Here is a 576,716-nt window from a genome sequence, read left to right on the forward strand (position 1 = left end):
CCCAATGCCACTGAAACCAGTCTATGGGCCGTACCTCCCCGCAGACACGGCAGCAACGGACGCCGCACAGCACCACACCAGTGTGAACAAGGTGTAATAGCTCACTTACCATGCTCTCCCAGTCAAACTGGGAGGCTGCTAGGAAAGAAATGGCCCTTGTGTAGCTAACTACTACTTATATAGGGTTAGGCTGAGGGGTGGGGAAGAGTGCAGCACATGTTCAAACAAAAAAAAGGAGGGGATAGAAAACAGTGTGAATTCAGGTAGAAAACCGACATGGTGCACATCTACAATCTTGTATAATGATCTGATTGCTTCTCAGCACAATATCAAAAACTAACAGGTTGTTAGTATACATTTTTGATCAAAAAGTACAAGCCCACTCGCCACGTCAAGGCCACCTATTTAGAGTGGGTCCCTAACGTCCCTAGCATAAAATGGCGTAGCACTGGGCGCGACCACCACCGCCGCGACACCAGTGCCCACGGGGGGGAAAAATTAGTCTCCCCAAGCTGTCTAGACATATAACTTTAAGTACCAATTTTACCAGATTTGTATTTTGTTTTTTTTGTTTGCAACACTGGTTGTTAGATTTGTCATTTTCACAGCAAAAACTAAGTGAATCGCTGCCTAAATGTACTGTAACAAAGAAATTTTACTGAAATCTGCTAACAGGTCCAACTCTGTTCTCAGGTTACTTGTCGTTGATTTATTTTAAGCAGTGTTTGTCAGATTGTGACTTATGGACTTGTAATGCTTTTTATTTTTCTGAATAACAAAATATTTTTTCATTAACTTTATCTTTTGTGAAAAAAATTCTACAAAGCTCCTTACAGCAGACAATAGAAGAGCATCCCATTTACTTATTATGGATACTGTGTGGGGGTGGGGGCATACTGGTTGACATTCTTTGTAGAAGGACTTTAACTGGTATTGTTATTACAATTCTGAATTCTGCAAAGAAATAACATACAGAATTTATTGTGCATTACAATTCAATTGTGACATCATCATGATTATTTATTTTTATTATTTAGTCCGATCATCCCAATATAAGTAAGGATAGCAATTAACAAACAATATGGTGACATCATCACCATGGTATTCTTTCGGGGAAAAAAGACAGAAAGAACTGTCTTGATAAGATGTAATTGAACAAAAAATATTGTGACACCACAATGTAATTCTCTCTAAGAAAAAAAAGAGCTATTGTGACACCACTATGGATTTTTGGGGGAGATTTATGAAAAAGTGTCTAACTAAAAAAATAAACAAAAAACTTGTTGCTGATAGCAACCAAGGCAGTTTGTCTTTGACACATTTGATAAATGAGACCCCTTAAAAGTCTATAAAGATAAAGACAAATACAATGGACATGTGCAGAGCGCTACTAATCGCCAGGCGTTCCCACAGTTCATCACCGATGCGCGCACTTATAGTGATCACCATGGCATAATGAAGGGACATAACTTACAGGTATCATTGTGATAGCCTGGGGGAGTAGGGTATATGGGGTGTAGCTGTGCGGTGACTAAAGGGTGTCTGGTTAACCCTTTCTATTTGTGATGCCAGGGTAAGGGCTCCTCTGTAATGCTTGTCCTACTGCCACCCTTCCCAAGAGCGATAGGGAAGTATAGAATAATTGAATGTCCACAACCGGAGAGTTTGCTGAAAACAGTTGGAACTTTACTGAAGATTTTATGCAAGCTTCATAACCGGAACAGTCTTTATACATGCAAAGTCTCTTAAGGATTGACAGTGGTTGGGACCTTAAGCAATTTAGAGTCCTTAGACTGATTTGCGCTGTTCCACTGGATTTAGGGGATATAGTTGCGGTCCAGTAGTCACGCTAGCTTTAGCGGGGATTCCTTTAGTTCACGGTTTAATTTAGGCTGAGGCTGGTAGGTTTTCTGGCCTAGCGTGTCTTTGAAAGTTACGCAGATCGGTCCTGCTAGTCCGGCATCCACGAAAACAGCAACCCAAGAGAGCAATCATTGGCTACTGCTCCCTTATATGGGCAGGGGCTGGACTAAAGCTGATTGGTCCAATACTTCTGTCAATCATCTTTACAAATGGTTATGTGTAAACATGTGACCCTTAATTAAACTGCACTGTCAATGGCGTACACGTGAAAAAATTCCAAAGTCCAAAATAGCGTATTTTTGCTCACTTTTTATACCATATAAAAAGTGATCAGAAAGTCCGATCAAAACAAAAATGGTACCAATAAAAACTTCAGAAAATGAGTCCTCATATTACCCCTTATACAGAAAAATTTTAAAGTTATAGGGGTTAGAAGAGGACATTTTTCAATGTATTCATTTTGGTGCATGTAGTTATAATTGTTTTTTTTTAGTAGTAAAATAAAATCAAACCTACATAAATTGGGTACAGACCTACAGAATAAATATCAGGTGCAATTGTTACTGAAAACTGCACTGTGTAGAAACGGAAGCTGCCAAAAGTTACAAAATGTTTTTTTTTTTCTTTCTAATTTTGCCCCACATTTTTTCCTGGTTTCGCCATATATTTTGTAGTGAAATTATTAATGGTATTACAAAGTAAAATTGTTGGCACAAAGAACAAGCCCTCATATGGATTTTTAGGTGGAAAATTGAAAGTGTTATGATTTTTAGAAGATAAGGAGGAAAAAACTAAAGTGCAAATATGAAAAATTGCCAAAGAGGGAAGGGGTTAAATTGTCTGTTGTGCAGACATCAGTTTATAAAATATAGCTTCATTGTACAACAAAGCAATTGAAACAAAATGAACTATTTAATTTCCATCACACCATATTCTCCACCTAGAAGATGCCCATGCACTTGGCTTCTGCGATCTTGGCATTAATCTGAAAAGATGCCCTTACATAGGCAATCTGATGAAAAACACTTTGAAATTTCCCTACCCTACTATGGGAAAAATAATGATAACCACTTCCCTACCAGTAAAAAAAAAAGGTGTATTTAACCCCTTAAGGACTGAACATTTTTCTGTTGTTGTACTTTTGTTTTTTCCTCCTTACCTTTTAAAAATCATAACCCTTTAAATTTTGTACCTAAAAATCCATATAATGGCTTCTTTTTTGCGCCACCAATTCTACTTTGTAATGAGATCAGTCATTTTTCCCAAAAATCTATGGCCAAACAGAAAAAAATCAATGTGCAACAAAATGGAAGAAAAAACGCCATTTTGTAAATTTTGGGGGATTCTGTTTCTACACAGTACACTTTTAATAAAAAATGACACCTTATCTTTATCCTGTAGGTCCATATGATTAAAATGATACCCTACTGATTTTTTACTACTTTGGATAAAAATCATATCTACATGCAGGAAAATGTATACGTTTAAAATTGTCATCTTCTGACCCCTATAACTTTATTGTTCCACATACGGAGCGGTATGAGGGCAAATTTTTTGCGCTGTGATGTGGTTTTTATCAGTACCATTTTTGTTTTGATCTGACTTTTTGATCACTTTTTATAAAATTTTTTATGTTATAAAAAGTGACCAAAAATACGCTATTTTGGACTTTGGAATTTCTTTGTGCGTACGCCATTGACCGTGCGGTTTAGTTAACATTATATTTTTATAGTTCGGACATTTACGCACGCAGCGATACCACATTTTTATTTACAGTTTTTTTTATGGGAAAAGGGGGGTGAATAAAACTTTTATTAGGGAAGGGGTTAAATGATCTTTATTAACTTTTTTTTGCAGTGTTATAGCTCCCATAGGAGGCTATAAAAATGCACACACTGATCTTTTACACAGTTCACTGCAAAGCCATAGCTTTGATCAGTGTTATCGGCAGTTGATTGCTCAAGCCTGGATTTCAGGCTTGCAGCAATCAATCGCCGTTCGGACGCTCAGGAGGCAGGTAAGCCACCCTCCTGCTGCGTTATAGCTGATCCGGACATCGCAATTTTATTGCGATGTCCCGATCAGCCCGACAGAGCTGCTGGGATGCTTTTACTTTCACTTTTAGACGCGGTGATCAATTTTGATCACCGCGTCTAAAGAGTTAATGCCGGACATCTGCCGGAACGGCGATGTTCGGCATTAGCCATGGGTCCTGGCTGCTGATAGCAGCCGGGACCGTGCGGGTATGATGCGAGCTCAGCTCCTGAGCTCACTTCATAACCCTCCCGTGCCGCAGCGTCGGGTATACCTGTCGTTCTGCGGCAAGGGGTTAAATAGAGATGAGTGAAGTTACAGTACTACGATTCTGCACGAACTTCTCAGCTCGGTGTTTGCTGACTTTAGCCTGCATAAATTAGTTCAGCTTTCAGGCGCTCCGGTGGGCTGGAAAAGGTGGATACAATCTTAGGAGAGAGGACTGTAAACTGTATCCACCTTTTCCAGCCCACCGGAGCGCCTGAAAGCTGAACTAATTTATGCAGGCTAAAGTCATCAACAGCCGAGCCGCGAGGTTCGTGCAGAATCGAATTACTGTAACTTCGCTCATCTCTAGGGTTAAACATGCCAGTTGTGTTCCATCTGATCAGCTATTTTTTTTTTTATGGGGTTTTCAACCATTTACATTACAATGGGAATGCCTTAACACACCAGCAACACAGAAGATCGATGCAAAAAAGTAGCACAACTGTCTTAAAAACACAATGTGTTAATACAGCCTAACTGCATTCTTCAATTTTATTTAATAGGACACATGCACAATACTTGGTGGGAATCAGATGGTTTCCTCAGCAGAGTCCTGTGCATGGAGCCTCGGTACACTTCATATGAAGGAAGAGTAAAGGTGCAGCCATACTGTGGCTTAGTACAAATCGGAGCCCATAATACAGCAAAGTGTTTGATGCCTAATTTTGTTAGACATTCTGTATAAGCAAACTCCATAATGTTGGGGACAACAAGCATAAATGCATTTCCATAAATATTTTCTAAGATTCTGATTTCTCTTCAGCCCCATATGGAGGATGTAATGAATGGCGGTGCTCCATCCTTGTAGAATGTTGCACAACCATGACACTGGAGCAGAACTTCAGTCTCTTTAATTAAAGTAATCAATGCCTCATCAAGCACAATTACTCCTAATCATTTGTCATTTCAGAAATAGCTGGAAATTTTGATGGGTTTTCCCTGAAATCTGAAAAGAAATGTGCCGAGCTAATCAGACTCAATTCACAGTGTGATCCCTGAATAATTACATTAAAGGCAAATTACAGCTAAATACATGGTGTCGCTAAATGGAGGAATATTTTGTAGAATTCGTGTATTTTGAATGAACTCCATATATCCAGAACTAAATGTTCTCTGTGTAGTCTGTGGAGGGGGGTTACTACATTGACCCACACCCTCACCTATTCAAAGAGTACCTGTCATCAAATCATATTTTTTAAACTAACTCAGATTATATTCCCTAACTACTCCTAACACCCCTTCTGCCCTTAATTCTTTTACAAGCTTTAAAAAGCTCTGTATCATACCTTTCCCCTTGCTCACATTGTGTGAGCTCCAGGCAGGAGAAAGTGGGCGTTCCCCAGCAGGCGCGATGTCACTGAAGCCTGTGAGAGCAAAATGGAGAGTTAGGCAGGGTTTTTTCAATTCTGGCGCAAAATTTGGCGCAGACAGAATTTCTGGCGCAATGCGACAGAATCTGGCTCACAACCCGACAAAACATGTCTGGTTTGCAATAGTAAATGAGGGCCATTCTTTTTTAGCCAAACTTGTGCAACATTTTGTTGTTACAGAATAGTAAGAGATGTAATAGGCATACATTACAAATAATGTACTCAAACTACATGAAACTTCTCAGTACTTAAATAGGTACTGTCAAATGCAAAACTTACATGTTGTACATCTTGGCAAAATATTAACCTTTCTAATATACTTCATAAGAAAATTTTATTTCCTTTTTTATAAAAATCATGACTTATAAAATCATGACTTTGTCCAAGCTGAAGCACAGGCATGGACAGAGTCCAGTAAGTGAGGGTGGGCTAGCACTCCTCTGTGCTCTCTCCTGTCTGATAGGACTCCTCTGTGCTCTCTTCTGTCTGAGGGCACTCCTCTGTGCTCTCTCCTGTCTGATAGTACTCCTCTGTGCTCTCTCCTGTCTGATAGCACTCCTCTGTGCTCTCTCCTGTCTGATAGCACTCCTCTGTGCTCTCTCCTGTCTGATAGCGCTCCTCTGTGCTCTCCCCTGTCTGATAGGACTCCTCTGTGCTCTCTCCTGTCTGATAGTACTCCTCTGTGCTCCCTCCTGTCTGATAGGACTCCTTTGTGCTCTCCCCTGTCTGATAGTACTCCTCTGTGCTCTCTCCTGTCTGATAGGACTCCTCTGTGCTCTCTCCTGTCTGATAGTACTCCTCTGTGCTCTCTCCTGTCTGATAGCACTCCTTTGTGCTCTCCCCTGTCTGATAGCACTCCTCTGTGCTCTCTGCTGTCTGATAGTAATCCTCTGTGCTCTCTCCTGTCTGATAGCACTCCTTTGTGCTCTCTCCTGTCTGATAGTAATCCTCTGTGCTCTCTCCTGTCTGATAGCACTCCTCTGTGCTCTCTCCTGTCTGATAGGACTCCTCTGTGCTCTCTGCTGTCTGATAGTAATCCTCTGTGCTCTCTCCTGTCTGATAGCACTCCTTTGTGCTCTCTCCTGTCTGATAGTAATCCTCTGTGCTCTCTCCTGTCTGATAGCACTCCTCTGTGCTCTCTCCTGTCTGATAGGACTCCTCTGTGCTCTCTTCTGTCTGAGAGCACTCCTCTGTGCTCTCTCCTGTCTGATAGTACTCCTCTGTGCTCTCTCCTGTCTGATAGCACTCCTCTGTGCTCTCTCCTGTCTGATAGTAATCCTCTGTGCTCTCTCCTGTCTGATAGTAATCCTCTGTGCTCTCTCCTGTCTGATAGCACTCCTCTGTGAGCTCTCCTGTCTGATAGTACTCCTCTGTGAGCTCTCCTGTCTGATAGCACTCCTCTGTGATCTCTCCTGTCTGATAGGACTTCTCTGTGCCCTCTCCTGTCTGATAGGACTCCTCTGTGCTCTCTCCTGTCTGATAGTACTCCTCTGTGCTCTCTCCTGTCCTATTAGTGCTAGTCCAACCTCAGTTACTGCACTTTGTCCAAGCTGAAGCACAGGCATGGACAAAGCCATGATTTTATTACCCGTGGTTTCTATAAAAAGGAAATAAAACGTTCTTATGAGTATATTAGAAAGGTTAATATTTTGACAAGATGTACAACATATAAAACATTTTTGAATCTGACAGTGCTAATTTAAAAAGTCAAACTACTGTACGTAAATGAGCAGCCATCACTGTGTCCTAACATTATATGGTGCACACACATGGAGTGATCTGATCTGTTCAGTTTGTTGAGCCTGACCAAATCTAGTAGTAAGCAGCTGTACAATTAAATTTTAGTGACACTGCCTATTATATCTGTGCAGAATTTCTAGGAACAAAGCAGTCAAACAACTAATGTCACTATAGAATGTGATGCTGTACAGGAAATGAGGCATGCTGGTATTGGAAGGTATTATTTATATTGGACACAAATATATTTGGCCTGACAAATAAGCATGAAGAAATGAATCTCTACCTTGTGGCAGGAAGACCATGCATATACTATTGTATACGTATCTGTATTACAGCTGTGTGAACGCAGCCTTATGGGGAGTAGAGCAGAAGAATCAGCCTATGATCTCATTAGGAATCTCTCCATTTTAGGAGCACTGTTTTTCTTTACCTTTAATCATAGAAAATATTTCACAAGTTCACGCAGATTATAATATGGTTATCTGCTGAGTTTGTATTTCATCCATAGGTATCTGTGTATAGAACAATCCTGAGATTAATCATTACACAAAAATATATCTGAAACAGGGGCCATCTAGTGGACAAAGTTTAGGTTACACCTCCATCAATTGCAAGCAAAAAAAAAAAAAAAAGAAGATAAATAACAAAAACATTAATGCCACACACAGTCATGACAAATAAAGCTAGGGTCAAACACTGCGTCAGTTTGGGATCTATTCCCAAAACTGTTTTCCTCTTCCCTATCTGGGCTATGTTCCTCTATGAGGAAAAATAAGAAAGAGAAAACAACTGCTGAAATGTGAATGCAGCTGAAAGTAGGATTTACACAATATTTTGGTCAGTAGTTTTACCAAAGCCAAGAGTGGAAGCAACACGAAAAAAAAAACTATGATAGAAAGATTTGCAAATGGTTCTGTATTTTGGACTAATTCTCGGTTTTGGTCAAAATACTGGCCCTGATTTACTAAGAGTGCAGTGTAGGTTTCTTTGTGGGTTTTAATTCCCTGCAATTTATTTTCCAACGTATTTACTAAGGTTTCCCTACATTTTCACTTTCCCTACATTTTGCTTTTTTTTTACACATGCTCTGATCGGTCGGGTTTTCCTTCAAATCCATGACATTTTATGTGGAAACCTTAGTAAATATGTTGGATTGGGTAAAAATGTCGGGAACACGCCCCTTTTCGGAGACCACGCTCCCTTTTCCCCGGCAACCACGCCCCTTTTTTCGGGTTTTCTTAGCAAAATGGAGAGTTAGTCGGGGTTTCTTCAATTCTGGCGCAAATTCTGGCGCAGACAGAATTTCTGGCGCAGATTCTGGCGCAGACAGAATTTCTGGCGCAATGCGACAGAATCTGGCGCACAACCCGACAAAAGATGTTGGGTTTGTAATAGTAAATGAGGGCCACTGTGTATGAATCCATCCTGTATTTGGACAGTATAAGAACAGAATTGGATGGGGACAGGGCAAAGAAGGGAAATTTACTTTTGAGACGATTCTCGGGTATATGGATCCCCGTACATTGCTTTTTAACAGAGCTTCCAAAGTAGATATGCCTTCGAACACGTATACACAGACAAACCAAATACACAGAAGTGACTGTAAACATATTGTCATTTATAACAACAATGCTTGTATAATAACATGATCTGTACAAATCTAAATTTACAGCAGAAAAAACATACATTCATATAACATTAGTGTGTCAGCATTTTATAGGAACAAATAGACAGATATTTCAGTAATAAAAGTGGCCAAAAACTAGATGGGTCACTATCTATCTACCTACCTGTGTGTGTGTATGAATATATGTGTATATTTATTTGTTTAGCAGAGACATCTCATACCAAGGGCAGAGCTGGGGTCTACTATTTAACAGTCTGGTTCATCATTATATGTGTGTGTTTATGTATATATGTGTGTATGTATATATTCATTTAGCAGTACCAACCTATTTTTTATGCTGTCTGACAATTTCAAAAAGGAACATGATAGAAACATGTCATACCAAGGGCAGAGCAGGGGTCTGCTATATAACAGTCTGGTTTAACCATTATCTGTGCAAAACTTTAAAGACTACAACGCTTAAGTTAATGTCGGTAATAACGGGCACCAAAACCTATCATACCTCTAAACCTGCCCTGTGCCATTCATAGTCTACACTGCCAATTACAAGAAAGTTGTCCATCAAGTACATGTAGGATATCGCAGCAAAACTTGCTGGTATACCATAGCTTAGAGCAGTGTTTTTCAACCAATGTGCCTTCAGCTGTTGCAAAACTACAACTCCCAGCATGCCCGGACAGCCAACGGCTGTCCGGGAATGCTGGGAGTTGTAGTTTTGAAACAGCATGAGCCACACTGGTTGGGAAACACTGTGCTAGAGACTCCTAACATAGACCTGTGTCCGGGAATCCAATGCTTCTTACCATTGCTGTACCATCCGACATAAAATTAATTCACAAAAAAATGTACCAAAAAATGTATGTTTAATTCATAAAAAAAAAATAATATATATATCTTTAGAAACACGTCTCTTAGTGATCAAAGAAGAACTGTCCATATGAATCCTAGTTTCCTGCAGATACAAGTCCTGCAATGTTAAGAGTCTATTGCAGAATGATGAGTCCGTTGTGGGGTCTTTACTTTCTGTGGACCTGAAACGTGCTAAAGTTCATCATGATTCAAGTCTGCAGAAAACAAGAGAAAAGGAGACATTGTGAAGCCTTTAGATTGGATGTGAGTCTTCACTGTACATATATCGTGTTGCACATACATGTGACCAATAGTAAAAACTATTTATTTCCATCATTTCTGATAATGCTATACATGATGGGGGTTAATAGTTTTGGAACAGGGCTAAATTAGAGCACTTCTTATAGGGAAACATTCTGTCAATTCGTTTTTGCCCTTAAAGGGGTTATCCAGGATTAGAAAAACAGAACTGATTTCTTCCAAAAACACCATCTCTGTCCTCAGGTTGTGTGGGGTATTGTAGCTTAGTTTCATTAAAGTGAATTGAGCCATGTTGTTATACCACACACAAACTGAGGGCAGATGTGGTGCTGTTTTTGGAAGAAAAAAAAAAAGCACTCTTTTCTGGGTACACAACATTTTTACATATGGCTGGTGGCAACAATAAATAAATAAATCTACTAACCTACCCCAATCCCCTGAGGCTGCAATTCCAAGGTCTCCCAGTCCCCATGCTTTATGGTTCCTGTGATTTGTTGTCTCGGTCACAAGCCAGGGAAGCACACTGCTTATTTTTTTTAAACGCACCCCAGGCCATATGAATGCATGTTTATGTCCCCTGGCAACCTCTATAAAAGGGCTAATTTCTTCCAAAACAGGCACCACATCTGCAATCAGGTTGTGTGTGGTATTACAACTTGGCTCCATTCACTTCAATAGAACTGACCTGCAGTACCACACACAAACTGAGGACATGAGTGGCGCTGTTTTTGCATGAAATCAGCTCTGTATTTTAATCCTGGATAACCTTTTAAGTGAGCTGCATCAACACCACCATCACACCCTCCCAGCGTCCCCCAGTGACCCAGGAGCTTTCTGGGTTCAAGTAAAGATACATCAGACCTGGAATATTTTAAACCATTTGGAAAACATTTTATTGTTGAAAACAAAATGATATAGCAAGTCTATCCGGAACCAAGACAAAATGTACTCTAATGTACAATAAAGAGGCAGTGACCCCTGATAAATCCAAAATCACTGACCCAGAAGGCAGAAGACAAGAAACACAAATCACTTAGAACTCTGGTGCTTCCGTAAACCTGGTACATCTCATGACAGATAACTGCTACTATACACTAAAAGGAGTGCGTATATAGAGGAATAAATGTGAAAGGAAAACTGCTGATGTGTTATAAAACAGCCACAGGCCTATAATGAAACACACAACATGTGACAGGAACCATGCTATTTACCATTATGAAAGCCTCACTTATGACAGCTGTCACCCTAGACACTGCGGTATAAAGAGTTAAAGGCTTGGGTATAGTACATGCCTCTGGCTATGAGACTGGCATCAAGTGATTCTCCTGCACATTGCCTTACCTTTAGGGGGTGCTTGTGTTCCATTCCTTTTCTGCTCTTCTATCCTTTTCAAAAACTGACGGATCTCATTGTCATAGTCGGTCCATTCAGGGACTATGCGTGCTGCAGCCTTTAATTTGGGTTCCTTAGTTTTGGGATTGTTGCACTGTGATTGAAAATATAGCAAGTAAGACAAGAAGCGCTATAGAGAATGGTTCAGATCCCCATTCATGCCAGTGAGCCAATAGGGCTTCCCCGCTTTGCACAATCCCTACTTATTAAAAGGTGCCCTAACAATAAGCTGATCACAAAGTGTCCAGCTAAGGGGACCACAAGGGTCCATCTGTAGGGAACCTGGCAGTGAGAGTGAAATATGAAATCATTTTGGCTGGAAATCTTTCAGCAATTTTGGACACAAACTATCCTTTCAATTGAGCTAATCTGTGCCTTAGCTTCTCAGAGAAGTTTACACTCAATATATGTGCGAATAAGTGACATGTGACTTAATCCATGTGTATCTCAAATCTGTACTCCGGACTGAAAAAATGTGTTCTGCAGTGCACAGTGGTATCAAGGGGCGCATTTTGAGGGTGTCTTAGATGCAATACACGTTATTTGGAACTGATGTTCAAATTCTTTGCAGCACCCCCAAAAGGAGAAATGAAGCATTACATAATGCTGATCCAAAAAAGTAGATTGTCTGTGTAATGCAGGAGAGTAGGGTCCTCCAGAGGTAAAGACACTCTTTGTAGCCACTCACCATTCTGAGCAAAAGTTTAAGATTGTGAATAGAGGATTCCCTCAATGAACTCTAATGGAGTATATAAAAAAGGTGATAAACTGGGCAATCCCCTTATAATCACACTGCCCTTACTTTTAATGTATTGGGTGCTGCTGTAATATATTAGGGTTTGGTATCCAGATGTGGCCACTGGATACTAGTTATCTATGATGGGATACTATTCATGTGGAACACATTCCTGGAGCTTCCTCTCACACAATGTTCTAACACACTACATAACATATACAGTTGGTGTATTCTTTTTTCACTTTTTTTTTTATAAATCATGCTGTAAATTCCCTAAGGACATCAAATTGCTATGTGAATATCAGGATATGCTAGACCTGAAAACCAATAAGATGACAAAATATTATAAAAGAAGATGTAAACTGCACCGGCTATAAAATTCCACTTTGAAATGATATTTCTCTTCGAAGTACAAAGAAACACAATAACTGCAAATGTATCCTGAACACTCCTATTATTGCAGATATCTCTTTAAATCAATATATTACACCACAGGCTGTCAAGATCTTTAAGTTGCTGTTTGAATAGCTGTCATTTTTTGGGTCTGACCACCCCAGGCAATAATGCAATTCTACTTTCTAGGCCTTGACAGATTACAGAATAGTTTATTGACTTCCACAAATTGAGCATTTACAGAAAAAGACATGCTCCCAGGCGGGGTGCTGTACATTTTCTCTTTTTTTTCCCTCAACACATTTGCTATAGAATGGAAATTCCAAGCCTACTGAATAGATCTTTCCTATGGCTTATTAGACTTGATCCCTTTAGGCACAGGTGGAACAAGAGGCTGCCACATTCGATTAAGAATAGAAAACAAAGAGGAACCAATTTTCTAACACTGTAAAGAAAACAAAATGTCAGAAAGATATATGGGAGCTGGGATATATCTAAGTAGTTGGAACAAGAAGCTTACAGTACAAAACAAATATCCCCAAAAACTGTACAGAACCGAGACTGATCAGTGATCTAATATAGGATTCACTATCCGACTGCAAAGAGGGACGTCACTAATCCAAAATCACTGACCCAATACACGCTGGTCATGTACAAATGCTGCGCATTTACTTGTGACAAATGTGAGAAACGACGCCTGCAAGATAATGTACAAGGTTCTGAGACAGACTACAGGGGTACACACTATGCGGAGTAGGTAGAACTAATGTGTGTCAGTTGTAGCATCAGTGGAGACAGTTCCTTAACTTGTACATATCACAGAAAAATAATGCTTATATATGTACATGCTTTACATCTCTTATTTGTCTAGCTATTGTATTTGGCTCACAAATCCCTCTTCTTCTGCTCACTCATTCCAACATAAACTGCGCAGGAAGGGCGTACCCGAGGCAAGCACTGAGCCCTTACTCACCATGCACTCACTTCCTCCCTGAGTCTGCTGCGCTGTGTTAGGCCTCTTTATTCAATCACCACAGGATGCTCCCTCTTTGTTTTCAGACAGGAGTCTGCTTTAACTGGAGCCTAGTGGTCTCTTTTATAAGTCATCATTTCTAAAAACGTATAATTTTTTATGAAGTATATTTAAAAAGGTTAATGTTTTGCCAAGATGTACAACATATAAAGTTTTTGATTCAGACAGTGCCCATTTAAGGAGCACAAAAAACAACTTGTTTAGAGCTTTATTGGATTGACCCTCAGCTCTACTATCAGTGTGATTAGGAACCACAACAGACTAGTAAACTCAAGTTACTGTCCGGTAGTAATGGAGTAATATTTGTTGCCATATTTTTTGTAAGGGCTTGTTCACACTAAGGATTCTCAATGGATTTTCACCACTCAAAATAATCTGGAATTGGTGCCAATGTTAATGTTCAATCTTCTGCCAGAATTCAACTCCTCATCAAAAGTTCTGCTACAGAACGTCTGATGTGTGAACTAAATAGCGGAATTCCCATAAAAATCAATGGGAGGCTGCTATAAGGTCCACACAGAATTTCTTGTAGGTATTCTGCACCGATTTTCCATAGTGTGAAAGGGGACAAACTGTCCTATACATCTGAATAGGTATTGTAAAAGTAAAACACAATGAATTAAGAATCTGGGGTTTGACCAAAAGCTTTCCTGGTTCAGTCACCAGAGGTTGTTGATTGAGTAATTGTAGCATAATAGAAGAAATCTTTCCTCTCTCATAAATATGTAGGTATGCCTTTTAGAGAATAAACCTGTCTTTGTGAAAATGTAAGGCCTACCAATTGTTACCAGTTGATATGTTGATGGCAGTCTTTCTAAATGCAATTTCTAAAAAAATGCATTTTCTGTGCTGATCCTTAATTGCATTTTTTTTATAACAAAAGAGCCATTTTAATATTATATTGTGATTCATATTGTACTTCTAAAATTGAATAAGGCTCAAAAGGTGTAAGTCAAATATGTTAATATATTTAACACAGAGAAACACAAAATCCTGACATTTTAATGTTTAGCTACATATTTCAGATTAGTTGGATACACTGCTATTATACCAAAAGTGGCACTGCTCTAGACATAGGATACATCTACTCAAGGTTGATATGACAAGCCACACAGCAGACAAAGCTGTCAAACCACATGCTAAGGGCCAGCCAATTAGAAAATGGCTATTATACCCCAAAAACAATGTACATTTAATACATCTGTGCCAATATGTGCAAAGTATTATGACAGCAGTGAAAACATGTTTTGCAAAACACATAATAAAATACAAATATTACTGCAACAGACAAATTAAGGGAACAAAATATTTTGGACATTTTCAAATGAAAGGCAAGTTTTGGTGGATGGGGAGCAAGAAAACCCAGCAAGCAATGTACGATTTGATCAGACTTTTTAAAATCATTGTCAAAGTTTGGCTTTTGCCGTCTTGTGGGACATACTGTTATTTTTCCCATACAGCTACTCACCAGATCTATAGTTTTGGCTTTTCCCTTGGACTTGTCATCACACCAGGTCTCACACCACAGCCACTCTTGAGGTAGGGATTTAATGGACACTTGGTGAATCATATTATTGGGAAGGTCCTGTATAAGGGATTTTAAATAGAACATACATTGATAGTTAAATGACAAGGTAGGATGAAAGCTCTTGTATTTCATTTCTAGAATCCCGACTTACACACAGTCATTGTTGATAATGACTCATGGCTTGAATCATCCAGGGGTAATTTTACTGTATTTACACTCAATGACCATTAGAAAATACAGTTGAATTAGCATCACTATTCTATACACCGACATACGTCCCTTACAGCATGCATTATGGATATCCATTACCTTCTTCCCATAATGCATGCTGGCATTATTTATTAACCAGGTAAGGGATGCACCCATACCTTGCCTTTCTCATGATGTAAAACTCAATGTGATTCATTAGACTTGTCCTCCTGTCACTCCACAGTTAAGTTCTAATGTCCATATGCCCATTGTAGTTACTTCTGGTAGTGGACAGGGTCACCACTTTGACTGCTATACATCTAAACAGCTTCAAAGCCAGTAAGATGCATTAACTATGTCAGCAGCTTGTGTTACAGTAGAACTTCTAGACCTAGTCATTTAGAAATCACAACCAGGTCCTTGTCACTCTATGCTGATTTCAGCATCTAAATCCACATGGAAATCCATCCCAAACAGACAAACGTTTTTCATTGTTCACACAGCTCTGAAAAATGTATGCCCTTTTTATAAACCGTATTTCAAATTTTTTGATGCTGAAACAAAAAGAAGTACCGTGTCACTTATCCGTGCAATATCAGAATTCAAATGTGGATTCTGAGGCGGCATTTTCCATCTCAAATTTTCAGAATGAAAAAGCCCTTATGCTTTCCCTAAGCTCTTAAACTGGTTTCTCCTCTCCTTTTATAATCAATGTCCTTCACTTAGTCTGACAATCTAATAAATTTCAATAAAAGAGCATTAATAGACAATAATAACTAAAAAAGTAAAATATGCAAAAACTGATATTGTGAAGATGCATTTTTTTGGGTAAGGTGTGGGAGTTCAGGCTTTAGACCTGAATATATGAATTTTGGAATCTGTATACTGTGATACACCTTTAAGTAAAGGAAACAGTTGATCCAGCTCACCCTGCAAAGTAGATCACTGATCAATGCACAGATCCTGTATCCTTGATCCCACGAAATGGAGAAACCATCAAAGAAAATATGCAAACCATCCAGCAAATGCAGTTAAAACTTTTTCTCCTTTACTATAAAAGTCCATGCAATACAGACGAACGCTCAGCTGCCGGAACAGACACACTTCTGGCCCCATGATTAAAAGTGCTTAGGTGGCAGAAATGCATCAGTATGCCGGCAGCTAAGAGTTTGTCTGTATTGCATGAACTTATTATAGAGAAGAAAAAGCTTTAACTGCATCTGCTGGATCCGCAGCATATTTTCTTTAATGCTGCTGTAAACATCCCTCCAATTGACAATTACAGAAATCACCAACACAACTAACCATAATAATTTGTCTGACAATTCAGAGAATCAGTCAGATGGACCTGAACATTGTTTTATTAATGGAATATGGGGTGATGGGTGGGATTGTACAGTCAGGGGGTGTGAATGTTGTACATTCAGGGACAAACATACCTAATACAAACCCCCTGACTGTATAATCCTGCCCATCATGATATTCCCTCCCGTTATTTAAATTAAGTTTACATCCATTTAATTGCCTGAATTGTCAGACAAACTATAAAACCACATATCATACTAATGGAAGGGCATATGAAGAAACTGTAAAAAGGTGAGTGATCAGGGTACGCAAAGCTATGATGAAGCCATCTCATTTTTTTGGAAGCTGGTCACATGTCCTCGTTAACAAATACTTATTTTTTTTTAATTATCAGGAAGTGTTCCATGTCAATTCAGCCTTTCCCTTTAAATAGCAGCAGGTTGCAGTTAAGTATTTGGGGATCCACATGACAGCCGACCTGCAGCATGGGTTTGTTCCCTTTGAACTACAAACCAATATTAAATACCTGAAAACTTCAATTCTAATGAGAACAAAGCTGATGGGAGGGGTGAGCTTCCTGGTTTTGTTCTTCTATCCCAAGTACAGTGTCTACATTAGGATGTAGAATTCATACACAATTGTGATACAATTTTGAATCTGGGCAAAAAAACGTACTAAACAACGATTTTCCACCCTTTTTAAAATTGGACAAAATCGAATGCGGATCAAAACTGATGCATGTGTTGGATACGATTATTCAATGTTAATCAATGTATACGACTTGATATACAGTTTTATACGATTTGCAGGTGAAAAATTTTGAGCTGAATTAGGATGGTAAAATGGGGATGTGAACCTAAGTTTAATTTCTGATTTTTTTTTTTACTGCTCAGTGTTAGCAGGTGTACTAGATACACTGTAGGTATCTGTGAAAGACAGCTAGCAGTTACAGTGGGGCATATACACTACACCTGCAATCCCATGTGTCCCCACAGGACCCTGAGAGTATCTAATACCCCTGATGACACTGACTCAGAAATACACATATCTACTGAGCTTGTAATGTTAAAGCTAGCTATCACATTCAGTGTACCTAACACTGCTGCTGCTACTGAGCAATATACACAGTCTGAAATGAAAGTCAGACATCACCTGAGCTTGTAATGTAAAGGCTAGCTAGCACATGCACTATATCTAATTCTCCTGCTGAAAAGGAGCAATAAATACAGTCAAAAATGAAGGGCCGACATCAACTGAATTTGCAATGTACATGCTAGCTAGCACATACATTATTTATACTAATGGTAATTCTGGCCTATGAAAAAGAAAGATGTGAGAGGCAGACATTAAATGTAAATAGAATTTGGACATTAATATGCATCTTTGCTGGAGTGAAATTGGCCTTCTCTCCCTACTGTATTAAGAGTCTGCACTTACGAAGAGATCTAAAGGGGGCTTTTTGCATTGTGAGACTTTTTGCATTTCTCAGCTGCACTCACTGTGTAAACGGGCTTGTGGTGGAGGGGGCACCTGCTCTAAGCTTGTGCAGGGCATGTACCTAGATTTATCAAGAGGTTTGCACCTCTGTACTTGCAGAAGTTTGCTTTGGATAGGTGTATGAAATGTTAGTCAATTAAAACTCTACATGCAGAGTCAGATGTCAAAGATCAGACTCAGGGGTCAGGTTTTACATTTTCAAAATCAGGCATCAGATATAAGATTCAGGTTGTCACGTATCAAATTAAGGTGTTTGGGTGAGTAACGAGTTTTAAACTGGCATTGACAATAGAAATATGTCCTAATATGGACACCATACACATACAAGATATTTTCCATAATATGTCCATAAAACTACATGTTAGCCATGAGTCCACTTTGGCACCTCACCAGATCACAGGGCATCTTCTGGCTTATTTTGGTCCTATCTGTTCTTATGACAAACCTAGGAACTTAGGATAAAGAGGCTGTTAGATTGAAACTAGCTTCAATACAGGCCCTCTTACCCACCTTGTAGGTAATCCATATTTTTCCTCCTTTGCACACAAGTCTTCTCTACTATCCCTACCACTTGATCCAACACCTAGATTAAAAAACACAGGTTTAAAGACCCCCTGAATAACTGGCAAGGGATGTGCGTGGGGGTACATATCTGGAATATGGCTTTCATACATACAACTTCTTAATTACAAAACTACCCTGGCTCCCTTAAAGGGGTTTCTGCATCTTATTAAGTTATAACTAGCAAAGCAGTGGTCCGACTGCTGGGCAAACCCTCCATTCATTCTCTATGGGGCTGAGTTCAGAGCTTGGAAATGTTTGGTGTCCCCATAGACAATGAATAGAGCGGTACATATACAGTGGTACTAATAATACCAAGGGCAAATAATATTGCCACATTATGACCTTATAGCAACATAGTGTCTGAATATTAAAAGGAAACGGATAGGATGTTCACCTCCACTAAACCAAATAAGATAGGTAATAGTGTGGGTGAACAGGAGTAGGATGAGGTATAACTTACAGAAATGGGTCTTGGAGTTTTGAAGATATAGTCCTGTTGCTGGAATGCAGATTAGGTTTGCTGCACAATGGAGGCGGAAGTTGGCTTGCACAACTTCCCTGGCAGCAACAGAGCTTGGAACCAGCAGTTTTTTTTTGTTCCGTCAGCTTTTATCTGCAAGCACGACCTAAAGATACGCTTGGAGATAAAAGTTCCCAGGATTCCCTGTGCTAGTGATCATCAACAACTGATCATCAACAACCCCCTGGACTGACTAGGCTGAGGCGACCTAGACTGGTGCCTACATTGCCTAAGGTCAGTTTGCATCTGGATGAGTCTAAAGGTTAGACTGCAGTGACAACTCTGACCAATCAGTAGGGTATGAGAGGCTTGACAAGCTGCTTAATCCTGAATGTTAAAAAAGCTGATTGAGGGAATATTTATGTTGAGATAAAGTAATAAAATTTAGCAGCAATGTAAGTCACTGATAGAAAATCACAATCACAGAACAAGATAAAGTTATCCTGTGATTAGCCTATGAAAGACCAGGAATTTGACAGGTATGGACACCTCTTGACATAAAACAAATATTTTTATACATTAAGTATTGCATTAAGTTAAAAAATACACTAGTTTATAGGCTGTACAATCCTTCAGTCAGAGAGAGAGAGAGAGAGAGAGAGAAAGAGAGAGAGAGAGAGAGAGAGAAAGAGAGAGAAGGTGACATTAGTCCTCTACTAGCAGCAGCCAGAAGCATTGTGGTCTTGCATGTATGTGAGAAGCTGCAGGAAAATCATCTATGTTAAGGAGCTGCGCAGACTCTACAGGTACAGGAAAATTATGGGAAATGTTTTAATGTAGTGTATTTAAAGTTGCATAATTTTGCACATATGGAGCAAACTGAATATTACAAAAAAAAAGAGGTTCTTAAAAGCTCATATAACTAGTTAATCAGTGCTTAGAAGGATGGTATTTTGAACACAGTAAAATGCTTTGTTAGAAGAATATGATACTTATTAAAGCTAAAGTCATGTTATTGTGGAATATCAAATATATTTACCTGATCCAAGTTAGATAAACTGTTTGGGTCCTGACTTAAAGCCTGGTATTGTCCACGAAGCCTGTCGCCTGCAGCAATTTTCCTGAACTTTTTAAGGTCCACTACATATAAAGCACTGCAAAATTGAAAATTACAGGTTTTCATGGAAGTTCGCAATGTACAAAGTTCAGCAGCGGAAAACAGAGCAAGCCAGTCTGCTGCACACCAAACACTAAATGAGCCTAACAGATCCCTCTGATATTAAGGTGGTATTCCAGGAATTTGTTTTTGACTATGCTACAGGGGCTGTAAAGTTAGTTTAGTTCATAATATAGTGTCTGTACCTGTATGTGACGGTTTTCTCAATACAATTCTTCTGTGAATTTCCCCCCAATATTTATTTTTACCAGCATACAAAATTTATTTTGTCTCAGATTTTTCCCAGCTTGCAATGCGGCCGAGACCTGACTCACTAGTCAGCTGATGACAGGGAGCCTGTCTGCTTCAATGGGTGGAGGGATCAATCTGCAACTAATGCAACAGCTGTAGGCACCCTGATTGAAAACCACAGGTCTGCAGCTCATTTATGTTTCAATGGGTGGGGTGGCTGATGTTTGGGAAGGAGGAAGATGGAATTGTGGGATTTTTAGTCAAAAAAAGAAAAGTCAAACAGAAAATACTAGTTCACAAATAGCTAGCCAGTGTTATGGTGATCACACAACATACCCATTTAGCCCCAAGACAAGCACAGATCCTTCCTAAGCATGTCCATTACTGTCTGCCAGGTACGTACTAAAATCACCTAATGGTGGATAACCCTTTTAATAGGGTCTTTCAATTTTCTATAATAGTGTACGTTCATTTGACAGGACTCAACTGGATAAAAATAATTTACTGCAAGCTGTTGTTTGGACAGATTCTGCAACAAAGGCCATATATGAGCCTCTGATGCAAACATGATCCTAGCCTTAAATATGCATAATATTGAATTGCTTTTGCCAACCTGATATGGTACTTCCTGTGTCCAAGATGAGATGCCCAATATCCAGACTTCCAAAAGCGATACCCATCCATCTCTTTGCGACTGTCACAAAATGGGGTATAACCATAGGGTGCACCGCCAAGGTCAAAGTCTCTTAATTGTTTTAAATCTGTCCTAACAATCTAGGTACAAAAACATAAAGTCCAATATAGTGATATAAATAGATATTCTTTTTACTAAGTAGGTGGGCAGAATCTTATCACTTATATCTGTATAAAACTCTACAAAAATGTTATCATTTAAAATAACAATGCAATATTTATTCCAATACATTCCAGACAGTAATCCTCCTTCAAGAGGGAAGCAACCTCAATAGACAAACTTTTGACAATGTGGCCATGTGGCATGTAGCTTCAACTGGCTTAATGATGTACTAATGCGCAGACTTGCAACAGTAATATGGGGCAAGTCTCAGAAAACCCTATTATATGAAAAAATTGTTAAACTAATAGAAATGCATTTTGGTAACAAAAAGGGGAGATTGCCCATAGCGTCCATTCAGATCGCTTCTTTCATTTTTGAAAAGGCCTCTAAAAAAGAAATGAAGAGATCTGATTGGTTGCTAGGGGCAAGATGTCACCACAGATCTTGATGAATCTCCCCCAAAATCCCTATCTTAACCAATCTTTAGCCTACTTCTGGTCTTTAGTTAGATTTAGCATACCTTTTAAGTACATTAGATTTTTGGAATATATATATATATATATATATATATATATATACATACACACACACACACATACAGTATCTGTGGTCTGCTTATTTTCTCTATTTGTCTTATATGTACTTCAAGCGAAATGGGTGGAAATTAAAAGAAAAATATGATATAATCATTGATCCACATAGATGGAAAAATCCAGGCAAAAAGTGGTTAAAGTAACATTTTCCAAATAAACTATTTAAGGATGTACTTGGATTGAAACTGTCAATATTCGGATTAAATATGTCTCAACTTCAGGGCCTAGCTTGGATTTGTAAGGATCTATGAAGCATTGGTTCTTCCGATTTTCTCATTAAACGCAAGATCAAATTCCTTTCCTTGGGAGCTACAGGCAAGACACAGATCATTTAAACACTGAACATCCTGAACTTATAAGAACAAAGGAGGAGGAATGGAAAATGCAGCAACGAAAGCCTTCTGCAAGGATATTCTGCAAAGACTGGAGAGAGAAGGTAATGAGCTTGTAAAATCCCTCTGGGATTAAAAGAATGTTCACATAATTACCTGAGATGGATTTACAATCTCACTCTGTTTGCCACTAAGCTTGATATTTGGGTTAAGAATAAAATCGGTTTTCACACTAACGTCTGGGCAAAGCCTGCAAGTTGGCACCTGATTCTGTTAGAAAGACATGCTTAATTTGACACACAGAACTGTACCTGGTCAGCATCAACAAAGATTATTTTGTCTACCGCGAGTGGGAATAAAACATCGAGGAAGAGGATTTTGTAACCCCATATAATCCGCTGCTTCTCAGTCTGTTGGTGTAGCCATCGAGGCCACTTGTATTGGACTAACTCATACTGGAATCCATATTCCTGGGCCATGTGCGGTATGATTTCCTGCAGTCAGAGATCAAGAGTAATATTCAGGTATCTAACAGGTTATGTCACACTTCTAAAAGGCTATGCAAATTTCTGTATCACTTCATTGTACTTCAAATGATGTAAAAACATTTTTTCCTTTAGTTTTCCTGAAAATAAAACTTTTGTTTAATTTCTTTTCTTTAAAGGGGAACTCCAGTAAAAAAAACATAATACATTAAAAAAAAGAATAACTTTAACTTACCTTCCACCATTCCCTCAATGCCACTGATATTGCTGCCCCATCCTCCGGCCCAGTCATCTTCTGGCTTTGGGTGCCAGACACATCACACTGCGGCTCAGCTAGCAATATTCCACCTTGGCCAGCGATATGCTAAGCGGCAGTGTGATATAACAGGCCCGGGCCTAGGCCTTCTCCCTGTTGTCTAGGCCCATTACATGACACTGCCAATGAGCCTATTACCGGCCGAGGTGGAACATCTGACGGAACATATGACGGATGGCAATACTGGTGGAAATTAAGTTAAAGTTTATTATGTTTTTTCTGGCAGCCTGGGCATAATGGATACATTTTTTTTTACCGGAGTTCTCCTTTAACATACATGTTTTCACATATAGTACAGGCTTCACAAAGAAATCAGTCAACAGTATAGCTCAGATTTATGATAACTGAGTGCCAGTTAAATAAATTATACAGCAAATAGTCCATTTAAGAACTCCTTAAATCGCACAGTGACCCAAACTGTAAGACAATATATTAAAACAAACACATAACACACATATAAATGAAAAAGTGGCTAATTGGCCTAATTCAAAAATAAATGGTAGGTAATTCCTGCTCCTGACTAGGTTTGCAGATGCTGGCAAAACATATATAGTTGTGACCTCTACCCTCTGTATAATTATCACATCGAACATTCCTGGTAAGCACTTTGATTTCTCAGCACAAAAATGCAGCACCACGTTGATCAGAGAAACAACCTGTAGAAACCTCTTAAATAGCTAAAACAACAATAGATAGTATATTATGTATACACTAAATTATCACTTATATTTACCGTAAACCGTGGAGAAAGGTAGTTCTTTATAAACCAGAACTTCACTGGTGTTTTTGTATATCGAAGAACAGAAAGCATCATGATTCTGTTAAAAGTAAATTAAAGGTTACATTATCTGCTAAAGATTAGAATATAAGAATATTGCAGCATGCATTTGTAAAAGGAACCAGAACAGATTGCTGTCAGCTTTAAAATTCAGGTATTACATGTACATAAATACATACTACACATATTTTGTGCTCAAAGAGGTTTTCCAGTTTCACTGGAGCAAATGTACCAGATAAACTGCACAAGAAACGTTGCATCATGGGCTTTAGAGAAGTGATGCACACCAGATTTGTGAACGTTTTACTCCTGTTTTTAGCAGGATAAGGATATGCTTTGGGACAGGGTGGCAAGTGTAGTTTATTATACAGGCACAATTACTGTAAGAAATGGAAAAGACTGCACACTGCATACCTCAACTATTGGTTTACTGGGCAAATATAAGAGCCAAAGAAGAGCAAAGAACACAACCATACAAGGAACACAGAAAAAACACATACAGAGTTATATACAAAGCACCAGATGCAATGTGTGTATTTCATTGAATTGCTTGATGGTATGGTTGGTGTATTCTCTCTCACTACCTCTTTCTTCTTTCCATTTCTCTCTTTTTTCCATCTTTCTATTTCTTTTTCTCTGCTTTCTACTCTCCTTTAGTATATGTTTATATATCCTATCGAGAGGTTGTTCCTCTCTGTACCTGTCAGAGTACATACAGAACCCCCCCCCCCCCCCCAAAAAAAAAGTATATGTTTAAATTGTATGCAAGTGTATATGAACATATACAAATGTATACCACATAATTAAAAAGGTATACAATTGTACATCATATTTGTAAATGTTTTAAAAAGAATGTTTACACATACTATGTGTGTGGCACTGATGTGAGCCGACTCCAACCACTCCATCAGACTATTTCAAAGAGTTTTTACACTAAGACAACCCCTTCATAAATTTTATCCACTTATGATAAAATGTTATTGCCTCTGCAACTTTTTATTAGTATGCATTTGACAACTGCATATCCACTTTTGTGTATATGTTAATACATATAGAGAGGATAATCCACAAACACTTGGCCATAGCATACAAATCCCGGAAGATGCAATTTGGAGGAGCAGCAGCAGGCCACTCTATTTCATAGTGAAGATATTTCTCCCTCTTCACTTGAAAATATGGAGCACGTGAGAAGGTAAAATTTAACTACAAATATCTGAAGGAGAAAAGATTGAAATATAACTTAATCATCTTTTGATTAAATGTCTGTATGATGTATTCTGGCATACCCAATAATATTGTCATTTTACAACACAAGCTCAGCTTATGAATTCATCTTTTTAAGCCACAAAAGAATGGGTGACCTTGAAATGCAAGCCATTCAAGCATATATGCTCATTTCACTTCCTTAACATGGTAGATAATAAATAAATTTTATAACTCAAAGCAACAGCAAGAAGTGCTTTTCATTGCAAAGACAGGGTAGAGCACTGCCTGACAATTTTTTCCTTGCTCTCATGAAATTATTTTTTCGGATCGAGGACAGAAGCAGCCAGGTCATTGTCCAGACAGAATTGAAACAGTATAGGCCAAATACTTTTAATACAAAGATGACACCATTTATATTTGAAGTACTTACTTACTGTATATTTATTTTTTCGTTATACATAAATAATAACTTTTTTTTTTCCTAATTAGAGCCCTACGTAGCTAATATTTAGATGTAATTAGGTTCATATGTTTGGTAGGTATTAACTTAAGTTCTGCTAACAAAATTGTACTAGAAAATTAAAGGGGTACTGCAGCCAGAATTAACTTATCCCTCATCCACTTTTAGGATGTGGTTAAACAGAAGATTTCCATCATAGGCAGATGACAAATCTACAGTAACTGTGTAATGCTATCATGTCCATATGGACCAAAATCTCGGAGGTACGTTTCCAGCACCTTGTAGAAAGTATGCTATGAAGAATGAAGGCAAAAGGGGGTCCAACCCGATATTAGGTGTAATCTCCAGATATCAGATAGATCAACCAAAGCCATTAGGGATTGACATTTCTGTAGAGCTGTGTGGGAGAGAGAGTTTTTTGAGGAGTCTGGAGATTTATCAAAACCTGTGCAAAGGAAAAGTGTTGCAGTTGCCCATAGCATCCAGATTGCGTCTTTTATCATTTAAAAAAAATAATAAAAAGGAACACTTTTGGGGCACAAAGGCTCAATCTACATGTTTGCTATGTGCAACTGTAGCCATTTTCCTCTGTATAGGTTTTGATAAATCTCTCCCTTTATGCCACAGTTTGAGGTGATCCTAAAGTCCTCTACGAAGTCAGGAACTTTAGGGACGATGTTGCGAAGCCGATGAACTTGACCAGCATTATGCACATGCACAACAGAGAAGCAATCTAGTACATGCGCTGAACAGACACATATTTAAGATGTGAGGGTTTTCTTTTTTTTTCTTTTTTATTTAACAATATCTATAGCAGTTAATTTTTTATTAAAACTATTGAAGTTTTTAGGTCAATTCCACATTTCATCTATTGTGAGGTTTTTAGAATACATGTTCTCTTATTTTCTTCCATTATCATGCATTTTAGCACATCTTTTAGTGTCTGGTGGAAACTGCAAACTGCATAGCTGAGGTGTCAAAATATTCATTTCAGTTGGTTATCATTAGATATTAACACTCCATTTGTTAATTTTGTGCTATGATTAGGGATCAGCATGAGGAAACGTTTGGAAAATAAATTCGTTCATATGCTGAATATATTGACTTTCCTTTACAAATAGGTTCATTTGCCAGGTAACTATAGCATGTCCAGACTATCCTTTATTGGCAGATATCAGGGAATACTCAATTATGCATGCTAGATTTCAATATGGTTATTTATTCACACAGATGATGAGCTGCCATGAGTGTGCACTGCATAGAAAATCATGAGTGTGCACTGCATAGAAAAGCATGAGTGTGCACTGCATAGAAAAGCATGAGTGTGCACTGCATAGAAAAGCATGAGTGTGCAGTGCATAGAAAAGCATGAGTGTGCACTGCATAGAAAAGCATGAGTGTGCAGTGCATAGAAAAGCATGAGTGTGCAGTGCATAGAAAAGCATGAGTGTGCAGTGCATAGAAAAGCATGAGTGTGCACTGCATAGAAAAGCATGAGTGTGCACTGCATAGAAAAGCATGAGTGTGCAGTGCATAGAAAAGCATGAGTGTGCAGTGCATAGAAAAGCATGAGTGTGCAGTGCATAGAAAAGCATGAGTGTGCACTGCATAGAAAAGCATGAGTGTGCACTGCATAGAAAAGCATGAGTGTGCACTGCATAGAAAAGCATTAGTGTGCAGTGCATAGAAAAGCATGAGTGTGCAGTGCATAGAAAAGCATGAGTGTGCAGTGCATAGAAAAGCATGAGTGTGCACTGCATAGAAAAGCATGAGTGTGCAGTGCATAGAAAAGCATGAGTGTGCAGTGCATAGAAAAGCATGAGTGTGCACTGCATAGAAAAGCATGAGTGTGCACTGCATAGAAAAGCATGAGTGTGCATTGCATAGAAAAGCATGAGTGTGCACTGCATAGAAAAGCATTAGTGTGCAGTGCATAGAAAAGCATTAGTGTGCAGTGCATAGAAAAGCATGAGTGTGCAGTGCATAGAAAAGCATGAGTGTGCAGTGCATAGAAAAGCATGAGTGTGCACTGCATAGAAAAGCATGAGTGTGCACTGCATAGAGGAGCTGGGAAGAATAGCTGTGGACTAATCAAGTGCTTCGCTGACTCCTACGGTAAATGTTTTTATGTCCAGGTTGCAGCTGCCTATAATCCGAGAGGCACGCTCTTCTCCCAGGCTCCCTGAAGATTAACAGCTCAAGTAGTTTTCTGGATGCTTTAGCTGTCAATCATTGGTGATAGGCAGAGCCAAGGTCCCTTTGGTTACAGAGTTCCCGGAGAGGAGCCTGCCTCTTGGACCTATCAGCAGCAACAGCAGAGACATTAAAACGCCTATTTCTCAGTCATGCAAAATGCATGACCGAGAAAGATATGTTCTGCTAAACTGATCACAGATTTGTTTTAAGTCTCATGCTTTTTAACAGATAGTCTTTCTAAGTACTGTATAATGCTATTATTTCCAGACAGGGTCAGTGAAAGCATACATAGACAGAAAGGGATGTATAGAAATAATTTTCTTAAATCAAATTCCATGCAACATTTTGGCCTATTACACAGTTTTCAAGCATTCTTTCTTGTGTGCTGTTGCCTACCCTTTCTGAAAATGTGTATGGTAGAGTGGGTCAGGCCATTAAATTCTGCCCCCAGCACCAAGAAGACACTTGACTCCGCCCCCTGCACCAGAGAGACATTGGATTCTGCCCCATGCACCAGAGAAACACCGGACACTGCCCACTGCATCAGAGAGACAATGGACTCTGCCCCTTGCACCAGAGACACACTGGACTCTGCCCCTTGCACCAGAGACACACTGGACTCTGCCCCCAGCACCAGAGAAACACTGGACTCTGCCCCCAGCACCAGAGAAACACTGGACTCTGCCCCCAGCACCAGAGAAACACTGGACTCTGCCCCCAGCACCAGAGAAACACTGGACTCTGCCCCCAGCACCAGAGAAACACTGGACTCTGCCCCCAGCACCAGAGAAACACTGGACTCTGCCCCCAGCACCAGAGAAACACTGGACTCTGCCCCCAGCACCAGAGAAACACTGGACTCTGCCCCCAGCACCAGAGAAACACTGGACTCTGCCCCCAGCACCAGAGAAACACTGGACTCTGCCCCCAGCACCAGAGACACACTGGACTCTGCCCCCAGCACCAGAGACACACTGGACTCTGCCCCCAGCACCAGAGACACACTGGACTCTGCCCCCAGCACCAGAGAAACACTGGACTCTGCCCCCAGCACCAGAGAAACACTGGATTCTGCCCCCTGCACCAGAGAAACACTGGACTCTGCCCCCTGCACCAGAGAAACACTGGACTCTGCCCCCAGCACCAGAGAAACACTGGACTCTGCCCCCAGCACCAGAGAAACACTGGATTCTACCTCCTACACCAGAGAAACACTGGATTCTACCTCCTGCACCAGAGAAACACTGGATTCTACCTCCTACACCAGAGAAGCACTGGATTCTACCTCCTACACCAGAGAAACACTGGACTCTGCCCCCTGCACCAGAGAAACACTGGACTCTGCCCCTTGCACCAGAGAAACACTGGACTCTGCCCCTTGTACCAGAGAAACACTGGACTCTGCCCCCCTGCACCAGAGAAACACTGGACTCTGCCCCCCTGCACCAGAGAAACACTGGACTCTGCCCCCCTGCACCAGAGAAACACTGGACTCTGCCCCTTGCACCAGAGAAACACTGGACTCTGCCCCCTGCACCAGAGAAACACTGGATTCTACCTCCTGCACCAGAGAAACACTGGACTCTGCCCCCTGCACCAGAGAAACACTGGATTCTACCTCCTGCACCAGAGAAACACTGGACTCTGCCTTTTGCACCAAAGAAACACTGGACTCTGCCCCCTGCACCAGAGAGATACTGGATTCTGCCCCCTGCACCAGAGAGACACTGGACTCTGCCCCCTGCACCAGAGAGACACTGGACTCTGCCCCATGCACCAGAGAGACACTGGATTCTGCCCCCTGCACCAGAGAAACACTGGATTCTACCTCCTGCACCAGAAAAAAACTGGACTCTGCCCCCTGCACCAGAGAGACACTGGATTCTGCCTCCTGCACCAGAGAAACACTGGACTCTGCCCCCTGGACCAGACACACACTGGATTCTGCCCCATGCACCTGAGAGACACTGGATTCTTCCTCCTGCATCAGAAAGACAATGGACTCTGTCTCCTGCACCAGAGAAACACTGGACTCTGCCCCCAGCACCAGAGAAACACTGGACTCTGCCCCCAGCACCAGAGAAACACTGGACTCTGCCCCCAGCACCAGAGAAACACTGGACTCTGCCCCCAGCACCAGAGAAACACTGGACTCTGCCCCCAGCACCATAGAAACACTGGACTCTGCCCCCAGCACCATAGAAACACTGAACTCTACCCCCAGCACCACAGAAACACTGGACTCTTCCTCCTGCACCAGAGAAACACTGGACTCTTCCTCCTGCACCAGAGAAACACTGGACTCTTCCTCTTGCACCAGAGAAACACTGGACTCTTCCTCATGCACCAGAGAAACACTGGACTCTACCCCCTGCACCAGAGAAACACTGGACTCTGCCCCCTGCACCAGAGAAACACTGGACTCTTCCTCCTGCACCAGAGAAACACTGGACTCTACCCCCTGCACCAGAGAAACACTGGACTCTACCCCCTGCACCAGAGAAACACTGGATTCTACCTCCTGCACCAGAGAAACACTGGACTCTGCCCCCTGCATCAGAGAGACACTGGATTCTGCCTCCTGCACCAGAGAAACACTGGACTCTGCCCCCTGCATCAGAGAGACACTGGATTCTGCCTCCTGCACCAGAGAAACACTGGACTCTGCCCCCTGCACCAGAGAAACACTGGACTCTGCCCCCTGCACCAGAGAAACACTGGACTCTACTCCCTGCACCAGAGAAACACTGGATTCTACCTCCTGCACTAGAGAAACACTGGACTCTGCCCCCTGGACCAGAGACACACTGGATTCTGCCCCTTGCACCTGAGAGACACTGGATTCTTCCTCCTGCATCAGAAAGACAATGGACTTTGTCTCCTGCACCAGAGAAACTCTGGTCTCTGCCCCCAGCACCAGAGAGATACTGGATTCTGCCCCTGCACCAGAGAAACACTGGATTCTGCCCCCTGCACCAGAGAAACACTGGATTCTACCCCCTGCACCAGACACTGCTTCTACTGAGTATTTTTGTATCCAAGTTTAATGCTGAAATCAGACATAATTTTAAATGTATGTCCAGTTTCTTTTATGTAGGTCCTTATACTTTGACAGTCTTCTTGTTGTCAAGTTTTGTAGATATTTTAAATTCAGTCAAAGTGAGCACTACATTTTTTTCCCATTTCTTTCTTGAATTTTGGATTTTAGACTTATTTGTGAATTTCATGTATTGTTAACTTGTGCAGGGGGAAAATTCAAGAAATTTTGGAATTGATATCAGATTCTCTACACAAACATGCTGATTTGAAGAGACATAGTGTACAGAAGGTGTAAAAAGTTGTGCGACAATGTTTTCTCTGCAAAAAAAAGTCCCCAACAAATATTCCCTAGAGTATATGAAACAAAATGTTCACTGTAAAATAAGATCAGTGCACTCCTACTGCAAGTTATACAGGGTGGGCCATTTATATGGATACACCTTAATAAAATGTGAATGGTTGGTGATATTAAAGGGTACCTCTCATCAAAAAAACTTTTGATATATTATAGATTAATGTATGAAGAATAACTTTACAATTGCATGCTATTAAAAAATATGCTTCTTTCTATTTAATTTTCCACTTTGAAGAAATGACCACTAGGGGTCTCCCTACCAGTCCTGGCAGCAAGCATTTCAGACTCATGCTGGAGTCCTAAACACTACGAGATGCCAGTCTGCTTTGTTCACAAAGGAGAACACTCAGAGCTGCCAGCCTGCTTTGTTCACAGCCTGTTTGGCTGTGAACAAAGCAGGCTGGCAGCTCTGAGTGTTTAGGACTCCAGCATGAGTCAGAAATGCTTGCTGACAGGACTGATCGGGAAAAATACAATAGAAAGAAGCATATTTTTCATTAACATGCTATTGGAAAGTTATTCAACATTCATTAATCTAAAATATATCAAAAGTTTATTTGATGAGAGGTACCCTTTAACTTCCTGTTTGTGGCACATTAGTATATGTGAGGGGTGAAACTTTTCAAGATGGGTGGTGACTAGAGATGAGCGAACTTACAGTAAATTTGATTCGTCACGAACTTCTCGGCTCGGCAGTTGATGACTTATCCTGTGTAAATTAGTTCAGCCTTCAGGTGCTCCGGTGGGCTGGAAAAGGTTGATACATTCCTAGGAAAGAGTCTCCTAGGACTGTATCCACCTTTTCCAGCCCACCAGAGCACCTAAAGGTGAACTAATTTATGCAGGAAAAGTCATCAACTGCCGAGCCCAGAAGTTCGTGACAAATCGAATTTACTGTAAGTTCGCTCATCTCTAGTGGTGACCATGGCGGTCATTTTGAAGTTGGCCATTTTGAATCCAACTTTTGTTTTTTCAATAGGAAGAGGGTCATGTGACACATCAAACTTATTGGGAATTTCACAAGAAAAACTATGATGTGCTTGGTTTTAACGTAACTTTATTCTTTCATGAGTTATTTACACGTTTCTGACCACTTATAAAATGTGTTCAATGTGCTGCCCATTGTGTTGGATTGTCAATGCAACTCTCTTCTCCCACTCTTCACACACTGATAGCAACACCGCAGGAGAAATGCTAGCACAGGCTTCAAGTATCCGTAGTTTCAGGTGCTGCACATCTCGTATCTTCACAGCATAGACAATTGCCTTCAGATAACACCCAAAGATAAAAGTCTAAGGGGGTCAGATTGGGAGATCTTGGGGGCCATTCAACTGGCCCACGATGACCAATCCACTTTCCAGGAAACTGTTCATCTAGGAATGCTCGGACCTGACACCCATAATGTGGTGATGCACCATCTTGCTGGAAAAACTCAGGGAACATGCCAGCTTCAGTGCATAAAGAGGGAAACACATCATCATGTAGCAATTTCACATATCCAGTGGCCTTGAGGTTTCCATTGATGAAGAATGGCCCCACTATCTTTGTACCCCATATACCACACCATACCATCAATTTTTGTGTTCCAACAGTCTTGGAGGGATCTATCCAGTGTGGGTTAGTGTCAGACCAATAGTGGTGGTTTTGTTTGTTAACTTCACCATTCACATAAAAGTTTGCCTCATCACTGCACAAAATCTTCTACGTAAACTGAGGGTCCTGTTCCAATTTTTGTTTTGCCCATTCTGCAGCACCTGAATCTACGGATACTGAAAGCCTGTCCTAGCATTTCTCCTGCGGTGTTGCTATCAGTGTGTGAAGAGTGGGAGAAGAGAGTTGCATTGACAATCCAACACAATGGGCAGCACATTGAACACATTTTATAAGTGGTCAGAAACTTGTAAATAACTCATGAAAGAATAAAGTTACATTAAAACCAAGCACATCATTGTTTTTCTTGTGAAATTCCCAATAAGATTGATGAGTCACATGACCCTCTTTCTATTAAAAAAACAAAAGTTGGATTCAAAATGGCCGACTTCAAAATGGCCGCCATGGTCACCACCCATCTTGAAAAGTTTCCCCCCTCACATATACTAATTTGCCACAAACAGGAAGTTAATATCACCAACCATTCCCATTTTATTAAGGTGTATCCATATAAATGGCCCACCCTGTAGTTTAAAATACAAGGAGACTAAGTATATCTAAAACAACATTGTTAAGATGTCTGTGTCACTAAAATAAGATGATGGCTTTGTGTTTACAAGTACTGTTCAATTTGAAACCAATCTACACTGGTTTTACTGGTCTTTTCCCCATGTTTTTGAATAATCATTTTATTATTTGGCAGATGTATGAGTATATCTCAGCTGCAATACTGGAATATACAGAACAATATGGGGGTGGGATTGTATCATTAGCATATATTTTTGTTCAATGGGAAACCTGCCCAAATGTGTGGTTTCCCCAGTTGCTGTGCAAAATGTATTTTGTTGTGCACATCACTTTATACATTTCGCAAATCATAGCCCCTGGATAGTGCAAAAAAGGCTAAAAGCTCACACACATCCCTATGTCAGCTGGCCACTGGAGTACATTTGCCCAAAAGTTTGTGCAAAATAATTTTTTGCACAATTGATAAATTCAGAGCATGTGCATGCCAATGAATAACTCCACCCCATGTCTCCATAAAATGGTCTCATGAAATTTGCTTGTATATGGGCTATTCCAATGAATAACATTAGATTTATGTACTAAGGTCTACAACAGGGGTGTCAAACACACGGCCCGAATCCCAGCCCGCCAGACCTCGTCATGTGGCCCGCCGCCGGCCGCCAGCCTTCACCTTTAATCTCGCTTTAAAAAAAAAAAAAAGAAAGAAAGCCGCCTCTTTAGCACATGCGCGGCGATCCTCCTTTGGTCCTCCGCCTCTATGGTTGTACGTCAGTGACGTCCCGTGCGTACAACCACAGAGACGCAGGAGGAACAGGATGACGGCAGGAACATCGCAGGAGGACGCGCCCAGGCCCTGGTAAGTGACCAGCGGTGCGTTATCTTCTTTAGCGTTCTGGTCACCGCTCGACCGGTCCTGGCACCTACTGCTATGGTCCATAGCAGTAGATGTGACCCCGGGCCGGAGGAGCGGTGACCGGATCACAGTGGGGGCAGCACACAGACATACAGCCTCCAGCCATACACTGTATATGGCTGGAAGCTGTATGTCTGTGGGGAGGGAGGGGGGGTGCTGCCAACCTAATGTGGGGGGAACTATACTGCCAACTAATGTGGGGGAACATGCTGGCAACTAATGTGGGGGAACATGCTGCCTACCTAATGTGGGGGGAACTATACTGCCAACCTAATGTGGGGGGAACTATACTGCCAACCTAATGTGGGGGGAACATGCTGCCAACTAATGTGAGGGAACATGCTGCCTACCTAATGTGGGGGGAACTATACTGCCTAGCTAATGCAGGGGTAACTATACTGCCTAGCTAATGCAGGGGTAACTATACTGCCTAGCTAATGCAGGGGTAACTATACTGCCTACCTAATGTGGGGGGGAACTATACTGCCAACTAATGTGGGGGAACATGCTGCCAACTAATGTGGGGGAAACATGCTGCAACTAATGTGAGGGAATATGCTGCCTACCTAATGTGGGGGAAACTATACTGCCAACTAATGTGGGGGAACATGCTGCCAACTAATTTGGTTGAACATGCTGCCAACTAATGTGGGGGGAATATGCTGCCTACCTAATGTAAGGGGGAACTATACTGCCTACCTAATGTGGGGGGAACATGCTGCCTACTAATGTGGGGGAACATGCTGCCTACCTAATGTGGGGGGAACATGCTGCCTACCTAATGTGGGGGGAACATGCTGCCTACCTAATGTGGGGGGAACATGCTGCCTACCTAATGTGGGGGGAACATGCTGCCTACTTAATGTGGGGGGAACTATACTGCCTACCTAATGTGGGGGGAACTATACTGCCTACCTAATGTGTTGGGAACTATACTGCCAACCTAATGTGGGGGAACATGCTGCCTACTAATGTGGGGGAACATGCTGCCTACCTAATGTGGGGGGAACTATACTGCCTACCTAATGTGGGGGGAACTATACTGCCTACCTAATGTGGGGGGAACTATACTGCCTACCTAATGTGGGGGGAACTATACTGCCCACCTAATGTGGGGGGAACTATACTGCCTACCTAATGTGGGGGGAACTATACTGCCAACCTAATGTGGGGGGAACTATACTGCCAACCTAATGTGGGGGGAACTATACTGCCAACCTAATGTGGGGGGAACTATACTGCCAACCTAATGTGGGGGGAACTATACTGCCAACCTAATGTGGGGGGAACTATACTGCCAACCTAATGTGGGGGGAACTATACTGCCAACCTAATGTGGGGGGAACTATACTGCCAACCTAATGTGGGGGGAACTATACTGCCAACCTAATGTGGGGGGAACTATACTGCCAACCTAATGTGGGGGAACTATACTGCCAACCTAATGTGGGGGAACATGCTGCCTACCTAATGTGGGGGGAACTACAAGGTACTGTACATTGCAGTAGGAGGGGTAGTCTTATATGGCGAGTATATCCCAAACTCTACATTTTAACTGTAAAAGTTGGGGGCCGTCTTATACACCCAGTCGTCTTATACGCCGGCATATACAGTATGTGGGGGGGGGGGGGGGGGGAGGGGTCCTACAGATACAAACAGCCCTTTGAGGGTGATCAAACTGCTGATGCGGCCCCCAATGAATTTGAGTTTGACACCCCTGGTCTACAACATTAATACATCTGCCCCAACATATGATTTTCTTTAGTGCTATAAATATCCAATATATTTATACATTTTTTTAATTTATAAATAAACAAATATACAGTAGGTCTGTGCTTGAATTAAAGAAGCTACATTGAAGAAAATATAAAAAGACTGCTAATGATAAATGTAAACCAATCGGACAATGTAAAAGCTTTTTATGCTGATAACATAAATAAACAAGAGTTTCTTTTTTATGGAATTGCATCCTTACCTAAGAAAACGTTCATACAGATGTCCTGATGCAACAGAGAAGATATTTAGAACGTCTGATTTTTTTCCTTTTGATTCCGTATTTGTCGCACCTGTAAAGCTGAACCAAAACCAGTTAGGTAGTTGACTTTGCAAATGTTTTGCTGTGTCTCAAATTTTGACCATTTGCTTTTATCAACCTATAAGGAATTGTAACAAAAACCGAAATCGATGAGTAACAATGGAGGGAGATTTATTAAGATAGTAAGATTCTCTTCACCGATCAAAGCAGCAACCAATCACAACTCACCTTTCATGTCTCATATTGCTCTGGTAAAATAAAACCTGAGCTCTGATTGGTTGCTATTTTACAAATGCAATATGCAACATAAAATCTGAGCTGTGATTGGTAGCCATGACCAACAAAGAGAATCTTACAATAAGACACTTGGTAAATCTCCCCCGATGTCCTCCAAGCTACACAAGGTTTGTTACTGCACACACAAGTTACACAAGGTTTGTTACTGCACACACAAGTTACACAAGGTTTGTTACTGCACACACAAGTTACACAAGGTTTGTTACTGCACACACACAAGTTACACAAGGTTTGTTACTGCACACACAAGCTACACAAGGTTTGTTACTGCACACACAAGCTACACAAGGTTTGTTACTGCACACAAAGCTACACAAGGTTTGTTACTGCACACACAAGCTACACAAAGTTTGATACTGCACACACAAGCTACACAAGGTTTATTACTGCACACACAAGTTACACAAGGTTTGTTACTGCACACACAAGTTACACAAGGTTTGTTACTGCACACACAAGCTACACAAGGTTTGTTACTGCACACACAAGTTACACAAGGTTTGTTACTGCACACACAAGCTACACAAGGTTTGTTACTGCACACACAAGCTACACAAGGTTTGTTACTGCACACACAAGCTACACAAGTTTTGTTACTGCACACACAAGCTACACAAGGTTTGTTACTGCACACACTAGCTACACAAGGTTTGTTACTGCACATACAAGCTACACAAGGTTTGTTACTGCACACACTAGCTACACAAGGTTTGTTACTGCACACACAAGCTACACAAGGTTTTTTACTGCACACACAAGCTACACAAGGTTTGTTACTGCACACACAAGCTACACAAAGTTTGATACTGCACACACAAGCTACACAAAGTTTGATACTGCACACAAAAGTAAACCCCAAATGTGAAAAACAATTCATTTAAAAGCAGATAAACACTGGATGATAAAGGCAAAAGCTAATGCAGAGTACCAAACACAGTAGCACGTGTTGTGCTATAGAATAAGCATTGCTAAAAATAAAAGTCAAAAACATAACATTTATAGTGCTCTTAGATCCCTTAAATACAGAGCACCTTTGTGAAGTGTTTCTCCCCAAAGCACACCTTTCCATCTCTCTAATTCACAAACAGGAACTTATCATCCCCTGCCATGTTAATAATAAAGGGAGCTGCACCCCGTTCCGTCACTGTTTCTAGCAGCCTGCTGGCTCACTTTATACTTCTTGTTTTTCCTCTCTTTTCAGTATGCTCATACACACTGCTGATCTGAGTATGGAGGCAGATATAATCACTAGACGTTACTAGCTCCACAGACAGACAAGTAGTTTGTAGTGTTATGTTTAGGTGAGATATTCAGGTTATTTTAGCTCTTTTTATCTGTCCCTGCTGCTAAAATTATCAGACAGGAATTATAGGGCTGCAGTAATTCAAGATTTTGCCTGAAATACTAAAGAATGCATTCTAAAAGTAAGTATGTTAGGAAACAACATAAAGAAGAGCTAATTGTTAACCCCAAAGTGACTACTCATGTTTTTTTTATGGTGGTCACTAAGGAGCCTTGGGCTAGTTCAGTACAGAGAAAACCCTCCTTGACTTCCTATTAATTTAAATGATAAAAGTAGGATTTTTTGTATTTATTTGACTATGCTACAGGGGTTGTAAAATTTGTATAGCTCATAATATAGTATTTGTACCTGTGTTTCATGGTGGTCTCGCAATTCTTCTGTGATTTTTGCACATACAGCATACAAAATTAGGGTCATCTCAGGTTTTCCCAGGTTGGGAGTCTTTGCTTCAATGGGTAGAGCAACCACTAGGTGGGAGGGAGATCATTCTGCAAGGAATTGTAGTTTTGCAACAGCTGGAGGCACCCTGGTCTATTGCATGGAAGGGAGCTCCACAGGTGTGTTTCAATGGGTGGGCCGGCTGATGTGTGGGAGGGAGAAAAGGGACCTCACACTTACAAACAAGGAATCATTGGACTTGTAGTTGAAGGGAGGAAACTCCAACAGGAAAAGCCATTTTACAAAAAGATAGCCACAGTGCTATGGCTTACTTAGAACATAGTCATTTAGCTACAAGACAAGAATGTCCATTACTGTCTGGCAGGTAAGGACTAAAATCACCTTATGGTGTATACCATATTATAATGTGTTGCCCTTTTTGAAACACTTCAGGATTAAACAGACCAATATGCACTGGACTAGAACCTCAACTTTACTATTCTATACTATTATTTAACTTACTGGTATTTTTTTAATAAATACATTTTATATGTTGTGTTGATTATTTTTATTATACATCCTAATAGAGACCGTGGCAACATTTTATGATTACAGAGTCTGTTACAAATTCCTTGCTTACCCTCACACAGCCATAGAGGAAATATTTGCACTATTTATAACACTATGTGAAGGCTAACAATGTACAGAAGGTCTATATTAAAAGATTATCTTTTTCTGTATAACTTCTATGGTAAATCTTTTTTTTTCTTTTAATTACATGTCGCTCCAATCCTACAGGATTTTTTTTAGCAAACATTCATCTATAAAGCGATTGCTAGATTTCAATTAAATGAAATATATATATATATATATATATATATATATATATATATATATATATATATATAGATTTTTACCATTCACATATATAGACCCCTTAAACCTATTCACAGACAGCACTGGAATTCATAGGCCCCTGGTTAAGAATCCATGATCTAAACAATGGGACATGGAGGAATATAAAATCATATGCCAGTTTACAACTACAATGCATTCAGAAAGGCCTCAGACCCTTTACATTTTATTAAGCTGAGGCCTTGTGCGAATCTAAAAAAATAAAAGTAAAGTTTTCAGCATCAATCTGCACTCAACACCCTATAACGAGAATATAAAAATAGAATTTTAGACATTTTTGCAAATTTATCTTAAAAAAAAAATATATATATATTATTTTATGTTACGACACTTAAAGGGGTACTCCGCAAATAGACATCTTACCCCCTATCCAAAGGATAGGGGATAAGATGGCTGATTGTAGGGGTCTGCCGCTGGGACCCGCGATGATCACAGTTCATGCACCCGGCGTTCTAAACAATATGTTCAGAACGCTGGGTTTGGGCGGCTGTGGTCATGATGTCACGCCACGCCTCCTCCATGCATGTCTATGGGAGGGGTGTGACGGCTGCCACGCCTGCTCCCATAGACATGAATGGAAGGGGCGTGGTATGATGTAACCAGGGGGCGTGGCATGACATCATGCCCACAGCCGCCCGAACCCTGGGTTCTGAACGTAATGTTAAAGGGGTTCTCCGGTGCTTATACATCTTATCCCCTATCCAAAGGATAGGGGATAAGATGCCTGATTGCGGGAGTCCCCCGTGATCTTGCACGCGGCACCCCGTTTGTAATCAGTCTCCGGAGCGTGTTCGCTCCGGGTCCGATTAGCGGCGACCACAGGGCCGACGGCGTGTGACGTCACATCTCCCCCCTCGTCATGTCATGCTCCGCCCCTCAATGCAAGCCTAGGGGAGGGGGCGTGATAGCTGTCATGCCCCCTGCCATAGACTTGCATTGAGGGGCGGAGCATGAGGTCACACGGGGCGGAGGCGTGACGGCACTCGCCGCCGGCCCCGTGATCGACAGTAATCGGACCCGGAGCGAACATGCTCCGGGGACTGATTACAAACGGGGTGCCGCGTGCAAGATCACGGGGATCCCCAGCAGCGGGACTCCTGCGATCAGGCATCTTATCCCCTATCCTTTGGACCGGACTGGGATCCCGTGGCAATGCCCCCATGTCGGCGATCGCTGCAAATCGCGGCCGGAAAGTGTGTCAGAGGAGGCAGCAGCGAAGCTCGCTGGTAAGTGATCTTCACTGTGGCCTTCTAAAAGTTTCAAAACTACATCTCCCAGCATGCCCAGACAGCCAAAGGCTGTCTGGGCATGCTGGGAGTTTTAGTTTTGCAACATCTGGAGGGCCACAGTTTGGATAGCACAGATGTTGCAAAACTACAACTTTCAGCATGCACTGACAGTCTGGGTATGCTGGGAGTTCTAGTTTTGCAACATATGAAGTGGCACAGTTTGGAGACCACTATACAGTGGTCTCTAAATTGTAGCCCCCCAGATGTTGCAAAACTACGATTCCCAGCATGCCTAGACAGTCAGGGATGCTGGGCATGTAGTTCTGCAATATCTGGCCCTTCATATGTTGCAGAACTACAACTCCCAGCATGCCTGGACAGTCTGGGCATGCATGGAGTTGTAGTTTTGCAACATCTAGAGGGCTACAGTTTGGAGACCACTACTTAGCGGTCTCCAAACTGTTCTTCCCCAGCTGTTGCATAACTACAACTTCTAGCATGCCCAAACTGTCGAAGCATGCTGGGAGTTGTAGTTCTGCAACATCTGAAGGGCCAGATATTGCAGAACTACACCGCCCAGCATCCCTGACTGTCTGGGAATGCTGGGAATTGTAGTTTTGCAACAGCTGTAGGCACACTGGTTGGGAAACACTGAGCTAGAGTCTGTTTCCTAACTCAGTGATTCCAACCCGTGTGCCTCCAGCTGTTGCAAAACTACAACTCTCAGAATGCACTGACAGACCGTGCATGCTGGAAGTTGAAGTTTTGCAACAGCTGGAGGCACACAGGTTGGAATCACTGAGCTAGAGTCTGTTTCCTAACTCCCCACCAGTGTGCCCACATCTGTTGCAAAACTACAACTCCCAGCATGTACGGTCTTGTCAGTGCATTCGGGGAGTTGTAGTTTTGCAACAGCTGAAGGTTTGGGGTGCCCCCCCCCATGTCAATGTACAGTCACATGGGCGGGTTTACAGTGGGTTTCCTTCTACAAGTTTGAGCTGCGGCAAATTTTCCACCGCAGCTCAAACTCCCAGCAGAAAACTCACTGTGAACCCCCGCCCTTGTGAATGTACCCAAAAAACACTACACTACACTAACACAAAATAAAAAGTAAAATACTACGTATACATACACCCCTACACAGTTACCCCCCCCAATAAAAATGAAAAAGTCTCATCATACGGCAGTGTTTCTAAAATGGAGCCTCCAGCTGTTGCAAAACAACAACTCCCAGTATTGCCGGACAGCCATTGACTGTCCTAGCAGGGTGGGAGTTTTGCAACAGCTGGAGGCACCCTGTTTGGGAAACACTGCCGTAGGGTTTTGGTGGAGATAAGCCCAATCCTTCTATCCGGGTTCGTCCCTATTGCAAAGTCCTAATGTAGGCCCCAAATGCGCATGGCGCTTTCTCACTTCGGAGCCCTGTTGTATTTCAAGGCAACAGTTTAGGGCCACATATGGGGTATTTCAGTAGTCAAGAGAAATTGCGTTACAAATTTTAGGGGGGATTTTCTCCTTTTACCTCTTATGAAAAAGAAACGTTAGGGGCTACACCAGCATGTTAATTTAAAAAATACAAAAATTTACCCTAACATCCTGGTGTTGCCCCATACTTTACATTTTCCCAAGAGGTAAAAGGAGAAAAAGACCCCCACAATTTGTAATGCAATTTCTCCTGAGTACGGAAATACCCCATGTGTGGATGCAAAGTGCTCTGCAGACGCACAACAAGGCTCAGGAGTGAGAGAGCGCCATGTACATTTGAGGCCTAAATTGGTGATTTGCACAGGGGTAGCTGATAGTTACAGCAGTTCTGACATAAATGCAAAAAAAAGAAAAAAACATGGGTGACCCCATTTTGGAAACTACACCCCTCATGGAACGTAACAAGGTTTACAGTGAGCATTTACACCCCACAGGTCTTTAACAAATTTTCAGTTGGACGTGAAAATTAAAAGTTAGTTTTTTTCCCCCTGAAATGCTGGTGTTACCCCAAATTTTTCATTTTCACAAGGGAAATAGGAAAAAAGACTCCCACAATTTGTAACCCCATTTCTTCTGAGTATGGAAATACCCCATATGTGGATGTAAAGTGCTCTGCTGGCAAACTACAAGGCTCAGAAGAGAAGGAGCACCATCTCCTTTTTGAGAGAGAATTAGGCTGGAATTGAAGCCCTTGTGCATTTACAAAGCCACCAAGCTGCCAGAACAGTGGACCCCCCACATGTGACCCCATTTTGGAAACTACACCCCTCATGGATTGTAACAAGGGGTACAGTGAGCATTTACACCCCCCAGGTGTCTGACAGATTTTTGGAACAATGGTCCGTGAAAATGAAAAATGTAATTTTCCATTTGCATAACCCACTGTTCTAAAGATCTGTCAAACGCCAGTTGGGTGTAAATGCTCACTGCAATCCTTATTACATTCCGTGAGGGGTGTAGATTCCAAAATGGGGTCACGTGTGTGTGTGTCCATTGTTCTGGCACCATGGGGGGCTTTGGAAACGCACATGGCCCCCGACTTCTATTCCAACCAAATTCTCTCTTAAAAAGCCCAATGGCACTCCTTCTCTTCTTAGCATTATAGTGTGCACATAGAGCACTTTACATCCACATATGGGGTATTTTCATACTCAGAAGAAATGGGGCTACAAATTTTTGGGGGCTTTCTCTCCTAATACCCCTTGTGAAAGAGAAAAATTTGGGGTAACAACAGCATTTTATTGAATATTTTTTTTCATTATTATTTTTACGTCCCATTTTAACGAAAGTTCGTCAATCACCTGTGGGGTTTTAAGGCTCACTTTACCCCTTGTTACCTTCCTTGAGGGGTGTAGTTTCCAAAATAGTATGCCATGTGTTTTTTTTTTTGTTTTTTTTAACTGTTCAGGCATCATGGGGACTTCCTAAATGTGACATGCCCCCCCCAAAACCATTTCAGCAAAATTCGCTCTCCAAAAGCCAAATGTCGCTCCCTCCCTTCCCTCTCCTTCCACAGAGCAATTTACAGCCACATATGAAGTATTTCCTTACAAAATTTGGGGGGCATTTTCGCCTATTACTCCTTGTGAAAATGAAAAGTTTGGGGTAACACCAGCATTTTAGTGTTAAAAATCAAATTTTTCATTTTTACGTCCCACTTTAACCTCTTAAGGACCAAGGACGTACGCGTACGTCCTAGCTCCCTGGTACTTAAGGACCAACGACGTACGCGTACGTCATGGGGAATTTCGGTCCCCACAGCGTGCCGGGCGGGGACCGGGGTGACTGCTGATATCGATCAGCAGGCACCCCGTGCAAATGCCCAGGGGGGGGTCATCAGACCGCACCCCCCCCCCCCCCCATGTCGGCAATCGGCACAAATCGCAAGTGAATTCACATTTTCGATTTGCGCCGATTCCAGGTCATACCGGTCTATGGTGACCCCATGACCCCATGACCCAGAATATAAGGGGGATCGCGGTTGATCGCGGGGGATCGCGGATAGGTGCCACCCCTCCTATTCCTGCTATTGGTCGCCAGAAGCGACGACCAATAGCAGGGCGGGGGGATTAACTTTCAGTTTCCCCATTCTGCCCACCCACAATAGGCCGAACAGAACAGGGAAACCGAAGGGGACCGGGGACGAAGTCCATTTACCCATCGGTGGTGGCAGCGGGCAGCGATCGGTGGTGGCAGCAGGCGGCAGAAGAGGATGGCTATGCGGCTCCCTGGATCCTACGGAAGCCGGTGAGTTGCCTAGCAACATCTGGAGGGCTACAGTCTGAGACCACTATACAGTGGTCTCTAAGCTGTAGCCCTCCAGATGTTGCAAAACTACAACTCCCAGCATGCCCAGACAGCTGTTTGCTGTGTGGGCATGCTGGGATTTGTAGTTTTACAACAGCTGGAGGGCTGCAGTTTGGAGATCACTGTGCAGTGATCTCTAAACTATGGCCCTCTAGATCTTGCAAAACTACAACTCCTAGCATGCCCACACAGCTGTTTGTTGTCTGGGCATGCTGGAATTTGTAGTTTTGCAATATCTGGAGGGCCACTGTTTGGAGATCACTGTGCAGTGGTCTCTAAACTGTAGACCTCCAGATGTTGCAAAACTGCAAATCCCAGCATTCCCTTCGGCGATCAGTACATACTGGGAGTTTAAGTTTTGCAACAGCTGGAGGCACAATGGTTGGTTGGAAAACCTTCAGTTAGGTTCTGTTACCTAACTAAGTATTTTCCAGTGTGCCTCCAGCTGTTGCAAAAGTACAACTCCCAGCATGCACGGTCTGTCAGTACATGCTGGGAGTTGTAGTTTTGAAACAGCTGGAGGTTTGCCCCCCCCATGTAAATGTACAGGGTACATTCACACGGGCAGGTTTACATTAAGTTTCCTGCTTCAAGTTTGGGCTGCGGTAAATTTTTCACCGCAGCGCAAACTCCTAGCGGAATACTCACCGTAACCCGCCAGTGCGAATGTACCCTAAAAACACTACACTAACACAAAATAAAGGGTAACACACTACATATACACCACCTTACACTGTCCTCCCCAATAAAAATGAAAAACGTATTGTACGGCAGTGTTTCCAAAACGGAGCCTCCTGCTGTTGCAAAACAACAAATCACAGCATTTCCGGACAGCCACCGACTGTCCAGGCATACTGGGAGTTTAGCAACAGCTGGAGGCACCCTGTTGGGAATCACTGGCGTAGAATACCCCCTATGTCCACCCCTATGCAATCCCTAATTTAGTCCTCAAATGTGTATGGCGCTCTCTCACTTCAGAGCCAAGTCGTATTTCAAGGAAACAGTTTAGTGCCACATATGGGGTATTTCCGTACACGGGAGAAATTGCACTACAAATTTTGGGGGGCTTTTTTCCTTTTACCCCTTATGAAAACAAAAAGTTGGGGTCTACACCAGCCTGTTAGTGTAAATTTTTTTAAATTTTTTACACTAAAATGCTGGAGTTGCCCCATACTATTTATTTTCACAAACAGTAAAAGCAAAAAAAGACCCCCAAAATTTGTAACGCAATTTCTCCTGAGTACGGAAATACCTCATATGTGGGCATAAAATTCTCTGCGGATGCACAACAAGACTCAGGAGTGAGAGCGCACTATGTACATTTGAGGCCTAAATTGGTGATTTGCACAGGGGTGGCCGATTTTACAGCAGTTCTAACATAAACGCCAAAAAATAAATACCCACATGTGACCCCATTTTGGAAAATACACCCCTCACAGACTGTAACAAGGGGTATAGTGCGCCTTAACACCCCACAGGTGTTTAATGAAAATTCTTCAACATTGGATGGAAAAATGAAAAAAAAAATAATAATTTCACTAAAATGCTGGTGTTACCCTAAATTTTTCATTTTCACAAGGGAAAATAGGAAAAAAAGCCCCCCAAAATTTGTAACTCCATTTCTTCTGAGTAAGAAAATACCCCCTATGTGGATGTAAAGCTCAATGGCGCTTCTTCTCTTCTGAGCATTGTAGTGCGCCAGCAGATCACTTGATGTCAACACATGGGGTATTTTCATACTAAGAAGAAATGGGGCTACAAATATTGGGGGTCATTTTCTCCTATTACACCTTGTAAAAATGTAAAATATGGTGGAAAAGCAGCATTTTAGTGAAAACATTTATTTCATTTACACATCCAAATTTAACGAAAAGTTGTCAAACACCTGTGGGGTGTTAAGGCTCACTGTACCCCTTGTTACATTCCTTGAGGGGTCTAGTTTCCAAAATAGTATGCCATGTGAGTTTTTTTTTTTTGCTGTCCTAGCACCATAGGGGCTTCCTTAATGGGACATGCCCCCCAAAAACCATTTCAGCAAAACTCCAAAATCCCATTGTCGTTCCTTCCCTCTGAGCCCTCTACTGCGCCTGCCGAACACTTCACATACACATGAGGTATTTCCTTACTCGAGAGAAATTGGGTTACAAATTTTAGGAAGATTTTTCTCCCTTTACCCCTTGTAAAAATTCAAAAACTGGGTTTACAAGAACATGAAGATTTTGAATTTTCTCCTTCACTTTGCTGCTATTCCTGTGAAACACCTAAAGGGTTAACACACTTACAGAATGTCATTGAGGGGTGCAGTTTTTATAATGGGCTCATTTATTGGGTATTTTTAATATGAAGGGCCTTCAAATCCACTTCAAAACTGAACTGGTCCCTGAAAAATTCAGATTTTGAAAATTTTGTGAAAAATTTGAAAATTGCTGCTGTACAGTGGTCCCTCAACATACGATTGTAATCCTTTCCAAATGAACCATCATTTGTTGAAACCATTGCATGTTGAGGGATCCTTGCAATGTAAAGTATAGGACAGTGGTCTACAACCTGTGGACCTCCAGATGTTGCAAAACTACAACACCCAGCATGCCAGGAAAGCTAATGGCTGTACGAGCATTCTGGGAGATGTAGTTTCGCAACATCTGGAGGTACGCAGATTGAAGACCACTGGTATTGGAGGTTATACTCACGTGTCCCCGCCGCTCCGGACCGTCACCGCTGCCCTGGATGTCACCCTCCCTCGCTGTCGCCGCGTCCCCGGGGTGTCCCCGACGCTCCGGCAAGGCCTCTGCTTCCCCTGCATCCTCGCTCTCACGTCGCTACGCACGCCGCTCCTATTGGATGATGGAACGGCGTGCGAAGCGATGTGATGACGACGATGGAGAGAGCCGACGATGCAGGGGATCCTGAAGAGGACGCGACGGAGCCCCGAGGACAGGTAAGTGATCGTCAGCGGACCACACGGGCCCGGTAAACGGCTATCCGGTGACAGCTGAAGCAGTCTGCGCTGCCGTATAGCCATTTATGCGATGGCCCCGAGATACAAAAGCATCACATGTTGATGCTGCCTTCAACATGCGATGGCCTCTGAGAGGCCATCGTATGTTGAAATTATCTATTGTCGGGGCCATCGTAGGTCGGGGGGTCACTGTACTTTGAAGCCCTCTGATGTCTTCCAAAAGTAAAAACATGTCAACTTTATGATGCAAACATAAAGTAGACGTATTGTATATGTGAATCAATATATAATTTATTTGGAATGTCTATTTTCCTGATAAGCAGAGAGCTTCAAAGTAAAAATTTGGGAATTTTTTACCAAGAAATGATGCAAGTATCGATGAAATTTTACCACTAACAAAGTAGAATATGTCACGAAAAAACTATCTCGGAATCAGAATGAAAGGTAAAAGCATCCCAGAGTTATTAATACTTAAAGTGACAATGGTCAGATATGCAAAAAAGGCCAAAATGGGCCTGGTCCTTAAGGGGTTAACGAAAGTTCGTCAATCACCTGTGGGGTATAACGACTCAATTTACCCCTTGTTACATTCCTTGAGGGGTGAAGTTTTCAAAATAGTATGCCATGTGTTTTTTTTTTTTTTACTGCTCTGATGTCATGGGGGCTTCCTAAATGTGACATGCCCCCCAAAAATCATTTCAGCAAAATTCACTCTCCAAAATCTCATTGTCACTCCTTCCCTTCTGAGTCCTTTAGTGCACCCACAGAGCACTTTACATCCACATATGAGGTATTTCCTTACTCGAGAGAAAATAAGTTACAAGTTTTGAGAGGCCTTTTTACCTTTTACCCCTTGTATAAATGAAAATAATGGGGCTACAATAACATGTTAGTGTAAAAAATGGCGATTTTGATTTTTCTCCTCCATTTTGCTGCTATTCCTGTGAAACACCTAAAGGGTTAACAAACTTTTTGAATGTCATTTTGAATACTTTGAGGGGTGCAGTTTTCCTAAAGGGGTCCATCATAGGGGATTTCCAACATAAAGACCCTCAAATTCACTTCTAAACTTAGTGTGAATTCGGGTAGAAAACATCTACAATCTTGTATAATGATCTGATTGCTAACAGGTTGTTAGTATACATTTTTGATCAAAAAGTACAAGCCCACTCGCCACATCAAGGCCACCTATTCAGAGTGGGTCCCTAACGTCCCTAGCATAAAATGGCGTAGCACTGGGCGGCGACCACCACCGGGGGGGGAGCAACCCACTGGCAGAGCAGCCCCAATGCCACTCAAACCAGTCCATGGTCCGCACCCGCCCGCAGACACAGCGCCACGGCAGCAACGGATGCCGCCCTGCACCACACCAGTGTGAACAAGGCTTAATGGCTCACTTACCATGCTCTCCCAGTCATACTGGGAGGCTGCTAGGAATGAAATGGCCCTTGTGTGGCTAATTACCACCTATATAGGGTTGGGCTGAGGGGGTGAGGAAGAGTGCAGCACATGTTCAAAAAAAAAAAAAAAAAAGGGAAGGATAGAAATCACAGTGTGAATTCGGGTAGAAAACAGACATGGCGCACATCTACAATCTTGTATAATGATCTGATTGCTTCTCAGCATAATATCAAAAACTAACAGGTTGTTAGTATACATTTTAGATCACTGGTTCACACTGGTGTGGTGCTGGGCGGCGTCCGTTGCTGCCGTGGCGCTGTGTTTGCGGGTGGGTGCGGCCCATAGACTGGTTTGAGTGGCATTGGGGCCGCTCTGCCAGTGGGTCATTCCCCCCCCCCCCCCCGTGGACGCTGGTGTCGCGGCGGTGGTGGTCGCCGCCCAGTGCTACGCCATTTTATGCTAGGGACGTTAGGGACCCACTCTGAATAGGTGGCCTTGACGTGGCAAGTGGGCTTGTACTTTTTGATCAAAAATGTATACTAACAACCTGTTAGTTTTTGATATTATGCTGAGAAGCAATCAGATCATTATGCAAGATTGTAGATGTGCGCCATGTCTGTTTTCTACCTGAATTCACACTGTGATTTCTTTCTTCCCTTTTTTTTGTTTGAACATGTGCTGCACTCTTCCCCACCCCCTCAGCCCAACCCTATTGTAACCCCTCAGCCCAACCCTTATAGTAATTAGCTACATAAGGGCCATTCCATTCCTAGTAGCCTCCCAGTCTGACTGGGAGAGCATGGTAAGTGAGCCATTACACCTTGTTCACACTGGTGTGGTGCTGGGCGGCGTCCGTTGTTGCCGTGGCGCTGTGTCTGCGGGCGGGTGCAGCCCATAGACTGGTTTGAGTGGCATTGGGGCCGCTCTGCCAGTGGGTCGTTTCTATCCCCCTCCCCCCGTGGACGCTGGTGTTGCGGCGGTGGTCGCCGCGACAACCCCCCCCCGTGGACCCACTCTGAATAGGTGGCCTTGACGTGGCGAGTGGGCTTGTACTTTTTGATCAAAAATGTATACTAACAACCTGTTAGTTTTTGATATTATGCTGAGAAGCAATCAGATCATTATACAAGATTGTAGATGTGCGCCATGTCTGTTTTCTACCTGAATTCTCACTTCTAAACTTAACTGGTCCCTGAAAAATTTTTGGAAAGATTGGAAAATTGCTGCTATACTTTGAAGCCCTCTGATGTCTTCCAAAAAGTAAAAACATGTCAACTTTATGATCCAAACATAAAGTTTACATATTGTATATGTGAATCAATATGTAATTTATTTGACATGTCCTTTTTCCTTACAAGCAGAGAGCTTCAAAGGTAGAAAAATGCTAAATTTTCTATTTTTTCCTGACATTTTGGAATTTTTCACTAAGAAATGATTCAAGTATCGACAAATATTTACCACTAACATAAAGTAGAGTATGTCAAGAAAAAACTGTCTCGGAATAAAATTTATAATTAAAAGCCCCAGAGTTATTAACGCATATAGTGATAGAGGTCAGATTTGAAAAGAAAATGCTCCCGTCCTTAGGGTCATAATGGGCTCCGTCTCCAAGAGGTTTATAGTTCTGAATGTCATTTTTTTTTTCTTTTCAGCATTTCAGATATTGGTTGCCAACATGCATTTTTCCTACACTGAAAGATTAATTACCATGCTACAAAGTTTTAAAGTCTGAAAAAGACATCCATCCAGCTCATCTTATTACCCTATAGTGTTGACCCAGAGAGGGAAAAAAAACATTTCAGGTAGAAGGCAATATTACCTATTTCAAGAAAAAAATCCTTCCTGAATCTGGTCATTGGAATAAATCCCTGGATCAACAACTCTTGTCCAGAATCTGGTGACTATACCATGTAATGTTATTACTCTCCAGAAACATGTCCAGGCCCCTTTTAAACTCTTATGACTTCACCAGAACTCAAGTTCCATAGAGTTCCATAGTCTCGCTGCTCTTACATTAAAGGGGTATTCCAGGAATTTTTTTTTATTTGACTATGCTACAGGGGTTGTAAAGTTAGTGTAGTTCATAATATAGTGTCTGTACCTGTGTGTGACGGTTTTCTCACAATTCTTATTTGATTTTAACCCCAATATTTATTTTTACCAGCATACAAGATGACTGTTGTCACAGATTTTTCCCAGCTTGCAATATGGCCGAGACCTGACTCACTAGTCAGCTGATGGCAGGGAGCCTGTCTGCTTCAATGGGTGGAGGGTTCAATCTGCAACTAATGCAACACTGATTTGAATGGATGCAGCTCATTTATGTTTCAATGGGTGGGGTGGCTGAAGTGTGGGAGAGAGGAATTATGAGATTTGTAGGCAAAAGAAGAAAACTCAAACAGGAAATACCAGTTCACAACAAGCTAGCCACAGTATTATGGTAATCTCACAACATAGCTATTTAGCCCCAAGACAAGTGTGGATCCTTCCTAAGTATGTCCATTACTGTCTGCCAGGTATGTACTAAAATCCCCTTATGGTGGATAACTCCTTCTGTGAATGAAACCATCTTTCCTCTAGACATAGTGGATGACACATTGATATAGATACAGTCCTATATTAAATAAGACTGCAAATTTTCCTTAAAATATCTTCACCTACATTATAAAAGTAGTAAATTTACCATTTGGAACTCTGTCTGCAGAGTGCAAGGTTGGCTGGTTTCTATGTATTCTCAGTGCTTTCCATAATGCATAGTAACAACAACAAAAAACGTGGTCTCAAATGGCTGGAGGTGCTCAACCCCAAATGCAGTTGTGCATATATACTGGGGGAGCAGATCCTGCCCTTGTAGTCCGTTGCTAGGGGCGATCCCCAGCATAAAAATGCATACAATGGAGGATGCCTGCAGCGGACTACAAGTGCCACAATAGAATCCTACACCAGATAAACGGTGTGGATGTGTAACAATTAGAATAATACAATACAGAAATTTAGGTGCACTACTGTGGTAGATGTATACAGTGACATTGGCTAATCCCTCAACACTGATGTTAAAATTGAGACATTCGCCAGTGTATCCTTATATAAAGGACACACCAGAGCCCGCACACCAACGCCAAGGTTTCTCAGATGGCACGGGACCTAACGCTAACCTACCTGTGCGTAATAAGCAAAAACCAGGGGCCAATGGGCAATTACAGCAGCACTAGGTCGACATGCAGCCTGCTCCCAGTTCCCTCCAGCGTGACTAAGCACACATACAATGGAAGGGGGGAGAGAGGCTACAAGCCCCACCCAAGTTGGCTGATATAGGTGCATGGCCTCACAGGTGCATAATGCATAGTAATCATTACCTAGGAAGGATAACTAACACTATAAGAAAATACAAATCTCCCCGCCACAGACACAAATCTCGCTGTGGATTTTCATAGGCAGCAGAATGGAACAATCTTTTTAGTTAAACTAATTAATTATAGTGAAAGTAAATTCAGCCGCCTAAGAGCACGTGTACTAAAGCTTTCTTAATCCACATAACAAAGAAAAAAGCCCAAGAATAGGACCAGTACACCTAAAACACTAACAGTATGTCTCTACGAGAATGTGATGAAATGAAAGGTGGCAGTCAACTAATGAAAAAACAGGGGTGGTAAAACAACTTGCCATGAGCCTTAAAGGGGTTATCCACCATAAGGTGATTTTAGTACGTACCTGGCAGGCAGTAATGGACATGCTTAGGAAGGATCTGCGCTTGTCTTGGGGCTAAATGGCTATGTTGTGAGATTACCATTAGAGATGAGCGAACTTACAGTAAATTCGATTAGTCACAAACTTCTCGGCTCGGCAGTTGATGACTTTTCCTGCATAAATGAGTTCAGCTTTCCGGTGCTCCGGTGGGCTGGAAAAGGTGGATACAGTCCTAGGAGACTCTTTCCTAGGACTGTATCCACATTTCCCAGCCCACCGGAGCACCAGAAAGCTGAACTAATTTATGCAGGAAAAGTCAGCGACCGCCGAGCCGAGAAGTTCGTGACGAATCGAATTTACTGTAAGTTCGCTCATCTCTAATTACCATGATACTAAGGCTAGATTTTTTGTGAACTTGTATTTCCTTTTTGAGTTTTCATTTTTGCCTACAAATCCCATAATTCCATTTTCCATCCATTCAAAAGACCTGTGGTTTTCAATCAGGGTTCCTACAGCTTTTGCATTAGTTGCAGATTGATCTCTCTCTCACCAAGTGATCGCTCCACCCATTGAAGCAGACAGGCTCCCTGTCATCAGCTGACTAGTGAGTCAGGTCTTGGCCGCATTGCAACCTGGGAAAAATCTGAGACAACAGAAATTTTGTATGCTGATAAAATTAAATATTGGAGTCAAAATCACAGAAGAATAGTGAGAAAACCGTCACACACAGGTACAGACACTATACTATGAACTACATTAACTTTACAGCCCCTGTAGCATAGTCAAATAAAAAAAAATCCTGGAATACCCCTTAAGGGTCTATTCACACGTACAGTAGTCTGTGCAGATTTGATGCTCAGGATTTCAAGCTGTGTTCAGTCATTCAGTTTACATTGAGATATGCTGCAGAAAATCCTGCGCATCAAATCTGCACAGAATACTGTACGTGTGAATAGACCATAAAGCCTAGATGGGGTTATACATAGAATATATCATGAGGGCTGTTACAGAGTGAAAATATATTTTAACATATTTAAGGGGAGGGCACAATAAAATAATAAAGCAAATAACATTTTTTTTTTATAGTTTAAGCCCCATTTTTCATTTTTAGATAGTTTTTTTCACAAAACAAAATTCTTTCATTTTCCATATGACAGCCATTTACCCTTCATGTTACCATGAAATATACGGCAAAGCTGAAAATGCAATTATGCTAATTTGTGTGTAACAGGTTATCTGTATTCTTCAGGTCAGTGGGGAAGATTCAACAAGACCTGTGCTAAGGAAAAGCTGACCGTTTGTGTCAGGCCCAAGTCCTGATTGTGGAATCAAACAATATGTATTATAATTGTATTTCTGTATCATGTCCAACGCAAGACCTGAGTATTTATTTCTATGTATGTATTTGTCTTTGTTGTTTTTTTTACTCTGCAGTTGAATTGTGTGTGTGTGCCCGCTTATGAATATTCATCCCCCCTCCCTCCAGCTCTCCCTCTCTTCACCGCTCCTAACTGGACTTCACTGCCATGGTGAAGACCAGTTAGGAGCGGCGAAGAGAGGGAGAGCCAGAGGGAGGGGGGATGAATATTCATAAGCAGGCGGCGCTACGGACGGGTGGCGCTGACGTCAGTGCAAGTTAAGCTACAGAAACCCCGCCAGTGCCAGTTACAGCCATATTTCCAGATATACCGGCCAAGGTAGGGATCATAGGAATCAGCGTCTCCGGCACTATCCATCAGTACCTGTGGATAGTGCGGGAACTACACTACACAAAATAAAGGGTGAAACACTACATATACACATACCCCTACACAGTTACCCCCCCCCCCCCCCCTCCAATAAAAATGAAAAACATCTGGTACGGCACTGTTTCCAGAACGGAGCCATTGTTTCCAACACTCCCAGTATTGCCGGACTGCCATTGACTGTCCAGGCATGCTGGAAGTTTTGCAGTAGCTGTAGGCACCCTGTTTGGGAATCACTGGCATAGAATACCCCTATGTCCACCCCTATGCAAATCCCTAATCTAGGCCTCAAATGCGCATGGAGCACTCTCACTTCGGAGCCCTGTCGTATTTCAAGGCAACAGTTTAGGGCCACATATGAAGTATTTCCGTACACGGGAGAAATTGCCTAACACATTTTTGGGGCTTTTTCTCCTTTTACCCCTTATGAAAAGGTAAAGTTGGGGTCTACTCCAGCATATTAAATTTTTTACACCAACTTGCTGGTGTTGCCCCATACTTTTTATTTTCACAAGAGGTAAAAGCAAAAAAAGACCCCCAAAATTTGTAACACAATTTATCCTGAGTACGGAAATACCCCATATGTGGATGTAAACTGCTATGTGGGCGCACAGCAGGGCTTAGGAGGGAGAGCACCATTTACATTTGAGGCGATTTACACAGGGGTGGCTGATCATTACAGCAGTTCTGACAAACAAAAAAAAAACACCCACATGTGACCCCATTTTGGAAACTACACCCCTTAAGGAACGTAACAAGGGGTATAGTGAGCCTTAACTACCCACATGTGTTTGAATTTTTGTTGAAAATTTTATTTTTATTTTTTTTTCACAAAAATGGTGGTATTATCCCAAATTTTTCATTTTCACAAGGGGTAATAGGAAAAAAAGCCCCCCAAAATTTGTAACACCATTTCTTCTGAGTATATAATTATCCCATATGTGGATGTAAAGTGCTCTGCTGGTGCACTACAATCCTCAGAAGAGAAAGAGCGCCATTGGGCTTTTGGAGAGAGAATTTGGCTGGAATTGAAGGCCAAACAAATATACAAAGCCCCCATGGTGCAAGAACGGTGGAACCCCCCCCACATGTGACCCCATTTTGGAAATAAACCCCTCGCGTAATGTAATAAGGGGTGCAGTGAGCATTTACACCCCACATAGCATGGGGGCTTTGTACATGCACATGGCCCCCGATTTCCATTCCAAACAAATTCTCTCTCCAAAAGCTCCTTCTCTTCTGAGCATTGTAGTTTGCCCGCAGAGCACTTTACATCCACACATGGGGTACTTCCATACTAAGGAGAAAATGCCCCCCCCCCCCCAATTTGTAACCCCATTTCTTCTATTACCTCTTGTAAAAATGGTAAATTTGGGGAAACAAAACTGCATTAGTAAAATTTTCATTTACACATCCGAATTTAACGAAAAGTCGTCAAACACCTGTGGGGTGTTAAGGCTCACTGTACCCCATGTTACGTGCCTTGAGGGGTGTAGTTTCCAAAACAGTATGCCATGTATTTTTTCTTTTGCTGTTATGGAACCGTAGGGGCTTTCTAAATGCGACATGCCCCCTAAAAGCAAAATTTACTCTCCAAAATCCCATTGTCGCTCCTTCGACCTCTAGTGCACCCACAGAGCAATTTACGTTCACATATGAGGTATTTCCTTACTCGAGAGAAATTGGGTTACACATTTTGGGGGGCATGTTCTCCTTTTACCCTTTGTAAAAATAAAAAAAACTGGGTTTACATGAACATGTTAGTGTAAAAAATTGAAATTTTTAATTTTCTTCTTCACTTTGCTGCTATTCCTGTGAAAAACCTAAAGGGTTAACAAACATTCTGAATATCATTTTGTATACTTTGAGGGGTGCAGTTTTTATAATGGGGTTATTCATGCAGTATTTCTAATATGATGACCCCTCAAATCCACTTCAAAACGGAACTGGTTCCTGAAAAATTGAACTGGCCACTGAACTTTAAGTAAAAACATGTCAACTTTATAATGCCAACATAAAGTAGACATATTGTATATGTGAATCAATATATAATTTATTTGGTATGTCTATTTTCCTCACAAGCACAGAGCTTCAAAGTTAGAAAAATGCAAAATGTTCAAATTTTTCATGACATTTTGGAATTTTTCATTAAGAAAGAGTTATCGATGAAAATTTACCACTGTGATAAAGTAGAATATGTCACGAAAAAACAGTCTCGGAATCAAATTCATAAGTTAAAGTATCCCAGAGTAATTAATGCTTAAAGTGACAGTGGTCAAATGTGCAAAAAATGCTCTGGTCCTTAAGGGGTTAGTATTATATGTTAATTGTTTGGATTCAAAATGTTCTTATGTCAAGGGTTTAAAAGCTTTTTTTTTTAACGCTTTATTAGCCCCTAGTACTTTTACACATATTATATATAATAATGAACTGTCGGTAAGCTAAAATACTGTCTCTCGCCACCATTGTCCCGGAGCTTGTCCCATTGAACAGTGCTTGCTGTGTTTAGTATTGGTATGTGCATTAGCTGCTCCTTCAATTCACTTAATAAACAAAATGGAATAACAGGGAGGACAATGAAAACATTTCTAGTCTTAAAATAAGTAAAGCACTACATTTTTCATTGTAACTGATCTTGTTATATTTAAAATAAATGAATATTTGTTTCCCTATGGCTTGGTGGTTTGATAGTTTGCTAAATCTTTACCAAATATTTCATATATTTTTATCTTCACAGCATCCCAGGCCTCACAATATGCAATCACTGCTCTGTGTAGAACAGTGGAGCAGAATTCCTGCCAGAGAGGCCTCTACAAAGTCTTATACCCCAATAAACTGCCTAAAACATAGCATAGTTATACATGTGGCAATTACATCTTTTTTTAATGTTAATGCACTTAAAGGTTGGCACTGAAAATACAATATTAAATCTCCTTATTTTACATTTAATACTACTTTCTAATACATAAGGAACTAAAAGTATTTACAGTGATAAAACAACTTCTTTCTGTTAGGGCATCTGATGGGTTTATATCATGCTCAGAGCTGATGTTTCAAGGTGGTGCAGCAAAGAATACATTTTATAAATAAATTCCTCCCTTCAATAAATAATTGACATGCAGGGCTTGGCATCTAGCACTAAGAACTGTCAGTCAGTCAAGGCAGGAAAGGGTGGGGGAGGGAGGAGGCATGCATGCTATGGAGCTGACATGATGGAATATGTACCATTATTGCCTGCTATATCTGTAATCTTGAGAAGCACAAGCACCAGTTACATTCAATGGAACAATGGGCCATGTTGCCCCTTTGCTGCTAGTATGAGTCACTAGAGGAATACTCTAAAGCATAAAAGAAATTTAGCTTCATTCAAATGTCAAGATCATGGAAGATAAGTTTAACATTTGAGGTGTATTTAGGATACCTCAGCCAAGCCTTGTAACAATCACTATGCCTTTTGATGGATTTAAAAAACAAAACAAAAAACAAAACCTGGGGGATGGGTGACTGGGTGAGCCAGCTGAAACGTTTTTCTGTAACACTGCATTGATAACACTTTTTCCCACCTTAGAATGCTTTTGTGCTGCAATTGTTTGTCTGTACAGGGCGTGATCACCTGTAAGCACCTTTTTATACTACACCTTTTGTATTTTTCTGAAAATACTGCTCTTCCGTGCACTGTATATCTATCTCCATTAATAGTCAGCTAATATATTAAAATGTACTGTCTATTAGATTAGCCAAACTGTACTGGGAATAGAAAAATAAAAAATAAAAACACTTAAAAAAACATACCAAACCTTAGAGATGAGCGAACTTACAGTAAATTTGATTCGTCACGAACTTCTCGGCTCGGCAGTTGATGACTTTTCCTGCATAAATTAGTTCAGCTTTCAGGTGCTCCCGTGGGCTGGAAAAGGTGGATACAGTCCTAGGAGACTCTTTCCTAGGAATGTATCCACCTTTTCCAGCCCACCAGAGCACCTGAAGGCTGAACTAATTTACGCAGGATAAGTCATCAACTGTCAAGCCGAGAAGTTTGTGACGAATCGAATTTACTGTAAGTTCGCTCATCTCTACCAAACATACATAATATTTATTCCTGAGGGCACAAGCATCATATAATAACAACTCTCTTCTGCCGAGTTGATGATATTCAAGATTGAATTGCTTGAATGTAAAAATATATGGTACAACTTTCTAATAAAACCCAGTGCTATCACAACTATATGTAGCTTATGTTATCATTCGTTTGTCAAGAAAGGCAAACACAGATACCTCATAATTGAATTCCACAGGCCTGTCTTCTCTTCTGGCTCACTGCTCAGGAGATCTGCATGTGTTTGATCCGGCTTTTTCTGCACCTGGATAGCAGAGTAAGAACATCAATCTGCGCTTCCCGTATGGAAATTTAATTTGCTAAAACCCACTTTACTATTAGGATGGTGAAACTCTCACAAGGAGTTTCCTGACTCACACTGACCTTTACAAGAATGTTAAAAAAAAAAATCTTATGATTGACTGTTTTATTGCGTTTTTTTTTTTCCTTTGCATTTGGAAGGTCATTCAAATGACATTAGAACTTGCACGATGTTCCTGTATTGGCTGATGCAGTTATTCAGCTTGTGCTGAATAAAAATAAACCAGTAAAGTTGAATGTGTCTTGACAATACAGATGACTTTTTGCACATACAACTCAATTACTTGAGTTTGTCTCTATTTTTTCTTTTTAACATTATTTTTTGTTAATCGAGGAGACGTTGACAGATTGAGATTACCACAATTTTAATTAATAGCTGGGCTGCCTTATTTTTAAACATAACTTCTTAAAGCGTACCTGTCATATCACAGAAAAAATAGCTTATATAGGTCATTGGACATCGGTTATGCAGATTCTTTACATGTCTTTTTATGTGTCTAGCTTTTGTATTTAGCTCATAACCTGTTGTGCTGCTCACGCATTCTCTGGTCAGGAAGGAGCATGTCTGAGGGAAGCACTGAGCCCACCCTCACTCACCATGCATTCACTTGCTGGGTGCTGGTTGCCTTTATCAAATGCAGGATGCTCTGTAACCCCCTCTCCCTTGGTTTTCAGTCAGGTGTCTGACAGAACAGGAGTGAGCACAGAGGAGTGCTAGTCTGACCCTCACTTACTGGACTTTGCTCCATTCTGTGCTTCAGCTGGGACAAAGATGATGCTGCAGCCTGACAAGATTATGTTCTGGATGATATGGGGACCCCTAGTGGTTTTTATTTTATAAGCCATGATTTTTTATAAAACAAGAGAGGTTTTTTTTATTAGAAAGATTAATATTTTGCCAAGATATAACATATCAAGAGTTTTTTTATTCTGGCCTTTTGGACTTGCCTTCTAAGAGGCATAACTTTTTTATTTTTTCATCATTAGACCAACAGAAGGGCTTTTTTATGTGACACAATTCGTTTTACCATATAAATGTATGGAGCAACCAATAAAAAAAAAATTTTGTGTGGGGAAATTGATAAGAAAAAAATGTTTTTGTAACTTCTGGAGGGTTTCGTTTTTACCTTGTACCCTTTACAGTAATCTGACAAGTTTTCTTTTTTCTGTGGGTCAATACGGTTAAAATAATACCCATGTTTACATGCTTTACTATTATTGTACTGCTTTAAAAAAAAATACACTTTTTTTTAAACTTAAGGACGCAGGGCGTACAGGTACGCCCCCCGTTGCCGAGCCCTTAAGGTCCTAAGCCCCACTAACAGGGTTTAAACCGTTCTCACGAGTGGAGAACTGGTTAAACCCCATGGGTCCCGGTTGCTACAGGCAACCAGGACCTACGGCTAATGCCAGGCACCACCGATTGGGCCGATGCCCAGCATTAACCCTTTGACACCGCAATCAAAGTTGATTGCGGCGTCTAAAGTAAAACTATCCCAGCAGCTCAGTAGGATTGCGATGTCTTGATCAGCTTACTGGACGATGGGAGGGTCCTGACCTGCCTCCTCGTCATCCATTCAGTGATCTACTGCTCCATGCCTGCTGATAACACTGATCAATGCTATGTTATGGCACAGCATTGATCAGTGTATGCAATCAAAAGAATGCATGGTATAGCCCCCTAGGGGGCAAGAAAAAGAAAAAAGTAAAAAGTGGTAAAAAAATGAGAGAATAGATTTAAATAAGCCCCCCCAATAAAAGTTTGAATCACCACCCTTTTCCTATTTTTTTTAAAATAAAATAATGTAATAATAAAAAAAAATTATAATCATATGTCCAAATACCAAAGTCCAAAATTGTGTATTTTTGGTCACTCCATATACCATAAAAATATTAATAAAAAGCAATCAAAAAGTCCCATCAAAACACAAACGGTACCGATAGTAACTACAGACCACGGCAAAAATAATAAGCCCACATATAGCTCTGTATACGGAAAAATAAAAAAGTTATAGGGGTCAGAAGATGCCAAGTTTAAACATACTAATTTTGGTGCATGCAGTAATCATTTTAAAAATAAATAAAACCTACATAAATTGGGTATCCCTCTAACTGTATGGACCTACAGAATAAAGATAGGGTCATTTTTACTGAAAAGTGCACTGCATAGAAACGGAAGCCCTAAAAATTTGCAAAATGGCTTTTTTTTTATTTTACCCCAAAAATATATTTTTTTTGTTTCACCGCAGACTATGTTATAAAATAAGTAATGTTATTACAAAGTACAATTGGCGATGCAAAAATCAAGCCCCTAAATGCATCTGTAGATGCAAATTTGAACGTGTTATGATTTTTAGAAGATGAGGAGGAAAAAACCAAAGTGCAAAAACAAAGATTGTTTTAAGTCCTTAAGTTGAAAATGATCCTTAAAGGGTAGCTCCCACCATCATGTTTTTTTTTTTCTGTCCCTGCCTATTGCCCTTCTATCCCTAACACCCTCTCTGCCTTTATTTATTTTTTACTATTTTAAAAATGGCATTTAGTCTGCCTGGTAGTGTGCTCACTACCAGGCAGACGTCCCCAGCAGGCACCACGTCACTGATGCCTGCTGGGGGGCCAACTTCCGCCCTTAGTTCTCCTAACAGGGTGCCTCCAGCTGTTTCACCACTACAACTCCCAGCATGCCCTGACATCTATTGGCTGTCAGGGCATGCTGGGAGTTGTAGTGGTAAAACAACTGGAGGCACCCAGGACAAGAGCTTCTTGAGGGAAGGAGTGAGGCGGGAGCCGATGCGGGAAGGATGCTGCCACTCTGTGAGTAACACCCAACCCCCCCCGCCCCCCGTACCTTGCGGCAGGGCCGTCGGCGAGTGCGGGGAGCCGATGCGCAGCCCTGGATGTTCCTGCGCAAAATTTCGACTGATGCTCTGCCGGAATCAGTCGGAATTTTGCAGTGACGTCACCCCGCACTGCATTCGGCAACTAGGAGGGCGACCCCTAGTGGCCGAATTTCCAATTGCTTTTAAAATGTTTTCAAATATTTTTTTTTAATAAAAGTATATTAGATATATGTTGTAGTACTTAAGTACTACAACATATCAAAAATAATTTTTCATGACAGTGCCCATTTAAGTCATTAAGGGGTTACTATTGCCCTATTCTAACCGCTATAACTTTCTCATTTTTCCATATACAGGGCTGTATTAGGACTAATTTTTTTGCACCGTGATCTGCTGTTTTTATTGGTACCAAATTTTTTATTGGTACCTTGTAATCACTTTTTCTGGGATGTCATGTGACTAACAGAAGCAATTTTGAACCTTTTTTTTTACGTTTATGCCATTCGCTGTACAGGACCAAATGGCAAAATGTGCTAGACGGCAGACCAGAGAAAAAGAGCACAATAGCTGGCTGGAACAGGTGAGTGGCACTCTGGTGGTCATCTTAACACATCATACCTCCTGCAATTGCACTGAGTGTAGTCCAATGAGTGTCTGTACAACCCTGCAATACTTCAGATGCTGTGATCAGTGTTGATCAAAGCAAATGAAGATATAATGGCAGGCATCAGCTGGATCGTTGATGTCTGTCATTATCCATGAGGTCCGGCTGCTGTGATAAGCAGGGCGACGCGGTAATCGCTGAACCGCGTGCTGTACATATATGTTGTTTGTCCTCTAATGGTTAAAGGTTACAATGCACAAGAAACATTATAGTTCTGTACAGTTTTGATGAATAAATCCCCATGTTTTAAAACTTTATGTGAGTGGACCTTGGAGATTTATTTTATTTGTCTATTTATTTGAAAATTAGGTAGCATGTATATAGGCAAGAAAAAGGCTTGAAGTAGATGTTGCCTACTACCAGGGCTGTATTTGTCATTAGGCACCTGTGGGCCTATGCTTAGGGCAACATTATTGAGGATTGAAGCACTTCAGTGAGTAAACAAATAAATAAATACTTTTGATTCTGAGTGACCTGCAACAAAATCCTTATATACCTCATGCGGTTTTTGCTGCATATTTGTGACAAAACTGCATGAAAAAAGGGATGTATTTAGTCCAAGTGTCTAGAACAGCAAATAATTATACATGCATGCATATATATATATATATATATATATATATATATATATATATATATATTCCTCCTACTCACGTGAACTTTAATAATCTTGCTGTTGAAGTTACTGAGTACTACGATCACCTCCTCTTCATCTGGTGGAGAATCTGGTCCCATGTGCCTAGAGCATAATGAAAGTTAGGTCAAACAAGGAACAATTGCATCACATACTGTACAACATGCCTCTCATACATGGAAATACTTGACTTTCAGGACTTCTGCTGTGCAATGTTCTCAACCTAGTTGTGTGCCCTAGACACATAGGTAAAAATACCAGACAAAATAAATACATCCCCAGTTTCTTAGAGAACATAAAAGGACAGCAGTGTGCCCTCCCCTAGTAATAGGCATACATTTATATAACGGCAAATGACCATTTACTCATAGCAACATGCAGTCAATAAATAAACAGTGCTCCCAACTAGTTATCATCTGCCCATCTGAGAGCTAGCATAGAGCCATACAGTGCCAAAAACCTCTATACATTGCCTAGAGATGCAAACTTTCACCATCACTCTGGCCAGTATATTTGAAATGACAAGCTTAAAGGGGTTATCCAGTAACAGAAAAACAGAGGTAATTTCTTTCAAAAACAGTCTGTCTGTCCCCAGGTTGTGTGTGGCACTACAACTTGGCTCCATTCACTTCAATGGATCTGAGCTGCAGAACCAGACCCAACCTGGAGACAGACAGAGTGTTTTTTGAAAGATATCAGCTCTGTTATTCTATTCCTATATAACCCCTTTAATTACAGCGATGAAGGCAGAACAAAAGGGAATACTTGTCTGTCTGTTTTACAGTGTACACCTGACCATACAATTCTGCAAGAGGAGCAAAATATTAGGATGTTGCAGTATGTATTTTCTGTAGCTGGTTTCCTACTCCTGACACTTGTAGATGATATTGATTCCAGCAGCAGTTGAAATACAATTACAATGTGAAGATTACTTGTGAAAGCCATGGGAAATGGGTTCTAGGACAGACAATCTGTAGAGAAGCTTTCAGAGATAGAAGCAAAGGGCAGTCGATTACACTACAGTATATATTGCTGCTATCACTTGCCACCACAGTTGAGCCAGAAGATGCTTACTACTTAACTTAAGATAGTAGAGATAACATTTTTTTTTACCATGATAAGATCCATGGTTGTATCCTGTATATTACTGTAGAATATCATTATTCCTCAATATTGTGTGTATATATATATATACACACACTGCTCAAAAAAATAAAGGGAACACTTAAACAACACAATGTAACTCCAAGTCAATCACACTTCTGTGAAATCACACTGTCCACTCAGGAAGCAACACTGATTAACAATCAATTTCACATGCTGTTGTGCAAATGGAACAGACAACGTGTGGAAATTATAGGCAATTAGCTAGACATTATCGGGCATTATCGGATTATCGGCAAGGTAATTGCCGATACCGCCCAAAATCGTGAATATCGGCCAAACCAATAATCAGTCGATCCCTACCGCAGACTGTCCTGGAGTTGGCGTATGCTTTAGTCCAGGTCTGGGAGGACATCCCTCAGGAGACCATCCGCCACCTCATCAGGAGCATGCCCAGGCATTGTAGGGAGGTCATACGGGCACGTGGAGGCCACACACACTACTGAGCCTCATTTTGATTTGTTTTAAGGACATTACATCAAAGTTGGATCAGCCTGTAGAGTGGTTTTCCACTTAGATTTTGAGTGTGACTCCATATCCAGACCTCCATGGGTTGATAAATTTGATTTCCATTGATCATGATTTTGTTGTCAGCACATTCAACTATGTAAAGACGAAAGTATTTCATATGATTATTTCATTCATTCAGATGTAGGATGTGTTATCTTAGTGTTCCCTTAATTTTTTTGAGCAGTGTATATATATATATATATATATATATATATATATATATATATATATAAATAAATAAATATATATATCTTTATAGTCATGGCCGTAAATGTTGGCACCACTGAATTTTTTCACAGAATTTCTCACAGAAAAGGATTGCAGTAACACATGTTTTGCTATACACATGTTTATTCCCTTTGTGTGTATTGCACCGAAACCAAAAAAGGCAGGTAAAAAAGCTAATTGGACATAATGTCACACCAAACTCCAAAAATAGGTTGGACAAAATGATTGGCACCCTTAACTTAATATTTGGTTGCACACCCTTTGGAAAAAATAACTGAAATCAGTCACTTCCTCTAACCATCAATAAGCTTCTTACACCTCTCAGCCGGAATTTTGGACCACTCTTCCTTTGCAAACTGCTCCAGGTCTCTCTTATTGGAAAGGCACCTTTTCCCAGCAGCAATTTTAAGATCTCTCCACAGTTGTTTAATGGGATTTAGATCTGAACTCATTGCTGGCCACTTCAGAACTCTCCAGTGCTTTGTTGCCATCCATTTCTGGGTGCTTTTTGACATATGTTTGGGGTCATCCTCTTGCTGGAAGACCCAAGATCTCAGACGCAAAACCCAGCTTTCTGACACTGGGCTGTATAGTGCGACCCAAAATCCGTTGGTAATCATCAGATTTCATGATGCCTTGCACACATTCAATGGAACAGCAAATGACTTCAGTAGAAACCAGGAATCAACTGCGCTGTGCAGGGCTTCAATGACGGGAGATGCCAGGTAACTTGTAAAAACTTTATTGATCATTCATGCAATACGTTTCACTGCGCAAGCGTAGCTAAACACGTTGCATGATTGATCAGTAAAGTTTTTTATAAGTTACCTGGCATCTTCCGTCATTGATGCCCTGCACAGCGCCTTTGATTCCTGGTTTCTACTGAAGTCGTTTGCTGTTCCATTGTCTTGTACAGGAAGGCTGAAGTCAGGCTGGATATCTTCTTACATTTATACGCTCACCATTGTTGTGTATGTAGGTACACAACTTGCTTCGGTAAGCTGCTTGTCTCCCCTCCCCCCTGTCCACAGCTTGTGGCTGTCCTGCACTATGGAGCGCCTTTTTTTTTTTTTTTATGTTTGCACACATTTAAGGCACTTCGTGCCAGAGGCAGCAAGACGACCTCAAAACATCATTGAACCTCCACCATATTTCACTGTAGGTACTGTGTTTTTTTCTATGTAGGCCTCATTCCATTTTCGGTAGCTTTACCAAAAAGCTCTATCTTGGTCTCATCTGTTCACAAGACATTTTCCCAGAAGGATTTTGGCTTACTCAAGTTCATTTTGGCAAAATGTAGTCTTGCTTTTTTATGTCTTTGTGTCAGCAGTGGGGTCCTCCTGCCATAGTGTTTCATTTCATTTAAATGTCGACTGATCGTTTGCGACGACACCGATTCTCCCTGAGCCTGCAGGACAGCTTAAATATCTTGGAACTTGTTGGGGGCTGCTTATCCACAATCCGGACTATCCTATGTTGACACCTTTCATACATTTTTCTCTTCCATCCATGTCCAGGGAGATTAGCTACAGTGCCATGGGTTGCAAACTTTTTGATAATGTTGCGTACTGTGGACAAAGGCAAATCTAGATCTCTGGAGATGGACTTGTAAACTTGAGATTGTTAATATTTTTCCACAATTTTGGTTCTCAAATCCTCAGACAGTTCTCTTCTCCTCTTTCTGTTGTCCATGCTTAGTGTGGCACACACAGACACACAATGCAAAGATTAAGTGAACTTCTCCTTTTTATTTTTCAGGTGTTTGTGACATTATGTCCAATTTGCTTTTTTTCTTCCCTTTTTTGGTTTAGTTACAATACACACAAAGGGTATAAACATGTGTATAGAAAAACATGTGTTACTGCAATCCTTTTCTGTGAAAAATACTGTGAAATTTTTTAGGGATGCCAACATTTACTATCATAACTATATATATATATGTGTGTGTGTCTGTGTGTAAAGGATACTGAAATAAATAAGTGGTGGATAACACCAACTTGCCTGCAAAAGAATGTGGATGAAGATTTTTTTAGTGGGACAGACATATATTTGCGACAAATTACCTGTGTTGTTTCTGCATATATGCATGTGGTACAGAATGCTTTCTTTGGGTTGACAGCAGCAAACATCTTCGTATTTATTTTAGGTACATGTCTCCAATAACCAATTCCACTAGTTGTTATCAGTATATGTACTATGAGTAAAAATGCCACTGTATTCTATTAATAACTCCCCTTATTTCCGGTCAAATATGCACCAGGCAGAATGCTATCTACTTGCACCAGTCAGCCTGAAAAAGAGCTGGACTATTGCCAGAAATGTTACTTTTATTTACGTGGTGCAAATATGACTTAATAGGTGTTTTCCAGGAATAGAAAAACTGATTTTGACTAATTTATTCTAAAAACAGCAACAAACCTGTCCTCGGGATGTATGTGGTATTACAACTTGGCTCCATTCACTTTAATGGAACTGAGCTGCAATTTCGTACACAGTCTGAGGACAGGTGTGGTGCTTATTTTAGAAGAAATTAGCTCTGTTTTTTTTTTTTTTTTAATCCCGGATAACTCGTTTAAATTAAAATGAGTCATTAAGAGAACTGGCTCCTGATGAAATGAATACAGTAAAAACATGTTTAGCCTTAGTTTAAAGGGGTACTCTGGTGGTAATAAACTTTTTCCTTTTCAGGGATTTGCTTGTACTCTGGACAGTTCCTGACATGGACAGAGGTGTCAGCAGAGAGCACTGTGGTCAGACTGAAAAGAATTTCAGAAAGAAATACAACTTCCTGTGGAGCATACAGCAGCTGATAAGTACTGGAAGGATTAAGATTTTTTAACCAATTAACGACGCTGGACATAAATGTACGTCCTGGTGAGCTGGTACTTAATGCACCAGGACGTACATTTACGTCCTATGCATAACCGCGGGCATCGGAGCGATGCTCGGGTCATGCGTGGCAGGTCCCGGCTGCTGATAGCAGCCAAGGACCCACCGGTAATGGCGGACATCTGCAATTGCGTGGATGTTCGCCATTAACCCCTCAGATGTCGTGATCAATACAGATCACGGCATCTGCAGCATCGTGGTCACTAAAATGGATGATTGGATCACTCGCAGAGCTGCCGCGGCGATCCGATCATCCCGAATGGCTGATGGAGGTCCCCTCACCTGCCTCCGCTGCCTTCCACGGGTCTTCTGCTCTGGTCTGTGATCGAGCAGAACAGAGCAGAAGAGGACCGATAATAGTGATCAGTGCTATGTCCTATACATAGCACTGAACAGTGTTAGCAATCAAATGATTGCTATAAAAAGTCCCCTATGGGGATTATTGAAGTGTAAAAAAAAAAAAGGAAAAAAATAAAAAATAAAAAAGGAAAAAAATTTGAAAAACCCCCTCCCCCAATAAAAACGTAAATTGTCCCATTTTCCCTATTTCACCCCTAAAAAGTGTAAAAAAAATATTTTATATACATATTTGGTATCGCCGCGTGCGTAAATATCCAAACTATTAAAATAAAATGTTAATGATACCATACGGTGAACAGCGTGAACGTAAAAAAAAAATAACATTTATAACATTTTATTCCCCAAAAAATATAATAAAAAATGTAATAAAAGTTTTATATAAGCAAATATGGTATCAATAAAAAGTACAGATCACGGCGCAAAAAATTAGCCCTCATACTGCCGCTTATACGGAAAAATGGAAAAGTTATAGGTCTTCAAAAAAGGGGGATTTTAAACGTACTAATTTGGCTAAAAAGTTTGCTATTTTTTTTAAGCGCAACAGTAATAGAAAAGTATGTTATCATGGGTATCATTTTAATAGTATTGAACCAAAGAATAAATTTAGTTTTTTCCTCCTTACCTTTTAAAAATCATAACCCTTTCAATTTTCCACCTAAAAATCCATAGTATGGCTTATTTTTTGCACCACCAATTCTACTGAGCTGCCGGGATACTTTCAGTTTCACTACAGACGCGGCGGTCAACTTTGATCGCCGCGTCTGAAGGGTTAATACAGGGCATCACTGCGATCGTGATGTCCTGTATTAGCCGCGGGTCCCGGCCGTTGATGGCCGTCGGGACCAACCCGATATGATGTGGGGTCAACCATGTGGCCCCGCGTTATATAGCGGGAGCCGCCGCAGGACGTGAATATACGTCCTGCCTCGTTAAGGAGTAAATTATTATTATTTTTTTAACTTTTTGGGATAAAAAAATGTAAAAAGGGGAGATTTTAATTTTATTGTGGGAGGGGCTTATTTACATTTTATTTCACTATTTGTGTTACATTTTATGTCCTCATAGGGAACTATAGGCATAACAATGATCAGTATAATCTGCAATTTACTTCTCTGGTCTGCTAGAAGGCAGACCAGAGTAAAAGTTCTCTGTCTGCCATCTTGGTTGATCTGATCCCTGTGGTCGTGCTGCGGGTGGTGATGATCAGCCATCAGAATCCCTGCATTGCCGCAGATGCCGTGCTCAGTATTGATCATGGAATCTGATGGGTTAATGGTAGAAATAAGCACAATCACTGATGTCCACCATTACTGGCAGGTTTCTGGCTGCTGATGGCATGTAAGGGGCATACATGAATGTCCTGGTGCGCATCAGGATGTACATTTACGTCCAATGTTCTTAAAAACAAAGCTGGCTGTTCCTAGTTTGACATATTTTGAGAGTAAATCTAAGTCTTAGTCTATGACTAACAGCTTTACGCTCGGCCTAGGGACATTTCATTTCTAATGGGCTAAATAAAGTTTTTTTAATCTTATCTGATTTAGAACAGCAGCCACCTTTTCTGAGCTAGTCGGAACACCATATGACCCATAGAAACCTTCAGTCCAGAGTTGACTAATTGACTTTCTAGGCATGTGCAGAGATCAGACAAAGACTCAAAACTGAGATCAGGGTGTTAGTGTTAGCAGGGAGCAAACAAACGACATGGCCAAGGCTCAGAATCCCAACTAGAGAGGAAGCATAAAAAACAGCAGTGAAGCAAAGGTAAACACCAAGGAATCTCAAGATGTAGGCTAAGTTTCTACTTGTTTTTTTTGTCCTGCGTTTTATTGTGTGGAAAAAACGCCAGTGCAATTTCCTGCATCTGGCGTTTTTTCATTTGTGCGGAAATTGCACTTTTGGCTCCTTTTGTCGTTTTTTCAAAATTTATGGGTACCAAAAAAACAAAAAAAAAGTATGTAGTGGTGATGGAAATTTTTTTATTTAAAGAGGATATCCACCATAAGGTGATTTTAGTATGTACCTGGCAAGCAGTAATGGACATGCTTAGGAAGGACCTGCGCTTGTTTTGGGGCTAAATGGCTATGTTGTGAGATTACCATAACACTGTGGCTAGCTTTTTGTGAACTTGTATTTCCTGTTTGACTTTTCTTTTTTTGACTACAAATCCCACAATTCCATTTTCGTCCCTCCCACACATCAGCCACCCCACCCATTGAAACAAAAGACCTGTGGTTTTCAATCAGGGTGCCTACAGCTGTTGCATTAGTTGCAGATTGATCTCTCTCCCCCCAAATGATTGCTCCACCCATTGAAACAGACAGGCTCCCTGTCATCAGCTGACTAGCGAGTCAGGTCTCGGCCGCATTGCAAGCTGGGAAAAATCAGAGACAACAGTCATTTTTTATGCTGTTAAAAATAAATAGTGGGGTGAAAATCACAGAAGAATTGTGAAAAAAACGTCGCACACAGGTACAGACACTATATTATGAACTACACTAACTTTACAGCCCCTGTAGCATAGTCAAATAAAAAAAAATCCTGGAATACCCCTTTAACGAAATTCATATTTTTTTTTATAACAAAATTTTTATTAATTTTTAAACAGGGATTAATTTAGGTGGGCGGGCAGGGCACTAAAAATTTAGTCGACAATAATAAAAATGTATTGTGTGTGTGTGCGTTTTTCACTTTTTTTTTCTTTATTCTTTATATTTTTTAGGTAGTACCACTACTCCCAGCATGGAACACACTGTTCCATGATGGGAGTAGTAGTTTGATACGATTGACCATAATATAGCAGTGAAGCGGAGCGCCTCAATACAGCGCTCGCATCTCTGCACTATACTCCGGCCGGCCAGTGATGTGAATAGAAATTCACATCACTCATTCATATTTTCCGCCCAGAATGGGGATTGGCCGGATAGTTGCAGCCAATCCCCACTCTCAGCAGGAAATATGAATGGTGAGTGGCCGGCCGGAGTACAGAGCAGAGGTGCGAGCGCAGGAAAAAGCCGCTCCGCATCTCAGGGATGAAGAACGATCACAGCGGGTGTCAGGAGTGACACCCGCTGTGATCTGTCCTTAACTGCAGGTACTACTGCTCCCAGCATGGAGCATAGTGTGTTTCATGTTGGGAGCAGTAGTACCTGCAGTTAAGGACAGATCACAGCGGATGTCACTCCTGACACCCGTTGCAATCCTCCTGTATAATGTATAGATGCGGCGGGCCGCTCTTTTATGGTCCCCGGCTCTGCATATATATAGTCATTTATTCATATTTCCCACAGAGAGTTTTAATTGGCTGGAACCATCTGGCCAATCACAGTTCTCTGCGGGAAATATGAATAGGTGTATATATACGGCAGTGCAGGGGACCATAGAAGAGCTGGCCGGCCGCATCTATACATTATACAGGAGGATCGCAAGGGGTGTCAGAAGAACAGGTACTACTACTCCCATCAAGGAACAGTTTGTTCCATGCTGGGAGTAGTAGTACTACCTAAAAATATGTAAAAAATAAAGAAAAAAGGAAAGTGAAAAACACACACACAGTACATTTTTATTATTGTCCTGCCTGCCCACATAAATTGATCTGTTTTAAAAATTAATAACAATTTTGTTACAAAAAGATAAATTTCATTAAATACAACTTTTCCATCACTACTGTATCTTTTTTATTTTTTTAATGGTACCCTATGAGATTGTATTAAAAAAAAAGGTATCTCCATCACTTTTTTGGATCGCTAAAGTCCAAAAAAGAATTAAAGACGAGTTCAAAAACGCCAAAGTTAAAACCCACATGTCGTTTTTCTTGGCTTTTTTTTTTACTTCCATAGACTTCTATGGGAGAAAAATGCCACGATTTCAGGTAAAAAAAAATGCCATAGGCTCAACATGCTGCGACCTTGCAAAACCGCCATGCAGCTGAAAAATGCCAAAAAAGAGTGATAAAATGCCAAATTACATCTATCAACCTAAGAACATTCTTTTCAAGTGTAATCTTTCCAAGCCATACAGACTATTTTAGGGAGGGTTGAAAGTAGAAAAATGAATTACCTAATTACTGCGAGTGAATTGATAGCCCTTCCTCTAAGAAGCTTCAAAGTAGTAGCAGATCCGTTCTCTTCATTCTAACCAAGGCCCAGCTTGTTGAGGTTGACATTTGTGAAATGGATTTTCTTAGCATGATACAATGTGAATGGCAGTACCGCTAAATTTGCACACAAACTCTACAGCTGCTATGAGGATCATTATTCTGAATGTAGAGACAAGCTAAGAAAGTTTCAAAAGTTCAATATATAAGAAATATGTTCCCAAAGCTGCAAACTGTATATCTTGTTGGAAGAAAATAGTGTAAAGTTTTTTTGAACCAGTAAAATATAAATTTGAGAAAACCCATTTTTAATAATCAGGGTATCTAACATGTCTCTAACACATATTAAAGCACATAAACCAAAAAGCAATTCACTTGCTAATAAGCATGTTAGAATCTGATGCACCACCTCCATATGTACACACAAATTACAAATAATGAGAGCGAAGATTTAAAACACTATATAGCAACATTATTTGTCATTATTATGCTGTGTTTTAATTAAAATGTTTATGCTATTTTTTTTAAATGCATAACTGATTAATAAAAAAAAAATCTTTAATACAATCAATAAAAGTGTATGGCCTCACTAGCAAACACCAAAGGAGAGCACATTTGGATGTGGAGGTATAACCAATATTTAACAGTTTGTATTTAGAGATAACATTGTTGACCCTGCCAGCTATATAGACAGGGTGGGGAAGGTAAAAAATCTTGTGTAGATTTAGGGAAGTGTGTATCCAGAATAACCAGCAGGCACACCTAAGAGTGCCATACAGTGAAGAAGTCACAGTAAGAAATCCCAAAAGTTAAAATATAGTGCACTATAAGGCTAGGTTCAGACTACGGAATTTCCGCCTGCAATTTCGCTTTGAAATTGCAGGCAGAAATTCCGCTTGCTAAAATGTATAGTGCAGTGAATGGTTTTCCGTTCACAAATTCACACTTCGGAATTTGTGAAGCGGAATTTGTGAACGGAAAATCCGCTTGGAAATTTCCGCCTGAAGAAAGGCGTTGCTCTTTCTTCAGGCGGAAATCCGCACGGAACACATTGCAGTCTATTGGAGACTGCAGTGTCTGCGCGGTCCTAGCGCCGACTGATTCAGTCAGCGCTGGCCGCACTCGGAATCTCCAGGTGGAAATTTTCTGCCCGGAGATTCCGAAGTCTGAACCTAGCCTAATTGGTAATTCACAGAAGTAGATAAATAATTTTATAATGTACCAGTCAAATTTGTAAATCACAGAAAACATTAAAACTTTACTTTTAATAAATCACTCTAAAATATAGACCATCAAAAACCACATATAACAATTCTGGCCTTGTATCTGAATATCGTACATCCAACCAGAAAGGACAATTTCGGTTATACCTTGGTCATACAGACCACTTTTCGCTGCACTGCAACTATGATAAGTTGACCTATTGCAGACTTACAAACAGAAAAAGCAACAACACAGTCCCCGGGTCCGGCAGCAGTATTGAGGTAAATATAGATCATAGAATCAATGTAAACAAAGTGTCCTAAAATAAAGGATGGGTATAAGGGTGGGGTAGGTACGGGTGGGACCTGGGGGTAGCACGGGCTAGATGTGGAGTGCCCCTATGGCTATCCTGACCCTAGGTGATCACCCTGCTCTAGGCCTCAACCTAGGCGGAGTGTACGCCCTGATAAGGGCGGCCCCGCTCCGGAACCTTCCCTGATGTACCCTAGAGACCCTATTTAGGAGACAATTAGGAAAGTGGCTCACTGTCTCACTGGGGCGCCCTATCTAACTTGGTGGACAGGGAGGTTACCCTAACTTGCCTAGAGCAGGGTGATCACCTAGGGTCAGGATAGCCATAGGGGCACTCCACATCTAGCCCGTGCTACCCCCAGGTCCCACCCGTACCTACCCCACCCTTATACCCATCCTTTATTTTAGGACACTTTGTTTACATTGATTCTATGATCTATATTTACCTCAATACTGCTGCCGGACCCGGGGACTGTGTTGTTGCTTTTTCTGTTTGTAAGTATGCAATAGGTCAACTTATCATAGTTGCAGTGCAGCGAAAAGTGGTCTGTATGACCAAGGTATAGCCTAATTGGTAAACGAAACCACTACCTTACGGCCCAATGACATATATTGAGGTATCAAATTTTACAACAAATTAACCCGAGGGGGTTAAACAGTCTCTCAATTCTATGTCACACAAATATGAATGTAAAACTTAACCTTTATTAAACTAAATATCATGTGTGAGGAACAAAAGTATTTAAAAACACAACTCCACTGACATTTTGGTGTCAGCGAATGAACTAAAAGGCTAGGATGGGACAACTCAGTTATCGGATCTAGCTATAAGGCTATGTGTGCCCTAAATTCTTAGGTGGTTCTCAGTATTAAAATGGGTTATGCACTTTGGGTGTCCAAAGGGCTTGGAGGGTACAATGATCCCTTCTAACCACTTATGTATATAATGTTCATTGATCCTAAAACCCACAAGGGGTTCCTGGGGGACCCCAGCAGATAGCTACCCACTCCTTGCTGTGCACCGCAGGAGTGGGCTATTTGTCCTGGTTTTATTTGTATTTATTTCCAGCAATCGGAGTTAGACTTAAGATGTAGTGGAGTTGCAATTTAAAACACAAAAACTGTCACTCCAACATGTTTCACCACTTCTGTGACTTCATCAGGGAGACAACTGACAACTGATATCAGTGGAGTTGTGTTTTTAAATACTTTTGTTCCTCACACATGATCTTTAGTTTAATAAAGGTTAGTTTTACATTCATATTTGTGTGACATAGAATTGAGAGACTGTTTAACCTCCACGGGTTAATTTGTTGTAGCCTAAGTGATAGGCACTTAAAGTGGCACTCTGGGTGTGTTTGTTTTTTGTCCATATCACTCACACTTACTCTCACTAGTTGTACATGTTCATCAGATTTTTTCCCCAGTGCAGTTACATCATTAGGCTTTATTACTATAACTTGATCATGTGATCACAAGTCTGACCCACAAAAAATTACAGTGCTTAATGTGTCAGAACAGGATGTCAGTCCTGGGTTTTGACTTCCTGTGAACTACAGGATGACATTATTGCTTTCCAGATCCCGTCCTACCAGCTCTCAGATACCTCCCACAGCCTTTCAGGTTGCATCTGCTATCTTTAAGAGTTAGAACTTTTCTAAGGCTGTGTTCACACATTGCACTTTGAGCAGTGTTTTCGCTGTAGTTTTCCCAACATTGTGGCAAAAAGTGATACTTTACCGCAAATTGGAAAATTGCAGCAGGAACAACGAAAATGCTGCTAAGATGTGTGAAAAATGCAGGAAAATTTCAGAAAAAATGCACAAACACAGCCTAAAGCTTTTAAATCTTTTTAAAACACTTCAATTGTGATTAGAAGCCAAATCACTTTCATCTCATGGCAAGATTTCTCTAAAATTGCATAGCAGCAGTAATCAACATCATCATCAACACATTCAAAGCAAGAGGATTCATGGGAAATGTAGGCTCCATTAGAGAATTGTAAGAAAGGAAGGAAGGAATTGTAAACCAAAACTGAGCCAGTCTCATGCCTGCCACATCAGCTAAAATATGAAAACGTAAAGAAATACAGAAGAATCTACATTATTTTATAATAAAATCTCTTGCTGTACTACATAAGCAAAAAAATAAAATAATTATCAGAATACTTCTTTAATTCAATAAGGGGGAAATTTATCACTGTATGGTCAAGGTTAGACATAAAATTGTTACCAATTTATGCGCAAGTCGCTTGGTTGCTCATTTGTCAACATATATCCCACAAATGCTTTTTATAGCTAATTATATGTTAGCATTTATGTAAGATTTATGAAATTTGACACATATGCAAGCCATAAACAGCCCTTATATATTTTAAGAACAACAGAATATACGCATGGAATGATACATTTCCTCCTAGGTCTTTCTGAATAAACAATGGTACACAGGAATGGGTCCAAGACTTTCTTCCAGTCTTCATCAAAAGAGGTCGGCAGGTCAGCCAACCATTTGGCAAGGGACCTATCACAAGGCAGTTGGAAGCATGATGAAGTACAGCACAGACATTGATGAGTGACTTTGTCCCAGAAGGGGAGCAGACTTTTCATGAGAGAAGGGCTCACAAATAATTTGGAAAGAGCCAAATTGCAGTGAATGAGTGACATAGCTGGAGGAAATGAACTTGGAATCTGGATGAAAGTTATAGACCATCACACTGATGCATTATTTACATTATGAACACAATGTAAATGTAAGAATAGGTACATATTCAGTTTATTTGCATCATGCACTAGCTGTGACCTTGCTTCACTTGGTAAAAGTATACATGCAGGCTATATTGACGCTGAGACTTCCAAATACAAACTTTTACAACTGCAGTGCATTTGCAGGTGTAAATTATATTATGTAGGCTATACATAAAAACCTCTTTGGGCAAACCACAAAAAAAAGGCAAAAATTAAATTAAAATAAATAAATAAATGCTTTAAAAAAAGTTAATTACCAGTAAATGACTGGTAACAGCATTGTACAACCTCTTATTCGGGTCCTTACCCTCAGCATATCTCACCATCTCATAGTTGGTCCCCAGCATCACTCCCCATCTTATTCCTAATCCCTAGCAAGGCAACCCATCTCATTATTATCCCCAGTCTAATTATTTAGGCAAAGCATGGCTCCCTATGTCATTACTGTGTCTTCAAAATGGCTATTCATCTCATTACTAGCCTCCCAAGGTTAGCCCCACTCTCATTCCTAATCTACCAGCATTGCTTCCCTCTCATTATTAATCTTCTGCATGGCTCCCCATGTTATTCCTAGTCTCCTCATGACTACCAATCACATTCCTATACCCAGCATGGCACCACTCTTATTACTGGTCCGGAATAGTTTTCCTCCCCAGTGCAGCATGGCATTAGATGTAGTCTTCCTTTACTTCCCTCGTATGATGCTCGGTGGTACTAGAAATGCTCCTCCTTCTGCTCTTTCTGCTCCAATGATGCAGTGAGATGCTGGACGGATCCCTACACTAGTTCAAAGGATTCAGAGTGCAAGTTCAACATGTGTTTTTTTTCTTCACAGAGGTTCATATGTCCCATGCAAGTTTGTAAGTGAGGAACCATTACCAAGAAGTGTATTTCACTGTGACTGATTCAGTCTACCCATGTATTACATGGACAACAAATCATTTACATGGCTACATTTAAAACTAACTTTCACCTTACCACTCTAATGATAACCTTTCCTCACAAAACAAACTGTCTGCTGTGACACTTGTCATATTAGGGTAGGGTCACACATGCTGTATTTTGCTGCTGCATATTTTCCTACCTGTGAACGTCAAAGGGTAGCAAAATACACAGCTGATTTTGCTACCCATTGACTTCAATGGGTAGAAAAATAGGCAGCAGCAAATACAAAGCACAACACGGCATGTGTGACACTACTCTTAAAGGGAATCTGTTCGCTCTATATCACGCTTAGAGGTGCAGACATGGGCAGATAGCTATTTGGGAGATAAAACACACGATACCCATCTCCTTGTTGATGGCTGTTTATAAAGTTAGAAAGTGATATTTAAGTCCAAGAGTTGTAGAGGGCTGAGCTGTAGTATTCATGCCTCCTCTGTGTCTTACTTCTCTTTGCATGACATGATTAAGAACAAAGTTTGGCTTCTAGCACTGCACCTCAGCACAGCTCTAAGGCACTTGGTCTTGGAAGGAAAACATGATTTTAAAACTGTGCCATCAACTATGAGACCGGTATCATTTCTTTTAATTCCTTATCAGCCATCTGCCCATGTCTGCACCTCTGAGCATGATCTAGAGCTGACAGATTTCCTTATCCTCATGGATACTGTTGGAATCAAAAACTTTTTATATGTTGTACATCTTGGCAAAACATTAACCTTTATAATAAAAATGTATAATTTTTTTATAGAAATCATTGCTTATAAAAAGACCACTAAGGGTCCCTATACCATCCAGAACATGGTCCTGTCTGTCTGCAGCATAATCTTTGTCCCAGTAGAAGCAAAGTCTGAGACAAAGTCCAGTAAGTGAGGGCGGGACTAGCACTCCTATGGTTGACATTGAAAGTCTTTACACTAGTATTCCCCAGAAACGAGAAGTTGAATGCATTAGAGAATTATTAAATGCTACTAACAAGAGTGCAGGTTTTATAATTTCATTTGCGAGTCACTTTCTTTTGTTTTGAGTAATAATTTGATGAACAATGGTATATGCTGGTTGTATGCCGGTTGTATGTAGCCATTTTTGAAAAATACTTTGTTTTCTCTGACTCCAACCCCTTCTTGAAGTCTGTCCAGTGCTATCTCAGGTTTGTAGATGATATTTTCATTGCCTGGGATGGCACTCGGACAGACTTCGAGGAATTTGTTACCTTTCTGAATTCCATAAATGACATGAATCTCAGGTTTACCTATAAAATTGATAGTAGCAAACTTTAATTTCTAGATGTCCTCGTCATACAAAAAAATAGCCATGTCTCAATGTCAGGCTTCAGGAAGCCTACTGCATGTAATTCCCTTCTCTTCTTCGACAGCTATCATCCAGAGCTTGTCAAAAAGGCTATACCATATGGACAATTCTTACCCCTGCGCCTGATAAATAGCTAAGATGAAGGATTTTTAATACAAGCTGCGGAGTTGGAGAAGAGATTGCATGACAGAGGCTACCCTGAAAACATTTAAAAAAAAGACCTGGACAGAGCCTTTCGACAAGACAGGAGAAATCTCCTGTTTAAGAAAAGAAAAAAACATGTTATTACTACTAACAACCCCACTCGGTTTTCCCTTTCATTTAAATATAGTCCCGTTGCAGATGTCATAAAAACTGCTGTCAGAAAAAAATGGTCTTTAATCAAAAACGACCCCATATTAGGACATCTAGTTGATGACAATCCGCTTTTTGCTTTCAAAAGGTGCAAAAACTTAAGAGATGTTGTAACTAAGAGCTCCTTCGTGTTCAAACATAAGTCAGACTGGTTAGCTAATTACAGTCCCACCGGTAATTATAAATGTGGATCTTGCTCCTGGTGCAGCTACTTTTCACCTGGAAAATATTTTCAAATTGGGGGTGTAGATTTTTTCGTTAGAGATTTAATTACTTGCAGAACCCAATGGGTAGTCTACACTATTATTTGTACATGTGGCCACTTTTTTTATAGGTAGCACCAAAAGATGCATGAACATACGGTTTCGGGAACATCTCTATTCCATCAAGTCACAAAAGGGGTCTCCAAGATTCTTCCAACACGTTAAAGAATGCCATCATGATTCCCTATGTGATCTAGTCTTTCATGGAATCGAAAGAGTTAAAGGGGTACTCCGATGCTTACACATCTTATCCCCTATCCAAAGGATAGGGGATAAGATGCCTGATCGCGGGAGTCCCGCAGCTGGGGACGCCTGTGATCATGCACGCGGCACCCGTTTGTAATCAGCCCCCGGAGCGTGTTTGCTCCGGGTCTGATTATGGGCGACCGCAGGGCCGGCGGCATGTGACGTCACGCTCCGCCCCTCAATGCAAGCCTACGGGAGGGGGTGTGATAGCTGTCACGTCCCCTCCCGTAGGCTTGCATTGGGGGGCGGAGCGTGACGTCACACGGGGGTGGAGGCATTACGTCAAACGCCGCCGGCCCGGTGGTCGCCTGTAATCAGTCCCGGAGCAAACACGCTCCGGGGACTGTTTACAAACGGGGTGCCGCGTGCATGATCCCGGGGGTCCCCAGCGGCGGGACTCCCGCGATCAGGCATCTTATCCCCTATCCTTTGGAAAGGGGAAAAGATGTGTAAGCACCGAAGAACCCCTTTAAGGACTGAGCTCTTTTTTGCAACTCTGACCACTGTCACTTTATGCATTAATAACTCTGGGATGCTTTTACCGTTTATTCTGATTCCGAGACAGTTTTTTCGTGACATATTCTACGTTAACATAGTGGTAAATTTTCGTCATTACTTGCATCCTTTCTTGGTGAAAAATCCCAAAATTTCATGAAAAACTTTTAAACTCTATGCTTGTAAGGAAAATTAATATTCCAAATAAATTATATATCGATTAACATATACAATAGGTCTACTTTATGTTGGCATCAGAAAGTTGACATTTGTTACTTTTGGAAGACATCAGAGGGCTTCAAAGTTCAGCAGCAATTTTCCAATTTTTCACGAAAATTTCTAAATCTGAATTTTTCAGGGACCAGTTCAGTTTGAAGTGGATTTGAGGGGATTTCATGTTAGAAATACCCCATGAATTACCCCCTTATAAAAACTGCACTCTTCAAAGTATTCAAAATGACAATCAGAAAGTGGGTTAACCCTTTAGGTGTTTCACAGGAATAGCAGCAAAGTGAAGGAGAATTCAAAATCTTCATTTTTTACACTCGCATGTTATTGCAGAGCCATTTATTTTTATTTTTACAAGAGGTATAAGGAGAAAAATCGCCCAAAAATGTGTAACCCCATTTCTCTCAAATAAGGAAATATTTCATATGTGGATGTAAAGTGCTCCGTGGGTGCACTACAGGGCTCAGAAGGGAAGGAGTGAATTTTGCTGAAATGATTTTTGGGGGGCGTGTCGCATTTAGGAAGCACCTATGGTGCCAGAAGAGCAAAAAATAAATAAAAATAAAATAAAAACACATGGCATAATGTTTTGGAAACTACACCCCTCAAGGAACGTAAAAAGGGGTACAGTGAGCCTTAACACCCCACAGGTGTTTTTTCACTAAAATGCATTTTTTCCCCCCAAAATTTCACATTTTTACTAGGGGTAATAGGAGAAAAAGCCACCCAAAATTTGTAACCCCATCTCTTATGTATGGAAATACCCCATGTGTGGACGTCAAATGTTCTGCTGAAGTCACATTTGGCTTTTGGAAAGCAAATTTTGCTGAAATGGTTTTTGGGGGGCATGTCGCATTTAGGAAGCACCTATGGTGCCAGAACAGTGGACCCCCCCCCCATCATATGTGACCCCATTTTGGAAACTACGCCACTCACAGAATTTAATAAGGGGTGCAGTGAGCATTTACACCCCACTGGCGTTCGACAGATCTTTGGAACAGTGGGCTGTGCAAATGAAAAATGTAATTACATTTTTCATTTTCACGGATCACTGTTCCAAAAATCTGTCAGACACCTGTGGGGCTTAAAGGAAAACTACGGGATTGAAAAATGTATCCCCTATCCATATATAATTGGGGGGGTGGGGCAGTGTAAGGGGGTGTATATGTAGTGTTTTACCCTTTATTATGTATTAGTGTAGTATAGTGTAGAGTTTTTAAGGTACATTTGCACTTGCAGGGGTTTACGGTGAGTTTTCCACTAGGGATTCGAGCTGCGGCAGTAAATTTGCCACAGCGCAAACTTGAAGCAGGAAACTCACTGTAAACCCGCCCGTGTGAATGTACCCTGTACATTGTAAAGGGTACATGTACCCTGGCTAACCTCCAGCTGTTGCAAAACTACAACTCCCAGCATGCACTGACAGACTGTGCATGCTGGGAATTGTACTTTTGCAGCAGCTGGAGGCACACTGGTTGGAAAACCTTCAGTTAGGTTCTGTTACCTAACTCAGTATTTTCCAACCAGTGTGCCTCCAGCTGTTGCAAAACTACAACTCCCAGCATGTACTGATCGCTGAAGGGCATGCTGGGAAATGTTGTTCTACAACAGCTGGAGGTATGCAACAACAACTCCCAACATGGCGAGACCGCCGTTTGCTGTTCGTGCATGCTTGAAGTTGTAGTTTTGCAAGATTTAGAGGGCCACAGTTTAGAAACCACTGCACAGTGATCTCCAAACTGTGGCCCTCCAGATGTTGCAAAACTACAAATCCCAGCATGCCTAGACAGCAAACAGCTGTCTGGGCAGGCTGGGAGTTGTATTTTTGCAACATCTGGAGGGCTACAGTTTAGAGACCACTGTATAGTGGTCTCCAAACTTTAGACCTCCAGATGTTGCTAGGCAACTCACCGACTTCCGTAGTCTCCTGCTTCCACTGTCTCCCTATCCCCTATATTGGGTCCGATGGCTTTCTCTAAATATGTCTGGAGCTATTGTTCTGTGAAATTTAAGGTGTTCTCTCCCTCTTCCCCTCTCCGGTCTTTCCTTTACCATCCTGACTTTCCCTCTGGCCTCTCTGCCACCATGGTACGGGAATGGGGATCTAGGGGCCTTTTCTGCTGGGCTGATGTTATAGACCCTCTCTCTCGCTCCCTTCTTCCTTTTTCTCAATTGCAAACTCACTGGGATCTCCCCTCGTCTCCCCACTGGCTCCTCTGTGATTTCTGTGCCCACTGGGTTTGAGAGGTTGTGCCATGGTGGCCCTCAGACGAGGGGCCTTCTCTCCGACATCTACTCTTTACTTCTTTTACCTCCTGTGGGTATCCCGGTGTCGCATCGTTATATGGGTCGTTGGGAAGATGCTCTAAACACTACCATAACTCTCCCTCAGTGGAGGGTTATCTGGGAGAGGGCCTCTAAGGCATCTATTTGTGTGGCCTATAAGGAAACTCAATACAAACTTATTATGGGATGGTACCATTCACCTGAGCTGTTACACAGGCTGAACCCTGACATCCCTCCCCAATGCTGGCGTTGTGGGGTTGGTCGGGGTACGGTGTATTATATATTCTGGTCCTGTCCCCTGATAGTGGAATTCTGGCACAAAGTGTGGAGATTACTGTCTGATGTACTGGGAGTGTCGGTCCCTTTCGACCCTCTTGTCTATCTTCTTCAGCTTTCTCACCGCGTGATGTTTAAGAAACTATTTAAGCTCTTCATACACATAGTCTTACTAAAACACTGATTGCTAAATATTGGAAGTGGACCCTCCTCCCCTGCTGAATCCAACCTCTTATCTCGCATATGGGCGATTCGGTTTCTGGAATCTTTACCAGCTTCCCTGAATAACTCTGTCCCTCTGTTTCACTCGGTCGGGGAGCCCTGGGACTGATACTCTCTTTTCTCTTGCCCTTTCCTCTTTTTCTCCTTACAATCTTTCCTATCTACCTCCCTGTGTGTGGTACTGTCACTTTTAGTTGGTCTTGTACTCTCCCCGGTTTGTGCTCCCCTCCCCTCCCTTCCCTTGTTCGTGGCCTTGGGCCTTGTCCTATATTTGCTGCCGTTTGGATGTGCTCTCATTGGTTCTCGTTATTTTCTCCTATGGCTGCCGGTCATGTTGGTCTTGGAGGCTAGCTGTCACTGTACTGACCTGTCCGGATCTGGTCACTTGCTAATACCATTGTTTGTATAGCTCTGGCTGTTAACGGGCCCTGGCCCATGTGACATTTGCGCTATGTTTATTTTTGTTTTGATTTGTAATTATGCAAACTTTTCAATAAAAATTACAGTTAAAAAAATAAATAAAGAATTTATTTGCATATTATGATGGAAAATATGTATTTGGTCAATAACAAAAGTTCATCTCAATGCTGTTTTATATACCCTTTGTTGGCAATGACAGAGGTCAAACTTTTTCTGTAAGCCTTAACAAGGTTTTCACGCACTGTTGCTGGTATTTTGGCCGATTCCACCATGCAGATCTCCTCTAGAGCAGTGATGTTTTGGGGCTGTCGCTGTGCAACAGACTTTTAACTTCTTCCAAAGGTTTTCTATGGGGTTGAGATCTGGAGACAAGCGAGGCCACTCCAGGACCTTGAAATGCTTCTTAGGAAGCCACTCCTTCGTTGCCCGGGCAGTGTGTTTGGGATCATTGTCATGCTGAAAGACCCAGCCACAATTCATCTTCAATGCCTTTGCTGATGAAAGGAGGTTTTACTCAAAATCTCACTCTTTCCTTTACACGGATCAGTCGTCCTGGTCCTTTACCAGAAAAACAGCCCCAAAGCATGATGTTTCCACCCCCATGCTTCACAGTAGGTTTGGTGTTCTTTCAATGCAACTCAGCATTCTTTCTCCTCCAAACAAGTTGAGTTTTTACCACAAAGTTCTACTTTGGTTTCATCTGACCATATGACATTTTCCCAATCCTCTTCTGGATCATCCAAATGCTCTTTAGCAAACTTCAGATGGGCCCAGATATGTACTGGTTTAAGAAGGACACGTCTGGCACTGCATGATTTTAGTCCCTGGTGGCTTAGCGTGTAACTGATGGTAGCCTTTGTTACTTTGGTCCCAGCTCTCTGCAGGTCATTCACTAGTTCCCCCCCGTGTGGTTCTGGGATTTTTGTTCACCCTTCTTATGATCATTTTGAAACCGCGGGCTGAGATTTTGCATGGAGCCACAGATCGAGGGAGATTATCAGTTGTCTTGAATGCCTTCCATTTTCTAATAATTGCTCCCACAGTTGATTTCTTCACACCAAGCTACTTGCCTATTGCAGATTCAGTATTCCCAGCCTGGTTCAGGTCTACATTTTTGTTTCTGGTGTCCTTCGACAGCTCTTTGGTCTTGGCCATAGTGGAGTTTGGAGTGTGAATGTTTGAGGTTGTGGACAGGTGTCTTTTATACTGATAACAAGTTCAAACAGGTGCCATTAATACAGATAACGAGTGTAGGACAGAGGAGACTCTTAAAGAAGTTGTTTCAGGTCTGTGGGAGCCAGAAATCTTGCTTGTTTGTAGGTGACCAAATATTTATATTCGACCTTAATTTGCTAATAAATTCTTAAAAAATCAGACAATGTAATTTTATGGATTTTATTTTCTCATGTTGAGGTATACCTATGATGAAAATTAGGGCCGGACTGGGGCTAAAAACCAGCCATGGAAAAATTGTCATACCAGCCCCACAGCATTGTGTCATTGGGAAGCCACTGGCTTCAGGGAAGGGACAGGGAAGCCTGGCACTTGATTTGCCATGCCTCTATAAGAGAACTATGCTGTGGGTGCAGCCTCAACATACAAGACAGTAATGTGGTATTAACGCTATGTAAAATCCACTTGGGGATAACACAAAAAAATAAAAAATAAATAAAAGCAACCCTCACTTTTTTGCACTTGCGCTACCACCAGAGTCACGGAACTCAGTTCCCAGAGTCCAGCACTTCTGGGTTAGGTTACCTGATCTCACACAGCTGCTCATTCAATTATGGGCCGAACCAATGTCCAGCCTCAGGCATTGATTGGATGGCTGGACATGTGACGTCACGTCACCTAACCGAAAGTGCCAGATACCAGGAACACAATTCCGTCATTTCAGTGGCAGTGTAAAAGCGAGGAATTTTAGAGAGGTTTTTTTTTTTTTTTTTTACTGTCCTCCCTACCGTAGTAGATATTGCATAGGGTTAAAATACAGTGGGAAGCATAACACTGGTGCAGGCATTGCGACATTGAGACATAGTTTGAAAATGCTACCAGAATACAGGTAAATAGTCAAAGGGGCGGGTCCTGGGGGCAGCTTCCTGCCCAGCCAGCTTGATTGACACGTCTCTCTTGTCTCTAGCAGTGTATACGGAGACCCTGGAAGACAGTCGTCAGCACTACAAAGTCCAACACTACACCTTTTCCCGACTTTGCAGGTTCCTGCATAAAGACTGGGTGCTCAATCCCAATAGTTTATAGCAGTAAGCATAACAGTCTCACAGTAGAACATTATTGGAAGCACTCACCAATCAACTGGGCAACATTTCCTTTGCACAGGCTTTGATAAATCTCCCTTAGGTCTCGAACCTGTGGACTGTTAGCTGTTCCAACAACGGTCTGTGCATGCTGGGAGTTGTCAATCTGCTGGGAGTTTTAGTTTAGCAACAGCTGGAGATCCACAGTTTGGAGACCACTGATACAGGGAGAGATGCGTCACCTGCCCTGCTGAGACCCGCCCCGAGGACTAATCACCCGCTGTTAAGGCAACATAAAATTGATAACAGGTTCCCTTTAACTGTAGTTAAATATAAAAAAATATAGTTATTTAGAAATAATGAATAAACAACTTAAATTGCAAAAAAAAAAAAAGAGAGAACCAAAGTACCCCTCCCTTACAAAGTAGTAACAGCAGGTCTCCTCTTCCCAGAACCTACCCCCTTACCCCACATTACAGGTCCCCCCTCATCACAGGTCCCCACGTCTCCAGCCCCCCACATCACAGGTCCCCAGGTCTCCAGCTCCCTACATCAATGGCATCCCCTCTGCAGCCCCCCACATCACAGGTATCCCCTTTCCAGCCCCTCATATCAAAGGTCCCCCCCGTCTCAAGCCCCCCACATCACAGGCCCCTCTGCAGCCCCCCACATCACAGGTATCCCCTTTCCAGCCCCTCATATCACAGGTCCCCCCCCCCCGTCTCAAGCCCCCCACATCACAGGTCCACCTCTGCAGCCCCTAACATCACAGGTCTCCCCCTCTGCAGGACCTAATATCACAGGTCTCCCCCTCTGCAGACCCTAACATCACAGGTCTCCCTCTGCAGCCCCTAACATCACAGGTCTCCCCCTCTGCATCCCCTAACATCACAGGTCCCCCTCTGCAGCCCCTAACATCACAGGTCTCCCCCTCTGCAGACCCTAAAATCACAGGTCCCCCTCTGCAGCCCCTAACATCACAGGTCTCGCCCTCTGCAGCCCCTAACATCAAAGGTCCCCCTCTGCAGCCCCTAACATCACAGGTCTCCCTCTGCAGCCCCTAACATCACAGGTCCCCCTCTGCATACCCTAACATCACAGGTCCCCATCTGCAGCCCCTAACATCACAGGTCCCCCCTCTGCAGCCCCTAACATCACAGGTCTCCCTCTTACCAGACCCCCGCACACACTAAATAACAGGACTCCCCCTTTGCAGCCCCCACATAACAGGTCTCCCCCTTACCCTTACCAGACCCCCACACACCACATAACAGGACTCCCACCCTTTCCCTTCCATAGTAATAACATTAAGTTCCCTTTTTCCTCTCACCCAGTATAGTAGATCTTCCCCCGAGCAGCTGCAGTCACTGTGTGCCGACAGGAGGAGGGGCCAGGAGCAGTGAGGAGGCAGAGTAGAAGTGAGTGTACTGTCTGTACAGCTCCCAGTACAGACTCTGTACCCCAGACCTCCGCTCACTGTGTCAGCTGTCAGGAGCCTCAGACCTGTGTGTGATGCTGCAGCTGCGGTACACACAGGTCCAGACACTGCTGACAGACTGACACAGTGACTTGTCGAGTCTCATGCAGCCTGCGCTCCAGCCACTGCCGGCCCACAGCACAGCGGCCTACCGGGGATTTTCCCGGTATCCCGCTAAGCCAGTCCGGCCCTGATGAAAATTACAGGCCCCTCTCATCTTTTCAAGTGGGAGAACTTGCACAATTGGTGGCTGACTAAATACTTTTTTTGCCCCACTGTGTGTGAATATATATACATACAAGATATATATATAAATATTTAAAGTGAAAATCAATCTTGTACTGTACAAGTTAGAAGCTATGCTCTTAATGAGTTTATCTGACAGTCCCGATTGTAAAGGCCATTACTGTACAGAGACAACAACGATTAATGTATTTGATATATTAACCACTGGTGGGTAGAGGCACGGAAGACTACTTTATATTAACTCATTGTCATCTTTTTACAGCACTAGATAAAATGGATTGTGAGTCTAAATGTATCACTTTTGCAGAAATGTGTTTGGTAGCAGGTTGTAATGAATAGTAACACTTACATTGACAGGATTATCCAGGCTATTAAAATTGATATCTAAAGTATAAGCCAAATATCAGACATGTTCAGGTGGCGGTCCAGGTGGGCACTGTACTGAGAGGAGATTGGGCTTTGGCAGCACTGGACGCGGCCAAGGCCTTTGATTCGATTGAATGTGGGTATCTGCAGGAGGTATTATGTAGATTTGGCTTCGGCCCTGTGTTTCGGAAGTGGATTTCTATTTTGTATAAGTCCCCTATGGCCCAGGTTCAAGTTAATGGGGTTTGTTTACTTCCATTCTCTCTTGGGAGGGGGACGCGGCAGGGGTTCTCTCTTGTTCGCAATGGCAGTGGAGGCCCTGGCTCTCCTCATTAGACTGGATTCTACCTATGTGGGTATGAGTATTGGTGGTGAGGATGAGCGTATTGGTCTTTATGCCGATTACATGATGCTATTTCTGTCAAGTCCTAAAACTGTCTTGCCATATGTTATCCGTTTGATGGACCGGTTTGGGATATTCTCGGTCCTGTGCATTAATTGGATGAAATCTGCATTCATGCGTTTTCTGGATGGGGAGTGGCCTTCAGTAGTGTGCGGCCTGACAGTTGTACACTACTTTAAATATCTTTGTGTGCACATCAACAGGGACCCCTCCCTAGATTTACAGTCTAATATTCTTCCTATGCTCCCTTATGTACGTGCTTAATTTAAGATTTGAAGTTCTCTCTCTTTGGCTGTGGCGGGTCATATGAATTTAATTAAACTAATTATTCTTCCAAAATGTCTATATTGTCTGTAGCATTCTGCATGCCCCTCCCCAAATCCTTTTTTGATGCCTTCCAGACATCCACTTATAGGTATAGGCTATAAATATTAGATTGTTGTGGGTCCAAATCTTTGCGCCCCCAACCATCAGCAATTTAAAGTGTACCTGTCGCTAACAAAACCTTTTTATATAATGTAGATAATATCATTATATGTATATTTGTAATACACCTTGGTTAAAAAATTTGTATATTTTTGTCCCTACAGCCATTGCCCGTGTGTCTCTGTGAGGAGTCCAAATATAGGAAGTGTGGGTGGACAAGCAGGGCTCTGTGTGTACTGAAGACAAGCAGGGCTCTTTGCAGTGAGGCTCTAAGCCCTGCTTGTTCTGCCTCACTTCCTGTATTTGGTCTCCTCACAGAGACACACAGGCAATAGCAGCAGGGACAGAATTTTTTACCCAGAAATATACACATTTTTTCATCAATGTATATTACAAATATACATATAATAGTATTATCTAAATTATATCAAAAGATTTTGTTAACGACAGGAAGCCTTTAAGAGCTCGTCCAAACTGCTGAATTTTTTCACTAAATTCCCTCTGCTTATCAATGCAAGAAAATCAAGAAATATGCAGCCAATTCAAGCAGATTAAAATACATAAATTCTGTCTGGGATCCAGGCCCCATTGATGTCAATGGAAGGACGTGAGGAGAATTTTTTTTACTGCTTTAAGAATGGACTTAAAGGGGTTCTCCGGTGCTTAGACATCTTATCCCCTATCCACCGCGGCACCCCGTTTATAATCAGTCCCTGGAGCGTGTTCGTGATAGCTGTCACGCCCCCTCCCATAGGCTTGCATTGAGGGGCGGAGGCGTGACGTCACACGGGGGCGGAGGCGTGACGTCACACGCCATCGGCCTTGTGGTCGCCGGTAATCAGACCCGGAGCGAACACGCTCCGGGGACTGATTATAAACGGGGTGGCGCGTGCAAGATCATGGGGGTCCCCAGCGGCGGGACTCCCGTGATCAGGCATCTTATCCCCTATCCTTTGGATAGGGGATAAGATGTCTAAGCACCGGAGTACCCCTTTAATGCATTGAGAAATAGAGGAAATTCAGCAGTGCGGATGAGCCCTAAAGGAAATATGTCATACATAAAATTCTGTCCAAGCTGCAGGCAGAATTTTATAGAGCAGGAGAAGTAAAGCAGATGGATATAAACATCTGTGGTTCCGAGGGCGTGGCCTGGATGCCGGCGTGAGCAGTGGCACGGGTTGAGAGCTCCCGCTACCCTGCTATTTCTTACCCTGAAATTAATCCTTTTTGGCCAGTCCTCTTCTGCTTCGGTCCCAGCTGGAGTCCGGAGTCGAGGGGAGAGGCTGAGGTACCACTTTGGTGCTTCTGCGCGGAGGATTTCCGGTGGTTGCGGCTGGTGGAGCTGGGCGGCAGCGTGCGGAGGTGAACCGGGCTGCTGGCAGGGGTTCCCTGAGGCCGGGCTGCAAGGTGGTGGACTGCTGCGTGGTCTCCCTGGCTCTTCTCTGCTCCAGCTCCCCCGGGCACCCTGAAAGGACAGGCGACATCTTCTCCTTTCGTGGGCGGGGCCGGAGTGAGAGGGTGCTGACGTCACCTAGTGAAGCTGGGCCGGAGCCCTCTGCTGATTCCTGCTCCTTGCTGCTGGCTCCTGTTGTGTTACTGGGGTGCCTGAGTGAGTACCTCGGTTCCCTGGCTGTCCCTTCTGGATACTGGGGTGCTCTCCTACTGTGCCTGTCCACTAAGGGGCCATACTGCCTGCTATATCTCACCCTCCATCTGCTCTGGTGACTTTCTATCTGCTCCTTGCTGGGAGGATTGCTGGGGCTTGTGGTTCTGCCCTGGCTGCTGCTGGACTGCCTGACCTCTGAGCTGCCCCCTGGTACCTGCCATGTACATCTAGTGACTCTCTACCTGCTCCCTGTATCTCCTGGGCAGGCTGAGACTTGTGGTGCCTCTGCTGTCTTCTGTGGACTGCCTCATCTCCTGGGGTACCCCCCCCCCTCTACCTGCTTTCTGTGTTGCCCTGTGCTGCTGGGCGGGGTGGTGCCCCAGACTTGCATGGTCTACGGAGATCCCTGCACGCTCTGGACTGTGTTCTGGTGCTTTTCTACCTGCTCTTTGTGTGGCCCTGTTCAGCATGGGAGGCCCCCAAGGTAGCCAGACATAAGATGCCCAAACAATATGCTGAAGCCCGGTGGCCAGCCTCTGATGACGACGCTTCTTCGGATGAGGGGTCCTCCCGTTCCTGTGACCCCTCTCTGCGGGATCCTGGCGCTCAGACCCCTTTTGCCGCCAAAGTGTCAACGCAAGCGGCGAAGGTGCTGTGCCAGTTCTCCAGATCTCAGGACCATCACCTGGGTGATTCCCCTGATCCGCCTCTGTCACTGTTTGAATGGTCTCCGACTCCCCCGCAACACCAGTCCCCTGAACGGCCTGTCTACGATGCTACAGCTCTGGATCATCAGTTTTCGGAGCTCCTGGCTGCCTTTACCTCCTGCCAATCCATCATGGTGACCAAGGTCGATGAGCTACGGCAGGACTTTGTTATTCTGCGACATGAGACCCAACAGATCCGTGAGCCTACAGAGGAGGTGGAGTGCCGGGTCTCTACACCGGAGGATACTGTCCATCCCTTGCCGAAGCGGGTTGAATCCCTACAGCGGCAGGTAACGGGAGTTCTGAGTTGTATGGATGACATGGAGAACCGCTTGAGGCGTAATACTATTCGTCTTGTTGGCCTTACGGAGAAGGTGGAGGGAGCTGATCCAGTGTTATTTCTTGAAACATGGCTGAAGGAGATTCTTCCAGTGGACACCTTTTCTCCTTATTTCTCTGTTGAACGGGCTCCTCCCGGGGGTCCTCCTCGTCCCTTTCTGGCCAAACTTCTGCACTTCAAGGACAGGGATGCTATTCTCCGTGCAGTGCGACTCAAGGGAAAGGTCCTTTGTGGTGGGAGCAGAGTGTCTTTCTACCCTGTCTTTTCTGTGGAGCTTCGAAAGCAGCGGGTGCAGTTCACTGAAGTCCGATCCAAGCTGCGTGCAAAGGGCTACCGCTACTCGATGCTGTATCCTGCTCATCTCAGGGTGGTGGATGGGACTTCCACTAGGTTCTTCACCTCCTCGACTGAGGCCCGCCACTGGGTTGATGCAGCACCTCCTGTTGGGCCCCAGGATTGAACTGTCCTGTTCATGGTGGCTCTCCCGCATTGTCCTCTAGTTAGTTGTTAGGGAGTTAGGGTCCTTAGGGTAGCCCTAGGTTCCGGCTCCATGAGGGATTCTCTGGGTGGTATTTTCAGTTACTGGCCATCTAGAATGGGGTGGAGTGGCGGGAGCCTTGTTAATTTGCTGATTTTGGTTAACTTGGTGTCTTGTCGACACCCGCAGTAGTTGTATTCAGGGGATAGGTCAGCACTGTGTTAGAGCGTAGAGGTTTACTATGTCCCGTTTAGTGTTAGACAGGGTTTCATGGGGATTGTTATGGTTATGTTTTGTTGCATTTGTTTGGTGTAAGTGCCCTGTTTGTCTGTCTGTGGGGAGTGTGTGGTGTGTGTGGTCCTGGGTCCCGATCCTCCCTTTTTCCCTCTCGCTAGTTTATTTGGATTTCTGTTGTGATGGGGACCCTAAAGGTTGTTAGCTGGAATGTTAGGGGGCTTAACTCCAAGTTCAAGAGGGCACTCTGCCTAGACTTTGTGAAACGTCAGTCTCCTCATATTATTTGCTTACAGGAAACTCATATTACGGGCCAGAAGGTTCTTGCCCTTAAAAGAGCATGGATAGAAAGAGGCTTTCATGCCTCCTTCTCTAATTATGCTAGGGGTGTGTCTGTTTTAGTTACTAAGTCCTTGCCGTTGGTTGTTTCCCAGACTGCCTGTGATCATTTTGGAAGGTTTTTCATGTTACACTGTTCCGTGGGTTCATTTTCCTTTGTGCTGGTCTCAGTTTATGTGCCTCCTCCATTTCAGGTTTCCGTGTTGATTACTATCAAATTGTTATCTTTTCCCTCTGACCCTGTCCTCTTTGTAGGTGATTTTAATGTGGTTCCTGATCCCTGGCTCGACCGCACCACCGCTGCTGACCCTGGCTCATCTTCCTTTAACATCTGGCACCTGGGGTTGAGTCTGACTGACATCTGGAGATGGAAGTACCCGGATGCAACTTCCTTTTCCTTTTACTATTCCGTCCATCGGTCCTTCTCCCGCATTGATCTTGCCCTAGCATCTGTTGATCTGCTTCAGGCGGTAAGAGAAGTATCCTACACCACTAGTGGGATCTCAGACCACTCTGCGGTAGTAGTAGTTCTCAATCTAGGCCCTAGCCGCCCCTCCCGTATTTGGCGTATGCACCCGGGTTGGTTATAGGCTGATGCTGTAGGTGAAGCTCTGAGAGGTGCTCACACTGCTTATTGGGAGCATAATGCCTCCCATCCAGACCCTTTAGTTCAGTGGGATGCGGTAAGGGGTGCCTTTATAGGAGGGGTTTCGGGTCAACGGAAGATTAGGTAAGCTATGGAATGTAGTCTGCTGGAGGAGGTGAGCGTTTTGGAGGCAGTGTATGGTATATTAGGGATCCCTCTTCTGATAATGAACGTGCGTGGGCTAAGGCTCAGAGGTCCTTGTTGGTGGTCCAGAAGGATAGAGTCCAGCTGCGGCTGGTGGATAAGGAAGCTGCTCTTTTTGAGTTTGGGGATAAGAATGGGAAGTTGTTGGCCTATTTAGTGAGGTCTAGCTGGCCTGCGGCTTCTATTCCTTGTATAAGGAGTGGGGATGGGTCGATAGTGTCTGACCCCCAATTGATTAATGCGGTCTTTAGGGGGGGGAAATTGTGTGCTTCCAGCGGGATCTCTCTCTCCCATGGCTTAGCTGCTCTCAGGTAGAGGCGCTGGATGCCCCCTTTAGTGCTGAGGAAGTAGGACAGGCTATTCGTGATATTCCCCAAGGGAAAACCCCGGGTCTAGAAGGGATGGTTGGAGACTGGTACAAGATGAATGAGGAGTGTTTGACCCCTATACTACTTAAATTGTTCCACTCCATTGCTGTGGAGGAGTCTCTCCCAGACTCTAAGAGGGAGGCACTGATAGTTGTCCTTCCCAAGCCGGGTAAAGACCCTCTGTTGCCCGAATCTTATAGGCCATTCTCTCTTTTAAATGTGGATATAAAAATCCTGGCTCGGATATTGGCTACTCACTTAAATGGTGTAATCTCCTCCATCATTCATCCTGACCAAACGGATTTTATGCCGGGTAGGGAAACTGATGTGAACGTAAAGCGCTTTCAACTTAATACCGCGGCTGTGGGGGAGGGTTTTCCTTCAGGTGTGGTAGTTAGTTTGGATGTTTATAAGGCCTTTGATGTATATAAGGCCATCCGTAACGACCCCACTATTTGTGGCATCCCCCGGGGGTCAATTGTTCAGAAGGTTTCCCTGTATGCAGATGATACATTAGTGTATTTGGCGTATGCGGAGGGTTCTCTCCTGTCCTTAATAGACCTACTGGACCGGTTTGGGTCGATCTCGGGCTTACGGGTTAACTGGGCTAAGTCCTCATTAATGGCGCTTTCACCTACAATTTTCCTCCCTCCCTCTCTACCAGATGGGGTACAGTTGGTCTCTCGATTCAGATATTTGGGGGTGGAGGTTACTGCTTTCCTGACAAGACTATATCTCCCTGAATTTAGGTCCTCACTCCCTCTCTCCCTAGCTGGCAGGATTAATATATTAAAAATGATTTACCTCCCTAAATTCCTATACCTTTTCCATTTAGCCCCTGTTATTCCCTCTAAGAAATACTTTAATGTGCTTTGTGGTGTTCTGGGGTCCTTCTACTGGCAGGGGAAGCCTCCTAGACTCGGTTAGGCTCTTCTCCAGGCTCCGAAGAAACATGGTGGCTTAGCTGCCCCTGATGTGTATAACTATTTTCTTGCCTCCCAACTGGTCTATGCAGCGTGGTGGATCGACTTGGATCTGTCGAACTCGGCTACCGCCCTGGCTGGCGCACTTATGGGTTTGTATGAAGCTCTCACTAACTCACCATACAGGTACCACTCACGTTCTTTTTTTCTTCCCCTTCTGACTATTGCTAAAGTCTGGTCCATGGTGTTGAGTAGATTCCCGTAGCCTCTGGTCTCTCCTAGAGCACCCTTGTGGGGGAATGTACATTTACCTCACCTACATGGGTTAAAGGGGGCCGGTTTCTGGGGTTCTCATGGAGTCAAATTTGTGATCCATTTGCTTGCTGATCAAGTTTTTCTATCCTTTGCAGCCATGAAGGAACGATATGGCATGCCTGGAAGTGCCTTTTATAGGTATCTTGAGCTCCCTGGTGTTTACTCCAGCTTTTTCCGAAGTTGAGCTTCTCCTGGGCACTACAGACCTTTCTAAACCACTTATTCAGTCCTATGCTCTCCTTCAGTCACTGGGGCCTAGCCCATTTCTAAGGGCCTTTCATAAATGGGTGGAGGATATTCCAGATTTATCGGACTGCCATTGGAGGGAGGTGGAGGGCAATTATTACTCTACAGTTGTTAGTAGCAGAGACATGTTGATCCAATCTCGATACGTCTTGCGGCTATATTATACCCCTGTTAAACTGAAACGTATTGGTGTTTCTCAGTCTGATCTGTGCTTCCGATGCTCTCTGGAGGTTACACAAAGAGAGAGAGAAATTCCAGTTCGTTCTTAGATCTGATAGCCGTCTTTATTCAAGCAAAGCTACATGGATCACAGGTACAGGGCAGGATGTGACGCGTTTCGGCCTTACTCATACACTAATTACACACACTAAGAATCGCATATATGGACATGAGATGAGACCAAATTCCCGACAGGTGCATCACCTCGGCGTTTAGGTTAACTCTTTCATGTCCATTCACAAAAGATGCACGAATAAGACATGATTAACATATTCTAAAGATTCGAAAAAACAATGTTAAAAATTTGTATACCATAGAAAATGCAGCAGACAGATAATAAGAACAAATAATATATAATTTATCTTTACAAAATTTCAAAAACCTGTAATGTAAATGTGTGTGAGGATGGCAGCTATAAATTTTAAAATACCGTATACATGAATATAATAAGAATTAGCAAAGCTGTCAGACATCACCACTATTTTATCTGTATTTATGCAATAAAAAAGAAGAAAAAAACAGGGATGTTCAGATTGTAGGTTGCCAATAGCACCAATTGAATATATAGGGAAATAAACGCATATAGACACATATATTGTGAACATGGACCTATAAAAAAAAAAACATGTTAAATACTCATCATGTCTGTCATTAGCAATCTACAAAAGGAAACAAAGTATATATGAACTGCAAAATGAAATAGAAAAAAGATGGAAATGGAAAAAGAAAAAACGTAAAAAGAGAGGGAGACATCATCCGCCAATGAGAATTTTTATATATCTCCTTTATAGTATCCCATTGGTTATTCTGGCTTCCCTATTAATCACAAAAAAAGCCGGAATATAGATAAACATCTGACAGAGTTCACATAGTTATAATAGCAAGAAAAACCACACTATTCCGTCATTAGATATAATATATCATATATATATAAATATAAAAAATAAAGTAGGAATAAATCCAAAGTGTGGTTGTTTGTTTTCTACTTCAAGCGTGGACTCTATACAAAGATTATATCTATATAATAATTATATTCAAAATGAATATGAAAACTGTGTGGGAATAGTATTATAGCATATTCAATTAGTCAAATATCTAATAATGTAAGATGACATCTTGTCTCATATTGAGACCTTTGGGGGATCTAGTATCCAATTTCAGTATCAAGAAAATTTCTCGATCCATTAATTTACATCTGTGATTGCCCCCCCATATGAAGGACGTATCACCCTTTCTATACCTTGTACCCTAACAGCAGAAGTGTCTCCAGCATGGCACTCCACAATATGTTTGGATACCATAGACACACTCCTACTGTTAACATGTGGGGCATCAGACAGATGTTTTCTTACTCTGATCTTAAGAGAATTCGTAGTACATCCGACATACTGTACACGGCACGAGTCACAGGTAAACAAATATACCACATATTTTGTTTTGCAATTGATATAATGCTTTATAGGGAATGACTCGTGACTGGTACAGGACTGGAATGGACCGTACTCAGAAGAAATGGGGTTACAAATTTGGGGGGGCATTAATTCCTATTACCCCTTGTAAAAATGTAAAATTTGGGGGGAAAAATGCATTTTAGTGAATATATATATATATATATATATATATATATATATATTCATTTACACATCCAACTTTAACAAAAAGGCTGTAAGGCTCACTGTACCACTTGTAACGTTCCTTGAGGGGTGCAGTTTTCAAAATAGTATGCCATGTTTTTTTTTTTTTTTGCTGTAATGGCACCATGTGGGCTTCCTAAATGTGACCGGACCCAAAAAACCATTTCAGAAAAGCTAACTCTCCAAAATCCCATTGTCGTTCCTTCCTTTCTGAGCCCTCTAGTGCACCCACAGAAAACTTTACGTTCACATATCAGATATTTCCTTACTCAAGAGAGATATTGGGTTACACATTTTGGGGGGCTTTTTCTCCGTTTACCCCTTGTAAAAATTCAAAAACTGGGTCTACAAGAACATGTAGGTGTAAAAAATTTCGATTTTGAATTTTCTCCTTCACTTTGCTAATATTCCTGTGAAACACCTAAAGGGTTAACAAACGTTCTGAATGTCAATTTGTACACTTTGAGGTTTTTATATACTTTGTAGTTTTTATAATGGGGTCATTTATGGGGTATTTCTAATATAAAGCACCTCAAATCCACTTCAAAACTAAACTGGTCACTGAAAAATTCAGATTTAGAAAATTTTGTGAAAAATTGGAAAATTGCTGCTGAATTTTGAAGCCCTCTGATGTCATCCTAAAGTAAAAACATGTAAACTTTATGATGCACACATATAGTAGACATATTGTATATGTGAATCAATATATAAATAATTTGGTTTGTCTATTTTCCTTACAAGAGCTTCAAAGTAAAAAAAATTTTGGGCATTTTTGACCAAGAAATTATGCAAGTATCAACGAAAATTTTCCACTATGTTAAAGTAGAATATGTCACAAAAAAAACAATCTCGGAATCAAATTCATAAGTAAAATCATCCCAGAGTTATTAATGCTTAAAGTGACAGTGGTCAGATGTGCAATAAATGCTCTGGTCCTTAAGGTGATAATGGGCTTGGTCCTTAAGGGGTTAAGCTCCGTCACTATTTTATGGATAAGTGAAGGGAAATTTAAGAATAAATTGATCTAGCCTAGCGACCCACCCATATACCTAGATATTTCAATGAGGATCTAGTTAGGGAGATGGGTAAAGGTAAATCAGAGGACACCCCCCACCCCCCAGGGATAAGTCTAAGGCTAAGTTTCTACCTTTTTTTGTGTGCGTTTTTTCCCCCCAGAAAAATGCCATAACGGCCCCCATAGCCTTTTTTCATTGAAAAAACACTGCGACCAGATGTTATCTGTAAATCAATGAGAAATCTCAAAATTCTTTTTCCACTTTGCATTTTTCAGTTTGGCGTTTTTTTTTTATCCTTTTGGTGTTTTTTCACTCTTTTTTGGAGTTTATCAGCTCCTTGGCAGTTTTGCAAAGTCGCAGCATGTTAAGCCTATGGAATTTTCTCCTCAATGGGAGTAAAAAATACACCAAGAAAAACGATATATAGGTTTAACTTTGGCATTTTTGCAGGTGTTTTTTATTCTTTTTTGGACTTTAGCGATCCAAAAAAGTGATGGAGATACCTTTTTTAATAAAATTGTGTAGGGTACCATAAAAAAAAATAATAAAAAATTTAAAAGATACAGTAGTGATGGAAAAAATTGTCTAACCAAATTTATCTTTTTTATAACAATTTTTTTTTTAAACTCGTTTTATTGAAGTTTGAATAAAAGAATATACAACAGCTCCACAGAGTGGACACATGCACGACAGGAGAACAATATCGATGATACAGAAGTACAGGAGAGTAAATGTCACACAGTACCGATCATGTAGAGCATGATAAACATAACTAACCCAACCTTAAAACTGAAAACACACAGAGCACAACCCCATGCCCGCGCACTGCAGGGGCGTAGCCCCAGCCCCAAAAAAATGTAAAAAAAACTTCAACCCGGGAAAATGTAGAATGTGGAGGGGAGGCAGGCCAGCTGCTGCACCGCAATAGAGCAGAGAGAAAAGCAATGAAATGAGAAAACAAGAAAGAGAGATACAATACTAACAAAAATACAAGCAAAGAAAAGCAGGGGAGAACGATACCACAGCAAGTAGAAAGAAGTCAGCAGAATTAGAAGGGAGAGCCCAAAGTCCCCGAGGACATTAAAGAAGTAAAGGCTGAGGGAGAGTATCTGGTAAGGGGAGAGCCACACTAAGTGCCCCACACATTATGGAATTTGTCAGGGCATTTCCTATGTTTCAAAACTAGCTGTTCATAGGGAAGAATAGCATTTACTAATTTCCACCACTGCAAGAGAGAAGGTGGACGGGGGTCCATCCAGCGCAAGGCCACCGCTTTCCTAGCCAGGAATAGCGACTCACGTAAGAATATTCTCAAATGGTGTTGCCATGTCTCCTCAGAGAGCAAACCAAAGAGACAAACCAGGGGATCCAGTGGGACAGGGAGGGAAATAAGTGAGGTCAAGAAATCTACAATACTCTGCCAATATGCCTGAAGAGAGGGACACTGCCACATCATATGCCAGAAATCAGCTCTAGGAGAGTGACACCTGTGGCAGGCATCGGAAGGCATGTGCCCCATCCTAAGAAGTCGCACCGGAGTGAGATAGCAATGATGAGTAATATATAGTTGAATCAGTTTATTGTTAGCTGCCGGAGAGACCGTCAAATGAGAAGACAGCATCTCTGACCAATCCTCTGCGGTTAGCGAAGGGACGCATGCCTTCCAATAAGCCTCCGCCAGGTCAGCAGTACGGGCAATTTTAGCTCTAGTGAGGTGGGTGTACAGTAAAGAGATTAAATCCCTTGGCCCCTGGGACCCTATGAGGGGATAGGCAGAAATGGGAGACCTCGGTGAGGGGAACTGGGCAGACAGGGGGTGACAGATCTGTAAATACCGGTAAAAACCCTCCCGGGGATCCCAAAGTCAGACTGGAGCTGCACAAATGACTTCAAAACGTCCTGCTGAAACATGTCACCCAACTGAGTCACCCCGTGCGCTACCCAAAAAGGGGGGTCTAGGGAGTCCGTCAAGTGAGGAAAATGGGGATTACCCCAGAGAGGAAGGTCATCTTTGATGTCAGTAAAGGAGGTATACAACTGTGACTGATGCCACACCTTCAATGCCAATTTATGGAGAGGTAGGAGCCTCCTAGTGTGGGGGAGAGCACCTTCCAAGAAGGCACGCCGAGAGGTGAGCCCTAAAAAGGAGGCAAGGTGAAATTCCGCATGAGGTGGGAGGTCAGGGAGGACCCAGTGTCGGAGGTAACGTAACTGACTGGCTAAGTAATACCCCTTAAAGTCTGGCAGGGCAGTCCACCCCAAATCCTTAGGGTGCTGTAAAGTGGAGAGTTTCAATTTGGATCTTCCAGCTCCCCAAATAAAGGTCGGGAGGAGAGAGTCCAGGGATTTAAAAAAGCTCATAGGGACTGGGTTAGGAGAGTGTTCCAAAACATAAAGGAGTTTAGGAAGGACAATCATCTTCACTAGGTAAATCCTACCAGGGACAGCTAAGGGCAGGGCCCCCAGACACGAAACTTAGCTTTAACATAAGACAGAAGGGGTAAGACATTAACCTGAAGATCTAAAAGGGGGTCTCTATTGATGACTATACCCAAATATTTGAAGTGGGAAACCACGTCTAAGCCACAGAGAGCGGAGGGGCCAGGTCGCTGCCGGAGAGGCATATAGGCCGACTTCGCCCAATTAATACTAAGGACTGAGAAATCACCAAACCTATCAATGACAGAAAAAGCATGGGGAAGAGTCACACTAGGCCGGGACATAAACAGAACCATGTCATCGGCATATAGACCAAGACGATCCTCCCTCCCATCAATATTAATGCCAGCATACAAAGGGTCCTGACGGAGGAGAAGGGCCAGGGGCTCCCCCGCCACCACGAGAGGCCATTAACAAGCACTCGGGGCCGAGGAGATGAATATAAAATAGAAACCCATTTAATAAATCGAGGGCCAAAACCGAAATGAGCTAGGACTTTCCTAAAGTAGGCCCATTCTACAGAGTCGAAGGCCTTAGCCGCGTCGAGCGAGGCCAAGGCCCAATCCTCATCCAACGCCCCCCCAATTTGAACTGCTACCTGAAGCCAGTTTGGTCCCCATGAATAATGGATAAAATGACCTTGTTTAACCTATTAGCTAGTATTTTAGTAAGGATTTTATAGTCTACATTAACCAAAGAAATGGGCCTATAAGAGCCGCATTCCAGAGGGTCTTTATCGGGTTTTAAAAGGACAACTATATTGGCATCATAGAGGGAATCAGGGAGGCAGCCCGTCTCAAAAGCAGCATCATACATACATTTCAAAGGGGAGAGAAGCAGAGTAGAATAGCGAGGATAAACCTCCACAGGCAGGCCATCAGGGCCAGGGGCCTTCCCACACTGCATATCCCCCAAGGCATCGGATATTTCCTCCACAGTGATAGGAGAGTATAGCAGGGAGACTGAGTCAGGGGACAGCACCGGGAACTGGATAGTATCCAAATAGGCGGTTAACTCCGCAAGGGAGTACCGCACCTGGGAGGCATAAAGTGAGGAGTAAAAATGGGCAAAGCGTTGAGCAATCTGCACATTGTCCACTAGCACCTGGGCTGAGGCAGAAGCAATCCTAAGGATTGGAGGGGCAGCTTGGTTCTGTTCGACCAGGTGCGCCAATAACTGACTGGAATGCTTACCATGTTCAAAATAGAATTTTTGGAAAAAAATTATTTGTGGTTCATTTTTTCATTAAGATGAAGCATGTACTGACGACCAGTGGTGAGCCAGGCATGCTTATTGGCCTCTGTAGTGTCCGCCACATAGGCAGCCTCCAGAGCAGAACAGGTGTGGGCCAACTCCGTCTCCCTAAGCGTCGTCTCTCTTTTGATATAGGAAATGGAGGATTTGAAACAGCCCCGCAGGTAGGCCTTAAGCATCTCCCATAGCACTGCTGTAGTGCCCGTGGGTTGGTTAAGCTGTAAAAACGTCTGGAGCTGGTCCGGTATCCTATCCTGAGGGCCAATCAGTTGCAACCAGAAGGGATGCACCTTCCACCTCCGAACATAGGTCTCCTGGGACAGTGATATCTCCACCAACAAAGGAGAGTGATCGGAGATAGCACAAGTCTCAAGAGAAATATGCGTCACCAATGCATAGAAAAGAGGATTACAAGACGCTAAATCAATACGTGAAAGGGAGTTACTCCCAATGGAAAAACATGAATATTGCCTGAGACGAGGAAATTTGCATCTGAAAACATCAAGCCAACCCACCTCTGACAGGAAGGAGGTCAAAGGAGTAGAGGAGGGAGCCGGAGACAGTGGGGTGACACATGAAGGCAATCCATCGCGAGGTCGGGAGCTAGGTTATAATCACCCAGGCATACCACCCGAGCGTGAGGAAATCCCGCGGCAAAGGTGACTGCCAGATGGAGCACCTCCAATGTGGCCGGAGAGGGATTATTCCTAATAAAATTCCTAATAAAACAAAGGGAGTATTGTTAATGAAAGCATGCACAAATACATAACGACCCAAAGAATCCACCCGCAACTGATCCACCTCCCACCGTAACGATCTATGGAAGAACAGGGAGACCCCTCTAGAATAGATAGAGTGACAGGAGTGAGCAGCCCATTGAATCCACACTTTACTAAGCACCCTCAAGTTATCTGGAATCAAATGGGTCTCTTGAAGACACACTATCTGCGGGTTATGTCTACGAATGTGAGAAAAGACCAACACCCTCTTTTTAACTGAACCCATCCCCCTAATATTCCAGGACAAAAATCTAACATCAGCCATGACTAGGAAAAAACAAGGAGTACACAGGGGCATAAATACTCATCATGAATGCAGCAGAGCATAAAGTAAGCAGCAGCAAAGAGTCCCGGTCAAGTCCAGCAACATATAGAGTCCAGGGCATGAGGGTGTGCGTAACTCTGGAACAGGAAAAAAATAAACACCAACCACTAGAACAGTCAAGTTGGGAACAAAGTTATATCACGGCTCTAGGCCTTACGGGGGAGCCCGTGCATAGTCCGTAGACGTGGAACCCAATACGGTCACTCACAGGAGAACAGGCCAGGATCAGTCCGGGGGAGCCAAACATAAGGGGTACGATGAAAAGGGAGGGGGACAGGGTCGGGGGAAGGGAAGGGGTGGGGGGAGAAGAGGAGTAAGGGGAGAGGGAATCAAGGAGGAGGGAAAGTACTCATCAGATCCAGGCGATCAATCAGGAGTCTACCGCAGGCAAACGTTGCAGGCCTAGTAGGAGGCTTCAGCGGCAAGGGGAGCCATGTTGGCGGCGCACCCAGTCAGTCGCCTCCCCAGGGTCAGTGAAGAATAAAGCAGATCACCATCCACAATACGCAGCCTGGCAGGATAGGCCATAGAATAAGCAATTCCAAGATCCCGCAGTCATCTCTTCACTTCCACAAAAGTAGCTCTCCGTCGTTGCAGGTCAGCAGAGAAGTCGGGAAAGATGGATATCTTGGCGTTATCATAAGCAAGGCCAGGGGTCCTCCGCGCTAGCCGCAGAACCAAATCACAATCATTACAGTTCAGGATACGAGCTAGCAGAGGCCACGGTGGTGCCCCAGGAGGGGGCGGTTTAGCAGGAACACGGTGTGCTCTTTCAACAGTAAAGGCAATAGAGAATGATGCATCAGTGAAAGAGTCCTTCAGCCACTTCTCCTCAAACGCTTCAGGAGTGGAGCCCTCAGACCTCTCAGGCATGCCAATGATACGTATATTATTTCTGCGCAGTCTATTCTCCAAATCATCCGCTTTTTGTCTGCACAACTTCAGCTGAGAAGTCAGGTCAGTCATGGAGGCAGGGATAGGTGCCAAAGTATCCTCCACAGTAGATATTTGCCCCTCTGCATGTGTAACTCTCTCTCTCAGGGCCTGCATATCTTGCCTCAGGAGCCCCACATCAATTTTTACCTCCTCCAGCTTTCCAGTAAGGGAGGTCTGGCAAGAGGCTATGGCTGCCAGCAGCTGCGCCGAGACCTCCCGCAGTGTGAGCTCAGGGGCCGACTCTCCTACCTCTGTAGCTGCAGGACTGCGAGGGGAGGACCCTGCCTCGTGTCTGGAAGAGGAGTTCGAGGCTCGGGCGCCATCTTGAGGCCCGTCCCAGGCAAACTCCCGGAGCTTCTCAGCAGCCGCGCTGCCCTTGTTGCGGGACGGATCCAGCTTGGGAGGCATCCCTGATGCTTGAGAGCGGGTCCGGATCGTAATGTGGGCCAGGATCGGGTCAGGATTCTAAGAGGCATGGGCGCTAGAGCGGGAGCTACAGGTCGGTGCGACCGCTCATGTCCGGCGCTAAGCCCTTATAACATCATTTTTATTAATTTTTAAAACAGGGATCAATTTATGTGTGCGGGCATGGCACTAAAAAGGAGCCAACATTAAAAAAAAAAAAAGTAGTATGTGTGTTTTTCACTTTTTTCTAAATTTTCAGGTAGTACTACTACTCCCAGCATGGAACACAGTGTTATATGATGGGAGTAGTACTACCTGTACTTCTGACACCTGTTGTGATCCGCCTGTATAATGTATATTTGTGGCCGGCCGCTCTTCTATGGTCCCCTGCACTGCCGTATATATACACCTATTCATATTTCCCGCCGAGAGCTGTGATTGGCCAATAAATTTTTAAGAAACGCCAAAGGGGCCAATAATTTAGCTAGCAAATCTAGCTAGCAAACAACCTGGTTTATTTCCATGGCGAAATAATGTAGCTTTGAACTGAGACCGAGCTAGGTTGTCACGTCGCTCCACCCAGGACTCTTAGTCAGCTTTGGCAACAGACCAGGCCATTTTGGTAACGTCTGAGGGTGACAAAGTAAAAGTTGTATAGGCCTGACGCAAAGAAAGACCCAATATCTCTATTTGGTGGGAGATTTTCCGTTTCAAAGCAGTGGTATAGCCCATAATTTTACCTCTCAGCACCGACTTAGCGGCCTCCCAGAACAATTGCAGAGTGGAAGCATTTTCACAGTTAGTCCGCTCTTATTCATGCCACCACCCTTTTAAGAGCAATTGTGACCGCTGATCCCTAGCTAATCCTAAGGTGAATCTCCACACAAAATCCTACCCCCTCAGAGTTAGATCAGTAAGGTAAAGCAGAAACGGTGAATGGTCAGAAATAACTAATTCCTCCAAACTGCACCTAATGCACCTTGGGGAGCATGGCAGGATTAATGAAACCATAGTCCAACCTCGACCATGAAGCATGTGCATGGGAATAATGACTGAAGTCCCTTGCCACAGGATGCAAAACACGCCAGACATCTGAGAGACCAGTCTGAGTCGCCCACTGAACTAATCTGTCGTTCTGTTGTCTGAGTAACAAGGAGCCTCCCCCGCCCGGTCCTCATTAGTATGCATGACCGCATTGAAGTCCCCAGCCACTACTTGGTTTCACCCATGACTAGACGGAACCTCCACCGCCAAGTAAGACAGAAACAATCCATCATCTACATTTGGATCATAGATATATTAAATATCACTGTATCCTCAGAAGCCGTTTTTAGATGTATGCTACACAGCCTCCCTTCTGCGTCCCTGTGCATTGATATGATATCATAAACAAATGATTTATGAAAAAAGAATAATATCCCTGACTTCCGAGCCACGGACAGGGACCCTTCCAGTCCATCTACCCACCATTTCCTCATAAGGTGAAAATCCGCCTCCTCTAACTGTGTTTCTTGCAAGAGCGCTTAAAATGCTGTAGAACCATTCTGCGTATGTTAGAGGAATGTAGCCCCTTAATGTTCCATGAGACTAACCGCATGTTTGGGCATAAATCCCAGGTAATAAAACAGTAGATAAACAAAAAAAAAAAAAAAAAAAACACAATACTGCCCATGCTCTGCAGATGTGACATCAGTAAAATCCCCCCCTACCCTACCCCCAACTAGAAGGCCAACCAAAAACCACCCAGTAAAGACAACAGGACAGACACCGAGACCTCCCACCCTCACTCGGGTCACAATTGCCTTAGAGACCTCCAAATATCCCATGCCCATGATGTAATTCCATCAACTGAAGGCCCCCCCCCCCCGCCCTGAGATTAGACCAGAGGAAGACTGCCGTCTTTCGCCCCTACCCCCCAGAGACTGTGGAGAAAAAAACCCTGGTCAGACCTAACACCCACAAGAACTAGAGAAGTCCAAGACCATCGACCATAAGACACTTTGAGAAAGATAACCCAGGTATGTATTACGTAAGAACAAAGAACGGTATAAACTTTTTTTTTTTTACTCCAAATATGAGAAGCCAGTATCCTTCAAATAGCAAGTCCTCAAGCCTTTGGCGGAATGCCCTGAGAAGCGCTACCTTGTCGGTGAAGTCAAGGTATTTCACGATCACCTGTCTGTTGCGATGCTTCAGGCCTGGAGGAGAACTTCTGTTCCTAATGCAGCATCTCAAATAAGGGCCTAAACGATTGGCCAGTTCAACTTTGCAGGGCCTAGGTAAACCCAGCGCTCTGGGAATTAGCACTTCGCAAAAATGGGGGAGATCTCTTCTAGGTACAGACTCCGGGAGCCTCACAATGCGGAGATAACTTCGTTGGGACCTATTTTCCAAGTCCTCAACTGTGTCTCCCAAGTGACAACACTACGATTCTAGGAACACGATGCGGGAGTCAGTTTTGTCTGATGTTTCTTCCACATGGCATACCCTCTCCTCTATTTCAGTTATGCGGGCGCCATGCTGTGAGACAGTTTGCTACAAGTTCTGCCAGGTCTCCTGGATGGTGGAGACCACCGCTGCCTGCACCTTGGGAGTTATATGTTTCGCAACCTCAGCAGTGAGGTGAGAATAGTCCATGTTCTGCTGGTCTCTGCAATCGACCCCCTCTGTGGAACCGCAATCTGACATAGCTGGGGAGGCAGTGCGGATAGAGGCCGGAGACTCTTGGATCTGCTGCCTGTTCTCACCGGAGACTCTTGGATCTCCTGCATGTTCTCACTGAGCGCCGTCCTCTGTTCTTTTGACTGGTTTTCCGGCCCACACAGAGAAAGTACCAGTCCATGCAGGAACGCCCACTCCCGCTCACACTGTCAGGGGGACAGTGGACCACCGGAATGCGGGTAGAGAAGGCCGGGTATCAGGCGCGTGCAGGGAGCTCTTCACCGCATGTCCTTATCGCATGGCACCAGAACCAGAAGTCCCAATAACCCCTTCTTAATGCTTTTTTTATGTCCATATGTAAAACCAAATCAAAAATCCAGGAGAACCTAAATATTTACTACATGCTTCAATAAAATACAATATACTTCAAACCCAAGGTACAGTACATGCATACAGCATTTTAATATTAGTAGGATATTACAACTAGCAGCTTGGAAATTTTATATTTACAGCATTTAACAACATTTATTAAATCATCAATATCTTTGCGATTATGGAAGGGGCTTGGAGAATTGCATTCATCAAGAAATTATAATTAACTTCACAAAAAACTAAAGGACATTTTAATCTAAAATGCACCAGTTAATGATCAAACTATATAAAATTTTAATACAGAGTCATAAGAGGAAATTTACACTTTAAAAATATCCTTTTACTGTGAGCCATAGCAGAAATAATGTCGAGACAGTTTATGACAAAAGGACAAAGGTGATATCATTGTCAATCACCAGACCATAGATCAAAAGTGCATATTAACTGACTGCCAAACTCCCGTCTATTATCCTGGCATTAAATATTTACAATCCCTCTCCAAATCTGCTTAAACCAGAAAGGAGCATAGCTTTAATGTGCTAAAAGGGAAGCTGTGTCACACTTTATGTCTGCAGTTACCTTGTTCTGCTCTACTGGTCCATGTCAAATTATAACCAAAAATATCATTGGAATTATTGAACAGCTTAATGAGAACCAATTTTTTTTTAAATAAAAGATAATATGAACAGACACACATAATAACTTCTAATTTTACTGGAAAGCTTTCTACAAACAGAAAGGCTTTAGTGATATAAGCTTACAATTTACAATCAAGAAGTATCAATGAGAATGGCAACTAAATGGTTGGAAAAAACAAACCAGTATTTCATCACAATGGCTATACATTAATAAGCTATTAAATGACAGTAAAATCTCCCTTATTGGACACATCCTAATAGAGGACACCTCCCAATAGTGGACAGTTTTTTATTCCCCGGCAGTGTCCCATAAGATTTAATGTACTTGCACCCTCTGAATAGGGGACATTCCCAATAGCAGACGCGGGCACACCCAATAGGGGACAAAATGCTCCCATTAGGGGACAAAACACTCCCAATAGGGGACAACCAGGCTTATCTTGTACACAGGGCCGTGGTCAGGGGGTACAGTCAATACCCCAGTAAGGGGCCCAGGCCACCGCTGCACCCTCCTGCAGAAGCCCCAGCAAAGATCAAGATCAATGTTTAAACAGTGGTCTCCTGCTTCTGTACCTCAACCAGCCACATCATTCACCCTCCTCCTTCCCTGATCCCCCATTGCCACTTTACTCACCCTGTGCCAAATCATTCCCCCCCCCCTTTATTCCCCCTTTGCCACATCATTTCCCCTTGATCCCCCCCTTGTGCTATTTAATTCCCCCTTTATTTCCCTCTGTGCAAATTCATCACTCCCTCTTTATCACCCCCTGTGCCATTTCATTCCTCTTTTTTCCCACTGTGCTACTTCATAAGGAGGGGGGGTGATGAATTTATACAGAGAGAAATTAGGGGGGAATGAAATCGCATGGGGAGGGGGATCATGGGGAAATTATGTGGTACAGGGGGTACGGGGAGGATAATTTGGCACAATGCATCGGGGAATAAGATGGCACAGGGTATAAAAGGGGGGATGAAATGATACGGGGGATGATAAGGGGAGATTAAACGACACTTGGAGACTCTACTGTAATATTGCTTTTTATTATTTACAGAATTACATTCTGGAGTGAGTATAGTACAGTTTTCTGTCATGTAGGAAGAATTTTGAGCCTTTTTCCCAATAAGGGACTCTAAATAGTGGACACTTTTTTATTCCCAGTGAGTGTCCGTTATTGGGAGATTCTACTGTAATAGGAACCTATAAGAAGAACATGCATCCTTTAACCCCTTCCCGCAAAATCAGGTACATGTAAGTGGTGATTAGGGATGACTTCCTGCATAAACACGTACATGTACCTGCAGCGCTGTGACAGTTTGAGCTTGGCTGTGCTGCATAGCCAAGCCTCCCTGAAGCCGTCCAGGGACCAATCTCAGCGGTCCCCGGCTGGCGATCAAAGCTATTGGTCCCTCAGTACAGACAGACCAATAGCAGGGATCTGGTGCGGGTCTCCTCCTTCCCCGTCTCCTTCGTCACTTCACTGTGTGAATCGATCGGTGGTGAGGGGGGCCCCACCAGAGGAGGTTAACCCTGTAGAAGCTGCGGTCACTGAGACCGGAGCGTCTATTAGGGTAACAGAAGGAGGAAGCTTCCTCTTTCACTGATCAGCGCTCTGCAAAATGAAAGCAGTGCGCCGATGGTTGAGGCCTCACACTGGCCTCCGTTGTCATGGCAACATGAGCGATTAGTCCCTACCGCAGTACTCACAGACATAGGCATAATTCAATGGAGTACAGATGTCTACTTCATTGAATTATGTGTATAATAGTAAAAGAAAAAAGTGAAAAAAGTGGTAAAGAAAAAAAGTGACAAAAAAAAAAAATGAAAAAAATGTGAAAAAAATATAAGAAATAATAAAATAAATTATATATGTGTATAATACACCCCCCAAAAATGTCCCCCCCCAACCCAAATACATCAACATGTCCCAAAAAATAAATAAAAAATAAAAAAAAGAGTCCTCACACAATTGCGTCAGTGAAAAAAAAAAAAACTTACAGCTCATGGAATGCGGCTTACAAACATTATTAAAGAAAAAAATAGCTTTTATGCCATAAAATATAAAAAAATATATAAATTAGGTATTGCCGTAATCGTATCAACCTGCAGAGTAAAGTTAACATGTCCTTTATACCGCATGACAAATGACCTAGAAAATAAAAGTAAAAAACAACCGCAGAATAGATTTTTTTTTTATGTATACCACCTCATAAAAATTAAATAAATTAAAGATCAGAATGTTACATGTTCCCCAGAATGGTACCAATGAAAGCGTCAACTTGTCTCCCAAAAATATTTTTGCACCCCAACACCCCTGTAATTTTATATGATGCCAATAAAATATCCTAAACTAAAAGGATGCCCCAAAATCCACACAGCACGCCTTCATGTCTGAGGCCTGTGTGAGAGACATATAGCGCAAAAAGGCCACATATGGGATATTTCTAAGTACGTCAGAATTCGGGGAATAAATCTTGAGTTGTATTTCTTTGTCAACACCTACTGTGTTACAGAAAAAAAATTGATTAAAATGAAAAATCTACAAAAAAATGTAATTTAAAAATTCCGCCTCACCTTTGCTTTTATTTCTGTGAAACGCCTAAAGGGTTAATAAACTTCTTTAAAGGGGTAAAGTGGAAAACTTTTTTTTTATCAACTGGTGTCAGAAAGTTAAACAGATTTGTAAATTACGTCTCTTAACCCCTTCACGACGAGCAACGTACATGTATGGTGCGAGAAGTGTCACTTGGCGTGCGGCGACGTACATGTACGTCGCGGGGTTCCGGGAGCGCTTCGTCACCTGTAACGGTGATCGGGCCGGGATGACTGCTGTTATCTAAAAGCAGGCATCCCGGCACATCGCCGAGGGGGGTCTTGAGACCCCCCCATGACCGCGATGCGTGCAAATCGCAGGTCAATTAAGACCTGCGATCTGCGCGATTCCGGGTCATACGGGTCACTGGTGACCCGGAACATAAGAGGGATCGGGGGTGTCCGAGACACCCTTGATCCCCCTGAAGGGATAGGAGTTTGGTGGCAAGGGTGCCACCCCTCCTATCCCTGCTATTGGTCGGCCGAGCGACCGACCGATAGCAGACCGGGGGAGGGGGGGGTTAAAGTTCGGTTCCCCCGCTTTGCCCACCTATCGGTGTCCGGGCAAAACGGGGGAACCGTCCAGGGAAAGTCGGGGCCGAAGGTCCCTTACCTGGATCCCGGATCCCCGAGCGCGATCCTCCCCCACGTGCGGCGGCGGCGGCAGAAATACTTCCGGGTCCTGCTAGGTGAGTTGTTGCCTAGCAACATCCGGAGGGCCAGAGTTTACAGTGGTCTCTAAACCGTGGCCCTCCAGATGTTGCAAAACTACAACTCCCAGCATGCCCAGACAGCTGTTTGCTGTCTGGGCATGCTGCGAGTTGTAGTTTTGCAACATCTGGAGGGCCACAGTTTTGAGACCACTGGACAGTGATTTACAACCTGAACCCCTCTAAATCTTGCAAAACTACAACTCCCAGCATTCAGGAACAGCATAAGGCTGTCTTGGCATGCTGGGAGTTGTACTTGCGTGCCTCCAGCCATTGCATAACTACATCTCCCAGCATGCCCCTCTGCAATCAGTACATGCTGGGAGTTGTAGTCTTGCAACAGCTGGAGGGACACTGGTTGGAAAATACTGAGTTAGGTCATAGAACCTAACTCAAGGTTTTCCAGCCAGTGTGTCTCCAGCTGTTGCAAAACTACAACTCCCAGCATGCATGGTCTGTCTTGTAGTTTTGACCCCCCTCCCATGTGAATGTACAGGCTACATTCACACTGGCGGCAGATTACAGTGAGTTCCCCGTTACAAAGTTTAAGCTGCGGCGAAAAATTTGCCGCAGCTCAAACTCCTAGCGGGAGACTCAGTGTAATCCGCCGTCAGTGTGAATGTAACCTAAAAACACTACACTACACTAACATAAAATAAAGATTAAAACACTACATATACACACGTACACTGCCCCCCCCCCCCCACCACCACCACCCCCCCTCCCCAATAAAAATGAAAAATGTATTGTATGGCAGTGTTTCTAAGATGGAACCTCCAGCTGTTTCAAAACAAAAACTCCCAGCATTTCTGGACAGCAATTGACTGTCCAAGCATGCTGGGAGTTTTACAACAGCTGGAGGCAACCTGTTTGGGAATCACTGGCATAGAATACCCATATGTCCACCCCATGCAAATCCCTAATTCAGGCCTCAAATGCGCATGACGCTTTCACTTTGGAGCCCTGTCGTATTTCAAGGCAACAGAATAGGGTCACATATGGGGTATCGCCGTACTCGGGAGAAATTGCCTAACACATTTTGGGGGGCTTTTTCTCCTTTTACCCCTTATGAAAAGGAACAGTTGGGGTCTACACCAGCATGTTAGTGTAAAAAAATAAAAATTTTTACACTAACATGCTGGTGTTGCCCTATACTTTTCATTTTCACAAGATGTAAAAGGGAAAAACGCCCCCCAAAATTTGTAACGCAATTTCTCCCGAGTACGGAGATACCCCATATGTGGGCGCAAAGTGCTCTGGGGGCGCACAACAAGGCCCAGAAGGGAGAGAGCGCCATGTACATTTGAGGTGATTTGCACAGGGGTGGCTGATTGTTACAGCGGTTCTGACAAACGCACAAAAAAAACACACCCACATGTGACCCCATTTTGGAAACTACACCCCTCACGGAATGTAATAAGGGGTGCAGTGAGAATTTACACCCCACAGGTGTCTGACGGATCTTTGGAACAGTGGTCCGTGAAAATGAAAATTTTTGCACAGCCCACTGTTCCAAAGATCTGTCAGACACCAGTGGGGGGTAAATGGCACCATAGGGGCTTCCTAAATGCGACATGCCCCCCGAGCAAAAATTTGCTCTCAAAAAGCCAAATATGACTCCTTCTCTTCTGAGCATTGTAGTTCGCCCATAGTGCACTTCAGGTCCACTTATGGGGTACCTCCATACTCAGAAGAGATGGGGTTACAAATTTTGATCAGTCTTTTCTGCTATTAACCCTTGCAAAAATGGGAAATTTGGGGGGAAACACACATTTTAGTAGAAAAAAATATTTTTTTTACATATGCAAACGTCGTGAAACACCTGTGGGGTATCAAGGCTCACTTTATCCCTTGTAACGTTCCTCAAGGGGTCTAGTTTCCAAAATGATATGCCATGTGTTGTTTTTTTTTGCTGTCCTGGCACCATAGGGGCTTCCTAAATGCAACATGTCCTCTGAGCAAAATTTGCTCTCAAAAAGCCAAATATGACTCCTTCTCTTCTGAGCATTGTAGTTCGTCCACAGTGCACTTCAGGTCCACTTATGGGTTACCTCCATACTGAGAAGAGATGGGGTTACAAATTTTAGGGGGTCTTTTCTGCTATTAACCCTTTAAAAAATGTGAAATTTGGAGGAAAACCAACATTTTAGTGAAAAAAAATAATTTTTTTTTACATATGCAAAAGTCGTGAAACACCTGTGGGGTATTAAGGCTCACTTTATTCCTTGTTATGTTCCTCAAGGGGTCTAGTTTCCAAAATGGTATGCCATGTGTTTTTTTTTTTTTGCTGTTCTGGCACCATAGGGGCTTCCTAAATGCGACATGCCCCCCAAAAACCATTTCAGATAAACGTACTCTGTAAAATCCCCTTGTTGCTCTTTCGCTTCTGAGCCCTCTACTGCGCCCGCAGAACACTTTACATAGATATATGAGGTATGTGCTTACTCGAGAGAAATTGGGTTACACTTCAAGTATACATTTTCTCCTTTTACCCCTTGTAAAAATTCAAATATTGGGTCTACAAGAACATGCGAGTGTAAAAAAATGAAGATTTTGAATTTTCTCCTTCACTTTGCTGCTTTTCCTGTGAAACACCTAAAGTGTTAAAACATTTACTGAATGTCATTTTGAATACTTTGGGGGGGGGGGGGGGGGGTGCAGTTTTTATAATGGGGTCATTTATGGGGTATTTCTAATATGAAGACCCTTCAAATCCACTTCAAACCTGAACTGGTCCCTGAAAAATTGTGAGTTTGAAAATTTTGTGAAAAACTGGAAAATTGCTGCTGAACTTTGAAGCCCTCTGGTGTCTTCCAAAAGTAAAAACACGTCAATTTTATGATGCAATCATAAAGTAGACATATTGTATATGTGAATCCCCCAAAAAAAATTATTTGGAATATCCATTTTCCTTACAAGCAGAGAGCTTCAAAGTTAGAAAAATGCTAAATTTTAAATTTTTTCATCAAAATTGGGGATTTTTCACGAAGAAAGGATGCAAGTTGCCACAAAAATTTACTACTATGTTAAAGTAGAATATGTCACGAAAAAACAATCTCAGAATCAGAATGATAAGTAAAAGCATTCCAGAGTTATTAATGTTTAAAGTGACAGTGGTCAGATTTGCAAAAAAGGGCTTCGTCCTAGAGGTGAAAATGGGCTCCGTCCTTAAGGGGTTAAAAAAATCTTAATCCTTCCAGTACTTATAAGCTGCTGAATACTGCAGAGGAAATTCTTTTCTTTTTGGAACACAGTGCTCTCTGCTGATAAGTACTGGAAGGATTAAGATTTTTTAATAGAAGTAATTTAAAATCTGTTTACCGTATATACTCGAGTATAAGCCGAGTTTTTCAGCACGATTTTTCGTGCTGAAAACACCCCCCTCGGCTTATACTCGAGTGAACTCCCCCACCCGCAGTGGTCTTCAACCTGCGGACTTCCAGAGGTTTCAAAACTACATCTCCCAGCAAGCCCGGGCAGCCATCGGCTGTCCGGGCTTGCTGGAGTTGTAGTTTTGAAACCTCCGGAGGTCCGCAGGTTGAAGACCACTGCGGCCTTCAACATCATCCAGCCCCCTCTCACCCCCTTTAGTTCTGAGTACTCACCTCCGCTCGGCGCTGGTCCGGTCCTGCAGGGCTGTCCGGAGAGGAGGTGGTCCGGTGGCATAGTGGTTCCGGGCTGCTATCTTCACCGGGGAGGCCTCTTCTAAGCGCTTCGGGCCCGGCCTCAGAATAGTCACGTTGCCGTGACAACGACGCAGAGGTGCGTCATTTGCGTCATTGTCAAGGCAACGCATCTATTCCGGGCCGGAAGCGCGGAGAAGAGGCGCCCCCGGTGAAGATAGCAGCCCGGACCACCTCCTCACCGGACCACCTCCTCACCGGACAGCCCTGCAGGACCGGACCAGCGCCGAGCGGAGGTGAGTACTCAGAACTAAAGGGGGTGAGAGGGGGCTGGATGATGTTGAAGGCCGCAGTGGTCTTCAACCTGCGGACCTCCGGAGGTTTCAAAACTACAACTCCCAGCAAGCCCGGACAGCCGATGGCTGCCCGGGCTTGCTGGGAGTTGTAGTTTTGAAACCTCTGGAGGTCCGCATGTTGAAGGCCGCAGTGGTCTTCAACCTGCGGACCTCCGGAGGTTTCAAAACTACAACTCCCAGCAAGCCCGGACAGCCGATGGCTGCCCGGGCTTGCTGGGAGTTGTAGTTTTGAAACCTCTGGAGGTCCGCATGTTGAAGGCCGCAGTGGTCTTCAACCTGCGGACCTCCGGAGGTTTCAAAACTACAACTCCCAGCAAGCCCGGACAGCCGATGGCTGCCCGGGCTTGCTGGGAGTTGTAGTTTTGAAACCTCTGGAGGTCCGCAGGTTGAAGACCACTGAGGGCGAATGATGAGAAGAGGATGATGAAGGGGGGGGGGGTGTGGGGATGATGAAGGGGGGTGGGGATGATGAAGGGGGGGGGTGTGGGATGATTACAAGGGGATGATGAAGGGGGGATGTGTGGGATGATAAGGGGATGTGTGGGATGATGACAAGGGGATGATGAAGGGGGGATGTGTGGGATAAGGGGATGTGTGGGATGATGACAAGGGGATGATGAAGGGGGGATGTGTGGGATGATGACAAGGGGATGATGAAGGGGGGATGTGTGGGATGATAGGGGGATGTGTGGGATGATAAGGGGATGTGTGGGATGATGACAAGGGGATGATGAAGGGGGGATGTGTGGGATGATAAGGGGATGTGTGGGATGATGACAAGGGGATGATGAAGGGGGGATGTGTGGGATGATGACAAGGGGATGATGAGGATGTTAATGACGGGTCTGGATGATGACAGGGGGGGATGATGTATTTCCCACCCTAGGCTTATACTCGAGTCAATAACTTTTCCTGGGATTTTGGGTTGAAATTAGGGGTCTCGGCTTATACTCGGGTCGGCTTATACTCGAGTATATACGGTAACTTTCTGGCACCAGTTGATTTAAAATAAAAATAAAAAGATTTCCACGGGAGTACCCCTTTAAGTTAATGCTAAACAGGACAAAACACACAGAGAAACTACAAACATAAGTGCACCAACTCAAAATACAGGCTACACAAATAGTAAGCACCTAGGAATATTAATCTAAATCAGCAGTGGTCCTGACAGATTATGTAGCATTTTTCACTATAATAGAGTAACAGTAAACATAAAAAGAAGGAAACCATACTCAATGACTTAAGCTTTGCTTTGCAATGCCATAGAGCACTACATACTGTCCTCAGATTCACTTCCGAAACGGGAGAGATCAGAGGTTTATGTGAGCTCCAGTTTCATATGTGGTTATACTTTAGAGCCAAATGTCCCATGTGCCATGTTGAATACGTGTACTCTCATGTGTAAACAGGTTAAAATAAACACCAACTCCTCCTCATTACCATTAATGCTTACATTAGTTGTAATCGAGAGGATTTTTATTTTTTTTGTAAATGAAAGAGATACTTCACTTGTGCTTAACAAACACAGTAATGGAGTTGAATACTTACGAGACTATATGGTAAATGTCTTCAGACCTCCCTTTACGAAGACGCAACAACCATGCCCCTGGATTGGCCTTCAGTTGGAAATATCCCTATTTAGAAAAGTTAAGTCATAGTTATTATAAAAAAAAAAAAAAAAAAAAAAAGATTTTTGTTGAAAGTTTACTTTTAAATAATACCTAATAAAATATTCTTATATATGATCATACTTTAATATGAATTATAAGTGTCTGACGTGCATTGCACCTTTTTCTGTGTTATGAACCCACTGGTTTTGGATTGAAATACTTCCCGAAACACTGTGTGAACTTTTATAAAACACACACATATACTGAGATAGCATACATCAGTGGTCTCCAACCTGCGGACCTCCAGATGTTGCAAAACTACAACTCCCAGCATGCCCGGACAGCCTTTGGCTGTCCGGGCATGCTGGGAGTTGTAGTTTTGCAACATCTAGAGGTCCGCAGGTTGAAGACCACTGGTATACATCTTCAAAATGTGTAGAATAGTGGCCTCCAAAATGCGGCCCTCAATATGTAGCAAAACTACAACTCCGAGAATGCCAGTGGCTGTCTGGAAATGCAAGTAGTTGTAGTTCTGCAACATCTGGAGGTTTGCAGTTTGGAGACCACTTGTGTAGAAGATCATGTTATCTCAGATACTAACGTCATTCATTAAATGCAGTTTAAGTGAACATTCAATTTACCTCCAATGGATGCCCCCCCCCCCACTCTTGCAAGTTGGTAGCATATAGTAAACATTTAGATGAATAACCTACAATGGACATAATATTCTTCTATACAGATTAATTTCTTAATGTTCTCATACAGACAATATGAAATACTGTATGTGCTTGCTGCCACCACTAGGGGGAGCTTAAAAGTGGACATTCACTTTGATTCATTAAAAAACAAGTATACTGAGTAAGGCTAACATTAACACAGATAGCAGGATGTTGATCGGTAAATAAAAAGTTATTTCAAAGCCACCTATGGCATCAATTTGATATTTTTCTCCAAGTCACAAATTCTTGCTAAACTTTCTCCTAAGATAAAAATATTTTTACACATCTCTAGAACCTTCAATAGACTGAACAAAAGTGGGTAATTTGAACAGACCTTTAGACAGCAATTTAAACTCTGTTCTATGTTTTACTTGTAATACAGTATCAGATTATCTCCCCCTGGAATCCTAGCAGCAAATTGCTTATTGCACTTTTCTATATTATACTGCTCTGAAACACAGCAGCAAGATCATTGTAAGATTCATAATCCACCATTAGACTACTGTGATGTTTGCTCTGTATCTCTAAAGTACAATGGTTTCCTTTAATGTTTATTTTACATTTGACTAAAGTGCAGTACTGCAAACCATCTGCGCAAATAAAAACCAAGTACTTACTTATCTAATGTATAGAAAGAGATCCAAAACCATCATATCTGTGTAGCTGCTATCTATCATACACTGAAAACCAAGCAACATTATAGCTACAAGGTCAGGTTTGCCATTATTATTGCAGCTCTGCTGAGTAAGCGGTTACAAATGTGTTCTCCAGGAATATGAGAATATGGAATTTGGAGTCAAACTAGAGCAAAGTTGGAGCACCATCAGGATCAGTGTTTTCCAACCAGAGTGTAAAGCCCTGTATTGGGATTGGGATCCCGCGGGTCCCAATACAAAACTTGCGGGCGGTAATGAGGTTGTTGCGGGTGGTCACAGGCTATGTCTGCTATAAGTTATGTCCTACCCCCTCCTGTCCAGAGTTCAAGCTGGCACTGGCATCATGCTGTGTTCACTGCAAACTCGTAGTCTAGTGCTGTCTCCCCAACCCATCGTCTAGTACTGGTGTGTGGCACTGAGCAGTACTGGAGGTGGTACGTAGTACATTGCGTAAGTACTACGTATACAATGGATACTGAATGGAATTCTGTTCTGTAGCCTGCCCGGTCACCTGTCTGTCACCTCACGAGTATATATTTAGTTACACACACAGTGTCCAACTGCCCATCAACCAGACCATTGACTACTGCAGTGACATTTTTATAGTGGTGTACATTTGTAATTTCTGTCATTCAGGAACAGGAGCTGTCTCATCCAGCTTTTTCAGGCTGAATGGCAAATCTGCTTATAGCTGTGTGTGTGTGTGACAGTCAGACCCTGTAAACATTATGGATTAAAGAGTGATTAATGGGTTTGACTGTCACACAACTTTCCCAGGCTCCTGAATGGCAGGTCTGTTTGGTATAGAAATCACATGGCAGCCATTGCAGGGACTATTATATGATTTCTGAAGTTTGCCTGTGCTAAAATGATCCAGCAATAAGCAGATATGCCATTCAGGAGCATGGAAAAGCTAGGTGAGAATATCTGATCTCTCTTTTGCATGCTCCTGGATGTCATATCTGCTTATAAATGGATCACTTTATGCACAGGCACACTTCAGAAATCATATAATAATCCCTGTAATGATGGCCATATGGAGGCTGTACTAAGCAGATGTGCCATTTAGGAGACTGGCAAAGCTGTGTGTGACAGTCAGACCCTGTAATCACTCTAGACTGTGTAAACATTACAGGGCCTGACAGTCAAGGCCCTAACATTTGCATAAATGTTAGCGGTAGTGGGCATGATTGGTCACACATGTTGCAGGAACGGGTAGGATTGGCCACACATATTGCAGGAGTGGAAAATACATGTTGCAGAAATGGCGGTAAATGGTCAGGATTCATCAGGAGCCGGATAAAAGAACAGTTCTACCAGAGGGCTCTACCTGAGTGCCTCCAGCTGTTGCAAAACTAGGCTGTCCGGGCATGTTGGGAGTTGTCGTTTTGCTTGAGACACCCTGGTTGGAAAACACTGATCAAGATAGATAACTCTATGCTACATAACATTCAAGATCCAAAATTAGATATTTTTTTTTCTTATTTAGTCAAACTTTCCACACAATACATAATATATTCAAAATAATTAAAGTAAAAGAAAAACAAATATAGAAGGACAAAGCAAACTAAATCAACCTGAACATATAAACATATTACAAAATTATCTCAACTATATATGTGAGTGTACCACTATAAACTCTTTGCTCAATCTGTCTACAATGCTTAATTGTCAAGGGGTTTATATAGTAGCCATTTTGACTATAAATAAAAAAAAGCTAGAAAGGTTGCTCCAAGATGATGCTATACTATACTCCATTTGGTGTGATGCATTATGTTAATCAAACACTTAAGATTTGGGTGTTCTGATTCTTTCCATTTTGCGGCAATTTTATGTTTAGCAATAGTTACAAAATTCACCATCACTACTATATCAGGAGTGAAAAGATCCACGTAAGAGTAAAAGGGCCACCTCTGGTCCCCAAGGTATTGGGAAGCCTACTATATTGTTTACCAAAATCAGAATTTGTGACCACAGCTCCCTAATGCTTTCACACTCCCACCACATGTGCAGCAGCGTGCCCACCTGAAGTTTTCAACGCCAACATAAATTCGATTGATCTGGGAATATTTTTGATAATTTAAATGGGGGTTTGGTACCATCTATATAGTAGCTTCCTAGTTATCTCAAAAAATGTAACACACTTGGATGTTTGACAATTAATTATGAATGAGTGCTCCCATTGTGATTTAGAAAAGGACTGGCATAAATCGGATTCCCGTCTGATACACTGTGGGATTCTGCCCACCCGAGGAATCAAGGAGGGATAGATTATGGATCTTTCTTGTACTAAATGTTGTGTATGAAAAAAAGGATGGCTGGGATGTGTAATTTTCCCCTTAGTAGATAGATTAGTAGATAAAATAAAATGGTGCAGCTGCAAGAACTTAAAAGTCTACAGTGGGAAGATTATATTTCTGTTTTAATTGTTCAAAGGGGAGGATACCAACTTCTCCCAACATCCGTCCGTCTTTGGTCCTGTTCTATTTAATATATTCATTAATGACCTTGTAGAGGGGTTATATAGTAAAGTAGAAATCTTTGCAGATGATACTTTAAACTCTGTAAAGCGGTAAACACTATAGAGGACAGTGCACTGTTACAAATGGATCTAGATAGGTTGGAGGTTTGGGCTGAGAAGTGGCAGATGAGGTTCAACACTGATAAATGTAAGGTAATGTACATGAGGAAGAAAAATCTAGGCTGGGATTATGTATTAAATGGGACGTATAACTTGGGACGACTGATGTGGAAAAGGACTTAGGAGTCTTAGTTAACAGTAAATGTAGCTGTTGTGAACAGTGTCGGGCAACTGCTGCCAAGGCAAATAAAATCATGGGGTGCATCAATAGGGGCATAGATGCCCACGACAAGGAAATAATTCTACCGCTGTACAAATCACTAGTAAGATCACACATGGAATACTGTGTACAGTACTGGGCACCAGTGCACAAGAAATATATAGGGGAGCTGGAGATGGTTCAAAGACGGGCAACCAGAGTAATACGGGGAATGGGAGGACTACAGTACCCAGAAAGATTATCAGAATTAGGGTTATTTAGTTTAGAAAAAAGAAGGCTTAGGGGCGACCTAATAACTATCTATAAATATATTAGGGGACCATACAGAGATCTCTCCCATGATCTATTTATACCCAGGACTGTATCTATAACAAGGGGGCATCCTCTACGTCTTGAGGAAAGAAGGTTTCTACACCAGCACAGACGGGGGTTCTTTACTGTGAGAGCAGTGAGATTGTGGAATTCTCTGCCTGAGGAGGTGGTCATGGTGAACTCTGTAAAAGAATTCAAAAGGGGTCTGGATGCACTTTTGGAGAATAATAACATTGCTGGTTATGTATACTAGATTTATAGGGACAGAACGTTGCTCCAGGGATGTATTCTGACTGCCATATTTGGAGTCAGGAAGGAATTTTTACCTCTAGTATGAGGGTTTTTTGTCTTCCCCTGGATCAACTCTGTAGGGAATCATTAGGGATATAGGTTGCTATGCTGTGGGGCAACTATATAATGTAATTACTGCTGATCCAAATATCCCCTTTAGGCCAAATTTGTCCAACACCTGGGAGAGGTAGCCCGAGTGCACTCTATCGAACGCCTTCTCTGCATCTAATGTAAGAAGCAGAGAAGGCACTTCTTGTTTTTCCAATACTGAGATAATGTCTATGATGCGTCGGGTGAAATCATTAGTTTGACGGCCCTTTACGAACCCCACCTGATCATTTGCTATCAATAAAGGTAAGATGTGGTTCAATCTGCCTCCTAAGATAGATAAATACATTTTTAAATCAGTATTCAGCAACGCTATTGGCCTGAAGTGGCTAGGCACATAGGGAGTCTTCCCTGGCTTGGGTAGGGTTATAATTAAGGCTTTTACAGCATTTCTGGGGGAATGACCCGTGTACCTTAGCGCTATTATACATTTATGTCAAGTATGGGGCAAGAAGGGGCCCGCAAATTTTATAATATTCCTTAGAGAACCGATCTGGGCCTGGAGATTTGTGCTGTTTCAGTGTTCTGAAACTCAGTCTCTGTAATAGGTTTAGACAGGGTATGGAGCTGATCTGGTGTTACTCTTGGCAAACTCAGGCCATCTAAAAAAAAGATGTAATTTCTGATGGCCTGAGATGTTGAACAGTGCTTTCATTTATAATATGTGTCTTATAATAATCTGTCTGGGAATGGGGCTTTAAGTTATGGGGGTGGTCCGCTATCCCTGATTGACAGGTCTGTCACTATATGCAAATAGGAGAGATTTATCAAGCTGAACGGTGACCAACCCTATGACTTAGAGCCCAGTCCCTATCCAACCATGATTCTTCTGAAGCAGTACAGCTATTCATAGAGATTTATATATCATTGTGATAAGGAAGTGTGTCTGTATCTCATTCAGCGGTTTGTGGTTTGGGCAGCATAAATCTAACCACTTATATTCTGTATTTGTTATTGACGGCAGACTCCAAGTGGTTAGACAGAGGAAAGTGGCATCAGAGTGCAGGGCTGTCTTCAGATGTTTCTAGGTCCCATATAGCCAAAGAGTCTCGGTCAGCAGCAGGGGATCAATGAGAGGCAAGGAATACAGAAAGAGAGGTGTTCTGGTTGAGGAAGAAAGAACAGAAACAAAAACCGTCTGTGTGTCAAAAGGAGGGGGGATATCGGGTGCTGAAGTTTTGGATTGGGGGGTCTTTGTTTGGGTGTGGAGGGGCCAAAGGAGGTAGGTATTGTTGGAGATTTGGAAGGCAAAAAAGAAGCATGGGTGCTGTTGCCAGACAGTGTATAGAAAGTCCTAAGGGTACTGTGTGGGGTATTGTGTATGGGGATCTGTGGATGGCAGAGGTACGGAGTGCGCCAGGGAATCTTGAAGGTGAGGTAGGGCCACGGATATCACTAAGTAATGTGTAAGTGTATGTCTGCTTGGACTGCTGCATCCATGTGGGACACAGATTTTAAGGTTTTATGATGTATTCAATAAAGATATGAATTTGTTGCTACTGTATTTTATTATGTAGAATCCATGCTAAGTAGAAGTGCTAAAAAAAAAAATCAGTTATAATATTTATCACCCATGTTAGATTTATAGCAATCATAACACTTAATTTATGGGTCACAAAAGCAAAAACTTACCAGGTTAGCCATAACTATAGTGTCTACCATGACTGGATCATTCTTCATGCCTAGGGTAAACTGAAGACCTCTAGGTGGTTGTCCTGTTGTCACATCAAAACAATGACCCTCCAGTAACAAATACTCCAGTTCATAGTTTGCCGTAACAATCCCCTCAACCTGGAAAACACAAGGATTTTGTCAGATGTCCTACAAGCCAGTCACAAAAAATACATTGACATTCAGTTGTGAAAACTGATGTAAAAGGTAGTATAAGGTTCTGTACATAATAATCAGGGAACCTTTTCTCTTCTAGCCTAGGTACAAGTGTCCGAATCAGACTGGTTGCCATCAACAACTCCCCTGTTCCCTTGCACCAACTTCAATAAATATACCACTCTGTGGTACTATATTTGTATCATTATCTAGAAGATAACTACAGTATAAGAGCCTCCTGTAAGGTAGAAATGTGGAGGACACAGCAAATATGTTTTGAATGCAGATAACCTGCAGATGTCACATCTGAGATTTGTTTCAATAAGCTTTGTCAGCAGCAAACTACCGTTCATACACAGCAAATGACAGGAGGACATCTGGAAGAATAAAATGTACGCCATCCCTGCAAAAATGCATAAAGGAGGAATAAAAAACATTAGCTGTGATTACAACAAATAGGGAAGTTAATAAGCCTGGTAAAGAGGTGTACATGTCATTTCATTACTCATCTTTTTAAGATGATAAAATAATGGATGAAAATGAATACATTTGTTGGAAAAGAAAATGATCCAAAAAGTTTAATGTAAAAAAAGTATTTAAGGACAAATCAGCAACAAGCAATGAAATTCCTGCAATCATGAAAGCAGCACAGCCATTATATGTGAACTGGATATAAATGCTAAGCAAAGCCTGGAACTGTTGAATTGTGAAAGCTGCTATGAGCAAAGATGAACAAGTATGCATGAAGCTTTTTAAATCAGCCTGAAATAATCCTGAACTTCGGATTATGCTGAATCACTAACATGACACTAACACATTCTCTGCTCTTCTTTTTAGGCATAGTAAATATATTAATGAATCATTATTAGATTCTGTCATTTGCAAAGTATCAGGTGGGAAGTTTAGGGCAATGTTTATATCAGTCTGTTGTTAAAATGAAGTCCCATATTTTATTTTATGCTCGCATTTTCATCTGTAATCAGTAAAAATGTGGCATATTGCCAAAAATGTGCACATAAAATGAAAACGTGGCCAAATTTTACACTGTGTGAACATAGTCTAAGTGTTAAAATAGACCATATTTATCTGTGCTGAAAACATTTTCGCTTCAATACCAGTAAGGGTGTATTGACACGTACAGTATAATTTTGCATATATAAAGAAGTATAAGACTGTAGGACAATTTATCCCCTATCCAAAGAGGATAAGTGTCTGATTGCAGGAAGTCCCCCTGTGATGATCTTTGGATAGGGGATACGTTTATTCCCTAAATCCCCTTAAATTTATCCTTTATTCAAAGGATCATGGGAGTTCCGACTGCTGGGACCCCTGTGATCTCCTGGTATGGTGCTCAGGCTCTCCTCATGCATGGAGTCGGGGTCAGCGTGTGCCTTTCATTCATCCCTATGTGATAGCCAGAGATACCAGAGCACTGTTCTAGTGTATCTCCAGCTCTCCCATAAAAATTAACAGATGGTCGCGTGCCAACCCCTGCTCAGTGCACAGGAGATCACAGGGGTCCCAGCAGTCGGACCCCTGCGATCTTTTTGGATAAGGGATACATTTTCCTACACTAGTGCTGTAGATTTGATGCTGTGTTTAAATAATTTAGTTTACATTAAATTCTAAAGCATAAAAAGTCTGCAGCATCAAATATGCTTGTACATGTAAATACACTCTAGGGACTTGTTCACACGAGCTGATTTTTGTGATGATTTTCCGCAGCTGATCTGCTGCTTTTTATTATTGGCTGCTTATTTTCTGCTGCTTATTTTATCATTGACTTACAAGCAAAAAATAAGCAGCAGAAAAAAAGCTGTAGAAAATAAGCAGCTAAAAATCTGCAGCAAAATATGCTTGTGTAAACGAGCCCTAAGAGTACTTTCAGATGAGCAGATCCACAGCGTATTTTACCGCTTGAGGACCGTTACATGGTGCATGCGTGGTGTACTCGCACAGATCGCGGCTGCTCCCTGAGCTAGTCTGAAGGTGGTTTTAGGGCTCGTTTACACAAGCATATTTTGCTGCAGATTTTTAGCTGCTTATTTTCTACAGCTTTTTTTCTGCAGCAGAAGATAAAAAACAGATCAGCTGTGGAAAGTCTGCACAAAAATCTGTTCCTGTGAAGAAGCCCTTCGAGAGTATTTACATGTACAAGATCTGCTGCATATTTGATGCTGCAGGTTTTATGCTTTAGAATTTAATATAAACTAAATTATTAAAAACAGTATGAAATCTGCAGCATTAGTGTAGGACAATGTATCCCCTATCCAAAGGATCGCAGGGGTCCGACTGCTGGGACCCATGTGATCTCCTGTGCACGGAGCGGGGGTCGGCACGTAACCGTCTGTTCATTTTTATGGGAGAGCTGGAGATACAAGGGATGAATGAAGGGCACACGCTGACCCCCACTCCATGTGTGAGGAAAGCATGACCGCCATGCCAGGAGATCACAGGGGTCCCAGCGGTAGGAACCCCCATGATCCTTTGGATAGAGGATAAATTTAAGGGGATTTAGGGAATAAACGTATCCCCTATCCAAAGAGGATCACAGGGGGACTTCCTACAATCAGACACTTATCCTCTTTGGATAGGGGATAAATTGTCCTACAGTGTTATACTTCTTTATATATGCAAAATGATACTGTACGTGTCAATACACAATCCTTACTGGTATTGGAGAAAAAAGTTTTCAGCTCAGATAAATATGGTCTATTTTAACACTTAGACTATGTTCACGCAGTGTAAAATTTTGCTACATTTTCATTTTATGTGCACGTTTTTACTGATTACAGATGAAAATGCAAGCATAAAATAAAATATGGGGATACATTTTTCTTGCACATCACCGCACATCGCAGCAGTGTTTCTGCTTGTAGCGGCATAGTGCCGCTCCGAGTAGGTACATCTATAGGCACCCTGTAGGGGTCCTACGGCGGTGGATCCACTCAACTGAACGTACTTTAAGGGTGCGTTCACACATGCGTTATTTCTGCTGCAGATTTGCTTCAGCAGATTTTGCTGCCCATTATAGTCACACGGGCTGATTTCTTGCGGATTTCAATGGGTCCATGGAATAACAGCAAATCTGTCACTATTGTGGATTTTCTGCTAATCCATAGAATTCAATAGCAGCAAAATCTGCAGAAAAAACACTTGTGTGAATGGAGCCTCGGGGTATTCTCACATGTACAGGATCTGCTGCAGATTTGGTGATGCAGATTTGCAGATATGTTGACCAATTTATTTGTCTTTATTCAAATCTGCTAAACAGGAACTCTGCTGCAAAATAGCTGTAGCAGATCCTGTACAAGTAAACATACCCTTAGGGCTTATTCACACGAGTGGATTCTGCTGCGTACTTTAGTGCTTTTTATTTTCTGCTGCTAGTTTTCAGAAAATAAGAAGCTGAAAACAAGCAGCAGAAAATAAAAAACATCGAATCAGCTGCGGAAAATACGCACAAAAATCTGCTTGTGTGAACAAACCTTTAGGGTCAGTTCACATGGGCAAATTTTCTGCAGAATATTTGCTACAGAAAATCCTCAGTGGATTCTGCTACCATTGGCTTCAAAGGGTCAGCAGAAAATTTGCAATAGTGGCAGATATGCTGATATTCCGGGCCAACCCATTAAAGTCAGTGTTAGCAGAATATGCTGCAGATTTTTTGCATCAAGGGAATAAAATGGTTGCATATCCTCTGCAAACAAAAGACTAGCAAGAAGAGGCTCTGTTTACACTGGCATCATGAATTTCAGGATCCATGAAGGATGCGACAGATTGGTATAGATATTTTTTTTGCAGTGAATCTAACTCTTCAATAACTATATGACTAGATATTATCAGATCCATCAGTGGTTCTTTTTGGGGAAAGCAGAATAACGCATGTTAACCTGGTTTGCCAGCTAGAGACCACAAGATCATGAGATTAGTGTCAGCGTGAGGAGAGATCTAATACCTGATAAGCTCCAACAGACATTCATCTCACTATCAATATAAACCCTACTAAAGTATATAATTATATACAATATAAATCCTAGAAACTAGTGGGTTACTTGAATTAAAAAAAAAAAATTATAATAATGGTCGGAATGTCTGCCTGGCAGTAAAGTGCACTGTGGTGACTTACGTCTTGTAGATGGATGTTATCAAGATCACATGAACTGTGCACTACTTCTACAAGCCAGCTCTCTGGGGTGTTCATGTTAAGAGTTAGCAGAGGAGATTCAGGCATATCCAGGAACTTAGCCACTGGACCCGGAGAGAGACTCTTGTTACTTAAAAATATCAATTCTGGCTCAAGCACAAGACGATAGAAACTGGAAAGAAAATATCAATACAATGAGTTGATATCTTGCAATTATAAAATTCAGTCTGCTACTTTGCTAACAGCAAAAATAAATCAAACAGAATAATTATCAAGAAGCACCAACATTATTAAACATATTTGTACTGCTAGAGATATCAGGTTTTCGATATGAGTACATGAACTGTAACCTTCACTGAATAACCTCTGCTCTAGCAATTTTGTACATCAATAAGGTTCCCAAACACTGCTGTTATGTGTCTACTGCCTCTAGGATGAACTGTCTCGGTCTTACTGTTTTCTGGCTCCTTATTAGTTTCACCCATTTTATGATTTGCAAACTGCCAAAATATAGACTGACAGCTTTCACTGTAAGAAATTTCTTGTATTACGTACATATAGAGGTTATAGCTATTCCAGTCATAAGACCATATTTTATTAAATTACTAAGGACAAAGTAAACATATTTGCAACATTCTTTTAATTTACTGTTTTCTCTCTGTCCACCACCACAATGTATATGTCTTGTTACAAGGCCAAAGTCACAGCTCCTTACACTGTGCTATGCACAATACTGAAACTGGGCAGCTGCAACATAAATAAAATATTTGAATTTGGTATAATATACTGCATACCATGTAATCCAAATTTCTTTTATAGTTGTTTTACATTGTATAATACTATTAGGCTGGGTTCACACTACATTGTTGTTTCTATATAATGTATATTTTTTTACATTTCATAAAAAACGAAACATATGCTGCTGTATGCTATGTAGCACAATCAATAATTTCCCACTGACAAATATATATATATATATATATATATATACACATTTATATATGTATAAGACTATATAAAAAAAAATATATATTATATATATATATATATATATATATATACACACACACACAACAGATTGCAAAGTATTTATGTTTGTTTCTCTTTTTTTTCTTGCTGTACCTAATCGTGTACTCGAATCATTTGACTTGTCCTACAGGTATACAGAAATTACATCAGAGGTGCATCAATAACTAAGCAAGAGAGACCAAACTTGTTATTTTATATGATATATCATTTTGGCTGTAGACAATACTGTGAAACAGACATTTCATATAACATAACATATAAGTGGGAAATTTATCTTACCTGAAAATCCGTAGGCGGCACACATATGGGGATATAATTGATTATTGAGCCCAGCCCCGCCCCGCCCTCCCCCACCTGGGTGTGTACCCTATATAACCCCCTGAATAACAGGCAGCACATGTAACATAATTCAGCAATATAACATTTATTGGGAGGGACACTTGTGCCGCCTACAAACTCCAGTAAATTGACATTTCAGGTAATATAAATTCCCCACTTCCTGATCATCCTACGGCGGCACACATATGGGGACCCAAAGCAGTAAGAAAAAAACAGGGGGGGGGGGGGGGGGGGGAACTTAATGGCTTCCGGCAGCTTGAATAACGCTCAAACCTAAGACTGACTCCTCAGAGGCAAACATCCAATCTGTAGTGTTTCACAAATGTAGATGGAGACGCCCAAGTTGCCACTTTACAAATCAGGTCCATAGGTATATGGTATTACTCTGCCTAAAATGCAGCTGTAGAGCGTGTTGATGGGCCTTTAGTAGTAAAGGAGACTGTACCCCTTATGCTTCATAACAAAGTCGGATAGTATTCCTTATCCACCGAGCCAGAGAGGATTTACTCGCTTTGTTACCCTTATTTGGACCCTTGAAGGAAGAAGCTTTCTAATTTCCTAAATTCAGCAGATCTGCGGAAGATACTCCAACAACATTCTCTTGACATCTAAAAGAAGAAGCTGTGGTTCGCTGTCCTCTGGAATAGCTGGCAGAACAATCTCTGATTAATATTAGAAGATGATGAAACTTTAGGAAGGAAGCCCGGCATGGTCCTGAATACTACAGTTTCTGGCAAGATCTTCAGATATGGCTCTTTACAAATTTTGCTCACCCTTCTGCTTAATGTTATGGCAATCAAAAATACAGTTTTGAAGGAGAGAAACTTCAAGTATGCTGAAGAGACTGGTTCAAAAGGAGACTCACAAAGTCTTCGAAGCACTAACGGAAGATCCCAGGATGGTATAGAGTCATGAAAAATAAACCTCATCTTCTTAATTGCTCTGAAGAATCTGGATACTAGTACTGAACCAGAAAAAAGACCATTCAAATGAGCAGTGATTGCCGTGACCTGAACCTTTAGGGTGTTAAGCTTTAGACCCTTGTTGAATCCCTCTTGTAGAAACTGGAGTAAGGAAGCAGCTTCTTTCGGATTGTGGAAACTCTTGGTGCACCACAAGGAGTTCAGGTTCCATACTCTAGAGAAGTGAAACGGATGATCCGATCACGCAAAAAAAGGGGAACATCCGAAGGAGCGCAGACCTCTAAAGGCTGGTGATGATCCTGTGTGCAGCGGCGCTGGTGAGGTACTGACAGGTCCTGTCTGGGCGATCTGGGCATTGCAAATGGGGGCTCACCCCCCCCCCCGCTCTCCTCGGCAAAGTAAGGGTGGAAGCAGTCCCCCCAGCAGGCTTCAGTGACGTAGCGCCTGCTGGGGCACACCCACATCCTCCTGCCGGAAGCTCACACTATGTGAGCAAGAAGAAAGGTAAGATACAGAGCTTTTTAAAGCTCTTAAAAAAAATTTAAGGGCAGGGGATGTTAGGAGTAGTTAGGGAAGTAGTTTAGAAAAGTTTATTTATTGACAGGTACTCTTTAAATCTTTTAGAATGCCTAAAGCTGAGGACCAAACATAGATGATGGATCGAATGGTAATCATACGAAAAGGCTCTTTGAAAGAACGTCACCTGACCATTGTTTGATCCATAGTGCTCTTCTAGAAGAATTGGATAGACCCATGGATCTAGAAGAAAACTTAACCATATTAAGGGAGGTGTCATAAAGGAAACCCACCTCAATTTTCATTCCAGAGAGGTCACTCACTAAATCTTCTCTAAACACCACATCTTTGATGTCCTGAGCAAGATGGCTAAGCCAACAGGGACGGAAGAAGTAGCAATCTTAGCTGAGGAGGCTTCTGACAGGTAGGACTTGCACAGAGAGTTCTCTTTTCTCTCCAAGGATTCTGTCAAAAGTGAGGATTCATCAGACTGAAAGATGGATTTTCTTGCTAATATAGTAGAAGCTAGATGCAGATTAGGAGGAAAATCCCATTTAGAACAAACCGCCGGATCCAATTTATAAGTAGTTTAAAATTTTGCTCCTGGATCGTTTTTTTTTCTCTGGCTTAGACCAGTCTTTCTCCATCCAGTCCTTGACCAAAGGATGAGAGGGGTAAACACCAGGTTTTCTCTGAGGAAAATAGTATAGCCGGTATTTACAAGCCTTATGAGAAACGTCTTCTGATGTTTCCAAAACTTGCTTGACTGCAGACACCAGTTTAGGAAGTTTCTCCTTTTGGAGAAGATATACAGGGCGGGCCATTTATATGGATACACCTTAATAAAATGGGAATGGTTGGTGATATTAACTTCCTGTTTGTGGCGCATTAGTATATGTGAGGGGGGAAACTTTTCAAGATGGGTGGTGACCATGGTGGCCATTTTGAAGTCAGCCATTTTGAATCCAACATTTGTTTTTTCAATAGGAAGAGGGTCATGTGACACATCAAACTTATTGGGAATTTCACAAGAAAAACAATGATGTGCTTGGTTTTAACGTAACTTTATTCTTTCATGAGTTATTTACAAGTTTCTGACCACTTATAAAATGTGTTTAATGTGCTGCCCATTGTGTTGGATTGTCAATGCAAACCTCTTCTCCCACTCTTCACACACTGATAGCAACACCGCAGGAGAAATGCTAGCACAGGCTTCCAGTATCCGTAGTTTCAGGTGCTGCACATCTTGTATCTTCACAACATAGACAATTGCCTTCAGATGACCCCAAAGATAAAAGTCTAAGGGGGTCAGATTGGGAGACCTTGGGGGGCCATTCAACTGGCCCACGACGACCAATCCACTTTCCAGGAAACTGTTCATCTAGGAATGCTCGGACCTGACACCTATAATGTGCTGGTGCACATCTAGCTGGAAAAACTCAGGGAACGTGCCAGCTTCAGTGCATAAAGAGGGAAACACATCATCATGTAACAATTTCGCATATCAAGTGGCCTTGAGGTTTCCATTGAGGAACAATGGCCCCACTATCTTTGTACCCCATATACCACACCATACCATCAATTTTTGTGTTCCATCAGTCTTGGAGGGATCTATCCAATGTGCGTTAGTGTCAGCACCTGAAACTACGGATACTGGAAGCCTGTGCTAGCATTTCTCCTGCGGTGTTGCTATCAGTGTGTGAAGAGTGGGAGAAGAGGGTTGCATTGACAATCCAACACAATGGGCAGCACATTGAACACATTTTATAAGTGGTCAGAAACTTGTAACTAACTCATGAAAGAATAAAGTTACGTTAAAACCAAGAACATCATTGTTTTTCTTGTGAAATTCCCAATACGTTTGATGTCACATGACATATTGACTATTGAAAAAACAAAAGTTGGATTCAAAATGACTGACTTTGAAATGGCCGCCATGGTCACCACCCATCTTGAAAAGTTTCCCCCCTCACATATACTAAAGTGCCACAAACAGGAAGTTAACAATGCCAACCATTCCCATTTTATTAAGGTGTATCCATATAAATGGCCCACCCAGTACATCCTCTAAAGCTTCGGCCTCACAAACTTGCATATCTTCACTATCCAAATCATCCTGAGAGCTAGAAGAAGATGAAAGATCAGCCACATACTTAGCTTTCTTACTAGGTTTTTGCAGTGCTAGAGAAGCTTTCATATCATCAAAGATTGATGATAATTCTTTCTTAAACCATTCTAGGAAGGAATCTGGAGACATACGTCTACTTGATTTTGAAGCAAGGCATTTTTGGTATTCCCGATCCTCCTATGATTCAGGTAAGGGTGCCTGGCAATCCTAGCAAGCATTATGGCGAGATTTTCACTTCCTTTTCCCACTCATGTGCCCTTACTAGGAGAAAAAAACAAGGAGTAATGAGGTATACACAAAAAAAAAATTAGAAGACAGAGACAGGGTTTTGGTAAGGATCGCTGCCGGGACCAAAGATACCTGCCCACACTAAGGAGTCTGCGGCCTATGACTGAGCGCAGCTAGACTCCGTTGGTGGGCTAATTTTAAAGACCTCAGCAAGAAGGACACTCCCCTCCTTCTCCGATAGGCTTCTGATGCTGCCGCTACTCTGCGCCTGCACCGGGCAGAGCACCTCTGTACTAATACTTCGTAGTTGCGCGCACGCACACAGCAGACGACGGCCCGGAAGATGAGTAACGCCGCAACCAGCTTGCGCATGCGCTCTACTAGCATTTAGTAGAAACCTTGGCATGGTGTGCGGGCTCAGGTATGTCTTTCATATAAGGATATACTGGCTAATGTCTCAATTTTACATCAGTTTTGAGGGTTAGCTAATGTCATTGTTTACATTTACCACAGGAGTGAACCCATATTGTGGTCCACAAGTGCAGGTCCTCCACTCCAACGTAGGTGCACAACTGCACTTGGGGTTGAGCACCTCCTATCATTTTAGACCATGTTAATTTAATTGTTTCATGTGAATCATGCATCACGCATCCACATACACATTTATCTGGTGTCAGGATGCACTGTGGTTCTTGTGACCGTCTGCAGGCATCCTCCATTGTATGCAATTTTTGCTGGGGATCTCCCATAGCAACGGATCACAAGTGCAGGACCTCCACCCCAGCTAAGGTGCACAACTGCACTTGGAGTTGAGAGTTTCCTGCTACAACCACCTGCATGTAACTATAAGCCAGTATTCTGCTGTTTAAGGCTTATACTAATGCACCCTTTTATCTTACTGGGTAGCATTAAGGTTTCACCTGTGAGGCCGGCTATAAGTGAACCAACCAGGGTGGGGCTTGTAGCCTGTCTCTCCCCTCCCATTGTATGTGTGCTTACCCCACACTGGAGGTAACTCAGGAGCAGTCTGCAAGTCGGACCTAAGGCTGCCGTAATTTGGTCCCTGGCTTTATTTATCCGGCCAGGTAGGTTTAGTGTTAGGTCCCGTACCACTTGAGAATCCTTGGCATGGTGTGCGGGCTCAGGTATGTCTTTCATATAAGGATATACTGGCTAATGTCTCAATTTTACATCAATTTTGAGGGTTAGCTAATGTCATTGTTTACATTTACCACAGGAGTGAACCCATATTGTGGTCCACAAGTGCAGGTCCTCCACTCCAGCATAGGTGCACAACTGCACTTGGGGTTGAGCACCTCCTATCACCTTAGACCACGTTAATGTAATAGCGTTTACCTGTGCAGCTGAGTCTAACCGCTGGAAAGTACCGCCAGTACACACGTGGGACGCCAGCATGGGAATCCATCATAGGACCTTCACTAGAAGCTCCTTGACATCCAGAACACTGGATGCAGCGGAAAGCCGACTCAAGACAGAGGCTGAGGGACTAGGGCAACCACCAGTATATGGCCTGTCACACACCAAATGGACTCCAGGGACTTGATAAAACACCCAGTATGGAGGTAAATCTCTGGCTTGTCATCTTGTCTCCTACTTCAAGAAGAAATATAATTACGTGTGCTGCCTGTTATTCAGGGGGTTATACAGGGTACACCACCATGTGAAGGTGGTGGTGGGGGGCATTAATCAATCTTTGTGCTTGTTTATTGCTAGTATAATATCTTCTACCGATGGATCTACAGGAATATGTATTCCCATACGTGTGTCGCCGTAGGACGATCAGGAAATAGTAAATATGTATTTTGCACCATTGATTTGTAATACAGTACATTTGAATATTATAACTAGCACCATTGAAGAATTATGAAAGTACCTTTTCAAGGGCATTTCTGATAATTTTGCTTTGCAATTCATGAACATGGTTAATTTCATATTCATTACACGGCCAAGCACCTGAAAAAAGAATTAAACTATATTAAGATATACATGAATTGAAGGGGTACTCCAATGCCAAATTTTTTTTTTTAAATCAACTGGTACCAGAAAGTTAAACAGGTTTGTAAATTAATAAGTGGAGAGGCAAGAAAGGAGAGAGCACACAAAGAGGCTACTTCACCAGAGGTACAGATGCAGCGTGGTCTCGGCAGCCAATTGCAATATCTCCTGCGGGGTGCGAACACAAATTTATGAAGTATCAATATATGCAATAAAGAAAGCACGTACGTGCACTCACCGCTCAGTGGAGACAAGTCGGTATGGGACCCCGGTTTACGGGAAGCTGGGTCTCAGCATCGGCGCAGGCAGAAAGGTGCTCGGAGGCTACGCAGGCAGTTTCAAACGTGAATGCGTGCTTCTTGAGGCCGGAAGAAACACGCATTCACGTGTGAAACTGCCAACATAGCCTCAGAGCGCCTTTCTACCTGCGCCGTTGCTGAGACCCAGCTTCCCGTGAACCGGACTCCCATACCGACTTGTCTCCGCTGAGCGGTGAGTGCACGTACGTGCTTTCTTTATTGCAGATTTGTAAATGACTTCAATTAAAAAATTTTAATCCTTCCAGTACTTATCAGCTGCTGTATTCTCCACAGGAAGTTATTTTCTTTTTGAATTTCTGTTCTGTCTGACCACAGTTCTCTCTGCTGACACCTCTGTCCATTTTAGGAACTGTCCAGAGTGAGATAGCTTTGCTATGGGGATTTGCTTGTACTCTGTACAAGCAAATCCCCATAGCAAAGCTATCTCACTCTGGACAGTTCCTAAAATGGACAGAGGTGTCAGCAGAGAGCACTGCGGTCAGACAGAAAGGAAATTCAAAAAGAAAAGAACTTCCTGTGGAGCATATAGCAGCTGATATATACTGGAAGGAGTAAGATTTTTAACAGAAGTAATTTACAAATTTGTAACTTTCTGACACCAGTTGATAAAAAAAATAATAATAATGTTTTCCAGTGGAGTACCCCTTTAAAGATTATTCAATCTTAGAATAAATGCTTTATATCCAAGGATACATTTGCGATACAACATTATTCTCAATAATCCAAGAAAGAGCACCAACCACCAAATACAATTAGATGAAATCCTGGACTATAAGCCATTGACTACAATAACAACTTACATAAAGGGATTGTCCAGTGGAATTTAGAGTTTTAAATTATATAGGGGATTCTTTTTTTCAGGATCAATTTCTCTTGGCCATAGTGGGAAGCAGTAACTGTACATTTACATCACAGATCTTTGCATCTGAAAAAGGAAATTCTACCATTGCTTATATGTTGAAGACTCAGATAGAAGTTTCTAACAAGTACCAGGGACTTTAAAAAAAAATTGTTTATGTGCCAAAATATGTGAGCTGATTTAAGAACTACAATGCTTAAATATAAAAAATAGACAAATAAAAAAAGGGTCTGAAATTTTTATACTATTTTATTGTAAGAAAAACAGAATATTAGCTAATAAATAAGGGGCCAAAATAATCGTATGAACATAGCTGAAGTGTCATTATCATTCTTATTGACAAGAGAAATAAAAAAAAAAAAAAAACACTATCAACCATAAAATATGTTTAACATTAAAAACTTAAAAAAAGGAGAAGAATTATGAATCTATAAAAGAAGGACTGTATCTTTTCACTACAACTAATCAGAGCCCAGCTTTAATTTTTCAAGAGCAAAGTATGAACTGAAAGCTGTACTGCGATTGATTGTGATGGGCAACAGATATAGTTTTTCTATTTGACAGTTCTATAAATCTCCCCTTAAATGTAAATTGGTTATTTTCCCACTATTAATTCCCTTTAAAAGATGTTTTTACATTATACTTTATGAGGCTTCTCTACACATTCATTTACATTCACAGACTATTTTATACTGAAAAGGAATGCTACCCATTCTAAGCATGTCAAAGTGTTTTTATTTTGTTTTTTAACTTACAATTAATAAGTGTGACATCTTTTGAGCTTCTCTGGATAGAGGATCAACCACAGCAATAACATTTATAAAAGGACCATCTTCATGGGGTTCCACTTTAAGCAGGCTAGAAAAGAGGAAAAAAAATACTTTTAATTGTAGAGGTGATTGATAGAAAGAAAGAAAAAGTAAACAAAATACAGATCAACTGATCTAGCACAGCATGTTTAGCAGCACTGTCTAAATAATAAACCTATATACCGTGTATATATATATATATAGATACACATATTTTTTTTTTTCTATATCCCCAGGAGTCAAGTTCTTTCGCAAGAAATGCATGCATTTACTAATAAGCACATGTCTGGAGAGCATACAGGTCTTAATAGTTGTTTATCTTATTTACCATATATAAATACACACTAACCTTTTTTTAAATTAAGAATATTTTTCCACTACAAACAGAAAAATAATACAAGTAACAAAATGTGGCCGCGAGTTAGAACAGATGCCAAGGCTTAGAAACAAGAGAGGGCCTCTCATCATGCAATAATATCCTTCTGGCAATTACAACTGTACGCTCAAAAAATCTTGGTGTTTTCTTTCAGTTCTGGTTTCTTTTATACTATGTTCACAGATTAGGGAAGGTAAAATCAGGTACCTGTGTTTCTGTTTCACAAACTTCAGATCTTGTCTTGATTCTCCTTTGGGCATAGATGAAAGAAGCGAATCCACTTTCATAACCAAATCACTTGAAGTACTTTAAAATATAAAAATAATTTTTTATTTTATATTAGTGAACTGCGAATAAGCGTAAAGGCTGGGCAACCATAAATATTTAGAAAACACACAGAACGCTATACAATATTAAATCTGTGAAGTAAATCCTGCAATATTAATTATGTTTTAAAAATGCCGACCTTAAAGGTGTATGTATTCCGGCCAAATACATCTTATCCCCTATCCAAAGGATAGGGGATAAGATGTCTGATCGCAGGGGGCTCGCCGATGGGACCCCCTGCGATCTTCGAGCAGCACCTGCATTCTATGCGGGACTGGTTCTCCAGTCCTGGAAACCTCTGTTTCCGGGAGGGGAGACATGACGTCACGCCACGACCCCTTGTGATGTCAGGCCAGGCCCCCTTTCATTCATGTCTAAGGGAGGGGAAGTGACGTTTTGATAAGGGATAAGATGTATTAGCTGGAATACCACTTTAAGGGTAGGACCATACATGGCGTATACGTAGTACATTTCACACTGTGCGAAATCCGGGCAGTGGGAAACACGCTGAATATTATCCTATGAGCCACCGTGTAGCCCTGTGTGTGAGGTTTGGAGACGGGCATGGGCGTCACAGTAACGTGGGCTCACTGGGCCCGCCTCCAAACTGCACTGCACACACAGGGCTCCTGCGGGTAGCCCTACGCGTCTGCTTATAGGAGAATAGGCAAAGTATTTCCCACTGTGCAGCAGATTTTGCGCAGCATGAAATGAGCTGCATATATATGCTATGTGTGACCCTTCCCTTAAGGGGTATTCTTCTATAGAAATGTATTGACCTTACACTGTGCAAATTAAAAATCCTCGACATATGGTAATTAAGGCCCACATTTATCAAACTATGTGAGAGTAGAAGTGGAGTGATTTTTCCCACAGCAGCCAATCAAAGTTCAGGATTCACTTTACCAGAGCTTGTTAGCTGAGCTGTGATTGGTTGCTTGGGGAAAATCACTTCAGTTTTTTCTCTCACAGTTTGATAAATCTGGGCTTAAATCTTTTCAGTAGTTTCCAACATAATCGCTTACCACTTACTGCTTCCAAATGTGATGTTTATATTTCATTGCCTACGGTTACAAACTGTAGTTCAACTTCAATTTGCTGGTTGAGCATGCTTATTTCCAGCACTAGACATTACAGAAGAGTGAAAACAACAGAAGATAATAGACAGGAGACTAGTTTTTTTGCAGCCAATAAAATACAGGGTGACACTAGCCTAGAATAGATGTCAGCAAAGCAAGATGGGGATTTTAGTCTGCTTCCCATATCTACTGAAGCTAAGATCACTCTTAATGAGCAAAGAAGGAGCACATAGGTGCTACAATGTGAAAAGAAAAAAAAATGAAATTTTACATGTTAGGATATCGGATCAGTGATGTAGCACTGTGTGTAATGACGCTTCAACATACTTTCATGTTTCTTCCCTAACCCCTTAACGACGTAAATGTACGTCTTGGTGCGGTGGTACTTAACGCACCAGGACATACATTTACTTCCTGTACATGACCACGAGCACCGAAGTGGTGCTCGCATCATGCACGGCAGTTCCCAGCCAGGGACCCGCCGGTAATGGCGGACATGAGCATTCGCGCTGATTTCTGCCATTAACCTCTCAGTTGCCGTGATCAATACAGATGACGGCATCTGTGGCAGTGCGGTCCGATAAATCGATGATCGGATCACACGCGGCGCTGCCACGGGGATCCAATCATCCATAATGCGGACGGAGGTCCCCTCACCTGCCTCCGTCCGTCTCCAGGGGTCTTCTGCTCTAGTCTGAGATCAAGCAGACCAGAGCAGAAGATCGCCGATAATATTGATCAGTGTTATGCCCTATGCATAGCATTGAATAGTATTAGCAATCAAAGATTGCTATAAATCTTTAAAGTGTTTGTCCCTCCCCCGAAATTTTTTTTAAATTGTCCCTTTTTCCCTAAAAAGTGTAAAAAAAAAATGTATAAACATATTTGTTATGGCTGCATACGTATATGTCCAAACTATCAAAATATGTTAATGATCCACTACGGTGAACAGCGTATATATAAAAAAAAGTCAAGAATTGCTGCTTTTTTTGCCACATCGTACTCCCAAAAAAATTAATAAAAAATGTATTAAAAGTTTCATATATGCAAATGTGGTATTAATAAAGTACAGATCACAGCGCAAAAAATTTGCCCTCAAACTGCCGCTTATATGAAAAAATGAAAGTTATAGGTCAAAATAGAGGGATTTTAAACGTACTAATTTGGTTAAAAAGTTTGAGATTTTTTTTAAAGCGGCACAATAATATAAAAATATGTAATCATGGGTATCATTTTAATCATATTAACTCACAGAATAAAGAAAACATGTCATTTTTAATGTACATTGAATAGCGGGAAAACAAAATCTTCCAAAATTTTCTAAATTGCGGATTTCTTTTCAATTTTGCCACACAAAAAGTATTTTTTTGTTGCACCATACATTTTATGGTAAAATGAGTGATGCAATTACAAAGGAAAACTGGTCGCGCAAAAAACAAGCCCTCATACTCTTCTGTGGATGAAAATATAAAAGATTTATGATTTTTAGAAGGTGAGGAGGAAAAAACAAAAATGCAAATATAAAATTGGCCTTAAAGGGGTACTCCTCCCCTAGACATCTTATCCCCTATCCAAAGGATAGGGGATAAGATGTCAGATCACTGCGGTCCCACTGCTGGGGACACCCGGGAATGCCGCTGCGGCAGCCCGCTGTCATTACTGCACAGAGCGAGTTCGCTCTGCATGTAATGACGGGCAATACAGGGGCCGGAGCATCGTTATGTCATGGCTCCGCCCCTCGTGATGTCACGCCCCCTCAATAGGAGTCTATGGGAGGGGGCGTGGCGGTTGTCACGCTCCTGCCATAGACTTGTATTAAGGGGGTGGGCCGTGATGTCACGAGGGGCGGAGCCATGACATCACGCTGCTCCGTCCCCTGTATCGCCCATCATTACGCACAGAGCGAACTCGCTCTGTGCAGTAATGACAGCGGGCTGCCGCAGCGGCAATCCCGGGGGTCCCCAGCAGCGGGACTGCGGCAATCTGACATCTTATCCCCTATCCTTTGGATAGGGGATAAGATGTCTAGGGGCGGAGTACCCCTTTAACCCTTTAAGGATCGGGGGGTTTTCCGGTTTTGCATTTTCGTTTTTTGCTCCTTGCCTTTAAAAAATCATAACTCTTTCAATTTTGCACCAAAAAATCCATATTATGGCTTATTTTTTGCACCACCAATTCTACTTTGTAATGACGCCAGTCATTATGCCCAAAAATCTACGGTTAAGCGGAAAAAAAAATTATTGAGACAAAATTGAAAAAAAAACGCCATTTTGTAACTTTTGGGAGCTTCCGTTTCTACGTAGTACATTTTTCGGTAAAAATGACACCTGATTTTTATTCTGTAGGTCCATATGGTTAAAATGATACCCTACTTGTATAGGTTTTATTTTGTCGTACTTCTGGAAAAAATCATAACTTCATGCAGGAAAATTTATACGTTTAAAATTGTCATCTTCTGATCCCTTTAACTTTTTATTTTTCAGTGTATGGGGCATATGAGGGCTCATTTTTTGCGCCCTGATCTGAAGTTTTTAACGGTACGTTTTTTGCATTGATAGGACTTATTGATCATTTTTTCATGATATAAAAAGTGACCAAAAATGCACTATTTTTTTACTTTGGAATTTTTTTGCGCGCACGCCATTGACCGTGCAGTTTAATTAACAATATATTTTTATAATTCGGACATTCCTGCACGCGGCGATACCATATATGTTTATTTTTATTTACACTGTTTTTTTTTATGGAAAAAGGGGGGTGATTCAAACTTTTAATAGGGAAGGGGTTAAATGATGTTTACTCACTTTTTTTTGCAGTGTTATAGCTCCCATAGGGGCCTATAACACTGCACACACTGATCTTTATCATTGATCACTGGTTTCTCATAGGAAACCAGTGATCGATTATTCTGCCGCTTGACTGCTCATGCCTGGATCTCAGGCACTGAGCAATCATTCGGCGATCGGACAGCGAGGAGGCAGGCCGCTGTCCTGTTAGCTGTTCGGGATGCCGCGATTTCGCCGCGGCTATCCCGAACAGCCCACTGAGCTAGCCGGCATGCTTTCGGTTTCAGTTTAGACGCGGTGTTCAACTTTGAACGCCGTGTCTAAAGGGTTAATAGCGTGCGGAACAGCGATCAATGCCGCATGCTATTAGCCACGGGTCCTGGCCGTTGTTAGAGGCCGGGCCCGACCCGCTATGATGCAGGGCCACGCCGTGGCCCCGCGTTATAGATCGGGAGTGGACACATTACGTTCCAGTACGTCATGTGTCCTTAAGGAGTTAAAGGGGTACGCCGGTGAAAAACTTATTTATTTATTTTTTTTTTAAATCAACTGGTCCAGAAAGTTAAACAGATTTGTAAATTGCTTCTATTAAAAAATCTTAATCCTTCCTGTACTTATTAGTTGCTGAATACTATAGCGGAAATTCTTTTCTTTTTGAAACACAGAGCTGTCAGATGACATCGCAAGCACAGTGCTCTCTGCTGACATCTCTGTCCATTTTAGGAACTGTCCAGAACAGAATATGTTTGCTATGGGGATTTTCTTTTACTCTGGACAGTTCCTAAAATGGAAAGAGATGTCATCAGAGAGCACTGTGCTCATGATGTCAGCAGACAGCTCTTTGTTTCTCTCAAGTAAGAAAATACCTCATATGTGTATGTCAAGTGTTCGGCAGGTGCACTAGAGGGCTCCGAAGCGAAGGAGCAACAATGGGATTTAGGAGAGTGAGTTTTTATGAAATGGTTTTTGGGGGGCATGTCCCATTTAGGAAGCCCCTATGGTGCCAGGACAGCAAAAAACCCCACATTCCACACTATTATGGAAACGACACCCCTCAAGGAACGTAACAAGGGGTACAGTGAGCCTTAACACCCCACAGGTGTTTGACAACTTTTTGTTAAAGTCGGATGTGTAAATTAAAAAAAAAAATTTTCCACTAAAATGCAGTTTTTTCCCCAAATTTTACTTTTTTACAAAGGGTAATAGAAGAAAATGCCCCCCAAAATTTGTAACCCCATTTCTTCTAAGTATGGAAATACCCCATGTTTGGACGTCAAGTGCACTGCGAGCGAACTACAACGCTCAGATGAGAAGGAGCGCCATTGAGAACAGTGGACCCCCCAACATGTGACCCCATTTTGGAAACTACACCCCTCACGGAATGTAATAGGGGGTACAGTGAGCATTTACACCCCACTGGCGTTTGACAGATCTTTGGAACAGTGGGCTGTGCAAACAAAAAAATTACATTTTTCATTTTCACGTACCACTGTTCCAAAAATCTGTCAGACCCCTGTGGGGCGTAAATGCTCACTGTACCCCCTATTACATTCCGTGAGGGGTGTAGTTTCCAAAATGGGGTCACATGTGGGTATTTATTTTTTTGCATTTATGTCAGAACCGCTGTAAAATCAGCCACCGCTGTGCAAATCACCAATTTAGGCCTCAAATGTACATAGTGCGCTCTCACTCTTGAGCCTTGTTGTGCGCCCGCAGAGCATTTTACGCCCACATATGGGGTATTTCCGTACTCAGGAGAAATTGAGTTACAAATTTTGGGGTCTTTTTTTCCTTTTTCCTCTTGTGAAAATAAAAAGTAAAGGGCAACACCAGCATGTTAGTGTAAAATTTTTTTTTTTTACACTAACAGGCTGGTGTGGACCCCAACTTTTCCTTTTCATAAGGGGTAAAAGGAGAAATAGCCCCCCAAAATTTGTAGTGCAGTTTCTCCTGAGTACGGCGATACCCCATATGTGGCCGTAAACTGTTTCCTTGAAATACAACAGGGCTCCAAAGTGAGAGAGCACCATGCGCATTTGAGGACTAAATTAGGGATTGCATAGGGGTGGACATAGGGGTATTCTACGCCAGTGATTCCCAAACAGGGTGCCTCCAGCTGTTGCTAAACTCCCAGCATGCCTGGACAGTCAGTGGCTGTCCGGAAATGCTGGGAGTTGTTGTTTTGCAACAGCTTGAGGCTCTGTTTTGGAAACACTGCTGTACAATACGTTTTTCATTTTTATTGGGGGGGACAGTGTAAGGGGGTGTTTATGTAGTGTTTTACTCTTTATTAGGTGTTAGTGTAGTGTAGTGTAGTGTAGTGTTTTTAGGGTACATTCACACTGGCGGGTTACGGTGAGTTTCCCGCTAGGAATTTGCGCTGCGGCGAAAAATTTGCCGCAGCTCATACTTGAAGCGGGAAACTTGCTGTAAACCCGCCCGTGTGAATGAACCCTGTACGTTCACATGGGGGGGGGGGGGGGGGGGGCAAACCTCCAGCTGTTTCAAAACTACAACTCCCAGCATGCACGGTATGTCAGTACATGCTGGGAGTTGTAGTTTTGCAACAGCTGGAGGCACACTGGTTGGAAAACCTTCAGTTAGGTTCTGTTACCTAACTCAGTATTTTCCAACCAGTGAGCCTCCAGCTGTTGCAAAACTACAACTCCCAGCATGTACTGACATACCGTGCATGCTGGGAGTTGTAGTTTTGCAACAGCTGGAGGTACGCAACTACAACTCCCAGCATGCCGAGACAGCTGTTTTCTGTGTGGGCATGCTGGAATTCGTAGTTTTGCAACATCTGGAGTTCTACAATTTAGAGACCACTGAACAGTGATCTCCAAACTGTGGACCTCCAGATGTTGCAAAACTACAACTCCCAGCATGTCCAGACAGCAAACAGCTGTGTGGGCATGCTAGGAGTTGTAGTTTTGCAAGATCTAGAGGGCAGTATAGAGATCACTGTGCAGTGGTCTCTAAACTGCAGACCTCCAGCTGTTGCAAAACTACAAATTCCAGCATGCCCACACAGCAAACAGCTGTCTAGGCATGCTGGGAGTTGTAGTTTTGCAACATCTGGAGGGCTACAGTCTAGAGACCACTATAGTGGTCTCAGACTGTAGCCCTCTAGATGTTGCTAGGCAACTACTCACCGGCTTCCGTCGCATCCGGAAGCCGTCCTCTTCTGCCGCACGCCGCCGCAGATCTCCGTCGCCGCCCGCCGATCCTCATCGCTCCGCTGCCTCCGGAGGGGTAAGTGGATTCCGGCGCCGCTCCTCTTTGTTTTCCCCGTTCTGCCTCGCCTATTGTGGGAGGGCAGGACGGGGAAAACGAAAGTAAACCTCCCCCCCGCCCCAGATCTGCTACTGGTGGTCGCGTCTAGACCACCAATAGCAGAGATAGGAGGGGTGGCAACTCTGCCACCTCACTCCTATCGCTTTAGGGGGATCGTGGGTGTCTTAGACACCCGCGATCCCCCTTCTATTCCGGGTCACCGGGTCACCATAGACCCGTAATGACCCGGAATCGGCGCAAATCGCAAGTGTGAATTCACTTGCGATTTGCGGCGATCGCCGACATGGGGGGGGGGGGGTCTAATGACCCCCCTGGGCATTTGCACGGGGTGCCTGCTGATAGATATCAGCAGTCACCCCGGCCCGGTCCCCGCCCGGCGGGGGCCGAAATTCCCACGGGCGTATTGATACGCCCTTCATCCTTACGTACCAGGAAGCAAGGGCGTATGCATAAGCCCTTCGTCCCCAACAGGTTGAAGGGGTACTTCGGTGAAAACCTTTTTTCTTTTAAATCAACTGGTGGCAGAAAGTTAAACATATTTGTAAATTACTTCTATTAAAAAAGCTTAATCCTTCCTGTACTTATTAGCTGCTGAATACTACAGAGGAAATTCTTTTCTTTTTGGAATGCTCTCTGATTACATCACGACCAGAGTTCTCTCTGCTGACGTTATTATAATAATAATAACGCTTTATTTATTGTTGTCCTTAGTGGGATTTGAACCCAAGTCCCCAGCACTGCAAGGCAGCAGTGCTAACCACTGAGCCACCATGCTGCCCTTAGCATACATCTGCTGTGCATGGTTGCTAAAATGGACAGAGATGTCAGCAGAGAGCACTGTGTTCGTGATGTCATCAGTGTTCCAAAAAGAAAGGAATTTCCTCTGTAGCATTCAGCAGCTAATAAGTACTGGAAGGATTAAGATTTTTTAATAAAAGTAATTTACAAATAGGTTTAACTTTCTGCCACCAGTTGATTTAAAAGAAAAAAAGGTTTTCACAGGAGTACCCCAGGCTAAATGCCACAATGACATTTGACTACTTCCCTAAGGAATTGTTCACACTACAGAGAATCCATGCTAAATATCCACAAGGAATTCTGTGCAGATTCCGATTTGCACACCCATATATTAATCTGAATGGCTTTCGCAGTGCTCAGTACACAGCTGAATTTCCAAGGCTGAACTGCCAACGCGGATCTGAATTCCAGAAGAGGTGGAGGCAGGTAAGTGTAATGAAGGTGCTTTGTGTGTCTAGCTGGCAGACAAGGAAACTGTGGCCGCTACTCATATTTGTCAGCGGATCAAACAATCCTCTCTAGTTGTCGTCTGTCTGGGTCATGCAGAGCATGTTCACTGTTCATGTAACCACTGCTCCCAAATCCTCCTAGCAGCTTGGTCAAATTGGTCTACATTACGGACAATTAATTAAAACAACCATCCTGCTTCTCTCACTCCAATGATGAACCCCCATACAAAGTCTGTCGACTGCACAAAATATCTTTGAATACATCCTAGAGGTAGTCAACAATCACACAGTATGCTACCTAAAAATAGCCTTTGAGAGCCAACTTATAGGGTAGTGGGGAAGTACTTTTACGACCTCTTGTGACAAGACACAGTGGCTAATCAGAACAAATCTGTAATCATTTACATATTTGCATGAAACATAATACCTGTAATTAGTAAAACAAATTGTTATATATTAGCCTATTTGAATAACTTTTCTAATAGGGAGGAGTTTTCATCCAATTTAGTACATTCTCATTTGTCCTAGCTCTAGACTGTTCCAGTGCTTATTTATGCCCTTTATTTGCAATATCTCATTTGCTGCTTTCTAATTACCAACTCTTGACCATTTAGTTGCCATCTACCACATATAATCACTTTGCTTAAGTATACGAGCATCTTGCACGACATTGTAGCATTTTCAGTACTAACTGGTGCGGTTTGCTTTTGTTTTATAGAGGCTGTAGGAATTGTTTTCCTCTTTTTAATCAGTCTTCTACTTTCTGCCCTAATATAAAGCTGCCATTTAGAAATCACAGAAAGAACATTACTTTTTCTGTTAAGTGATTTAAAATGATACCAACAAAATTTTAAAGCAGAATTTAAAGGACAACTGTAGTGGAACACTTTTATATATGCCTGTGCCTAAAAAATAAACAAAATAAACTCATACATACCTTCCTACGAGCCCCCCGTTGGTCCGGCACAGGCCTCACGGCCCGGCAGTGCTGACGTAATTCCACTTCCTGGGGACGGGGACGCCGCAGAGCCGTCGGCGTATCACCGGCCGTAGCGATGTCCCGCCACGGTCGGTGATAGGCTGAGCCCACTGTCATGTAAGGAGCTCTGGCTGGCTTCTTACATGACAGTGGGCACAGCCTATCACAGGCCGGGGCGGGACATCACTACGGCCGGTGATACGCCGACGGCTCTGCGGCGTCCCAGTCCCCAGGAAGTGGAATGACGTCAGCACTGCCGGACCATGAGGCCTGTGCCGGACCAACGGGGGCTCGTAGGAAGGTATGTATGAGTTGACTTTGTTTATTTTTGAGGCCCGGGCACAGGCATAGATAAAAATGTTCCACTACAGTTGTCCTTTAAGTATGCTGAAAGCTATAACAAGAATGAAAAACAAAACCTCTCAATGGAATGCTCTTTTTGGGTGGGAATAGGTCTCAACAATTATTTCTAAATGTATCAGTATATGTGCCAGTGTCTTAAGACAGATGTGAATTAAAGGGGTATTCCAGGTATTTACATTCCACAGATATATACTTTCATTGCTCCTGTTTCTGTTCTCCCAGAGCCAGTCCAGTAACACGGAGCTTGCTGTGTGTATCCTACCTCAGCTGCTGATTAGCTGAGCAGGCAGTGCATGTGCCGACCCCAAATACAGCAGGTACAGTACCATGGGACCAGCTATGGGAGAATGGTGGAAGAAGAGAGGTGTTTACACTGTACAGCTCAGCTGATCAATCCACATGATACACAATAGTAGTTAATTGACAAGAAGCTGCTTCTGTCACAGATTAAAAACTCAGAAAAAAGGGACATAAATTACCAAAAAAAAAATTACAGATAAAAAGGTCACCCTTACTGGTTAAAGGTCACTGATAAAAGGGCAGGCTAGGCACCTATTCCCATTATGATGCAGGTCAGTTGCAATGCTATATAGGGGGAGGTTTGCACAGGTGCAAAATACTGATAAACAACCAATCACACGCCTCCTATTCATGAAGGCAGCAGTTGCCTAGTATTATAGTTGCACATAGAAAAGGCAGATCTATTTTTTGCGATGTGTTGTCAGTGCTTTGTGGGATGCACACAGAAGATGCTAGGCAACCCGCCTAATCGAATAGTATGGGCCTCACTAATAGGTTGTAAGCCAGTATGGTGCACTGCACATTATCATGTTACTGGCACCCTGTGTATGCCTTATCTGTGTGCAACTATAATACTAGGCAACTACCCCCCTCACGAACAGTAGGCCTGTGAGTGGTTGTTCATCAGTATTTTTCACCTGTACAAACCTCCCCTATATAACATTGTGGCTGATCTGCATCATAATGGGAATAGGTGCCTAGCCTGCCCTTTTATTAGTGACCTTTAACCAGTACCTGAACGCTAAAATAATAAAAAAAATAAACAGTCCTGGCAGCTCACTGTGGTAAAACCGCTGTGTCCAGATCAGCTTAGAGGACGGAGGGAGGGCCCTTACCTGCCTCCTTGCCGTCCGATCGTTGCTAAGATGATTTGGTTGCTAGTAGATTTGGTTTCCAGTACTATCTCTACGCTGATGATACAAAGATCTATACCTCTTCCCATAACATCACCCCGCATTCCTACAAAACATCAGCAACTGTCTCTTTGCTTTCTCTAACATCATGTCCTCCTTATTTCTGAAACTATATATTTATACGACAGAACTTCTTGTATTTCCTCCATCTAATCAACCTTAAACCGACATTTCCATCTGTGTGTGTGGTACTACCATAACTCCTGGGAAGCAAGCCCGCTGACTTGGAATTATGCTAGACTCAGATCTGTCCGTCTTTCACTCAATTTATTCAGTCCATTAGTCACGATCTTGTCACCTGCACTTCAAAAACATCTCGAGAAACTGGACTCTTCTTAGTGTTGAAACAGCCCAAACTCTTTTGGTTACTTTTATTTATTCTAGCCTGGATTACTGTAACTCTTTACTAATAGGCTTTCCCTCTTTAAACTCTCCCCTCTTCAGTCCATGCTAAATGTCGCTGCCAGACTCCTCCTCCTCTCCAGCCATTACACTAAAGCCTCTGCCCTGTGCAAGTCACTACATTGGCTACAAACACATCCCACTCATCCACAAAGCTCTCCAAAGTGCTGTACATCCCTAATCTCTGTTCACCATCCTACACATGCTCTCAGCTCTGCTAATGATTGAAAACTAACATCTTCAATATCCCGTACTCTCACTATTGCTTCCAGGACTTTTCTTGTGCTGCACCAGTTCTTTGGAATACAATTCCTCGGACTATCAGGCTTATACCCATTCTTCGATATTTAAAGCCTTTAATATTAAAAGGGTACCCCAGGGCAAAACATCTTATCCCCTATCAAAAGGATAGGGGATATGATGTTAGACCGCTGGGGACCCCCGCGATATCTGAGCACGAAAGCGTGGAGCTCCCGTGTTCGTGACCTTAAGCCACGCCCCCTCGATTCATGTCTATAGGAGGGGGAGTGACTGCTAGTACGTAGCAGTCATGCCTCCTTCCTTAGACCTGAATGGAGGGGGCGCGGCAGCTGTAGTTGCCAGTCATGCGACACGGAGCAAAGTTCGCTCTGTGCACGGATAACCGGGGTACCGCGCCGGTAAACGCGGGGGTCCCCAGCGGCAGGATGCCCGCAATCTAACATCTTACCCCTATCCTTTTGATAGGGGATAAGATGTTTTGTGCCGGAGTATCCATTTAAAGTTGTATGTTGCGAGTTAATTTTAACAATATATTATCCTACTAATGGATAATATATTGGATAAATATATTGTCGCATCACTTGTCACCTTAGCATGATTTGCTATTTCTGCAGCTGTCGCACTAATTACTAATTGCACCTATGCACTCTAGTATATACTTGTAATATTGCACTTAGATTATTATTCACTAATCTTTCTAGGTGTTCAATGATGTAGTGAAGTATCTTATTGTATTGATTGCAGGTTGGTTGGCATCCAGGGAATGTTATATACAGAGATGAGCGAATTGAAGCAGACGAACCCGAATTCAATATGAATTTCAGGATTTATTTGATTCGCAACAAATGCTAATATCGCTGCGATTCTATTGCGCAAATTTTACAGCATTCCCGACTCCAGGACACCTAAAATGGCGGATCCACATGTCAACACATGGGGCAGGGGATGATGGGAAGGCAAGGCGGGAAGGGAGGTAGGCCAGATGACCCTGAATCACATGCAGGATGCAGCCTATCAAAATTCATTGACCCCTGTGATGTCTCAGCCCTATATAATCGGCAGCATTTTGCGGCTGCTCATTTCACGCCATTCACTGCTGAGAGCACAGCTGTGTGTCTCTGTGTGTTACATAGACACGCTGAATTGATCATATCGCAGCGTTCCAATTACAACTGCTAGTCACATCAGCGTTGCGGACAGAGAGCAGTGCAGTGCTTTGCTTGTTGTCACTGAGAAGGATTTTTATGCTAGCCATAAACCTCACAGTCACTTTATTCAGCATTTTATGAAAGAGGGGCAGATAGCTTTTCGTTGCCTCATACATATCAACAAGCTGCCTTATCTTCATGAACCTTATCACAGGAGGCAGGAATGATTTTTCAGCGCAATTCTGTGTATTTCTTTCCACAAGAAATCATCTGCTGCTTATACTAGTCTGTAGACGGTATAATAACCAGCAGTTCACACCATTCTTAATACTCTGTGACAGAGTGCAAATTTTTTTTGTGGTGCTGCACTGTTGTGTCCTGCTGCTGTGCAAAAATATGTTTTTTTCAGCGGACTGTAGTGCATTTTTCTGCCCTCATACGTGCATACCACATACCTACATTAAAGCAGTCTACTATTTTGTATCTGTAAATCTGTAACAAGTCTAGATACTGAGAAAGTCCAGGCAAAAGTAATCACCAGCTGGTGTTTTACGAAAATACGTTTTCCAAGTGTACTATAGCGTACTTATCTGCCCTCATCAGTGCATACCACATACCTACATCTAAGTAGTGGTACCATATTGTACTTGTTAATCTGTCTAGGGCCTACATACTGTGAAAGTCCAAGCAATAGTACTCACCGGCTGGTGTTTTACAAAAATACCAAATTTTTTGGCGTATTGTAGCGCATTTTTTTGCCCTCATCAGTGCATACTGCATACGTATATCTAAGTAGTGTAACATTTTGTTCCTGTTAATCTGTCAAGGGCCTACATACTGTGAAAGGACAGCAAATAGTACACACCTGCTGCTGTTCAAGACAAATAAATGTAGTGATGCGTATTGTACTCCCCTCATATACGCAATAAGTATGTCAGGAAGAGTATTGCCAGGATGTGGATAGAGGAGTGGCAGAGGCCTAAATTCATCAGGCGCAGGCAGAGTTCATAGCAGAGTAGGGGTGTGTTGCAGCCAGAGTCGCAGTGAGAGGTCTGAGCTCCCGGTGTCAGATAGCAGTCGTGTCCCGACCAGCATCCCAGTAGCCGCGATTAATCGGTTCACTCGGTCATACACTTCATCTCAAGCGACATCCGACACCCCCAGTCAACAGTCGGTGGGTTCCTCACACTCAACCCTCAGTTGGCATGGCCCTCATGCTGCTGCTGCCGCCTCCAGGCTCTGTCATTGTGCCGCTCTATGGTCTCCTCATGCTATTGCTACCAACTCCAGGCTCTGTCATTGTACCACAATATGGTCTCCTCATGCTGATGCTGCCACCTTCAGGCTCTCTCATTCTGCTGCTCTATGGTCTCCTCATGCTGATGCTACCACCTCCAGGCGCGGTCATTGTGCCACCATATGGTCTCCTCATGCTGATGCTGCCACCTCTAGGCTCTCTAATTGTGCTGCTCTATGGTCTCCTCATGCTGATGCTGCCACCTCCAGGCTCAATAATTGTGCTGCTCTATGGTTTCGTCATGCTGATGCAGCCACCTCCAGGCTCTATAATTGTGCTGCTCTATGGTCTCCTCATGCTGATGCTACCACCTCCAGGCTCTCTCATTGTGCTGCCATGGATACTGCAAAATCTAATTAATGTGCTGGTCCCCAGTTTCAGAAATTCCTTTCATTGGGGTCACTTTCAGGACTCCTGATGTCACCTCCAGGCTGTGGCCATTCAGCCACTATATGGTAACCTCATGCTTTAGCCACCTTCAGGCTGCGCCAATCAGACACTATATGGGCTCCTTGTGCATTCCCCACCTCCAGGCTGTGTCATTCAGCCAATATATTGTTTTCTGATGCTGTTTTATGGTAGCACTAGCAAACATACATGCTCAATAAAGATTTCAACATTGATCTTTAATGTTAGGGGTTGTGAAGCCCTCTTATGTACATATCCTGCTGCCTGATCCAGGCTGTGTGTTTCAGGAACTACTTGGCTTACTGATGCTGCTTGGACGTTAGCACTAGCTAACATACATGTTCTATACAGATTTCAACATGAACATAATGTTAGGGGTTGTGAAGCCCTCTTGTAAACTCATGCTAATGCCTGGTCAAGGCTGTGTGTTTCAGGAACTACTTGGCTTAGTTATGCTGCTGGGCTTGGGCCTTACATTTTTGAATGTTAGCATTAGCTTACATACATGCTTAATTGAGATTTCAACATTGATCTTTCAATCTTAGGGGTTATGAAACCCTCTTGTGCACTCCTGCTGCTGACTGCTCCTGTCTGTGTCATTCAGCAACTACATGGATTAGTGATGCTGCTGGGCCTAGGACATTACCTATATATGTTTATATAGATACCATACATCTTCAATGGAAATTTCAAAATTCATCTTTTATTCTGAGATTGTGAGGCCCTATTGTCTCCTCATCTGCCGCCAACTCCAGGCTGTGCCATTCAGACACTATATGGTCTCCTCATGCTTCAGCCACCTCCAGGCTGTGTCATTCAGCAACTATATGGTTTCCATATATTGACTGTGTATTGTAGGAAACATGTGGCTATCCTTGAGTTACTCTCCCAGCATTATTGCCATGTTGATACCAGACCAGTAATAAAAGGAATATTGCCAAGGACTAGCAGAAGCAGGGAACTGTGGATACTGACCACCGGCTGTTGGAATTGACTATCCCAGGTGGTATCTTTACCATATTGAAGTTCCTCAGTTCCAGTAGGCTTCAAGTTGTTCATTCTTTGTTGTGGTTCTTCAGTTGCAGAATTAAGTTGTATCATAATTTCCTGTTCCTCCGATGAGCTAATGTCACTGGAACACACAATACTCATATTGTCATCTAATGAAGGATCCTTTTCTTCAGAGAACATATTTATCATTTTATTATTTTGAATGTCAGGTGGTATTCTGACAATTTTTGTGAAGCCCTGGGGTCTCCTCATGCTTCAGCCAACTCCAGGCTGTGCCATTCAGACACTATATGGTCTCCTCCTACTGATGCCACCTCCAGGATCTGTCATTGGGCTGACATGGGACTCCTTGTTAGATTAGGTCCTTTGTACCCACACGCCGGGGCCCGGGCCACTAAAACTTGGGAGTTGAAAGTTCCATTTCAAAATCCTCAATTTCAAAATCTTAGATTTCTATTTTAAAATTCTTGTATTTCAATGGTCTCCTCATGCTTCAGCCACCTTCAGGCTGTACAATTCAGACGCTACATGGGCTCCTTATGCTTTCCCCACCTCCAGGCTGTGTCATTCAGCCAATATAAAATTTTCTGATGCTACTGGGACTGGGATATTAACTCCAAATATGTTCTGGTAGCACTAGCTAACATAAATGCTTAAAGAAGATATCCCATGCAGCAAAGAAAAAAAAATACCTAGCCATTCCATAGTATATTCACCTACCACCTCTCTGACATGTTTGTGATTTTTTTTCCGCCCCCCATTCACCGGCTATTCAGCTCATAAATTCCAGTTACTTCCTGGTTAAGGTGGCTATGCCTGTGATCTCAAAGACTACATTTCCCTGCATGCACTGCTCACATTTCCTGCTCTTAGCTGCCTGAGCAGAGAGCTTGTTACCACCCCTAACTTATGTTAGTCACTCCCACAGCTCTGCTAGCTCACTCCCACATAACGCTGAGCTCCAATCATAGCCCTATACAGCAGGATGGCCACATAACACTGAGCTCCAATCATAGCCCTATACAGCAGGGTGATCACATAACACTGAGCTCCAATCATAGCCCTATACAGCAGGGTGGCCACGAGGAAACAAAATGTAATCTCAGTGCTCAGAGAGAGGGACCCTGGAGTTAAAGCTGCAGTTTTACACTGTAAAATCACTCCCTCCCCCTCCTGCTTTACAGTGGCACAATCACCTCCCCCCCTTCTCTGCCCTGCACTCCTCTCTCCCCAGTGCTCAGTGTGATAGGTTTACGCTGGCAGCTCCCTCCCCTCCCCCCTCTCCTCCATTCTCAGTGTAAAAACATTAGCAAGGAGAGGGGAGAGAACTATGATCTGAATCAGCCGGCATATAGGCAGTGCTGCTCAGCCAATCACTGCAGAACAGAGGGAGGACAGTGTGAATATTCATCAGATGGGAGGGGCTAAGGTCGAGCACAGGGAGCTCTCTGCAGCACAGGGGTTTTCTGGATAATTGTCACGTCACGGCCCCTGGATGCTGCTGATAACAGCCTGAATAGGGGGTCGAAAGTCATGAAAACCTGGAACAGCTCAATTTCCTGTCAGACTGTTTCTAAGCAGCATTGGTAATGGAAGTGATTTACAAACCTATATAACTTTACCTTCTGCACTAAAAGCTGAACAATTATTTACTGTGAGACTTGTCCTTTAATTGAGATTTCAAGATCTTTCAATGTAAGGGGTTATGAAACCCTCTTGGGTACTGCTGATGCCTGCTCCTGTGTCTTTCAGGAATTACTTGGCTTACTGATGCTTCTGGGCTTGGGCCTTACATTTTTGGATGTTTAGCACAAGCTAAATACATGCTTAATAGAAATTTAAACAATGATCTTTCAGTGTAAGGCTTTATGAGGCCCTCTGGTGTACTGCTGATTCCTGCTCCAGACTGTCTTTCAGGAACTACTTGGCTTACTGATGCTTCTGGGCTTGGGCCTTAAATTTTTGGTAGTTTAGCACGAGCTAAATACATGCTTAACAGAAATTTCAACATTGATCTTTCAGTGTAAGGGATTATGAAACCCTCGGGTGTACTGGTGATGCCTGCTCCTGATTGCTTCTGTGTCTCTCAGGAACTACTTGGCTTGCTGATGCTTCTGGGCTTGGGCCTTAACTTTTTGGATGTTTAGCACGAGCTAAATATATGCTTAATAGAAATTTCAACATTGATCTCTCAATGTAAGGGGTTATGAAACCCTCTGATGTACTGCTGATGCCTGCTCCTGACTGTGTGTTTAAGGAACTACTTGGCTTACTGATGCTGCTGGGCTTGGGCCTTAAATTTTTTGGATGGTAGCACTAGCTAACATGCATCTTCAATAGAGATTTTAACATTCACCTTTTAATGTTAAAGGGGTATTCTGGGATTTTTTTTTATTTGACTATGCTACAGGGGCTGTAAAGTTAGTGTAGTTCATAATATAGTGTCTGTACCTGTGTGTGACGGTTTTCTCACAATTCTTATGTGATTTTAATCCCAATATTTATTTTTACCAGCATACAATATGACTGCTGTCTCTGATTTTTCCCAGCTTGCAATGCGGTCGAGACCTGACTCACTAGTCAGCTGATGACAGGGAGGGAGGAGGGATGGGTGGAGGGATCAATCTGCAACTAATGCAACAGCTGTAGGCATCCTGATTGAAAACCACAAGTCTGCAGCTCATTTAGTTTCAATGGGTGGGGTAGCTGATGTTTGGGAAGGAGGAAAATGGAATCATGGAATTTGTAGGCAAACAAGAAAACAGAAAACAGGAAATACAAGTTCACAGAAAGCTAGCCACAGTGTTCTGGTAATCTCACAGCATAGCCATTTAGCCCAAGACAAGCGCAGATCCTTCCTAAGCATGTCCATTACTGTCTGCCAGGTATGTACTAAAATCATTTTATGTTGGATAACCCCTTTAAGGGTTGTGAATCCCTCTTGTGTACTCATGCTGCTGCCTGCTCCTGTATGCATCATATAGCAACTACATGGTTTAGTGATGCTGCTGAGCCTAGGACATTACCTATATATATTTATGGTAGCACTAGGTACCATACATCTTCAATTTAAATTTCAACATTCATCTTTTATTATTAGAGATTGTGAGGCCCTATTGTCTCCTCATCTGCCACCAACTCCAGGCTGTGCCATTCAGACACTATATGGTCTCCTCATGCTTCAGCCAACTCCAGGCTGTGCCATTTAGGCAATATATGGTTTACTGATGCTGCTGGGACTGGGAATACATTTTGTTATGGTAGTACCAGCTACCCAAAATCTTTGGTTAAAATTTCAGAATTCATCTTGTAATCTTAGGGATTGTGAAGGCCTAGTTTCTCCTCATGCTGCCAACACCACCACACTGTGTAATTTAGCCACTATATGGTCTCCTCATGCTTCAGCCTCATCCAAGCTGTGTCATCCAACCACTATATGGTCTCCTCATGCTGCCATCAACTCCACGCTGTGTCATTCAGCCACTATATGGTCTCCTCATGCTGCCAACACCTCCACACTATGTCATTCAGCCACTATATGGTCTCCTCATGCTGCCAAAATCTCCACGCTGTGTCATTCAGCCACTATATGGTCTCCTCATACTGATGCCACCTCCAGGCTCTGTCATTGTGCCGCTCTGCGGCAGTGATTCTAAAAGCGATGCCGGTAATCTGCATGTTATTCTGAATAACAGTATTATTTCACTACCCCAGCACACTCCATATGCATGTTTGAACACCACAAAGTGTTCTACACCCCTATTGTGGCTCTCTGTAGGCCAGAAATAGCTGTTTTTAATATAGATTCGCCGTGAATAAATTCAAATCGAAGCAATTTTTTTTTTTTAAATTCGCCGAATCGGCCGAATCAAATTTTTCAAAAGTTCGCTCATCTCGAATTACATACATAGGATGCATTAATACTACAACATATTTCTTCTCCTTACATATAAAGATAATAAAACTATATAATAAGACATCATTTTTTTTTCTTTCTTTCTACCTGTATGGTTATCACTAATAGGATTAGGTATGCACATTTGTTGGCTTGTATCTAGTATTTAAAATGGAAAGTGTATGCATCCAGTGGTTTTGCATACATCAAGATGTGTATTTTTATATGATAACACATCTAGGGAAAGAGTGTTATAGTGAGTTTTTTTATTTGTGATTTTTATTTGCTTGTACAAATGACCCTGTGATCATAAGTACATTTAACTGTGCACATTTGGTAGGACTCAGGGGCAGAGATTCTTTATTCATGTATGGTTGTGTGCTGAAAGTACAGGCCCACACAATTGCTCTACAAAATTGTATAGATTCTGATTGTTTCTTTAGCAGTGTTATGAGCCATCCGGGGCTCGGAACTGTCAAAGCATCACTTACTACAGGGAGAAGTTTCTAGAACAACAGTTGAGTGAGGCAAGTGTGGGGTGGGGTTGATTGCTAAGTAAGTTTTGGAAGGGTATTGGCTTTCTACACATTATGAGTATCCTGGTTGACATCCGCTGCACAAGTGGATCCACACATCTGCAAGGCTTTTGTGTTAAGACTAGTATAAAAAGACATGATGTTGTCACTACCCTACACCGCTGAGGAAGTTGCCCAACAGTGACCCAATGCATGGGGCTCTCTAAGGGAAAATGTTGTGACCATTTTCTACCCTTTTCTGTCTGATCCACTGCCTAGCATCATAGGAACTTACTCCTATTGGGACAATTTCCTATAATGCTCATGCCCTCAACACGTTTCAGTCACTCTGTCGTGAGTGACGTCATTAGGATGGCTCCCCGCCATCCTGATGAAGGCACTCACTACAGTGTGACAGAAACGCGTTGAGGGCATGAGCATTATAGGAAATTGTCCCAATATGAGTAAGTTCTTGGGTAGCAAGTGTGGTCTTTACAGGACTGTCAAATCTGGGTGATATATGGCTCAGATAGACATGTCAGTCTGTTGTTTAATAACTTTTTAAACGGTGATGAGCTCACATATATTGTTTTTTGGTGTGTTTTATTCACAAAACACTCATTAAAAGTTACGTTTTAGGCACTATCTATATATTTTCATTTTCTTTGATTATTTGCCAGATATTTACCACTAAGTGGGGTGGATGAGGCCAATACTTTACTCATCATAAATATTGACAGGTTCATGCCCTAATATAAAATAAAGTATTAGCCAGACATACCACATTTTAGTTTTTTGCTTAATTTGTCCCTGAACCTAATTTCCTGCGATAAGCAAATAATCCATTATATTAAAATCATATGCCTACTGTTCTATTACAATTTATAGCCAAGTCTTAAATGAAAACCTGCTTTTCTAATGAAGTCTAATGCCTTTCAACATTAGTTGTCTCCCAAAAAGGTTGCAGCATAGATGGCAGCTTGGCATAACAGTTATCTAATGGGCAATACTGACAGTTAAAGAGTACGTAGACCGTGAACAAAAATTGGAAAGTTGTTAAAAATAATGAATACAATATTTTAAACTAGTATGATATTATGCTAAATTGGAAGGTACTAGTTCTTGTGGAGTTCCAGCTGGTGTAGGGAGTCAGGCTAAGTTTCTACTTTTTTTTTTTTTTTAAACGCCAAGAAAAACACTAAATCTGCCGCAGGGCGTTTTTTTGGCCAAAAAAACGCTGCGGCCAGATGTTAGCTGTAAATCAATGAGAAATCGCAAAATTCTTTTTCCACGTTTTTCAGTTTGCCTTTTTTTTTATTAGGTGATCTGTCTATTAGTGTGAAGCATTGAAATGTGTATCAACACAAAAATATTAGAGGTAATCTCAAAGGAAAAACTATATATCGCACTGATAGAAATAGAGATTTAACGTTTATTAGTAAACTTCTTAAAAGGAGTTCCAGGACTTCCGGTTCCGGCGCCATGCTGTGAGGACGTGCAGGGAGCCCGCTCCTCTACCTTCTCCTACTATACCCGCAAATTTCACCTGCCTCATTCTAACGCTGAACACCAGTGTCCGCCCGGGGTATATGGACAGATACTTGATCCCGATGGGCAACCATAAAGACAAGAAACAGTCCAAAAATAAAGGTGAGCCGCGCTCGGGGAGTCGGTGCGGAAGATCAAGCATGGCCTCCTCCCCTGCATCCAGCAGAGCGCCCTCTCCCTCGCTCTCCACGTGTAGTGGGCTTAATGGGGATGATCGGGTAGAGCTTGCAGGGATCGACTATGAGACCCTGGCTGCTGCGGTGGCCGAGAAGATAGTGCCCAAGGTCAAGGAATCGATAGTGGCCGCAATACAGACTACCCTCTTAGACCTGCAAAATACTGTGTCGCAACATGGCGCACGTATGGCGGCGGTAGAAGACCGTGTGCAGGCATTCGAGACCACTGAGGCTGCCTCTCACACACGACTCTCTTCGTTGGAAGCTGAATGCAAGCGTCTGGGGGATAAGGTGGAAGACTTAGAAAACAGGTCCCGCAGAAATAACTTGCGAATAGTGGGGATACCTGAATCAGTACCGGCTGTAGATCTCATCCATGTGTGCGAATTCATGTTGCCAAAATTACTGGGCCTGCCCCGACCATGCAAGGTTGAGCGGGCGCACCGCTTGGGCCCGGATCTCAGAGAGGGCCGGGACTCTGGACGGCACCTGGGGACGCAACAGCGTATTAGACCGCGCCAGGTCATCACTAGGTATCTGGATTTCCAGGACAAGACCGCAGTTCTTCGGGCGTTTAAGAGAAGAAACACTGACTTGACCCTGGACGGAGCAAAGCTTCTAATATTTGGCGACTTCTCTGCAGAAGTTAGCCGCAAGCGGAAATTATACTCCCCTCTTTGCTCGTCCCTGCATCGGCGGGGCATCAGATTCACCCTTCAATACCCGGCTATCCTACGAGTTTTCTTTCCCGACGGCCATTCTGCGATCTACAGCTCCCCGGAGGAAGCTTCTGCGCAGTTGGAGGTTCTTCTCCGCAACGACACCGGCGGCTCTCCTTCTCATCAGCGGAGGCAGCGGGAGGGGGTTGGAGTCGCTCCCCCTCTGGATCGTCGCCCGGATCCCTCAGTGGTTTCTTCTCCCCAGCAGGGTTCACCTTCACAAGAGCGCCCCCCTCTAGACAGGAGGGACAGATGGAACTCCGGGAACCCATCGTGAACATTGTATAGACTTGAGCTGCATCCTCAGGTACCTCTTTTCCTGTCTATATGTTATCCCTGTTTACTACATGTGTCCACCTGGCAAATCGACATAATACTCGAAGGTGCCCCAGTAATCTTGGAGTCTTTCTCCTCCTGCTGAATCGGACTCTGTGGACTTGGTGCCATTCTAGGCCGTGAAACCAGAAAATCCCTATGGACTTTCTCTTATTTTGATTCCATCAGAGACTCTGTGCATCACTGACTGTGCACCAGATATATGATCTAGTCATGGCCCTAGACAGGACTTTTGTTGTTCATGTTTTATTATTATTTTTCAGTATCCACCATGTCCTGACATCATGATATGTGGGGGTTCACTTGAATATGTTGAAGGTTCTGTTTTCAGTATACGGGATAGATTAAGGAGACTACCGGCCCTACAGGGTGGGGAAGTTGGAGACTCGGGAGGGGAGGAGGGTGGGGGGCTGGGAACAGGATCTTTGTGTTGGAGGGGGGGTGGGAAAGTAGGGATCCTCTAGCACCTCTTCAAGTTCTCTTTTTCTGGGCTATGAGAGGGTGGGGGCCTGGAGAATTCCGGCAGTTAGGGAAGCAGTGGGGAAGATTGTTTTGCGGAGGGGGGGTAAAAATGGGGAGGGAACGAAGGGGGAAGGGAAAGAGTGGGGGAGGGAGGGGGGGAAATAAACAAATATGGTAGTTCAGTAATGTTGAGGTTCTTCCTTAGGTTAGAAGGGGAATACTTAGGAAGGGGGGGTGGATTGGTCATAGTATACCCATCTTTCCCAGTTACCGGGTTTTTAGCCCTCCTACTAAGTCACGGTCTCGAGTCTCCTCAGATACCTCACTCTTCGGTTAGCTGATTATTGGTTCACCTTTGGGCATTGGGATACTTGTATGACTTGTTATTTTCACTCGAGAGTCCCCGGGCTCTTTACTAAAATCTTGGCGGACATACTCACATTTCTATCTAGTCACTCAGGGGGAGGAGGGGGGGGGCTCCCTTGTTGGTTTGGCATATCCTTAGGTAGTGGTAAAGGGAAGTCCCTAGAGCAGTGGATAAGTGGTCCCCTAGGTAGGGATATCCAGCTCGGAGTGGGGGTGGGATTGTGTTTCATTCCTAAAGAGTATTTGGAAGTTCCTCTTTAGCCCCAACTAGAGGTATACACGACTCATATCCTTGGTTTATTTCTTAGTAAGTCCTTTCTATGAGGTTGGTGTCGTGGAATGTGAAAGGGTTGAGATCCCCTCGCAAGAGAAGCCTAGTTTTGAGACATCTTAAAAAACTTTCACCTGATATAGCATTACTCCAAGAAACCCACCTTGATTTAGCCGATTTCTCTCGCATGAAAAAATGGTGGGTAGGGAGGGTAGAGGGTTCGGCGGCTGTAGCGAGAAAAGCCGGAGTCTTAATACTATTTAATAGGAACTTTACCTGTGACATTCTTAATGTAGTTTCTGATGACAGAGGACGTTTTTGCGCAGTTCACGTAAAGACGGCCTCTGACGAATTCTCCTTGGTTAATATTTATGGTCCCAATGACGGACAGGACCAGTTCTTGACTGACGTAACAGGGCGACTAGCTCCTCTTTCTCCTTCTCAACGAGTGATAATGGGCGACTTCAACATGGTAATGCATGGGACGGAAGACAGACGTTCCAATAGGACCTTGGGACCGGTTCCTAGGCGAGCAGACGGCCTCCTGGGCCCGTGGACCTTGAGTTTAGGACTGACGGACATTTGGAGAGCGAGAAATCCCGATGGACGAGACTATTCCCATTACTCTCATTCTCATGACTCTTGGTCGAGAATCGATTACTGTTTCTTATCGGACTCTCTTGTACTAAAGACCGAGGACATTTCACTGACTGACATGGTGATCTCTGACCACTCTCCCTTATTATTGCAGCTACAGGACTCGGTCCCTCGTGGATCTGACTTCCTGTGGCGCTTTCCTTCCAGCTTGGCAAGAGATGAGCATTTTCATTCACTCCTGAAAAGTTGGTGGGGGGAATACGCTGCGGATAACGCGGCACATGTAACCAATCCCCAATTGTTTTGGGATGCTGCTAAGGCAGTTTTACGAGGGAGAATCCTGGCATACACGACCTCCCTAAAGCGTAAAATAGCTACACAGCTTAAATCTCTCGGCTCTGCTCTTTAGAGGGCCTATACCGACTTTGTTGCCGTGCCGACTGAGATCACGAAAAAACTCTGGATGTCAGCCAAGGCATCTTATGATGGCTGGTTAGAGCGGCGAGACGACCTCAAAAGATCCAATTTTGAAGCTTCTCTCTTTCGGTTCGGCAACAAACCGGGTCGTCTATTGGCACGCTTTGCTAAGGGTGCCCTCCCGGTGAGTAACATATCTGCCCTGAAGGATACTAGAGGTGTTACCCACAGGGATCCCAAAATAATTAATGGTATCTTAGCTAGCTATTTCGCAGACATCTACTCAGCGCCAACTGTCCCCATGGCAGACCCCACACAATGGCTCTCACACTCATCTCTTCCCTCATTGACATCGGAGGAAAGGGAAATGTTAGGGGCAGAGATCTCCTCGGAGGAGCTAGATCGGGCCCTTAAACATCTCAAACTTAATAAAGCCCCTGGTCCTGATGGCTTCTCCGGGGATTTCTTCAAAATCTTGGCAAATGAGGCACTATAATGTGGCATGTATATATAGGCATTGCATAGACTGGCTTAGGGGTGAATCGACATACTCTAACATTGCACTGGAGTCAGCCATGGTCGCACCGTGGTCCTTGGCTGGAATTCTCCACTCCAAACTCCAGAACTTGCCAACACATATAAAAAATAGCATTATTATAAGGGACACAATTGCCACGTGGAAAATAGGCAGGGACCTTATGCACCTGCCCTATTCCCTGTCTAAGTACATGCCCCTATGGTCCCACCCTGAATTCCCACAAGGTTCGGAGAACAGTTTATTTGCCCTGTGGAGATCAGCTGGCCTTCAATCTGTTGGCCAACTACTGCACCCTACCGAACGTAGATATCTCTCGTTTGCCGAAGTGAGTGCCCAATATGGTCTTGGTCCAGGTCAGCATCTGTCATACCGACAGGTTCTGTCCTTTCTAACACCAAGATTGGCTGACCTTTCTCGAATAAGCTCAACTACCTCTTTTGATAGTCTGGTGACCTCAGCCAATCCATCTCACTCTCTCTCTACACTGTACCGACATCTGACCAGAAAGGGGAGTGGGATTGCCTCTGCCTCTCTATTCAGATACTGGGAAACCACACTCGGGATCTCTGACTCCTCTGTGCCAATACTGGAGGGATGGGCTAAGGTACGCAAGGCTGTAATTAACGAAAATTGGAGGGAAACGCAATTTAAAATATTACACCACGCTACCTACGGATTCACCATACCCCGGACACCTGACAGACCTGACAGACTGACTGAATGCCCTAACTGTAATGCCCCCTTTACTGATTTATTGCACGGCTTAGTTACCTGCCCTAAGACTCAGGATTTCTGGACCGCTCTCTTCACGATGATAGATAGGAAACTAAAAGTCGCTTTACCTTTGACCCCTTTACTTATAGTCCTACACATACCGCCAGAGGATGTCTCTCTGACATTATTGCACCACACGATTCTACTGGGAGCCAAGCGGTGTCTCTTGACTCATTGGTTGTCGGCTTACATGCCCTCGCCTATGGAAGTTATAGCGCAAGTGAAAAAATATCTGATGCTAGATCGCCTTGAAATTTTAAGAACAAGAGAGAAATCGGCTAAATGGTTTTTTAAGAAATGGAAAACGTTCATGCTGGCCTTTTATTCGAATGAGGAATTGATGTCTTTGATGCAACCATTTACAGACACGACCTGGTATCTTACTAGATCCATTTCCGGCTCGTTGGGCCGGCTTCGAGTTCCTGTTTGACATTGATTCGTATTTCTTTATTGGCTTCTGGGTATCCGATGCGAGGGGATCTCACCTATAGTATCATGATACTCTCCTGAATGACTTACGCCGGTTGGCGTTCTGATTACTGATTAGGATGGGGTGGGGGAGGGGTACGGGATGCTAGATTGATTTGATAATGCTGTATCGTAATATGTCTTGTTGTTATAGTTAATATTTCTATACTACACATAATTTCACAGGAATGCCCTGTGTACAAGTTTATAAAATTTGGAAAATTTTGAATAAAAATATGTTTAAAAAAAAAAAAGGAGTTCCAAAAATTTGAAAAATATATTGTAATCTTTCAGATATATCAGATATAGGCCGCCATCTTATGTCAAAATAACAGTCTATAATTCCAGACTACAGTATATACTTGCATATATCGTAGGGCAGCCTTCAGGTGCGCAAAGTCCTATAATCTTGTATATAGGGCAGTCAATGTGGTAGCTGAAAGCTAGAAACACACTCCACACCCAGTTATAGTTTAGTGGCAGTAACAGAGGCAGATATTGTCTATAGTGGAAGGTCACTTATGCAAAGGCGCACTTTTACCACAAATCCGTATAGGGTACTCATAAAGCATGTAGATATAAATATCATAAGACACATCATCTGGAGCTTACATCATATAAGCAAGTTAGATTGGCATAGTCTGTATCTATTTTGCAATGCTCTCCAGATCATGGATGTGTGCATATCTTGAGTAGCCAAATTGCACATACATTTTTTCCTTTACACAGTTCATGTTGTCATGATGTAGTGCAGATATCATATGCAGAGCAGTCATCAACAAAGTGCAACGTGCATAAAAAATACTGCCTATAGGTGTGAATGTGCAAAAAAAAACTGTAATCCAGAACTTGCTTCACTGATAATCTGGAATGCTGTATTGGCCTTTAGAATTTCATTAGTATGTTGTTACAGGCGATTCAATGCATTTCCCTTTCATCGGTTCATCAGGAATCTTTATGCTTTACTTAGAAAAACTTAGCCGTAGAAGAGCATGTTGCTGACATGACACTGATGGCGGCCATGTGACAAAATAGATACAGACTATGCCAATCTAACTTGCTTATATGATGTTAGCTCCGGATGATGTGTCTTATGATATTTATATCTACATGCTTTATGAGTACCCTATACGGATTTGTGGTAAAAGTGCGCCTTTGCATAAGTGACCTTCCACTATAGACAATATCTGCCTCTGTTACTGCCTCTAAACTAAATATAACTGGGTGTGGAGCGTTTTTCTGGCTTTCAGCTACCATATTGACTGCCCTATATACAAGATTATAGGACTTTGAGCACCTGAAGGCAGCCCTACGATATATGCAAGTATATACTGTAGTCTGGAATTATAGACTGTTATGTTGACATAAGATCATATATCTGATATATCTGAAAGATTACAATATAATTTTTTAATTTTTGGAGCTTTTTTAAGAAGTTTACTAATAAATGTTAAGTTTTAATCTCAATATTTCTATCAGTGCGATAAATATATGTCTATTAGTACAGGTACTACTACTCCCATCATGGAACAGTCTGTTCCATGCTGGGAGTAGTAGTACTACTTAATGTCAAAAGAGAGAAAAAAATGTGAAACACACACACACTTTATTAAAAATGTATTAAAATTTCATTATAAAAAATATAAATTTCGTTAAATACATTTTTTTTTCTTCACTACTGCATCCTTTTTTTTGGGTACCCAACAAATTTTGGGTACCAAAAAAAAAAAACGCCAAAGGGGCCAAAAATGCAATTTACACACAAATTAAAAACGCCAGAAAAAATGCCAGACACAGGAAATTGCACTGGCGTTTTCTCTGCTGTTTTTTTTTCAAACCAAAAGACGCAGGACAAAAATCCAAGTAGAAATTTAGCCTTACGGCAGTGCTCCTTGCAGATATGCTCTCCTACAGAAGCAAAAAATCTTCCTCTAGTGCCACTTTTAGGTAGCTACCCATTATTTCAGTGTTTGATCTAATAACCCCATGGCACCTTCTGCAAATTATATTGGATGGTGTGATGTGTGAAGTGGTCATATGCAGCATGTGTCAACTATATATTACAGTTAACACTCTGCTAAAATGGTCAATGTCGGAACCTAAGAAAACCCCGGAAAATAAGTAGTAAGACAGAGAGTGGGTGCTGATGTGTTGTCATGGAAGCTGGAGTAGGGGGGTAATAATGGCCCCCAGGTGAAACAATTTAGAACTCCTAAGGCTGAAAGGAATAAGACACCACAATATAGAAGTATTTCTGTGTAATATGCAAACAATTGTACGGTAAATTTCACTTTTGCAGCTAAAAAAAAAAAAAAACAAGGGAATTAAAAGTCACAAGCATCACAAAAAATACAAATAAAAACTACAGCTGTTCTCGCAAGAAAAAAAACCCTTACAGATGTCACATGGATGTCACAATTTTTGGAAATAATTTTTTTGTAAAAATAGTAAAACAAATAACAAAAACAATGTAAATATAGTATTGCCATAATTTAACAACCAGTGAATTAGTAAATACTGTGAATTAATCACAATGCCAATTCAGGCAACCATTTTTATAATTTTTTTTTTGTTTCTTTCAAAAAGGTATGTGAATACTAGGTCTGTCTGGTGTGGGGGCTGAAAGGAGCTGGTTAGGTAAGGATATTTTTTTATCTCCTTTTTTTTTTACCCCAGGCCAAGCTAATTAATAAATATATATATATATATATATTATATACATATATATTACTGAAATTCCTGATTCACTGCAATTAATTATTGCAAGAACATAGCCACTCCAGCAAACAAAGGTACGGATATGAGTTTTATCATGGCATGCAGTGCACAATGTATTTTTCATGGTGGTTCTCATACTAGAAATTATAATTACCGTTTTGATGGTGCTGCTATTTTTTTCACAAGGTCTTTAATCTTTTCTGCAGAGACAGTATAGGTAATCTTTTCCAATAACTGAAAGTCTTCTTCGTGGAAGTCATCTTGATTAATATTGTTCAAGATCTAAAATCAAACAAGGAAAAAAGCCAAATAACTAGCCAAGCACCATTTATGAAACAAAATCCTTATAAAATGAGTCAACATTCTGCATCCAATGCAATTGAAAGGTGTCACAAAATGCATTGTTCTAACAAATTACCCACTGAGGCCAAGTTTCCACTTGTTTTTTTTCCTGTCAGTTTTTGGAATACTGCCACTGCAGTTTTTGAGCAAAAGTCAGAAGTGGATCCATAAGGGAGGAGAAGTGTAAGTCCTTCCTTTATATGTCCTATTCCTTTTGAATACATTTCTGGCTTTGGCTCAAAAACTACAGTGGCAGTTTCCAAAAACTGCCAGAAAAAAAACCAAGTGGAAACTTAGCCTGAAAAGGTTAAAACTTGTGTGAACCCACTGGCAATTAAGAGTGTCAGCCACAGATTTCTGCTGCATTTTAAAGGTGTATTAGTCTACCTCAAATTGTGTTTCTTTTTGCAAAATACAATGAGCTTTGTGATTACTTAAAAATGGAGCAGATATCAAGTCATCTTTTTTTATGGAAAAATTATCAGAAGTCAAAAAACAATAACATTTTTCCAGATTTTTTTCATGCTATTTTAATGCTGTTTATTCAATTATTAATAATATACTAAAAATAATATTTACCCAAAAAGGCAAGCACTAATTCTCATGTGTGTAGCAATGCCAATGTGCGTGCATTGTGAGATGTACAGTATGATGTTGCTATAGCTCCAATAACAAATACGATTTTAGCTTTATATGTATGTAACCCCTCCCTCTCAAGTACAAAACATTTTTAGTAGAAGCACAATAGTCAGATAGGGCTGGCGTACTTTGTTTGGAGGGGGAACCTTTTATTTTTTTCTCATATTTTTTGTTGCTTATTTATATTTTAATTTACTGTATGTATTTATAAATTATTTCTTTAGTATCGGGTACAGGTCAGCAGGGAGCACATATTTGCTATGTGTTTCCTCCTGTTAATACAAGTGCTATTCTGATGGGTATTTAGTGATAGGGTACGGACCGAGTCTCTTGTCATAATACAGGATTGGGCTGACAATGTTGCAGCTTGATCCGGTTGATGGCTCTGTGTGTAAGAGCATGCAGAGCCGTCACAATTCAGCAGGTAAATTAAAGGTCTGCAGGCAGAAAGACCAGCTCTGCAGCCTGTTGATTTACATGAAATGTGGCCATAAGGATTAAACATCCTGCTTTATTCATTAAATTATACAATCCTAAATTACTCACACCTAAGTTAAATCAATGTATGTGTAGGATCAGGTTGCAGATATAAAGAGAACAGATGTTCAGTATTTTCTACTAGGATATGTTGATGTACTGATAATAGAATAGATAGATGTATGCCTATGGAGCTTGATCTATGCTTAATTACCAATTAACTATAAGAATCTTACCATAAATTGCACACCAGAGAACAACCTCATCAGAAAATAGTTTTGCTGTACAAGTGTGCTATTTGCCATTTTGTCTACCCGTTGTTATGGTACTTGTTACTGAGAGGGCAGACCTGAACTCAGGACACATTAGCAGTACATGCTAATTTAAAGGTGTTGTCTGGTGAAAAAATATCTTATCCCTTATCCACAGGACCCAGAGTCGCAGAGAGATGTGCATGCTGTAGATGGCTCACACAATTTATTTGTATGGGAGCATCGAAGATGCAGTGGTCTTGCATGCACAAACTTCTGGGCTGCAGTTTTTCTCTCATTATGGGGATTGAAAGGAATCCCAGAGGTCCAAACCCATCGATCTGCAAAATATCCTCTATACACATCCATAAAGTATCATGTTTAGGACCCTTACAGGCTTTTGTCAGGGGTCCAAAATATTGCATTTTATTGGGATGCCACGTGTATATTTGAAGCAAATATTTTTCTACTTTTTTTTTTTTATGCTGTCAGTTTCTCTTTTTTTAAAAACTTTTTTTTCTCCTTAAGATAACAGTTTTTATTGTTTTGTGTCTCAGTGCAGAGACCCTCCACCAATCGATAGATAAACTGTGAGAAAAGCAGAGCTGTGCACTTCACTACCAGCTCAACACTTGATCCAACTCATTGCAGGAAACAGGCTTAACTGTAAGTCTATGGAGCCTGTTACCTGCAGTGAGTCAGATTGAACTGCGAGCTAGGGAGTTAAGTGCTCCACCAGACTATACCTATAAATCTGTTGGGGTCTTTACACTGAGCCCCTGACCAACAAAAACTTTTGACATGTCTGTGTGACAAGAAAAAAAAAATATTTTATAAATGACAGTAACACTTTAAAGGAGTACTCCAGAGCGCTGGTACTTAAAAAAAAAAAAAAAAGTTTACCTCATTTGTCAAATTTGGCCCAGCCATTCTCTTGTAATTGCCACCTGTAGCAGTAAGCAGCCATGTCATAAAGACTACATTTCCCATGACTCCCTGCGCCAGCTTCCTGTTAGCTGCTGCTCTCTCCCCCCCCAGGAGATATCGTATGCCTAACGTAGGCAGCGATAGGAGCCTAGCGTTAGCCCTACGCTATTTGTGTAGTACTGCGCATGCGCAGAATAAATTAACTTTGGGGGAGTAGCCGACTCCGAGTTGGGAGGCCGGCACTGCCCGCAGTGACTCATGGGAGCGATGAGTCATCGGGCGAAGATGGCGCCGGATCGTGAGGAAGACACGGTCGAGCGTCATCAGAGGACCCAGCTTCCGGCCAGATGGAAAAGCGAGGAGAAGTCCGGGAAGAAGCCGACATGGACAACGTGAGTACATTACAATGTTATATAACTTTGATTCATGCTTCATTTCCCCCCTAATAGGTTACCATCGGAGTACTCTAAGTTCTAGTAATGGTATTAAATGCCTGGTGCTGCAAGTGCACAATAGTATCTAGAGTTGGCAATAGATGGAGTGTCACATATACAGTGGGGCAAAAAAGTATTCAGTCAGTCAGCCACCAATTGTGCAAGTTCTTCCACTTAAAAAGATGAGAGAGGCCTGTAATTTTCATCATAGGTATACCTCAACTATGAGACATATAATGAGAAAAAAAATCCATAAAATCACAATGTCTGATTTTTAAAGAATTTATTTGCAAATTATGGTGGAAAATAAGTATTTGGTCACCTCCACTCCTTACCTGTCCTCCACTCATTATCTGTATTAATGGCACCTGTTTGAACTTTTTATCAGTATAAAAGACACCTGTCTACAACCTCAAACAATCACACACCAAACTCCACTATGGCCAAGACCAAAGAGCTGTCGAAGGACACCAGAAACACAATTGTAGACCTGCACCAGGCTGGGAAGACTGAATCTGCAATAGGCAAGCAGCTTAGTGTGAAGAAATCCACAGTGGGAGGAATTATTAGAAAATGGAAGACATGCAAGACCACTAATAATCTCCCTCAATCTGGGGTTCCACCCAAGATCTCACCCCATGCTGTCAAAACGATCACAAGAATGGTGAGCAAAAATCCCAGTACCACACAGGGGGGAACCTAGTGAATGACCTGCAGAGAGCTGGGACCAAAGTAACAAAGGCTACCATCAGTAACACACTACGCCGCCAGGGACTCAAATCATGCAGTGCCAGAGGTGCCAGAGGCATCTGAAGTTTGCTAGAGAGCATTTGGATGATCCAGAAGAGTATTGGGAGAATGTCATATGGTCAGCTGAAACCAAAGTAGAACTATTTGGTAAAAACTCAACTCGTCGTGTTTGGAGGAGAAAGAATGCAGAGTTGCATCCAAAGAACACCATACCTACTGTGAAGCATGGGGGTGGAAACATCATGCTTTGGGGCTGTTTTTCTGCAAAGGGACCAGGATGACTGATCCGTGTAAAGGAAAGAATGAAAGGGCCATATATCGTGAGATTTTGTTTGAAAACCTCCTTCCATCAGCAAGGGCATTGAAGATGAAACGTGGCTGGGTCTTTCAGTATGACAATGATCCCAAACACAAGGCCTGGGCAACGAATGAGTGGTTTCTTAAGAAGTATTTCAATGTCCTGGAGTGGCTAGCCAGTCTCCAGCTCTCAACCTCATAGAAAACCTTTGAAGGGAGTTGAAAGTCGGTGTTGCCCAGCAACAGCCCTAAAACATCACTGCTCTAGAGGAGATCTGCATGGAAGAATGGGCCAAAAATACCAGCAACAGTGTGTGAAAACCTTGTGAAGACTTACAGAAAATGTTTGACCTCTGTCATTGCCAACAATTTTTTCTCCTTATGTCTCTCATAGTTGAGGTACAGTGGTCCCTCAACATACGATGGTAATTCGTTCCATCGTTTTTCAAATCCATCATATGTTGAGGGATTCGTGCAATGTAAAGTATAGGAAGTTATACTCACCTGTCCCCGCCGCTCCGGACTGCGTGTTCTTTAAAAAATCTTAATCCTTCCAGTACTTATTAGCTGCTAAATGCTACAGAGGAAATTCCTTTCTTTTTGGAACACTGATGACATCACGAGCACAGTGCTCTCTGCTGACATCTCTGTCCATTTTAGCAACCATGCATAGCAGATGTATGCTAAGGGCAGCATGGTGGCTCAGTGGTTAGCACTACTGCCTTGCAGTGTTGGGGACTTGGGTTCAAATCCCACTAAGGACAACAATAAATAAAGTGTTATTATTATTATAATAACGTCAGCAGAGAGAACTGTGCTCGTGATGTCATCAGAGAGCATTCCAAAAAGAAAAGAATTTCCTCTGTAGTATTCAACAGCTAATAAGTACAGGAAGGATTAAGATTTTTTTAATAGAAGTAATTTACAAATATGTTTAACTTTCTGCCACCAGTTGATTTAAAAGAAAAAAGGTTTTCACCGGAGTACCCCTTTAACATCAAATGTAATTCTAGTACCATTTCACATATTCATGGGTTTTGTTTCATACCACACTCTACTGGTGCACACTGGCATAATGTCTGTACAATTGTTATGGGCAGCACAGTATTTTGCGCAACACTTTATTTTAGAATAAGGTTCTCCTAAACCCTGAAAAAATGTATGGCAGTTTAGAAGGTGTAATCTTGGATTATCCCACCTAACAATGAAAAATAATAAAAATAATTCTCCTTTCATGATTCATACATTGCGTATATGGCAAAGAATTATTTTCTCAACCATACTAATTTCATGCAGCTGCCTGGGGTTTTCTGCAGATAAAATATAAAACATTGTAATTGGTAAAGTGTGGCCCAATGCGAGTTCATTTCATGTCTGCTCCATTATAGACTGTATAACCCAGTGGCCAGAAATCATTTTCTAGCTAGCACAATAAATAAAAATAAACTGTAGGAGTGAGTGCCAAAGGAATTTAAAACAAGATAGAAAAAAAAGTAAAAAAATGCAAATTCCAATATCTCTGTGATAATGTGAAAATAAAATGCATTAAATTTACTCGAAGCGTTAAACTATCCATTAAAGACTTATATAATTATCTTCAAAGCACAGTGTAATAATTGCCTGTAAGCTTTTATTTACGGTTAAATGGCATGCACAGCAGCATAAGATAGCCCATAAACCACAGCACTTAACTCTCTTTAACTGCATATACTTATGATTAGGCCATATTTCTTTCAATATTACAAAGAATCAACACTTTCACTCTACCCAAGGATTAACTGCAGCTAGAGGAAAGCACACTACATTAAAAATATACATTTATGTTGCCATGTGCACAAACAGTAGTGCTGCATTTCCTTTGCTGCATATAGTCCTCATAACAGTAAAAGTGACAGAATCAATAGCTATTCTTGGTGCTGAATATAATGAAAGGAACAGAGCACATAAGTGAATAAGGGAGGACACACATGAGTGATAACAGTCAGGCTGCCTTTATTTTCCAAAGTAAAATTCTGGGTCAATAAACCTTTAACAATATGTCAGGTTAATATAGCTCTTGCATATGATTGGACGTGCACTCAACTACCTGTTCTATAAATAAGATGCAATATTGGCAACCATTCCTTTCTCCTACATACATTTTTGAGACAGTCTTATCCACCAAACCTTGTTTCTTTAGTCACCAAGATGATAACTAAGACTAAGATCTACAGGTAGATTCCATAAAGATGTCTAAACAAATTACATGAAAGTTGATTAAAAAGGGGATAATTTCAACCAAAAGATCGCTCTTTGGGTGGAATTTCACAACAAACAACCGTTTTAGCTGACCGATGGTAAACACTTGAAACGCAAGTTAAATTGAAGTGCAATAGTCAGACGAAAAATCAGTTACTCAAGATATCAGCCATGCACAATCTTTTGTGAAAGAACATTGTCAGAAAATTCACAGAAGGTTCATGTGCCCTTTACTTGGAGACACTCCACTGCCCCAGCATTTGAAAGGGGTACTCCGGTGAAAAATTATTTTTTCAAAATCAACTGGTACCAGAAGGTTTAACAGATTTGTTAATTACTTCTATTAAACAATCTTAATCCTTCCAGGATTTATAAGCTGCTGTATGTTCAACAGGAAGTTGTATTTCTTTCTGGAGTTCTTTCCAGTCTGACCAAAGTGCTCTCTGATGACACCGCTGTCCATGTCAGGAACTGTCCAGAGTACAAGCAAACCCCCATAGCAAACTTCTCCTACTGTGGACAGTTCCTGACATGGACAGAAGAGTCAGCAGAGAGCACTGTGGTCAGACACTTCCAGTGGAGCAAACAGCAGTTGATAAGTACTGGAAGGATTAAGATTTTTATATAGAAGCAATTTACAAATCTGTTTAACTTTCTGGCACCAGTTGATAATTTTTCCCACTAGAGTACCCCTTTAATTGTGTATGGCCAGAATGAATAACTGAAATGGTCAACAAGGACTAAAATGTGTATGGCTGTACAATTCATTGTTTGTTAGACAACCGTTAATTCAACAATAGTTCCACCATCAACCCGCTTTTTAATAATGTGTGTGGCCACCTTAACATGTGCTGAGTAGATTACTGATGCTTCAGCCAAAGTCTTGCACTACAGTAGTGGTGATTTGAATTAACATAGGGGTCTAGTAGGGGACCTCTGCTTTTCTTGTTACCACTATGATTCACATAACCATTCCTCTGACTGATTGTTCAGTAATACCGTAAGTACATATTCTCTAAATACAGTATGCTGTGCGGTTACTCCAGAGCTTTTTATTTATTTATTTATTTTTAAAGATCTTTACAGAATTACAAGGTCTGGTTTAAATTTCTATACCGAACTTACAAGAGTTCAATGGGTTTTTTCAGATCTTGGATCCAGAGATCAAGAATGGAGCGACAAGTTGTGCATGTCCAACGCTGCTCCATGATGGATTCCAACTGAATGCTGTACTTGGCTATCTCTGCCTGCTCCGATAGGCAATGGAACAGCGGTGTGCATGTGTAACCAACCCATTCATTCTAATGGGAGAATTGTTTCCTCATTCTCGAAATCGCAGCTGGCCCTGTGAATAGGGGATAATTTTCCAACATGGGAAAATCCCTTTTAATGAAAACCAGTGAAAATAATGTTTTTATAATTTCTATTTTTAATCCTCAAAAAGGGCTGTGAACTATCCTGAAGTGATGAAAACCTTATAAAAGTAGTCTGTGCCCGAAACTATTTTTTTTTATACTAATTTGCACAAAAAGTTTACATATTTAATACAAATCAAATTCTTTATAATGGTGGAAGGATAGGGACCTCAGTAGAGGTGGTAAGTGGAATCGACAAGGTGCCTGTGAGACCCGCGTAAGTATAAAGAGTTTGACCAAAGTAGACAATACCTTTTAAATGTAATAAAATAGTTAAACATTTTTATTATTTGGATAATCACTGTACCCTGATGAGAGAACCCAGAAAAAATTATAGTTTTCCATAACATTACATTTCTGAAGTTTCTATTTAAATGGTGACTGTCATTTCAAACTATTTCTGTATTTCTAAAAAAAAATGTTTAAATCCGTTCATTTACTAAAAATGCATCCCAAAAAACAGCTGTAAAGTCTTGACCACTAGGTGTCTCCATTTTCTGCAATCCACGGGCCACTGCCTGTTGTACGTCAAATCCTGTGAATAGCAACAGAGTGACCAGAACAAAACACAGGCAGTGTTATTTGGGGGCTTAGGATGTGCTGTGTGCAGGAGAGAAAAAAAAGATATGTATCTACAATCTATATCTATATCTATTTTGGAGAGAATTTGCACTGTCCCTGCAAGATAAATCAAGGTTTTCCTCTAATCTCAGCAACGGCAGTTGTTTCAGTGCTTATTGTAACCTTGGCTACATTGCTGCTGTATGTACACAGTGCTGCCTCCTGTATTTAATATCTCCCTCCCTTTAGTTTGCAGGCTTCTTTTCTGCTGCAGCCCATGTTGTAACCTATGTGGTGCTGCTGCTATTTCTTTCATACCTACCTACATAGCACATTGCAAACCCATTGCATCAGTAACCCTTTCTACCTTTACGTCATCCAGACTACTATCCCCCAACAGTGCAGTATTTTCAGTCCACCACTATGCCATGGCAAAGCAGAGTGGAGTATGTGCAGTGTAGTAATTAGACAGGAAACCTAGCGAGGGAGAAACTGTGTGTGTATGGGTGTAATACTCATAGCATGAAGGTGCACCATGGAGGGGGCCCTTAAGGGCTCAATAACAGCAGTGATAATCCCCATATCACCTTATCACCACACTGAAAGGTTAATCTAACAAAACCATGCAGGTTTTTAAAAATATGGTAATAAAACAAGTACACTTAAATTAAGCTTACCCTTCCATTACTGATCACAGCCATCTGCCCAGGCAATAGTTTGAGAACTTCCCGACAGTACAATTCCTGAGCACGAAGTATGTCTAATCCCATGGTATTATACTTCTTTTCAAACGCATCATCATCCATTTCCTAGTGAAACAAAAAAATGTATTACTTTTGACAAGTCATGAAAATATATATCTAAAGATTTGATTGGTCGGGATCTCAAACTTCACATTTATTAAAAATAATTCATATTTCTTTTGCTATCAAAAAAAATGGTAAAATTAGTAATATATAAAGGCAACATAAGGCAAAATACAACTCCAACTATTTGTTGTAAGGTATAAAAAATATATCTTTACTGGCATTACCTCAAAAGGAGACATCAGATGGATTTTACTTTATTAAAATCATTTATTTGGGTTAAGGTAGGGTCACACGGAACGGATCCACAGCGTATTTTACGCTGCGGATCCGCCAATGACCCGACCCTAAATTGTGCAGCAATGTGCCGCTACAAGCAGCCACAAGGGCCTGCGAGTCACCGAGCATACTCACAGTGTACTCACAGACATCGGTGAGCGGGCGCGATGTCTATGTACACTGCGCATGTACGCGATTACATGCATGTCCCTGTGTGGCTGCTCGGAGCGGCGCATTGCTGCTGCATGGGGGGGCGCCTTGAAAGCTGGAGGCACAATTTAGGGTCGGGTCATCGGCGGATCTGCAGTGTAAAATACACTGCGGATCCGTTATGTGTGAACCTACCCTTAATCTTACACAAATAAACATTTTGGTCTCGGACTCTGAGTCATTCTAAAGGTTACAAAGTGATTAATTCTACAGCATGCTTTGTATTATAGGTTTGAAAAATACAAGTCAGGGGATTTATCACTGGATGTACACTGGTTTTGTTGTGTGTATTGGGAGCATATTTTGAAGCAGTTAGTGGTTGTACCTTTTCAATGCACAGTTTGAAGTAGACTATATCCAAAACCCATTTAATGGTTCATTAGATGCAAATCTGACTGAAGTTTATGAAAATTAACCCTTACAGCAGCGGTCGGAAGAGTCTGTGAGCTGTAAAGAGTTTGAAAGAGGGAGGGGGTCCCTCTGTCTCTCTCCAGCAGCACCCCACAATGATTGCGGGGTGCTGCTGCTTACCCAGGCAGCCGGGAGTCTTTCATAGGCCCCCAGGTTTTCCTCAGGTAAATGCAAGCAATATGCTGTCTGCCAGTGTAAAACCAGTATTGCAAAGCATTAAAAAAAAAAAAAAGTGTAAAAAAAAAAATACAAAATAAAAAGTAAAAATACATTTAATATATAAATAAATAAATGAATAAGTAAATAAAAATAATAAAAAAATAAAATAAAAGTGCAGGGTCACACATTGTCACACAATATATTACAGGTATGCTGACAGATACCTCTAATATATTGCAGAAATGCAGTATAAACGAGGTCCTTTCTAAAAAAAAAAAAAAAATTGTCACAAGGAGTGCATGCTGCGCATGTGCCGATGGCAGTCACAAGAGTGAGCTCCCTGCTGCGGCTGGGCAGCTATGTATCTGCACATAGCAGCAGATTTCCTGCTGGCAGTTACAAGCTGACACGCTGACCTACCCAGCCTCAGCAGTGAGCTCGCTCTTGTGACTGCCATCGGGGCATCGGCAGTGCGAAATACGCTGAGGATGCACTCCGTGTGACAATTATTAATATTTTTTTAGACAAAGGTACCGCTCATACTGCCAGACGGGATACTTATCCGACAGTTTCACGTCAAAAAAGTGATGCTGACGTATACTGTAGCAGCCTCATTAATTTCAGTGTCCCGCCAACTTAGCATATACTAGTGGAAAGCAGCCCTAACAGTCACTAGGTGATTCAGTTTGGGCCACCAAAACTAATGAGACTGCTACAGTATACATTGGCATCCTCTTTTGACATGATGCCAGCGGACACCTCTAACACACACTGCAGAAGTGCAGTATAGATGGGGACTGAAACACCAAATTAAATCAGTTTTTTCATAATTATTATTATTTTTTTTTTTAAATGCGTCATGAGCGGGTGCTTATTCCCACAACATAATGGAGGATATAGCCATCAGGAACCGCAACTGTCATAGACAGCTGCAAGCCACTGCTAGCCGACCACTGCTAAGACCAATCATAGAGGTCCATTATGCAGCTAGTACGTATTTCTTTCTGAAACAAAAATATTTGAGGTCCACTTGTGGGAGTGCGGTATCGTTCTGCCAGCTCCGATCCTTTGCAGGCACGTAGTGGGGTCTATAATTCACATAATGATGTCCTGAAAGCCAACCCTACCAAGCAGTCAGGCAACCAAATATGGCCTAAGTTGGGGTACTGCTCAGCCCAGGACGAACATCGTAAAAAATATTGGGAGCATTTCCTCCATTTCAGAAACGATGTACCAAAAATATGACCCACAAATAAAGCATTTATGAAAAAAAGCAAATGTAAAATTTTTTCCACTGACTTTGAAACAATTCCAGACACACAATAAGGGCTCAACATATTCAGTACTCCCCTAGGTTAATACTTTAGAGTGCTTTGCAATCATGAAGTGTGGCCTATAATTTTTATAATGATATCCTGAAAGCCAAATGGCACTCCTCTCCTTTTGGGTCCCACCATGTGGCCAAGCAACCAAATATGGCCTAAGTTGGGGTACTTCCTAACATGGGACAAGCAGCTTAATAAAAATCGGGGTGCATTTAAAATAATTTCAGAAGCTATTTTAAAAAAATGTATTCCACAAATGATGCATATTTGAAAAAAACTAATTTAAATATTTTACACTGCCTTATGCTAATACCATCAACACAAAAAGGCCTCAAAGAACGCACTACTAACCCAAGTGAATACTTTACGGCAGGGGTTCTCAAACAGGGGTACATATACCCCTAGGGTTACGCCAAGGGTTATGCAGGGTTACGTCAATTCCCTGACAAATACCGGCCAAGCATTGGCCAGTATTTGTCAGCGCAGAGCACTATATCATACAGCTGCGGCCGCTTTAAGTGAGCTGCAGTGGCTGCCGGGTCTGACGTGTGATGTCCCGGAGATTGCGGGGAGGTGTCAGCACAGCGCAAAAGGACTTCACCCGTCACTGCTACCCTCCCGGCGGGATAGACACAGGCCTGGTAAGCATGTAAAACTAAGTGTAACACCGCAGTATGGGAGGGTGTTGTGTTATTGTATGCATCTCATATATTGGCCCAGGGGGATCGGAGGGGGGAATAATAGCACAAGGGGATTAAGATGGAGGGGGGGGGGAAGGATAATTGGAAAAGGGGACTAAGATGGAGGGGTGGGATAATGGCAAAAGGGCTCAGAGGGAGGGGGGGAATAATGGCACAAGGGGATTAATATGGAGGGGGGGGGGTAATCCTTATCCTCCCCTCCATCTTAATCCCATTGTGCCATTATTCTCCCCTCCTTCTGATCCCCTTTTGCCATTATCAGATTACGCGCGAGGGGTACCCGCGGACACTCTTTCACCATTTGGGGGTACAGTCACGAAAAAGGTTGAGAACCACTGCTTTACGGGGTGTGGTTTGTAAAAAGGGATCACTTGTGGGGGTTCAGTATAGTTCAGCCAGCTTCAATCCTTTGCAAATAGAAGAGACAGGCGCTCCATAGAGTAGTAACGTTACAATCCCGTGGTGAGATAAGAATATCAATAAAATGCTCACCCTGGGTGGTTGTGCAACTTCATACACAACAATGGTATAAGCATAGAATAATCCTAGGTCGACTGCTGCCCTCCGGTAGATATATGGCAATATCAAAGAAAGACTTCAAGGGAACCCGGCTCCATGGCGCTGAACGACCACAACAGGTGAACCATAAAAGGGAGTTTATTTGACCAGAATGCAACGCATTTCGCTGCGCATGCGCAGCTTCATCAGGCATGACAGGTGGAGAATACAACCGACTTAAATAGGTAAAGAACATTAACCCATTGATTAACAGAACATAGGAAGGTAACCACCCCCTGTATTTTTTCAACTATAGATCCATACTGCGAGTCGCCGGGGGCTGCCACGGAGGGTAAGAACCACGGCAAGTCGCAGCATGTGACCTTAGAAAAGATGCACAAAGACACATATTGCAATAGACATAAAAAAAATAGTGTTAAACTAATAATGAGCCATGCTGCGGGTTGCCGGGGGAGATGGCAATTGTAACGAAGCACCCGACACACCGCAGCACTCGGCTCACATAGAGAGTAGCATATAACTACATGTACAATGAAATGTTACATTCAATAAAAGAAAAAGAAAAAAAAAAAAAAAATATATATATATATATATATATATATATATATATATATGTTTTTCCGTAGATTTATTGATGATTTATTTTTTATTTGGACTGGGACCCATGCACAAGCATTGGAGTTTGTTGAATCTTTAAATTCCAATGTTTGGGGATTACAATTCTCACTGAATTTTGCTGAGGACGTCATTCAAAAGTGGCAGGTGGTATTTCCACCAGGACTTATTTCAAGTCTGTAGATGTGAATAGTTTTCTGCAGTATGAGAGTGCCCATTATCCCGTCTGGCTGAGGAGCGTTCCCTATGGGCAGTATTTGAGAATACGAAAAAATTGTACTTTGGACATTGATTTCTACCAGCAGTCTGCTGTCCTTAGGGACCGCTTCTCAGCCAGGGGATATCCTCAAAAACTGTTGAAGAAAGCATATCAAAAGGTAAAGGACAAGAAACAGGTAGAACTAGTTACTCCTCACACAAACACAATTACAACAATTAAACAAAACAAATTCAACTACAATTTTATTACTAATTATAACTGTCGGGCTAGTGAAATTTAAAATATTCTGCAACGTAATTGGCCTATCCTATGTGGTGACCCCATTTTAAAAAATGTTATACCTTCTAATCCAGGTGTGACATTTCGAAGGTCTAGAAATTTGCAAAGTATGATAGCTCAAATAGATTGAAAAATAATAATAGTGAAATTCCAACTTCTTTCAAAACATTATTGGGCTGCTTTCCCTGCAAGAGATCACGTTGTTTATGTTGCTCCATGATTGGTATTCCTAAATATAAATTTCAGTCTAACCAAACTAATCGAACATTTCCTATTGAATATAACGTGAGTTTTGATACACAGTATGCTATATATCTTTTGAACTGCAGTTGCCAGTTACAGTATGTCGGTCGCACAATTCAAACTGTGCGATCACGTATGTGTAAACATAGGTCCAACATAAAAAAATAATTTCTTATTACATAGTATATCTTGTAATTTTTCCACAATACATAATAATAATGTTAATGATCTACAACTTACTATCTTAGAAACCATTCCAATAACCACCCCTAACCATTATCAAAAATGTATAAACCGTGGATTTTTAAATTGGCAACTTTAATCCCTCAGGGACTTAATGAATCAATAGAAAATGTTCAATAACTAACTTTTTGTTCTCTTTAATATATAATGTATTGCTACTCTTTGCAAGAGATATACATGTTTTTTAATTGTACGTTATTAGTATCTTTTTACATGCAACATTTTTTATATATATTTTTTTCTTTTATTGAATGTAATATTTCATTGTACATATAGTTATATGCTACTCTCTATGTGAGCCGAGTGCTGCGGTGTGTCGGGTGCTTCGTTACAATTGCCATCTCCCCCGGCAACCCGCAGCACGGCTCATTATTAGCTTAACACTATTTTTTTTTTATGTCTATTGCAATATGTGTCTTTGTGCATCTTTTGTAAGGTCACATGCTGAGACTTGCCATGGTTCTTACCCTCCGTGGCGGCGCCCGGCGACTCGCAGTATGGATCTATAGTTGAAAAAATACAGGGGGTGGCTGCCTTCCTATGTTCTGTTAATCAATGGGTTAATGTTCTTTACCTATTTAAGTCGGTTGTATTCTCCACCTATCATGCCTGATGAAGCTGCGCATGCGCAGTGAAACGTGTTACATTCTGGTCAAATAAACTCCCTTTTATCGTTCACCTGTTGTGGTCGTTCAGCGCCGTGGAGCCGGGTTCCCTTGAAGTCTTTCTTTGATCAATCCTTTGCAGGCATTGAGTGGGACCTTGAATTTTTATAATAATATCGGTCCAAATAGTGTTCCTTTCCTACTGGGTCCCACCATGTTGCAAAGCAACAAAATATGGTGGTATTAGACGAACGTGGGACAAACAGCGTTATAAAATAGGGGGCGCATTTCCTCCTTTTCAGACACAATGTACAAAAAATATGTCCCACAAATGATGCATTTGTGGAAAAAAAAAAAAAAAAATTTATATTTTTTCCACAGATTTTGTAACCATTCTAGCAACACAAAAATGACTTTTGGTTTAGGTGAGTACTTTAGGGGGTGTAGTTTTCAAAATTGGGTCACTAGTGGGGGTTCTGTATAGTTCTGGCAGCTAAAACCTTTGCAGGCATGAAGTGCTTCTGGATCCCGCCACGTGGCAAAGGAACCAAATACTGCCAAAGCGTGGTATTTCCGAACACTGGAAAATAGTGGGTGCATTTCTTTCAATATAAGAAGCAATGTACAAAATAGGACTCAAATTATGTATTCGTGAAAAAAAAGCTAATTTCAATTTGTACACAGACTTTGTAATAATTCATGCTAAAAAAAATATGGTCTTAAAGGGGTACTCCGGTGAATTTTTTATTTTTTTTTATCAACTGGTGCCAGAAAGTTAAACAGATTTGTATATTACTTCTATTTAAAAATCTTAATCCTTCCAGTACTTAGCTGCTGTATGCTCCACAGGAAGTTCTTCTGTTTTTGAATTTATTTTCTATCTGATCACAGTGCTCTCTGCTGACACCTCCGTCCAAGAGAAGGATAGTTTTGCTATGGGGCTTTGCACCTGCTCTGGACAGTTCCCAAGACAGATGTACTTTTCAAATTTCCAAACTTTTCAAAATTTTAAGTAAAATTGTTAGGCTTCTAATTCATTTAAAATGTTAATTTAAGACACAAAAAACAAATGCTGTCAAAATAAAGTAGACATCTGAATGTATAAGTTTTATAAACCATTTGCTCAGTAGGTCTAAATATATGCAACCTATTAGTGTTAAAGAATTTTTTTTTTAATTCATGATTTTTTGCATTGTAAAAAACAAAAACAAAAAAACCACAAATATCGGCTTACTTTTGCTACGTACATGAAGTACAACTTGTGACAAAAAAAAAAATTTGTTGTGATTGCCAAAACATTAGCAGAGTTATTCTCTAATAAAGTCATACTGGCCCGATTTGAAAAAACAGGCTTGATCTTTAAGGGGCATACGGCTTAATTATCTAGGTCCTTAAGGGGTTAAAATTGTAATATGGAATAAGTTAATGTATGTGTGTTAAACCTTTATTACATTTTTTTTTCTTCAGACTTTATTCATCACCTTAGGGGACTTTTATGAGAATTAATTAGATTCATCATACAGATCAATGCAATTCTACAGAACTGCATTTATCTGTGTGACCTGTGCTAAATTGGAAGAGCCTTCTCCAGGCAGGCTCTATCAATTAGAGATCCTGGGCAGGAGCGGAAGGATAGGTAAGCCCTCTGTCTGATGCCCCAACTCCCCCTCGTACCCCTGAGAGGGGGATAGGAACCCTTTTAAAAGTCCCTTTAGACATCATGGTCATCTTTGACAGTGGTGATCTAAAGGGTTAACCCCTTAAGGACCAAGGACGTACCGGTACGTCCTTGGTCCTGCTCTCCTGATATAACGCATATCACGGCGGGCCCGGCATCATAGTGAAGCCGGGACCCGCCTCTAATAGCGAGCAGCGCCGCGCGCTATTAACCCTTTAGCCGCGCGCTAAAAGCGAAAGTGAAAGTTGCCGGCTAGCTCAGTCGGGCTGTTCGGGATAGCCGCGGCTAATCGCGGCATCCCGAACAGCTGACAGGACAGTGGGAGGGCCCCTACCTGCCTCCTTGCTGTCCGATCGCCGAATGACTGCTCAGTGCCTGAGATCCAGGCATGAGCAGTCATGCGGCAGAATCGTTGATCACTGGTTTCTTATGAGAAACCAGTGATCAATGATGAAGATCAGTGTGTGCAGTGTTATAGGTCCCTATGGGACCTATAACACTGCAAAAAAAAAAGTGAAAAAAAAGTGAATAAAGATCATTTAACTCCTCCCCTTTTAAAAGTTTGAATCACCCCCCTTTTCCAATAAAAAAAAACACAGTGTAAATAAAAATAAAAATAAACATATGTGGTATCACCGCGTGGGGAAATGTCCGAATTATAAAAATATATCATTAATTAAACCGCTCGGTCAATGGCGTGCGCGCAAAAAAATTCCAAAGTCCAAAATAGTGCATTTTTGGTCACTTTTTATATCATTTAAAAATGAATAAAAAGCGATCAATAAGTCCTATCAATGCAAAAATTATACTGTTAAAAACTTCAGATCACTGCGCAAAAAATGAGCCCTCATACCGCCCCATACACGGAAAAATAAAGTTATAGGGGTCAGAAGATGACAATTTTAAACGTATTAATTTTCCTGCATGTAGTTATGATTTTTTCCAGAAGTCCGATAAAATCAAACCTATATAAGTAGGGTATCATTTTAATCGTATGGACCTACAGAATAAAGATAAGGTGTCGTTTTTACCGAAAAATGTACTACGTAGAAACGGAAGCCCCCAAAAGTTACAAAACAGCGTTTTTTTTTTCAATTTTGTCGCAAAATGATTTTTTTTCCCGTTTCACCGTAGATTTTTGGGCAAAATAACTGAAGTCATTACAAAGTAGAATTGGTGGCGCAAAAAATAAGCCATCATATGGATTTTTAGGTGCAAAATTGAAAGAGTTATGATTTTTTGAAGGCAAGGAGCAAAAAACGAAAATGCAAAAACGGAAAAAACCCCGGTCCTTAACCCCTTAAGGACTCAGGGTTTTTCCGTTTTTGCACTTTCGTTTTTTCCTCCTTACCTTTTAAAAATCATAACCCTTTCAATTTTCCACCTAAAAATCCATATTATGGCTTATTTTTTTGCGTCGCCAATTCTACTTTGTAGTGACATTAGTCATTTTACCCAAAAATGCACGGCGAAACGGAAAAAAAAATCATTGTACGACAAAATCGGAAAAAAAAAACCCGCCATTTTGTAACTTTTGGGGGCTTCCGTTTCTACGCAGTGCATATTTCGGTAAAAATTACACCTTATCATTATTCTGTAGGTCCATACGGTTAAAATGATACCCTACTTATATAGGTTTGATTTTGTCGCACTTCTGGAAAAAATCATAACTACATGCAGGAAAATGTATACGTTTAAAAATGTCATCTTCTGACCCCTATAACTTTTTTATTTTTCCATCTTCAAAAAGGGCTCTAGGTCTTCCCCAGGAAACTATAGACCGGTAAGTTTAACGTGCATTGTGGGTAAATTGTTTGAAGGACTTATAAGGGATTACATACAGGAATACATAGGGGATAATTGTATTATAAGTGATAGCCAGCATGGGTTTACTAAGGATAGAAGTTGTCAAACCAATCTAATTTGCTTTTATGAAGAGGTGAGTAGAAGCCTTGACAGAGGAATGGCTGTGGATATAGTGTTTCTGGATTTTGCTAAAGCATTTGATACTGTCCCTCATAGACGTCTGACAGGTAAGTTAAGGTCTTTGGGTTTGGAAATTTTAGTTTGTAACTGGATTGAACACTGGCTCATGGATCGTACCCAGAGAGTGGTGGTCAATGATTCGTACTCTGATTGGTCCCCGGTAATTAGTGGTGTACCCCAAGGTTCAGTACTGGGCCCGCTGTTGTTTAATTTATTTATCAATGATATAGAGGATGGTATTAACAGCTCTGTTTCTATCTTTGCAGATGACACCAAGCTTTGTAGCACGGTACAGTCTATAGAGGATGTGCATAAGTTACAAGATGACTTGGATAGACTAAGTGTCTGGACATCCACTTGGCAAATGAGGTTCAAGGTGGATAAATGTAAAGTTATGCATCTGGGTACTAATAACCTGCATGCGTCATATGTCTTAGGGGGGATTAAACTGGCAGAGTCACTGGTAGAGAAGGATCTGGGTGTACTTGTAGATCACAGACTACAGAATAGCATGCGATGTCAGGCTGCTGCTTCCAAAGCCAGCAGGATATTGTCATGTATCAAAAGAGGCATGGACTCAAGGGACAGGGACATAATACTCCCCCTTTATAAAGCATTGGTACGGCCTCACCTGGAATATGCTGTTCAGTTTTGGGCACCTGTCCATAAAAGGGACACTGCAGAGCTGGAAAGGGTGCAGAGACGTGCGACTAAACTAATATGGGGCATGGAACATCTTAGCTATGAAGAGCGATTAAAGGAGTTACAATTGTTTAGTCTTGAGAAGAGACGTTTAAGGGGGGATATGATAAACGTATATAAGTATATTAATGGCCCATACAAAAAATATGGAGAAAAACTGTTCCAGGTTAACCCCCCCCCCCAAAGGACGAGGGGGCACTCCCTCCGTCTGGAGAAGAAAAAGTTTAGTCTCAAGGGGCGACACGCCTTCTTTACCGTGAGGACTGTGAATTTATGGAACGGTCTACCTCAGGAACTGGTCACAGCAGGAACAATTAACAGCTTTAAAACAGGATTAGATACATTCCTGGAACAAAATAACATTAATGCTTTTGAAGAAATATAAAATCCCATCCCTTCCCCAATATCGCGCCACACCCCTACCCCTTAATTCCCTGGTTGAACTTGATGGGCATATGTCTTTTTTCGACCGTACTAACTATGTAACTATGTAACTATGTACAGGGCGGTATGAGGACTCATTTTTTGCGCCGTGATCTGAAGTTTTTATCGGTATGATTTTAGTTTTGATCAGACTTTTTGATTACTTTTTATTCATTTTTTGTATGGTATAAAAAGTGACCAAAATACGCTTTTTTGGACTTTGGAATTTTTTTGCGCGTACGCCATTGACCGTGCGGTTTAATTAATGATATATTTTTATAGTTCGGACATTTACGCACGCGGCGATACCACATGTTTATTTATTTTATTTTTTTTTACACGGTTTTATTTTTTTTATGGGAAAAGGGGGGTGATTCAAACTTTTATTAGGGAAGGGGTTAAATGACCTTTATTAACACTTTTTTTTTACATTTTTTTTTTGCAGTGTTATAGGTCCCATAGGGACCTATAACACTGCACACACTGATCTCCTATGCTGATCACTGGCGTGTATTAACACGCCTGTGATCAGCATTATCGGCGCTTGACTGCTCCTGCCTGGATCTCAGGCACGGAGCAGTCATTCGTCGATCGGACACCAAGGAGGCAGGTAAGAGCCCTCCCGGTGTCCGGTCGGCTGTTCAGGACTCCGCAGTTTCACCGCGGCGGTCCCGAACAGCCCGACTGGGCAGCCGGGTCACTTTCAGTTTCACTTTAGAAGCGGCGGTCAGCTTTGACCGCCGCTTCTAAAGGGTTAATACCGCACATCGCCGCGATCGGCGATGTGTGGTATTAGCCGCGGGTCCCGGCCGTTGATGAGCGCCGGGACCGACGCGATATGATGCAGGATCGCGGCACGATCCCGCTTCATATCGCGGGAGCCGGCGCAGGACGTAAATATACGTCCTGCGTGGTTAAGGGGTTAAAGGGGTACTACCGTGGAAAACTTTTTTTTTAAATCAACTGGTGCCAGAAAGTTAAACAGATTTGTAAATGACTTCTATTTAAAAATCTTAATCCTTCCAGTACTTTTTAGGGGCTATATATTACAGAGGAAATGCTTATCTTTTTAGATTTCTCCGATGTCATGACTGCAGTGCTCTCTGCTGACCTCTGCTGTCTATTTTAGGTACTGTCAGGAGCAGCATATGTTTGCTATGAGGATTTTCTCCTGTTCTGGGCAGTTCTTAAAATGGACAGCAGAGGTCAGTAGAAAGCACTGTGGTCATGACATCAGAGAAATCTAAAAAGATAAGCATTTCCTCTGTAGTATATAGCCCATAAAAAGTACTGGAAGGATTAAGATTTTTAAATAGAAGTAGTTTACAAATCTGCTTAACTTTCTGGCACCAGTTGATTAAAAAAAAAAAGTTTTCCACGGTAGTACCCCTTTAACAGCTGACCTAGGCTGGGTATTAGCGGCATTCGGGGGGACTGAAATCAGCTGGCGCTGCCTGGTATCGCGCAAGCTCGAGGGAGCGCCATACCTCCCTTCGTCACCATGATGTTGGAGATTTATTTATGGCTTTGTAGGTCTCAGAAATAGCCCTGTGAATGCATCTAGGAGCTGAGCTTTCAAGTATGGTACACTCTTTCTCTAATTATTGCAGAAAATAAAATAAATGCATTTTTGTGGTTTCTCTATTCTTTAGTGAGCTTAAAATAATAAAGGACAACCCCTCTAACATCAAGGTTATTAAACTTGCACTCCTAGTACTTACTAGGGAAGGGAAAGAAGAAAAGGATGACAATATTCTAAAACTTATGAAAGGAGAACATAACTTTGGGAAGAAAATTAGGGTCTAGCTTGTAAATGAATCCTGAATCCACAAAGCCTGTAATATACCAACCATATGGGCTGATGTCCTTGCTACAGAAAACGTGGAATTATTGGTTAGCCGCTTGGTGTAATTAAAGCCTCAAAGGGTTCAAATGGGGTTAGGCATAAGCTAGAATAAATTCAGTTAAGGTTTTAATGGGGGCACAATATTTTTATATGGGATCTTTTTGAAGCTCAGATAAAACTGGAAACAAAGCCAATGTCAAACCATAATCAGGGCTACAAACTGAACCTTTAGGCCATGTTCACATACAGTAAAATAAAATTAAAAACCATCCTTAAAATAAGCGTTCTTACATTTTGTTTTTAAACAACTTGTGTACTGATGATTGGTTTTCCATAGACTTTATTATAACACATTAGACAAAAAAAAAAAAACAGCAAATTTTATAACTTTTACCACAGGTTTTTTTTGTTTTGATTTGACAGGGGCGTGACACAAATGAAATAGGAAGTAAGAGTGAAAAATATTGAATATGTATAAAATGAGTGGGCATATCGCGGCACACAGGACAGAGGCAGGGAAGCTCGGCAAGCTGACTCCCACCACCACTGCACACTGGACAAAATTGGCATTCTAGCAATAGTTTAAAAATGGAGGAACCAATGTGAGTGCAAGGGGAACAGCATGTAACCTCTCTGGTGGTCTGCCGACTGACGGAGAAAGGAAAAAAAAAATGGTTGTAGCAAGGAGAGGGTTTTTAACATCTATGCTGTTGTGGACACAAATGAATACCTGCTTCTAGCCTCTGTAAAAGTTCACTTATAAAAGCTCTATGGCTGAAGAATAGAATCTATCTTGACAAGCAGTAAAAAGTCTTTTAGTACAATCCTTACAGGTCTGTACATTAGCACTTGATTTCCACTGTTTTTCTGACATACAAATAAAGCAGCCTATGAAAAGCCCTTATCTCTTTTCTTCCCAAGGCACTGGTTATTTCCTTTGATAAATATATGGATTCTTTTTAACCCCTTTTATTACTTAGCTCTCTAGCGCTATTGGAATGGAGCTGCAGCTGTAGATGAAAGATCTTGGGGCATGACTGTTATACTGGTCAAGATGTGGCTAGTGCCTGCCACTTAAGAAGAGTTTACATGTCATATGTCCTGAGTGGATCAAATACTGTCCCCCCATAGCCTCTGATATAACTCCTCTGATGAAACATGTTAGGGGTTTTGTAATTAGTTATAAAGAGGTTATCCAGTTTAACAAAAAACTTATTCCCTATCAGCAGGAATGTCAGATAGTGGGGGATCCCCTCAAGAATGGAGGCATGTCGACCACCACACGAAGCAGTGGCCCACACTCTCCCTCCATGTATCTCTATCGGATAGCCAGAGATACAGTGTTTGAGTATCTCTGGTTGCTTGAGTATCACCAGCCATAGAGATGCATGGATGGGGCGTGTGAGCCACAGCTGTGTGACGTGGTTGACACACTCCATTCTGCGGGTAGGGGATAACATTTGTTATACTGGACAACTCATTTAGATAAAGAAAAGTTCCATGCCTGTATTTGTACATTGAAGGGGCACCCCGAATTATTTCATATATATATACATACAGTGGGGATCAAAAGTTTGGGCACCCCAGGTAAAAATTTATATTAATGTGCATAAAGAAGCCAAGGAAAGATGGAAAAATCTCCAAAAGGCATCAAATTACAGATTAGACATTCTTATAATATGTCAACAAAAGTAAAATTTTATTTCCATCATTTACACTTTCAAAATAACAGAAAACAAAAAAATGGCGTCTGCAAAAATTTGGGAACCCTGCAGAATTTATAGCATGCACTGCCCCCTTTGCAAAGCTGAGACCTGCAAGTGTCATGGATTGTTCTCAATCATCATCTGGGAAGACCAAGTGATGTCAATCTCAAAGGTTTTAAATGCCCAGACTCATCTGACCTTGCCCTAACAATCAGCACCATGGGCTCTTCTAAGCAGTTGTCTAGAAATCTGAAACTGAAAATAGTTGACGCTCACAAAGCTGGAGAAGGCTATAAGAAGATAGCAAAACGTTTTCAGATGTCAATATCCTCTGTTCGGAATGCAATTAAGAAATGGCAGTCATCAGGAACAGTGGAAGTTAAAGCAAGATCTGGAAGACCAAGAAAAGTATCAGACAGAACAGCTCGCAGGATTGTGAGAAAAACAATTCAAAACCCACGATTGACTGCACAATCCCTCCAGAAAGATCTGACAGACACTGGAGTTGTGGTACACTATTCCACTATAAAGAGATACTTGTACAAATAAGGTCTTCATGGAAGAGTCATCAGAAGAAAACCTCTTCTACGTCCTCACCACAAAAATCAGCGTTTGAAATTTGCAAATGAACATATAGACAATCATGCTTTGGGGTTGTATTGCAGCCAGTGGCACATGGAACATCTCAAGGGTAGAAGGAAAAATGGATTCAATACAATTTCAGCAAATTTTGGATGCTAACTTGATGCCATCTGTGAAAAAAGCTGAAGTTAAAGAGAGGATAGCTTCTAAAAATGGCTAATGATCCTAAACAAACCTCGAAATCCACAGGGGATTACATCAAGAGGTGTAAACTGAAGGTTTTGCCATGGCCTTCACAATCTCCTGACCTCAACATAATTGAAAATCTATGGATAGACTGTAAAAGAGCAATGCGTGACAGACAGCCCAGAAATCTCAAAGAACTGGAAGACTTTTGTAAGGAAGAATGGGCAAAGATACCTCAAAATGGGGCAGTACAAGATATTGACTCTGCAGGGTGCCCAAACTTTTGCAAACACCATTTTTTTGTTTTCTGTTATTTTGAAAGTGTAAATGATGGAAATAAAATCTAACTTTTGTTGACATATTATAAGAATGTCTAATCTGTAATTTGAAGCCTTTTGGAGATTTTTCCATCTTTCCTTGGCTTCTTCATGCACATTAATAAAACATTTTACCTGGGGTGCACAAACTTTTGATCCCCACTGTGTATAGATATGTGGTACGCTTGTGCAGTGATCATGATGTATCATATTTTTGTTAGGATGGCGGGGGCAGGGCTGCAGCGGTGCACCCGGCTTGATGGTGGAGCTGCTGTACTGTTCGTGCCCTGCATGTGATTCCAGCTTGGCAGCATCTACTGCTTGAGGCCAGTATCGCGCCGCTGCAGACACTCTATCTGGCCCCAGCTATTTCATGTTGATACCAACTTGTCAGTTATTAAAACGTTACTTTTATGCATAGGAGTAATTTATGCATAGGAATAATAATAATGAAAAAAAAAAAAGGGGGGGGGGGGGGATGGGAGTGCTGGGACTTGTAGTACCGTACTGTTATATCCACCTTTGCTGCATATGATTAGGGTATGGCACTCCCAGGCGCAGCGTTAGGCGTTCTATACAGTGTTTTTTTGTGCAGCATCATATGCTTATGTTTTCCACATGGTGTGACATGTGAACCTGTTCCATTCAGTATTACATACTTATGTTCCCTTTTACAGTATGACACACTGGTTTTCTATACAGTATGTCACGCTTATGTTTCTATTTAGCATGCCATGTTCATACTGGCTTACAGTATACCACGCTCATGCTTTCTTTACAGTATGCCACGCTCACGCTTTCTTTACAGTATGCCACACTCATGCTTTCTACAATATGTCATGCTCATGCTTTCTTTACAGTACGCCACGCTCATTCTTTCTTTACAGTACGTCATGCTCATTCTTTCTATACAGTATATCACGCTCATGCTTTCTTTACAGTATATCACGCTCATGCTTTCTTTACAGTATAGCACGCTCATGCTTTCTTTACAGTATAGCACGCTCACGCTTCTTTACAGTATGTCATGCTCATGCTTTTTTTTACAGAATATCACGCTCATGCTTTCTTTACAGTATGCCACACTCACGCTTTCTTTACAATATGTCATGCTCATGCTTTCTTTACTGTATGCCACACTCATGCTTTCTTTACAATATGTCATGCTCATGATTTCTTTACAGTACGCCATGCTCATTCTTTCTATACAGTATATCACGCTCATGCTTTCTTTACAGTACGTCATACTCATTCTTTCTATACAGTATATCACGCTCATGCTTTCTTTACAGTATATCACGCTCATGCTTTCTTTACAGTATAGCACGCTCATGCTTCTTTACAGTATGTCATGCTCATGCTTTTTTCACAGAATATCACGCCCATGCTTTCTTTACAGTATAGCACGCTCATGCTTCTTTACAGTATGTCATGCTCATGCTTTTTTCACAGAATATCACGCCTATGCTTTCTTTACAATATGTCACGCTCATGCTGTCATTATAGTATGTAACGCTCATGCTTCTTCATAATATGTCACGCTCATGCTTCTTCACAGTATGTCATGCTCATGCTTCTTCACAGTATCTCATGCTTCTTCACAGTTTGTCACACTCATGCTTCTTCACAGTATATCACGCTCATGCTTTCTTTACAGTATGTCCCACTCATACTTTATTTACAGTATGGCACGCTCATGTTTTCAATACGGTATGTCACTCTTGTCGTTGTGCGGCATGATAAACTCATGTTTCCGTACAGTATCACACGCACAGGTTTCCCTACAGTTTGACACAATCATGTTTTTCCGTACAGTGTGACACGTGCATATATTTCTATTCAGTGTAACACGCTTATCTGGTTTATGGTAGGACATATTCACGTTTCTATACGGTACGACAAGCTCGTTTTGGTTGATACGGTAGGACACGCATATGTTTTATACAGTATGATGCTTAGATTCAGTACAATTAACACTCATGGGTTTTATACGTAGTGCACATTATGTTTTCTTTATGATAACACACATGTACGGTTATACGGGTTAGCATGCTCATGTTTCTACACGTATAACATGCGCATAACAATCATTTCATGTATCTTGTCATGCATACGCTCTCCAGAGTAGTTATTTCATGTATTTGCTCTCATTGTAGTTACTTCATGTATTGCTCACATAGCAGTCATTTCAGGCTTAGGCTCTCATAGTAGCCATTCTTACGCTTTCATAGTTGTCACTTCATGTATACGCTCTCATAGCAGTCATTCATGTATACACTCTTATAGTAGGCATTATTACGCTCTTGTAGGGTCACTTTATGTACATGCTCTCATAGCAGTCAGTTTATGCACACGCGCTCATGATAGTCATTCCTATGCTCTCATAATAGTCATTTCATGCATACGCTCTCATAGTAGTCATTGTTATGCTCTCATAATAGTCATTTCATGCAAATGTTCTCATATTAGTCATTATTACGCCCATATAGTTGCCACGTCATACGCTTTCATAGCAGTCATTTCATGAATAAGCTTGCATAGTAGTAATGCATATGCTTTCAAAATAGTCATTTCATAAAAAAAATATACAAATAAAAACATGCTCTCATAATAGCAATTCATTTATACACTCTGTTAGTAGGCACGCAATGTACACGCACTCATAGCAGTATATTTCATGTTTATACTCTCATAGTAGTCTCATAGTAGTCACTTCAGGTCTAGGCTCTCATTGTAGTCTTTCTACGCTCTCATAGTGGTCACGCAATGTATACGCTCTCATTGTAGGCATTCCTACGCTCTCATAGTAGGCATTCCTACGCTCTCATAATAGTCATTTTACATATACGCTACCATAATAGTCATGTCAGGTATTTGCTCTCATAGCAGTCATTTCAGGTAGACACTCACATAGTAGTAATTTCAGGTATACACTCTCATAACAGTCACTGCATGGATAAGCTTTCATAGTAGTCATTCCATGTATACGCTCTCCTAGCAGTCGCTGCATGTACACGCTCTCAATTGTCATGCACTCATAGAAGTCTCGTCATGGATAGGCTCTCATAGCAGTCATTTCATGTATACGTGCTCATAGTAGTCATTCTTATGCTCTCATAGTTGTCACTCCATGTATATGCTCTCATAATAGACACTTCATGTATACGCTCTCATAGTAGTCAATTCATGCATACACTCGAATGGTAGTCATTCTCACATTCTCATAGTTGTCACATTAGGTATACGCTCTCATAGTAGTCACTTCATGCATATTTTCTCTTAAAAAGTCATGGTACGTATCCGCTTGCATAGTAATTAATTCATGTACATGCTATCAGAGTAATCAACTAAGGTATGTGCGCTCATAATAGTCAATCACACGCTCTTGTAATAGTCTTTTCAGTAAGTCGACACAAGGGGCATTCCTTACAGTATCTGACACGTTTTCAGGTGAAAGACGAATTTTCATAATTATTGTTACTGACACGTTTTCAGAGCAATAATACTTCAACATATAGGTGGTTATAGTCCCACAGTACATGACACATTTTCAGGTGGGATACAATTTGCTCAGTTATTGTTATTGACACATCTTCAGAGCAATAAAACCTCAACATATAAGTACTTGAATCCCCACAGTACCAGTTTTGCTTTCAGGTAGGAGTTTAACAGTAATTGTTACTGACATGTTTTCAGAGCAATAATACCTCAACTTACTGTGGGGATAAACCATCTATATGTTGACATGCCTTCAGAGCAATAACGTCTTGATACTTGGTGGCGGTAGTCTCATGGTATCTGATGTTTTAGGTTGGATGAATTTTGGTAGTCTAAGCTTTGGAGATAAGCCACAGATTGTTACTGCTGCATATATACCATGGACGCTGTTACCACAGCATCGTACATGCATCGGTTTCTAGCATGTGTTCTTTGTATGCAGCCGTGATGCAGATATGCCGGGCATGCCTGTGTTGTGGTATCTCATCTTCATCTATGGCTTATTATGGCATTGCCACTATACAGTAGATAGTACAGTGAATCAACAATGTATTCAGTCATCAACTTATTAGGCTGTTATAGCTTAGTCATGCTTCTCTCATATGTCGGGTCTATAAATTGTATTAAGCTGTCACATGGGCACTGTGTTGGTTTCTCAGGTGTTGCAGTGTCATAATAACCTTGCTCTGCTTCCCAAGTTCTCCGGTCACGGTAAGGCTTCAGGCGAGCAGCATTTGTTTCTCATGTTAATAAATTGTTGGTTAGCCTGTGGCGTTAGCAGCACTGTGCGGTTATTATGTCTGAGTGTTCAGTACATCACTTAATTTTGCTTAATTGTTGTCATAGTGTTCAATGCAATACTCTAGGTTATATGTTTTATATGGTTCAGATCAATTAGATCATATATATAGTGATAACAGTATTGGGTATACGGTTTTAGCAATTAACCCCTTAAGGACCACGGGTTTTTCCATTTTTGCACTTTCGTTTTTTCCTCCTCACCTTTTAAAATTCATAACCCTTTCAATTTTGCACCTAAAAATTCATATGGCTTATTTTTTGCGCCACCAATTCTACTTTGCAGTGACATCAGTCATTTTACCCAAAAATCTACGGCGAAAAGGAAAAAAAAATCATTGTGCGGCAAAACTGAAGAAAAAACGCCATTTTGTAATTTTTGGGGGCTTTCGTTTCTACGCAGTACATTTTTCGGTACAAATGACACCTTATCTTTATTCTGTAGGTCCATACGATTAAAATTATACCCTACTTATATAGGTTTGATTTTGTTGTACTTCTGTAAAAAATCATAACTACATGCAGAAAAATGTATACGTTTAAAATTGTCATCTTCTGACTCCTATAACTTTTTTATTTTTCCACAAATGGGGCGGTGTGAGGGCTCATTTCTTGCGCCGTGATCTGAAGTTTTTAGAGGTACCATTTTTGTATTGATCGGACTTTATCGCTTTTTATTCATTTTTTCATGATATAAAAAGCGACCAAAAATACGTTATTTTGGACTTTGGAATTTTTTTGCGCGTACGCCATTGACCGTGCGGTTAATTAATAATATATTTTTATAGTTCGAACATTTACGCACGCGGCGATACCACATATGTTTATATTTATTTTAATTTACATGGTGTTTTTTTTTATGGGAAAAGGGGTGATTTGAACTTTTATTAAGGAAAGGGTTAAATCACATTTATTAACTTTTTTTTTACACTTTTTTTTGCAGTATTATAGCTCTCATAGGGAGCTATAACACTGCACACACTGATTGCCAGCACTGTTCACTGCAAAGCCATAGCTTTGCAATGATCAGCGTTATCGGCGGTCGATTGCTCAAGCCTGAATCTCAGGCTTGGAGCAATCAATCGCCGAGGGGACACACCGGAGGCAGGTAAGAGGACCTCCGCTTGTGTCCCAGCTGATCAGGACACCGCATTTTCACTGCGGTGGTCCCAATCAGCCCCGCTGAGCAGCCGGGCAGCTTTCACTTCCAGTTTAGACGCGGCGTTCTAAAGGGTTAATAGTGCGTGGCACCGCGATCGCTGCCGCGCGCTATTAGCCCCGGGATCGACCCGATATGAAGCGGGGACACCGCGTGACCCCACGTTATATCACGGGAGCCGGCCAAGGACGTAAATATACGTCCTTGGTCGTTAAGGGGTTAAGCGGTACGCGTGTCATGACACTTTATTGTTACTGGCTCGTCTTCAGAGCAATAAGGTGACGACACCAAGGCGATCACATGCCCGTCAGGCCTGCCACCTCTGCAGGGGGTCATCTCACGTCCGTCACATTAAGCGGTTAAGGTTTTCGCGTTGGGTCGGTACATGGCTTTAACATTTAAGGCATATGGTCATGTTTTAACGTCTATTCTGTGAATATGGCTTAGTTTTTCGTTCAACGTATATGGTGTTAGGTTGTGCACGGTCTGTACGGTGTCAGAGTTCGTTTGGGGGTAGACAATTTCAGAATGTTGTGCATGGGCACAGTGGTAGCAGTTATCTTCTGGCCATGCGGTAATATAGGCTTGTGAAGGTTCTTGCAATCTTGCATCCAGGCGATGCAAGTTATTGTTACTGACACATCTTTCAGAACAATAGCACCAAGACACATAGGTGATCGTTTACCCGTTACGCCTGCCACGTCTGCAGGGGGAGGCATCACTCAGGATCTTGTTTAGTGACACTTTTTCAGAGCAAGAACATTTCAAGACATAGGTGGTTGTTTACCTGTTGCTTGCCACGACCGCAGAGGATGCTCATCGCAGATTATTGTTACTGACACGCCTTCAGAGCAATAACTTTGTTTTCCAGATTATGACAGCATGTCCGCACACATCATGAAGGTTACTGTTACTGACACATTTTGGTAAGAGTGGGTAGGTACATATGGCAACTGAGGGCATGACTATATTTATGTAGGTTATGTCTTCAGGTAACGTGCGTCACGAGGTCACCATCTGCAAAATCGGCCTGGTTGTCAGGTTATCATTTTTGCCTCTTAATGGCAGGGAATTGGGATAGCAGTATGCTTATGCCTGGCAAGCATAGAACAGTTCCCTCCTTGCCGCATTGACAAAGGTAAGTTGGCACTACCACAGTTTCTCATTACCAGGTATCAGCTCATGTGGTCACTAGTTGGCAGCTGCAATGATGTCTCGTGAAATATTGTTAAGCAGGGGATATGAGGGTTGAGGTGGTTGAGGTGGCTAGGGTGTGTGGTATAATTACGATAATTTATCATTGTTATTCTTTCTATTAGGTTGACTCTTTGCCCTCTATAGGCGTGCCCTCGAGCGTGGTTCATGTCACACTTCTGACCGCTTTATTAAAGTTATGTTATTTCATACAGATAGGAATGCAACGTTGCATCCACAAGTACGAATTTGTAGCGCTGAGTACAAGTATTAAGCCTGTAGAGTACAAGTATTAAGCCTAAGAGTTGTATTTGTGCGAGGAGCGTGAGTATCCATCACCCCCTCCACCTCTAGGCAGGGTTATAGGAGTCAGGGCAGGGAAGGATGTGTATATAACGCCCCCTTGTACCTTAGGGCAGAACACACATGACTTTTTGGAACCCGCCCATCCCTCCCTTACTTATTAATTTATTATCCACAGGGTATGCCCTCGAGTGCGGTTCATGGCACACCTCTGACCGCTTTATTAAAGTTATGCTATTTCATACAGGTAGGTATGCAACATTGCAGCCACAAGTACTAGTTTGTAGCCCTGAGTACAAATATAATTTTATGGCATTTGGGATGCTGTAGGACTCAAATATTAATTCTCAACACATCTCATGAAAACAAATAACAAAACAAATTAAAATGTAGATGCTTTAGTCCAAGAAGAATTGTCTTTGTACATTTGTAGAAAAGCCAAAATTGTGTTTTTTAGTTAATGAAATAGGTCTATTTCAGTCTACTTCAATGCTTATGCATTCTACTAAGGGGTGCTTAAATGGGCACTGTCAGATAAAAAAAACTTTTGATATGTTGTAAAGCATGCAAAGCCAATAGGTTTTTCAATTGTTTTCATTAGAAAAGTTTCAGTATTTCATACTGAAAAAGCCAGTCAAACAACTGCCCCCCTGCCTACTTGGACACATACTAGTCCTGCTGTGTCCATGCATCATCACCTATGTTATGGACACAGTTCATGATTGACAGCTGTGAGCGGAGGGCTAACAGCTGGAGGAAAAATCCTCCCACTGTCAAGCTTGTGTCCCGCTACTGTCAGTGAGGACAAGCTGGGAGTTGTAGTTTTGCTAATGCTAGGGGAGATGTGAGCAGACAGCATACTGAGGGAGGGGTCAGAGACCATCACAGTGAGGCCACACCCCTCCCTTTGAGAGGAATTTAGATTAGTGAGATACATAAAAAGTGTAATAAAAAATAAATAAAGGTGCTAGACACATAAAAATACTATATATAAATAGATGTACATGGTCAAGATTAGGCACTGAGTGATATATTTTAAAAAAATGTTGTTGGATCTGACAGGTACGCTTTAACAACACATAGCAGGTTTGCAAATAAGATGGACAAAAATGTAATAGTTTATCTATGGGGCAAACTCAGTTTAATAAGAACCTTTAAATTAATTAAATTTGATTTTTGGATTAGTGTTTCTTTTTTCTAGCCATTCCTTCTCATAAGGTCTACACATCTAGCCAACATCTAGTCTGTAAATACAATGTAAGGACAAGAACGGTTACTTAAGTGGGGCTAACTGATCATTACTTTAAGTGCACTTATGTTTATCGGCCTATAATTAATGCTGCACTATAAAAATTGTGACTTTGATACCATACACTTTTATGTAAACGATCTTTTAACATCGCTGTAACAACTAAAAAGAGATGTATCATTGAATTAAATTCCAAAATAATATGTTCCAGTTTTAATCTATATGTAAATTCTAGAAATGACTTTTTATCCAAGTTTTGATTGGCAAGAAGAAGTCCTTCAGAACCTTGATTAGCATTTGTATTGAGAAAGGGTCAGAGACCAGAAGCAATGCAGAATACACAATTTTTGTCTACTCATTCATGAAGTAATCTAGCTACTCATTTGTGAAATCAATTCCATACTTAGACTGTACTGCATGATTTTTACATATCTTAAAAGCAATAAACTTTTATTGCTGTGGGCATTTCTTAATATGTTAACATATTACATTCAACAAAAACTAATATGTGCACAAATTATAAAAGGGTAATGCATTAAAGCAGAAAACCCACTCTTTACTACTTTTTCCTTACAAGCAATTGTTGTATAGGATAGTAACATATATATTTTAAATAGCACATAGATAAATGAGTAATCTTTAGTTTGTTCTAGTTATGCATGGCAATACAGAGACAGTCTTTAATCCCATGCAGCAGCTGAATAACCTTTTGGTAGTTGAGAGACTTTCCAAACCCAATAAGATTAAAAGAAAAAGTCATAGAAACATAGAATGTGTCGGCAGATAAGAGCCATTTGGCCCATCTAGTCTGCCCAATATTCTGAATATTGATACTTATGAATAGTCCTTGTCCCTACCCTATATGAAGGTTAGCCTTATACCCATCTCTATCTTCTATGAAGGATAGCCTTTTATTATCCCATGCATGCTTAAACTCCTTCACTGTAATTGCAGCTACCACTTCTGCAGGAAGGCTATTCCCTGCATCTACTACTCTCTCAGTAAAGTAATACTTCCTCATAATAGTTTTAAATAAGAGAGCAAAGGTTTAAAACTATGTCCTCTTGTGGTAGTTTTTCTTCTTTTAAAAGGGGTTGTGCGCTGCCCTGCAGTTCGGAGCTCCGCTCACAGCGTCCGGAAGTTCATTACTCCGAACGCTGTGTGCGGGCTTCTGTGTTCGCGGCCGCCGGGCGTGACGTCACGCCCGGCCCCTTCGTGATGTCTCACCCGCCCCCTCGTGACGTCACGCCCGCCCCCTCTACCAAAGTCTATAGGAAGGGGGCGTGACAGCGGTCGCACCCCCTTCCCATAGACTTTCGTTGAGGGGGCGGGCGAGACGTCACGAGGGGGCGGGTGAGATGTCACAGGGGGCCGGGCATGACGTCACGCCCGGTGGCTGCGAACACGGAAGCCCGCACACAGCGTTTGGAGTAATGAACTTCCGGACACTGTGAGCGGAGCTCCGAACTGCAGGGCAGCGCACAACCCCTTTAAATATACTCTCTTCCTTTATCGTGTTAATTACCTTTCTGTATTTAAAAGTTTTTATCATATCCCCTCTGTCTTGTATATCTTCCAAGCTATACATGTTAAAGTCCTTTAACCTTTCCTTATAAAATGTATCCTTGGACCCATGCACTAGTTTAGTAGCGTTTCTCTGAACTCTCTCCAAAATATCTATAGCCTTCTGGAGATTCAACCTCCAGTGCTCTGTACAGCGGCATGAGCACTTCCCTCTTTCTACTGCTAATACCTCTTCCTATACACATTCATTCTGCTAGCATTTGCTGCTGCTCTATGACATTGTCTGCCTACCTTTAAAGGAGAACTGCGGGGCAAATCTTTTAACTTTTCCTGTGCCCGGGCTGCAAAAAAAAAAACTTTAACTCACCTTCCTATGTTCCCCCATTGTGCCGATATCGGCATCCCGTTCCTCCACTGCTGGTCAGCTCCCTGCTTCTTAGGCTCGGAATGTCACACTGCAGTCAGCGTATCGCCGACCGCAGTGATGTCCGGCCTCGGCCGATGATCGGCTGAGCCCACTATCATGTAAAGGAGCTCGGGCCCCGCCCTCTCCCTGCTGCCCGGGCTCCTTATCACCGGCTTAGGCGGGACATTGCTGCAGCCAGCGATACGACTGCAGTGTGACATTCCGAGACTAAGAAGCAGGGAGCCGACCAGCAGGGGAGGAAAATTATGCCGATATCGGCGCAACAAGGGAACGTAGGAAGGGAAGTTAAAGTAATATTTTTTTTTGTATTTGCAGCCCGGGCACAGGACAAGTTAAAAGATTTGCGCCACAGTTCTCCTTTAAGTCTTAAGAAATAATGACCCCCTAAATCCCTTTCCTCAGATACTGAGGTTAGGACTGTATCACCTAGTCTATACTCTGACCTTGAGTTATTACATCCCAGGTGCATTATCTTGCCCTTAAACACATTAAATTTCAGTTGACAGAGTTCTGACCATTCTTCTAGTTTACCCAAATCCTTTTCCATTTGGCGTATCCCTCCAGGAACATCAACCCTGTTACATATCTTTGTGTCATCAGAAAAAAGACATACCATACCATCGAGACCTTTTGCAATATCACTGATAAAGATATTAAACATAATTGGTCCCAGTACAGATCCCTGAGGTACCCCACTGGTAACAAGACCTTGCTCTGAATACCGTATTTATCCGGGTATAACACACACTGGGTCACATGACCCTTTTCCTATTGAAAAAACAAAAGTTGGATTCTAAATGGTCAACTTCAAAATGGTCGCCATGTTCACCACTAGAGATGAGCGAACTTACAGTAAATTCGATTCATCACGAACTTCTCAGCTCAGCGGTTGCCGACTTTTCCTGCATAAATTAGTTCAGCATTCCGGTGCTCCGGTGGGCTGGAAAAGGTGGATACAGTCCTAGGAAAGAGTCTCCTAGGACTGTATCCACCTTTTCCAGCCCACGGGAGCACCGGAAAGCTGAACTAATTTATGCAGGAAAAGTCATCAACTGCCAAGCTGAGAAGTTTGTGACGAATCAAATTTTCTGTAAGTTCGCTCATCTCTAGTCACCACCCATCTTTAAAAGTTTCCCTCCTCATATATACTAATGTGCCACAAACAGGAAGTTAAAGGGCTACTCCCTTGGAAAACTACTTTTTTTTTTTTTTTTTTTTAAATCAACTGGTGCCAGAAAGTTAAACAGATTTGTAAATCACTTCTATTAAAAAATCTTAATCCTTCCAGTACTTTTTAGGGGCTGTATACTAAAGAGAAATCCAAAAAAGAAATGCATTTCCTCTGATGTGATGACCACAGTGCTCTCTGCTGACCTCTGCTGTCCATTTTAGGAACTGTCTAGAGCAGGGTAAATCCCCATAGCAAACATATCCTGCTCTGGACAGTTCCTAAAATGGACAGCAGAGGTCAGCAGAGAGCACTGTGGTCATCACATCAGAGGAAATGCATTTCTTTTTTGGATTTCTCTTTAGTATACAGCCCCTAAAAAGTACTGGAAGGATTGAGATTTTTTAATAGAAGTGATTTCCAAATCTGTTTAACTTTCTGGCATCAGTTGATTTAAAAAAAATAAAAATAAATAAAAATAAGTTTTCCACGGAAGTACCCCTTTAACCCCTTAATGACCCAGGACGTCCGGGGACTTCCTGGCACCCTGGGCTTTAAGGACCCAGGACGTCCCCGCGCCGGGCAGAGATCGGAACGGCATGTCTGCTGATATCCTTCAGCAGGCATGCCGTGCAAATGTCGGCGATCGCCGGAGATCGCTTGCGAAATGACGCAAGCGATCTTCGGCGATTCGGGTCACTTGTGACCCGGTAATAAATGGTGATCGGCAGTGTACGATACACCGCCAATCACCTGCCGTTGCTGGGGAGCGGTGACAATACTGTCACCTCCCCAGCAACGCTGCTATTGGCTGGCGATCGTCCAGCCAATAGCAGAGCGGCAGAGGAGGGGTTAACGGTCCCTTCCCGCTGCTGTACCTGCTCTCTGCGTTCAGTCAGTGGGTGCAGCAGTGAGGAGAAGCCGTGGATCCCCCTTGAAGCTCCGGAGCCCCCTCAGGAGCCTTAGAATAGGGAAAGCAGATTGCAGGGACAGGTAGGAGTAAATAAGTTAAATAAAAGTAAAAAAAAAAAGTACCCCCCCCCCCTCCGACCCCCTAATAGGTCCTCCAGGGTCCTATTAGGGTCTGATCCCTGACCCTGGGTCCTATTAGGGGTTCAGGGAGCTGCGTTTGCTACCACTTTTTTTTTTTTGGCCACAGCTTTTTTTTTTTTTCTATTACTGTTATACACTTTTTACACCAAGCACCACACAGTACATACTTCTATCCCCCCCCCCCCCCCCCCGCCACCGTAGAAAAAAGGCGATGGCCCGCCGGGCATTTTCGGCAGCGGAGGCTTACACTTTTTTAGCCTCTGATTCCGAATCTGCCAGTGAGGACGAGGAAGATCCTACTTTTTTGTGTTCTTCCTCGCCCTCCTCATCATCTAGTAGTGATGATGAGTCCCCTGTACGGCGGCGGAGACGCCGCCAGGCGAGGCCACTCACCCCCCATGAGAGTGACCCACTGGCCGACACTAGTACGAGTGGCAATGCCGCTCGTAATAGGAGTCCGGCCCCCCAGACAAGTGCACCGGAACCCCCTTCCGGTGACCCTGTCTGGAGCCCCCCTGAGGGTTATCAGCCACGGATTCCTGATTTTGTTGGCGACTCAGGAATCTGGACTGACCATGCTGGATTCACTGATCTAGACTTGTTAAAGTTTTTTTTCAGTGACAGCCTGGTCAATTACATGGTGGAGCAAACGAACTTTTATGCCCAGCAGTTCATTGCCCATCACCCCGATTCGTTTTTGGCCAGGTCCAATGAATGGCGCGCCATTGATGCAGCGGAAATGAGGACATTTTGGGGCTTCACACTGCATATGGGCCTGGACAAAAAACCAAGTGCTCGTCATTACTGGAGCGGGGACGTCCTCTACCAGACCCCGCTTTACAGTATGGCGATGACACGAAAGCGGTTAGAGGCCATTCGGAAATGCCTGCATTATGCAGATAATGCGGCATGTCCACCCCGAGGTGATCCCACCTATGACCGGCTTTACAAAGTGAGGCCGGTCAACGATCACTTTGGGGCCAAATTTTTGGAGGCCTACGTACCGCTTAGGGACCTCTCGGTAGATGAGTCTCTCATCAGTTTTAAGGGGAGACTCATCTTCCACCAGTATATTCCCTCGAAGCGGGCATGGTATGTCGTGAAGCTCTATAAACTTTGCGAGAGTACCTCCGGGTACACTTGCAGGTTAAGAGTATATGAGGGACCAGATTCCCGTATTGAACCCCCAGAATGTCCCCCCACTCTGTGTGTTAGCGGGAAACTCGTTTGGGACCTTATGCACCCATTGCTGGATAAGGGTTTCCACGTGGAGGTGGATAACTTTTATACCAGCATCCCTCTGTTCAAATCCCTTTCCGCCAGATCCACGTCCGCTTGTGGGACCGTGCGGAAGAACCAAAGAGGCCTCGCTCTAAATTTGGTCCAGACGCCTATCCCCAAGGGTGAGTCCCGTGCCCTGACCCATGATAACCTGTTGTTGGTGAAGTATAAGGATAAGAGGGATGTCCTTATGCTGACCAATATTCATGGGAATGGCAGCACCCCTGTCCCTGTGCAAGGTACCATGGGCCCGGTCCTCAAGCCCAATTGTATTCTGGACTACAATCGGTATATGGGGGGAGTTGATCTCTCAGATCAAGTCCTCAAGCCATATAACGCCATGCGGAAAACACGGGTATGGTACAAAAAAGTTGTGGTCTACTTGGTACAGGTTGCCATGTACAACGCTTTTGTACTATCCCAGTACGCTGGCAACACTGGGACATTCCTCCAGTACCAAGAAGAAGTCCTAATGTTCCTGATCTTTGCTGAACGGGAAAGAGCAGGCCGGAGTTCCAAAGGGTCTGGAGTTATAGGCGCCAGGATCGTCCCAGGCCAACACTTTCCAGGTGAGATCCCCCCCAGTGGAAAGAAGGGACGATCCCAGAAAAAATGCAGAGTGTGTTACAGGAAGGGGATGCGGAAGGACACCAGGTATCAATGTGACACTTGCCCAGATAATCCGGGCCTCTGCATAGGCTGTTTCAGGGAGTATCACACTTCCATGGAGCACTAAATTTTCCCTTATTATTTGAATTTTCCATAATTTGACCAATGTACCAAGTCCAGAGTAAATTCCAAAATATAACCCCCATAAATCACTAAATTGCCCAAAAAAACCTGAAAAACAAAACAAAAAAAACGATAAGACCTCTGGGGGTGTTTTTTCAAAAATGGGTCACTGAGTCACTATCATCGGGGACTTTTTTATGTTCCCTCAAATGCGCAGCGCTCTCTCTCCACCTGAGCGGGGTGCACATTTGAGGCAACAGGCTAGGGACGGCCACACGTCACCCATGTCCCCAGCACTGCAAGGCAGCAGTGGTAACCACTGAGCCACCATGCTGCCCTTAGCATACATCTGCTATGCATGGTTGCTAAAATGGACAGAGATGTCAGCAGAGAGCACTGTGGTCGTAAGGTCATCAGTGTTCCAAAAAGAAAGGAATTTCCTCTGTAGCATTCAGCAGCTAATAAGTACTGGAAGGATTAAGATTTTTTAATAGAAGTAAATTACAAATATCGCAATAGAAGAAGGAAATAATGTCCGCACTCACGCGAAACGGTGCTGTTGTTCCTGACAGCCACTCCTAGTCTCCTTGCCAGGAGCAGCTCCCCCTCCCTGCACCCGGGTGTATTTTGATTTTGCTTCTTTTGGATTTCTGAAGACGCTAATAAAGCATACCCTATTTTCTACGGCATGGTGAGTGCGGACATTATTTCCTTCTTCTATTGCGATTTTATCAGGACTGCTACCTGTGTATGTCCAGCACCTTATCCAGCCACACCCAGAAACACTGATTAGATGTTTGCATAGTGGTTTTTCAGCAGTGCCCACAAACTCCTTTTTTACTACTATAAATTACAAATATGTTTAACTTTCTGCCACCAGTTGATTTAAAAGAAAAAAGGTTTTCACCGGAGTACCCCTTTAAGGGGTTCATGTCACCAACCATTCCCATTTTAAGGTGTATCCATATAAATGGCCCACCCTTTACATTCTCAGATGTCATTATTGAGCCAAGTACATTGATCTTATGCCCTAAACTGCGAGCATTAGTAGACAAGATTTGGGGCTTGTCTTTATATTCCAACTAGAGCTATCGTGAGACACAAAGCCAAATCCTTTCTTCTGAGACCATTCACCAAGCCATAAGTTGAAGTCCCTAATGCACATCTATCTATCATTCTGTAGGTTTTGCACAGGAAGAACAGCAGAGAATGAAACAGTGGATGCAATCTTCTGTATGTTATAACCAAGTATGTGAAAAGCTTCCTTCACCTGTGAAACCTCATTGCAAGCCAGATCATTTGTCCCTAGAAGGAGAAGAACATTTGCTTTCCTTTCCTGCGTTGCTTGCTCAACAATATTAAGAATACATCTCTGTTTATACATGCATATATACATAATGTCCCGTATGTTTTATACTTGTATGTACCATCTCCAGCTTCCCTGGACATAATACACATGGCAGTCATTTTTTGCAGCTGACTATCCCACTGCCAAGACCATTTTTCTCGGTGACTTTAACTTACTGATAGACCCCATCCTCAATAGACATAGTCCACGGGGAATTCCTATTACTGCAACTCTCACCACACAGACACCATTTGCCTCCTTACTGTAGGAGGTGGGCTGGATAGATGTCTTTAGGGCCCGACATCCTACACTTGGAGTTTTCTCCTGCCATTCCTCGAGATGCAATGCCCTCTCTCGTATAGACGTAGGTCTTTGTAATGCCTTGGCTACCTCGTTAGTTTCTGATGTTGTTTATGCTCCCCGTGGTGTATCTGATCACTCCCCTATACAGCTTACTCTATCTATGGGTTCGGCCTGCGGCCGTCCCCGTTGGAAGGTTCATCTGTTTTGGTTAGACTTAATTGGCTCCTCTGATCGGATCACCGATCAGTCTCAGGTGTTTTTGCAGGCGAATGTCGTTGATACCCCCTTAACATTGGTATGGGTAACCTTGAAAGCGTATTTGCAGGGTTGTCTCCGCTCCACTATTTCATACATAAAGAGGGAGAGCTCCTGTACGGAGGCTGAACAAGCGGCCAGGTGCTCTGACTTGGAAGCACTGTATGTGGGGGACCCATCGGAGGCTCGTAAAGTGGCTTGGCTCTCAGCTGGCCGCCAGTATATGCTACATGAGAAAATGAATAGAAAGTTGTTCTTCACTAAACAACACTATTTTGAGCACGTTAATCAGTCTAGTAAACTACTGGCCCATTTTTTCATCCAAAATTCTTCCTCCTCAGTTATTCTGAAACTCAGAACCTCAGATGGGTCGACCCTTATTGATAGTGAAGCTATTACTCGGCAGTTATCCTCATTCTATATGGATTTATATAGTTCTAAAGTAAATATGATTTTTTGCAGCTGCAGGCCTACTTGGATGGCATCCAGTTCCCCATCCTCTCTGACAACATCAGGAGGGTGCAGGTTGCTGTCCAGGTGGGTACTGTACTGCGGGGAGATTGGGCTTTTACGGCACTTGACGGGGCCAAGGCTTTCGACTCCATTGAATGGGTCTATTTGCAGGAGGTGCTCAGTAGATTTGGCTTTGGCCCTGTTTTTTTCCGGAAATGGATATCTATTCTGTACAAATCTCCCATGGCACAGGTCATGGTTAATGGTATTTGCTCCTTACCCTTTCCCTGGAGGCGGGAGACACGTCAGGGGTGAACACTGTCGCCGCTTCTGTTTGCGATGGTGGTGGAGCCTCTGGCGCTCCTCGTACAGCAAGATATTACATATGAGGGCATGTTTCTAGGTGGCAGGGACGACCGTATAGGTCTATATGCTGATGATATGGTTTTATTCATGTCCAGGCCCAAGATTGTTTTACCTTATGTTGCTAACTTGATGGATAGGTTCGGAGTTTTTTCAGGCCTCTGTATCAACTGGGCGAAATCTGTGTTCATGCCTTTGTTGGAGGGGATTGGCCTTTGGTGGTATGTGGCCTACCGGTCATCCACTCCTTTAAATGCTTGCATATAATTATTAACCGAGATCCTTCCCTAGATCTCCACTCCAATATTTTTTCCAAATTTAAAATATGGAGTTCTCTCCCTATGGTGGTACCGGGCTGTATACATTCTATTAACCTGTTAACGACCATGGACGTGTAAACTTGTCCAATGGCCGTTAACGGGATATGACGCGGCCCCCAGTTGATTCCTGTAGCTGGGGGCTGGCATTAATAGCCGACATGTCGGGGGGGGGGGGGGGTATGGTGATCCACTGGGGATGTAGCCTGAGGGCTTACCTCTCCTTCCACGGCGGCTCCTGCGCTCTGAATGATAAAGCGCAAAGCACACAGATCAATGTGGTTTTATGAAACCCCATTGATTTGTATGAGGAATCAAATGATTCCTCATAAAAGTCTCCTAAGGGGACTAAAAGTGTAAAAAAAAAAAAAGTTTAAAAACACACACATTAACCCCTTCCTAATTAAAAGTTAAAATCACCCCCCTTTTCCAAAATTCCATATAAAAAATATATAAACATAATAAAAATAAACATGTGGTATCGCCGCATGTGTAAATGACTATAAAAATATATCATATATTAAACTGCACAGTCAATGGTGTACACGCAAAAAAATAAAAAAATAGCGTATTTTAGGTCACTTTTTATACAATAAAAAAAGGAATAAAAAGTGATCAAAAAGTACGATCAAAACAAAAATAGTACCGATTAAAACTTCAGATCACGGTGCAAAAAATGAGCCCTCATACCACCCAGTAATAAAAAAATAAAAAAGTTATAGGGGTCAGAAGAGGACAATTTTAAATGTATTGATTTTCGTGCACGCAGTCATGATTTTTATCAAAAGTACGACAAAATCAAAACTATATAAGTAGGGTATCATTTTAATCGTATGGACCTACAAAATAAAGATAAAGTGTCATTTTAACCGAAAAATTTACTGCATAGAAACGGTAGAAACGGAAGCCCCCAACATTTACACTTTTTTTTTTCTTCAATTTTGTCGCACAATGATTTTTTTTCCCATTTCACCATAGATTTTTGGGTAAAATTACTGATGTCATTACAAAGTAGAATTGGTGGAGCAAAAAATAAGCCCTCATCTGGATTTTTAGGTGCAACATTGAAAGGGTTATGATTTTTAAAATGTAAGGCGGAAAAAACGAAAGTGCAAAAACAGAAAAATGCTTAGTGCTTAAGGGGGTTAAACTGATTATTCTCCCTAAATGTCTATATTGTCGGGAGTACTTTGCTGGCCCTGTTCTTAAATCTTTTTTCAATTTTCTTGAGTCCCTGATATCCCCATTCATATGGGGACCGAATTGATGGAAGGTAGCCTGTCGATCCTGCAACGCCCTAAACAATGGGCAGGGGCGGCGCTCCCAGATGTCTATGTGTACTACTTGCCCGACCCCTTGCCTGGACCTAAACAAATCCTAGCTAGATTTCTACATGTTGCCTCCCTACGTTCCCTCTTGGAGGGTTTGACATTGGGAGGGCTGCTCCACAAAATTGCGCTACAGGTTTGGAGGGTGGCTAAAGGGATACATGCTTTTACTGATGTGCCATCTGACCTGCCTCTGTGGCATAACCCCCACCTGCCTCAGTTGCTGGGATCACTAGATTCAGGCTTCTGGATTGGACATTGTTTCTTTGTCTAATCTCTACATTGACAGAGTATTGATGTCCTTTGCCCAGCTGCAAGATTCCAACACTGTGCATAGAAACTCTTTCTACAAATATTTGCAACTGCGTCATGCTCTAAGGGAACAGTTTCCAGCGGGAAGCCCCCCGATTTCTGATTACCCCTTGATAGGTGTCATGAAATCCCAGGGTCCCAGAGGCCTGATCTCTGTACTCTACTCTGTACACCTCATCCAGGCGAAAATTACTGCTCATCCAATCCCAGCTGTGTGGCACTGGCGAGATCATATACCTGAGATGTCTGCTGAACAGTGGGAGGATGTGCAGGCGTCTCACACCTTGGTGTCTCCAGCGGCCAATAATAAATTGATTCAATGATATATTATCCATGATAGTTATATTACCCCTGTTAGACTATTGGCTATGGGTCGTTTGGACTGAGCGGCATGTCATCGTTGTCATGCGCCCAGGGCAGATTTTTGGCATCTCATCTGGGACAGTGCCTATGTGGTGCGGTTTTGGATGGAGGTCCTTCAGCTTTTGGCTTCTTTTGTGCAACCTATGCCCCCCTCTTATTTGTCTATTCAGTGTCCTGGATGAGGAGGTGTGGCCAAATCATGGCCAAATACTCCTCCGGGAGGCTCTGATGGATCCTAGACCTGTCACGTGTTCTAAAAAATTTGTTAACGGAACTCTCCCATTTATGCATATTGTGTATATGAATAGGAAATGTCCTGATAAATTCTACAAGGTGTGGGATGATTGGTGCTCCTCCCCTCTCACACAGTGCGCACCTGCTGAGGTGTGTAAACTTACGCTCCTTGATACAATAATTGTAAGCTCATTTGTCTCTCACTAGCATTTATGTGTTCTCCCTACTGCGTGTCTTATCTCAGTGTCATTATGTCTTCCCACTTTCCCCCTACTGTACAGGCAGCCTGGCCACAGGCATCCGTTATGCTATGTAACCTGTTTTGGATGGGTTGGGCAGGACGGAGAAGTCTTACAAATGTGCAGGAATGCACTGTTATGTTTTACTTTCTGTGGTTTTATGTTGATACCGGAATCTCCTATTTATTTATTTCAGAGTCTCAACTTGGAATGCATACTTCCTATGCGTCAATGCATGAACTGTATGATGCACTGTATCTGAAGTTGATGCCTTTGTATTGATGTCATCTCTACTGTAAACTAGTGGTTTTTTACTGTTCCAATAAAACAAATAAAAAATATTATTATTATATTATTGTTAGCTGGCGTGAGTGTGATATAATGCAATATTAGATTCACAATTGCAACTTCACCAGCAAACACATAATGTAGACTAGGATAGCATTGGTAAATCAAGCCACAAAGAGGAAGATTCAAAACTCAAAAAAATCTATCTTCAAAAAAGTACAGAATATTAATAAACAAAAAAAAAAAGGGATTTTTGTCTAACCGTAAAATCTTTTTCTCAGAGGATCCATTGGGGTACACAGACCTTGGGTGTATGCTGTTGTTGCTATGAGACTTGACACTAAGGAAATCAAAAAGTCGGCTCCTCCCAGCAGGATATACCCGCCTACAGAGCCTGAGGTAATCAGTTTAGTCCCCAAGCAGTAGGAGAGAACCGAGAGGCAGAAAACCAAGACCAGTCCGAGGTAACCAGAACAAAAAATTAACTGAACACACCCTCGGACAGGTAACCAAAACCGGAACACCAAAGAAAGGGCGGGAGCTGTGTCCCTCAATGGATCCTCTGAGAAAAAGATTTTACGGTAAGACAAAAATCCCTTTTTCTCTATCGGCTCCATTGGGGGACACAGACCTTGGGACGTACCAAAGCTGTCCCTAGGGTGGGCACAGAAAACAATCAAAGGGCAGGCTGGGCCACCGCCGCCTGCAACACCTTACGGCCCAGACTAGCATCCGCGGATGCAAAGGTATTAACCTGGTAGAATTTAGTAAAAGTGTGCAAGGACGACCAGGTAGCCGCCTTACAGACTTGATAGGCTGAAGCCCTGTTATGGAGAGCCCAGGAAGCTCCGATAGAACGCGTGGAGTGAGCTGAAACTGTAAAAGGAAGAGTCTTTCCCCTGCAACGGTAAGCCTCTGAAATGGCATACTTGATCCACCGCGAAATGGTTGCCTTGGAAGCAGGTAAACCCTTACGGTGACTGTCCGTAAGAACAAAAAAGGAACCACATTGACAAAAGGGAGACATAACAGAGAGGTAGATACACACTGCCCGTACCACATCAAGTTCATGAATCAAACGCTCCCCGGAATGAGATGGAGTGGGACAAAAGGACGTGAGGACGATATCCTCATTAAGGTGGAAGCAGAAACCACCTTAGGTGGAAAAGAAGGAACCGGACAAAAAACAACTTTGTTCTGATGGACAATTAGAAAGGGAGAGTGGCAAGAAAGAGCAGCCAACTCAGAAACCCATCTGATGGAGGTAATTGCCATAAGGAACGCCACCTTCCAGGAAAGGAGACGAAGGGAAACCTCCCTGAGGGGTTCAAAGGGCGCGCCCTGCAGTGCGCCAAGGACCAAATTAAGATCCCAAGGAGGAGTAGGAGACCTGTAAGGAGGAATCGCGTGGGCCACTCCTTGAAGGAAGGTCCGAACATGAGAATCAGATGCCAGAGGACGTTGGAAAAGAATGGAAAGGGCAGACACATGACCCTTTAAAGAAGGCATGCGTGCCTTGAGCATGGTGCGAATCACCTGTGTTGAGAGGTCACGGGCCCTTAGTACCGCGGTCTCAACCGCCACTCTGTCAAATGCAGAGACGGTAATTTGGGGTGGCCCAGGGGACCCTGAGAGAGAAGGTCTGGACGAAGCGGAAGGCGCAGCAGAACATCGTCCAGGAGCCAGACGACATCGGCGTACCACGCCCTCCGAGGTCAATCTGTAGCCACAAGAATGGCGGGAATGCCCTCCGCTTTGAGCTTCCTCATGACCCTGGGAAGGCGAGGAAGAAGAGGGAACAGATAAGGTAGGGCGAACCCCGACCAAGGAATTACCAGTGCATCCACTGCCAGAGCACGGGGGTCCCGCCACTTCGACACAAAGAGGGGAACCTTCTGGTTGTGGCGGGATGCAAAGAGATCCACATCTGGAGTTCCCTAGAGGCCGCAGATCTCTGCAAATAACTCCGGATGAAGGAACGCTCACCGGCTTAGGAAGTCCGCTTCCCAATTTCTTACGCCTGAGATGGCTGGAACCCTGAGCTCCGCCCAGAGAAGGATCTTGGAAACTTCGGCCATCGCCGCCAGACTGTGGGTGCCACCCTGGCGATTGATGTATGCCACCGCAGTGGAGTTGTCCAACTGGACACGAACTGGGCGGTCCTGGAGAAGGATCTCCCAAAGTAACAGGCAAAGGTAGATTGCCCTCAGCTCTAAGATGTTGATCGGGAAGAGTGTCTCCCTGGGAGACCAAAAGCCCTGGACTGTCCGGTCTCGGAAGACACCCCTCCAACCCGAAAGGCTGGCATCCATCGTGACACCAGCCAATGTAGGGGCAGGAAGGAGCGCCCCTGAAGAAGCAGGGGGGAGCGGAGCCACCACAGAATGGAGCGACGAGATGACCGAAGAAGTATGATCTTGCGATCGAGGGACAATGGGGACCTGTCCCACCGGCATACAATTGCAAGTTGAAGGAGTCGAAAATGAAATTGAGCAAAGGGAACGGCCTCCATGGCCGCCACCATCCGACCCAGAACTTTCATGCAAAACCGAATGGATACTGGGGAGGGGTTCCTGAGTATACGAACCCCCGACAGAAGGGTCAACCGCTTGTCCGGCGGAAGGTGAACCCGGGCAGACCAGGTGTCGAATCGAAGTCCTAGAAAAACCAGGTACTGAGTGGGGGATAGGTTGGACTTGTCCCGATTGACCAACCAACCGAAGCGAGACAGGGCCTGAAGAGTGAGGGCGAGACTCTCTAGATTCTGGTCCTTGGAAGGAGCCTTGATCAGAAGGTCGTCCAAGTAAGGGATCACCGAGACCCCCCTTGTCCGTAGCAGACCGATCACCGGCGCAAGGACCTTGGTGAACACCCTCGGAGCTGTGGCTAGGCCGAAGGGGAGAGCCACAAACTGAAAATGTCCCTCCGGGACAGCAAATCGGAGGAACCGCTGATGTCCCGGAAAATTCGGAACATGGAGGTAGGCGTCCCTGATGTCCACTGAGGAAAGAAACTCCCCCTGATCCATGGTCGCCACAACCGAACGGAGAGACTCCATGCAGAAGTGGCGCAAGAGGAGATGCCATTGAGGAGCCTTAGATCCAAGATGGGGCATACTGGACCCCCTTTTCTTGGGAACTACAAAGAGGTTGGAATAAAAACCCCGAAAGCGTTCCCTGGGAGGAACCGGAACAATGACCCCCTGAATGAGGAGGGACTGAAGCGCACCCCGGAATGCCTAAGCCAGAGAGGGAGATCGCGGAGCTTGGGAAAGGAAAAAGCGATCCTTTGGAAGAGAGGCAAACTCGATCCGATAACCTTTGGATCCTCATCCCTGACCCAGGAGTCCTGCACATGCGTGGACCAGACGTCCCGGAAGAGTACCAGACGAACTCCCACTCGAGAAAAATCCGCAGGTGGGGGCGTCCCTTCAGGCGGAGGTCGGATTGCGGGTACCCGCCTTGGGCGCAAAGCGGCCCGAATGGTTATCCGAATTCCAGGATGTGCGAGTCTGGAAGAAGTCGCCTGCCTGGTCCCCTTCGTGACACCGAAGGTCCGAAAGGAACGAAAGGAGGTAGATTTACAGCGGGAGGTAGTTCTACAGGCCTTATTTTGAGGTAATAAGGAACTCTTCCCTCCCGTGGCTTCAGAGATGATCTCGTCTAGGCGCTTACTAAAAAGCCGAGAACCAGTAAAAGGAAGCTCTGTGAGGGACTTCTTAGAGGCTGTGTCCGCATCCCAGGCTTTGAGCCACGCAGATCTACAGAGAGCCACAAGGTTACCCGTGGCAAAAGCAGCACAGCGGGCCGACTGCATGGAAGCAGAACATAGAAAATCTCCCGCTTTAGAAAGCAGGAGAATTAAGTCGGCCAGTTCTTCCGAGGAATCTCCAGAAGAATTGCCCTGGCAGAGTCAGGAAACCCAGATCGTAAGGGCCCTGGAAACCCAGACAGAGGCAAAGGCAGGGAGAAGAGATGAACCCGCCGCCTCAAGGCAAATTTAGCCAAGGTCTCCCCTTTTTGTCCGCTGGATCCATAAAAGATGCAGCATCGGGCAAAGATAGGGTAGTAGTCTTAGATAGACCGGAGACTGGTGGGTCCACCGTAGGAGGCGAGGACCACCGGCAATGAGATCCTTAGCAAAGGGATAACGCACTTGAACCTTCTTTGTTTCTTGAAACCTCTTGTCAGGCTGCCTCCAGGCAGACTCTAGCAAGGCTTCAAATTCAGCATGGGAGCTGAACATCTTGTGTGCCGGATGGGCACGATGAAAGGAAACTTCTGGGACAGGGTCCGAAGTTCCTGGGTTCTCTAGGTGAAAGGTGCCTCTTATGGCCGAAACCAATGAGTCCACCGTATCGGTCATGTCTGTGTGGTCTTCTGAGTCTTGAAACAGAAGCAGCCTCATCAACTAATTCACCAGGGGAGTGGGAACGGGTGGAGGCAGCCTTAGAAGACGGAGACACTGACCTGGAGCGCCGCTCTGGAGATTCAGAACGGCGACTCGGGGAGCGTCTTCTGGAATAAAGACACTTGCTGGAAGATGTAGCAGAGGGACGATGCCCATGCCTACGTCCGTACAAAGACTCCGGAGAGGAGTCAGAGGAATGGCCCCTATTACGCTTGTGAGAGCGTTTAAAATAGGGTGAGGGAGAGCGAGGCTCTATTGGGGAACGGTGTAAGGAGGACCTCTCTAAGGCAGTCACCATGGAACGGGAGACCTGCACCAAGTCAGAAATAGACAGAGAGGGAAGACACCCACATTGGACAGCAGAGCCCACTGGGCTCCTGAATAGGAATACCAGGAGGGTAAGGGGGTTCAGTAGTGCAGGCGGAACAAGTGGGTTCAGCAGACCCAGGCATTTTGCGTTGCAGCCCTTATAAGTATAGTAGGTGACCAGGGCCCCAGGTACCTGCTTAGAGGGAGGGACAGTTCTGGTCTCGGACGTGGAAAAAATAGGGTAATCTCACCAGCATCCATGTCCCCCACCAGGCAGCTGCTGTGAGAAAAGCAGGGACAGCAGGACCAATCAGAAGAGAGGGGCCGGGTTAGACTGGAGCGCCTCTGATTGGCCTCCAGTCGCCCGTACAGCTCTGATTGGCTGAAGAGATTCGTGCTCTCCCTAGGGCGCGAATCCCGCCGGGGAAGAAAGATGCGGCTCATAATGGTGCCTGCTCCAATACCCGAAGCATATGTGAGTGCCGGGGAACAGGAGCGGGAGAAGTGCCGGCGCAGCGAGCCGCTGCAAAAACGAAAGTAAACTGCTCCCCGGCCGCGCTACGCGTTATCCCTAGGGTGCGAAATCCACCGGGGAAGAAGATGCCGGCTCATAATGGCGCCCGCTCCAATCCCCGAAGCATATGTGAGTGCTGGGGAACAGGAGCGGGTGAAGTGCCGGCGCAGCGAGCCGGTGTGAAAACGAAAGTAAACTGCGCCACAGCCGCGCTGCACACCACGCAGCCGGAGCACAGAAGAAAAAACCCCCATAGAGAACGCAGCCACGGCTGCTGAATAAAGAAAGACTGCCCAGTGAATAAAAATGAACAGTCCTACACCACTGATATTAACCCCCTGAGTTCCCCCAATAGCGTTAGGGAGCCCTTGCCCAATAAGAACCCCAACTAGAAACAATAAAAAGGAGTGGGACCAAAACAGGGGTTCTCCAGAGGTTGCAAGCCCCCGACACCTGAAAGAAAAAAAGGGAGAAGGGAAATATTCACCTCAATCTGAAGAAATTATCTAATGAAGTCTTCAGTCATGAAGTCTTTAGCCAGCTTTTTGTCACCAGCATCATGCCGGGCTTGAAAAGCGAGATGAGCAGGGAAAAGTGGGGGACCCGGACCCGTGAGGTACAACCCCAGGCGCTTGCCGTTGGCGAGAGGGGGTTGACAGTACATCCACGATGCTTGTGCCCCCTCAATCGCAAATGGGGAAACAATGACGCTATGTTCCTGAGTCCCCACCTGAAAAAAGGAAAATTAAAGGGAATAAGAAAAACTAAACGTCCCTATTCTGTAAAAATAAAAAAATGTTAGATCAAGTCTGGGGAGAACCCCAGACTAGTGTCCATCTCCTGCGACACTAAGCTTAAACTGATTACCTCAGGCTCTGTAGGCGGGTATATTCTGCTGGGAGGAGCCGACTTTTTGATTTCCTTAGTGTCAAGTCTCCTAGCAACAACAGCATACACCCAAGGTCTGTGTCCCCCAATGGAGCTGATAGAGAAAATAGATGATATATAAATGAGCAAAATAATAATCAAAAAAAGGTGGGGGATATTTAGGGTGGAAAAAATTGGATCAACTAGTATATGTACATCAGGTCATTCCAATAATTTAAACCATGGGGTGCACGGGAGTCTGGGGATAAAATCCAATATGCCTCTCTCGAGTGCACCAAACCTCCTCTGCGAGGTTGGTGTACTTTTTCTATGCCACATATAATTATGTCTGAACAGTCTCCTTCATGGACTTCCCGGATGTGTTTACTTAGTCCAGATGACGTACGGGCACTATTGAATGAGCGAATAGGTAAGCCTGCTCTCAGGTGCTCGGCTATGCGGGTTTTCAATTTTCTGATTGTACAGCCCACATATTGTAGATTACATTTTTGACAAGTAGCCAGATATATTACGTGACTGGAGTTACAGTTAATGAATGATTTTATCGGGAAAGTGGTATAACTGACAGCAGAGGTAAATGTTCGTGTATTACTGACCAGTTTACACATGGGACAACGGGACTGATTACATTTATAAAAGCCAGTAGTGGACAACCAAGTTTCTGATTTGAGTGAGTCTCTGTATTCACTGGGAGATAATTGATTTCTAAGGGACCTCGCTCTCCTGGCTACAAATCTGACTCCCGTCTGAAGGATTCCAGCCACAATCGAGTCTTGCTGTAACGCTGGTAGATGATTTTGTATAATGTTGCAAATAGCCTTAAATTGTGGAGAAAAGGGTGCAGAAAAAGTAATTTTTGTTGTGTGGAAGGTTTATTTGACTTTGTAATATTAAGAGTGGTTGACTGATATATTCCTTTACTTCTTTTGTCCACAAGGGCTTTTGCTCTAGTAAGAGCAAATGCTTTGTAGCCATGATTTTTCTGTTCTTAACTGGGGTATTGTATGTATCCAAAGAGGAAGAGGCTCTATATGCGCGAATGTATTCCCCAATAGGTAAATTTTTTTCACTGTGTGGACGATAGCTGGTGGCATGAAGAATTGTGTTACCAGAGGTGGGTTTTCGGTACATGGCTGTATGTATAGTACGAGTATGATTGTCTCCCATGAGTGTGACATCAAGAAAGTTAATATGTCGTTATGTAAACTGTAAGTACATTTTAGATTAAAGGTATTGGGATTTAAGTATTGGTGAAATAAGGCAGCTTCCATTTCAGAGCCTGTCCACACTAGGAGGAGGTCGTCTATATAGCGTCCTTATCACGCAATCATGGGACGATGGGGGTTGACTGCCAGATACAGGTGGACCTCCTCCCAGTGTGACATGAAAAGATTTGCCAGGGATGGGGAAGTCTACCAGAGCCTACAGTGATCCATCTGCCATTTCTTGGTGCCTCTGTGGCAGTGGCATTGCAATAGTACCAGCCTGAGTTTGTTTAAAAGACAATTTACAAATCTCAGATTTCAAAAATGCAATCTCCTGCTGCAGTAAGGAGAACTGTCTACAGATCAGACAGTATCCAAACCTACAAAGAGTGGAACATTAAATAAATGCACAATTCCTGCACTGAACTAAGTCTGCCATTTTAAACAGGGGAAAGTTTTAAAACAAACAAAGCTTACATTTTAAGCTTGTTTCTACCTCCAGACTACCTCCTGAGTCTCTCCTGAATATCTCTGATGCACTTAAAAGAGCTGTACTTTGAATATGCTGCAAGCTGACTGCTGCAAGTCAATAAAAAACCCTGTAAATTAAATTAAAGGGGTATTGCCATTGCCAACAAAAGGCATCTCCTATCTACATAATATGGGATAACAAGCTGATTTATTAGAGTCAGACTGCTGTGCCCTAACTCCCAACCCCACATCCTTGACTTTCTGGCTGGCCATATCAATCAATTCTTTCATCTTTGGAGGTTCAAGGAATTAAAACATTAGGAGATCTCATGAACGAAACCAATCGTAGTGGGTGTTCCATGTCTAGTATGACAATGCATACGCAGCCACTGCTCCATTCATCCTTCTATGAATAGGAGTGGAGTGGTGTCCTGCCTCGGGCAGTGTTTGGCAAGCAGCACTGTCAGGTCGCCAGGCTACAGGCACTACAATCTGCAGCTCGGGGGAAAGCAGAGTCACCAACCGCAGACAGAGTGCCCGATACCAAGGCTATGAGGGAATCGGAGGAAGGAGGAGTTAAAGTTTTTATTAATTTATTAGGCAGTAGTTAGCACAGTAGTGCAATAAAAATTTTCTATGGATAGCCACGTTAAAAATAGCACAAGGGGAAAATGGACCACATGAATGTTTCACTGGGTAAACTGTTGCTCTGAGTTAAAATCCTGAACTAAATGGGGGACTTTCAGTAGCTCAATTAAACCAAATCTTGGAGGACTATATAGTGGAAATGTCAGTGGTATTCAGCGAAAAGCTGTAGATAGTTAATAATATATTGGTTTAGAAACAGAAAGTGGTCTTATTTAAAATATGCCTTGCACAATGTTTGCTTTCTGCTTCCATGATAACTAACCGTACACAAGAATGTAAAAATCATGGTTGCTGGGGGGCGCAAGCACCTAGGGCATGTGCTTTAGGATGCACACAGTTGAAAAGTATGACTAAACAGAGAGCCATTAGCTCACAAGGGTATTAAAACCACAAGGAGGGTACCTAACTACTATGTGAAGGCACAAAAGGACCAAACTACAATGTCTGGGCACAAGGAGACCTGTTGTAATATGAGGTCACAAAGAAGTCTAACTAGGACATGGAGACTAACTCAAATGTGGGGGCACAGGGGAGGAATAAATACAGTATGGGACTTTTCGAGCAATTCCGTAGAGATGAATTGCAGCTTAAAAAAGTCATCATGGCAATTGGGGACAAGCTGAAAAGACTAAAAAAAAAGGGAAAGACTCCAATCACAGAAGATGTCACCCCGTGAGTTATTAAAATTGTAAGGTTATAGTCACACAGCATGTTATTTGTGTTTTTTTTTTAAATAAATTATACATACGCTTAAGAAACTCCTTTCTCGTTAATTTTAATGGGAGATGGTTAACTGAGCGGAAAAGTGACATATCACTTCTTTCCACATGGCCCTGCTCTGAAGCACCCATTGAAATAACGTACAGAACGCTTCAGAGAAAGTTGTAGTACAATGCTACACACAGGTCAGGTTTTTGTCGGTTTGTACAAGAACATGAGATGCAACACACCTTTTTTTTTCTTTTTGAATACAAACACCTATAAGCAAAGAAAGCATTTGGGCACATACCATAGATTTAGCAAATGTTTAAAGTACAAGACATGAAATTGAAATGCTTTACACTTGTTTCCTGAGGGAGAGAAGAATAAAACTGCTGGGTTTTATTGAATTGCAAGTCTGTCTGCAGCTAAAGTATACACACCTTGAAAGAATTCACAGAGCAATAATTGCATGCTTACCGAAACCAGGAACTCTCTGATTTTCTGCCCTTTTACAAGTGCGTCCGTGGTTTCTTCTTTTGAAAGCTTTGAAAAGAACGTCAGCATGTTATGGCTTTTCTGTGTAAGAAAAGCAGCCCAAATGGCACGGGATATCAATGTGTTTTCTTCAGTTATTTTAGAGGTTGGATTATTTATGATTCCAAGTCGAGCAATGCTGCTTTTTTTCTGATAAGTAGAGGAAATAAAATAAAAAAAATATTTAGAGTGATAAAACAAGAACATTGTTAAAATAGTGCAATGTTTTTAACATGCAAACTGATAACAACATTATTAATCTTATATTCTTAACAATCTGATGCTTCATAGCAGTCTAATCTGGGAATTTGATTAAAAATGTGCTTTTATTTATGCACTAAAATTGCTAAGCTACCCTTTACTGATGGTACTGTTGTTGCTTTTTCATATATACTATAGACACCTGTTTATGGTGACATACTATAGATCCCCATGCACTCCTGCCTTCATCTGAACAATCATCTAAATTCTGGGTTGATAAAATCAGTTAATCAGCTTTGGTTCACAGGCAAAAGAGGATGGAGATCAAGGTCTTATATGGAGTTAACTCTGAATGGGCTCTGAAAGCAGAGAATAAATGTTGGATAGGATCCTTACTTCTGTTGCTTACATTGAGAATATTTGTCTAGAATCTATTTCAGGGTCAGGGTAAGTCATTCTTTACCCTATATACTGTCTCTATAGACAAGGCACATAATAGCAAAGCGTGCAGTCTTTTTTTTATCACTATATGAGCCCGCTCTATACAACCTAAGCCAATATTTGACATAAAAAGGTTTAAAAATATGAGACAAGCTGCATAGGTTCTCACTACAGATCGTTTAAATCTGCTGCAAAAAAAAACATTACATTTAACTTTCTGCAATATTATGGATGAGGAATAATTTTTTTTAATAATACGATGGGCATTCGGTTATTTAAAATAAATATTGTTGTTTCACACCAAACAGTAATTTTAATTTTTATTTGAAGATGTCAGTGACGAATGTATACAACTGTAAAGGCACGCAACTATGTACGTCTACCACATTTAAGCATATGTGCATATATATATGCTATCTGGCAAATGTACCAGTCTTTTTTAAATAGGTCATGTTGGCTTACCATAAAAAATTTATTAATAAATAAATACATATGTACATAAATAAATACATACATACATACATAAATAAAGATATAATTTATACTCACCTGCCTGATCTCCAACAGTTGTCTTACCTAGGGTGCCTGGGTTCTTCTTGCTCAATGTTTCCCGTTCCCTGTGTCGACTCACAGTAAATGTCTGCTCAGCTAAACTGGCTGCAGAGTGGACTCATATTAGCCAGTAAGTGCCTGAGCAGGCATTTGCCTATTGAGACAGGAACAGGAAGCAGTGAGCTCCATGAGAACAGCAGTGGGGGATCAGGCAGGCGAGTCATTTTAAAATAATAAAAATTCAATCACTGGACAACCTATATAATATCAGTTTTACTTATTTGGTAGTTCAGTTACAGAATAAATATTTCAGCAATTATTCTGTCTTAATTGGTTGTATATTGTTTGTATCATTATAAATAGGAGTTTTCTTTTAGGCTGAAGTGACATGAATTACAATGTAGCAGTGTTGGTTGTGTTTGTAAAACAAGAAAGATGAACACAGTTCTCTTCAGAGCGCAAACAAATCGCCTTTAACAAGTCTTGTTCTGCTTAATATATACAGTACTAAAGGAGAAAGCTTTCCTCTGCAGTTAATCAAAGCTGACAGTGTCTAGAGCAAATAATGCCACAAAGTTAGCCCTGTGGTCAAGTCTAGATAATAACACTGAAGTTTAGAAGCACTGGTCGCCAACGCTTATAATTTAGTGTGACAGACTGTTGCTATCGGGGTCATAACAAAGAATATATGTTACAGTGAACTTAGTATATCTTACAAAATAGCTGACAAAATGGCAGAAAGGTTATGCTGCAAAGTCTCATTTTGCCTTTGTCTTCGTGAAAACCATCTTTCCGAGTTAGTTGTGATGTGCAGAAATCCTGACCTCGTACAGCTTATTTGGGACAAATTCTTGGCAGAAATCTTGCCTTTTACTTAATCTACTAGGTTATGGAGTGTGATAGCAGAAGAAAATGACAATCTATCCTGAATATATTAAGCTGCTGCTTTCCGAAAACAATTTCAGGTGCAATAAAGGAAGTGATCCATAAGCGCGTGAAGGCTTCCAAATAGAAAAACTTCCATAATACCAGGCCCACACACTATTAATGCTACCCATCTTCTTCTTAATTTAGAATCATCAAAACTGTGAATGTTAATTGTGTTTAAAAGAAAAACAAACTGTAGTCTAATAGAAAGAAAAGATTCATAAGAAGCAAGAGTTATTTTATTTTTATCCCCACAAAGATAAAAATCAGAGGTGTAGCTAGGGGGTTTAATACAGAGGGGGAAACCCCTTTGAGCCCTCAGTGTGCTTCCGACCAAGGCACTGTATGTTTACTGGAGAGGTATCTGAAGGTGCAGGAAACTCATTCTGTAGTGAAGTGTGGCAGTCACTTTATGAAGTTGAAAAATGAAAATCAATTTTATAAATCTGATTACAAAAATAAATACAATAAAAAAATGTGAGGCCCCCCTAGGGTCACACACATCATGAGACTGCCTGTAAGGTCACACACAGTGTGTTTGCTGCAGATTTCCCACAATTTCCATGCATAAGATCAGCAGCATTTAGGAAAGCAGAATTCAATGTAAATTTTGTTGGGAATGTTGCAGATTTGTTGCTGATTTTTCCTATTGACTTTATTAGTATTGTGAATTTACAGTATTTGCAGTTTTATGGTCATTAAAAAATGTGTCACTGCTTGTGATGGTACTGAAAATTTAGGAAGATCAGGCACTAGATGAAAAACTTCTACCAGAAATTTGGTAAAATTAACTTGTTGTGCAGTCCAGTTCATCAAACTGTAGTTCTATGGTGGAAAATTTTCAGTATTATAGGAAACCAGGGTAAGGAATTTCACTGTATATGTAGCTACATTAAACAAGATATTAGAGAATACAACTAATATATTCTCCTAAAATCAAAGTCCACATGCCGGGGAGCTTACTAGAAAGTTGGTGTCACCCCCACCTTCACTACCATAAACGCTGTACTGTATAACATTAAGCAATAGAAATTAGTAGCACTGTACCATGTGTTTCACAGCTTTAGCAAGCAGTTGTCTCCCAGCTGGCTTGTCAAAGTCAGCAATAATCCAGATGGTGACTGCATAAATTACATCCTCATCTGAAAATAAATTCCACAGTCTAAGCATTTCAGTACTGGCATCATTAACACTACACACTATACAAATAAGAGATTATTATTTAACATGCTGAAAATAAAAATACATTTACAAGCAAAAATAATCCACACCAATTAACTGAGAAATGTAATAGCAATAATCAAAGCAAAACATTTACACAGTTTTAAATCACCACGACTGAGAAAATACACCCCAAAGAAATATTCACATCTAGAGAAACATTACACATTATTGAAGTTTATATAGATCATTACTCAGAGCTTTCCATACATACAGCAATGAAGCTATACCTATTAAAAAAAATATTATGAAGCAATGCTTTCTTTTCTACATTTAATACAAGCATTACCTATAATGTGTATTGTCTACTTAACATCTGATGCCTGTATCAGGCATGAAGTAAGAATAGTATTATAGGCTTGTAGTGGTTACAAAACAAGTATTAGAGATGTGATAGGCATTCCACCTGCAGCTATCGGGACAGCGGAGAGTAATGGTCTTAAATGACAACTTCCGATTGGGGGGTGTCACTGCTATGTTTACCCCTGGTTAAAATTCATTTTGGAGCCTACTAAGCAAGTATAGTACATCCATTACACCAGTACATTCTTTCAGCCTATATATTTTATACTAATAATTTTTAGGCAACTACTCAAAATATGAATTACAGTAACAGATGTCAAAGCATAAAGGTAATTTGGCCATCACTGTCAGCTGACATAATTTTAAGGGGAACAAAAATAAAGCAAAAATGTACAATGTTTTATCAGAGTCTCAGAGTCACATCCAAAAGTCACCACATAGTTGTGGCCTAATTCCACATACAGTGATACTTGAAAGTTTGTGAACACTTTAAAATTTATGGTGAAATATAGAAAATTCTGTTGAAAACTACATCAGATCATTACATGTCTTAAAGTGTAAGTCTAACTTTTGTCTCTAACTCATTATCTAAAGATCAGTGCAAAGAGACACGGCTTATGTTGGGTGGTACACAGAGGCGTTGCTTGTAGCTTCCGGGCCCGATGCAATATCTGCGACAGGTCCCCATATGCCAATTAAAATACTTGTTCTCGCATGGGGAAGATGTGCTTTGGGGCCCCCTTATGCACCAGGGCCCCCGTGAAACTGCTAGCGATATAGCTATGCCCTGGCGGTACAGTAGCCAAGGCAACCGTATGAAGCCCAGCAAGTTCTGTGTACAGCTCTGTTCCTCAAAAAAAAAAGGTCTGGTTCCCATAACTCTGTGGGCGACAAGTGGTTGCCTTTGCAATGATGGCTTATGATAAGCCTTACTTTTGTCATTTTTGTCATTTACAGACAGGGCTGCCATCAGCGGGGTACAACCCATACACCTGTCTGTAAGGGGCCCGGAGCTTGAGGGAGGCCCGGCCGACCCTGTCTTTTTTTTTTCAGCTTGTCAGTGAGTGACTGGGTCTGTCACTCACTGACCACTGGGGGTCAATCCACTGTACACTGCTCGCTGACTGATTGACTGACAACATCCAGTCAGTCAATCAGTCAGAATCCATTAAAAAGGCCAGGGGCCCCTTCAAACGCTGGGCTGGCCCTGCCGGGGGACATATGATGGGGCAACCAGAATTGCCCCGTCACTAAACTGGTACTTACATCTACCTGGGGGACTTGCTGGCGGAGGTGCATGCTGTGAGTGACGTCATCGCAAGCGCTGCACCAGGACGCCGACGTCCTGCGCACCTCCGCCAGCAAGTCCCCCAGGCAGGTGTAAGTAGCGCAGGTCGTGTGAGTGTGTGTGTGTGTGTGTGTGTGTGTAGCGCAGGCCGTGTGAGTGAGTGTGTGTGTGTTTTGGGGGGGTGCTTCCTAATGTGGGGATTTTATACTACACTACCTAATGTGGGGAATTTATGCTGCGCTACACCTAATGTGGGGAATTTATATACACTACCTAATGTGGGGAATTTACGCTACGCTACACCTAATGTGGGGAATTTATATACACTACCTAATGTGGGGAATCTATGCTACTCTACACCTAATGTGGGGAATTTATATACACTACCTAATGTGGGGAATCTATGCTACTCTACACCTAATGTGGGGAATTTATGCTACTCTACACTTAATATGGGGAATTTATGCTACACTCCCTAATGTGGGGGATTTATATACACAACCTAATGTGGGGAATTTATGCTACGCTACCTAATGTGGGGAATTTATATACACTACCTAATGTGGGGAATTTATGCTACGCTTCACCTAATGTGGGGAATTTATGCTACACTACCTAATGTGGGGGATTTATATACACTACCTAATGTGGGGAATTTATGCTACGCTAAACCTAATGTGGGGAATTTATGTTACACTACCTAATGTGGGGGATTTATGCTACACTACCTAATGTGGTAAATTTATGTTACACTAAATAATGTGGGGAATTTATGTTACGCTACCTAATGTGGGGAATTTATGCTACACTACCTAATGTGGGGAATTTATGTTACGCTTCACCTAATGTAGGGAATTTATGCTACGCTACCTAATGTGGGGAATTTATGCTACGCTACCTAACGTGGGGAATTTATGCTACGCTACCTAATGTGGGGAATTTATGCTACGCTACCTAATGTGGGGAATTTATGCTACGCTACCTAATGTGGGGAATTTATGCTACGCTACCTAATGTGGGGAATTTATGCTACGCTACCTAATGTGGGGAATTTATGCTACGCTACCTAATGTGGGGAATTTATGCTACGCTACCTAATGTGGGGAATTTATGCTACGCTACCTAATGTGGGGAATTTATGCCACGCTACCTAATGTGGGGAATTTATGCCACGCTACCTAATGTGGGGAATTTATGCTACGCTACCTAATGTGGTGAATTTATGCTACGCTACCTAATGTGGGGAAACTATGCTACCTAATGTGGGGAATTTATGCTAAACTACCTAATGTGGGGAATTTATGCTACACTACCTAATGTGGGGAATTTATGCTATGCTACCTAATGTGGGGAAACTATGCTACCTAATGTGGGGGATAATATACAATGGAGGGCAATGTGAGGGGCATAATATACTATGGGGTAATGTGAGGGGCATAATATACTATGGGGTAATGTGAGGGGCATAATAACCTATTGCGGCAATGTTTGGGCCTGCTAATCTATAGGGACAATGTTGGGACCTAATACTATACAGCTGCACAGAGGGATCTAATACTATATGGGGCAGTGTAATACATATAGGGGGTTTGTATAGAGTTGAGGACTTTGCTGTAACAAGAAGCCTAAAATGTTTGTCTGGCAGATTTGGTGAAGACGAGTTGTGATCGGGAGAAATCTTCATGATGACCCAGGACAGATGGAGAAGAAAGTGAAAAGTGAATGACTCCGATCAGAGACGCCCCTGTGAGTATGTACCTGTAATGACATATGGTCTACAGCACCTGTGTACAGCTCAAATCTACCTCTATATAGGGGTTATTGATTTTTTCTATAGTGGTTTTTATTCAGGAACAATATATCAGTGTTATTCAGTGGTAATGGTAGTGGTCATGGTGTGGTGGAATTATATGTCCCTTGTTTTGTGGTGGTGTTAGTGATACTGGTCTGTGTCTAGTGGCTTTTATTTTCTTACAGTATGGTGGTATTATTTAGTCACTTTAGAACTAATATGGAGTGGTGATATTATGTTATGTTTCTAAGCCCAATACGGAGATAAAATCCAGTGTGTGCCACAGGGAGGGGAGGGGTGGCAGCCCCTGATGGCAGCCCTGTTTACAGATATGTGTGCTTGAATTTTTCTCAATGAATACATTATCAAGTTTAATATTTTTGATATATTTGTTTGATTTGGGCATCTATGGGGGAGGTGCATCAAAACTTGTGCAGAGGAAAAGTTGACCAATTGCCCATAGCAACCAATGAGATTGTTTCGTTTATTTTTCAAAGGCCTTTTCAAAACTGAAAGAAGTGATCTGACTGGTTGTTATGGGCAACTGGTTGACTTTACCTCTGCACAGATTTTGATGAATCTCCCTATATCTGATGTAGATTTAGCTAAAATGTATACAAAAATATAGGAAATTCTAAAGGGTTTACAAGCTTTCAAGCACCAATATACATTAACTGACCTCTATCGTCTAAATAACTGTTCCGTAACTAGAGTAGGGAGTTTCTGAGCATATAGTAAAAGGCTTCCTAAATGGAGGCAGTGGCAAGAAGAGCTGTGGCTTTTACAAGTAGTGATAACAAATGCAGTTTAAGCCTGCTAAAAATCCATTGTTTTGGAGGAAGGTAAAGCAGTTACCAACTCTGTTCTACAAGATAGCATTTTCTTAAAATAGAAGGGCCTTGCTCCCCCATTGTGATTATAGGCATAGAAAAAGGTGAGGCTATATAGAAAATAAAAACGTAGTGACTAGTCTACAAAATGTAAATAACAATGTTGGCACTAAACAGTTTCAGCCAAAAAGTTGACTTCCCCCAAAAAATTTTTTTTCAAGAGAGCCCTTGTTTTATCTAACAAAGGACATTTGGAGATCTAGCAGACTGATGTGATTTGCCCACAACAACCAATCACAGCTCAGCTCTGCTATCTTATAAAGCTGTGGTAAAATGAAAGATGAGCTGTGATTGGATGCTACAGGCAAATCACTCAAGTTTTTGTCTAAGGCTGGGTTCACACTATATTTTTGCCATACTGTTTTCAATCCGTTTTTCTAAAGAAAACCGTATGGCAAAAAAACGGATGGAACAGTATGGAAAAAAGTAAACCGTATGCGTTTTTAAACAGTATACTGTTTTTAAAAGTGCATACAGTTCCGTCAGTTTTTATTTTTAAAAAACCCATACGTTTTTGAAAATTTTGTCCATTTTTAATAGGAGGGGTCTTGGGTGGGGACTTTAGGATTCAAATGCGCATGTGCAAAGTAAAAAAGTTTTTCCCGTACAGAACCGTATACATGTGCGTTTCCCATTGACTTCCATGTTTTAAAAAAACGTATGCGGTTGCAGTACGGTTTTTAAACCGGAGTCAAAACCGTGGTTGACCACGATTTTGTCTCCGGTTTAAAAACCGTACTGCAACCGCATACGTTTTTTTTAACATGAACATCAATGGGAAACGCACATGTATACGGTTCCATACGGGAAAACGTATACGTTTTTACTTTGCGCATTTGAATTTTCAAAAACGTATGGGTTTTCTTTCTATAAAAACTGATGGAACTGTATGCACTTTTAAAAACTGTATACTGTTTAAAAACGCATACGGCTTACTTTTTTCCATACTGTTCCATCCGTTTTTTTTGCCATACGGTTTTCTTTAGAAAAACGGATTGAAAACAGTATGGCAAAAACGTAGTGTGAACCCAGTCTTAGAAAGACTGATGGATCTGGACCTTTTTTTTTATTCTAAAATATTACCCTTGCCCTTCCGGTCCTGTTGATTGCACATGTGACCAGCATTGTTACTGTCCAGTTACTGCCATATAATTTAGAAGTCACATTCCCTATACATAAGTATAGGATGCTTGGTGTCACGTGGTAGTGTGAACAAGCAGTGAAACTGTAACAAAATCATAGCTGGAAGTAGAGCAGCCTGATAAGAGGGGCATCCATGCAAATGTTTAATCATGATATATTACTGTCAGGCAGTAAAAAAATATTTTTTGCCTGGAGTGGTCCTTTAAACATTCTTTATAGAGATATAATTACTTGCACATTTTAAAAGTACATACCATCTTTTGTAGCATACTTCATATTTTCAGAAACAACAGAACTCTTGTCTTGAGAATCCAGATAAGAAAATGTTTCATAATCCTGCAGACTGTATGCAGCTTTAGGAAGAAACAACAAAGGAATCCAGTTACTTTTTAGTAATAAAACCATTTATCCACTTAGGCAGGGACTACATGTCCAGTCTCCACAGAGTGTTTAGAGTAAGGAAGGGACTTTTATATGTATTCAGATTTTGAGCAAAGGAAAATGTGGCTTCAGTTAGAGTTGCGATTGCTAATTTACTGTGATTCAGTATTACACATCAGTAACCATTGGTATATAGCCAGCCTTAAATTGTATGTGGAATTAATATAAAACTTTAGACCTGTCCTACAGACATATCAAAAGTTTAGATCACACAAGGTCTCAGTCATGAGACCCTTTGCGATTGTTATAGCCAACCGAAGTGCACTCCAGCACAAGCTTACTTCCCTGCTGTCAGTCAAATCTGACTCATTTGCTGTATTATTCTATGGAGTGAATGAGTCAGATTGGGCAGCTGACCAGGCAGTGATGGGCCAAACACAAGATCTGGTGCAATTTAAACTTTTTACATGTCTGGACAACATCACAAAAGTTTATATTAATGACACTAACACTTTAAGGTAAATCAGGGATGACAAACTACAAGGTATAGGCTTTGGGCAATTGTAGATGTTAGTAGATGGAGTTTGTTCTAGATATTCAGATCTACAGCAATAAATACACTCTCTGTGACCCTAGCATTGCAGTTTTGTGCCAGGAACAGGGTGAAATCCAAAAGTCACACGTGCGCATAAGCAATTTTTGTGCGACCTTTGTGGGTAATCTGCCCTACCTAAGCAATTTTCAGTTGAAGTGGTCCAGGATTTATCATTGCGAAAGTCGCACGTAAACAAATAAAAGTCGCAAACCCCCTTCAAAAAGTCGCAAGTGTAAGCAAGGTCAGACCTGGCTTACAAACTTGCCTATGACAGCATTTTCAAAAAGTCGCACGTGACACTTTTTGTGCGACTTTTTTTACTTTCATTTTCACAGGCATGGTAGGACGAGAGGGTAGGATATGAACAGGAGGGTTACAAGCTTGTCACCCTCTTGCACATCTCCCGCCCACGCAATACTACTTAAGGACACCCGCTTATTGTCACACGCTTGCACATCTCCCCCCAGCCCTGCTGCATGACTACAACTCCCATTATGTCCTTACTGTAAGGGCATGCAGGGAGTTGTAGTCATGCGGCGCAGGCGGGAAATGTGCGGGTGGGTTTCAATAAACGTACTAACCTATTTTCCTTGTTTTTTTTTCCTTCTCATTTAACCCCTTGGGGACGGAGTCCAATATGACCCTAAGGACGGGAGCATTTTTTGCAAATCTGACCACTGTCACTTTAAGCATTAATAACTCTGGAATGCTTTTACTTATAAATTTGATTCCGAGATTGTTTTTTCGTGACATATTCTACTTTATGTTAGTGGTAAATTTTCGGCGATACTTGCACCCTTTCTAGGTGAAAAATGCAAAAATTTCATGAAAAATTTGAAAATTTAGCATTTTTCTAACTTTGAAGCTCTCTGCTTATAAGGAATATGGATATTCCAAATAAATTATGTATTGATTCACATATACAATATGTCTACTTTATGTTTGCATCATAAAATTGACGAGTTTTTACTTTTGGAAGACATCAGGGGGCTTCAAAGTTCAGCAGCAATTTTCCAATTTTTCGCAAAATTTTCAAAATCGGAATTTTTCAGGGACCAGTTCAGGTTTGAAGTGGATTTGAAGGGTCTTCTGGTTAGAAATATCCGATAAATGACCCCATTATAAAAACTGCACCCCTCAAAGTATTCAAAATGACAATCAGTAAGTGTGTTAACCCTTTAGGTGTTTCACAGGAATAGCAGCAAAGTGAAGGAGAAAATTCAAAATCTTCATTTTTTACACTGGCATGTTCTTGTAGACCCAGTTTTTGAATTTTTACAAGGGGTAAAAGGAAAAAAATCCTCTCAAAATTTGTAACCCAATTTCTCTTGAGTAAGGAAATACCTCATATGTGTATGTCAAGTGTTCGGCGGGTGCACTAGAGGGCTCAGAAGCGAAGGAGCAACAATGGGATTTAGGAGAGTGAGTTTTTCTGAAATGGTTTTTGGGGGGCATGTCCCATTTAGGAAGCCCCTATGGTGCCAGGACAGCAAAAAAAAACCACATCGCACACTATTATGGAAACGACACCCCTCAAGGAACGTGACAAGGGGTACGGTGAGCCTTAACACCCCACAGGTGTTTGACAACTTTTTGTTAAAGTCGGATGTGTAAATGAAAAAAAAATATTTTTCCACTAAAATGCTGGTTTTTCCCCAAATTTTACTTTTTTACAAAGGGTAATAGGAGAAAATGCCCCCCAAAATTTGTAACCCCATTTCTTCTGAGTATGGAAATACCCCATATGTGGACGTCAAGTGCACTGCGAGCGCACTACAATGCTCAGAAGAGAAGGAGCACCATTGAGCTTTTAGAGAGATAATTTGTTTGGAATGGAAGTCGGGGGCCATGTGCATTTACAAAGCCCCCCGTGGTGCCAGAACAGTGGACCCCCCACATGTGACCCCATTTTGGAAACTACACCCCTCACAGAATGTAATAAGGTATACAGTGAGCATTTACACCCCACTGGCGTTTGACAGATCTTTGGAACAGTGGGCTGTGCAAACAAAAAAATTAAATTTTTCATTTTCACAGACCACTGTTCCAAAAATCTGTCAGACCCCTGTGGGGCGTAAATGCTCACTGTTCCCCTTATTACATTCCGTGAGGGGTGTAGTTTCCAAAATGGGGTCACATGTGGGTATTTATTATTTTGCATTTATGTCAGAACCGCTGTAAAATCAGCCACCCCTGTGCAAATCACCAATTTCGGCCTCAAATGTACATGGTGCACTCTCACTCCTGAGCCTTGTTAGTCGCCCGCAGAGCATTTTACGCCCACATCTGGGGTATTTCCGTACTCAGCAGAAATTGCGTTACAAATTTTGGGGGTCTTTTTTTCCTTTTACCTCTTGTGAAAATAAAAAGTAAAGGGCAACACCAGCATGTTAGTGTAAAAATTTTTTTTTTTTTACACTAACAGGCTGGTGTAGACCCCAACTTTCCCTTTTCATAAGGGGTAAAAGGAGAAAAAGCCCCCCAAAATTTGTAGTGCAATTTCTCCCGAGTACGGCGATACCCCATATGTGGCCCTAAACTGTTTCCTTGAAATACGACAGGGCTCCAAAGTGAGAGAGCACCATGCGCATTTGAGGACTAAATTAGGGATTGCACAGGGGTGGACATTGGGAATCACTGGCGTAGAATACCCCTAACAGGGTGCCTCCAGCTGTTGCTAAACTCCCAGCATGCCTGGACAATCAGTGGCTGTCCGGAAATGCTGGGAGTTGTTGTTTTGCAACAGCTGGAGGCTCCGTTTTGGAAACACTGCTGTACAATACGTTTTTTATTTTTATTGGGGGGGACAGTGTAAGGGGGTGTATATGTAGTGTTTTACTCTTTATTAGGTGGTAGTGTAGTGTAGTGTAGTGTTTTTAGGGTACATTCACACTGGCGGGTTACGGTGAGTTTCCCGCTAGGAATTTGCCCTGCGGCGAAAAATTTGCCGCAGCTCATACTTGAAGCGGGAAACTTGCTGTAAACCCGCCCGTGTGAATGTACCCTGTACGTTCACATGGGGGGGGCAACCTCCAGCTGTTTCAAAACTACAACTACCAGCATGCAGGGTCTGTCAGTAAATGCTGGGAGTTGTAGTTTTGCAACAGCTGGAGGCACACTGGTTGGAAAACCTTCAGTTAGGTTCTGTTACCTAACTCAGTATTTTCCAACCAGTGAGCCTCCAGCTGTTGCAAAACTACAACTCCCAGCATGCATGGTCTGTCAGTACATGCTGGGAGTTGTAGTTTTGCAACAGCTGGAGGCACACTGGTTGGAAAACCTTCAGTTAGGTTCTGTTACCTAACTCAGTATTTTCCAACCAGTGAGCCTCCAGCTGTTGCAAAACTACAACTCCCAGCATGCACGGTCTGTCAGTACATGCTGGGAGTTGTAGTTTTGAAACAGCTGGAGGCTCACTGGTTGGAAAATACTGAGTTGGGTTCTGTTACCTAACTCAGTATTTTCCAACCAGTGTGCCTCCAGCTGTTGCAAAACTACAATTCCCAGGATGTTTGTTCACAGAAGGGCATGCTGGGAGATGTAGTTATGCAACAGCTGGAGGTACGCAACTACAACTCCCAGCATGCCGAGACAGCTGTTTGCTGTGTGGGCATGCTGGAATTTGTAGTTTTGCAACATCTGGAGTGCTACAATTTAGAGACCACTGAACAGTGATCTCCAAACTGTGGACCTCCAGATGTTGCAAAACTACAACTCCCAGCATGCCCAGACAGCAAACAGCTGTGTGGGCATGCTGGGAGTTGTAGTTTTGCAAGATCTAGAGGGCAGTATAGAGATCACTGTGCAGTGGTCTCTAAACTGCAGACCTCCAGCTGTTACAAAACTACAAATTCCAGCATGCCCACACAGCAAACAGCTGTCTCGGCATGCTGGGAGTTGTAGTTTTGCAACATCTGGAGGGCTATAGTCTAGAGACCACTATAGTGGTCGCAGACTGTAGCCCTCTAGATGTTGCTATGCAACTACTCACCGGCTTCCGTCGCATCCGGGAGCCGTCCTCTTCTGCCACACGCCGCCGCAGATCTCCGTCGCCGCTGCCGATCCCCGTCGCTCCGCTGCCTCCGGAGGGGTAAGTGGACTCCGGCGCCGCTCCTCTTTGTTTTCCCCGTTCTGCCCCGCCTATTGTGGGAGGGCAGGACGGGGAAAACGAAAGTAAACCCCTCCGCCCCAGATCTGCTATTGGTGGTCGCGTCTAGACAACCAATAGCAGAGATAGGAGGGGTGGCAACTCTGCCACCTCACTCCTATCGCTTTAGGGGGATCGTGGGTGTCTTAGACACCCGCGATCCCCCTTCTATTCCGGGTCACCGGGTCACCATAGACCCGTAATGACCCAGAATCGGCGCAAATCGCAAGTGTGAATTCACTTGCGATTTGCGCCGATCGCCGACATGGGGGGGTCTAATGACCCCCCTGGGCATTTGCACGGGGTGCCTGCTGATAGATATCAGCAGTCACCCCGGCCCGGTCCCCGCCCGGCGCGCGGCGGGGGCCGAAATTCCCACGGGCGTATGGATACGCCCTTCGTCCTTAAGTACCAGGGCGCAAGGGCGTATGCATACGCCCTTCGTCCCCAACAGGTTAAGATACGTGTATCTTGTGGACTACGATAATGAACAGTGGTTTTTTTTGGTGACAAAGTTTTTTAAACATTTTTTTTTTTACTTTACAGGCTTAGTAGTGGAAGCTGTCTTATAGACAGAATTTATTACTAGGCAAGGGCTTAGCGTTAGCACCATAAAACAGCTAGCGCTGACCGGCAATTATTACCCCTACATGCCACCACAGGCTGGCATTATTTAGGCTGGGGAGGGCCAGTAACAATGGTTCTCGTCCACCCTGGTGGGCTGTTGCTGCTTTGTTGGTATTTGGCTGAGAACCAAAATATGGGGAACCCTATGCATTTATTTTTTCCAGCCATAAATAATAAAAAAATAAAAGAAAAATGCATAGTGTTCCCTCTATTTTAGTTCTCAGCTAGATACCAACCAAGCAGCAACAGCCTGACATTACTAGGGTGGGTGAGAAACCATTGTTACTGGCCCTTCCCAGACTAAATAACGTCAGTCTGTTACCGCCTAGGCCCAGAAGCGCCATATTTGATGCTGCGGGCCTGTTGGTACTGGTTCTTCCCAGAACCCCTGTGACGGTGGGTACCAGGGTAATAATCGGGGGTTAGCTCTAGCTGTTTTGGGGGCTAACACTAGGCACCGGTTAGTAATAGACTCCGCCTATTGACAGCTTCCACTACTAAGCCTGTAAAGTAAATAAAAAACACACATTTAAAAAACTTTTATTCCAAAAAACAGTTCCCCACAACCCTCGTTACAAAATGTTGTTAATATTAAACAAAAAAAATATGGTCATCGTAGTCCACCAAATCTTAAGTAACCCACATGATAGACGGATTTAAATGGAAAAAAAAAAAAAAAGGGCTAGCACATTTAGGGGAAAAAAAGTGGTAAAAAAAACTTAATAAACACACATAAATTATTTTATTCGCTTATGTGTGCTAACAAAATGGTATTTCAAAGTGATTTTATTGGTTTTTGCTTATGTGAGCCAAATTAAATTTATCAACCCCCTGTGATAGTATGATAAATATGTCACACATAAACAAGCCCAAAAGCAAAAAAAATTCCTGCAGAACTCGCTTACCAAAGCAAACAATGATAAATGTCCCCCTATGGGTTTCAGTTACCAAAAGAGCAGACATAGGCTTATGTCACTTATGTCACTACCTGTATCAAAATCTGACAATAAATGTAGTCTAAGCCTGCATATGTAGCGCTCAAATCCATTAGGGTATACCTACACTTGGCAGATTTGTTGCAAAGATTTCCGTTACTGTCCTAGTCATCTACATAAGACTGGTAGTTATCCTGGCACATGCTGGAGAAACAATCCCATGACTGTACAGAATTAATCGGAGTCGGAGAAATGTCTGCAACAAATCTTCTGCGTGTGAATTTTTCCTGGTCTCACTGGATATTCCCCATATTAACTGAACTCAGCAAATAATTTTTTGTAGCTTCCATGCTAGTAGTGTATCTTAACAAAAAATGTTGTAATTAAATACTTTACAGTTGCACGTAAAGCTTTAAAAATTTTAGTTTAGCAACTTCTTCACTGGGCCAATTTCCCCCTTCACAACCAGATACATTCTTTGTACACGTGGATTTGAAAACGATAACATTTTTTCTTGTGCAGTTATTCGACAAATTTAAAAACATTTTAGTAATTTCTATTCTGTGATACATTAGGCTTTATTTTATTATCTTTATCTTATAGCAAACATGTTTCTTATTTCTTTCTTTTTATTTTTTAATTGTGTGCCCTTTCCATTATGGATGGCTTTTTATTTATAAATTTTTACACAGGACGAATATTTGGGTGGCAACAGAAGCTGTTATAGTGAAGAGGAGTAACTGTGCTGGGTTCTAGCAGCCTTCCTCTAGGCTGCTAGAACCCAGCACAGTTAGGCCCCTTCACCTGTTAGTCACTCCCCCGTGCACTGGGCACCTCCTCTACACCCCTGATTGCCAGTTATTAGGCTACATTCAGTGGGCACCTAATTTGCTTATCTATGTAAACCTGCATTTCAGTTCTGGAGGGGTTAAGCAACTAATGAGAGTTATGTACCAATTCAAGGTCAAAATATATGGCCATGCCCTTACTTTACAAGTCGTCTTTAAGTGTGGGCTGCCCAGATGTTTAAAGTTTATGTGCAGTTTAAAAGTGGTTAAAAATAAAAAAAATGACTACAGTTATTACAGCAGCTATGGTGCTTAATTCCAAAGACACTATTTCACAGACACATAACCCCTGTTAGATCTACTGCCACCTTCTTAAAAATGCAGTGTCTTCTTTGGTTTTGGGTAAAACACTAGAAAATTTAGGTATAAAATAAAAATGCGTTTTATCCCTAAACAGTGTTCTAACACAGGATCCTTAGGAATATCATTACCCATGTTAATAAGTATTAATCCACACTCACCGATCATCATAAAGTGTATCAACAGTGTAGTACAAATCTACTGCTATATGTACATTTATTCCCTAATGCAATCACAGGTAACAGCCTTAACACATAAAACATTCAGGAGATGAAAAGCTTTGGGCCAAGGTCCAGAATTTCCATTGACAAACACATAAATGAAGCTCAGAAAAATACCTTTAATTAACTTCTGTACATTTACGATTTAAAAAGGAAATAAAGACTGCATTCTATCAGTCAACAATGATTTACAGTAGTAACACAGACATGCCTAGGTAGAATATTCCTACAATATTCCACATTTGTAACAAATTCTAATGTCATAACAAAACACAACTTAGTCATTAAAAAGTTATATACTTCAGAAAGTTAATATAGGTTCATTCAGTCAAGACTTTCTGAACTCTAAATTGTATTTTTTACCATATGCCCAACTGGTGGAGACTGCATCATTTTACATTACCTGATCTTGAAATAAAATTAATATAGGTCTTTTCGCTTGTAAGAATTGTCGGGTTAATTCTAGTCACTATGTTTGGCTGGTCCATCAAGAAATCCACAACATCCATGTGATCATTTAGTAGACCCTGTGGAAAATACAAAAAAATCAATCAAAATACAAGGCAACACGCTGTGTAAGGTTGGGTTCAGGTTGGGTGTGTAAGGTTTTGGCCATACGGGGACCGGTTCTGGCTGGGGTATGGGAAAACCGGGTGCCCCCGTATGCCAGCCGGACCCGGACCCCCATCTCATTCATTTGAATGAGCCGACCGGAGTCGGATAGTGACTCCAGTAGGCTCATTTTTGCCCCGTATTCGGTTTTGTGAGTGGACCTAAAACCGTGGTATGTTGCGGTCCCCGTATGGCCAAAACGTAATGTGAACATAGCCTTATACAGGCTTATAATTCAATACACCCCATTTTTGCTACCAAAATACACATAGCTATTAAGTTCTTACACCTGTTTTACAAACGGCATCCAGGGTACATTCTTATTTATAGAACAGCAGCTTTTTCAGCAGATACCAAACTCCCATTAGTGCTCCCTAAGTTCTACCTTTATAGAGCTATTGCACTGATGAAGGCCAATGAGCCTCTAACAGCTATATACAAGCTGTATTTATTGGTTCTGTATGTATTAGGCTGTACTTGTGGCAAACTATTCAACCAAGACTGTTGATATATAGCATAAGGGCAGGAAGAAACACTCAGCATGCCTCCGCCCACTATCCCAAGATAATGATAGTTTTTTCTTGTTGTAAGGATATGTGATCGAATAGAGCATGAAAATATTCTATTTTATAAGAATGCTTTGGTGTATGCTTCACCTCGTACGGATTCTAAAGCTGGCCATAAATGTTTACATAACTATGGGTTTAACACTTGTACTGCTGACTGCTATCTTCCTCCATCCCCACAGACATGCATGCTCAGTTCGACCAAGCATTAAGTTATTCTAAATGCAGAGACAGGAGAAATCCACTACCAGACTCCTCTGGCAGAGCCTAACGTTCCTGAGAACAAAAGGATTGGACATGTTCAAATGAAGCATGCCTGACCCTACTGTCCTCCATCTTTTGTCAGGGGCCAGTTGGGGTGCCAGCATACACATCAGATGGTCAGACAGTATGCATAGCCAGTTTAAGTTTTTTTTAAAGCACACAAAGCTGATGTCACAATTCTGCTCATTGCTTTGTCAACTCTCTGTTATCAAAGATTTATCAAAACCTGTTCAGAGGAAAAATTGCCGAGTTGCCCATAGCAACCAACAAGATCGCTTCTTTCATTTTTGAAAAATGAAAGAAGCGACCTGATTGGTTGCTATGGACAACTCAATAACTTTTCCTCTGGACAGGTTTTGATAAATATCCCCCCACAACATTCTTTGCAGATTAACTGAACTGCTCTAATGTTCTTTGTATACTGTACAATATGTATGTAGAAAGCTGTACAATGCCTAGTGTAAAAAATATATGTTATCAAATGTAGATCACCAGAGCAAGACCTGTGCAGACACTGAGACTGCTAGAAATTTGTAGAATGTGCATCCAGCTGTGCCTGTGAATGGTTAAGATGTAACACAGAACAGTGTAAGAAGTAAAGTACTTGAACAGATAAACAATTTTATGTAACTGTATCTAGATATAAACTGTACATTTACATCCAAAAGGTAAAAATAACACTTTTAAAGTTTGTTGCTGGGCAACATAAGATTAAATTATTTAGAAATCTAATCACATTTTTGTTGTTATCTCAAACTTTTTAGTTAACAAACTTGCTGTGTTTTATTTTGAACTGTACCTCCAGTGTTTTATTGACAAATAAAAAATGACTATAGTGTAGCATGACTATATGCACTGTGAACTTGTTTCCCTGCTCCTCCGCATATAAATCTGCATCAGGAGATGGAGCTACCTACACCAGTCTGCTAAATCAACAGGTGATCGGTAAAGCTATTCTTGTGCCAAATTTAAAATCAAAGTTATTTTAAAATAAATTATTTTTGTGCACAGTACTGCAGTATAGTTTTTTTTTATTTTTTTGGTCCTTTATGTCCTTAAAGTGGTATTCTGGCCTTAGACATCTTATCCTCTATCTAAAGGATAGGAGATAAGATGTCTGATTGTGGGGGTCCTGCCGCTGGGACCCACCGCTATCTCTGTGCCGCACCCGTCATTCTGTGCCGGACACTGCAGCCGAGACCAAGGCGTTACATCACGTGGGCGGGGGGGCGTGACGGCCGCAGCTGGGACCCCCCGCGATCAGACATCTTATCCCCTATCCTTTGGATAGGAGATAAGACGTCTAAGGCTGGAATACCACTTTTAATGAATTGCTTTGGTCTCTCTAAGGCAGGGGTCTCAAACTCAAATGATCTGGGGCCCACTGGAGGTAACAGCTGGGTGAGGCTGAGCCGCATGCGCCCCTCACATATAATGCCCCCATAATGCGCCCCTCACATATAATGCCCCCATAATGCGCCCCTCATCATCCACCAGCAACACCGCCCACCAGCAGTAGCCCCCCCATCATCAACCAGCAACACCCTTCACCAGCAGTAGCACACCCCCATCATCCACCAGCAATTAGGTAGGCAGCTGTTTCCCCACATTAGGTAGTTCAGCACAGTTTCCCCACATTAGGTAGCCTTAGCACAGTTTCCCCACATTAGGTAGCCTTAGCATAGTTACCCCAACATTAGGTAGCCTTAGCACAGATTCCCCACATTAGGTGGCCTTAGCACAGATTCCCCACATTAGGTAACCATAGCACAGTTTCCCCACATTAGGTAACCATAGCAGTTTCCCCACATTAGGTAACCTTAGCACAGTTTCCCCAAATTAGGTAGCCTTAGCACAGATTCCCCACATTAGGTAGCCTTAGTACAGGATTCCCCACATTAGGTAGCCTTAGTACAGGATTCCCCACATTAGGTAGCCTTAGTACAGGATTCCCCACATTAGGTAGCCGTAGCACAGATTCCCCACCTGGACTGCGCTACTAACATCTGCCTGCGGGACTTCCTGGCGGAGGTGCACGCTGTAAGTGACATAATCGCACACGCTGCGCAGGACGTCGGTGTCCCTGTGCGGTGCTTGCAATGACATCACTCACTGCGCGCACCTCTGCCAGGAAGTCCCCGCAGGCAGATGTAAGTAGCAGTTTAGTGTCGGTGCAAGCCTGGTTGCTCCGTCATATGTGCACCAGGTCCCATGTAGCAGTATTTGCAAAGTGTGTGAAGTCTTCCGGCATTTAGCCCTGCTTGCCCGAAGCAGGGCTAAATGCCAGAAGAAATCACCCGCCTGGAACTGCATGTCCCGGGCATGGGGCGATACAAATTCCAGATCCCTGGTGCAGCCCGCAAATAGCCCGTGGGCCGGGAGTTTGAGACCCCTGCTCTAAGGCATAGTTTGCAACCAACTATACTGAAGATTACCATTAGAATGTGTCATGTGCTCTTTTTTATTACTATTATCAATAATAAGCATTTTCTCCTTGACCCCAGCCTTGTACATCAGCTCACTGACACCGGCAGCACAAGGTAAATGTAATATAGAGCAATCACTTGCATGAAGGATGGCTGCATGAAGCCACAGCCTGTACATCATGTAAACACAGCTTTAACTAAATATTAGAATGATATGTCATACACTTTGTGAATGATAAGCTTACCATGAACACTGCCCTCTGGAAGTACCCTGTGGCATCCATGATCTTCTGTAGAATAACTGTCTCCATCTCTTCAACATCCATCTCCTCACTATTAAAGGGCACACCATTAAAGAGAACTTGAGGCAATGGACCCAGGCCACTCTTCTTATAAAAGGTTGCTCCTGCCTGTTTAAATCAGAAATACAGCAGTCTTACACAGAATTATTCTGACTGTAACATGGAAGATGCTAATACCATAAGACATGACCATTAGCTGCATGGGCACTTCAAGGGATGCAGCATGCATAGCTAGATTAGAAACCAAGTTATCATCTAGCCATATGAAAGATGAAGAAAACAAAAGAAAATCCAAAATTACAAAATGTATTTCTAACAATTTTTTTGTGACTAATCCAATTTTTAATGGATTAACCCCTTTCTAAACCCCTGAATTTAGATTTTTGGCTTACATTTTCTCCCTTCTCACCTTCTTAGACCCATAATGTTTTATTTTTCCCCACTTACACCGAGGCATATGAGGGCTTAATTTTTGTGGGATACGTTTTTACAGGCACTCTTGTCTTAATTCGGAAAAATGGTACCCAACCAGTAGCTCCAGAATCCTGAGTTATGATTACATGCAATGGCGAATAACATTACTGCAGACTTATTCTAAACACCAATCCAGTGCCAATATGGATGGTAGAATATTAGTGTCTATTTGCACATATTTACCACCAAATATTAGCAAGTTCGTGATTCCTTTTTTCACTACAGGTAACACTTCTCTCTCTAATCCAGTTAAATGTGGGGGGGGGGGGGGGGTCATAATTAGGGGGCACATAAGGGGGTCAAACTACAATGAGAGGGCACTGGGGGGGAGGGCTACTTACACTGTGAGGGTGCAATGGTGGGCTAACTACAAAAAGGAGTGAATTATGAAGACAACCCAAGGAAAGGCCAAGAGAGTTAAAGACCATTGGCACTGCCTCTTCACCACACCAAAGTACAACTATTCCTGATCCTTGGCAACTTCAGCCTTTAAACACTGCATGCCTCTGGAGACAAAGTGTATGATGGAGCTCGGCAATATGTCAAGCCCCAATTGAATTCAGAAGTATAAGAACGATGAATGCAGCAACTCACCAAGTTCATGCAATCACCTTTATTCATCCGTGTGTGGTACTTACAGCATGCAGGTATGCATAAACAGAGCAATGACCGCTTCACACTCAAGAGGTTCTTCTTCCAACTTCTAATGATAAGTCATAGTAGAGCTGGGTGGTATGACCACAAATGTATATCACGGAATTTAAGTTATGGCGGTTCCACAGTATTTAACGGTATTTTCCACCCCCCCAATCATGTGACCCGTGGGTGCGGATTCTCTAAGCCCCCCCGTTTAGCAGCCCAGTGCTGCGCTGTCCCCCACATCGGGTAACTAATCATATGTCACCTCATCCTCCTGTGAGTTGCGGGCCGCCGGCACTGGAAATCTGTACTGTATTACATATTCTTTGTGCCCGGGCTGCAAAATTAAACAAAATAAACTTTAACTCACCTTTCTACGTTCCCACGTTGTCGCTCCAGTAATGGCCTCACACTGGGGATGGGAATGTCACCGAGCCGTCAGCCTATCACCGGCTGCAGCGATGTCCCGCCTCGGTCAGTGATAGGCTGAGCGCACTGTCATGTAAGGAGCCAACCGGCTTCGAACATGACAGTGCGCTCAGCCCATCACCGGCCACAGCGATGTCCCGCCTCGGTTGGTGATAGGCTGAGCGCATTGTCATGTAAGGAGCCGGACGGCTCCTTACATGACAGTGCGCTCAGCCTATCACTGACTGAGGCGGGACATCGCTGCGGCCGGTGATCGGCTGACTGCTCTGTAATCTTCCCATCCCCAGCGTGAGGCCAGTATGGAAGTGATGACGGGGGAACGTAAAAAGGTGAGTTAAAGTTTATTTTGTTTATTTTTGCAGCCCGGGCACAAAAAATATGTAGTACAGTACAGATTCCCAGCCCCGGCAGCCCGCAACTCACAGGAGGACAAGGTGACATATGATTAGTTCCCCGATTTGGGGACAGCGCGCTGCGGCTGCTAATTAAGTCATTAGAGGGGGGAGGGGCCCAACTGGTATTGCGGTATGGGAAAAATAATTTGGTATTCGGTAAGAACCGCTATACCGCCCAGCACTAAGTCATAGTGTCTAGTAGTAACCATGGTTTCCTAGCCAATGAGGCATAAAGTCAGGGCCAACACCTTTGTAAAACTGGCACATGCACAGTATGGTGCATCTTCCCCCCCCCAACATATTAAAAAGTTCATACCTTATGGGCAGTTTATAAGGTTAAGGAGAATTAACAATGATGATACAATGTTCCCCCAAGCACAGGTCAAGGAACATCAAATAGAGGATATCCATCTACTCTAATAGAGAAAGGCTATGAAAAAGCCAGCAAACTAACCTAAATGTAAGTACTGAGGATACGGGAACCTGATAGATAGGGTTCCTGAGTTGAGAGAGATCACACTTAGTAAACTCTTATCTCATATAGAAAAGAAACTTCACCATAGGGGCTCAGCTAAAAACAACCAATGTAAGTATTAGGTAAGTTAGGACACACTTTACCGAAAGGTAAATACCAACGTAAACAATGCAATGCCCACATGGGTGAAGAAAACATCACAAATGGTTAATTATTCTAACATGCCAATCTTTTCATAATTTAGATTAAAATAAATAGCATCCTCTTGCACACTAAATGTTACGTACGCAAACTCTGAATAAAAGCTTAGTCCTTAGGCTACAAAAACAGACTTTTTTTTCTAACAAATCTTAACTTTGTCTGTTACTAGTTATACATAGAAAAATATGAAGCTTTTGTTATGAGTAATTTTATCCAGTAAGACAATAGCAGATAGATCATGGATAAAATACACAAAATAAGTAGAAAAAGAGTTCTAAACCGTGAAGTTATTATTAATGTGCACATTCTGTAGGCATTTCTCTGATGAACTGCCTTGCATCCTGATGAGGCAATTAACAGCTGGGAAACAATAATGAAACTTCATCAAACACATCTAAAACGTGGTTTAATATGCCTAACTAATGTTTCCCTTACCAACAGTTTGCTTGTAGTACAAAATCATAAATTAGACATCACCTCCCACTCCAGACCCCTCTCCAAATGCCAACGGCAGAGGAATGAAAGACTAATCTCTAGAATGTGCCATTTATCTTATTTATTATTAGACTTTCTTAATACTGATGTCTACAACTTCCCCAGCCATTGTCAATTTTGCTTTTAGAAAATAGGAGCAAGATGCAGCTTGCTTGGTAGGCAGAATGTTAGTGAAGGTGCACTCCACACGACACTGACGCACAGTTATACCTTTTATGGTTACAGAAACGACATGAAGGCCAATCAAGAAATAGGGCACTTGTGATAGCCTATGTTTTCATCAGCAATGTCAGGGACAGGTAGTTAAAAGAAGCTACAAAGACAAAGTAAATGGAAAAAATCCTCTCAAATGATGTCACCTCGAACAAACCAAATAAAGGAAGAATAAAAAAGGGGGGGGGGGGCGGTGAGAACATTCACTGATAGTCTTTAAAGACTGCTAGTGATCTATATATTTGACTTAGTTATCTACATGTCATTGGTTCAATAAATATTCTTTAAAAATAATAATATTTTTCAAAACAATAAATATTACAAAATGATATTAAAATATTATCCTACCTGTGACCCAATGTTGCACATATGGTTATGGGCCACACCTGAGTCCTGACACATTAGGATTTTCTCAAAAATGCCCGGACATTTCAAAGAGATCATAGTTTAAAAATTCCACCAGGACCCAAGAAATTAGACATTGGGCAAAGTCCAAGCAGCTGCTTTCTGCCCTGCCAGCCCTGAGTGACATGCCTCTAACTATTCACAGATAAGTAGAAAGGAGTCACTCAAGGCCAGATGGGTGAAGAGCAGGCGTAGCGACCACCCCCATGACTACTTACCAGTGTCTCAGCAGGATGTTTAAACTATGATTTATCTGAAATGCCTGAATGACTCAGAGTGAATCATAATGAGTTGGGACTTCACTGCTTACACCTGTTTTATGCTGTCCATGGTTTTGGCAGCAAAAAACTGGTGACAGGTTCCCTTAAAAAAAAAAAATCAGTTTTCATGGATCAAAACAATAAATCTTCATTATAAGCTGAAGTAGAGGGGCTAAATTATAGATCACGGGGGGTCCAAGAACTGGGGCCCCCCACAATTTCCTGTACGGGGCCGCGGCAGTATGCTGGAAGTGGGCGTTCTGTCCCCACATGTCATGTCAGCCAACACGCCCCCTCCATGTATCCCAGGCGCTTCTTGAAGACTGTCCCGTACAGGAGATCGCGGGGGGGGGGGGGGGGGGGCTCCAGCAGTCGGACCCAGCTCAATCTATAACTTATCCCCTAGCCAAAGGATAAGTTATATTGCACTACAGTTCTCCTTTAATCAAATAACAGGGTACAGTACAAAAAAATGTATTATAAATAAATAAAAGAGCAGCACTCAAATTAAGACACAATCTCAAGAAGCCCCAATCCATTCAGTAGAGAGACAGGATGACAAACATTTGGATAGCAGACATCCAAGGATTCCATACATACTTACATTGCTCAACAGTGCCTTCCCAAATAGCACTAAGTTTTTCATTAAACAAGACAGAGTTGATATGGTCTAGGACAGCAGAAAAAGATAGGGCAGGCTTCTTTCACTGAGAAGCAAGGTGAATTTGAGCCGCCAATGAAAAAAATGTTGAGCAAACCTAAAGGTACGGTTAGGCATTCTAGGCAGCTTCTATCCTAATAGGCATAAAGAAGGGTCAGAAGGAAATTTATATTGAGTAATCTTCTCAATAAACGAGTTAAAAAAAGATGCTGTGACTGGCAAATTCCATCATGTGTGATACATAAAAACATAACTATAAACTCACTCTGAAAACGAAAACATATAGGGGACAGTGAAGAGTATATGGCATGGAGTCGAGTTGGAACAAAGTAAATTGAGAACATTCAAAGAGGTCTCTGCTAAAGACACTTGTCAACTACCCTTGCTAATAACTGTACAACAATCCTGCCATTGGGGGTAGAGATAAAGTAAAATCAAATTCAGCTTCCTAGGCAACTATATAAGGCAGGTATATAACTATATAGTGCAGGTGACACTGCTGACAGATTTCCTTTAACAACCTGCCGAGGTTGAGTTAAGATGACCATATAGAATAGAGAGAGAACCCCTGAGCGACTAGAATGGTATTGTACCATAGCTTCAAAAGAATGTAGCAGAAATATCCCATAAAAAGGGACTACAGACTTTAGGTAAGAGACACTTGCTGAGCCTGAAAAGTTTCGGTTAAAGAAGAGTAGTAATTCAACTTGAGAAAAAACAGACATGGTTGCATATCCACAACATGCACCTTGATCTAATGCTTCTCAGCAACATTTATTAAACTAACAGGTCGTTAGCGTACTTTATGATCAGGAAGTGCAAGCCCACTAGCCACATCACGGCCACATGTAAGTAGTGGGTCCCAAGCATAAAATGGCGCACAACTGAGTGGCGACCACAACCGCCCCAACACCAGTGAACATAGGGGGAACGCCCCAATTGGCAGCCCCAATGCCATTCAAACAAGTCCCTGGGCCACATCACCCTACAGACAGCGCCGGGGCTGCAACGGATGCCAAACAGCACCGCACCAGGGGGAACAGATGTAAAAAGCTCACTCACCATGTGCTCCAAGTATGAGACTGGGAGGCTGTCATGAGGAATAGGGCCCTAAAGGCAGATTCCTGCCAATTATATAGGCCTGGGCTGAGGGGGAGGGGCAGAGTGCAGAACAAGCAAAAAAAAAAAAAAGTGATAGAAAACACAACGTGAATTCAACTTGAGAAAAAACAGACATGGTCGCACATGCACAACATGTAGCTTGATCTAATGCTTCTCAGCAACATTTATACATAAAGGAAGAGTAGCAGTAGAGTGAAAGTGCTCCATTGCAGAGAAACCATAGTGTTTACATTCACAAGTAGAGGTTTGGCAATATGTGCAGTAAAGATGAACTTAAATGGGCACTGTTCGATTCAAAAACTTTTAATATATTGTATATCTTGGCAAAACATTCATCTATCTAATATACTTCATAAGAAAATTTGATTTCCTTTTATAGAAACCATGGCTTATAAAATCATGGCTTTGTTCAAGCTAAAGCACAGGCATAGACAAAGTCCAGTAAGTGAGGGTGGGCTAGCACTTCTGTCTGATAGGACAGGAGAGAGCACAGAGGAGTACTATCAGACAGTAAAGAGCACAGTGGAGTCCTATCAGACAGGAGAAAGCACAGAGGAGTCCAATCAGACAGGAAGAGCACAGAGGAGTACTTTCAGACAGGGGAGAGCACAGACGAGTCCTATCAGACAGGAGAGAGCACAGAGGAGTGCTATCAGACAGGAGAGAGCACAGTGGAGTCCTATAAGACAGGAGAGAGCACAAAGGAGTACTTTCAGACAGGAAGAGCACAGACGAGTCCTATCAGACAGGAGAGATCACAGTGGAGTACTATCAGAAAGGAGAGAGCACAGAGGAGTCCTATCAAACAGGAGAGAGCACAGAGGAGTACTATCAGACAGGAGGGAGCACAGAGGAGTACTATCAGACAGGAGAGATCACAGTGGAGTATTATCAGAAAGGAGAGAGCACAGAGGAGTACTATCAGACAGGAGAGAGCACAGAGGAGTACTATCAGACAGGAGAGAGCACAGAGGAGTCCTATCAGACAGGAGAGATCACAGTGGAGTATTATCTGAAAGGAGAGAGCACAGAGGAGTACTATCAGACAGGAGGGAGCACAGAGGAGTACTATCAGACAGGAGATATCACAGTGGAGTATTATCTGAAAGGAGAGAGCACAGAGGAGTACTATCAGACAGAGGAGAATCAGTTTTATAGAGTAGAAGTAAAAGAAACAACTAAATAAGAAAGTTTTAAAGGGGTACTCACTTAAAAAAAAAAAAAACAGAACAGAAAAAAGGAAGAGAACTGTTTGGCTATAATTCAAAAAGGTATGTTTGGCTCAAAAACAAGAGATGCTACTATGTCAGGAAAATCCTACTAGAACTTTATTTGTGATTAGTCAGTGTTGATTTAAATGATGGCAGGTGTGTAAATAATTCTATTTAACATGAGTTTGATTTTGATTGGTTAATTCTGAACACAGCCACATCCCCTTATAAGAGGATGTGCACACTTATGCAATCAGGTTATAGTGCGTTATTTTTTTCTTTCCCCCCTCAAATATTTCAGTTTGTTTTGCAACTGATATATTCACTTTATAGCTCACATTAAGAGGTGGAAAAATGTTCTATTATGATTTATCTTTGTCTCACATTCTTTCCCATCACAAGAACCTGGCATTTTAAAGGGGTGTGCAGACTTTTTATTTCCACTGTATTACTGATCAGTACTGTCCGCACTCTTCTTGTACCCAGGCAGACTGTACAAAAAGTTAGTCTATCTTGCATCACAGAAGTGGGTAAGAGACCTCAGGCCATTTTATTAGTGATCACGCTGCAGGGGTCCACTGAATTCTCTGTACCTATCGTTAACTATCATTTTCCCTATAGATGCTGCAATCAGCATGGATGATGGCATTTAACCCCTTAAGGACCAAGCCTATTTTCACCTTAAGGACCAGGCCAATATTATTTTAGCATTTTCGTTTTTTCCTCCTCGCCTTCTAAAATCCATAACTCTTTTATATTTAATTTTATTTTGACCACCTATAACTTTTTCATTTTTCTGTATATGAGGGCTAATTTTTTGCGCCGTCATCTGAACTTTTTATCGATAGCACATTTGCATATATAAAACTTTTACTTCATTTTTTATAAAAAAAATTTGAATAAAATGTGATTAAAAAAAATCAGCATTTTTGGACTTTTTAAATTTTTTTTACGCTTACGCCATTCACCGTACGGGATCATTAACATTATATTTTGATAGTTCGGACATTTACGCACGCGGCGATACCAAATAGGTTTATAAAAAAAAAATGTTACGCTTTTTGGGGGTAAAATGGGAAAAATTGACAATTTTTTTTTTTATTGGGGGAGGGGATTTTTAACTTTTTTTACTTTTTATTTTTACATTTTAACTTTTTTTTTTTTTTTTTTTACACTTTGTATGTCCCCATAGGGGACTATCTATAGCAATTCTTTGATTGCTAATACTGTTAATTGCTATATATAGGACATACCACTGATCAGTATTATCGGCTATCCCCTGCTCTGGTCTGCTCGATCTCAGACCAGAGCAGGAGACGCCGGGAGATGGCCGCAGCCAGGTGAGGGGACCTCCACCCGCCATCACAGATGATCAGATTGCCTCGGCAGCGTTGCGGGCAATCCGATCATCTATTTTATTATGCGCATTGCCGCAGATGCTGTGATCTGTACAGATCACAGCATCTGAGGGGTTAATGGCAGACATCCACGCGATCGCGGATGTCGGCCATTACCGGCGGGTCCCCGGCTTCTGATAGCAGCCGTAACCTGCCGTGTATGTCGCGAGCACCACTCTGATGCTCGTGGTCATACACAGGACGTAAATGTACGTCCTGGTGCGGGAAGTAACGCCAAACCAGGACGTAAATTTACGTCCGTGGTCGTTAAGGGGTTAAAGAGTGCCCAGCAGGTCACAGGTCCTCTAGGGGTTAAAGCCATCATGCTACAGCTGGTGTCCAAAGCAATACATTAACATGTATGCAATCTTGTGGACTGCAGCTGTCGTCAATGTCAGAGGGAGCAGATGAGGGGGGCATGGGCCCAAAGAGAAAAGAGGGGGGGAAGGAGTGCAAGCTTCATGTGGAATACACACAGTTCTGAACTTGAAGCTTTACAAATGTCACAGACCACACAATCAATACAGATATCTGTTAATAATATTGTGCACCTTTAAACCTCTCCAGATTTGCAGACACACATATGCTTTAAAATATTGATTGTGTCTTATTTCTTTTACTATCTACTGCCATATTTATAACATATAAAATAAAGTAGCTGCATACAACAAATGGATGATTACCAGAAAGAAGTCATAAGAGTGCAAGACCTTTTGTTAGAATATTCAATAGTGAGAAATGATACAGAGCACTCACCTCTTCCAAGCTGCAGCCTGACTTGCGGGAGGACAGTCACAGTGACTGGGTCGGCTTCGGGATGGCACAGACGGGTGGTAGATGTTTCGAGGCAGGGGAGGTTAGAGGACGCCGGGCCCACAGCTTGTAAGAGGTGAATGCTCCGTTTCATTTATCACTATTGAAGGTTTTAAATAGACTGTGTCTTTAACGTGAGCACCACCTAAATAGCAATAGCCACTGCGGATGGCACAAATTGAATAGCTTCATATCACTTCGTTGGGTTTACATTGTGGCAGCAGTGCCAATGCCTCTTCTTGATGGATACTTTTTGTTAGAATACACTAGCATTATTTCAGACTTGTTATTGTTACTTTATCTTGCTGAATATCTTACCACTTTTGTCTTTTTTCAGAAATAAGGTGCATCTTTAATACCGCAAACAATGAAGCTCCTTAATAATGTAAATGCACTAACCTTTAACTTGCGATTGTATTCAGAATTGATACCAAGGACACTGTCAACATCAGCCAAAGGAAACTGGTATTTCAGAACAGACTTCACAATATCCACAGTCAACACTTCACCACTACCTATTTTATTGTACATCTATGAAAAATAAAGATTTAAAATACAGCAGTAAATAAAGGCTAATTAAAATAGGCGATACACTATTTTTGCTAGCCAGATTATTTTTAGAGGAGGAGCAAGACAAGACAGAAGCGTACTTAGTGCCCCTTGAAAACTTGGCAATGTGCTGTTTTTTTTCTTGGAAGTGACCAAAAATGCATTGTTGACCAAGCAGGATCACAGATGTGACAATATATTAGTTCTGACAATTCCACAAACATCAATACCAAATAGGTTAATTTTATATTTTTAACATTAGTAAATTGTCTACACAGATCAACGCAACATATATATTTTGTTCTATATCATCAGTGCTCTGTTGGTACAGCCTGCCATAGGCAGACTGTTTCTGCAGATCAGTCACGATAGGCAAGGATGACTAGAAGTGATGAAGAGATCCATGTCATACTCACTCACCCATAGGTTGTGAAGGGGTTAAAAGGGGCCTGTAGCCAACCAGTAAATCTGACATGCTATTTTTATTGTATGGGTCAGTACGATTCCTATGATACCAAACTTGGATAAAAATAAATGTAAAACTTGAAAGAAAAAAAGAAAAATAAAAGGTTACAATTTTGCATATGTATGACTTTTTGTATTAAGTAAAGTTTTTGGAAAAATGGGAAAAGGGGGGTGATTTGAACTTTTATTTGGAGAGGGATTTTAAAAAAATATTTTTTTAAACTTTTTTTCCCGTCATTTTTGGCTCGCCTAGGGGCCTATCATAAGCCATCATTACATGGGATTAGAATGCTGCTGCATTGATATATGTTTCCAGCGTTCGATTGCAGCCATAAGCAGTCGTCGATCCACCGAGGACCATGAAGAAAGGGTAAGTCTCTGTTCTTCCCCAGCAACCCATCTGTGTAGCCTGGGATTACATTGTGGAGCTGCAGATGGGTCCTCTAGACCCCGGGGATGATCGGCATTTAATGTTTAAATGCAATAATTGCTAATCATTTAAACGACAGACATCAGAGCCAGATATTTCATATTTACATTTTAAATACAAGTATTAGCTAAAATGGACAAGTCAGACCATACTAGAAAAAAACAAGATCAATACATACACTAATTAAGGAAGTAAAAGCATGAGAGGCATCAGATTCATCAACCATGTAATTGAAGGCACGCCACAAGGAAACTCCCGCATCTTCAATGGATTCACCATTTTCAGCAGAGCCGAACACAAACACAAAACCAATCCTGAAAGGAAAAAAAAAAGTCAAAAAAACTAAAAAAAAGTCAACGTTTTCTTAAAATGTCCCAGTCATTTCAAAAAGCTTTTGAAATGACAAGTTTTAATCAGTTGGGGTCTCAGTGCTGAGACCCCGAACTATCATAAGAACGATCGGGGGAAAAATAGGAACAGAGATCCTGGCTTATCAATACCGTTGACATGTCTCTGAGACACATCAAAAAGTTTTTGAAACTGCAGACAAAGTGATCACACACCTTTTTACAGTTTCTTGATGCTCCCTTCCAATCTTGAGATATGAAGGTTTATAGTTTCCCTGGCAATTCAGGGAATCAGCACCTAAGCATTAACTTAATATTAAAAATGGGAGCGATAGACAGGATTATACTATTAAGGGGTGTGAATGTTTTACAGTAAGGGACATGCATTCCCAATACACCCCCTGACTGTACACTCCTACCCATCACCTGACAATCACACCCATTAATAAAATTAAAGTGCATCTGCAAATAGTGCATAAAACCACATCAAACTGTTGACATAGTTTAACAGCTATCAACAGTAGAGGGATTTCCCCACAGGTCACTGCAGGCCGGTAAGCCCTGGGTGTCAGGTAAACAGATTTGTAGATTAATACTACAATGTGGGTTTGGAGAGGCTCTTGTCAATCAAATACCCATACGACCTGGGCTACCCAATTATATCACCTATACCCAAGGTGATGAAAATAGTTAAATGTAAATAGAAGGTAAATTGGGGCTCAAGGTCTTGAACAAATGGCCATAGGATATAGTTTGATATATAAACAACTATTTATTAATATATATAAAAAAAAATAATGGAGATAGGTGTACCACAGGGCCCTTGTGATGACACCACTCCAACAAGTATAACAATAAAATGATATAGCAAATAATAAAATATAAAAAAATTAAAAAATATTAAAAAATTAAAAAAAAATAAAAAATATTAAAAAATTAAATAGTATCTTCCCTCATACCAATCACTTTGGATTTTTAAGGTTTTTAATTTTTTTATATTTGTAGTTCATATTCTGATACCAATATATTCTTCACATTATTGTATTGGTTCAGGAGTACATGTGGGTCCATATATACATAGAGGGTATTCGTTATTTATACATAATCATGACCTGTATGAAAGTTCATAGACTCCTTTAATATAATTTGTATGCTCACATAAATTACCTCTTACTCTAATACGTATAAAGTTGAATTTTTAGGCTATAACATTCCCTATTAGGTAGATTTGTTTATATATTTATACAATCACAACCAGAATTTATTTATATATTAATATGCACACACTATCATAACCACAACTTAATATAGTTTATATAATTTATATAGTTTTATATTTCATTATTATCTATATTTCAAGTAAAAAACATAATCTCATCTGATATTCTTGATTTATTTATATATATATATACACACCAATTTTAATGTCTGTAACTGATGCTGTATAGTCTCTAACAATGCCATTGACAAATTCCATTGATAAATTTACTAAATACTACAATGTTTACTCTGGATCTGACGTCATAGAACGGTAGAGGAGGAGCTATAGGTATATATTCCGACACTTAGTACCTATATTTGATATACATAGCTGCTGAAGAAAGGACTGAGACAGTCCTGAAACGTGTCCAGCGTCCCCCTGTGACCACTGAGACCATTTTCATATGGAATTCATATAGTTACATTCCATTTCTAAGCAACCAGACAGTAGCGGAGATACCTGTCAATCAACCTACTATCTCTACGCGCGCCTTGCTGCCACGAGGATGCTACCAGCATTGCCACTTACCTGCTGGCGGCAGCGCTGCGGATTCACCATCTGGCGACCACCGCCACCTTCTACTATCCAGACGTAGGAGCTGCAGGACCGCTCGCTGTCTTGACACCACTTGCAGGCGCTGCAAGTCCGCGACCCGGCATCCACCGCCACTGATACATATACAACTTACTGCGAGGACTGCATCTTAGAAGGGATCGCAGAGGTGATCGCAACCGAACATACCCGGGAGTGGTGAGATACAAAATTACCTGTCATAACTGCCAGTATCTCTTGCATAGTTGACAATAATCAAAGATCTTATTTGCTGCAGCAGTATAAATCTGTTCAACTTGTTACAAATTGACTGCGCTAGAGACTTGAACTCAAAGTATGTGTTGAAACAAAATATTTATGCTGGCCAGCTTTTTCTATATCCTTTTCTATATCTATTGTTGATTAAGGACTGAATGAACCTATTAAGATTTACTACTGCCGGCTCACAGTCTCACATATGGTTGCTACTGGTTACAGCCATTGAGTTGCTATTTGTACAGTTTGCGCCAAATCGTAAAAGAAAAAAACGAGCGCATCAATTAGATGAATTCATCTACCTTCTATAGTGGTCACATTTTTTAATTTTTAATATTTTATTATTTGCTATATCATTTTAATGTTATACTTGTTGGAGTGGTGTCATCACAAGGGCCCTGTCGTACACCTATCTCCACTAGTTTTTTTTTATATATATTAATAAATAGTTGTTTCTATATCAAACTATATCCTATGGCCATTTGTTCAAGACCTTGAGCCCCAATTTACCTTCTATTTAGATTTGTAGATTACTTCTATTTAAAAATCTTAATCCTTCCAGAACTTATCAGCGGCTGTATGCTCCATAGGCAGTTATTTTCTTTTTGAATTTCTATTCAGTCAGACCACAGTGCTCTCTGCTGACAGGCAGGAGCAAAGCCCCATAGCAAACCTATCCTGCTCTGGACAGTTCCTGACATGGACAGAGGTGTCAGCAGAGAGCACTGTGGTCAGACAGAAAATAAATTAAAAAAAGCAAAGAACTTCCTCTGTTGTATACAGCAGCTCATAAGTACTGGAAGGATTATGATTTTTAAATAAAAGTAATTTACAAATCTGTTTAACTTTCTGGCACCAGTTGATTAAAAAAAAGAAAAATGTTTTCCACTGGACCACCCCTTTAAGTGACATGTCAAGAAAATTATACAACTGGGGGGCCACTCATGGGTTTACAGAATAGCACATTGCAATTTGCACAGGAAATCTGCATATTAAAATCATATATTCCCTTTGGTTTTATTTAAGTTTAAATTAGAGTTTGTTCTGCAGCTCAAAACTGCTAACTGATGGGTGTATACGGAGTTAATATCACGGGTTATAAAATAACTTAATACTCACCTGCTTCACTATTACCAAGTCCTCATTGCTGCCTCTGTTTACATCTCTGCATTATGCGCTCTCCCTGTTCTCCTAATAATGTTGTGATGGGGAATCCTGCATCAAATCACTGGCCTTGGTGGTCAATGACTCAAGACCATTGAGGCCAATGATTGGCTGCTGTGAGTTTGAAATGTCATTACTGCAGTAAACAAATGCAGTGGATGGATCAGAGTGGACTGTTCGGATTAGCAAGCATTAAACAGGCGAGTATACTGTATTTAGTAGTTTTATGGCTCTAGCAGGCTGTCAATATCCATATAGTACAAATAATCCATCTAAAAGTTCATTTTCCTCTATCGCAACCCTTAAAATTGCAGAAAGGGTCTATTTAATTTGAAAACTAGTGGAATGCCTCTTCGTATACCTTCCAATGGCTCCCATAAGTATGCACACCCAGACTTGGGAAAATATGGAACAGTTTATTTGTTATTACAGTCAGTTTTTCTCTTATGCATATTTTATGTCTAAAGCAGCAGAACTACAACATTACCATTTCATTTTTATAATGGATAGTTATTCTTTTTCCAGTTACCATACAATACCTGAGAGGCACATTGTGTTGGTAGAATAATTCAGCGAGCTTCACATAATCAGCAGCATAATCTTGAGAAGGATCGAAGAAAAGAACCTATGAAAATTGTACAAGTCACTTAATATCCTTGAACAATGATTTCCTCTCTAGACAAACAGTATAGTGATGCTTGTTTAATGATAGGCACACAATGTATTCAAGTGTCTGGAGAATAAATCCTAACATAATTTAATAATGAGAATTAATACTCTCAGATTTTCAATGTGTTCAGTGAGGGCACTTTAGTCATGTATTGGCAGCGTTTCCAGAATAAACAGTAGGAGTTCTAGATAAAAACAATGTGATGTACTATTTGTAAAAAGATCAAACAATACAAGATATTATTTATTACTACTTCCAGTGAGCAACTGTATTTCTCTACAAATATTATACAGCTATGTACTCACTAATAACATTCATGTAAAAAAAAAAAAATCACTGGAAGCAAACATTAAGGCACAAAACCTGTCAGCATTCTGTAACATTTTCATTTCTTATTTGCCATTGTAGGGCACTAACAGTTTACTGAATTTAGGTCTCATGCATTAGATTAGGTGACCTATGGTTTACAGGTAATATAAGTTTGGTTTAGTGGAATGGTGGATAGTCCTAGACGTATTACAGCCCCTTTAAACCAATCTTAAATAGATCAGGGAAAGATCTTTGACAGCAAAAACTCTTGCTCTTCATACTGATCGTGTACCTAAAATGGATGTGTACATCTAAATGTGGGAAGGCATCTGTAGGGCACTGCAGGTGTCATAGCCTAGCAGCCTTAATACGGTCAGGTCAAGTAACACAGGATGGGGAGAGAGGATTGATTTTGAGTTCATAGATATTTATATCAAGTAATGCCAGATCCTTCTGATGACCACCTCCAGAGACTGAACAAAGGGGGCTCTTTACACCTGAACTTGACAATCTGAATGGTGTAGCTGTCTTCCGTTGTGCCCGCAATTGTTGTCTACAGCCAGATCTGAGGAGCGTAAAGAAAATGTCTGAAGTGCCTCGCCACTAGAAAAATACTGGAAAAACTATAGCTCTGAGGGTCTTGCACACTAAATGGAAAGTTATTACTGAGACTAACACCTCAAGGGACACTAATCAAAGGGAGGACCTAGAGCTTTGCTGCACTCATCTGTGCACTGTGCTGTTGTTGGTAATGCTGCTATGTTGAGGTCACACTCTAGGATGAAGCTGTTATTTTTTAATAAAAACCTGTATTTTCTGGCTGCTGTATGAGGACCCCCAAATTATGCCCTATCGCAGTAGGTATATAATTTCCTAATATTTTAGTCTTTCCAGCTAAATCGTAGATACATAGAACAATCTCCAAATGCCACCTGACAGGCCAAAAAAAAATGTTTCCTACTACAATGTGATATTATAAGACCCCCTTTCCTATCACATATAGTAGTTCTAATTTCCCTTATGTCTTTAGATGACAGCCCAAGAGAGACTGGAAACTTTCCCTAAGAAAATATTAGGGAACATTTATTCTCTGTCTTGTGCTGCCATCTGATCCTCCTTTTGACATGTGAAAAGATGTACAGGATAATGAATCTCTTGTAGATGTTGTGAAAGGGTCGTTAGGTGGGCATACACCTTCAATAAGTAAAAGCCATCTCTCCCGATCACCTCATATACATGAACTCTCCAGCATGGCCAAACATTATTGTGCTCCTAATGGAAAGGAGGGGTCAGCCACTGCCAGACGACTTTGGTGGCAGGTTATTCTTCAGACAACAAAAGAATTGGGCAGCAGAAATTAAACATGCATGATCCTTCTCATTTGTAACTGAGAGTCAGAAGGCCTGCCAATAACTTTATTAAAAACCTAGCTGAACACGCTGACTGCTGGGACCAACAACTGTATAATGTGTTTGAAGACCTACATCGGTAAAAAGGCCAAATAGTGTTGCAGTGAAAATGCTAGTTAGCTTTGCATTCTATTTTTCTGCCTTTTTTTTTCAACAGATACAGTACAGGGAATTTAAACATAGCTAAAGCAATCGACTATTAATAAATCCCAAAACCCACCTAGGGATGCACACTAGACTTTACTGATTTTTATATAAATGTGCATATTTCCACAATAAATTAGTAGGCAGAAGTGATATTTTAAGTTTTGCTAATCTCAATCACCTTTCCATCTTTACGCCTCCCCTGTGCCCATGCTTCAATGAATTGCTGGATTATGTGCCACTATGGTTGAGGGATCTCCCAGCACTGAGGCATACTGTATATGCCAACCTCTCTATTTGTACAACGCATCATTTATTTCAGCTACAGCTTTTTAACTCCCATGCCAAGACGTTCTTAGGTGACTAAGCATTGTTTACTACTTCAAGCTACAGTTATTCCCTAATCCGCAGCTTTTTTTTTCTCTTATTCCCAAAAGGCTTAGTTACTTTCTCATTAGGAACATATTGGCCCTGAGGACTGCTTCAACGGTACAAGCCCCCAGCAGGATTAGAACAAACTTTTGGGATATATTTTCTTAACATTTCTGTAAACTTGGCAAACTGACTCCACTGCTATGGAAGAATCAACACGGTATTAAACTACTTTTTAAAGGAATTAAAGGATAAAACACCTAGATAAGGCACATCAATGTCTTCTATCAGAAAAAAAAATGTTTAGCATTTTAAAGAGGGATTGTTTCTATATTAAAAGATTGCTACACTTTTGTTTTTTATTCTAAGCAATAAAGATTCTTGTTAACCTCCTAGAAGGTCAGCATGACTTTCTTCTCTTCCAGTACATGTCACTCTGAAGACACCATTTTTGTGTTTGTTTCAAAACTTGTAGTATGATTAAAGCAGATGGCAGGGATTTTTTTTCCTGCCCGGCTATTGTACACCATTAATCTCTGTCATATTTTCTTCCTGACAGCAGCAACTAATAGTATTTATTTTCTGCTTATCTCATTAGCAATTCAGTGGCTTTGTTCACAACAGATGCCTCAGTTTTATATTTAAAATTTAATGTATAAAAAAAGAATAATCAACAAAAAGAGAGACGTTTAATGTGCGAGACAGAATTTGTTGCAGTACATTTGATGAGTGGTCTTATTGGGGGTTCCTCACAGAAGACAAAAATAAACATATGCTGCAGGCATACAAGTACCTGTGTGCATGAGGGATGTACAGTGGTTTCAAAAACAGGGTACCAAATGCTACAGTGCTAATATCTCCTTTTTGCTTCCAATATATGCACTTACAATTTGTATATAAAAAAAAAATATTTATTCTACAAAGTTTACGTGCAAAGTAAAATCGCAATAAGAATAAAAAAAAAAAAAAGCTAAAATAACCAAGAAGCAGAAATCTCTCTTATGGCAGGATCTTTCACCATGAGAAGGTAAATGGTAAAATTATGCAAAGATGCCAATGGTACACAGGAACTTTTTTTATTAAGAATAAAAGTAACAACTGGACAACACGTTTCGGCATGCTCTCACGCCTTCCTCAGGTCCATAAAGATAATTTCATGGTATCCTGTCTGGATTCTTCCTGTATGCTGGCCAGCATACAGGGAGAACACAGACAGGCTACACCACTTTTATATTACCATTTGAATCTTTATCTTTGGACAGAAGGTTTTGTTGAAAATTATCCTTGTCCTAAGCAGATTCTATGTGCTATCTCTTTGTGATGGTTTAACCAGTAGTTAAGAGTTCCTAATGCCAAATACAGCAACCATCAAGCCCCCCCAAGTCCTTAGGGTAAAAAACCTGTGTATACCTGATTCTACTTCAAATCACTATGAACTGCACATAAGCAGAGATATAAAATAAAAAAAATAAAAAAAAGTTAATCCTAACCTATCCAAATTAGTGAGCAGTGAAGTTGCAAGCATTATAACACAGAATCGTAACTTTATAAGCAGTTGTTGAACAAAACTGTGAAAACATAGAATACACGAGAGGGTACTACTACTACTCACCAAACTAAAAAAGTTGCGTCTGACGGGACGTATAGCTCCAGGAAACACTGGTCTTAATAGCTCTTGGAGACTTGAAGGCCACTTTGAATACTTGTGATCAGTCTCAATATCATTAACCCACTGGAAATAGACAAACATCCACAAACATTGCTGCTTTTTTCATTTCAATAAAAAAGAAAAACACAAAACGAAAAAAAAAAAAAAAAAAAACAACAACTTAATTTAGATTTGTACTTAAGAACACACAAAAAAATTATCTAACAAAGCAGATCCTTTGCAGTTTTTCTCTGAGGAGTCTAAGCATAGTACAGGGTGGGCCATTTATATGGATACACCTTAATACAATGGGAATGGTGATATTAACTTCCTGTTTGTGGCACATTAGTGAGGGGGGAAACTTTTCAAGATGGGTGGTGACCATGGCGGTCATTTGGAATCCAACTTTTGTTTTTTCAATAGGAAGAGGGTCATGTGACATCAAACTTATTGGGAATTTCACAAGAAAAACAATGATGTGCTTGGTTTTAACATAACTTTATTCTTTCATGAGTTATTTACAAGTTTCTGACCACTTATAAAATGTGTTCAATGTGCTGCCCATTGTGTAGGATTGTCAATGCAACCCTCTTCTCCCACTCTTCACACACTGATAGCAACACCGCAGGAGAAATGCTAGCACAGGCTTCCAGTATCCGTAGTTTCAGGTCCTGCAGAATGGGCAAAACAAAAATTGGAACAGGACCCTCAGTTTACGCAGAAGATTTTGTTCAGTGATGAGGCAAACTTTTATGTGAATGGTTTAGTTAACAAACAAAACCACCGCTATTGGTCTGACACTAACCGACATTGGATAGATCCCTCCACGACTGTTGGAACACAAAAATTGGTGGTATGGTGTGGTATATGGAGTACAAAGATAGTGGGGCCATTCTTCATCAATCGAAACCTCAAGGCCACTGGATATGCGAAACTGCTACATGATTATGTGTTTCCCTCTTTATGCACTGAAGCTGGCACATTCGCTGAGTTTTACCAGAAAGATGGTGCACCACCACATTATGGGTGTCAGGTCTGAGCATTCCTAGATGAACAGTTTCCTGGAAAGTGGATTGGTCGTCGTGGGCCAGTTGAATGGCCCCCAAGGTCTCCCGATCTGACCCCCTTAGACTTTTATCTTTGGGGTCATCTGAAGGCAATTGTCTATGTTGTGAAGATACGAGATGTGCAGCACCTGAAACTACGGATACTGGAAGCCTGTGCTAGCATTTCTCCTGCGGTGTTGCTATCAGTGTGTGAATAGTGGGAGAAGAGGGTTGCATTGACAATCCAACACAATGGGCAGCACATTGAACACATTTTATAAGTGGTCAGAAACTTGTAAATAATAATAAATGAAAGAATAAAGTTACGTTAAAACCAAGCACATAATTGTTTATCTTGTGAAATTCCCAATAAGTTTGATGTGTCACATGCCCCTCTTCTTATTGAAAAAACAAAAGTTGGATCCACCCATCTTGAAAAAAGTTTCTCCCCTCACATATACTCATGTGCCACAAACAGGAAGTTAATATCACCAACCATTCCCATTTTATTAAGGTGTATCCATATAAATGGCCCCCCCTGTGCAATACATGTTTAATAAAGAAAAAAATTACTAATTTTACATGAACTGCTGCTGTTCTGTTCACAGTCTCAACACAAGTGTCTGCTAGGCCAATCAGCTGAGTGGGTACTTCAGTGATAAACAAAATAAAAGAAATGTTCACCCCAAAGTCTGGGGGGAAAAAACTGGTTCTGTGGAACACAGTCAGTAGATAACAGAGAGAGACCAATTTCGGCACATCCAATAAAATGTAACATTTGTTAGAATAAGATGTCCCAATGGACCCCATTATAGTCAATGGGGTCAGTCGGGCACAGTTATTTTCGGAGAGAATAGCAGAAGAAAAAGACGATGCAAGCGCTATTTTTCTCCGGCTATTCTCAATCCTAAAATAACGGGCTTCACACTGCTGGAGACAACCGGCATTGTGAATGTAGCGTTACAAAGGAGTTACATAATAAAATACTCCAATGGGGTTAAAACAGATATTATTGATCACAGCATTTAAAATAAGTGGGTAATTCCTTGTGTTGAAAGAGAGACTATGAAGTACTGCATAGAGTGACTAGGCACAGTCAGAGTGGCTGCAGTGCAGCTGAGTACACATTTTTTGACCCTTGTTTTGGCCACATATAATGCTAAATATAATTCACGAGACAGCTACAGTAAATGAAGGGCTCTAAAAAATAATCCTGCTTTAACACATAATTGGGGAGATCATTAGGTGTATAGTGTAGTCACAGATCTACCTCTTTACAATGCTTGTCTAATTTCCACTCTTGCTCAAGATTTACAAAAGTTGTGCACTCCTTTGATAAATTTTGTGAAAATATAGAAACGCCCCCCTTGCTCTATCGTGCACTCCTTCTCTACCTCACACTTCACAGAGCTGTGGCATTTTCCCACGATACACTGCTCACATAGCTAGAAGTGCTGGAGCGGCAGTGTGTGCCGAACAAAACTATGCACAATAGTAAAATCATAAATCTTTATAAAGTACACAGAGGGGGAGGTTCACAAAGAATTTTGCGCCAAAAAAACCCAAACTATTTTGGCGAGAAAATTATTGACCACATTTTCAAAGAGCTTTGTGCCGTGGTTTACACTGTTCACGTCAGTTTTGTATAAGTGGGCGTGTCCACGTATATTGTCTGCTTAACATGCTTGTATTTTTTTCTTCTTCTCATTTTAGATACGTGAATATGAATGCGGAGGACTACGTCAAATTTGGCGGATTGCAATGATGAACAGCGTTTTTTTAAATGTCAATAAAAGGGCTGTGGGGGAGGTTTTTTTTAAATAAAAATTTTTTTCAATGTGTTGTGTTTTTTAAAATTGAATTTTAAGGCTTAGTAGTGGAAGCTGTCTTATAGACGGAATCCATTACTAAGGCTTCTTTCACACTATGAAGTTCACCCGTTATTAAACGTCTGTTTTCTGTGTAAAAAACGGACGTTTAATAACGGATGAAATAACGGGTGCTAATGGCTGAAATAAATATTCATTCGTTAAGACCCCCTTATCCCTCATGTATGGCCGAACATCTCTGCCTGCAGACTCCCACAGCCGGGACTACTACTACTACTCCCATCATGGAACAGACTTGTTTCCATGATGGGAGTTGTAATTCCCTGGCTGCGGGAGTCTGCAGACAGCTGGGGAGGCTACATTAGGGTTTGTACTACTACTCCCATCATGGAACAGAGTCCGTTTCATGATGGGGGTTGTAGTACAGGGGCTGAGGGATTGATTGCAGCGGGTTTCACTTCTGAGACCCGATGCGATCTGAAGTTATTAAGCAGGGGAGCGGGCGGCAAGCTCCGCAACCCTGCGATGTATCAGTGTGTTTTAACTTTCATTTTTGAATCCCCCGTGGGGAGCCCTGAATGGCCGTTACCGAGGAGCCAATCAGGGCTCTCAGAGGGAGATTTAAAAATTAACATTGTGACTAGAAGGGCCATATGTACATTAAAAGCGCTGTGGGGGCAAGATATATAGTGCTGCAGGGGGGGGGGGGGGGAGGCAGACATATTGCCTATATATCTAGCCCCGCAGCAGCGCATTAGATATGACCCCCGCCGGCGCATTAATAAATATATACCCCCCCGCCGGCTTATTAAATATATACCCCCGCAGCGCATGTATAATGTAGCCTCGCAGTGCTTCTATATACCTATGCAACTGCAGCGCTATATGTGAAAAACATTCTAGCAGCAGCATCGGCCGCCCGATGCTGCTGATAGAAATACTTTTCATACATAGTGCTGCAGCGGCATATGTATATAAAAGCGCTGTGGGGGGGGCAGATAACGCTATATGTCTGCACCCCAGCGCTTCTATGTACATATACCCCTGGAGGTTAGCGTTAGCTGATTTCGTGGCTAATGTTAAGCCCCGGCTTAGTAATGGATTCCGTCTATAAGATGGCTTCCACTACTAAGCCTGAAAATTCAATTATAAAAAACACAACACATTGGGAAAAAAAAAACGCTGGTCATCGTCACAGTCCACTGCATTCAGGTATATGAAATGAGAAGAGAAGAAAAACAAGAAATATGGGATAGTACATTTTTTGCCCTCTCCTCTGGAGAGAGGGCACATAATGCAGCGTGTTCATAAACAGGGAGCCTCCAATTGTTGCTAAATTATAACTCCCATCATGGGGGCTGTAGTTAAGCAACAGCTGGAGTCTCCTTGTCTGGGAACACACTGCCAGAAAGGCTCTGCTCCAATTAAGCAAAACGCATAATGAGAACAGTCAGGCCTGGACTGTGTAGCTTGATCTGTTCCTCTGCCCTTGGACTACTACTCCCATCATGGGACAGAGTCTGTTCCATGATGGGAGTAGTTGTAGTACCGCAGCGCTGAGGGATGGCACTTGCACATCCCCCGGCTGCTGGACTTTTAGGACTACTAATCCCATCATGGACAGACTCAGTCCATGATGGGAGTTATATTCCAGGGGCTGAGGTGCAGATAGCAGCAGGTCATTCTGCTGAGACCCGCTGCGATCCACATTCATTAAGTTAACAAGCAGGTGGCACATGCAGCTACACTGCACTCCCCGCCAGCTCCAGGCTCCTGTATACATCTCTCACAATTAATAATCGCCGCCGCCGTTAGACGAGAGCTCTGATTGGTGAATAGCTATTCACCAATCAGAGCTCCCGTCTCCCAGCGGTGGCGATTATGAATTATGACAGTATACAGTATTCCCCGCCTGGAGCCAGTGGGGAGCGCAGTGTTAACTTAATAAATGCGGATTGCAGCAGGTCTCTGGACTATAACTCCCAGAGTCTGTCCATGATGGGAGTAGTAGTCCTTACTGTCCCAAAATAGTTAATATATTAAGTTTCCAAAATACAAAGGGGAACACAAGTTTCACATTCTCAGATGCTTTCTGACACTTTGGTATGTGTCCTCTGAGGTGGTGTATATTTGCACAAGAAAAGTGCTTTTGCGCAGTTAATAAATTTGATTCCACAGTAGAAAGTGCTCTATGATAAACTTAACCATAGACATAGCTATGAAGAATTCTATGAGATTTTGCGGAGGAAAAAACGCAAAAAAACTCTTGCGCAAATTTTTGCATTAAATTATACACAACAAAAAGCTCTAAATACAATGATAAATTCCCCTCAATGTGGATATGATATAAGTTGAGATGTGCACTAGTAAGCAAAGGGGCATTTACATAAATGCACTATTACACTAGTAAGTAAGAGGGCAATTCACATTGTTGTATTCGGTTTTTGGCCATACCTGGCCAAATTCCGGACACGGTCGGAGAGTGACTGGAGTCACTAGCTGAGACTCCATTCGAATTAAATATGGTATGGAACGGGTCTAGCAGAGAAAGGCAACAGGCGGTTTAGAGATTCTCCTGCCGGAGGATGAGTACGTATTGAATATGCATCCTAAGTGAAATGTGCTCACTTGCCCAATCCCCTGCAATTGCCATTCTAATGATGCTTCATCCTACAGATCAGCACTTCCTGGTGACTTCTTAACACACAAGAAATACCCACTCAGCCAGAGGTACTCCACTGGCCAGCGTTCGGAACATTTAGTTCCAAACTCTATGTGCGCTGCGGGGTCGGCCATGCCCCCTCGTGACATCAGGGCACCTCCCCCTAAATGCAAGTCTATGGGAGGGGGTGTGGTGGCCGTCACGCCCCCTCCCATAGACTTGCATTGAGGGAACATGGCCCCTACGTCACGAGGGGGTGTGGACGACCTCAGCAGCGCGCGAACACAGTGTTCGAAACTAAATGTTATGAACGCTGGCCAGTGGAGTACCCCTTTAAGTATCACTTATTCCTTATTTTTAGTCCAGCTTAAAAATTTTTTACAGCAGTAATGTTCTGCTAAATATTTGTAACATAACTACATGAGCCAAGAATAATTCATGATCAAGAATGCCGACAACGGAAAATTTGGCTGGCAAACCAATTCACTTAATTGGGGAGATGTACCAAAACCTATGTAGAGGAAAAGTTGATCAGTTGTCTATAGCAACCAATCAGATCGCTTCTTTCATTTTTCAGATGGCTTTTACAAAATTTTATGAAAGCAATCTGACTTCCTCGGCACAGGTATTGATACATCTCCCCATATGTATCTATTTTAGGGTATGGTCCCACGTACCGCGTACACAGCGTATTTCAAACAGCGCAAAGTTGTCTGGAGCAGCGGGAAATTCTCAGATGATCATACAGACAGGGATAGCCGGCGGCAGCCCTGCGTTTTTAGTGATGGCTGGAGGCGGAGCGTGAAATACGCTGTGTAAGCGGTATGTGGAACAGTACTCTTACACAGTTATTTTAACACTATGAGAAAGTGATATACAAATAGTAAAAATCACATAATTACACATGAATTGCATATTAATCCTGATTTCCGATGAGTCATAACATATTGCATGGTTATTCAAATTTGCATTTATTTTTCAAGAACAACATAAACCAAAAATGTAATCAATCAACTTCCTGACATATAACCATGTTTATATACATTATCAAGACTTCATGCTTAGTGATAACATGGTAATTTGATAGCCTCGACTTTCAATTTACTCATTTCTAATATGTATTTTATTTTAATTTGTTATTCCATTAAAAGGACATGTGCCATTTATCATTGTAGACTACCAGTTAATTACATTTCAGAGAAACACGTGAGAGGGCACAGCAATGAAAACAAAGATTCCACTTCCCAGCCAAGAATAATTGGTAACTAATGTTTACTGTTTGGAGGTCAATCTATTTCCGCCAATCTTTAATAAAATAGCGTGTGGTAATCATCAAGTATACTGTAAGAAGAATATATTGCTTTTATGCAAGCATGGTAATTGCAATATATCTGTTTGAGTTACATTTGTATGCAAATTTATTCCATGTGTTTGCTTAATAGTAATAAATAAAGCCACCAATACCTGAAGCTTGTTGAGAAAAAGAATTTAAGGATTTGTCCACCTAGGCAAAGTTGCTTAATATTAGGTGTCCAATTTTCAATTGTACCTCTAGTACCACAACTGCCACAAGAACTGCTTTTGATTTAGGAGGACATATGGGCCTGCAAGAGCTTGGCAGCTTTACTTGTTGAAAGTATGTTTTTGATAGAATTAACCTCATGGTAATCAGGTGAATTTTATGCCTCTCACTGCTGTTTTTGAGACCCAGAGAGCCCTCTGTATGATGCACAACTATTTCTTCATTCCAGGGAGCAGGCTGTTTGCCAGCAGTACTCACAACTCACACAAGCAATTTATTTCCCTTATTTTGTCTGGCCAATCACAGGGTAGGAACTACTGCTGAACTGAACAGAATAGCACTGTGTTAAGGGATGATTTGCAGTATACTATTATAACTGAAATTGGTGAATAAGTAGCTTATGTATGCAGTGGTTACAATGTATTTCATTCAAGAGGCAGCACTGTGTACATACAGCAGTAGAAACAAAAGTATTTACATAAATTACAGTACGATCTGATGACATGTCACGTAGAGCCATTTTTGTTTGGTACGGAATAAAAAAATAAAATAAAAACATGCCAAGCAAATCCTCTCTGCTTCCAGGATTTCTCTAAAAGTGATATGACCATTAGGTAAAATGTTAAAGGACAGTTAGTCATATTTTCCGTTTTTAAATTAAAGGCCATCTGCGGCCGTGTTTGACGGTGGGGGGTCCGAACGGTGGGACCCCCCGCGATTTCCTTCATGGGGCCACAGCTCCGTGTGGGAGGCATGCTGGCCGCAGCATGACATCACGGCCGACACGCCTCCTTCACGTAGTTCTATGGGAGAGGCAGGGAGGCAGTGTTCGTGCCTCCCCGCCTCTCCCATAGGACTGTATGGGGAGGGGGCGCAACCGTCGACCTCTCTAGGTGGACGCTATGCACATTAGCGCTCTCACTAGCGGTTGGACACCCCCCCCCCCCCCCCCACGATCAAAAACACTTATACCATATCCTGTGGATAGGGGATAAGTTGTATAGTGCTAAAGATGTCCTTTCAGTAAACCTTTTAAAACTCTTTTGTAAAACAACATTAAACAATTGAAAACTCCTATGTACATTTACATGGGTTCAATCTACTTTGAAGGACAATTGTACATAAAACTAATGTGTAAATATAATAGAAGTAGTACATAGAGCTATAATTATTTCATACACCTTACAGGTACAATAATGTTTTATTATATTTTGACATTTTTGGCTACCTAAAATACCAGATTTTTTTTTTATAATTTAATATCTGGTACTTACTGTGATGTATTTATAGTCATTGTTATACATCTTATTATATGTAATTAATTGTATGGGATTATTGTAGTGAACTCCTGTGGTGTTAAATATCTGCCTCAAACACATACATTGCTTGGAAAAGACTCCATAGAGAAAAGCTGAAATTACAAAAATATAGGTGAATAAATGATCCACTATTTTATTGCATGAAATCTAGAGAGCCTTTTTTAGATCAATTAAATAGATTAGGATTGCTAGATAACCTACATTAATGGCAGAATTGCGGATATCTAAAGCATAATTTTCCTCCCCTGGATGGACTTGTAATTGCAAATATTTGATGATGTCTTCATTTTTAATTCCCAGAACAGCGAGCCCATGTAGTGCTTTCCCTTCATTTTTCAGAATATCCAAGATACTGTTATAAGAGATTTAAAAACGAATTACAAAACAGGATGGATACATACAAGAACATGTTGTAATGTTTTAATGGAAATTTTTATGTAATAACTTAAGTTGTTTTTTTTTTATTCCAAACTTTTTCAAAGTCAAAATGTTTTTATTAAATAAACGGTAGAAATCGGTGCAAAGAGCATTCCAAATGAGGAGAATGGCGAGAACAAAGCTAATTCCAAACTTTTATTTTATGAAATAAGAATACATCGTTACATAACACAAATAAGTATACAAATAGTCCTAAAAATCCCCTCCCCTTACCCTCCCACCCCTCCCTTCCCCCAACCCACTATCAACTAAGCTACCTCCTCCCATTTCTTCCATTCCTTTTCTATTTTCGGGCCCAGCTTTCTCCCTCTATAGTAGATATCCTTAAATCTTCTCATTTGTTCTACTTCTCTCTGCCATTCAGCACAGTTTGGACCCTCAGGTGCAAACCATCTCCTAAGAATAAATATTCTGGCTAAACCAAAGACGTTCATAATAACACTATTCTTCTCCTGCTCCCTTAGTCCCATCCCTAAAACCGCAGTTTTAATATCAAATGTTATTTTTACTCTCAATTTGGTCTCTACTGTTTTATAAACTTCTTTCCAAAAAGAATGTAATTTTGGGCATGCCCACACCATGTGGACCAACTCTGCTTCTTCCATATCGCACTTTGGACATTCCTTTTCTGTGCAGGAACCTGTATTTGGTATCCTATGTATCAATTTTATCATTGAGATTTTATGATTCATATTTAGGGACGAATGTACAATATTAGGGAACACCCCATTCTCCTCCCTCTATCTGACCTACATCTTGCATCCATTTGGCCCTGCTTTTTAAGGGGTTCCTTTCCATAGAAGATCTAACCAGGCCCTTGTATACTGTACCCAGTACTTTTGTAGAAACAGATCATAACCCAAATATGTAATCCATTAGTTCATGTCTATAAGGTTTTATATAGGGGTTCTATAAGGTATACAAAGGATAGGGGATAGATGTCAGATCGCCGCGGTCCTGCTGCTGGGGACCCCCGGGATTGCCGCTGCGGCACCCCGCTGTCATTACTGCACAGAGCGAGTTCGCTCTGCACGTAATGACGGGCAGTATAGGGGCCGGAGCATCGTTACATCACGGCTCCGCCCCTCGTGACATCACGGCCCGCCCCCCTCAATACAGGTCTACGGGAGGGGGTGTGGCGGTCGTCACGCCCCTGCCATAGACTTGTATTGAGGGGGCGGGCAGTGATGTCATGAGGGGCGAAGCCATGACGTCACGCTGCTCCGTCCCCTGTATTGCCCGTCATTACGCACAGAGCGAACTCGCTCAGTGCAGTAATGACAGCGGGGTGCTGCAGCGGCAATCCCGGGGGTCCCCAGCAGCAGGACCGCGGCGATCTGACATCTTATCCCCTATTCTTTGGATAGGGGATAAGATGTCTAGGGGCGGAGTACCCCTTTAAAGCTTCTTCAATGCCGTCCTGTTTTAGCAGTTTAATTCTGTGACATTTGGTGTTGCAAATTAAATTAGCCCTAGATATGCATGTGAGTAAAGCACATGCCCTGCACACCCCCTCCATGCAAAGCTGTGCCCCCTTTTAGCCCTCTCTTTGACTCATTCCCTCCCCCTTGGTATGTGTCATGTATATCCTCTAGAGCAGTGTCATGTATATCCTCTACAGCCAACGGCTGTCCGGGCATGCTGGGAGTTGTAATTTTGCACCATCTGGAAGTTTGTAGGTTGGAGACCACTGCTCAAGAGTTTCACATTTTTATGAAGAATCCTTGAACTTTGAGGATATATGCTGATGTGAATGTCCCCCAATCCTTGTTATACAGAAAAAACATTACACACTTTTTTCCATACATCATTGACAATAATCTGAACAATGGTAGTTAGAGGAAGTTCGAGACAAAACATTTCCACATTACAAGCCTTACGCAGATAATGCGATTTTGGAAGCACCAAGTTGCCATCCAATTCACACCATATGTCAGTGTTTTCCAAGCAGGGTGCCTCCAGCTGTTTCAAAACTCCAACTCCCAGCATGCCCGGACAGCCAAAGGCTTTCAAGGCATGCTGGGAATCTTAGTTTTGCAACAGTTGGAGGCCCCCTAGTTGGGAAACACTGCCATATGCTCTATCCCTACCCAGAAGTTTATCAAAGCTTAATGGTCTTGTACAAATGACACCATATTTAAGAAAATATAAATATAAGTTACAAAAATAGGATATAAAAAATGGATGTTTGAAAGAGTTTCCAGATATACCGATAATATGTCTCAGGAGACTATTAAGAACACTCAATATTAATTCTATCAAAATGTGTGTGTGTGTATGTTTCTTTTAGGGGCTGTACTTTGAAGAGCATCACCAATCCTCTTTTAAATAAAAATTGATTTTCCCCAATTGTAAAGGGACCAGATGCAACATGTACCAATATGCACAGAAAAGCAATATTATCAAAATAACAAAATCCTATACAATCAAATGCTTTATGAACTACAACTTGGACCATGGTGTGTATATTATTGAATGTACTTTCATTATACCAATTGCTATACGTAGAATGAACATTATGCAAATTTAAAATGCATAAAGCAGAACACTTTGCACATAGGAAAACTACTGCAAATGTTGTTTCAAAAATGTTCCAAGGAGGCACACAGGACCCCCACCAAACTTATGCTATTTACCTCTGTACTGGGATTCCCAGATCCCAACATCTGGCAGCAGTCCTTGGCAAAAAGGGTAGGCTGTGAGGGACACTGTTACGGGGAGAGCAGGTGCCACATTAATGCCCCTCGTGGGGAGACCTTGCACCACTGCTGTGCACCATGCGCAGCTTATAAGAGGTCACTGCACCAAGATGTCATCACAGAAACCAACAATAGATTATCAGCCCCTACAATAGTCATATCACTCCCACAAGAACCATACTACCAGTCTGTATGGACTAATGACCTCCAAAGTGGCTGATCATATAAACTTTGTACATGAACTTGCTCCAAAAATTGCAGCAAAATGTCAACACCCATATTTCTGTTGGAGGTATGCTTTTAACATAATGGCACCTAAATGCAAAATTTTACATCTGAAGGCTTCAAACTAAGAGTCACAGATATGTGACATTCTAAATAATAAACAACTGCATGCAAAAAAGGTCTTACCTGAATGAATTCTGAGCATCGAGATCAAACTGAAGACCATTAATATATAGGTTTGCATCGCCAGGCTGGATTCCATACGTGTCAGCTAAATGCTTTCAGTAGAAATGAGGAAAGATATGTTATGTTTCCCTTTAAGTATATAAAATGTATCTAAGGCAATGCATTTACAAAAGATCTAACAAGTTTCATCTTGGCTAACCCATGCACATCATAAATATACACTACATATACATATATATATATATATATATATATATATATATATATATATATATATATACACATACACACTGATCAACATTAAAACCACCAACACATTAAAATGCCACTTGTAGAGGGTTGGTACAGTATATATTTGTCAGCTATCCTTCCTCCAGGAATAAATCATGCAATGCTCTTAATGGCAGAAGTCAGTAATTAGATCGATACAGGAAAAGAGCAGTACAATCTTCAATAGGCTTCTCTGCCGTGTAGCGAGATCTTCACACAGGGAGGGGAGGTGTGGCTGTGAAGCCAGAGCCCTAGACCAGACAGAAATCATCACGTGGTGTTGTCCTGAAGGGTGGGGGCTAGTCTCAGTGAGGGGTTTACACCAAGACAAGGTGGATCAGACAATGATGTTTTTCTCTCACTCCCTGCATGTTAGTGATAGCTGAAAGAGGGAAACTGCTCTATATAGCTAATTAATTATATTTATACAAATACATAGGTTGGTGAGAGGGAAAGGATGGGCTATGGGTTTAGTTCCCCGAAGAAACCCTTTAAGAGTGTCTAGAAGCACACCTGTACTGGTGTCAGGGTCCCTTTAAGGAATCTGTTGCCAATGTCTTGGTTCCAGATGCTAAGATACCTTTAGATATATTTTATGGCATCCAGGTGTGTAAGAGCTGTTTTAGCAGCACAAAGGGGACCTACACAATACAATGAAGGTTGTTTTAAAGGAGTAGTCCAGTGGTGAACCCAGTGGTGAACAACTTATCCCCTATCCTAAGGATAGGGGATAAGTTTGAGATCGCGGGGGGTCTGACCGCTGGGGCCCCCTGCGATCTCCTGTATGGGGCCCCGGCAGCCCGCGGGAAGGGGGCGTGTCAACCTCCGCACGAAGCGGCGGCCGACACGCCCCCTCAATACAACTCTATGGCAGAGCCGAAGCGCTGCCTTCGGCAATCTCCGGCTTTGCCATAGAGATGTATTGAGGGGGCATGTCAGCCGCTTCGTGCGCAGGTCGACACCCGCTATCTGGCCGGAGAGCCTGGCCCCCGTACAGAGAGATCGCAGGGGGCCCCAGCGGACGGACTACCCGCGATCTCAAACTTATCCCCTATCCTTAGGATAGGGGATAAGTTTTTCATCACTGGGCTACCCCTTTAAGGTTATGGCTCATTAGTATGAATAAAAAATACCAAGAATGATGAAGATCTCAGCAACAGGTTGAAACATGTAGTATCATATGAGCTCTTGTAGTTGACTCAACAGTTCTTTGGTCCACACAAGGAAAAAAATATTCTACTGAATCTGTCATATATGAAGGCAAATCAGATCAGAGCCTGAAGACTGGATCCAAAGAAGGGGAAAGAAGCACATATTTGCTGTATTTTTCTTTTCCATATGGTTTTGGCTTAAAAACAAAAATCTTAAAAACCTGCAGCACCGCATAATAATATACTCCAACTAAGCATATGAATATGTATAGGCAAAAACATATATTCACCAAAATTTGTAACACAACTAATATCACCTAATTATCTTATAAGAGTAACTTCAGACTTACGTGATGATGGGTACACGAAAAGCACGAACATCATTTTGATAAGGGACACACAATACAGATATGAGGAACCACAGAAGGATGCAAAAGGCAACTACCTTTTCCACAATAAATATCTTTTTTTAATAATATGACAACTGATATCCCAAGAGGAAATATAGCAAGAAAAATAAGCTAATGATGTAGAACAAAGACCATTAATACATTTTCAGCATTGTAAGACACCCTTTGACTACTGTCTATTGTGAGAAAAAAGTAACGAAATTCAACAAACTATTTTTTTTTTCTAATAACCTTTTCAAAGCTAGGCCTGAATTTTTACAGGCTACCATACAGCCTGAATATTACTCTGCCTAAATCCAATCATCATCATATTTTCTACTTTTAACACCTTTATCATCCCTCTCCCTTTGTTGCATTTTGGTGCTCTGCTTTCATTATCTCAAATAGGAATGATTCCATTCCTCACAGCTGGAGCCACCATCCCCTGCTGCTAGATGGATGGACTATAGGCATTATGTCGACAATGCCAATTTAATGCCTGCACATACTAAGGTTTAGAAACTTTTAGTGCTATACACTTGAGGAAGCTCTCATTGCAGTTATTTGCACATTTCAAGGCTTCCAGCATGTTCGGGGTATGTGGCCCGGGACTACTCTACCAGGGGAAAATGTATCATACATATGTCAATTGACTTGGGTTCTAAAAATTTCAGCGTTATTACAACATATGAAAAACAGCAAAACAGATGACAGCAATTATCACGTTATCTTCACTATAATATACTTATATAGATAAGTTAATCCCTGACCATTATTTGTTCTCAGCTATATTACCATATATTTTCCATATATAAACATGTACACATTTTAAATGACTGCTTAACAGAAACAAACCTTTTGATTTTCCTCAATTTCTTTCCTCATCTCCCGGTTTAGTGCAATTCTTGTTAAAGATCTATTAATAAAAAATAAATAAAACAAAAAACATAAAAAGGTAAGTCAAATAGTCTATAGTCACTAGCCAAATATAAACAATATTTTTATTTCCAAAAGACATATTTGATTTATTAGAGGTGTTTCTAATTTCAAGGTAAAATAGGGTAATGGTAAATAAAGAATTCTAATAAAAGTAATGTGAATGTTTTCTCCTTTGGAAGGCCCTACTGTGCTGCTCCACAGCGTATCTACATCACCCAAAATGACTCCGTGGGGGAGATTTATCAAAACCTGTGCAGAGAAAAAGTTGACCACTTGCTCATAGTAACCAATCAGGTCGCTTCTTTCATTGTTCAGAGGCCTTTTCAAAAATGAAAGAAGCGATCTGATTGGTTTCTATGGGCAACTGCGCAATTTTTCCTCTGCACAGGTTTTGATAAATCTCCCCCAACTGAGTAAGTCTTATGGCTGTGAGTGTAACTGAGCCAAAGGTACAGTGCCGCTACTGTCCTGTGGGATAAGCGACAAGTAAATAAACTGTCAGACTGTCAATAACAAACCAACAAATCTCCACTCAGGTAGGACAGGATCTGCACAGGTGCACACACAGTGACGTCAATCATCATAAGCGGACATCACAGGCATGAGAGGGGAAGTACCCTTTTGATTTGATAGTGGAGCATATTAATTTTTTTTAGAAGGGAAACTTTCTACCTACTATGGAGGAGGGGGGGCACCTCTACCTACTTAGGAGCCACCCTACCTACCAGGAGGACAGCTATGCCTCCTGTGAGAACACTTAACATAATAGGAGACCCTCTATTTACAGAGGGGGCACTGCATACTGAAGGATCTGCTCTACTGGGGAAAACTATTTACATCCAGGGGGACAGCCCTATTTACTGGGAGGCAACTCTACCTACTGGAAGACAGTTCTATCTACTAAGGGACACTCTATCTACTGGGGGAAGGGGAACTTTACTTGCTAAAAGTTTACTTTTTACTTTCTGGGGGGTCAGTTCTACCTAAAGGGAGCAACTGTCTATAGCTTGTGAGGCAGCTCTACCTTCTGGGATGCACCTAATTACCGTACCTAGAGGGCATTATTGTCATTTAGGACACTTACTGGGGCAAGGGTTAGGAAGGTGTTGGAAAAGTGCACACCCTAGGATGTTTGTCTGATAGATTCTGCAGAAAGGAGTAATGGTTGTAAGATGTCTTCATGATGGTCTGGGCCAGAGGGAGTAGAAAAGGAGAGAGACTGATCATAAATGAAGATACCACCTTTGAGTCTCTAGATGTACCCTCACTATAATCACTGTATTACCATTATAAGGGGATAATGTTGGTCTGTGCAAAGTGTTTTTGTTTTATTAAGTAACAGTATGGTGGTATTATTTAGTCATAAGGCTTTGGTACTATGTGTTCATGATGTGGTGGTATTATTTGTCCCTTCTATAGTAATATGGTAATATTAGCTTTGGTATACCAGGTTTTATTCAGTAACAGAATTATGATAATATTTAGTTACTATGTGATGGTAATATGTGGCCATGGTTTATCCACATTATTTATCCTTTTTACAATGTTTTTTCAGTACAGCAGGGTTTGTTAAGTACCATGATAATTTGTATTGTGAACTTTATTCCTTGTATAGTGGTATGACTAATCTATAAGTGGTACACAGTCCACATTGCTTCTGCTGTTTTACGCTGCAGAGTTTCTGCATTTTAATTTTCACCCAATCAGCACAAAAGCTAGAACTGGCCCTCAATTACATTCACGGGAATCAAGTTTTACTGCTTCTTTAGAGTTTGAAGCAATGCTTAAATACACTTTACAAACAAGTCCATTTGTAATCCTATGTATGAACAATTTAAGTGAGCAAGCTCTTTGCTAAGCACCTGAATACACCACTTGGAGCAGAGAGATGATGCATAGACACATGAGGTGTAACATTTTGAAATAAATATATTTATGGAACACTGCATGCCTTCTACAATTAAAGGGGTGTGCCAGGGTATAGTATAGATAGAAAAAAATCTTCAAAGCCACCACATTACCTGGATAGGTCCCCTGTAAATGATCCTGCCTAATAAGCATGGTTCCTGTGGCCCGTTTTCTTTTTTGTCTGCTTGACATTAGTTGCCATCCTTTCCTTCATCTTTAGCATTTCCAGGCAGTCATTACTTGCCATCCTTTCCTTCATCTTTAGCATATTCAGGCAGTCATTGTAGCTTTGCTCTTACTGCTTGCCAGCTCCCTCTCTCAGAGCAGCCCCCACCCTCCTGCTCTGTGAGCAGAGAGATTCAGTATCTGATTGGCTGAGGCTGCACACACCTCCAATCTCTCAGCATTAAAGAGAGCACAACTCATCAGTGCAGGGCAGAAACCACTTGGTCTGTGTCTCTGCTGCTTTCAGAGAGAGAGCTGGACTGAGACACTCCCTGCAAGTAAGTGACAACTGAAAGAGGGGAAGCTGCTCTATATAGCTAAGAAATTATATTTAGACAATTAAATAGGTTAATCAGAGGGAAATGATGGGCTATGGATTAAGCTCCCCGAAGTACCCCTTTAAAGGGGTACTCCGCCCTTAGACATCTTATCCCCTATCCAAAGGATAGGGGATAAGATGTCAGATCGCCGCGGTCCTGCTGCTGGGGATCCCCGCTGCGGCACTGCGAGAGCGAGTTAGCACAGATCGAGTTAGCTCTGCGCGTAATGACGGGCAGTACAGGGGCCGGAACATTGTTACGTCACGGCTCGCCCCTCGTGACGTAACGGCCCGCCCCTTTCAATACAAGTCTATGGGAGGGGGCGTGTGGTGGTCACGTCCCCTGCCATAGGCTTGCATTGAGGGGACGGGCCGTGATGTCACGAGGGGCGGAGCCATGACGTCACGCTGCTCCGTCCCCTGTATCGCCCGTCATTACGCACAGAGCGAACTCGCTCTGTGCTGTAAGGATAGCGCGGTGCCGCAGCGGGGATTCCGGGGCTCCCCAGCAGCGGGACTGCGGCGATCTGACATCTTATCCCCTATCTTTTGGATAGGGGATAAGATTTCTAGGGGCAGAGTACCCCTTTAAGTAAAGACCAGAAACAGGATCAAGGAGAAACTAAAAAGTATTTCTTCTAAGACTTTAACAAAATTGCAGGAGAGTATTAAAGGGTTGGACTTTGTTACCAACCATAGTATTGGAAAGTGTGAGCTTTCGGTAGATTTCCAACAAACAGTTGCAGCATCAAAATGAAAATGCTGTTCCAAGGAAAGGTAAGGTCTGGTGATTTCACCACTAACATATCCCCAATTGTTAGGGCCAAAAGTAATTTTGGCCCGGAAACACCTAGTGATTTATTTGAATCATTCAAGTACATCTTAAAGGGGTTATCCACCATAAGGTGATTTTAGTATGTACCTGGAAGACAGTAATGGACATGCTTAGGAAGGATCTGCGCTTGTTTTGGGGCTAAATGTTGTGAGATTACCATAACACTGTGGCTAGCTTTCTGTGAACTGGTATTTCCTGTTTGACTTTTCTTCTTTTACCTACAAATCCAATAATTCAATTTTCCTCCCTCCCACACATCAGCCACCCCACACATTGAAACATAAATGAGTTGCATCCATTCAAAAGACCTGTGGTTTTCAATCAGAGTGTCTACAGCTGTTGCATTAGTTGCAGATTGATCTCTACCACCAAGCGATCGCTCCAACCATTGAAGCAGACAGCTGTCATCAGCTGACTAGTGAGTCAGGTCTCGGCCGCATTGCAACCTGGGAAAACCCTGAGACAAAAGTTATTTTGTATGCTGTTAAAAATAAATATTGGGGTGAAAATTGTGAGAAAACCGTCACACACAGGTGCAGACACAATATTATAAATTGTTGGAGGAGAGAGAGTGGGTCGGCACTGAGGCATATAGTGGAGCTCTTAACGCTGAGCTTGCTGTAGATACACAGGTGGAAACATGGAGACTTCAGGCATACTGCAAGTATAACGTGGTGCTCATTCTAAGAGTGGCAGCTCATAGATATGCGGTACAAAAGAAAGCAGAAGGCACCGACGTTTAGAAGCTGTGCAGGTTTCTTTATTTTGTGTGTTTAAAAGTCCATATGCGGGACGCCGGAGCAGAGTCAAGCCAGTGCAGTGGTAATGGCCATATCACGCCTCATCCTCGGGGTTTCATCAGACCACCTGATGATGCGCCGAGGATGAGGCGCGATATGGCCATTGCCACTGCACTGGCTTCACTGCTCCGGCGTCAGCAAATGGACTTTTAAACACACGAAATAAAGAAACCTGCACAGCTTGTAAATGTGAGTGCCTTCTGCTTTCTTTTGTACCGCACAATATTATAAACTACACTAACTTTACAGCCCCTGTAGCATAGTCAAACAAAAAATATTCCTGGAATACCCCTTTTATTGTGGATTTTGAAAAGTGGGATAAATGTGATAAAAACACCCAATGGAATGTTCCTAAGGAGAAACGAAAGGCGATAGGTGAATTTTGAAGACAACTGAAAAGGAGATAGTGCTGATGAATAAAGAAATGCATTGTAAAAGGATCCTACAGATGTAATAAAATGGAAGATTGACAGCTTCTGGCAGAAAGCATTAGGCTGAAGTGACTGATACAAGTCTCAAAATGGCTTTGAGTCCACGTGTACTGATTTTTTATATCTTACCCAAGGTTCATAAAAGTTATCAAAATCCCATGGGACACCCTATAATCTCGGGGTGAATTCTATTTTTGAACCCTTGACGATATATGTTGATATATGTTTGCAAAAAAAAAATAGGCATTCGGCTGCCTAACTGAAAGACACCAATGAATTCTTGGGACAAACGCGGAGACTAGATATTTCTATAAAAAGAAAAAGCCTCTCTGGAAATATTTAATGTAATGAGCCCCTTGCAGTGGTGAGGTAAAGAATGGATGTGGATGCCATATTAAGCAATTCCAGAATTGCATTATTGATGTTGCATGATGAGGAATTTATTCTCAAAAAGAACAACTTTGGAGAACTAGGTTCTGAGAGCACTATTACTTGCATCTACAGGGTGTGTCAATGGGGTATCTTGTGGAACCAAGTATAGCACACATTTTCAAGTTGGCATTTGGGAATAAGGTGGTATGTCCAAGTAAATTCAGAGCATACATCAAGACATGGTCATAATGATATGACTGAGATCACCCCTAAGGTTGATGAGCTGGGTATAGTGGTGATTGAGGATATCTATTGATTTGGTATGTTGAAACCAAGAAGACCAATGAGGAATATTAAATATTGTCCCCGCTGTTACTGCTAACCTATATACGGTTAATTACAAGAAAAAAAGTGGTTGGGGAGGCAACACACTATAAAATGATTTGGATTGCACACCTGTGCCGAGGTACTGAGATGCACTACACCCTAAGTGTTAAAAAAAGGAATGTGTGAGCGCAGGCTGGCACGGAGACACACCCGGCCTGTAAGAAAAGTTACCTGCGGTCTTCTGAAGATGAAGGTTACCAGTTAAAGAAAAAGTTTTTGTGGAATGCCTGCAGAAGTTAGCGGACTTTGTAGGCGGGTAGCAGCCTGTCCCAGCAGTCATGTCCTCAGATGGTGGTGTCCTGATGGCGCGGAGCAACGTCCGGCTCTCAGCATATGGATCACAGCAGCAAGGAGTCTCTAGTGCTAGTACTTGCGGAGTCCTCGTGCAGTAAGTACAGTTTGAGCACGTACTGAGTAGTGGTCTGTACTGCTGCGCTTGCTAGATTGTAGGATATGTGGAATTTAGTAATAGAGATGGCAGAACAGACCCTGGTAGGGTCTGTATGGATAGCCAGACGTTTTTGGGGGAGATCCCCTTTTTCAAGGACAAACATCAAAAAGCACCCAGAAATGGATGGCAACAAAGCGCTGGAGAGTTCTGAAGTGGCCAGCAATGAATCCAGATCTAAAGCCTATTGAACACCTCCTATCTTGAAATTGCTGTTGGGGAAAGGCACCCTTCCAATAAGAGAGACTTGGAGCAGTTTGCAAAGGAAGAGTGGTCCAATATTCCGGCTGAGAGGTGTAAGAAGCTTATTGATGGTTATAGGAAGCGACTGATTTCAGTAATTTTTTCCAAAGGGTGTGTAACCAACTATTAAGTTAAGGGTGCCAATAACTTTGTCCAGCCCATTTTTGGAGTTTGGTGTGACATTATGTCCAATTAGCTTTTTTACCTCTCTTTTTTGGTTTAGTTCCAATACACACAAAAGGGAATAAACATGTGTATAGCAAAACATGTGTTACTGCAATCCTTTTCTGTGAGAAATACTTCATTTTCTTGAAAAATTTCAGGAGTGCCAACATTTATGGCCATGACTGTACTGTATATTGTCATTTTGTCAAGCTAATTCCCCCTGTGTACCAATGCTGCAGAGGTAGAGGGGTGAGACATTTTTCTCCTAACTGCATAGACGGTGATCGTGTTGTTACCATTGGCTGTGCCATCTGGAGGGTTAAACAACTTGTAAGTAGCAGCCAACACCTACTGTGTATTGAGCGTATTTAGCCAATGAAGACGCTGTGTATTGAGCGTTTTGTATTTAGCACACATCTACAGTATGGGTATCACAGATGTCACAGAGGCTTGAGTAACTAGATGTGACTTTTAGCGTTGAAACAGACCAGTCATCTTGTGGCAAATAATAAATACTACAACAATGATTATTAGAAGGGATGACCTCTATGGATAACCTTTTATTACAGGAAAGGTTCCCCAATGACGAATAGCTGGTATTCTTCCCATTCAGCAGTTATCACTGTGGAAATCAATATAGTCTATCAGAGTACGTATGGAAGGTTACAGAGGTAAAACCACTCTGCAGCTTTATGCGCTGGTTTGGTTTTTAAAGGCAAATATGCAATAACAAAATGATATACAAAATGGGAACCCTATATATATTTGCATGTTTTAACACATATTGTGGAAATAAAATATTAATAAAACTGATGAGGAGGAGAAGTAAAGCAGTTTTCAGTATACATCAGTAAGGTTATTTTCAGGGTATGGTTAAAAATAAATAAAAGCTTCTTAAAATCTGCCTGCTAAAATTGCTTGAGAAACCACCTCTGAATTCAGTGCTTCCAAGCCAAAACCACTCTAAAACAGTAACATGTCACTTCTGTTTTTCATGCTTTTTTGGGGATTCCCAATTAGAGTCAATGGAAGTTGTAAACCAGTAAGCAGAAAAGGTAATCCTGCACTCACCGCACGGGTTCAATACGTCCGGCTCCTCTCAAGAGTATACCATGCGACTGGCAGGTGTGCTTGGCGTGGGGAGCTCCGAGGCGACAGCCGGCAGTTTCACGCACAGAGATTGTGCACTTCTTCTGGCCTTCCGTGAAATCGCCGGCAGTCGCCTCTGAGTGCCCCACGCCAAGCACACCTGCCAGTTGGATGGTATACTCTTGAGAGGAGCCGGACGTATTGAACCAGTGTGGTGAGTGCAGGATTACCTTTTCTGCTTACTATATTACATATTCTCATATTTGGTTTCATTGATCCTAGCACCGCCGTGGGACAATCTTGTATCTGTCGATCCACTGAGTGTATCCTTTCATGTTCCTTTGTCATTTGAGTTATTGTCCATACCTGCAATGGTGCCACTCGTATTCACTTTGATCGTTGGAAGTTGTAAACCATATAGATTTTGTTGTAAGCATGAACACACAACAGTTATTATAACATTTTTCAATGGATCTATACTATGGTTCACGGTTTTACTTTTTATGATACAATTTCCCAACTGTATCAGAAATTATGTGGACCTTCAGCTGCATTTGTGACAGTAGCTCAGAGATCAGAATTACTTATATAAAAGTCAATGAAAGAAAGTAGATGACAAGGGCAACCTTAAAAAGAAAACTACTGAAAATCCCCACAAGGTTACTGTAGCATTGTTTGCTGTGCACAAGCTATACGTGGGGCTGTCCACTGATAAAGGTTCTAGCTTATATCTTACTATACATCATCAACATCCAGACATATAACTATCATTAGAGCACTCATCCAAGGGAATGAAAAAGGCTTTTTTCTATGGTTAAGGGAATGTGACTGTCTAGTTTATTATATTTATTCTGTAACAACTGGCAGACTGCATAAATAACTTATACTTTGCTCTGTTTAGGGTTCACACAGTGCCCATTACCTCCAGGATTTGCTAGCAGTATTGTCAAATTGTATCAAGTACTTTCTGCAGCTTAGTACAAGAGACAATGGGATACTTTTCTGTGAGTCTGCAGCTCAGAAGTGGTCGAGTGCAAATGGCCCCGAAATCCATACCTGTGAAAGGACCTTGAATGTGGAAAGTCAAGTAAAGGTTGGTTACTAACTGCATGAAAGCAAAATTCTTCCTTGTGCTTACTATTTTCTATATTAGAATTTAAGCACTTTTGTATCCATAAAATCATATTTGGCTTTTATTGTATATTTATGATATTCATAATTGAGCTTGTGTATACAAATGTGACAGACTTTAGAGCTATAACTAGACTAAGGCATCTGTTTCATAATGGTGCACATGGAGTGGCCTTAAAGGGGTTGTCCAATGAAAAACTTCAAATGGGATGTCAGCACTGTTGTAAATCAATGGTGTTCGTGGATTAGAGTAGTAATGTAATGTAGAAAGATCCCGGCACTCGACAAGTTTCAGCAAAATCTTATCTTTTTTATTAGAGAAACACACTGTACAAAGTCCAGCTCACCACCCGTTCAGTCTCAGGTGCATGGAAGCGTGAGGACAGCACGCATAGGATAGCCAAACAAGAAGAAATTCCAGCACCAGAGTCACGGAATTAGAACACTGCATTATTGGATATTCATAGACAGGAGCATAAAACACAGCATACACGAACCAAGAAGTGACGCGTTTCGGCAGACATAGCAGCCTTAGTTGTATTACACAAACCCAAAAATCCATCCCCTCTATATAGGGAGAAGGCTCACCACAAATGTATTACAAAACATGACATAATAAGTGTCAGAATAAGTGACAATTTATATAGTCAATTAATACTACTAGATTATGATATGACAAAAAAAAAGAAGAAAATATATATACTAATAAAGTGACTGTGAAGACATCTTTTAACATTCAATAACCAAGCCATATATAAATAAAAAACTATTTTATGCTGCATATGACCTAAACAATAAACAAAATAGAAATGTTTAAAGCTATTGCCATATATATATATATATATATATATATATTAGGGATGTAAGAAAAAATCGATTCTCGCGATAATCGCGATTTTTCATTTGCCGATACAGAATAGATTCAAAATATTTTTGAATCGATTCTTTTAGGGATGTGGAATTTTTATCTGCGGACGCCCGGAACAGCATGTCCTGTCCTGGGAATCAGGAGATAAAAGTTCCACATTTGTGGAGCCGGGCAGGCCGGATCTGACACGGCTATGGAGCGGGCTCCGACTCGTGCCCACTCCGTACTATGCGACCCCCGGCTGATTTCAGTAGCCGGGGGCCGCCGCTAATAGCCAGCATGCGGCAATCGCCGCGGCTGGCTATTAAAGGAGTATCCGGTGCTCACTTTTCTCATTTTATCCTATCCAGGCTGCAAAATAAAACGCACTTTATCTTACCTGCCAACGAGCCCCCGGAGCTCCGGTACAGGTGTTCGGTCCCCGGGCTGTATTCTTCTTACTTCCTGTTAGTCCGGCACGTCACATGGAGCTTCAGCCTATCACCAGCCGCAGCGATGTCCCGCCTCCGCTGGTGATAGGTTGAAGCTCCATGTGACGTGCCGGACTAAAAGGAAGTAAGAAGAATACAGCCCGGGGACCGAACACCTGTACCGGAGCTCCGCGGGCTCGTTGGCAGGTAAGATAAAGTGCGTTTTATTTTATTTTGCAGCCCGGACGGGATAACATGAGAAAAGTGAGCACCGGAGTACTAGATCGCCGCTGTCAAAGCTGACAGCGGCGTCTATTGGGATCTATGAATGCTCCCAGGTGGGCGATATATCGGGATATATCGCGATGTATCGTCACCTAGACGGTATCGCGATATATCGGGATATATCGAATCGCCACACTGGTATCGCGATTCGAATCGAATCGCCAAATTCTTGGCGATTCACACCCCTAATATATATATATATATATATATAAAACCATATAGCACTCCCTCATAGGTGGACCTGAAAAAATATGGGGTACGGACCAGCAGGGCGTGAAATGTTCTACATATATATGCGAAGGACGAGACAAGCACTGATGAGATTGTTTTCACAAAATAATGATAGTAGTAATTTAGAATTAATAAAGCGAAAGTCCCTGTGGGTATATGCGTACTCCATAAGAAATAAACATGGATAAATATTCATATACCATAAAAACGTACTCACTCAAGGCACATATAAAACCGCAGAGACGATTACAAGAAAGAAAATAATGTTCATATTATGATAGTAGCAACTGAGAGAACTTTAACAAAGAAATCTCATTACAACAATACACTGTAACCCATTAGCGAACAGATATAAGCTAGAGACAAAGAATTCAGTAATGCAGGATAATATCTGGTCGTTTATTCATTCCTGCTGGAAACCTGGTCCCCAACTTATGTATCCAGAAGACCTTTTGGTCCAGTAGTTTTTGCCTATGGTCGCCACCACGTACAGGGGCACCGAACCGTTCGATGCCTGAGATGCTAGAGAAACTGCCCTGATGGAGGTCAGCACAATGCTTGCTGACCATGGACACGTGTCGGGAACCAAAATGTGGCATGTCAGACAAATGCTTCCAAACTCTTACTTTCAGAGCATTTGTCTTACACCCCACATACTGAATGTTGCATTCCCGACATGTAATCATGTATACCACAAATGTGGTGTTGCAATTAATATATTGATGGATTTTGTATCTGCCACCATTAGCAGCGGAGGCAAATTCCATAACAGTGCAGCAGATACATTTGCAATGTCAACACCTGTGCATGTAACATCCTGGGCATGTAACATCCTGGGCATGTAAGCCAATTGGATTTGGATCAGACTTGACTGGTAAAAAAAAAAATGGGCAAAACAACGCTGGCAATGGAAGCAGCCTATCTAGAGACACAGCGAACGCCATTGCAAAACACATTCGAATATGCAGGATCCCCCACTAATCATGGGGATATATTTCAAAATAATTCTGCATATGGCTGAAAAATCCTCGCTATATTGTGTGGAAAATACCAAGGGCTGATCCCCATCGCCAGAGTTGTTAGATCACCTGCCGCCTCTGAGAAGAGTTTCACGGGGTCATTTCTTTGCTATTTGCATCTCCCGATCCACAAAACAGGATCGGTAACTCCTGTCTCTGAGGCAACAGGCAATATTTTTAGCTTCGCGTTCCAAGTCCTCATCATAAGAACTGTTGCGTTGGGGCCGTATCATCTCCCCCACCGGCAGATTTTTTATAACGTGGGTCTGGTGGCACGAGACCGCATGGAGGATGGAATTAACAGCTGTTTCTTTACGATACGTTCTCGTGATGATAGACCCCAAAGTACTGTCCCCCATAAGCAGCAATCTAAAATGGCATAGTTTGCATCTGTTAAGAGACAGTAAATTGGAGATTCATAGTATTGTGGTTAAGAAAAGTAGCAAACTCATGTATGGCCGCTACATCCGACTCCAATATAAATATGAGATTGTCGACGTAGCGGCCATACCACCTGATGGAAGGGGCAAACTGATTGTTGGGGGCAAAGAGAATCCACCTCCCCCACCAACAAATATAAATGTTGGCGAGGGAGGGGGAACTTCGCCCACCCCATCGACGCTTTGGTAATTTGGAGATAAAAATGATTGTGAAACATGAAAAAATTGTGGGCTAAATGGTGCTCAACCACCAAAATGATATAATTTTTTACATCAAGTGCGAATAGGTGTCAAGAAACCATGTCAAAGCAATTTTGGCTTGTGTGTGGGGAATGAGAGTAAAGAGAAGAAATATCCGCTGTCTCCCACACACACTGATCATTCCATGTTATATGTTCACTCATGAAAAGAACATGGGCTGTGTCCTTAATGTATCCAGGCATTTGATTAATGAGGGGCTGTCGTAAATTATCAAACCACGAACAACATCGTTCATTAAGCGAAGAAATGCCGGCTACAATTGGTCTCATCGGGGGGGAATTGATTTTGTGGACCTTGGGTAGGGAATGAAAAATGGCTACTACTGGACACTGAATCATAATATATTTAGCCTGTTTTGTGCTGATGTGTCCATCCGCCACCCCAAGATCCACAAGATTTTTTAGTAACTTTTTGAAATGTATGGTGGGATCTCCTCTCAGGGGCCTGTATGTGCTAGAATCAGCTAACATATTTGTATTAATTGCACAATACAGGCCCTTGTCGAGGACAACTTCCGCCCCCCCCCCCCCTATCTGCTTGTCGGACGATAATATCGTCAGACTCCCCAAGATTATTTAAAGTTCTTCTCTCCTCAAAGGAAAGATTGCTGCGAGGAACAATTCTTGTTGAGATAGTTCTACTAATTCATGCTCAACAGCTTCCTGGAAGTATAGGGGTTCTAGACATGATTGGATAAAGCGAGGAGTTGGATATTCTAAACTCCAGTTTATTCTCTCGTATTTCAATATTATGTAGTTGTAACTCGGAAAGTGCTGTAAGGTCTCAAAATGAGAACCCAAATGCACCCCGAGCATCAACAGCCACTTGTTGAATGCAACACGTCACAGAAATAGAAGAACCCTCGTCATGTACACTATTAATGGAAAAGTCAACTTTACTCACATCAATCTAATTTTACACATAACTGTGGCCTTCTATATCCCCACCCACCATATTAGAAAAACATTTCTTAATAGTAACATTGCTGATGAACTTGTTAGTGTCCAGCAAAGTCCTAAATAAGTCAAATCTACATGAAGGAGCAAAGGTTAGCCCCCGAGACAATAAAGAAAGTTCAGTAGAAGTCAGAATCTTGGCGGATAAGTTGAACACAGACCCTGGAACCAGGTCCCTTCGATTGTTCACCATTCTCTGCAGTTGAATCTCCAGACTCCATATTGGTGCAGGTAAAACTCACTTTAGAGTCCTTATGATTTTGGATTACTTAACCTCCGTGATGGTGGCTTCAAGCTGGCAAGGTTTTCTTTAATCCTGGTATTAAACTCCTGAAAGGTGGAACGGTTTACATATTGTTGTACAGATAATTGTAATTTGGTGATATTCTCACCTGCTGCAATCAAAGCTTGTTCCTCATGCAATAAAAGGTTCATAAGTTTAATCGAGGACTCTGTTAGCAGGTTCTAGGGATCGAACAATTATCGGTTTGGCCGATAGTCACGATTTTGGACATTATCGGTATCGGCAATTACCTTGCCGATATGCCGATAACTTATACCGGAATATCGGTATAAGTTATCGGCTATCGGCCTGAAAGGTCACAGATTATCGGTATCGGCCCTAAAAAATATCGGCCGATCGCTAGCAGGTTCTCCCAATCAGTCCTAAATTGGTTATGGAGGACAGTACTTCGGGGTCCATCATCACGAGAACATATCGTAAAGAAACAGCTGTTAATTTTCTCCTCCCCACGTTATCAAAAATCTGCCGGTGGGGGAGATAATACGGGCCCGGCGCAACTGTTCTCCTGATGAGGACTTTGAATGTGAAGCTAAAAATATTTGCCTGTCTCCTCAAAGACCGGGGACACTGATCCTGCTTTGTGGATCGGGCGATGCAAATAGCAAAGAAACGACCCCGTGAAACTCTTCTCAGAGGCGGCAGGTGATCTAACAACTCTGGCGATGGGGATCATCGCCAGAGTTGTTACTTTTATGGCTACTGAGGAATGAGACAGTCTGTAAATGCGAATAGCCCTTTATTCTAACTAATTGTATACAACAACCACCTTTATATGACTTTTATAGCCCGTTTTTAGCCTTGGCAGCGCTGCATTACCCCAATTCTTGGACCACTGTTGATTGTGCACGTGATCTATTTTCTTTAACACGAGGACACCAGGGATTGCGATAAGTCCATTGTCTTGTTTCATCTACCTACTCCACTTACTTTGGTCAGACGCACATACATGCCAGCCTGCATCATGCATGCCGGGAATACTCACTTCATAGGGACCGCTCAACTGCACAGAGGCCTATTAACATCCTAGTGTTGGATTTCTCTACAATGCGTCCTCATATACGGACATTTTAAGGTAATATACATATGTATATGTTTTTTTACTCAAAGGTGGTTGTCTCATATTGCTTTTTACCTATGACATTGATATTGCCTGTTTTATAACATATTGTGCAAGGGATAACATATTGTGCAAGGGCCCTGCCCAGATGTGAGGTGTGATATTGTAATACATTTTGTCTATATTACTTTGATCCTTGAATCAGGTTCATTACTTTTTTATTATTAATTTACTATTATCAATCTTATTACTATTGCTAGAAGTCTTTTTTTTCTCTTCTTCCTTTTTCCCCCCTTTCTACTATCCTTTAAGGACTGGTCATATAATTCTCATTATATATGCATTCTCCGTATAATTAGGTCTTCTGGAATTTAGACCAATCCAGTTAACCTCAGGATAGCATACATATAGCTACACATACCCTTGTTTTTTCATCAGAGTTTGATGTATGCTTTGCATCAATAAAAAAAGATAAGATTTTGCTGAAACTTGTCCAATAAAAAATAACTGGCATGATCGCTGGGGAGGGTCAAACCGCTGGCACCCCACCACAATCCCCAGAACATAGCCCCATGTCTCAAAGAGAGTGCACGCTACAGACAACATGTGCTCCATTCATTTTTATGGGAAGACTGAAGATACTTTAGTACTGTACTCTGGTATCTCTGCACTCTTAAAGAATTGAATGGAGCGAATGCCATCTGTACGCACTCTCTCTCAGAGCCAGGTGCAGTTTTGGAGGTTGTGGGTGGGGTGGGGGGGGGGGGTGTTTGGGGGTGGGGGGAGGGGGAAGAGGTGAATAGGAGATCAGTCTCCTGTGAATCAGTTTTTCACTGGACGACCCTTTTAAGATTATTCATTGTGCATGGAAAGCTGGCCACAGTGGTCTCTTGCTGCATGTGGTACTACAGCATCATGTACACTTTGTACACAACATCATGGCAGCATTTGAAGCAACAGAACTGAAGTGATAGCAAACCGTGAGTAAATGCTTATTTTTATTATTATTTTTTTTTTTTTTACTTTGGCCCGGCCCAGTAATTTGCAAAAACTTTCTGATATCATGTAGATAATAACATTTATTTTTGTAATATACATTGGTTAAAAAAATGTGTATATTTTTGGATGAACAAATGCTGTCCCTGCAACTATTGCCTGTGTGTCTGCTGTGCAAGTCAGGGGAGTATCACAGAGCCTCAGTGCACAGAGTACTGCTTGTCATCCCACACTTACTATATTTTGTCTCTGAATAGAGACACACCGTTAATAGCCGCAGGGACAAGCCAGGATTTGCTCACACAAAAATATACACATTTTTAACCAGTGTATATTACAAATATACATATAATGTTATCTATATTAAATTTAAAAAAAAATTGCATTTTTAATAAATTTCTGCTGTCTGGGCATGAATACAACTATTTTCTTTTTCCTTTGTAGAAGAAAAAGAAAAGAAACAGGCTGGTTGATAAGCCTAGCATTTATGTCATTCTTCTGCATCAGGAAGATCAAGATGACCAGAGTTAAAGGTCTCTGTCAAAAAGAGGAACAATTCCATACATTGATTTTAAAATAAAATTTGTGATTATCTCTGACAGGCATACATCTGTAACTGCATTCCATGGGGGCCTGCAGGAATAGCTCACTGCCCATTTAATTCCTGCTGCTCAACTATTTGCTACTTGATGAGGAGCAGTGTACATCTAAGTTAATGGTTACTCCTGATAAAGCAGAACCCATCATGTACTCTACCACATATCATCATAAAACCAAGGTCTCGTTCTCAATGTATTTACAATGAAAACTTCCAGACTTCTATTATAAATTGAGATATTTGCTGTAACATGATTTAATTTTATTTACAGCTGGTGTAAGTATTATTACCCTATGCTCTTCTAAAATGAGATAGAAAACAATTTAAAGCATTTCCTAAAGCAGGACTGTAAACTAACTGCAATAAGTACACTAACAATAATCTATCCATCTACAGTATTATGTTCTTGCTCCGATAAAGGTTTAAATGGTTCTTTAGCTGCCGGTGCAGAGATGCCATTGAGCCAGGAATTTGCTCTGCATTCCAACACACACATCTATACAGGGTGACAAAGGGGACATACTAAATGCTATAAAACTCTCATCTTAAATCTCCAATGAATGAGAGACAGCAGAAAAGACAATTAAGGTCAAATGCAGTAAATTGAAAGAACGAAAATGTCATCACAAATGGTTTTACTGAGTACATTTACATTTATTGGCCTACAAAAATATTTAACCATGAGGAATATGAAGCTGTAAAGAAAGGAGGAAACAGATTATACACAGAATTACTGTTTGCAAAAGCAGCAAGGACACAGGTCATAAAGTTCTCAATTTTGACTGAATGAAACGCCAGGGTCATTCTACTGGCTCCATAAAGCATCTACAGCAAACAAGCCTAGGAATGCCAAAAAAAGTGAACAAATACCATTGTATCTGAATGTAGATATACAGGGCAATATACACTGCTCAAAAAAATAAAGGGAACACTAAGATAACATATCCTAGATCTGAATGAATGAACTAATCGTACCAAATACTTTCATCTTTACATAGTTTAATGTGATGACAACAAAAATTGCACAAAAATTATCAATGGAAATCAAATTTACCAACCCATAAAAGGTCTGGATATGGAGTCACACTCAAAATCAAAGTGGAAAACCACACTACAGGCTGATCCAACTTTGATGTAATGTCCTTAAAACAAGTCAAAATGAGGCTCAGTAGCGTGTGTGGCCTCCACATGGACCTCCCAACAACGCCCGGGCATGCTCCTGATGAGGTAGCGGATGGTCTCCTGAGGGATGTCCTCCCAGACCTGGACTAAAGCATCCACCAACTCCTGGACAGTCTGTGGTACAACGTGGCGTTTGTGGATAAAGCGAGACATGATGTCCCAGATGTGTTCAATCGGATTCAGGTCTGGGGAACGGGCGGGCCAGTCCATTGAATCAATGCCTTCCTCTTGCAGGAACTGCTGACACACTTTTTGCGTTTTTTTTGTCCAACCTGCATTTTTTTTTTTTTTTTTTTTATACTTAACTTCATGGTATATGAAAATGATGGAAGACACATATTATTAGACTTATGGCGATTTGAGATTGTTACAGTGACCAAGATTTCCTGGTAGAATAAGGATTACTTAAATTACATGTTGTCACCAACTCATAATATTTGTCCATCTATACATCCATTTTCATAATATTTAATTTCTTGACATCGCCATGCTGTGTACGTTTGCTAGTACTTAGGGTTTTAAAACACATTTGTCTATAGTGCTCTGCATATATAATAATTATATAAGCTTTTTTTTTATGGGCATGACGAGTACAATGTGAATGTGGTGGTTGAAGGGTTAATCTGTAATTAGGCTGGTGTAAAACCGGGTTTATCCTCCCTTCACCCACTATATATAAAAAAGTTTCACTTGTGTAATGTCTTTGTATGACTAAAGCTACATAAGATAGCCAAAATCAGTCACCTCTTATTCCTGTATGTCTGTTTGGATACCAATAAAGAAATAAGGATTTTACCGAGCTTCTGTGCTGAATGCACACACATGCATTTCTGCTCAGCACCAGGCTCAACGAATATGTACAGAGGCCTGGAGGTGAGCTCTGCACCTAGCCCAGTGAATGTTTATGGCAACATGGAAGTGAGCAGCAACGCTGTATGAATTGGTGCTCAGTGAACAGGAGCTTGGATTACTGTCTCTGTTGTGCTACATTGACTGTTGTGCTACATAGAGTACTGCACCATGTGGGAAAAGCAGTGCGCTGTCAATCTAATTGGCCAGTCAATAATAGCTGCACCATCTAAGCAGTTAGAAGCCGACTGCTAATCACTTTCAGCGTTCGATTAACGCCCCATAGCAAGGTGCTCAGTTGTTCCGGCATCAAGTGTCCTTTTTAAGGCCTCCACGGCTGCCATGATTTTACTATTATTAAAAACACCCTTTCAGCCTGAATGCCGGAGTGAACGGTCGCATCTCGCAGGAGCTCCCGCTACCCTGGTGAATTTACCCTGATTAACCCTTACCCTGAGGTGCTGGTCCATCTCAGGTGGGAGCTGAGCGCCCAGGGAGTCTGCAGGGAGGCTGTGGTCTGGTCCCGTCGGCAGTTGTGGTCGCAGTGGCGGTCGGCTGCCGCGGCCTGTGGATCCGGTCCCTGGCGGTGTGGTGCGGTGAGGCTGCAAAGTGGTGTGGTCCGGTGCTGCAAAGTGGTGTGGTCCGGTGCTGCAATCCTCTGGTTCCTGGGCCGTGGCAATGTGAGTGGCGTGTCAGTCACTCCTGCTGGTGGCATTCGATTCCGGGTCCCTGACCTTCCTTGGAGCTGGGCGCCATCTTCGACCTTCGTGGGCAGGGCCTAGCTGGCTGCTGTGGTTACTCCCACGGCGGCTGCTGTGAGGGTGCAGCGTGTCTCCTGCTGCGCGACCTCCTGCTGTGTGCCAGTGTCCCCTGCTGGGACGAAGTGCTGGAGCTTCCTGCTTGCTGTGGCTGAAAGATATTATCCCCTTCTGGTCCTGCAGTCCAGCACCTTGCTGCTGTATTTCCTGCAATGTGAGGTGCACTCCTTGGACTGTCTGGTGCTTGCTTCCTCCATTGCCCTGATATCCTGCTGGCCTGGTGGACTGAGAACCCTGAGAGGGACCTGGGGGATTGCTGGGACTGGTGGTGCCTTCCCCATTGGCAACTCTTCCTTTCATCAAGGGAGTGCAGTGTTTCTGGGACTTTCATACTAGTGACTTTCTACCTGCTCAGTGTGCCCTGCTCGCCATGGGGGCTCCCGTGGTAAACGTGGTCATAAGTAATCTATACGGAACGTTGATGCCTCCAGGCTAACCTCTGATGAGGATGCCTCCTCTGATGACGGATCCTCTCGTTCCTGTGGCCCCTCTCATCATGATTCAGGAGCTCAGACCCCACTTTCTACTAAAGTGTCTCTGCATGCAGCGAAAGCACTGAGCCAGTTTTCCAGACCTCCGGACGGACATGGGGGTGCCTCTCCCGTTCCACCTTTATCCTTGCTGGACGGTTCTCCAACTTCTCCACAGAGCTTATCCTCTGAAAGACCCGTTTATGATGCAGCTGCTTTGGATAAGAGGTTTTCCAAACTGTTGACTGCCTTTACTTCCTGTCAATCCATCATGGTGACGAAAGTTGATGAACTGCGGCAAGAATCCGTCATTTTGCACCATGAGACCCAGAAGATACGTGAGCGCACTGAGGAGGTGGAACGTAGGGTGTCTGCAGTGAAGGACACTCTTCAGCCATTGCCAGACAGGGTGGACTCACTGCAGCACCAAGTGAAGGGAGTTCTGGGTCGATTGTATGATCTGGAGAATCGCCTGAGGTGCAACAATATCCGCCTGGTGGGCCTTCCTGAAAAGGTGGAAGGGAGGGATCCGGTGCTCTTCCTTGAAATGTGGCTCAAAGAACTCCTTCCTGTGGACCGAGGTCCGGTCGAAGTTATGCGCTAAAGGTTATCGCTATTCCATGCTCTATTCTGATCGCCTGCGAGTGGTAGACGGAACTTCGACTAAGTTCTTCACCTCCCCAATGAAGTACTTCACTGGATGGATGCTGCACCTCCTGTCCGACCTCTAGACTGAATTGCCCTTGAATGGACTGTCTTGCTCATCACTCCTTCTGCCATGTTCTTGGGTTTAGTTAGAGGAAGGGAGTTAGGTTACTAGGGACCCCATAGGTTCCGGCTGTCCATGAGGTGTACCTGGGTAATTCTTAGCTATCGGCCGATTTTCTGTGGGTGGGGAAGCGGGAGTGCTCTGTTTAAGTAGTCTTCTAGCTTGCTTGGTGTTTTGCGGACGACCCGCAATAGTTGTAGTTTTTGGGTAAAGGTCTGCCCTGTGTTAGGGGATAGTAGTAGTAGCTATTTCCCATTTAGTGTTAGACAGGGAATTCATGGGATTGTTTTGTTTATGCTTTGTTGCCTTTGCTTCTCTGTTAAGTGTTTGTGCCCCATTTGTCTGTTTGTGGTATGTGTGTGGTGTGTGTGGTTCTGGTGCTCCATCCTTCCTCCTCCTGGCCTTTCATTGCTTCCTACTGCTCCTAATTTTGGTTGTTACTAGTGATGGGTGCCTTGAAAGTCCTTAGCTGGACTGTCCGAGGGCTTAATTCCAAGTTCAAGAGGGCCTTATGTTTAGACTTTGTGAAACGACACATTATTTGCTTGAAGGAGACTCACGTCACGGGCCAGAAGGTACTTGCCCTGAAGAGGGCATTTATAGCACAGGGATATCATGCTTCCTATTCTAGTTATGCTAGGGGTGTCTCGGTCTTAGTTACTAAGTCCCTGCCATTGGTGGTTTCCCAGGTAGCTTGTGATCACTTTGGGAGGTTTGTCATTTTGCAATGTTCTATGGGCTCTTTCTATTTTGTTCTTGTCTCTGTTTATGTACCTCCTCCATTTCAGGTCTCTGTCTTGGAGTCCATTACTAACAAACTTTTGTCCTTTTCCCCTGATCCTGTTTTACTTTTAGGAGATTTCAATGTGGTTCCTGAATCCCAGCTCGATCGCACTACTGCTGTTGACCCTGGCTTCTCCCATTTTAATACCTGGTGCACGGCGTTGGGCCTGACTGACCTCTGGAGATGGAAATATCCTACAGCATCTGCTTGCTCCTTCTACTCTGCTGCTCACAGATCCTTCTCTCGCATTGATCTCGCTCTGGCGCCCGAGGATCTCCTTCAGGCGGTAAGAGATGTTTCCTACACCACTAGGGGGATCTCAGATCACTCTGCAATATTGGTACTTCTCACTCTAGGTCCTAGTCCCCCTTCCCGTATTTGGCACATGCACCCTGGTTGGCTACATACAGAGGCGGTAGTGGAGGCCTTATGGGTTGCTCATTCGGAGTACTGGGAGCATAATGCTCTGAATCCTGATCCCCTAATTCAGTGGGACGCCTACAAGGCTACGTTTAGGGGCGCTTTTATAGCAGGGGTAGCGGGCCAACGGAAGCTCAGGTCGGCCACAGAGCATAAGTTGTTGCAAGACGTTGGTATCTTAGAGGCGGCTTATATTAGAGATCCTAAACCTGATAGTGAACGGGCGTGGGCTAAGGAGCAGAGGGCTCTATTGGTTGTCCAGAAGGATAGGGTTCAATTGCGTTTGGTGATAACAATGGGAAACTTTTGGCGTACTAATCAAGGAATAGTCACCCTGCAGCTTCTATTCCCAGTATAAGGGGGGGGGGGGGATAGTTCCATATTGTCTGACCCCCAGCTGATTAACTCTGTCTTTAGGGATTTCTACTCCTCTCTTTATTCTACCCCTTCTAAACCCTGTCAGGGGGAAATTCTGTTTTTTCTACAGGACCTGTCACTTCCAAGCTTAGCCGTGCTCAAGCGGAGACATTAGATACCCCTTTTACCCTGGAGGAGGTGGCACAGGCTATTAAAGATCTTCCCCATGTAAAGACTCCAGGGTTGGACGGGTTAATTGGTGATTGGTATGGGATGAATGAAGAGTGTTTGGCCCCTATACTCCTTAAATTGTTTCAATCGGTGGCTGAGGCTGACTCTCGCCTAACGTTCCACTTCCCTCTTCTCTCCCAGCGAGGGTGCAAGTGGTCTTCCGTTTTAGATATCTTGGCGTAGAGGTTACTGCATCTCTGGCAGATTACATGTGGCTGAATTTAGATCCACTTTTGACTTTCACGGTAGATAGGTTGCATGACTTGTCCTAACTCCCTCTCTCCCTAGCTGGACTGATTAATATTTTTTAATTGATTTTTCTGCCTAAATTCCTTTATCTCTTCCATCTGGCTCCTGTGGTCCCCACTAGGAAATATTTTAATAAGCTGTGTGGTGCTTTGGGATCCTTCTATTGACAGGTAAAGTCTCCCAGACTCGGTTGGGCTCTCCTTTAAGCTTCTAAAAGGCATGGTGGTTTAGCTGCTCCCAATGTCTATAACTATTTTCTTGCCTCTCAGTTGGTCTATGCAGCGTGGTGGATTGATCTGGATCTGTCGAACTCTGTGACTGCCTTGGCTGGAGCACTTATGGGTTCATATGAAGCTCTCACTAACTCACTGTACAGGTATCATTCTCGTTCCTCTTATCCTCTTCCCTTTCAAACTGTAGCTTAAGTGTGGTCCGTGGTGTCGAACAGGTTTACGCAACTGTTGGTCTCTCCTAGGACACCCTTGTGTGGGAACGTTCACTTACCTCACCTACATGGGTTACAGGAGGCTGGTTTCTGGGGTTCTCATGGAGTCAAATTTGTGCTTCATTTGTTCCGGGATGATCAGGTTTTTCTATCCTTTGCAGAAATTAAAGAAAGATATGATATCCCTGGTAGTGCCTTTTATAGGTATCTTCAGCTTAGGCATGCGGTCCAAGAGCAATTTGGCTCCCTGAAGTTTACTCCTGAGTTTTCTGATGTGGAGATTCTCCTGAGCACTACGGATTTCACTAAACCCCTTACCCAGTCCTATGCTCTCCTCCAGGCTCTGGGGCCTAGCCCGTTCTCGAACGCCTATGATAAATGGGTAACTAAGAACAAAGGAGAAGAGCTCCTAGTTTGATAACGTAACATATACGGTGTAAGATATAAAAGCAATATTTCTCACCGAGCAGAGCTGTACTCCGTCCAAGTAAAACTATGGTGCAAGCGTGAAGTAAACCCTCAACGGGTGAAGATCGGCAGCCGCTCCTGGCAACACAGGTGAAGCACTCAGATAGATCCCTCCAAGGAACAGCACAGGATAGAATCGGCACACAAAACTCCAAAGGTAAAACAGATTCATTTACCCGGCATGCAACGAGTTTCACTGGACAACCAGCTTCATCAGGTATGTTGGGAATAGGGAACACTAGGAGTATTTATACAGAGACATTAACCCCTACATTGCTAGTATAAAAACAATGTACAGAGAAAAATTCTAAAAAACATGAACACACATGGAAAAGAATAGAAATTATATGAATAAATATACTACAAAAATAATAAAACAGATAAGCATAAAATAATGGATAGCAGTTCATGCTAACCGGTGTTCTCAATCATTTCATTTAATCCATCAGGAAAGAGAACAAAGTGAGAAGATCCAGTAGGATTCTCTATTAATTAACCTTTGAAAACGATTTTTTTGTAGTAGATGGTATAACCTCAATAATTTTTAGTTTTAAACAATCAAAATTGCCTGCATGGATCTGACAAATATGTCGAGAGACACTATGTAGCATGAACTGCTTTCCTGTATTGGACCAGTGTTTATTCATGCGGGACCGCACCGTCTGAACGGTGCGACCTACATACTGCAAACCACAATTGCAAGATAAAAGATATATCGCATAACTGCTTTCACAGCTATGTACTCCTTTAACCCCTGAAGGACGCAGGACGTTCTCAAACGGCCCCTTTTCCGAGTCCTTAAGGACTCAGGACATTTGAGTACGTCCTGTCAAATCCCGGCCCCCCGCCGCTAGCTGGAGGGGAGCCGGTGCCCGATGCCTGCTGAAATCGTTCAGCAGGCATCGGGGCATATCGCCCAGGGGGGTCATTATGCCCCCCCATGTCGGACAATTCAGTCCAGCGATCTGCGGCAGATTCCGGGTCAATCGGGTCTCCAGTGACCCGGAATTACAGGCCCGAACAGCCACAGCCAGCATGGGTGAGGTGGCACTGGTGCCACCTGACCGCCCTAATTCGTCGGCCGGTTTCCCGGCCGACCAATTAGGGCGCCTGTTGCGGGTGTCACTCCCGCAACCCGCTCCGCCCCTCTTCCGGTGGACGTGAGCGGGTGCTGGGGACCTCGATCCCCGGCGTCAATGTTGGGATCGGGGCCCCAGGAGCAGCGGCGGCGGCGGCGACGACGACGAGGGACTGACCTGCGCGGCGTGGATCGTTGGAGGTGAGTGACAGCCTCCTGCTGTTGCTTAGCAACAGCTCCCAGCATGCAAAAAGGGCATGCTGGGAGCTGTAGTTATGCAACAGCAGGAGGCAGAACACCGCAACTCCCAGCATGCCTTAATGGGCATGCTGGGACTTATAGTTTTGCAACAGCTCGAGGCACATTTTTTCTATGGAAAAGTGTACCTTCAGCTGTTGTGTAACTACAACTCCCAGCTTGCACAAACAGCTAAAGTGGATGCTGGGAGTTGTAGTAGTGCATCTGCTGGTTGCATAACTACAACTCCCAGCATGCCCGTTGGCTGTCTGTGACTGCTGGGAGTTGTAGTTTTGCAACAGCTGAAGGCACACTGAGTTATGTAGCAAACCGGTGTGTCTCCAGCTGTTGCATAACTACAATCCCCAGCATCCCCAGCCAAAGTAGTATGCCACCAGCTGTTGCATAACTACAAGACCCAGCATGCCCTTCCGCTGTCCGTACATGCTGGGGGTTGTAGCTTTTGCAACAGCTGAAGGCAGGCACACTGGTTGCAAAACACTGAGTTTGGTACCAAACTCGGTGTTTCACAACCAGTGTGCCTCCAGCTGTTGCAAAACTACAACTCCCAGCATGCACTGCTAGACCGTACATGCTGGGAGTTGTAGTTTTGCAACAGCTGGATGTCCCCCCCCCCAATGTGAATGTACAGGGTACACTCACATGGGCGGAGGATTACAGTAAGTATCCGGCTGCAAGTTTGAGCTGCGGCAAATTTTCTGCCGCAGCTCAAACTGCCAGCGAGAAACTACTGTGAACCCCCCGCCCGTGCGACTGTACCCTAAAAACACTACACTAACAAAAAATAAAAAGTAAAAAACACTACACTAACAAAAAATAAAAAGTAAAAAACACTACATATACACATACCCCTACACAGCCCCCCTCCCCTCCCCAATAAAAATGAAACTGTTTCCAAAATGGAGCCTCCAGCTGTAGCAAAACAACTACTCCCAGTATTGCCAGATAGCTACTGACTGTCTAGGAATGCTGGGAGTTTTACAACAGCTGGAGGCACCCTGTTTGGGAATCACTGGCGTAGAATACCCCTATGTCCACCCCTATGCAAGTCCCTAATTTAGGCCTCAAATGTGCATGGCGCTCTCACTTTGGAGCCCTGTCGTATTTCAAGGCAACAGTTTAGGGCCACATATGGGGTATCGCCGTACTCAGGAGAAATCGTGTTACAAATTTTGGGGGGTATTTTCTGCTTTTACCCTTTTTAAAAATGTAAAATTTTTGGGAAAAGAGGCATTTTAGATAAAATTTTTTTTTTTTTTTTTTTACATATGCAAAAGTCGTGAAACACCTGTGGGGTATTAAGGTTCACTTAACACCTTGTTACGTTCCCCGAGGGGTCTAGTTTCCAAAATAGTATGCCATGCGTTTTTTTTTTTTGCTGTTCTGGCACCATAGGGGCTTCCTAAATGCGGCATGCCCCCAGAGCAAAATTTGCTTTCAAAAAGCCAAATGTGACTCCTTCTCTTCTGAAACCTGTAGTGCGCCAGCAGAGCACTTTTCACCCCCATATGGGGTGTTTTCTGAATCAGGAGAAATTGGGCTTCAAATTTTGGGGGGTATTTTCTGCTATTAACCTTTTTAAAAATGTTAAACTTTTGGGAAACCAAGCATTTTAGGGAAATTTTTTTATTTTTTTACATATGCAAAAGTCGTGAATCACCTGTGGGGTATTAAGGTTTACTTGTTATGTTCCCCGAGGGGTCTAGTTTCCAAAATGGTATGCCATGTGTTTTTTTGGGCTGTTCTGGCACCATAGGGGCTTCCTAAAGGTGACATGCCCCCCAAAAACCGTTTGTCGCTCCTTCCCTTCTGAGCCCTCTACTGCGCCCGCCGAACAATTAACATAGACATATGAGCTATGTCCTTACTCAAGAAAAATTGGGTTTCAAATACAAGTAAAAATTTTCTCCTTTTTTACCCCTTGCAAAAATTAAAAAATTGGGTCTACAAAAACATGCGAGTGTAAAAAATGAAGATTGTGAACTTTCTCCTTCACTTTGCTGCTATTCCTGTGAAACACCTAAAGGGTTAAAACGCTGACTGAATGTCATTTTGAACACTTTGGGGGGTGCAGTTTTTATAATGGGGTCTTTTATGGGGTATTTCTTATATGAAGACCCTTCAAATCCACTTCAAACCTGAACTGGTCCCTGAAAAAAAGCGAGTTTCAAAATTTTGTGAAAAATTGGAAAATTGCTGCTGAACTTTGAAGCCCTCTGGTGTCTTCCAAAAGTAAAAACACGTCAATTTTATGATGCAAACATAAAGTAGACATATTGTATATGTGAATTAAAAAAAAATTTGTTTGGAATATCCATTTTCCTTACAAGCAGAGAGCTTCAAAGTTAGAAAAATGCAAAATTTTCAAATTTTTCATCAAATTTTGGGATTTTTCACCAAGAAAGGATGCAAGTTACCACAAAATTTTACCACTATGTTAAAGTAGAATATGTCACGAAAAAACATTCTCGGAATCAGAATGATAACTAAAAGCATTCCAGAGTTATTAATGTTTAAAGTGACAGTGGTCAGAATTGCAAAAAAGAGTCCTTAAGGTGAAAAAGGGCTCAGTCCTTAAGGGGTTAATCCAAAAGGATTTCTTTGAAACATTAGAGGTAAAATTATCACCTTTTTCTATCATAGTGCAGCATTTACACCTGATTTTTCCACATGAGATTGTACCATTACCCTGTGCTGTAGAACTGGATATATCGGACCAGTTATTCCTTAAACCATCACTAGGGGCCACCAAATTTCGCAGATTTTTTGATCTGCAAAATGTGACACCCGGATGGTCTGTAAGGGTATCTTTTAAAATTGGATCACCTTTTAATATATACCAATATTTATTAAATATTGTTTTCATCTTGGATGCTGCACAGTTGAAATTAGTAATGAAATTGTGACTGTAATTATTATTAAGCTTTTAATTTTTACATTTATCTGCTGTAGAGTTTGGAGTTTCCACAGCAATTTTTCGAATTATTAAATCTTCCTGTTGTTGCATTTTAGCCCGATTATAAGCTTTATTCAAAATCAATTTGGGGTAATTTTTCTCTTTAAAGCGGTTCTGTAAAATGTGAGACTGCTCCAAAAAATCAGCATTGGAAGTACAATTTTTTCTGATGCGCAAATATTGCCCATAGGGCACATTGCAAATCCACTGAGGATGGTGAGAACTATTAAAATCCAACAGGCTATTAATGTCCACAGGTTAAAAAAGAACGTATTTAGTTTTAATACTGCCGTCAGAATCCTTTCTGAGTTGGAGATCAAGAAAATCAATAGAAGAGGGAGAACAGTGCAAAGTAAATTTTAAACCCCAAGTTTATTATAAATGGGTGGCCAGGAGTAGGAAGTGCCAGTGGAAGGAAGTGGAGGGCTCATACTATTTCAGGATGGTTAGTAGTAGGGAGATGCTGATTCAGTCCCGGTATGTTTTGAAGTTATATTATACTCCTGATAAGCTGAAGCGTATAGGGATGTCCTCGTCAGATTTATGTTTCTGCCGTTCTGAGGCGGTAGGTACTTTTCTGCATGCGATTTGGGAGTGTCCTGCTATAGCCTCTTTTTGGAGGGAGGTGAAGGGTTTTTTGGCGGATAATCTAGATTTCCCCTCCATGCTTACCCCGGTGGTATGCTTGTTGGGAGTCCTCAATTAGGTGCGATCTGGTTCGCATAGACATACTCTGATCCGTTTCTTGTTATTCTGTGCCCGTAAGGTGGTTATGTCCCGCTGTACCAAGCTTTGTACAAGAGTCGTAGGTGCCCGAAGAAATAAGGTGTGGACTCCTTGGCTTTTACTAGATGTCAGCTGACCTTCCGTCCAGAGTGGCTCAGTAATTGGCCCTGCAGCCCCCCTGCTCAGAGTCTTTCAAATATATTATAGAAAAAAAATGTCCAAACTACTAAAATATAATATTTATCCTGTACGTAAATAGGATGATGCAGTATTATCTGGCAAAGCTGCTACCAAAGAAACCTTCTACACTGTGAAACTTAAAAAAAATGTAATGGTATTAGACTTGTTTGCATGCATAAGAAAAGCAGAAATTATGAGGATTGTTGCATGTTTCAGCAACTAGAGATTAATCTTTTGGGCATATATTGTTGTGCTCATCCAAGCGCAAACAAGCCATCATTAATGGAAGCAGTCTTTCATATCAACAATCATGATCACTGGTGTGGACACCTTTATTTCCTTATTATAGACAATAAAATACTCTGGCATTATGCTAATTGAATTTGCGGAACATGACACGCCAGGACAGAGAAGCAGCTTACTACTACTCTATTGCTTAAAAATATGTCTCCTAATGACAAACAGCACATTCTTGGACCATGAAAATCTATAACATAACAAGAAGACCAATGTTAAATAACATACTAGTCATAGATGTCTTCCTGTTTCCTTCACAGTCTACTGAGCAAGCAGGGAATGCTGAGAAATGTGAGCTCAGTAGCCTGAGCAATGGCAACCCCTTTATATAAGACATGTTATGGCATATGAAGGTCACAGAGGTAGACCATCTCCCAGGGAGATTTTGTGACCACTTTCCAATAAATAAAGGAAAAAAATTGATAAACAAAAAGCAATGGGGGATTTCTTAAAGACTCAAGGGTTTTAAAATGGCTTTCCCCTTTTTGCACTTTCTTTTTTCCCCCCTCACCTTCTAAAAATAATAACGCTTTCAGTTTTCCACCAACAGATGTATATGAGGGTTTGTTTTATGCGCTACCAATTTTACTTTGTACTTATATCAGTCATTTTACCACAAAATCTACAGCAAAGCCAAAAATACAATATTTGTGGGACAAAATTGAGGGGCTTCCTTTTCTACACAGTGCACTTTGCAGTAAAAATGACTATCTTTATTCTGCAGGTTCATAGGATTAAAATGATGCTCAAAATTGAAGTTTGATATTTTAAATTTTTTAACTTCTGTAATAAAATGATAACTCTGCACAAAAATTTGTACCGTATATACTCGAGTATAAGCCGACCCGAATATAAGCCGAGGCCCCTAATTTCACCCCAAAATCCCAGGAAAAGTTATTGACTCGAGTACAAGCCTAGGGTGGAAAATACATCCTTCCCCTGTCATCATCCAGACCCCTGTCATTAACACCCTCATCATCATCACCGCCTGTCATCATCCCCTTGTCATCATCCCACCCCCCCTTCATCATCCCCTTGTCATCATCCCACACCCCCCCTTCATCATCCCCTTGTCATCATCCCACACCCCCTTCATCATCCCCCCCCTTCATCATCCCCCCCCTTCATCATCCCCTTATCATCCCACACCCCCCCTTCATCATCCCCTTGCCATCATCCCACACCACCCCCCCCTTCATCATCCCCTTGTCATCATCCCACACCGCCCCCCCTTCATCATCCCCTTGTCATCATCCCACCCTGCCCCCCCTTCATCATCCCCTTGTCATCATCCCACCCCGCCCCCTTCATCATCCCCTTGTCATCATCCCACACCCCCCCTTCATCATCCCCTTGACATCATCCCACACCCCCCCTTCATCATCCCCTTGTCATCATCCCACACCCCCACTTCATCATCCCCTTGTCATCATCCCACACCCCCACTTCATCATCCCCTTGTCATCATCCCACACCCCCACTTCATCATCCCCTTATCATCCCACACCCCCCCTTCATCATCCCCTTGTCATCATCCCACACCCCCCTCTTCATCATCCCCTTGTCATCATCCCACCCCCCCTTCATCATCCCCTTGTCATCATCACCACATGTCATCAGCCCCACCCTTCATCATCACCGCTTGTCAATGTCTGATACAGTGGTCTTCAACCTGCGGACCTCCAGATGTTTCAAAACTACAACTCCCAGCAAGCCGGCAAGGCCCCTCTTCTCCGCGCTTCGGGCCCGGAATAGAGGCGTTGCCTTGACGACGATGCAGAGGGACGTTTCTAATGAACGTCCCTGTGCGTCGTCGTCAAGGCAACGTGACTATTCCGGGGCCGGGCCCGAAGCACGGAGAAGAGGCCCCCCGGTGAAGATGGACAGCCCGGAACCACTATCTCACCGGACGACCTCCCCACCGGACAGTCCTGCAGCACCGGACCAGCGCACCCTAACGTCCCGCCGAGCGGAGGTGAGTACAGAACTAAAGGGGGTGAGAGGGGCTGGATGATGTCGAAGGCCGCAGTGGTCTTCAACCTGCGGACCTCCAGAGGTTTCAAAACTACAACTCCCAGCAAGCCCGGACAGCCGATGGCTGCCCGGGCTTGCTGGGAGTTGTAGTTTTGAAACATCTGGAGGTCCGCAGGTTGAAGACCACTGAGGGCGGAGAGTTCACTCGGGAATAAGCCGAGGGGGGTGTTTTCAGCACGAAAAATCGTGCTGAAAAACTCGGCTTATACTTGAGTATATACAGTACATTTAAAAATGTCCTCTTCTGACCCCTATAGCCGTTTTAGTGTGTAGACTATACCAAGTGCTACGTACACATGTACATAGGTCATAACATGATGTATGGTATATTCTCCACATACTTTATATGGCTGCCTGTGACGAGAGAGGGGGGAGGACTGCGGGAACCTGCATAAATTTACTTGCTGATGGACTACTTCAGGTATAGTAAAGTTATTAGTTATCTGTTCATTTAATTAATGGTAAATCTTATAGATTTTTCCAACACATTCCGGATATGCTTATACAATATCCGATGGATCTGATTAATTCTTTTTTTTTTTTTTTTAAAGAAGTGTATCTAAACTAAGTGATAATTTCTAAAGAATTTGTATGATTCTGTTCTATTTATTTCTGTATTGTTCTTTTGGCCTTGTTTGTTATCTATTGGCCAATTCTGTTTTGTGAAAAAATTTTCTTGAAAAATTCAATAAAAATTTATTTGAACCTGACCCCTATAACTAAAATTTTTTCGTAAACGGGGATGTAAGAGAGCTAACTTTTTGCGCCGTGAATTTTTTTTTTTTTTTTTTTTAAGTATACGCCATTGACCGTGCGGTTTAACTAATGTTAATTTTTTATAGTCCGGACATTTACGCATATACCACAAAATGTTTATTTTCTGTTTACATTTTTTTTAAAATATTTTTAAATGGGAAAAGGGGGGTGATTCAAACTTTTATTCAGAAATGGGGTTAATTCACATTTATTAACTTTACACCATTTTTTTGTCCACGTAAGGGACTATTACATGCCTTGGGTTGCGTACACTGTTCAATGCTATGCAATAGGATAGCATTGATCAGTGTTATTGGTGCTCGATTGCTCCAGGCCGCTGGGGCTTCTTGGGGCATCGAGTAAACGATTGGATGGTGAGGAGGCAGGTAAGGGCCCTCCCGCCGTCCTCTCAGCTGATTGGGACACCGCAGTTTGGTTGCGACATCTAAGGGGTTTGATGATGTCCGGGATCAGACACGGGCCCCGGGACATGATAGCCTGCATCATAGAAGGGGAGCGGGTGCAGGGCATACAGGTACACCCTGCGTCCTTAAGAGGTTAAAAATTCCTAGCAAAGTCTTACAAGTAAAGTCTTAAGCTTGAGAAAAAGCTATGCAAAATGTAACGTATTAACAATTTTTTTATATACTCTACATAGACGCAAGACAAGCACATGGAATGGGAATATGTTTAAGTTTTCTTAAAGAGAACCTAACAACTATTTCACCCGCATTCCATTACAATCTTGTTGGCATTGGGTTAAGAACGTAATGGAGATGGGGAGTCAGCTTGCCCAGCTCCCCTGCCTCATCAATATTAACCTCTTAAGGACGTAGGGCGTACCTGTACGCCCTACGCCCGGTCCCGGTGTTTAAAACGGGGTCACACCGCATCACACCGGGTCGGTCCCAGCTGCTATTCATAGCCGGGACCCTTGGCTAACAGCGCGCGGCACCGATCGTTGTGCCGTGCTATTAACCCTTCAGACGCGGCAATCAAAGTTGACCACCGCATCTGAAAGTGAAAGTAAATGCTTCCCGGCAGCTCAGTCGGGCTGATCGGGACAACGCAATAAAATCGCAATGTCCCGATCAGCTATGACGTGAGCGGAGGTCACCTTACCTGTCTCTGCGGTGTCCGATCTGGGTTTGATTGCTCCAAGCCTGAGCTACAGGCTTGAGCAATTGAGCCCCTATCTCGCTGATCCATGCAAAGCTATGGCTTTGCAGGGATCAGCATAAGAGATCAGTGTGTGCAGTGCTATAGCTCCCTATGGGAGCTATAGCTCTGCAACAAAAAAAAAAGAAAAAGTGAAAAACAAAGTTAACAAAGGTCCTTTAACCCCTTCCCTAATAAAAGTTTGAATCACCCCCCTTTTCTCATAAAAAAAACTGTGTAAATAAAAATAAACATGTGGTATCGCCGCATGCGGAAATGTCCAAACTATAAAAATATATCGTTAATTAAATTGCACGGTCAATGGCGTACGCGCAAAAAAATTCCAAAGTCCAAAATAGGGTCACTTTTTATATCATGAAAAAATGAATAAAAAGCTATCAAAAAGTATGATCAATACAAAAATGGTACCGATAAAAACTTCAGAACACGGCGCAAAAAATGAGTCCTCATACCGGCCCGTACGCGGGAAAATAAAAAAAAGTTAGAGGGGTTAGAAGATGAGTATTTTTAACATAAATTTTCCTGCATGTAGTTATGATTTTTTTCTGAAGTACGACAATATCCAACCTATATAAGTAGGGTATCATTTTAACCGTATGGACCTACAGAATAAAGATAAGTTGTTATTCTTACCGAAAAATGTACTGCGTAGAAACGGAAGCCCCCAAAAGTTACAAAATAAAAAATTTTCTTCAATTTTGTCACACAATGAATTTTTTACCGTTTCGCCATGGATTTTTGGGTAAAATGACTAATGTCACTGCAAAGTAGAATTAGTGGCGCAAAAAATAAGCCATCATATGGAATTTTATGTGCAAAATTGAAGGCGCTATGATTTTTAGAAGGTGATGAGGAAAAAATGAAAATGCACAAACGGAAAAACCTTGCGTCCTTAAGGGGTTAATTGACTGGCCCATCCCCTTCCTCGCTAACCCTGACTCTCACGTCAAGGAAGTGGGCAGGCCAGCAAGTTAATATTGAGGAGGCAGGTGAGTTGGGTGAGCCGGCAATGAGATTGTAATGGGCAAAAATATCTAACCTAAAAATCTAAGTCTCTTTTTACAGCTATACATCCGCATTATAATCAAGTATATTGGGTTTAGTGCAGGTAAAATAGCGGTCAGATTATCTTTAGTCATTTCAGTATTCTAGTAATACAGAAAGTTAGCCAACAAATAAAAAATTTTGAGTGCTTTTTATCTGCAGTCATAAAAGAAAAAAAATTGTGGCTTTTTTTTTTGCTGATCAAAGACAAAAAGGCGCACAGGACAAAAAAATGTCTGTACATTTTCTGATGTGTGAACTTAAACTGAGTGAGAATGTAATGTTAGTCTGGGTTCACACTACGTTTTGTTAATATGGGGACCGGATACGGCTGGAGGGAGTGAAAACCGTGCGCTCCCGTATCCCAGCCGGACCCAGCCCCCATCTCATTTATTTGAATGAGCCGACCGGAGTCATATTTAAGGTTTAGTCAGAAAACCGGTTACAGGGCAAAATTGAACCAACTGGAGTCACTATCCCTGTATGTCAAAAAGGTAGCGTGAACCCAGCCTTATTGAGATATCTGTTTCTATGAGCCAACTTTCTTCTTTTGAATGACTGTAACCATGCCCTTTGTGACTTACCTTGCCTTTATTGGAAAATTCTGGCTCATGTCTCTTAAAACCTTCAATGCTTCATAAACAGGAGTAGAAACAATTTTTGAGGCCGCTTGAAAGCTGAGATCTAAGATGGAGAAAAAAAAATGTGCTGTTGAATAAACTTCTTAGAAATTAGCAAGATTGCGGCATTCTCTGCATCAATTAACAGTTCTCTCATAGCAGCTCCTGTAGAGCACATTTCACATTTCTGACACATCCTTTCAGTTAACAGGAGACAAGTAACATGCCACATATTAAACTCATATAGGCCCACTTTTCTTCCAAAATGCAGCATACTGGGCAGAAGAATTTTTTTTTAAGTTTGTGAAAATTATACGAGCATTGAAAAATACTCATAAATACATTTTCAGTTTTTTAGTCAGCTGAGTTTAAACGAATATGGCAGTCTATAGGAGGGTTGGGATAGACTTCATATGACATCCCCCAATGCAAAAAACTACATTTATAATATAAGGTATATTGCTTTATAGAATTAATATGAATAGTTAGAACACAATAAGGAAATATAACGAAGTATAGTCCAAAAAGAGAAAGGTCAAGTGTAGAACCAACTTGAATGAAGTCCAATAACTTCAACTTATTTCCAGGTGATTGATGAGACAACAGGAGAAGATGATTAGAAATAGTCACGAATGTTGTCCTAAAAGTCTTCCATAGAAAGGTCAGGGTTTCAGGATTCTTTACACCAGCTAATAGAAGTGCTAATGTCCAGAGAGTACAGGATTAATTCAAGGACCCAATATTCTTCACTAAGAAGTTTGAAGGTAATTGTGCTTTACTCCAACATCTGTGGCTGTACTTGAGCTCATACAAATCAATACAATTATTGCAAAGTAGAGTTCAGGGGCCTGTAGACAATGGACACATTTATGAAACTGGTTATAAGAAAAACTGCCTTTGTTGCCCATAACAACCCATCATAGCAAAGTCTTCTATGGGATTCCACGCTCCAATTCACACTTCTAAATTTCCGCTTGCGGAATTCTGCTAGCGGAATAGACATAGACTAGTGAGTCAGTTCTCGGCCGCATTGCAATCTTGGAAAAATCTGAGACAGCAGTCATTTGGTATGATGTTAAAAATAAATATTGGCGTTAAAATCACATAAGAATTGTGAGAAATCCTTCAAACACAGGTACAGACACTATATTATGAACTACACTAACTTTACAGCCACTGTAGCATAGTCAAAAAAAAAAATCTGTATCATCCCTTTAAAGCCCATATACTTCTATGGGGTTCCGCACTCCCATTCACACTTCTGAATTTCCGCAAGCAGAAATTCAGAAGTGTGAATTGGATGGCGGAATCCCATAGAAGTCTATGGGCTTTAATTTGAGTCGGAATTCCGCAAGCGGAAATTCTGCTGTGTGAATAGACCCTTAGGCTACTCCTGACAGGCTGCAGTTCACATCACAACCACTGGGTGGCGACATAATACAAACACCTTCCAACTAAGTATTTGCAAAAAGCACACTTTTTTACATCACAGATGATCATTTTAAGATTTGTCAAGACAAGAAGAAAGGCAAGGAAAAACACACATCTACAAGACCTCATTGTTGATTCACCCGAGGTTTACTTATAAGAATAAAAATTCACAGTATGAGCAAACTAGTAAACAAGGCATCCATTCTTGGCTGTACTCATCAGCTTTTAATAAGACTGTCAATATTTTATTTTCTTTCTATAAACCTTGCAGCTAGAATATACTATAGTATATTGTGATTATATGCTGAAGTTGGCAGACCTCCACAAAACACAGGCAAAAAGAAAGCAATGAATTCTGAATAGATTCAGAGTACGGCAGGGTTTGTTATAAAAAATAAAATGGCCCACTGTAATGATCAGTTATTGTATACCAAGTCATAAGAGAACACTCATTTTACTCGCAGAAGCAGCCACAGACAACCTTCAGTAATAAGGCAGGTAGGAAACTGCCCCAACCATTTTACATTATTTATTTATCAATTTGAAAATGTTCTGACATTAGGTTTATGAGTCTCCTCATGATAACGTTGTCAGTATTTCTGAAGAAATCCTAATATAGAGGTAGAAACACCAGAACATAGGGGAGAGCAAACGAGTGTAGAGCAAAAGCTGACCAGTTGCCCATAGCAACCAGATTGTTTCTACCATTTTTTTAAAGTGGCCTGTGAAAAATGAAAGAAGCAATTTGATTGGTTGCTATGGGCAACCTCACCACTTTTCCTCTACACAGGTTTTTATAAATCTCCCCATAGTGTGTAAGGTTGAAAAAGTCATAAGTTCATCCAGTTTAGTGTTTTTTCCTGCAATGATTATCCAGGGGAAAAAAACCAAAACAAAAGTAAGGTAGAAGCCAGTCTTCCTCACTTTCGAGTAATAAGAATCTCCTTCCTGACTCCAAATCTGGCAACTACAATAAATCCACGGATCAAAGACCCTTCTCTAGAATCTGGTAACTATAACTTGTAATATAAACTGTACTCCAAAGATGTATCCAGGCCTTTTCTGGACTCACATGAAAACATCCACTGGCAAAGAGATCCACAGAATGACTGGTAATACAGTAAATATGTTGGTACAAGGATCCCTCAACTTTCAATGGCCCCAGGTTACAATATCTTCAACATACAATGGCCTGTTCTGGACTGTTGTAACTTGAAACCATACTTAACATACAATGCTACTGACAGTCCAGATCTGCGAAACATGTCAATGGCCGGAAGAACTGACCAATCAGAATGGGTATTTCACTGGTAAAACACATGGTAGTGCCTCCCTACAGCACAGGGAGGTACTACATGGTCTGTACTATTTATCTGTGCCACGGTTAGCAGCTCCTTTGGACACCAGGTGATGGCAGCTCCATTTTACTTTTTTGGGACACCGAATGTACTGAACAGGATCCTAGAGAAGCTCCTGTCCTCTACATAGACCGTGATTACAGCTCCCAGCAGATCTTTCTCACTTTTAGATGTAGGGATTTGCTTTATCTGTATTAGTTACCTAATACATTAATTATTTTTCTTTAATCCTAACTTTTTCATATATATATATATATATATATATATATATAATGGGACAGATCCCTGTACTGACCCTTGGTGTACACAAATATTATATATAGTTATTAATTTACCCCTTAGTCCACTGATTCCATTTATTACACTTGTTGTTTACATTTGAGCTTGTTCTAGATTCACAGGGGGAGATTTTACAAAACCTGTCCAGAAATAAAGTTGCTGAGTTGCCCATAGCAACCAATTAGATCCCTTCTTTCATTGTTCAGTGGCCTTTTCAAAAATGAAAGAAGCAATCTGATTGGTTACTATGGGCAACTCAGCAACTTTATTTCGGGACAGGTTTTGATCAATCTCCAACACTGTTGTTTTCTTGGGTAGTAGTGCTCAAACCTGTGCGCAATATTCCAAGTGAGGTCTAACTAGTGAACTGTACAATTCTGATTAGATATAGTCCACAAATTTGGCTATTAATGTGGACTGGCCAAAGCTTGCAGAGTTACTCAAGAGTTACTCACCAGCCACTTTACTCCCACAACTCTTTTTCCCTACCCTCTTCATAGACTTCTATTGGTAGAATTTAACTTGATTCCTCAATGAGCTTATAAAATATTTCATTTACCGTATATACTCGAGTATAAGCCGAGTTTTTCAGCACGATTTTTCGTGCTGAAAACACCCCCCTCGGCTTATACTCGAGTGAACTCTCCGCCCTCAGTGGTCTCCAACCTGCGGAGCTCCAGATGTTGCAAAACTACAACTCCCAGCATGCCTGGACAGCTGATGGCCGTCCGGGCATGCTGGGAGTTGTAGTTTTGAAACATCTGGAGGTCCACAGGTTGAAGACCACTGTTCAGACATTGACAGGCGGTGATGATGAAGGGGGGGGGGTGTGGGATGATGACAGGCAGTAATGATGAAGGGGGGGATGATGACAGGGGGGAATGATGACATGCGGTGATGATGAAGGGGGGTGTGGGATGATTACAGGGGGATGATGACAAACGGTGATGATGAAGGGGGGGATGATGAAGGGGGGATGATGACAGGGTAATGATGAAGGGGGGAATGATGACAGGCGGTGATGATGAAGGGGTGATGAGGATGAGGGTGATGATGACGGGGGTCTGGATGATGACAGGGGGGGGGTGATGTATTTCCCACCCTAGGCTTATAGTCGAGTCAACTTTTTTTTCTGGGTTTTTGGGGTGAAATTAGGGGCCTCGGCTTATATTCGGGTCGGCTTATACTCGAGTATATACTGTAGTTTCTTGCATTGGTAGTGCTATTGATTTATACTACTGATTAACACCAGTGCCTATTAAAAGGGGTTTTTCTCAAGATAGGCCATGAATCTATGATCGGAGGGGTCTGACACCTGACACCCCAGCCAATCAGTTGTTTGTTAGAGCCAGTGTACCTGGACGTACACAGTCAATAGAGCTGGAAGTACACAGCTCTGTTCTGTGGCTGTGCCGGGTTGTTGCAGCTCGGCTCCCACTAAAGTGAATGGCGCTGGACTACTGTAACCCAGCATAGTCACTAAAAAAGTCTGTTCAGTAGATCAATGTGGGTGATAGGTGACATAACTGCAATCAATCAGATACTGATATAAATTACTAATTGCCAAATACTTTATAACTTAATATCTTCACCATCCCTGGGGGTACAAACTTCCCGGGGATGGTGAGGATAATGATTTTAGCATATATAATGCATTGCCAAGCATTATATATGCTAAAATATGCTGATATGCTGATTGTTTCCCTTTAATGTAAGGAAGAACTAACATGTAAGACAGAACTGTAAAGTGGCACATGAAACAGATTTATTCCTTTACAAGCTAAGGACAGTTTAACTCACATAATGCTTCCTCCTGAGCATTCTCTGCTTTTTAATTTATTTTTTTTTAAAGGAAAATGTTTGCTTTTCAAGCACTAAAAATCACTGTTTTGTAATTGAGAAAAATGTGTGGTTACCATGGCAACATTAGACTGCAGTGTACGTTGGGGACACATACATTTTATTTTCCAAAACACTTAGGGGGCTGTTTTGTATAGACTGAATTGACAATTCTAGTAGTAAGTGCCATTAGAGTCAACAGGGATTGACAAACAACATTGCCAGAAAAGCCTAATAAAGAATAATTCCCTTAATATTTCAATGACATACCTCAGGAACAAATATCTAAAACAAAGTAAAATAAGTACTGAAAGAATCTGACAGGTGATCTTATGTATAGGGCAAAAACATACTAAAATGTGATAATTAGAATCAGTAAAAGGTGTTATCCCGGATCAAAAGCTACCTCTATCCACAGCATAGATCGGTGGAGGTCTGACAGCTGGGACCCCACTGGCCACAAGAATGGAGGTCAATGGTCCCCCAAATGAATGGAGTAGCAGCGCATATGCACAGCCAGTCCTTCATCCATTCTCTATGGGGCTTCCGATCATTGTTGTTTACGAAGTTGCTGTAGAAGCCCAAAGGAGAATGAATGTAGAGCTGGGCATGAATCTGTGCTTTCCATCAACACATTCAGGGATGATGGGAGTCCCAGCTTTTAGATTCAAACCGATCAGCTAGTTAAACCCTATCCTGTGGAAAGAGAATCATTTTAATATGGGTAAACCCTTTAATAAACCCTTTAATCTTTGAATTTGAATTTCCCATTGCAAAGTTTTGGAACCTCTTTTCTTATAGCTCTGTGTCATGCCATTCCTCTGTTATTCTTACTAGAAATGTATGACAGTGTAGGGATATGCCCGCAGCTGGTAACACTCAGTTGGCTATTTCGACATAAATTTCTAGAAAGAAAAGAGGATTGTTATTTCAAAGGGGATGCAAGTATTTACTAAAGCAGACATCAGAATAACAGGTATTCTTTAACCCCTTCAGGACATTGGTTTGTTTCATTTTTGCACTTTCAGGACATCGGTTTGTTTCATTTTTGCACCTCACCTTTTAAAAATCATAACAATTTCAATTGTCCACCTACAGACTCATACGAGTGCTTATTTATGGTGCAAAATAAAATAAAAAAAGCCATTTTGTAACATTTGGGGCTCCCAATTCTATGGAAAAAATGACACCTTATCTTTATTCTGTAGGTCCATCCGATTAAAACAGTGTTTTTCAAGCGCGGTCCTCAAGTACCCTCAACAGGTCATGTTTTCAGGATTTCCTTAGTCTTTCACAGGTGATTTAACTCAGGTGATGCCCAATTCACTGACCCTAATTATATCACCTGTGAAAAGAAACCCTGAAAACATGACCTGTTGGGGGTACTTGAGGACAGCGCTTGAGAAACTCTGGATTTAAATGATACCATATATGAGGATGTTTGAGGGCTAATTTTTTTGCTCTGTGTTCTATAGGTTTTATCAGTACCATATTTGTTTTGATGGGAATTTATCGCTTTCTATACATTTTTTAGGGTACACAAAGTGACCAGCAATACGCAATTCTGGACTTTGTTTATTTTTTTGTTTTTTTACATATACGTGCAGTTTAACATTAAATCTTTATGCAGGAAGTGGCCTGCATGGCGAGCTGAGCGGTCTCACACTTCTGTACTCCCACTAGCCCGGCTCTTCTTACTCTCTGCTAATCATGCTGAGTGTGCTCCGACTCACCTGATTGATCCTTTGCTGGTGCTTCCGGTGGCAGTTGCGGGTGGCTGACTGTCCCGGCAGCAGAGCGGTGGTAGCTGGGCCTGGTCCGGTGGCGGAGGTGTCCTCTGGTCCGGTCCTGCAGTCTGGAGGGCTGCTAGGGGCAGTGGAAGACTGATGGCTGAGAGGGAGCGGAGTGCAGGTAACGGGCTGAATGCAGGCCGTGATCCCCTTTGGAGCTTCTGCAGTGGTGGGGCCGCCATTTTCCTCCTTCGTGGGTGGGTCAGCTCCATCTCCATAGTAACTCCCGTGGATCAGGCTGTGTGGCGGGTCGCAGGCCTCATCTGATAGGCTTTGCTGGCCAGAGCTGCTTGCTGCACCGGAGCACTGTGTGAGCTGCTGGACTGTGCGGTGCCTCTCTGGTGTCCCTTATTGTAGCCCCGGACAGCTGCCCCCTGATTGAGAAGTGATCCACTGCTCAGGGACTGTGTTCTGCTGACTGGGCTTGCTGGGCCCTCTGGTACTCTGCCTCCTCATATTGCATTCTGGAGTGCAGCTGTTTGCCACCCCTCTACAGCCAAACACTGCTGCATACTGCTGAGACTTGTGGTGCTCCTGCTGAGAAGCCATCACATGTGGTGTATGCTGTGAATATCCCATGAGTTGCCGTCTGGCTGTGAGTAATGCTGAGACTTGTGGTGTTACACCTGAAACTTCTGCATCTGCTGCCACTTGCCTGGGGAGTGCTGCTGTGACTTGTGGTGCTACACCTGTAAAGACTGCATCTGTGGTATGTGCTGGGAATATCCTACCTACCGCTGCCTGTCCACAAGTACTGCTGTGACCTCTGGTGCTCTACCTTTAAAGGAGTTTGTGTTGTGCGCTGTGAATATCCCGTCTGCTGCTGCTTAACTGTGAGTACTACTGCGACTTGTGGCGCTATACCTGAGCAGACTGCATTTGTGGAGTGTGCTGTGAATATCCTATCTGCTGCTGTCAGTGAATACTGCTGAGCCTACTGGTATGGCACCTGCTCGGCCTTCTCCTGTGGGTGTGCTCTACAACTACTGCTGTGACTTGTGATGCTTTACAAGGAAGAACTGTTACTATGGTGTGTGCTTTGAAGATCCCGTCTGTAGCGGCCTGTCCGTGTGTACTAAGCCCCCTTAAAGACTGTGTCTGTGGTGCGCCCAGTGACTTTCTCATATTACTACTGTCATCATGGGAGGCTCTAGGAACAAGTACAAGAAAACTGAACAGGCCGCTGAAGCTGCCAGGCAATCCACGGAGGATGAGGTGTCTTCGGACGATTGTCATTCTCAGGCCAGTGGTCACTCTAGAAGGGACTCCTCTGTGCCTATGCCTCTTGTCACCAAGGTTTCTGCTCATGCAGCCCAGGCTCTCAGTCAGTTCTCCAAGCCTCCGGAGGAGCTGGGCCGGGAGTCTCCGGAGCCTTCTCTCTCCATGTTTGCTGGCTCTCCTAGCTCTTAACATACAGCCTTCTGCCAGAAGTTCACAGAATTATTAGCAGCTTTTACCTCCTGTCAAACGTTGATGATCTCTAAGGTGGATGAACTTAGACAAGAGTTTTTGATTCTTTGCCATGAGACGCAAAAAAGGTCAAGCGCCGGGTCTTGACGGCTGAGGATACTCTTCAGCCTCTGCTGGGGCAGATGGCTTCCCTATAACGGCAGGTTCGAGGTGTCCTTGATTGGGCTGAAGACATGGAAAATCCTCTGAGGTGCAATAATATTAGCCTGGTGGGCCTTCCAGAAAAAGCGGAGGGTTCGGAGCCTGTGGCGTTCGTGGAGTTGTGGCTTAAGGACATTCTGCCAGCTGATACCATCTCACCTTACTGCATTGTGGAGAGCGCACATAGGGTGCCATGTTTGGCGCTGGAAGCATCCCTCTGACCAAGTCGTCTTTTATTCTTCAGCCCACAAGTCGTTTTCCAGGATTGACCTTGCAGTTGCTTCGGCAGACCTTCTGCCTTTGGTAAGTGACATCACATACACCAACAGGGGGATCTCTGACCACTCAGCTATTTTTCTTACTTTGAGATTGGGCACTCGTTCCTCCTCTCAGGTGAATGCATCCTAGCTGGCTTCAGGAGGAGGTGATGACGGCTGGGTTATTGGAGGCACATACCTGTTTTTGGGAACATAATGGCTCTCATCCTGAAAAACTAGTACAATGGGATGTATATAAGGCTCATGTGAGAGGTGCTTTTATGTCTGGGTTTGCGGGGCAGAGAGCGGCTTTCAAAGCACAGTACCCATACTTTACTGGGTGTGCACTGCAGCGGGTACCGCAGTAGTAAAATAAACAAAATTTACCAGAAGACTACCCTACTGGTAACATAGTGGTAGAGCAGGCAGCCATTTCTTATAATCCCTCCATGAAAATAGAACTAAATCTCTTCTATAAAATGACTAATTATTTTAACAGCTAAACAAAATTTATTTTGTATTAAAAGTGCTACAATTACAAAAAATTACTTATTTTGTGATCACTTTCTAGAGGCTTGAAAAAAGTTAACACTGTTTATAGTACCTAACCATTAACCTCACTGTGGACAATCAATCAGCCAGAGGAGTTTCTTTAGCTAAATGTCTGCTTGCAGCAGGTTCTGCCATAATCATCAGTGTTAAGACCGTGCAGACATATGAATTATAGACGGTAATGCAGTCCAGCTGAGTACTGCCCAAAGAATGAACATATTTATTTCCGCCAGCAAAATTGTGCACAGAGCAGCAGGATCCCATTGAAAGCTGATTTCTGCAGTGGAATTCCACCAGAGAAATTCTGCAGTGTGGAAAAGCATTATCAATCCTCACTATTTACAGACTGCTGTTGTCAATTGAGAACACAAATCAGTAGCCATGTATAATGTGCATGTTTACATTTCCATCGTTTACATCATTTTACAGTTCTAGAGTAAGCAATATTTAAATGTAAATAACTCTTACCTTGCAACTCCCAAACTTTTAACGGCACCATCTCATTTGTACTTTCGATAAGATGTTTTCGGAATTCAACCAGATTGTCTTTTAAATCAGGGTACATTTGTCTTAGAATAAAAGCAAAAAGAAAAAAGGAGTCTTAAAGTTAACATACTGTACACACTGTAACACATGACTGCATTGTTGCTTTAACTTGTTAACGACCATGGACATCTATATTCGTCCATGTGCTGTTAACTGGGTATGACTTGGGCTCCCGACTCTAGCCCGCATCATACCGGCCGGCCCCTAGCAGATTCCTGGAGGCCGGCATTAATAGCCGACATGTGGCGCGGCCGGCTATTAACCCTTTAGATCGCCGCTGTCAAAGTTGACATCGGCTTCTAAAGGTGCCTTTATCCTGTCCCTGGTGGTCCAGGGGGTGATCGCAAGGGGGCGATCCCTTGCTGAGGTAGCCGGAGGGCTTACCTCTCCTGTAGTTCCGGCTCCTGCGCTCAGAATGATAAAGCCTGGCCCAGGGCCAGGCTTTATCAATCGAGCGCAGAGCCCACAGATCAACTTGGTTCTATGGAACCACATTGATCTGTATGAGGAATCAAATGATTCCTCCTAAAAGTCCCCTAAGAATACTAAAAGTGTAAAAAAATAAAATAAAAAATAAAAAAAAGGTTAAAAAAAAAGGTTAAAAACACACATTAACCCCTTCCTTATTAAAAGTTTAAAACACCCCCCTTTCCCAAATTCCATAAAAAAATATATAAAAATAAACATATGTGGGATTTTAAATGTCCGAACTATAAAAATATATACGGTAGTTAATTAATTAAACTGCATGGTCAATGGCATACGCGCAAAAAAATTCCAAAGTACATAAAAAATGAATAAAAAGCAATTAAAAAGTCCCATCAAAACAGAAATGGTACTGATAAAAACTTCAGATCACTGTGCAAAAAATGAGCCCTCAAATCGTCGCTTACGTGAAAAAATTTAAGAGTTATAGGGCTCAGAAGAGGACAATTTTAAACGTATACATTTTCTTGCATGCAGTTATGATTTTTTTCCAGAAGTACGACAAAATCAAACCTATATAAGTAGGCTATCAATTTAATTGTATGGACCAACAGAAAAAGGTAAAGTTTCATTTTTACCAAAAAATGTACTGCGTACAATGATTTTTTTTTTCGTTTCGCCGTAGATTTTGGGGTAAAATGACTGACGTCATTACAAAGTAGAATTGGTAGCGCAAAAAAAACCCTCATATGTTTTTTTAGGTGCAAAATTGAAAGGATTATGATTTTTAAACGGTAAGGAGGAAAAAACTAAAGTGCAAAAATGCTTGGTCCTTAAGGTCCTTGGTCCTTAAAGTAACCACCTGCATTTATTGGAGGAAGCAAAGAAATGTACAGACTCATATATAGACCACATTATAATTCTCTTCTTGTCAACTTACAAAAACAGATCAACAGTTTAACTACCTGTAATCTTAATAGAACACAGAATGTTAATTCACTAGTCAATAAACAAACTTAACCATAACTTAAACTTAACTTTACTATACTAAACTAATATAAGAATTTCGAGGCTGAAAAAATAGGGCAGAAAAATGTATCCAAAACTCCCCAAAAAAATTTCCTCTGAATTCCCATGCAAATTTATGGGACTTTCGCTACATCTCCTGAACGTATGACTCTAGCGTTGCAGAGATTACTTGAGTCATTTAAACATCATTCCAACTTTCTAGCAAGCAGGTACAGGGAATACCTATATAACCTACATGAATAGAACTGCTCAATGCAAAAAATTGAGAACGCCACAAAAATATGTGTTGAATTAAAAAAATAAAGTATTTCTTAGTACCATGACTGTGTGCGCTTGTATTCATGAGGTTTTTGTAGGTGGATTATAGGTACAGAGAATAGTTAGTGCAGGGGACAGGATATGAGGACAAGAGCATTACTGTTGCTTTTCCCCTCCCACAAGGTTTAGGTATGAAGACTCTGCAACGACAGGTACTCTGCTAGGCAATATATGAAATCTAGCACTGCTTCAAATAATGTGTTACAGTAAGTTAATGTCTTCTACATTAAACTATAAAAAGGCTCAAATAACAGGGCAAATGAATTGGAGTCGCTACTAAACATTCTCTGTGACCTTTTTAAAAGGTAATTTCTTAGGAAGGAGAATCCTGATCTCTGTTGTGAATGGTGGTGGAACCAATGTTATCTATATACTGGTGTTCCCTTTCACTGTGCTCCTTAGAAGAAAGGCATTACTGGGAACCGATCACACAGATATGCAAATCAGTACTGATCCTGCACACGACCGATATTAAAGATAACCTCCTAGCAGCATATAACAGAATTGTGGCAAGATTTCAGGATTATTATGAAATATAGACAATAAAAAGGGAAAATTAGCAAAACATGACAAAAAAATAAAAAAATAAAATAAAAATAAACATTTAAACTAGGTCACTTTCTAATGACACATTTCCTTTAAACTAAACTACTCAGTCTACCTGATAACAGAATGACAAAGCACTTCAAACCTCAGCTTGAGCTACAAAGATTGTGCTGAGTGCAGAAGAGAGTCTGACATGTGTCTGTCAAATATAACATGAACATTCTGCCCACACACATGCTGTTTTTTAATATACCACAATGCACACAGATACAATTGCTAGTTTGTAAACTTACATTAGTTTGTCAAAGTAAAATCCTTGAACATCTTCAGTGATCCCATCATATAACTTGTCAGTAGAATTGATGGCTGCATTTACAAAACAGAAAACATGTCAGTAGTTAGTAGACTTTATGTAATTACTTAAACAACAGATAAAATAAATGCACAATAAAAGGTCTGTTAAAGCCATAGACACTCATTCCCTGTCTGACGCTGGGACCCCCCCCCCCCCCCCGCAATCTCCCGTATGGGGGCCTGACATTACCGCGGCTCTGCATAGCTTCAAAAATATATTTTAACTCCTTAAGGATGCAGGGCGTACCTGTACACCCTGCGGCTGCTCCTGTGTTATAACGTGGTGAACCCGGGTCATAACGGGTCGGGCCTGGCACCTAGGAACGGCCGGGACCTGTGGCTAATACCGGACATCACCAAATCGCAGTGATGCCCAGTATTAACCCTTTAAAAGTGGCGATCAAAGTTGATCCCCACGTCTAAAATTTAAAAAAAATGCTTCCCGGCAGCTCAGTCGGGCTGATCGGGACCACCACAGTGAAACCACGGTGTCCCAATCGGCTGTGAGGACACGAGGAGGGTCCCTACCTTCTTCCTCGGTGTCTGATCAGCGTTCCACTGCTCCATGCCTGAGATCCAGGCAGGAGCAGTGGAGTGCCAATAACACTGATCAATGCTATGCTATGGCATAGCATTGACCAGTGTATGCTATCAAGGTATTGCATGTTATAGTCCCCTATGGAGGCTATACAAGTGTAAAAAAATAAAATAAACTGAATGTGAATTAATCCCTTCCCTAATAAAAGTTTGAATCATCCCCTTTTCCAATTAAATACCATAAATATAAAGATATAGTATGCGTAAATGTTCGAACTATAAAATATATTGTTAATTAAACCGCACGGTCAATGGCGCACATGTAAAAAAATCCAAAGTACAAAATAGTACAAAGTACAAAAATTTTTGGTCACTTTTCATATCATAAAAAATGTTATAAAAAGCGATCAAAAAGTCCCATCAAAACAAAAATGGTACCGATAAAAACTTCAGATCGGTGCAAAAAATGAGCCCTCATACATCCCCGTATGCGAAAAAATAAAAAAAGTTATAGGGGTCAGAAGAGGACATTTTTAAACATACAACTTTTCGTGCATGTAGTTATGATTTTTACCAGAAGTAAAACAAAGTCAAACCTATATATAAGTAGGGTATAATTTTAATCATATGGACCTACGGAATAAAGAGTAGGTGTCATTTTTACCGAAAAATTTATTGCGTAGAAACGGAAGCCCCCAAATTTACAAAATTGTGTTTTATTTTTTTATTTTTTTGTGTTCCACAGGTATTTTTTTGGGTTTTGTGGTAGATTTTTTTTGGTAAAATTATTGATGTCATTACAAAGTACAATTGGTGGCGCAAAAAACAAGCCATAATATAAGTCTGCAGTTGCAAAATTTAAAGGGTTACGATTTTTAAAGGGTAAGGAGGAAAAAACGAAAGTACAAAAATAGAAAAGGGGTTAAAAACCTGCACGGTTTAAAAGGAGATATATCATGTTGAAAACCTTTGGATAGGGGATAACTTTTAGGCTGAGGCTCTTCCCGGGAGCGGCGTGTCACGATCACCAAATGGAGAGGCAGCCAACACGCCCTCTCAATATATCTCTATGAGAGAGTCGTTGGGCTATCTTCGGCTCTCCCATAGAGATATATGGAGGGGGCATGTTGGCCGCCTCTTCATGCAGGGGTCATGACACGCCACTCTTGGGGAGAGCAGAGTCCCAGCTGTCTAAACTCACTGCGATCTAAAACTAATCCCCTATCCTTTGGATGGTGGTTGCCACTCAGTGTGGCACCATTTTATGCTAGGGATGTTAGGGACCCACTACTTACTGGTGGCCGTGACATGGCTAGTGGGCTTGCACTTTATGATCATCACGTATACTAATGACCTGTTAGTTTAATACATTTTGCTGAGAAGCCTTAGATCATTGTGCATGTTGTAGATGTGTGACCATGTCTGGTTTTTCTCTATTTTAATTCACATACATATATGGTAGGTCATTCCTTTCCCTTATTTGTATGACCAATCAGCACACCACACTATTACTGCTCGGCCATGACGTAGTGCTAATGAAAGAACTTTTGACTTGAAAGGATGCACTGTGCAGTGAGATGATTTACATTACACTACTATAGATGACATGTGGAGTTGGTAACTGATGCACTGGCTTTGCAAAGTGCTACCTGAGCAGAAATGAAAGAAACAGCAGAAGCAGGATCACGGCAAGGAAAGGGTTACACTAAGCATTGAGCTGCTACTGCTGAGATGGGATGGAAAGCATGATTTACCTTTCAGGGACAGGGTGAATACTATGGAGGATATAGACAGGCTCAAAGGTTGCAGATACACAGCCCATTACAGTCTCTCTATTGCCAGAGATTGACTGAGCCTAACAGGCAGTGAACAGCAGACTGCAAATAAGTGAGACACCATGTGGCCAAGACTATACACGGGTGTGGAAATTTAATAAAAAACTACTTGTCCTATGGGACTAAAATGGAGCAAAATCTACATGTCCCACCTGCCTGGCTCCGGGAACTGCATGTGGAATTCCACATCCCTGATGGATACATGGGCATTTAAAATAAGGGCCCTTTAGGATGCTGCTTGAAACCACTTTAGGAACCACAGTGCCAAATACTTATACTGATTCAATTTCTGTACACAGTTCACTTTACTTGCTTACATTTCACAACCTGTGAAGAACACTTCTTTATACAAGTTCTCATCATCTACACTCATTGGCATTGCCCCAAAACTGTTCATGCAGTTATGGTCTGATTAGACAATTGGGTCGAGCCACATAAGGGTAAAAAAGTGCATTCTCTGCTGCCTTATAACAAGGCTTTCAGAGGATACTTTTGTAAATGTTCCCCTCAGTGAGAGATCGTTGACTGATAGACATGTCTCTATGTTGCACTTAAAGACATTTCGCCCAGTTGACACACAATTTTTTTTTTTTTTTTGGGGGGGATGGTCTACGCACCATTGGAGTGAACGAAACAGGATGGTCATTTTGGCAAATTTCCAACCATCTAGGTCAGGGATTCCCAATCTGGGTGCCTCGGCACACTGGAGTGCCGTTCGGCACTGCCCGGGGTGCCACAAGATTTTGCCGTGAATTTTTCTTTTCTTTTCTTTTTAAATGTCCCGCCCCGGCCTGCGCACCTATGACTCACAGCGCCACAAGGGGGAAGGGAAGCCTGCGTGCCCATCCCCCTTGCAGCGCAGTGAAATGAAAATGGGGCCCTGCTACAACTCTAAGATTCCGGCGCCGGATTCCAGTGCCGTGGAACTACAAGCTGCGCTGGATTCCCATGCTGGCTTGCTTATGGTACTGTACCCTTGCCACCCCTGTTACCCCTTCTAAACTCTGTCCAGTCCACCCCCCCCCCACTGTCACTCATGTCCACCCTCCTGTCATCCATGTCTGCCTTGTCCATCTCCCTGTCAACCCTCCCCTGTAACCCATGTCCACCCCCCTGTCCATCCCTGTCACCCATGTCCACCCCCCATCACCCATGTCCACCCCCCGTCACCCATGTCCGCCTTGTCCACCCTCTCCTGTCACCCATGTCCACCCCCTGTCCATCCCTGTCACCCATGTCCACCCCCCAGTCACCCATGTCCACCTCCCGTCACCCATGTCCATGCTCCTGTCATCCATGTCTGCCTTGTCCACCCCTTGTTCATCCCTGTCACCCATGTACACCCCCCCCCCTATTCACCCCAGTCCACCCCTCTCTGTCTCTACTGTCCACCACTCTTTTACCCCCTGGTCCATCCCTCTGACCCCCTGTCTCCCATGTCCACCCTCCTGTCATCCATGTTCACCCCCCATCCAACCCTCTGTCACCCATGTTAACCCTCCATTGTACACCATTCTGACCACATCCTTTTCACCCATGTCCACCCCCTATTACCCCTCTGTCCCTTTGTCACGCCTCTCCATCCCTCTGTTACCACCTTGTCACTCCTGTCCACCCCTCTGTTACCCCCATGCCCCGTCACCCATGTTCACTCTTCTACACCCCTGTCACCCATGCACACCCAACTACCACCCATGTACACTCCTCTACACCCGTCACCCATGTACACTCCTCTACACCACTCTGTCACCCATGTACACTCCTCTACACTCCTGTCCATCCCTGTCACCCATGTCCACCCTCCCCTGTCACCCATGTCCGCCTTGTCCACCCAGTCATCCATGTCCACCCTGCCCCGTCATCCTTGTCTACCCTCCCCTGTCACCCATGGCCACCCTCCGCCGTCACCCATGTCCACCCAGTCATCCATGTCCACCCTCCCCCGTCATCCATGTCCACCCTCCCCGTCACCCATGTCCACCCTCCCCGTCACTCATATCCACCCTCTCCGTCACCCATGTCCGCCCCCTGTCCATCCCTGTCACCCATGTAAACCCTCCCCCCTATTCACCCCAGTCCACCCCCCTCGGTCACTCCTGTCGACCCCTCTTTTACCCCTTGTCCATCGCTCTGACCCCCTGTCTCCCATTTCCACCCTCCTGTCATCCATGTCCACCCCCCCCTATCCAACCTTCTGTCACCCCTGTTCACCCTCCATTGTCCACCATTCTGACCCCCTCCTTTTCAGCCCTCTGTCCCTTTGTCACCCCTATCCACCCGTTACCACCTTGTCACTCCTGTCCACCCTCTATGCCCCCTGTCACCCATGTACACCCATCTACACCCCTCTGTCACCCATGTACACCCATCACCCATGTACACTCCTCTACACCCCTCTGTCACTCAAATACACTCCTCTACACCCCTCTGTCACCCAGGTACACTCCTCTACACCCGTGTCACCCAGGTACACTCCTCTACACCCCTCGGTCACCCATGTACACCCCTCCACATCCCTCTGTCACCCATGTATACTGCTCTACACCCCTCTGTCACCCATGTACACCCCTCTGTCACCCACATACACTCCTCTACACTCCTCTGTCACCCATGTACACTCCTCTACACCCCTCTGTCAAGCATGTACATCCCTGTGTCACCCATGTACACTCCTCTACACCCCTCTGTCACCCAGGTACACTCCTCTACACCCATCTGTCACCTATGTACACTCCTCTACACCCCTCTGTCATGCATTTACACCCCTCTGTCACCCATGAACACTCCTCTACACCCCTCTGTCACCCATGTACACTCCTCTACACCCCTCTGTCACGCATGTACATCCCTGTGTCACCCATGTACACTCCTCTACACCCCTTTGTAACCCAGGTACACTCCTCTACACCCATCTGTCACCTATGTACACTCCTCTACACCCCTCTGTCATGCATTTACACCCCTCTGTCACCCATGGACACCCCTCTACACCCCTCTGTCACCCATGTACACCCCTCTACACCCCTCTGTCACCCATGTACACCCCTGTCACCCATGTACACTCCTCTACACCCGTCATCCATGTACGCTCCTCTACACCCCTGTCACCCATGTACACTCCTCTACATCCCTGTCACCCATGTACACTCCTCTACACCCCTGTCACCCATGTATGCTCCTCTGTCACCCATGTACTCCCCTCTACACCCCTGTCACCCATGTACACTCCTCTACACCCCTCTGTCACCCATGTACTCCCCTCTGTCACCATGTACACTCCTCTACACCCCTGTCACCAATGTACACCCCTCTGTCACCCATTTACACCCCTCTACACCCCTCTGTCACCCATGTACACTCCTCTACACCCCTGTCACCCATGTACACCCCTCTGTCACCCATTTACACCCCTCTACACCCCTCTGTCACCCATTTACACCCCTCTGTCACCCATGTACACTCCTCTACACCCCTGTCACCCATGTACACCCCTCTGTCACCCATTTACACCCCTCTACACCCCTCTGTCACCCATGTTCACTCCTCTACACCCATCTGTCACACCCTATGCCCCTCTGTCTCCCATGTATAAAAAAGTGCAGAGCTTAATAGGTTTTTTTTGCAGATTTAATGGTGAAGAATTGTGGCTGGAAGAAATTGTCATATTGTCCCAGACAAGATGGAGAAGAGAAAGAGAAGGGAAATATGCTGATTATAGAAGAAGTCATTTGAGTTGCTGTCTAAAGCAGCAGTGCAGCAGAACCCCCACCCTGCAGCGCTCCCCCCCCCCTTTTTTTTTTTTTTTTTTTTTTTTGTTGCTCGTCAACTTCGGTCGGGGTGCCCCGCAAAAAAAATTTTTCGGAGGGGTATCCAAGCCAAAAAAGGATGGGAAACACTGATCTAGGTCAATCTCACAAAGCTGTCAGTAGCAGTGGTTATTTGAGGGCAAACACAGTGAACAGGGTCTAGGCGACCCAGACAGACGATCTGTATTAAGGCTTGTTGGATCTGCTAACAAGCAGCTCTGACAGTTTCCTTGTACCTATGCAAACTTATCCATTTCAAGGCACTTAGGAGAAGAGAATTTGGTGTCATAGCACTCACTATTTGTCCTGCCATTGACAGCCAGTCATCTTTAACCCCTTAACGACAATGGACGTAAATGTACGTCATGGTGACGTGGTACTTAGCGCACCATGACGTACATTCACACGCCGACATGATCGCGAGCACCATGCCCGGCTGATATCAGCAGCCAGGGACCCGCCGGTAATGGCGGACATCCGCTATTGCGCGGATGTCCGCCATTAACCCCTCCGATGCCGTGATCAATACAGATCATGGCATCTACGGCATTGCGGTAGTTTGAATGGATGACCGGATCGCCCGCAGCGCTGCAGCGGGGATCCGATCATCCAGCATGACAGCCGGAGGTCCCCTCACCTGGCTCCGGCCATCTCCCGGGGTCTTCTGCTCTGGTCTGCGATCGAGCAGACCAGTGCAGAAGATCACTGATAATACTGAGCAGTGCTGTGTCCTATACATAGCACTGCACAGTATTAGCAATCAACTGATTGCAATGAATAGTCCCCTATGGGGACATAAAAAGTGTAAAAAAAAAAATAAAAAAATGTAAAAAAAATGTAAAATAAAGTTAAAAAATTTGAAAAATCCCCTCCCCCAATAAAAAGTAAAACGTCCGTTTTTTCCAATTTTACCCCCCAAAAAGCGTAAAAAAAATAATTAATACACATATTTGGTATTGCCGCGTGCGTAAAAGTATGAACTATTAAAATATATTGTTAATTATCCCGTACGGTGAACGGCGTAAACGTAAAAAAAATGTAAAAAAAGTCCAAAATTGATGCTTTTTTGTCACATTTTATTCAAAAAAATGTATAGAAAATGAATAAAAAGTAAAACCTAAGCAAAAGTGGTACTGATAAAAACTACAGATCATGGCGCAAAAAATGAGCCCTTATATTGCCCCATATACAGAAAAATGAGAAAGTTATAGGTGATCAAAATAGGGCAATTTCAAACATACTAATTTTGTTAAAATGGTTTGAGATCTTTTTAAAGCGGTACAATTATAGAAAAGCATATAACATGGGTATCATTTTAATCGTATTGACCCACAGAATAAAGAAAACATGTCATTTTTACCGGAAAGTATACAGGATGAAAACAAAACCTTCCAAAATTTGCTAAATTGCGGTTTTCTTTTCAATTTTCCCACATAAATAATATTTGTTCCGTTGCGCCATACATTTTATGGTAAAATAAGTGATGTCATTACAAAGTACAATTGGTGACGCAAAAAACAAGCCCTCATATGGGTCTGTGGATGGAAATATAAGAGTTATGATTTTTAGAAGGCAAGGAGGAAAAAATTGGTCTGGTCCTTAAAGGAGTACTCTAGTGCAGAGTATTCCTGCTCCGTTCTGCCCGGGCTGCAAAATAAATGAAAATGAACCCTCACTCACCTCCCTGGGTTCCCACGGAGCGCCACTACAGCTGTTCGGTCCTCCGGTCCATCCTCTTCATACTTCCGGGTGTAACGAAGCGTCACATGGCGCTCAGCCTATCACCAGCCGCCGCAATATTCAGCCTCGGCCGGCGATAGGCTGAGCGCCATGTGACGCTTCGTTACACCCGGAAGTATGAAGGAGATGCACCGGAGGACCGAACAGCTGTAGCGGTGCTCCGCGGGAACCCAGGGAGGTGAGTGATGGATCATTTTCATTTATTTTGCAGCCCGGGCAGAACGGAGCAGGAATACTCTGGACTAGAGTACTCCTTTAAGGCCAAAATGGGCTTGGTCCTTAAGGGGTTAATTGTGTTGTGAGAAAAAAAAAAACTGGACTGCTACAGACTGAAACCATATTGTTTTTAGGGACAATTTCAAGTTCTATTTGGGATCTGACAATGATGGCCAAACTAGAACAACAAAAAATGCCCGAGAGTGCACAGTAAGGTATTATCAATACACAACAAACAACCACGGATCAAAAACTTAAGACTCCTGTCCACCCACAATATTAAAACTTAGCTTTTGTTTATTAATTAAACTCAAAATCATACTTTGAAAGTGATTAGAAAAACACAGTGGGGTAGGCCCTAATATGATACAAACTTATGCCTAAAGTGGACAGAAGAAATCCAAGATTTAACTCCTTAAAAGGGGTACTCTGGTGGATTTTTTTTTTTTTTTATCAGTTGGTGCCAGAAAGTTAAACAGATTTGTAAATTACTTTAATTTTAAAATCTTATCTTTTCCAGTACTTATCAGCTGCTGTATGCTCCACAGGAAGTTCTTTTCTTTTTTCATTTCTTTTCTGTCTGACCACAGTGCTCTCTATTGAAACCCCTGTCCATGTCAGAAACTGTCCAGAGCAGGAGAGGTTTGCTATGGGGATTTTCTCCTGCTCTGGACAGTTCCCGAAACGGACAGAGGCATCAGCAGAGAGCACTTTGGTCAGATAGAAAAGAACTTCTTCTGTAGTATACAGTAGCTGATAAGTAGTGTGAGGATTAAGATTTTTAAATAAAAGTAATTTACAAATCTGTTTAACTTTCAGGCAACATGTTCCCTATCCACAAGATAGGGAATTGGAGTCTGACCACTGGGGCCCCCCACAATCTCCTGTTTGTAGCACGTGCTCAGAGAGCCGAAGCACTAGACAGCTTTTATTTCTATGGGAATGCCGAAGAAGTACAATTACAGCACTTGGGTCTCTTTGGCCCTCAAATAGAAATTAATGGAGCATGTGCAGTCTGTAGAATGCTATTACAGAGCAAAGCGATTCCAAGTTAGTTTTTTATGACCTATTGTATGTTATATACCATAAGTGATAAATTTTTGTGGATGCATGCAGAATGTATTGTGAAAAACTCTAAAATATTGTAATATTGTGAAAAATTGCTAAATTTCTAGATTTTAATTTTTTTTATGGCATTCACTGTGCGGTAAAAATGTTATCTTTTTTTTCTGTAGGTCAGAAGGATTATGGCGATACCCAATTCATAAAGCTTTTTCCTTTTCACAACAATATTTTTTTCTCTTTTTTGTGTTGCTATGTTCCAAAAGCCTGAGGAAAGTAACCCTTTGGTGACAGAATGCATGGGGTTTTTGCCCCCCTGGATTCGGCATACAATCTTCTAGCCTCTGTGGTTTTTCTTGCAAGTTTTTTCTTCAAGCCTTTGCTAGATAGAAGGACTTGGGCCACTTGGCCATCACATTACAGTATTTGGACATTTTTACTATTACAATATTTTAGCTTTGCATTTTGTTGATATAGCCCAATATCTGGACCCCTGTGCTTGGGGGGGGGGGGGGGAGAGAGAGTGGTAAAACTCTCTTGTATCCAGGTTAGAGCCTCTGTTCAATTGTACAGTTTTCCCAAATAAACATTCTTTCACTCTAATATTGTAATCAAATACAGCCCTCAGCCTCTCCCCCACCCGTCTGTTTGTCTGTCCGGTCTCCCCTGTACGTGTATTTACTATCAAGCAAGATGAAATAAAAGAAGCTTGAATTATCCATGAAGACCTGGTGAGTGCTCCATTCTTTCTTTGCTTGGTGTGGAATTATCACTTTCACTTGCCTGATGTGAGCAACTGGAAGGTCGGAGTATAGCAGTAGCGGTTTAGTGGACAGCTATACAGCAGTGCCGGGCGCCTTTCTACTTAACGACCAAATACATATATTGTTACATTCACAGCCAAATGAAAAGCCTTTATGTACATCCAATCTTAGTACTCCACATTCAGGAGTAATGTGGAAGACAAAAGGTGCCCTTGATCACTTAGCAGGCTCAGTTCTCCAGATATAACATTTGGAAGAGAAATTATCTGAAAATCAATTGCATCTTATACATAAGTTAGCAGCACACTAATGGAAACCCATAAGTTAGCAGCACACAAGGAAACTTGTGTGCAGATACAAAGTAACAACACTGGTTTCAGCTAAGTGAAAATAAATACAATGATAAGTGTAAAGCCTGCACAGGCTGGGTTTGTGGGAGGGGCATGGGTTATTTAACAGACTAGTCACCTCCGGACAGAGTGTTCATCGTCAGCGTAGCGCGGTGTGTGGGTAAGTGCAGGTCTCCGGGTCCGGTTCAAGTGCTATAGTTTTTCGCCCGGGCGCAGAAACTGGTTGCTGCGTTCAGCCGGTGCGGTACCGCGGCCTTACTAGTATGGGCGCTGCAATAGTAGTCAGAAGCCATGGTGGTACGCTGCGCTGGACGGCCAGCCATTGGGGAAGGGGGTCAATGTGCTGCTTCATGCTGGCAAGGTAGATCTGTGTCCGCGGGGGGTACAGGTCCTGCATCAGATGGTCCTGCATTAGTCTGGCGGACACTATAGGGCACAATCCTATTTATGCTGGCCGCAGGGCGAGTCAGCTGCTGCACAAGCCTCAATATGATTGTTGCGATAATGGTACATGTCACGTATTTAGTGGATACATTTTTCCTGTTTTTGCTCCACGTGTGCCATGAGATGAGATACTATGATGAAGGGTATGCTAGGTTAATGCATAAGTTAACATTCATGTTGTATCTGCTATGCTCAATGGCACTTTTTACAGGTATTGACAATATTGAGCAAGTTACAGTGCCTGGTGTTAAGGTGGGTATGTTTGTTATATGGCTAGAGGGGAGGGGGGTTGGGGGGGGGGGCATGAGCAGGTGCTTGGCACATTAGTCACGACTAATTATTTCATAGTTCTGAGGGTTTAATGTCACAGTTCAGGTAGGCGATTAAGAGGGGGGAGGGTAGGCTGGGCGAGACATATGACGCTACTGACACATCTTCAGAGCAGATCGGCATTGCACATAGGCGTAGGTAGTAGTCCTGATTACCTGACATGTTTTCAGGAGGGGACCTATGTGCGATTGTTGCTACTGACTCGCCTTCAGACCAATAGCTGGGGTTAAATACATAGGCAATGGTTTACCACTTTACTGACTCTCTTTCAGTAGGGACCATTGTGGGTGGTTGTTAATGACACGGCTTCAGGACAACCTCGTACCTCGTCATCACATCCGTCATCCGGGTCCTGGGTTGAGATACTTTATTGATCACGGTTATGTTCGTTAAGTTCTCAGTCTGTTCTACCCGACGCCGACTAATGAAGGGCACGTATTGTCCAGTTCTGTTAGTCATATGGTATTTGTGTGTTATTCTGTTAGTCACTTGGTGCATAATAGGCTCTGATGTAGTTGGATACATGGTAGTAATTTTCTGTAAATTTTTCCCCAGCACCCTTTACGGCCCGGACAGGTGTGTCCCTCAACCATGACATCAAGGAACCTTTGTCCGTTCCGGAGACCCCCCTCAGGAGCTCAGAACATGGAGCAGCATCTTCTTACCGGCCATGGACCATTCCTAGGCTGATGGAGGAGCTCCGGAAAAAATGCATCCCCTTCCCTGTGTCAGCCAGGAAGGCGGAACTGTATAAGTTGTTAATGTCAAGACCAGAGGCCAGTGGTAGTCAGGATGTTCTGCCAGGACAGACCATGTCTACATCCCTGGCGCAGCTTCATATGATGATGAATACGATGATGTCCTCGTTGTCTAGCCTGCAAGAGTTGAGGCTATTGAGGCTATAGAGAAAGGTAATTCAAGGCAGTCACCCGAAGCACCATCCCCAGTCTTACCGTGCTGCCGTCCACTTCCCAGGCATCTGCTGGCACAGGTAGAGTTGTGGGGGTGCCTAACATCATGCCATCGCATTTCATCCCGGCAGCCATACACAAAGATATCCTTGACAGGAAAGATGTCAACCTGGCATCCTTGCTTATCAGTACTCAAGACTTTGCCGAGACTAAGACGGCGGTGTGCGGAGAGCTATCGGTTGTTTTCAAAAGCAAGGCTGCCAGGTTGAACTGCACGTTGACTATTGTAGAGTTCGTTATGGCATTTAGCTTGTATAGGGATGTCATATGTTCAGTGAAACCATACAGAAGGGAAGAGATTGATCTATATTTATATGTTATCGGAGTTTGCTTACAAGTATGGAGGATCGTTCTCGGCTAAGGCCGCGGCGGCATTCAATCAGTTCTCCGAGACTGATTGGAGCGTCATAGATACGGAACTCTTCTGTAAACACTTCGCAGGCCTGAAGGCTCCGCCTTGTGCAATTTGCCAATCTATATCCCACACTGCACCTTGGTGTTCCAATGCCAGTCACGAAGTGGAGCAAAGTTGTCACATCATCACCTTTCCCTGGTCAGAAAGTCACGCCTACAGTGGATAAGTTGGGGCGCCCAGTGAAATATCTGGGAAAAGGCCAGATTTGAAACAACTACAACTTTAATTAACTAACTGTAATTATAGCAACTGTAGGCTGTTACACGTTTGCTTTCTGCGTTTCAGGGCTCATCCATTCAGGGCTTCTCTTCGCAGAAGTTGCAGCAGGTGTGACTAGATGGGGTACAGGTGGAGGCGCTGGCTCAAATTTTAGCTGAACTTCCGGACCCAGTTTTAGGCAGAGCTTCCACAAAGGTTTAATTGCACTGCCACAGGCCATTTTCGAGTGTGAAAATCTGTTTTCAGCAAGTAGGGAGCCACAGGTGGTGGCTGAGCTGTTGTACAATGAGGTAGACAAAAGGTTATATGATTGGTCCATTTCTCTCCTCCCCTTTTGAGACCTGGAGAGTCCCTGTTGGTGTGGTTACTGCTAAATTTATGTCACCAATAGAGAATGAGACACTATGAATATAGTTGCTGAAACCACCTAAGTGGAAAATGCAACACCAAACAATAGAACTTAAATCAGCAACCAGATATACTGAAAATATGCAAAACTTTATTTAATCGTATAAAACAGACACAATAAAATATATATACAGCACAGTGCACAAGGCTGGTAGAAGAGGGCAGGACAATACAAGGTATGTAAAAAGAAGATGGCTGACAGAAGTTGCTAAACCAACATGTATAATAAGACTTTAGGACTTGCGGATGTAACAATCAGACAGCATGACGAATGCAAAGTAAACATCTTGAAGGTAAAAGCAACAGAAATCAGACAGTACATATGAATAACCTGAGCAGAGCCATGTATACCTGCACCTACCCCAACGCACATTTCACACCAATGCGCTTCATTACATCCGCAAGTCCTAAAGTCTTATTATACATGTTGGTTTAGCAACTTCTGTCAGCCATCTTCTTTTTACATACCTTGTGTCACAGCCTGTATTGTCCTGCCCTCTTCTATCAGCCTTGTGCACTGTGCTGTATATATATTTTATTGTGTCTGTTTTATACGATTAAATAAAGTTTTGCATATTTTCAGTATATCTGGTTGCTGATTTAAGTTCCATTGTTTGGTGTTGTACTGCAAAATTTAGCAATAAAAAACGCTTGATTTAGGACTTGTCTGCCCCAAATGCCTCAGTGGTTCCTAGTGTAAACTACCTGATCCCTTCTGAAGAATTTTCCATGAAATACTCTTCCATCGACCAGGCTATAAAAGTGGTTCTTCAGTTGGATTCAGGCACGTGGCTATCAAAGGCAGACATCACAGACGCCTTCAAGTTGCTACCCATGTTTCAAGAATTGTGGAAGTGGTACGGGGTGAAAAGGCAAGAGAGATACTACTTTGCCAAGAAGCCTACCTTCGGCTCTAAGTGTATCCCCTGGTTATTTGACCAGCTAGCACAAGCACTACACTGGGCACCTCCTATGGCACTTCCTTGTAGTCTTGCAGCTTTGAGGTTTCTGTTCGGCTGTGTGGGTGTACCAGTGTCACCTAAAAAGACCGAAGTTCTTACGGTCAGACTTAAGTTTCTTGGCATAGTCCTGCAAGAGAGTCTGCCGGTATAGAAATTAACTAGAATCAAGGAGACTGTACAGAAATTTGCGAGGATGCAGGTCACAACCAAAGCCGAACTACAAAGCTTTTTAGGCATGCTGGCATTCGCAATGCGCATTATACCACAAGGCAGGTCCCTTGTCTCCAGGTTGTTGGTGTTACTGCTGGATGCCCCCCAAACCTAACAGTCAGGTTGGTCTAGGTCCCGAAGCCCTTGCTGACTTACACATGTGGCAGCAGCACATCAGTCAGTGGAATGGAATCCCCATGTTCCTGTCAGGAGTGAATCACAAATCCCCCAAAGTGTACACGGATGCTGCGGCTACATGCAGTTTTGCTGCCATTTTTCAGAATCACTGGATGGCAGGTCAGTGGCCTCCAGAGGTTCTGGCGATTCCGGGTTTTAGCCACATTTCTGCGTAATTCGAGGTATACCCAATTGTTGCAGCTGCACAGGTTTGGGGGGCTACATGGTCTAACTCCACAGGGGTCTTTATTTGTGATAACAGTAGAGTTAGTCAATGTCGAAGGGGTGAGACAGGACGTGATGCGAGGAGGTTGAGAGGCTCCTCCCCCCCTCTTCCTGCCCCCTCCATGGACCAAACACATGCTGCTGGTCCGGGACACCGCTCAGCTGCCCTGAAAGCTGGGATGTGAGTGTGCTGGATGGCGGTGGAGCAGAGGGACCTGACACAGCAGTAGCGAGCGGGGAGCAGTGGACTGTGAGCATAGTGGCCCCCACACGAACAACAGCACACACAGGTGCCGACAACGCTGTGATCTGGAGTGGAGGCTCAGAAGAGGCAGTGAGTGTGAGGAACCCGGATCTGTGCTGTGCTGAGAATGCAGGCAGAGTGAGAGTGTGACCCTACTGGAGGAAGACACACTGAGGAGGCTGATCCATGGCTGCTCCAGGGACCCAGCTGAGATTCGGGTGAGATCCTCTCATATCTGTGTTGTTATAAGGATGAAACTGCTGCTACAGTGAACAAACTGTACTAAAAGAATAGGTGTGGGGGCAAGTTTTGCTCGCTCAATAATAAATCCCCCTCGTGGCGATTATAGCTGTGGAGGTGAACGCTGCCACGTTCACCTTGTATGTTTAAAGCCGATAAAGAAGGCCCTTCTGCATAAGAAATAATAATGTATCTATAAGAACTGGATTTGGGTGGAAAACCCTAATTGGGAGTGTATTTTTTTTTTTTCTCTCCCGAGTATAAACGACACCTGGTGAAACACCTGTAGCACTGCAGGAGCAGGTCTATAGTCCGCAGATAACTGAGCTTCTCCTGTGATACAACAAGCTGAAAGTGTCTGTTGGAAATATATAGTTGGTAATCTTTTCTGAATCTCCCGGCACAGCATATGAAATACACGTGACTGTTCTGGGTGGGACAATATATTGACAACTGGAGGATAAGATGGCACCCAAACTGAATAAAACACATAGCCCAACAAAGGACTCTAAAGCAGCTGGGAAAATGGATAAATATTTTGTCTCGCCGGGAGCAGTGCCTAGAAATCGTGGACAAAATAAAACCAATGCAGGAGATCTGGGATTAGATGGCTCTATAATTGAGAAGGAAGGGGATGTTCCCCAACATGCCCTAGATAAAACATTAGCGGCAGTTGCAAAATGTAATACTTCCATAGATGTTCTGTCCAATCAAGTGGGGGTTATCGGCGTGAAAATCAATTTGATCAGGGAAGATCTAAAGAAAGTCAGGGAGAGGTGTACAGAGGTGGAGACGAGAGAGTCGGGTGTGGAAGATGAGGTCCATAAGTTAAAATCTGAAGTACAGAGGATGTCAGGGGAGAACAAGTCAAAAAGTGACAGAATTCGAAGACCGCTCCAGACGGTGGAACCTTAGAACCTTGGGTTTCCCAGAGGGAGCGGAAAGTAAAGATGTTATAACTTTTATCCAAACATGGTTGATTGCGCAGTGTGGGGAGGAAAACCTCTATAAAAACACTTTAGTGTGATACGTGCGCATAGAATTACGTTCCAACCCCCGCTAGTAGGGGGCAGACCACGTACCATAATACTTAAACTCCTGAATGATAATGACCGTGACAACATCTTGAGAATAATGAGGAAAAAAAAGGAGATAGAATACAATGGAAATAGAATTATGCTTTTCCCAGATTATGCAATTGAAACAGAAGAAGAGATATACTTTTAGGGAAGTTAAAGAGAGAATTGCACATAATGGAATCAAGTTCGCTTTAATGTTCCCAGCTAGGCTTATGGTTTTTTACAACAATGAGACGTTCTTTTTCTCTAGCGCAGTAGAAGCGGTGGACTGGATGGACACATGGGGATTGAAAAATAGTGGTTAAGGTCCGGGGGGGGGGGATGGGGAGGGGGGAGGACACAATCACGTAAGGCTATAGATTTGCCCGAGATGGCAGGTCACCGGGTGGGGGGTTTGGGGAACCCTGGGGAAGTTTTTTTTTTTTTTTTAAAGGGTTTTTTTTTTCTCAAAAATGTTTTCTTTTTTTATTTATTTATTTTATTTTTTTTTCCTTTTCTCTTCCTTCTCACTACGGTGTTTATTGTGTTTAACTGGACTGTAAGAGAATGACCGCGGATGACTGTTAAGGCTGTGGTATGGAATGTACGAGGACTTGGGGATAAAATTAAAATTTCAGCGGTAATGGGAGTTATTATGAAGCACGCACCAGGTATAGTCTGGTTAGTTGAGACCCATTTAACGAGAGAAACAGTAATGGTTTTGAATCGTAAGGTTTGGGGACATTATTACCATTCTCTTCATACAGCATATTCACGGGGGGTTTCGGTGTTAATCCGTAGAAACTTAAAGGGGTACTCCGGTGAAAACCTTTTTTCTTTTAAATCAACTGGCTCCGGAAAGTTAAACAGATTTGTAAATTACTTCTATTAAAAAATCTTAATCCTTCCTGTACTTATTAGCTGCTGAATACTACAGAGGAAATTATTTTCTTTATGGAATGCTCTCTGATGACATCACGAGCACAGTGCTCTTTGCTGACGTTATAATAATAATAATAATAAGTCTTTATTTATTGTTGTCCTTAGTGGGATTTGAACCCAAGGCCCCAGCACTACAAGGCAGCAGTGCTAACCACTGAGCCACCAGGCTGCCCTGAGCATACATCTGCTATGCAAGGTTGCTAAAATGGACAGAGATGTCAGCAGAGAGCACTGTGCTCATGATGTCATCAGTTTTCCAAAAAGAAAGGAATTTCCTCTGTAGCATTCAGCAGCTAATAAGTACTGGAAGGATTAAGACTTTTTAATAGAAGTAATTTACAAATATGTTTAACTTTCTGGCACCAGTTGATTTAAAAAAAAAAAAAGGTTTTCACCGGAGTACCCCTTTAAATTGGGAATTAATTAGAAAAAGGGTAGATGATGAGGGGAGGTTTGTTTTTTTTATATGGGAGAATAGAAAATTTAAGATGTGTATTAGCATTTGTATATATACCCCCGCCTTTCTCATCCGCGGTCCTTCTTAAATTATTTGATTTTTGTGGGAGTTGCGGAGAATGCCCTGTGTTTGCCATGGGGGATATGAACTGCGTCCTAGATGAGAGGTTAGATAGATGGAGTGCAAGCAGGAGCAAAGGAGAGGTGGGTTGCACTCCCCTGGCGAAAGTATGTAATGAACTGGGACTCAGCGATATTTGGAAGATTTACAACCCTCAAAAGAAAGAATATTCATGTTGGAACAAGACCTGTCAGACTATGTCCAGAATAGATATATGTCTGGGAAATGACTCTAGTTTAAATAAGGTGATAGAAATACATTATTGGGTTAGATGTCTGTCGGACCACGCGGCTCTAGAAGTACTGATAAAAACAGAGGAAGAGGTAAGAGACGGGTTCCAGAAAATTAACCATCACTGGTTAAATTTGATAGAGAATGCCACAATAGAAAAAAAACTTGAGGGGGTTCTTTGCAAACAACTGGGGCACAGCAAGTGACCCGGTTGTCTGGGAGACCTGTAAAGCTTACCTAAGAGGGGAAATAATAAGAGCAATAAAGTGGAAAAAAAAAGAGTTTAAATCAAAAGAGGAGGGCTTAATAAGTAATCTTAGGGATACAGAGAAGGAATATACACAAAATTAATCAGAAGAGAGTAAGGAAAAATTAAGCTACAAAATGAATTTAATGAATATATGTTGGAAAAGAGTAAAAATAAATAGATTTTTCAAGGCCAGCAAAGATTTGTACAGGCAGGGAAGCCTAACAAGTATTTGATGGCAATTGTCTCAAATCAACACACTAAGCAAAGAATTTCTGGGATAAGGAATAAAGGAGGAGATTGGTGTATAGAAAAAAGGAAATAATAAGGGAATTTAGAGAACATTATGAGTTATTATATAGATCTGAATATAATAAGAAAAGAAAGGAAACGCAAAATTATTTGGACCAAATGGAACTCCCTAGACTCCCCGAAATGGAAAAACAAACCTTAGATGCTCCATTAACTAGAACAGAACTGAATAAAGCGCTAGATCAGATTAGGGATAATACAACACCTGGAAGCGATTGACTACCCTTTGAGGTATATAGAAGGTTTGGCAGAATTTTGATCCCGGCATTACATAGAGTGATTGAGACCAGCATGGTGACCGGGAAATTACCAGACTCAATGCGGGAAGCGGTTATAATATTGATCCTGAAAGAGGGAAAAGATAAAGAGGATATGGGGTCGTATAGACCCATATCGTTATTAAGTACGGATATCAAGATTTTCGCCAAAGCATTAGCCATTAGATTACAGAGTAATATCACAGAGTTAATTCTGGAAGATCAGTGCGGGTTTATCCCGGGAAGAATGGCCCGACACAATATATATTATATATATATATATATATATATATATATATATATATATATATATATATATATATATATAGAGTCCTTACGAATATAGATATGGGAAAATTACAGGGCGGGGAATCCCACTCCATCCTGTCTTTAAATGCCACTAAGGCTTTCGACAGGGTGGAGTGGGAGTTCTTGTGGGCAGTATTAGAAAAATGCGGCTTTGAGAAAACATATATAGACATGATCCGACTGTTATACTCCGAACCTAAGGCAAGAGTGTCGATCAATGGGAAATTATCGGAGCAATTTTCGCTCTCAAGAGGCACCAGACGATATCCTGCTTTTTTTGGAAAAACAGTCGGATCTGACCGGAGTGATGGAGATTATCAAGGAATATGGGAGTTTATCAGGGTTAGAAATAAACTGGTCCAAATCAGTACTCCTTCCATTGGGGGAGAAAAATATATTCATAGAAAACGAAATAAAAATATAAAAAAAACATGAGCACTTTAAATACTTAGGTATACAAATCTCAGGTAAACTAGAAGATCATTATAAATTAACCCCTTAACGATGCAGGACGTATATTTACGTCCTGAGCCGGCTCCCGTGATATGAAGCGGGATCGCGCCGCGATCCTGCATCATATCGCGTTGGTCCCGGCGCTCATCAACGGCCGGGACCCGCGGCTAATACCACACATCGCCGATCGCGGCGATGTGCGGTATTAACCCTTTAGAAGCGGCGGTCAAAGCTGACCGCCGCTTCTAAAGTGAAACTGAAAGTGACCCGGCTGCTCAGTCGGGCTGTTCGGGACCGCCGCGGTGAAATTGCGGCGTCCCGAACAGCTGACCGGACACCGGGAGGGCCCTTACCTGCCTCCTCGGTGTCCGATCGACGAATGACTGCTCCGTGCCTGAGATCCAGGCAGGAGCAGTCAAGCGCCGATAACACTGATCACAGGCGTGTTAATACACGCCAGTGATCAGCATAGGAGATCAGTGTGTGCAGTGTTATAGGTCTCTATGGGACCTATAACACTGCAAAAAAAATGTAAAAAAAAAGTGTTAATAAAGGTCATTTAACCCCTTCCCTAATAAAAGTTTGAATCACCCCCCTTTTCCCATAAAAAAAATAAAACAGTGTAAAAAAATAAATAAAAAGTAAACATATGTGGTATCGCCGCATGCGTAAATGTCCGAACTATAAAAATATATCATTAATTAAACCGCACGGTCAATGGCGTACGCGCAAAAAAATTCCAAAGTCCCCACTGCTGGAGATGCGGTGGGCGGGGTGGTAACATGTCCCATGTCTGGTTCCACTGCCCATTGCTTCTTCCCTTTTGGGACCAAGTGATAAACCTGATCTACCGGCTGACTGAAGTTTGCCTTCCCCCTGACCCTGTTCCCCTTCTCCTTTCAGTCCTCCCTCCATCGGTGCCGAGGAATACCTCTCGATTGATAAGATTCATGTTGCTGGCTGCTAAATCGGTAATACCTAGAATGTGGAAGTCCACCTCCCCCCCCACCTTCTCAGACTGGCTGCAGGAGTTGTCTACTATCCACAGAATGGAGGAACTTCTGGCCGACTCCTCCAGGCAGCTGACCAAATACCACCAGATATGGCATCCTTGGACCTCCTTTGTGTCCTCCCCCGAATATAGATCGCTCCACACATAGACTGGCCCCCACTTGGTGTCCATATCTCTTCTCGGGTGTGTGACCCGCCTAGTTATGTCAAGCTGCTAGACGGTCGGGGCCTGGTCCGTACACACGATCACCTGAGGTATGCACCCCCCTTGCATCTACACCCTTACTTCAGCATCCTTCTCTGTTCTCTTTCCCTCTTCCTTTTCCCTCCTTTATCCTTCTCCCTTTCTCCCTTGTATGTCTATTTGATTTACCAAGTGCGCCTACGTACCATGTCAACTTATCTCATTGCCGGTTGCGACATGAAACGAGACTGTCTCGTGACTCATATAGACGACAACTGTCGACCGTGAGTTTCCACATATATTCTCACACATGCATTGATGTTATATTTCACATTTGTTGAAGTGTTGCAACTTGCCTATTCTGTTTGCATATCTGTAGGCTGTTCTGCAATCTACTTTTTGCTGTAATGTTACTATTATTGTTGATGCCAATAAAAACCTTTAATACAAAAAAAAAAAAAAAAAAAAAAAATTCCAAAGTCCAAAAAAGCGTATTTTGGTCACTTTTTATACCATTAAAAAAATGAATAAAAAGTGATCAAAAAGTCCGATCAAAACAAAAATCATACCGATAAAAACTTCAGATCACGGCGCGAAAAATGAGTCCTCATACCACCCTGTACATGGAAAAATATAAAAGTTATAGGGGTCAGAAGATGACATTTTTAAACGTATAAATTTTCCTGCATGTAGTTATGATTTTTTCGAGAAGTGCGACAAAATCAAACCTATATAAGTAGGGTATCATTTTAACCATATGGACCTACAGAATAATGATAAGGTGTAATTTTTACCGAAATATGCACTGCGTAGAAACGGAAGCCCCCAAAAGTTACAAAATGGCGTGTTTTTTTTCGATTTTGTCGCACAATGATTTTTTTTCAGTTTCGCCGTGCATTTTTGGGTAAAATGACTAATGTCACTGCAAAGTAGAATTGTCGACGCAAAAAATAAGCCATAATATGGATTTTTAGGTGGAAAATTGAAAGGGTTATGATTTTTAAAAGGTAAGGAGGAAAAAACGAAAGTGCAAAAACGGAAAAACCCTGAGTCCTTAAGGGGTTAAACCTAGAACCCTTAATAAAGAACATGGAAAAGAAAATTAAAATATGGAGCGACTTCAAAATTTCTAAAGCAGACAGAATGATATTAATTAAAACTATTATGTTGCCCAAAATATTATACGTATTTAGTGCTTCACCCATTTGGTGTGATGACATTTTTTAAAAGAATGCTGTCAATCTTCAATGCTTTGATATGGGGCCGAAGAAGGGTGAGGATTAAGATAGAATATTTATGTCTACCCAGAAGAGAAGGGGGAATGGCGTTTCCGGACGTGAAAAGTATTTTTTAGCCGCCCAATTATACTTTATTAGGGACTGGAGGAGATCTCATATGATTATTTGATGGAACGATGTAGAGGATCATATGATGATATTAACCAGTTACTGGAGTCAGGGCAATTAGAAGAGAAAGGATGGAAAAACTGTATAACAATAGCTGCATTGAAAAGAACGTGGAAAATGGTAAAAAGGGAGGTGGGAATAACTGGGATATTGGATATAGCCCTCATTTGGAATAATAAAAACACAGTAGAGGAAATAAATAGATTAGAATTTCGAACACTAGCACAATGGGGGGAGGGGGTGAATAAAATAGGGGATATATATAAGGAAGGGAAGATTAAAACATGGGAAGAGTTAAAATTTGTATAAAATATTGTATTGTTCTGTTTTTTTTGTAATATGTGGTGGTAATAGAAAAAAAAAGTAAAAAAAAAAGAGTTAGTCAACAAGGGCAGGTCCAAATCCTCTTAGGTAATGCAGCTTGTTCGCAGGTTGATATGGCTCGTTACAGTTTAACCTCAATTTTGTCTGTCAACACATCTCTGGTTCTTGCAATGTAGCATGCTGACGCAATGCAGAGCTAATTTTAGTGTCTTTTTCCAGGTCACGCCAGATGCGGATCAAGTAGGCACCCCAGTTAATCCAGCGTCAACACCTGATATGGAGGAAGAAGTTACTCTGAAATAGCGGGGTCATTAGCTGTGGACTCTTTAGCCACAAGTACCAGGAGGGCATACTCAGCCGCTATGAAGTTATATCATTCTTTCCTGTCTAAACACGGTTTGTCTCTTACTTTCAATGTCACCACTATCCTACAGTATCCTACAGTTTATCGGCTTTTTCCACTCTTACCTCCATATTTCTTATAACACTGTCAAACTTCATCTCTCTGGTATTCAGCATTATCTTTCTATTTATCTCTCCGGCAGACCCTCTATACTTTCAGCACATGTGGTGAAAGCATCTCTCAAAAGGTATTAATTTCCATAGAGCTCTGCCAGTTTCAGCTCGGCTACCAATCACAGGAAAGATGTTCAGGGCAATGTCAACACCCCTAGACTCCTCACCTTTTGGTGCACATCGTAGCCGGGTTATCAAAGTCTTTAAATTCTTGGTTATGTAATGTATAATAAAAGAATATTGATTTACTCTAACCTATCAGTGTAATTTTTGCCCACTATAGGCGTGCCCTCATTCGCGGTTATGGGCACAGTTCAACCGCTGTTAGTTAAATATGTGTAGGGCGCAGTCCCAACTAAGCATTACACAATGGGTATTAGTGGTTATGTTTTGGTTAGGGATGTCTTTCAGGTTTTGGTGTTCTTGTCAGAGGTTACGGCAAGTGGGAGGTGATCTGGTCCGAGGGCTGGTAAGTACGTCTATTCTTTTGTTGCCACGACCACAAAAGTATGTTGTTGAGGTGAAAAAAGGGATAACTGAATGAGCAATTGGATAACAACTTAAAAAACAATAGAGCATTAGTGTAAAAGAGATATAGTCAACAAACAGAATGAGTAACCTTTATAATTTATTTCCAGTATAAAAACAATGATGCCCAGTAAGTTACTTTTAACAAGACAAGATGACTTTTTAGTTGGCCTAAAAAAAACATCTTGTTAAAAGTTTTAAAGAGCTTCACCAGAGGGTAGCAGAGCACACAAATGGCTACCAATCTGAAAAGGGCAGCGCTGCAAAGAATCTTGGCACAAAGACACTAAACAGAAAATGAATACTAAGGATGAGAGAATGTACACGATTATGTAGAAAAGATCATGTAGCAGGAGGTTAGCATTTGGGATGATGTGTCCGTACATAGAGCAGAGAAACTTGTCAGAACAAAGCACAGAGAGCATAATTACAGTAACAGTGAAGCCTAATGTGTCAAGAATTCCGTGTCCTTCTGTGTCCTTTCCAAAGGGCTGGCTGCTCTCTTCTAGTAGACAAAACATGAGCATTTCGATTTGATCTAGTGCTTTGCGAGGCAGAAAGTAATTTACATCTGATTTACTGCAATCTTTGGTTTTGGTCTGTAAGACTTTTGGACACCACATTATTAGAGAAAAAACTGTAACTGAAAATTGCTTGTACATAAAAGGTCATTGAAACTCCCGAAGCAAAAATACATAGACAGAGGAAGAGTTTCTAAAACATGAGAATAAGGTGGAATTTTCCATGTCAATATTTGTTCTATCTTATTTTCAATTTTTAGGTATAAACGAGAGCAAGCTAGATACAGAAAATATAAAGGCTAAATACAGAAAATATTTATATAGATAAAAATTTAAAACTGGAGAATTGCAGTTTTCTATATTCTCTGAAAACATGGTTCAGTTTGGCTTAATTGACAATTAAAGCTATAGAGACTGACTAATGCTCCAAGGCAGGGAGAAACTCCTCTTGCTATAAATCCCTTCATAGCACTGGAGCCTTACAACTTCTAATATATCTACAGGAAATACACACACTATGCATTAATATAAAAAAAAAAAAAAAAAAAAATATATATATATATATATATATATATATATATATATATATATATATATATATTTTACATATACACACATACACACATTCTCAAAGAGGCTTAGAAAAAGTGGGCGACTGCGAAACGTCAGCCTCAGGCTTTTTTCAGTTAGCATTTCACTAACCACGGAGTCTCTCTTCACCTGTCCCGGGCATGATTTTTAAAGGATCCGAATAAAGATTGAAGTTTTAGATTAACTGGTGAGGGCATCCTATACACTGTTTCTATTACATTGGATCATTTTATTTTAGCACAAGGCTGCAAAATGTGAGTCTCTATAGTATGTACTATCTAGGTCTAGAAATCATATAGGCTACCACATGAAGGGAAGCTGTTTGAAAGAATATTCACTATTTAAATTGGTAGAGAACTGAATAAACTGTAGAATATAATCTTATCTGAACTTCTCAGATTATGCAGTAGGAACATAAAGAGATGGCCATCTCAACATAGAAATTGCAATGTGCTATCATTTTTAGAACAGAAAATACATCAACTCTTATTTCATCAAGTTAGATTTTTTTCCATTGTAATTTTATAATTATTAGTACATTCACAAAGGGCAAGACTTATTGAGGATACCTTGTATCACACAAACCACAAATGGAATTTAAAGATTAGATTATGTCATGCATTATTATTAACACATACACTTAGAACATAAGCTAGACCAAACACAGTTGACCTAATCAACACCAGCACTAGGAAAGTTCATGTATAGTATGAGAAAAATTACTGATTTTTTTACATTTGCTTTGACTTTCACTTTTTGACTTAAATTTGCCATATCTGAAGTACTTCATGACATGTGATTAACAGCAAAACTTGAAAAGTAAAGACAAAGCTTGACAGCAGTCGAGTTGTTTTGCACTTTAGGGCTGCAGAGTGTCAAACTAGCTTGTCTCTTTTCTACAATCCATTGGAGCCCCACTAACAATCTGTTATCTTAGATGGAACCTAGCACCAAGTGTTTAATTCTCATGCAGCACCACCACAAGGGACATAAGGCCTATTATACAGTAACCACTGAAATTAAAAGGGTTTTTCAGGAGTTAATTGATGGCCTATAAATAAAGATTGAAAAGAGAAAAAGTCAGGAAAAACACTATGGGAGAGATTCTCAAAGAATTTTGCGCCAAAATTTTGGCGCAAAAAGTATCAACCACATTTTCAAAGAGCTTTGTGCTGCGATTACACTGTTCACGTCAGTTTTGTAAAAGTGGGTGTGTCCACGTATATTGTCTGTTTTACATGATATTTTCAAAAGGGGTGAGAGTCCAGTTTACATAAAAAATGTCACACCAGCTTTTTGATAGTGTAGAAATCACAGAAATGGTTGTAGTTTTATTGTTTTTGGTCTTTTTCTTAGTTTTTTTGGGAAAAGGTGTTATTTAGGTAATTATTAAAAAAAGAAAATTATTATTGAGAAATGTTTTTTTTTTTTTTTTTTCTTTGTCACTGCACCTGCACTCACATTTAACCCCTTAAGGACTGAGCCCTTTTTCACCTTAAGGACTCGGCCATTTTTTGCAAATCTGACCACTGTCACTTTAAAAATTAATAACTCTGGAATGCTTTTAGTTATCATTCTGATTCCGAGATTGTTTTTTCGTGACATATTCTACTTTAACGTAGTGGTAAAATTTTTTGGTAACTTGCATCCTTTCTTGGTGAAAAATCCCAAAATTTGATGAAAAATTTGAAAATTTTGCATTTTTCTAACTTTGAAGCTCTCTGCTTGTAAGGAAAATGGATATTCCAAATAATTTTTTTTTTTATTCACATATACAATATGTCTACTTTATATTTGCATCATAAAATTGATGAGTTTTTACTTTTGGAAGACACCAGAGGGCTTCAAAGTTCCGCAGCAATTTTCCAATTTTTCACAAAATTTAGAAAATCGCTTTTTTTCAGGGACCAGTTCAGGTTTGAAGTGGATTTGAAGGGTCTTCATATTAGAAATACCCCATAAATGACCCCATTATAAAAACTGCACCCCCCAAAGTATTGAAAATGACATTCAGTAAGCGTTTTAACCCTTTACGGGTTTCACAGGAATAGCAGCAAAGTGAAGGAGAAAATTCACAATCTTCATTTTTTACACTCGCATGTTCTTGTAGACCCAATTTTTGAATTTTTGCAAGGGGTAAAAAGGAGAAAATTTTTACTTCCATTTGAAACCCAATTTCTCTCGAGTAAGCACATACCTCATATGTCTATGTAAAGTGTTCGGCGGGCGCAGTAGAGGGCTCAGAAGGGAAGGAGCGTCAAATGGTTTTTGGGGGGCATGTCACCTTTAGGAAGCCCCTATGGTGCCAGAACAGCAAAAAACCCCACATGGCATACCATTTTGGAAACTAGACCTCTCGGGGAACGTAACAAGGGGTAATGTGAACCTTAATACCCCACAGGTGATTCACGACTTTTGCATATGTAAAAAAAAAAAAATTTTTTTTTACCTAAAATGCTTGGTTTCCCTAAAGTTTAACATTTTTAAAAAGGGTAATAGCAGAAAATACCCCCCAAAATTTGAAGCCCAATTTCTCCCGATTCAGAAAACACCCCATATGGGGGTGAAAAGTGCTCTGCTGGCGCACTACAGGTCTCAGAAGAGAAGGAGTCACATTTGGCTTTTTTGAAGGAAATTTTGCTTTGGGGGCATGCCGCATTTAGGAAGCCCCTATGGTGCCAGGACAGCAAAAAAAAAACCACATGGCATACCATTTTGGAAACTAGACCCCTCAGGGAACGTAACAAGGGGTAAAGTGAACCTTAATACCCTACAGGTGTTTCACGACTTTTGCATATGTAAAAAAAAATTTAAAAATTTACCTAAAATGATTGGTTTCCCAAAAAAATTACATTTATACAAAGGGTTAAAGCAGAAAATACCCCCCAAAATTTGAAGCCCAATTTCTCCCGATTCAGAAAACACCCCATATGGGGGTGAAAAGTGCTCTGCTGGCGCACTACAGGTCTCAGAAGAGAAGGAGTCACATTTGGCTTTTTGAAAGCAAATTTTGCTCTGGGGGCATGCCGCATTTAGGAAGCCCCTATGGTGCCAGGACCGCAAAAAAAGCCCACATGGCATACCATTTTGGAAACTAGAGCCCTCGGGGAATGTAACAAGGGGTTAAGTGAACCTTAATACCCCACAGGCGTTTCACGACTATTGCATATGTAAAAAAAAAAAAAAATTTTTTTACCTAAAATGCTTCTTTTCCCAAAAACTTTACATTTTTAAAAAGGGTAAAAGCAGAAAATATCCCCCAAAATTTGAAGCCCAATTTCTCCCGAGTACGGTGATACCCCATATGTGACCCTTAACTGTTGCCTTGAAATACGACAGGGCTCCAAAGTGAGAGCGCCATGCGCATTTGAGGCCTAAATTAGGGATTGCATAGGGGTGGACATAGGGGTATTCTACGCCAGTGATTCCCAAACAGGGTGCCTCCAGCTGTTGCAAAACTCCCAGCATGCCTGGACAGTCAACGGCTGTCCGACAATACTGGGAGTTGTTGTTTTGCAACAGCTGGAGGCTCCGTTTTGGAAACCGTGGCGTACCAGACGTTTTTCATTTTTATTGGGGAGGGGAGGGGGGCTGTGTAGGGGTATGTGTATATGTATTGTTTTTTACTTTTATTTTATTTTTTGTGGTAGTGTAGTGTAGTGTTTTTAGGGTACAGTCGCATGGGGGGGGGGGTTCACAGTAGTTTCTCGCTGGCAGTTTGAGCTGTTGCAGAAAATTTGCTGCAGCTCAAACTTGCAGCCCGATACTTACTGTAAGCCTCCGCCCATGTGAGTGTACCCTGTACATTCACATTGGGGGGGACATCCAGCTGTTGCAAAACTACAACTCCCAGCATGCGCTGACAGACTGTACATGCTGAGAGTTTTAGTTTTGCAACAGCTGTAGGCACACTGGTTATGTATCACGGAATTTGTGATCTTACTCAGTGTTTCAAAACCAGTGTGCCTCCAGCTGTTGCAAAACTACAACTCCCAGCATGTACGGTGCATGGTGTAAGGTGACTGCTGGGAGTTGTAGTTTGCAACAGCTGGAGGCACACCGGTCGTGAAACACTGAGTTAGGTAAAAAAAAAAAAACTCTAAGTTTCACAACCAGTGTGCCTTCAGCTGTTGCAAAACTACAACTCTCAGCAGTCACCGACAGCCAACGGGCATGCTGGGAGTTGTAGTTATGCAACCAGCAGATGCACCACTATAACTCCCAGCATGCACTTTAGCTGTTTGTGCAAGCTGGGAGTTGTAGTTATACAACAGCTGAAGGTACACTTTTCCATAGAAAAAATGTGACTCCAGCTGTTGCAAAACCATAAGTCCCAGCATGCCCATAAGGGAATGCTGGGAGTTGTGGTGGTCTGCCTCCTGCTGTTGCATAACTACAGCTCCCAGCATGCCCTTTTTGCATGCTGGGAGCTGTTGCTAAGCAACAGCAGGAGGCTGTAACTCACCTCCTGCTGCTGCTCCATCACAGGACTGTCCCTCGCCGCCGCCGTCGCTCCTGGGGCGTCAATGTCCCCGGCGTCAATGTTGGGATCGGGGTCCCCAGCACCCGGGGTCGTCTTCCCGCACCCGCTCACGTCCTCCGGAAGAGGGGTGGAGCGGGTTGCGGGAGTGACTCCCGCAGCAGGCGCGCTGATTGGGCGGCCGGTAATCCGGTCGACGAATCAGGGCGATCGTGAGGTGGCCACCTCACCCCTGCAGGCTCTGGCTGTTCGGGGCCGTCAGAGACGGCCCCGAACAGCCAGTAATTCCGGGTCACCGGGTCACTGGAGACCCGATTGACCCGGAATCGCCGCAGATCGCTGGACTGAATTGTCCAGCGATCTGCGGCGATCGCCGACATGGGGGGGCATAATGACCCCCCCTGGGCGATATGCCGGGATGCCTGCTGAACGATTTCAGCAGGCATCCGGCTCCGGTCCCCAACCGGCTAGCGCTGGGGACCGGAATTCCCACGGGCGTATGGATATGCCCTGCGTCCTTAAGAGGTTAAGCTCAGAAAGGTTTTATTTATACAGTTATCGCTTGTCTGGGCACTAGTAACCATGGAATATTTCGCAATATGTTTCCTCCAGAATTTCCTGGGATGTAAAACTCTGCAATTTTGGCAAAAAAAAAAAGAAAAGAAAATACAATATGGCTGCAAAAAAAACAAAAAATAATTGGGTGCCAAAAAAAAAAACCAAAAAGTGGTGAAAAAAAGGCATTTTCACATATTTTAAAAGCAGCACAAAAGACCTTTGAAAATGTGGGGAGAAAAAAAAAAAGGTTTGAATAAAATCGCTGGAACAGAAATTACAGTAGTTTTTGAGAATCTCCCCCGATGTGTATACACAGCCTCAGGGGAGGGGTATTAACTACTTACTATATACCCTGATCCCATAGAGATAGCATCACAAGGAGTATACAGATAGAGCTGGAAAAGGATGGGTCTGGGAGCTAGCAGGAGCTATCGGATAGGTGAGGAAGTAAGCTGACCCAGGACTGACAACTTCTCTTGACACATTAAACATTTTGATTTTCGGTGGGTCAGGCATGTGTTCACATTAAGCAGTTACAGTAATAAAACACACAAATGCAGCTGTTCTGGAGAAAAAAAAAACAGATGGTGCTATAGGACTAGTGATGGTGACTGTGCATGATAAGGGGGGTAAAAAAAAAAAAAAAAAAAAAAAAAACACTTCATTAACCCCTTAAGGGCATAGCCAATTTTGCAAATCTGACCTGTGTCGTGAGAATTTTTTTTCGTGACATATTCTACTTGAAGATAGTGGTAAATTTTCGTTGATACTTACATTGTTTGTTTATGAAAAATTCCAAACTTTCATTAAAAAAGTTGAAAAATTTGCATTTTTCTAAGTCGGAAATGCTCTACTTTTAAGGAAAACAATCATGCCAAATAAATTGTTTTACATATACAATATGTCTACTTTATGTTGGCATCATAAAGTTGCCATGTTTTAACTTTTTAACCCCTTAACGACGAAGGACGTAAATGTACGTCCTGGTGAGGTGGTACCAGGACGTACATTTACATTCTATGCATAACCACGAGCATCGGAGCGATGTTCGCGTCATGCGCGACAGGTCCCGGCTGCTGATAGCAGCCAGGGACCCGCCCGTAATGGCGGACATCCGCGCGATGCCATGATCAATACAGATCACAGCATCTGCAGCATCGCGGTACTTTGAATGGATGATCGGATCGCCCGCAGCGCTGCCGCGGTGATCCGATCATCCAGCATGGCGGCCGGAGGTCCCCTCACCTTGCTCCGGCCGTCTCCCGTTATGACCGATAACGCTGATCAGTGCTATGTCCTATACATAGCACTGAACAGTATTAGCAATCGAATGATTGCTATAAATAGTCCCCTATGGGGACTACTAAAGTGTAAAAATAAAAGTAAAAAATAAAAGTAAAAAAAACGTGAAAAACCACCTCCCCCAATAAAAATGTAAATTGTCCCATTTTCCCTATTTCACCCCCAAAAAGTGTAAAAAAAATTATTTTATATACATATTTGGTATCGCCGCGTGCGTAAATATCGTGCGACAGCAGCAGCCGCCGTTTAGACAGCAGCAGGGCCCTCCGCGCTTAGACATTAGTAGCAGCCCCCTCCTTGCAGGCAGCTCACCTCCTCGGGTTGGGTGCTGGTGCTCCCGTCTGCATCATGTCATCCTATGGAGGAGCATGTGACATACACGTCACTCTGCTTCCTGCGTAGCGTTACGCTGGGCGCAGGGGAGGAGGCGGAGTGACGTGTGTGTCACATGCTCCTCCATGGAACACTATGATGCGGACTGGAGAATAGAAGAACGGGGCAGCAGAGCGGCATCAGGTATTGGGCATGGTATCGGGGCCATTAAACGAGTCCGATACCATACAAATGGCTAGTATCGGACCGGATACCAGTATCGGTTTCAGGACATCCCTACTTCAGGTATAGCAGCAATTTTCCAGATTTTCAACAAAATTTCTAAATCTGAATTTTTTAGGGACCAGTTCAGTTTAAAGTGGATTTGATGGGGCTTTTTGTTATAAATCCCCCATAAATCATTATAAAAACTGTACCCCTCAAAGTATTCAAAATGACATTCAACAAGTTTGTTAACTCTTTAGGTATTTTTCAGGAATAGCAGCAAATTGGAGGGGAAACGTCAGAATTTTTTACACTAGCATGTTGTTGTAGCCCCAAATTTGTCTTTTTTACAAGGGGTTATTGGAGAAAAAGCACCACAAAATATGTGACCCAATTTCTACAGATTCAGGAAATACCCCATATGTGGACGTAAAGAGTCATGTGGGCTCAGGAGGGAAGGAGCAACTTTGGGATTTTGAAGAGAGGATTTGGCTGGAATGGAAGTCAGGGACCATGTCGCCTTTACAAAGCCCCCATGGAGCCAGAACAGCGGAAACCCCCCACATATGACAACATTTTGGAAACTTCACCCCTAAAGGAGCATAACAAGGGGTGCATCCCACAGGTGTCTGGCAGATTTTTGGAACAGTGGGCTGTGAATATGAAAACTTACACCTGGTGGGTGTAAATGCTCACTGCACCCATTGGTAAAATCCTTGAGGGTTGTAGTTTCCAAAATGGGGTCACATGTATTTTTATTTTATTTTTTTAGCGTTTATGTCAGAACCTCAGCAATCATAAACCATTCTAATGCAAATCCCAATTTTAGGCCTCAAATGTACATTGTGCGCTCTCACTCCTAAGGCCTGTTTTGCGTATGCAGAGCATTTTACATCTACATATGGGGCATTTCCAAACTCAAGAGAAATTGCGTTACACATTTTGTTTTTCTCCTTTTACCTCTTGTGAAAATGAAAAATATTGGGCAAAACCCGCATGTTAGGGTAAAATATTTTATTTCTTCACACTAACATGCTGGCGTAGCCCCCAAGTTCTCCTTTTATAAGGGTAAAAGGAGAAAAAGCTCCCCATAATTTATAATTTGTAAGTCCGAAAATACCCCGTATGCGGCCCTAAACCGTTGCCTTGAAATCCGACAGGTAACAAGAGTGAGAGAGCGCCATGCGCATTTCAGGCCAAAATTAGGGATTTGCATGGGGGTGGCTGACAATTGCCGGGATTGTGAGGGTCTCGCATGGAGGGGGCGTTTCGGCAGCGTATCCTCCCCACAAGCCACTTTAGGGCTGACTTGCAACACGTAAAGTGGCAGAAATATCAACCTCCTCTATAGGTGGTGAACATTTTTGTTCTGGCGCAAGGGCAGCCACGAAGCTGCTGGATTTACTGAGAGGTGAGCCCTTTTTTATGGCCATATGGTTAAGTGCAGTGCTGTACAGAACAGCCCCACTCCATTATTACCAAAACTTTGCTTTTTTGACCAGGTCCATATGCAGGATGAGGTGCCAATATGTCCTCATCTCAGCTGCATTGATGGGGGTCCATATATTGGGCCTAGCAAAAAAAGCATCGGGGTGCTGGGCCACAAACTGTTGGCCGTACAAGTTTGTCTGAGCCGCCATCAAATTGACTAAGTCCTCCCTGAGAGACAAACCCTGAAAAAGTTAATCTCAGTGAGAACTGTGCGGTCAATTTGGATTCCTGGGCAGCCAACTACAACTCCCAGCATGCCCAGACAGCCGTTGGCTGTCCCGGGATGCTGGGAGTTGTAGTTTTGCAACATCTGGAGGTCTGCAGGTTGGAGACCACTGACGTACAGTATAGAGTTCCAGCGCCCGGCGGCCCCCAACAAAGAGGAGGAGGGCAGTGCTTGAAGGTGACATATGTGAGTAGTACCCCGCTGGGCTGATCATTAATTGGGGGGGGGGGGGGGGGGGGCAGAACAGTGCTGTCGAGTAACATAGGATTATTTCTCCGATGTGGGGATAGCGTGCTGGGCTGATAATACATTCCCGAGGGGGAGGGGCCCAACCGGTATTCAGGTATGGGGGGAAATTCATATCGTGCAGCCCAAAAAATTTGGTATTCGGTATGAACTGGTATACCACCAGCCCTATGTCTAGGTGTTTGACAGCCCGAGCAGCAGGGGTGGCATACAGAGGTTACATACACCAAGCAGCTGATGTATCCCTCTGAATTGAATGCTGAGCTGTCTGAGCAGAGAGTGATGCTGCTGCTCAGTGCTGCCCCTAGTGGTGAGCTGTGGTAGCTCCTCACACACTTGCCCTCATTGAGAGGCTCCTGTGCCTCCTCTTCTTACAGAGCACATTACAGTATGATGCTGCAGAATGAATGTAGAATAAACACATATTAAGCGGTACAGATAAAAACTACAGTACACGGCACAGAAACTGAAAAATTGTATTGGCCCTCTAAAAAAAAAAAAACCCTGACTCAAGCAAATGTGTCATGTTGTGGCTTGGAGGAAGAATTGCACCGCAACCCTTGCCAATCAGCTGTTTGGCACCTTTAGCGTACAATAAAAAGCGTCAGAAGCCCTGTGCCATGCATTGTATAGTGGTGGACCCAGTTTACTGTATAATGCAGGATGCTGAACAGCTGATCGGCAGGGCTTCTGGGTGTAGGCACACTGGAGATTAATTAATGAATGCCTATGCATAGGATAATCCATCTTTGAAGAAGTCCTGAAAAAACCCTTGAACTGGAAAACATTTTCTTTTAAATCAACTGGTGCCAGAAAGTTAAACAGATTTGTAAATGACTTCTATTAAAAAAAATCCCAGTCCATCCTGTACTTTTTAGATGATGTTTACTACAGAGGAAGTTCTTTTCTTTTTGAATTTCCTTTCTGTCTGACAACATGCTCTCTGCTGACACCTCTGTCAGTGTCAGGAACTGTTCAGAGCAAGAGAGGTTTGCTATGGGCTTTTGCTCCTACTCTACAATTCCTAAAATGGACAGAGGTGTCAACAGAGAGCACTGTGGTCAGACTGAAAGTAAATTCAAAAATAAAAGAACTTCCTCTGTAGTATATAGCAAATGATAAGTACTGAAAGGATTGGGATTTTTTAATAGAAGTAATTTACAAATCTGTTTAACTTTCTGTCACCAGTTGATTAAAAAGAAAGTGTTTTCCAGTGGAGTACCCTTTAAGGACCAGAAAATTTTTTTTTTTTGCAAATCCGACCACTGTCACTTTAAACATTAATAACTCGGGGATGCTCTAACTTATGAATTTGATTCAGAGATAGTTTTTTCGTGACGTATTCTACTTTATGTTAGTGGTACATTTTCGTCGATGCTTGCATCATTTCTTCAAAAATGTCATTAAAAAATGTTAAAATTTTGAATATTTCTAACTTTGAAGCGCTCTGCTTGTAAAGAAAATAGACATACCAAATAAACTATATATTGATTCACATATATAATATGTCTTCTTTATGTTTTCATTATAAAGTTGACTTGTTTTTCTTTTTTGAAGACATTAGAGGGCTTCAAAGTTTAACAGCAAATTTCAAAATCAGAATTTTTTAGGGACCAGTTCAGTTTTGAAGTTAAATGAGTACTCCAGCGCAAAATAACTTATCCACTATCCAAAGGATAGGGGAGAAGTTATAGATCGCGGGGGGTCCGAGCGCTGGGGCCCCCCGGGATCTCCTGGACGGGGCCGTGGCAGTCTGCCGGAAGTGAAGTTTCGTCCCCAGCAGAAAGCAGCGGCAGACACTCCCCCTCCATGTATCTCTATGGGATTCATGGAGGGGTAGTGTCGGCTGCCGCGTCATGCGGAGATGGAACGCCCCCTTTCCTGTATATTACTGCGGCCCTGTACCGAAGATCGCGGGGGGTCCCAGCGCTTGGACCCCCCGCGATCTATAACTTATCCCCTATACTTCGGATAGGGGATAAGTTATTTTGCACTATAAATGTCCTTTAATTGAGGGTCTTTATGTTCGAAATACCCCATAATGGACCCCATTATGAAAACTGCACCCCTCAATGTATTCAAAATGACATTCAGAAAGTTTGTTAACCCTTTAGGTGTTTCACAGGAATAGCAGCAAAGTGGTGGAGAACAAAAATTGGGCAAACAGCTGTGGGGTGTTAAGGCTCACTATACCCCTTGTTATGTTCCATGAGGGTTGTTATTTCCAAAATGGGGTCACATGTGGGCGTTTTTTTTTTTTGCGTTTATGTCAGAACCACTGTAACCAACAGTCACCCCTGTGCAAATCACCAATTTAGGCCTCAAATGTGCCTAGTGCGCTCTCACTACTGAGCCCTGTTGCGCACCCGCAGAGCACTTTACGTCCACCCCTAGACACCTTATCCCCTATCCAAGGATAGGGGATAAGATGTCTGATCCTGGGGATCCTGCCGCTGGGGACCCCCACGATCTCTCCTGCAGCCCCTAGTCATCTGCAGCACGGAGCCGAAGTTTGCTCCGTGCCTGATGACTCACGATACAGGGGCCGGTGGTTTGTGACGGTGGCCACGCCCCTCCCATAGACTTGCATTAAGGGGGTGTGCCGTCATAAGGGGGCGGGGCCGTGACATCAAGAACCGCCGGCCCCTGTATCATGAGTCATCAGGCACAGAGCAAACTTTGGCTCCGTGCTGCAGATGATTAGGGGCTGCAGGAGAGATCGTTGGAGACCCCCACGATGAGACATCTTATCACCTATCCTTTCATAGGGGATAAGATGTCTAGGGGCAAAGTACCCTTTAATGGTTCAATATATAATCAACAGAATATTTCTAAAATATTAAATAGCCATGATAAACGCTACAAACAACTAAACAACAATAGTAAACCTCCCCTATCAGCTAGTCGTATAAAAAAATATATACTTCAAATTTTCACAATAATGTGTTTTTCAGACACCGTACCTTCAGCTTGACTATCATCCATTGCCTTGTATTCAGTGTCCTTTATAGCAAGTTCAACTCCATAGCCAGACAGGTTAGTTTTCCTATTACTTGGTTTCTAGAATTTGAGAACAAAATTAGAGAGGGATAATGTTTGGCAACTGTAGGTGGATATCATTTATTAAATAATAAATCATAAAATATGCATGGGAAATGAATTTCATACAACATTGACCTGTTCAGGACCCTTTTGTTTATTACCTGAAAGGATATTGTTTCAATGACTACAAATGTTACAGTAAATTACCACAGACAGATGTAGAGCAGGTTATAATAAGTAAATGTAAATATACTGTATATAACAAATATATGCAAATAAATCATATTATACCTAGATTTTGATAAAGAAAACACTAATAAACTGTACAAACTTTTGACAAGTTTGGATTATTTTATTGTTTTATTTTAAAAATCATTATCAATAAAATAAACATTACATTTAGAAATACAGGGGATTCTGAATATCACAAACAGCACAAACATTGGATAGAGTCATGGTTTTTCCCAGAAACACTAAGGCCCTGTCCAAATTTGCCTCAGTGGTTCCATTAGAATCCTTTGTTGCTTGAGAATAGAATAGTGTAGCCTACAGTGAAATTAAGTTTGGGAAACTGCAGAACTTCATAACAGAAAGCAGATTAACACTATCATAACCAGTGGGGTTCATCAGACGCTATTTGTCTGTGATTGAATTTGGCAGCACCATTATCGTGGTTGTTCTACTCCTACGTTGTGAACATGCACTAAGCATTAGATCAGTGTTTCCCAACCAAAGGCTGTCCAGGCATTCTGGGAGTTGTAGTTTTGCAACATCTGGAGGCACCCTGGTTGGGAAATACTGCATTAGATTGTTTTTGTTTTAAAATCAAGTCATAATTTAGGTTCTAAAACACAATATATAATGAAGGTTCATACTTAGAGATTTTCCAAACTAAGACATTTTGGGGGACATGTATCATTTGTGTATGGTAGAAGCAGTTTACCCCTTTTGGCGAATTCTAAATTATGCGCAGAAGTGCTAAATTTATCAATCAAGCGCAATGAGTTTCATAAATTGCGGGCAAATATAGTAATCTCCCCAATCCACTTTTTGAAAAATGGAATCAAACATTTAGAGCATCTTGCTACGTGCAGTCCAAGATGGCTTATATTTGCGTTCAAAATATGGTCATTGCGCAAGATTTCTGCGGGTAAATGAAATGTACACAGTTAATTAATTTGTGCATACTAAATAGGTCACTCCAAGGTACACCGAAACCTAAACATCTGGAGGAAATGCTCCACCAAAATCAATGCAAAAAAAGACGCCAAGAAAACAGCTTGCGCAAAATTTTGTGAAAACATTTAAACACAAAACAGGAGTAAAATCTTTGATAAATGTCCCCCTTTTGTGTATATTTATCTGGCATACAACCCATAGGACCTCAGCTAACCTAGCATTGCCTCTGCATCCAAAGATAGCGCAGGAAAAACACTTGCATAATTTGATAAGAAAAGAAGAATCCAGTGCCAGACTTTTTGCAGGTGAAAACTGGATTTTATCTACAAAAAGTCCTCTAGCGCTGGATTCTTCCTCTCTTATCTATTGGTTTGACATGGCATAAATGTATCATTGATCAGGGCGTGCCTGGAAGGGCATAATCTCATTTCCCTAAATAAGATGCACCCTATGGTCAGTTGTAGGAGGACACCAGAGTACCCTCATGAAATCCACAGAGGGATAACATACAACTCCTTGCAGATGTTTTTTTTTGCTTGCAAATAAACAGTTGACTCTCCCTATAATGGTGTGTGTGACTTATGGCATACTTATTGGCTGTTCTGTGTAGAAATCCTTATTTGCTGAGCTAGTTCACAGTTCAATTCCTCTGTTTTTCTTCTTATTGTTAGCCCTTATTATTAGTCTATATTACAAATCAAACATGCATAGGATACAGAATATATATATATATACAAAAGTATATTGCTGTGCCAACACACCTGTATGTAATGTCTTAAAACATATATGATCTCTTCACTTTCTGCTTTTTCCACCAGCACTTTATGAAAGGTGGCAAATGCTTTTGTACCAATTTCTGAATACAAAATTACAACTGGAGCAGTCTTTGAAAGAGTAGGGAAGATATGATCTCCTTTATACAAATAAGGTCTAGGCCTACAAATAAAAAAAAAAGATTATGTCTTGAATATTAATGTGGATTTCTACTTCACAATATCAAAACATTACATGGGATTGCAGAGAAGTAAACAATAACTTTACCTATCCAGTGCTTCCTTCAGAAGATTTTTAATCTGACTTGGTTTGCAGGTGTGTCTCCCGTGGATAGACGCAAATGCGCTGCAACCTTCTGGAGGAGGCTCATCAGTCGCAATCTAAAAAGTTAATAATTAGACTTAAACAAGATGCTTTAATTGCACTTGAAAAATTGTAAATAATCATGTTTTCCTTGATTAGAATTCCTTACTGACTAGCTTTGGGTGAGGTCTCAGGGTTAGTTTACTGTATTACAGCAAGAATAAACTCATGAAATAAACCTCTTTTTATGTCTTCCTGTGTCTTAACATTCACTTGGAGACATCTAAGCCCCATGCAGACAGCAGAACAAAATCAGACAGAGGAAAACAGACTTCAGTAAAGCTTAGACCACCCTAATACAGTAATGGCAGAAGCATTGATGAATATATTCAAATTTAAGGGGTTTATCAAAGTTTATGCAAAGAAAGTTTAATCTATAGAAATACAAAAGAAAAAGTCAGGTGGCACTCACCACATCCTTCCATGGGCAATTCTTCTTTATACAAAAAGTAGTGCACATAGTAGAATCCCTTGGATTTTTTTTAAATAAAGAATTACCCATGGAAGGATGTGGTGAGTGCCAACTGTCTTTTTCCACTGCATTTCTAAATGCAAGCGCTTTGTGCATCTTTGAAGTGTAGAGCACCACCTGTGCACAATAGCCAGGGTCATTGTGTGGTCTGAACGGACTTGGTTGCTTCATAAGTTACTCCCTTCCCATGCACCCACCGCTGAGCCAAATCACTCGCTCTCTCATGATATTTTCTATCAAGGGTAAGGATTTCACCCTGGGGTTAGCTCTGGGATCGTACTTGACACTGCCACAGGACACGTTTCTACTTCATTCAGCAGGTAAACAACAGTTCTTTATGCAGTCTGGCTCCTCGCCAGCTTTATTAGATAGGTTGCAGGATAAAAAACAAACAAACACAGGAACAAACAAAAGCTTAAAACACAAGCTTAAAACACAAGTTTCCATCAACCTTTTACTCACTGTTCACACACAGCGTTTGCAGCCTCTTGCTGTGTGTGCTAAGACTCCTTGTCTGTCCACTTCACTGTTGTGTGCTCCTCACAAGGACCCCTGTGTCTCCCCACAGCCACCTTGCTGTCTTCTGGGGAGAGCCCAAACTATTATGTTTCCTTTCCTTATATGCAGATTTCCCACACTTCTGCTGGCCTCATTAATTAGGCACCTGATGAGTATCTCTGCTAGCATCCCTACGAGAAAGGACTGGGAAAAACACCCTTTCATTGCCCTCAAACCTGCCTCAATGCCACACAAGACAAAGTTTATTCTATAATATAATAAGTTATGCCACATTTTAATATAGTTTATGTTAGGGATCGACCGATTATCGGTATGGCCGATATTATCGGCCGATAATCATGATTTTGGGCATTATCGGTATCGGCAATTACCTTGCCGATAAGCCGAAAATTCCCTAACCCCCCCGACCCGCCGCACCGCGACCGCCCCCCGACCCACTGCGTCGCACCCCCCACCGTAGTGCTGGGCGGTATACCTGTATGGATTTTTGCCCATACCGCTATATCGGTCGGGCCACTCCCCCACCCTCCGAGTCAATAAAAAATAAAATAAACTTACCCGTAATGGGGGTGGTCAGGGTCATCCATCCTTCCTTCCTGTAGTGTCCGGCGGCATTCCAGGTGGAGGGTGAACCGCTCCAGGCTGTCTTTCTCCGGGGGTCCTCTTCTCCACTCCGGGCAGGCTCCGGCCTAGTACGCTGCATAGATGCCGCTACGCCATGACGTCAGGTGCATCGCTGCGCACGGGCGTCACTGCGCAGCGGCTTCTATGCAGCGTACTAGGCCGGAGCCTGCCCGGAGTGGAGAAGATGACCGCCGGAGAAGAAGGACAGCCCGGACCGGTTCACCCTCCACCCGGAATGCCCCCGGACACTACAGGAAGGAAGAATGGATGGCCCGGACCACACTGACAGGTAGGGGAGAGAAGCAGGTGGTGGCGACGGCGGCCTATGGCACCGCAAAAGCCACTGCAGTGCATTGATTTAAAGGGCCCACCGATACCGGAATATCGGTATAAGTTATCGGCTATTGGCCCTAACCTGCACCGATTATCGCTATCGGCCCTAAAAAAACGATATCAGTCGATGCCTAGTTTATGTAGTAGGTCCTGGTTACAAGAGAGAGATCCCAAATATATTTTAAAGTGTTCCCTTTCATGAGATAAAAACAATATAACAAAATGTAATGTGTAAAATGTGTATTGGGGTCTCCTGACTCTCCTCAACATGCCCCAGGCTTACTCTTTAACTGGTGCTGATCAAGTCTGTGTTCTAATCCCCTTAAGGACCCAGCCAATTTTCACTGTAGGACCCGCCCATTTTTTGAACATCTAACCACTTTCACTTTAAGTATTAATAACTCAGGGATGCTTTTACCTTTCATTCTGATTCCGAGTTTGTTTTTTCGTGACATATTCTACTTGATGTAAGTGGTAAAATTTTGTCGATACTTGCATCGTTTCTTGGTGAAAAAATCCAAAATTTGATGAAAAAATAGAAAATTTTGCATTTTTTTTAACTTTGAAGCTCTCTGCTTATAAGGAAAATTAATATTTCCAATAAATTATATATTGATTCACATATACAACATGTCTACTTTATGATTGCATCATAAAGTTGACATGTTTTTACTTTTGGAAGACATCAGAGGGCTACAAAGTATAGCAGCAATTTTCCAATTTTTCACAAAATTTTCAAAATCAAAATTTTTCAGGGACCAGTTCTGTTTTGAAGTGGATTTGAGGGGCCTTTATATTAGAAAGGCCCCACAAATGACCCCATTATAAAAACGGCACCCCTCAAAGTATTCAAAATGACATTCAAAAGGTTTGTTAACCCTTTAGGTGTTTCACAGGAATAGCAGCAAAGTGAAGGAGAAAATTCAAAATCTTCATTTTTTACACTCGCATGTTCTTGTAGACCCCTTTTTTTTAATTTTTACAAGGGGTAAAAGGAGAGAAATCTTCCTAAAATGTGTAACTCAATTTCTCTCGAGTAAGGAAATACCTCATGTGTGTATGTCAAGTGTTCGGCGGGTGCACTAGAGGGCTCAGAAGGGAAGGAGCGATAGAGGGATTTTGGAGAGTGAGTTTTTCTGAAATGTTTTTTGGGGGGCATGTTGCATTTAGGAAGCCCCTATGGTGTCAGGACAGCAAAAAAAAAAAAACCACATGGCATACTATTTTGGAAACTACACCCCTCAAGGAATGTAATAAGGGGTCCAGTGAGCCTTAACACCCCACAGGGGTTTCATGACTTTTCGTTAAAGCTGGATGTGTAAATTATTTTCTTTTTTTTTCCCACAAAAATTCTAGTTTTCCCCCAAAACTAAGGGTAATAGGAGAAAATGCCCCCCAAAATTTGTAACCCCAACTCTTCTGAGTATGGAAACACCCCATATGTGGATGTCAAGTGCACTGCGGGCGCACTACAATGCTCAGAAGAGGAGTCATATTTGGCTTTTGCAAATCAAATTTTGCTAAAATGGTTTTTGGGGGGCATGTCCCATTTAGGAAGCCCCTATGGTGCCAGGACACCATAGGGGCTTACTTTTTTGGAAACTACACCCCTTAAGGAACGTAACAAGGGTTACAGTGAGCCTTAACACTCCACAGGTGTTTGACGACTTTGGATGTGTAAATTAATTTTTTTTATTTTTGTTTTACTAAAATGCTGTTTTTCTTAAAATTTTACATTTTTACAAGGTGTAATAGGAGAAAATGTCCCCTAAAATGTGTAACCCCATCTCTTCTGAGTATGGAAGTACCCCATGTGTGGATGTCAAGGGCTCAGCTGGCGCACTACAATGCTCAGAAGAGAAGGAGTCACATTTTGCTGAAATGGGGGGGCATGTCACATTTAGTGCAAGAACAGCAAAAAAAAAAAAAAAAAAAAAATTGTAAATACATTTCTTTGGAGTAAGGACATACCTCATATCTGGGCGTAGATCGGCTCTGCTCACTGTTCACGGAGGAACAGGAGGGCAGTCAGGGGCCTGGAGCGTCTAGACAGCTGCCTATGGAGCCAGAACAGTGGGACCCCCCCCCCCCTCAAGGGGCATTATATGGGGTACACTAATAACTAACAAGGGGTACAGTGGGACATAAAATTATAAAACAGGTTATGTTCCCAGAATGATGACCCAGAGCACAGCCAAAACTAAAAAAAAAAAATATGCCCGCCCCAAACCCTATGCTCTGAATCATCATTCTGGGAATGTGACGTGTGTGGCCGTCCCTAACCTGTTGCCTCAAATGCGCACCCGCTCAGGTGGAGAGAGAGCGCTGCGCATTTGAGGCAACATAAAAAGTCCCCGATGATAGTGACTCAGTGACCCATGACCCATTTTTGGAAAAAATACCCCCAGGTCTTATTTTATTTTTTTATTTTTTATTAAATAGTTTTTTTGGGCAATTTAGTAGTTTTATGGGGTTAAAATGTGGAATGTACTCTGGACTTGGTACACTGGGGTGAAATTATGGAAAATTTTAATGAAGAGAGAAAATTTAGCACTCCATGGAAGTGTGATACTCCCTGAAGCAGTCCTTAATGCAGAGGCCCGGATGATCGGGGCAAGTGTCACACTGAGTGGTGGTGTCCTTCCGTATCCCCCTCCTGTTACACACACTGCATTTTTTCTGGGATCGTCCCTTCTTTCCAGTGTGGGGGACCTCACCTGGAAAGTGTTGGCCTGGGACGATCCTGGCACCTATAACTTCAGTTTCTTGGGAAGTCCGGCCTGCTCTTTCCCGGTCAGCAAAGATCAGGACCTTTAGGACTTCCTCTTGGAACTGGAGGTATGTCCCTGTGCTGCCAGCGTTCCGGTACAGTACAAAAGAGTTGTACATGGCAACCTGTACCATGTAGACCGCAACTTTTTTGTACCATACACGTGTTTTCCGCATGGCCATGTATGGCTTGAGGACTTGATCTGAGAGATCAACTCCCCCCATATACTGATTGAAGTCCAGAATACAATCTGGCTTGAGGACCGTTGCTGTGGTACCTCGCACAGGGACAGGTGAGCTGCCGTTACCATGAATAGTGGTCATCATAAGGACATCCCTCTTATACTTAACCAGCAACAGGTTTTCATAGGTAAGGGCATGGGACTCACCCTTGGGAATAGGTGTCTGGATCAAATTTAGAGGGAGGACTCTCTGGTTTCTTCGCGCGGTCCCACAAGCGGACGTGGATCTGGCGGCAAGGGATGTGAAGAGAGGGATGCTGGTATAAAAGTTGTCCACGTACACGTGGTAACCCTTATCCAGCAATGGGTACATAAGGTCCCAAACGATTTTCCCGCTAACACCCAGAGTGGGGGAACAATCTGGGGGTTCAATACGGGAATCTCGTCCCTCATACACTCTAAACTTGAGAGTGTACCCGGAGGTACTCTCACAAAGTTTATAGAGCTTCACGCCATACCGCGCCCGCTTCGAGGGAATATACTGGCGGAAGAGGAGTCTCCCCTTAAAACTGATAAGAGACTCATCAACTGAGAGCTTCCTAAGCGGTACGTAGGCCTCAAAAAATTTGGCCCCAAAGTGATCGATGACCGGCCTCCCTTTGTAAAGCCGGTCATGGGCGGGATCACCTCGGGGTGGACATGCCTCATTATCTGCATAATGAAGGCATTTCCAAATAGCCTCGAACCGTTTACGTGTCATGGCCATACTGTAAAGCGGGGTCTGGTAGAAGATGTCCCCGCTCCAGTACTGCATGACACTGGGCTTTTTGACCAGGCCCATATGCAGCAAGAGGCCCCAAAATGTCCACATTTCTGCTGCACTGACGGCATACCATTTATTGGACCTGGCCAAAAAAGAATCTGGGTGGTGGGCGATGAACTGCCTGGCGTACAGATTGGTCTGCTCCGCCATTAGATTGACCAGGCTATCACAGAAAAAATAACTGAAATAGTCAAATTCAGTGAACCCAGGAGTGTGTAGTGAGTGCATGGTGTAACTATGTATAACGGTGTGTGATTAACGCTGCGGACAAAAAAAAAAAAAGGGGGGGGGGGGGCAAATTGCAGCGCCCTGAACCCCTAATAGGGCCCGGGTCACGCTAGAAAAAATGTGGCGTACTCTTGAGCCCTATTAGGGGGTCGGGGGGGGGGATTTTTTTTTTTTTTTACTTTATTACATGGGTTTCCCTACCCTTCCCTCTGGTTGATTCTGTCCCTGATCTAGGGGATCTTCGGGTCTTCCTGAGGCGATCCGATGGGTGCAGGGGGGGGTCCCTGGCTCCTCTTGCAGCTCTGACCGCTGACTGAACCCAGCTAACGGTCAGCGCTGCAGAGGATGCCGTTTAACCCCTCCCCTGCCGGCTGCTATTGGCTTTACGATCGTCCAGCCCAATAACAGCTCTCCTGGGGTGGTGGCGAAATCGCCACCTCCCCATAGATACAGTAGGTGATAGGGGGTGTATTATACACCCCCGATTACCTTGTATCTCCGGGTCATCGGGTCACACATGACCCGTAAGACCCGGAATTGCGCAAATCGCAAGTGCGATTTCACTTGCGATTTGCGCCGATCGCCGACATGGGGGGTCTGATGACCCCCCTCGGCATTTGCGCGGGTGCCTGCTGATTGATATCAGCAGTCACCCCAGTCCGATCCCTGCGCGGCAGGGATCGGAATTCCCACGGGCGTACCTGTTCGCCCTGGGTCCTTAAGACCCAGGTACAGAAGGCGTATGCATACGTCCTAGGTCCTGTACGGGTTAAAGCATACCTGTCATAGTACCTGCGTACCTGGCAAGCGATATGTTACTCATTACCTAATCCTAATCATGGACATATTTTTGTGTCTAGGACCTATATATCCCTAACAAATAGCATGTATATGTTGCTCACTGTGGTGACTCCTCTGCTCTGAGTCTGGGAGCAGCCTGGCAATCTGTAAATCACCATACAGTAGCTTTTATGCATACATTTTCTATATGTTCCTAGTAAAATTGGATGCTAATCAACATAGCTTTCAATATATGTGCCATTGAGCTTTCACAGACTCCGGAATGTCTGATCAGCCAGTACATAAAACGTATTAGTATGCAGGATATATAGATTATTCTTTACCATCTATGATGATCAATATCTCCTAACCTCATATTTAATTATATTTTTATTTCTGTGCTTTTTATTTGTGTGTCCATTGCTTCTTTTTTTCCATTCACATATATGCCATATTTATCCATATCTATGCGACCCATGACATTTATCTGCCTGTTACTTATGCTCTGGCACCAAATAGTACATGGGCGGCCTATATGCAATGCTTTTGAATATGGACAATCATGTAATCACATGATGACTCAAGTGACTCGATACCGAGTAACGTGTGTCAACATAGAACGTAGCTAAACAACGCTACTGGCGCATGTGCAATATTATCTACAACATGGAGTCACGTTTGCTAACAGAGCCCGCAGTACGTCACATTGAGTAAAATAATGCCGCTTGCGCATGTGCAGCATAGCCGCCAATGGGGCGGAAGTGCCCGCACGCAATATGGAGGGCGGAAGTACACGCTATGGCGTGCGCTCGGCACCAAGTGGGATCTGGGAACCAGAACGTCACATGTCAGGTATCATTAATTAATATGCAAGATATATAGAGACTTAGGACATTCTGGCACAACACCACTGAATAAGTCACCATGGAGTGACAGAATGCGTGGGGTCCGGCTGTCCTGTCCTGCATCACTTTATTTAGCTGCTCCTCCGTCTGTGGTTTGATACCCTTTAATTACTCATGTTTGGTCATTAAAGGGGTACTCCGCCCCTAGACATCTTATCACCTATCCTAAGGATAGGGCATAAGATGTCAGATCGCCGGGGTCCTGCTGCTGGGGACCCCCGCCATCATTACTGAACAGAGCAGACTCTCTCCGTGCGTAATGACCAGCGATACAGGGGCCGGAGCATAGTGATGTCACGGCCCAACCCCTGCAAGTCTATGGGAGGGGGCGTGATGGCCGCCACGCCCACTCCCATAGACTTGTATTGAGGGGCGGGCTGTTATGTCACAAGGGGGCAGAGCCGTGACGTAACGATGCTCCGGCCCCTGTATTGCCCGTCATTACACACAGAGCAAGTCTGCTCTGTCCAGTAATGATAGCAGGGTGCCGCAGCCGAGATCCCGGGGGTCCCCAGCAGCGGGACCCCGGCGATCTGGCATCTTATCCCCTATCCTAATGCCGGACATCGCTGTTCTGGCAGATGTCCGGCATTAACTCTTTAGACGTGGCGGTCAAAGTTGATCGCCGCGTCTAAATGTGAAAGTAAAAGCATTCCAGCAGCTCAGTCGGGCTGATCGGGACATCGCGAAAAAAACGCTTTCCCGATCAGCTAGGACGCTGCAGGAGGGTGTCTTACCTGCCTCCTGGGCGTCCGAACGGCGATTGATTGCTGCAAGCCTGAAATCCAGGCTTGAGCTCTCAACCGCCAATAACAATGATCAATGCAAAGCTATGGCTTTGCAGTTATCAGTGTAAACGATCAGTGTGTGCAGTGTTATAGCGTATTTTAGGTCACTTTTTATAACATAAAAAAATGAATAAAAAGCGATCAAAAAGTCCTATCAAAACAAAAATGGTACCGATAAAAACTTCAGAACACGGCGCAAAAAAAAATTTGTCCTCATACCGCCCCGTACATGGAAAAATAAAAAAGTTATAGGGGTAAGAAAAGGAGAATTTTAAACCTATACATTTTCCTGCATGTAGCTATGATTTGGGATTGGTGTTCAATGGGATTTAGATCTGGAAGACCTAAGATCTTGGACGCAAACCCAGCTTTCTGACACTGGGCTGTACAGTGTGACCCAAAATCCGCTGGTAATCCTCAGATTTCATGAAGCCTTGCACACAGTCAAGGCATCCAGTGCCAGAGGCAGCAAAACACCCCCAAAACATCATTGAACCTCCACCATATGTCACTGTAGGTACTGTGTTCTTTTCTTTGTAGGCCTCATTCTGTTTCGGTAAACATTAGAATGATGTGCTTTACCAATAAGCTCTATCTTGATCTCATCTGTCCACAAGACGTTTTCCCAGAAGGATTTTGGCTTACTCAAGTTCATTTTGCTAAAATGTAGCCTTGCTTTTTTATGTCTGTGTCAGGGGTGGGGTCCTCCTGGGTCTCCTGCCATAGTGTTTCACTTCATTTAAATGTAGTTTGCGCTGACACTGCGCTGGCAAATCTAGATCTCTGGAGACGGACTTGTAACCTTGAAATTCTTGATATATTTCCACAATTTTGGTTCTCAAGTCCTCAGACAGTTCTGTTCTCCTCTTTCTGTTGTCCATGCTTAGTGTGGCACACACAGACACACAATGCAAAGACTAAGTGAACTTCTCTTCTTTTTATCTGCCTTCAGGTGTAATTTTTATATTGCCCACACCTGTTACTTTGCCCCAGGTGAGTTTAAAGGAGCATCACAAGCTTGAAACAATCTTACTTTTCCACAGTTTTGAAAAGGGTGCTAATAATTTTGTCCAGACCATTTTTGGAGTTTGGTGAGACATTATGTCCAATTAGCTTTTTTTCCTCCCTTTATTGGTTTAGTTTCAATACACACAAAGGAAATAAACACGTGTATAGCAAAACATGTGTTACTGCAATCCTTTTCTGTGAGAAATACTTCATTTTCTAGAAAATTTCTGGGGTGCCAACATTTATTGCCATGACTGTATGAGGGCTTATTTTTTGCACCACCAATTGTACTTTGTAATGACATCAATCATTTTACCACAAAATTTACGGCAAACCCCATAAAAATAATTTCTGGGGCAAATTTTTTTTTTGGGGGGGTTCTTCCGATTCTACGCAGTTCACTTTTCGCTTAAAATGACACCATATATTTATTCTGTAGGTCTATACGGTTACATACCAAATTTATATAGGTTTTTTATTTATTTTACAACTTTAACCCCTTAAGGACTCAGGGTTTTTCCGTTTTTGCACTTTCGTTTTTTCCTCCTTACCTTTTAAAAATCATAACCCTTTCAATTTTCCACCTAAAAATCCATATTATGGCTTATTTTTTGCGTCGCCAATTCTACTTTGCAGTGACATCAGTCATTTTACCCAAAAATGCACGGCGAAACGGAAAAAAAAATCATTGTGTGACAAAATCGAAAAAAAAACGCCATTTTGTAACTTTTGGGGGCTTCCGTTTCTACGCAGTGCATATTTCGGTAAAAATTACACCTTATCATTATTCTGTAGGTCCATAAGGTTAAAATGATACCCTACTTATATAGGTTTGATTTTGTCGCACTTCTGGAAAAAATCATAACTACATGCAGGAAAATTTATACGTTTAAAAATGTCATCTTCTGACCCCTATAACTTTTTTATTTTTCCACGTACGGGGCGGTATGAGGACTCATTTTTTGCGCCGTGATCTGAAGTTTTTATTGGTATGATTTTTGTTTTGATCTGACTTTTTGATCACTTTTTATTCATTTTTTAATGTTATAAAAAGTTACCAAAATACGCTTTTTTGGACTTTGGAATTTTTTTGCGCGTACGCCATTGACCGTACGGCTTAATTAATTATATATTTTTATAGTTCGGACATTTACGCACGCGGCGATACCACATATGTTTATTTTTTTTTTTTTTTACACTGTTTTATTTTTTTTATGGGAAAAGGGGGGTGATTCAAACTTTTATTAGGGAAGGGGTTAAATGACCTTTATTAACACTTTTTTTTAACTTTTTTTTTGCAGAGTTATAGGTCCCATAGGGACCTATAACACTGCACACACTGATCTCTCATCCTGATCACAGGCGTGCATTAACACGCCTGTGATCAGCATTATCGGCGCTTGACTGCTCCTGCCTGGATCTCAGGCACGGAGCAGTCATTCGTCGATCGGACACTGAGGAGGCAGGTAAGAGCCCTCCCGGTGTCCGATCAGCTGTTCGGGACGCCGCGAAATCGCGGCGGTCCCGAACAGCCCGACTGAGCAGCCGGGATACTTTCAGTTTCACTTTAGAAGCGGCGGTCAGCTTTGACCGCCGCTTCTAAAGGGTTAATACCGCACATCGCCGCGATCGGCGATGTGTGGTATTAGCCGCGGGTCCCGGCCGTTGATTAGCACCGGGACCCACGCCATATGATGCGGGATCGCGGCGCGATCCCGCTTCATATCGCGGGAGCCGGCGCAGGACGTAAATATACGTCCTGCGTCGTTAAGGGGTTAAAAATGTTTTAACTACATGCACCAAAATTGTCCTATTCTGACCCCTATAACTTTTACATTTTTCTGTATACCGGGTGGTATGAGGGTTCATTTTTGTGCCGTGATCTGAAGTTTTTATCGGTACCATTTGTTTTGCTCTGACTTTTTGATCGCTTTTTATGGTATAAAAAGTGACCAAAATTACGCTATTTTGGATTTTTTTTTTTTTTTTACGTTGGATTTACCGGCTGGTTTAATTAATGATATATTTTTATAGTTTGGACATTTACGCACGCGGCGATACCACATATGTTTATATTTATTTTTATTTAAAACATTTTTTTTATGGGAAATGGGGGGTGATTCAAACATTTATTTACTCTTTTTTTTTACCCTTTTTTTTTTGCAATGTTATAGCTCCCATAGGGGACTATAACATGCATTACACTGATTGAATACACTGACCAATGCTATGTCATAGCATTGCATTGGTCAGTGTTATCAGAGGTCGATTGCTCAAGCCTAGATCTCAGGCTTGGAGTAATCAAACGTCGATCGGACAGCGTGGAGCACGGAAAGGCACCTCCCGCTGTCCTCTCAGCGGTCCCGAACAGGAAGTGTATTTTCCCATTTTAGACTATGCGATCAACTTTGATCGCAGTGTCTAAAGGGTTAATACCAGACATCAGCCCGATCGGCTATGTCTGGTAATAGCCGCGGGTCCTGGTTCATACTTGTAGACGAAATAAGGACAAAATACATAAAAAAAAGCTCCTAATAAAGAGCATAATAAATGAAAAATGAAAAGTACTAATGCCTTTGGTGTTGCTGAAGAGTTGAGAATACAGTGGGTAAAGGCTTATATAATTTAAGTGCATATGTACAGTCATGGCCGTAAATGTTGGGACCCCTGAAAATTTTCAAGAAAGTAATTAAGTAATTCTCTCAGAAAAGGATTGCAGTAACACATGTTTTGCTATACTCATGTTTATTCCCTTTGTGTGTACTTGAACTAAACCAAAAAAGGAGGAAAAGAAAGCAAATTAGACATGATGTCACACCAAACTCCAAAAATGGGCTAGACAAAATTATTGGCACCCTTTCAAAATTGTGGAAAGATTGTTTCAACCATGTGATGCTCCTTTAAACTCACAAGGGGCAAGTAACAGGTGTGGTCAATATTAAATCACATCTGAAAGCAGATAAAAAGGAGAGAGGTTCACTTAGTTTTTGCATTGTGTGTCTGTGTGTGCCACACTAAGCATGAACAACAGAAAGAGGAGAAGAGAACTGCCTGAGGACTTCAGAATCAAAACTGTGGAAAAATATCAACAATCTCAAGGTTACAAGTCCATTTCCAGAGATCTAGATTTGCCTTTGTCCACCGTGTGCAACATTATTAAGAAGTTTGCAACCCATGGCACTTTAGCTCATCTCCCTGGGCGTTAACGGAAGAGAAAAATTGATGAAAGGTGTCAACGCAGCATAATTCAGATGGTGGATAAGCAGCCCCAAACAAGTTCCAAAGATATTCAAGCTGTCCTGCAGGCTCAGGGAGCATCAGTGTCAGCGGAAACTATCAGTCAACATTTAAATGAAATGAAACGCTATGGCAGGAGTCCCAGGAGAACACCGCTGCGGAAACAGACATAAAAAAAGCAAGACTACATTTTGCCAAAATGAACTTTATTCAACCAATGAGGCATATATATTGTAATATAAAATATAACTTTTACTAAATGCTTATTAAATCATATACAATGACAGTGTAATATACTACAAATGTGACAATTTAAACAAGTGAAAAGACCTCGGCAATTTAACAAAAGCAATTTCATGCTCAATTTATGACAAGTGGGAAGCCTATGGCTGAATTTGTGGGAGGGGCCGGGTGAACGTCCCTGGACGTTCGTAGCACAGTGTTGTGGACGTCGCAGGAAGGTGACGTCAGCAAGCTGGGACTTCCAGTTCCGGCCTGAGAGCGGCGCGAGTTGAGCGGGTGGTATATGTCTCCGTCTCCAGGACTGAAGGCAGAGTTCGGATAAGTGCAGGGTCCCGGCGTCTTTCCACGGTTACTGGTTCTTGTCTAATACGTAGCTTTGTTGCAGGGACGGTTCTCCACCGGCGGGGAGCTCAGGTCCACATACGATATGGGATCAGTCCTCAGAGGACATTTGGGGGGTTCACGGAGGCAGGCGCGGGAGTCTGTCGGAGTAGGTCTATGACAATGTTACGCGATGCAGACGGGAGGGGGGGTGCGGGCCATACCTGTAGGTGTCATACAAGTTAATTATTCGGTAAGCGGCATAACTGTTGCTACACATGAGGATGCTATGAGGTCATTAAGCAGCAGCTTGTCACAGATGATCATGCGGCTTGTTATGTGGCAGGGGATGGTCATATCATGCATTTATACTTTGCAGGCAAAAGAGTGCTTGGTGCAAGTCCTGTCAACAGTCAAGACTCGTAGGTATGTTCTAGTCTATATACTCTAGCACTTGGGAACAAAAGATTGTTATAAGTTGATGCAAAGTTTATCTGAAAATACTGACAGCGGTGGTCGGTTCGGAAAGTGCACGTGATGTGGGTACTCTGGAGACATGGTTACGGGGGTACTGTGTACAGTGGGGCAGAGGTCATGTCTCCAGAGCGGTCATCAGCTGCGTATTCTTAGACAGGTCCCAGTATACTATTAAAGGACAATAGCGTAGTACGGACAAAGCCTGAGTGGTAACTTGGCGAGTTGGCTACTGAAACACTAGGGTTTGCCATGATAGAGATTAACACGATCCCACGACTGACATTCCACATAGGAGTAGGTGGTAATCTGTATTCCTGACACACTTCATACGATAATGACTACTGACATGTTTTTTTCAGAGCATTCCACAGGAATAGGCATTTAGCCAAATGTCCTGACACGCTTTCAGGGGGGGTAACCTACAGCTGGTTTGCTGCTGACACATTTTTTTCAGAGCATACCTTACAGTACACATTGAAGTAGGTGTTAGCCCGCATTCCTGACACGCTTCAGGGGGGGAATCTACAGTTGGTTGTTGCAGATACGTTTTCAGAGCATACCACATGTTAAACATATGAGTAGGAATTTAACCCGTTGTGCTGACACGCTTTTCAGGGGGGTAACCTACAGCTGGTTGGCTGCTGACACGTTTTCAGAGCTTACCTTACGTTACACATGAGTAGGAATTTAACCCATATTCCTGACACGCTTTTCAGGGGAGAGTAACCTACAACTGGTCTGCGGCTGACACGTTTTCAGAGAATACCTTATGTTACACATATGAGTAGGCATTCAACACGTTGTCCTGACACGCTTTTTCAGGGGGGGCAACCTACAGCTGGTCTGCCGCTGACACGTTTTCAGAGCATACCTTACGTTACACACATGAGTAGGCATTTAACCCATTGTCCTGACACACTTTCAGGGGGTTAACCTACGACTGGTTTGCTGATGACACGCTTTTCAGAGCAAATATACGGAATAATGAGCAATTCCAACTGTCTCCTGACATCTTGAAGGAGGGAGCCTACGACAAGCCAGCTACTGACACGGTTTTCAGAGCTAAATTGCACGATTCATAGGCACGATGTACCACGTTTCTTTCAACACAGTTTCACAACAAGGGCTTGCACCATTATCATGCGTTTAGAATTTCACTTGCGGACAGTGTCACGGTGGTATTAATGTTGGCGGCTTCACGGTTCCATGAACAGGGTTACCATGGTCTTCACAGCGTATCAGACTGGGATAGTGGTTTTTATAGGTGGTACACGGTGAGGTGTTAGGCACCTGGGCCGACAGTATGAATATTGTACTATGCGTAATATGTCGTGTTGTTCTAGGTCCTTGTCTGACGATTGGCGGTGGTAGTTGGCAGGTCAGTAGCTAAGGGGTGTGATCAGGTCGAGTTGGTAGTCGTATGTGGTTTCATGTCTCACTAATCTCTCCCCGGCACCGGTTACGGCCCGGACAGGTGGTGGCGTCATGTCGAACGCATCTGATATTGAGGAGACTTTGTCGGTCCCAGAAACCCTGCCAGGAGTTCCAACGCCAGCTATACCTGTGGTGGCAGCTCCTGTAGGTAGGGGAATAACACCTCCAAAGATCATGCCATCTCACTTTATTCCTGCTGCCATCCGTAAAGATATTCTTGATGGCAAAGATGTTAACCTGGCATCCTTGCTTATCAGCACTCAGGACATCACAGACAAAGACAGAAGCGTGTGGGGAGGTTTCGGTAGTCTTTAAGAGTAAGGATGCCAGGTTAAACCGTAAGCTCACAATAGTTGAGTTTGTGATTGCTTTCAGTCTATACAGAGATGTGATTTGTACAGAAAAACCAGATAGGAGGGAGGAGCTGGATCTGTACTTATAAGTTATCAGAATTTGCATACAAATACGGCGGGTCGTACTTCTATGAGTACCACAAGTCCTTTGCGGCAAAGGCAGCGGCAGGGGTCAGTCAGTTCGCTTACGAAACAGACTGGAGCATGGTAGACACCGAATTGTTTTGTAAACATTTTGCTGGGTTGAAGGCACCTACCTGCACGATCTGCCAATCCATTTCACACACAGCCCCGTGTTGTTCCAGCATCATCCACGAGCCAGAGCCAAGTACCAGTATGGGGGTCACGGCCTCATCTGCTCCCGGACACAAGTTCTCGTCTGCTGTAGACAAACTGGGGCGCCCAGTGAGGTACCTGGGCAAGAGCCAAGTGTGCAACAATTACAATTTGTCAAGTTGCAACTTCAATAACTGTAGGTTGTTGCACGTGTGCTTATATTGCTTCCGGCCCATCCCAGCTCAATGTGCTCCCAGAAGTCACAGCAGTCTTGACTAGGAGGGGTCCAGGTGGATGTGTTGGCTTGTGTGTTGGCGGATCACCTGGAACAGGACTGGGTACAGTGGTTACTCACAGGCTTCAGAATGGGTTTCCCCACAGGGTTAGTGGCATTACCTCAATCCACTTTTGAGTGCGAGAATCTATTATCAGCCACGAAACAGCCCCAGGTGGTTACAGAGTTGATACAGCCGGAGTTGGTCAAGGGCTTCATCATTGGGCCATTCCAGGCTTCCCTGTTCGAAGTTTGGAGGGTCAGCCCGGTCGGGGTGGTGACGGGAAATTTCTCCAATAAAAAAACGTCTAATTTATGATTTATACGAACCGTATTCCTCTGTGCTACCCAGTTTAAATGCCCTGATCCCATCTGAAGAATTTTCTATGAAATATGCCTCTATAGACCACGCGATCCAGAGGATTCTTCAGTTGGGACCAGGCACATGGTTAGCAAAGGCAGATATTACTGATGCCTTCAAGTTGTTACCAGTGGCCGAAGAGTTGTGGAAATGGTATGGCATAAAGTGGCAGGGCATGTACTATTTCGCAAAAAAAACGAATGTTCGCCCCAAAGAGCAGCCCTTGGTTATTCGAACAGCTGGCATGAGCCTTGCACTGGGCGCTGGAAAATGTGACAGGTTGTAGACACGTTATACATTACCTGGACGATTTCCTCCTGTTAGATTCCCCAGGTTGTGATCCTAACAGCCTGTCAGCGCTGATGTCACTGTTCAACACCCTGGGTGTACCAGTGTCTCATAAAAAAACGGAGGGTCCAATAGTCACTATCACATTCCTTGGCGTGGTACTAGACACGGCTAAAATGCAGGCCAGTCTGCCGGCAGACAAGTTAAGTAGAATTAAGGAGACCATCCAGAAATTTGTGAGAACACGGGTGACATCAAGGGTTGAACTCCAGAGCTTGTTAGGTATGCTGGCCTTCGCTATGCGGATAATTACGCAGGGAAGATCTTTTGTATCAAGATTGTTGGCGCTACCGTCACTAGCGACAAAGCCAAGTAGTCGGGTCAAGTTAAGGACTGGGGCACTGGCTGACTTACACATGTGGCACAACCACATCAGCCAATGGAATGGTGTGTCAATGTTTTTGCCTACAGTCACTAGCGACTCTCCAAGGGTGTACACGGATGCTACAGGTACATTGGGTTTTGCGGCAATCCATGGCGGTCAGTGAATGGCCGGCCGATGGCCACCGAAGGTCCTGGAGGTCCCTGGGTTCGGCCGCACTTCCGCATTGTTTGAAGTGTATCCCATTGTGGCTGCAGCACATGTTTGGGGGCCCTTATGGTCTAACTCCACGGTCACATTTTTCTGTGACAATTTGGCCACAGTACAGGCAGTAAATAAGGGCAGATCCAAGTCATTACAGGTCATGAGTTATTTGCACAGACTGATATGGATAGCTTTACAGCACAATTTCAATTTCATTGCACTACACGTAGCGGGAAGTCGCAACACAGCGGCTCATGCCTTATCCAGGCGTAATTATGATCTCTTTTTTCAGGTCACACCAGGTGCGGATCCAGTAGCCACCCCAGAGCCTTCACATCGGGTGCTGACGCTGGATTGAGGCGTTACTCCCTGATAGCAGAAACCTTAGTGAAAAGTTTGCTAGCCCCGAGGACAAGGAAGGCTTATGCAGCAGCCATCAGGTTATACAGCTCATTTCTGGACAGACACGCTTTGCTGTGGGGCTTCAACATTCCTACCATACTACAGTTCATTGCCTTTTGCCACTCTGACTTGGGCTTGTCATACAACACGATAAAGTTACATATATCAGGGATACAACACTACCACGCATTACAATTCCCTGGGGAGCCTTCCATATGCTCGGCACATGTTATCAAAGCTGCATTGAAGGGGGTTAATTCTAAATCCATCCCGCGGGTGGGTACATAACAGCCTATCACAGGGGAGATGTTTAGGGATAGGTCGACTCTTCTTGACTCCGCTCCGTTCGGGTGGTTTCGTAGTAAGTTCATCAAGGTCGACATATACCTAGCGCTCTATGGGTTTTTGAGGCCCGGGGAGTTTACTTGTGCATCATGCTCGGCACCTTTTGTGGACAAAGACCAACTTACCATTAAGCAAAGTCATGCAGAGCTGACACTGCGGGTCACGAAAACCTGCAGGGAGACTACTGTGATTCGGTATTATCCCTCCAGCAGCCCCTGGTGTCCACTAGCGGTTCTTGCTGAATGGGCAAATATCATAAACGGCCGATCGGAGGTAAGGCTGTTGTTGCCGTTTGATTCAGCACCTCTCACCACTGTGCAGTTTGTCAGTCACGTACGCACATTGGTTAGGCTATTGGGTCTTGACCCACGCTGCTACTCGGGACACTCATTTTGCATAGGAGCAGCCTCTAAGCACGGAGTACCGGTCCATATACTCAAAAAGTTAGGCAGATGGAATTCAAATGCCTACACTGCATACATTCCCAACCCCCAGCTGGAAATGGCGGATGTGTTCAGATTTTTGGTTTTGTAACAAATAAAAAAAAAATATTGCTTACTTTTGCCCACTATAGGCGTGCCATCGTTCGTGGTTTGGGCACAAATCAACCGCTGTTAAGAATTAGTGATAGGGTCAATTAGTTTCAATCTAGGTTAAGGCATGTGTGTTTAGTGGTAGGATGTATTTACAGGTGGACGAGCTTGTTAAACAACAGATCAAGACAAGTGTTGGTAAGTACGTCCAATTTCCAGTACTATGGGCCACAACCACAACTGAAAATGTCAGCTAACTAGCTGACTGGGAGGGAATAAGGTTACAGGTGAGTAACGTGAACATTAAATTTCCCTACCTATTCTTGACCCTTACCCTTACTATTATAAGTGTGGATAGGGAAAAAGGTATATAATAACCACTCAAATAAAATACAATTAACAAGTGGCTATATTATGTACAGATTTCTCATGCTCCATGGTCCTATGCATTTCTCCCATATGTTAAAGATGGGTTCATCAGGGGTGGAGGAAAAATTAAGAACAAACTATAAATTATGAAAATGGTGAATTGTGCTTGAGGTGGATAAATATATAAAATAAAGTAGTCACTGTCGGTCACAGTCAGAGATCATAAGTAGTCATATTGAGATATATTTATGAATGGAGGGAGGGTATAGTGGTAACATAAATTCATCTGTCTCACACAAATGTAAATATAAATACACAACCAAACCAAACCAGTTATAGCTGAATGCCCAGTGATGTTTAATGGGATGCTCGCTTGCTGGATGTAGCATAGATGGCATTGAATGGATGAATCAGAGATTGAGCATCTAATTCCATCTCAATTGAGCATCTAATTGAGATGGAAAATGACAGTCTGATTGTTTGGAGACCGTGATACCAAGAAACCCCCAACTTTGATAGCTAACTTAGATGCTCAATAGTTGAGACTGCAAGATATGCTGCATACTTTCCTTAAGATGTGGCCATATAGCCCAAGGTAATTAGATATAAGATGCTGGAGGGCAGCAGCCCCGATGACTGCATAAAGGGAACGCTGTGACAGGTGTCTGTCACAGCGTTCCCTTTATGCAGTCATATGGACTGCTGCTCTCCAGCATCTCATATCTAATTACCTTGAGCTATATGGCCACATCTTAAAGTGCAACTGTCAAGAGATTTTAGCCCCCCCAGACTACTACAATGTTGTTACAGATGTCCATAACATGAGTGTAACCATAACTTTATGGGTTTTCCTCCTTCTTTTATAACTTATAAAATACATTTACCCAGCGGTCTGGCACAGTCGGATAGGTGTGGCTTGGGGTTCGCAATGTGTCAACACATTGCTTGTATTTCCAACAACACCAAAAACATTATTATTCTAATTCATAGGTGTTGTGTTTTTTCATTGCATTATGATGAACATTATACCGTTAATAATAGTTTTTCAAACTCCAACCCATATAGTCAGAATGTGCACTGGTACAGGAGATTCATCGATGCTCTCCTCCTAATATGGGAGGGCAATGAATCTCTCGTGCCACTGTTCATTCAATACATTAATTCCAATCCATACAATTTGAAGTTCACCCACCATATAAACAAAAATAAAATAACATTTTTGGATTTGGAGTTAAGCAGTATAGTTGGAGACATCATTACAGTAGCCACACATAGAAAGCCAATTTCAGGCAATACAGTTTTGAGAGCTAATAGTAATCATCCAACACATACAATAAAAGCCATTCCGGTGGGAGAACTAACGCGACTTAAAAGAAATTGTTCAAACGATGAAATATACACAATACAATCAGAGAATATGGTGAGTAGACTGAAAGAACGAGGGTATACAAATAAACCATTAAATAGAGCCAAGAGGATAGTTTCACAAAAAAACTGAAGTGAGTTAATCCATGGGAGACAAAATAAAAAAGAATTTGACAATAAACCAATTTTGTCTGTGATATATTCCCCTCATTTCAGTAAGATAAAAAACATGGTACTTCGGCATTTACACATCTTATGTCAAGATGAAATTATGGCCAAAATATTGGATAGAGGTTGTCATATTGTCCCTAAAAAAGCCCCCACATTAAAGAATCATTTATCTCCAAGTTTGGTGGAAGGATCCTGATCAAATAATACACTTGGCTTACACCAAAAGGTTTTTTCAGGTGTGGACACAGAGTTTGCCGCACCTGTAACTTTGTAAAAACAGTGAAGGAATTTGAAAATGCGGAGGGCAGCAAGAAATATTCAATTAACAATTATATGAATTGTAACAGCAAGAATTTAGTGTACATGATAGTGCACACATTGTAACTTAAAGTATATAGGTTACACCACGCGCATCTTAATGATGTAGGGGCGTTAAACAGAAATAAATCCGCCGCATCTCTGCATTTTCAAATAATACACAATGGCAATGTTTCTGGTTTTAGAATATATGGAATAGAACTCATAAAAACTGGTATTAGACAAGGTTGTATCAGGAATAAGCTGGAACACAGAGAAGCCTTCTGGCAATTCACCCTTGGCACTTGCGCCCCGTTTGGGATGAATGTCAGGCGTGAACTGCTTTTTCATTATTAACGGTATAATGTTCATCATAATGCAATGAAAAAACACAACACCTATGAATTAGAATAATAATGTTTTTGTTGTTGGAAATACAAGCAATGTGTTGACATTTATATGGTGATGAATACTGTGTTATAATATTTTTTTTTAAAGAAACCTCCTTTTTAAGATTTGTATTTGTATACTAAGTCTCTGTTGTGTCATGTGTTCTTGTGGTGCAAGCACAAAAACCTAGGACGGTGTAATTAGGTATATTTACTAGGGATCGACCGATATCGTTTCTTTTAGGGCCGATACCGATAATCTGTGCAGGTTAGGGCCGATAGCCGATAACTTATACCGATATTCCTGTATAAGTTATCGGCTATTTAACCCCCTGCGACACCGCTGCAGATCATTGATTTAAAGCGGGCGCTTTAAATCAATGATCTGCAGTGGCTTTTGCAGGGCCATAGGCCGCCACCGCCACCCGCTTCTCTCCCGCTACCTGTCAGGGTGGTCCGGGCCATCCATCCTTCCTTCCTGTAGTGTCCGGGGGCGTTACGGATGAAGAGTGAACCGGTCCGGACTGTCCTTCTTCTCCGGCGGTCATCTTCTCCACTCCGGGCAGGCTCCGGCCTAGTAACGCTGCATAGACGCCGCTGCGCAGTGACGCCCGTGCGCAGCGACGCACCTGACGTCACGGCGTAGCGGCGTCTATGCAGTGTACTAGGCCGGAGCCTGCCCGGAGTGGAGAAGATGACCGTGGGAGAAGAAGGACAACCCGGACTGGTTTACTCTTCACCCGGAACGCCCCCGGACACTACAGGAAGGAAGGATGGATGGCCCGGACCACCCCCATTACGGGTAAGTTTAATTTTTTTATTGACTCGGAGCGTGGGGGAGTGGCCCGACCGGTATAGCGGTATGGGCAAAAATCCATACCGGTATACCGCCCAGCATCACGGTGGGGGGTGCGACGCGGTGCGGTGGGTCGGGGGTGCGGCGGGTCGGGGGTGGCGGTCGTGGTGCGGTGGGGGCGGTGCGGGGCATAATCGGCTTATCGGCAAGGTAATTGCCGATACCGATAATGCCCAAAATCGTCATTATCGGCCATACCGATAATAGGTCGATCCCTAACATTTACCTCTCACCTGTGCCGGTACTATTTAAGCCCTTGCCCAATCGACCCATGACGTCACTGAGGAAGAGCGCGCATGCGCTTGAAACGCGTATGACAAGGGAGGGTGTCGGTTTTACCGTGTCAAGTTTGTATGTCGGATTCGGACCAAAATAAAGCTGCAACTTTTTATCCAAGTGCTGGATCAGCTTCTACTTTCGTAGTAAGACACAGCGCATCCACAGCACATGCGCCCCTCCTGACGTGTGCGTGCCACCACCCTGCATTGACAGAGCGAGCGCTTGCTCCCGCTGCCTATGCGCTCACTGCGCAGGTGCAGTACTAGAGGAAGGGAGGGCCGCATGTGCTGCGTCTTACTACACAGCGATCCCAGCACTGAAATGAAATGATAGCCGTGGCGACGTGGCTTTGCGAACCTCAAGCCACGCCTATCTGACTGTGCCAGACCGCTGGATAAATTTATTTTTATAAAAGAAGGAGGAAAACCCTTAAAAGGTATGGTTACACTCATGTTATGGACATCTGTAACAACATTGTATTAATGACAGTTGCGCTTTAAAAGTATGCAGCACATCTTGCAGTCTCAACTATTGAGCATCTAAGTTAGCTATCAAAGTTGGGGGTTTCTTGGTATCACTGTCTCCAGACAATCAGACTGTCATTTTCCATCTCAAGAAAAGTAAGGACATCATTGCAGATGCACAATTACATGCATCTCTGATTCATCCATTCAATATCATCTATGCTACATCCAGCAAGCGTCTCTTTAAAGATCACTGGGAATTCAGCTATAACTTTTTTGGTTTGGTTGTGTATTTATACATATAGTTGTGTGAGACAGATACATTTATGTTACTATACCCTCCCACCATTCATACATATATCTCAATATGACTGCTTATGACCATCTCTGACTGTGACCGACAGTGACTGCTTTATATTTTTATATTTATAAACCTCAAGCACAATTCACCATTTTTATAATTTATAGTATGTTCCTAATTTCTCCTCCACCCCTGATGAACCCATATTTAACATATGGGAGAAACGCGTAGGCTCATGGAACATGAGAAATCTGTACATAATATTGCCACTTGTTAATTATATTTTACTTGAGTGGTTATTATATACCCTTTTCCATATGCACACTTATAATAGTAAGGGTAAGGGTGAAGAATAGGTAGGGAAATTGAATGTTCAGGTTACTCATCTGTACTCCGATTCGCTCCCAGTCAGCTAGTTGGCGGACATTATCAGTTGTCATCAATTGAGCATGAAATTGCTTTTGTAAAATTGCTGAGGTCTTTTCACTTGTATAAATTGTCACATTTGTTGTATATTACACTGTCATTGTATATGATTTTATTAGCATTTAGTAAAAGTTATATATTATACTACAATATTTATGCCTGATTGGTTGAGTTCATTCTGATATAGTAATATGCCAATTTCTGTCCAAGGGTATTATTATCAGGTTCGCCTAGAAGGGTGATGCACTACATTTCCATTTTTGTTTGGTTGCAAAATGAAATTGAGTAAGCCAAAATACTTCTGGGGAAACATCTTGTGGACAGATGAGACCAAGATAGAGCTTTTTGGTAAAGCACATCATTCTACTGTTTACCGAAAACGGAATGAGGCCTACAAAGAAAATAACACAGTACCTACAGTGAAATATGAGGATTGCCAATGGATTTTGGGTAGTACTGTAAAGCCCAGTGTCAGAAAGCTGGGTTTGCGTTCAAGATCTTGGGTCTTCCAGCAGGACAATGACCCCAAACATATGTCAAAAAGCACCCAGAAATGGATGGCAACAAAGCGCTGGAGAGTTCTGAAGTGGCCAGCAATGAGTCCAGATCTAAATCCGATAGAATACCTGTGGAGAGATCTTAAAATTGCTGTTGGGAAAAGGCGCCCCTCCCAATAAGAGAGACCTGGAGCAGTTTGCAAAGGAAGAGTGGTCCAAAATTCCGGCTGAGAGGTGTAAGAAGCTTATTGATGGTTATAGGAAGCGACTGATTGCAGTTATTTTTTCCAAAGGGTGTGCAACCAAATATTAAGTTAAGGGTGCCAATCATTTTGTCCAGCCCATTTTTGGAGTTTGATGTGACATTATGTCCAATTTGCTTTTTTCCTCCCTTTTTTGGTTTAGTTCCAATACACACAAAGGGAATAAACAAGTGTATAGCAAAACATGTGTTACTGTAATCAACATTTACGGCCATGACTGTATAGTTTAACCCCTTAAGGACCAAGCCCATTTTGACCTTAAGGACCCGAGCATTTTTTGCACATCTGACCACTGTCACTTTAAGCATTAATAACGCTGGGATTTTTTTACTTATGAATTTGATTCAGAGAAAAAATTTTCGTGACATATTCTACTTTAACATAGTGGTACATTTTTGTCGATACTTGAATCATTTCTTGTTGAAAAATTCAAAAATGTCATGAAAAATGTGAAAATTTTTTTTTTTTTTTTTTTTTTTTTACTTTGAAGCTCTCTGCTTGTAAGGAAAATAGACATACCAAATAAATTATATATTGATTCAAATATAAAATATGTCTACTTTATGTCTGCATCATAAAGTTGACGTGTTTTTTTTCTTTTTGAAGACAGCTTCAAAGTTCAGCAGCAATTTTTCACATTTTCAAAATCTGGATTTTTTTAAGGACCAATTCAGTTTTGAAGTGTATTTGAAGGGCCTTCATATTAGAAATACCCCAAAAATGATCCCATTATCGAAACTGCACCCCTCAAAGTATTCAAAATGACATCCAGAAAGTTTGTTTACCCTTTAGGAATAGCAGCAAAGTGAAGGAGAAAATTCTCGCATGTTCTTGTAGACACAGTTTTTGAATTTTTACAAGAGGTAAAAGGAGAGAAATTCCCCCCAAAATTTGTAACCCAATTTCTCTTGAGTAAGGAAATGCCATATATGTGTATGTAAAGTGTTCTGCGGACACAGTAGAAGCTCAAAAGGGAAGGAGTGACCATGGGATTTTGTAGAGTGAAATGAAATGTTTTTTGGGGGGCATATCACATTTAGGAAGCCCCTATGGAGCCCGAACAACAAAAAAAAAAAACTCAACATGGCATACTATTTTGGAAATTACACCCCTCAAGGAACATAACAAGGGGTACAGTGAGCCTAAACACCCCACAGGTGTTTGACGACTTTTCGTTAAAGTTGGATGTGTAATAGATTTTTTTTTCACTAAAATGCTGGTTTTCCCCCAAATTTTTAATTTTTACAAGGGGTAATAGGAGAAAATGCCCCTAAAAATTTGTAACCCCACCTTTTCTGAGTATGGAAATACCCCATGTCTGGACCTCAAGTGCACTGCGCTCAGAAGAGAAGGAGTCACATTTGTCTTTTGGAAAGCAAATTTTGCTGAAATTAATTTGGGGGGGGGGGGGGCATCTCACATTTAGGAATCCCTACACCCCTCAAGGAACATAACAAGGGGTACAGTGAGCCTTAACTCCACAAAGGTGTTTGATGACTTTTCGTTATAGTCTGATGTGTAAATGATTTTTTTTTTCACTAAAATCCTGGTTTTCCCACAAATTTTACATTTTTACAACAGGTAATAGGAAAAAAATCCCCCCCAAAATTTGTAACCCCATCTCTTCTGAGCATGGAAATACCCCATACATGGATGTTAAGAAGAGGACGCCATTGAGCTTTTGGAGAGAGAATTTGGTCGGAATAGAAGTCGGGGGCCATGTGCGTTTACAAAGCCCCTGTGGTGCCAGAACAGTGGACCCCTCCCCACAGTGACCCCATTTTGGAAACTACACCCCTCACAGAATTGAATAAGGGGTGCAGTGAGCATTTACACCCCACTGGTGTTTGACAGATCTTTGGAACAATGGGCTGTGCAAATGAAAAATTACATTTTTCATTTTCATGGACCACTGTTCCAAAAATATGTCAGACGCCAGTGGAGTATAAATGCTCTCTGTACCCCTTATTACATTACATGAGGGGTGTAGTTTCCAAAATGGGGTCACTATGGGGGAGTCCACTGTTCTGGCACCATGGGGGTTTTGTAAACACACATGGCCTTAAATATTGGACACATTCTCTCTCCAAAAGCCCAATGGCGCTCCCTCTCTTCTGAGCATTGTCGTTTGCTTGCAGAGCACTTTACATCCACATATGGGGTATTTATATACTCAGAAGAAATGGGGTTACAAATTTTGGGGGACTTTCTTCCTATTTTTCATTGTGAAAATGAAAAATGTAGGGTAACACCAGCATTTTAGTTAAACATTTTTTCTTCATTTTCACATCCAACTTTAACGAAAATTAATCAAACACCTGTGGGATGTGAAGGCTCACTATACCCCTTGTTACATTCCGTGAGGGGTGTAGTTTCCAAAATGGGGTCACATGTGGGTATTTATTGTTTTGCGTTTATGTCAGAACCGCTGTAAAATCAGCCACCCCTGTGCAAATCACCAATTTAGGCATCAAATGTACATAGTGCGCTCTCACTCCTGAGCCTTGTTGTGCATCCGCAGAGCACTTTGCATCCACATATGGGGTATTTCCGTACTAAGGAGAAATTGCGCTACAAATTTTGGGGGTCTTTTTTTCCATTTACTGCTTGTGAAAATTAAAAGTATGGGGCAACACCAGCATGTTAGTGTAAAAAAATAAATTAAAATAACATCCTGATGTAGACCCCAACTTTACCTTTTGATAAGGGGTAAAAGGAGAAAAAGCCCACCAAAAGTTTATAAAGTAATTTCTCCCGACTACGGAAATACCCCAAGCAAGAGAACACCATGGGCATTTGAGGCCTAAATGGGGGATTTGCATCTGACAGCAAAATACCCCACAGCAGTGTTTCCCAAACAGGGTGTCTCCAGCTGATGCAAAACTCCCAGCATGCCTTGACAGTCAGTGGCTGTCCGGCAATACTGGGAGTAGTTGTTTTTTAACAGCTGGAGGCTCCATTTTGGAAACTGTGCTGTACAAAAAAATTTTTTTTTTACTTGGGAGGGGGCGGGGACTGTGTAAGGATGTGTATATGTAGTGTTTTACTTTTATTTAGGGTAGTGTAGTGTAGTGTTTTTAGGGTACACTCACACGGGCGGGGGTTTACTGTGAGTTTCTCGCTGGGAGTTTGAGCTGACACGGAAAATTTACAGCAGAAAACTTGCTGTAAACCCTCGCCCCTGTGTGAATGTACCCTGTACATTCACATGTGGGGGGCAAACCTTCAGCTGTTGCCAGACTACCACTCCCAACATGCCCTGGCAGACCATACATGTTGGGAGTTGCAATTATGCAACAGCTGGAGGCACATTGGTTGCGAAACACAGAGTTTGTTACTTAACTCAGTGTTTTGCAACCAGTGTGCCTCCAGCTGTTGCAAAACTAGAACTCCCAGCATGTACAATCTCTCAGTGCATGCTGGGAGTTGTATTTTTGCAACAGCTGGAGGCACACTGGTTGCAAAACACTGAGTTAGGACACAAACTGTTTCACAACCAATGTGCCTTCAGCTGTTGCAAAACTCTCAGCATGCATTGACAGCCGAAGGGCATGCTCAGAGTTGTAGTTTTGCAACAGCTGTAGGCACACTGCTACAACTCCCAGCATGCCCTTCAGCTGTCCGTGCATGCTGGGAGTTGTAGTTATGCAACAGCTGGATGCAAACTTTTTCATAGAAAAAATGTGCCTCCAGCTGTTGCATAGCTACAACCCCCTGCATGCACAGACTACCAAAGGGCATGCTGGGAGCTGTAGTTGGAACTCCAGCTGTTGCAAAACTACAACTCCCAGCATGCCCTTTGGCTGTGCATGCTGAAAGTTGTTGCTAAGCAACAGCAGGAGGTGAACAGGCCTCACCCTGCGGCCTGCACCACCGCCACTGCTGCCACCGCTCCTGCTGCTCCTGTCCGTCGCCGCCACTCATTCCGACCGATCAATCACGTGATCGTGTGGTGGCACTCCTGCTGGGTAAGGGTGAATGGGGCTGTCTCGCCATTCACCCTCTTTTTCTGGGTCACCGGAGACCCAATTGACCCAGAATCGCCGCAAATCGCCAGATCTGAATGTATGCCCGTGGTCCTTAAGGGGTTAAGGCTATATTTCTTTGGGCATGTAATGAGAAAACTCAATGCATTGGAAAAGACTATGTTGAATCTGCTAATGAGAAAAGCAGGTAACCAAAAATAAAATAGTATACAACGACCAAGTCAGAAAAACTTACAGAGGTATACTACTCATATATACTTCATAAGGGTGCATTCACACACACCGGATCAATTGTGGATTTGAAGTTGTAAAATCCACAGCTGTGGATTATACAAGGCAGTCAAAAATATATAAGAATTGCAAAACTCACAGTTGCGGATTTTACAACTTCAAGCAGCAGATCCTGTGTGTGGGAATGCACCCCTAGTCCAAAACATGATGTTCATGAATTGTGTTCAAAGAGTAAATAGAAAACACATACTCTGATACATTAGACAAACCACTAAGATTATGGCCCATAATTCACATGTACAGTATTCTGCGCAGATTTGATGTGCAAGATATTCTGCTGCAGATATCAATGTAAACTGAATGACTGAACACAGCTTCAAATCCTGTGCATCAAATCTCCTGTCCTGACAGCACTCCTCTGCGCTCTCTCCTGTCTGACAGCACTCCTCTGCGCTCTCTCCTGTCTGACAGCACTCCTCTGCGCTCTCTCCTGTCTGACAGCACTCCTCTGCGCTCTCTCCTGTCTGACAGCACTCCTCTGCGCTCTCTCCTGTCTGACAGCACTCCTCTGCGCTCTCTCCTGTCTGACAGCACTCCTCTGCGCTCTCTCCTGTCTGACAGCACTCCTCTGTGCTCTCTCCTGTCTGACAGCACTCCTCTGTGCTCTCTCCTGTCCGACAGCACTCCTCTGTGCTCTCTCCTGTCTGACAGCACACCTCTGTGCTCTCTCCTGCCCGACAGCACTCTTCTGTGCTCTCTCCTGTCCGACAGCACTCTTCTGTGCTCTCTCCTGTCCGATAGCACTCCTCTGTGCTCTCTCCTCTCCTATCAGAAAGAGGAGTGCTAGCCCACCCTCACTTACTGGACTCTGTCCATGCCTGTGCCTCAGCTTGGACCAAGCCATGATTTTATAAGCAATGATTTCTATAAAAAGGAAATAAAATGTTCTTATGAAGTATATTAGAAAAGCGAATGTTTTGCCAAGATATAAAACATATAATTTTTTGTATCTGACCGTGCCCATTGCCCAGTGCTTGCCTTATAGTAAGATCATCCCATCTCTCAAGTTCAGCTTTAAAAATTTACAGATAATGTCGAATTTGCAAGAATTATGTGAGAAAGTTATGTTACCAAATGTTACCTTAATTTAATACACCTAATCCTGATTTTTATCCAGTGGCTTCACATACTCCATCCTTGGATTTTTTTTCAGGATGCTGTAGAGTGCAAACTCACTGTTTTGTCCAATCACAAGAACATATGTAGGGACAATGTAACCCCTTAAGGACCCAGCCATTTTACACCTTAGGACCAGAACGTTTTTTGAACATCTGACCACTGTCACTTTAAGCATTAATAACTCTGGGATGCTTTTACTTACCATTCTGATTCTGAGATAGTTTTTTCATGACATATTCTACTTTAATATAGTGGTAACATTTTGTGGCAACTTGCATCCTTTCATGGTGAAAAATCCCAAAATTTTATGAAAAAAATGAAAATTTAGCATTTTTCTAACTTTGAAGCTCTCTGCTTGTAAGGAAAACGAATATTCAAAATAAAAAAAATTTTGGATCACATATACAATATCTCTACTTTATGTTTGCATCATAAAATTGATGAGTTTTTTTTACTTTTGGAAGACACCAGAGGGCTTCAAAGTTCAGCAGCAATTTTCAAATTTTTCACATTTTCAAACTCACTATTTTTCAGTGACCAGTTCAGTTTTGAAATGGATTTGAAGGGTCTTCATATTAGAAATACCCCATAAATGACCCCGTTATAAAAACTACACCCCAAAGTATTCAAAATGACATTCAGTAAGTGTTTTAACCCTTTAGGTGTTTCACAGGAATAGCAGCAAAGTGAAGGAGAAAATTCTAAATCTTCATTTTTACACTCGCATGTTCTTGTAGACCCAATTTTTTTATTTTTGCAAGGGGTAAAGGAGAAATTTTTTACTTGTATTTGTAGCCCAATACTCTCAAGTAAGCACATACCTTCATATTTCTATGTAAAGTGTTCGGTGGGTGCAGTAGAGGGCTCAGAAGGGAAGGAGCAACAAGGGGATTTTGGAGAGAACATTTTTCTGAAATGGTTTTTGGGGGGCATGTCCCCTTTAGGAAGCCCCTAGGGTGCCAAAACAGCAAAAAAAAAAAAAAAAAAACAAAACACATGGCATACCATTATGGAAACTAGACCCCTTGGGGAACGTAACAAGGGGTAAAGTGAACCTTAATACCCCACAGGGGTTTCACGACTTTTGCATATGTAAAAAAAAAAAAAAAATTTTTTACATTTTTACAAAGGTTAAAGCAGAAAATACCCCCCCCCCCCATAATTTGAAGCACAATTTCTCCCGATTCAGAAAACACCCCATATGGGGGTGAAAAGTGCTCTTCTGGTGCACTACAGGTCTCAGAAAAGAAGGAGTCACAAATTTTGCTCTGGGGGATGCCACATTTAGGAAGCCCCTATGGTGCCAGGACAGTAAAAAAAAAGAAAAAGCCCCATGGCATTACATTTTTGGAAACTAAATCCCTCGGGGAACGTAACAGTGTTACAGCGAGTACTTACACCTCATAGGTTTTTTGAACAGTTGGCCGTAAAAGTGAAAAATTAGATTTTTTTGCACCATATTGATAGTGTTACCCCAAATGTTTCATTTTCACATTGGGTAATAGGGCAAAAGGCCCCCAAAATTTGTAGAACAAATTTGTCTGAGAAAAAAAATACCCCATATGTGGATGTAAATTTCTCTGTGGATGCACTGCAATGCTCAGAATAGAAGGAGTGAAAATTTTGTTGTAATTGAAGTCGGGGGTTATGTGCATGTGTAAAGCCCCCATTGTGCAATAACAGCAAAAAAAAATGTGACACCATTTTAGAAACTACACCCCTCAATGAACGTAACAATGGGTACAGTGGGAAATAACACCTCACAGGTTTTTTGAAAAGTGGGCCATGAATTGAAAAATTTGATTTTTTTACAGTAAAATGCTGGGGTTACCCAATTTTTTACATTTTCACAAGGGGTAATATGAGGAATTGGGTTACAAATTTTGGAGGGCTTTTCCTCCTGACTATAAAAATACATCCACATATGGGGTAACGTGCTGGGCGGGCGCATAACAAGGCTCAGAAGTCATAGAGGTCACTTTGTATTTGTGGCCTATGGCATATCAGTAGATGACGGTTACATACATTACGAGGAAAATACAAAAATGAAACACCCACATGTGACACCATTACAGAAAGTACTAGGGATCGACCGATTATCGGTATGGCCGATATTATCGGACGATAATCACGATTTTGGGGATTATCGGTATCAGCAATTACCTTGCCGATAAGCCGATAATGCCCCGCCCCCGCACCGCCACCCCCCCCCCCCGACCCACCGCACCGCGACCGCCCCCCGACCCACCGCACCGTGACCGCCCCCCCCCCCCCCCGACCCACCGCACCACGTCGCACCCCCTACCGTAGTGCTGGGCGATATACCGGTATGGATTTTTGCCCATACCGCTATACCGGTCGGGCCTCTCCCCCACCCTCCGAGTCAATAAAATTTTTTTTAACTTACCCGTAATGGGGGTGGTCCGGCCCATCCATCGTTTCTGTAGTGTCCGGGGGCATTCCGGGTGAAGAGTGAACCGGTCCGGGCTGTCCTTCTCCCACGGTCTTCTTCTCCACTCCGGGCAGGCTCCGGCCTAGTACGCTGCATAGACGCCGCTACGCCGTGACGTCAGGTGCGCCGCTGCGCACGGGCGTCACTGCGCAGCGGCGTCTATGCAGCGTACTAGGCCGGAGCCTGCCCGGAGTGGAGAAGAAGAGCGTGGGAGAAGGACAGCCCGGACCGGTTCACTCTTCACCCGGAACGCCCCCGGACACTACAGGAACGATGGATGGATGGCCCACCCTGACAGGTAGGGGGAGAGAAGCGGGTGGTGGCGGCGGCAGCCTATGGCACCGCAAAAGCCACTGCAGTGCATTTATTTAAAGCGCCCGCTTTAAATCAATGCTCTGCAGCGGTGTCGAGGGGGGATAAATAGCCGATAACTTATACCGGAATATCGGTATAAGTTATCGGCTATCGGCCCTAACCTCCACCGATTATCGGTATCGGCCCTAAAAAAATCGATATCGGTCGATCCCTAGAAAGTACCCACCCTGAGGAATGGGTATAGGGGTAAAGAGGACATTTTGTACGCACAGGTGTTTCCTAAATTTATTTTCCAGGAATGGATGAAGGGTAGCTTTAGAAAATTGCAATTTTCAACCTATGCTCTGCTTCATTTTTCTGGGAACAACTAACATGTGACTCCGAATTGTCGCCTGGAAATACGACAGAGCTCAGCGAGAACTCTTCGCATTTTAGGCGGATGTTTGTTACGGACCTAACAGTTACATACATTCAGAGGAAAATACAAGAAAGGAACACCCACATGTGAGAATATTACAAACAGTACACCCCCTAGGGAAGGTGTATAGGGTGAAGTGGAGATTTGGAACAGACAGGCGTTCCCTTCATTTATTTTCCAGGAATGGATGAAGTGTACTATGGGGGGGGGGGGGGGAAGAAAAATGCAATTTTACTGATATGCCAATTATTTTCCCAGAATCATGACCCAGAGTACAGCCAAAAGTAAAAATGATGCCCGTCCCAAACCCTATACTCTGAATCATCATTCTGGGAAGGGGATGTGTGGGGCCGTCCCTATTCTGTTACCTCAAACGTGCAACCCGCTAAGGTGGGGAGAGAGTGTTGCGCATCTGAGGCAACTGCAAACCTCCAATGCTGTTGACTCTGTGTCCCATGACCCATTTTTTGGGGGACAAAGATATTATGAGGGGCATTGGGAAAGAGGTTTTGGGTTTGATTTTTTGGGGTTAGGGTATTTTGGTATAAAATTTGGAAGACAATGTACCCTGGACTGGTACATTGGAGCCGAATTCTGGGGAATGAAATTTAGGGCAGAGGATGGAAAATGTAGTACTCCATGGAAGTGTAATACTCCCTGAAGCAGCCTATGCAGAGGCCCGGATGATCGGGGCAAGTGTCACACCGAATGGTGGTGTCCCTCCGTCTCCCCTTCCTGTGACACACTCTGCATCTTTTCTGGGTTCGTCCCGACCTTCCAGTGTTGGGGATCACACCTGGAAAGTGTTGGCCGGGGACGATCTGGGGACCTAAAGTTCCAGAGGTGCTCTGACCCGCTCTTTGGCGGTCACCATAGAGGAGGGCCTTTAGAACTACCTCTTGGAACTGCAGGTATGTCCCTGTGTTGCCAGCGTACTTGTACAGTATAAAAGAGTTGTACATGGCAACCTGTACCATGTAGACCGCAACCCTTTTATACCATACGCGTGTTTTCCGCATGGCGTTATATGGTTTGAGGACTTTATCAGAAAGATCAACTCCCCCATATACCAATTGTAGTCCAGAATACAATCGGGCTTGAGGACCGGTCCCGCGGTACGTTGCACAGGGACAGGGGTGCTGCCATTCCCATGAATAGTGGTGAGCATAAGGACATCCCTCTTGTCCTTATACCGGACCAACAACAGGTTCTCATGGGAAAAGGCATCGGACTCACCCCGGGGGATAGGAGCATGTAGGGGATTGGGCGGAAGGCCTCTTTGATTCTTCCGGACTGTCCCACAAGCGACCGTGGATCTGGCGGCGAGGGATGTGAAGAGAGGGATACTAGTATAAAAGTTATCCACGTAAAGGTGGACCGAGCAATGGATGCAAAAGGTCCCAAACGATTTTCCCGCTAACACCCAGAGTGGGGGGACAATCTGGGGGTTCAATATGGGAATCTCGTCCCTCATACACTATATACTTGCAAGTGTACCCGGACGTACTCTCGCAAATTTTATACATCTTCACGCCATACCATGCTCGCTTGGTAGGGATGTATTGCCGGAAGCTGAGTCTCCCCTTGAAGCTAATGAGAGACTCATCAATAGAGACCTCCCGCCCAGGGAAAAAAGGCCTCCCAAAATCTGGCCCCGAAGTGATTGATGACCGGCCTGATGTTCTACAGGCGGTCATACGCGGGATCAGTTCGGGGGGGGACATGCCGCATTATCAGCATAATGCAAACATCTCCGAATGGCCTCGAACCGGTTACGTGTCATGGCAATACTGTAGAGGGGTGTCTGGTAAAAGACATCCCCACTCCAATATTGCCTGACACAGTTTTTTTTTAAACTATACCCATATGCAGCGCGAGGCCCCAAAAGGTCCTCATTTCGGCTGCATCGACTGGAGTCCAGCCGCCAGGTCTAGTCAAAATTGAGCCCGGGTTAGCGGCGACAAACTGTTGGGCAAACAGATTCGTCTGTGTAACCATCAAATTAACAAAGTTGTCACTGAAAAAATTACCGAAAAAGTCCTTTTCAGTGAACCCGGCGATGTTAATTTTGATTCCTGAGTCGCCAACAAACTCAGGAATCACGGGCTCGTGGTCCGCTGGCTCAGTCCAGTCAAGTTCTCCGGTACGAGGTACCAGTGACCTTGGCAGGGGAGCTTCACTAGTATGAGCGCCAGGGGGACTCATACTAGCATGGGGCACAGGGTCAAGGACAGAGGAGGTTTGCAGCACCGCACGGCGGCGAGTTCGCCGCCTTGGTGGCTCATCATTTGAACTAGATGATGAGGAGGACGATGAAATAAGGAAGGTGGGGTCTTCATCGTCCTCTGAGATGCTTTCAGAGTCTGAGGCAAGTATGGCTAATGCCTCCTCCCCCGAAAACACTCTGCGGGCCATTTCCCTACTCTAATGGGGATGGGTGTGTGTGTATGTGGGGGGAAAACTTTATTTGTGTATGTGCTGTGTGTGGTGTGGTGCAAGACTACCTCCCTAACCTAACTAAACTAACCCGCCCTAACAGAAAAAAAAAATAAAATGGGGACTTTTTTTAATATTTTTTTTTTAAAGGGGGACTTCTAGTGTAAAAAAAAAAACCTGCGCCAAAAAAAGCGTTCAGTGGTGTGCGTACTGATTAGCGCTTGTGGCGGCAGGGGGCGCAGAAGTCAGTGGGGGGTCCGGCCACTCAGCCCAGAACAGTGGCTGGTGGCTTGTACACAGACCCCCAGAAAAAAAAAAAATGTAATTAAAAAAAACGCTTTACCCCGAAAAAAATGCACCCGCCTGAACCAAAAACAAAAAAAACGCTGATCAGTGAAAAATCACTGAGAGTGGTGGGACAGGCTGCACTCACAGGTACGGTCCGTCCACACAGTACACGCCTGCTACTGGTGGCACGGACTGCCTATGGGTGCACAAAAGCGCTAGAAAACACGAAAAAAAAGCGGCGGCACCACAAAAAAAAAAACGCTGATCAGTACTACGGGACTGATCAGCGGCGGGTGGGCTTTAACAAACGGTGGCGGACCGCTCTTTTATGACTAAGAGGGTCCGCACAGAAAAAAAAGAAAAAAAAAGGCTGGCGGCAGACCGCAGCGACCCAGCAGGGCCGGGGTCACGCAGCTAAAGGTGCTACGGACCCACGGACACCCACTAGGGTACGCCAAAAAAAACAACAACAAAAAAATGTTATTTTTTTTTTTAATCCTAACCTGTCCCTACCTAAATCTAAAGCTAACCCTGGGGGATTTCTGTGCCAAGGGGCCACAGAAAGGGGGCAAGGGGCACTTTTTTAACACTGAGGGGACGGTGGCAGCACGGGGCTGTAAAATGGCGGGCAGAAGTGAGCAACATGCTCCTAGCCCTCACCATCCCCTCCCATTACACTGATTGGTGTGGCCACTTTGGCCACCCAATCACAACTGTACTGAGGGGGGTGGCAACAATGCCAGCCCCCAGTACAGCACGGATGATGATTGGTGGTGTATATTACACCACCAGTCACCATCTATATCCAGGTCACGTGGTCACACGTGAATTGACGAGCGGTGCCCTGCGATCGCTGACATGGGGGGTCATCATGACCCCCCTGGGCGATATGCCGCGATGCCTGCTGATCGATTTCAGCAGGCATCGGGCACCGGCTCCGCTCCAGATGGCTGCGGGGGGCCAGGAAAGCGCATGACGTTCTCATATGTCATATGTCCTTAAGGACATGGAGACGTATGAGAAAGTCATGTGTCCTTAAGGGGTTAAACCCTGGTCAAAGACAGGCCCTTCTACAACTTGAGAGATGGGTTGATCTTACTATAAAGGCAAGTGGATAAGGGGGGTGTTGTACTTCTCAACAGTGGCCTGTATTGTGAATTGAATGTCCAATTATTGTCTGATACCACCACATACAGGCCATTGCCGGGGAATCCAACACCCTCCTTTTATAGGGGGCAAAAAGTGGAATTTTTACACAGAAATTGACTCAATATTTAATTGTACAATATCCTGTAGTTCCAATATGCCATTCCTTGTGCAAAGTGCACAAAAAATGTCTTTCCTCCCCCAATGAGGCCCATAGGAGTGGGGATTTTGTCATTGAATGAAAGACTATGTGCATGGACTGATAGCATGTTGCAACCATTTATTGCCCACATGCCTGGCTTTATCAAGTACACCCAACATGTTTTGGTGGCCTTTGATAAATTGTCTTAGCATAATCATTATGTTTGAATCACTGCCGATGTGTCCGCTTTATATTCGGTCATCTCACATAATTTAGCTTTGATTGCGCTACGTTGGTTTTTACAGACTATTTCCTCTTACCTGTCAAAACTTGGTTATAGCGGTGGAATTTTTGTTGACATATAATTTTTTTATGTTTGATGGCCAGTACTATCTGCAGATCACCGGAGCTTCGATGGGGCGAAATTTTCTCCCTCTCTCGCCAACATTTATATGTGCTGGTGGGAGAACTTATTCGCACCCCATAACCCCTATGCGGATTGCATCTCATGGTATGGTTGCTACATCAACAACCTCCTATTCATTTGGGGGTCCGATGTAGCGGCCATACAGGGGTTCACTAACTATCTCAACAATAACTTCTCGGGTTTAGTTTTCACAGTCAGTTATCACTCAACAGAAATTTCATTTCTTGATTTACATTTATATGGTGATCAGGAAACACAACATGTAGTGACAAAAACCTATAGAAAAGGGACAGCTGTGAACTCTATTCTTCATGCGGGATCCTGCCATCCTCCTTCATGTTATAGGAGAAATGATACGTACCCGAAGAAATTACTCTAGATTATAAGACTTTGAAATTGAGACTGATAATATTGGGAATTGTCTTCTGGATAGGGGTTACCCTATCTGGGATATCAATAAAGAACACATAGCGAGAGATAGGACACCTATGGTTCATCAAATCAAGGCAGAGCAGAATAGGACTGTGGGAGGAATAACATTAGCAGTAGATCGGGCAGTGGTTTTCTCTACCACATATAGCAGGCAGTTTAAGTCAGTTTGTAATATAAATAAATATATGCCCATTGTTCTGTCTGACCCAGCGTTTGCCCCTGTGTTATCAGGAGGTTACAGGTGTCAAGCTTCGACCTTGGGACAGAGATTGTCCCAGAGTTTATTTAGTGACCAACCTCGGGTACAAAATACATGTTAGAAAGCACTTTTCTGATGTTCCAAATTTTGGTAATAAATACATCTATTGTGTAAAACCCCTAATGTAAATGTACGTCCTGGTGAGGTGGTACTTAATGCACCAGGACGTACATTTACGTACTATACATAACCGCGAGCATCAGAGCGATGCTCAGGTCATGCTAGGCAGGACCCGGCTGCTGATAGGAGCCAGGGACACGCCGGTAATAGCTGACATCCATGATCCCACGGATGTCCACCATTAAACCCTCAGATGCCGTGATCAAAACAGATCACGGCATCTGCAGGGCTGGGGTCACTAAAATGGATTATCGGATCGCCCACAGCGCTGCTGCAGAGATCCGATCATCCAGAACAGCAGAAGGAGGTCGCCTCACCTGCCTCTGCTGCCTTCCATGGGTCTTCTGCTCTGGTCTGAGATCGAGCAGACCAGAGCAGAAGATGACCGATAACACTGATCAGTGCTATGCCCTATGCACAGCACTGAACATCAAATGATTGCTATAAATAGTCCCTATGGGGACTATTAAAGTGTAAAAATAAAAGTAAAAAAATTTAATAAATTGAAAAATCCCCTCCCCCAATAAAAATGTAAATTGTCCCATTTTCCCCATTTCACCCCCAAAAAGTGTAAAATAAACAAATTTATAAGCATTTTTGGTATCGTTGCGTTCGTAAATATCCAATCTATTAAAATATAATGTTAATGATATCCTACGGTGAACGTTAAAAAAAAAAAAAGAAAGAAAAGTCAAAATTCCAGCTTTTTATAACATTTTATTTAAAAAAAAAAATTCATACCGCCACTTATACTGAAAAATGAAAAAGTTATAGGTCTTCAAAATAGAGGGATTTGAAACTTACTAATTTGATTAAAAAGTTTGGGTTGCAACAGTAATAGAAAAGTATGTAATCATGGGTATCATTTTAATCGTATGGACCCAAAGAATAAAGAACATGGCATTTTTACTGTAAATTGTATGGCAAAAACAAAACCTTCCAAAATTAGCAAAATTGTGGTTTTCTTTTAAATTTTCCCACACAAATAATATTTTTTTGGTTGCGCCATACATTTTATGACAAAGTGAGTGATGGCATTACAACGGAAAACTGGTTGCACAAAAAACAAGCCCTCATACTAGTCTGTGGATGAAAATATAAAAGAATTATGATTTTTTGAAGGGGAGGAAGAAAAAACGTAAAAATAAGTCCTTAAAGCGTACCCTTCAGTTCCAACTAAAAAACATTTTTTTTTAAATATATCATTCAGTACCTAATCATGACCATGTACATCTAATTTGTATGTGTCTAGCACCTTTATTTATTTATTTTTATTACACTTAATTTAGCTCACTAGTCTGAATTCCTCTCAAAGGGAGGGGGCGTGGCCTCACTGTGCAGGTCTCCGCCCCCTCCCTCAGTATACTGTCTGCTTACATCTCCCCTAGCATTAGATAAAACTGCAACTCCCAGCATGTCCTCACTGACACTAGCAGGACACAAGCTGACAGTGGGAGGATTTTTCCTCCAGCTGTGAGCCCTGCGCTCACAGCTGTCAATCAAGGAAGTGGGTCCATGAAGTAGGTGATGATGCATGGACACAGCAGGACTAGTAAGTTTCCAAGAAGGCAGGGGGGGCAGTTGTTTGACTGGCTTTTTCAGTATGAAATACTGAAAATGTTCTAAAGAAAGCAATTGCAAAACCTATGTTTAACAACATATCAAAAGATTTTGTATCTGACAGTGCCCATTTAAGGCCAAAGGCCTTAGTCCTTAAAGGGTTAAACATATCGCAGAGCATCACGGGGGTGATTTCTCTATAATGAGGTTACAAGGAATTGAGAGAGTAACTTGTCCGCGGAGGGGAGGTAACCATAGGCAAAAACTCATGGATCATGAAATATACTGGATCTTGAAATTAGACACCAGATTCCCAAAAGGCCTTAAAGGGGTACTCCAGTGCTTACACATCTTATTCCCTATCCAAAGGATAGGGGATAAGATACCTGATCGCGGGAGTCCCGCAGCTGCGGACGCCCGTGATCATGCACGCGGCACCCCGTTTGTAATCAGTCTGATTATGGTCGACTGCAGGGTCGGCGGGGTGTGACGTCACGCCTCCGCCCCCATGTGACGTCACGCTCCGCCCCTCAATGCAAGACTACGGGAGGGGGCGTGATAGCTATCACGCCCCCTCCCGTAGACTTGCATTGAGGGGCGGAGTGTGACATCACGTGGGGGCGGAGGCGTGACGTCACACGCCGCCGGCCCTGCGGTCAAGCGTAATCAGACTCGGAGCGAACACGCTCCGGGGAATGATTACAAACGGGGTGCCGCGTGCATGATCTCAGGCGTCCCCAGCGGCGGGACTTCCGCGATCAGGCATCTTATCCCCTATCCTTTGGATAGGGGATAAGATGTGTAAGCACCGGAGTACCCCTTTAATATGAGAAAAGATGTAATTTTACACTACTAACGTGAGACTTGGTTTCCTTTTATTTTTATTTCTATATTTCATACAACTATTATATATATATATATATATATATATATATATATATATATATATATATATATATATATATATCTCAGGGATGTGGAATTCCTATCGCCCGACGCCCAGGACTAGCAGTTTTGGGCGCCGGGCAGGTGAATTTGTCCGACCCTTAGCCCGGCTTCGGGCAAGCAGGGCCGGACCTGACAAGTGCGGTGGCGATCTGCAGTCTGTATGGAGCGGGCTGCCGACTCCTGCCCGCTCCATACTCTGCCGCCTCCGACAATAAAAAACTGTATCCTTGGAAGCAGAGCAGGGGAGATGAGAAGCTGTGTATTTGTCTTCTCTCCCCGCTCTGCAGACATGCGGAGGGAGATGAGGGGGCGTGGCATCTTGCTCCCCGTGCAGACCTGCGTCCTCTGCCTTCACTCCCCCCAGCTGTAGCTTCGGAGAGCTGAGGGGAGGAGGCGCGTCTGCACGGGGAGATGCATGCGGCGCTCTGCAGTATGTATGGAGCGGGCTCGGGACTCCTGCCCGCTCCATACTCTGCAGCCCCCGGCTGTTCTCAGTAGCAGGGGGCCACCGCTAATAGCCAGCATGCGGCGATCGCCGCGGCTGGCTATTAACCCTTTAGATCGCCGCTGTCAAAGCTGACAGCGGCGTCTAAAGGGACTTGTGAATGTTCCCTGGTGGGCTAGTGGGGTGGAACGCCCCCCCCCCCGCAGCGCGTTCGCAGGGGGGCGATCCACTATAGAGGTAGCCGGAGGACTTACCTCTGCTTCCTCCTGTCACGGCTCTGTCATTGATAGAGCCTGGCTGGACCAGGCTCTATCAATGGATCACAGAGCACACAGATTAATAGAGTTCAATAGAACTCTATTCATCTGTCTGAGGAATCTAATAAAGTGTAAAAAATAAATAAAGTTTTAATAAAAGTTTGAAAGACACATTAACCCAGTGGTCTTCAAACTGTGCCCCTCCAGATGTTACAAAACTACAATTCCCAGCATGCCAGGCCAGCCATTGGCTGTCCGGGCATGCTGGGAGTTGTAGTTTTGCAACATCTGGAGGGCCACAGTTTGAAGACCGCTGCATTAACCCCTTCCATGTTAAAAGTTCAAATCACCCCCTTTTCCTATATAAAAACATGCAAACATAATAAAAATAAACATATTTGGTATCGCTTCGTGCGTAATTGTACAACCTATTAAAATATAACATTATGTATCCCGTACGGTAAATTTAAAAAATACCAAACCACAGATTTGCAATTTTTATAATATCCCATAAAAAAAAAGTTAAAAAGCGATTAAAAAGTCAGATCAATGGCAAAATGGTACAGATACAAAAAACAGATTATGGCGCAAAACATGAGCCCTCATACAGCCTGGTATGCGGAAAAAAAATAAAGCTACAGGGGTTAAAAAATGGCAATTAAAAAAATTTGAAAACGGTCAGAATTAGTAAAACATGACGTAAACGATACAAATCTGGTAGTGCTGTAATCAGGCGCCTAAAGTATAAAACTAACATGTTACCTCAACCACAAGGTAAATGGTGCAGAAAAGAAAACCACCAAATCTGCCAAATTATCTTTTACTATTTCAATTTCACTTCCCCAAATATATATATATATATTTTTTGGTTCAGAGAATATGTTATTGAAAAATTAAAAGGTGTCATTATAGTAGGTAGTTATGGCTATTATAGGGCGAGGAGGAAAAAATGAGTGCGTAAAAGCAAAAATTGGCCGGGACAAGTGGATCGTCATGAGGGACAAGTAGATTTTGCTCCATTTTAGTCCCGTGGACAAGTAGTTTTTTATTAAATTTCCACACCCCTGATATATATATATATATATATATACACACATACATACAACTATTTAGACGGTTCTCCATGGGACCAGAATCAGTTTTGTCATTAAAAAGCTAAATAAAAATATATTACTACTTGGTCCTTCATGTCCTGAGCCGTGGTATATTTGCGTCATAGATTATATCCAATTATGTACATTTGTTTTCAGCAACGGGTTAATCGATATTCTTATGCTCACTAGTAATAATGATGATATATTAATGTGACATATGTTTTGGGTGATCTTTGGATGCTGCTTATGTCCTGATTTAGTAGAATAACGCACTTATAAATAAATAATATAGCATTTTATTAAGCCAATGTTTTTGTTGTTATTTTTATGTTTTTATGACATGTCTTTTTGTAAATGGACGCGGAGGGGTTAATGCGGTTGTAACGGATATACACACCTGTCCTGCATTTCCCTCTCTCACTTCCATATATATGATCCTTGGAATGTGTAATCATTGTATGACTAAGGCCCGCACCTGGCCGAAACGCATCACTTTCTGCCACTCACCTGCTTTTCATGTAAAAGCTTGTGAATAAAGTCTATCATGTGGATCTGAAACCTAGCTGGAGCCTCTTTGTCTTTTCCATATTGCTTTTCGGTGCAGTCTGCACCTACTCTGTGCTCTGGGTCTGGGCTATTGGGTGAGCTGATTTTATACTCTCCTTGTGACCATCAGGTAAGGTATATTAGTTTTGCATTATATTGTGTTATGGTCTGTGACAGGGGTCGGCAACCCCTGGCACGCGTGCCACTAATGGGACGCGGGGCTGGCTCTGGTCGGAGAGGTGCTTGCTCTGCTAATAGGGATCTGGGACCCCTGCCTGCGCTATAGGTAAGTAAAAGTTTTTTTGTACTTTTTTAAAAATCATCCTGGAATCTGCAGAGCAGAAGGGGGATGCGGGAAGGGTGCAAGTGATAATGGAGGGAAGGGGGGAGCAAGTGATGATTGGGGAGGGGGGTGCAAGTGATGATGGGGGTGAAAGTGATGATGGGGGGAAAGGGGGGTGCAAATGATGATGGGGTTAAAGTGATGATGGGGGCTGCAAATGATGGGGGTGCAAGTGACGGGGGGGTAGGGGGTGCAGGTGACGGAGAAAGGGTGACGGGGAGGGGGATGCAGGTGACGGGGAGGGGGATGATGATTTAGATGTGAAGGAGCACTGGCCACTTCCCTACCTGGCTACCTACACAATTACCTGTCTGGCTACCTACCTTATTAATTTTCTGGCTACATAGCTACCTACCTACATAGCTACTTACCCACATAGCAACTTAATTACCTAACTACCTACTTTCTACCTAACTACCTACCCAGGTACCTACTAGGGATCGACCGGTATCGTTTTTTTTAGGGCTGATACCGATAATCGGTGGAGGTTAGGGCCGATAGCCGATAACTTATAGCGATATTCCGGTATAAGTTATCAGCTATTCATCCCCCCGCGACACCGCTGCAGATCATTGATTTAAAGCGGGCACTTTAAATCAATGCACTGCAGTGGCTTTTGCGGTGCCATAGGCCGCCGCCGCCACCACCCGCTTCTCTCCCCCTACCTGTCAGGGTGGTCCGGGCCATCCATCGTTCCTGTAGTGTCCGGGGGCGTTCCGGGTGAACCGGTCCGGGCGGTCCTTCTTCTCCGGGGGTCATCTTCTCCACTCCTGGCAGGCTCCGGCCTAGTACGTTGCATAGACGCCGCTGCGCAGTGACGCCCGTGCGCAGCGACACACCTGACGTCACGGCGTAGCGGCGTCTATGCAGCTACTAGGCCGGAGCCTGCTCGGAGTGGAGAAGATGACCGCCGGAGAAGGAGGACAGCCCGGACCGGTTCACCCTTCACCCGGAACGCCCCCGGATACTACAGGAAGGAAGGATTACGGGTAAGCCTAATTTTTTTTAATTGACTCGGAGGGTGGGGGGAGGGGCCCGACCGGTATAGTCGGGGCGGTCGCGGTGCAGGGGGCGGGGCATTATCGGCAAGGTAATTGCCGATACCGATAATGCCCAAAATCGTGATTATCGGCCGATAATATCAGCCATACCGATAATCGGTCGATCCCTAGTACCTACCCACCCATACATAGCTACCCATTTACCTATCTTGCTACCTACCTATGAACTTACCTCCATAGTTACTTACCTACCTGCATAGCTACCTACCTACTTATATCCAATGAAAATTGTAGCTCATTAAAGTATAAAGTGCAGAATTCAGTGCAGTGCAGTTAATTCCATTCCAAACAGTGTTACAGAGCAGGCTACATTCCGTCGCCTCTCATGCTTGACAAAGACGAAGACAGATCGCTCAAACGTTGCTTGCTCTATAGCGCTGTTTGTAATGAAATAAACTCCACTGAATTTTGCACTTCTGGGGAGTGCACTGGAAAAATGCAGAGACTAAGATGTTTGTCTTGCAGATGATGGGTTTTTTACTGGAAGAAGTCGTCATGGTGGTCTGAGCCAGAAGGAAAGAGGACAACGCTGACCGTAAAAGACGTGAATTGAGAGTCAGTTAATATAACTGTATGTACATTATTGTGCAACACGACTGGGGTCTGATCCTGGGGTCTGTATTATGTAAGGGGGGGGCAGTATTGTGGTGGGTGGTGATTCTGGGGTCTGTATTATATGGTGGGTGGTGATTCTGGGGTCTGTATTATATGGTGGGTGGTGATTCTGGGGTATGTATCATATGGTGGGTGGTGATTATTGGGTCTGTATTATGGTGGGTGGTGATTCTGGGGTCTGTATTGTGGTGGGGACTAATTTTGGGGTCTGTATTGTGGTGGGGACTAATTTTGGGGTCTGTATTGTGGTGAGGACTTATTCTGGAGTCTGTATTATGGTGGGGACTGATTCTGGGGTCTGTAATATGGTGGGAACTGATTCTGGGGTCTGTATTATACAGTTCGGAGTTAAAATGGTTGTTCTCACTGTAAGGTCCTTATAGCGAGAACAATATATAGGGACGATTCTGTAAAAAAACAACCCTGTGACAAGCCACACCCCACAAACCCCACCCACAGCAATCCACACCCACAGCAAGCAACACTCATGTTACCGACACACAAAGCGACTTCGAAAAAATTTGGGCACAGCAGTACCAAAAGGTTGCCTACCCCTGGTCTGTGGAGTAGTTTCTGTGATCCCTAGCTTCACAGGTGAGTAAAATCAGCTGGAAAACAAGCGTATTATGCCAGTATATAAAGTGATAACTGTAATCTGTATACAAACAATGGGAGGAGAAAAAGATGAAAATGTTTTACAAAGAAATGACTTATCTCTGCATAGATTACACAGGCCAACGCAAAAGGTTTCGTTTTTGGTTTAGTTCTCAGCTGTCAATGACATTTGAACAAATTTAGGGCATTTTGAAGATTGCAAATTCCACAAAGCCATTAATGTTAGCGGATTGGCTGTAGTTTATAAGATATAATTCTTTTACCTTATATGACCTGTAGCTGCTAATAACTGCAGCAGGTTCCCTGGACTAAGTACTGAAAAAATAAAATCAGGAAACTCTGAAGAGCCTCAAATCCATAAACTCATCACTTTTAATCTGACCATTACATACCACAAAGCAGAAAATTATGAAGAATTAGTGCAAAACATGCCTGGAAAAGGAACAAGGGGAGAGGACCCATTAGGATATGAAGTAATGGAGTTAAAAGTATTGAGGCAGATGAGACAGACAAAAATTTTGAAAAATAAACTGGTGCCAGAAAGTTAAACAGATTTGTAAATTACTTCTATTTAAAAATCTTAATCCTTCCAGTACTTATCATCTGCTGTATACTACAGAGGAAGTTCTGTCCAGAAAGTTCTTTTCTCTTTGAATTTCCTTTCTGTCTGACCACAGTGCTCTCTGCTGACACCTCTGTCCATTTTAGGAACTGGAGCAAATCCCCATAGCAAACCTATCCTGCTCTGGACAGTTCCTAAAATGGACAGAGATGTGAGCATAGAGCACTGTGGTCAGACAGAAAGGAAATTCAAAAATAAAAGAACTTCCTGTGGAGCTTATAGCAGCTGGAAGGATTAAGATTTTTACATTGAAGTAATTTACAAATCTGTTTAACTTTCTGGCACCAGTTGATTTAAAAAAAATAGATTTTTTTTCCCCCTTTAAGCACATGGCTCCAGGGAATTTCAGCCTGATATGCTATGTTGTTAGGAGATAGCAGGGGTTAACATGGGGAAGACACTAGGTAGACGTCCACTGGAGCATGTGTGAGCATGTTACTTTTATAATGTAGCCCCCATGCTCGCATAAAATGGGAAGGGTTCCCGCTGAAATGTGTTGTGTGTAATGCTAGTTTTTTTTTGCTTAAAAACATCAAACAGTTCTACTGCTGGATCAAGGAATCCCAAACAAAAGTGTGGCCAGTGAGAGAAAACACCTGCTACAGAAGAAGAGATGACAGCAAGTAGCATGCTGAGCAGAGCCTTGAAAGACTGAACGAGAAGATGTTAGCTCCGGAGACTACTAGCACTGTACCTGAAAAAACTGTTGCATGAGCCATGGATTGTAGGGATTCTCTGCTTATAGGAAACCTTAGCAGAATGCCTCTGGAGCAAAGGCAATTATGTGATGGGCAGAGAAAAGTGCAAGTGTCCAGTGGAGAAAGACAGAGAACGCAAGAGCGCCTAAAACATGAGTCAAGTGAACTGTGAATTTGTGTATACTAGGAGCACTGGTCACAAGGGTCCTGTTTAGGTAGTAAGATCCTAGGCACATGGGTTAGAGAGTTTGTAAGTATATGAGTCTCTGGAGAGGTGGTCAGGAAGCAGACATTGACCCTCATTTATTGAAGGAAAACTGTCAGCCAGTTCAGGCACACTAAACCCAATACACTGGGTAGGGTAGGTGAACAGGAGTCCATACACGAGTCACTTACTTTTTTAGGTTTCCTTGCCACCAAGTTGTCATCTGCTTTGGCCTTCATTTGCGCTCTGAAGGCGGGTCCCCTGCTGGCAGCCTTGCTTGCCCCCATTGTTTACATATTCATTTTGCCCCTGAGCGCAGATGTTTTTACCCAGCTCTTGCGTCCTGATAACGTGAGAGCTGTGCGTCAGGAAAGCACTATGCACAGTCTAACTGCGCATGCGCCAGTCCTTCGCTACACCCAGAAGTCGGGAGTAGCAAGACTTCAGAAAGAGGTAGCAAGGGACCAGCGCAGTTACGCTGTGCAGAGCGCTCTCCCAACGCACAGCTCTCACGTCATCAGGACGCGAGAGCTGGATAAAAACTTCAGCGCATGCGCTCTGCAGACAGAACTCTGCGCTCAGGGGGAAAATGAATATGCAAACAAGAGGGCAAATAAAGGCTGTCGGCGGGGGGGACTCTCCTTCAGAGTGCAAATGAAGGCCAAAATTACAGAAGCAGACGACAACTCGTCGTCAATAAAACCTAAAAAAGTAAGTGACCCATGTATGGACTCCTGTTCATCCGCACTATAACCCAGTGTATTGGGTTTAGTGTGGGTGAACTGGCTGACAGATTTCCTTTAAGCTAAAATGGACTAGTTTTTGTCATGTTTTTCCAAGTTATTTTGGTGCATAGTGTCTGAGACAGGTCTCAGACAGTGTGCGCTAGTAAAATCCAACCAACCTGACATTGCATTTTGAAAGGCCGAAAAAGGGGTGTGGTCTGCTGCAAAGGGGCATGGTCAGTCAGAAAAGGGGCATGGTTTCCCAACCTGACCTATTTACTATTGAATTCCCAGAAAATCATGTGAATAAATGGCTGTAAATTATCATCTAGAAATAGCTGGTCAGAAAATGTTCCCGACTTGTAAATCTGTGAATCCCCATAGTAAATAGAGAGGAATCCTGCAAGTCGGAAACAACATTTCACGCTAGTAAAAACCTGACACTTAGTAAATGAGGAATTAAGTTTAGTCTAAGTCACACGGGAACTGTCAGCCTACTCTATAAGCAAGTTTGTGCCTCCTTGTAAAAGCCACTACTTACTGGGTAGCCTGTTCTTGTAACCACCAAGTGTAAATGCTTCTTGCAAGCAAAGCCTAAAACATGCACAGATACAGTCCATCTCTTCCAGCAGTGAAGTCTCTTGCTTTACTATTACAAGCCGGAAGGAGTTAACACAACTCTACCTCTCTTGCACCTCTCTTTCAAGCTCCAATATGATTTTTTCCTGCTCTTTGTAGCCGTGGATTTAAAAGAGAAGTATTGCGGGGGGGGGGGGGGGTTCCGAGCGCTGGGGGCCCACACAATCTCATATTTGGAGCCCCAGCTCTCCTTTACAGCGGCGTGTCATGACCCTTCCATATAGCTCTAGAGAGAGCCATTCGAGAGAGCAATATTTGGCTCTCCCATAGAGCTATAGAGAGGAAGCGTGGCAGCCCCCGCTTCAGGCAAGGGTCGTGACGCGTCGCTGTGAAGGAGAGCCAGGTCTCCAAACAGGAGATCGCGAGGGGACCCAGCACTCGGGCCCTCCGCGAGCTAAAACTTATCCCCTTATCCTTTGGATAGGGGATACTTTTTTTTGCATGATACTACTTCTTTTAATAGACTTTATATAAGCTCTTCAGAAGGCACACAGTTGTATCTGGTGAATATACCCGCTTTTCTTACTACTAGTGTTCATGTGTCCAAAAGCAAACACAGTGCAAAATATTTTTTTTAAAGCGCACGTATTTTAAAGGCTAACGTCCAAGTCTATTTGATTGACAGTGCCTTTGCACCTCCGCTTATACACTGCTCAAAAAAAATAAAGGGAACCCGAATGAATGAACTAATCGCATGAAATACTTTTGTCTTTACATAGCTGAATGTGCTGACAACAAAATCACACACAAATTATCAATGGAAATCAAATTTATCAACCCATGGAGGTCTGGATATGGAGTCACACTCAAAATCAAAGTGGAAAACCACACTACAGGCTGATCCAATTTTGATGTAATGTCCTTAAAACAAGTCAAAATGAGGCTCAGTAGTGTGTGTGGCCTCCACCTGCCTGTATGACCTCCCAAAAACGCCTGGGCATGCTCCTGATGAGGCGGCGGATGGTCTCCTGAGGGATGTCCTCCCAGACGTGGACTAAAGAATCCGCCAACTCCTGGACAGTCTGGTGCAACGTGGCGTTGGGTGATGGAGCGAGACATGATGTCCCAGATGTGCTCAATTGGATTCAGGTCTGGGGAACGGGCGGGCCAGTCCATAGCATCAATGCCTTCCTCTTGCAGGAACTGCTGACACACTCCAGCCACATGAGGTCTAGCATTGCCTTGCATTAGGAGGAACCATGGGCCAACCCGTACCAGCATACGGTCTCACAAGGGGTCTGGGGATCTCATCTCGGTACCTAATGGCAGTCAGGCTACCTCTGGCAAGCACATGGAGGGCTGTGCGGACCCCCAAAGAAATGCCACCCCACACCATTACTGACCCACCGCCAAACCGGCCATGCTGGAGGATGTTGCAGGCAGCAGATTGTTCTCCACGGTGTCTCCAGACTCTGTCACGTCTGTCACAAGTGCTCAGTGTGAACCTATTTTCATCTGTGAAAAGCACAGGGCGCCAGTGGCAAATTTGCCAATCTTGGTGTTCTCTGGCAAATGCCAAACATCCTGCACGGTGTTGGGCTGTAAGCACAACCACCACCTGTGGACATCGGGCCCTCATACCACCCTCATGGAGTCGGTTTGTGACCTTATGAGTGGACACATGCACATTTGTGGTCTGCTTGAGGTAATTTAGCAGGGCTAAGGCAGTGCTCCTCCTTGCACAAAGGCAGAAGTAGCGGTCATGCTGCTGGGCTTTTGCCCTCCTACGGCCTCGTCCAGGTCTCCTGATGTACTGGCCTGTCTGCTGGGAGCACCTCCATGCTCTGGACACTACGCTGACAGACACAGCAAACCTTCTTGCCACAGCTCGCATTGATGTGCCATCCTGGATGAGCTGCACTACCTGAGCCAATTGTGTGGGTTGTAGACTCCGTCTCATGCTACCACTAGAGTGAAAGCACCGCCAGCATTCAAAAGTAACCAAAACATCAGCCAGGAAGCATAGGAATTGAGAAGTGGTCTGGTGTCACCACCTGCAAAACCATTCCTTTATTGGGGTGTCTTGCTAATTGCCTATAATTTCCACCGGTTGTCTGTTCAATTTGCACAACAACATGTGAAATTGATTGTCTATCAGTGTTGCTTCCTGAGTGGACAGTGTGATTTCACAGAAGTGTGATTGACTTGGAGTCACATTGTGTTGTTTAGGTGTTCCCTTTATTTTTTTGAGCAGTGTATAAGCTGTTGTCGTGAATTAGTACAGCAGCATGACCTAGTATATACTGCAAAACGGACCATCGCTTCTTTGCAGCTCCTCACCGAGGCTGTTGTCTATTGTCTCCCCTCCCCGACATGTTTGCCAGAACATAAAATAAAGTTGCATTTATTTTTGAATGGAAAATGGTGAGTGCTATGATTTTTTTCTATTTTCTCCATGCAACAGTGCACAGTGATGTCACAATGGGGCACCACAATGTCACAAACAGACAAATGCAACAGTCAATGTAGTAGAAGCAAAGAAGCCTGGCACTAGTAGTATAAGCTGGAAACGTATGTATATGTTCCTGTATATTGTGGAAAAGGCGTAGGAAGTAATGTGCCTGCTGCGGGTGGTGCTCACGCTGTGCGGTATAGTCCAAATGGCAATGGCATAAAAAGATAAATGAATAGGAGCAACTCACCCAAGACCCGAGAGGCAGTAGCAAAATCTTACTTTATTGCATATCGTGCAGACATAGATGCAAGCCACGGGGGGCAGATGTCACGGTGGGGGAGTAGCAGACAACAAAGGTTGTCTGCTACTCCCCCACCGTGACATCTGCCCCCCATGGCTTGCATCTATGTCTGCACGATATGCAATAAAGTAAGATTTTGCTACTGCCTCTCGGGTCTTGGGTGAGTTGCTCCTATTCATTTATCTTTTTATGCCATAGACAAATGCAACATATCCCATGCGTTCTTAAAGTCCTCATCATTGCAAAACTGGGAGGCTTCCTTATATACTCTTTAGTCCTCTTGGGACTGGATTATTGAAGACAAAGGATTTTAGAGACTTGACTGCCCAAAAGGTTCTTATTTCTTGCTCTGCTAATTTTTCGATTGTAAACTCCAGGTTCCAAATAATAGCAATTTCGATCTCCTCCTTGTTGTTACAGGAGTCAAAGAACATGTCTTCGTCTTCACACCCTATCTTTGTAATACATTTATCCAAGCTTTCCTGTATTATAATTACACCTTGATCCATATCATGGATGGTGTGCACAAGACCAAACAGAAGACTGTAGTCTATTGAGAAAAACAAGAGATGCAAGAAGGCAGTCTGGCACTAAAAAGCCCAGGAGTCTTGGCATGTACGGAGTAACAATCAAAGCATGGTGGTGCTGCGCAATGAAGAAAAGTCACAGCAATGTAAAAAAAAAAAAAAAAAATCATGGCACTCACCATTTGCCATGCAAAGATAAATTAAACTTTATTTGGTGCTGGCACACATGTGTCAGTTAGGGAAGAAATCAGACAACAGCCCTGGGGGAAGCTGCACAGAAGTGATGGTCCGTTTCACAATATAAATCATAATTACTACAATTTATGAAATGTATACATGAAATCATGTTTAACATAGAATATATTCTATCTAGTATGTTCACATGCAGCAGATAACCAGCAGGTTTGCTGCAGATTTCTTAAAAGTTTTTTTCCAAATAACTTTAATAAGGATATAAAATTCTGCAGCAAATTTTAAGTGTGAACCTGCCTATGAATTATAAACTGTGTTAAAAAATCAAACATAAAAACAAAACAAAAAAAACCTAAAAGGCTAGGTTTCCACACAGGTTTTTTTCTGGCGTTTTTTTTGTAAAACTGCCGCTGCAAGTTTTTCACCAAAGCCAGAAGTGTATTCAAGAGGAATGGGAAATATAAGAGAAGGACTTACACTTCTCCTTCTTGCTGGATCCACTTCTGACTTTGGCTCAAAAACTGCAGTGGCAGTTTTCCAAAAATGCCAGAAAAAAATCTGTGTGGAAACCTAGTCTAAAAGATAATTCAGTATCTGGATTAGAAGACTTGCAACCACTGCAACTTCTATTTTCACTATGGGAATTTCCATATGGGACAGAAATGCTGCTGATTTTCTGCATGGATTTGCATGCAAAAAATCTGCAGCTTTTATGCAGGGGTAGAAAATGTATGTAGAATTCACAGCTACAGATCTTGCTGTACATTTACAGTGTTTCCAATGCAAAATCTGCAGCAATGCATTTCATTGTGGATAAACTCAATTGGGAAAAAACACAACAAATCTGCAGCATATCTGCAGAAAACCAGAAAAAAAATTTGCTACATTTCCAGGTAGATTTTAAAATTTTTTTTACAGCAGGTGAAAGAAGTTTCATATAATTTCATCCACTTTGCTGTTAGTGTATTCTTCTTTAGGGTGCAATCCCACTTGGCATATACACAGCGTATTTTATGCTGCGCAAAATTTACAGCAGCAGCGGGAAATACACTGCATATTCCTTGCTCACTATACACACAGGACTTTCCAGTGGTAGCCCTATGTGTGCAGTGAGTTTTGGAGGCAGAGCCGCGCGTCAGTGTCACACCGGTGTGAGGTGAAAAATTCGAACCCATGAAAAAAAATCGGACCGCCCATGGCTCTGCCCTCGCTCCTCCCCACTCTGTCCTCACTCCTCCCCGCTGTAGTTTTGGCAAACTTGCTCCTCCCCGCTCTAGCTTCAGCAAACTTCGGAGAGTGAAGGGGAGGGGCCCGATTTTTTCATGGGTTGGAATTTTTCACCTCACACCGGCACATGGCCCCGCCTCCAAAACTAACTACATACATAGGGCTGCTGCCAGAAAGCCCTGTGTGTATAGTGAGCAAGAAATATGCAGCGTATTTCTGGCTGCTGCTGTAAATTTTGCGCAGCATGAAATACGCTGCGTATATGCCAGGTAGGAACACGCCCTTAAAGGGCCCCTAGACATCTTATCCCCTATCCAAAGGGGATGGGTATAAGGTGTCAGATCGCCACGGTCCCGCTGCTGGGGAGCCCTGGGATCCCCGCTGCGGAACCACGCTCTCAGTACAGCACAGAGCGAGTTCACTCTGTGCGTAATGACGGGCAGTACAGAGGCGGGAGCATAGTTACGTCACGGCTCCGCCCCTCGTGACGTCACAGCCCGCCCCTTTCAATACAAGTCTATGGGAGGGGGCGTGGCGGTCGTCACACCCCCTCCCATAGACTTGCATTAAGGAGACGGGCAGTAATGTAACGAGGGGCGGAGCCATGATGTCACGCTGCTCCGTCCCCCGTATCGCCCGTCATTACACACAGAGCGAACTCGCTCTGTGCTGTAATGAGAGCGCGGTGCCACAGCGGGGATCCCAGGGCTCCCCAGCAGTGGCACTGCGGCGATCTGACATCTTATCCCCTATCCTTTGGATAGGGGATAAGATGTCTAGGGGCGGAGTACCCCTTTAAGGTGGAAAATCTAGAGTATATATGCCCTGTGTGAACATACCCAATGTGGTTTAACAAATTATAACAAAGTGATGTCCCTGACCAAAGGCTATATAGTTCAACCAGTGTAGGCAGAATAGACACTGACCAAGGCTGCATTACAAAAGGCGAATCAGAAAATGCTTTTTTATGTATAGACAGGAAACAATGAAATGAGGGAAACAGCACAGTTTTCTTGTAGTATTCTGTACTTCAAAAGAAATCAGTAAGCTCCACTCAGAAAATAAACCAATTCAACCTTGCAAGCAAGGACTTTATTTTCGTCTATAATAAATTATTGTAAGGCTGTACTGTGCTAAATACAAGGCTTCTGTTTATTTACAGCTACAAGGAGACATGACAAGGACAAGTGGAACAGAAATAATGTACGATTATGTCAAGTATGTTCATTGCATGTACACGCTGGGATATTGGATTGAAACAATGCAAAGATGCCCATGTGACTAGCGTGAAATTGTACAATTCAACCACTCAGCAAGAGATTGAGGTCATAGGTAAGAAATAATATTGATCATGATAATTCTCACATTCAGCACAATAAAAAAAATAGTAAGCTAACACAGTACCTGTTGGAACATCTGCACGGTAGGAGAATGTGCTCTTATAGAAAATGCTAATTTCAGCAAACTGATTTGCAGGTCGGAAAGAAACTGGCCAGCTTTTTTTAATATCAAGCTGTAATAGGAATATTCAGAATCTGAAAGAGAACAAAGAAATTTAAAAACCTGAATATGGTATTACACTACTGGTATAAACTATTAAACAAAACAAACCTCCACCTGTAAGAATTGACATTTTACCAGCATTGCACCAAGGTTCCTTGGACCCACCAGGGTTATAAATAGCAGGGCCACCCTTCACCCATATACAACACATCCATGTAGTTATCATTTTACACACATTAGCAATTGCAACAAGTCTGTAGAGTAACCTGTCATCCGTTTTAGGCTGGGTTCACACTACGTAATGTACGGCTAGAAATATTCTGGATAGAAATTCTGTTTGCTGAGGGCGCCAACCAGGACTGCTCAGATATGCACCGTCCCCATAGGTGGCAATGCATATCCGAGCACATTCCTATGAAGAATTATTTTGACCATTCTATCGGAGGAGTCCGGAATTTGAATTTTTCAGCAGTGTGCATGGTGCAGCAGAATCCTATTGGAAAAAATGGGAGGCTGCTGCACTGGTATTTCCGAGCAGAGTTCTGTAATGTGAAGCATTATGCTGCCCGAACCATGAAACAGGTGCAGGTAGCGCAACCACACTACACTATGATTTACACTAGAATGTCCGGGTGTCTCAGAGAAATCATGCCCAAACCCGGACATTCTAGTGTAAAAATGCTGCCCAAACCCGGGTAACTAGTAACTGGTGCAGGTACCTTCGGCTGCTCTCCCCAGCAAGTAATGCATCTCTCTCTCTCTGTACAAAGTACATTTCAGAGTAAATGATAGTGGGATTGAGCTGTCTGCACCAGTTTTATGCTGCTTGTGGTAGGGTCCCCTTTAAGTCAAAGCCTGTTGAAGCTAACCTTTAAAGGGGGTAAAAATTATTGATGGCCTATCTACAGAATAGTAGTTGATCACTAAAGCAGTGGCACCCTCTAAATAAACAGTGTACTAGAGCCAGAAGTCTCAGCATCATTTATTGTTTGTAGTGGTGGCACTGGGTCACTAAAGTGCAGCTGCCTTTCACTTCAATAAAAGGTGGGCTACAGTAACCCTGCAATTTGCCGGCAGACCATTTAAACCAGGGTTGGAGAATGTTTGACATATTTGAACTAGGGATCGACCGATTATCAGTTTGGCCGATATTCACGATTTTGGACATTATCGGTATCAGCACTTACCTTGTCCCGCGCCCGCTTTAAATCATTGATCTGCAGCGGCTTCTGCGGGGCCGGGTGGGGGGGGGGGGGGGGGAAATAGCCGATAACTTATACCGTAATATCGGTATAAGTTATCGGCTATTGACCTGAAAGGTCACAGATTATCGGTATCGGCCCTAAAAAAAAAAAATCAATATGAGTCGATCCCTAGTGACAACCCCCCTCCCCACGGGTGCTGCAGCATTCTAGTGAGGAAGATGGCGCTAGGACATCTTTGTCTTAGCTCCACCACAGGTATCCCAGCATGTTCTAGGTTTAATTTCTTCCAGAGGCCAGGGGTGTCTGTTTCTCCAGGACACGCACCGTGAGTGATGTCATCGTGTGCACCCTAAAGATAGAGATGCTCCCGGCCTCTGATGGCTGCTGGAAGAAGCTGCCTGTCGCCTAGAAATAGAAGATGGCGGGACTGCAGGAGAGCTGAGAAGACCAGTATGTGTTTTTAAATCTTCAAGGGGTTCCTACTGGACAGAAAAACCAAAGGATGATCCAGCAGATTTCAAAGAACAAACGGCTTTATTTTCAAATCTTGGATAAAATCTTGCAACAACTTTACATCACAAAAGACCACAACTTGACGCGTTTCGAGCGCATGCGCTCGAAATGCATCAAGATGTGGTCTTTTGTGATGTAAAGTCGTTGCAAGATTTTATCCAAGATTTGAAAGATTTTATCCAACATTTGAAAGTAAAACCGTTTGTTCTTTTGAATCTGCTGGATCATTCTTCGTTTATGCTGTTACAAGAAACCAGAGTCTAAGACTAGGTTCACACCATGTTTTTGTAACACAGTTCCCGCATACATTTCCAATTTAAAAACCGTACGGGACCCTATTGAAAACCGTATGCACTGACTCCATTGAAAATCCTATGCCAAATGATGCTTCCAGTTGTGTCCCATTTAGGTCTTGTACGGTTTTGTCCAGTTTTTTCCTGTACCCAAAACCGTAGCCTACCACTGTTTTTGGTCCGGGTGAAAAACTGCATTGAAACCGTGTATGTTTTTAACATGAGAGTCAATGGGAACCATATGTGCGTACGGTTCCATCCGGTTTACACCATATGGTTTTTGACTTTGCAGTTTTTTTTCTTGGACTTTCAAACAAGTGAAACTTTATTCATAATGGAGTGAAACGTTAAAAGCGTATACGGTTTTTTCTTAAAAACCATATATGGGTTACAATTTGTACATATGTTTTGATACAGTTTAGTATGGTTTTGAGGAATCCGTTTTTCATCAAAAACCTGATACGGGAACCGTTTTGCAAAAAGGTGGTGTGAATGCAGCCTAAGGGTGGGTTCACACTACGTTTTGTCCCATACGGGAGCGCATACGGCAGGAGGGAGCTAAAAGCTCGCGCTCCCGTATGTAACCGTATGCGCTCCCGTATGCCATTCACTTCAATGAGCCGACCGGAGTGAAACGTTCGGTCCGGTCGGCTCATTTTTGCGCCGTATGCGCTTTTACAACCGGACCTAAAACCGTGGTTGACCACAGTTTTAGGTCCGGTTGTAAAAGCGCATACGGCGCAAAAATGAGCCGACCGGACCGAACGTTTCACTCCGGTCGGCTCATTGAAGTGAATGACATACGGGAGCGCATACGGTTACATACGGGAGCGCGAGCTTTTAGCTCCCTCCTGCCGTATGCGCTCCCGTATGGGACAAAACGTAGTGTGAACCCAGCCTAAGTGCCGGATCCATGCAGAGAACACATTGGGAGGGGAGCTGGACTTTTTTTCATTCATTTACAGTTCCTACTGGACACATGCATTCACAATGTCCACCAAGCCTCAGAATATGTGAAAGTGACAAGGAATATTAATCATAATCTGTCACTTACCCTTGTTCTTATATATGGTTATCTCCTGTACTGTCCCCAAAAACTGCCAAAACTTGTCATTTCCCTCTTCAGCAATAAACTCACTGAAAAGGAAAGCAAAGATAAAAACAGAAGAATAAATCAATTGGTTCTTTTTTTTAGAAATACGCATGATATGCATCAAGCTGTCAGTAAGTGAACTAGGCGGACACTAAAAATATTAGCAGTCTATACCATGTATGCCTTCACCTGGATAAAGCTGCTCATATATATATATATATATATATATATATATATATATATATATATATACACACACATAGCTGTAAGTCAGAATTATACAGCTGAAGGTCCTCGTCCACATTGTCCCCTCGCTCATCCTGTACAATGACTTGTTTGCCACATTGTGACCGATCATACGACTTGTATAAAGCTATCCATTGGTTCTAATAGAGAATCCTTACTGCTTGTTTATTGTGCTATTCAGATGTAGCAGAGGGGAATGTGTCACTGCATTACAGCACTGGGATACTCTGAATGACAAGACTAATCTGCAGTCCTATGTAAAACACAAACAGTACATCCAAGAGTTGTTCAAATGACAGCCCCAGCTCTGCTACATCTCCACATAATAACAGACATTCTGCATGTATTAAAGGGCTAGAACATCTCCATCAGCTATGTGTATAGTGCAATGTGCTGTTACCACACCTGGCCTCCAGTAACAGGGGGCTTTCTGGCCACTTGGCACCTAAGCTTGCAGTCACTCCTTTGGCTGCAGCCTGGGCAATGAGACAGGAGAGGAGGCAGGCTGTGAGCAGGGCGGTCATTGTATCCGCTCAAGTAACGGTGTCAGCCGGTAGAGAAGCCCCGGTATAGGGTGACACAATGAATAGCCCCTCACACCGGCGCCGTCCTCCTCCTCACAGGATGCACAGACTACACGCAGCCGCTTCCGGGATCCCCAGGCAGCTGTGAAAAGACCCTCACTTCGTGACGTCACGCCGCGCTCTCTCATTGGCTGCGAGGAGCCGCTATCCTCTTCCCCGTAGCCAATGAGCTTGCGGCAGCTGTCAGCCTCCAGGACCCGCTACACGGCGGATAGTGACACGTACATCCCGGGAGACGTGAGGCGGCTGAGAGAAACAGGGGCTATACTGGGGGGAGCATGGGTGTTCTAATAACGTAGTTTACCTCAGGGCTACATATACTACATATATTTTATATATATATATATATATATATATATATATATATATATATATGTTCCGAAAAGGAGAGGCCCAGCCCCTATTTCATCGCTTTCCAATCACGGTGCCTGCAACTGATGCAAAACTACAACTCCCAGCATGCCCGGACAGCCTTCGGCTGTCCGGGCATGCTGGGAGTTGTAGTTTTGCAACAGGTTGAGGCACCCTGTTTGGTAAATACTAATATACAGGATATTTTGCACTTCAGTTATAGGACATTGGCCCTGATTAGAGATGAGCGAACTTACAGTAAATTCGATTCGTCACGAACTTCTCGGCTCGGCAGTTGATGACTTATCCTGCATAAATTAGTTCAGCTTTCAGGTGCTCCGGTGGGCTGGAAAAGGTGGATACAGTCCTAGGAAAGAGTCTCCTAGGACTGTATCCACCTTTTCCAGCCCACGGGAGCACCTGAAAGCTGAACTAATTTATGCAGGATAAGTCATCAACTGCCGAGCCGAGAAGTTCGTGACGAATCGAATTTACTGTAAGTTCGCTCATCTCTAGCCCTGATTTATCAAACTGGAGTGTTTCCCCACAAAAACCAATCGCAGCTCAGCTTCTATTTTACAGGAACTGGTTAAAGGACATCTGTAGCAAAAGATAGCTTATCCCCTATCCACAAGATAAGGTATAAGTGTCTGATCGCTAGGGGTCCAACCGCTGTGGACCCCATGCGATCTCCCAAACGGGGTCCCGCATTGCCGCTCTATGTGAGCGGCTAATGCACATAGCATCGACCTCTCTGAGGCGGACGGTATGCCCCCTCCACACCCCCTTCCCATATAGTTCTATGGGGGAAGCACCAACGCTGCATCCCCGCCTCTCCCATAGAGATACATGGAAGAGGCGTGTCAGCCGTGACTTCACGCTGCGGCCACCTCACACCGGCACGCCTCCTGCACGGGAGAACCATGGCAGAGCCGTGGCCCCATGCAGGAGGTCCCAGCGGTCAGACCCCCGCGATCAGACACTTATCCCCTATCCTGTGGATAGGGGATAAGTTGTCTTTTGCTGCAGATGTCCTTTAATGTGAAAGCTGATCTGTGATTGGTTGTTATGGGGAAAACCAGACAGTTTTTGTATCATACAGATCAATAAATACAGGATGTCATGTTCAGGGATGGAGTAATCCGCATCATCACCCCTCAGATAATCCATTAATATTCACCCTAAGCTACAAAAGTTTGAGCATATTCCACTACTGTAGCCCCGACATGTTTTGCCCCTGATGATACCACAGCAAAACACGTCATTATTGCAGGTTTGGGGGCTGCTCGAAACATAAAATAAATAAATGGCATGAAAAGTATGATTAGACCAGTAGAAAACAAGCCGTCACATGGCTACGTTAACAGAAAAATAGAAGTTATGGTTTCCAAAAAAAAGGGAAAACACCATTACCAAATAGTATTGTGGTGGGAAGGGACAGTAGCTCAAAGATACTGCATTTTCATATCAATTTTATGGGCTATAGGGTTTCTTAAAAATTGGTTTGATACCTGAGAAAAAAAAAACAACCTAAAAATACTGTCAGGCTGCAATATAGCTAAAGTTTAACCCCTTACGTGTTTCTATGACGGTCACTAAGGGCTTTAGTCCAGGCCGGGATCGCAGGAGCTGGGCGGTCAGTTCTGGTGGTTTAACCTGTTACATACTGAAGTCAAATCATACCCTACGAAATGTAATCAAAAAAGCTAACTCCATTACTTTTTTAGATCGCTAGAGTAAAAAAAAGCATAAAAAAACACAAATTTTTATTTTTTTTAATCGCCCAATAAGCCTAAAAAAGCAGAAAATGTCTAACTGAAAAACGCCAAGTGGATATGGCATTTGGAAGTTCCTTATCGACTTGTAGCTTATATCTGGCCATGGCGTTTTGTCACAGAAAAAAAATGCTGTGCGGCAGAATGGATGTTTTGTTTTTAGACATTTTTGGCTAAAAAACCTTAGTGTAATTCTAGCCTTAAAGGGGTACTCCGGTGGAAAGCAGTTTTTTTTTTTTTTTAAATCAACCGGTGCCAGAAAGTTGTAAATTACCTCTATTCAAAAATCTTAATCCTTCCAGTATTCTCCACAGGAAGTCCTTTTCTTTTTGAATTTATTTTCTGTCTGACCACAGTCCTCTCTGCTGACACCCCTGTCCATGTCAGGAACTGTCCAATGCAGTAGCAAATCCCCATAGCAAACCTCTCCTGCTCTGGATAGTTCCTGACATGGACAGAGGTGTCAGCAGAGAGCACTGTGGTCAGACAGACAGGAAATTCAAAAAGAAATGAACTAACTCTGTAGTATACAGCAGCTGATAAGTACTGGAAGGATTAAGATTTTTAAATAGAAATCATTTACAAATCTATAAAATTTTCTGGCACCAGTTGATTTAAAAAAAAAATTTGTTTTCCACTGGAGTAAGTCTTTAAGGGAGTAGGAACTAACATTCGAAAATGCTAGGAAAATGTATCAAGCAATTGAACTCACAAAACAGCAGTTCAACACTTTAACAGGATTAAGAGGGGAAGGTAAGGTTTCCAGGTTTACCAAATTGAAAGAATTATTCATGACATGAAGGACTAAAGCAATACAGGAATATGGGTGCACTACTGTGGTAGATGTATACAATGACATTGGCTATCCCTCAACACTGATGTTAAAATTGACACATTCGCCAGTATATCCTTATGTGAAGAACACACCAGAGCCTGCACACCAACGCCAAGGTTTCTCAAATGGCACAGGACCTAACGCTAGCTAGGGATAGCCAATGTCATTGTATACATCTACCACAGTAGTGCACCTAAATTCCTGTATTGTATTATTCTAATTGTTACACATCCACACCATCTATCTGGTGTAGGATTCTATTGTGGCACTTGTAGTCCGCTGCAGGCATCCTCCATTGTATGCATTTTATGCTGGGGATCGCCCCTAGCAACGGACTACAAGGGCAGGATCTGCTCCCCCAGTATAAATGCATAACCGCATTTAGGTTTGAGCACCTCCAGCCATTTGAGACCACGTTTTTTGTTGTTGTTTAAATGAAGGGCTAAAGCCAATAAATATGATTAAAAAAAAGGGAGAAACGAAAATAATTCATGATTCACCAATGACACATTATGGCTTAAATGTTGACATATTAATACATATGACATCTGTCCTGCTCAGGTTAGACAGTGCAGACATTACAGATAGCATAACAAGTTAAACAGTTATGAAAAGAGGCTGTGAAGGAGGAGATTTGATCTGAGGTATGTGAGGAATGGTAGCAATGGACGTATCAGTGTATACAGCTAAAATATCAGCATTGACTATAATGGGACCTCTAGGCTATGTTTACATGGCAGAATTTCTGCATGAAAGTTCTGCAGTAAATTTTGCAGAAATGAATTGTCTCATCACTTCGAAAGAATTCCTGTAGAGGAAATTCTGTGTGAATGAGACAGCGGAATCCCATTGAAGTGTATTGGCTATACATTCATGCAGAATTTTCATCAGAATTCCATGCAGAATTCCACGCAGGAATTCTGGCTTGTGAACATAGCCTTAGGCCGCGTTCACACAGCGGAAAATCCATGCGGTATTCCACATGAATTTTCCGCGTGGAATTCCGCATGAATTTATTGGCCATTAACTTTAATGGGGTACTCCACTGGCCAGCGTTCGGAACATTTAGTTCCGAACGCTTTGTGCACACTGCAGAGGTCGTTCACGCCCCCTCTTGACATCACACCACGCCGCCTCCCATAGACTTGGATTGAGGGGCGTGTGATGTCATGAGGGGGCATGGCCAACCCCCGCAGCACGCGCACAGCGTTCGGAACCCGCCGGCAATGGCCGACGCCCGCGATCTCGCGGGCGTCCACCATTAACCCCTCAGGTGCCGGGATCAATACAGATCCCGGCATCTGTGGCAGTGCGCGATTTGAATGAATGATCAGATCACCCGCAGCGCTGCTGCGGGGATCCAATCATTCAGAACGCCGCACGGAGGTCCCCTCACCTTCCTCCGTCCGGCTCCCGGCGTCTCCTGCTCTGGTCTGTGATCGAGCAGACCAGAACAGAAGATAGCCGATAATACTGATCTGTTCTATGTCCTATACATAGAACAGATCAGTATTAGCAATCATGGTATTGCTATGAATAGTCCCCTATGGGGACTATTCAAGTGTAAAAAAAATTTAAAAAATGTAAAAGTGAAAAAAAAGTGAAAAATCCCCTCCCCCAATAAAAAAGTAAAACGTCAGTTTTTTCCTATTTTACCCCCAAAAATTAATTTTATAGACATATTTGGTATCGCCGCGTGCGTAAATGTCCGAACTATTAAAATAAAATGTTAATGATCCCGTACGGTGAACGGCGTGAACGAAAAATTTTTTTTTCCAAAATTGCTACTTTTTTAATACATTTTATTTAAAAAAATTATAAAAAATTTATTAAAAGTTTTTTATATGCAAATGTGGTATCAAAAAAAAGGACAGATCATGACGCACAAAATGAGCCCCCATACCGCCGCTTATACGGAAAAATAAAAAAGTTAGAGGTCATCAAAATAAAGAGATTATAAACGTACTAATTTGGTTAAAAAGTTTGTGATTTTTTTTAAGCGCAACAATAATAGAAAAGTATGTAATAATGGGTATCATTTTAATCGTATTGACCCTCAGAATAAAGAACACACGTCATGTTTACCATAAATTGTACGGCGTGAAAACGAAACCTTCCAAAATTAGCAAAATTGCGTTTTTCGTTTTAATTTCCCCACAAAAATAGTGTTTTTTGGTTGCGCCATACATTTTATGATATAATGAGTTATGTCATTACAAACGACAACTGGTCGCGCAAAAAACAAGCCCTCATACTAGTCTGTGGATGAAAATATAAAAGAGTTATGATTTTTAGAAGGCGAGGAGGAAAAAATGAAAACGTAAAAATTTAATTGTCTGAGTCCTTAAGGCCAAAATGGGCTGAGTCCTTAAGGGGTTAATGGGATTCCGCACTATCATTCGGAGAGGAGGGACATTTGGGGGGCACAAAAATGCTGTCTTTCCCTTCATACACTTTATGAGTGTACCCCGAGATGCTTTCACACAGCTTGTACAATTTAATTCCGTACCTGGCCCTCTTATTGGGCAGGTACTGACGGAATTGAAGCCAGCCTTTGAAGGAACTAGGGATTCATCCACACAAATGTCTTTTTTTGGGATGTATGCCCCTGGAAACTTGGCACTGAAATGGTCAATTATTGTCCGAAGCTTATAGAGGCGATCAAAAGAGGGGGTGGTCATTTTAATGGAGGAATTTGAGAATTGTCTCAAATCTTTTGCGGAGCTTGGTGTTGCTGTACAGTGGGGTATGGTACAGGATGCCCGCACTCCAATACTGCCTAGTTTCTGGCTTTTTCACTATGCCCATGTCAGAGAACAAGGCCCAAAAATGTCAACATTTCAGAAGAATTTTTTTTTTTTTAAATAATCCATTTCAGTAAGGCTATTGTAACACTCACGTTTCTAAAGACCGAACTCTGGTGTATTTGGACCCGCTAGGCCTGTGTGGCAGATGACTTGGACCGTACCAGGGAGCGGAGTCTAAGATGCTGCTGGTCTTCACCAGAGCCTGCCGCAAAGCAGGATGTTCAGTAGGCAGGCGGCTGAGGAGCAAGGTCAAGTCACAAGAGCAGGAGATCTGGTACACGGCAAGGCAATACAAAGGAACGCTTTCTCTAGGGCACAAGGCAACAAAGATCCGGCAGAGAACTAAGGAAGGTGGAGGAATTTGTAAACAAGCCACAGGTGGTTACACTAATGAGCGTACTGGCCCTTTAAATCTTAAAGCTCCGGTGCACGCACGCCCTAAGGGACGGGGACGTGCGCGCTGAAGCTGAGAGGTGGAGGCAGCGGCAGGAGAAACACCCGGAGAGTGACGGACTGGGGCTCACATGCGGGTGCGTCCCGCGATGCGAGTCCCAGCCCCGTCGGCAGCAGAAGGTAAGGGGACCATGCGCTCACGGCCAGCGTGTGAGGCCGGAGCGCATAGTGTAACAGCTATCTGTATTGAACTGGATTCCTGAGCTGGCCACAAACTCAGGAATCTGGGCCTCATAATTTTCTGGGACTGGGGTCCACACAGGGTTACTTGGCTCGGGTGCTGGCTCAGGCAGTATCCTGCGACTCCTTTGTTGCGGTTCCTCATCACTACTAGAGGAGGACGGCAAGAGGAATGGGACATATTCCTCATCTGCATCACTGGCCGTCTCCGTATCAGAGGAAAGAATGTCATAAGCCTCTTCTACCGTGAACACCCTTTGCGATGAGTGGGCTGGTCGGGACATTTTTTGTGTTTCAAATTTGGGGTGGGGTATATATAATGCTTTCACATGTGTGGGGGATATGTCAGGTAGAGGTGTATGTAGTGATTTAACATGTGTGGGGGGTCTGAGAAATATTAGATTTATTCACGTTATCTAAATGTCCCTATAGCCCTGCCTATTTCAGGAACCTAAGCTCAATTAATATATATACACACATATATATATATATATATATATATATATAATTTTTTTATTTTTTTTACAAAAAAACGGACGTCATCTCCTACCGCCTAATCTAGACGTCCGCCACCCTAACACCGTGCCTATAACAGGAACCTAAACTCCTATACTAATGTATATGTATATATATTGTGGCAGTGTGGCAAGGAAAGGGTGTATTTCCTTGGCTCACCCTGCAGAAGCTCTCACCTGCTTCTTAAGTAATGAGGCAGGAAGGAAGGGAAGTGTATATGAGATGGAGACTAATCTGGGCTCTTCCTAGAAGACAGCATGTGGGCTGTAGGGAAGAGACAGAGCCTGCTGAAGAGTACACAGCCCGAGCTATGAGGGGCTCAAAGAGAGTGACATTGTGAGTAGAAGGTTGCAGGGGACATATGTTTAACCGGCTGAGGGAAGCTCAACGGTTGTTAGTCAGGACAAGCTGATCTGTTTAGTCAGTGACCAGACGGTCTAGGATTTTGGTTGTTCCTGCTTTTTGTTTATTTCTTTCCCTGCAACCTGTCTAATAAAACTGGCAAGGTGCCAGATTTGCATTATAAGCATTTGTTTGCTGGTTTATTGAGAAGAAACACATCTTGTGGCGTGGTCCAGGACGATCCCAGAGCTAATCCCCAAGACGGATCGTCACAATATATATATATATATTTTTTTTTTTTTACAAGAAAACGGACGCCAACTACTATGGCCTAATCTAGACGTCCACCACCTAACACCCTGCCACGTCCGCCACCTAACTCCTAACTACTAATTATATATATATATATATATTTTATATATATATATGTTTTTATATAATTTTTTTTTTTACTTTTTTCTTTATAACAGAATTTTTTTTTTTTTTAAATCCTGCTCTACAAAACACTGTAGTGGCAGGCTTATGACTGTAGGGGGAGCTCTTAGCTGTAACAGGAGGGGGGGGGGGGGAATCACAGATCTTCACTCAGAAGCCACAGCAGTCGGAGATGGGGAACAAGCTTTTGGTAAGGGACACTGTGGATCACCTCATCCACCACCACCGACAAAACCCAACTTGATCCTGACACAAGATGGCTGGCTATCAGTGATAGCCACCATCTTACCGGGCGCGGCGTTGTACTATCAGTATGTACATGAGGTACATGTATGTCATGGGTCGGGAAGGGGTTAAGATCTGCAGACTTCTGCACCGAAACAATGCAGAATTGATGCAGATAGGAGGAATTTATGCCATGCGAATCTGGCTTTAGGCCAGGTTCACATGGCAGAATTTCTGCACTAATTTTTGCATGACTTTTCGGCATGAAATTCCGCCTAAGTTTATTGCCCATTCACTTTAATGGGATTCCGCAAAGTCAGGCACACCACAGAATTTCTGCTGTGGAATGTTTGATGCGGAAATCCTGCTTTCCGCGCTTCGAAAAAATTTAAGTCTGGTCTTATACACTGCTCAAAAAAATAAAGTGAACTCTTAAACATCACAATGTAACTCCAAGTCAATGACACGTCTGTGAAATCACACTGTCCACTCAGGAAGCAACACTGATTGACAGTCGGCCCAACCCTCTCCCCCTCCTACCTTGTTCCGTCCGCTCTCCCATACATGTTTGTGTGCCGCCAAGCTAATATGAAATAAAGAAGCTTGATGACCCTGATTGACCTGGTGAGTGCTCCATTTCTTTGTTGCTTATTGTGGATAATACATTTGGACTGTCTGATGTGAGCAACGAAAAGGTCAGCTTATAGAGAATAGGATAGCGAAGTAGCGGTGCCGGGTTACCTCTGTTTAGGATCATACTGATTGACAATCAATTTCACATGCTGTTGTGCAAATTGAACAGACAACAGATGGAAATTATAGGCAATTAGCAAGACACCCCCAATAAAAGAATGGTTCTGCAGGTGGTGACCACAAACTACTTCTCAGTTCCTATGCTTCCTGGCTGATGTTTTGCTCACTTTTTAATGCTGTCAGTGCTTTCACTCTAGTGGTAGCATGAGACGGAGTCTACAACCCACACAAGTGGCTCAGATAGTGCAGCTCATCCAGGATGGCACATCAATGCGAGCTGTGGCAAGAAGTTTTGCTGTGGCTGTCAGCATAGCGTAGCTTGGAGGCGCTACCAGGAGACAGGCCAGTACATGAGGAAACATGGAGGAGGCCGTAGGAGGGCAACAGACCGCTACCTCCGCCTTTGTGCAAGGAGGAGCACTGCCAGAGCCCTACAAAATGACCTCCAGCAGGCCACAAATGTGCATGTGACTCAAAAAGTCATAAACAGACTCCATGAGGGTGGTATGAGGGCCCAATGTCCACAGGTGGGGGTTGTGCTTACAGCCCAACACCATGCACAATGTTTGGCATTTGCCAGAGAACACCAAGATTGGCAAATTTGCCACTGGCGCCCTGTGCTCTTCACAGATGAAAGCAGGTTCACGCTGAGCACATGCAACACAGTCTGTAGATGTCGGGGAGAATGTTCTGCTGCCTGCAACCTCCTCCAGCATGACCTGTTTGGCAGTGGGTCAGTAATGGTGTGGGGTGGCATTTCTATGGGGGACAGCACAGCTCTCCATGTGCTTGCCAGAGGTAGCCTGACTGCCATTATCTACCGAGATGAGATCCTCAGACCCCTTGTGAGACCATATGCTGGTGCGGTTGGCCCTGGGTTCCTCCTAATGCAAGACAATGCTAGACCTCATGTGGCTGGAGTGTGTCAGTAGTTCCTGCAAGAGGAAGGCATTGATGCTATGGACTGGCCCGCCCGTTCCCCAGACCTGAATCCAATTGAGCACATCTGGGACATCATGTCTTGCTCCCTCCACCAATGCCACGTTGAACCACAGACTGTCCAGGGGTTGGCGGATGCTTTAGTCCAGGTCTTGGAGGACATCCCTTAGGAGACTATCCGCCACATCATCAGGAGCATGCCCAAGCATTGTAGGGAGGTCATATGGACACGTGGAGGCCACACACACCACTGGGCCTCATTTTGACTTGTTTTAAGGACATTACATCAAAGTTGGATCAGCCTGTAGTGTGGTTTTCCACTTTGATTTTGAGTGTGACTCCATATCCAGACCTCCATGGGTTGATAAATTTGATTTCCATTGATAATTTTTGTGTGATTTTGTTGTCAGCACATTCAATTATGTAAAGACAAAAGTATTTCATATGATTAGTTCATTCATTCAGATCTAGGATGTGTTCTCTTAGTGTTCCCTTTATTTTTTTGAGCAGTGTATTTTTCCGGACTTCAACTGCAGAATTCTATTGAAGTCAGTGGGGATTAAATTTTGGCGCAAAATGCGGAAATCATATGGAATACATGCAGAATTCATGCAAAATTAAAACTTAGCTTTAAAAAAGACTACCTTTTTAACTGTGATGCGGAATCATGCAGAAAGCATCTGGAAATTCTGCACAAATTCTGTATCAAATCTGCTTCAATTCTGCATCAATTCCGCACACATACTGGAAAGATGCGGAATTCTGCCAAAACAAATGCGGTCGTGGAATTGATGGTGACATGCAGAAATTCTGCCTTGTTAGAAATTACACATTTATGTTGGAGATCCCGTCTGTAGGAATATTCAGCCTCTGATCTACAAGGGAAAGTTAAGTCAGCATGAATGTATGATATTTTATGAAAATTACATGAAAAGTTGTGATAGCTAAGATTGGGAGATGACACACTGTAGTGTGTTACTGCAAAGTTGCAAATAGTTTTGTTGTTTATCCAAGTTGCCACATTTATAAGCTGGGGTCTCAGCCCAACAGCGGCATCCCGACAAACTATAATTTATGCTGAAACGTTTAGGTACAGTGTGGCCATGTTACACACATAAAGGGGCATTTATCAAAAGTGAACTTGGTTTTTGTTCTCTTTAGATCAAAAAAGGGTGCGGGGAAAGTGGCATCTCTGAGCCTAATTTATTAAATGGCGCACAGATGTTAATGAATGCCCGCTGAACTGCTCTGATTAAATGTCGCAGAGCAGTCGTGAGCTGTGCGACAATTGTATTAAAAGGCGTACAGACCTTAATACAATTGTCGCATGGAGTGATATAGGGCAGGGTTGAATTGCAATGTGATTTCTTCTATATCTGGTCCATGTGACTTTTTTGCGACTTTACGCAGACCACTGCACAAAGGGATCTAAATCAGACCACTTCGTGGTCATAAAAATGTAAATGATATGTTGCAGGAAAACTCGCATGGGAACAGCCTATGACTTTTCCTGCGACAAATTTAGACAAGAAAAGCCGTCTAAATTGTATGATAATTCCCCTCATACTGTATATAAAACAACTAATTTATTCTTTTTTTTTTTTGCTAGCTATTTACCATTGTTTGAAATAAAGCCTCCATTGCTCTGCAATGTTTCTTTATAATAGAGTACACTTGAGGCCTGGTATTTACAATATAAAACCACTTGTTGGCTTTTTCTTAGGGTCCAGCATTTATTGATAGTTACCGTATTTATCGGGGTATACCACGCACCGGCCTATAACACGCACCCTCATTTTACCAAGGATATTTGGGTAAAAAAAGTTTTTTACCCAAATATCCATGGTAAAATGAGGGTGCGTGTGTGCGCGTGTATACCCCGATACACCCCCAGGAAAGGCAGGGGGAGAGAGGCCGTCGCTGCCCGCTTCTCTCCCCCTGCCTTTCCTGGGGTCTAGAGCCCTGCTGCCAGCCCTTCTCTCCCCCTGGCTATCGGCGCCGCTGCCCGTTCTGTCCCCCTGACTATCGGTACCGGCGCCCCATTGCCGGCGCCGATAGCCAGGGGGAGAGAAGCGGCACCGACAGCCAGGGGGAGAGAAGGGGCAGCGGCACCCATTGCCGGCGCCGCTGCCCCGTTGCCTCCCCCCATCCCCAGTGGCATAATTACCTGGGTCGGCGCTGCTGCAGGCCTCCGGCGTGCGTCCCCTGCGTCGCTATGCAAGGCGCGGCGCACTGACGTCATGCGCCGCGCCGTGCAGTGCATAGCAACGACGAAGGGGACGCACGCCGGAGGCCTGCAGCAGCGTGGACCCGACCCAGGTAATTATGCCACCGGGGATGGGGGGAGGCAACGGGGCAGCGGCGCCGGCAATGGGTGCCGCTGCCCCTTCTCTCCCCCTGGCTATCGGCGCCGGTACCGATAGTCAGGGGGACAGAACGGGCAGCGGCGCCGATAGCCAGGGGGTGAGAAGGGCCGGCAGCAGGGCTCTAGACCCCAGGGAAGGCAGGGGGAGAGAAGCGGGCAGCGACGGCCTCTCTCCCCCTGCCTTTCCTGGGGCGGTATCGGCGTATAACACACACATAGACTTTAGGCTAAAAAATTTTGCCTAAAAAGTGCGTGTTATACGCCGATAAATACGGTATCTGAAATAAAGATAATTACAATACTGAATGTTAGCAATTTCAGTAGCCTTGAATTCCATAATACTGTGCTCGTAGATGATCATGAGTAGAATCTTAAAATAGATTACTATTCTTTCTCTTGACATAATACATAAAAAAAAAAAAATTTGAGTTTAAGTGCTGCCTTACTCTATTGTATGCATCGCTGATTAAGAGAAAAATTAAATGGTTATTTTAGGCAGTATAAGCTTGAAGCTGCAAAAGATATATATTTTGTGACCACACTAAATATTTATGTTCAGAAGCATCAAGCAAATCATTATATCGCTGAGATGGTAAAGTTATTGATATGAATAATGTATGCCAAAACAATTTAGAATTTCATAAACTTTTTACCACATCACTAGAGCTGCTAGCTAAATCCACGGTTCTTCAGGTTTTTTTTTTTTTTTTTATAATATAGAATATTTCTCAACATTGTATTTGATAAAAGGCCTGTGCTTCTCCAGCATGTAACAAGGCCTCCTTATTTTTTACTGTGACACAGCCCTATGCATGTGAACGGGGCTATGCCTGGTACTGTAAGTCAGTTCCTTTCACTTAATGAGAACTGAGCTGCATTAAATGGGTACTCCGGTGGAAAACTTTTTTTTTTTAAATCAATTGGTGCCAGAAAGTTAAACAGATTTGTAAATGACTTCTATTAAAAAATCTTTACCCTTCCAGTACATTTTAGCAGCTGTATGCTACAGAGAAAATTCTATACTTTTTGAATTTCCCATATCAGGAACTGTCCAGAGCAGGAGAAAATCCCTATAGCAAACCTATGCTGCTCTGAACAGTTCCTGATACAGGCAGCAGGTGTCAGCAGAGAGCACTGTGGACAAGACAAAAAAGAAATTCAAAAAGTATAGAATTTTCTCTGTAGCATACAGCTGCTAAAAAGTACTGGAAGGGTAAAGTTTTTTAATAGAAGTCATTTACAAATCTGTTTAACTTTCTGGCACCAGTTGATTCAAAAAAAAAAAGTTTTCCACCGGAGTTCCCCTTTAACTTGTTGGGGACGGAGGGCGTATGGATACGCCCTCGCGTCTTATCACTTAAGGATGGAGGGCATACCTGTATGCCCTCCGCATATCCGATCACCGCAGCTCGCCGGGCAGTGATCGGAACGGGATGCCTGCTGAAATCATTCAGCAGGCATCCCGTGCCAATGCCCAGGGGGGTCATGAGACACCCCATGTCGGCAATCGCCGCAAATCGTCGGTGAATTCACACCGGCGATTTGCGCCGATTCCGGGTCATACGGGTCTCCGGTGACGGGTCTCCAAGACACTCCCTTTCCCCCTGAAGGGATAGGAGTTAGATGGCAGGGGTGCCACCCCACCTATCCCTGCTATTGGTCATCCAGAAGCAACCACCAATAGCAGATCGGTGGCGGGGGTGGTTAAAGTTCGGTTCCCCCGCTCTGCTGGGATTTGTAGTTTTGCAACATCTGGAGGGCCACAGTTTGGAGATTACTCTGCAGTGGTCTGTAAGCTGTGGCCCGTCAGATCTTGCAAACAGCTGTCTCGGCATGCTGGGACTTGTAGTTGCGTACCTCCAGCTGTTGCATTACTACATCTCCCAGCATGCACTTTGGCGATCAGTACACGCTGGGAGTTGTAGTTTTGCAACAGCTGGAGACACACTGGTTGGAAAATACTGAGTTAGGTAACAGAACCTAACTGAAGGTTTTCCAACCAGTGTGCCTACAGCTGTTGCAAAAGTAGAACTCCCAGCATGCACGGTCTGTCAGTACATGCTGCGAGTTGTAGTTTTGAAACAGCTGGAGGTTTGCCCCCCCCCCCCCATGTGAATGTACAGGGTACAGTCACACGGGCGGGTTTACAGTGAATTTCCTGCTTCAAGCTTGAGCTGCGCCAAATTTTCCCGCCGCAGCGCAAACTCCTAGCGGGAATTGCACCATAAACTCAGCTTGTGCGAATGTACCCTAAAAACACTACACTAACACATAATAAAGGGTAAAACACTACATATACAACCCCCTACACTGTCCCCCCCAATAAAAATGAAAAACTTATCGTACGGCAGTGTTTCCAAAATGGAGCCTCCAACTGTTGCAAAACAACAACTCGCAGCATTTCTGGACAGCCACTGACTGTCCAGGCATGCTGGGAGTTTAGCAACAGCTGGAGGCACCCTGTTTGGGAATCACTGGCGTAGAATACCCCTATGTCCACCCCTATGCAATCCCTAATTTAGTACTCAAATGCGCATGGCGCTCTCTCACTTCGGAGCTGTGTCGTATTTCAAGGAAACAGTTTAGGGCCACATATGGGGTATTTTCGTACTCGGGAGAAATTGCACTACACATTTTGTTTTTGTTTTTCTCCTTTTACCCCTTAAAAAAAGAAAAAGTTGGGGTCTACACTAACATGCTGGTGTTGCCCCATACTTTTTATTTTCACCAAAGGTAAAAGGAAAAAAGACCCCCAAAATTTGTAACCCAATTTCTCCTGAGTATGCAAATACCCCATATGTGGGCTTAAAATGCTCTGTGGATGCACAACAGGGCTCAGAAGTGAGAGCGCAGTATGCACATTTGAGGCCTAAATAGGTCATTTGCACAGGGGTGGCTGATTTTACAGCTGTTCTGACAAAAACGCAAAAAAATAAAAACCCACATGTGACCCCATTTTGGAAACTACACCCCTCACGGAACATAACAATAGTGAGCCTTAACACCCCACAGGTGTTTGACGAATTTTTGTTAAAGTTGGATGGGAAAATGAAGAAAAAAAATTTTCACTAAAATGCTGGTATTACCCTAAATTTTTCATTTTCAGGGAAAATAGGAAAAAAGCCCCCCCAAAATTTGTAACCCCATTACTTCTGAGTAAGAACATACTCCATATGTGGATGTAAAGTGCTCTGCGGGCAAACTGCAATGCTCAGAAAAGAAGGAGCGCCATTGGGATTTTGGAGAGAAAATGTGTCCGGAATTGAAGGCCACGTGTTTACAAAGCCCCCATAGTGCCAGAACAATGGACCCCCCCCCCCACATGTGACCCCATTTTGGAAACTACACCCCTCATGTAATGTAATAAGGGGTACAGTGAGCATTTACGCCCCACAGGTGTCTGACAGATTTTTGGAACAGTGATCTGTGAAAATGAAAAATTGTCAAACGCCAGTGGGGTGTAAGTACTCACTGCACCCCTTATTAAATTCTGTGAGGGGTGTAGTTTCCAAAATGGGGTCACATGTGGGGGGGTCCACTATTCTGGCACCACGGGGGGCTTTGTAAACGCACATGGCCCCTAACTTCCATTCCAAACAAATTGTAACGCCGAGCGCTTCAGGTCCCGCTGCATCCCCGGAGCGCTCACGGCGTCTCCCTGCTTCCAGCGCTCCGGTCAGTGCCGCTGACCGCGGGCGCTGCTCCACTCCCACCGGTGGGGACGCGATCCATGGGACGGGTTGTGCCCGCTCACGGACCGCGTCCCAGGTCTCTTACCCACCACGTCCTCCTTCACTGCCCTCCCGGCGCACGCGCGCCAACTCTATGAAATTTAAGGGGCCAGTGCACCACTAATTGGTGCCTGGCCAAATCAGTTCTAAACATAAAAAAAAACACTTACCATTCCTGTCCTTGCCGGATCTTGTTGCCCTAGTGCCCTGAGAAAGCGTTTTGTGTATCTCTAGCCTGTGTATCCAGACACTTGCCGTTGCCCCTGACTACGAACCTTTGCCGCCTGCCTTGACCTCTTGCTACGTCCGACCTTGCCTCCGTCTTGTCCTTGTGTCCTACGCCTATCTCAGCTGTTAGTGTGGTTGAGTCGCTATCGGGGGATACGACCTGGGAGTTACCACCGCAGCAAGTCCATCCCCCTTTGCGGCACGCTCTGGTGAAAACCAGTAACTTCTTAGAACCGGTCCCCTGGTACGGCCCACGTCATCGCCTCACTAGCACAGAGGATCCACTACCTGCATACTAGTCCGGTTTCTGACACAAATTCTCTTTCAAAAAGCTCAATGGCGCTCCTTCTCTTCTGAGCATTGTAGTTCGCCAGCAGAGCACTTGACGTCCACACATGGGGTAATTCCATACTCAAAAGAAACTGGGTTATACATTTTGGGGGGAATTTTGTCCTATTATCCCTTGTAAAAATTTTAAATTTGAGGGAAAACTAGCATTTTTGTGAAAAAAAATCCAACACATCCAACTTTAACGAAAAGTCGTCAAATACCTCTGGGGTGTTAAGGCTCACTGGACCCTTGTTATGTGCCTTGAGGGGTGTATTTTCCAAAATAGTATGCCATGCAGGTTTTTTTTTTGCTGTCCTGGCACCATAGGGGCTTCCTAAATGGGACATGCCCCCAAAAACCCTTTCAGCTAAATTTGCTTTTCAAAAGCCAAATGTGACTCCTTCTCTTCTGAGCATTGTAGTTCGCCCGCAGAGCCTTTTACGTCCTAACATGGGGTATTTCCATACTCAGAAGAGATGGGGTTACAAATTTTGGGGGGCATTTTGTCCTATTTTCCCTTGTAAAAATAAAAAATTTGAGGGAAAACTAGCATTTTAGTGAAAAAAAAATTTACACATCCAACTTTAACAAAAAGTCGTCAAACACCTGTGGGGTGTTAAGGCTCACTGGATCCCTTGGTACGTGCCTTGAGGGGTGTAGTTTCCAAAATAGTATGACATGTGTTGTTTTTTTTTTGCTGTGCTGTTCTGGCACCATAGGGGCTTCCTAATTGTGACATGCCCCCCAGAAACCATTTCAGAAAAACTCACTCTCCAAAATCCCACTGTGGCTCCTTCCCTTCTGAGCCCTCTACTGCGCCCGCCGAACACTTGATATACACATATGAGGTATTTTCTTACTCAAGAAAAATATGGTTATACATTTTAGGAAGATTTCTCTGCTTTTACCCCTTGTAAAAATTCAATAACTGGGTCCACAAGAACATGCCAGTGTAAAAAATGAAGATTTTGAATTTTCTCCTTCAATTTTCTGCTATTTCTGTGAAACACCTAAAGGGTTAACAAACATTTTGAATGTCATTTTGAATACTTTGAGGGGTGCAATTTTCATAATGGGGTCATTTATGGGGTATTTCTAATATGAAGCCCTTCAAATCCACTTCAAAACTGAACTGGTCCCTGAAAAATTTCGATTTTGAAAATGTTGTGAAAAATTGGAAAATTGCTGCTATACTTTGAAGCCCTCTGATGTCTTCCAAAAGTAAAAACATGTTAACTTTATGATGCAAACATAAAGTAGACATATTGTATATGTGAATCAATCTATAATTTATTTGGAATATTTATTTTTCTTATTAGCAGGGAGCTTCAAATTAAAAAAAAATGCTACATTTTCAATTCAAAGAAATGATGCAAGTATTGACAACATTTTACCATTAACATAAAGTAGAATATGTCACGAAAAAAACTATCTCGGAATCAGAATGAAAAATAAAAGCATGCCAGAGTTATTAATGCTTAAAGTGAAAGTGGTCAGATGTGCAAAAAATTGCCGGGTCCTACAGTGAAAATTGGCTGGGTCCTTAAGGGGTTAAAAATTTTAACCCTACCAGTTAATGACAAGGGCAAGAAGTCCCATGCTCGTAAGCGAGTAAGCGTATTATCGAGCAGAGGATCTAAATTAAGGGCCATAAACTCAGAGTTGTTAGGGGACACCTCCACTACCAGGTATTTAAAGCGGGACACTACCTGTTACCCATTAGGAAGTCCAGAGGGCAAAACCCCAGCACGGGACAAGGACATTATGGATGATTTAGCCCAGTTAACCCGCAGACCCGAGACCTCCCCAAACCTCTCCAACAAACAAAATAAAGCATCCAGGGAGTCCCCAACGTCAGCCAAGTATACTAGGGTATCGTCTGCATACAAAGATATCTTCTCGGTCAGGGAACCCCTAGTGATCCCCTTAATCGAGGTTGAGGAGCGAACTGCCGCTGCCAGGGGCTCAACAGCTAAAGCAAATAGAAAGGGTGATAGGGGGCATCCCTGCCTAGTGCCCTTGCCCAACCGGAACGACCCGGAGATCTCCAAATTAGTGCGTACTCAGGCCCATGGGGAGTCATACAGCAACCGAACCCATTTCCGAAAAACAGGTCTGAAGTGGAGGAGTCGCATCAGGCACCAAATATAGTGCCACACAACTGAATCAAAGACCTTAGAAACATCAAGACTAACCACATAACCAGGGTTCCATCGTCCTCCGCTGCAGAAATGTTAAGCTGGAGTCTTTTCACATTAACATCAGTCGCCCTCCCAGGCATGAACCCAGTCTGGTCAGGATGAACTACAGAGGAAATGACCCACCCAGAGCCTGATCGCCAGGACTTTTGCTAGAATTTTGATATCCACATTGAGAAGGGAAATGGGGCGATAAGAATCCGGCAGGGTCGGATCCTTACCAGGCTTAGGTAATACTACAATCAGAGCCTCTCTCATAGAGTCAGGTAGGGCCCCAGACTCAAAGACCACCGTATATAATTTGAGAAAGATGGGGATCAATTTCTCCTCATTCAGCCTGTGCCAGTCCCCTACAAAGCCATCAAGCCCCAAAGTCTTCCCAGAGGGCAAGTCTTTGATAACCCTGGACACCTCCTCAGCTGTCAGTGACCCCTCCAAACCAGAGGTCTGGAGCTGGGTCAGCGGCACAAGGGGAAGGTCTGTCAAGAAGGACATTATAGTCTCAGGGGCCACCCCAGAGGAAGAGGAGTACAGGGAGCTATAGAAAGACCGGAAAACCTCATTGATGACTGACGGGTCAGAGCTAAGGGACCCATCCCGCGCGTGTACACTATGTATGGAAGCCACAGGGCGGCTTTCCCTAGAAAGGTAGGCCAAAAGTTTACCATTCTTATCCCCAAATTCAAATATGGCTGCCTCCCTCGTTGCCAGCTTCAGATGAACCCGATCTTTCTGGATAATCAAAAGTGACATCTGAGCCCTAGCCCACTCCGTCTCAGCCTCAGGAGTAGGGTCCCTCACCACTGCTGCCTCAAGAACCCCAATTTCTGCCTGCAGTGCCCGCTCCAGGGCACCCAATAATGCCCTCCTACCCGCTACCCCCACCATAAATGTTCCCCTCACCGTGGCTTTGTAAGCATCCCACTGGATGAGGACATCCGGATGGGAGGCATTATGTGCCCAGTAGTCAGAGTGAGCAGTCTCCAAGTCAGACGAAATTTCTTCCGCCTGAATCCACCCAGGATGCATTCTCCACAACCGTGAGGAGGAGCTAGGACCTAGGGACAGGGTAATTATTAAGGCAGAATGATCTGAGATCCCTCTACTAGTATAGCACACCTCAATCATCGCAGGCAGTAGGTCAGCCGAACCAAAAGGGAGGTCGATGCGGGAGAAGGTTTGATGCACCGAGGAGTAGTAAGAGAAGACTGAGTCCTCTGGGTATTTCCATCTCCAAAGGTCAGTAAGGCTCAACCCCAACTGCCAAGAAGTTAATGCAGAGGATCCAGGGTCCACAGCACTGGTGCGATCGTGCCAGGGGTCAGGAACCACATTGAAGTCTCCCATAAAAAGAACAGGGTCAGCAGGGAAGGAAGTCAGCTTATCCACAATAAAGTCCAAGAGGGTCACATGAAAGGGAGTAGGCACATAAAAGGAGACAAGATTAAAGCAGAAAGAAGATAACGCACAATGTAAAATCACATACCTACCAAAATGGTCACAGGAGATCTTTTGACCAGTGAGATTGGTTTCCTGCAGACAAATAACATGCGGGGAGTGTCTCTTAACAAAATCCAGGCACAGCACCCTATTAAACTTAGAATTCAGGCCACGGACATTCCAGCTTAAAACCTTAAGGGACCCCATCATGAAACCAAAATGCAGCACTACCAGGGCCTACCCCACTGAACATGTACCACTTAACCAAAGGAGCTCCCATGCACACCACAGACACGCAGACAACACTGACGAACAACAAAGACAAAACACCAACAAACAGCAAGAACAAATAGGAACAGCAAAACATCCCCAAAACAATCCCTGTCTCACACTAACTAAACCAGTGCAGACCTATACGCCAAACTAAAATCCGTATCAGGCGAGTCCAGGAGCTAGTTACAATCCACAAACCACCTCCTCCCGACCCCCCCCCAGTAAACCTGAAGACTATACCCCCTGACCCACTAACCTCGGACAGCTAACACTGAAGGCATATCCACTAGCTAACTAAGAGAGCAGGCAGTCCATCAGGAGCATCAATCAGGCGGTCGATCCACTCTAAGGGCAGCCTCCGCCCACTGCAGCGCCTCCGCAGTAGAAGTGAAGAATTTGGTAGTGTGTCCATCCACTACCCTCAGCCTAATCGGGTACAACATGGCATAGCGATACCCCTTGGAGCAGAGTTTGGCTCTAACTTCAGTAAACTGGGTTTGCTGTTTTCTCAGTTCCACTGAGAAGTCCGGGTAGAAGGAGACTCTGCTGTCACCAAAGAGCACCTCTCCCCTGATCCTCACAGCTCTCGGGATAGCGTCTCTGTCTTTAAAATGCAGAATCCTCGTTAGAAAAGGCAGAGGAGGCCCCCCAGGCACAAGAGGTCTGGCAGGGACCCTATGGGCCCGTTCCACAGAGAAGAAGGGAGAGACAGTATCTGCAGGTAGTAGCTCTTTCAGCCAGGATTCTAAGAACACCACCGGATCAGCATCCTCCACCTTCACTGGAAGGCACACCAGCCGAACATTGTTACGCCTCAGACGGTTCTCAAAGTCATCAGCTCTATCCACCATACTCTGAAACTGCCGCTGCAGGTGAGAAATTTGCTGAGGGATAGGGCGTAGCGTTTCCTCAACCATAGACTCTATTCTCCACCTCCGTGTTATGTTCTCTCAATTTCTGAGTCTCATGGTGTAAAATAACGAATTCCTGCCGCAGCTCATCCACTTTAGTGATCACCGAAATATGACAGGACGTGGTAGTGGACAGAACTTCAGTAAAGCGGAGGTCCATGAGAGTCCCATTGTAACACTCACGTTTCTGAAGACAGGAACTCCGGTGTATGTGGATCCGCTGGACCTGTGTGGCAGATGACTCGGAAAGTGCCAGGGAACGGAGTCTAAGGTGCCACTGGTCTTCACCAGAGCCTGCCGCAAAGCAGGATGGGCTTGCTGCTGCAGGCGACACCCAGGTCGTAACCCCCGGCAACGGCTTGACCACACAGGCGGCTGAGGAGTCAGGATAGCTGTAGGTCAGGGCAGGCAGCACAGTACCGTAGTCGGGACATAGCAGAAGTTCAGTAGGCAGGCGGCTACATTAATGAGCGTACTGGCCCTTTAAATCTTAAAGCGCACGCCCTAAGGGACGGGGACACATGCGCCGGAGCAGAGAGGTGGAAGCAGAGGCAGGGGAAACACCCGGAGAGTGACGGACTGGGGCTCGCATGCGGGTGCGTCCCGCAGTGCGCGTCCCAGCCCCGTTTGCAGCAGAAGGTAAGGGGACCATGCGCTCACGGCCAGCGTGTGAGGCATAGCGTAACAGTACCCCCCCCCCCATTTGGTCTCCCCCTCCTTTTACGGGAGAGGAAACTCCTGAGAAGGTCATGGTCCATGATATTCTCCTCAGGTTCCCAAGATGTCTCCTCAGGACGGTAATTCTCCCAGTCGACCCAAAAAAATAGTTTACCTCTGACAGTTTTTGCAGAAAGGATCTGCTTACCTTTGTAGACATCTGATGAGCTGGAGACAGGTGTTGGGGAGGATTCTTCTGAGAAAACCGGTTTGCAACAAGAGGCTTGAGGAGAGAGACATGGAAGGAATTTGGAATACGTAACGTAGCAGGTAGATGGAGTTTGTAGGAAACAGGATTGATCTTTTGTAGAATCTGGAAGGGACCAAGGTAGCGGGGACCGAGCTTGTAACAGGGGATCTTGAAGCGGATGTATTTGGATGAAAGCCACACCATGTCACCAGGAGAGAAGGACGGAGGAGGTCTTCTACCTTTATCCACTTGCGCCTTCATGCATGAAGAAGCCTGGGACAATGACTGTTGGGTCTGTTGCCAGATGGTGGAGAAGTCACGGACCAGCTCATCAACAGCAGGCACACCGGAGGAGACTGGGAGAGGAAGAGGAGGACGGAGATGGAGTCCGTAGACAACAAAAAAGGGAGACGACCTCGTGGACTCGGAAACCTTAAGATTATATGAGAATTCAGCCCAGGGAAGAAGGTCGACCCAATCATCTTGGCGAGCTGAAACAAAATGCCGAAGATAAGTCTCAAGGATTTGATTGACCCTTTCCACCTGACCGTTGGACGGAGGGTGGTAGGCTGAGGAGAAGTCCAGATTGATGTCCAGACGGTTACAAAGGGCTCGCCAGAACTTAGAGACAAACACCTCAATCCGAAACGATATGTTGTGGAAGACCATGTAAATGAAAGACATGCGACAAGAAGTACTTTGCCAGCTGTGGAGCAGAAGGAAGACCTGGTAGAGGAATGAAGTGAGCCATCTTGGAAAACCGATCTACCACGACCCAGATGGCAGTGTTATTATGAGAAGGTGGCAGATCGGTGATGAAATCCATGGCGATATGGGACCAGGGAGTCTCTGGAATGGGTAAAGGCTGTAAGGTCTTTGCCGAGGAGTTTTGTCACGGGCACAAGTTACACAGGACCGACCAAAATCAGAAACATCACGTTCAAGATGGGGCCACCAGTAGTGCCAGGAAATAAGAAGTAGGGTCTTGCATATTCCAGGATGTCTTGCTGTCAAGGAAGAATGACCCCATTTCAAGACCTTGCGTCTCAATCTGGTGGGCACAAAGGATTTTCCCGGAGGAATTTGCTGAATCTCGGCAGGAGCGGCAGGAATCAAACGGTCAGGAGGAATAATGTGCCTAGGCGTGAGTCCAAACCAATGACGTCAGAGGACCTGGAGAGTGCTCTGATGTTCTTGTCGGCAGGACGGAAGTGAATGAAGAAGTTGAAACGGGAAAAGAACAGTGACCATCTTGCCTGGCGGGGGTTCAAACGCTGAGCAGATTGAATGTATAGAAGATTCTTATGATGGGAGTAGATGCTGACCGGATGAGAAGAACCTTCCAGTAAGTGTCGTCATTCCTTCAAAGCTAGCTTAATAGCGAGGAGTTCATGATCTCCAATGGAGTAATTCCTCTCAGCAGGAGAGAAAGTCTTGGAGAAAAACCCACAAGTTACACTCTTGCCATTGGCGTTTTTCTGTGTGAGGACGGCTCCCGCTCCAATAGATGAGGCATCAACCTCCAACGCAAAGGGCCTCTCTGGATCAGGTCTTGTAAGCACGGGAGCAGAGGCAAATGCAGACTTTAAACGGGAGAAGGCCTCTCCAGCCTCTCAAGGCCAAGACTTAGGATTGGATGCTTTTTTAGTGAGCGCTACAATAGGAGCAACCAAGGATGAAAAATGTGGGATAAACTGATGATAATAGTTAGCGAATCCCAGAAAGCGTTGAATTGCATGTAGGCCCGAGGGACGAGGCCAATCTAAAACTGCATATAACTTATCTGGATCCATCTGCAGGCCCTGATGAGAGACAATGTAGCCAAGAAACGGAAGACTAGACTTTTTGAACAGGCATTTCTCCAATTTGGCGTAGAGATGATTCTTCCGTAGTCTCTGAAGAACCAGACGAAAATGAGCACGATGCTAAACTAAGTTGGAAGAGAAGATCAGGATGTCATCAAGGTATACGACAACACAGGTGTAAAGAAGATCACGGAAGATATCATTAATGAATTCCTGGAAAACAACTGGAGCATTGCAGAGACCAAAATGGAATAGCTTGCCTCCAATAGTTACACTATTGTCTGGACAAATAAAGTTGCACCAGTTACATTTATTACACCTATAATTGCCTAGTGACAGGGTTCTGTTTAACCAATTGGTCCTTGCTTTGGAGCAACAAAAACTGCTTTTTACTAGTTCATCCCATAAGTTTCTGCACTTTCTGAACGAGATGAGTGGTCTCATATTTTCATATTCATAAAGACTAGCATCGTTTTGAACCAAAAAAACAATTGTCATGGATAATTCTCTTAATTCTTTCTGCTATTGGGCCAAAACAAAAGGAAAATGAGAAGCACACGTCTTTACATTGAGACTCGGACCAAGACTCGTCCTGTTTGTAGTTTTTTCTGCCTTTTAGAAGAGTGGGTCTGTTTTGTTTCATTGCTCTATTCAGAGCTTTTTCTAAAACAGCCTCAAGGTAACCTGTTATTGCCAAGAGTCTCTTAAAGTCTCTTGCTGGCATCAGAAAGTCCTCATCCCAACTATTCACCCTACGCAGTCTCAAAAACTGCCCTTAGGGTATTGCCCTTTTTACATGATTGTTATGATAGCTCTCGAAATGCAAGAGAGAGTTACACGCTTAGCTTGCAGAAACCTTTAGTAACCAAGTTTCCTTCTTTAAGACAAATAAGGACGTCCAAAAATTCCACTTCATGCGGACCGATTTTGCTAGTAAACCACAAATTCATATCATTAGAAGAATTAAGGACCGACACGAAGTCTGCAAATGCGGACTCCGTGTCGGTCTAGGTGATGAAAACATCACCTACAAACCGCCGATAGCAGGCAATTGATTTACAGTAGACATTATTACTGGAAAAAATAAACCTTTTTTCAAACATAGCCACATAGATATTAGTTAGTGTGCAGGCCACTGGAGTGCCCATTGCAACTCCTCCAGTCTGAGTGTACCATTGGTCACCAAACTTGAAGGAGTTGCAACTGAGTATGATGCCAAGTGAGTCACAAATAAAATTAATATACTCAATACTTTTATCAGATGCATTTAAAAACTATTTAATTACTGCCACTTATCCTGCCTGTGGTATACTTGTATAGATACTTTCTATATCTAGTGAAACTAGAATGCAGTTAGGGGGCCAAGTTGAATCTTCCAGTGTCTGCAAAAATTCAATTGTGTCCTTAACGAGGGAGGGTATCTCCAAGAGGAGGGGATGGAGAAGCCAGTCCACAAATTTTCGAGCCAGATGGAGGGGATGGAGAAGCCAGCCCACTCCCTGCTTTAACACTAACTAAACGCACAAAAGTACAAAAGGGGAATGCGTATATATTTCCCTCTTTTTTTTAGTAATCCGCCCCAGTATGGTTGCACCAGAAATAACCGTAACAATCTAGTGCTTAAGTCTTTTAGTGCTTTTACACTCACTTCCCCTATTAGCTTTACCCCGAAGAAACGTAGAGCTGTGGAGTGCGTATATTTTTTACAGTAATACAACAGAAAAAGCGTACTCTCTCCCTCTCTCACTCTCTCTCTCTCTGAACTGTCACTGCCTGCACTATGGTTGCTTGCAGTCTTTGAATGGGGATTGCTCCCAGTTCTGAACTCAATTGGCAGACTCTGAAACAACTTCTGAACTGTCCCTGCCTGCCTCCAGTGATGAGTGCTTGAGGTCAATGGATTTCCCCTGTGCAGGGGGAAAGCCTTAACTGTATAAATGCTAGCCAGACCTCTTTATCTTCTCCAGAGAGTCCATACTGCGCCTGAAAAATAAATCAAGGCTTCCCTCTTATCCCTGACCACCCATAAAGTTCCAGGAAGTTGTCACTTTTATAGCTTCTCATCATCATCATCATCATCCTCAGTAATTCACTGCTTAAAGGGGTACTCCCACCCTAAGACATCTTATCTCCTATCCAAAGAGAGGTGGGTGCTGCATGCAAGATTGCGGGGGGTCCACAGCGGCAGGACCCCCGCGATCAGAAATCTTATCCCCTATCCTTTGGGTAGGGTATAAGATGTCTTAGGGCCGGAGTACCCCTTTAAACCAGAATGCTTTTGTGTTGTAACCATTTCCTTGCTGTAATCTCCTGTTCCCCTCACTTTAGTTTGTCATCACCATCATCATCAGTAGGTACAAAGTACGGTTAAAAAAAACGACACGTCCATCAAGTTCAACCAAGGAGATGAAGGGAAATAGCACAAGTGGATGAAGGGGAGAAGATGTGATTCTATATTTCTGCATATGCATACATTTTATTTTGTTGTAAGCATTTATTTAATCCTGTTTTAAACCCCTCAATTGTTTCGCTGTGACCAATTGCTTAGGTAGACTGTTCCATTAATTTAGGTTCTAATGGCAAAGAAGGCTTGTCACCTCTCAAGTCTAAACCTTTCTTCTTTGCTATGATGTTTCTTTGTATACAACTCACTGATTTCTATAATCTTATTTTAGTTTTACATGCTTATAGGTTTCTTGGTGATATAATAATTTACTGGGGAGTATTATGCTTGTTAATTTTATTGTTAAGGAATTTGTTCTAGTATAAGAGCTCTAGTATGTATTATTTTAGCATAAAAGCACAAGCCATTTATTCAGAGTGTAGAAATGCATGCTTATCCTGGAAGAAATTTTACTCCCCTTCAGTGCCCCATCGATGCCTCCAGTGTCCTGCTTCGGGCCCCGCAGCGATCGTCTTCTTGAGCAGCATCCTGACGTGTCGGGTCCAATGTGAGACATTGCCGCTCAGCGAATTGCTTTATAAAAGTATTTAAATGACATTGGGGGACATTTATCATTGTTTGCTTTGTTAAGCAAGTTCTGAAGGCATTTTTCTTTTGCTTTAGTTTTGCTTATGTGCTACATACCGTATTTATCGGCGTATAACACGCACTTTTTAGGCTAAAATTTTTAGCCTAAAGTCTGTGTGCATGTTATACGCCGATACACCCCCAGGAAAGGCAGGGGGAGAGAGGCCGTCGCTGCCCGCTTCTCTCCCCCTGCCTTTCCTGGGGTCTAGAGCGCTGCTGTCGGCCCTTTTCACCCCCTGGTTATCGGCGCCGCTGCCCGTTCTGTCCCCCTGACTATCGGTGCCGGCGCCGATAGCCAGGGAGAGAGAAGCGGCGCCGACAGCCAGGGGGAGAGAAGGGGCAGCGGCACCCATTGCCGGCGCCGCTGCCCCGTTGCCTCCCCCCATCCCCGGTGGCATAATTACCTGAGTCGGGTCCGCGCTTCTCCAGGCCTCCGTCGTGCGTCCCCGGCGTCATTGCTATGCGCTGAACAGCGCGCGGCATGACGTCAGAGCGTCGCGCCGTGCATAGCAACGACGCTGGGGACGCACGACGGAGGCCTGGAGCAGCGCGGACCCGACTCAGGTAATTATGCCACCGGGGATGGGGGGAGGCAACGGGGCAGCGGCGTCGGCAATGGGTGCACCTGCCCCTTCTCTCCCCCTGGCTGTCGGCGCCGCTTCTCTCCCCCTGGCTATCGCTGCTCCAGGCCTCCGTCGTGTGTCCCCAGCGTCGTTGCTATGCACGGCGCCGTTCAGCGCATAGCAATGACGCCGGGGACGCACGACGGAGGCCTGGAGCAGCGCGGACCCGACTCAGGTAATTATGCCACCGGGGATGGGGGGAGGCAACGGGGCAGCGGCGTCGGCAATGGGTGCACCTGCCCCTTCTCTCCCCCTGGCTGTCGGCGCCGCTTCTCTCCCCCTGGCCATCGCTGCTCCAGGCCTCCGTCATGTGTCCCCAGCGTCGTTGCTATGCACGGCGCCGTTCAGCGCATAGCAATGACGCCGGGGACGCACGACGGAGGCCTGGAGCAGCGCGGACCCGACTCAGGTAATTATGCCACCGGGGATGGGGGGAGGCAAGGGGGCAGCGGCGCCGGCAATGGGTGCCGCTGCCCCTTCTCTCCCCCTGGCTGTCGGCGCCGCTTCTAACCAGGGGGTGAAAAGGGCCGACAGCAGCGCTCTAGACCCCAGGAAAGGCAGGGGGAGAGAAGCGGGCAGCGATGGCCTCTCTCCCCCTGCCTTTCCTGGGGGTATATCGGGGTATACACGCGCACACACGCACCCTCATTTTATCATGGATATTTGGGTAAAAAACTTTTTTTACCCAAATATCCTTGGTAAAATGAGGGTGCGTGTTATAGGCCGGTGCGTGGTATACCCCCGATATAATGCTATCAAAGGGGGTTGATAAATTTGGAGCACATAAGCAAAATAAAAAATTTGCGGCTGAGACTTTTGTGAGACTTTTTTTTGCGACTTTTTAAATATGCTGACGTATGGGTATTTTGTACTCCTGGTCAGACCTGGAGCAGACTTGCGACTTTTTGTAAGGGGTTTGCGACTTTTTATCATAAATTGCTGACCACTGCAAAGTAAAAACAGAAATTTTTTTGTGCACCTGGAGTAAGCAAAAAAAAAAAAAAACCTTGACAAATGTCCCCCATTGTGACCATTCATGAGATTCAAACACCTTATACTACAGGAACAACTATATTTACAGTACCTTGGTAATAAACGAATTGTATACTTTTTTTTTGTATGTATATATATATATATACCGTATTTATCGGCGTATAACACGCACTTTTTAGGCTAAAATTTTTAGCCTAAAGTCTGTGTGCGTGTTATACGCCGATACACCCCCAGGAAAGGCAGGGGGAGAGAGGCCGTCGCTGCCCGCTTCTCTCCCCCTGCCTTTCCTGGGGTCTAGAGTGCTGCTGTCGGCCCTTTTCACCCCCTGGTTATCGGCGCCGCTGCCCGTTCTGTCCCCCTGACTATCGGTGCTGGCGCCGATAGCCAGGGAGAGAGAAGCGGCGCCAGGGGGAGAGAAGGGGCAGCGGCACCCATTGCCGGCGCCGCTGCCCCGTTGCCTCCCCCCATCCCCGGTGGCATAATTACCTGAGTCCGGTCCGCGCTGCTCCGCTGCTCCAGGCCTCCGTCGTGCGTCCCCGGCGTCATTGCTATGCGCTGAACGGCGCGGCGCTCTGACGTCATGCGCCGCGCCGTGCATAGCAATGACGCCGGGGACGCACGACGGAGGCCTGGAGCAGCGGAGCAGCGCGGACCGGACTCAGGTAATTATGCCACCGGGGATGGGGGGAGGCAACGGGGCAGCGGCGCCGGCAATGGGTGCCGCTGCCCCTTCTCTCCCCCTGGCTGTCGGCGCCGCTTCTCTCCCCCGGGCTATCGGCGCCGGCATCGATAGTCAGGGGGACAGAACGGGCAGCGGCGCCGATAACCAGGGGGTGAAAAGGGCCGACAGCAGCGCTCTAGACCCCAGGAAAGGCAGGGGGAGAGAAGCGGGCAGCGACGGCCTCTCTCCCCCTGCCTTTCCTGGGGGTATATCGGGGTATACACGCGCACACACGCACCCTCATTTTTTCATGGATATTTGGGTAAAAAACTTTTTTTACCCAAATATCCGTGGTAAAATGAGGGTGCGTGTTATAGGCCGGTGCGTGGTATACCCCGATAAATACGGTATATATTTTTTTTTTTTACTTTTTTTCTTGTCATTGTACATATCCTCTGTTTCTTGCACTTGCACTTCACATTATTGGCCTAAAATGGCATTTCATAGCCCCTGGGGCAACCTATTGTATTTTTATCTGCATACTTTTTAGAAACTATGCAGGATTGTTGTCAAAATATGAAGGCAGAACACAAGAGAGGTGCTCTAAGTGCCATTATCCCAATGGACAATAGTGTAGAATAAGGCAAGTTAGATATATACAGGCCTGTCGCTACAGGACAGACAAACTAAGCAATTGCTTGGGGCCCCGAGCTGGCTGGAGGGCCCCGAGCAGAGACGGTGCTTGTCATTCCTGTAGCGATGGGGCACTTCCCCCAGGGCCGCCATCAGGGGGGTACAACCCATACATCTGTATGGGGCCCAGAGCTTTAGGGGGCCCGGACGTCCCTGGACCTTTTTTTTTTTTTTAAATGGCCTGTCAGTCAGTGACTGAGACTGTCACTCACTGACTGCTGGGTGCCCCCAGGACTATGACCGGGCCACATTTTAATTAAATTATCTTTTTGTAGGGTGCGGGTCCCTTAAGAAACAAAGCAGGGCCGGACAGGTCAGGGGCTGATGGGAGTAGATACGTCACGTGCCCCGTGCAGGCACGCACTTCTACTCAAATCACCTGACCTGTCCCTGAACACGTCCCCATGCGATCTCCAGCATCCTCCCCGTGCAGTGACAGGACTAGGAGCAGCAGCCTCACGTCGTGGCATCGATCCCCGGCAGGATAAGTAAACTGGCGCGGGGGGCCCGGAGGGGGGTGGGGGTTGTATGGTGGTTAGGGGACTACAATGGTGATGAGAGAGAGGTGTGTGTGTGGTGTGGGGTGGGGGGGGTGTTATGGGGGTGATGAGAGGTGCGGGGGGGGGGTTATGGGGGTGATGAGAGGTGCGGGGGGGGGTTATGGGGGTGATGAGAGGTGCGGGGGCTGGTGGTGTTATGGGGGTGATGAGAGGTGCAGGGGGTGGTGGTGTTATGGGGGTGATGAGAGGTGCGGGGAGTGGTGTTATGGGGGTGATGAGAGGTGCGGGGGGTGGTGGTGTTATGGGGTGATGAGAGGTGCGGGGGGTGGTGTTATGGGGGTGATGAGAGGTGCGGGGGAGGTGTTATGGGGGTGATGAAAGGTGCGGGGGTGTTATGGGGGTGATGAGAGGTGCGGGGGGTGTTATGGGGGTGATGAGAGGTGTGGGGAGTTGTTATGAGGGTGATGAGAGGTGCGGGGGGGTGTTATGGGGGTGATGAAAGGTGCGGGGGGTGTTATGGGGGGGATGAGAGGTGTGGGGGGTGTTATAGGGGTGATGAAAGGTGCGGGGGTGTTCTGGGGGTGATGAGAGGTGCGGGGGGGGGTGTTATGGGGGATGAGAGGTGTGGGGGGTATTATGGGGGTGGTGAGAGGTGCGGGGGATTGTTATGGCGGTGATGAGAGGTGCGGGGAGGGGGGGTGTTATGGGGGTAATGAGAGGTGCGGGGGGGGGGGGGGGGTGGTGTTATGGGGGTGATGAGAGGTGCGGGGGGTGTTATGGGGGTGATGAGAGGTGCGGGGGTGTGTGGTGTTATGGGGGAGATGAGAGGTGCGGGGGGGGCGTTATGGGGGTGATGAGAGGTGCGTGGGGGTGTGGTGTTATGGGGGTGATGAAAGCTGCGGGGGAGGTGTTATGGGGGTGATGAGAGGTGCGGGGGGGTGTTATGGGGGTGATGAGAGGTGCGGGGGGTTGTTATGGGGGTGATGAGAGGTGCAGGAGAGAGACCAGGACCAATCACAGATGGTCCTGGGGTGTCTTGCAGAAGTTGTCACCGTCCGGCAACAGCAGGACTTCTGCAGGTTAACCCGTACGATGCCGCGCTGTGTTAACTGAATGCCTTATATAAAGGGAGGGATTCGCAAACTAGCTGCATAACCCGCCGTTTATATAAGGGATTCTGCGGGAAGGGGTTAAGGAAAGAGACCCTTGGATCTCCTGGCACTTCTGGCTAAAGTAATGATTATAATATCTATTACTGATAATCCGGACAAGAACTGTTTCAAGGGTCCAGCCCTCTTTTCCAGGTCTACGAATAAGAATAAACACACTCAGGTTTGAAATATATGCGGGAGAGGGATAAACCCTGAAAGGCTGATGACGTCACTCCACTGTAATTGGACCTACGAAAAAGGCCGGACCCTTGAAAATGTTGTCTGAACTTTAAAAAAACCTTTATTATTTTATATCTCAACCGGGTTTTGGGTATTAGATATTATAACAATTACATCAGCCAGGAGCGCCGTCTCCAGATGTCCATCTTTTCTAAAGAATTTGGATGGCCTTCTGGCCAGGTTTCCTGATGTAGCAGGATTAGACATGTCATCTTTGTTTGTGTGTTATTATTTGGGGTGCTAGGCTAACCTTTTGTAGGTTATACAGTATAATGCAACAACAATACAACTGGTCCAATTTGTGATTAACACCTCATCAAAAAATATAAATATTTCTACAGAAAGCTACAAAATGCAAATGGTGTAGAAAATAAGTAAGTAAATAATTCACACAGCAAATCAGAGTAGCATATTGGAAACACATTCAAGAACAAGAATCTAGCAATATGTAAAGAAACTGGAAGAAAAACAATAAACAAATGAAAAATACTGTGGAAGGAGAAAGGCAAAAACAGTCAACTTGAAAGTCAGCTAGCGCTCAAAAGAAAAAAAGGAAAGGAGCCTACTATTATATGGGGCAGTATAGGGGCCTAACTACAATATGTAAATAGCTTGGGTGCCTAACTACTACATGATTTGCCCAGTGCAGCAGATCTCGTTTTTCCTCAAAACACTGAACAAAAATGATAAAAGACAGAGGGCCTCTTGTATTGAACCTCAAGATACTGTATATAGAGAGTTAGAAGTATTTGCACTCATTTAGGGGCATTGGGGGTAATTTATTAAGGTCTGCGTCTGGTGCAGATCGATAAAAGGTAAAAAAAATTTGCAAAAACTACTTGGTTTGTGCAAAATTACATGACTTTTGAGTGCACAGCCTGTATAACAGTGTTTAATGTTGTGTCCTCTCAAAATAACTCAACACACAGCCATTATTGTTTCACCCTTAAACGACGAGCGCCATAAGTGCCCGGCGCTGCGAAGTGTCACTTCGCGCACATCACCGCATCTCCGGACGCAGTGATTGGAACGGCTTTTTCGTGCTGATTGGGTCTCTGGTGACCCAGTCGCTTGGAAATAGGGCTGATTGGAGCTGGATTGGAGCCCAGATCATCCTAAAGGATAGGAGCGAGGTGGCAGGGGTGCCACCTACTCCTATCCCCTGCGATTGGCGAATGACCGGCCAATGGCAATTAGGGGCGGGGGCGGAGGCGCGGTTTAAAGTTGAGATCCCCGCTCTGCCCTCCCCTGGAAGTCCGGGCAGAGTGGGATAAAGTCAGTAACCGGCGGCAAACAGCAGGGGGACGGCGGCAGACAATGGGGGGATGGGGACGGCAGCAGACAGCAGGGGACCAGTGGCAGGAGAATGCAGGCACTGGCAGAGACAGGCAGCAGTGAAGATCTGGTAAGTGATCTTCACTGTTGCCTTGTAGTTTGGATCAAAGACAAGTGCCGCGGATGTGAGTTCTTACACCTGTGATAATTACTTCTGCTGCTGCTGGTCCACCTGAGCACCGTCCGGATCCTGGACGGCGTTCCTCCGCATACCTGCCAAGCCACATTGTAGACGGTACAGAAGCAAGGTAGTGCTAGTGTAACTTCTCTCTTCACAATTGTGTTTGACTGCTATGTCTACTACACGTGAGCACACCGGCAATGACCGTGGAGGGGGTGATGCTATGGAGGGTGCATCTGATACAGCACACATGGACACGGACTCGAACGCCATCTCAGCTGGTCAGGCAGACGCTGATTCCTTTTTTGCACAGTGCAACATACAGGACGAACTCCAAGTGTTGAGGGCCAAGTCACTTGAAAGAAGAGTTACCTCACTAGCTGAACGGGAGGTTAAGCTCTTCTGGACCCTTAATTCTTTACAGTCATATTGCACCCACGAACGGGCTCCACTGGGTCTACGCCACTATAAAGAAATTTCTCAATTCAGTAAGGACATGGTGTTCACACAAGCTTGGAAGGACTTACCGTATTTTTCGTCCTATAGGACGCACCGGCGTATAAGACGCACCCAATTTTTAGGGTCAAAATCTAAAAAAATTAAGATTTTGAACCCAATAGTGGTCTTCAACCTGCGGACCTCCAGATGTTGCAAAACTACAACTCCCAGCATGCCCGTACAGCCGTTGGCTGTCCGGGCATGCTGGGAGTTGTAGTTCTGCAACATCTGGAGGTCCGCAGATTGAAGACCACTGCATAGGAGGTAATACTCACGTGTCCCCGCCGCTCCGGACCCGTCACCGTTGCCCTGGATGTCGCTCCATTGCTGTCGCCGTGTCCCCGCCGCTCCGGAACGTCTCTGCTGCCGGCCGGGTATCCTCGCTCTCCGTCGCCGCCATCACGTCGTTACGCACGCCGACGCACGTACGCGATGACGTGATGACGAGGAAGGAGAGCGCCGGCCATACAGGGGATCCCTGAACGGAGAAGACACCGAGGAGGCAGGTAAGGTCCCCCCCGGTGTCCTGTAAGCACTAACCGGCTATTCAGTCGGGCTGTTCGGGACCGCCGCGGGGAAATCGCGGCGGTCCCGAACAGCCCGACTGAACAGCCGGGTTAGTGTCACTTTCCCTTCAGACGCGGCGGTCAGCTTTGATCGCCGCATCTGAAGGGTTAATACAGGGCATCACCGCGATCGGTGATGTCCTGTATTAGCCACGGGTCCCGGCCGTTGATGGCCGCAGGGACCGCCGCGATAGGGGTGTATTCGCCGTATAAGACGCACCGACTTTTTCCCCCCAGTTTTGGGGAAGAAAAAGTGCGTCTTATACGGCGAAAAATACGGTACATGCCGAGCATGCTTTAAAACTAACTCACTTGGTGATGACTCGTATGGAACAAGAATACGCTACAGTAGTGGATGGGTTACTAAGAGCAAAGACGGAATTAAAAACCCGGCTTACATCGATACAACATAAAAATTTTCAAAAATGGATGAATAAACACATCATACCCATTCAAGTACAAATAAAGGAAAATAAAAAGGAGAAATTTATAGGGGACAAAATGGATTATGAGGCCGGAAATTATTCCACTGGGGACGCACTAATCACAAACAAGGCCGAATGAGACCCAGGAAGAAATAACTGCAAAGGAAAAATTACTATTGGACCACGGACTCCGGGTCTGATTCTAGCACGGAGCTACCTGCACCATTAGTAACAAAAGGGACCCCGGTGAGCCAAATGACGAAACAGGGGGAACATCCTTTAGGCGGCACACCCGAAGGGGCCGCAAAAGACGCAGCAAACATGCAAGTGGGTGTGACGCGCAAACAGGTCTCCTGGCAGAAGTAGGGGAAGCTGCTGCGCGGGACACCACAGGTACCTCTATTTCCATTATTAATTTGACTGATATTGCCCTTTCTAAAGAGTCTATTTCGATATTATCTAAGGGTTTAAGTTTTTGTATACCTCAACTATTTGTCTTTACTGAATTCCAGTTAGATTTAAACCGGGCCATCCGTGAGATGAACCTGTTTAAATATTTTGCTTCTACCATGCCTACCAGCTCTAAGTGAATAGGAGAGGAACCTGTTAGATCGGATATATTGGGATACAGTTTTTACGGCTCCATTGCGAGTCAGGAACAGGATGTAATGCGCAAGCTATTAGATCTACCACCAGAGGACATTTTTGTTACATTGCCTACAATAGATATCTTTTCAGGAGGTGTGCCTTCCAATTTCAATCCCCCCTTGCCCGCCGGCTCATCTATTGAGCAATTCCAGGATCGGGTTTTAGATGATGTCAGAGCACTGATATACCCGACGCCATCTGAGAATATCTAACCGGGGGAGAAAAGGGCCCTGAGAGAACTCAGTTCATGCCCAGATATAGTAGTGAAATCGGCGGACAAGGGGGGCAATATAGTCATAATGACAAAGGAATACTATTTACAGGAAGCTGCACGTCAGCTAGGTGACATTGAGACTTATGCCCCCCTTGACTCCGACCCCACCAGGAGGTACCAGAAATCTTCTCAGAGAAGCGGTTGAGAGAGGTTTCTTCTCTCCCAACTTTGCTGAGAAACTGATTTGGAAATATCCCAAGCGACCGTACTGGTACTTCCTTCTGAAGACGCATAAGAGTATGATCACCCCGCCTGGCAGACCTATAGTAGCGGGCAGGGGCTCGGTAATAGAGCCCCTGTCACACTACCTGGATTGGCTGCTTCGTCCCATCCTCCATACCCTACTGTCCTATATCAAGGACACTGGCGATTTTTTAGGCCACTTAGACCAGATGATGTGGCAAGAGGACTACAAGCTTGCGACCCTGGATGTGGAAAGCCTGTACACCCGCATCCCTCAGGATGCGGGTGTGCAGGCTGTAAGACACCAGTTGCGTCACACGCAGTCGAGCAGCGATTTAGCTGACTATATCTGCAAAGCTTTATTTTTTGTTCTCAGTCACAATGCCTTCCAGTTCGGTCAGAAGTGGTATTGGCAGCGATCGGGGACCGCCATGGGGACGCCAGCCACACCAACTTTCGCCAATATTTTTTTTTAGGGGATTTGGAGGAGGGGATGGTTTTCTCCCTTAGCATCCACTTTCTACCTTACGTCCGTCTATTTCTTAGATATATAGACAACATTTTTGGGGTCTGGTTGTGGTCTGAGGAAGAATTTTCTTCTTTTGTTGCTTATATGAATAGTACCACCTACAATATGACCTTTACTAGTAATTTTGGAAATAAAAAGGCCACCTTCCTAGATGTAGATGTTACACTGGTAGGCACTGAGATTCACACCACCGTTCATACTAAACCAACTGCCTCAAACACATTACTACACTATGATAGTTATCATCCCTCCTATATAAAAGAATCATTGCCGTGCGGACAATTTGTCCGGTTACGACGCATTAATAATGACGATACATCTTTCGATTCATAGGCCAACACCCTCAGTAAAAATCTAGAAGAACGGGGGTTCCCAACCCCAGTGATCAAGAAGGCGTGGGAAAAAGCAAAGCACTGTAACAGACAACATGTACTTTACAGAACAGATAGTAGACCGAACATAGCACAATGAATGATTGCATTACGTCTGCTATAAGAAGGAACTGGCATTTAGTCACTGATGATCCTATGTTGAAAGCTAAAACTCAGTTTAATCCTTTGGTGTCATTTAAAAGGTGCAGAAATATCAGGGACATGTTGATAAAAGGGAGGTTGGATACATCCTCCCCCAGAGGTTGGCTGCGCAATGCGGTTCCCAAGGGCAACCACAAATGTGGGAGCTGCCACTGTTGCAGCAGTCTTCTGGTGGGACCATTCATCCATTTAGGCCAAACTGAAATCTTCATTAGGCACTTCATTACGTGTCGAACCCCTTATGTAGTAAACGCCATAGTGTGCGATTGTAAACATTTTTATATCGGCAAGACAATTCGGCCATTGTTCAAACGTTTCAACGAACATGTCCGATCCTTACGTACCAAGATTGGAGCCCATGACTCAGACCCTAAATGTATAAGGTTTAAGGGTTTAAAAAGTGTTGAAGTTCTGCAACAGGGAGGTGACCGCCACCAAGAACTACTGTGATGTGAGACTGCCTTGATATTGAAAACAGGTGCTTTGGGCCCCCTTGGCTTAAATGAAAGACAGGATATTAATGTATTTTTTTAATTAGCAGTTGCAGTATTTTTTGCTGGCGTTAGTGTGCACTTACCTTACTGTGCTTTTTTAGCTATTTCTTTATTCTTGTGTATCGTGAATCTCCACGACAGTTTTTTTAAACATTAAGATGTTATCTTTAAATTCTGTATTGATCAATAAAGTTTTTTCGTACCTGGGAACTATTTAAGGAGGAGGGATAGCCTTTGGGAAGTAGGCTGTGAAGAAGCTCTGTGAGCAAAACAATTGTTGCCTGTTGTCTGTTGTAGCTGTCAATAGACAGCAGGGGACCAACGGCAGGAGAATGCAGGCAATGGCAGACAGGCAGCAGTGAAGATCTGGTAAGTGATCTTCACTGTTGCCTTATAGTTTCACAACTACAACTCCCAGCATGTCCAGACAGCCAAATGCTGGGAGTTGTAGTTTTGCAACATCTGGAGGGCTACAGTTTGGAGACCACTGCATATTAACTTTAAAAACGCAGGGGCCGCCGGGAGATAGCGCACGCAGGGACGTCACTGACGTCTCATGCTTGCGCAAATTTGAGAAAAGTGGAGCGGAGCAGTGAGGAGGACGCGCGCGCATGGTAAGTGACCAGCGGCACGTCTTCTTTAGTGTTCCGCTCCTACGGTCCCGGGACCTACTGCTATGGCCCATAGACCATAGCAGTAGATTGTGACCCCTGTCCCTGGGGTCCCCAGACTGGAGGAGCGGTGGTCGGAACACTGAGGCAAACAGGCATACAGCCTCCAGCCATACACTGTATATGGCTGAAGGCTGTATGTCTGTAGGGGAACTGTACTGCACCTAATTTGGGGAACTACTACAGACATACAGCCTTCAGCCATATACAGTGTACAGTTCCCCCCACATTTGGGGCACTGCACCCCTAATGGGGAGGAACTGTACTGCGCCCCTAATGGGGGGAACTGTACTTAGCCCCTAATGTGGGAGGAACTGTACTGCACCCCTAATGTGGGTGGAACTGTACTGCACCCCTAATGGGGGGGAACTGTACTGCACCCCTAATGTGGGGGAACTGTACTGCACCCCTATTGTGGGGGAACTGTACTGCACCCCTAATGTGCGGGGACTTATACTGCATCTAATGTGGCGAACTATACGGCACCTAATGTGGGGGAACTACAACCTAATGCGGGGGAACTATACTGCACCTAATGTGGGGGAACTGTCGGGGGGCCCCATCATAATGAAGTGCTCCGTCTTACAGGCATCCTTAATCTGGCCCTGCCTCCAGCTGTTGCAAAATAACTCTCAGTATTGCCGGACAGCCATTGACTGTCCAGGCATGATGGGAGTTTTGCAACAGCTGGAAGCACCCTGTTTGGGGAACACTGCTGTAGGGTGTTTTGGTGGCGGAGGCAAGCACCATGCTTGTAACCGGGTCTACCCCTATGCAAATCCCTAATTCAGGCCTCAAATGCGCATCGCGCTCTCTCACTCCGGAGCCCTGTTGTATTTCAAGACAACATTTTGGGCCACATATGGGGTATTTCGGTACTAGGGAGAAATTGCGCAACAAATATTGGGGGGATTTTTCTCCTTTTACCCCTTATGAAAAGGTAAAGTTGGGGTCTACACCAGCATGTTAGTGTAAAAAAAATTAATTTTTAACACCAACATGCTGGTGTTGCCCCATACTTTTCGTTTTCATAAGAGGTAAAAGGAAAAAAGACCCCAAAGATTTGAAACACAATTTCTTCTGAGTATGGAAATACCCCATATGTGGATGTAAAATGTTCTGCAGGCAAACAACAAGGCTCAGGAGGCAGAACGTACTATGTACATATTGAGGCCTAAACTGGTGATTTGCACAGGGATGGCAGCTGGTTACAGCGGTTCTGACATAAACGCAAAAACATCCACTTGTGACCCCATTTTGGAAACTGCACTCCTCACGGAACGTAACAAGGGGTATAGTGAGCCTTAACACCCCACAGGTGTTCGATAAATTTCTGTTAAAGTTGGACATGAAAAGGAAAAATTTGTTTTTTTTCACTAAAATGCTGGTGTTACCCCAAAGTTTTCATTTTCACAAGGGGTAATAGGAAAAAAAGCCTCACAAATTGTGTAACCCCATTTTACTTTGAGCAAGAAAATACCTCATATGTGGATGTAAAGGGCTCTGCAATGCTCAGAAGAGAAAGAGCGCCATTGGGCGTTAGGAGAGAGAATTTGGCTGGAATTGAAGGCCATGTGCGTTTACAAAGCCCCCATGGTGCCAGAACATTGGAACCCCACCACATGTGGCCCCATTTTGGAAACTACACCCTCAAGGAATGTAACAAGAGGTGCCATGAGCATTTATACCCCACAGGTGTCTGACTGTTTTTTTTAACAGTGGTGCATGAAAATGAAAAATGTAATTTTTCATTTTCACAACCCACTGTTCCAAAGATCTATCAATCGCCAATGGGGTGTAAATGCTCACTGCACCCCTTATTACATTCTGTGAGGGGTGTAGTTTCCAAAATGGTGTCACATGTGGGGGGGGGGGGTTTCACTGACTTCCATTCCAACCAAATTCTGTCTCCAAAAGCCGAATTACGCTCCTTCTCTTCTTAGCCCTGTAGTGCACCCGCAGAGCACTTTACATCCACATTTGGGGTATATCCATACCCAGGAGAAAAAGCCCCCCAACATTTGTAACACTATTTCTTCTATTACCCCTTGTAAAAATGAAAAATTTGGGGTTACACCAGCATTTTAGTGAAAAAAAATAAAATTTTTAATTTTCACGTCCAACTTTTGTGAAAATTTGTCAAACACCTGTGGGGTGTTAAGGCTCACTATACCCCTTGTTAGGTTCCCTGAGGGGTGTAGTTTCCCAAAAAGTGTGCCATGTGGGATTTTTTTTTGCTGTTACAAATTTTGGGGGGTTACAAATTTTGGTGGGCTTTTTCTCCTTTTACCTGTAAATTTTTTTTACCCCATGTGAGAAAAAACTTTTACCCCTTGTGAGAATAAAAAGTTTGGAGTAACATCTGCATTTTAGTGAAAAAAATCTATTTTTTTAATTTTCACGTCCCACTTTGACAAAAGTTCGTCAATCATCTCTGTGGTGTTAAGGCTCAGTATACCACTTGTCATGTTCCTTGAGGGGTGTAGTTTCTCAAATAGTGTGCCTTGTGGGTGCTTTTTGCTGTTCTGGCACCATGGGGGCTTCTAAAAAAACTATATGCCCCCAAAAACCATTTCAGTAAAATTTGCTCTCCAAAATCTTATTGTCACTCCTTCCTTTCTGAGCCCTCTAGTGCACCCACAGAGCACTTTACAGCCACATATGAGGTGTATCCTTACTTTAGAGAAATTAGGTTTCAAATTTTGGTGGGCTTTTTCTCATTTTACCCGTAAAAATACAAAATATGGGTCTACAAGAACATGTAAGTGTAAAAAAATGAAGATTTTGAATTTTCGCCTCCATTTTGCTGCTATTCCTGTGAAACACCTAAAGGGTTATCAAACTTTCTGAATGTCATTTTGAATACTTTGAGGGGTGCAGTTTCTGTAATGGGTTAATTTATGGGGGATTTCTTACAGAAAGACCCCTCAAATCCACTTCAAACTTAACTTGCCCCTGAAAAATTCTGATTTTGAATTTTTTGTGAAAATTTGGAAAATTTCTGCTACACTTTGAAGTCCTCTAATGGGTTCATAAAGTAAAACCATATCAACTTTATGATGCAAACATAAAGAATACATATTGTATATGTGAAATGTATTTGTTATGTCTATTTTCCTTACAAGCAGAGAGTTTCAAATTTCGAAAAATGCTACATTTTCTAATTTTTCGTGAAATTTTTGATTTTTTTTCACCAACAAATGATGCAAGTATTGACAAAAATTTACCACTAACATAAAGTAGAATATGTCACAAAAAACTATCTCAGAATCAAATTCATAAGTTAAAGCATCTCAGAGTTATTAATGCTTAAAGTGACAGTGGTCAGATTTGCAAAAAAACGCTGCGTCATTAAGGTCAAAATGGGCTGCGTCCTTAAGGGGTTAAACCTTGGCAACAAAAGTCAGTACACCATTAAGTGAAAATGTCCAAATTGGGCCAAATTATCCAATTTCCCTCCTTGGTGTCATGTGACTTGTTAGTGATACAAGTGTCAGGTGTGAATGGAAAGCAAGTGTCTTAAATTTGGTGTTATCGCTCTAATACTGTAAGTTCAACATGGCACCTCATGGCAAAATACTCTCTGCGGCCTGAAAGAAAGTATTATTGCTCTATATAAAAATGGCCTAGGATATACAAAGATCATTGAGACCCTGAAACTAAGCATCTGTATGGTGGGAAAGACCAAACGATATTTCCACTCTGAACAGGCCTCATCATGTTTGACCAAAGAACTTGAGTGTACATGCAGAGGGTCATATCCAAAGGTTGTCTTTGGGAATAGACAATTGAGTTCTGCCAGGATTGTTCCAGAGGATGAAAGGGTGGTGTTGGGGGGGGCTCAGCCTGTCAGTGCTCAGACCATATGCCGCACACTAGATCAAATTGGTCTGCATGGCTGTTGTCCCAAAAGAAAGCCTCTTCTTAATATAATGCACAAGAAAGCCCCCTAAAGGTTGGCAGACTAAGGACATGTTCAGTGCTGGAGATCAAGATAACCTTATTTGGTTCAGATGGTGTCAAGCGTGTGTGGTGGACAAGTGTGTCTTGCTGACAGTCAAGCATGGTGGTGGGAGTGCTGCTGGCACTGGGGAGCTACAGTTCTTTGAGGGAACCACAACCTAATGCTGAGAAGTTAATACCATTAGTGCTAAAACCAGCAAAATGGTATCACCTACCGAAACTGCATAAGTCACTGGAAGACCCATCGTGGCGGGGATCAGCTCAGCGACCGTCCACTTGTCCCATTAAGTTGAATGGCTCCTGTGTCTACTCCTTCCTCCAATTCCATCTTATAGAAAAGATACAATACATAAGTTGCAAACTGTAAAAGAAGTTCATTTGAAGAAAGGATGGAGTCTTTGTTCTATAGATGTGGTCAGCCTGTACACCCACATCTCTCACGATACGGGTGTACAGGCAGTACACAAGTTTTTAAAAAACACTGAAAAATCTGAAGCATTCACCGATTTTGTATGTGAAGCACTTAATTTTATACTGACTTATAGTACATTTACTTTCTCTGATCAGTGGTATAGATAGGACACCGGAACCCCGATGGGGACCTTGGTGTCCTTTACTCACTCTAATTTATTTTTGCCAATTTTTGAAAACCACTATGTCTATTCAGTCCATAATCCTTTTCTTCAATTTATCAAAACATATGTCAGATACGTAGATGATAGTTTGGTAATATGGTCTGGGACAGAACATCAATTTCTTGATTTTGTTAAATACCTTAATACCTGTAACAAAGAAAACATGGCATTTACCCATCAATATGGAGGGGATACACTAGAATTTTTGGACATCCGTTTAAAAATGATAGAAAACACACTTATCAGGGAAGGCTATAGGAATGAAGTCGCTAAAAACACAATTTTACTCTATAGCAGTTAAAAAAGGGATTCCATATAGGCAATTTGTCAGATTAAAAATAAATCATATGATAGAAGCTGTATCTCAACAACAAGCGGATGAATTAGAAGCCCAACTAAAAGAAAGATAGTATCCTGAAGCCTTGATAAAAGCAGGAAGAGAACGTGCAGACAAAATTGATAGGAATATATTACTAAAAACTAAAATAAAAAATGGTCAGAAACGTAGAAGATTTACCTTCACTTTTAAGAATTCCCCATAGAATAAAATTAGAGACCAAGCAATAAGGTGCAATTGGTATATAGCAAAGAAATACAAAGAATGTATACCAGTCCTCTAGGGATAGCAGGAAAAAAGGGAGAAAATAGAAAAATAGAAAAGTGAGAAGTGAGAAATAGGAGGATAGTAGAATAAATGTAAGTGGTCAATAATAGATGTACATATATCACTATATAGGATTACATGAATAATAATTGTGATCAAATACATATGAGTAGTGTTGCTCGTGAATATTCGCGAATATAACACTATATATTCGTAATTACGAATATTCGTTTTTTTTATTTTTTTACTTTATTTTTTTTTTCACAGTACACATACAGTGATCATCCCTTTCTGCTTCCAGCTTGTGTGGTGTAAAGAAGGCTCTAATACTACTGTGTGAGACCGGCGTGCGGATTTTTCGCATATGCGAAAATTTGCATATGCTAATTTTCGCATATGCGCATTTTCGCTTATGTTTATTAAGGTATATGCTAATTTGCAAATAATGCATATGCGAAAATAAATCGAGAATATTACGAATATGCGAATATTCACGAATATATGACGAATATTCGTCCATATATTCGCGAATTCGAATATGGCCTATGCCGCTCAACACTACATATGAGTGCTGAGCCAGAGATGGACCGCACATAAAACACATAATATATACACCCAGTATGTATGTCACTCTATGCGCACAGCAGCCTACCCACAAGTATATCTAAAATGGACACACGCGTGGATTTGCAGGTCCGCACACAGAGCAAGCGCACACAGGAGATATGACAAGAATACGAACCTGAGAATGGATAAATTGAATGTAACAATTTATTTCTACAATAAAATTTATGTATATCTGGGCAGGGCCCTTGCACCAGGTATACCAAGCAATGATTAAAAAACGGCTAAAAATAGAGAGATATTAGGATAAAAATTATGCTAATATAGGAAAATGGTACTAGAACCTATTTCAGAGTTCAGTAGCAGCAGAGTTCAATAGAGTTCAATTTAAACAGTTGTAGCCAGGAGGATAACTATTGGCTACAACTGTAACAAAGTTCAATGCAGTTTAACTTTTCAGGGAATGATGCCGCTGATTGAATGTTGCCTACAGTGCACTGTGGAATTAATTATATGGTATAATTTTTGATACCTTGTTTTAAGATGTTACCGTAGTGGATGCAGTGAATCTCCCTCAGAGTGGCATGCTCCGTGAATATGGGAATCTGTGCTGGTATGGTCCTGCGCCCGACCTTCTTACGGTAGCAGATGTAGCTGATGGTAACGTGTAATCTCGGTGGCTCGGTTCAGTGTCCGGCCTTTAAGGTGTCAGCAGTGTCAGCAGTGGCAGCGGTAGCAGCGGCAAACCCAGCAATAAAATCTGGGGACCCGGCAATTGGTCCAGCCGGTATGTCTCTTGGCGTAGTTGGAAAACTGCACTCCGTACAACAGAGGGAGGTGAGCGGTCAGCGTCCCTTGTGTGATTTGCGCGCGAGCTGCACAGTGGGCGTGCAGGTGCGGTGCTCTAGCGCTGTCAAGGATAGAGGTATAGATGGAATATCTCAAATAATGAATAGAATTGGAGGCTATACGCGTTTCACGGCTTGCTGCCGAATTCCTCAGTAGCCAAAAATATCTGATTAGTAATGGAATTCTCAGGTATATATGCGTAAAAAACAATGATGTCATATAGAGAAAGGGGAGGAGAGCAGGAAGAAAAATGGAAAACATGGAAAAGACAGAAGAAAGAAAGCAACAAAAATTTAAGTAATTTTAACGTGATTTCATAGACATATGAGAGTGTAAAGTTCATGTATTAAAGCTAAATTACAACATATAGAGCTTATTAATGTATGAAGTGTCATTAAATATGACAAAATAAAAAATAAAATAATAATAGAATGTTATGTAATAAAAAGTATATGAAATGAGAATGATTATACATAGCAGAAATAACACAATATATATAAAAAATTGATATATAGTATAAATATATATAAACATATATATAAAATATATATAGAAAAAGAGATGATGAGTATAAAAATATATAAGTTGAAAACAAAGATAAATGGACTAGTGAAAAATATCTAATAAATGTAGGGGAGATTAATATTGATAATATGAATAATGTAATATCAATTACATATACAGATAAAATGGGAATGCAATAATAAGATATAAATGTACATAAGAAATATGAATGGAAATAGATATGAATAAAATAGATATAAAAATAGATATGGGTGGGGTAGATAAAAAAAAGTGAATAGGAGAATGTATATAAATACATAAAATAAAGTGAATATAAGAATAGTGTAGAATAAAACAGATAATTTGAATAAATATAGAAGAAAGAAAGAATACATGGTTGAATGAATAGATGTAAAAGCATGCATAGGGATCACACACAGGAATCGTCATCGCGTTGCTAAACGACCAGGCAGATGACGACTCGTGGGTGAGAGCCCTACTGCATGTAGATTTAAAGAAAGCCAAAAAGTTCCAACTCAGCGTTCAGTCCTCTGAGGACTATTGTGTTATATTCAAAAATTTTCCTGACTTCAGCTCGGGACATGCGGGTGATAAAATCTGTGAGTGTAAAGCTGCAAAAGAAAGATGGGAAGGGTCGTTGTTGTGGAATTCGTTACAATGTAGGGAAGGTGGGTGTGACTTAACTCCTTTTTTGATATTGTAGATGTGCTCCGATATACGTATTTTGAGTTGTCGTTTCGTACAACCAATGTATTGTTTCCCACAACTGCACAGGATGAGGTATATCACACCTTTATTATGGCATGTAAGACATTCTTTTATTTTAAAATTAAAATTATTTGATGTTGATGTTACTTCTGTGACTTTTTTAGGAAATTGGGTGGACCGACAACCGAGACAAGTACCACATCGATGAAAACCGTAAGTCTGCAATTGGTATATAGTGGAAGCCGGCGAAGATATTAAAAACGTAGCAAAAAACAAGCCATTGATAGCCTATAAGAAAAACAAAACCATAGATGTCCAAAGTAAACTACAGATCCATAAAAAAACTTGACTAGGCGATCTGTTACCTAAAGATAATTTTAAATGCAAAAACTGCAATTTTTGTAAATAAAATATGGAATCTCAATTTTTGAGAATAGAACCAATACATCACACTGTTAAAGAATTAATTACATGCCGGTCTAAGAATATAGTCTAAGAATCCCAGCCCGTCACTCATCTTCCTCATCTTCCACCTCTCCGTGTCCTCGCAGCCCCGGCACGCGTGCCCGCCTACTAGGGTGCTCGTGTGCACTGGAGCTCTTACTCTCAAAGAGTACACCTGTACCCTATCCTTAAATATCAGCTTGGTTCCCTGCCGGATCTTTGGTTACCTTGTGCCATAGTCAAAGTCTGTGTCCCTGTTACTGTGTACTTGTTCCTTGCTACCTTAGCTCCCCTGCACCTGTGTTACCTGCCCTGACCTACTGCCATCTTGGCATGTCCTGTCAGTCTCCTTCTGTGCCACGCCACCTCCCAGCTACCTGTGTGGACGAGTCATGCCAGGGGAAGCAACCTGGGTGCCGCCTGCCACAGCAAGACCATCCCACTTTGCAGCGGGCTCTGGTGAAAACAAGCGGCACCTTAGACTCTGCTCCCTGGCACAGCTCACATCATCATCCACACAGGCCCAGAGGATCCACCACCTGCCGTGGCCCGTTGCAGTAAGATCCGGCCATGGATCCCACTGGGGTGCCTTTGCCAGATGTCTCGAATATTCCCACCATCGTGGCTCAACAGTCGCAGCAGTTAGCCCGTCAGGCGCAACAACTGAATCAACTTTCAACCATGGTGCAACAGCTCCTTGCTTCTCAGCAGCAACAGCAGCAGTCACCTGTTCCTGAGCCTCCTCCTGAGTCTGCAGCTTCTCCCAGGACCAAGCTTTGTTCATCCTTGCCTTCAAAGTATGATGGAGATCCCAAGCTGTGTAGAGGCTTTGTGACACAGTGTTCTATCCACTTAGAACTCATGGCGGATCTGTTCCCGATGGAGCATGCTAAAGTGGCGTTTGTGTTCAGTCTACTGTCTGGAAAAGCTTTGGCCCGGGCTACTCCTCTCTGGGATTGTAGAGGTCCGGTCTCATTGAATTCATTTGAAGAACCCGCGCGAGCCTCCTCTGCCGAGACAGCTCTACTGAACCTCTGCCAAGGGAACTCCTCCGTTGGCGACTACGCGGGTTCAGTTCTGCACTCTTGCCTTTGAACTTTCTTGGAACGACGAGGCCTTGTATGCTACCTTTAAAAAAGGACTTTCCTCTCGAATCAAGGATGCTCTCGTTGCACGAGATTCTCTGGCTAACCCAAGGGAACATATCTATTTAGCCACTCAAATTGATGTGCATTTTGCCGATAGGCAGGAGGAACTTACTTTGGATAAAGAACCTGTCCGAACACATCGTTTACCTCGTATGCCCCCGTGTTCCAACATCCACCCCTATTCTCTACTTTGTCTCTTGCCGAAGAGGCTATGTAAGTGGACCGTTTTCACTTAACGCAGAAGGAAAAATCCCATCAGCACAATGAGAATTTGTGCCTATATTGTGCCAAAGTTTGGAGCACTTTCTCAAAGACTGTTCTATACGTCCTCCGGGTCCAGGAGAACACTCTCAACTTGGACAAGTAGGAGTGGCTTCCCTAGATGTCAATATTACCTCTCCTTGCTTGACCACCCCGGTTAAAACATTTTCCTATGCCAAGACGTCTTTCATCGCTTCTGCTCTTTTGGACTCCTGTTCCACTGGTAACTTCATTGGTGCTGACCAGGTCCATAAACACCTTCTTCCAGTGTCTCGTCTTGCGAAGCCCTTCTATATCTCTACTGTTAATGGACAAAATCTGAACTGTAAGGTGCAATTTCTCACGGAACCCCTCGTCATGCAAGTAGGAGATTTGCATAAGGAAAAAATGAGTACTATGTGCTACCACATTGTACTTCAGAGCTTCTTATTGGTCTTCCTTGGCTTCAACATCATTCTCCACAACTTGACTGGAAATTTGGTGAAATCACATGTTGGGGACAATATTGCCAAGATCACTGTCTTGTTCCTCCTGTGACATCTTCTGTGCCTGTTAAACTCAGAAATAAAGTATTTCATACTGAAAAAGCCAGTCAAACAACTGCCCCCCATGCCTGCTTGGACACATGCTAGTGTCCATGCATCATCACCTGTGTCATGGACACACTTCCTTGATTGACAGCTGTGAGCACAGGGCTCACAGCTGGAGGAAAATCCTCCCACTATCAGCTTGTGTCCCGCTACTGTCAGTGAGGACAAGCTGGGAGTTGTAGTTTTGCTAATGCTAGGTTAGATGTGAGCAGACAACACACTGAGGGAAAGGGCGGGGACTTGCACAGTGAGGCCACGCCCCTTTCCTTTGAGAGGAATTCAGACTAGTGAGCTAAATTAAAAGTGTAATAAAAAATAAATAAAGGTGCTAGACACATAAAAATTAGATGTACATGGTCAGGATTAGGTGATATATTAAAACTAAAGTTTTTTTGTTGGATCTGACGGGTACGCTTTAAGGACACAGCCATTTTTTTGCAAATCTGACAACCTTCACTTTATACATTAATAACTTTGAATTACTTTTACTTATGAATTTGATTCAAAGAATGTTTTTTGTGACATATTCTACTTTAAGATAGTGATACATTTTTGTCAATACTTGCATCATTTCATGAACAATTTGAAAATGTAAAAAATGTTTTACTTTGAAACTCTCTGCTTGTAAGAAAATGGACATGCCATATCAATTATATATTGATTACTTTTTGGAGACATTAGAGGACTTCGAAGTTTAGCAGCAATTTTCCAATTTTTATGAAAAATTCAAAATCTGAATTTTTCAGGGACCAGTTCAGTTTCAAGTGGATTTGAAGAGCCTTTCTGTGAGAAATACCCCATAAATGATCCCATTATAGAAATTGCACCCCTCAAAGAATTTAAAATGACATTCAGAAAGTTTGATAACCCTTTAGGTGTTTCACAGGAATAGCAGCAAAGGAGAAAACTCAAAATCTAAATTTTTTGCAGTAACATGTTCTTGTAGACCCAATTTTTTTTTCATTTTTACAAGAGTTAAAAGGAGAAAAAGCCCACAACATTTTTTAACCCAATTTCTCTCGAGTAAGGAAATACCTCATATGTGGATGCAAAGTGCTCTGCGGGTGCACTACAGAGCTCAGAAGGAAAGAAGCAACTTTGGGATTTTGGAGAGAGAATTTTGCTGGAATTGAAGTTGAGGGCCATGTGCGTTTACAAAGCCCCTCTGGTGCCAGAACAGTGAAACCCCCCAAATGTGACCCCATTTTGGAAACTACATCCCTCACATAATGTAATAAGGGGTGCAGTGAGCTTTTAAACCCCACTGGCATTAGACAGATTTTTGGAACAGTGAGCTGTGCAAATGAAAAATTAAATGTTTTATTTTCATGAACCACTGTTCCAAAAATCTTTCAGACACCTGTGGGGTGTAAATGGTCACTGCACACCTTGTTACATTCCTTGAGAGGTACATGTGGGGTTTTTGTTTATGTCAAAACCTCTGGTACGATCAGCCACCCCTGTGCAAATCCCCAATTTATACCTCAAATGTACATGGTGCCCTCTCACCCCTGAGCCCTGTTGTCCGCCCGCAGGGCACTTAATGCCCACATAGGGAGTGTTTCCGTACTCGGGAGAAGTAGTGTTACAAATTTTGGGGGTCTTTTTCTCTTTTTACTTCTTGTGAAAATGAAAAATAAAGGAAAAACCTAGCATGTAAGTGTAGAAAAATTAAGTTAATAAACGAATATGATGGTGTGGTCCCAATTTTTTCATTTTTAGAAGTGGTAAAAGGAGAAAAAGCCCCCAAAATAAGTAACACAATTTCTCCCGAGTACAGGAATACCCCATTGGTGGCCCTAAACTGTTGCCTTGAAATATGACAGGGCTCCGAAGTGAGAGAGCTGCATGCGCATTTGAGGCCTAACTTAGTCATTTGCATAAGGGTGGCTGAGGCTATGTTCAGGCGGTGGAATGTCCCCATGGAAATTTTCCGTGATGACATTTCACCGACATCAGAGTGCTGGCAGAACATGCCGCCGCTATAAGTGCTCAGAAGTGTCCTGTTTCATAGACGGCAGGCAATGCATTTCTGTATGGACTACACAGAAAGGATAGACATGTCTATGCTTACTGCGGACTCCGGAATTGGGATAGCTATCACGCCCCCTCCCGTAGGCTTGCATTGAGGGGCGGAGCGTGACGTCACACGGGGGGCGGAGGCGTGACGTCACATGCCGCCGGCCCGCTAGTCGCCCGTAATCAGACCCGGAGCGAACACGCTCCGGGGACTGATTACAAACGGGGTGCTGCGCACATGATCACGGGCATCCCCAGCGGCGGGACTCCCGCGATCAGGCATCTTATCCCCTATCCTTTGGATAGGGGATAAGATGTGTAAGCACCCGAGAACCCCTTTAACAGTTTTTTGTTTCAGTGTATCCAGTAAAAGTCCTTTTAGGCTGCATAAAATGTGCAAAGGGTTCTAAAGAGCTAAGAAAGTCTATTTACTGTGGGAAATAAGCCCCATAGAGCCAGGCAAATATCATAAAATAGCAGTCAGAGACAGTGACATAGAAGTATAGTTTTAAATAGGGCTTTGTCTTTATTTGCAGAACAAAAATAAAAATATAACCTTTAAGTTCAGGCACAAAAATAAAAAAAAATAGTACTGCTCATTATATTTTTCATTAAAGATTTTTTTTTTATTTGACTATGCTACAGGGGCTGTAATTTGACTATGATACAGGGGTTGTAGTTGGAGGAAAGAAACTCCAAAAGGAAATAGCCAGTTCACAAAAAGAAAGCAGCAGCATTATAGTGGACTTACAACACAGCCATTTAGCCCCAAGATAAGCATGGATCCTTTGTAAGCATGTCCATTTCTGGCAGGTAAGTATTAACCCCTTCCCGCAGAATGTGATATATAAACGCCGGGTTGTGCAGTGCGTTCGCGCATCCCGGCATTTATAAATGACATGCAGTTAACCCGGCGATGCGCAGCATCGCACGGGTTACCTGGCAGAAGTCCCGCTGTTTCCAGCAGGGGACAACTTCTGCTTCACCCCCAGGACCATCAATTGATGGTCCTGGTCAGCGATCACTGTGATTGGTCCCTGTGGACCAATCACAGTGATCTGGGGTGAAAGTTCAGATCCCCCGCACTGCCCGCCCCTGGAAGTCGGGCAGAACGGGGGACGAAGCGCTGCAGGGGCTCGCGGGGACCTGCGGCATTCGGGGGGAACACGTGGGGACCGGCGGACTTACCTGATCCAGCGGCGGGACCGAGGAGCAGCGCGGGACCGGCCACGTGGACGAGCAGCGACGGGTAAGTATGTAGTCCTCAGAGGCAGCAGTGAAGATCTTCACTGCTGCTTCTAGGAGTCTGAAAACTACAACTCCCAGCATGCCTAGACAGCCTTTGGCTGTCCGGGCATGCTGGGAGTTGTAGTTTTGCAACATCTGGAGGGCCCCAGTTTGGAGACCATTGTATAATGGTCTCCAATCTGTGCTCTTCCAGCTGTTGCAAAACTACAACTCCCAGCATGCACTGACTGTCCAGGCATGCTGGGAGTTTTAGTTAAGCAACATCTGGCCCTTCAGATGTTGCCGAACTACAACTCCCAGCATGCCCTTCAGCTGTCTGGGCATGCTGGGAGTTGTAGTTTTGCAACAGCTGGAGACACACTGGTTGGGAAACATTGTTTCTAACTCAGTGTTTCCTAACCTGTGTGCCTCCAGCTGTTGCAAAACTATAACTCCCAGCATGCACTAAAAGACCATGCATGCTGGGAGTTGTAGTTTTGCAACATCTGGAGGGCCCCAGTTTGGAGACCATTGTATAATGGTCTCCAATCTGTGCTCTTCCAGCTGTTGCAAAACTACAACTCCCAGTATGCACTGACTGTCCAGGCATGCTGGGAGTTTTAGTTCAGCAACATCTGGCCCTTCAGATGTTGCCGAACTACAACTCCCAGCATGCCCTTCAGCTGTCTGGGCATGCTGGGAGTTGTAGTTTTGCAACAACTGGAGACACACTGGTTGGGAAACATTGTCTGTTTCTAACTCAGTGTTTCCTAACCTGTGTGCCTCCAGCTGTTGCAAAACTATGACTCCCAGCATGCACTAACAGACCATGCATGCTGGGAGTTGTGGTTTTGCAACAGCTGATGCAAGCCCCCCCCGCCCCGCCACCCCCGTGAATGTACAGGGTACATTCACATGGGTGAGGCTTTTACAGTGGGTTTCTCGCATCTTGAGATGCAGCAAATTTTGCGCTGGGAAACTCGCTGTAATCGCCCGCCCATGTGACTGTACCCTAAAAACACTACACTACACTAACACAAAATAAAATAAAAAGTTAAAAACACTACATATACACATTTCCCTACACAGCCCCCCTCCCCCAATAAGAACGTCCGGTACACCACTGTTTCCAAAGCAGAGCCTCCAGCTGTTGAAAAACAACAACTCCCAGTATTGTCGGACAGCCATTGACTGTCCAGGCATGCTGGGAGTTTTGCAACAGCTGGAGGCACCCTGTTTGGGAATCACTGGCGTAGAATACCCCTATGTCCACCCCTATGCAAATCCCTAATTTAGGCCTCAAATGCGCATGGCGCTCTCTCACTTTGGAGCCCTGTCGTATTTCAGGGCAACAGTTTAGGGTCACATATGGGGTATCGCTGTACTCGGGAGAAATTGCGTTACAAAGTTTGGGGGGCTTTTTCTTCTTTAACCCTTCATGAAAAGGAAATGTTGGGGTCTACACCAGAATGTTAGTGTAAAAATTTTTTTTTTTTTACACTAACATGCTGATGTTGCCCTATACTTTACATTTTCACAAGAGGTAAAAGGGAAAAAAGACCCCCAAAATTTGTAACGCAATTTCTTCCGACTACAGGGATACCCCATATGTGAGCGCAAAGTGCTCTGGGGGCGCACAACAAGGCCCAGAAGGGAGAGCGCACCATGTACATTTGAGGTGATTTGCACAGGGGTGGCTGATTGTTACAGCGGTTTTGACAAACGCAAAAAAAAAAAAAACCCACATGTGACCCCATTTCGGAAACGACACCCCTCACGGAATGTAATGAGGGGTGCAGTGAGAATTTACCCCCCACAGGTGTCTGACGGATCTTTGGAACAGTGGTCCATGAAAATGAAAACTTGTACAGCCCACTGTTCCAAAGATCTGTCAGACACCAGTGGGGGGCAAATGCTCACTGTACCCCTTGTTACGTTCCTCAAGGGGTCTAGTTTCCAAAATGGTATGCCATGTGTGGGTTTTTTTGCTGTTCTGACACCTTAGGGGCTTCCTAAATGCGACATGCTCCCCGAGCAAAATTTGCTCTCAAAAAGCCAAATATGACTCCTTCTCTTCTGAGCATTGTAGTTCGCCCATAGTGCACTTCAGGTCAACTTATGGGGTACCTCCATACTCAGAAGAGATGGGGTTACAAATTTTGGGGGGTATTTTCTGCTATTAACCCTTGCAAAAAGGTGAAATTAGGGGGGAAATACACATTTTAGTGGAAATATTTTTTTTTTTTTTTTACATATGCAAAAGTCGTGAAACACCTGTGGGGTAATAAGGCTCACTTTATTCCTTATTACATTCCTCAAGGGGTCTAGTTTCCAAAATGGTATGCCATGTGGGTATTTTTTGCTGTTCTGGCACCATAGGGGCTTCCTAAATGCGACATGCCCCCCGAGCAAAATTTGCTCTCAAAAAGCCAAATATGACTCCTTCTCTTCTGAGCATTGTAGTTCGCCCATAGTGCACTTCAGGTCAACTTATGGGGTACCTCCATACTCAGAAGAGAAGGGGTTACAAATATTGGGGGGTATTTCCTGCTATTAACCCTTGGAAAAATGTGAAATTTGGGGGGAAACACACATTTTAGTGAAAAAAAATAATTTTTTTTTACATATGCAAAAGTCGTGAAACACCTGTGGGGTATTAAGGCTCACTTTATTCCTTGTTATGTTCCTCAAGGGGTCTAGTTTCCAAAATGGTATGCCATGTGAGGGTTTTTTGCTGTTCTGGCACCATAGGGGCTTCCTAAATGCAACATGCCCCCCAAAAACCATTTCAGAAAAACGTACTCTCCAAAATCCCCTTATCGCTCTTTCCCTTCTGAGCCCTCTACTGCGCCCGCCGAACACTTAACATAGACATATGAGGTATGTGCTTACTCGAGAGAAATCAGGCTACAAATATAAGTATACATTTTCTCCTTTTACCCCTTGTAAAAATTAAAAAATTGGGTCTACAAGAACATGCGAGTGTAAAAAATGAAGATTGTGAATTTTCTCCTTCACTTTGCTTCTATTCCTGTGAAACACCTAAAGGGTTAAAATGATGACTGGATGTCATTTTGAATACTTTCGGGGGTGCAGTTTTTATAATGGGGTCTTTTGTGGGGTATTTCTAATAAGAAGACCCTTCAAATCCACTTCAAACCTGAACTGGTCCCTGAAAAATAGTGAGTTTGAAAATTTTGTGAAAAATTGGAAAATTGCTGCTGAACTTTGAAGCCCTCTGGTGTCTTCCAAAAGTAAAAACTCGTCACTTTTATGATGCAAACATAAAGTAGACATATTGTATATGTGAATAAATTTTTTTTTATTTGTAATATACATTTTCCTTACAAGCAGAGAGCTTCAAAGTTAGAAAAATGCAAAATTTTCAAATTTTTCATCAAATTTTAGGATTTTTCACAAGGAAAGGATGCAAGTTACCAAAAAATGTTACCACTACGTTAAAGTAGAATATGTCACGAAAAAACAATCTCGGAATCAGAATGATAACTAAAAGCATTCCAGAGTTATTAATGTTTAAAGTGACAGTGGTCAGATGTGCAAAAAACGCTCTGGTCCTTAAGGCCAAAATGGGCTTGGTCCTGAAGGGGTTATTAAAGTCACTTTAAGGTGAAAAACCCCTTTAAACTCTAGCTAAACATTATATTTTGATTCAACAAAAAACTGCAGCAGTGTAATCTCCTCCACCCTTAGCTTGTCAACAGCAGCAGTTCAGTACTAAGTTTAAATCCTTGTATAAAAAATACACTGCTCAAAAAAATAAAGGAACACTTAAACAACACAATGTAACTCCAAGTCAATCACACTTCTGTGAAATCACACTGTCCACTCAGGAAGCAACACTGATAGACAATCAATTTCACATGCTGTTGTGCAAATGTAACAGAAAACAGGTGGAAATTATAGGCAATTAGCAAGACACCCCAATAAAGGAGTGGTACTGCTGGTGGTGACAACAGACCACTTCTCAGTTCCTATGCTTCCTGGCTGATGTTTTGGTCACTTTTGAATGCTAGTGGTGCTTTAATTCTAGTGGTAGCATAAGACAGAGCCTACAACCCACACAAGTGGCTCAGGTAGTGCAGCTCATCCAGGATGGCACATCAATGCGAGCTGTGGCAAGAAGTTTTGCTGTGTCTGTCAGTGTAGTGTCCAGAGCATGGAGGCGCTACTAGGAGATAGGCCAATACATCAGGAGACGTGGAGGAGGCCGTAGGAGGGCAACAATCCAGCAGCAGTACCGCTACCTTCGCCTTTGTGCAAGGAGGAGCCGGAGGACCACTTTAGAGCCCTGAGAAATGACCTCCAGCAGGCCACAAATGTGCATGTATCCACTCAAACAGTCAGAAACAGACTTTATGAGGGTGTTATGAGGGCTCGACATCCACAGGTGGGGGTTGGGCTGACAGCCCAACACCGTGCCCAACACCAAGATTTTCAAATTCTCCACTGGCGATTTGTGATCTACACAGATGAAAGCAGGTTCACACTGAGCACATGTGACAGATGTAACAGACTTTGGAGACGCTGTGGAGAACGTTCTGCTGCCTGCAACATCCTCCAGCATGGAGGTGGGTCAGTAATTGTGTGGGGTGGCATTTCTTTGGGGGGCTGCACAGCCCTCCATGTGCTTGCCAGAGATAGCCTAACTGCAATTATGTACCGATATCCTCAGACCCCTTGTAAGACCATGTGCTGGTGCGGTTGGCCCTGGGTTCCTCCTAATGCAAGACAATGCTAGACCTCATGTGGCTGGAGTGTGTCAGCAGTTCCTGCAAGAGGAAAGCATTGATGCTATGGACTGGCCCACCTGTTCCCCAGACCTGAATCCGATTGAGCACATCTGGGACATTATGTCTCGCTCCATCCACCAATGTCACGTTGCACCACAGACTGTCCAGGAGTTGGCAGATGCTTTAGTCCAGGTCTGGGAGAACATCCATCAGGAGACAATCCGCCACCTCATCGAGAGAATGCCCAGGTTTTGTAGGGAGGTCATATGGGCATGTGGAGGCCACACACACTACTGACCCTCATTTTGACTTGTTTTAAGTACATTATATCAAAGCTGGATCAGCCTTTAGTGTGGTTTTCCACTTAATTTTGAGTGTAACTCCATACTCATATCCAGACCTCAATGGGTGGTTGATAAATTTGATTTCCATTGATCATTTTTGTGTAATTTTGTTGTCAGCACATTCAACTATGTAAAGACGAAACTATTTCATACGATCATTCAGATCTAGGATGTGTTATCTTAGTGTTCCCTTTATTTTTTTGAGCAGTATAGTATTCTTAAAATTGTCCTCTTCTGATCCCTATAACTTTTTTCTTTCATATTTCAGTATACAGAAATGTATGAGGGCTCATTTTTTGCAACATGGTCTGTTGTTTTAATTGTACCATTTTTGTTTTGATGCGACTTTTTTTTATCTCTTTTTTAGCAATTTTTTTAAGAAGTGATCCAAAATATTCAATTCTAGATCTTGTTTTTTTTTTTTTTTTTTTATGTGTACGCCATTGACCATGAGGTTTAATTGACATTATATTTTAATAGTTTGGATATTTACACACGAGGTGATACCACATATGTTTATTTTTTTACATTATTTTATTTACTAAATGGGAAAAGTAGGGGGAGAATGATTCAAATTTTTTTTAGGGAAAGGGTTAATTCACATTGATTAACATTTTTTTAAATATTTTTTTACAATATTTTAGTCCCCATAGGAGACGATTACATGCAATCTTTAGATTGCAATCACTGAACAATGCTGCTTCATAGAACAGCATTAATCAGTGTTATCGGTGCTCCATTGCTTTAGCCTGCAATGGCTGACTGGAGCATTAGAATACTAATCTGTTGGCAAGAAGGTAGCTAAGGGCCCACCCGCCATCCTCTCAGCTGATTGGGACCTCCTCGTTTTGCTGCGGATGTCCTGAGCTCCTGAGCTTGCTTCATAACCTGACGCATGGCTGCGCCGTATATATACAGTGGCAGTCGTTAAGCGGTTAAGGCACAGAGAGGTCAGTGAGGCACCACTGTTATAGATATATAATTGCACCTGCCAAAAACGAAAGCAACAGGGGTGCACATCTAAAAAAAAACAGAGCCGACGATAACTGTAGGATAAATCAAAAAGGGGTGGCACTCACCCGTAAATCCACTTCAAACTTTATTCATTCCATGTGAAAGATCAGGTTGGGGGAAACAGATGTAGTAGTTCTTCACTCCACGCAGCTCTGGCTGTGTCTTTTTTCATCAACCTCCTCTTTTTCATAGAGTGAATACAATTTGAAGTTTATTTATGAGTGCCAACACTTTTAGATTTTTCCAACAGTTATCATATATTTTATTTTGTGTTTGTGAGTGGCTCACTCACTTTTTTTTACGGGGTTATCATGGGATAGATAGCTTAGCACTGGAGGAGGAATAGTAATATCTAAAATGTAATATGGTGTCTGATCATATGAAAAAATTAGTGTAGAGGATCTACTAAATGTCTAGAGGGTGTAAGATAAAGGAGGCAGGGTGGGGTTGTGGGGTGATCGATGTGATGAAAAGTTAGGTTTTCACTGGAGACCTATTTTTTTTTTATAAATAGTTAATACAGTGTGGTGATTTCCTCAGATAAGACAATGTGTTGTGTTATGTTATACACAGCCACAAGTAACTAATCATGATATTATGATGAGTTGTGCAACATGACAAACTCATTTCTTAAGCTCTGAAGCATCTGGCAAATTCAGTTACATCTCCAAATAGTTTTTCAACTGATCTGCATTTGCATCACAGTGAAATACAGCTAGAAACATGATATTAAGATCTAGTGATCTGTAACCTTATTTATTTCATTTTTCTTTTCCAGAACACTAAAACAATTTCCTATAACAGCTACATATAACAATCTGTAATTGTTATTTATTTTTGTGTGTCTCTAACAAGTTTAAATTGTTCATAAAGTGTCATTGAAAATTGAAAAGCATATGTTTATGTACCATAAGTAATGCACAATTTACAACCAAAGTAAAATAATTGCACTGTGGGTTTTTATGCTTTTTCAACATTCAATTTCATAGCTTTGCTTTGCTTTGACTAACAAGAATACATACATAAATTAACATTGGCTGTATAATTGCCTTTTAAGATGTACAGCTTTTGAATTACACTTTGGAAAAACCTTTAGTTCTCATTGTTACATGTAGAAATTGAAAAGTTGGAAAACATTGTTAAAACGTAATTTCAGTCACAAGACTTGTCATCAGAGGGGGGCCATGTGTTTCCACAATACCGGAGATATTCTTTAACAAGTTTTTAAAGGAAAGCTAGATTTGGTCATTTGTTTCATGGGGGCAACCAGAGAACTTCTGGCCTTAAAGGGGTACTCCACTGGAATATATATATATATATATATATATATATATATATATATATATATGTATATTATTTTATTTTTTAAATCAACTGGTGCCAGAAAGTTAAACAGATTTGTAAATTACTTCCATTAAAATTTTTTAACCTTCCAGTACTTATCAGCTGTTATATGATCCACAGGAAGTTCTTTTTGTTTTGAATTTCCTTTCTGACTGACCACAGTGCTCTCTGCTGACACCTCTGCCAATTTTATGAACTGAGTAGAAGCAAATCACCATAGAAAACCTATCCTGCTCTGGAGAGTTCCTGGTCAGACAGAAAGGAAATTCAAAAAGAAAAGAACTTAACGTGGATCATACAGCAGCTGATAAGTACTGAAAGGATTAAGATTTTTTTAAATAGAAATAATTAGTGATGAGCAGCATAGACCATATTCAAATTTGCGATATTTCACAAATATTTGGACGAATATTTGTCCTGTATTGGCGAATTTCGCATATTCGCTATGTTCGTTCTCCTTTTTTTTCATGGAAAAATTTGTCTTGAAATTCGCATAGTGTGCATGCACAATTATATCTCACCTAAAAGAAGGGAGGGATCAGTGTCCAGTCTGGAAGTGCTGATATTCGCATAAATATTTACATAAATTTGCATTAAAAAAAAACTGAATATTCATCATTACGAATATATATATATCACTATATTCTAAATAAAAAATTAGCATTTCGAATATGCGTGCTTAACACTAGAAGTAATTTAGAAATCTCTTTACCTTTCTGGCACCAGTTGATTAAAAATTTTAAAGGGAATCTGTCAGTTGCAATTCATATGCTAAACTGTTGACACTGTTAGACAGCTGTTAGGGCAAGGAAACATGTGGTACCTTTCACATATCTGTCTGCCCATAGCATAGAAAATGCTTCTATTCTCCTGCACCAAGTGTCAAAGAGGTGTTTCTAAGCTTCTCAAGTTCTGGAATGCCTCCTCACTCCCCCTCCAATCCCTGTGCCTGCTTGATTGACAGTCAGCTATAAGTCCAGTTTCCCGATTCTACACATGATCACAATTTGTATACACAGCACAGGACAGAGATTTGTAAGCAAAGGTCAGTGCTGGAAGCCTTGACTCTATACATTGTGTAGTGGACTGGCCATGTCACAGCAACTCAGCTCCCATTAAAGTGAATGGGATCTGAGCTGCTGTAACATAGTATAGCAAGTACAAATGTACAAAGTCAAGGCTTCCAGCTCCATACAATATGTTTATCTGGACATTGTGGCTCACCTGAACACCTGATGTGCTGGGTATCCACAGGCTATCAATACATTTTTCCCTAGAAAACTCCTTCAGGCTAGGTTTCCACTTGTTTTTTTTCTGGCAGTTTTTGGAAAACTGCCAATGCAGTTTTTGAGCCAAATTCAGAAGTGGATCCATCAGGGAGGAGAAGTGTAAGTCCTTCCTTTATATGTCCTATTTCTTTTGAATATATTTCTGGCTTTGGCTCAAAAACTGCAGTGGCAGTTTTCCAAAAACTGCCAGAAAAAAAAGCAAGTGCAAACCTAGCCTAATGGTCTATTCACACGTACAGTATTCTGCGCAGATTTGATGCGCAGGATTTTCTGCTGCAGATCTCAATGTAAACTGAATGACTGGACACAGCTTGAAGTCCTGCGCATCAAAGCTGTGCAGAATACTGTATGTGTGAATAGACCCTAAGAGAGACTTTACTACTATTTTATGACCCTTAAAGGACAAGTATCATGGAAAAAAACGTATTCCCTATCTGAAGGAGAGGGGTATATTTTTCGATTGTGTGGGGTCCGAGTGCTGGGGCCCCCCGCAATGTCCTGTTTAGAACCCTGTCTCTCCTACACAGCGGCGCGTCACGACCCCTGCCCGAAGCTGGGGCCACCAGGGCCCCTCTATATAGTTCTATGGGAGAGCCGAAGATTGCAGAACGGCTTTCTCAAAGAGCTATATGGAGGGGGCGTGGTGGTCCCCGCTTCGGGCAGGGGTCGTGACTCGCCGCTGTGTAGGAGAGCCGGGGGTCTAAACAGTAGATCGCGGGGGGCTCCAGCACTCGGACTCCCTCAATCTAAAACTTATCCCCTATCCTTCGGATTGGGCATACGTTTTTTTGTTTTTTTTTTACTTTTACTTAACTTTACTTTTCCTTGGTAAGAAATAAGGGAATTATGTGTTGCAAATGCATAAATTAGAAGTACTATATATATACACCAGTTCCAAAATGACAAGTTACAAAAAATTTCAAACACTTGAAATCCATCAGAAATAGAAGGAGAAGGCTAAATGGCTGGGATTCAATACAAATAAATAATAATGAAATACATTCCATGGGGGAGATTTATCAAAACCTGTCCAGAGAAAAAGTTGTTGAGTTGCCCATAGCAACCAATCAGATCGCTTCTTTCATTTTTGAAAAGGACTGTGAAAAATGAAAGAAGCGATCTGATTGGTTGCTATGGGCAACTCAGCGACTTTTCCTCTGGACAGGTTTTGAAAAATCTCCCCTCATGTACATATTCTGTTGTTCTGATACAGAACCATTTATGGCTTGTGTATGTTCTAATTTAACAAAGTGGTGCATAATGTTCAGGGTGGGCCATTTATATGGATACACCTTAATAAAATGGGAATGGTTGGTGATATTAACTTCCTGTTTGTGGCACATTAGTATATGTGAGGGGGGGAAACTTTTCCAGATGGGTGGTGACCATAGCGGCCATTTTGAAGTCGGCCATTTTGAATCCAACTTTTGTTTTTTTAATAGGAAGAGGGTCATGTGATACATCAAACTTATTGGGCATTTCACAAGAAAAACAATGATGTGCTTGGTTTTAACGTAACTTTATTCTTTCATGAGTTATTTACAAGTTTTTGACCACTTATAAAATGTGTTCAATGTGCTGCCCTTTGTGTTGGATTGTCAATGCAACCCTCTTCTCCCACTCTTCATACATTGATAGCAACACCGCAGGAGAAATGCTAGCACACGCTTCCAGTATCCGTACTTTCAGGTGCTGCACATCTCGTATCTTCACAGCATAGACAACTGCCTTCAGATGACCCCAAAGATAAAGGTCTAAGGGGGTCAGATCGGGAGACCTTGGGGGCCATTCAACTGGCCCACGATGACCAATCCACTTTCCAGGAAACTGTTCATCTAGGAATGCTCGGACCTGACACCCATAATGTGGTGGTGCACCATCTTGCTGGAAAAACTCAGGAAACGTGCCAGCTTCAGTGCATAAAGAGGGAAACACATCATCATGTAGCAATTTCGCATATCCAGTGGCCTTGAGGTCTCCATTGATGAAGAATGGCCCCACTATCTTTGTACCCCGTATACCACACCATACCATAAATTTTGGTGTTCCAACAGTCTTAGAGGGATCTATCCAATGTGGGTTAGAGTCAGACCAATAGCGGTGGTTTTGTTTGTTAACTTCACCATTCACATAAAAGTTTGCCTCATCACTGAACAAATCTTCTGCGTAAACTGAGGGTCCTGTTCCAATTTTTGTTTTGCCCATTCTGCAGCACCTGAAACTACGGATACTGGAAGCCTGTGCTAGCATTTCTCCTGCGGTGTTGCTATCAGTGTGTGTAGAGTGGGAGAAGAGGGTTGCATTGACAATCCAACACAATGGGCCGCATATTGAACACATTTTATCAGTGGTCAGAAACTTGTAAATAACTCATGAAAGAATAAAGTTACGTTAAAACCAAGCATATCATTGTTTTTCTTGTGGAATTCCCAATAAGTTTGATGTGTCACATGACCCTCTTCCTATTGAAAAAACAAAAGTTGGATTCAAAATGGCCAACTTCAAAATGGCTGCCATGGTCACTACCCATCTTGAAAAGTTTCCCCCCTCACATATACTAATGTGCCACAAACCGGAAGTAAATATCACCAACCATTCCCATTTTATTAAGGTGTATCCATATAAATTTTCTTATCCTCTTAAGAACCCAGGACGTATGGGTACGTCCTGGGTCCCGGTCCTGCGATATAATGCGGGGTCACACATATCGCGGCGGTCCCGGCGTCATAGTGAAGCCGGGACCCGCCTCTAACAGCGTGCGGCACTGATCGCGGTGCTGCGCGCTATTAACCCTTTAGCCGCGCGCTCAAAGCTAAAAATGAAAGTGAAAGTTGACGGTTAGCTCAGGAAGCTGTTTGGGATCCTGAACAGCTTCCTTCCTGCAGTCCGATCGCTGATTGAATGCTTGAAGCCTGAGATCCAGGCTTGAGCATTCAATCGCCAAAAACACTGATTGATCCATTCCTATGGAGATGGATCAATCAGTGTAAAAGATCAGTTAATGCAATGTTATAACCCCCTATAGGAGCTATAATATTGCATAAGAAAAGTGTAAAAAAATAATTAACCCTTTCAATTATCCCTTCCCCTAATAAAAGTTTGAATCACCCGGCATTTCCAAGAATAAAAAAAACACAGTGTAAATAAAAATAAAAATAAACATATGTGGTATCGCCGCGTGCGGAAATGTCTCAATTATAAAAATATACCACTTTTTAAACCGCATGGTTCAATGGCGTACACGCAAAAAAATTCCAAAGTCCAAAATAGCGCATTTTTGATCACTTTTTATACCACAAAAAAGTGAAAAAAGGGATCAAAAAGTCTGATCAGAACAAAAATGGTACTGCTAAAAACTTCAGATCATGGCACAAAAAATGAGCCCTCATAGCACCCTGAATACAGAAAAATAAAAAAGTTATAGGGGTCAGAAGATGACCATTTAAAATGTATACATTTTCCTGCATGTATTCATGATTTTTTTCTGAAGTGATACAAAATCAAACCTATACAAGTAGGGTATCATTTTAACCGTATGGACCTACAGAATAAAGATAAGGTATCATTTTTGCCGAAAATTGTACTGCGTAAAAACAGAAGCCCCCAAAACTTACAAAATAGTGTTTTTTCATCAATTTTGTCGCACATTGATTTTTTTTTCCCGTTTCACAGTAGGTTTTTGGGTAAAATGACTAATGTCATTACAAAGTAGAATAAAAAAAAAATAAAAAAATAAGCCATCATATAGAATTTTAGGTGAAAATTTTAAAGAGTTATGATTTTTTAAAGTTAAGGAGGAAAAATTTTAAATGAAAAAAACAAAAAAGCCCGGGTCCTTAATTTTTGATTTCACAATGAGTATTGCATCCAGGTGTCAGGTTGCCCCATCGGCGCTAAATTTTCACCAACATTAGTTAACCTATTTATGGCTTACTGGGAGGAGGGTCATCTATATTCTGCCATGAATCCTTTAATGTTCTGTATAGGATGGTATGGCAGATTTATGGATGACCTCCTCCTAGTGTGGTCTGATGGCAGCCAGAAGGCAGAAGATTTTCTTATATATATCAACAGTAATGCAATGAATTTAAAATTTACCCTGGAATGGGGCGGCAGTTGCATTAACTTCCTGGATGTTACATTATCAGGAGACCACATTAAAGGATATATACACTCTAAGGGGGAGATTTATCAAAACCTGTGCAAAGGAAAAGTTGCCCAGTTGCCCATAGCAACCAATCAGATTGCTTCTTTCATTTTGCACAGGCCTTGTTAAAAATGAAGAAGCGAGCTGATTGGTTGCTATGGGCAACTGGGCAACTTTTCCTTTGGACAGGTTTTGATAAATCTCCCCCTAAGTTATTCAGAAAACCAACATCTGGTAACAGCGTTCGGTCTGCCACAAGTTGCCACCCAAAGCATGTGATACGCAACCTCCCCATAGGGGAATTTGTTAGGGCAAAAAGAGCCTCATCGGACAATTCCGTGTATGAGGAATCGTGTCATGATATAATTACAAAGTTGCTCAAAAGGGGCTATAAAAATGACATCTTGAACAGAGCAAAGAGTATAGTGGATAATAAGAACCGCAATGTGTACCTTGAATCAGAAACAAGTAGATGGAGAACACACAGCCAGGAAAGGGTTAATAATCCTGTAACATTTTCTACTCCTTACAGTACCAGTTTTAATCAGATCAGGAATATTATTAAGAAGCATTTACCTGTGCTGTATGATAACGAGGACAATTGTAAGATCTTGAGTAATGGAGTCAGAATTGTGGCCAAGAAGGGCAAATCATTGCAGGGGAGACTGTCAAATAGCAACTTCAGGAAAAATAATAACGAATACTGGTTAAGTACAAAAGGCAATTTCAGATGTGCACGCATGAGGTGCAACCTGTGTAAACACATGACACATACCAAACAATTTTATTCACCAGTTAATGGCAAAATATATAACATTAATTTTTTTATAAATTGTGAAACCACACATGTAGTATATTCAGCTATATGTGTCCAGTGTAATTTGCAGTACATAGGTTGCACCTCAAGGAAATTAAAGAAGCACTTTTACGAACACTTCTATGTAAAACAAGGGGATGGTTCTCGTGCACTTTCTGGTCTTAGTAGACATATTTTGGAATTGCATGCGGGAGATCCACAGTCCATCCAAGTCACAGGAATAGAACGTGTACCTCGCTCTCGAAGAGGAGTAGATTGGCCTCATGCGGTTTTTAAGGGAGAGGCATTTTGGATACTGAGGTTGGATTCACGTTATCCACATGGATAAAATTCACATAGTGATCTTTCATATTTCTATTAATATTATTTTTGTCGATACTATATATATATTTTCTAGAATTTTTCTTCTTTATTATACATTTATTTTATGAATTATTAATCCCGGTGAATTATGATTGGTAAATTTTTTTTGTGTTAAAATATGGTTGTAGTTTTCTGTTTATTTTCTTCTTTTTTTTAACTTTATCCAAAAATATTTAAAAATGTTTTAAACTTGGATATGTTTATGATACTTTGCACCCCGGTCCCTGTGCGAGGTACCGTGGGACCGGTCCTCAAACCCTATTGTATTCTGGACTACAATCGGTATATGGGGGGAGTTGATTTCACAGATCAAGTCCTCAAGCCATACAACGCCATGCGGAAAACACGGCATGGTACAAAAAAGTTGCGGTACAGGTTGCCATGTACAACGCTTTTGTACTATCCCAGTACGCTGGCAACACAGGGACATTCCTCCAGTACCTAGAAGAAGTCCTAAGGTTCCTGATCTTTGGCGACCGGGAAAAATCAGGCCGGACTTCCCAAGGGTCTGGAGTTATAGGCGCCAGGATCGTCCCCGGCCAGCACTTTCCAGGTGTGATCCCCCCCACTGGAAAGAAGGGACGAACCCAGAAAAAATGCAGAGTGTGTTTCAGGAAGGGGATGCGCAAGGAAACCACATATCAATGCGACACTTGCCCAGATAATCCGGGCCTCTGCATAGGCTGCTTCAGGGAGTATCACGCTTCCATGGAGCCCTAAATTTTCCCTTTTCATTAGAATTTTCCATAATTTGACCAATGTACCAAGTCCAGAGTACATTCCAAAATTTAATTCCCATAAAATCACTAAATTGCCCCCCAAAAAACTGAAAAAAACACCCAAAACCTGATAAGACCTCTGGGGGTGTTTTTTCAAAAATGGGTCATAGGTCACTGAGTCACTGTCATCGGGGACTTTTTATGTTGCCTCAAATGCGCAGTGCTCTCTCTCCACCTGAGCGGGTGCGCATTTGAGGCAACAGGTTAGGGACGGCCACACACATCACATTCCCAGAATGATGACTCAGAGCATAGGGTTTGGGGCGGGCATATTTTTTTTAGTTTTGGCTATGCTCTGGGTCATCATTCTGGGAACATATCCTGTTTTATTATGTTTTATAATTTTCTGGCCCACTGTACCCCATATTACGGGCCTCTGTACCCCACCTGTCTACCCCAGTTACAGCCCGTTGTCCCCCAAAGTGTTGCCATATTTTAGGGCTCAGTGCTCCCCCCATTAGTGCTCCTTGAGGGGGGGGTCCCACATTCTGGCTCCATATCAAGCTCAAGGTCCCTGACTGCGCTCCCACTCAAGCAAGACCTGCTGTGCACCCGCCAAGCCTAAATCATCAAAAAATAAGGTATGTCCTTACTCCAAAGAAATGTATTTTCAAATTGTGGGGTGTCTTTTCTGCTTTTAACCCTTGTAAAAATGTAAAATTTTGGGGGAAACACACACTTTAGTGAAAAAATGTTTTTTTTTACATATGCAAAAGTGGTGAAACCCCTGTGGGGTATTAAGGCTTACTTTACCCCTTGTTACATTCCTCAAGGGGTCTAGTTTCCAAAATGGTATGGCATGTGGGGGGTATTTTGCTGTCCTGGCACCATAGGGGCTTCCTAAATGTGACATGTCCCCCCCATTTCAGCAAAGTTTGCAAATGTGACTCCTCTTCTGAGTATTGTGGCGCTCCTGCAGTGCACTTGACGTCCACTTTTGGGGTACCTCCATACTCAGAAGAGATGGGGTTACAACTTTTGGGGGGGTCTTTTCTACTATTAACTCTTGCAAAAATGTGAAATTTGTGGGGAAACCCACATTTTAGTGAAAAATTTAGTTTCCAAAATATAATGCCATGTGTTTTTTTTTTTTTTTTTGCTGTCCTGGCACCATAGGGGCTTCCTAAATGCGGCATGCCCCCAGAGCAAAATTTGCTTCCAAAAAGCCAAATGTGACTACTCCTCTTCTGAGACCTGTAGTGCGTCAGCAGAGCACTTTTCACCCCCATATGGGGTGTTTTCGGAACCGGGATAAATTGGGCTTCAAATTTTGGAGGGTATTTTCTGCTTTAACCCTTTGTAAAAATGTAAAATTTTTGGGAAAACAAGCATTTTAGGTACATTTTTTTTTTTACATATGCAAAAGTCGTTAAACCCCTGTGGGGTATTAAGGTTCACTTTACCCCTTGCTACATTCCCCAAGGGGTCTAGTTTCCAAAATGTGATACCATGTGTTTTTTTTTTTTTTGCTGTCCTGGCACCATAGGGGCTTCCTAAATGCGGCATGCCCCCAGAGCAAAATTTGCTTCCAAAAAGCCAAATGTGAATACTCCTGTTCTGAGACCTGTAGTGCGCCAGCAGAGCACTTTTTACCCCCATATGGAGTGTTTTCTGAATCTGGAGAAATTGGGCTTCAAATTTTGGGAGTTATTTTCTGCTTTAACCCTTTGTAAAAATGTAAAATTTTTGGGAAAACAAGCATTTTCTGTAAAAAATTTATTTTTTTTACATTTGCAAAAGTCATGAAACACCTGTGGGGTATTAAGGCTCACTAAATTCCTTGTTACATTCCCCGAGGGGTCTAGTTTCCAAAATGGTATGCCATTTTTTTTTTTTTTGCTGTTTTGGCACCCTAGGGGCTTCTTAAAGGTGAAATGCCCCCCCAAAAACCATTTCAGAAAAATGTTCTCTCCAAAATCCCCTTGTCGCTCCTTCCATTCTGAGCCCTCTACTGCGGCCGTTGAACAATTTACATAGACATATGAGGTATGTGCTTACTCGAGAGAAATTGGGCTACAAATACCAGTAAAAATTTTCTCCTTTTACCCCTTGCAAAAATTCAAAAATTGGGTCTACAAGAACATGCGAGTGTAAAAAATGAAGATTTTGAATTTTCTCCTTCACTTTGCTGCTATTCCTGTGAAACACCTAAAGGGTTGAAACACTTACTGAATGTCATTTTGAATACTTTGAGGGGTGTAGTTTTTATAATGGGGTCATTTTGGGTATTTTTAATATGAAGACCCTTCAAATCCACTTCAAAACTGAACTGGTCACTGAAAAATTGTGAGTTTGAAAATTTTGTGAAAAATTTGAAAATTGCTGCTGAACTTTGAAGCCCGCTGGTGTCTTCCAAAAGTAAAAACTCATCAATTTTATGATGCAAGCATAAAGTAGACATATTGTATATGTAATCCAAAATTTTGAATATCCATTTTCCTTACAAGCAGAGAGCTTCAAAGTTAGAAAAATGCAAAATTTTCATTTTTTTCATAAAATTTTGGGATTTTTCACCATGAAAGGATGCAAGTTGCCACGAAATGTTACCCCTATGTTAAAGTAGAATATGTCACGAAAAAAAAATCTCGGAATCAGAATGATAACTAAAAGCATTCCAGAGTTATTAATGTTTAAAGTGACAGTGGTCAGATGTGCAAAAAACGCTCTGGTCCTAAGGTGTAAAATGGCCTGGTCCTTAAGGGGTTAAAGTACATACACATTTCAAGATATAAAGTGTACCCCAATGTTCAGAAAGTAAAATATGTGTCCTTATCATTGTTAAAATAAGTAGACATGAAGTTATCTATACCTTTAAGATCACTTTAACACTCAAGATCAGTAAGAGTCTATAAATCGATATTAAAAATAAAGTTATACAGTGATCCCCCGACCTACGATGGCCCCAACATACGATAATTTCAACATACGATAGCCTTTCAGAGGCCATCACATGTTGAAGGCAGCATCAACATAAGATGCTTTCGTATGTCGGGGCCATCGCATAAACGGTTCAGACTGCTTCAGCTGCTGCCGGATAGCCATTTAATGTGCCCCGGTGAGTGTCACATACCTCTCCTCACTTCTCCGGACAGTCTTCTTTGGGCTCCGCTGCATAGTCGTTGCTCTCCTTCAGCGCCATCACATCGTCACGCAGGCCGTCACGTCATCCAATAGGAGCGGTGTGCGCAGCGATGTGATGACGGTGATGGAGAACGACGATCCAGGGCAGCGGTGACCGTCTGGAGCGGCGGGGACACCCTAGGGATGTGATGACGGCAATGGGGAGCGCCAATTCAGGGCAGCGGTGACAGTCCGGAGTGTCGGGGGACACATGAGTATAACATTCTATATTACTATTGCACGGATCCCTCAACATATGATGGATACAAATAACGATGGTTCATTTGGAACGAATTACCATCGTATGTTGAGGGATCACTGTATAGGAAACCAATAATATAATTAACCCCTTAAGGACCAGGCCCATTTTGGCCTTAAATGGGCACTGTCATGAAATAAAAAAATTGATATGTTGTAGTACTTAAGTACTACAACATATCTCTAATATAGTCTAATTAAAAAAAGTGATTTTAAACCAGTTTAAAATCACTTTTAAATTCGGCCACTAGGGGTCGCCCTCCTAGTGGCCGAATGCATTCGGTAGTGACGTCACTACAGAATTTCGTCTCATTTGAGCCTGGCAAATGAGTCGAAATTCCAGTCACTGCGGTGCTCGCTTCCTCCTGTGAATCAAACAGGCGAGAGCGAGCACAGTGAAATCCAGGGCTGCGCATTGGCTCCCTGGACACACACACTGGCCGCCTCCCTGCTGCACATTCTCCCTGCAGCAGGGAGGCACATGGCTCTTACCTCTCCTTACAGCCGCGGCTCCAGTGGGCATACGACGCCGCCTCACTGCTCCTCGCAGCTGTGTCCTGTCATTACCGGGGGGAGCGCGTTATACTGAGAGGGGGGCGCCATTTACAGGAGGGCCCATCAAACACTGAGGAACAAGCATGTGCCCGGCTTCCTGTCATGCTCCTACACTCTGGTAACTCTCTCTATGGTTCTGGAGGACTTTCAATCCTCCAGAAACATAGAGACAGTTTCCAGAGTGTACGGGCATGACAGGAAGCCAAGCACATGCTTGTTGCTTGCTACGGACCCCTGCTCATGGTCCGGCACAGGTGAGGGGGGGGCAATATTGGTCGGGGGCTGGGTGTGTTCCAACACAGGGTGCCTCCAGTTGTTTCACCACTACAACTCCCAGCATGCCCTGACAGCAAATAGATGTCAGGGCATGCTGGGAGTTGTAGTGGTGAAACAGATGGAGGCACCCTGTCAGGAGAACTAAGGGCGGAAGTCGGCCCCCAGCAGGCATCAGTGATGTGGTGCCTGCTGGGGAAGTCTGCCTGGTAGTGAGCACACTGCCAGGCAGACACAATTCCATTTTTAAGATAATAAAAAATAATAATAAAGGCAGGGAGGGGGTAAAGGAAAGATGGGCAATAGGCAGGGACAGAAAAAAAAAAGGAGGATGGTGGGAGCTACCCTTTAAGGACCAGGCCAATTTATTTTTGCATTTTCATTTTTTCCTCCTCGCCTTCTAAAAATCATAACTCTTTTATATTGCCATCCACAGACCCATATGAGGGCTTGTTCTTTGTGTCACAAATTTTACTTTGTAATGACATCACTTATTTTACCAAAAAATTTAAGGCGCAACCCAAAATATATTATTTATGTGGGAAAATTGAAAAGAAAACCGCAATTTAGCAAGTTTTGGAAGGTTTTGTTTTCACGGTGTACACTTTATGGTAAAAATGACATGTAATCTTTATTCTGTGGGTTAATGCAATTAAAATGATACCCATGATATATGCTTTTCTATAATTTTACCACTTAAAAAAAAAATCTCAAACTATTTTAACAACATTTGTATGTTTGAAATTGCCCTATTTTGACCACTTATAACTTTAAAATGTTTCCATATACGGGGTGGAATGAAGGCTAATTTTTTGCGCAGTGATCTGTAGTTTTTATTGTTTTCACTATTGCTTATGTTTTACTTTTTATAAATTTTTATACATTTTTTGGGAGAATAAAATGTGACAAAAATGCAGCAATTTTGGACTTTTAATTTTTTTGCGTTTACTCCATTCACCATACGGGATGATTAACAATATATTTTGATAGTTTAGACTTTTACACACGCAGTGATACCAAATATGTTTATACATTTTTTTTACACATTTTTTAGATAAAATGGGAAAAATGGATGATTTACATTTTTATGGGGGGAGGGGATTTTTAACATTTTTTTTACTTTTTACTTTTTACTTTTTTTACACTTTAATAGTCCCCATGGGGGACTATTTATAGCAATCATTTCATTGCAAATACTGCTCAGTGCTATATGCATAGGGCATAGCACTGATCAGTATTATCGGGGATCTTCTGTTCTGGTCTGCTCGATCTCAGACCAGAACAAAAGACCCCTGGAGATGGACAGAGGCAGGTGAGGGGACCTCCATCAGCCATTATGGATGATCGGATCCCCGCAGCAGGGATGCGGGCGATCCGATCATCCATTTAAAGTACCGCACTGCTGCAGATGCCGTGATCTGTATTGATCTACATCTAAGGGGTTAATGGCTGACATCCACGCGATTTCCGATGTCTGCCATTACTGGTGGGTCTATAACCGGTCCGGTGCTCGCGGTCATGGCGGAGCGTAAATGTACATCATGGTGCGTTAAGTAACACGGCACAATGATGTACATTTACGTCCATTGTCGTTAAGGTGTTAAATAGGGAAGGTCAATTATCACTGACTGCAATGCAAAAACCTGAAAAATTAATCCAGATACAGCACCAACAGCTAGAACTATATGCCCAGAATGGTCTCCAAAAATTGCATAAAATGTTGTTCTAATCTAATATTTGGTAGTGCCAAAAATATTTGGCAAAAGATATAGGGGGAGAATGACTAAGCAAACCCAAATACTGGCCCAATTTTTTGATCAGTGTTTTGATACTTTTTGTGCCTTTCCAAATTTTTAAAGGTTTCGAGAAAAGAGGTGTAACTTAGTTTTAAAATGTTCAAAATTTGGGTGTTAAGCCAAACAGGAAGCAGTGTAAGGAAAAGTGTAAAAATGGTGAAAACACACGAAATTTTTGAAATATGCTAAATCTATCACATAGTCTACTCCATTAGTGACAGGCTTGCCAAATCTTCTGCCTGCCTGTTCCAATTTTAAACCAGTAATATTTAATGTCCCATAGTGTATGAAATATAGAAAAATTATGAACAAATATGAGGCCATACTCCATATGTCGTTGTACAACAAATTTTGAGGTGTTTTTGTTTCTCCCATGTTCCTTGAAATCTTGAGCTAAAACAACATGTTATTGTTAAAATGTAAGTTTACCTTTTCATAGCCTAGAGCAAAAGCTTTTGTGCTATAAAAAAAATGCTCACTACACCCATAGATTAGTGGTTCTTAACCTGGGTTCGATCGAATCCCAGGGGTTCGGTGAGTCAGTCCCGGGGGTTCGGCGGGGGAGGTCGCAACAGGACAGGCAAACCAAGCAATTGCTTGGGGCCCGGGGCCACAAGCAGGGCCAGTGTTTGCCCGTCCTGTAGTGACGGGGCAATCCCCCCCCATCCCTATTAACTCCCTGTGGCCCCGCGTTAAGTTTAAAAACGCAGGGCCGCCGGGACATAGCGCACACAGGGACGCCGGGACATAGCGCACGCCGGGACGTCACTGATGTCCCGTGTGTGCGCACATGGAAACAAAGGCACCGAGGACCGGAGGATAGAGAAGGAGGAAGACGCGCGCTGGCCAGCTTGGTAAGTGACCAGTGGCACATCATCTTCAATGCTCCGACCACCGGTCCCGAGACCTAATGCTATAGCTGGAGCGGTGGTCAGAGCACTGAAGTGGGCAGAACACAGGCATACAGCCTCCAGCCATACACTGTATATGGCTGGAGGCTATATGTCTGTGGGGGAACACTGCCTACATCAGTTGTCTTCATCCAGTGGACCTCCAGATGTTGTAAAACTACAACTCCCAGCATGCCCGGACAGCCGTTGGCTGTCTAGGCATGCTGGGAGTTGTAGTTTTGCAACATCTGGAGGTCCGCAGGTTGAAGACCACTGGCCTACATAATGTGGGGGAACACTGCCTGCCTAATGTGGGGGAACTCTGTCTGCCAAATGTGGGGGAACACTGCCTGCCTAATGTGGGGGAACTGTCTGCCTAATGTGGGGGAACACTGCCTGCCTAATGTGGGGGAACACTGCCTGCCTAATGTGGGGGAACTCTGTCTGCCTAATGTGGGGGAACACTGCCATTGTTGGGAAAATGACATGAGAGGGGCACTTGCCAAGGTAAAGCTGCGCATTTCTGAACTAGTATCTGAAAGACAACAGCAGAAGTCACACTGATTTGCTGTAAATATTCATTATGTTTTTGTGTGAAAATCATGTTTTCATGGTTTTGTTCTTTGTTCTTAATGGTTTTGTTCATTTTGTACACCTAAGTATAAATATATACTTAAATATATACCTCCTATGTTTTGAATTTGAAAAAATCATATTTTATTTTTCCAATTAAGAGGGGTTCGGTGAATGCGCATATGAAACTGGTGGGGTTCAGTACCTCCAACAAGGTTAAGAACCGCTGCTTTATGGGGTGATTTCTTGCTTATGTGACATGGAACTTGAAAACCCTTCTGGTAAAATCTGTGTTATTAATCCTAATAGCAGTTTACTTGACAGAAACTGAATAATGGATTTTAAGATTTTTTTTCTCCAGACTTTTTTTTTAAATGGGAAATTTTTTGCAGAAAGTATATATAAATGAAAAAAAAAAAAAATGTTACATTGTTATACTAATACATTTTATAACGGCAAAAGCCTCACTACTCCCCTAGATGAAATTGTTCAAGTGTGTAGCTTCCTAAATGAAAACAGTTTAGTGATATTTCTTATGTTTTGGTACCTCAGCTCCATTCTAAAAACAAACAAACAAAAACATTTATTTTTTCACTTTGGTTTTTTCTCCTCACATTCTAATTTTCAGTAGAAATGACACTTGATCTTTATTTTCTAGTTTAATACAATGGAAATTATACCAAATTTACATAGATTTTGATTTATTTTACCACTTTACCAATTATAACTTTATGTACGAAAACTAGTATGCTTAAAATTGTCCTCTTCTGACCCCTATAACATTTTTACTTTTTCAACTATGAAGCTGTATGTCGGCTCATGTTTTGCATCATGATCTGTAGTTTTTATTGGTACCATTTTTTGTTTTAATAGGATTTTTGATCATTTGTATGATTTTTATTTCTGCTATATAAAGTTACCAAAAATTGTTAAGTCTGGGCTTTGGTATTTTATTATGTGTATGCCAATGATCGTGCGGTTTACGCAACATTATGTTTTATGTCTTTTATGCAACACATTCAGGAGCTGAGAGCGCTTCATACCCGGTAGGTCCCAGTTGCTATTAGGATCCTCATTAATGCCAGACACTGCCAATCAGGCTGATGCCCGGCATTAACCCTTTAGATGCCACAATTAAAGTTGATTGCGGCATCTAAAATGGGGAAAAAGTAATCCCGTTTGCTCAGTGGGCTAATCAGGACCACTGTGGTGTCATTGGGTATAGAATAAATTTAATGTATCAAAAAGTGCACTGCGTAGAAACGGAAGCCACCAAAAGGTGCAAAATGCCTTTATTTTTTTTTATTTAGCTCCACAAGTATTTTTTTTGTATCACCAAACATTTTGAGGTTAACAAACTTTTGCAATGGCCTTAAGTGATATTTGCTTATGCTGATATTACAAATGTTTAATGTTAGTTAATAAAATATGAAGGAAGAATACTAAATTCCATATCTTGCAGCCCAATAGGATTATATTCTTTATTCTATTGTTTTGTTTGGGACCTCATTAGTAGAATTTTGGTTATGGCTTCACACTACTGCCATCACAGCTACAGAATGAATTTCTGTTCGTTAAAATATATATGAGAAAAAACAGTAAAGATACATGTTGTACTTTATCTGCTAAAAAGCTCTAGGCAAGAGGCTGCCAGAACAGTTCAAATTATTACAAGTAATAACACAAAGCATACAACTGCATTCGCTGACCTTCTGCATTCTGCACATGCAATAAGGTCAAGGAAGACTTGAGTCTTAACTGTACAACAAACATTAGATTACTAACCCATTAACCATTTAACTTCCAGATGTCTATATAAAGTAAACCTGTGGGCGTTTCAAGTATGCACAGGAAGAGCAGAAAAGGAAATATGCAAGGAAAATTGGTTTAAATGCAGATGCATCCAGCGTCATATTGATCCCTGGTGCATTAAGTTACCTACTTTTAACATTACTCCATAATTATTGGAACCAAAAGCGCTATAAAAATAAATAATAACACTCTCTGGTGCATTAGGATATCCCATGGCCGCAACTGTACTTTAGGCAGTAAAAATTACTATATATCTACTCAAAAGAAAAACTCCAATGTAATTGTCCTGTCATTCTTTCATCTTTCTCTTACATATGGTCACTTCTGTTCTGCAACTAGCTTAACTTTATTATTAGGGATCACTGTTATAAACTGTACCATATAATATGTGACACAGTAATATGACCTAGGAATATGCAGTATATATTGCATTACCCACTGAATCTAATGTAAATTATAAGCATATTAGTGGTCACAAAGGAGTTCTGTGACCATATAAAAGCAGCAAGCAGCAGGCTGAACTACTCTTACATTTTTTATATTTTATAGTGGGAGCATAATATTCCTAGTGACACAAAACTTAAAGGGGTACTCCGGTGGTTAATTTTTTCGACTATATGGCATCTTCTTTGTAAGTTTAGTTTTTTTGCAATATACATGTGTTATATGTTTTGGCAGCATGTGTGTGTTTTTCTTACCTGTTTGTTGGGCAGGAAGTCCTGTAGTTCAGATTGTTTTCTTTTACTGTTGTCCACAGCGGCCATGTTCTGAGTCTGCTGTGGACAAGATGTCATAGCTTTTTTTTTCTCTGTCTGCATGAGAGAAATAAGCCATGCCCCCTCATCTCCCACTCCCTAGGTCTGCATGACAGAAACCAGAGTACACTGCTCCTCACCTCCCCTCCTCCTGCACTGCTTCTGAGGACGCAGGTCTGCACAGGAGAAGCCATAGTACACAGCCTCTCACCTCCCCTCCCCCTGCTCTATATTCTGAGGACTCATGTCTGCACAGGAGAAGGAACACAGAAAAGATAAGAGTGTTATCTGAAGGGGAGGATGACAAGGTGCATGGGCTGGGGATGTATGGACTGCAGGCGAATAAATCTCATACTGGGAAAGATCTCTATATATGAAGGGGGAGGGGGGGGACTCCTGAATGACACATGCTGGGAGTTGTAGTCCCTGCTATGTGTGTGTATGCTAGTGTTTACAAACCAGTGTGCCAGACTTTGGGCATGCTGGGAGTTGTAGATTTGCAACAGCTGGAGGCACACTGCTTGGGAAACACTGTTCTAGCCTATTCAGCATACACATCATGTTACACCAGTATTTCCCAACCAGTGTGCCTCTAGCTGTTGCAAAACTACAACTCTTAGTATGCCCAAAGGCGGTCAGGGCATGCTGGGAGTTGTAGTTTAGCAACACCTGGAGGCATCCTGGTTGGGAAACACTGGTGTATGCCCTACAGAGGTGTGGTGAACTACAACCCTCAGGAGACTACAGAGGCAGCTTGCTGGTGTTATACCACAGACTGAAGACTCCTGAATGACATGCTGGGAGTTGTAGTCCCATTTGTGTGTGTATGACAGTGTATCCCAACCAGGGCTGATTATACTAGTGTGCTGTGTATAAGGGGGCCGACCCAGGAAAATAGTAGGGTGGGTAAAGGGCGGAACAAACAAACAAACAAAAAAAAGGAGCCGCCCCAAACCAGCAAGGCATGTGGCATGCTGGGATTTGTAGTTTTCAGCACAGCAAGAAACAGGAAATAGAAGCAAAGATAGGAAAACAAAGTGGGGGATAAAAAGACAACAAATAATGAAAATAGAGTAGCTTAAACAACAAGAATAGAAATGAAACAAAACAAATAGGGTAAGTCAAAAGCGGAAAAACACGTTGACCACCGGAGTACCCCTTTAACTTCTGTAGAAACCTTTTTTAAAGGAAAATGTAAGTAATAGACACTGTCACCATTTTTAGATAGGAGGTCTCCAACAATGGTACCTGCGGAAGAACCTTCTCAAAGAAAGAGGGAATGTCACAGAAAAGGTGGTTTTTAGAAAGTGATCTTTGCGGTGCCCCTTCCCACAAGCATATGCGCCGTTTGGAGGAAGATTTGAATGTCTGACTTTCCCTAGCGCAATCTTGGATTATTTGGAAGGGGGCTTTGAAGGCCTCTACCTGCACATTCTACAAGGAAACCCAGTTTACATTACTGATGGGTTGTATCATACCCCTGAACTGCTTCACAGGCTGCACCCGGCCATCCTCCTTAAGTGCTGGGGCTGTGAGGGGGTTGGATCAATCTATCCCAATCACTTCTGGTTGTGTCCCCTGCTGGCCACTTTCTGGTCTGAAGTGGCGTTTTTAATAGGTGAGGTCAACCCCCGACCCTATGGTCTACCTTCTCTAAATGTCCCCTTGATCCTTGGGTAAAAAACAGATGACACTACTCCTCAACATTCTGCTAGCAGCAAAAACTTCGTGAAATTTTGGAAGAAGCCAGTTACTTCATCCCAACATGATCTCCGAGCCAAAATGCAAGAAATTTGGTCCCTGGAATTGCTCACTGCCTCCTTGAATAACACAGTGCCAGTATTCACCTCTGTTTGGTAACAATGGAATCGCTATGTTGATCAGTAACTTTCCTGATCCCATAACTTCCCTCGCCCTCCCTTGTGTGTCCCCGACTCTCTGTCTTTTGTGTCATTTGTCCTTTGTGTTGTTTGGTGTTTTTTCTGTTTTGGTCCCTTGAGGGGCTTTTGCAGTGTTTCTTTAAGTATGATTACCTTATTTTGTGCATTCACAGGGTTGACATTTTTATGTTTTTTTAAGCTAGTTGCTTTATGTAATTTAACTCTTTGGACCCTGATGTAATGTTGACTGTCCATCAATCCACAGTATTTTGCTATAACTGTTTATAACTTGTCATATCTCATGTACTTACAATGTGTCATGTGATTCTTTGTATAACTGAAAATTCATTCTAATAAATATACAATTAAAAAAGGGATCTACAACAGATTGTACTTGTACTGGGGAAGCCTGTCCATGTTTATTGCAGCCTGTGGTTCAAGCAGTGTAAAGAACCGAACAGGTTCTCTTTAGTATTACTCATTGGGGCTTACTATACCATGCAGAAACAATATGTTATCAGTAACAATTTATATCTTGTGCAATGTGTAAATCAAATAAACAAATCATTACAAAGTTTTTACCTTTTTATAGTGGTAAGAAAAAGTATAATCTACTAGAACAAACTTGAAATATCAAATTTACTCCAGTAATAGTTCTAGTAGATTAGAACAGAAGTTCAGTTCTAAATGGCAAAGGGATATAATAAAGAAAATCTAAATTCCGCTTTAGCTGAGATTTGTCTCCTACATTTCTTGTGTTGACACATAGTATAGTGGCAGCTTTTGATGGACTAAGTGTAAACTGGCAATGAACACAGAACATCATCCAAAAAAAGAAAAAGCTTATTGGAATGCTACGGTGTCCTAAGTAGAAAGAGCAACCATGATGTAACTGAAGCCCAGCTGCAACCTTAGCAACGAAATTCTGAAGAAGATAAATATGCTTCTACACACCTTAAACAAGTTGAATTGTAAAATAACAGTTTTTTTTTTATTTGAAAAAGTTCTATTCCTTAATTTCAAGAACATGTAATTTGGTTATAGACCATGGAAGAAACAATGGTAAACACATAAGAATAGTTACAACCACTTGTATATATTCAGTTTAATAAAACATAATTCTGTAAGTCCACCTACCTGGTCTGAAGAAGATTTACTTTTGTGTAAACTTTACTGTTACTATGTAATAATAGTATATTCCAATTAGATTTCTCTTAGCCTTCTTTGATGTCATTTTCACAGCTTTGTATCTGTTTATGAGTTGGCTTTTGAATGTTGTCACTGCAGTTAAATGAATTTTTGGTCTGTATTGCAGCGCCAAAATTATAAAGTTTTAGATTGATGGGCATTTCCAGTGATATACAGTAACCCCCCGACCTGCAATGGCCCCGACATATGAGAAAATCGACATACGATGGCCGCTCAGAGATGTCAGCATTGACATACGATGCTTTTATATGTCGGGGCCATCGCATTAACTGCTATCCAACGGCGCAAAATGCTTAAGCTGCTGTCATATAGCAGTTTAAGCATCCCGGGCAGGTTCGCCTACCTATCCCCGCTGCTCTGGGTCCACTTCGCCATCCTCCAGCGTCTTCTGTATCTTCTCCATGGTCCGGGCCTCGCTTTCCGGCATCGTTATTACATCACTACGCACGCCGCGCCGGCGCAGCAGTGTAATAACGTCATCAGAAAGCAAGGCACGGACCCTGCAGAAGATGCGGAAGAAGCCGGAGGATCACGAAGAAGACACCGGAGCAGCGGGACAGCATCGGGAGCCCCTTGGACAGCATCGGCAGAGGTGAGGACCTGGTCCGGAGTGGCGGGGACAGGTGAGTACAGCTTCGTATACTTTACATTGCACGGATCCCTCAACATACGATGGATTCGACAAACGATGGGTCGTTTGGAATGAATTACCATCGCATGTTGAGGGACCACTGTATATATATATATATATATATATATATATATATATATATTTGCTAAACACTAGAATTTCAGTTTTTTTTGTTCACATTATATATCATATAGCCCCATATATCCATATATGGAAAAGTAAAAAAGCTGTAGAGGTCAGAATAGGGCAATTTTAAAGGGGTATTCCGGCGCTAAGACATCTTGTCCCCTATCCAAAGGATCCAGCAGATCCACATACACCGGAGTTCCTCTCTTCAGAAACGTGAGTGTTAAAAACCATTCACTTTATTCCATCTGTTAGTTATTTTATAACTAGGACTTAGGTCCTAAAAGCAAATGTATTACATTTTTACTACATAAAAGATTTAAATCTGTTGTTATTTTTTAAATGTATGTATAGTATATATATATATATATATATATATATATTTATTTTTATTCTTAACTTGAGGGCAGCTACCTTGCCTTCTCTGTTAAACCAAGAACCTGCACAATCAGAAAAGATTGAATGACGTAGGCGTGATCTATTCAGTGCTGTGGGCATTCTCTGTAACTATTGCTGACTTAAAGGGATGTTCTCCTCTGCCTTTTTCAGCTCATATCAGAGTTGAGCCTCCTCTTTTTTCCTGTGGTCTGTGGTTGACACTTTAGACACTGTAGAATTAGCTGGTTTTGTGCAAGCTACAAGCACTTTGCATGTACACAAGTAGAGGAATCTGTGTCAGTGATTATGTTTACATAAAGATATCTAAGGTTCCTGGCAGATAACCTCTCTGTATAGAAACAGTGTGTGACGTCCACAGCAGCCTGTTCTCTACTTTATAGTAAGGAAATGTGGTCTGTAAACAAAAGGCAGAGAAAAGCAGTTGTAACATGAAAAGCAAGTTTAAATATATATATATATATATATATATATATATACATATATAACATTTTTAAACATGCATCCATTTCATTTTACAGCTGTTTTTTTTTTTTTTTTTTTTATACTTCTACAAAAGTGTATAACATTATTTGCCCTACAATTTAAAAACTGATTATGGAGCTGGGAATACCCCTTTAACGATACAGGGAGAGGGAAAAAAGAGATCGGTTCATCACCTATTGTTAATGGATCCTGTTGTGGATTCCATTGTAATCCTGCCTATGATAATATGGTGACTGTTGGGAAAGTGTAAGTCTACTTTGAGCCAGTGTGAAAATTCATTCATTTATTTGTTTTCCATAATGATACCTACTTTTAATTCAAGAGTTTTATGGCACAAATAAAGCAGTTGGGAGATGCAACATTTAAGTGATTCTGAGATGCCATCCAGGGACAGGTCTTTTTCTACGTTCCTTCCCTATATGCTTATTAAATTCTACATTGATGTAGCATGCAACATATGTATGGTCAATAGCACCATGTAATTCTTCATTCCCCCTGCAGTGGCTGCGGCAGGTAAATAACTAGAAGCATCTGGCGATAACACTGAATGCCAGGGGTTAAAGTAGTTGGTCATGTCGGCTTTTATTCAGAAGCCAACCCCCATTATCTTCTGGAAACAAAAGTTCATCAACTTTAGCTGGGTGATGCTATTTTTAATTACCATTGTTACTTTTTATATATAAATGTAGAATGATATATGTTATCATATAAACAAAGGCTGCACTGTGGCTTTAAATTGCGCCTATCCACAATGCATTATATATGTGATCAGAAAGAATCTTTGCAAAAATGAGCATGGGCGTGCAGATGAATTATTTCTGTATCTTTTTCTGTATCTTCTATTACTTGGACATCTGCTAAAACCACACTGTAGTCCAAAAGATAAATTACAAACTGCTGGCTTGTCATACTTTCAAGAGTAGCACACATAAAATGTTATTAGTTTCATGGAGCGCTCCATGTCCAGATGTCAAAACAGATGAAAGACTGGGAATGAAAACATTTAAATATTATGTTTAACCAGATAGGAATAAATTGAGATTTGAACTGGTCATTTTTCAAAATCTTCAAACTTATAATTACATGGATAGGATTGTGAGGCATATCTGGTACAACACATTAATGTGTGAAGGGTGTGTGGATGTCAATGTTTATAGTAAATTCATATCTCAAAGCGTTAAAATTAAAAGGGATTTCTGTTGTGCTACAATGACAAAAATCCCAACTTACAACTAACTTATTTGGAAATATTAAGACGCTTGTAAAGCATAAATCCAAAAAGGATCAATGGAGGACACCAAGAAGTAGACAAGAAAAGATGCTTCTGCACCTCATCCAACAGCTACTGCCTCAATTCACACATTGTTTCAGAAGGCGGGGCGGCAGAGGTGACCATAAAAAGAAACAGCATCTTTCTTGAGGGGTAGGGGCACAGACGCAGAGCTAAAGAGAGAGGGAGACTGATGAACCTACTCTTAGCAGTGTGAAGTTAGCGCTCAATGGCTGAATGACAGGCAACAGAGACATCTATTTGCTGCTTCACAGCAGACCAATCAGACCACAGACATCAGTAAGGCCTCATGAACTGCTGTTAGGCCTCCGGTCCTGACTCCAGAACCAGCCAACAAACAGAAACACATACAAAATATAAGTGGGTATTTACACAGTTAGCACTGGGGGGGGGGGGGGGGGGGGAGAGCAGGGGTTGATAAATGCTAAGGTAAGGAGAGCACAGCATGACATTATGTATGTCATTTATGGGGAATTAGGGCTCTAAGGGGCTAGTGCCCATCCCAGTCCAATGATGCCTCTGACCTTTCTTCTGCACTACACAGTAGGCTTTCAGTACTTCCCTCCGTCAAGTCAGTGTTTTACCCTGATTGCTAATCAGAGAAAATGAGCGTGTAAATGGTATATATAACAATAACTGTTACAACTAGCACTCCGGCCAGACACGCTGGCCGCGAGCGCTCTCCTGCCCCGTCCTCCTCTGCCGGAGGTGCCGCAGTTCGCATCACAGGAACACTATAAGTGTCAGCAATTCCTGTTTCCCCTTGTCGGATCTTTGTGCTTATTAGCCAAGAGAAAGCGTTCCTGTTCTGTATTGCCTTGCTGTGTTCTGACCTCCTTGCTTTGTTCCAGACAACGCTCCTGTGCCGCTTGCCCTGACTTTCTGCTTTCCTGACTATGAGTTTGCTTCATCCTTCCAGTGCCACGTGTCACCTCGGCAGCCTGTGTGGACGAGTCGTGCCAGGGGTAGTGACCTGGGTGCCGCCTGCCGCAGCAAGTCCATCCCGCTTTGTGGCGGGCTCTGGAGAATACCAGTGGCACCTTAGACTCCACTCCCTGGTACAGCCCACACCATCACCCACACAAGTTCAGCGCATCCACTTCTTCAGTGCCGCTTACAGTAAGATCCGGCCATGGATCCCGCCAAGGTGCATCTGCCGAATGTCGCTGATCTTTCTGCTATTGTGGCACAACAGTCTGTGCAGATAGAGCAATAGAGCAACAAGCGCAACAACTGAACCAGTTATCCGCAATGATGCAGGAGCTCCTCACCACACAACAGCCGCAACAGCCACAACCAGTTCCAGTGGCTCCTCCATTGTCTGCAGCTTCCGTGGTTTCCGTAGGCTCCAAGATACGACTGTCTCTGTCAACGAAATATTAAGGCAACCCTAAATTGTGTAGAGGGTTTGTGACCCAGTGTTCAATGCACGGAACGTGCTAACATGGCGTTTGTGGTTAGTGTTTTTTCTGGAAAATCCCTGGCCTGGTCTACTCCTCTCTGTGACAGAAATGATCCAGTGTCCTTCAATCTGCAGGCCTTCCTTTCGGAGTTCTGCTGTGTCTTTAAAGAACCTGCACGGGCCTCCTCAGCCAAGACTGCACTACTGAACCTATGCCAAGGGGACTCTTCTGTTGGTGATTACATAGTTCAATTCCGCACATTAGACTCCGAATTGGCCTAGAATGATGAGACCCTCCGTGCCATCTGTAAAAAGGGACTTTCTAGTAGAGTCAAGGATTTTTTCGCTGTACGGGATCCTTCATCTTCACTGAGTGATCTTATTCAGTTGGTCACTCAAATTGATGTTCTCTTTGCCGAGAGACAGGAGGAGCTTTGTCAAGAGCGTGAACCTACTCGGACACAACGTTTTCCCCGTTTGGTACCCGTGTTCCAGCATCCCCCTCAACCATCCTCTTTGCCCTCTGAGGAAGAGGCTATGCAGGTGGATCGATTAACCCAGCAGGAGAGGTCCCGCCGACGCAATGAAAACTTGTCTCTACTGTGCCAGCCTGGAGCATTTCCTCAAAGACTGTTCTATACGACGAACTCATCCGGGAAACCCTCGCACCTAGGGCACGTGGGAGAGGTATCCCTAGGTGTGAATTCTACCTTTCCTCGTTTGACCATGCCGGTCCAAGTATATACTCCTTCCAGGGCATCGTTCTCCGCTGTAGCCTTTTTGGACTCTGGTTCCACTGGAAACTCTATCAATGCCTCCCTGGTCCACAAACACAGTCTCCCAGTGACTTGGCTCGTTAAATCTATGTACATTTCTTAGATAAAGAGAGTGTGCCAGTGTTGAAAAGATCAAAGTCCCATTTATTGGTAATAAAATCAGCAACACAGGTAGGTGAAGAGGATGATGACGCGTTTCAGGCGTGTAACGCCCTTAGTGATTTATATAATATATGGTTATATGACTGAAACACGTCATCATCGTGTTCACCTACCTGTGTTGCTCATTTTATTCTCAATAAATGGGACTTTGATCATTTCCACACTGGCATACTCTCTTTGTCATGGATGTTGATGTTGCCATGCACCTGCAGCTCTGTGGACGGGATGCCTAGCTGGTGAGCTGATCTATCCATTTCCCTCTCTATGTACATTTCTTCTATCAATGAAGAATTCCTAAATTGTGTGCTGCAATTCCGCATTGAACCTCTTCTCTTACAAGTGGGTGTGTTATACAAGAAGAAGATCGAGTTCTATGTGCTTCCTCATTGTACGTCGGAGCTGCTTCTCAGTCTTCCCTGGCTACAACGTCACGCTCAGCATCTCGACTGACAAACTGGTGAGGTTACCCGCTGGGGACCTTACTGTCAGAACCACTGTCTGATGACTACTCATCCTAAAACTATCTCTTCATCTCTTTCCCTGCCGGGTCTGCCTCTTCCTTATCATGAATATTCAGATGTGTTCTGCGAGAAGCAGGCAGAGTGTCTTCCACCGCATCGTCTCTAAGATTGTCCAATTGACCTTCAGCCTGCGACTACGCCTTTCCGGGGAAGAATTTACCCCTTGTCTTTCCCTGAGTCGCAAGTTATGGCTCAATACATCAAAGAAAACCTACAAAGGGGCTTCATCCGGAAGTCCACCTCTCCACTGCCGTAGCTGGATTCTTCTTTGTGGGAAAGAAGGATGGGTCACTCCGCCCCTGTATTGACTATCGGGACTAAATAAAATTACAATCAAGAATCGCTACCCTCTACCTTTTATTTTGGAAGTGTTTGATGGTGTACGGGGTGCCAAGGTCTTCTCCAAGCTAGATCTGCGGGGAGCATACAACCTCATTCCAATTCGCGAAGGAGACGAATGGAAAGCGGCCTTTAATACCCATGATGGGCACTTTGAGTACCTTGTCATGCCTTTTGGCCTCTGTAATGCTCTGGCTGTCTTCCAAGAATTTTGATCTGCACTTCCTGTTTCCCCTTGCCGGATCTTTGTGCTCATTAGCCAAAATAAATTGTTCCTGTTCTGTATTGCCTTGCTGAGTTCAGACCTCCTTGCTTCATTCCAGACTACACTCCTGTGTTGCCTGCCCTGACCTTCTGCTTTTCCTGACTATGAGTTTGCTTCATCCTTCCAGTGCCACTGTGTGGACGAGTCATGCCAGGGGCAAGTACCAGCGGCACCTTAGACTCCGCTCCCTGGTACGGCCCACGCCATCATCCACACAGGTTCAGAGGATCCACTTCTTCAGTGCCGCTAACAATAGTGCTAGTGGTGGATGTGGAAAAAATGCCCAACTGAGCTGCTGTGCTGAAAGTATGAATTCCTGTATATCATACACACTTTTAGAGAATATTTAGAAAATATGTATCAGTAAGCACTTGTATGGGACTTCTGTATGACACAGCGTAATTTAAAATAAGTGCATACCTGTGTAGTACAGTAGAATAAAAGAGTCACATATTAACAATATGGATATTCACAGGAACGACGTCCTGGCTCTCTGCGATTTAAAGGGCCAGTAAGCCCTTAATTGGTTACTTCTGCTTGCTGACACTACCTAGGGTAGTCTGATGATACATCGGATGGTGTGAAACAATATTGTCACTACTCCTAGTTGGCGTCCTCACCCGACCTGACTGTTTTTACCGTATGCACAAGTAATAAAGAAGCAAGCATCTATGGCGGTGAGTGCCTTATTTTTCTACAGTATACTCGATATAACATTTAAACTACCATCACATAGGAAACGCACAGAAACCGCAGGTACAATTCTACCTACAAAGGAAGGGAAAACTAGTAAGAGCTTCAGTGGCATGTGTAATATATAACATTTGGTTTCCTCAGCAATTTCTCTATCTGAGAATCTTTTTGGGACCTGCATTGCACTTTATTCAACTATTTGCACAAATTGCTGTCTCTTCAGACAGGTACACAGTACCACTTTTATTATATACCATTTTTTATTGTATATAGTTTTTTATGCATATATATATATATATATATATATATATATATACCATTAGCATTCAGTAGTCATACTAGTGTAAAACATGGCACTTTCTTCTTCTTTTCCTTATCCACAGCCCCCACTCAGAGCCTATGCATCGATGAATATCCGTATTGCTAATATGTGACACTCTTTTAATCTACTACACAGGTATGCACTTATTTTAAATTACGCTGTGTCATACAGAAGTTCTGTACAAGCACTTACTGATATGTATTTCTAGAGAAAAAGAGCGACTTCAGTTTCATGGTGTAATTCCCTGCAGTTGGTCCTTTCATACAGCCCATATTACAGACTATTATGGTTATGTATTAGAGGCCTCAGGTTGCTCTCTCCTCTCTTTCCCCATTTCTTGGCCTTCTGCATGTCTTGTTTGTGCAGCTGACATTTCAGTTAAAGGAGATGTTACTTCTGCCCTAGAAAAGTTATCCACAAGCTCCTGCGATAGTTGTGTGAACAGTGTATGAAAACTGGGGAGGGTGAAATGCACATGGCCTGTTATATAGTTGTTACGCCGAGCGCTCCGGGTCCCCGCTCCTCCCCGGAGCGCTCGCTACACTCCTCTCACTGCAGCGCTCCGGTCGGTTCCACGGACCCGGGGCGCTGCGATACCGCCTCTGGCCGGGATGCGATTCGCGATGCGGGTAGCGCCCGCTCGCGATGCGCACCCCGGCTCCCGTACCTGACTCGCTCTCCGTCAGTTCTGTCCCGGCGCGCGCGGCCCCGCTCCCTAGGGCGCGCGCGCGCCGGGTCTTTGCGATTTAAAGGGCCACTGCGCCGCTGATTGGCGCAGTGGTTCCAATTAGTGTTTACACCTGTGCACTTCCCTATATCACCTCACTTCCCCTTCACTCCCTCGCCGGATCTTGTTGCCTTAGTGCCAGTGAAAGCGTTTCCTTGTGTGTTCCTAGCCTGTGTTCCAGACCTCCTGCCGTTGCCCCTGACTACGATCCTTGCTGCCTGCCCCGACCTTCTGCTACGTCTGACCTTGCTTCTGTCTACTCCCTTGTACCGCGCCTATCTTCAGCCGCCAGAGAGGTTGAGCCGTTGCTAGGGGATACGACCTGGTCACTACCGCCGCAGCAAGACCATCCCGCTTTGCGGCGGGCTCTGGTGAAAACCAGTAGTGACTTAGAACCGATCCTCTAGCACGGTCCACGCCAATCCCTCTCTGGCACAGAGGATCCACTACCTGCCAGCCGGCATCGTGACAGTAGATCCGGCCATGGATCCCGCTGAAGTTCCTCTGCCAGTTGTCGCTGACCTCACCACGGTGGTCGCCCAGCAGTCACAACAGATTGCGCAACAAGGCCAACAGCTGTCTCAACTGACTGTTATGCTACAACAGTTACTACCACAGCTCCAGCAACCATCTCCTCCGCCAGCTCCTGTACCTCCTCCGCAGCGAGTGGCCGCTTCTGGACTACGACTATCCTTGCCGGATAAATTTGATGGGGACTCTAAGTTTTGCCGTGGCTTCCTTTCCCAATGTTCATTACACTTGGAGATGATGTCGGACCAGTTCCCCACTGAAAGGTCTAAGGTGGCTTTCGTAGTCAGCCTGCTGTCTGGAAAAGCCCTGGCTTGGGCCACACCGCTCTGGGACCGCAATGACCCCGTCACTGCCTCTGTACACTCCTTCTTCTCGGAAATTCGAAGTGTCTTTGAGGAACCTGCCCGAGCCTCTTCTGCTGAGACTGCCCTGTTGAACCTGGTCCAGGGTAATTCTTCCGTTGGCGAGTATGCCGTACAATTCCGTACTCTTGCTTCTGAATTATCCTGGAACAATGAGGCCCTCTGCGCGACCTTTAAAAAAGGCCTATCCAGCAACATTAAAGATGTTCTGGCCGCACGAGAAATGCCTGCTAATCTTCATGAACTTATTCACCTAGCCACTCGCATTGACATGCGTTTTTCCGAAAGGCGTCAGGAGCTCCGCCAAGATATGGACTCTGTTCGCACGAGGCGTTTCTTCTCCTCGGCTCCTCTCTCCTCTGGTTCCCTGCAATCTGTTCCTGTGCCTCCCGCCGTGGAGGCTATGCAGGTCGACCGGTCTCGCCTGACATCTCAAGAGAGGACACGACGCCGCATGGAGAACCTCTGCCTGTACTGTGCTAGTACCGAACACTTCCTGAGGGATTGTCCTATCCGCCCTCCCCGCCTGGAAAGACGTACCCTGACTCCGCACAAAGGTGAGACAATCCTTGATGTCCACTCTGCTTCTCCACGTCTTACTGTGCCTGTGCGGATGTCTGCCTCTGCCTTCTCCTTCTCTTCTGTGGCCTTCTTGGACTCTGGATCTGCAGGAAATTTTATTTTGGCCTCTCTCGTCAACAGGTTCAACATCCCAGTGACCAGTCTCACCAGACCCCTTTACATCAATTGTATAAACAATGAAAGATTGGACTGTTCCATACGTTTCCGCACGGAGCCCCTTCTAATGAGCATCGGATCTCATCACGAGAGGATTGAACTTTTGGTCCTCCCCAATTGCACCTCGGAAATTCTCCTTGGACTTCCCTGGCTTCAACTTCATTCCCCAACCCTGGATTGGTCCACTGGGGAGATCAAGAGTTGGGGGCCCTCTTGTTCCAAGGACTGTCTAAAACCGGTTCCCAGTAACCCTTGCCGTAACTCTGTGCTTCCTCCAGTAACCGGTCTCCCTAAGGCCTATATGGACTTCGCGGATGTTTTCTGCAAAAAACAAGCGGAGACTCTACCTCCTCACAGGCCTTATGATTGTCCTATCGACCTCCTCCCGGGCACTACTCCCCCCCGGGGCAGAATTTATCCTCTCTCTGCCCCAGAGACTCTTGCCATGTCTGAATACGTCCAGGAGAATCTAAAAAAGGGCTTTATCCGTAAATCCTCCTCTCCTGCCGGAGCCGGATTTTTCTTTGTGTCCAAAAAAGATGGCTCTCTACGTCCTTGCATTGACTACCGCGGACTTAATAAAATCACGGTTAAGAACCGCTACCCCTTACCCCTCATCTCTGAACTCTTTGATCGCCTCCAAGGTGCCCACATCTTTACTAAATTGGACTTAAGAGGCGCCTATAACCTCATCCGCATCAGAGAGGGGGATGAGTGGAAAACAGCATTTAACACCAGAGATGGACACTTTGAGTATCTGGTCATGCCCTTTGGCCTGTGCAACGCCCCTGCTGTCTTCCAAGACTTTGTTAATGAAATTTTTCGTGATCTGTTATACTCCTGTGTTGTTGTATATCTTGATGATATCCTAATTTTTTCGGCCAATCTAGAAGAACACCGCCAGCATGTCCGTATGGTTCTTCAGAGACTTCGTGACAATCAACTCTATGCTAAAATTGAGAAATGTCTGTTTGAATGCCAATCTCTTCCTTTTCTAGGATACTTGGTCTCTGGCCAGGGACTACAAATGGATCCAGATAAACTCTCTGCCGTCTTAGATTGGCCACGCCCCTCCGGACTCCGTGCCATCCAACGTTTTTTGGGGTTCGCCAATTATTACAGGCAATTTATTCCACATTTTTCTACCATTGTGGCTCCTATTGTGGCTTTAACCAAAAAAAATGCCGATCCCAAGTCTTGGCCTCCTCAAGCGGAAGACGCCTTTAAACGACTCAAGTCTGCCTTCTCTTCGGCTCCCGTGCTCTCCAGACCTGACCCATCTAAACCCTTCCTATTGGAGGTTGATGCCTCCTCAGTGGGAGCTGGAGCTGTCCTTCTACAAAAAAACTCTTCCGGGCATGCTGTTACTTGTGGGTTTTTTTCTAGGACCTTCTCTCCGGCGGAGAGGAACTACTCCATCGGGGATCGAGAGCTTCTAGCCATTAAATTAGCACTTGAGGAATGGAGGCATCTGCTGGAGGGATCAAGATTTCCAGTTATTATTTACACCGATCACAAGAACCTCTCATACCTCGAGTCTGCCCAACGGCTGAATCCTCGTCAGGCCAGGTGGTCTCTGTTCTTTGCCCGATTTAATTTTGAAATTCACTTTCGGCCTGCTGATAAGAACATTAGGGCCGATGCTCTCTCTCGTTCCTCAGATGCTTCTGAAATTGAACTCTCTCCTCAACACATCATTCCTCCTGACTGCCTGATTTCCACTTCTCCAGCCTCCATCAGGCAAACTCCTCCAGGAAAGACCTTTGTTTCTCCACGCCAACGCCTCGGAATCCTCAAATGGGGTCACTCCTCCCATCTCGCAGGTCATGCGGGCATCAAGAAATCTGTGCAACTCATCTCTCGCTTCTATTGGTGGCCGACTCTAGAGACTGATGTGGTGGACTTTGTGCGAGCCTGCACTATCTGTGCCCGGGATAAGACTCCTCGCCAGAAGCCCGCTGGTTTTCTTCTTCCTCTGCCTGTTCCCGAACAACCTTGGTCTCTGATTGGTATGGATTTTATTACTGACTTACCCCCATCCCATGGCAACACTGTTATTTGGGTGGTCGTTGATCGATTCTCCAAAATGGCACATTTCATCCCTCTTCCTGGTCTTCCTTCAGCGCCTCAGTTGGCTAAACAATTTTTTGTACACATTTTTCGTCTTCACGGGTTGCCTACGCAGATCGTCTCGGATAGAGGCGTCCAATTTGTGTCTAAATTCTGGAGGGCTCTCTGTAAACAACTCAAGATTAAATTAAATTTTTCTTCTGCATACCATCCTCAATCCAATGGACAAGTAGAAAGAATTAACCAGATCTTGGGTGACTATTTACGACATTTTGTTTCCTCCCGCCAGGATGACTGGGCAGATCTTCTACCTTGGGCCGAATTCTCGTATAATTTCAGAATCTCTGAATCTTCCTCCAAATCCCCGTTTTTCGTGGTGTACGGCCGTCACCCTCTTCCCCCCCTCCCTACCCCCTTGCCCTCTGGTCTGCCCGCTGTGGATGAAATTTCTCGTGATCTTTCCATCATATGGAGAGAGACCCAAAATTCTCTCTTACAGGCTTCTTCACGCATGAAGAGATTCGCGGATAAGAAAAGAAGAGCTCCTCCCATTTTTTCCCCTGGAGACAAGGTATGGCTCTCCGCCAAATATGTCCGCTTCCGTGTCCCTAGCTATAAGTTGGGACCACGCTATCTTGGTCCTTTCAAGATTTTGCGCCAGATTAATCCTGTCTCTTACAAACTTCTTCTTCCTCCTTCTCTTCGTATTCCTAATGCCTTTCATGTTTCTCTTCTTAAACCACTTATCATTAACCGTTTCTCTCCCAAATCTGTTCCCCCCACTCCTGTCTCCGGCTCCTCGGACATCTTCTCCGTCAAAGAAATTTTAGCATCTAAAAAGGTCAGAGGGAAAACCTTCTTTTTAGTGGATTGGGAGGGTTGTGGTCCAGAAGAGAGGTCCTGGGAACCTGAGGACAATATCCTGGACAAAAGTCTGGTCCTCAGGTTCTCAGGCTCCAAGAAGAGGGGGAGACCCAAGGGGGGGGGGTACTGTTACGCCGAGCGCTCCGGGTCCCCGCTCCTCCCCGGAGCGCTCGCTACACTCCTCTCACTGCAGCGCTCCGGTCGGTTCCACGGACCCGGGGCGCTGCGATACCGCCTCTGGCCGGGATGCGATTCGCGATGCGGGTAGCGCCCGCTCGCGATGCGCACCCCGGCTCCCGTACCTGACTCGCTCTCCGTCAGTTCTGTCCCGGCGCGCGCGGCCCCGCTCCCTAGGGCGCGCGCGCGCCGGGTCTTTGCGATTTAAAGGGCCACTGCGCCGCTGATTGGCGCAGTGGTTCCAATTAGTGTTTACACCTGTGCACTTCCCTATATCACCTCACTTCCCCTTCACTCCCTCGCCGGATCTTGTTGCCTTAGTGCCAGTGAAAGCGTTTCCTTGTGTGTTCCTAGCCTGTGTTCCAGACCTCCTGCCGTTGCCCCTGACTACGATCCTTGCTGCCTGCCCCGACCTTCTGCTACGTCTGACCTTGCTTCTGTCTACTCCCTTGTACCGCGCCTATCTTCAGCCGCCAGAGAGGTTGAGCCGTTGCTAGGGGATACGACCTGGTCACTACCGCCGCAGCAAGACCATCCCGCTTTGCGGCGGGCTCTGGTGAAAACCAGTAGTGACTTAGAACCGATCCTCTAGCACGGTCCACGCCAATCCCTCTCTGGCACAGAGGATCCACTACCTGCCAGCCGGCATCGTGACAATAGTGTTTACAGTTAAAAGGATATGTTGGGCTGATGTGTAATACAGGTGAGGTCTAGATGTGTTTGTTATAATGTATAATAGCATTTTTGATACTGGGTATTTTATGTATGTGCTGGAGTCTATATGAGTTCTAAGCACTGTTATACTACTGGTTTATGATGTAAGAGATACCTCAATTAACACAGCACCTTACAGTGTCTGTCAGAGTATACCAGGGGACTCACCAACATGTACCTTCCATGTACACCTACGACAAATTCCACTTAGGCTAGGTTCACACTGCTGTTGTGCTTGGACCTGTTTACGGTCCTTTCGGCTCTTTTTTTTTTTTGTGACGAATTAACCCTGAACGGGTCGGTGCACAAATGACACTGCTAGTTCCGGGCGGATTCCATTGACTTGAATGTGGTCCATCTGGTGTCCAGTATTGTAAAGGTATTGAGTGAAGAAAAAAAGATCAAAGTGTTTTTCTCTGCACTCAACTCTCTTCCTTTCAACGGACTGAGCAAATGGAGTCCGTTGAAACTAAATAGCCTTAGTTGTGTCATCCACCATATGTAGAGTCCTATGTTAAAGCACAGTCTATATTATATTCTGCTTTCAGAGTACTGTTTCAAGCTAAAATGTTTAGGTTTATTATATGAACTTCTGTCACCAGAGTTTGGACTGTGCAGTGTTTTGGACAAAGATTTGTCCAGTGTGTATCTGACCCTACACAGATTATGGTCCTGCTTATTTACATCTTAAAAACTTATTGCTGTCATCCACAGAAATAGCTAAAACAAAGCTACCACTCTGTTTCTTTGGGCACCTTACCAAAAAAGAAAAAAAAAAGTATATATATATATGTTCATTTTTGCATATATTTTATCATGTAAAGCATAGATGAAACTTTTAGGAATTGTACTCAGTGTTGGTTTTCAAAGGTGGTTTTTAACAACCAGGAACCAGAATTTCATGTTTTTATATTCCTGTGATTAGTTTTCTACAATATTCAGACTGTTCCTAGTGATGTGGAGAATTTGCCAATCTAGTGATATGTAATCCACTTTAAGTGTCCCTGTCATTTATCAAGACTTTTGACATGTCACAGAGACACGTCTAAAGGTTTGATCAGTCAGGGTTAAGTACAGCAAGGCGGAAGCAAAGTCAGCAGCTGCCCACTTCTCTTCGCTTGTCTAATATGCAGGGGGGTTCTGAACACTCTGACCCAGACCTATCAAAACTTTTTACATGTCTCTGTGATATGTCAAAAGTTTTGTTAAATGGCAAGAACGCTTTAATATTAAATGGGCACTGTAAGATACAAAAACTTTTAATATGTTATAAAGCAATCTGTTTTGCAATGGCTTTCATCAGAAAATTTTAAAGATTTCATGCACAAAAAGCCAGTCAAATTACTGGCCACTAGGAGTGGTGTGGTGTGATTGACAGCAGGTCCAGCGCTGTTGTACTCGCTCCCGGCCCCCTCACTCTGCCTGTGTGAGCGCGTGACCACTGGGAGCGATCAGAGGGTAAGTAAATACCTGCACTGCCTGTGAGGTGAAAACTCCGTCCACCACCGCCACTCCCATGTCTGCCCGTCGCCGCTCACATCTCTGCCCTCCGCTCACATCTCCCCTAGGTTTAGCATTACTAAAACTCCCAGCATGCCCTGACAGTCTGGACATGCTGGGAATTGTAGTTATGCTAATGCTAGGGGAGATGTAACCACCTGCCTGCTCACATCTCCCCTAGCATTAGAAAAAATGCATCTCCAGCATGTCCTGACCATGTACTTCTAATTCTAGCACCGAGTAAGGGTGCTTTAACACCATGATTTCAGCCTGCAGCTGCCGGATCCGGCTGGGGGACAGGAAAACTGGGCGCTCCCGTACCCCAGCCGGACCAGCGCTGAAATACATTCACCTAAATGAGCCAACCGGAATCAAACGCTGACTCAGGCCGGCTCATTTTTGACCCATATCCGGTTTGACTCCGATCGGCTCATTAAAGTGAATGGATTTCCGCGCCGGTCCATCTTGGGTACGGGAGCTCCCCATTCTCAGCCGGATCCGGCAGCCATAGGCTGAAATCGTGGTGTGAAAGCACACTAATATAGTTTAAAAAAAATAATTCTTGGATCTGACAGGTATGCTTTAACAAGTACGCCCTGACGTCCTGATACTTAAGGACTCAGGGCGTACCTGTACACCCTGAGCATTTCCGGTCCCCGAAATTGTTCAGCAGGCATCCTGGCATATCGGCGATTGCCGCAAATCTCCGGTCAATTCAGACCGGCGATTTGCAGCGATTCCGGGTCAGTCGGGTCACATGTGACCCGATGATCCAGAAGAGGAGGGTGATCAGTGGTATAGTATACACCACCAATTACCCTCCCTACTGTACTGGGAGGTGACACCCCCCAGGACAGCTGTGATTGGCTGGTCGGAATGACCGTACCAATCATGGCATTTTCAGGAGGAGGAGGGGGGTGCGGAGCATGCTGCTCCGTTCTGCCCACCATTTGCTTTTCATCTAGTGTGCAGGAGGGAGCCCCGTGCTGCTTCTCCCCCCTCAGTGAAAATGAAAAATGTAGGGTAACACCAGCATTTTAGTGACATTTTTTTTTTTTTTTCATTTTCCCATCCAACTTTAACGAAAATTTGTCAAACATTTGTGGGGTGTTAAGGCTCACTATACCCCTTGTCACATTCCGTGAGGAGTTTCCAAGATGGGGTCACATGTGAGTATTTATTGTTTTCTGTTTATGTCAGAACCGCTGTAAATTCAGCCACCCCTGTGCAAATCACCAATTTAGACCTCAAATGTACATGGTGAGTTCTCACTCCTGAGCCTTGTTGTGCGCCCGCAGAGCAATTTACGCCCACATATGGGGCATTTCTGTACTCAGGAGAAATTGCGTTACAAATTTTGGGGGTATTTCTTTCCCTTTTTTTACCACTTGTGAAAATTAAAAGTATGGGGCAACACCAGCATGTTAATGTAAAAAAAATATTTTTTTTTTTTTTACACTAACATGCTGGTTCTACAACTTTACCTTTTCAGAAGGGGTAAAAGGAGAAAAAGCTCCCCAAAATTTGTAACGCAATTTCTCCCAAGTATGGAAACACCCCATATGTAGCCCTAAACTCTTGCCTTGAAATACAACCGGGCTCCAAAGTGAGAGAGCGCCATGCACATTTGAGGCCTAAATTGGGGATTTGCCTCCACCACAAAAATACCCTACGGCAGTGTTTCCCAAACAGGGTGTCTCCAGCTGTTGCAAAACTCCCAGCATGCCTTGACAGTCAGTGGCTGTCCGGCAATACTGGGAGTTGTTTTTCAACAGCTTGAGGCTCTGTTTTAGAAACAGTGCCGTACAAGACGTTTTTTTTTACTGATATTGGGGGGGGGGGGGGGGGGAGACTGTGTAAGGGTGTGTATATGTAGTGTTTTACTTTCTATTTTGTGTAGTGTAGTGTAGTGTTTTTAGGGTACATTCACATAAGCCGAGGTTTACAGTGAGTTTCTCGCTGGGATTTTGAGCAGCAGCGGAAAATTTGCCGCAGCTCAAACTTGCAGCAGAAAACTCGCTGTAAACCTGCCCGTGTGAGTGTCCCCTGTACAATCCTCCAGCTGTTGCAAAACTACAACTCCCAACGTGCACTGACAGACCATACATGCTGGGAGTTGTAGTTATGAAACAGCTGGAGGCACATTGGTTGCGGAACACTGAGAGTTTGTTGCTTAACTCAGTGTTTCGCAACCAGTGTGCCTCCAGCTGTTGCAAAACTACAACTCCCAGCATGTACAGTCTCTCAGCGTATGCTGCGAGTTGTATTTTTGCAACAGCTGGAGGCACACTGGTTGTGAAACACTTATTTAGGACACAAACTATGTTTCACAACCAATGTGTCTCCAGCTGTTGCAAAACTGCCACAATCAGCATGCATTGACAGTCGAAGGGCATGCTGAGAGTTTGTAGTTTTGCAACAGCTGGAGGCACACTGTTACAACTCCCAGCAAGCTCCTTTGGTACTTCATAGAAAAGATGTGCCTCCAGCTGTTGCATAACTACAACCCCCAGCATGCACAGACTACCAAAGGGCTTGCTGGGAGTTGTAGTTGGAACTCCAGCTGTTGCAAAACTACAACTCCCAGCACACCCTTTGGCTGTGCATGCTGAGAGTTGTTGCTAAGCAACAGCAGGAGGTGAACAGGCATCACCTCCTGCTGTATCCTGCTGCCACCGATCCTGCTGCTCCTGTCGCAGCCACCGAACCAGAGGGGACCCCCGCCAAACCAGAGAGAGGTAAGAGACTCCAGCCGACCCCGATCGCCGCCATTCAGCCCCATTCACCCTTTTTTTCCCGGTCACCGGGTCATCTGAATTGAGCAGCGATTTGCAGCATGGGTTTGTCAGGACACGGCGGGGACCGAAATTCCCACAGGTGTACAGGTACGCCGTGTGTCCTTAACTACCAGGATTTCAGGGTGTACCTGTACACCCTATGTCCTTAAGGGGTTAAGAAGACTTGATTTTGCTGTTGCATTAAAACTTGAGTGCATTGTCTTTTTAAGAAGAATTGAATGTGATTTCTCATTAAGAAGAATTGAGTGCGCTGTTTCTTTAAGCTGTCCGGCAATGGACTGTAACGAGTACCGGCAGAATTTACTGGGGCTGCATCTGGCTCCACAGAATTATGGCAAGTACCCACTGCAGCACAGACTCTGCATAAACCCACGATTTGCTGCAATAAGTCTTCAGCATCGGTGGCAGTAGGCGTTAACCCCCGTGCTGAAGACTTATTGTAGCAAATCGTGGGTTTATACAGAGTCTGTGCTGCAGTGGGTACTTGCCAGTATTCTGTGGAGCTGGACGCAGCTGCCGGAATCTCTACTATGGCTGCACCCAGGGAACTTCCTGTTTGGTCCGGTTGGTAAATGCTTCCCATGGGCAACACAGGGCGGATTCTTAGTCTCAGCTCGTACACTGAAGAGGCGTCACAGCTGGGGATTGACTGGGCGGAGCTGGGACCACTCCCGCGTGCAGGAAACACCGGACTCTGTTTAACCACTTCAGGTACGGACTTGACACACTTAGTAATGATGATTAACAGTCTCTCTTTCAACTTCCCCACACTTTGTCGCAACTGGATGCGATTCTCTATTAGACACAGTTCAGACTTGGGGGGAAGGACTTGCGGCAACTTGCATTCGGCAAAACACCCGTATACTGTAAATGGGTGACCCAACTTGATTTGACTGGGTGGCTGAGTGGTTAAGACACACACCCGTATCCTGTTTGTGATGCCAATCTTGTGGTGACCCACGGGTGTATGGCGGGACCACAGGTGTAGCGGTGTGAGTGGTGGGATCAGATGGTATTAACCCCAGGGGCAAGATTTTGTTAACCCGTAGTGTTCGTGACGCCAGTGTGGTTTTAGGGCTCCAGAACATTACACGCCTGGTTCCTCCGCTATCCCAGTTGCTAGTAGTGAAATGAGAGTCCACAACCAGTTATGGTCAAATGGAGGCTTTACTGAGTATAAGACAGATGGAATTATCTTCACAGCTAAGGCCAGGTTTCCCAGAGAGGTTGCCAGGACCCAGAAGGACCTCGCAGCTTGCTGGACCAATATACTTGTAATTAACTTGACTCAAGATTGGACTTGACTATATGCAGGACTTGACTAGTTTCAGTGACAGCAGACATAGACTTGAGACTTACTGGAATGACTGTAGCTTTTGGGGTCTTCCAGATGCTGATCACTTGCACTGATATCTCTGGTGTTAACTGTTCCTCAGAAAAGATCATAAGAGAGTGAATTGTAATGGCCAATGGCCGCCCCTTTATATAGTGAGGGGCTGTACTAAAGCCCATTGGTCAAGCTGTGGGTCATAGGTTAAGCTGGTGCTCTCTGGGAGAACATGTGACAACAAATCATGTGACTGCATAACATAACATGTGACAGACTTGCACAGGTCCTACCTATATATAAGGATACTGTCTGGGCATTAAAGTGATATACACAACATTCTGGAGACAACAGGGGAGACCTTGCAGAGAAGCCCCCATGTCACTGAGGGTCTCAATTGTAATTTTCCAAAACTACCCTTCATCCCTTCCTGAAAAATATATTTTGGAAACACCTGTACATTCAAAATGTCCTCTTTAGCCCTATACCCATTCCTCAGGGTGTGTACTTCCTGTAATGGTGTCACACGTGGATGTTTCTTTTTTGTAGTTTCCTCTGAATGTATGTAACCGTCAGCTACTGATTTGCCATAGGCCTCAAATGCAAACAGACCTCTATGTCTTCTGAGTCTTGTTGTGCGCCCGCCCAGCACTTTCCCCCATATGTGGATGTATTTCCATACTCAGTAGAAAAAGCCCTACAAAATTTGTAACCCAAATTCTCCCATTACCCCTTGTGAAAATGATAGAAATGTGGTAACCGTGGCATTTTAGTGTATAAAATTAATATTTTCATTTTTGGCCAACTGTTCAAAAAACCTGAGAGGTTAAAATACTCACTGTGCCCATTGTTACCTTCCTTGAGGGGTGTAATTTCAAAATTGTGGTCACTTGCAGGGCTATTTTATTTTATTTTATGTCAGAACCTCAACCATTGCAGTGCAAAGCACCACTTTAGGCCTCCAATCTCATCAGTGCTGTCTCACTCGTAAGCCTTGTTTTGCACCCGCAAAGTGCTTTACAGCCATATATAGTGTATTTTCTTATTCTGGAGAAATTGGGCTAAAAATTTTGTGGGGCTTTTTTTGTCTATAACTACTTGTGAAACTAAAAAAAAATTGGGTAATACCAGCAATTCAATGTAAAAAATCTAAATTTTCACTTTTATGGCTCACTGTTCAAAAAAACTGTGAGGTGTAAGTACTCACTGTAATGCTCGTTACGTTCCTGAATGGGTGTAGTTTTCAAAATGGTGTTATATGTGTGGGGTTTTTGCTGTTCTTGCAGAAAAAAACCCTCACATATACATGCCCCCCCGACTTCAATTCCAACAAACTTCTCTCTCCAAAAGCCCAATGGCGCTCCTTCTATTCTGAGCCCTCTAGTGCGTCCGCAGAGCACTTTAAATCCACATTTGGGGTATTTTCTTTCTTAAGCAAAATTGCACTACAAATTTTGGGGGCCTTTTCCCCTATTACTCCATGTGAAAATGAAACATTTGGGGTAACACTATTAATATAGTGTTAAAATAAAATTTTTCACTTTTACAGCCCACTGTTAAAAAAAAAAAAAAAACTGTGATGTGTAAGTACTCACTGTAACCCTTGCTACATTCCTTGAGGGGTGTAGTTTCCAAAATGGTGACAAATGTGGGGGGTTTCTCCTGTTCTGGCACCATGGGAGCTTGTAAACGCACATGGCCCCCGACTTCAATTCCAGCAAAATTCTTTCTCAGCAAAAGCCCAGTGGCGCTCCTTCTGTTCTGAGACCTGTAGTGCACCAGCTGAGCACTTTACGTCCACATATTGGGTGTTTCCTTAATCGGGAGAAATTGAGCTTAAAATTTTGGGGTCCATTTTCTCCTATTACACCATGTGAAAATGAAAAATTTGGAGTTTCACCAGCATTTTAGTGTTAAAAATACATTTTCACTTCCAACATTAACGAAAAGTTATCAAACACCTGTGAGGTGTTAGGGCTCACTTTACCCCTTGTTACGTTCTTGAGTGGTGTAGTTTCCCAAATAGTTGCCATGTGTTCTTTTTTTTTTTTTTTTGCTGTTCTGGCACCCCGGAGACTTGCTAAATGCAACATACCCCCCAAAAAACATTTTAGCAAAATTCTCTTTCAAAAAGCCAAATTTTGCTCCTTCTCTTCTGAGAATTGTAGTGCACCAGCAGAGCACTTTATGTCCACATATGGGGTATTTACATACTCAGAAGGAATGGGGTTTAAAATTTGTGGGGGCATTTTCTAGAAAAATTTGGGTTAACACCAGCATTTTAGAGTTAAAAATCTAATTATTCATTTTCACATCGAACTTCAACGCAACGTGGTCAAACACCTGTGAGGTGTTAAGGCTCACTATACCCCTTGTTACATGACTTGAGGGGTGTAGTTTCCCAACTATTTGCCATGTGGAGTTTTATTTTTTGCTGTTCTGGCACCATGGGGGCTTCCTAAATGTGACATAGCCCTTAAAAACCATGACCGCAAAATTCGCTCTCTAAAATCCCACAGTTGCTCTTTCCCTCTTGAGCCATGCTAGCTTGCAGAGCACTTTATGTCAACATATTAGGTGTTTCCATACTCAAGAGAAATTAGGTTACAAATTCTGGGGGGCTTCTCCTTATTCCCCTTAAATAAAAAAAAAAATAGGGCCACAAGAATATGTTAGTGTAAAAAATGCAGATTTAGATTTTTCTCCTCCACCTTGCTGCTTTTCCTGTGAAACATCTAAAGGGTTAACAAAGTTTCTAAATGTAATTTTGAAAACTTTGAGTGGTGCAGTTTATAATGGGGTAATATATGGGGTATTTCTCACAGAAAGGCCCCTCAAATCCTCTTCAAAATTAACTAGTCCGTGAAAAATTCAGATTTTGAACTTTTTGTGAAAATTTTGAAAATTGCTTCTAAACTTTGAAGCCCCCTAATGTCCTCAAAACGTAAAAACATGTCAACTTTATGATGCAAAAATAAAGTAGACATACTGTATATGTGAATCAATATATCATTTATTTGGCATGTCCATTTTCCTTACAAGCAGAGAGTTTCAAAGTTGGAAAAATGCTAAATTGTAAACATTTACATAAAATTTGGGGATTTTTCACCAAGAAAGGATGCAAATAACAAATAAAATTTACCACTATGTTAAAGTGGAATATGTCGCGAAAAAACTATCTCTGAATCAGAATGAAAAGTAAAAGCATCCCAGAGTTATTAATGCATTGAGTGACAGTGGTCAGATTAGCAAAACAAGGTCCTTAAAATCAATCTGCAACTAATGCACCAGCTGTAGGCACCCTGATTGAAAACTACATGTCTTTTGGATGGATGCAGCTCATTTATGTTTCAATGGGTGGGGTGGCTGAGTTGTGGGAGGGAGGAAAATGGAATTATGGGATTTGTAGGCAAAAAGAAGAAAACCCAAACAGGAAATACCAGTTCAGTACAAGAAGCTAGCCACAGTATTATGGTATATCTAAACATAGCCATTTAGCCCCAAGAAAAGCGCAGATCCTTCCTAAGCATGTCCATTACTGTCTGACAGGTACGTACTAAAATTCCCTTATGGTGGATAACCCCTTTAAGGTGAAAATGGGCTGAGTCCTTAAGGGGTTAAGATACACTCAGTGACAAACAACAATCAAACCCCAAAATAGAAATGTCAGATTGATGCAAAACACAGCATGCCGTCATGTCTCAGGCAGATGTGTAAATGATTTCAGGTGTGACCAGGGGTAGGATTTAAATTTTAAACAACATGTTCCCTACTTGGCATGAAAGATACCCGTGGTGTTGCACATCACAGAATATTATTCCTACTGTAAAGATCAAATATACCAATTGGCAAGTAACTCTAAAGAAGTTTTTACCATGTGAAACTACAGTTTCTTGCTAAATTTGGAGTTTAAGATATTTGACTTTCTAGTATGAGCCTAATGATTTATTATTTATATGAGGTACCCATTTCTTCCCTTCTAATAATGTATATGGATATATATTTTACCTCTTCATGTAATAATAGAAAATGTTGTGGTAGTTACCACTGTTATTTATTTATTGCTTACCATATCATGCTTTTCTTTCAAAATAACAATTTTTTTAAATTAATTAATTTGTTTTTGTCTTTGCTTTTGTCTGTTTGTTCAATCCTTTAACCTATGCTGAGTTTAAGCTGAGTTTAATGCTTTATAATAAACCACCCATTTTAATATTACCATCATATGACTACCAAAAAAGGACTTTAAAAGTCTAAAAGGCGTATGGTCTGAATATTGCCTAATTTCTGCATGATTTACTTCCGTTAGCCACTCCTGAGATTGTCAGCAAACACTGAGATTGGATTTGCATCATCGTTAAGTCCAAACCGTGAGTGTGCGCTCCACAACAAGGACCGTTACAAGGATTACACGCACTACTGCCCATGCCCGCCGACCCAATCTGCCCTGAGGCTGAGACCATGATGCAAGCTGAAGGGGCAATAGAGGGGTAAACAAGACAGTTTATTTCACTCATCCTGAACAACGGAGGAAGGAGGGGTAAGTAGTACATAGTGCCAAGGTTTTCTATTTACTCCTTCATAGACTGTCAGGGTCCATCAGATGGGTGGATTTCTGCAGAAAATCTGCCGCGTATTTTGCTACCATTGACTTTAAAGGGTTAGCAGAAAATTCTCAATAGAGGCAGATTTGCAGTTTTTCTTTTAGACCCTTTGAAGTCAATGGTAGCAAAATCTAAGAGACAATGGGGGATATTTATCAAAGTTGTCTATGTCCCGCATCAATATAGACCAAACTACAGAGGGTTAGTCTGGTCTATTGTGCACCTAATTTATCAAATGGCGCACAGCTCTTGATAAATTCTGTGAACAGACTGCATGATCTATGCTTTAGTCTATATTTAAACCTGCTCCAACATGGTCTGACATTTCGGCGTACTTTCAGCCTATGCGACTTGTCGCTGAAAAGTCGCACTTGATAAATTCAGCACCAATGCATTTTCCAATGCATTTCAGTCTAAAATAGACTTGCATGCATCATGTTCTAAAAATCCTCTAGAGCAAAAGTCGCAGAAAAGTCGCACAGATTTAGACTGCGACTTTCTGTGCGACAAATTTAGACAAGAAAAACCAGTCTAAATCCTTTGATAAATCTCCCCCAATGTATCAGTGCTATCAGTACTACGCACTACACTGCAGCCTGCTTGTAGCAGAGTTAAAGGGGTACTCCGGTGGATAACTTTTTTTTATTTTTTATAAATCAACTGGTGCCAGAAAGTTAAACAGATTTGTAAATTAGAGAGGAAGAAATATGTGCAGCTCACAATTATATCACCAACCGAGGACAAATGGGTAATGCACCTATACCTATGGTGCCAATAATAAATATTAGAAAAAGAGACAAAAATACCCAGACCTCAAGGAAGGTAAACTATATGAATCAATTGAAGGAAACAAGGATTGTACTTCAATTATAATAGGATATACAGATTTTATTAAAAATTGATATAAAACATAAAATATTCCACCTCACAAGGGGCCCCTTGTGAGGTGGAATAGTTGATATTTTATATCATTTTTTAATAAAATCTGTATATCCTATTTTAATTGAAGCACGATCCTTGTTTCCTTCAATTGATTCATATAGTTTACCTTCCTTGAGGTCTGGGTATTTTTGTCTCTTTTTCTAAGATTTGTAAATTACTTCTATTTAAAAAAATCTTAATCCTTCCAGTACTTATTAGCTGCTAAATACTACAGAGGAAATTATTTTCTTTTTGGAACACAGTGCTCTCTGCTGTCACGATGCCGGCTGGCAGGTAGTGGACCCTCTGTGCCAGAGAGGGATTGGCGTGGACCGTGCTAGTGGACCGGTTCTAAGCCACTACTGGTTTTCACCAGAGCCCGCCGCAAAGCGGGATGGTCTTGCTGCGGCGGTAGTGACCAGGTCGTATCCACTAGCAACGGCTCACCTCTCTGGCTGCTGAAGATAGGCGCGGTACAAGGGAGTAGGCAGAAGCAAGGTCGGACGTAGCAGAAGGTCGGGGCAGGCAGCAAGGATCGTAGTCAGGGGCAACGGCAGAAGGTCTGGAAACACTGGCAAGGGACACACAAGGAACGCTTTCACTGGCACTAAGGCAACAAGATCCGGCAAGGGAGTGCAAGGGAAGTGAGGTAATAAAGGGAAGTGCACAGGTGATAACCCTAATTGGAACCACTGCGCCAATCAGCGGCGCAGTGGCCCTTTAAATCGCAGAGACCCGGCGCGCGCGCGCCCTAGGGAGCGGGGCCGCGCGCGCCGGGACAGAACAGACGGGGAGCGAGTCAGGTAGGGGAGCCGGGGTGCGCATCGCGAGCGGGCGCTACCCGCATCGCGAATCGCATCCCGGCTGACAGCAGGATCGCAGCGCCCCGGGTCAGAGGACGTGACCGGAGCGCTGCAGCGGAGGGGGAGAAGCGAGCGCTCCGGGGAGGAGCGGGAACCCGGAGCGCTCGGCGTAACAGTACCCCCCCCCTTGGGTCTCCCCCTCTTCTTGGAGCCTGAGAACCTGAGGAGCAGACTTTTGTCAAGGATGTTGTCCTCAGGTTCCCAGGATCTCTCTTCAGGACCACAACCCTCCCAGTCTACTAAAAAAAAATTTTTTCCTCTGACCTTTTTGGCAGCCAAAATCTCCTTGACCGAGAAAACGTCCGAGGAGCCGGAAACAGGAGTGGGAGGAACAGATTTGGGAGAAAAACGGTTGAGGATGAGTGGTTTGAGAAGAGAGACGTGAAAGGCATTAGGGATACGAAGAGAAGGGGGAAGAAGAAGTTTATAAGAGACAGGATTAATTTGAGACAAAATTTTGAAAGGACCAAGATAGCGTGGTCCCAACTTGTAGCTAGGGACACGGAAGCGGACATATTTAGCGGAGAGCCATACCTTGTCTCCAGGGGAAAAAACGGGGGGAGCTCTTCTTTTCTTATCCGCGAATCTCTTCATGCGTGAAGAAGCCTGTAAGAGAGAATTTTGGGTCTCTCTCCATATAATGGAAAGGTCACGAGAAATTTCATCCACAGCGGGCAGACCAGAGGGCAAGGGGGTAGGGAGGGGGGGAAGAGGGTGACGGCCGTACACCACGAAAAATGGGGATTTGGAGGAAGATTCAGAGACCCTGAAGTTATACGAGAATTCGGCCCATGGAAGGAGATCTGCCCAGTCATCCTGGCGGGAGGAAACAAAATGTCGCAAATAATCACCCAGGATCTGGTTAATTCTTTCTACTTGTCCATTGGACTGGGGATGATATGCAGAGGAAAAATTTAATTTAATCTTGAGTTGTTTACAGAGAGCTCTCCAGAATTTAGACACGAATTGGACCCCTCTATCCGAGACAATCTGCGTAGGCAACCCGTGAAGACGAAAAATGTGTACAAAAAATTGTTTTGCCAACTGAGGCGCAGAAGGAAGACCAGGAAGAGGGATGAAATGTGCCATTTTGGAGAATCGATCAACGACCACCCAAATAACGGTGTTGCCACGGGAAGGGGGTAAATCAGTAATAAAATCCATACCAATCAGAGACCAAGGCTGTTCGGGGACAGGCAGAGGATGAAGAAAACCAGCGGGCTTCTGGCGAGGAGTCTTATCCCGGGCACAGATAGTGCAGGCTCGCACAAAGTCCCCAACATCCGTCTCCAGAGTCGGCCACCAATAGAAGCGGGAGATGAGTTGCACAGATTTCTTGATGCCCGCATGACCTGCGAGATGGGAGGAGTGACCCCATTTGAGGATTCCGAGGCGTTGGCGTGGAGAAACAAAGGTCTTTCCAGGAGGAGTCTGCCTGATGGAGGCAGGAGAAGTGGAGATCAGGCAGTCAGGTGGAATGATGTGTTGCGGAGGGAGATCAACTTCTGAGGCATCCGAGGAACGAGAGAGAGCATCGGCCCTAATGTTCTTATCGGCAGGACGAAAGTGAATCTCAAAATTAAATCGGGCAAAGAACAGAGACCACCGGGCCTGGCGAGGATTCAGCCGTTGGGCCGACTGGAGGTAGGAGAGGTTCTTGTGGTCGGTGTAGATAATAACAGGAAATCTTGATCCCTCCAGCAGATGCCTCCATTCCTCAAGTGCTAATTTAATGGCTAGAAGCTCTCGATCCCCGATGGAGTAGTTCCTCTCCGCTGGAGAGAAGGTCCTAGAGAAAAAACCACAAGTGACAGCATGCCCGGAAGAATTTTTTTGTAGAAGAACAGCTCCAGCTCCTACTGAGGAGGCATCAACCTCCAATAGGAAGGGTTTGGAAGGGTCAGGTCTGGAGAGCACGGGAGCCGAAGAAAAGGCAGACTTGAGTCGCTTAAAGGAGTCCTCTGCTTGAGGAGGCCAAGACTTGGGATCAGCATTTTTCTTGGTTAAAGCCACGATAGGAGCCACAATGGTAGAAAAATGTGGAATAAATTGCCTGTAATAATTGGCGAACCCCAAAAAGCGTTGGATAGCACGGAGTCCGGAGGGGCGTGGCCAATTTAAGACGGCAGAGAGTTTGTCTGGATCCATCTGTAGTCCCTGGCCAGAGACCAAATATCCTAGAAAAGGAAGAGATTGGCATTCAAACAGACATTTCTCAATCTTGGCATAGAGTTGGTTGTCACGAAGTCTCTGAAGAACCATACGGACATGCTGGCGGTGTTCTTCTAGATTGGCAGAAAAAATTAGGATATCGTCCAGATATACCACAACACAGGAGTATAACAGATCACGAAAAATTTCATTGACAAAGTCTTGGAAGACGGCAGGGGCATTGCACAGTCCAAAGGGCATGACCAGATACTCAAAGTGTCCATCTCTGGTGTTAAATGCCGTTTTCCACTCGTCCCCCTCTCTGATGCGGATGAGGTTATAGGCGCCTCTTAAGTCCAATTTAGTGAAGATGTGGGCACCTTGGAGGCGATCAAAGAGTTCAGAGATGAGGGGTAAGGGGTAGCGGTTCTTAACCGTGATTTTATTAAGACCGCGGTAGTCAATGCAAGGACGTAGGGGGCCATCTTTTTTGGACACAAAGAAAAATCCGGCTCCGGCAGGAGAGGAGGATTTACGGATAAAGCCCTTTTTTAGATTCTCCTGGACGTATTCGGACATGGCAAGAGTCTCTGGGGCAGAGAGAGGATAAATTCTGCCCCGGGGTGGAGTAGTACCCGGGAGGAGGTCGATAGGGCAATCATAAGGCCTGTGAGGAGGTAGAGTCTCAGCTTGTTTTTTGCAGAAAACATCCGCGAAGTCCATATAGGCCTTAGGGAGACCGGTTACTGGAGGAACCACAGAGTTACGGCAAGGGTTACTGGGAACCGGTTTTAGACAGTTCTTGGAACAAGAGGACCCCCAACTCTTGATCTCCCCAGTGGACCAATCCAGGGTTGGGGAATGAAGTTGAAGCCAGGGAAGTCCAAGGAGAATCTCCGAGGTGCAATTGGGGAGGACCAAAAGTTCAATCCTCTCATGATGAGATCCGATACTCATAAGAAGGGGCTCCGTGCGGAAACGTATGGCACAGTCCAATCTTTCATTATTTACACAATTGATGTAGAGGGGTCTGGCGAGACTGGTCACTGGGATGTTGAACCTGTTGACGAGAGAGGCCAAAATAAAATTTCCTGCAGATCCAGAGTCCAAGAAGGCCACTGTAGAGAAGGAGAAGGCAGAGGCAGACATCCGCACAGGCACAGTAAGACGTGGAGAAGCAGAGTAGACATCAAGGACTGTCTCACCTTTGTGCGGAGTCAGCGTACGTCTTTCCAGGCGGGGAGGACGGATAGGACAATCCCTCAGGAAGTGTTCGGTACTGGCACAGTACAGGCAGAGGTTCTCCATACGGCGTCGTGTCCTCTCTTGAGGTGTCAGGCGAGACCGGTCGACCTGCATAGCCTCCACGGCGGGAGACACAGGAACAGATTGCAGGGTACCAGAGGAGAGAGGAGCCGAGGAGACGAAACGCCTCGTGCGAACAGAGTCCATATCTTGACGGAGTTCCTGACGCCTTTCAGAAAAACGCATGTCAATGCGAGTGGCTAGGTGAATAAGTTCATGTAGGTTAGCAGGAATTTCTCGTGCGGCCAGAACATCTTTAATGTTGCTGGATAGGCCTTTTTTGAAGGTCGCGCAGAGGGCCTCATTATTCCAGGACAATTCTGAAGCAAGTGTACGGAATTGTACGGCATACTCGCCAACGGAAGAATTACCCTGGACCAGGTTCAAGAGGGCAGTCTCAGCAGAAGAGGCTCGGGCAGGTTCCTCAAAGACACTTCGGATTTCCGAGAAGAAGGAGTGTACAGAGGCAGTGACGGGGTCATTGCGGTCCCAGAGCGGTGTGGCCCATGACAGGGCTTTTCCGGACAGAAGACTGACTACGAAAGCCACCTTAGACCTTTCAGTGGGAAACAGGTCCGACATCATCTCCAGATGCAGGGAACATTGGGAAAGGAAGCCACGGCAAAACTTAGAGTCCCCATCAAATTTATCCGGCAAGGATAAGCGTATCCCAGGAGCGGCCACTCGCTGCGGAGGAGGTGCAGGAGCTGGCGGAGGAGATGACTGCTGAAGCTGTGGTAGCAACTGTTGTAGCATAACGGTCAGTTGAGACAGCTGTTGGCCTTGTTGCGCAATCTGTTGTGACTGCTGGGCGACCACCGTGGTGAGGTCAGCGACAACTGGCAGAGGAACTTCAGCGGGATCCATGGCCGGATCTACTGTCACGATGCCGGCTGGCAGGTAGTGGACCCTCTGTGCCAGAGAGGGATTGGCGTGGACCGTGCTAGTGGACCGGTTCTAAGCCACTACTGGTTTTCACCAGAGCCCGCCGCAAAGCGGGATGGTCTTGCTGCGGCGGTAGTGACCAGGTCGTATCCACTAGCAACGGCTCACCTCTCTGGCTGCTGAAGATAGGCGCGGTACAAGGGAGTAGGCAGAAGCAAGGTCGGACGTAGCAGAAGGTCGGGGCAGGCAGCAAGGATCGTAGTCAGGGGCAACGGCAGAAGGTCTGGAAACACTGGCAAGGGACACACAAGGAACGCTTTCACTGGCACTAAGGCAACAAGATCCGGCAAGGGAGTGCAAGGGAAGTGAGGTAATAAAGGGAAGTGCACAGGTGATAACCCTAATTGGAACCACTGCGCCAATCAGCGGCGCAGTGGCCCTTTAAATCGCAGAGACCCGGCGCGCGCGCGCCCTAGGGAGCGGGGCCGCGCGCGCCGGGACAGAACAGACGGGGAGCGAGTCAGGTAGGGGAGCCGGGGTGCGCATCGCGAGCGGGCGCTACCCGCATCGCGAATCGCATCCCGGCTGACAGCAGGATCGCAGCGCCCCGGGTCAGAGGACGTGACCGGAGCGCTGCAGCGGAGGGGGAGAAGCGAGCGCTCCGGGGAGGAGCGGGAACCCGGAGCGCTCGGCGTAACATCTGCTGACATCACGAGCACAGTGCTCTCTGCTAACATCTCTGTCAATTTTAGGAACTGTCCAGAGCAGCATATGTTTGCTATGGGGATTTTCTCCTACTCTGGACAGTTCTTAAAATTTTACTGGAAATGTCAGCAGAGAGCATTGTGCTCGTGATTTCAGCAGAGAGCTCTGTGTTCCAAAAAGAAAATAATTTCCTCTGTAGTATTTAGCAGCTAAAAAGTACTGGAAGGATTAAGATTTTTTTAATAGAAGTAATTTACAAATCTGTTTAACTTTCTGGCACCAGGTGATTTATAAAAAAAAAAAGTTTTCCACCAGAGTACCCCTTTAACTCTGCTACAAGCAAGCTTAAGTGTATAGTACTGATAGCACTAATACATTGTCTCTTAGGAACATCAGCAGATTGTTACAAACATTGAGTTTCACTATTGATTCAGCTGTTGGGGATTTTTGGATACTTTTTGAAACTCTCAAATACAAGTGAATAATACAGAGAGCAAAATAAAATGAAGCTGCCGCTATGGCTCAGACATATGTGTATTGATCTATTTTTATGCAGTTAGCAGGCATAGTGTTATAAATTGTAATTTTTTTGTTTGGATACCGTATATGCCGGCGTATAAGACGACTGGGCATATAAGACGACCCCCAACTTTTACAGTTAAAATATAGAGCTTGGGATATACTTGCCGTATAAGACTACCCCTCCTACCGCGATGTACAGTACCTTGTAGTTCCCCCCATATTAAGTAGGAAGTATAGTTCCCCACATTAGGTCAGCAGCTCCCACACATTAGGTCAGCAGCTCCCCCACATTAGGTCAGCAGCTCCCCCACATTAGGTCAGCAGCTCCTCCACATTAGGTCAGCAGCTCCCACACATTAGGTCAGCAGTTCCCCCACATTAGGTCAGCAGCTCCCCCACATTAGGTCAGCAGCTCCCCCACATTAGGTCAGCAGCTCCTCCACATTAGGCCAGCAGCTCCCACACATTAGGTCAGCAGCTCCCCCACATTAGGTCAGCAGCTCCCCCACATTAGGTCAGCAGCTCCCCCACATTAGGTCAGCAGCTCCTCCACATTAGGTCAGCAGCTCCCACACATTAGGTCAGCAGTTCCCATACATTAGGTTGGCAGCTCCCCCACATTAGGTCGGCAGTTCCCCCACAATAGTAGGCAGCCCCCCCACATTAGGTCGGTAGCTCCCCCCCACAATAGTAGGAAGCTCCCTCCCCCACAATAGTAGGCAGCTCCCCCCCACAATAGTAGGTAGCTCCCCCCACAATAGTAGGCAGCTCCCTCCCCCACAATAGTAGGCAGCTCCCGAGTCATCACTGCACAGAGCTAAGTTTGCTCCATGCGTGATGACTCAGGAAATAGTGGCCGAAGTATCATTATGCCACGGACCCGCCCCCTTGTGATGTCACACTCCACCCCCTCAATGCAAGCCTATGGGAGGGGGCATGGCGGCCCCCTCCCATAGAATTGCATGGAGGGGTGGAATGGGACATCACAATACTCTGGCCACTGTATCGTGAGTCATCAAGCACGGAGCAAACTTAGCTCTGTGCATTGATGACTCAGAGGGCTGCAGGAGAGATTGTGGGGGTTCCCAGTAGCGGGACCCTCACAATAAGACATCTTATCCCCTATCCTTTGGATAGGGGATAAGATGTCTAGGGTGGAGTACACCTTTAAAATAGTCCTTGTCTTCAGTTTCTCTTATATGGTGTATATGGGGGATGCACCTGACCAGGAGTTCTCAGACGCTATTCAGATGGAACATACCAGATCTCCTCTTGTATTTGTTAACTATTTATTTGCTGATTTGGTACCTCTTTGCCCTACTGTTGTTGACTAGGACTGTTTGACTATTCTTGACACCCCTACATTTTGTCTAGTGGAAGGGCCGTTGCCCAGTTTAGGGCTGCCATTAGAGTGGCAGGTAGAGATAGTGGTTTGGGCTAGTGTTAGGGCTGCATGCTCAAATGTGATAAAAGGCTGTGCTCCATGGGGTGCCAATGGATTGCTGGGAAGGCCATAAGCAGACAGAGTGCTGAGTCCTGTTTAGGTAATGCAATAGCATTACCTTGATCTATGTAAACCATTGACTGATGGCTTATAATAGGTATCTAAGGGGACCAAAAATATAAATAGAAAAGTTTTTTTTTTTAAATAACCCCCAATTTAAAAGATGAAATCATCTCTCTTTTCCTATTTTCCAAATAAAACACTGTAAAAACATAAAAAATACATGAATAAATAAACATATTTGGTATCACCTCATGTGTAATTGTCCGAACTATTAAATTATTACATCCCGAATGGTCAACGGTGTAAACACAAAAAAAGAAGAACTACGGGATTGAAAAATGTATCCCCTATCCTAAGGATAGGAGATAAGTTTCAGATCGCGGGGGGTCCGACCGCTGGCGCCCCCAGCGGTCTCCCATACGGGGCCCCGGCTCTCTGGTTAGAGAGGGCGTGTTGACCACCGCACGAAGCAGCGGCCGACACGCCCCCTTCATACACTGCTATGGGAGAGCCGGAAATTGCCGAAGGCAGCGCTTCGGCTCTCCCATAGCAGTAAATGGAGGGCGCGTGTCAGCCGCCGCCTCGTGCGGTGGTCGACACGCACTCTCTATGCAGAGAGCCGCGGCCCTGTACGGGAGATCGTGGGGGGCCCCAGTGGTCGGACCCCCGGGATCTGAAACTTATCCCCTATCCTTATGATAGGGGATAACATTTTCAATCCCGTAGTTCTCCTTTAACACCAAGTTTGCTGATTTTTGGCAGCATCACATCCTAGAAAAAAAATTTAACAAAAAGTGATCAGAACTACACAAAAGATACTAATAAAAGCTAAAGCTCATGATGCAAAATAAATAAATAAATAAACCCTAACACACCTCCATAGGTAGAAAGTTATAGGGGTCAGAACATGGCAGACACATATATTTTTCAAGTTTTCAATTTAATTTTGACCATAAAAGAAACATAAATTAATAAGTTTGGTATCATCAGAATCATACTGACCCATAATATGAAAATATTTTCTTCGGTTTTGCCCTACAAAAAATTCTTTCCTTCATAATACGTTATATGATAAAATAAAGTGTGCCATTGAAAAGTACAACTTATCGCACAAATAATAAGCCATAATACAACTATATTAGTGGAAAAATAAAAAATGTAGAACGGTAGGAGGAAGAAAACAGGAACTACAAATCAAAATTCAGGGGGTTGTGAAGGGATTACAAAGCAGTCAAAGACTGCTCTTTATTGGCAAAATAAAAAAATTATGCAGCTGTATTCACAATGGCACAAAAACAAAACCTGCTTATCTAAGCACTAGCTGCACATGGTAACTACCCCATGCTATACAGATGGCTTACTACTAGCATCCTCACAAAACATGCTACGTCATATGTGGCAAATGGCAAGGGATGAAAAGTCCATCTACCAACCAACCTTTCATCTTATAAAAATCCAGGCCGATAACAGGACTTTCCAGAAGTCCTGTATCTAGCAAAAGCACAGCGGATAACTGATTACTCACTGGGTGGCTCCCATGCATTCAGACCAGGGGCTCCTTATTCCCCAGTGTAAGTCCAGCAATAAATGTATAATGAATGAATGCACAATGGACGAGGACTGTTTTTTGAACAGTGGGCCGCAAAAGTTAAAAATGTGATTTTTCATACTAAATTGCTGGTATTAACCCCAATTTTTTTAGTTTCACAAGTAGTAAGAGAAAAAAAGCTCCACAAAATTTGGAGCCCAATTTCTCAAGAATAAGGATATACCCCATATATGGCGTTAAAGCACTATATGGGTGCAAAAACAGGGCTTAGGAGTGAGACAACACCGATGGGATTTGAGGAATAAAGTGGTGCTTTGCTCTGCAATGGTTGAGGTTCTGATATAAAATAAAAAAATAAAACGGCAAGTAACCACAATTCTGAAACTGTACCCCTCAAGGAAGGTAATAAGGGGTACAGTAAGTACTTATACCTCACAGGTTTTTTGAAAAGTTGTCTGTAAAATGAAAAATTAGATTTTTTTACACTAAAATGCTGGGGTTACCCAATTTTTAACATTTTCACAAGGGGTAATTAGAGAAATTGGGTTACAAATTTTGGAGGGCTTTTTCTCTGACTATGGAAACACATCCACATATGGGGTAATGTGTTGGGCGGGCGCACAAGAAGGCTCAGGAGTCATAGAGGTCTGTTTGCATTTGTGGCCTATGGCATATCAGTAGCTGACGGTTACATACATTCAGAGGAAAAGAAAAAATGAAACACACACATGTGACACCATTACAGAAAGTACCCACCCTGGGGAATGGGTATACAGCTAAAGAGGACATTTGGAACGCACGGTTGTTTCCTAAATTTATTTTCAAGGAATGGATGAAGGGTAGCTTTTGAAAATTGCTATTTTCAACCTATGCTCTGCTTCATCTTTCTGGGAACAACTAACATGTAACTCTGAATTGTCGCCTGGAAATATGACAGAGATCATGAGCGAGAACTCTTCGCATTTTAGGCGGATGTTTGTTACGGACCTAACAGTTACATATGTTACAAGAAAGGAACACGCACATGTGAGCCTATTACAAACAGCACACCCCCTAGGGAAGGTGTATAGGGGTGAAGTGGACATTTGGAACAGATGTGTGTTCCCTAAATTTATTTTCCAGGAATGGATGAAGTGTACTATGGGGGTGGGGGAGGGGGGAGGGGTGTTGGATGAAAATTGCAATTTTAATACTGATATGCCAATTCCTAGGATGATGACCCAGAGTATAGCCGAAAGTAAAAATGATGCCCGCCCCAAACCCTATGCTCTGAGTCCTCATTCTAGGAATGTGATGTGTGTGGCTGTCCCTATTCTGTTACCTCAAATGCGCACCCGCTCAGGTGGGGAGAGAGCGCTGCGCATTTGAGGCAACTGCAAACCCCCAATTCTGTTGACTCTGTGTCCCATGACCCATTTTTTTGGGGGAAAAAAAGATATCAGGGGTATTGGGAAAGAGGTTTTGGGATTTTTTTGGGGGGGGGTGTTTTAGTTTAAAAATTTGGAAGACAATGTACTCTGGACTGGTACATTGGAGTTGAAATATGGGGAATTAAAATTAGGGAAAAGGATTAAAAATGTAGTGCTCCATGGAAGTGGGATACTCCCTGAAGCAGTTTTTAATGCAGAGGCCCGGATGATCGGGGGTGGTGGTGTCCTTACGAATCCCCCTCCTGTGACACACTCTGCATTTTTTCTGGGATTGTCCCTTCTTTCCAGTGTGGGGGACCTCCCCTGGAAAGTGTTGGCTGAGGACGATCTGGGGGCCAACAGTTCCAGAGGTGTTCTGACCCACTCCTTGGCAGCCACCAAAGATGAGGGCCTTTAGAACTACCTCTTGAAACTGCAGGAATGTCCCTGTGTTGCCAGAATACTGGAACAGTACAAAAGAGTTGTACATGGCAACCTGTACCATGTAGACCGCAAGTTTTTTGTACCATGTCCGTGTTTTCCGCATGGCATCAAATGGTTGAGGACTTGATCAGAAAGATCAACTCCCCCATATACCGATTGTAGTCCAGAATATAATCGGGCCTGAGGACTGGTCCCGCGGTACCTCGCACAGGGACAGGGGTGCTGCTGTTCCCATGAATTGTGGTGAGCATAAGGACATCCTTCTTGTCCTTATACCTGACCAGCAACAGGTTTTCATAGGAAAATGCATGGGACTCACCCGGGGCATAGGAGCGTGCAGGGGATGGGGCGGAAGGCCTCTTTGATTCTTGCTAACACCCAGAGTGGGGGGACATTCTGGGGGTTCAATACGGGAATCTCGTCCCTCATACACCATAAACTTGCAAGTGTACCCTGAGGTACTCTCGCAAAGTTCATACATCTTCACACCATACTGCACTCGCTTGGTAGGGATGCATTGCCGGAAGCTGAGTCTCCCCTTAAAGCTGATGAGAGACTCATCAATAACGACCTCCCGCCCCGGGACATAGGCCTCCCAAAATTTGGCCCCGAAGTGATTGATGACCGGCCTGATTTTATACAGGTAGTCATACGTGGGATCAGTTCGGGGGGACATGCTGCATTATCAGCATAATGCAAACATTTCCGAATGGCCTCGAATTGGGGATGTGCCATGGCCATACTGTAGAGCGGGGTCTGCTAAAGGACATCCCAACTCCAGTATTGCCTGACACTAGGCTTTTTAACTAGACCCATATGCAGCACGAGGCCCCAAAAGGTCCACATTTCGGCCACATTGACTGGGTACCACTCATTGGGTCTAGCTAAAAATATGGACGGGTTTGCAGCGACGAACTGTTGGGCGTACAGATTCGTATGGTCAACCATCAGATTGACAAAGTCATCACTGGAAAACAAAAACTGAAATAGTCCATTTCAGTGAAGCCGACGATGTCAATCTTGATTCCGGAGTCGCCAACAAACTCAGGAATCACGGGCTCGTGGTCCGCTGGCTGAGTCCAGACGAGTTCGCCGGTACGGGGCACCAGTGAACTTGGCTGGGGGGCTTGACTAGCATGAGCTCCAAGGGGACTCATGCAAGCATGGGGCACAGGGTCAGGAGCAGAGGAGGTTTGCGGCCTCACTTGGCAGCGTCTCCGCTGCCTTGGGGGCTCATCATCAGAAGATGATGAGGAGGATGAGGAAATAAGGAATGTGGGGTCTTCCTCGTCCTCTGAGATGCTTTCAGAGTCGAAGGCAAGTATGGCATATGCCTCTTCCGCTGAAAGCGCCCTGTGGGCCATTTCCCTGCTCTAATGGGAGGTGAAGTGTATAAATGTGGGGGGGAAACTTTATTGGTGTTTGTGCTGGGTGTGGTGTGGTGCAATAATACCTCCCTAACCCGCCCTAACCTAACCTAATTAACTAACCCGCCCCAAAAACAAAAATATAAAAATATAAAATAAAACTAAACTAAAAAAAGAAAAAGAAACAAAAAAAAAAAAGACTTCTAACGCAAAAAAATCTGCGCCAAAAAAAAACCGTTCACCTAATCAGTGGTGTGCACGCTGATTAGTGCTTGGTGGCGGCAGGGGGTGCAGAAGTCAGTGGAGAGTCTGGCCACTCAGCCCAGAACAGTGGCTGGTGGCACGTACACAGACCCCCACACAAAATACCTGAAAAATAAAATTAAAAAACTATTAAAACCCGAAAAAAAGCACCCGCCTGAACCCCCCCCCCCCCCCAAAAAAACGCTCATCAGTGATAAATCACTGACAGCGGTGGGGCAGGCCACACACACAGGTACGGTCCGTCCACACAGCACAGGCCTGCTACTGGTGGCATGGAGGTGCAAAAAATAAAATAAAAAAGACGTTTTAACCCAAAAAAGCACCTTCACCACAAAAAAACACTGAATAGTACTGATCAGCGGCGGGTGGGCTTTAGCTAATGGTGGCAGACCGCTCTAAGAGGGCCTGCCACACGTTTAGCAAAAAAAAAAAAAAAAGAGGAAAAAGGCCTGCACCCCCCAAAAAATGTTGGAGGCAGACTGCAGGGGCCGGGGTCATACAGCTAAAGGTGCTACGGACCCACGGACACCTACAGAGAGTACGCTGAAAAAAAATGAAGGTCTGCGCCCCCACAAAAAAGGTGGGGGCAGACCACGGCGACCCTGTAGGGCCAGAATCACGCAGCTGAAGGTGCTACGGACCCACAGACACCTACAGAAAGTGCGCCAAAAAAAAAAGTTTTTTTTAAACCCCTAACCGTCTCTACCTAATCTAATGCTTTCCCTGAGTGCTTTCTGTGCCAAGGGGCCACAGAAAGGGGGCACTTTTTTGAACTTTTTTAGTACTGGGGGGGGGGGGGGGGAGATTGCAGTATCGAGCTCCGTCCTTTGTACCAAATCAGCAGAAAATGGTGGGCATAGCGGAGTTGCGTGCTGCTGCACTCACCTCCCCATACTGCAGTTATTGGTGCGGTCACTGCGGCCACCCAATCACTGCTGTACTAGGGGGGTGACAACAGTGCCGCCCCTCAGTACTGTATGAATGATGATTGGTAGTGTATATTACACCACTGATCAGCATCATTATCCAGGTTACTGGGTCACATGTGACCCAGATGACCCGGAATCACCGGTTAGTATTTACCGGCGATCTGCTGCGTTCGCCGATATAGGGGATCCTCAGGATCCCCCTCGGCACACTGCTGGGATGCCTGCTGAATGATTTCAGCAGGCAACTGGGTCCGCTTCCCGCCCGGTGAGCGTCGGGGAATGGAATCGCAGCACATCGCCCGTCGGAATTGACCGGTGATATGCTGCGATTGCCGATATGGGGGGACCTCAGGACCCCGCTGGGTGATATTCCGGGATGCCTGCTGAATTATATCAGCAGGCATCCTGGTCTGGTCCCCGCCCGGCGAGCGTTGGGGACTGGAATTCCCACGGGCATATCCATACACCCTCAGTCCTTAAGGACATTAAAACGGGGACGTATGGATACACCCGCCATCCTTAAGGGGTTAAGGTGCTTCCTTGGATACCCTCATTGTCTAAATCTATGGTATAGTTTTCGACTCTCCTCTTCAAATTTACTCTCCTCCGAACAATTATGTTGTGCACGTAAATATTGTCCAATTGGTTTACTGGACTTTAGCCAGTCAGGATGCCAACTCCTCCAGTGTAGTAATGTATTAACAGAGTTCTGTTTTGCGCTAAGTTTCAGTTTAGATTTTGAGATCTTTATCTATGTAAATATGAAGATCCAGAAAATTGATGGATGTCCCCCCTTCCTCGCTGGTGAACACCATGCTAATCTCATTAGAATTGAATTGATGAACAAAGTCCAAGAATTGTGAAGTATCTCCGTCCCAAAGAATAAGTACATCATCGATATAGTGCCCCCAGAAAATTATGTGATCAGTGTAAGATTAAAAAGCCTCAGAAAAAATAAAAGTGTCTTCCCACAACCCTAAAAACAAGTTTTCGTAAGTAGGTGCACAAGAAGACCCCATAGCCGTACCCTGTGTTTGGTGATAAAAAGTGCCATTAAATAAGAAATAATTGTGAGTTAGGATAATTTTTAGTAATTCAATAATGAAATTGTTGTGTCCTGATAAGAAAGTGCTTTTAGTGCTCAAGAAATGTGTAATTGCGGTCAAACCAAAGTCATGTTGTATGTTACTATACAGACTTTCAACATCAAGACTGGTAAGTATCGTTGTTTCAGTCACCACGATGTCCTGTAGTTTCAGTACTGTATCCTTTGTATCTTTCAGATACAAGGGTAAAGTGAAAACAAAAGGAGCCAGTCAACCTTGTCAATATAGACACTCACTCACAAGACAGTCGCAAATAGATATGATAGTTTTGTGCGTTTTCGGTAAAGCATAAAAAGTAGCAATAGTGGGATGTGAATTATATAGAAACTTATGTTCATCATTAGAAATAAGTGACTGTCCCCTAGCCCTAGTCCAAAGAATTTTGAATCGATTCAGGTATTCACCACTCCGCAATAGTGCTCTCGAGTCAGTATCATTTTGTAAATGCCACTTCCTTAGGGCCAATTTACGTGCAAATACATTTACATCTTTAATCCAGTTAAAACAATCAAACATTGGAACTGGAGTAAATAAAAGACCCTTTGAGAGAAGGGAACTCTCACCCTCTTCAAGTATTTGTGATGATAGATTGAATATCTTCAATCTATCTCCTTCTCCTTCCTCATCTTCCCTATTCAGCGCAGATTCAGTGAATGTTATCTCAACATCATCCAGTCTTAAGTCGGGCCAAATACTTGTCCCTGTCCTGGTCCCAAAAAAGAAGGTAAATTCATGGTTAAACCCGATGTTGAAGTATTTGTTACTACAAGAAAATTTGTGACTGGTAATGACTGAGAATTTTGAAACATTGTTGGATTTGTTGCAGGTCCTTGTAGGCCAGTTAAATTATGCATTCCCTGTCTTATATTTGTACCTGAACTGCTGTTACCAGTAGATGATGTAAAGGGTAAACCACCAGAGGATTGAGATGAGGAGACCCTCATGCCCTCCATAGCTCCTCAATCTTGACATATTTGGCCTGTAAATGTGGAAAGAACAGAATTTTGTTAATACGTAGTTCTTTTCGGTTGCTGGGACCAATTCCTAAATGTCTTACTTTAGCGTTTATATGTAGTGATATATTTGTATTTGACTTAAAACCTTCTGTCCCCGATGTGTCTGTCTCATATATGTCAGAATACTGTGCTGAATATTTGATCTGGGTATTAGGTCTAGTCTGTCCACGAAAGGTATAGATCTGTCCAGTTGAAAAGTCTGTGATGTCACGTATATATTTCTTGTGTTTTTCTTGTTTTTACATTATTCCAAATGTTTCTGTAACTTTATTTCTATATTATTGTACTCTGGATGTGTAGAGAAAGACTGAATTTCCTTTAGTTGTTTTCAAGTTGTTGGTTAATAGCATTCAAGTGCTGTTTTTCCATAGTCAAGTAAGTAATTAATCATACACAAAGAATTGTCTGTTAGGAGTTGTTCCCAACCTTGTAAGAATGTGTTATCTTCATGGTGGGAGTTTGGGGTAATGTGAATATGAAGACCCCTATACACGATCTTCTGTTGCAAATAGGTCTCTTATGGTTATTCCTGGTACTGTGACATTGAGTTTTAACCTTATGTCACTTTAAATGTTTTTAATAGTTTACACAATAAAAGTTACATTTTAAGGGAGTTTTCCCATAAGGGATTTTGTACCCCGGCCTAGTGCCCTGGGTTTTGGTAAATTCCTTTAAAGTATAATTCCAAACAAAATTACGTATCCCCTATCCACAGGATAGGGGATGAGTAGATGATCACTGGGGGTCCAAACACTGGGACCCACCGCATGCTCTGGAATGGTACCCCAACTATTCCAGGGAGGAGTACGTGTCATCTACCGATTGACGGCATACACTACATTCATTTGTATTGGAGCACCAATGATGGCTGCGTGTTGTACTCGGTGGGAATGTTTTTTATTTTTTATTTTTATAGTGGCCTTAAAATCTTTTGTATCTGGAATACACTTTTAACATTGGATGAACTTTATAGAAATAGCACATGTTCTGCCAAGACTCTCCTTTTGTACAATCTTGGCCTAGATTCAAACATAGTATTGTAGTCAGAATTGTGTCCTCATTTTGGTCGGTATTTTTAGCCAAAACCAGGAGCATGTCCAAACATAGAAAAATGTGACAAACCTTGAGACAAATCAACACCATAGAAACTGTTACTTAGTAATGTTTTCATTTCATACTGTTATAAATATAGGAAATGAAAAACAAAAATACATTGTTACATTGTAACAGATAGATAACTATTATTTACTACAGTTACCAGAAACATGTTCTGACCTTGACCCTAATTTTAACTTAACTTTGATTGGCTCTAAAAGCAATCTAATGGGGAATTGATTTCCTATCAGGGTAAGCAAAGGTTAGACAGACTGGATTTTCACATGGACAGAGGTGTCAGACAGCCCCCTATTAAATGACAAACCTATATGGATAAACTACACAAAGAAACGTTACAGTCAGAGTGAGAAAAGGTTACAGTCACACAGTGCAGAAGACGTTTGTTCCTTTAGTAGTATTGATGCAGTCAAAATCTCATGCATTTTGTGCTACTGCCTTCACAGTATTACAAAAAATAGTCTTAGACTGTAAGTTGCTTGTGATCATGTTTCCTGTACTGGATTTTGAATTATTTAAATTATCTTTATATGGACAAAAAACTAAGAAACAACAACAACAAAAAAAACAACAACACTGTAATAACTTTTTCATTAGCAACATCACAATACAAGTTATAAGACAGCCAGCCATTGAAGCAAAACCTGAAAAATATCATTTTGATGAGTTAATACATAGGAAATGCTCGGCATAACCTGGTCTTCAAATTAGCCATTCACCTCTATGAGAAAGCACCTTGTTTTGAGACCATACCTTTATAAAGAAGTTAAGAACTGACTGAAATGTTATTTGTGTTACCATCTTTAGTTGTAAAGCTAAAAATAAAGTGTTTTAAAGATGATAACTAGAGATGAGCAAACTTTTGAAAAGTTCTATTCGGCCGATTCGCCTACTTTAAAAAAAAAAATTGGGTTCGATCCGAATTTATTTGCGGTGAATCTGTATTAAAAACAGCTATTTCTGGACAACACAGAGCCTCAATAGGGATGTAGAACACTTTGCTTTGTTCTAACACACATATGGAGTGTGCTGGGGTAGTAAAATAATACTGTTATTCAGTATGACATGCAGATTACAGGCATCACTGTTAGAATCACTGGCGCAGAGCGGCACAATGACACAGCATGGAGGTGTTGGCAGCATGAGGAGACCATATAGGGGCTAAATGACAAAGCTTGTATGTGGCTGAAGCATGAGGAGACCATATAGTGGCTGAATGACACAGTGTGGAGGTGTTGGCAGCATGAGGAGACCATATAGTGGCTGAATGGCACAGCACAGCATGAGGAGACCATATTGTTTCTGAATGACACAGCCTGGAGCTGGCAGCAGCATGAATAGACACTAGGGCTTCACAAAGATTAAAAGATGAATTTTAAAATTTTAATTGAAGATTTATGGTAGCTATTGCTACCATAAAAATGTTAAGGCCCAGCAGCATCAGTAAACCATATATTGGCTGAATGACACAGCCTGGAGGTGGCTGAAGCATGAGGAGACCATATAGTGGCTGAATGACACAGCCTGGAGTTGACTTAAGCATGAAGAGACCATATAGTGTTTGAAAGGCACAGCCTGAAGTTGGCAGAAGCATGAGGAGACCATTGAAATTTAAGATTTTTACAAATAAATTTAAGATTTTGAAATTGAAATTGAGGATTTTAAAATTGGAAGTTTAACTCCTAAATTTCAGTGTCCCGGGTCCCGGCGTGTGGGTACAAAGGACCAAATCTAACAAGGAGACACATGTCACATGGCAGCACAATGAGAGAGCCGGGAGATGGCATCAGTATGAGGAGATCATATAGTTGCTGAGTGACACAGCCTGGAGCTGGTAGCAGAATGAGTAGACACTAGGGCTTCACAATCCCTAAGATTAAAAGATGAATTTTGAAATTTCAATTGAAGATTTATTGTAGCTAGTGCTACCATAAACATTTTTAGGCACAGGCCCAGCAGCATCAGTAAACCATATATTGGCTGAATGACACAGCCTGGAGGTGGCTGAAGCATGAGGAGACCATATAGTGGCTGAATGACACAACTTGGAGTTGACTGAAGCATGAGCAGACCATATAGTTTCTGAATGGGACAGCCTGAAGTTGGCAGAAGCATGAGGCGACCATTGAAATTTAAGATTTTTAAATAGAAATTTAAGATTTTTACATTGAAATTGAGGATTTTTAAATTGAAATTTCAACTACCAAGTTTTAGTGTCCCGGGCCCCGGCATGTGGACACAAAGGACCAAAAATAATGAGTCACATGTCACATGGCAGCACAATCATGGAGCCGGGAGGTGGCATCTGTATGAGGAGACCAGACTAGAGCTGGCAGCAGCATGAGTACACAAGAGGGCTTCACATCCCCTAAGATTAAATTATGAATTTTGAAATTTCCATTGAAGTTGTAAGGGATCTAGTGCTAATATATATATATATATATATATATATATGTATGTAATGTCATAGGCCCAGCATCACTAAGCAGCATCACTAAACCGTGTAGTTGCTGAATGACACAGGCTGGAGCTGGCTGAGGCATCAGTAAACCAAATATTGGATGAATGGCACAGTCTGGAAGTGGCTGAAGCATCAGTAAACCATATATTAGATGAATGACACAGCCTGGAGGTGTTGGCAGCATGAGGAGACCTTATAGTGGCTAAATGACACAGCGTGGAAGTGTTGGCAGCATTAGGAGACCATATAGTTGCTGAATGAAAGCCTGGAGTTGGCAGCAGCATGAGTAGACACTAGGGCTTCACAATTCTTAGGATTAAAAGATGAATTTTGAAATTTAAATTGAAGATTTATGGTAGCTAGTGCTACCATAAAAAATGTTAAGCCCAGGCCCAAGCCCAGCAGCATCAGTAAACCATATATTGGCTGAATGACACAGTCTGGAGTTGGCTGAAGCATGAGAAGAGACCATATAGTGGCTGAATGAGATGGCCTGGAGGTGGCAGCAGCAGCATCAGGAGTCCTGAAAGTGACCCGGTGACAGAGTGGTGCGGTGGGAGGCAATACCGGTACCCGGTGACGAAGGTGGGTGAAAAAAGGTCTGATGCGGAGGAATGTTTGTAACTGGGAAGCAGCGCCTTAAATCTGTTTGGCGCTATCCATATTTGTGAAGTGTTGGTGTGGCACCATGGTCAATCCACTCTCATGCATCAGGCATTGGTGGTTGGAAATCCTGGCTGATCTATGCCTTATTCATCTTCACAAAGGTCAGTCTCTCCACATTTTTCGCGGACAGACGAGTTTTCCTTTGGGTGACTATGGCCCCCGCCGCACTAAACACCCGCTCTGATGGCACACTGCTGGCCAGGCAGGACAGCTTTTCCAGGGCAAACTCTGCTAGTTGCGGCCACAAATCAAGTTTGGTTGCCCAGAAGTCCAGCGGATCTTCAAGATGTGTTGGCATGAGCATGTCACGGTATGCCACCACCTGCTGGTTCAGGTCCTGCTTCACTATGTGGGTGAAGAAAGGTACTCATCAGTGACTGTGGACTGTGGCTGCTGCTGATGGAGCTGGTACTTCTCCTGGCACCCCACCTCTCCCCAGCAGCCATGGCAATGGAAGGTGGGCACAGAGGGCCCCCAATTCAAACCTATGAGAGGATGGACGATGGTGCCTATATGCATCGGCCAACTGACTACGTAGGATGCCTCTGTAGTAGGTCACTTTGTCCTCCCTCTCAGTGGGTGTAAAAAAAAGACCCTATTTTGTGGCGGTAGCGAGGGTCCAATAAGGTGGAGATCCCGAAGTCATCCCGCTGCCGAATGGTGACAATTCGGATGTCACTACGCATGCAAGTGATCATGCATCGTGCCATTTGTGCAAGTGACTTGGAGGGACTCCCTGCCTCCATCTCCACTGCATACTGCCACGGTGTGTCTGGGTCCTCTATCTCGTCTTCCTCATAACCATCTACCTCCTCTGGCTTCTCCTGCTCCTCCTCTCCTGTCAGATCATTAGAAAAACCACCAATTTTGCGAAACCTAAACTGTGCTTCACTGTGCCCCTCCCCCTCCAGTCAGCCCCCACAGGGCTCATGTGGCCGTGAGATGTAGGCGCCACGTCTCCAGTGCCTTGACCAGCCATCGTTTCCAACAAGTGTTGTAAGAAATGAAGCAGTGGAATTATTTTGTTCATCCTGTAATCCTGCTGACTTACTAATAATGTGGCTTCCTCAAAGGGCCTGAGCAAACAGCAGGTGTCACGTATGAGCTGCCACTGGTTCACATTGAAGTTACACAGGAGAGTACCCCTATCCGCTTGGATCATCAAGAAATCGGTGATGGCTTTTCTCTGTTCATACAGTTGGTCCAACATATGGAGGGTGGAATTCCAACCTGTGGCAACGTCACAAATCAGACTATGTTGGGGGATACCGTTCTGATGCTGCAGCACAAGGAGGATGTGCTTAGCGGTGTACGAGTGGCTGAAGTGCATGCAAAGTTTGTTAGGATGTCTTGCAAATGGGAGGAACACTTCAGGAACTGCTTCACAACCAGATTGAACACGTGTGCCATGCAGGGCGCATGGCTCAGCCTTCCCAGTCGCAGCGCATACAAGATGTTCTTCCCGTTGTCAGTCACAATGGTTCCCATTTCCAGTTTTCGTGGAGTAAGCCATGCTCCGATTTCTTTACGAATGACTTTAAGCAGTTCCTCTCCTGTGTGACTCCATTCGCCAAGGCAAACCATGTGAAAACAGTGTGACACCTCTGTGCCCTGCACACATGGTATGCAGAAGGGCCTGTCTGGGCAGTGGAGGCTGAGGACACGGTGGAGGATGAGGAGGCACAGTCGCACACTGTCACAGGACCAATGGCCTGAGAGCATGGAGGAGGAAGCGGCGTGACCTGTCCAAGTTGGTGTTGTGGCTGTGCAGGAACCACATTCACCTATTGAGCCGTAAAGGACATGTATTGTCCCTGACCATAGTTACAGCTCCAGACGTCGGCTCTGCCGTGCACTTTTCTATACACCTACAGGCTCAAGGACTGGTCCACCTTCTCTTCCACATAATTGTGCTGGGCTGGTACTGCCTTCTTTGCAAAGAAATGACGGCTTGGCACTCTCCACCTCGGCTTGGCAAAAGCCATCAGTTCTCTGAAAGGTGCAGAGTCCACCACTTGAAAAGGGAGGGACTGCAGCACCAGCAACTTGGACAGGAGGACATTCAGCTTATGCGCCATTGGATGAGTGGGCGCATACTGTTGTCTCTTGGACATGGTTTTGCCGATGGATTGTTGACAGAATGGCTGACTAAAAGTAAGAGGAGCAGGAGCATCTGGAGTGACAGAAGGAGAGTATGACACACAGCTCCCTTCGGCTTAGGTGGTGGAGCCTTGGCTGGCTAAAAGAGGTAGAGGCATGCCACTAGGTGATGAAGCAGGCTGGACCACTACATCAGAGCCACGGTTCTCCCAGACCGCTTTATGGTGGCGAAGCATATGTTAACGCAGGGCCGTGGTGCCAACATTGAGACCCTGGCCACGCTTCACCTTCTGCCGACATATTTTGCATGTAGCTATGTGAACCTCCTCCGGATGCTTGATGAAAAACTGCCACAACGCTGAGTAGCTGATTTTCCACACCATCAGTCCGTACTAATTGACTGCTACTGCCGCCTTCTCCAGGAACCCCTGTTCCACTACCTCTCAGGAAGGTTGGCTGCGGGGAAGTTTGGCTCCAGAATTTCCACTTATGCCACCATGCTGACTGCCAACCATGCTACCACCTTGCTGGCTCAGCTGCTGCCTCACGGGCAACCTGCAACTCTCTTCTTCTGATGATGATGAAGATCCTTCTGCACCCGGCTCCCAATTGCGATTGGCTTCATCATCATCTACAAGCGTCTGCATGTCAGTTATGTTGTCCTCAGGTTCCTCAATAGTGTCTGCTTCAGGACCCTGAACCCTGGCAACACCGCCTTCCATGTCACTCTCATAATTACTACTTGCCCGCCTAGCGGGGGGAAGCGGCAGATGTCTCCTCCACTTCTTGACTGGGCAGTAGCTGCTGACTGCCTTCCATTAGATCATCCTCACTGAATAGTGGAGCTGAACTCACAGCATAAGATACTTCTTTAGGGGAGGGAACAGCATAGTACAGAGGCAATGGTAGGACAGGGACTTCTCCCGGGCCATGCCAACTGAAGGTTGTGTCTGAGGAACCCACCGATTGGGGTATCAGATGTCACTTGTGATGAAGTGGATGACCATGTTAACCAATCGATGACGGCAGATGGGTTGCTGGTCAAGACACGACCACTATCCTCTTGCTGTGACTCCTGCTGCCACTCGCCCCCAGTCTGCTGGGACCTCTGCCTGATGAATTTAGGCCTCTGCCACTCCTCTGTGTATGTCCTGGCACTTCTCTGCCTGACATACTTAGTGCGTATATGAGGGGAGTACCATATGCTTCACTATACTTAAAACAGTAGAAGTAAACAAGAAACAACAGTGGCACCGATACCTTAGGCCTCCTAAGACCACGAGATGGAGACGGCGTCCCGCTAGACTGGAAATCCACCCTGGCAACGGAGGTGCTAGGACAATAAAGACCGTAGTCACAAAATTGTAGTAAATAGAGAAAAAAGGTGTCCTGCACTCACCGCTTCTATCCAGGTAATCCTGCTCCCATCTCGGGTCACGACTCGATCACGGAGGACATGGGTTGTGGAGCGCTCAGAGGCGACTGCCGGCGGTTTCACGCATAGGAATGCGCTTCATCCGGCCTCGTTAACGTCATCGCGCTGTGCGAATTATAAAGGTGCAGCTGGTGAGTCACATGATTCCAGGTGAACTCTCACCCCGTGTTACATTCAAAAGTGAACGGACCGAAACGCCACATAAGGAAGCAAAAAGCAAGTTAGGTAAGTACATCGATACTAATAGACCTAGATCTGCCCTAAATAAACAGAAATTTATAAAAAAGGGGAAAAATCTAATTTATCATTTAACCCTAACGGCCCCTGTGCGTCAAGGCGCAGTATCCAACGCGCCTCGGCACGCAGGAGCAGACGACGTCTATCTCCTCCAGAAGGGTGACAAGGGATTGTTTCAAGACCTCCAAATTTTAACGTGGTGCAATTTCCACCATGTATGGATTGCATATGCTGAACAAATCTTGGGGATCCACCTCCTTTTCGAACCGAGTACATATGCTCACGCACTCGGGCCCGTAGTTGTCTCTCGGTTTTTCCAATATAAAAAAATTGGCAACTACAACATAGAAAATATACAACGAAGGTGCTCCGGCAGGTGATGAGGTGTTTTATTTCAAAAACATAACTCCCTAATTTAATAGAAATCGCATTAATGTTGTGAGGGCATTGAGGACAGAAACCGCACTTCTTATTCCCTTTCGGGGCTATACCAGACAACCAAGTCTCCTTGGGATGTGCTTCTCTATTCAACTTCTGACCCTTCAGTAGATCAGCGATAGTCTTGTTTTTTCTGAAGGTAATTATGGGTCTATTTTGTGCTGTATTCACAATGTCTGGATCTGCCATTAGTAGATACCAGTTCTTAGTGATGGCAGATTTGATAACGTGATTCAAAGGGCTGTTTTTAAAAGCAAACGTGAATTTTGAATTTTGTTCAGTGGTGGACTGAAACTCTTTTTTCTTGTTTTTTGAATCAATAAGTAAATCTTCTCTGTTTTTAATTGCAGCTCTCCTGTAAGCTCGTGCTAATACTTCATCAGGATACTGACGCTGTCTAAAGCGTGTAAGTAAGTGTCCTGCTTGTTCCTCATAATCAGACTGCTTGCTATTATTTCTTTTTAAACGTAAAAGCTGGCTATACGGAATAGAATTTTTAGTTTCAATGGGGTGAGAGCTCTTATAGTGTAAAAGAGCATTTCTTGCCACTTCTTTCCTATAGCCTTGTGCCAGAAGCTGGTTATTCTCCACATAGAGTTTAAGATCCAAAAATTCGAGACTATCTACCCCAAACACACTCGTAAATACCATGTTCATAGCATTGACATTAAGATAGGCTACAAAATCCTCAAACACACTTGGAGGCCCATCCCACACCACCAGGATATCATCCATATACCTCCAAAAAGCCCGAATATGCCTAGAAAATAGATTGGAGGTACTGAAAACATACTCCTGTTCAAACGCGGCTAAAAACAAATTCGCGTATGAACAGGAGGTGGGACTCCCCATTGCGGTTCCGACTTTCTGTCGGAACCATTGATTGTCGAATTGAAAAGTATTATTGTTAAGAATAAACATGAGGGCATCACAGATAAATTGTACAAAACCGTGTGACTTGTCGGTCCTATTCAGAATGTTTTGAATGGCTTGCACACCCGTAATATGGGGAATGCGGGTGTGCAACGCCTCTACATCTATAGATGCCAACGAGAAAGAGGGTTCCCAATTAAAGTCGTGAATAAACCTTAATACGTCTCCTGTATCTTTAAGATATGTTGGAATGGAGGTAAGGAGGGGTCTAAGGGACCAATCTACGTATTTAGATAAGTACTCGGTCACCGAACCCACCCCCGCAACAATAGGTCGTCCAGGGGGGTGGGTGCGGGACTTATGTACCTTAGGTAACAAATACCAATTGGGGTCACTGGGGGTCACAGGTATAAGACGTTCCGCTAATTTCAGATCCAACACTCCAACCTCTACATAGTGGCGAAGGAACGATCTCAACTTCTCTTTAATACGGCTCGTAGGATTCTCCGACAACTTTTCATAGGTATCTATCGCAGACAATTGACGCTGAGCCTCCTGGTTATAATCAACTTTAGACCAAACAACAATACTGCCTCCCTTATCTGCTCTTGAGGTGACAAGATCCTCTCTCTTAACTAACCAATTCAGACCTTCAAATTCATCGTTAGATAAGTTACTCAGTGGATGGGGGTAAATGAGTGCCTTCATGTCATTTTTTACTGCCTTCATGAACAAATCAATAGGGCCACCCGGTGCTAAGGGAGGGTTGAATGTGGATGGGACCCCCCCCAAAAAAGGGGGGGAGTCTCCTCCACATCGAACCTGTGTGGCATCATCTGATGCCAAGTCAACCAACATATTCGTAAACTCCATGTCATTAGCATCAAAACCCTTAACAGGGATAAAGCCCAAAGGGCCTATATGGCAAGGTGTATTGCAATCAATTAATGCAGGAGGTTTTTTTATGGAGCTGGAAAAAAACTTATTGAGGTTAATTTTACGAACAGCCCTAAATAAATCGACTTCAAAAGAGACAAAATCAAAACCTTCAACTAATCCAAAATTCAGACCTTTAGACAAAGCAGTCAGAGTACTCTGGGGGAGGACAACATCTGTCAGGTTCTCCACCAGAGTCTCTCCTGCTAATCCCTCCAAGTGACCTCCTTGCGTTTCTGTGCCCACTTTCCTCTGAGCGTGCCTCTTTCTGCCCCCCCTTCTGGTCTTCTTTCTAAAGGGGGTTGCTGAGTATAGGAGTTTCCCTGGCTAGAATCTCTATTACCCTCATCTGAAGCGCTCGTGTCTGATTCAGTGGTCCAGAAGTCTTGGCTTCTGCGACACTTGAAGTTTCTTCTTCTAAATCTTCTACCTGCATTTCTTCTACCATTTTTGTGATTATTGGTACTCCACGAAAAAACATTATCGTTGTCATAATCGCGCTTATCGCGTACAAATTTATCACGTTTTACTTCTTTTATCTCAATCTGGAGGAGGGCCATCTTCTTCTCAAGATTTTTTAAAAAAGTGGTTGCTTGGATTTCAGATACTCTTTTACGAAATTCACTTTTAGACCTTTCCAAATCTTCAGTAATTTTAACATAGTCTCTCTGATGTTGTTCCAGGACTATTTCTACCAATTTCAAAGCATGTTGCATATGTGCAGATTTCCAAGCATGCATGAACTCATTACTTTCCAAAAATTGGGACGGAAATTTATAATTCCTTAAACCCCTAGGAGCTCTGCCTGAGTCAACATAAGCCTGCAACGAATTAATAGACCAAAAAGATCTTGCTTCCTTTTCAGTGAGTGAAACAATTCTGTGCTCAAGTGCTCGTGTGCTAATTAGCTGCAATTCATCCTGCAAGTTGCAGGATGAAAAAAACGCTCCAGCGTCCTGTCTTCCTGTGTCCGGCATTGGATTACCATCTGTGGAACTATTATCTGTCTCCATAGCTGGTACAAGGCTAGGTAGCGTGCTCAACTTAAGAACATGTGCAGAAAAAATACTAGAAGTAAACAAGAAACAACAGTGGCACCGATACCTTAGGCCTCCTAAGACCACGAGATGGAGACGGCGTCCCGCTAGACTGGAAATCCACCCTGGCAACGGAGGTGCTAGGACAATAAAGACCGTAGTCACAAAATTGTAGTAAATAGAGAAAAAAGGTGTCCTGCACTCACCGCTTCTATCCAGGTAATCCTGCTCCCATCTCGGGTCACGACTCGATCACGGAGGACATGGGTTGTGGAGCGCTCAGAGGCGACTGCCAGCGGTTTCACGCATAGGAATGCGCTTCATCCGGCCTCGTTAACGTCATCGCGCTGTGCGAATTATAAAGGTGCAGCTGGTGAGTCACATGATTCCAGGTGAACTCTCACCCCGTGTTACATTCAAAAGTGAACGGACCGAAACGCCACATAAGGAAGCAAAAAGCAAGTTAGGTAAGTACATCGATACTAATAGACCTAGATCTGCCCTAAATAAACAGAAATTTATAAAAAAGGGGAAAAATCTAATTTATCATTTAACCCTAACGGCCCCTGTGCGTCAAGGCGCAGTATCCAACGCGCCTCGGCACGCAGGAGCAGACGACGTCTATCTCCTCCAGAAGGGTGACAAGGGATTGTTTCAAGACCTCCAAATTTTAACGTGGTGCAATTTCCACTGTCACGATGCCGGCTGGCAGGTAGTGGATCCTCTGTGCCAGAGAGGGATTGGCGTGGACCGTGCTAGTGGATCGGTTCTAAGTCACTACTGGTTTTCACCAGAGCCCGCCGCAAAGCGGGATGGTCTTGCTGCGGCGGTAGTGACCAGGTCGTATCCATTAGCAACGGCTCAACCTCTCTGGCTGCTGAAGATAGGCGCGGTACAAGGGAGTAGACAGAAGCAAAGTCGGACGTAGCAGAAGGTCGGGGCAGGCAGCAAGGATCGTAGTCAGGGGCAACGGCAGGAGGTCTGGAACACAGGCTAGGAACACACAAGGAAACGCTTTCACTGGCACGATGGCAACAAGATCCGGCAAGGAAGTGCAGGGGAAGTGAGGTGATATAGGGAAGTGCACAGGTGATCAGACTAATTGGAACCACTGCGCCAATCAGCGGCGCAGTGGCCCTTTAAATCGCAAAGACCCGGCGCGCGCGCGCCCTAGGGAGCGGGACCGCGCGCGCCGGGACAGGACCGACGGAGAGCGAGTCAGGTACGGGAGCCGGGGTGCGCATCGCGAGCGGGCGCTACCCGCATCGCGAATCGCATCCCGGCTAGAGGCGGTATCGCAGCGCCCCGGGTCAGAGGATCTGACCGGAGCGCTGCAGTGAGGAGAGTGTAGCGAGCGCTCCGGGGAGGAGCGGGGACCCGGAGCGCTCGGCGTAACAGTACCCCCCCCCCCTTGGGTCTCCCCCTCTTCTTAGAGCCTGAGAACCTGAGGAGCAGACTTTTGTCTAGGATATTGTCCTCAGGTTCCCAGGATCTCTCTTCTGGACCACAACCCTCCCAATCCACTAAAAAAAAGGTTTTCCCTCTGACCTTTTTGGATGCCAGAATCTCTTTGACGGAGAAGATGTCCGAGGAGCTGGAAACAGGAGTGGGAGGAACAGATTTGGGAGAGAAACGGTTGATGATAAGTGGTTTAAGAAGAGAAACGTGAAAGGCATTAGGAATACGAAGAGAAGGAGGAAGAAGAAGTTTGTAAGAGACAGGATTAATCTGGCACAAAATTTTGAAAGGACCAAGATAACGTGGTCCCAACTTGTAGCTAGGGACACGGAAGCGGACATATTTAGCGGAGAGCCATACCTTGTCTCCAGGGGAAAAAATGGGAGGAGCTCTTCTTTTCTTATCCGCGAACTTCTTCATGCGTGATGAAGCCTGTAAGAGAGAATTTTGGGTCTCTCTCCATATGATGGAAAGGTCACGAGAAATTTCATCCACAGCAGGCAGACCAGAGGGCAAGGGGGTAGGGAGGGGGGGAAGAGGGTGACGGCCGTACACCACGAAAAATGGGGATTTGGAGGAAGATTCAGAGACTCTGAAGTTATACGAGAATTCGGCCCATGGTAGAAGATCTGTCCAGTCATCCTGGCGGGAGGAAACAAAATGTCGTAAATAATCACCCAAGACCTGGTTAATTCTTTCTACTTGTCCATTGGATTGAGGATGATATGCAGAAGAAAAATTTAATTTAATCTTGAGTTGTTTACAGAGAGCCCTCCAGAATTTAGACACGAATTGGACGCCTCTATCCGAGACGATCTGCGTAGGCAACCCGTGAAGACGAAAAATGTGTACAAAAAATTGTTTAGCCAACTGAGGCGCTGAAGGAAGACCAGGAAGAGGAATGAAATGTGCCATTTTGGAGAATCGATCAACGACCACCCAAATAACAGTGTTGCCACGGGAAGGGGGTAAGTCAGTAATAAAATCCATACCAATCAGAGACCAAGGCTGTTCGGGGACAGGCAGAGGATGAAGAAAACCAGCGGGCTTCTGGCGAGGAGTCTTATCCCGGGCACAGATAGTGCAGGCTCGCACAAAGTCCACAACATCCGTCTCCAGAGTCGGCCACCAATAGAAGCGAGAGATGAGTTGCACAGATTTCTTGATGCCCGCATGACCTGCGAGATGGGAGGAGTGACCCCATTTGAGGATTCCGAGGCGTTGGCGTGGAGAAACAAAGGTCTTTCCTGGAGGAGTTTGCCTGATGGAGGCTGGAGAAGTGGAAATCAGGCAGTCAGGAGGAATGATGTGTTACGGAGAGAGTTCAATTTCAGAAGCATCCGAGGAACGAGAGAGAGCATCGGCCCTAATGTTCTTATCAGCAGGCCGAAAGTGAATTTCAAAATTAAATCGGGCAAAGAACAGAGACCACCTGGCCTGGCGAGGATTCAGCCGTTGGGCAGACTGGAGGTAGGAGAGGTTCTTGTGATCGGTGTAAATAATAACTGGAAACCTTGATCCCTCCAGCAGATGCCTCCATTCCTCAAGTGCTAATTTAATGGCTAGAAGCTCTCGATCCCCGATGGAGTAGTTCCTCTCCGCCGGAGAGAAGGTCCTAGAAAAAAAACCACAAGTAACAGCATGCCCGGAAGAATTTTTTTGTAGAAGGACAGCTCCAGCTCCCACTGAAGAGGCATCAACCTCCAATAGGAAGGGTTTGGATGGGTCAGGTCTGGAGAGCACGGGAGCCGAAGAAAAGGCAGACTTGAGTCGTTTAAAGGCGTCTTCCGCTTGAGGAGGCCAAGACTTGGGATCGGCATTTTTTTTGGTTAAAGCCACGATAGGAGCCACAACGGTAGAAAAATGTGGAATAAATTGCCTGTAATAATTGGCGAACCCCAAAAAACGTTGGATAGCACGGAGTCCGGAGGGGCGTGGCCAATCTAAGACGGCAGAGAGTTTGTCTGGATCCATTTGTAGTCCCTGGCCAGAGACCAAGTATCCTAGGAAAGGAAGAGATTGGCATTCAAACAGACATTTCTCTATTTTGGCATAGAGTTGATTGTCACGAAGTCTCTGAAGAACCCTACGGACATGCTGGCGGTGTTCTTCTAGATTGGCAGAAAAAATCAGGATATCGTCCAGATATACAACAACACAGGAGTATAAGAGATCACGAAAAATTTCATTAACAAAGTCTTGGAAGACGGCAGGGGCGTTGCACAGGCCAAAGGGCATGACCAGATACTCAAAGTGTCCATCTCTGGTGTTAAATGCCGTTTTCCATTCATCCCCCTCTCTGATGCGGATGAGATTATAAGCACCTCTTAAGTCCAGTTTGGTAAAGATGTGGGCACCTTGGAGGCGATCAAAGAGTTCAGAGATGAGGGGTAGGGGGTAGCGGTTCTTAACCGTGATTTTATTAAGACCGCGGTAGTCAATACAAGGACGTAGGGAGCCATCTTTTTTGGAGACAAAGAAAAATCCGGCTCCGGCAGGAGAGGAGGATTTACGGATAAAGCCCTTTTTTAAATTTTCCTGGACGTATTCCGACATGGCAAGAGTCTCTGGGGCGGACAGAGGATAAATTCTGCCCCGGGGTGGAGTAGTGCCCGGGAGGAGGTCGATAGGACAATCATAAGGCCTGTGAGGAGGTAGAGTCTCAGCTTGTTTTTTGCAAAAAACATCCGCAAAGTCCATATAGGCCTTAGGGAGGCCGGTTACAGGTGGAACCACAGAGTCACGGCAAGGGTTACTGGGAACCGGTTTTAGGCAGTCCTTGGAACAAGAGGGCCCCCAACTCTTGATCTCCCCAGTGGACCAATCCAGGGTAGGGGAATGAAGTTGAAGCCAAGGAAGTCCAAGGAGAATTTCAGAAGTGCAATTGGGGAGGACCAAAAGTTCAATCCTCTCTTGATGAGATCCGATGCACATTAGAAGGGGCTCCGTGCGGAAACGTATGGTACAGTCCAATCTTTCATTGTTTACACAATTGATGTAGAGGGGTCTGGCGAGACTGGTCACTGGGATGTTGAACCTGTTGACGAGAGAGGCCAAAATAAAATTTCCTGCAGATCCGGAGTCCAAGAAGGCCATAGTAGAGAAGGAGAAGGCAGAGGCAGATATCTGCACAGGCACAGTAAGACGAGGAGAAGCAGAGTAGACATCAAGGACTGTCTCACCTTTGTGCGGAGTCAGCGTACGTCTTTCCAGGCGGGGAGGACGGATAGGACAATCCTTCAGGAAGTGTTCGGTACTAGCACAGTACAGGCAGAGATTCTCCATGCGGCGTCGTGTCCTCTCTTGAGGTGTCAGGCGAGACCGGTCGACCTGCATAGCCTCCACGGCGGGAGGCACAGGAACAGATTGCAGGGGACCAGAGGAGAGAGGAGCCGGGGAGAAGAAACGCCTCGTGCGAACAGAGTCCATATCCTGGCGGAGCTCCTGACGCCTTTCGGAAAAACGCATGTCAATGCGAGTGGCTAGGTGAATGAGTTCATGTAGATTAGCAGGGATTTCTCGTGCGGCCAGAACATCTTTAATGTTGCTGGATAGGCCTTTTTTAAAGGTCGCGCAGAGGGCCTCATTATTCCAGGATAATTCTGAAGCAAGAGTACGGAATTGTACGGCATACTCGCCAACGGAAGAATTACCCTGGACCAGGTTCAACAGGGCAGTCTCAGCAGAAGAGGCTCGGGCAGGTTCCTCAAAGACACTTCGGATTTCCGAGAAGAAGGAGTGTACAGAGGCAGTGACGGGGTCATTGCGGTCCCAGAGCGGTGTGGCCCAAGACAGGGCTTTTTCAGACAGAAGGCTGACTACGAAAGCCACCTTAGACCTTTCAGTGGGAAAGTGGTCTGACATCAACTCCAAGTGCAGGGAACATTGGGTAAGAAAGCCACGGCAAAACTTAGAGTCCCCATCAAATTTATCCGGCAAGGATAGGCGTAGACCAGAAGCGGCCACTCGCTGCGGAGGAGGTGCAGGAGCTGGCGGAGGAGATGATTGCTGAAGCTGTGGTAGTAACTGCTGTAGCATGACGGTCAGTTGAGACAGCTGTTGGCCTTGTTGCGCTATCTGTTGTGACTGCTGGGCGACCACCGTGGTGAGGTCAGCGACAACTGGCAGAGGAACTTCAGCGGGATCCATGGCCGGATCTACTGTCACGATGCCGGCTGGCAGGTAGTGGATCCTCTGTGCCAGAGAGGGATTGGCGTGGACCGTGCTAGTGGATCGGTTCTAAGTCACTACTGGTTTTCACCAGAGCCCGCCGCAAAGCGGGATGGTCTTGCTGCGGCGGTAGTGACCAGGTCGTATCCACTAGCAACGGCTCAACCTCTCTGGCTGCTGAAGATAGGCGCGGTACAAGGGAGTAGACAGAAGCAAAGTCGGACGTAGCAGAAGGTCGGGGCAGGCAGCAAGGATCGTAGTCAGGGGCAACGGCAGGAGGTCTGGAACACAGGCTAGGAACACACAAGGAAACGCTTTCACTGGCACGATGGCAACAAGATCCGGCAAGGAAGTGCAGGGGAAGTGAGGTGATATAGGGAAGTGCACAGGTGATCAGACTAATTGGAACCACTGCGCCAATCAGCGGCGCAGTGGCCCTTTAAATCGCAAAGACCCGGCGCGCGCGCGCCCTAGGGAGCGGGACCGCGCGCGCCGGGACAGGACCGACGGAGAGCGAGTCAGGTACGGGAGCCGGGGTGCGCATCGCGAGCGGGCGCTACCCGCATCGCGAATCGCATCCCGGCTAGAGGCGGTATCGCAGCGCCCCGGGTCAGAGGATCTGACCGGAGCGCTGCAGTGAGGAGAGTGTAGCGAGCGCTCCGGGGAGGAGCGGGGACCCGGAGCGCTCGGCGTAACATCCACCATGTATGGATTGCATATGCTGAACAAATCTTGGGGATCCACCTCCTTTTCGAACCGAGTACATATGCTCACGCACTCGGGCCCGTAGTTGTCTCTCGGTTTTTCCAATATAAAAAAATTGGCAACTACAACATAGAAAATATACAACGAAGGTGCTCCGGCAGGTGATGAGGTGTTTTATTTCAAAAACATAACTCCCTAATTTAATAGAAATCGCATTAATGTTGTGAGGGCATTGAGGACAGAAACCGCACTTCTTATTCCCTTTCGGGGCTATACCAGACAACCAAGTCTCCTTGGGATGTGCTTCAGATGAGGGTAATAGAGATTCTAGCCAGGGAAACTCCTATACTCAGCAACCCCCTTTAGAAAGAAGACCAGAAGGGGGGGCAGAAAGAGGCACGCTCAGAGGAAAGTGGGCACAGAAACGCAAGGAGGTCACTTGGAGGGATTAGCAGGAGAGACTCTGGTGGAGAACCTGACAGATGTTGTCCTCCCCCAGAGTACTCTGACTGCTTTGTCTAAAGGTCTGAATTTTGGATTAGTTGAAGGTTTTGATTTTGTCTCTTTTGAAGTCGATTTATTTAGGGCTGTTCGTAAAATTAACCTCAATAAGTTTTTTTCCAGCTCCATAAAAAAACCTCCTGCATTAATTGATTGCAATACACCTTGCCAAATAGGCCCTTTGGGCTTTATCCCTGTTAAGGGTTTTGATGCTAATGACATGGAGTTTACGAATATGTTGGTTGACTTGGCATCAGATGATGCCACACAGGTTCGATGTGGAGGAGACTCCCCCCCTTTTTTGGGGGGGGGTCCCATCCACATTCAACCCTCCCTTAGCACCGGGTGGCCCTATTGATTTGTTCATGAAGGCAGTAAAAAATGACATGAAGGCACTCATTTACCCCCATCCACTGAGTAACTTATCTAACGATGAATTTGAAGGTCTGAATTGGTTAGTTAAGAGAGAGGATCTTGTCACCTCAAGAGCAGATAAGGGAGGCAGTATTGTTGTTTGGTCTAAAGTTGATTATAACCAGGAGGCTCAGCGTCAATTGTCTGCGATAGATACCTATGAAAAGTTGTCGGAGAATCCTACGAGCCGTATTAAAGAGAAGTTGAGATCGTTCCTTCGCCACTATGTAGAGGTTGGAGTGTTGGATCTGAAATTAGCGGAACGTCTTATACCTGTGACCCCCAGTGACCCCAATTGGTATTTGTTACCTAAGGTACATAAGTCCCGCACCCACCCCCCTGGACGACCTATTGTTGCGGGGGTGGGTTCGGTGACCGAGTACTTATCTAAATACGTAGATTGGTCCCTTAGACCCCTCCTTACCTCCATTCCAACATATCTTAAAGATACAGGAGACGTATTAAGGTTTATTCACGACTTTAATTGGGAACCCTCTTTCTCGTTGGCATCTATAGATGTAGAGGCGTTGCACACCCGCATTCCCCATATTACGGGTGTGCAAGCCATTCAAAACATTCTGAATAGGACCGACAAGTCACACGGTTTTGTACAATTTATCTGTGATGCCCTCATGTTTATTCTTAACAATAATACTTTTCAATTCGACAATCAATGGTTCCGACAGAAAGTCGGAACCGCAATGGGGAGTCCCACCTCCTGTTCATACGCGAATTTGTTTTTAGCCGCGTTTGAACAGGAGTATGTTTTCAGTACCTCCAATCTATTTTCTAGGCATATTCGGGCTTTTTGGAGGTATATGGATGATATCCTGGTGGTGTGGGATGGGCCTCCAAGTGTGTTTGAGGATTTTGTAGCCTATCTTAATGTCAATGCTATGAACATGGTATTTACGAGTGTGTTTGGGGGAGATAGTCTCGAATTTTTGGATCTTAAACTCTATGTGGAGAATAACCAGCTTCTGGCACAAGGCTATAGGAAAGAAGTGGCAAGAAATGCTCTTTTACACTATAAGAGCTCTCACCCCATTGAAACTAAAAATTCTATTCCGTATAGCCAGCTTTTACGTTTAAAAAGAAATAATAGCAAGCAGTCTGATTATGAGGAACAAGCAGGACACTTACTTACACGCTTTAGACAGCGTCAGTATCCTGATGAAGTATTAGCACGAGCTTACAGGAGAGCTGCAATTAAAAACAGAGAAGATTTACTTATTGATTCAAAAAACAAGAAAAAAGAGTTTCAGTCCACCACTGAACAAAATTCAAAATTCACGTTTGCTTTTAAAAACAGCCCTTTGAATCACGTTATCAAATCTGCCATCACTAAGAACTGGTATCTACTAATGGCAGATCCAGACATTGTGAATACAGCACAAAATAGACCCATAATTACCTTCAGAAAAAACAAGACTATCGCTGATCTACTGAAGGGTCAGAAGTTGAATAGAGAAGCACATCCCAAGGAGACTTGGTTGTCTGGTATAGCCCCGAAAGGGAATAAGAAGTGCGGTTTCTGTCCTCAATGCCCTCACAACATTAATGCGATTTCTATTAAATTAGGGAGTTATGTTTTTGAAATAAAACACCTCATCACCTGCCGGAGCACCTTCGTTGTATATTTTCTATGTTGTAGTTGCCAATTTTTTTATATTGGAAAAACCGAGAGACAACTACGGGCCCGAGTGCGTGAGCATATGTACTCGGTTCGAAAAGGAGGTGGATCCCCAAGATTTGTTCAGCATATGCAATCCATACATGGTGGAAATTGCACCACGTTAAAATTTGGAGGTCTTGAAACAATCCCTTGTCACCCTTCTGGAGGAGATAGACGTCGTCTGCTCCTGCGTGCCGAGGCGCGTTGGATACTGCGCCTTGACGCACAGGGGCCGTTAGGGTTAAATGATAAATTAGATTTTTCCCCTTTTTTATAAATTTCTGTTTATTTAGGGCAGATCTAGGTCTATTAGTATCGATGTACTTACCTAACTTGCTTTTTGCTTCCTTATGTGGCGTTTCGGTCCGTTCACTTTTGAATGTAACACGGGGTGAGAGTTCACCTGGAATCATGTGACTCACCAGCTGCACCTTTATAATTCGCACAGCGCGATGACGTTAACGAGGCCGGATGAAGCGCATTCCTATGCGTGAAACCGCCGGCAGTCGCCTCTGAGCGCTCCACAACCCATGTCCTCCGTGATCGAGTCGTGACCCGAGATGGGAGCAGGATTACCTGGATAGAAGCGGTGAGTGCAGGACACCTTTTTTCTCTATTTACTACAATACTTAAAACAGTATTTGTCTAGAACAGCAGCAGGTGTGTACTTTTGACTGTCCTTTCACAGTATCTAGGCCCTGGACAGATTAACAGGTACAAAATAGGACGCTACTTAGATGTACTTATGTGGTATGCACTTGTGAGGGCATACAAGTGCGGTACAGTTCACTTACAAAAACATATTTTTGTAAAACACCATCCAGTGATTACTTTTGCCTAGACTTTCACAATATCTAGGCCCTTGAAAGATTAATAGGTACAAAATAGTACACTACGTAGATGTATGTATGTGGTATGCACTTATGAGGGCAGAAAAATGCATTACAGTACACTTAAAAAAGTATCTGAGTATATCAGCTGCTGTGTACTTTTGCCTGGACTTTCACATCTAGGCCCTTGATAGATTAACAGATACAAAATAGTACACTACTTAGATGTAGGTATGGGGTATGCACTTATGAGGGCAGAAAAATACGCTACAATATGCTTAATAAATATACTGGAGTAAAACACCAGCTGGTGATTACTTTTGCCTGGACTTTTACAGTATCTAGGCCCTTGACAGATTAACAGGTACAAGATAGTACACTACTTAGATGTACGTATGTGGTATGCACTTATGAGGGTAGAAAAATGCGCTACTGTATGCTTAAAAAAGTATCTGGGTATAACACCAGCCGGTGAGTACTTTTGCCTGGACTTTCACAGTATCTAGGCCCCTGACAGATTAACAGGTACAAAATAGTACACTACTTAGATGTAGGCATGTGGTATGCACTTATGAGGGCAGAAAAATTTACTACAGTACACTTAAAAAAGTATCTGAGTATAACACCAGACGGTGAGTACTTTTGCCTGGACTTTCACAGTATCTAGGCCCTTGATAGATTAATATATACAAAATAGTACATTACTTACATGTAGGTATGTGGTATGCACTTATGAGGGCAGAAAAATGCGCTAAAGTACGCTTAATAAACGTACGGGAGTAAAACACCAGCCGGTGATTACTTTTGGCTGTCCTTTCACAGTTTGTAGGCTCTTGACAGATTAACAGGTACAAAATAGTACACTACTTAGATGTAGGTATGTGGTATGCACTTATGAGGGTAGAAAAATGCGATACTGTACGCTTAAAAAAGTATCTGAGTATAACACCAGCCGGTGAGTACTTTTGCCTGGATTTTCACAGTATCTAGGCCCTTGATAGATTAACAGATACAAAATAGTACACTACTTAGATGTAGGTATGGGGTATGCACTTATGAGGGCAGAAAAATATGCTACAGTACGCTTAATAAATGTACTGGAGTAAAACACCAGCCGGTGATCACTTTTGCCTGGACTTTTACAGTATCTAGGCCCTTGACAGATTAACAGGTACAAGATAGTACACTACTTAGATGTACGTATGTGGTATGCACTTATAAGGGTAGAAAAATGCGCTACTGTATGCTTAAAAAAGTATCTGGGTATAATACCAGCCGGTGAGTACTTTTGCCTGGACTTTCACAGTATCTAGGCCCTTGATAGATTAACATATACAAAATAGTATACTTCTTATATGTAGGTATGTGGTATGCACTTATGAGGGCAGAAAAATGTGCTACAGTACGCTTAACAAATGTACTGGAGTAAAACACCAGCCGGTAATTACTTTTGCCTGGACTTTTACAGTATCTAGGCCCTTGACAGATTAACAGGTACAAGATAGTGCACTACTTAGATATACGTATGTGGTATGCACTTATGAGGGCAGAAAAATGCAGTACAGTACGCTTAAAAAAATTATTTTTGTAAAACACCAGCCGGTGATTACTTTTGCCTGGACTTTCACAGTATCTAGGCCCTTGACAGATTAACAGGTACAAAATAGTACCCTACTTAGATGTGCGTATGAGGTATGCACTTATGAGGTCAGAAAAATGTGGTACAGTGCAGTAAAAAAGAACATATTTTTGCACAACACCAGCAGAACACAACAGTGCAGCAGCACAAACAAGCTGTGTACTAAATACAAAATTGCACTCTGTCAAAGACTGTTAGGAAAGGACTGCTGGGTATCATACCGTCTACAGACTAGTATAACCAGCAGATGACTTGTTATTGACTGTTATTCTTGCCTCCTCTGCTAAGGTTTATGAAGTTGAGGCAGCTTGTTGAAATGTATGAGGCAACACACAGCTGTCTGCCCCTCATTGTTATACAATGCTGAAGAAAGTAACTGGGAGGTTTGTGGCTGCAGTAAAAATCCTTTTCAGTGAAAAAAAACACTGCTCTCTGTCCACCAAAACGCTGATGTGACTAGGATGTGAAACGCTGCTGGAATCAGCTTTTATGTGTAACACACACAGCAATGTCCGTCCTATCTGTATGCAGTGTAATGAAGATATGACGAGCCGCAAAATGACTGCCAAATATATAGGGCTGTGACATCACAGGAGTGACTGGCTGCTTATAGACTGCATCTTGCATGTGATTCAAGGTCATCCCGCTTACTATGCTTCCTGCCTTCCCAGCGTTCCTTGCCCCATGTACTGACATGTGGATCCGCCATTTTAGATGCCCTGGAGCCTTGACCCCAGTAAACAGAGTTTAATGAAGCGAAATTCGTAACAAATTCGGGTTCGTCAGCTTTGATTCGCTCATCTCTAATGATAACCATGAACTAGATAAACATAATCTAGTCAGCACATGACCATAATTTCAGGCCAGCTTCAATGAACTTTAACCTCTTGATACCAAGCCCTGTGGTTTTCAGAACACAAGTTTTGTTTAAAATAGTTTCAAGCCCCATTTCACACTTGTAGAAGCACTGAACTGTCAGAACCATAGAAAACCCCTCTATATGACCACAATTTTAAGAAGAAACCCTAAAGGACTTCATCTAAAGGTGTGTTAATTATTTTAACACACATCAGATTTCTGTTCTGTTGTCTCAGTCTCCTCCTCACAGAAGATGAGATCCTGTACTATACTATACATGCAGCAGTGACATGGAGGATGTTATAGAGCAGTCTTAGATGTGAATCAAGCCCTGGAGTGAGATCTAAAGCTGGCAGTGAGATCTAATGCTAGCCTAGTGGGACATTACTCCTGCTTGTCTCCGAAGGTGGGAACTGGAGCACTCTGGGGACTAGTGAGTAGAGGGGCAAGAGCCTACCCCCGTACAGGAAATCACATGGGGTCCCAGCGATCTGCCCCTCCCCCTTTTCCTGTCGATAAGGGATACATTTATTTCTCTGGAGTACCTTTTTAAAGGGTGTAGTGAGTGTTTTTTGGACCCACTGTTTTTTTCATGGAATTTCATAGAATTAATGAAAAAAGATTAAAAAATTATTTTTTTCCACAAATATGTAATTTAAAGGGAATTTTTCGGTAGTACACAGAAAAAACCAAAACGCCTCCTGTCTTTAGAATATGTTTATTGTGATCCCAATATTATGTTTGCACACATGGCATTGTCCAAATGGAAAGAAGAGCTTGGATGCTTTCAGGATTAAGTTTACTTGACAAAGTTTTAGGATCTATTGAAATCGTGAAATGGAAGTTGTTCTTCAGCCAATATGTAACTAGTCAGGTTTATAACCATGGAACTTATCTGTGATGTGTCTTGTTCTATAGTGGATATATTTTTGATCTTTCAGTGTTTACAGACTGATCTCTTTTTCTTGTTGCATCCTTGTCCTTTAGATTGAGCCCCCAGATTCCCTTGAATATTATTTCTCTGTTTCTACTCATTTTCTTTAGATCTCACTTAGGTCCCAGCCATGACAATCATAAAGATGGTGAAAGAATTTAAGAAATCATCAGAATTAAGTGTTCCTATTGCATATTGTACAACACAATAGGACCTATGGCTGGAGGATCGATTTGACCATATTTACAAATGGTCACTAAAAGTGACCAATAGAATACTAAATTTACCATCCACTGGAACAATTTAATATGTAACTTTTAATGCCTAAACAAAGATAAAAACTTACAACCAACTACTCTCACTACTTTAGTAGTTTTTGTGTGCAAGCAATCACACTTACTAAAACCTTAAGTAATCTGTATGTATTAGTGTGGCTGCAGTCCACACACTATACTATTATAGTTAATTTGGCATATTGCATATTGGTCTTGAATCTTATTTTCTTTTTAAAACTGATTTGCAAAGTCATCCTCAATATATGTACTAAAACAGGGGAAATAACAGCATTGATGATGTGCCTGAGCTTTCTATGTGGCTCAAATTACCTGTGCTTGACAACACTAGAAATACGTCATAATTACAGAGCATTTTCTAACACATGCTTGAAAACCAGATTCCATTGTGCATGACAGTTAACATGTTGTATCGTTTTACGCTACGACAGTTAACATGTGTCCAATCTTGAGAAAATGGAAATACTATATATTTTAATGACAGCAGTTTGCACACAGTACTTGGTATAGAAAAATAATTTCTGTTCCTGAATAGTAAGGGACATGTTAATGATGAAGTTACAGCAGATGGCATTTTGCAGAAGGTAAAGCAGGGTAATGGTGTTTTACTGCAGAAGTATGTCACGTGCTAAGTAACAAAGATAGTCTCACAACTAACACATGCGTAATAATGTATTATGTAAGTTCTGTTCACATTGCAGTATTTCATCACGGAAGCAGGAAAATAAGATACTACATCTTAGAAGATGTCCAATGTACTAGGACAATTAAGGACAAAAACAAATAAATACAACAACAAGACATTACCTGGTAATAACAATAATTCCTGAAACTAAACAGCAGCAAATAAATAAACGTGGATGGTGCAATAGTGAAGAAAATGAAATGTAACAAGCTAGCGTACAGATTTTCCTGTGAATAAAGGCACCAGGATGGAGCACATTAACTTTATGTCTTTTGTCTAGACAGAAGAATCACCTGTTCTATAACTCTAAAGATAACACTAAAGTTTGTCATACATGAAAGATTAACCTGTTATGATTTTTTGTAGAAAAAGGTGGTTTAGATTATTTAATCTTATTAATAGACGAAGATAAGACACATCATCATACATTTAAAGGGCAACTGTCATCAGATTTTACCATATACTGTATAATGTGTGCCAATGTCTTATTTGTGGTAAAATATTCTTCCTTCTATGTCCGGGAGGCATTGCTGCTGGCACTGATGTTGAAGATAGGTAGTTTAAAAGGTAGCCTGCAAGTTGTCCCCTGGGTGGGATGTTCTTTACCAGAGACTGAGGCAATGTAATTTACATTAAAAGGGTACTCCACCCACCGACATCTTACCCCCTATCCAAAGTTTATTAACCACTTAAGGACCTAGGGTGTATGGATACACCTTGACGTCCTGGTACTTAAGGACCCAGGGCGTATCCATACGCCCGTGGGAATTTCGAATATCAATCAGCAGGCACCCCGCGCAAATGCCCAGGGGCGTCATCAGACCCCCCCGTCGGTGATCGGCGCAAATCGCAAGTGAATTCACACTTGCGATTTGCGCTGATTCCTGGTCATACGGGCCTATGGTGACCCGGTGACCCGGAATATAAGGGGGATCGCTGTTGTCTAAGACACCCACGATCCCCCTGTAGGCATAGGAGTGAGGTGGCAGGGGTGCCACCCCTCCTATCCCTGCTATTGGTCTGCTATTGATCGTCAGAGGCGACGACCAATAGCAAACCAGGGGCGGGGGGGGTTAACTTTCGTTTTCCCCGTCCTGCCCACCCACAATAGGCGGGGCAGAACGCGGAACCGAAGGGAACCGGACACCGACGTCCACTTACCGATCCGGAGGCTGCGGCGACGGTGATCGGCGGGCGGCGTGACGGGCGTCAGATGAGGACGGCTCCCGGGATCCTACGGAAGCCGGTAAGTTGATCTGGAGGGCTACAGTCTGAGACTGTGGTCTCTAAACTGTAACCCTCCAGATGTTGCAAAACTACAACTCCCAGCATGCCCAGACAGCTGTTTGGGCATGCTGGAAAATGTAGTTATGCAACAGCACGAGGGCTGCAGTTTGAGACCACTATACAGTGGTCTCTAAACTATATCCCTCCAGATCTTGCAAAACTACAACTCCTAGCATGCCCACATAGCTGTTTGTTGTCTGGGCATGTTGGGAGTTGTAGTTTTGCAACATCTGGAGGTCCACAGTTTGGAGATCACTGTGCACTGGTCTAAAAACTGTAGCTCTCCAGATGTTGCAAAACTGCAAATCCCAGCATGCCCAGAAAGCAAACAGCTGTCTCGGCATGCTGGGAGTTGTAGTTGGGTACCTCCAGTTGTTGCATAACTACATCTCCCAGCATGCCCTTTGGTGATTAGTACATGCTGGGAGTTGTAGTTTTGCAACAGCTGGAGGCACACTGGTTGGAAAATACTGAGTTAGGTAACAGAACCTAACTGAAGGTTTTCCAACCAATGTGCCTCCAGCTGTTGCAAAAGTACAACTCCCACACGGACAGGTTTACAGTAAATTTCCTGCTTCAAGTTTGGGCTGCGGCAAATTCGCCGCAGCGCAAACTCCTAGCGGGAAATTCACCGTAACACGCCAGTGCGAATGTACCGTAAAAACACTACTACACTACACCGCACTAACACATAATAAAGGGTAAAACACTACATATACACCCCCTTACACTGCCAACCCCAAAATAAAAAATAAAAATGTCTTGTACGGCATGGTTTCCAAAACGGAGCCTCCAGCTGTTGCAAAACAACAACTCCCAGCATTTCTGGACAGCCACTGACTGTCCAGGCATGCTGGGAATTTAGCAACAGCTGGAGGCACCCTGTTTGGGAATCACTGGTGTAGAATACCCCTATGTCCACCCCTATGCAATCCCTAATTTAGTCTCAAATGCGCATGGCGCTCTCTCACTTCGGAGCCCTGTCGTATTTTAAGGAAACAGTTTAGGGCCACATATGGGGTATCGCCGTACTTGGGAAAAATTGCACTACAAATTATTTTTTTTTTCCTTTTACCGCTTGTGAAAAGGAAAAGTTGGGGGCTACACCAGCCTGTTAGTGTAAAAAAATAAAAAAATTTACACTAACATGCTGGTGTTGCTCCATACTTTTTATTTCCACAAGCGGTAAAAGGGAAAAAAGACCCCCAAAATTTGTAACGCAATTTCTCCTGAGTATGTAAATACCCCAGATGTGAGCGTAAAATGCTCTGCGGACGCACAACAAGGTTCAGGAATGAGAGTGCACTATGTACATTTGAGGCCTAAATTGGTGATTTGCACAGGGGTGGCTGATTTTACAGCGGTTCTGACAAACGCAAAAAAAAAAAATATCCACATGTGACCCCATTTTGGAAACTACACCCCTCACGGAACGTGACAAGGGGTATAGTGAGCCTGAACACCCAACAGGTGTTTGACGAATTTTCATTAAAGTTGGATGGGAAAATGAAAAAAATTTTATTTTTTCACTAAAATGCTGGTGTTACCCTAAATTTTTCTTTTTCACAAGGGAAAATAGGAAAAAATCCCCCCCCAAATTTGTAACCCCATCTCTTCTGAGTAAGAACATACCCCATATGTGAATTTAAAGTGCTCTGCGCCATTGGGATTTTGTAGAGAAAATTTGTCCAGAATTGAAGGCCACATGTGTTTACAAAGCCCCCGTAGTGCCAGAACAATGGACCCCCGACACGTGACCCCATTTTGGAAACTACACCCCTCACGTAATGTAATAAGGGGTACATTGAGAATTTATGCCCCACAGGTGTCTGACAGATTTTTTGGAACAGTGGTCCGTAAAAATGAAAAATTTTATTTTTTATTTGCACCGCCCACTGTTCCAAAGATCTGTGGGGTGTAAATACTCACTGCACCCCTTATTAAATTCTGTGAGGGGTGTAGTTTCCAAAATGGGGTCACATGTGGGGGGGGGTCCACTGTTCTTGCACCACGGGGGGCTTTGTAAACAAACATGGCCCCTGACTACCATTCCAAACGAATTCTCTTTCCAAAAGCTCAATGGTGCTCCTCCTCTTCTGAGCATTGTAGTTCGCCAGCAGAGCATTTTACGTCCTAACATGGGGTATTTCCATACTCAAAAGAAATGGGGTTACAAATTTTGGGGGTCATTTTTAAGGCTCAGGGGACCCCTTGTTACGTTCCTTGAGGGGTGTAGTTTCCAAAATAGTATGCCATGTGGGTATTTTTTGCTGTTCTGGCACCACAGGGGCTTCCTAAATGCGACATGCCCCCAAAAAACCATTTCAGCAAAAGTTGCTTTCAAAAAGCCAAATGTGACTCCTTCTCTTCTGAGCATTGTAGTTCGCCCGCAAAGCATTTTACGTCCTAATATGGGGTATTTCCATACTCAGAAGAGATGGGGTTACAAATTTGGGGGGGCATTTTCTCCCATTACCCTTTGTAAAAATGGTAAATTTGGCGGAAAAACTGCACATTAGTGTGAAATTTTTTTTCCATTTACACATCCGATTTTAACGAAAAGTTGTCAAACGCCTGTGGGGTGTTAAGGCTAACTGGACCCCTTGTTACGTGCCTTGATGGGTGTAGTTTCCCAAATGGTATGCCATGTGGTGTTTTCTGCTGTTCTGGCACCATAGGGGCTTTCTAAATGTGACATGCCCCCCAAAAACCATTTCAGAAAAATTCACTCTCCAAAATCCCATTGTCGCTCCTTCCCTTCTGTGCCCTCTACTGCGCCCGCTGAACACTTGACATACACATATGAGGTATTTCCTTACTTGAGAGAAATTGGGTTTCAAATTTTGGGGGCTTTTTCTCCTATTACCACTTGTAAAAATTTAAAAACTGGGTCTACAAGAACATGTGAGTGTAAAAAATGAAGATTTTGAATTTTCTCCTTCACTTTGCTGCTATTCCTGTAAAACACCTAAAGGGTTAACACACTTACTGAATGTCATTTTGAATACTTTGAGGGGTGCAGTTTTTATAATGGGGTAATTTATGGGGTATTTCTAAATTAACTGGTCCCTGAAAAATTCCGATTTAGAAAATTTAGTGAAAAATTTGAAAATTGCTGTTGAACTTTGAAGCCCTCTGATGTCTTCCAAAAGTAAAAACATGTAAACTTTATGATGCAAACATAAAGTAGACATATTGTATATGTGAATCAATGTATAATTTATTTGAAATATCCATTTTTCTTATAAGCAGAGAGCTTCAAAGTTAAAAAAATTCTAAATTTTCAATTTTTTCATCAAATTTTGGAATTTTTCACCAAGAAATGATGCAAGTATCGACAAAATTTTACCACTAACATAAAGTAGAATATGTCATGAAAAAAAATCTCGGAATCAGAATGAAAGGTAAAAGCATCCCAGAGTTATTAATGCTTGAAGTGACAGTGGTCAGATGTTCAAAAAATGTCCGGGTCCTTAAGGTATATTTGGGCTGGGTCCTTAAGGGGTTAATGGCGGGGGCGTGGAGGAGTGACGTCACATCTCTGGCCGTGGAAACCCAGCATTCTAAACCTACTGTTTAGAATGCCAGGTGCAGCGTGATCACCTACCTGTCCTCGGGGCTCCGGCGCGTCCTCTTCGGGATCCCCTGCATTGTCGGCGCTCTCTATCGACGTCATCACGCTGTCCCGTCATCCAATAGGAGCGGCGTGTGTAATGACGGCGATGGAGAGCGAGGATGCTGGGGAAGCAGAGGCTTTGCCGGAGCGATGCGGCGACAGCGATGGAGGGCGACATCCAGGGCAGCGGTGACGAGCGATGACGGTCCGGAGCGGCGGGGACACGTGAGTATAACCTCCAATACCAGTGGTCTTCAACCTGCGGACCTCCAGATGTTGAAAAACTACAACTCCCAGCATGCCCGGACAGCCGTTGGCTGTCCGGGCATGCTGGGTGTTGTAGTTTTGCAACATCTGGAGGTCCGCAGGTTGTAGACCACTGTCCTATACTTTACATTGCACGGATCCCTCAACATACGATGGTTTCAACAAACGATGGTCCTTTTGGAATGGATTACCATCGTATGTTGAGGGACCACTGTACTAAAAAAGTGTTACTTTTACTAACAAATGCTTCTTTTTTTCTGTGCCTGTGAGGAAAATACACAAATATCTAAATGAAGCACACACATCAATTTCAAGGAATATCTTCCTACAAACTTTCCACGTAGTAGCATTTAGTTTACCTACTAACGTTTTCTTGTACAGTGCCTGCTGGTATCATGCAGACCAATACGGGCACCAGAGTAGGCTAATTTGCCAACAAACACTAAGTAAATGCAAGTTTTGAAAGAGTACTTTTTGTTCTAAGACCTACTGTAGGAATTGTAGTTATTATGTGCTGTGAGTGTATGGATCTATAATTGATAAGTCTTTTCTAGAGCTGAAAGTACACTTCTGGGAGTGTTAAAATGCAGATATTGCTGCTACAAATCAAACTTTACATTTCTGAAAGCTATTGCCTTTTGTCTACATATTTAATACTAAATGTTTAGATTTAGGGAAGTAATGGCAATTTAAATACTGCTTGATTATTACAAGTTTATTGCATATGAGGGATACATTTATAAATAGCTCTGGAAATCATATTGTATTATAACACATTTAAATGGTTCTAAGAACATACTTAAAGGGGTACTCCACTGGAAAACATTTCTTTTTTAATCAACTGGTGCCAGAAAGTTAAACAGATTTGTAAATTACTTCTATTAAAAAATCTTAATCTTTCCAGTACTTATCAGCCATTGTATACTACAGAGGAAGTTCTTTTATTTTTGAATTTCCTTTCTGCCTGACCACATGTGTTCTCTGCTGACACCTCTGTCCATTTCAGGAACTGTCCAGAACAGGATAGGTTTGCTATGGGCATTTGCTCCTGCTCTGGGCAGTCCCTAAAATGGACAGAGAAGTCAGCAGAGAGCACTGTGGTCAAACAGAAAGGAAATGTAGTATACAATGGCTGATAAGTACTGAAAGGGTTAAGATTTTTAATAGAAGTCATTTACAAATCTTTATAACTTTCTGGCACCAGTTGATTACCATTTTTTTTTTCCAGCGGAGTACCCCTTTAACCTCTTGGGGATGCAGGGCGAATGCATATGCCCTGCATCCCCGATCCTTAAGGACTCAGGTTGTACCTTTACACCCTGAGTATATCCGGTCCCCGTCACTCGCCGGGCGGGGATCGGACCGGGATGCCTGCTGAAATCATTCACATGGGGTGGAAAACCTCCATCTGTTGCAAAACTACAATTCCCAGCATGCGCTTTGGCTGTCCGTACATGCTGGGAGTTGCACTTTTGCAACAGCTGGAGGCACACTGGTTGCGAAACTTTGAGTTAAGTAACAAACTCTGTGTTTTGCAACCAATGTGCCTCCAGCTGTTGCATAACTACAACCCCCAGAATGCATGGATAGCCAAAGGGCATGCTGGGAATTGTAGTTTTGCAACAGGTGGAGGTTTTCCACCCCATGTGAATGTACAGGGTATATTCACATGGGCGGGGTTGACAGTGAGTTTCTCGCTGCAAGTTTGAGATGCAGCAAATTTTCCGCTGAAGCTCAAACTCCCAGTGGGAAACTTGCTGTGAACCCCCGTCTGTGTGAATGTACCCTAAAACACTACACTACACTGCACAAAATAAGAAGTAAAACACTACATACCCCTACACATTTACCCCTCTCCCCCAATAAAAATGAGACGTCAGGTACAACACTGTTTCTAAAAAGGAGCCTCCAGCTGTTGCAAAACAACAACAACTCCCAGTGTTGCAGGACAGGCATTGAATGTCCAGGCATGCTGGGAGTTTTGCAACAGCTGGAGGCACCCTGTTTGGGAAACACTGCCGTATGGTAATTTTGGTATTGGATGCAAGTGTAATTCTTGCATCCGGGTCCGTCCCTGTGCAAATCCCTAATTTAGGCCTCAAATGCACATGTCCCTCTCTCACTTCGGAGCCCTGTTGTATTTCAAGGCAACAGTTTAGGGCCACATATGGGATATTTCCATGCTCGGGAGAAATTGCATAACTAATTTTTTTGGGGGGGGGGGGGGGGGGTTCTAATTTTACCCCTTATGAAAAGGTAAAGTTAGGGTCTACTCCAGCATGTTATTGGAAATAAAATTACATTTTTGACACTAACATGCTGGTGTTGCCCCATATTTTCATTTTCACAAGAAGTAAAAGGAAAAAAAGACCCCCAAAATTTGCGGACGTAAAATGCTCTGCGGGTGCACAACAAGGCTCAGGAGTTAGAACACCATGTACATTTGAGGTGATTTGCACAGGGGTGGCTGATTGTTACAGCGGTTCTGACATAAACACAAAAAATAAATACACCTACATTTGACCCCATTTTGGAAACTACCCCCCTCACGGAATGTAAAAAGGGGTATAGTGAGCCTTAACACCCCACAGGTGTTTGAAGAATTTTCATTATATTTGCATGTGAAAATGAAAATGTTTTATTTTTTTCACCAAAATGCTGGTGTTTTCCCAAATTTTTAATTTTCGCAAGGGGTAATAGGAAAAAGCCCCCCTTAATTTTTAACCCCATTTCTATGGAGAGGAAATACCCCATATGTGAATATAAAGTGCTCTGCGGGCAAACTACAATGCTCAGAAGAGAAGGAGTGCCATTGGACTTTTGGAGAGAGAATGTGTCTGGAATTGAAGGCCATGTGCGTTTACAAAGCCCCCATAGTGCCAGAACAGTGGACCCCCCACATGTGACCCCATTATGGAAACTATACCCCTCACGGAATGTAACAAGGGTTGCAGTGAGCATTTATACCCCCACAGGTGTCTGACACCAGTGGGTGTAAATGCTCACTACACCCCTTATTACATTCCGTGAGGGGTGTAGTTTCCAAAATGGGGTCACATGTTCCATTCCAAACAAACTCTCTCTCCAAAAGCCCAATGGCGCTCCTTCTCTTCTGAGCATTGTAGTTCGCCCACAGAGCACTTTATATCCACACATGGGGTATTTCCATACTCAGAAGAAATTTTTAGAGGCTTTTTCTCCTATTACCCCTTGTGAAAAAATAAATTTGGGGTAACACCAGCACCTGTAGGGTGTTAATGCTCACTGTACCCCTTGTTACTTTCCTTAAGGGGTGTAGTTTCCAAAATAGTATACCATGTGTTTTTTTTTTTTTTTTGCTGTTCTAGCACCATAAGGGCTTTCTAAATGTGACATGCCCCCCAAAAACCATTTCAGCAAAATTTGCTTTCCAAAAGCCAAATGTGACTCCTTCTCTTCCGAGCATTGTAGTGCACCAGCAGTGCACTTGATGTCCACACATGGGGTATTTCCATACTAAGAGGAGATGGGAAGGCAAACAAGGTGAAAGCCAGCTCACCCCGCCCCAGACAGTAGAGCACGGATCCGGGCGCTGGACGGCACCAGCCAATGAGAAAATGAAAGAGATCGGATCCAGCTCAATGCAGGTAAAATCGGGTTTAATCCATAAGACAAGGAAGGAACAAGTTACGCGTTTCAAGCGCTGCAAGTGCTCTTAGTCATACAACAAATGCATGTTACAAGTCGGCTTAAATAAGCAGTGAGGTAATTACAGCCGGTCACAGGTCATGTGACCGGCAGGAATTAACCCCTTACAGGTAAATAGGGGCATAAAAAATATACTTCAATACATTAATTGTAATACCACATATGTGGTGTACCTGGTGTCGTGCATGACCTGCCGTCTACAGTACGTCGGCTGTACCACAAATCCATTAAAAGTTCGGTTGAGAAAACATTTATCTGACATCCCCCATTTCAATTCCAGAAACACCTCTGCAGTGTCTAGACATTGTGCTGAAGTACATCATGGCAGTTTTTCCTCTTTACAATGTACCGCAATTGAACGTGTCAACCCATCCAAGAGAGGAGGTGACTTGAAACAAAAGCTTCTCAATCGAGAAGTCTTTTGGATTCTTAAATTATCAACACGAGTTCCTCTTGGTATGAATAAACGGCAGGATGTCATTCTCCATTATTAAGTATAACTCTATTTATGGTTATCGTCTATGCACTTCTTGACATCTTCACATGTTCCCCAGAAGTCCATTAATATATACTGATTCACTCGTATACTTATGTCAATTTTTACATAGGACCTATCTGGTGATACATCTTTAAGATATCAATTCATATGTAGCTTCTTTACAGCCTATGTGCATGATTGGCATATATCTTCCTAATATGAAACTTAATAACTTATGTCTTTTTACTTATTCATTTTTCTCTCATCTCTCCACACATTGGTCATTTATTATTTTCAGACATTATCCTTTTATGTAGTTACTAATTATATCTGTATTTATCCATCGTTTTGATACTTGAAGTATATTTTTTATGCCCCTATTTACCTGTAAGGGGTTAATTCCTGCCGGTCACATGACCTGTGACCGGCTGTAATTACCTCACTGCTTATTTAAGCCGACTTGTAACATGCATTTGTTGTATGACTAAGAGCGCTTGAAACGCGTAACTTGTTCCTTCCTTGTCTTATGGATTAAACCCGATTTTACCTGCATTGAGCTGGATCCGATCTCTTTCATTTTCTAAGAGGAGATGGGGTTACAAATTGGGGGTGCGGGGGCATTTTCTCCTATTGCCCCTTGTAAAAATGTAAAATTTGGGGAAAAAACAGCATTTTAGTAAAAAAATAAAAAAGTTACACATCCAACTTTAACGAAAAGGCATCAAACACCAGTGGGTTGTTAAGGCTCACTATACCCCTTGTTACGTTCCTTAAGGGGTGTAGTTTCCAAAATAGTATGCCTTTTTTAGTTTTTTGCTGTTCTGGCACCATAGGGGCTTCCTAAATGGGACATGCCCCCCAAAAACCATTTCAGAAAAACTCACTCTTCAAAATCCCATTGTCGCGCCTTCCGTTCTGAGCCCTCTAGTGCACCCATAGAGTACTTAACATCCACATATTAGGTATTACCTTACTCAAGAGAAACATTGGGTTACAAATTTTAGGGTGATTGCTCTCCTTTTACCCCTTGTAAAAATAAAAAAACTGGGTCTACAAGAACAATCAAGTGTAAAAAATGAAGATTTTGAATTGTCTCCTTCACTTTGCTGCTATTCCTGTGAAACACCTAAAGGGTTATCACACTTTTGGGTACTTTGAATACTTAGAACTTTGAATACTTTGAGGGTTTAATTTTTATAATGGGGTCATTTATGGGGTGTTTCTAATATGAAGGCCCTTGAAATCTCCTTCAAAACTGAACTGGTCCCTAAAAAATACAGATTTCGAAAATGTTGTGAAAAATTGGAAAATTGCTGCTGAACTTTGAAGTCCTCTGATGTCTTCAAAAAGTAAAAACATGGCAACTTTATGATGCAGACATAAAATAGACATATTGTATATGTGAATCAATATATAATGTATTTGGGGTGTCCATTTTCCTTTTAAGCAGAGAGTTTCAAAGTAAAAAAAAAAATTCAGAATTTTCATATTTTTCATCAAAATTTTTATTTTTTTTTTACCAAGAAATGATGCGAGTATCAACGAAAATTTACCACTTACATAAAGCAGAATATACATATAAATTATCCCAACGGAAAAACACAAGGTGCTTAAAACTTAACTTTTACTGTTACCACTAATAAAATCCACCCTTAAAATACATGTGGAAACCAATCAAAATTATAGAAAAAAAAACAAAAACTCAGCATAAAATATCCATTCACAGTCCACCTGGGACTATTAGTTCCACTGACCCGCTAACCAAGCGGTACTTAATTATATTTATATTAAAGTAAATCCTATAGATCCTGTTAGCTGATATAGACACGTAATTCACACGCTGTCCAGGACCTTTAACATAGCCAAACCCAGTGTATGCATGGCATGAAATTCAAAGCCCATGCAACACTGTATTGACATCAACATTTTTTAGCTGATGCTACACAGAAGTACTAATACAGGAAACCCCAGTCCCGACGCGTTTCTGCAGGCACCTATCCAGTCATATAAATATCAGTGCCTACTTCCTCAGGGGAATTAGAGGGGGCTAGAAGTAGCACACATTAATCATCTTACAGTGTCGCTATGTATAAGAATAAATGCATATATGAAAATAAATGCGGTATAGCAATATATATTAAACGTGGGTCAGTGGACCCCAAGATAATAAAAGTATATATTAGAGATTAATGGACCCCTTAGATCAACAGTATCCTTCCGGGCGAATCAAAGCTGTTCCCATTTATTCTATTTCGTAGTAAAGGAACCTGTAAGAATGCACAAGGAAACAAGCGCGTGATGAGCATTTTTGCTCTAACTTACCCCAGTCGCAGTGTCTAGGGTCCAAATACTTGTAACACACAATGCTACTTACATAGACGCCGGAGGTTTCAAAGTGCAGACGCTATCTGCAATAAATAAATTTGTACCAAGGCAGACTCAGTATATGCTGACTAAGAAGAAGCATCTAACACATCATTCATATTAGTTAGAGAGTTACTTACGGTAAGGAGTCTGTTACTGTACGCTGCAGTGGCAGCGTTCCCCGTCCTAGTGTCGGAGCCACGCGCGCCATCACACACTCCAGCGTTTTATGATCACATGATCGTGGAAGTTCACGCCCATAGACCGCCCCTCGCAGTGCCGTAGCGAGAGGAAAGCCCAGTACAGAGCTATCCGCTCTATGTTTAACTATGTGGGCGTCCACGACCATGGATCAATATCTGACTAATATAATAAAACAACTGATTTATAGGTCCTGCTTGCTGGTAGTCACAGTGTAGTAAAGATTTCTTTCAAAGGTTATTATTCCTGTCTGGGCACATAGCATTGTAGTGATGTATCCGCAACAGTGGGCGTCATCGGCTCACGCCCACTATGTAATGGGTGAATAGATGGACAAGCCATCTCTCACCCATATATTGGCTACCTGTGCTACATCTGATAGTATGATAGCCAAAACTATTTCAGCATCAATTGTTCTGGTGGCTTATCCTAAGTATGATACAAAATACTACTCAGGAGTCACATACCCACAAATTCTAAAATATGAAAGCAATATACCAAAGTTTTTGGTTTTCAGTAAATTATATAAGTGTGGCCATCCCAGGTATTATAAGGACCCACACCAGTGAACACAGTCCCACACCAATTATCATGGCCCAAGAGCCTAAAATTATCTGGGGGGGAGACTTAGATAGATTTCTCCTCCAGAAGGAGTGCAGATGGATATATCGTTTACAGAGCTTGGCTGTCACGATGCCGGCTGGCAGGAGGTG

General features: G+C 43.1%; 1 protein-coding gene and 1 long non-coding RNA gene across 3 annotated transcripts; one reads left to right on the top strand and one right to left on the bottom strand.

Annotated features, from left to right (window-relative positions):
* Positions 1-8,877: 8,877 nt before the first annotated feature.
* Positions 8,878-418,507, bottom strand: UGGT2 (UDP-glucose glycoprotein glucosyltransferase 2). Of its 2 annotated transcripts, XM_056555597.1 has the most exons (39): positions 418,228-418,507; positions 417,538-417,620; positions 414,374-414,504; positions 359,790-359,902; positions 359,510-359,684; positions 357,491-357,587; positions 321,005-321,077; positions 318,315-318,415; positions 308,694-308,793; positions 274,698-274,758; positions 272,033-272,124; positions 268,686-268,836; positions 260,071-260,190; positions 256,094-256,179; positions 252,154-252,289; positions 250,931-251,062; positions 241,285-241,449; positions 237,575-237,698; positions 229,372-229,470; positions 223,528-223,622; positions 220,303-220,509; positions 175,126-175,257; positions 166,272-166,399; positions 136,706-136,804; positions 136,069-136,171; positions 134,013-134,092; positions 126,938-127,127; positions 122,614-122,772; positions 116,033-116,118; positions 62,480-62,564; positions 58,180-58,265; positions 36,139-36,237; positions 23,772-23,856; positions 22,549-22,731; positions 21,130-21,290; positions 20,148-20,262; positions 15,034-15,150; positions 11,353-11,497; positions 8,878-9,965 (listed from the first exon to the last, which is right to left on the bottom strand). In XM_056555597.1, exons 1-39 carry the CDS (start codon positions 418,344-418,346, stop codon positions 9,943-9,945), a joined length of 4,536 nt encoding a protein of 1,511 aa, XP_056411572.1. In that variant the 5' UTR covers positions 418,347-418,507; the 3' UTR covers positions 8,878-9,942. The 2 variants fall into 2 exon arrangements, with proteins under 2 accessions (XP_056411572.1, XP_056411573.1); XM_056555598.1 differs by lacking the exons at positions 318,315-318,415; positions 321,005-321,077; positions 357,491-357,587; ... (3 more) ...; positions 417,538-417,620; positions 418,228-418,507 and adding an exon at positions 311,233-311,345.
* On the top strand, positions 310,972-344,254 carry LOC130355463 (uncharacterized). Its single transcript, XR_008888536.1, has 3 exons — positions 310,972-311,169; positions 343,751-343,927; positions 344,077-344,254. It is a non-coding gene; the product is annotated as an uncharacterized LOC130355463 (long non-coding RNA).
* Positions 418,508-576,716: the final 158,209 nt, after the last annotated feature.

This window comes from Hyla sarda, chromosome 2, assembly GCF_029499605.1.
Source record: "Hyla sarda isolate aHylSar1 chromosome 2, aHylSar1.hap1, whole genome shotgun sequence".
Classification (NCBI taxonomy): Eukaryota; Metazoa; Chordata; class Amphibia; order Anura; family Hylidae; genus Hyla; species Hyla sarda.

What these genes read in the sequence shown, in the direction of transcription:
- UGGT2 (XM_056555597.1), bottom strand. Translation starts at nt 418,346, where the DNA reads ATGACCGCCCTGCTCACAGCCTGCCTCCTCTCCTGTCTCATTGCCCAG. An exon ending in ACCTTTCTCCACGGTTTACG is followed by an intron (nt 22,732 to 23,771) that starts GTAAATATAAGT and finishes CTCTGACTGCAG; the next exon opens with GAAATCATACCGCACATGGC. An exon ending in GTTTATCTAACTTGGATCAG is followed by an intron (nt 15,151 to 20,147) that starts GTAAATATATTT and finishes TCCCTTATACAG; the next exon opens with GACCTTCCCAATAATATGAT.